We start from the raw sequence: 526371 nt of genomic DNA, 5'->3' as shown, positions 1-526371 counted from the left end.
GATGGAGGATGAGCAAATGGAAATGGTGCAAAGTCCTTTCTTCCTGACAGTTCACCTGCTCCACAGGGCATTGGTGGCAGCAGAAATGTCCTTCATCCACTCAAAATTGCTTAGAATACCTGCCATGAGGTCTAAGCCCTTTTTAGAGCATTTGAAAGGAAAAACAAGAGTTGCAAATGTTCATCTCCATCAAACCTCTGCTGCTGCTCACAACCTGGGGGTGACAATTTGATGTGCCCCAAAAGCTGCCCCATTTCCATTCGTGGGGACAAAGCCAAACCCAAAGATGCCAGTGCCCCAAAGTCCCTCTAAGTGGGGTCACAAACCCAAACACACCCAGGGGTGCCCCCAGTAGCACTGCCCCTCACCCTGACACCCCCACTGCCGTGGAAAATCCATCCTTTTCCTGCTGCAGCCGAGCTGGCCCTTCCCACCTTCCCATGACAGCACCCACAGGTGGAATCACCCCTCGGGCAGCGCCCCCACACAGCTGCCACTGAGAAACGAGGGACAAAATCCAGTCCTGGGTCTGATGTCCCTGCCACCAGCCCTTGGCTCTGGACATCACCCAAGGCAGCAGAGATTTGTTTGGGACACCAAAGTAAAAAATCAGCATGTCTCAGTCTAAATATACCCAGAGCAGGGATCTGCTGACAGCACAGCGCTCCTGGTGCTTTCCAAAGCACAGCCTGCTGTTCTGAGTACAGCAAGGATTCCCAGGGCAGAGGAAATGAAGAGAAAATGAAAAAGAGAAAGAAGGGGGAAAAAAGTCTTCCATTAATTTGTACAAAGAGTAAATCAGTTTTGCTATCCCGGCAGTTCCAGGGGCTCCTGCACCACAGCAATGGATGCTGCACATCAGGATGGGTCTCACTCTGGCAGGAGACCTCAGATGGAATTGGAGTTCCTGTACCTGCTCTTAATGGTGTGATAAAAGCAATTCCTACAAGAGGAAGCAAAAAATACAGAAATTAATTAAGGAAAGCATTATGAAAACATCAAATGTTTTGCCTTTAGTGTGGAGCACCAAGGAAAGCAAGAGTGGGGATACCAATCCCTGTACCTGTACATTCAAACTGCTTCTGACCAACGCACAACTTAAAACCTTATGAGGACTGAGCAACATGTCCAAGGCATAATAAGATGAAAAAACAAGTTTTGATAAATTTATTCTGAAGAAACTCACTGGGAAAGAGTCAGTCCTAGAGGGAGCAGCTGAGGGAGCTGGGAAGGGGCTGGAGCCCCAGGAGGGGCTGAGGGAACTGGAAAGGGGCTCAGCCTGGAGAAAAGGAGGCTCAGGGGGCCCTTCTGGCTCTGCACAAGTCCCTGGCAGGAGGGGACAGCCGGGGGGGTCAGGCTCTGCTGCCAGGGAACAGGGACAGGAGGAGAGGGAACGGCCTCAGGCTGGGCCAGGGGAGGCTCAGGGTGGACAGCAGCAGGAATTTCCCCATGGAAAGGGAGCTCAGGGATTGGAACTGCCCAGGGAGGTTTGCAGTGCCCATCCCTGGAGGTGTCCCAGGAAGGGCTGGAGGTGGCACTGAGTGCTCTGGGCTGGGGACAAGGTGGGGATGGGCCACAGCTGGGACCGGATCTTGGAGGTCTTTTCCTCCCTGAATGATTCCATGACTCAAGCACAATATTGCCATGCCTACCTGGCTGCAGGAATGCGAGGAGCAGTCTCTGGGTGTGCCCTGCTCAGACAAGGCTGTGCCCATGACTCCTCCCCGGGTGTGTGACAGATCTGTGTCACATCTGCACAGCAGCCACCAGCTGCTCATTAGTGCTAATGAGGCCCCTGCTCAGGTGGAGGCACAGCAGGGCGGTGGGGCAGTTCCAGTCCAAGAGAACTTGCTCTGCCAGTTCTCCTGTGAGGATGAGGGGGAAGTAGAAGGGAAAGTCCTGGTGCCACCTGGAGATATCTCAGTGTTGTGCAACAGGGCAGGGATTCCTTGAGGGTCACCTCAGCCTCGCTGTATGGAAGCAAAAGTAATCTCATGCCTAGAAAAACCTGGGAAAGCCCCATCCCCCTGGGCTGACTCCACTGGAACTCAGCCATCAGCTCAGGCTGTGTTTTCTCATCCCAGGGAAGGATTTGCTCCCTGGTGCTCCCCACCCAGGCTGTGTGTGTGTCTCACAGTCCTGGCACGGCCACAGCACACCTGGGGCAGGATACCACAACTGGCACAGTTTGATTTTGTCTCACCACATCTTTTCTGGATAAAGAGCTGAACTATTTCTCCTGACATCCTCCCACACTGGGCTGTCCTGGAGTCAGGCAAGCTTCTTGTCTGCACAGCCCAGACAAACCCAGTGTCACCAGGGTCCTTCCAGGATCCACTTCCCCTCTTACCTCCACAGGCTCAGAGAGAACTGGAGGTCCTGAGAGCCTCAGCCAACCTGATTTGAACCTTTTGGAAGGTTCCCCATTCCAAGCAAGTCCTGGAGTCCAAGCACAGAGAAGCAAAGCAGCCCCCTGGGCCTCTCCAGGCACATGGCAGGGAGCAGCCAGGCAGGGAACAGCTGTGAGGATCCCTTAGCCAGGGAGGACAAGGTTGAGCCAATGTGGGAACCTGGTGGCCAAACAGGTGAAGCGGCTTCTCAGGAGACTCCTGCCCTGACACTGAAAAGGAGAAACTGTGGGTGAGCAACAGCTTTTGTCTCACAGCTCTGGAGATGGCTGGGGAGGAAGGGGAGAGTCCCACACCAGGGATATTCACTCATCTGGACTTACAGAGGTCCTTCAGCAGCTCCTCCTCCATCCCAGCTGTCCAAGAGCTGCCACGTCCAGGGTGGGCTCTGTGGTGGCTCTGGGGAGAGCAGAGCTGCACACAGGGCACAGCAGAGCCAGCGGGGACACAGGGGGAACAGGGGAGAACTGACCCCAAAAGGGGCACAGTGAGATGAGCAAGGAGCCCAGAGCCACCCCCATAGCAGTGACCATGGGACAGCTGCACAGGGGGGACAGGTGGCTGTGGCAGTGGCTGTGACAGGGCAGTGGCTGTGACAGGGCAGTGGCAGGGCAGTGGCAGTGCAGTGACACGGCAGTGGCAGGGCAGTGACAGGGCAGTGGCAGGGCAGTGACAGGGCAGTGGCAGTGGCAGGGCAGTGACAGAGCTGTGGCAGGGCAGTGACAGAGCTGTGGCTGTGACAGGGCAGTGGCAGGGCAGTGACGTGGCTGTGGCTATGGCAGTGCAGTGGCAGTGGCTGTGGCAGGGCAGAGGCAATGGCAGGGCTGTGGCAGTGGCAGTGCAGTGACAGGGCAGTGGCTGTGACAGGGCAGTGGCAGTGCAGTGACAGGGCAGTGGCTGTGACAGGGCAGTGGCTGTGACAGGGCAGTGACAGGGCAGTGACAGGGCAGTGGCAGTGCAGTGACAGGGCAGTGGCTGTGACAGGGCAGTGACAGGGCTGTGGCAGTGGCTATGGCTATGGCAGGGCAGAGGCAGTGGCTGTGACTGTGACAGGGCAGTGACAGGGCAGTGGCTGTGACAGGGCAGTGGCAGTGCAGAGGCAGTGGCTGTGGCAGGGCAGTGACAGGGCAGTGGCAGTGCAGTGACAGGGCAGTGGCTGTGACAGGGCAGTGACAGGGCTGTGGCAGTGGCTATGGCAGGGCAGAGGCAGTGGCTGTGACTGTGACAGGGCTGTGGCAGGGGCTGTGACAGGGCAGTGGCAGGGCAGTGACAGGGCTGTGGCAGTGGCTATGGCAGGGCAGAGGCAGTGGCTGTGACTGTGACAGGGCTGTGGCAGTGACAGTGGCAGCAATGTCTGACCCCTCACAGCCCCTTCCCAGCTCCCCACCTCACCCATTCCCAGCTCAGCCCTGCAGCAGCTCCAGGTCACCTCCTCACCCTGCTCCTTACAGCAGCCAGGACCTGCCCTTTGATTTATTTAAGCACTGACAGCGATTCAAAAGTGTTGGAAGTGCAATTTTTCACCACTGACTAAAAATAGCGGAGTGAAATTCCAGAGCAGCCTCCAGCGCCGCCGGCCGGGCCCGGCTGCCTGGGACAATGGCATTTGTAGCCCACGAGTGACAACAGCACAGGCCGAGCTCCAGCTCCGAAAATAACAACTCAGAAAGGGCAAATTCTGGCTTTAATTCCAGCCAGACAAAAAGGATCGGTTCAGAAGAGCATTATCAGAATATCTGAGCATGCGGTGCCAGCTGGAAACCAAGCGGGGAATGCAGAGGGAGTGGGGTGGTCTCACCACAGACACCCCAAACTCCAGGTATTCCTGAGGGAGGAGGCAGCTGGAGCTTTCAGAAGAGCTGAAGCCTTTGGCACAAGGAAAGGAAACCCTTCAGGCAGCCAGGAGCTGATGATCCACGACAAGGAGCGTCCAGCCCCACATCCAAACCCAGGTGCACACAGGGATGGGCCCTCTGAACCTCTCCAACAAGCACAGAAGCAGCTCCATGTGGCATCCTGGAAGTGACTCTTTCTTCTCTCAGTTCCACATAATCAAGATTGGATCCCTTCTGGGGGAATAAGTTACTCCCCAGCAGAAAGCCACCAATCCTGCCCGGCTTCCAACCCCAAACCTGCTGGAAGTGCCTAAACATGGCCTCATTGAACTCCCTTCCCAATTCCAGCAGCCATCCCAAAAACTTGGGATTTGTATTGCTTTGGATCCAGAGCAATTTGGACTTGGATGCAAAGCAACCACAAAAATGTGCTGGAGGCAGTGGAGGCTCCTGCATGGGAGCCCTGGCAAGTGACGCCCACCTTTACAGGGCAGGGAGAACCCACCTGGTGCTCTGCAATACTTGGAGTGAAAAAAGGCACTTTTGGATCCAGAGCAACACGAGCACACCTGGAGTGAAAGCCAGGCTGCAGCAGAGCTGCTTTCTGAAGGGTGAAAGGGACCCAGCGAGCTGAGCCCGGCAGCTGAAAGGAAGAAATGTTTCACCACGTCTCTCTCCAGGGGCCTCATCCTTCCGTGGGTGAGGAGCTGCAGGGAGAGCTCCAGTGCCAGCACTGAGGGGACCCAGCACACCAAACACAGCTGTGCTCCCACTGAAACCTGCAGGGGAAGAACCAGGAACCAGCTCTGGGCATCCCCTCACAGCAGCCAGGCCTCGCTGCTCCTGCTTCCTTGGAATGCACAGCTGGGAAGCAGAAACCAGGCTTGGCGCTGCCAGCAAAGGGTCAACTGAGAAATGTTTGGGATTTTATTAAACAATACACACCATGTGCCTGGCTGCAAGTAGGGAGACTGCAGGAGCAGTTCTCTGCAGGCAGCAGCTTCCCCTGACTGCACCAACTGAAGGGATTATTTTTATATTTAATTTAGTGCTGAGCTCAGCTTGATGCCTTGACCTACACCATGAGCTGAACAGTATCACTGGGTCACAGACAGCGTGAGATCTGAGCATCACTTTTGTGTCTGCTCCAGCAGAAACCTCCCATGTCCAAAATTTGTGAATCCAAAGAAGAGAACAAGCCAGGCTGCTGTGCCTGCCACAGCTCAGATCAGACTGAGGCAGGGCACAAACTGGGAAGTCTCAGCTCCCAGGAATAACTGCACAAGTGTGACAGCAGCAAGAACCTCAAACCCAAATCCTGCTGTTCCCATGGAAGGTGGAGGCTCAGCCTCGGCCAAGAGCACCTGCTGAGAGGGGATTCAAAACATCCTTTAAAAGCCCTGATATTTAGGATATCCCTCACAAACTGCCTGCCCAGCTGGGGGAGGAGGCAGCTGTGGCTACACTTGGGCTGGCCCCAGCACAGGCCAGAGGGGTCAGGGCAGGCCCATGGAGCCAGGACACTTCTGTCCAGGTTGGCCTGGCCAAGAGGCAGAGCAGAAAAGACTTCTCAAAAAACCACCTTGGAGTTCTGGGACTGGGATGTCAAGGGCAGGCGCCGCTGCTGTCCTTCCTCTGCCTCAGGTGTTCAGAGCAGCCCAGGTAACACAGCACACCTGCCTTTGGACTCTGTCTTGAATTTTTCCTTCCTTCTGAAGCCACAGTTTTAAGCTCCAGCTTCAAAGAGCAAGTGAGTGTGCTGGAGAAACACAGAACCATGGAATCATGGAGCCACTGAGGTTGGAAAATCCCTCCCAGCCCATGGAGTCCCAGCTGTGGCCCATCCCCACCTTGTCCCCAGCCCAGAGCACTCAGTGCCACCTCCAGCCCTTCCTGGGACACCTCCAGGGATGGGCACTGCAAACCTCCCTGGGCAGTTCCAATCCCTGAGCTCCCTTTCCATGGGGAAATTCCTGCTGCTGTCCACCCTGAGCCTCCCCTGGCCCAGCCTGAGGCCATTCCCTCTCCTCCTGTCCCTGTTCCCTGGCAGCAGAGCCCGACCCCCCGGCTGTCCCCTCCTGCCAGGGACTTGTGCAGAGCCAGAAGGGCCCCCTGAGCCTCCTTTTCTCCAGGCTGAGCCCCTTTCCAGCTCCCTCAGCCCCTCCTGGGGCTCCAGCCCCTTCCCAGCTCCGTTCCCTGCCCTGGACACGCTCCAGCCCCTCCAGGGCTCTCTGGCCAGAGCTGGACACAGCCCTCAGGGGCTTCAGCAGGGCCAGAACAGGGAAAAACATCCAGAAACACAAACCATGAGAGAGCTGCCTCCAACCTCCAGCCCTGAAGCTGGCACCAAGCTGACAGCAAAAATCAGGAGTTTCCTGGACTAGAGAAAACAAACCAGGAGTCTGTACTATATTCTTAAATATGGTTTAATACTCTTCTCCATTTCTGTACATCACAACACCAAGATATCACTGCTTGGGATCTCTCTGCAGAGGCTATATAGTATGCGAAGGCTAGGATCTCCCACCCCCACTGAGTGTGTTTGCATGTGTAAGTGTAATACATATCAGTATATATTGATATACACATCAATATATAATGCAATATATATCACTGAAGAGAACACATTGATTAAAGAAATACAAAAAATTTGGCATCATTTCCAAACTTAAATAGTAAAAATAAAAACTACAAAAAGGAGCTGCATACCCTAATGTATCATGTGAAACAACAAGCAGTATATTCAAAAATGTAAATTTACATCCAATTTTTGTGGTCTTGTCATGTCACATTAGACCCATTTACAATGGCAAAATCCAGAACATACTGCTGTGAGGGCCAGGGCTGTGCTTAGCCCTGAGCAGACCCAGCCCCACCTCCCGGGAGAGATTCCAGCTTGGATGTGAGGACAGCAGCCAAGCTGCCGGCCAGGTTAGGGACAGGGGGACAAATGGTATTGCTCACAAGGACAGGAATTTTGGACCTCAAACAACAGCGTGGCAGAAATTTGAAGAGAAGCTCCCTCTGTTCAAGTGAACCAGGACAAGAGGCAAAGGTTTGCAGCTGGAACAGGAGCTGCTCCTGAGGGAAGCACCGGGAGCGACGCTGGGAGAGCCCCCAGGGAGGGAGCAGGACCTGAGCTGTGCCACTGCTCCCCTGGGCCAGGACAGGACCTGAGCTGTGCCACTGCTCCCCTGGGCCAGGACAGGACCTGAGCTGTGCCACTGCTCCCCTGGGCAAGGACAGGACCTGAGCTGTGCCACTGCTCCCCTGGGCCAGGACAGGACCTGAGCTGTGCCACTGCTCCCCTGGCCTGCAGGGCCCTGGACCCCCAGAATGTCACCAGCAGGCTGGACACACACCAAGGATGAGCTCCCTGATCTGTGGATGCTCCGTGGCCCAGGCAGGACACAAAGCCTGGGCACTCTGGGATCTCCTAGAGGCGATTCCTCACCCCCTGTGGCACATCCCCACAGCACAGACACTGCTGGGAGCTGCCTGTGCCCAGGGCTGTGCCAGCTCCACGGAGCAGAATCCAATATTCCACACTCCCAGCACGAATTCAGCCTTCACTCCACTGACTCAGTATTCCTGTCAAACACCCACATCCATTAATGACCTGTGGGCTCAAATTCACATAATCAAGGAAACCTTACGCAGTCCTAAAGCAAAAAGAAAAACTTACTGAGGAACAAAAAGCCAAGTGTACCTTACTTCACTGAAATCTCATGTTTATTTTTGTCAAGACTGAAAAAAAAAATAAATTCCTGAAGGCTGCACTGCTCAAATCCAAATTAAGCCCAAGACTCCAGCAGCATTTTCATTGCAATCCATGAAGTGCATTTCCTAGTTTGTAAGAGCAGTGTTTCTGCAAATAGATTAAAGCACGTTTGGCTGGTGAGCCTCCCCAAACCATCAGAATTTGCAAGCCACATGTAATGAACCAGCACTCAGGTCAGTGCCTCCTCAAGCTTTTGAAGAGAATTATGGCTCCAACCTCGTTCCATTTCTTCTGCAGGCTAAGCTGAGAATGCCATGTAAATGGGTCACGGCGCTGCCAAATGCAGCAATTGATTTCTCCAATCAAAGTATAAAGAAACAAACCAGTAGGATCTTACTTCTATTAATTTTGGAAGGAAGAGGTTTACAGCAGTTAATGTATCATGAAGGTTAAAAAAATCATTTCCATAAAATACAAGAGCAACCAATTTCACCATTGAGTAAAAGTAAAAACTGGGATTCTTTTTAAATTAGTCCAAAGTGGCATATAGGAACTTAGTAGTTTGCTGCTGTACTGACACTATGACAAATCAAAGTGTAGGGTTTTGCTTTCTTAAATCCAAATGCTCGCGGATCAAGTTCTGGAAATGTTCCAATTCTAAGGCAGGGATCTGTTGTGTTTTCCACCATGAGTTTGCTCCTTGGGTTGGATGCTGGAGGGGCGAGGCACGTGTTGCCGGACCCAGCTCGACTACCTAGTAGTCATCAAGGTCAAAAAATTCATCGTCTCCTCCTTGGTATTCCATGCCCTGGAAGTCCACCCGGTACCGCAAGATACCTGCCAAAGAAACAGCCTTTAGCTTCCCTGGATTCCCACAGGCACAGCTTCCCCAGCCCCGCTTCCAGAGCTTCCCAGCCCTGTCTGGCTGAGGCCTGGCAGCTGCACTGAGAAATGCCACAGCACCGGGAAGGTCTTGCCCAAAGGAAGCTGAGCCTGCTCTGCCAGCCTGGCCTGGCAAAGCTGAGCCTGCTCTGCCAGCCTGGCCTGGCAAAGCTGAGCCTGCTCTGCCAGCCTGGCCTGGCCAAGCTGAGCCTGCTCTGCCAGCCTGGCCTGGCAAAGCTGAGCCTGCTCTGGGGCTGTCCCTGTCCCTGTCCAGCCCAGCTTGGCCAAGCTGAGCCTGCTCTGGGGCTGTCCCTGCCCCTGTCCAGCCCAGCCTGGCCAAGCTGAGCCTGCTCTGGGGCTGTCCCTCCAGAGAGCACCAGGGCACATCCCTGGTCCCCGAGGCAGTGCCCAGAGCGAGGCCTGGCAGCAGGATCCCGAGGGCAGCTGCCAGTGCAGCTACCTTCACAATGCACCAACAGCTCAGTGGCTGTGTTCCACCCCAAACACCAGCCCAGGGCTCTGGAAATCCTGGAGCCTGGAATCATTTACTGAGGTGAAGGAGATTTTCAAGGACATTTCCTTTCAAGCCTGCAGAGCATGGGAGTAAGGAAGATCCCACCATGCAAAGAGGCTGGATCTGGCAGGAAATGAGACTCCTGTGACTACAAACCTTGAAAACCTGGAAACCTGTCGCTCCTTATGGAGACAAACAGCCCAAGGTTCTTCCCTCCCAACTGGTGCTCTCTCTAGGAATTCCCCTAGAAATTCCTCTTTACAGTGCACTCCATCCATCAAAGCCCAGCACAGCCAGTGGCCCAGCTGTGCCCTGGAACCCCTGCCCAGGCAGGACATGGAGCATGGCACATGGCCCCACAGGATCTGTCACACTGGCACAGGGACCAGCTGCACCTCTGCCCGGTGCGGCTGATGCTCACTGAGCTCCAGAGCAGGACTGGCTTCCAGAGGCCTCACTGCTCCAGGAGGGACTAAAAATCCCCTTTAGAAAAGAAGATGAGGGAGCAAAGTACAGGGAGGCTCTGAGAGGTGAGCAGGAGCTCCGAGTGCTTCAGGAACAGGGCTGGGGCTGCCACCAAAGCCCTGTGCACAGACAGGGCCAGGAGCCTGGGGCCTTCCTGAGCTCCAGCAGCTGCACGGGGAGCCAGCCCAGCCCTGAGCCCTCCAAGGACACAGGATTGAGGAACACAGCTGGAAAGGGACAGGGCCCAACACAGACCATCATCCAGCTGGACAGGGAAAGAATCCACCCTGGTGAACACAATTGTTTGTTGAACTGCTTTCATGACTAACAGGAATAAGATTAATCCCACTTGTGCTGGCACAAGATTATCAAACCAACCGCTAAAGACAAACATCTTCCTCTTGCAGTTTACCTCCAATTCCACCAAATCCTTTCACAAATTGGGATCCTTCTTGTGATTTGTCTGTAACAATTTCCAATGTTGCTCCAAATTTCTTGTAGTTGTTTGCAAACCACTCCAGGAGGGGCATACTTTCTATAAGTTCGTGTTCCTGCCCAGTCTGTGGAGACATTGGAGGGGAGAAATAAATAACAAAAACCTGTTACAGTCACAGTGTGCTCAGTACTGAGAAAATCCCCCCCAGTTGGCTCCATGGCTTTGCCAGCCCTGGAGGGACAGCAGCCCTCGTGCTCCACAGGGACATTCCTGGGGGAAGGCATTCCTGGCACAACTGCACCAGGCAAGGGCAGGCACAACCACCAGCTCCTGGTGCTACAAAATTCATCACTGACAGTGTTTTGGGCCTTTAATATGAAATTTAGTGCAGAAGCAGGAGAAAAACTGCCTTGATTCTTCTGCTCCAGTGTCACCCCATGCTACAGCTAAGCTTCACTGCTCAGACTTGCTCTGCCCCCTGCACAGATTGCAGCCCCTGGTCTCAGGCAGGATCACTGATCCATGCAAGCACAGAGCCAAAAGGCACCGTTTTCTAAGCAGGAAGAGCAGTGATTATGGTGAAATAGAAACACCTCACTGCAGGTCACACTGCAAGCCCTCCATGCACAGCAGGGACTGGCAGTCCTCCCTCCAGGAGGGAAAACAGCTGGAAATGGCCCCCTGGCACAACCCAAGTGGGACAGATCCCACCCTCCTGACAAGGGACACTTTTCCCCCAGTTCATTCTGCCAAGTAACACAGACCCCTGGTCCACAAGGGCTGTTTGACCTGCACAGGCAGGAAACTCAGGCAGCAAATGACAGCTCCACGTGTCAAATACATCCCAAAGCAGACTCTCCCTTGGCACCCGATCCAGGCCACGATTCCTGACCTCACAGTGGTTCTGCATGGCCAAACCAGTGCCCCACAAGCAGGAGGCAATGGTCTGGGGCCTTGCCTGCATGGTGGCTACCAAATCCTTGTAGTGATGGTTTGGTGCTGGTCAAAGATCCCACACAGCCCATTTACACAACCCTGGCAGCAGGGAAGACTGGAGAAAAGCAGGTGTAGAATCCAGGGGCTACACAGGAAGAGCCACACGTTCCTGCCCTGAGGTGTCACTGAGTGCTAGAAGGTCCCTGTGCTCAGGTGCTTGGGACTAACTCAGTCCAGCTGCCCAGAGCTCTGCACCAACACACTGAGAACAAACCCAGAAGGCCCAAAGCTGAAATACCTCCTTGTCTGTGAAGTGGGATTTATCCTTCTCTTGCTCTGGTGTCAAATACAGGATCTTCTCCTCTGAGAAGGGAGGAAAAATTGTAATATTAGTTTGGGTAAGGCTGCAAGATGCAGTTTGAAGACAGCAGGCGACTGAGCACAGCCAACAACTGCAATACAGAGGGTCTGGGCACTGCCACTGCCTTCCTCCCTCTCTGAAGCTCTGTGAGAAAGCCCACAGGAACAGCAGCTGCAGAGCCATCACAGAGAGGGACAGGTCCTGCTGCAGGAATTGTGTTTCTGGCCACAAGGTCAGCTCAGTCTCCCCTCTAGTATCACACTCACAAAGCTGGAAGGAGGTTCCAGGCTGGCTCTGTGACCAAGTGCCCCCCTGGCACTGCAATTCTCTCTGGAACCCTGCTTCTTCCAGCTTTGCCCCCACAGGGGCTGGGAAGCTGCAGGTCAGTGACCTGCAAAGTAACACAGACCTGCACAGCATCCCTGTGATCAGATCCTCAGGGACCTGTCCTTTGTCCATCTGTCCTTTGGCCTCCAGCAAACCCACCCCAGTGAGGCACCTCAGGTGTTAAACCCCGAGAGATTCCAGTGTCCCAGAGCACACGTACCCTCCGTGCCTTGGCAGTGCAGGACGTATCTCATGATATCCAGGTTTTCGTAGACTATCAGGATCTCTACTGCTCCCATTTCCAAAGCTTTTAGTGTATCCTCCACACCAAAGCAGTACTTGCCCGTGTCCTGGCTGATCTCATCGAAGTATCGTCCTGCAGGGCACACATGAGCACTCAGCTCAGCACACACCCCTCACCCAGCCTCGCCTGAGGGCAACAAACTGCCAGAGGCAGCTGCACCACCAGGCCTGGAACCAAGGGGGTCTCTCAAGGAAGGATAGAGAAAGTCCAAGAAGTTTGGTGGGGCAGAAGAAACCAACCACACCCCCTCCATCCCAGCACTTGAGGTGTCCATGTGGCAAAAAGAACCAGAGCAAGTGTCACTCTCAGCCTGCAGGGCAGGGCTGGGCCAGCCCAGGGGCACTGCCAGCAGGGCGAGAGCAGCATGCTCAGGGCACACACCTGGTTCTGCAGGAGCTGCAGGGCATCACATACCTATTAGCTTTTTCTCTTGGATGAATTTCACATTGGAGAGGACCTCAGTTGACAACTCAATTGCTTGATTGAAGCCATTTTCTCCTCCGTATGAAATATCAACTAGTTTGAGCACTTTGGATTGCAACCGCTGAACGAGAGAGGGGAGAGACACGAAAACATAAATCCACTGCAGAGCAGGGCTGTCAGACTCCTCACCCTGCCACGAGAGCCTCTGCACCCATTACTGCACTTCACCTGAGGCAGAGGGACCTCTGAATGCACAGTACTGAACCAGCTTTCAGGCAACAGGGACACACGTTAGGTTTACTGGAGTTCAATTCCAACAAAGCTTCTGCTTTACATTTGCGAACACAAAGAATGCGAATGCCAGTTCCAAACCAACGAGGAGAGGTTTTTTATTGTTGCCATTTGATTCAATAAACTGTATTATTAAGATAGTAGCAAACGTTAACAGTTAGCATTAGTTGACACTAGTAGTAGTTATGCTAAGGCTTGGTAGGCCGCATGTAACCTGCAGATGAACTGTATAGCAGATATTGCAATGTAAGCAGTGTAACTAGGAGATAATCTAAGGAATGTACCTGTTGGCAGAATTTAAAGGTTAAAGAGATAATCGTACCAAGTAGTGAAAGAAATTAATAAATTGTGATGATGAAGAAATCATGTAGAAAACATATAAAAACCCTGTGATTTTTCTGTGGAATGGGGCTCTGTCTTTGGACGCTAGTCCACAGGCTCCCGGGCCCTCAATAAAGCACCGCATAAACGACTTCGGTTGTTTGTGTTTTCTTCGGATTGGGCAACATTATTAGACCAGTTTTAAGAACAGGGGTTCTCAGCTCCTTGCAGGAGGTATTAGGAATGGGAGACTCCTTTGGATACAGCAGGTTTTCAGTTTTGATCAAATCTCTTCAGACACCAGAGTTATGTTCCTCAGGAGGAGCATCTTGTATCAGAGCTACTGCTACAATCACCACACCACACTCAGACACGTGGGCTTGCTCAGAAAAGGCCACTCACCTGATCAAACATGTCCGATTGACTCAGCTCAGTTTTGAAGTCGGCCGAGCCAGCCAGGACGAGCCCGGCCACGTTGACCTTGTCCCCGGAGATGAAGAGCTGCACGGCCGTCTCGGCCACCTTGCGCACGTAGTTGTGCCTCTTCTCCATGCGCAGGCGGGCGAAGCGCAGGGCAGACTGACCTCCTCTGCCTGCAGGGAGGGATGGGGCAGCCATGGGGGACCCACTGCATCCCAGCAGTGCCCTCAGCACACAGCTGGCCCCGAATAACCAAAGCCAAGGGCAGCTGCAGCCTCCTGATTCAGGTCTGCCGCGAGCCAAGGGGCTCCCATGGAATAAAGAGGGTTCGTTCCCACCAGGAGATTTTTCTCCACAGAGGAAAATGTTTCTTTTCTTCCTATAAAGACTCACAACTCTGTAGAAACTGAACATCTGAGCACATCCTCTCTCCCTGTACCTTGAGGAGAAGACATCTCCTTTGTACGCTGTCTCCAAGCCTGCTGACGCAGTGCAGCCCAGCAGCCTCTGCTGCACAGCCTCACTGGGGACACTGCTCTTACTGCATTTTGTCCCACCCCACTCCACAAAGGACAGTGGGCCAGGAGTAACCAGCAGACAATTTGCTGAACTCATCAGTGGCTGGCTACAACATGGCACCACAGAGTGGAACTCGAGTTTTCCTTGCTCCATGAGCCCTGTGCTTCCTGCAGAGAGCAGCTTGCTGCTCCTCACTGTGCTGTGCACACACCAGCAGCACATCAGACCTTAACACTCCACTGAGTGGCATTACTGATTGTGCTACTAATACTTAGCTATAACTGTCCCAAAACCAAGTAAAGGGTCAAATGCAGCAAGAAATAAAAAGTGCCACTTCTAAGATCAACTGCATGCTACTGTGATTCATTAATTCTGACAGAAGGCTCAGACTGGAGGCTTTGCTGTCAGATTCCAAGGGAGCACAGACTTGAGCAGAGCTAAACCCCCACAGGCCAAGTTCCCCACTTGCACCCTCTGCCAGCCCAGCCCAGCCCAGCCCAGGTCAGGCTGCTGCACTCAGCAGAGGCACAGGAGTGTGTTACCGTGCTTCTTTGGAAGATCCACAGTGAATTTGTGCAGCACTTCTCGTGTGTTTCCTTGGAGAGTTCCGAAGAGTGCCCCGCTCCCATCTATTACAATAAAGCCAAACTTGCTGTCGTCGGAGAGCAGCGCCGTGAGGGCCTGGAACAGAGAGGGGCTGTGAGGCAGGGCAGGGCTCTCAGCAGGGACAGCACAGCCCCAGCAGCCTCAGCTCACAGCTGGCCACGGCTACTTTGTCATTAATAAAGTGGAGGGAAAGCAGCACATTCAGGAGCTGTGACCATTCCAGATCACTACAGAATCCCCGAGTTGTGCGGGTTGGAAGTGACCTTAAAGACCTTCCCATTCCACCCCTGCCATGGCAGGGACACCTCCCACCATCCCAGGCTGCTCCAGCCCTGTCCAACCTGGCCTTGGGCACTGCCAGGGATCCAGGGGCAGCCCCAGCTGCTCTGGGCACCCTGTGCCAGGGCCTGCCCACCCTGCCAGGGAACAATTCCTTCCACACATAATCCCATCCCATCCAACACTGTCAAGAGCACAAAGGAAACTCAAGTTTAATTTTGATCACAATCTCCCAGCTTTGCCAGTTCCCCACCTGAGGTCACGGGTAGATGTGACAGCAAAACCCCGGAGATGGGCTCTGGAGAGAGAGAAGTGAAGTGGATCCCACCTCTCTGAGGCTGCCTCACCTCTCTGGCTGGCACAACTGGAGCACAGTAACTCTCCTGGCATTCCAGCCAGGAAAGCAGAACTTGCTCAGTTCATTGTCAGCTCAGTTTTGCACTCCAAAGGATGGACACAACCTCTCTACCACCACCACTGGTCTACAGCACCTGCTGACTTCAAGTCCCACAGGCAGAATGATGAAATAAATCTACAGTGGCCACGGCAACTTCAGCCTTACAAAGCACAAGGAACAGCAGCAATAATTGCCCTGGGCATAACTGGCTGTGGAGAAGACAGCCAGAACATTTGCTGCAAAACGAAGTTACCCTTCAATTTTCCTCCCTTAAAAAAAAAGGCAGCTGAATATTTCCCACAAGGTCATTTAAGTTGCCCAACCAAAGCACGGTGCAGTATCGAGGTTTTTGAGTTGATTTTGCCCAAGCACCCAAACCCTGCACTCGCTGCTCAAGGCGATCTCTCAGCTGCTGTTCCCTCAGGGGCTGTCTGAGTGGGCAGAGACATCCAGCACACACACACACACACACTCCTGCTCACTTACACATGCCCAAAAAAGCAATAGCCAGAATCCTCTTTCTGGCTGGCAAAACCACATCAGTAGGATGGGGAACTTGTCAAAACTCCAGATTGCTTGAAATCACCAGTTTAACACTGAAAGTGATGGTGCTGGGTTACTGCACGGGACCTCGAGCTGCCTGCAGGGCTGTCAGCCTGATTATTGGGCTGAACTGAAAGGATAAAACCCATCAGTCATCCTCTTCCAAAATCCACACAAGCCAGGCTGCAGCTCCCAAGCTTAGAAGAAACAGAGGCTAAGGTTTAATGGAATCTCCTGGCCAAAGTAAATATTCTGTATTAATTCCTCAGCAGTGGGATGAATGAGAGGAGGAAGTGGCATATTACACTGCAATCTATTTAACTGGGACAGAGCCAAGCAAAACGTGTGACTGGAATGAATGCTCCAGCCAAGGTATCAAAGTAAGTCATTGTAAATCCTACCCCTCAGACACACATCAGGGCTCATAGTCCCCTGGGGGAGTTACTTCAGTTTCACACAGGCAATAAAATATCCAGAGGAAATCTTATCAGATGCTCTTGCCAGGCAGCACATCACTACAGCTCTGATGTTCTCGATTTGCTCTTATTTTCAGACAGTACCAATGATCAGCGATTCCCTGAGCAGCTCTGTCAGCAACTGCACTGTTTGACCTGTCAAGCACCAAGAAGGGACTTCTGCCTTTGCTCTGTTCCTTCAGCCTGGCCTGAGCTTCCTCTCTGCAGCTGTAGCCCAAAGGTGAAGCTCAGCTCCCCCTGCTGCTCCTTCCCACCTGATGTGCCCAGGAAAGCTGTGGGTGCCCGAGCAGCTGCCCTGGCTGCTGGGAACCCCGGGGCTCGAGGCTGCACAGCCAGACAGGGGCCAAAGGCAGAGCTCAGAGCTCTGCAGGGCAATCCCCAGGGAAATGGCCCCACATCCCCCAGCCAGGGAGAGCGCAAGGAGAGCACAGAGCCCGTGCAGGGAGGGGCTGGCAGTGACCCCATCATCAGGAGCAGCAATTCCCACAAACTGCCCCTGGGTCACTGCCACTCCTGCTGAGCAGTGCCACACAGCAGCACCAGTGGATTTGTAGCTGCTCCTGGGAACAGCCTGCTGGGACTTCTGAACTGAATCAGTGTCCTGAGGCAGCAGCTGCAGAAAAGACCAAATGAGTCCATCTCCTACAGGGCAGGAGGAAACCCAGCACCCTCCCACTGCCCACGGCAGCAGGGACAAACACCTCCCTGGGCTTGCCATCCTGCCTCTCTACTGAACTCTCTTATTTGCCTCTTGCTTTCACTCATCTGTGGACACATGGACCCAGCAGAACTCCAGACCTGTGTGCCTGTGCACAGGTTTTTGTTCCTGGGAGGTCAAAGGTGTGTTGGGATTTCATCCTTTCTGAGGAGACAGAATAGTAGGGATGGACCTGGCCTGTGCAACAAGCACACCTTTCCCTGCTGTACTCCTGCCCTCTGGAAGCCACTTATGGATCACACCTCCACAGACCCAAGCAGAACCACATCACTGGAGGGCCTGCCAAGCCCATGTCACACGGGTTTGACAACAGGCAATTAAGTCTCAGGCCACACATTTATCATGGGGAACATCAAGGACGTGAGGGGCACTGCAAACATTGAGACCTCTGCACCTGCCATAGCAAAACAGCCTCAGAGGCAATACACTGAGTGCTGTCATCCACATTTCTTTCAATATGCCTCAAACCATTCATTTAACTTAATTAGATGTTGGATAAAAATAATCCCACTTCCCCCCAGACAGATTAGGCACATGCCAGTTCTCCATCAAGCCTCTCAGTTAACACATCTGATAGCAAGACTGGCAACACTGATATTATCTTGGCAGCATTTTAAAGCCTGAGTTGGAATAATATCCATGGGCCTCTGTGGGTAAGAAAAAACCACCCTTCCTCCAGTTACAGAGAGGAGCTCCTGTCTGTGGGTTACACAAACACAGGGCTGGGAGGAGCTGGGCAGTCCCTCAGCTCCTTCCAGCAGGCATTCCCCATCTCTGGCCAGTCCCAAGCCATCCAGGGGCCTCCCCAGGGCACATTCCTGCTGCTCTCCAGGCTCAAGCCCAGCAAGGCTGTGCCCAGGCCTTGGCTCCTGCAATGGGAGAGTCCTTACCTCCGTGTGGAATTTGTTGTCACACAAATACAACGACGTATTGATTGGTTTGAAAGGTTCAAAGTCAATGTTGACTTTCTTCTCTTTTCCTTCTTCTGTCACAATTGTTCCACAGTAAACAACCAGACCATTTGGAGGTACTACAAACGACACAATGCAGGTTTAGATCACTAAGGAATGTGGCAAGCTGTACCCATCAAAAACTGACTGCCAGCCCTTGAGACTCATAGCAGAGTTGAAATTCAAGCTCTCTAACTTTTCCCTTTTCCCCACCTCATTCCCTCCCAGGTCTCTACAATGGGAAACTCATTTAGTGCACCTGCAGCAGACATGCACCTGCCTGTTACAGCCAGGAGTCTGCAAGCTCACAGCACCCAGAGAAAGGCTGAGCAGCCCCAGAAGCCCTGCTGGTCCCCACACAGGGATTTGCAGAGTGATATGCCACTGTTCAGTAACACTGAACTCTTCCAGGGCTCATCTGAGATGGCCTGGCTCTGCTTCTCCCCCCAGAACAATGGCAGCTGCTCAATGCCATGCATGAGGCACACAGAAGTTTCTGCTTGACAGGAAATCACTGCTCTAACACAAATGAACTGCTGTGGAATATCCAGCTCTTAAGTCTGGCCAAGCTTAGCAGAGTCAGCACTAAGAACAGAATCATGACCCCACTCTTTAGAGACAAGGACCACCTTACTATTCTAGTCCCAAAGTCCACCCCTGAAGTAGCCATCCAAGGGCAACATACCTGGAATATCAGTGCAAAACAGCAGCACAGGCCAATAGATTTGATTAGGAGAAAACTGCATAGTGCAGGAACTTAAGGCTGCTTCCAAGAAAGGGAAGTGTGCCAGCATCCATACAAGCTAGAAGTTACCTTTGTTATAGAGTTTCAGTCTTTGCTGTACAGATGTAATGGCTCCCAGTACTGAAAGGCGATTCACTCTTGACTTTATGTTGGAGGCAGTGCCAAACTCGTCCGCTAACATTTTTGCCACTCGCGAGATCTGATCTTTGGGGGGAATGATCAACGAGATCATGCTGGTACCATTGCTGGGGAGGGAAAAAAGAGATGTAAGCAGGCAGCAAGCACTCTCCCACCAGACTCCATGTGCACAATCCTCTCCTCCCTCCCACCCAGTGATGCTTCTTCGCTGTTACTGGTGCAATTCCCCTTCTGCTGGACAGCAATGGGAGAGAAAAGAAAACAAACCAAAACAGGCTCTTCTTCAGTGCTCAGCCTCTACCAAGCAAGTCCCCCAGAAGCAGCTTGCTTTCTCTGGGGTTCTACTCTGAGAAGCAAGAACACGTCTACAGACCAAGGGCTGCACAGACCAAGGGCTGGGAGCAGAAGGAATGGAAGCAGCTCCCAGCAGAGATTATTTAAAACAAAGCAGCCACATACTTCAAGGACATCTTAGAGCCCATTCCATTTGTTCTCAGACAGCTGGAGCACTAAGCAGCCCAAGTGCTGTCTTAACACTTTGTTTTCCTCAGATTAGTACAGAAAACTGAACGGGAAGGATCCCTTTGTCACAGTGAGTCTTTTCTGCTTTCCCACTATCACTTTTCTTCCCGGAGCAGCTCATCAGCTCTGGCAGCTGCTTTAACTAAACTGTGCTAAGCACACACTGCTGCTTCACCAGCACCAATGCCAGGCACAGAGTCAGGAGATAAGCCCCCCACAAATCACAGAACAGGCTTAAATTAAAGGAAAATAAGTTTGATACTCTTTTTCCTAGGGATTTGGGGTGGGTCCTGCAGAAATCCTAATCCCCAAAGCTGCCTTGTGGTTCAAATCCACCCAAAGCCAAAAGGAAAATTGGGGAAGTTCCCATCTGCCTTCCAGCAGGTACCTCCCATTTGCCATTGAAGTATCCCAGATGTCTGAAGTGCTGCCTCTGCATTGTCTCAGATTTAACTCAGACCTCATGCTTCCCATTAGAGTAATGGCATCAAAATCAAATCCCTCATCGTATCCTCCAGCCCTCTCAAGGGCAAACCAGCTAAGCTCTGTGAAAAAGCCTTTTCTCAGGATTCTGAGTCAGAGAGGCAACAAAGTGCTTTTCAAATATCAAACCCCAGGGTTTTGCTCTTTTATATTTCTTAGGGGAGGAGGAGCCTAGCCCAGCCCCTGCTCGCTGCAGTTTCAGGCTGTCACGCACCAGTGTCCTGCTGAAATGTTTGGGCTACAGAGGCAGCAGGGAAGTGCTTTAAAAAGCATCACTTCATTAGCCTCTTTACACAAGTTGTACAGCCCTCTCCCGAAGATCCTCAATCCAGGCCAAGTTGAAACGGAGGCTGGTAGGTCAAATAAGTCCCTGACCTTAAAGACAACTAATTGGTTTTAATATCTGAGCTCCCCATACACACCAATCGAAGTCACAAAGCCACACTGGCCCGTGGTATTCCCAGGAGGAGCTCTGAGCCATGCTGGCAGCTCCCAGGTCACCCCAGCCAAGAGTACTCCATCTCCCACTCAATTAAAGCAGCTCCCACCCCAGGGAATGGCACCAGCCCTAGGGGACAGAGAATGGCTCTCATTCCCAGCAGGCTCCTTTGAGCAGAATGAAAGCAGCTCTTGTCTGAAAGCAACACTCCTGAGTTCTCTCCTCCTCAAAGTCTTAAGACAGTGCCCATGACACCCAACTTCCTGCAGCCCCTAAGGGCATCCCAGTGTGGCAGGTGGGAGTGGCACTGTTACCCCCCTTGGGGACTCCATGGCTCTCCTGCAGGAAGAGATTCCACACAATTGCTCCTGAATTGAGAGGACAGGGGGGAAAGAGCAGCCAGTCCTGTCACAAGCTGCCTGGAAGAAGAGCCCAATCCCCCCACCTACAAACTCCTTACAGGAATTTGCAGAGAGCAGGAAGGTCCCCCCCAAGGCTCCTTTTCTCCAAGCTCAGCTCCCCCAGCTGCTCCTCACAGGACTGACTCCAGCTGCTTCCCCAGCTTTGTGCACAGCAGGAGGAAGGCTGGGTGTGAACCCCCACCCCACGAGCAATTACTCAGTAAAAAGTCATTTGAAAAGCTCCCTTCAGTTTTTGAATGCAAGTCACCCATGAGATGCCAGCCCCCAGCCTTGTGCACCCACTGGGTCCTGCTGGGGCCACTGGAACTGGGGGTTACTTATCCCCCACACAGCACCTCATCCACCAGGCAGGGGCACAGCACTGCTCCTCAGGAACAGCCCACCCGAGGTAACACAGTGGCCTTCACAAGCCCTGGTGATTTATTACTGCAAACAAACAAATGAAAAGGGTCTCAGAGGATGCACTCCCCCTCATTTCAATCTACAACTACTTCAACACAGCACAGTACTGTGCCTGGGCCAATCCTCCAGCAAATTCCAGTCTGGATTTGTATCCAAAAGCACCTTCCACTACCAACATCAAGTGCACTTCTTGGGTTTGGCATGCTTCACCACTATTTACACAGCCAGAGCTATTTCAGGCTCTAACCAATTCCTGCAGAATACAGCAAAACAGCTGGCAATGCATCTTTCCACAGGAGCAACCTTCCAGGCTGCTGGAAGCCTCGAGCACGAGGAGCCAGCCAGCTTGTCACCCTGTCCCCAGACACCCCTAGGGGTCCCTAAACAGCCAAACAACCAAAGACTGAGACCAGCAAAGAAGCTGAAGCAGATGGGCACCAGCAGAACTCCCTCACATGTTGCCAACACATTGGTATCTGACCATGGAAGAGCAGCTTTCCTCTCTCAAAGCAACCTTGTACCTGTCTGTGACTCTAAAGCAGCACGGCAGGGTCTAAAAACCCGGTGGTGCATCTGCTAAACTCACCCCAAGGAGATAAAACACAGCCAAGAATTTCTAAGAAAGCTGCTGTTCAAAAACACTCAGAAAAAGTAGGTTATTCTGCAGAGTAAGGTAATTTCCAGGTCTCCTCTGGGTCTTCGCAGCCTCAACAAGATAAAAGGTATTTCTGCAAATCCCACCCTGTCCCCTCTGGAGTGGAGGGTACCTGGGAAGCAGGGAAGGACTGTCCCCACAGCCATGCTAAGGCCTCCCCAGTGGGGCTCAGCTCAGCACACCCCTGCTGTGGGGCACACCCAGCCCCACTGAGACCAGGGCACTGCTCCTGGGCAGCTGCAATGTGCCAGGAGCTGGCTGTGCCCCACAGCACCCACAGCACACCCAAATGCCACCAGAGCAGCTGAGGCTCTGGGACCCAGCTGAGCCAGCTCTGCCCCTGTTCTGCCCCAAGAGCTGCCAGTGCCACCCAAGGGTGGGATGCTCTGAGATGTTTGCTCTGCAGGGAGCAGCATCCCAGCCACGGGCCAGTGCCACTGCTCAGGGGACTGGGCCCGAGGAAAATCAGGAGCATGAGGGGCACCAGCCCACACCCTCCAAAGAACCAAGGGGGCAGCTCATGCCAGCTCTGGAGAGGCAGAAGGCCTGCACTGCAGGCACTGCTCACGGTGCCAGCCCTGCCAGGAACGGACAATTAGCTCAGATTTATCAGCACCTGCCATGAGCAGCATTAGGTATCTCTAGGAGAGAGGATGAGGATCAAAGCTCTAGAATTCCCACACCACAGCAGGTGAGCTCTAGTTTTCTCCCACAGCGTGCTAGAGGGCTGTTTGAGGGAAGAGGGGAAGCAAAAATAAGCACATTTCACTCTCTGGGGACAGCAAGCTCTTCAGAAAATCAAGGCTTGTGGATAGGACACCCTTTCTATTATTAAAACTCCAATGTTACTACAGTTGGCATTTCAGACAAGTGTGCCACCCAACAGCTGTCCCAGACACAGAGACCTGAGAGCAGCTCTGCCAAGGGATCAGAGCGAGCCGTGTGGGCAGCGCTGCATCACCACTGAGCCAGTCCTGAGAGGCTGCAGGGCAGAGCCATGCTGTTCCTCCTGCAAGCAGCTGCTGTGGAACCTGAGCAAGGAAAGGAGGGATCACCCCAGAGCCCTCCCTGTGCTGCGTGTCCCTTCCAGAAGCAGGGCTGGCCCGGAGGACACTGGCACCAGCTGGGTCCCTGCTCCCAGCCCACGCCACACTCCGTGCCAGGAGCAGGGCCCTGTGTGCATGTGCTCAGTGCTCCAGCACGAGGGAGGCACCAGAGCAGGAGCCAAGAGCACAAAGCAGGCACTGCACCCATGTGGCACCCCGTGGCTGCTTGCCATGACAGCTGCCAGAGGAGCCCTCTGCTCTGGGTGGCCATCTCCACCTGCAGGGCTTTGTCACCACGTTCCTACTCTCCTGCCATCAACAGCTGAGCAGATCCTCAGACCTTCAGCTTTCAGCTGGTACAGACAGTGATGGAGTGGTTTCCCACATGGCTCCCACCACCCTACACAGTGCTGTGCCACCGAAATGGGTCCTACACTGCCACACCCCAACCACAGCTCCCTCACCTGGCACACAGCCAGCAGCACTCTGAGGAGGAGCAGGCAGTCAACCTGCCTCCTGCAATTTGGGCTATGAGCTGGCACAGGAGAGCATTAATTTCACAGCCTGCTATATAAATAGCAGTGACTGGCCTGCCCTGTGCTATCAGAGACCTGACAAACAGCAGCTGAGCTGTAGCTGTTTCACAGTGAAACATTTCACACTACCAGCACACTGTGGAATCTGGATACACAGGCAAGGGAGGGCAGTCATTCTCTACAACTCCAAATTTTTACAGGTCACAGCTTCATGAGCACCCTGCTCTCCCCAGGAACCGAGGGCAGCACCAGACCTGTGTGTGACTGCCAGAGACTGGCAGGAGCACAGAGCCAACAGCTCCCAGATAATCTGATCCCAACCACATTCCACAGGCAGGAAGCTTTCTATGAAACAACTGTTGCCACACACTGCTCCAAGCGACGTTACCTTGCCCAGGTCACCTCTGCTGCTCTCCAGCCAGGACTGAGCGTTACTGGGCAGCACAACACACCCCCTGTTATGTGATGGCTAAAGCAGGTCCGTGCACAGCAGATGCCAGCACTATCTCTGCAGTGCAAGCAAAACTCCATCAAGCACATCCCAGAGGTGCCAAAGAGCTGCTTCTGAACCAACACCCCCAGTGCTGCAGTGGTCCTTCAGTGAAGGGCTGAGTGCAGGGCACAGCCCACAAAATCAGTGATGCGAAGAAAGAATATTTGAGGGGTTTTGTGCTGCACCTGAGCAGATGCTGAATGGAGAGCTATAAAAAGGAAGCCTCCTTTGGTACAGGCAAGTACAAAATTGTTGGTTTGGGTTCTCTCACAACACCCAGGCCATCAGACACTCCCCACTCATCCCTGCCCTGTGTGCAAGAGCACTGACCTTGCCAGAGGGAAGTTCTACACACGCTCTTGCAACTTATGAATTATGGCTGTGAAACAAACAGGTCACAGCTGTGCTCTTTAAAGACTTAATGTCTTTTAATAAGACAAAGCCTTCATCAAAGTAGCTCAAGTCCACTTGAGATGCCAAATCTAGAGACAACAGCAGATGCAAGAGCTGCACAACTTTTCCTGGAAAACCTGCTAGGAAAGAGCATGGAATCTCAAGAGTCCAGTATCCCTCAGTGCTTCAGAGGCTACATCATCTGGAAGCCAAAGACTGCACAGCCTGTGAGACTATCAGCTGAATGCTCTGCAATAAACCCAGCCAAGCCTCACTGCTGGAGGCACCAGGGCTTTGTGATGCCCCCAACAGATGAACTCCCTCTCCCTGCTGAGCCCAAGGGCACAGCTGAGCAGGACACAAGCACTGCACAGACACCCAGGCAGAGCACACAGCACTGGGGAGCTGAGCAGGACCCACCACAGCTCCTCTGAGGTTTAATGTGCAGCTGAGCCAAAAGCCAGGCAGAACTTTGTATAGCACAATTTCAGCAGGAACCTTACAGTCCTCCAGAGGCATCCTGCATTTCACACCAGCATGCAGCAGAACTCTGGATCATCTCCTAAGAGGCCACATCGAGTCATTCCTCAAAGGTTTCCACATCATCCGAAGAAGGGTTTGAAGGCATGGAAGGGACCATTCCCAAATAAAAGTAAGGCAGAGTTCACCCCTCTGGATCCACTGACACCTCAGAAGCAGAGAAAAAGGACAAGATGGGGGCAGGGTGGGTATGAGGAGAGGACTTGCAGAGTCAGGAGACCAAGTAATTAATTCTTCAGGAATCCTTTTCAGCATAAGCATTAATTGGAGAAATCGAGGCCCCCCTCCCCTGAACTGAAGAAACACTCCAGACACCAAATTCCTCCATCAGTCTCTGAATGCCACCTCTCCTGTGGACAAAGGAAAACCACTTAACTGCACAGCATGAGACTGTGCAGCTATTCCACCATGGCTCACACAATGCCAGGCTCTCCTGCTGGAGTCCTGCTCCAAAGCCCACGACAGGAATCTTGTACATCACTGTCCTCTAATGCTGGCAGACTGGATAGAAAAAGCACGTCATGTAACCAGAAGCAGCTTGAAGCAGACATTCAGACTGTCCTGGAAAGGTATCCTGCCCTCCTACCCTCACCCACTGACCTTCTCACAGACGAAAAGCCTCCAGATGCCAACCAGGCTCTGAGTGCCAGCCAGAACCCACCCTGAAAACGCAAGTGAGCCTCATTTCCTCAGTGCACCCCTGGCTCCAGCAGCCAGGGAAGGCTTCCCACAGGGAGGCAGCAAATGGCTGCTCAGCAAAGGAGCAGAGGCAAGCCTGGCTGGAGCCTGAGAAGGGTCAGGCGAGGCAGTGCTTCCCCCTGAGCAGCCGCCGGCCGCCTGCCAGGAGCTGCCTCCTGAGCTCAGCCTCCCTCACTCCCAGGACACAAAGGAGGTGAGACAAGAATCAGGTCACGGACTTCTACTCCTCCACACAGCACAGTCTGGCAGCTCTCCTGTGTCTGAGGGCTGCAGAGGTAGCAGGTGACAGCGAGCCCTTGGCCCCTGGGCCACCACACACCACCTGCCCAGAGGGACACATCAGCAGCTGTCCCCAAACTGGGGCCGGCTCCCTCCCCAAACTGGGGCTGGCTCCCTCCCCAAACTGGGGCTGGCTCCCTCCCCAAACCAGGGATACTCTGATGCTGTTGCCACCACCAGCACCCCCACCCCAAATCAGATGTGCAGCTCTAGGAGCAGATCCCAGCCTCATCCCAAGCACTGGATCAGCACAAGGGCATCCTGCACACCCCACGGAGAAGGTGAATCAATGCCTCTCCAAAATCCTTGGATCAAAGGCCACACACCACAAAATATAATTGCATAGGCATGTTTTGAATAGGCCTTATTGGCTGCATCTGACCTCATGCAGAAAGCCCGGATGCCCAATTACTGGGAAGTGGAACAGACATTTCTGCACTTCAGACATTTGTGACTCACTGGGAGGCTCAGTTTTGCCACAGCTCCCCTGTTCTCCCTCCTCCTTCTCCAATTATTAATGCTCCAAGTTTAAAAGACTTGTTGCATTATGCTAATGGGCCATTTGGGTACAAGATGTACACTGAGGGACTGAAACAAATCCAGATTTGCTTATTAAGATGCTAATGCCCCAGAGCTACATGGGAATATGTGGCTAACAGGGGCGAAAAGAAATTCAGTTGCCACAAAGCCAAAAAAAAAAGTCTGTCCTCTTTTGAGGTGCTCGTTCCCATCTCCTACCACGTCATTCCTCAGGGGCTCATTCATTAGCTCGATGTGAATGATGATCTGTGCATGAATCACACTGCTCACTAATGATTCACACAGTTGTAAAAGAGGTACCAGGCTGCTGAACAGCCACAGGCTGTCAGACACTTGCTGGAGTTCTGATCTGGAGACACTTTTCCAGCTCAGGTTCTCCTCAGCCACTTGCTAGTGAGCACTCTCCAAACAGCACTTCCTAATTGTTGCTGTAATTCAAAAGGAACAGGTACAGCAGGCAGGTGAGAGCCCAGGAAATGTTTTACAACCATTAGACCAAGGCAACCAGCAGGATGTCAACAACCCTTTGGACATTATCCCTGGCTCCAGCTGTGTTCCCACCTGGCACATCTTTCTTAGACCACCTACTCTCACTGAAACATGAGACTCGCTGCTTTAGTCCTGAGAGGTCTGATCAGCCCTGCTTCCATGAAATCCCCATTCAGCTTCTCCCCCAGCACTGCAGACACTGGCAGCCTGAAGAGCTCCAACAGAGCAGGGGAATGGTGTGGAAGCAGCTGCTGTACATACCACATGGTTTCCTGCCACAGTGCCCTCAGCTCTCCTTTCTGCCCTGAACCCTTTCTATTCCAGCCTCTCTGCAAACACCTCCTCCCTCTCCTGACACCACCAAGACAGCAAAAGGCAGTACTGACACTGTGGCCTTTGCCTCTCACAGAAACACGACCTCCTTTAGGAACTCCCCCTGCCACAGGCGGGGTGAGAAAGCACCACTCAGAGGAAGCAATCTGCCTTGGGTAAGAACCTAAACCACAACCTCTTCCCTAGACACTCCACGCTAATGGCAGATCAAGTCAAAGCAGAAAACTGTCAGTAAAGCTCAATTCCTGCACACCCTCCTCCTCCAGCCCTTGTCCCAACCATGTCTCACATTTCCCAGTGTGACAGCCCAGCTCAATTCCAGCTGGAGCAGGACTCTCCTGCAAGACAGGGCCACTGCAGACACCAGCTCACAGGAGAGGTCCTCAAGGCTATCCCATGGCAGCAGCACAACGTAACAGCACTGCAACCTACATAGCACAGCACGAGTTGGAAAGCCAAGGACCACCCTGGCCTGGCTGTGCCCTTCCCAGATGGACCTGCTCACCCAGGCCTGGGGCAAGGCCTCCATCGTACCCCCATCCAAGGGTGAAAGCTACAGAAACAGCTCCTGTATCAACAGCTAAACTGGCCCAGAGCTCAGACCCCAGGCACAGCCACAACAACAAACAGATCCTGATAAAGAAGGGAAAGAGCTCTGCTGCCAGGCTGGGAGCAGGGAGGGAGGCTCGGGACTGACACATGTCTGGCAGTGCTGGCAGACACCCGTCAGTGCTGACAGATCTCACCAAATGCTCCTCCTGGTGTGTGACACCCCCTTGAGCCAAGAGCTGCTCTGGTACCTGCCTGGGCACAGTGGTGGTGTCACACTGAAGCAGGAGCACACCCTAAATCTGCTGTGCTGTGTCTTGTACGAGCAGAGAATCCCCACTGGGGTTAACTTGGCCATGACACTGTCCCACAGTTATTCCAGCACAATGACCACACACAGCACAGTGCTGCAGGAGCCCTGCCCAGCCGGGAGGGACATACAGCTCACCGAGGCAGCACAGAGAACCCCAGCTCCCCAGGACCTGGTTCAGAAGAAGCTGGGAGCAAGGCAAAGCTGTCACTGGTCCCAGCCATCCCCTGCCTGTCCCCGGCCGCGGAGCTGCTGCAGCCGTGCCCACGTCGGTGTTAACTCACAGCCAGGAGAGGAGGGCTCTCAGCACACTTCTGGAAAGGCCCAGCACCCTCACCGTGGAACAAGGTCAAGTCTCCCTTATTCCCCAGATCCACCAGGCTGTCCAGGCACATCTCAGCCCTGCCACACTGCCTGGTCCCAGAGCAGCACCATCCCAGAACAAGGTGTGGAGAAACACAGCCTCCTGCTCCACAAGGCTGGGAAACAGCAGCAGTGTGGCTGATTCCAAGGCTGGGCTTTTCCATCAGGACCAGCAAGATTCCAGACAGACTGCAAGAGAACCCATCAGCAAATGATGCTGGGCAAATCCTTTCTGTCTAAGCAACAGGTGAGCCTGTCCACCCTCAAGCAGAACTATGTCTCCTTTTCCAGGAATTAAAGTAGAACTAGGTCTCTCTTTGCAGGAATCCTCACGTATTTTCAGGTCTCTGTCCTTCATGGTGACTTTATTTCTCTCACTTTTTGTTTCTTCCATATAGTACATGGAAGTCTCAACATGGCAGAATCCACACCCAGGTAGGAACTGCAACACTGCTTTCCTCCCAAGGCTCTGGAGACACCTTCTCTTGCCATTTCTCCCTCCTTCAGCTTTGAAATGTTTCTTCCAGTTATGACCAGAGTAAGTTACTTGTTCAGACTTTGTTTCTGCATTTGCCCTGCTCGACCCAAATGTTCTTCCACACTGGCCTCAGTAACGTTTGCAGTCAGTGCCTTGAGAGACCCCTTGATCTTCACCTCCTCTTTTCCTGTTCCAGTAAAATAACCAACAAGGGCTCCTGCTCAGGACAGGGGAGATGTCTCCAGAGAGCAGGTTCCTGAAGGTTTTCCCACTGTAAGGGAGCTCCACACCCTGCACCAGCTGCACTCTCATCTGGCATCTGGAAGCCCATCTGGCCAGGGAAGTGTCAGTACTATTTCCAAGCAGAGATGTTTGCAGAAGAAAGCATTTCTAAGATGTGGAGAAGTTTCCAAACATGATTCCAATGTGACATCTCAGGTCCTCTCCCAGCAAAGAGATTGCTAGTTCCTGCTGATACTTGATTTTGCCAAGCATTTACAGCTTAGATTAGCAAAAAACCCTGCCCATAGGCCAGCTAACTATTTAGAACTGCAGAGACGAAAGGAACAAAGAGGGATTGTCAGTTTAGCACTGACACTGGAAAACTGCATGAAGCAACAGCAGAAAAGCCCCGAGAGAGAGGATAAAGGAAACCAGAGTGGTTAATGCTGCTTCTACTTGGGCTGCTGCAGCTCCACAGAGAAAGACACAGCTGCAGCTTCTGGGGGGCCCAGTGCTTCCCCAAATCTGTTCCACAAAACTGAACTGTGGACTGAAAGCAGAATGAATCCCTCAGCAGGGGAGAAGCAGAGATGTCTGTCTGATGAAAGTCTGAGCGCTCCAAGCCCTCCAAGATGAACGACAAGGTTAAACTTCCGACAAGGCCACAACTGCCTCAGCAGCAGCCTTTTACTCCCATCTTCTTCTGGCCACAAAGGTTAATTGCCTGTAGTGCTCCAGTGGCCCCTCTGCTCCTCCTCACACCCTGTGCAGAGCCCAGCTGTCCTCCTCCACCTCCCCAGATCAGAAACACCAATTCAGCCACCCTGTACAGGATCACACAGTCTGCAACTCAACTTCGGAGAGCTGGAAGGAGATAACTTCTGATTTGGGAAGCAATACACAGATAACAGCTCCTTCTAATTCCTGTCAGCAGAGACAGGGCTTTGAGGTGGGGTCAGAGAGTTAAAAATTATTTTTCATTGTTTTGAATTGACAGATTCTTTCTGTAGGGATCAGTGAGAAAGCCAGCTTTCCTTAGCACAGCTGGGAAAATAAAACAGGCCATTCCTGTTAGGATGCTACCTACCTCCAGGTTTGAGAGGCAGACCTAGCCGTGCTGGCCTCCAGCTGATCAGCTTCTGGGAAAGCTGAGGTTTTCATCTTTCCCTTGGGTGCCCTGGCCAAGCACTGCCCCTTTCCTCATCAATCCCATAAAAGCACTTCCTCGCTCTCCTGCTCACTTGACTTTTGTTAACTCCCCACAGACTCCACTAAGATTTTACCAGAAGAGCTGGATCACAGCAGAGGTGCCCCAACCACCACATGCCAAGGGAACATCTAACTCCAGCTTCCTCCATTTCCCGTCCCTTTGATCCCCTGCAGGAACAGCCGGCACTGAAACTGGGACACTGCTGCTGGGTCACTAATGGAGCACATGAGTAAGGGAAGGTGGGGACACCAGTGAGGCCCTGGCCCTCCACATCACCCTGCTGGAAGGCTCTGCACCCTAACCCACCCCAGAACAGGTCCTCCTACTCCACAGGAAGAGGAAGCGACTCTCCAAAGGCCGGAAAAGCCTGTTCCACTGCCCACACCTCCTGAGCCTGCTGGGGGCTGAGGCTGCAGCACCTCTTCTCCTTACTGGACCCAAACCAGGACAATTGTGGCTGGGACTCCCAGAAGACACTGAACCAGCATCAGTGGAAGTGCTCAGAGAAGACATGCTGGCACCAGCACCGCCTTCCCCAGGAGCTGCTTTAGCAGCTGGCACAGATTAAATTGAGGGACAGCAGAATCAGCACAGCAGGGGATGTGCTGGATCCAGGGGGAACAGCTAAACCCCCGACACGGATCTGACCGTGCCCGTGACATCTCTGCTGCACAGCAGAGCTGCTCCAGGAATCATTGGAAGAGGGAATTCAGGGCAGACACCTGGGCTGTGGCCCCAGGAAGCTGATACCCATAAGAGACACCTGCCCCTGGGCCTCACAGAAGTGCTCCAACACCAGCTGGAAGCTTCTCTGCAACACTCATCTATCCCAACAACACCAGAGCTGGCACTGAGCTGGGCACAGTTCAAGCCAGGGAGAGACAAAACTCCAAAAATCCTACATTTCTAAAACCCACCCAGGCTCCCTCAGTGCTCTTACACAAAGCAAAGTCACAAGTTCCAGAGGATGCCTGGAGCTTCCTGGGACCCCTGTGAGCACAACCCGTGCTGCCCACACCACGCACAGGCACAGCCCAGCGATCAGCTGGGGCAGCCAAAGTCCACTGTGCCACAGGGAAGGGCAGCCCAGGCTCCCCACTCCCCTCTCCCACCCACCATCCCTGCACAGCTGCATCATAAATCAGAGTGAAATATATTTAGGGAGACCTGTGGCTCGAGTTCCTCTCCTGCCTGGGTTGGTTTTCAGCTGAACAACTCCACAGGCTGACACTACACACAGAACAAGCACCAGCACTAAGGACATGGCAAGACAGCAGCTTGGCCTCTGCCAGCTGGCCCAGGCTTTTGGGGGGCCACAGAACGATGCCAGCGCTGCCCCAGCTACAGCAACACCTGTTCAGGTAAGCCTGTGGAAACTGGAGCCGCAAGGGTGGCTAAGGAGTGACCCTTCATTTTTATTTTATCAGGCTGTCTGCCGAGACACACTTTCTCTGCTGTTTTACAGCCCCAGAACCCCAAGATCTCACAATTCCTCGGGCCCAAGAGGGTTCCCAACCGATGGAACCAGCACTGCCAAGCTGCCCTCTCAAACAGGCACCTCTGGCACGGGGCACGCTGCAGGAACAAGCATTCTGGGGGGGCAAAAAAATAAATTAAATTGCAAGGATTAAAGTGGGATTAGAGACTCTAAACTCCCCACTGTTCAAACTCTGGAAGAGCTTGTTTTCAGGGAAATGGAGCAGAGCACCTTCGCTGGGAGGGGAAGAGTTGAGAACGATCAAATAACTGTCGGTAAGGAAAGCACCGAGTAAGTGCTGCCTCAGCCCCTGCCTTCCTGCCCTTACCCCGCTGCCTTCCCCGGCCCAGCCGCCGCCTTGGGAGAAGCCCAGGGCTGCACGAGGAGCAGAGGAGCGTCTCCTCCGGCTGGAATCCGCCTTTCCCCGGTGCCAGCTGGCACGAGGCGGCCGGACGGGCCGGGAGCGGGGCGGGCACCGGGGACACGCACCTGTGCCACCCTCGCCGGGCCCGGGGGGAACCGCCCCGCCCGGGGCCGGCTGCGGGAGCAGCTGCGGGGCCGCGCCGGGGCCGGCGGAGCCCGGGGCAGCCGCGGCCCTTTTCCCTTTTCCCGTGCGGGAAGCGCGGTCACGCTTCCTCTCCGCGCCCCGCAGGGCCCTGCCCGCCCTCCCCGCCGCGTCCCGGCCCCGAGCGGCCGCACAAAAGGGCCCCGGGGCCGGGCAGGGGCGGCCGGGCCGGGGCTGCGCCTCCCGTCCCCCCCGCGCCGGGCGGGCCCGGGCAGCGCCCCGGCCGCGGCCCCGCTCCAGCCGGGACACCCGGCGCTCCGGGGCGGCGGGCCCGGCGCTCACCCGCGGGCCGCCTCCAGGCTCTTGATGAGCTTCTTGATCTTCCAGATCTCCACGTTGCGGTCGGCAGCGCTGGGATCGTCCGCCATCTTCTCCCTCCTCCTCCTCCTCCTGCTCCTGCTCCTCCCGCGGCGGCGGGCGCGGCGGCGGGCGCGGCGCGGGGCGGGCGGGCGGCGCGGCGCGGGGCGCTGGGGCCGGGTGTGTCCCGGGCGCTGCCGGTGCCGCTCGGGCCCCGCCGCTCGGTGCCCGCTCCCCCCGGCGCGCGGCGCTGACGTCGCACGCGGTGCTCGCGCTCCCCCGCGCCGCGCACCATGTGTTGCAATCGCCTCACGTGGGGGGCCCTTGACGTCACTTCCGGGGGGAGCCGGCAGCGGGGCGCCGCGCCATTGGCCGCCGCCCCTCCCAGCGCGCGCGCGCGGGGCATTGTGGGGCGCGTAGTCCGGGGGGCGACCGGCGGGGCGGGGTGGGAGCGCGCGGATCTCGCGAGAGCGGCGCGGAACGGCCCGCGCGCGCTCAAAGGGCCCGCGAGGGGCGGCGGGGGCAGAGGGGACGGGCGGGCGCGGCCCCGGGGACAGCGGCAGCGGCCCCGCTCCTTCACAGCAGCGCAGCGTGTGCAGCTGCACCGCAATAACCCCAGGGAGGCACACGCCACAGCCTCTCGGCACAGGCTGCTCAGGGCTGGGCGCGCCGCCCTCGGGGGCTTTGTGGCACCGGAGAAGTCGCACTGCCCCCCCAAGTCACCACTGCCCGGTGCTGCACCCTGGGGACACCGCTCAGGAAAGGGCTCCGGGCTGTCCCCTCAGCCAGCCCACAGTGCCCGGCTCTGCCCACGGGGATTCCACCCGGGAAAGCCCCAGAGCCTTGCTGAAGCCAGGCGAAACAACGTCCAGTGCTCTCCCCTCACCCAGCCAGGACGGGTTCCACTGTGGGAAGGAAGCTCATGGGCGAGACACCACTTTCCTCTAATGAACCCACACTCACTGTTCCTGGTCACACTCTGGGCCACCTCTGTCCTCCCCCGTGCAAGCTGCCGAGCCCCAGAACAAAACCCATCCTTTCCTTCCTGCTAATACTTGAGCTGGCAGGACAAAGCAGCTGCAAACCCGGTTTTCATTCTAGTTGAAGAGACACAGAGTCTCCCAGAGATGGGGAAAAAGGAGGGAGACACAGCTACATTTATGCAGCTCCCTGGAAATGCTGGGCTGCTGGAAGCACAGAAGGCAAGTGCTGCTCAAGCCTGGAGCCTGTTTTGTAAGGCTGAGCCCAAAGCACAAAGTGCCTGAGGGTGAAGTCCCACTGCTACTGCAGGCATAGGACTGGGGGCACCCCGGGAGAGCAGCACTGACACTCAGAAGAGCCCAACCTTACACCAGAAAGCTCCTGTGCCTGTGAATGAAGCAGAAGTTCCACAAAGTTACAGCTGCCTGGCTCGCCCTCTGCAGCTGTCACAGGCAGTAAAGTGCTCCTATTCTCCATCAAAGGCCAGGAGACCGGGAACTCCACATTGGACACTTTTCTGCTTTTATTTTAAAAAAATCCAGAATGGATCCAGTAACAGTTTTATTATCAAGGAAATTGTTTTACCATAAGCAGAGAACAGACACAGGATGGAGCAGAAGGCTCAGACAAGCAAAGTATTGAACTTCCACACTGCCTCTTTTGTAAGAAATAATGTTACAGCTGAGTTTGAAGTAGCCCCTTTCCCTCAGAACAAAGGTACCAGCCTAGCTCAGGGCTAAATGGTCTCCAGCGAAGTCCCAGCCTTGCCCCTGCTGCTCACAGGCCTCCACCTACCCCCAGCTCCTCAGACCCACATGGAGGGGCCATGCAGGCCTTATTCTCCTCCCCCTTCCCAGACATTCCCATCTCCACCCTCCAATTTCATGACATGGTTTCCAAGCTTGGATCTCGGATTTACTACACCATTGTGTCAAGTATTAAATGATCAGCCAGTCCCCAGGTGCTCAGGGGAACACACCAGGGCCAAACTCCTAACTTTGTCTGGCATGAATTAACTTTCATCAAGTGACAATTTATCTAGCAGACACATCACTAAGTTTATACATTGAAGAATTTTATATATAGAATACTGCAAAAACACAGTAAGTCTGAATTCTGCCCCTTGCTGCTCAGGAAGGTCCCTTCTCTCCCAAGCATCAAGAAAATCAACCTCTTCATCATTCTCTCATCAAGGCAAGACAGAGTCTCCTTATTGCTTCTCTTCCTTCTGATCTCCTGGACTTCCAGAACCCTCTCGCTCCGAGGCCATCTGTGAACAAACGGGTTTATTACTCGTGGTAACAACAAACTGCTTCTCCTGGCCATTTTTCCCTGGCTGGCTGCTCAGGTCAGCTCCAGCCTGGAGAACCCTCCCTCAGGGCAACGAGCAATGTCCACTGAGAAGGGAAATCATCTCTGCCTGAGCTCTGAGAGGGAGGAAACAATCTTCCCATTATTCCCTTTCCCCAAGGACGGAATAGGCTGCCAGCGCAGCACTGAAGGTTTGGTTTGACATCAGGAAAGCAGCTGTCCCCAGTAAGGACAGCTCAGCACCAAGGTCACCTGGGCACCGTGCCACAGCCATGCTGGGACACCTTCCTGCACAGGCAAGCACAGCCTGGCCAGGTGCCAGTGGGTGGGAGGGCCTTCCCCTGGGAAGGAGGTGGAGAAGAAAATCCCAATGGCCTTTACTGTGGCTTCAGGCAGACTGAACAGGAATTGTGTTTTACAGTCATCATGGAGTAAGTTCAGAAGTTACTTTACTCCTTCAGGCACTCCATGCACTGAGGGGAAAGCCCTCTCCTTGCTCTTCTGGATGCTCCTTACTAAGAGCTTCCCCTCTTTCATGGAATGCTGTACAGTAATGGAACACCCAGCCTGGAAGCGTGGCCAGGATTTCAGGCCTTCAACTCTCCCTGACCTTCCACAGCTGCCCCCTTCAAGCCAGTGTCACTCAGGGGGAGCTGCAGAGGCCAGCATCACTTCCCACCCAAAAGTTTGGTGTCCTGACTCCCCCCTCCCCATCTGAGGGCTCTGAAAGGGAGTTGGCCATGCACCTACCTTCTTGTATGCCATCTCAAAGAGTTTCAGGGAAGCCTGCTGCAGGCTGGTTGCTGCCTGCCTGATGTTCTCTCCTGTTTCACTATCTTTACGAGCCAGAAGTTCTCTCATTTTAGCAATTTCTTCCTTTAATTTGTTGCACTGCAAAAAAGACACAAAGGTGAAACTGGTGAACTGTTAATCTCCATCCTGTCATTTCACCACCTTTGCTTTTTCACAGCAAAACCACCTTTTCGTGCCAGAAGCCATGAAGCTAAGCCTCAAAGTGAGTCTGCAGGGCCTAGGACTGTGCCCAGTTCCCAGTGGGCACCTGTCCACTTCACTAACAGTGTCCCAGTTGGCATTAATGGGGCCCTGTTTGCTGTCTGGGCAGAGGTGCCAAGGACAGAGCCCTGCAGGGCCTGACAGCTGGCCAAGGCCATGTTCTGAGCCTGGCACAGCTCACCTGGCACAGCCACGCCAGGGCAGCCACAGCAAGCTGGTCTCCATGGGTGTTTAAGGCCCTGCTGGGGAGCTGGCAAGCAGGGCTGCTCCTGCCCTGGTCAGTCCCTGGGCTGCCCATGGAGCAGCAGCTCGGAGCAAACCAACAGAGCAGGCCCAGAGCCATCTCAGTCCCTGCCCAGGCTGGCACTGCCTCCTCCCCTGCCCAGAGGGCTCCTGGGCACGGCACGGGGACAGCAGTGACGGCCACCATCAGCACAGGCTGTCCCACCTCCCCAGGGAAGTCACAGCAAACAGTCCCTGCAGGGAACGGATCTGGGGAGAGGAAACTCTCTCACATAGCTCCAAACAAAGAGCCAGCCAGTATCAGCCAGAATGCTGTGGGTGGGAAGGGACCTTAAAGATCACCTCATGCCACCCCCCTGCCATGGCCACTCAACCAAATTGCTCTAAGCCCTGTCCAACCTGGCCTGCCTTGGATACTTCCAGGGATCCAGGGGCAGCCACAGCTGCTCTGGGCACCCTGTGCCAGGGCTTCCCATCCTCACAGGGTTTAAAACCACTGCCCTTTGTCCTGTCCCTGTCTGCTGGCAGAGAAATAGCCTTTAACTGACCAGCGGCTGCTACCAACAAACTGCATTCCCTCAGACACCTCAGAGCCTCCAGGAGCCCTTTAATTCTGCCTCCCAGAATTGTTAAATTGGTATTTGGGCACACGCTTCTAAACTTGGCTTTTGAAATTCACAGTGCATTGCCTTAGGGTGGTGTGAAAAGCACTCTTGGATACTAAATATCCATTTAATTTCTAAGAGAGAAAAACTGGAGTTAGGTGGATGCTGATTACTATTTATTGCCCCCAGGTTCTTGGGCACTGTGCATGCACTGCCAGAGCACAGCAGCTCTGCCTCTGTCCCCGTGCTAACAAGGGCAGGCACTGTCCACCATCTCCAGCCTTGGAGCAAAGCCCCCTCTGGGGAGCCAGCCCTGGCACAGCCCTTATCACAGCACTGCAAGGCCACGCCAAGGCCACAGCTCTGTCACAAACCTCTCAGCAGCAGTCCCAGGCACTCACAGCCTCAGTGACACCCACCCTGCACTTTGCAAAGGGTTATCTGCCAGAACCCAACCCTGTTCCCCTAAAGATGTCTGTCCATCCTCCCCTCAGCCACACTCACCCCTCCCATTGAGGGCCACAGCCAGAGGTGCAGGGCTGTGCCACCTTCACCCAGCACGGAAACACGGCCAGAGCTGGAGCCACTGGCCAGATCCAGCTGAGAGTTCAGTGGGAATGTGAGCAATGTGAGGAATTTCATGTGCTGTAGCACTCCAGGATCAGGAGCCACCTACCTCATCTGCTGGCAGCTGATCCTTGAACTCTTCCATCTTGGACTCCGTGTCGTGGATGATGCCCTCAGCCATGTTCACGGCCTCCACACGTTCCTGGGGGAAAGAGCTTGTCAGGCCTGCTGCCCACACCACTGGTGACACAAGGGATAACATTTCATGCCCCAAACTGCCAAACTCCACTTAAGTTCCCACCCAGAGTCTTTCTTAATGGCACCAGGGCAAGAAGAAAGGCAAGCAAACCACTTCTAGGTGCACTGTGCCCTGAGAGGAGTCTGTGCCAGGCAGCCCTCAGGGTTTCACTCCTCTGAACCACATGTGACCAATGCACCACACGCTGGCACATGGGAAAGGACAGACACCTCAGGGACAGCATACTCTGCTCCTTGGGAAAGCAGCAGAGCTTTTAGAGAATATCCTGAAGTTTCTTCAGCAACGGGGCATTAGAGACAACTCAAATGCTGGGTGGTTTTAGTCGTGGTCCCTTATTACAAAAACTCCCATTTATGCATTCCTGATGCCTCATGGCAGTAAAAACAGGATCAGAAAAGCGTAATGAGGCAATTTTGAAAACTACAGCTAAAACTTACCTACAGTCAAGTGTTAGTTAAAATAACCTGATCACCTTGCTCTGTGAACTTGCTGAACAGGGGTGAGTCCCACTTCAGTATTAGTACAGAGAAGAACTTATCCAGCAATTTAAGATCCAAAGTAAGGCAGCAGGACAGTTCCCAGTGCAGCCTCTTCAGATGCCAGACCTCCCCCTATGCTTCAGGGCGATGATGAGGTTATTCAAACAGTGGGACTTTCAGAGCAAGGTCTTTGAAGGTTCTCTAGCTAACCTACAAATGCCCATCAGCCACTGCTTTGTGGCTTTAGAGGTTCTGAGGCCAGGCAGGGCTGGCTTCATGGGGATTTATTCCATGCCTTCTCCCCTTCAGCCCTCTTCTGATCCCTTCCCTGCTGGGGGCAACATTTACAGCACTGCCTGGACACCTGAGACAGGCTCCTGCAGACTGAAGGACACAATGCAGATCAATTCCTTGTGCCAGTTTCAGCAATCACTAAACATATGCTGGTGCCACATCCCAGAGTCAGCCTGTGCTGTGTCTGCTTAAAAATCAATGCTCTCTATTTAGTTGCATAATTCATCAGTACTACCCTCATTAAACCTATTAATTCCACCCATTAATCCTATGTGTAGCACAGGTTCAGTCAGTCCTCCACGGCAAGTGCCAGTCTTTCCTCAATGAGGCCAGTGAGGATTTCCATCACCTCCTCCTCCACCTGCACTGAGGCCAGCATGCTCACACGGACACAGCATTCCAGGTGCCAAACGCACAGCCAAGGGGGACAGTGGAGAGCAGCAATTACAAAACCCCTCACCAGAGCTGCAAAGCTGTCTGCCATGAGCAGCAGGCAGGTGAGTTTGCTCACTGCTGCCTCCACATCCCAGGAACTCCCCAGGGAGCAGTGAAGTGCAGTCACACAGGGCAAGGTATTCAACCCCAAGGCCCAAATGCCTCTGCAAACACCTTCCTGTAACCCTGGAGTGCCAACGTTAGGAAAGGAGCAGAGTCTTGGGTAAGAGCTCCCAGAGCAGAGCCCCAGGGGTGGGCAGAGCTCAGAGCAGAGTGCTGGAAGCAGCAGTTCCTCTGCTCCCTGACCCCGTTACCTTTCTCCGCCTGTCCTCCTCCGCGTATTTCTCTGCGTTCTTCACCATGTTCTCAATTTCATCTTTGCTGAGGCCGCCAGAGGACTGGATAACAACTGCAGCAGAGAAGAACATGAATAAAGGACCTGCTCTCACCTTTGAGGAGAGGACTGTTCCCCAGCCTGAACAGCAGCAGCCTCGCTCAGAGACTGCACCAAGGGAGGCCCCGTGGGCAGGACAAACATCGTGACTCTTTAAAGAGTCACTGATGCTGCTGGCAAGGCAAAAGCCTCATCTCCTGGATCTGCAACTCCCCAGCTCTGTCACACACTCCCTGCCTGCTGGTCTGCAAGACACTCTGGCCAGTCTTCAGTTAATCCTCCTGCAAAGTCAGAGTGCACCAAAGACCTCAAACCAAAGGAGTATCACAGATTAGAACCCCAATACTAAAAAAAATAAAAAAAATATCAAAACTAAAACCCCTCAAACAAACAAACAAACAAACCCTCCAGCAAAGCCCCAACCAACAAAAAATTCCAAAGCGAAGGAATGGTTTCACCAAAGACTCCTTTCCCTGTTGGAAAGCAGCCCAGGCTTGGTGACAGGGTAAGACAACATTTCCCACCCAGCTCCTCACATTGCCCTTAATAAAGAACTGGAGCATGATTCTATGGGCAGGCTCTTACACATCCCCTCCTTGGTCTTTTCCCTCTATTATTGTCAAAAAGCATAGTCTAGATTCAGGCTTTATACCTCAAAGCCCGTAAAAGTGCATGCTACAATCACAATTAAAAGGAACTTTTCTGTGGAGTATTTGTCAGTGAACCCTGAACAAAGACACACACACAGAGGTGTTCTTTAGATACAGATGTGGTGGGATAAGCAGTTTTTTAATTAGGACCACATCTACCTACAGGCAGGCAGTTAGAGGTAATTCTGATTGCCTGTCACCAGGAGCTTTTTACTCAGCAGAAGAAGGCTGCCACACATCCAAGATCTCCAAGGAAATCCAAGTAACAAGCAGGGTGCCAAACTGCTGCCAAAAAGCCAAGCAGTGTGATTAAAAGCAGCGTACACCCTCCAGTTGTGCATAGTAAATACTTCTGATAACTGAGCATTTCACTGCTCAAGGCTTCTCTCCAAGGAACAGCTGAAGGGCAGTATAGAGCCTTCCAGTTACAAGGAAAAAGAGAATTTTATTTTCCATCAGGGGAATCTGTAAAAGCTTCAAATTAATCTCCTGAACCCACCACAGAGCTTTAGAAACCGTCAACTGTGTCACTAATTACAGCACACGGGGCCCAACACTTCACTGCACCACAGAGCAGAATACACTGACAGCTTGAACTCCCTGAGCCTCCTGCCAGCTGGAGACACTTCCAGCCTAAGCAGAAGAAAATGAACAAGGTGGTCACAGGGAAAACCTGCTGCTTCAAAATATCCCAATCTCTAGACCTTTATAATGGAACAATTACAAACAAACAGAATCTTGGCACAGGGCTGGTCTGCTCAGCTGTACATGACACACCCTGGAGTCAGAGATCTTCCTCATCTGGTTCTCCATTAAAAGCTGGCACCTTCATGCAGCCAGGCTCACAGACTGCAATCCCTGTGTGCTCCCAAAGAACAGCACTCCCAGCAGCACAGCTCAAGACAACTCACATGGTGCTGCCTTCCCAAAGCCCAATTTCTGTCCCCACAGGGTAACACAGGACACATCTGACTGCCCCAAACACCTTGGTGACAGAGCACCAACACCAGTGAGCCCTGAATGAGCCAACCTGTGTGCCCAACACCTGGGCACTGGGACACAGCTGCAAGCAGCTGCACTCTGCTCAAGTGTTGCTGCAATTATTCCAGATAGCAACACCAAGGCAGGACTGTCACACAGGACAAAACGGCTTGGAATTTGGTGAAATCCTGCCAGTGAGGGCTGCCTTGACATTGGCATAGGCAGGGGCTTCATCTCCACTGGCAGCAGCCTCTACCAGCAGGTTACTGGAGAGGGCAGAGGCTGTGTGCTTACAGTAGCTTTAGTGCCCTACAACAAAAACCCACAGCTCAGCTCCCACTTATCCCTTTGCCCACTCTCCCTTTCAGGGGATAACAGGCTTAGATGACTTCAGCTGCATCTGTGCTGCCCTGGCAACAGGCTGAAGAGTAGGTGTGACCCAAGCAGTGGCCACATGCTCCATCCCCACTCCAGATAGTGGGATGCCCTCCAGGCAGCACTGGAGCACACTCCATTGCCCCTGGAGCCACTCAGTGTCACCCTCAGCACCCCCTGCTGCCCTCCCTGTCAGGCCCAGGGCACTCACTCTGCTGCTCCCGCCCGGTGCCCTTGTCCTTGGCTGACACGTGCACGATGCCGTTGGCGTCGATGTCGAAGGTGACCTCGATCTGGGGCACTCCCCGTGGTGCTGGAGGGATCCCGACCTGAGCAAGGACAAGGGTTGGCCATCAGCTCCCACAGGGACAGAGCTCAGAGGACCAGGGCTGGGCACATCACCCTGGGGATCTGATATTGAACGAACAGCTAACCAAACCTCAGATCAGAGTCCTCTAAGTACCTTTTGGCACCATGCTGTGCACTGGTATCTTGACAGGATCCAGGTTTCTGCCCTGGACAAGTGCACAGAAACCACAAGAGAGAACCCCCCGGTTTGGTTCCAAGGTGGTACAGGTTCTGCTTTATTGCTACTCAAGCCCCTCTTCCACAGCTGTGGCAGGATGCTCTGCTTCCTCAGTTCTGGACACAGATATCACTGGCCACCTCTGGGGAACCATTTTAAGACAGTGAGAGGCAGCTTCCTTCAAAAGGACAAAAGAAAGGCAAAGCCCTTCCTTTCAGCAGGGCTCTTCCTAGGAAGTTCACACTAACTTGAACAGTTTAACAGTGCCAAACTTGGCCAGCACTGACCAAACCCATTTTGCTCAGGGAGCTGGTTGGGCAGCCCCTCTCTGCTCCCAGCAATCCTGGAGCACATCTGTTCCCCAGGGTGCAGGGTGTGGGCTCAGTCCACAATGTCTCCACACAATTCTTCAGAATGACGTGTTGAGTTTAACATCATGGCACACACACTGCAATCCCAGTCACAAGCTAACACCCTGGGCACCTCGGCTCACACTGACTCCACTCCCAGGGTCTCACTAGGCTGCCATGGGCTCCCCTGGGGACCACAGGTATCCTGGAGCTGCTCCAGCTCCCATCTTTGCTACACCAGAGGAGAGGCCAGCATTCAGGTTATCTGCTGGTCCTGGTACTGCACAGGCTTTTTTATACCCAGAGCCCTTCCTGGTGGCCAGGCCCTGAAGCTGCAGTAGCCACAGTGCCACATGGGAGTGCTCAGAAACTTCGAGATCCATCTTCAATGCCAGGTGGTCCTCAGCCACAGAAAGGCTGTCCCAGGGCCAGGCTGTGCCCCTGGAGGCTGCTTCTGTACTACAAAGGGGTCAAATGTCCTCTGTAAGATGACTCCCCTTCAAAACTGCCTTCAGGGGGTAGCTGAAATGGAGAAGGCTCTGAATGTCTCCAAGAAGGTCAAGTCTAAGGTCAGGAATAGAGAAGCCAACGTACCAATGTGAACTGGCCAAGCAGCTTGTTGTCACTGGCCATCTCTCTCTCTCCCTGGCACACTTTGATCTCCACTTGTGTTTGCCCATCAGCAGCTGTAGAAAACACCTATGGAAAAGGAACAGGAAGTTACTGTATAGCTACTTAGAACACAAACATCTGCAGTTACAAGCTGACTGAACAAGGAACAAAAGGAAGCTACTTGGAAGGGAAAGATCATGAAATGCTTGCTGTTCCCACGTTCCTCTGACAAAACTCCAGGGTATCAAGGCTAGCAAGAGCCAAGCTCATTGTTGTCTTGTCCTGTATGCACCTAGGGACACAAAAACTGGCCATCCATGGCAGCAGCAGGTTCCAGGGCAGCCACCACACCCCAGAACATCTCCCCTGAAGCAGCAGGCTGCAGCCCACGTCCCAGGCAGCTCAGGCATTATCACAGAGCACACAGCAGCAGGCCCAGACAGCGCCAAGGGAAGGAAAGGATCACACCCAAGGCACCAGGACATGACAATGCAAAGATAACCCCTCCCGAGGCACTCAGGCAAGCCAGGGCTCTCCCACGGGCGTGGTGCTCAGTCCCAGAAGGGCTCCACACAATCTTTCTTCAGAATGACGTGTTGACAACTGACATCATGGCACACACACTGCAAGAACCCTCACCAGGACACAAACATCCTGGCAGATCTTGGCATCATTAACTCAACTGCCCTCCCCTCATGGGCACGCCAATAATCTTAAGGGCTGACATTAAACCTGATTTCTCCACTGCTTCTCTTGTCAGAAGAGGCAAAACCATCTACTGGGATGCTCTGGGTGGCCTTTCCTCACTTGTCTGAGAGCACCAGCACAGTCCCACCCATCCAGAGTCAGCTCTTACCTGGCTCTTCTTGGTGGGGATGGTGGTATTCCTGTTGATGAGCTTTGTGAAGACACCTCCCAGAGTCTCAATGCCCAGGGAGAGGGGAGTTACATCCAGCAGCAGCACATCTGTCACATCACCAGCCAACACCCCACCTTGGATGGCTGCTCCAATGGCCACAGCCTCGTCAGGATTGACCGCTTTGCTTGGAGCACGGCCAAACAGCTCCTGCACAGTCTGCTGCACCTGAGAGGAGACACAGCACAGCTCATCCGTGGGGGAACCACCACAGCCACAGCAGCTTGGCTCAGCTGTGTCCTTATGCTGCTGCCATGGAAGCCTGAGACAGAAGCCTTAGCTCTGTGCCTGCTCCCTCACTGCCCAGCCTCCTGCACAGCACTGAATGCCCTCATTCCAGCCCAGACAGCCCCCACCAGAGCCTTCCCACAGCCCAGCCACACTCCCAGGGGATCATCCCAGGCTTATCTGGGAGTCAAGGACCACTCCCTGGGAACCGTGCAAGCCAACACTGAGCAGGACACAGCTGCCAAGGACAGTACAGCTGTGGAGGAGCACAGGGAAGGTAAAAAAAAACCAGCAGCACAGTTCATGTGGTTTGTGTGCAGCAAAGGGAAAAAAAGAGGGAATTGTATAAAGAACAGTGTTTTTTAACTCTTTATTTGGTGGGCTGTTTCAGCAGAGGAGATGTGCTTTGTGCACTGTGAGCTCTGCCCATTCCCAAGGACTGTGCCTGTGATCCCAACAGATTTCCTGCTGGAGCATCGGGACAGGAATGCACTGAGGGTCTGCCCCAGAGCACAGCTCAGAACTGCCCTGCAAGGGAAGGCTGTGGGGCTGGGCCTCCTCTCGCAGTACAGGTGCTAGGCACAGCACAGGTGAGTGGGATGTGCCTGGAGAACCGCTGGAAGCAAACACCCAACTGTGCACTGCAGCCAGGAGACACCAGTCCAGAGTGCTCATTACAGAGGAGGACTCTGTGTGACAGCATGTAATTAAATGCAAGTCTTTCCCTCTGGAGGTGTATTTTACAGTACAAAACAATACTTGTAGCCACCCACGGTCAATCTCTCGGAGTACTGGCCATGGCAGAGCTCCAGAGAAGCCACATTCCCTCCTAGCAGGGGAAGAGAGCAGAACAAGGTACCCAAGAGAAGGTTTGGCTGTGTACAACACACTGGCACCAATTTCAGAGGCAGAGCTACAGGCATGCAGGAAAGCATTCTGTCAGCTCTGCATATGCTGGGGGTTATGAGGGGAAGAAGGAAAAATAAAGATCAGTATTTAAGTTCTGTCTTCAACCCCTAAAGGATACAATCTCTCAGGAAAAGGTTTTGTGTTTGTCATCACTTTCTACACAGATAATCACACCATTTTTCCTTTATCCAGCTGAACAACAAGGACTTTGGGAACATATAGCAGTTACTTCACTTGAGCTTTGGCCAGAGCAGGAGCTTCTGTTTATCTTGCTGTTCTGGCTCCTCTGCCTGGGTGACCTTCTGCTCACACCAGTATCACCTCCAGCTACCAGGCTCATTAATACAGGGAGGAAAAACCCTCCCACCAAACCCCAAATCAACCCCAAGCAGGACCATGCACACACCTACTATCCTAGAGGGGACCTGCAAATCATGAAGCAACAGTCCAAGCCTGAGAGATCCCTCTGGAGTGAGATTCTGGTGCTCTCTGCAGGAAAGGCCAGGCTGTATCTACCCTTGGAGGGAGCAGTGAACATCCCTGTTCAGCTCTGGGATGGAGAAGCAGCAGGCATGGCTGGAACAGGAGCAGTAAATCACCTGCAGACAGCACTTATCTGCACAATTGTGCATGTCAGCACAGCAGGCTTTAAAGCTACCTGCTGTGCTTATCTCCACAGATTGGAAGGGCCAGGCTTTAGATAAGGAGTGTCTGGAAGAGCCAGGTAAATGGGCCTGCCAACAGCAGCCTCCAACAGGTAGCTCTGATTACACAGAACCAGCAGGTACCAGAGGGGTTCTGCTCATGCAGGTTCTTCACAGCTGGAAGTGCTGGAAATCCCTTGGAAAGCACAGATTGCTGACAAGTGGCTGTCACTGAAATGCACCTTTACCACACTGAGCCCACAACAAGAGGCAATGCCCTGTCCCTCTCAGCAATGCTGCTCGTGTCCCATGCACACAATGGCAGCTGCAGCTGAGCTTTCATCTCCCAGCACGTGCCCCTTGACTCTGTACAGTGCAGCTCAGCCTCAGCCCCAGCTGAGCTAAGCAAACAGGAGAGGTTCTGGGCAGTGCTCCCATGGGATCCTCACAGAGTCTGCCCTGAAACTCTGGCTCCTCTAATCCCCCAAACAGCAAGCACAGGGCAACTGTGCCAGCCCTGCCTGAACAGGCCCTGAGCTCATACCTTTGGCATTCTGGTCATGCCACCGACCAGGATGACTTCCCCAATGTCACTCTTGCTGACTTCAGCATCCTGCATGGCTTTCTGGCAGGGGGCCACTGTCCTCTTGATCAGGTCAGCCACGATGCCCTCAAACTGCGCCCGGCTCAGCTTCATGTTCAAGTGCTTTGGTCCAGAGGCGTCCATGGTCAGGTAGGGCAGGTTGATGTCAGTCTGTGGCACAGAAACAGGTTCAGGGAAAACCAGGAACGGGCTTTACATCACCTTACAAGTTCTGCTTGGCCTGTAATGGGGCATTTGTGTGGCTGTTACCCTCCAGCCCCATTTTAAGTGGCAGTAGGCACTTTTATGTTTGACATTTCAGAAAGAGGACAATTATTTTGTTCCACATCTCATGGTTACAACTGTTAAACCCCAATTTTAATATTGTTACTTCAAGGTCTTTCACTGTTGAGCAAAACAATTTGTCACAGCCAGGAGGTAAGAGCAGAAACACTGGAAGTGACAACCTTAATGCTGTTCCTTCAGCACAACCCAGAAGCCCATCTGCAGAGCTCCAAAGATTCTGCCACCTGACTCACATTCCACACCAGGTAAACTCCTTGAAGGTTTTTCCTTCTCTCCTGGCCGTTCTCTAAATGCCAACAGCTCATGTTCAACAGCCACTCTGCTGCCATTTAACACAAAGTGAATTAGAGCAAGGAACCGTAATCCCCACTTGCTTATGGCTGTTTGTCACATGCTGGATTTTTAAAGCAAATCTTATACTGAAATCATCTGATTCAAGTGCTGAGTCATGTTGACATCAAAAGACATTACAATCCAAAGCAATTAAAGCATTAGTGCTTTAAGCTCTGGAGATTAAGTTTACACAAGAATGCTGCTGACCAGAGGTGTGCACTCACTTTATACACAGCATGGTCAAAAGTATTGGGGGAAAACAGGACCAAAAGCAAGTTGAAGTGAAGTTTTCACTTCACTGCTCAAGAGTTAAGGAATTCATCTTTCCTGGTATGAGCAGACTGCATTTGCCAGCTCTTGAGCTCATAAAACAGAGTCTGCTATGTCTCTGGCAGAACTGTGCAGCCATTGTGACTGCCCTCAGCTCCTTGCTATGAGCGCCCCACTGGCCAGCAAAAAGACCACCATCAAATAAAATTAAAGATGCTTATTCAGAACCTGGAACTTGGCAGAGTCCCCATTTCAATTACAATATAATTGACCTTAATTTTACTTAGCCAGGACTATTACACTCCCAACTTGCTGCTTTTCCAGTTCCTTATTCAGTAATGAATAAAAGACACGCTTGACTGCATTAATATACAAAGCTGATGGAAAAAAGGAGGGAGGGTGGCTGCTGCCCATTGTCCAGACAACTCATCTATAGGCAAATAAGTCAAGATTCTGTATAGGAATTACTACACAAATTAGCTGCTTCAGTGGAATGAGTAGCACCAAGGTTTTGGAACTGCTTGTACAGAGCTGCAAGTGCTTCCAGTAACCCAGCAGCACTGGCTGAATTCCCTGATGCCCATCACACTTCTGAAGTACAGAACAGGTTGGCAACAAGGTCACATTTCCTGCAAGATCAGATGATGTGGTGCCAGAAAAAGGGCAAAACTCAGCACCCAACAACTCAGCTTCCAGCAGCTCCCGGTGCTCTGAAGCCCAACCTGCTGAATGCCAGTTACACAGAAGATACATGTCAGAGAGCTTTGTAAACAAACCCAGTGCAGCACTCAGTGTCTCTCAGTGTTGTAGTGGATGCTCTGGAGCCAGGCACGTACCTGCACAGATGATGAAAGCTCACACTTGGCTTTCTCTGATGCTTCTCTCACCCTCTGAAGGGCCATGTTGTCTTTAGTCAGATCAACTCCCGTCTGTGTAACAAAAACAGGGTTAATAGACTCTCTGTGCCTGCTCAGGAGTCACTTCCCTGCAGGTCACCTTCTCAGAGCTCTTGACTGAGCAGCTCTTCCTAGAGCAGACAGCCATGTGCACTGTGCTGCTCTCTCCCTGCTCCAGGTGTAGTCAGCACTCCAACCTGCCAGCCCTCTCTGCTCTGCAAGCGGCCATTCAGTGAGGTACACACTGAAGCTCTGAAAGGCTGCTGCAGCACAAAGTGAGAAGACAGGACTGAACTAGCAAAGGAGTTGGAATTACATTGCAGGTTCCTCCCAGCAACTCTTGGTTGCATCTGTCCTGTCACTTCAACTGCACCACAGATGTTTACTTTGAAACATAAGCAGACTGTGTGCAGGACAGTCCTGCTATACCAGAAAGAAGAAAAGGCAGAAGTTCTGCTATTGTGTGTCTTCCAGGAAAGGAATATTCCACTTCAAAAAAACAAGTGTAAGAAGTAGAAGCTGGCTAAAGAGTGCCTAATCCTCTTAAATTCCAGACATAGGTGACAAATCAAGTGCTAAGAATTGAAGAGAATTCTCATTCTTCTACGGAAGTGAGGCTGAAAAGCAGTGTAACACAGGACTGTGCTCTGGAGAGACACCTTACCTCCCTCTTGAACTCTTTCACAATATACTGTAGCAAAGCCTGGTCAAAATCTTCTCCACCCAAGAATGTGTCACCGTTGGTGGACTTCACCTCAAAGACTCCCTTCTGGATTTCCAACACAGAGATATCAAAAGTGCCACCGCCCAGGTCATAGACTGCGATGCTGCAGGGAGAGAGGCAGTACAAAGGTGAGACTCCCCATGCTCAAGAGATGATGTGCAGAGCCCACACAGCTGCCCACGCAAGTTCAAAGCCTCTCTAGAGACAGCAGTGAACAATCTCAAAGTGTCCATACCCCCTGAACACTCAGAGTCCATGTGGGACTGGAAGATGTGCTGCACCAAGCCTGATCTTGTCCATTTTTTCAGAGAGGGCAGCTCCTGCCTCTCCAAAACCAGGCACTCCCACATCCAATGACAAGAGCAGGGACACCTGAACTATTATGAAAATGCTTTTTTTATCAAAATGTGAGGCTTTCCCAGCATTATCAGTACCTCAGAAATACAGAATGTGTAACAAAAGCCTGCACTTCTGTAACCACCCCTGACAGTGACAGAGGGCTGAATGCAGGCAGGGGAGCTGCAAGGGCAGCTGCAAGGGCAGCTGGCACAGCTCAGCAGCACCTCTGGTGACAGCCTGTCACCCAGCTGTCCTCAGCCACACCCACCCCTGCCACCGGTGGGTAAGGTACCCAAAATGACACTCAGCTTGGATGATTAAGTTGTAGCTGCAAGTTCTGAACTCTCTCTCATTAGCAAGGCTGGCTGGCACAGAACAGAGGTGACATTACAGAGATCTCACAGCTCTAAGTCCACCCTGGCAGAACTCCAAGCAGTGCTCTAAAAGTCAGCAAGCAGAGGAGGCAAACCCCAGCAGGTTTGTTTCAGAGGGCTGGTGCTATGCACACGCACTTACACTTTGTCTTCAGACTTGTCCAGCCCATAGGCAAGTGCAGCTGCTGTGGGTTCATTAATCACCCTCAGGACATTCAAGCCAGCAATCTGCCCAGCATCTTTGGTAGCCTGAGGAGGAAAGGGGAGAGTGCTGACTGCTGAGATGAACTGGATGTGATTTATGAGCCCTAAAATCTCCCAGCTTGATGAGTACCTGTCTCTGAGAATCATTGAAGTAAGCAGGGACTGTGATCACGGCGTTCTTTGCTGCGTGTCCCAGGTAATTTTCTGGAAGAAAAAGGACACAAACCAGAAATTATCCTTGTAAGAACACCAAGTTATCCTTCACAGAATCAGAAAATGGGTGGGAGGCTCATCTCATCCCCTGCCATGCCAGGGACACCTCCCACTGTCCCAGGCTGCTCCAAGCCCTGTCCAGCCTGGCCTTGGGCACTGCCAGGGATCCAGGGACAGCCACAGCTGCTCTGGGCACCCTGTGCCAGGGCCTGCCCACTCTCCCAGGAAGAATTTCCTTCTACTGTCTAACCTAAACCCACTCTCTCTGTTTAAATCTAGCCCCCCAACCCACCACTACATGTTTTTGTAAATAGTCTCTCTTCATTAATACCTAACTTGAAATTATTTCTCTCAACTAACAGGAGACAGGCTTGCTATTTGCTGGGAAGATGTAGAAGGAGCTGTACAGAATTCCAGTCCTTCCACAAAACACAGAATAGTTTGTAGACTTCTGGCAGCACAGCAGTGCACCTCTGCAATTCCATCAGTAACTAGATGCCACTTTAATGAATTTATCTGAGAGTTTGTCTTTTTAGAGTGTGAGGCTGAAGCTGTACTCCATTTTTCTACATGTGAGGCACTTAAAAGTTACCAACTTTTATCCCATTTATAGAATCTGCTGTTGCTAACACTTAGTACGAACTATGTACATGTCCCAACTTTGTAAGTGTTTAAGACAGCAGATGTCAGAAAAATATATATTACACCTTATTTTAAGGTAAAAAGAGAAGTCATCAAATGCACATTGAGACCTGCTAAAAAATACCGATGTGCTCAATGCAATGAGGATGCACAGACAGGACTCACGGCTCTGCAGCAGCCCTGCACAGAGCTTACACACTGCACTGCTCTCTGCTGCCTGCAGAGCCACAGCTGAAACCATGCAGCACCCAGGCCAAAATCCAACACCCCCCCAGGAAGGAGATCCCTGCTGAAGGCAGAGGAACCTCACCCTCAAATCATCTGTCATCTCTAAATGCTCACACACCACATACTTGTATTGTACTGCTGGGTGGAGCTTTAGCAAGTGCCCAGGACCTAATACAGAAAATACAACCACCTCTGGATGAAGCTTTAGTCCTGCCCTCCTCACACTCACTGGACACACTGTTTAACAAGTGAGGGTGCAGAAGGCACTACTGACTGTTCCCTCTCTGTACTACACTCAGTTTCCCCAGAAACCACTTTAGGAATTGAGAAAGAGAAGAACATTTCTCCAGGCCAATGGGTATTTTCCCCAGTGAAGATTTCAAGTCACCACTGGCTAACTGGCGATCAGGGCCCAAGAACTGGGTCCCCTGAACACTCCCTCTCTCCCTGTGTGCAGCTGAGTAGGAACAAAGCCACTCCAAGCCTGGCTGCCCCAGCTCATGCTCAGCAGCAGCCAGGGAGACACAAAGACTGCAGCTTCCAAGGAAATGGAGCTCCCCCTTCTGAGTGAGTGTGAATTCAATTAAAATCAGAATCAATCAGCAACCGACTCTGGTATGAGTATCTTTGAAGTAAAGCACTGATATTTTGCCAAAGATCCAGGACTGAGGCAGGCACTGATCTTCCTTGAGGCCTCCTAGCCTGCTCCCTTCCCCCATCCACAGCCCTGCCCTGCGAGGGTCTGGCACCCAGGAAGTGCCGATCTGGCTGCATCACTTCCATGTACCAAGCACAGAGGCAGCAAAGAGCAAGCTGTACCCACCTGCAGTCTCCTTCATCTTCATGAGGACAAAGGCACCGATCTGGCTGGGAGAATAGAGCTTCCCGTGAGCCTCCACCCAGGCATCTCCATTGGAGGCACGGACAATCTTAAACGGGACGTTCTTACTGAAAACCACCAGAATTCACACTTAGTTTCTGCAGCAGCATAAACCCCTGACCATCAGTGTCAGGAGATAAACATGTGCAGTTCTAAACAAAGAACAATGAAATGGCCAGCAACAGCCCCAGATCGAGTCCCAGAAGTACCAATTACAGATTGTCACTGCCAGCACTTGCACAGTACAAATAATGCACACATACCAACTTTATAAGTGCTTGAGACAAGTCAGAAAAATATGTATTACACCCTATTTAAGGTCTCAAAAAAAGATAATTAAGTCATCATATGCACAGACAGGACTCATGCCTATGCACCAGCCCTGCAGAGAGCTTACACACTGCATTGTTCTCTGCTGCTTTAATCAGACACCTCATTTCATCACAGGCCTGAGGTATGATCACACAGCTTTGATTGTGAACACCCTCAAGAATTAGAAAAGTCTGCCCTGCAAGCATCAGCAAGCCTTTTTTCTTCTTCTCTGAAAGCCTTAATATGATGAGCAGTGAATACAACTAAACACAGCGTGGCCACTTCCCGCAGGGCAGCGTTTTGAAGCAGAGCAGGTGGTGCTACCCTCAGTGTTTGCTGCCCTGGTGCTGGCAGTGGCACTGGCCCCTGACTCACATGTCCTTCTTCACTTCAGAGTCGTCGAAGCGGCGGCCGATGAGGCGCTTGGTGGCATAGAAGGTGTTGTGGGGGTTGGTGACAGCCTGGCGCTTGGCTGGCATCCCCACCAGGCGCTCACCCTCGGCCGTGAACGCCACCACGGATGGCGTGGTGCGGGCTCCCTCCGAGTTCTCCAGCACCTGGGGACAAGGGGAAGCGTGACAGCCACACCCTCACCTCGGGGACACCCCACAGGTAACGCTCCCGTGTTACTCACCTTTGCCTGTTTCCCTTCCATGACGGCCACGCAGGAGTTGGTGGTACCCAGGTCAATCCCAATAACGGCACCTTTGATCGCTTCGGAGCTGGAGAGCACATCAGGGGAAAGTAAAATTACCACTGAGGGAAAATAACTACATAGCAAAAGAATGTTCAGTCCCAAAGACAGGACCAAGCGATTTTCCACTCAATGTTGAAGCAAATCCAGGCTGTATCCTGACCTAAGGTGTTCTCTGACTCTTACACTGCAATTAAACCTTGTGCCTTTGTTCTGAACCAGATCACTTACAGGTAAACCCTTACTTATTAAAACAAGCATATAAAATATTATTCTTTCCCAGAATATCTTCACTACCTATATCTGTATCTCCTCAACAACCCTTAAGAGCTTGGTTTCAAGAAAGTCACAACTTACTCTGTCCCTACAGACAGGAGCTGTTTTGGGTTAGTTTTGATCACAGAATCCCAGACTGGTTTGGGTTGGAGGGACCTTAAAGCTCATCCAGTGCCACCCCTGCCATGGGCAGGGACACCTTCCACTGTCCCAGGGTGCTCCAAGCCCTGTTCAGCCTGGCCTTTGGCACTGCCAGGGATCCAGGGGAAGCCTCAGCTAGGCAGCCCTGGTGCTCAAATTTGTTTGAAAACATTCATCTGAATAAATTGTATTTGTTTATTTATTATTGCTTAGCATGGGGAGAAGAATCCACAGCAATAAATCACTTGGGCCATGCAGAGCACTCTGGGCTGGAGTCAAAGCAAAGCACCTTTCTGATCCTCAGGAGTAACAGGTAAATTTAATCCTGAAAAACGAGAGTGGTTCTCACACAAGACAAATCCGAAGCCCCCTCCTCTCTCTGGGAAGGGTGCATTATTCCCTCTGAGGCTCAGAGAACCCCTGAACCACAGCTTTGCTTACAAAGGCATGTTCTGGGATAGAGAAGGCATTCTGAGCAGAGCAGGACCATGTTTATTTCCAGGAATGTCACCCTCTCTGTGCCCAAGCTGCCAGGGGCTCCAATTCCAGTTCCAGTAACAGAGCAGTGAGCTTGGAACATTAAGCTGTACCCAGTCAGACCCAGCTTTCCCAACACAAACAGATTTCCCAGTCCATGGCCTGAATCACCATCAGCCATAAATATCTGAGTAAGTCACACAACCAACTGCTCCCTTCTCCCATTATCCTGCAACAGGGAAAAGGAGTGATTCAAATGCATGTTTGAAATTAACTTGATCTGCAGGGGAACAGATCCAGGCATCACCCATTTCCCGGCAGTGTAAAACAATTTGCTCCAACAGGGTTTTTGTTTTGGTTTTTGTTTTACTTTTTGTTTGGTTGATTTTAATCAAACAAATCTCAGCAATCCACGTTTTGTGGGCACTGCTGGTGGGGGAGCAGCAGGGAACATCAATTCTCAAAGCTTCCCTGGAGAGAAACAAGAAATAAAGAAACAGCCTTGGAGAAGTTATGGGCACAGGTTCTAGTTTTATTCTGCTGGTTTGGCTCTGTTACCCAATCCCTGGCTCCAATAATCAGCTCTGGTATCAGCAAGAGGGTAAATATAAACACCAACAGCCAAACACCACCACCCCAAGGAACACTTACGCATATTTCCTGCTGGATGCTGCTCTGAGAACGTTTTGGCTGAGGCCATTCCAAAACGTCTGTAAAACAGAGACATTCTAATGAGGATTTAGTTTAAAACATCAAGACGTCTTCAAACCAAGGCTTTCAGAGGCAGACAATGTCTGAAGCAACACTGTCCTACTAAGAGTATGCTCTTTATGCAAAAGAACAAAAAATTTGAGCAAGACTCAGACTCACATAAACAGCCTCCTGAATTATTGCACTAATTAATCTCCCATAAAGCTAATTTCTATGACCAGAACTGAGCTATTTCCCTCATACAGAATAATCTGTGGCAAAAGACATCTCAGTAGGCCAACCCTGAACCTTCAGTCCACGAATAGCAGTAGATAAACATTAACACCATTTCTCAGAGCTTTGTGCCTGGTCAGCAACAAATGCCCCACAGCATCCCTTGAGGAACCTGCAGCTTCGATTCTGCTGCACAACTCCAGCTTCACCCCTCTGCACGTGCAAAGCAGCATCCCGGAGCGCTCGGGAAGCATCATCTTTCCTTCTGAGTAAGAACTAACTTCTAACAAGAGATCTTCATGCCGACGGCACCGACCCGTGACTCTTTTGCTGGTATTTGAAGACGTAAGGCCCAGGCCCAGCGCACAGAGCCAGCAGGGCCAGCACAGTGCGGGGGATTTCCGGTCCCCGCCTGTCCCTAAATCGCCGCCGCGTGCCCTCCCCAGCCCGATCCCCGCTGCCACCATCGTACGGACGCTGAGGAACCGAGCGGCCTTCCCACAAACCTCCTTAGCAGCAAACAGACTCAAACACGCACAGCAGGCTCCTCTACAACCTCCAGGCCCGCATTCCCATGCACCCTCATAAGCCTTCTCTAAATAAAATCTGAGCACTGAGGAGCCGCGGCCTGGGCCCGGACTCGCCCGCGGGCAGCGCCCTTTGCCGCTGGCACAGCCCGCGGTGTCCCCCCCGTGTCTGTGGCAAACGCTCAGGGCCCCGCGGACCCTCACTGTCCCCGCGGCACTGCGCTGTCCCGCGCTGTCCTCCGGCCCCTCGCTGTGCCCCGGCTCCTCGCTGGCCCGCGGCCCTGCGTTGACCCCCGGCCCCTCGCTGTCCCCTCGCTGTTCCCCGGCTCCTCGCTGGCCCGCGGCCCTGCGTTGACCCCCGGCCCCTCGCTGTCCCCCGGCCCCTCGCAGTCCCCCCGCCGTCCCCCTCAGAGCTCTGACCTGCGCGGGGCGCGCGGGCGGCGCGGGCGCGGCGCGCGGCAGCAGCAGGGGCAGGCGGCTCGCGCTCAGCATGGCGGCGGTCGGGGCGCGCGGGGCCGCGGCTCTTCTGGAAACCTCCACCCACGTGGGCCGCGGGGGGGCCGAGCCGCGCCGCAGGACCCCCGCAGAGGGCTGCCCGCAATAATGCCTGATCGCGCCGCTCGCTTTCGGCGAGACGGCCGAACTCGGGCGACGGCGGCGCAACTGCACGCCGGCTTCCCGACACCGGCACAGAGCTCGCTGTCCCGGCTGACTCACGCCGGGGCAGGACACGGGCAGCCAAGCGACGCGGCGGACACCGGCGCAGTGAGAACACTCCGGGTCCTGCGGCGGCCGCGCACTCAAGGTCGGACAGGATAAAGCGCAGGGCGATTGCAGCGGCCTTGCGTCAGGCCGAGAGCTGCGCACGCGCAGGTCCAGGGGGCGCCGCCGCCCCAATGACGCGCATGCGCGGCGGGAGCTCGCCCTGTCCGGCCGGGGCTCGCACTGAAACCGGCAGCGCAGAGCTCCGGTCCCAAAGCCCTGCAAACCACTCCTACCGCTCCCAGCAGCAGTAATAAAGGGCTGTGGGACCAGGTGCACCTGGAAAAACGCCTCTGAGGGTTGAAACTGATACTTACTCAGGCCCAGAAGAGAAACGGGACCTGAAATCAAACCAAGGAGTTCAGAATTCCACAGCATTCCCAACCTGAACCCAAACCCAGCACTGAGTCAGTGCCTGGGAAGAAAGGATCCCTCTCCCAGTCAAATACAGAACAGAAGGAACACTCAGACAGCTCTAAGAGAGAATGCTTTATTTAACATCTATCCTAACTTATATATATCCTAACATATCCTAACCTATCTTTACTTATTTCTATCTATCCCAGAAGGGTTCTTCTATGACTGTGTACGCCCTACTGGGGTCCGGGGGCCGTCTCGGCCGAGCCTCCTGGAGACCCCACAACCTCCATGGTCTCCTGGGGACCGTCTGCCACCTGGCTCGGGCACGGCGTCCTGGGAGCCCTGGGGCGGCCACTGGTAGCTGCAGGTCACTTGTGGCCCTACCAGCTGCTCCTGGGAACGCTTCCCTGGCTCCAGCTGGCCTCCTGGGTTTGCTTCCTGGCTTTTCCTGGCCATCTCAATGCTCTGGGACGCATCAGGGCTGTCGATGTCCACGGCAGGTTGCTGATCTCGAGAGAAGCAGGGAGAGCTGCGCAGGACTCCCTCAGCGTCCACCAGCCTGAAGGGCTTCCTTAGAGGACAGGAGGGATTGAGACTTCCGGGAATGATGCCCTGGCAGGGAAGCAGGAACTCGGAGTGAAGCACGGGTCCCAGCAGATAGCGATTCTTGAAGGGCTGGGGTCTCTCCTGAGAAGTGGACTCTCCGGGAGGCTGCTCTGAGGAACACAGCGTCCCAGCACTGGCGAGATCCTCAGAGGGAGGGAGGCGGTCAGCAGCAGCAGGGAAGATCTGGCAGGCTTGGAGGTCCTTGGAGGCAGTAGACGCTGCTGGAACGTCGCATCTCTGACGGCCTGAGCTTTTCGGAGGCGTGGTCAGTCTCCGACGGAATCTCCTGAGACGGCTGGAGGCCGCCCCAGGAATGGCCATTCTGGGTGGGAGCAGCCCCTTGGAGGGACGGAGGCGCCGGCAGCAGCGGGTCGGGGCACAGCAGGACAGGTGGCCGCGCTTGTCCAGCCGCTTCAGCTGTGCCCACAGCGCCCGCCACAGCTGGCAACGCAGCCGCGCCGATGTCCCACGCAGAGGCCGGAGCAGCGGCAGCAGCCCCTGCAGCCGCTTGGCCATGCTCACGCAGGGCCTGCAGCCGCAGGGTTCCCTCGGGGAAGCAGCCGGAGCATCCGGACGCTTCCCAGGGATCGCACCAGGCCTGGAGGCCCTGGCAGCCACAGGGGCTCCCGGGCGCCTCGGCGGGCCCCTGGCCCGCAGCCCGGGGCGCTGGCGCAGCTTCCGAGGGCCGGTGCGCTGCCGCCGCGCTGCCCAGGGCCCGATGGCCCAGCAGACAGCCAGGATGGCCGGCAGCAGGGCAAGTGCAGCCAGCAGGACACTGACGTCGCTCATCGCTCCGGCATGTGCCATCGCAACTGCACTGGTGCCTGTGGGGGCCCCCCGGCTTTTATAGGGGTAGCCCAGGGACGTCACAATGCTGGGGCCACCGCACCCGGAGACATCACGACGATGAGATCACGTCCTTTGTGCCGTCACAGCCTGACCCAGGGGCAGCAGGCCCGGCTCAGCCCTAAGGGTGCTCATGGCCCAAAAAGGCCCGGAAGTGAAAATGGGAGCCTAGCCCATGGAACTGAAGGCTTCCCAGGAGCAAGAGACAAATCAGGAAGAGCCTTGGTGCCACCAGTGCCCAGCCCATGGCTCCCCAGATGCTGTGGCAGTGCCAGCTGGGAACAGTCTCTGCTCTGTGCCTGAGGAGATCCTGCAGACACAAAGTGACCTGGAGTTCCCCATGTCCGGGGAGCTCTCCTGACCTGGCTGCCAGCTCCAGCTCCTTATCCTATCACCACAATTCCTGATGCAAAATTGCCTCTTCAGCCCTTCAGCCCATTGGAGCTGCTTTCAGACTCTGCAAGGCACTAGGAGGTCTCCCCACAACCTTCTTCAGGCTGAGCAGATCCAACTGTCTCAGCCTGTGTCCACAGCAGAACTGCTTCCCTTAGCAAGCTGGTGGCTTCCTCTGGACTTGCTCCAGCAGTTCCATGTGCTGATGTTGGGCACAGCAGAACTCCAATCCCTGCTCCAGGTGCAGCCCTGCCTGGGGCAGGTTCATTCCACAGGGTCAGGATCTGTGTCTGGCCGGTCAGTCCCGGCTGCTGGAACTGAGCAGGACTTGTGCTCCCACAGGGTCACCAGAGTGCTCCCCATGGCTCACAAAGCCTGACCTCATTCCTCGGGCATCTCTGCTGATGTAAAGCCGAGTCTCGCATGGGCAGGCTCCGGACTGGCAAGAGGGTGCCTGTGCCAGCCTCTCCCGTCGCCAGGCAGGGGCAGCAGCCGGCCGTGCTAGCGCTGCTTCCAGCCCGCTCTGAGTCACAGGCCGGGAGAGTGACAGCTTCATTCCCGGCCCCGGCAGCTCCCAGCGCTTGGCAAGGCAGCGCTGACAAGGCAAACACCCTGGGAAGCGGCTCTGGGAGCTCTGCTGTCCTTCCCCTCCCAGAGACCAGGGCTGGTGTCCCCTCACAGCCCCTGCCTGCGACGGGAGCAGCTCATGCAGCTGCCCATGGAGCAACAGGCAAATGTTTCAGCAGTCCAGACAGGGAATAAAAAGAGGAGTCAAAGGAAATTCTGCTCTGAAGCTCACAAAATCCCCCTGTGCCTGCTTCTGTGTGAGATGTGGCCTGCAGCGGGCCTGGGCACAACGTGTTGGGCTCTGCTGACTCAGGGTGTCCGTGCACAAAGCGTGTCCACGTTCCCAGGCCCTCTGAGCCCCCAGCAAAGGCCAGCACACACCTTCAGCCTCCACTCCTCAAGTGCAACAAGTTCTTCTGCTCTCTCTGGGCTTCAGGCTGCCCTCAGGTGCTGCTTTCAGCTGCCCCACTTGCAGTGTGCTGTGGCCCTCCCGTGTGCCCCTCTTCCCACACACCCTGATCCCTCAGGAGGGGCCTGCCTTGTGCCCTCTCTGCTCCCCAAACTGTGCTCCACAGCCAGAGCCCTTGGTGGCAGTGGGGTCACAGCCCAGCAGCCCTGCAAGGGCCCCAGAGCTGCCTTTAAGTGACCCAGAGGAGGCTCTGCCGTGGGCAGGATCAGCTCCTGAGCCTGCACTGCCCTGCCCTTGAGCCTTCCTGGGGGAAGGGGAAATCTGGCAGGGAGTGGCCTGCAGGGTGGGGCGATGGAATTTCTCTTGGACAATTTACAGCAAGGATCAGGCAGGCCCTGCCTGCAGCATGGCACAGGCATGGGGACACAGGCACGGGGACACAGGCACGGGGACACAGGCACGGGGACACAGGCACAGGGACACAGGGGCACAGGCATGGGGACACAGGCATGGGGACACAGGCACGGGGACACAGGCACAGGGACACAGGGGCACAGGCATGGGGACACAGGCATGGGGACACAGGCACGGGGACACAGGCACGGGGACACAGGCATGGGGACACAGGCATGGGGACACAGGCACGGGGACACAGGCACGGGGACACAGGGGCACAGGGACACAGGGACACAGGCATGGGGACACAGGCATGGGGACACAGGCACGGGGACACAGGCACGGGGACACAGGCACGGGGACACAGGCACAGGGACACAGGGACACAGGCATGGGGACACAGGCACGGGGACACAGGCACAGGGACACAGGGACACAGGCATGGGGACACAGGCACGGGGACACAGGCACGGGGACACAGGCACAGGGACACAGGGACACAGGCACGGGGACACAGGCACAGGGACACAGGGACACAGGCACGGGGACACAGGCACGGGGACACAGGCACAGGGACACAGGGGCACAGGCACGGGGACACAGGCACAGGGACACAGGCACGGGGACACAGGCACGGGGACACAGGGACACAGGCATGGGGACACAGGCATGGGGACACAGGCACGGGGACACAGGCACGGGGACACAGGCACAGGGACACAGGCACGGGGACACAGGCACGGGGACACAGGCACAGGGACACAGGCAAGGGGGCACAGGGACACAGGCACGGGGACACAGGCACAGGGACACAGGCACGGCCCTGTGGCTTCCCAAGGAATTTCCTCCCCATGCAGTGCTGCCAGACACGAGGCTGCTTTGAAGCCCTGCAGAGGCTGCTCTTGCAGCAGGGCAGCCCTGGGCAGGTGCAAAGGCAGAGCTGCACATGGATGTCCCAGCCCTGCTCCCACAGGCATCAGCAGCAGAGTGTCTGGAGGAGCAGAGTGGGGCTGTGACTCTGTCCCTACAAAGCCTCCAACCACTTGGGTGCATTTGTCAGCCCTGCAGGCATCTCTCAGGAGAATGTCAGTGGAAATGACAAAAATGCAAGGAGTTACCCCCAGTTTTCCATGTAGGCAGCACATCAGAGGCATCTGGCAGTGCTAAGGAAGGCCAGGGCTGCCAGCATTGCTTCAAGGCCTCTGGGGAGCTCCACATGAACTCCTCCAGGTTCCTTGTTCCCCCGGGATTTGAGGGCAGCTCCTGCTCTCTGGCCCCAGATGCCGTGAAGTTACCCTGAGTGATGCCAGCCTGGCTTCAGGTGACTGGGTGTGAAATGGCTCATGGAGGCATCTGCCAAAACAGCCAAACTTCAGCTGCTTTCCTGCTCCTGGGGTGGAAGGAGATGGGAAGAGCATAATGGCTCAAACACAGTACGACATCAGGCTGCACCCTGAGTCAGGCTGAGTCACACCACCCCACACACTCTGTGCAGGAGGAGAGAGCAGCCCTGGGATCCAGGGTTATCCTCCAGGCTTCCTGGGGGCTGCCTGGGGGAGAGGGGCTGCAAAGGACATGAGCAGTGGGAAGGGGCAGAGGGCAGAAATAAAACCATTGCAGGGGTGGGAGGGATGGAGGTGTCTGACTCCGGTATGTAATTGCTCCAGTGGTGCAGTGAAGGATCTGTCAGATGCTTGGCTAAATAATCATCTCCAGGGAACCACAGCAGGAGCACAAGGACTTGGGGTGGGCCTTCAGCACAGAGCTGGTCACCCCACAGCATCCTTCCAGGCTTCCCTGGTTTCATCCCCATGATCCCAGCGGGGCTGGCAACAAGCATCAGCCTGGAGAGCATCACAACATAAATCAGAAAGCAACCCTGAGGCAGCAAGGCAGCAAGAAGGCAGCTGGGAGGCTGCCTGTGCCTGCCAGCACTCACCAGCCCTTCCTATAGGGCAAGTGACAGAGCCCTGTCACTCAGCAAGGATGCAGGAGACCAGAGGGAGCACAAACCACATCTCACCCCTCCACAACTGCAGCTGCCTTAGCAAGGACCCGAGGTGCCTCCAGGAGCCATAATAATGAGGACAATTAGTGCAGTACAAATGAAAATTTCCAAGTGCTGCACTCTGTTTTTACCCTGATCTGAAGCAGCTGAGGTACAAAGCCAGTGGTTTTGGGAAGGCTCTGAAGGCTGGTCCCAGCGCTGCTGAGGGGACAGGCTGGCGTGAAGGTCACCAAGCTGTGACAGAAGGCTGTCAGGCCCAGCCTCGTGGGCAGGGAAGGTCCTGGGGACCCCTCTGCTGAGGGGCTGTGCATTGGCACGAGTCTCCCTTTGCTCCTTGCTGGCCTGGGCTGGATGCATTTTCCCTGGCCCATGGAGGGGTTTTCCAGCCCAGCCCAGCCCAGCCCAGCCCAGCCCAGTCCAGCCCTCCACTCTGGCCAGGAGTCTCGGAGAAGGCTCATCCATTCTCCCACGTACCCTGCAGCACCCCAGCACAAGCCCCAAACACGGCCCTGTTCCTGCTTCCCAAACTTTTCCCTTATCAAGTGGCTTTGGAAGGATGCCATGCCTCTGCTTCACACATCTGTCCCTCCCTGCTGGCCCTCCTGTCCTCCCCACTCTGGTATTTGCAGAATCCCCAAATTCACAGCTGTGGGAGCTCTGAGTGCTCCGTGCTCTCTCCTCCAGGCCATCACAAGGGTGTGCCACTGTGTCCCCACACCCTCCCCTCTGAGCCAGCTCCTCAAGCTGCCCATTCCTGCTGTCCTCTCACCTGTGCTGGTTTCAGCTGCTCTCTGAGGTTCTGCCACCAGCAAGAACCAGCACTTTCCATCCCCAGCGCTGCTCAGAGGATGCAAAACTCCCCAGCCAGCTTCTTTGTCTTTGGAGGAGGAGCACAGCTTTTTGTTCTGGAAACAATAGGAACCACTCCATTGATCCATACCTGCTCTTCCTTTTGTTATTCTTCAGTTCCTGTCCTTACCTTTGGAAACGTCGGAGCCAGAAGCCTCATCAGCTGCTCTGTGCAAACACACTTTGCTTTGTACTGGCTGTCTGAACACAGAGCCAGGAGAGAGGGGCCACGAGCTCCTGTTGGAGCAGCTGTTGCCAACACACGTGGCCCAGGTAGAGCCTGTGATTTATTTAATATGTACAGTTACAATAATTTCATTTTGGAATCAGCCTTGTGAGACAGGTATGAACAAAAGGGTAACATTTGGAGGAGAAGAATTCCTGATCTGTGCTCAGACAGAAGAAATTCTCCTCTGCTACCTTGGCAATAACACAATGAAGGAGGAAAACAAAATCATTCACATTCCCAACTCCCTTCTCTCCAGTAGCACCAACATATATTTTGAAGAGCCTCAGTGCAGGTTTTTATGGCAGAAAATAAACAATGAATTGTGTCCCCCCCAAACAGAGGCAAGAATAACATCCTGACTGCCTCCAGCCTCAGCTGCTCACCTCCTGCAGAGCTTTCTGGCTTGACCAAGCCACAGCACAGACACATTTGGCACTAGCCAGCCCCTTCATTGCTGAAGACCTCTACATCTTGAATTCCAGGAGCTCCTGCAGTCCTTGTTTAGCTGGGGGCAGGGGGTGCTTGGCTGGACCGGGATTGCTGGAATCTCCCTTCCCCAAGGCAGCCCAGGGTCAGCACAAGCAGCCAGAGCAGGCTTGGAGGCAGCTTGTAATTGATTTAAATAGTGCTGCAGCCAGTTACAGACCCAAAAGCCCCACACAGGCTTTTCTCCTGCAGGAGAAGCAAAGCCCCTGGGTGTCATTAGCAAGAGGGGCGGCTCAGGAGCTGTGTCTGAACTGCTGGCCCCAGGTCTCCCCCTTCCCCCAGCAGGAGCTGGCTCTGTGGGGAAGGAGCTGCCTGGCAGGGTCACACCCCCACATGAGGCTGCCCTGCTGGGTGACACCTGATGGCCCTGCTGGGTGACACCTGATGGCTCTCCTGCACCCCTTGTCCTCCCTGTGACACCCAGCCAGCTCCAGGAGCAGCCTGGGGTTGCTGGGGCACCTTGGTCCCAAGCAGCGATGTCTCTGTGGGGACCCAGCCCCTCCATGAGCCCCATGAGCCTGGGGACAGCACAGACACCCCTGGCCAGCCTGTGGGAGCGCCACTCAAGCCAGCCAAAGAGGAGGTGTCCTCTGGTGCCCTGGGCATGCAGTGGAAGCCCTGGGCTGGGATTTTTCTTGCTCTCAGCACTCTCTAGAGAGCTCCAAGGCCCCCTGAGACCCCTCCCCCCCCCCCACTGCCCATCCAACTGCACCAGCATCTGCTGTCTGGGTGTATTGTTAGAGCAAATGAAGGAACAAGGAATACAGAAACCACGATTCACTCAAACTCATGCAGTAGATTGGGGTGAATTCTGCCCTGGGGAGTTTTCTCCTTGGATCATGTCACTCATTTTTCAGTCCATCAGCCCTGTGTGTTTTGCAGCCTTTCAAACTCTCCCCTGACCCGCAGCGAGGGAATCCAGCTGTACCCAGGGCTCACGTGGATGGTTCACTCCTTGCTGGGGGCCATGAGCTCCATCCCTAACCTGAGCCACAGTCTGGCCTCTTCCAGACCAAAACTCTGCACTCCTCGAAGCCAGAAACCTGTGCCCTTGAGTGAGGAGGATCAGGAAAGGACAAGGTGGGGAAAAATACGAGCGGTGAGCTCAGCACCAAGTGTGTGATTTCCACAGAGGCCCCTCAGATGCTTCCAGTCCTGGTGTTTTTTGGAGGGAGGGCATCGTTTTGAGTATTGATTCAAATGACCTCCACCATTAATCTTCACAAGGGATTTTTTTTTTTTATTCCTCCAAGAGAACAGGCAATTTTAGCCACAGCATCATCCTGGGGGGAGGGAGAGGGACGTGGACAGCTTTGAAGGCACCCAGCTCAAAGCCCGAGTTATTCTCCCTGCTTTTCCCTCACCACCTCAGCAGCAAGAACACATAAATTGTGTGTCATAGCTGCCTTTTCATCTGTCCCAGGAGTTATAGACTGCACACATAAGACAATTCGTGTTCCTCTGCATAATGAGGTGAGTTTTATAAATCATAAATCTTCACTTAATATGCAGGTGGTGTTTGCTGCCAGGTTTAGGAAAACTGATGTAGTTGCCAAGTTCATGAATGTCATAAATCATTCATGCTAAGGTAGTCTGCAATTGCTCAGTCCTTTGAGACAGACCAATTTCAAGGTGGTTGTTTAACACACAAACACGATCTTCATTGATTGTTTATACAAATATATATTTTCATTAAGTTTTTGCCACTCCATTTTTTTTCCCCTTCTTTAGGTGCCAAGAGCGATGCCCCAAAGTGTCCCTGCTAGTGGCTTCTCTCCAGTTTCAAAATTCTATCAGAAATCCATTACCAAATGCATAAAAATCCATGGATTTGTAATAAAACGAGCATCCTAAAGCTCAGAAAACAGCCTGGATGTCTCCATAAATCCCAATGCATGTGATTAAAAAAACAGTGCGAGAGCGTGCCTCAGTTCGTCACAGGGTCATTTTGGACATCCACTGTTTTCTGCAAAATTGACATTAATTAAAGGTTTGCTGATCCCAGCAAGGTTTTCATCGCTGCTCCAACTGTAGCTGCTGTGTGCACAGGAGCAGGTAATGCACTTCCCATGGGGAATACCCCGTGTGCTTCTGGATTTAGCTGAGCCTACACACCCCAGAGCTTGCTGGGTGCTCTGCAGTCCCCTGGGATGTGCAGGATTCCGTGGGAAGTCTCATGGGAAAGCAGCTTTCCTGGGAGATCTGCAATTTTTAGTGGGGTGGAAAATTAGAGCTGTGTAAATCCTGCAGGTACCTGGGAAGAGCCTTCTCCCAGTGCCAGTCCCGAGGGGCTGAGAATGGATGGAGCTGCCCAGGGCTGGGGGGGAGTCACCAAGCTCAGCCTGGTGAGAGAGGCGGCTCCTGGCCTCACATCTCCCAGCCCCAAATGTCCCCAGGAGCTCTCAGCTCGTGGTCTTTGTGCCTCATCTTCCCCTCCCACCTCCTCCTCCTGGGCTTTGCACTTTGCTTTCTGGTTTTCTATTATTACCACATTATTTCTAGGCTGGTCTAACCAGGCAGAAGCTCTGCCCTATCTTGCAGTGCTCAGGGTCATCCAGGGTGCTCAGAGTCATCACCTCCCCTGCAGAAGAAGCAGGACTCGGGTTATCAGAGCCTTTCACTTCCCACTTGATTTATATCTTGGACACACCCAAAAAACCAAGGCACAGTACTACTGGACAGAGTAGTGGATCAAAAAATGCACAGGCTCAGACTCACCCAACACTTGAGAGGGTCAGATATTGAACTCCACATTAATTTTGAGTGGATCTGAGAAAACTGCGTAGGTGGGAAAAGGCAGAGAATTTTTACTTCTTTTATGTCTTCCATCATCCTTTTCCAGCGTAATTAACTCATCACAAATAATTCAGGCACTGAGTTCTTTCTCTTCATTTTCCCTGTGATCAGACAAGTGCTGAAATTCCTCGAGTTTATTCCTTGTTTCAATCTACTCACTGAATCATTGTTGCTGATAACTCCCCAAAGGGAGGAGGAGGCTGCTCCTCAGCATCTCACCGTGTGTGCCAGCCAGAGCTGGAGATCTGGGCCAGACTGGTTAATTCTGATCAGATCTGGAGTTTGCTCCTTTAATTTGTTGAGCATGAAACCTAGAAAAGACTTTTAGGGGAAAAGATGATTTAAAATCTGACTTGCCACTAACGTGGCATTGGATTGGCTCCCAGCCTGCCCTGAGATTTCTGTGATTTCTGTGTTGCTCTTCCCAATTCTCCTCTGATTTTGTGGTTCTCGGATTGGTGCAACATCCTGGTTTTCTTGCCCTCCTGTCTGCAGAGCACTTCTCCAGGATATGATTGAGAACTCAGCCCTGGGCATCAGCATAGCCAAAGGGAACATCCCTCTCCATTCCAGCAGCTCCAGGGTTTCCACCTCCTTGTTGTGAGGTGCCCTTCAGAGAAGCATCATTCTCGCTGGAGTGGCAGCTGATGCTTCCCACTAATTCAGAGCTGAGATAAAACCTCGGGGAAGCTCTGGAGCTGCAGGACCTTCACAGCCATAACTCTTCCCTCTGGGAGTATTTATGTTCTCGAGACTGATTAAGCTGTGCTTGAGCCATACCTCAGGCTCCTTGAGGGGCTCTCCTCCTGCAGAGGGTGACATCTCCTGGGAGCAGCAGTCAGAGATTTGGGATGTCAGGGAGTGAAAGCTGGGAGCCCACCCGGAATGATTTGAGGTGAAACCTCACAAGAAAAAATCTGAACTCACCAAAATCCAGCAAAGTTTCCCACCCTATCTGCAAAGGGAAGGAGCTTTTGGGGTGGTTTCTCTATGGATGAGGAGGGGGTACTCAAATCTTCCTTTGATTGTTCCTCCTGGTCATAAACTAAAGACAGGGAAGATATTTCTGTGGAAAACACCACTGCTGGATGTGTCATCTCTCACTTGGAACATACCCAAGGGACAGGATAGGGCAACAACAAAATGCAGCTAGAACTGGGGAAAAGGAGAGGAAAGAGAAGAAGTAAAGAAAGTCAAAATGAAGATAGGGAGGAGCTGCAGGGTCCTGCTCCCTCAGGTCCCTACTGCCAAGGCAGCATCCAGGCAGGCACAACAAACTGGCTGGGGCTGCCACATGGGATGTGATTAACAGCAAACTGCATTTTCCCCTAACATTTTGAGTTAAAGGGGAAACCCTCCCATAGCCTGGGGAGCTGCTCTCACTCAGAGGGGTACATGGGGCTCCCCTGGCTGCTGGCTGGGGCAGGTGGCTCTGACGAATGCTGCTGTGCCCAAAGGAATGAGGTGCCAGGGATGGCCAGCCCCAGGAACCACAGGCAGCAGCACTTCTCCCTTCCCTCTCATCCCTCTGTACACGTCCTACTTCTTCAAAGCTCCTGACCACCCCAGCTCCCAATTTCCCTCTCCTTTCTCCAAAGTGTGACATTCCCACCATCTGTAAGGCTGCCAAACAAGCGACTTTGCATTTCCCTGCAGGGCTGCGCTTCAATTAAAAGCTTTTCTTGATGTTTTAACTTTCACCTCGCTTAATTGAGGTTCCCTTTCCCAGCCTCCCCCTCCTTTTTAATGAGAGGCTGAAATTCTGGTTAATGGTGTTTGCAACGGGCAGCACCAGCCACGCTTCGGAGGGCAAAGGCTGCTCCTGGCCTGGCCAAGAGCCATGGAGCCTGGAGCAAAAGCCACTGGAAAAATATAGGATCCAGGCCACAGAACCAGTGATCCTGGCCTTTTACATGATCCTGGCCTTCCTTGCTCAGCACTTCAGCAGCAACACTGCTCCTTTCCCTGTTGGAAAAGCAAGGACCCAAGTGACAGAGCCCAAATTTCCCTTTCTGGTGCACCACTGCACCACTACCACCTCCAAATATTTTAGAAGCGTGGGCTAGGTTAAATGTAGTGAAATAAAAAAAATAAAAAAAGAAGTCTGTACAACCTCTTTAATTTGCCTGCTAATTTATGAGCAGGTAAGCTGCTCCCCTGCCAAGCTTTTCTTCACCAGAAAAAAAAAAAAAAAAGGTTAGAAACACTTCATAAAAAATACTGAGCACTTCAGAAATTCTACAAGTCCTTGTGCAGGGGTGGGGATGATATTTTGTGATGTACCCATCTTTTAAAAAAGATAATGTGTGTGAAACAAAGCCCACCTTTATTTTACAGCCAGCCAAGGCTGGATTCAGGAGGCTCCCATTAGGTACACCCAGAGCTGCTTACTGATGAAACCCAATCTTCTGAGGAAAGAAGGGATTGGAAGCTTCCAGGGAGTTTCTCTCGTGCTGCTGGGAGCTGGGGAGGATGCCAGAGCCATCACCGAGCTCTGCCGGCCGCTCCCCACCCCTCTCCTGGCCCAGCCCTGCTGGCTCCTGCCAGTGGCCCCAGGTTGCTGGGAATGGAGCAGCTCTGGACTGGGATGCACAGGAGCTTTTGGGGCTCATTGCAAAGGGTTTCCTTGCTCCAAGGCTGATCCTGCTGCAGTCACAGCCCCATCTTCCTGCAGAAGGTCCCCCAGCTGCTCCCCAGAGCGGCTGCGCTCGCTGAGCCGCTCCACCCAGGTGGTGCCAGATGTCCTTGAAGCACTGCCAAGGGAAGGGACAAATGTCTGCAAAATCACTCATCTCTCACTGTCCCGACCGTTTTATTTCATCCCTCACGCTTGTAAAAGCTGGGACCCTCCTCGCCAGCTCTGCAGCAGCTTGAAACCCGAGCTGCTGTGCTGGAACACTTCCACAACTTCAGGCGCAGCTTTTATTTCTGGCCTTGGAACAATATAAGAATTTCTGATCCTGGGTGCTTGGTCGTCTCTAAAAATCATTCATTTGCAGCATTGCATCGCCTCGCAGCGCTGTGGTGTGGGATTTGGGAGGGCAGAGCAGGAGCTGGAGCAGAAGGGCAGCTCGGAGCCCCTGCCGGGGCCTCGCAGATGGACGAGCAGACGCTGCCAGGGGGGAGCACGGGCTGGCAGCGAGGGAAGGGGGCCAGCAGGGCCGGGGGAACGCAGGAGCTGCAGCCAGGAGCAGGATTTCCCAGCCCCGAGGGCTGACACTGCCCGCAGGGAGCCAGCACAGGCAGCTCTCCCGTGCCAGTGCAAAGGCAGGGCTGAGCTGGCTGGAGGAGCCCAGCCCCGGCATCCTGGGGATGGGAACGCACAGCTCCGCTCTGGGGTAAATTCGGGAGGAGGTGCACACATATTTTTGTAGACAATAATTCTGGTTAACAGAGAGAAAGTCGGTTTTATTGGGGCTTTTAGGAGGACGTCTGCCAGCATGAATAAATGAGTGCTGTCTCCCAGCTCTGGGGACAGGCTGGGGATGGGGCTGGGGGCACAGCCTCAATGGGCTCAGTGGACCACGTGCCCACCACCCGCTGCTCCGTGGGGGCTCGAAGCCTGGCCATCACCAAAGCCACTGAGAAAAATGCTGTTTTACCTTTTACAGATCATTTAACGCTCTAATGAGATGCTTTAAAAATACGAACGAGCCGCCTGATACGGCAGGATGCAAACCTGTCTCCATGGCAGTGATTTTCCTGAAGATGCTTTTCCTCTCTGGCTGCTGGAAGCTTCGACGTAAAAATTTATCGTGCGCCCTCCCCTAATAAAATGTGATGGTTTTACTGTATTTTTTATATCAATGTACATTTACTTGTGAATTATACCAAGAGGCAGGCGCTGGCTGTGGTCGAGCCTGCGACACGCGGCATAAATCACAGCTCCCTCACAACTTCCCGGGACCGTGGACTCGTGCCTAAGGGTGTGAGTAACTTCTGTCGACTTAGTGAAAGTTTCTGGTGTGCTGCTGTGAGAGAACAGGCCCCCGGAGGCTCATTCGGTGTTGATTAGAGGCAGGAGACTGATGGCAGTGGGCACACGGTGCAGCCGGGCGCTGCCACCTCCCCCACGCTGCTGCCTCAGAGCCCAGCCCTGCTGCTCCTGGGAGCGCTCGGAAATTCATCATTCCTGACCCAGAAAGTGCTTGTTTCAGCTGTAACAGCCCCAAACATGCCTGGTGCCATCTCAACGTCACCTCAGTGTCACCTCAATGTCACCTCAGCATCACCTCATTGTGACCTCATTGTGACCTCAGTGTCACCTCATTGTCACCTCATTGTCACCTCATTGTCACCTCAATGTCACCTCAACGTCACTTCAGCATCACCTCAGCGTCACCTCAGCATCACCTCAGTGTGACCTCATTGTCACCTCATTGTCACCTCAGTGTCACCTCAGCATCACCTCATTGTCACCTCAGTGTCACCTCATTGTGACCTCATTGTCACCTCAGTGTCACCTCAGCATCACCTCATTGTCACCTCAGTGTCACCTCATTGTGACCTCATTGTCACCTCAGTGTCACCTCAGTGTCACCTCATTGTCACCTCATTGTCATCTCATTGTCACCTCATTGTCACCTCATTGTCACCTCAGCATCACCTCATTGTCACCTCAGTGTCACCTCATTGTCACCTCAGTGTCACCTCAATGTCACCTCAGTGTCACCTCAGTGTCACCACAATGAGGTCACCTCAGCGTCACCTCAGCGTCACCTCATTGTCACCTCATTGTCACCTCATTTTCACCTCAGTGTCACCTCATTGTGACCTCATTGTCACCTCATTATCACCTCAGTGTCACCTCAGCATCACCTCATTGTCACCTCAATGTCACCTCAGTATCACCTCATTGTCACCTCATTGTCACCTCAGTGTCACCTCAATGTCACCTCAGTGTCACCTCATTGTGACCTCATTGTCACCTCAGTGTCACCTCAGTGTCACCTCATTGTCACCTCATTGTCATCTCATTGTCACCTCATTGTCACCTCATTGTCACCTCAGCATCACCTCATTGTCACCTCAGTGTCACCTCATTGTCACCTCAGTGTCACCTCAATGTCACCTCAGTGTCACCTCAGTGTCACCACAATGAGGTCACCTCAGCGTCACCTCAGCGTCACCTCATTGTCACCTCATTGTCACCTCATTGTCACCTCAGTGTCACCTCAATGTGACCTCAGTGTGACTTCATTGTCACCTCATTGTCACCTCATTGTCACCTCAATGTCACCTCAGTGTCACCTCATTGTGACCTCATTGTCACCTAATTGTCACCTCAGCATCACCTCATTGTCACCTCATTGTCACCTCAATGTCACCTCAGTGTCACCTCAGCATCACCTCATTGTCACCTCAGTGTCACCTCATTGTGACCTCATTGTCACCTCAGTGTCACCTCAGCATCACCTCATTGTCACCTCAGTGTCACCTCATTGTGACCTCATTGTCACCTCAGTGTCACCTCAGTGTCACCTCATTGTCACCTCATTGTCATCTCATTGTCACCTCATTGTCACCTCAGCGTCACCTCAGCATCACCTCATTGTCACCTCAGTGTCACCTCATTGTCACCTCAGTGTCACCTCAGTGTCACCACAATGAGGTCACCTCAGCGTCACCTCAGCGTCACCTCATTGTCACCTCATTGTCACCTCATTTGCACCTCAGTGTCACCTCATTGTGACCTCATTGTCACCTCATTGTCACCTCAGTGTCACCTCAGCATCACCTCATTGTCACCTCAATGTCACCTCAGTATCACCTCATTGTCACCTCATTGTCACCTCAGTGTCACCTCAATGTGACCTCAGTGTGACCTCATTGTCACCTCATTGTCACCTCAATGTCACCTCATTGTCACCTCAGCATCACCTCATTGTCACCTCATTGTCACCTCAGTGTCACCTCGTTGTCACCTCAATGTCACTTCATTGTCACCTCAGTGTCACCTCAGCGTCACCACTATATCACCTCAGTGTCACCTCAATGTCACCTCAGTGTCACCTCAGTGTCACCTCAATGTCACCTCAGTGTCACCTCAGTGTCACCACAATGAGGTCACCTCATTGTCACCTCAGTGTGACCTCATTGTCACCTCAGTGTCACCTCATTGTCACCTCATTGTCACCTCATTGTCACCTCAGCATCACCTCATTGTCACCTCATTGTCACCTCAGTGTCACCTCGTTGTCACCTCAATGTCACTTCATTGTCACCTCAGTGTCATCTCAGCATCACCTCAGCGTCACCTCATTGTGACCTCATTGTGACCTCAGTGTGACCTCATTGTCACCTCATTGTCACCTCATTGTGACCTCATTGTGACCTCAGTGTCACCTCAGTGTCACCTCATTGTCACCTCATTGTCACCTCAATGTCACCTCACTGTAACCTCAGCATCACCTCATTGTCACCTCAGCATCACCTCATTGTGACCTCAATGTGACCTCATTGTCTTCTCATTGTCACCTCATTGTCACCTCAGTGTCACCTCAGTGCCTCCTCATTGTGAACTCATTGTCACCTCATTGTGACCTCATTGTCAACCTCATTGTCACCTCAGCATCACCTCAGCATCACCTCATTGTGACCTCATTGTCACCTCAGTGTCACCTCAGTGTCACCTCATTGTCACCTCATTGTCACCTCAATGTCACCTCATTGTCACCTCAATGTCACCTCATTTTGACCTCATTGTCACCTCATTGTGACCTCATTGTCACCTCAGTGTCACCTCATTGTCACCTCATTGTCACCTCAGCGTCATCTCAGCATCACCTCAGCGTCACCTCATTGTGACCTCATTGTCACCTCAGTGTGACCTCAATGTCACCTTATTGTCACCTCATTGTCACCTCAACGTCATCTCAGCGTCACCTCAGCGTCACCTCAGCATCACCTCAGTGTGACCTCATTGTCACCTCAGTGTCACTCAGCGTCACCTCATTGTGACCTCATTGTCACCTCATTATCAACTCATTGTCGCCTCATTGTGACCTCATTGTCACCTCATTGTCACCTCATTGTCACCTCATTGTCACCTCAATGTCACCTCTGTGTGACCTCATTGTCACCTCATTGTCACCTCAGTGTCACCTCATTGTGACCTCATTGTCACCTCAGTGTCACCTCAATGTCACCTCAGTGTCACCTCATTGTCACCTCAGTGTGACCTCATTGTCACCTCAGTGTCACCTCAGCGTCACCTCTATATCATCTCAGTGTCACCTCAATGTCACCTCATTGTCACCTCATTGTCACCTCAATGTCACCTCAGTGTCACCTCAGTGTCACCACAATGAGGTCACCTCATTGTCACCTCAGTGTGACCTCATTGTGACCTCATTGTGACCTCAGTGTCACGTCATTGTCACCTCAGTGTCACCTCATTGTCACCTCAGTGTGACCTCATTGTCACCTCAGTGTCACCTCATTGTCACCTCATTGTCACCTCAGTGTCATCTCAGCATCACCTCAGCGTCACCTCATTGTGACCTCATTGTCACCTCAGTGTCACCTCATTGTCACCTCATTGTCACCTCAGTGTCATCTCAGCATCACCTCAGCGTCACCTCATTGTGACCTCATTGTCACCTCAGTGTGACCTCAATGTCACCTCATTGTCACCTCATTGTCACCTCAACGTCATCTCAGTGTCACCTCATTGTGACCTCATTGTCACCTCATTGTGACCTCATTGTCACCTCATTGTGACCTCATTGTGACCTCAGTGTCACCTCAATGTCACCTCATTGTCATCTCATTGTCACCTCAATGTCACCTCATTGTGACCTCAATGTCACCTCAGTGTCACCACAATGTGTTCACCGCATTGTCACCTCATTGTCACCTCAATGTCACCTCAATCTTACCTCATTGTCACCTCATTGTCACCTCAGTGTCACCTCATTGTCACCTCAATGTCCCCTCAATGTCACCTCAGTGTGACCCCGGCTTGCCCTGCGCTGGTCCCCGTGTGCCCAGCACAGGCTGCCCGTTCTCGCTGTTTCCCGGGAATTCCTCTGCCCGACTTGCAGAAGCTTCTGGAGCTGCCCCAGCGCACGGAGAGAGGGGACAGGGGCTCGGGGGCTCGCGGTGCCCCCAGCAGCCCCAGCCCGGCTGTTGGCAGTGCCCTGGGGCCGGCGGGGCTCAGGGGGCTCAGGGGGCTCAGGGGGCTCAGGGGGCTCAGGGGGGCTCAGGAGGCTCAGCGAGCTCAGGGGGCTCAGGGGGCTCAGGGGGCTCAGGGGGCTCAGGGGCAGCAGGGGACAGGCGCTGCCTTTGATGTGATGGAGCTTAACGAGCGCTTCGGGAGCTGCACCATCAGCAGCGTCAGCCGAGCTCTCCGGGGAAAGGGCTGGCCCGGGAGAGGGGGAGATGGCTGGTGATGGAGGAGTAGCAGATGGTGTCTCTCAAGGAGAACGCTGGGACAGTAATTACAAGAGACAAGAGGAGAGCTGCTGGCTCACGCACAAGAATTTGTCCAAGCAATCACGGGAAGCACAAGTCTCTCCAGAGAGTGCCATGGGGGAGGAAGAGTTTTGCCAGCAGCTCCCAGTGCTGCTGCCAGGACCCCACACCTCTCCAAGGGGGCACGGACTGTCTGTGGCTCCCTGTTCCCAGAACAGCCGGGGGTTTCCCTGCTTCAAACCCGGCTTTTGCTTCCTCCTCTCCGCTTTGTCCACGGTGCATCCCGAGCAGCACCCTGCCTGTCCCAGCTTCCCGGCAGGTCTGAGGCAAAGACCTTTGGTTCTTGTGTGGGTCGAGCTGTGCCAGGAGGGATGGGCTGGGAGCAGCACTTCCCAGCCCCGCTCAGAGAAGGAAAAGCAGAGAGAGCTCACAGCGTGCAAGTGTTTTCTCTCCTTCTTTTGCCCAGCTGGGATTTTATTGCCCCTCTACTCCATGCCCTCATTTTTCCTAGTCTGCCATGACTCCCGATTCCCCTCGGAGATGTTCCCTGCCAGCCAGAGGGGTTCGGGAGGAGTTTAATTAGCGCTGCTGTCCCTGCCCGCCCCCGCCCGTGTCCCTGTCCCGGGAAAGGGAGGGTGAGGAGGGCTGTGCAGGCACCGGGAGGGATCCCCCGCCCGTACGTCCCCATTGATGCTTTAGCTCTGCAATGCAGCCTGAGCAGGAGCCGAGACCTGCAGGTGACAAGGAAATCGAGGCTAATTAGAACTGCTAATTAGATCTCTGCTGAAAGCCCGCCTGAGCCGTGTGCCTGTGCTCCGGGATGAGTCCCTCTGCCCGTGCCGCCCCATCGGCAGCGCGCACGCAGGAGCCAAAAGAGAATAATAATTTGTGAAAAAGGCGCTTGGCGAGACTGAAGGGTTTCACGTCATGCTGCCGCTGATTTGGGAGAGCCGCAGCCCCGGCACCGAGGGCAGGGAGCCAGGAATATCCAGGGGAGATCTACTGCACCGGCCACGGCTGCAGCCCAGGGCGCGGCTCCCGGTGCTTGGGACGGCTCCGGGCGCCGTGGGGAGAGCCCGGCGAGCCTCCAGCCCCTGCCAGAGTGGGGCCAGCGGTGGTCGGGAGGGGACCCCTGCCAGGGCACCCTCACCTTGGGGCTTTGCACGGGAGCAGAGGTGGGATCTCACTCCTGTGCGCTTTACCAAAGGGCTCCGCAGCCCGTCTGCCCGGCTCAGGCACCAAAACCTTTCCCTCCTCCGTGCCAGAGGAGCAGCAGTGCCCGTGTCCCGGGAACAGCTCCTGGCCCTTTGTGCCCAGCTTCCATGTGCTGTTCCCGCAGCAGCAAAGCCATCCAAGCCATCCCCTGCCCTGGAAAGGCGCTCAGAACCACATCCATCCCCGCCTGGCAGTGGGGGACTCCGTCCCTCCCCTCAGAGCGGGGTTTAAATGAAACCCCCGTGCCCAGCAGCGCTCTGGGACGTGCCCGGCATTGTGGGGATCACTGAGGGTACGGGGGGAGCCACACACACATCTGAGCTGTTACTGTCCCCACCAGGGCTGGTCTCAATGCCCAGGACAGCCACTCCCCAGGGCAATTTCTGTGGTGAAGGGGAGTTTGGTGTGGAGTTGGAGCTGTCAGGTGCAGCCACTGGATGGAGGAAAGGGATGCCAGAGGTGGGATCACACAAGAAACAAAGCAAAGAGCAGCTGGGTCAGAGCAATCCCAAAGACCTACAGGGAGCATCTCCTGTGACACCGGGGGTCTGATCAGGTTTTTCCGCTTGGCTCCCTCCATGCATCACCATCTCTTTTGCTTTTCTGACTGAGGATAAACTCTGCATGTGAGACCCCAGCCCTGGGCCCAGCACAGGGAGGAGCTGGTGCTGCTGGAGCCAGGCCAGAGGAGGCTTCAGGATGAGCAGAGGATTTGAACACCTCCCCTTTCAAAAACAGGCTCAGAAAGCCGGGGTTGTTCAGCCTGGAGAAGAGAAGGTTGTGTGGAAACCTCACAGCATCTTCCAGAGTCTGAAGGGACTGCAGGGAAGCCAGGGAGGGACTCTGCATCAGGAACTGGAGTGACAGAACAAAGTGGAATGGGTTAAAACTTAAAGAAGGGAAACCTTAAATCTAAGGTTTGGAATCTAAGATGTTTGGAAGAAATTCCTCCCTGGGAGGGTGGGGAGGCCCTGGCACAGGGTGCCCAGAGCAGATGTGGCTGCCCCTGGATCCCTGGAAGTGTCTAAGACCAGGCTGGATGGGGCTTGGAGCAGCCAGAGACTGTGAGAGGTGCCCCTGCCATGGCAGGGGTGGGATGAGTTGATCTTCAAGGTGCTTTTCAATGCAAACCATTCCATAGCTCGAACACCATTTGCCATTTCTGTCAGCACCCCCCACCAGCAGGTCCAGGGCAGGCAGCACAGCCCTGATTTACTGCCACACTTAAACCTCTGCCTAACTTTAAGTGCACAAGTAGATCCATTGACTTCAGTGGTTTAAGGTTCGACATTTGTAAGTAAGTTGCAGAACAAGGACCTACATTATTCATCCGAAACCCCGGGTAATGCATTCTTAGGAAATAACTACCAAACTCCACAAATCCCTGCTGAAAGGACATCCTAAAGCCCTGCCTGGATAGAGATTAGCTGGGATTGTTTTGTAAACAGCGCACATACATACATACAGATATATGTATTTCACTACCAGGCAGTGCAATTCAGACTTGCCGCGATCCCAGCTCTGCCTGCCCGGGAGGAGAAGAGAAAGGGGCCACAGCAGCCAGCAAAGCAGCACAGGCCAGCCCAGCCCTCCCCACAACGCAGCCAGAGAGGGGACGATGCAATTAAGCAAACTAATTGAAGTGCAAATATAGGTGCTTATAGCACAGCCTGCCAGGCAGCGTCGGCCGTAACCGCAGCCCAGCTCTCTCATTGCAATATTAAGATGATATAAAGCCATGTCGAGTTAAGACACAGGCATAAAATGCTGCAAGCAGAACATTTTATGTCCTTTATTCTGCTCCAGGGCCCCCCTGGGAGCAGCAGAGCCATCCCTGGGGTGCAGAGGCAGGCACCTGGCGAGGTGAGCAGAGCCAGCCCTGCTACAGCCCAGCCAAGGCCAAAGCTGGGCACCCTGGCCACAAAGCAGGGCTGGTGAGGCACGGAGCCAGGAGCCCAGCTGAAATCCCTGAGATCCCTTATCCTCCCAGGATGAGGGGGATGTCCCCAAGGAGGCTGCTCCCTCCTCCTCAGCACCCCCTGCCCCAGCAGCAGCAGCAGCCCTGGGCACGGCTGTGCCAGCTCAGGCCACGCATTAAACCTCCCTCTTGCCCAGGATGGGGAATATATTCCCTCCAGGATGGATTTCGGGTGGCTGGGAGGGAAAGCAGCTATGCCATGGCAGGATGCACCCCATTTGTGAGGAACAGAGCAGGGCACCCCTGTTTGCAAGGACAGGCAGGAAGCACCCCAGGTTTCCCAGGCTGGCAGGAGCACCCCAGGTTTTCCAGGCATGGGGAGCAGGGCCAGCACCACGCATGCCTCGCTGCCGGCGGCCGGGAGCTGCCTGGCAAAATGAGCTGAAACGACACGGGTTTGAGCCATTTCATAAAATGTAATCGAGAATTATATCCCTGTTGTGCAATTCCAGCTGATAGCTGGGAAAATAAAAAAAAACAGAACTCTGTCGAAAGGATCTCATTCTGCATTTGGCCTGATGAGCAGCAGGAGAAATCTCTGCTGCAGCCACGCGTGTTCCATGGCATCCCATGGGATGTGCCATGCACTGTGCACTTTCCCATGGACTGTGCACCTTTCCCATGGACTGTGCACCTTTCCATGCACTGTGCACCTTTCCATGGACTGTGCACCTTTCCCATGCACTGTGCACCTTTCCCATGGACTACAAAATGGCCTGTGCAAATTTTCCATACACTCTGCACCTTTCCATGGACTGTGCTGTGTCTGTGCACGTGGGTGGCCCAGAGATGCATGGATGGGATGTCTGTGCCTGTCCCTGTGCCCATCCCTGCCAAAAAACCGGGAGCAGGTGGAACAGGGCCACAAGGGGGACAGATCCATCTTCCTCACCATGCTGCTGCTGGTGAGATTCCAGCAGTGGCAAGCAGGGAAAGCCAAACGTTATGGATCCCTCAACTGCTGTTATTTGTCCCCTTGTGCATCGCTGGTATTTTGCATTAAAATATATGTTGTTAAATTTATGCCTTAATATATATATATAGATGTGTAATATGGCTGAGTTACAGTTGCTGTGGGAACTATAACTTTCTCTTTTCCAAGGGGCTGTTATATGTCTTATTATGCTGTATCATCTGGAGGGTGGCTGGGAACAAGATTGCTGCTGTTAATCCTTCAGCACGGAGGGTGATTAGAGGCAGCAGAGCCGAGCTGTGAGCAGGGCTGTGCCTGCAGGTGGGCAGTGCCACACTCCTGCTGACTCCACTGCTCTGGGCCGGGGGATCCGGGCAGCAGCACGGCGTGGATCAGCCCTGGGAGCCGCGTTCCTGCTCCCCAGCAGCTCTGCTGGGCTCTGGGCTGGGGACAAGCGCTGCTGCCACCTCTGCGAGGTGACAAACAGCGTCCAGCTCCTGCTCCCCGCACAGCGGGAGCTTGGGCAGGGTTTGGATGGGGCCGTCCCTGCCGGGCTGAGCCATCGCTCTCCACTGGGAGCCGGGAACCCGGAGAAAGGCAGATCCCACACCGCTCCTGCTCCTGCCCAACCACTGGCATCGCCGGGACGGACACGAGCCCTGCTCCCAGCAGGGACAGGGAGGGAAATGTCCACGGACAGCAGGGAAGGCACCCGAAGTTCCTGTTGCCCGCCCTCCCCGTGCCTCAGTTTCCCCATCTGCAGAGCGGGTGGCTGAGCTCCCTTGGGTGGCTGCAGCTGGGTAAAGCACGTCCCAAGCCCTGTGCTGGCACTCACAGTGCCCAGGGCATGCAGGGGCAGGTCCCTGTGCCCAGCCCTCACCCCATCCTTGGCACACCTCGGGGAGCTGCGCTGGCAGGAGCCCCGGCTGTGCCCAGCAGGACACGGCTCTGACTTCACCTGCTGCTCCTCATGTGAGCCTCTCCTGCCCCTGAGTCCTGTTTGGTGTGAGGTCCCTCCCAGCCGTCCATCCCCACAGCTCCATCCCTGCCTGCTCCTGCCCCCTGGCATGGACACTGCCTGGGTTTGGGATTTGCACCGCCTGCTTTGATGCCACTTGCCTCTGCCCCTTGCCTGCATTTCTTCTGCCTGTTCCATCAGTTCTTCTCTTCCCCCGCCCTCCCCCCACGTTATTTGTTGTAATTTGGTTTTCTGGCATTCTGCTGGGTTTTATTTTTCTTGGCATCGCATCTTTGGGGATTTCACTCACATCACTTCAGCCCAAATTTGCGTTGACATCATTATGATTCTCTTCCCCATGCTGCCCACTCTCCCTGCAGAGCCAGCGCTGTCCCGATGCTCCCTGACAGGGCTTGGGGCAGCTCCCTGCCCTCGTCCCAGGGTTTGCCTGGCCTGGGGCGAGCTCAGCAGAGCCTGGTTCAGTGTTCCAGGGCTGAGATGGGGAAACATTCCCGAGCCTGCCACAGGAGCGGCTGCGGGGGCTGGGGCTGGCAGGAACAGGGAGCTGCCCTGGCCTTGCCCCAACATATTCGGCACCTCCTTTCTGCCCCGTTTTCCTGGCCACGGGAATTCTGCTCCAGCACCTGAGGAGAGGAAGGAGCAGGATCCCACCTGCAGAGCTGCCCCAGCCCCGGGCCCAGCACAGGGAGCACCTGGAGCTGCTGGAGCCAGGCCAGAGGAGGCTCCAGGATGAGCAGAGGGATGGAGCAGCTCTGCTGGGAGGAAAGGCTGCCACAGCTGGGAATGTTCACCTGCAGAGGAGAAGCTTTGGGGTGAGCTCAGTGTGGCCTTGCAGGGCCTGCAGGAAACATGGAGAGAGACTGTTAACAAAAACATTATTTACTGCTGGTATCTCCCTCCCATCCTGGTTTGTTACATCCCTGCATGTCCCTGCCCAGCCTGTGCTGTGTTGAACTGGGATGTTTTCTCAGGGCTGGATGCTGGTGTTGGCCAGGAAGGTGCCAGGGAGCTCCTCAGGCTGCCCAAGCAGGCACAGCTGGTGAGGACCAGAAGGACAAACACCCTCCCTGTGGGGTACACTCCAACCAGCTTCTCTTTAAAGAGGTGTCACACAGGAATTTGGATCTCTCCTTGTGATGACAGCAACTCTTCCTGTCATGGCAGCAAACTTCAGAGTTACCAGTCATCAAATCAGAATCACAGCATGGCCTGGGTTGGAAGAGACCTTACAGCCCATGCCACCCCTGCCATGGGCAGAGACACCTTCCACTGTCCCAGGTTGCTCCAAATCTGTCCAGCTTGGCCTTGGACACTTCCAGGGATCCAGGGGCAGACCCAGCTTATCTGGTGCCGGTTCTTGGATTCTCTCCAGCAGCTCCAGGTGCTCCCTGTGCTGGGCCCGGGGCTGGGGCAGCTCTGCAGGTGGGGTCTCACCTGAGCACAGGGGCAGAATCCCCCTCCCCTGCTGTGGGACCAGCCCTGGGCTGGGGGTTCTGGGTGCTGGGACAGGTCCAGCTCAACCCCCAGCACCCCCAGCACCCCCAGCACCCCCAGCTCCTTCTCCCAGGGCTGCTCCAGCTGCTCATCCCAGTCTGGACTGACCCCAGGGTTTTCCCTCTTGCCAAGCACATTCTGCCAGGGCTGGAGACTCCCCCCAGGTCCCAGCACTTGGAGCTTGGCTGGAGACACCAGATTTTACCCTCAGTCAGAAGAAAGTAGAGCTGGAGGATGCATGGAGGGAGCCAAGAGGGAAAACACGGTGAGACAGCCGGTGCCACAGGAGGAGCTCCAGCACGGCGTGTCTGAGCAGAACAGCGCGTCCTGCGCGCCCTGGTGCTGCAGCCAGCGCTGGAGCACGGGCACCCAACGGGGAACCACGAGTCCCCACCGCCTCCAGCACAGCCCAGATCCGTGCTTAGACTCTCTGCCTGAAAGGAGGCTGGCACGAAATTTCCATTTGCAGACACAGGGGTTTGGGGAAATCAATCTCTTTAGAGTCCTTTGGAAACCTCAGCCTGGTGGCTTTAAATATTTACTGTACTCCTGCACGCCAGATGCCAAAATTGCAGGGTATGTTCTCCCAGGCAGCCCCTTGGTGTGGGCACTGGGAGGCTCCAAACCAGCCTGTGCAGGTGCTAATGAAAACCAGTCCTTAATCTGATTGTGACTTGCAATTGAAAATCTCTGAAGTTCTTTTGAATTTGGGGGGAAAACATCAGAAATAATTTTTGTGCCTGCAGAGCCTTAGAGTCCTTCACGGTAGGACGAGGGTGGCCCACGCCTCGCCAGCTGTGCCCACCTCCTGCTGTACACAGCAGCAACAGGAGTGTCCCCCTGGGATCACCCCAGTGCTCAGCTGGGGAGGTAGAGGGGATGCTCGCCCTGCTGGGTAATGGCAGTGACACTCAGAGCATCCACTCTGGGATCCATCAGCTTTTCTCTTAATATAACAGCAGGTGACATCTATTTTTCGCCTTTTGAAGATGTCTCTGATGTCTCTGCCTGCTTCCCTTATTCAAACCCCAAAAATTCAGCATGAGAGCCCCTGAGAGCCCTGCCAGGGCTCAGGGCAGCAAACGCTGCTGGCCATCGCTCACAATGGACAAATCTCACCTGGGGCTGGGCTCTGGCTCTGAGGGAGCAGAGGCTTGTTTCAGGTGTCCCTCAGGTGTGGCCAGAGCCCAGGTGTGCTGCCCACCCCACTGCAGGGCACTGCTGAGGGACATGGGGACACTGCTGTGGGACACCGGGACACTGCTGAGGGACATGGGGACACTGTGACAGGACATGGGGACACTGCTGAGGGACATGAGGACACTGACAGGACATGGGGACACTGCTGTGGGACATGGGGACACTGCTGTGGGACATGGGGACACTGACAGGACACGGGGACACTGACAGGACACGGGGACACTGCTGCGGTTTCCAGCGGGGTGTGCAGGTTTGTGCCGAGCTCTGGCCCAGAGCCAGGGCTCAGCTGCTGCCCGAGCAAAGAGCCTGGCAATGTCCCCCGAGAGGGGACAGGGCTGGGAACATCCCCCCGAGAGGGGACAGGGCTGGCAGTGTCCCCCGAAGGGACAGGGCTGGCGGTGTCCCCCGAGAGGGGACAGGGCTGGCGGTGTCCCCCGAGAGGGGACAGGGCTGGGAACATCCCCCCGAGAGGGGACAGGGCTGGGAACATCCCCCCGAGAGGGGACAGGGCTGGCAGTGTCCCCCGAAGGGACAGGGCTGGCGGTGTCCCCCGAAGGGACAGGGCTGGCAGTGTCCCCCGAGAGGGGACAGGGCTGGCAGTGTCCCCCGAGGGGACAGGGCTGGCGGTCCCGGGCTCCCCCGGCTGCTCGGTGCGGTTCTTTGCGGTCGGAAGCTGCCGCGGTGCTGCCGGGGAGCTCCTCAGCATCGCCGGGAAGATCCAGCAGCTCCCCAGCTCTGCAAAGCCCCCGTGCCCAAACCAGGGGGGCACCCCAATCCTGCGGCCCCCCCGAGGCACCAGGATGGGCACAAAGCACCGGGGCCGTGGGGCAGCGCCTGCCGTGCCACCCTGCACGGCCCGGGGGTCACTCACCCCCCTTTGCCCACGGGAGAGCGCAGGAGCAGCGTCCCTGCCCTGCCCGGCCCTGCCAGCTGTCCTGGGGCTTTGGGCTGAGGTGGCTGAGCTCAGATGTTCAGCCCTGAGCAGCCAGCTCCCCAACAAGTGAGGCTCCCAAATATCAGCAGCTTGAAGCCTAAAGAAATGCCAGGTCTTCTTCAGCAGGGTCACCTGGCCAGGAGTTCCCACTTCAGCTCATGGACTAACAATGGTCTGCACATTTTTTTTCCTCCAGTGCCAGCTGAGACCCACAAAGGCTCATTGTTGCTCTTTGGGGTATAATTTACAGGAGATGCACGTGGGAAATACCAGAACCATGAAATCACAGAGCCCCAGGGTGGTTTGGGTTGGGAGAGACATAAAGATCATCTCATTCCACCCCCTGCCATGGGCAGGGACACCTTCCATGAGCCCAGGTTGCTCCAAGCCCTGTCCAACCTTGGAGACTTCCAGGGATGGGGCAGCCACAGCCTCTCTGGGCAATAAACCCCCAGCAAACCCACTGTGGATGCTGCTGTTCGTATCTCAGGTCTGCAGGCTGGAAGAGAAGGCAGAGCCAGAACATAACACAAACACTGGAGTGTAACGCAGAGCCTGGTGAATCCGGCGGGATGGGGGCTCCGTGACACAAACACAGGACTGAGCAAGGCTCTGGCAGCTCCCACAGTCACACAGATGCCCAAAAGCACCAGCTGGGCAACTCACTGACTCCGCTTCAAAGCTATCTTACTGCCAAAAAGGGAAAAGGAAGATTAAAAACCCCTGAGCAGTAGAACCCCAGCCTTGTTCAGCCTGGCTCTTCCAGCAGCACTGAAGGAAGGGGGATGCTGCAGACCCAGAGCTCTGCTGGAGCCCTGCCAATCCCCAAAACAGCTCCCCACCACTTTCCCAGCTCGTCCCCCAGCACCAGCACCCCAGGTCTGATAGGCAGAGCTCCAGGCAAGGGGCAGAGTAAGAACCAGATTGGCACAGAAGGTGGAAACACCAGGGATGGGCTCGAGCAGCTCCGGCTTCCAGAGATTCCTGTGCCCTGGCTGTGCCCTGGCTGTGCCCTGGCTGCAGGGAAGGACACCCGGTGCTCCTGGCACATCCATGGGGATTCTCCAGGCTCATGCAGGGATTTGGGAGGGCAGCACAGACCCAGGGACCCACACCATGAGCTGCTGCAGTGTGGGGACAGGACCTGGGGCTGTGCCCCTGCAACCCCAGCAAGGGCAGAGCTTCTGTAGGGAGGATCTGAGTGAGCCCCGTGCTTCTGTCAGGACCCTTGGGTCCAGAGAGCCAGGAAAAAAATAACAGCCTTATAAAAGACTAATTAGGGACAATCCTAGCTCCTCTATAGCCAATAAGTTTTATTAACTATTATCAAGGCGAGATTTTACCGAAGGAGATTTCCTGTTAGAAAACAGCTTAATTAAAGCGGGTAGAAAGCCCTTGTAGGTCTCCCTACTGCCACACCAGCACCCCAGGCAGGCAAGATCCAAACACGCTGCCTTACAGACCTGAAACAGGGATCAAGGGGAGATAAAAGGGACAGGCAGAGCCCAGGGGCTCAGCTTACACATGGAGCAGGGAGCTGGCTCCTTCCCACAGAGATCAGCATCCTCCCCAGCCCCACATCCCAGCCCGTTCCTTTACAAACATCCCCTGCTCTTCCAAACCCTGTCCTCGCCCTGCTCCAGCCCATCACCAGCTGCCTTCCCCCAGCAGCCCCGTAGTTCTCCCTCTGATGTCTCCTCCTGCAGATATTTTAAGGCCCTGTGGTACCCAGCTCTTTGCAGCCGGATGGAAGCAGGAGGCTTCTCTCTCATCTGTCAGGATAGATGCAAACCAGAGCCAGCGGGGTACAGGCCAGACAAACTGGGAGAGAGCTTTATATAACTGGAAAGAAAGAGCCAAATTCATCCTGGCCCTGCCACAGACTGGAGGGGTGGGATGTGCCAGGAGCTCTGCCTGTGCTGTGCAGCAGCCTGGGGGCTCGGGCTGGGGTGCAGGGTCTCCTCCAGAGCAGAGGAAACCGTGTTTCACCTCCATCCTGGGAATGCAGGAGCTCCCAAGGCTGGTGTAGCCACAGGGGGTTGCTGTGAAGCTCCAGTTGGGTTGTTTGAATTGAGATTTGAAGGAGAGATTTTGTGTTAATTCAACATGTGAGGCACTGAAGGAGATGCTGACCAAGGGATCAGTGTGGCATGGGCAACATGGGCTGGGTCCAGAGGAGTGTGAGCTCTGTGCTCAGTCTATGTCCAAGCATCCACTGAGGGCAGAGTGCTGTGGGTGTAGAAACAGCAATTCTTCAAACTTTGTTCCAAAGGAGAGAAGGAAGGGAGCTCTGCTTTATAAGAGCATGAAATCCACTGCACAACATGGAGGAATCTCATACAAAGACAGAGGAATAACGAATCCAGCTCAAATTTCACAAAAACCAGGCATTTTTCTTGTTGCTTCCACACAAGTGTTCCCTGCAAGCTTTCCCAGTGCAGCTGGGCTGCTCGGACTTCCACTGCAGAATGTAACACAGGAGGGCGGCTTCAGGCGGGGACTGAGCTGCCCAGTGCAGGAAGGGCACCCAGGTGTCCTGGCAGAGGTGTGAGATGCAGGATTTGGGGAATCCAGCAGCTTGTTTGGGATGAGCATCCCACAGAACTGGGGTCTGGCTGATCCCTGCTCTGGCTGCTCCTGCGAGGAAGAGCAGGGACGTGGCGAGAGCAAGGGCTTCTTGCAGCAGTGATGGTCCTTTCCAGGAAATGTCCAGAAAACACCATTTCCTAAGCTGGGCTGAGAGCTCAGAGAGACTTGAAAATACAAATTAATTGCTGGAAAGCAATGTGAAAATGACAGCTCTTTTTCCGCCTGGTGTTACACTTCACCGCTCTTCTCCCTCCTTTGATTAATTCCTGTGACTTCATATATTTGAGGAAAGCTCCCATTAGTCACAGTTGCTTTCCCACTCATCCTTGGTGCCTTTCAGCAATAAGTCCAGGCTAACTGGTGCCCATGTAAAATAGATTTCATGATGGCAAGAATTTCCCTGAGTCTATAACTACGATCTGAGCCTCGTTATATCTGAGTAGCGCTACCTCTCTCTGAGAGTCACGGTCAGAACACAGAACCTAATGATTTGGGACAGATACTTAAAATCAAATAATTCCTTGCTCCAACCCCAGCATCTCCAGCTGCCAGCGAAGAGCACCGGGCCAGGAACGAGCGCTGTCAGCAGGATGATCCCTTCCAATTAGCTGGAGCTGATCTGGCAGGGGAGACCTGTGCGCTGGGGAACTGCAATCACCCCCAAAGGAGCATCAGCTGTCTCTGGCACCCCTCCTGAGCTCCAGCTCGCTCCAGCCACCCCAGGAAGCGACTCCTGGCACAATGAACCCGGCAGCTTCCCCATTTCAAAGCTCAGGGGTTCCCTCCTTGCACCATGTGCAGACCACATTTCATTCCAAAGCCTGCACGAGGGTTTGAAGTCTCCTTTCCACTTTCCCAGGTGTGAAAAGCTCCAGGTGAAAGTCAATACTGAAGCACGGGCAGCTCAGCATCGGGAAGCGAGATGGACAAAGCACCACAAACACCGGAGGAGCCGGCTCTGGGCAAAGGCTGCCCCACACCTCTGCTCTCTGCTCTCTGCTCTCTGCTCCGGGGAGCCGGAGCTGCTCCAGCTGAGCCCCGCCGGGCACGGCTCCAGACAGCGCAGCGGGGCAGAGCCAGGGGGCAGAGCTATGGGGCAGAGCTATGGGGCAAGGCCAGGGGCAGAGCCATGGGGAAGAGCCATGGGGCAAGGCCAGGGGGCAGGGCCAGGGGGCAGGGCCAGGGGGCAGAGCTATGGGGCAGAGCCAGGGGGCAGAGCCATGGGGCAGAGCCAGGGGGCAGAGCTATGGGGCAGAGCTATGGGGCAGAGCTATGGGCAGTGCCATGGGGCAGAGCTATGGGGCAGGGCCAGGGGGAAGAGCTATGGGCAGTGCCATGGGGCAGAGCTATGGGGCAGGGCCAGGGGGCAGAGCTATGGGCAGTGCCATGGGGCAGAGCTATGGGGCAGGGCCATGGGGCAGAGCCATGGGGCAGAGCTATGGGGCAGAGCCATGGGGCAGAGCCAGGGGGCAGAGCCATGGGGCAGAGCCATGGGGCAGGGTCAGAGGGCAGAGCCAGGGGGCAGAGCCATGGGGCAGTGCCCGGGGAGCCTCCCCAGCTGCCCGCCCTGCGGCAGAGCCAGCTGCCCGAGGCTGGCACTGCTGGCACACAGGAGGATGGGCTGGTGCCCGGTGTGGCACAGGCTGAGGTGGCACCACTGGCCCCGGCGATGCCCTGGTGTCCCACCCTGCTGGGCGCGGTGCCAGCCGGGCAGATGGGCAGCGTGGCAGCGCCGTGGGAGCAGCGGGAGCATCCCAGGAGGGTGCCAGGGCAGGGGTTGTGGTGCCAGGGCAGGGATTGTGGTTCCCAGGGCAGGGATTGTGGTTCCCAGGGCAGGGGTTGTGCCAGGGCAGGGGTTGTGCCAGGGCAGGGGTTGTGCCAGGGCAGGGGTTGTGCCGGGGTGTCACAGCAGCGGCTCCTGCAGCATCCCCGCCCCGCTGAAGGAGCTGAGCCGCCGGGTGCGGGACAGGGCGAGCGCTGCCAGCGCCCCTATTGCCAGCACCTGCCCGATCCCGGCCTCTGCCGCAGAAATCACTGCTCCAAGCCTGGCAGCCCTTCCCAAGAGCTCAGCCTTCCTCTGGAAGCGGCCACAGGCGCTCCCGAGGCTCCACGACCAGGCAAGGCGAGCGTCCTTCCCCTGGCGCTGTGCAGGACGAGCCTCGGCTGCCGCCGGTGCTGCAGCTGAGCGCTGACCCCAGAATAACCACAGGGACACCTGCGAAATTCCGAGGTGGAACAACAGTAAAAACGATCTTTATTGCTATCACTAAAAGCAGTAACAGCAGCACTTAGTTTGAGCTGAGCTTTAAAAGCAGGGTTTTAGAGCCTGTCCAGGGAGACAGGTGCCAGCAGCTCAGCACAGCTTCCCCAGAACCCTTCCCAAACTCAGCACCCAGCATCTCGGGGCTTTGTGTCCTTCTGAGTGCTCTCTGTCAGTCTTGATTTGTGCAATAAAAACCAATTGGTATCGAGTCCCTTTGTGCCAATGTAGGGTTATTGGATTCCAGCAACACGGGGTAAACAAATACTGAGGTTTCACAAGCAAACAAAACCGGCACTGAAGCTCTGAGGTGCTGCTGCCCCCGCTCCCTGCCCGTGCTCTGTGCCCATTTGAGCACCTTGTTTGGTGAGTGGCAAGTGAAGATGTGCTGACAAGTCACAGCAGCCTCCCCTGGCAGGGAAGAGTGGCACAGAGGCTTTGCTGAGCACTGGCACTTCAGCAGGAATTGGCTCCGTGTGCCAGGGTTGTGCTGTCCTTGCCAGAGCTCTGTCCGTCCGTGTGCCCATCCTGGCCGCTTCCTTGGCAGCTGATTTTGGCCAGTGCAGAGCTGTCCCCTGGCTTTCTGTGCTGCTGCTCCTCCTAACTCCTCCTGAAAACACCAGTGCTCATCTCCATCCTGAGAGTTTTACTGGAAAAAGGCATCTTCCCTTCCCCAGGGAGCCATGGCCAAATGGCACAATACCCCAGATTATTTGTACCTGGTTTTTGTTTCCTGCCCCACACTGTGTCTGTGTCACAGCCCTTCTTCAGGTGCTCTCCGCATTTCTGAAGCCATGAGCACCTCACACAGCATGTCCACAGCTCTCTCAAAGTATAAGGAAATAAAATGAGCTTTTAATCCAGACTTCCTGGGTTCCCTCAGTGCCTGCATGGGTGGATGCTGTTCAGCTTCCCAGGCTGGTTTGGAGGCCTTGTGGCACACAAGCAGATGTTCAGCAGCTCAGAGAGGAGCTCTGCAGCAGAAGGAAAGGGGCAGAGGTGGGTGAATCCTCTCCAGCTTCTCTTTTGTTACCCATAGGTAAGGCTTTATAAATAATATTATAATATAAATATAAATATAAATAAAAATAATATTTATATAATTTATATAATATAACTAATAAACAATATTCCATCCCACTTCCCTGGGCCTCTTCTAGGAAGACACAACAAGCTCCCCAAGGCTGGGATGAGTTCAGAGAAGAGCTGGGAGAATGGGTGAGGAGAGCAAGCCCAGCACAGCCATTCTCTGGGCAGTCCCAGATCCAGCCTCGCAGCAGCAGAACAAGAGACATTTGCCACTTGTAGCAGAGTTCTGGGCAGTGCAGGGAGTGAGGCAGGGTAACGGAACCTGCCCTGGTTTCCATTTTTGCTGCGAGGACAAGCAGGAGGAGTGGCAGCACCGTGCAGAGGGAGAAAAGCTGTCCCTGATGACTCTGCACAATTCAGGGCTCAGCTTTGCTCCTGTGCTCCAGCTTTGCTGATGTCTTCAGCTCCTAATTTTCATGCACTGTTACCCCAGGGGATGGAGGGGCAGAGGCAGCCCAAAAGGCAGGTCAGCTCTCAAAGGTTACACACGACTGATTAAAGGAAAAATCTTATTTCTCCCTGTCACAGTACCTGGGAGTTCAACTTGTGCCACGGAGCCTGCACTGGGGTCATCCCTCAGCCAGGAATTCCAGCAGAGGAAAAGCTCCTGAGAGTGAGGAGCTGGGAAGAGCCTTGGTTTCGAGGTGGATGGAGCCAAGAACCTTCTGGAATCACTGTGATCCCTTCCAGCTGGTCCTTTCAAACAGCTCTGGGCTGGTCCTTCCATGCCTGCAGGAAATAAACACGCTCAGCACTAAAACCCCAACAGGCCACGACCCTAAAGGAGTAACCAGGGGATCCTCCCATCCTACAGGAGTCACCAGCAGCAGCAGCACTCGCTGCCATTCCCAGGGGAGATGGCCAGGAGGGGCTGGGGGCTCTGACTGTCCCACTGAACATTTCCAGGAGGGCCCATCCCCTGTCCCTGCAGCGTTCCAGGCGCTTTTCCCAGGGCTCTGAGCTGTCCCTGGCACAGACCCAGCTCCCACTCTCGTGGGTTTCACTGCTGCAGGTTCTGCTTTGCAGGCTCACACGGTGCTGGACTCGTGTCTGCTCTGGGGGCACCACTTGGGGAAGGCTGCTGAGCTCAGCTCTCTTGGATTTATGATGTGGGCAGGCTCATAAAACAGGCTCTAAACTCTGGTGCTCTCATTCAGGCCCCCATTTGTCAGAGGGTTAAATCTGTGCTGAGCTCAGGGTCTGAGCCCCTGGAGCAGCACAGTCAGCCCTGCTGGGGAGCCTGGAGTGGAGGGAGCCTGCAGGGTTTAATGGCCTTCCTCGGCCAAAATCCTCCTCTTCATCCCTCCTGGAGACCCTTGGGGGCTGGCAGGCCGGGGCCTTCCACAGGAAAAATCCTCAGGGCTACGGAGCCCCCAGGCTGGGAACGCCTCAGGTGCAACCACCAGGAAGATCCAGCCCTGGGAATAATAATTCTGCCATTAAATATCCTCATTTGGAGCTGGTGGCTCCACAGTTTGTGTCCTCTGACCCCCTGGGTCTCTGCCAAGCCCCACTCAGAGCTGTGCTGTGCCCCCAACACCCACAGCCCTCAGGTGCCCTCACAAATCAGGCTTAGGAGCTTTCAGGTCTTGTCTACAATATATTCTTGCCTAAATTATACTTGATTTAGCTTTAATAATTTTGCCAATAGTTATTTAAGGAATTTTTGCTGTGCCTGCAGCTTTCTCCAGGGTCAGATGCCTCACACAGCTTGTGTGTGTTGTGATGGCACCCAGTAACTGTTGTTTATCCTGTTGGTTTGGGGTTATTTTATTTATATTATTCCAAACTCCTCTTAGCTCCAGTTTTGCTTAGCTTTGTGCAATTGCATGACTTTCCCCTCCATTAAGAAGCCCCACAGCACAGAGAGAAGTTCAAACAAACCTAAATAATCACAGCACAACAAACACACAGCCCAGCAGGAGAGGGGAGAGTCTCATCCAAAGCAGGTACTGAGTAGGAATTTATTAAAATAACCCTGAGTGAACCCAAAATTGAAGGGGGATTGCTCCCACTGTGCTTCTCCAGGAGCCTCGCTGTGCTGCCATGAGGAGGGGTGAGAATTAACACAGGGACAGGGACAGGGAGGTGGCACTGCTGGTTCATTGCCATTTTTCCACTCTGTGTCCCAACAAAAGCAGCTTGGTGGGGGACAGTTTGCAGCAGCCTTCATCCACACCAGAGTTTAATCATTTTCATTTCTCTGGGCTTAAATTAGGAGGAAAAGTGGCCAAACCCTACCAGTTTGGGGAAAAGCCACCCACACCCACCCAAGCAGATGGGTCTGTTTTTAGTTTATAATTAAACCCACCCTCCTGACGGGGAGGGAGAGCCCATTTTTAACAGGGGAGGGAGCAGGAGATCCTCTCCAGGCTGCTTTCCAGTGAGGGGAGCCTCATTCCTGTTGAAGGGGAGCCGTGAGCTCTGTTATCCCACAGCTGGAATGGCCTCGTTTGAAAGCTCATGTTCAGCTTTTTGTCCCGAGCAGCACAAATCTCTGTGACCATGGTGCCATCAGTCCCTTGGAGCAGGGCCCTGGGGATGTCTCTGCTGGATGTCCCCTCCCTGCCACGAGCCCTGTCACCAACCCGTGTGGGGACAGCCCTGAATGAGCAAGGAATATTCCCAGAGCCCAAATTTTCCCAGGACAGGGCGAGACAACCATCACAAGACCCGCTGGAAGAGCTGTGCTGGCCTCTCCCAACACATTCTCCTTGGGAACAGGGCACAGCCAGAGGGGCTGCAGGGCTGTGGGCACCTGGAAAGTGCTGCCAGTGGGGATGGGCAGGCAGCAGAAGGGCAGGGGAGGGAGAAAACAGGAAAAGGGAGAAGGGAAAGGGAGAAGGGAAAAAGAAAAGGCAAAATAAAATAAACCCAAATTCAATTAAATTCTGTTAAATTAAAGGCCCAGCAAGGCCAGCTGAGCATCTGTGTCCCCCAGTCCCAAAGGCACAGCTGGGAGATTGTTCCCTGTGGGATGTGACCTGTGAGAGCCCCTGCCCAGGCACACCCTGGTGCTCAGCCACCTTTGGATGGGCTGGGTGTTTGCAGCCCCAGCAGGGATGGGCTCTGGGAAGTGAGCCTGGAGCAGGACACACCAGCCTGGTCCCTGCTGGTGACACTGCCGTGCTCTAGGCAGCAACACTCCAAAGTTGTACCCTAGGAGCCAGAAATTCCTGAAGGAGAGCAAGAAAATCAGATTTCCCTCCTGGCTACAAAGGTTCAGCCACCAATTCCCCTTCCCAAAACTTGCTTGGAAACCCAAGGGGACAAGAGTGCCTTTGGCAAGAAACTGTCTGAAACATGTAGAGGGCTTTTCTCTAAATTATCAACATGTTTTTTTTAATTCTAAGCAAAACATCCAGAGTCTCCTTCCACCTCATGGACCTTGCTCTGCTGCCTTGACTTCTTTGTCAAATATTTCTCCCAGAGAATTCGCTCGGGTTAAAACAACTGAATTATTGAGGTGCACAAGTGTCCTTCTGCTTCTGGATGGGCAGCGCCCACGGTGCCCCAAATCCCTGGCGCTGATTGTAGAGGTGAGACAGGAAAATTCATCCCACCTCATCATCCCCACACCATCCCCATCCTCATCCCCAGACCTTCCCTTTCCCCATCCCCATCCCCTCTCCCGGCTGCGAGGGGCTGAGGCAGAGCATCCCTCCGGCAATTACAGCCGGGAGATAACAGCTCATTCACAGCTCTGCCGTACAGGATAACAGCTTGTCCTAAAGCAGCTGTGATTTAACACCTGCCGGGGCTGTCCGGGCTCCGTGGGAGCCCCAAAAGGTGGCTCAGGGCTCCGTGTGAGCCCCAAAAGGCGGATCAGGGCTCTGAGAACCCCAAAAGGTGGCTCAGGGCTCTGAGAACCCCAAAAGGCGGCTCAGGGCTCCGTGTGAGCCCCAAAAGGTGGCTCAGGGCTCAGTGTGAACCCCAAAAGGTGGCTCAGGGCTCAGTGTGAACCCCAAAAGGTGGCTCAGGGCTCCGTGTGAGCCCCAAAAGGTGGCTCAGGGCTCCGTGTGAACCCCAAAAGGTGGCTCAGGGCTCAGTGTGAACCCCAAAAGGTGGCTCAGGGCTCCGTGTGAGCCCCAAAAGGCGGCTCAGGGCTCCGTGTGAACCCCAAAAGGTGGCTCAGGGCTCCGTGTGAGCCCCAAAAGGTGGCTCAGGGTTCAGTGTGAACCCCAAAAGGTGGCTCAGGGCTCCGTGTGAACCCCAAAAGGTGGCTCAGGGCTCCGTGTGAACCCCAAAAGGTGGCTCAGGGCTCCGTGTGAACCCCAAAAGGTGGCTCAGGGTTCCGTGTCCCCGAGCCCGTCCCGGCTGATCCCGCCCGGCCCCGGCCCCGCCGCCCCTCTGCTCTGCTCCGCTCTGCTCTGAGGTGACTGCGACTGATCGGGGACAATTCCTGAATTTCTAATGAGGTGATTAGCTGCAGAAAGGGTTTCCTTGCAGAACACTTCACCGCTGTTCCGCTCGCTGTCAGGCATCAGGATAAGGACCCACACTTGCATGTTAATAGCAGCATTAGGTGCTAGTGCAGCTGCTTTATCTGGGATGTTATCACTCCCCTGAAATAATTGACGTGGAAAAGCCCCATAGTTTTATTTTGCATGAAATAAAAGGTTCCAATTCCCCAGGTTTTGTTTTCGAAACCTGAAGTGTTTTTTATCATTTCTGGAATGCAGAATAACAGCAGAACAATTTCCCTTAAATCAAAAGCTGGATCTTTTCCAAGTCATTTAACTTCCTAAAGTTTGAATTCCTTCTTTAAAAAAAAAAAAAAAAAAAAAAATAAAAATGAAAGCGATTCAGTCTGAGCACTTCTAATGAGAATATCACAATTATACTTAGATTGCCACACGGGATTTCTCCTTACAGCAGCTTGATTCATGGGGGAAATTAACTTGTTTAAAAGTAACAGTTTTTAATAGAAATGTTCTGCTGACTCTCCTCTTTGCATTCGAGCTGGAATCTGCTTTGGCAAGCCAGGTCTTGAGGCTGGGATGAGCTCCCTGCTCCACGCCTGCATCATTCCAGCAAGTGGATCCTGCCCACAGCCTGTTGCAGCAACACAACTCATACCAAGAAGGCCACTCGAATTGTTAAAAAGAAAAAAAATCAAACAGAAAAACTACTTAAAGTCTTGAAAACTTCCGAAGTCAGCACTTGAAGAATATGAAATGCAATGAATTAATGAGAGGGAGAGAATGAATCATTAAAATTGCATCACCACGGCGCGTTCTGGTCGCATCTCCCGTGATGTTCTCACAGTCTGAACAATTGATTAAGAAAAACACCACTGCACACTAAAAATTGGAAACGGTTAAGAAGAAACAGGATTAGCAAAGTCTTACAGGAAAGGTCAATTATTTCTCCCAATTTATTGCTAACCTGACATCTGTAAACAAATCACTGGGGGGACTCCCCGAAGACTGTGCTCTGTCCAACAAGACATCCTAATTAATGAGGCTGCGCCATGCAAACACAAACACAGGCAGAGAGATAACATCTAAACCCAGCCCTTCAACGAGGCAGTGGAAATGTTTCCCTGGGAGGTTGTGGGAGATCAATAAAGGGGAAGAAGGTTCAGGAGAGTCGGGATTTGCCATGGGGTAAAGGGGAATAATCTCTGTGGTTATCACAGCTAAGATGGCGAAACAAACTAAATGAGTTTAGAAAGGGCTTAGTGAGACTGGCTTAAAAATGAGAGAGAATTGGCTTAAAATTGACAGAGGGCTCTGATCATCCCTCGTGCTCCACGGTGGCAGGGGCTGAGCCAGGGTTTTCCGTGCCCAGCCTGGCTTTAGATGCTCTTGGAATCAGCCAGAGCCTCGCTGACCTTCGTTGTCTCTGGAGGCTGAGCCACCAAGCCTGGAGAGCTCTCCAAGGAGGCTCCTGATCCCGCTGCTGTTCTGGCCAAGCTCCCAGAGCCAAAGGCCGGGTGCTGCTCCTCTCTGGCTGCCAGTTTGCACCTTGCTGGCATCCCTCACACCGGCCAAATCCACCAGCACCCGGGCACCGTGCCTCCCCCAGAGCCCTCGGTGAGCAAAGCTGCATGGAGGCAGCTCATATTAAAGATTCCTCTTCATCAGCATCCCAATGATTAAATATGTATAGAGGCATCTGAGATCCAATTTATTTCTTTTGTGTTGTAAATTCCTTTTCTCGTTGGCTGTTGTTTTTTTGTTGTTGTTGTTGGTTTTTTTGAGCTGCTTATAATTAAGACCTTCAGACAGAGCTCAGCAGGGCTGGAAAGCAGCCATGCTCCTGTTTTATCCCACCCGTTGCAAGTGCATTCCCCTCTCTTAGTCAACCAAAAGATTCTTCTTTATTCAGCCCGGTTAATGATTTGATTTCCTTCTTTCTTAATGAACACAGTGACACTGCATTGAGTGTGCATGAGTTGTGCATGAGTCACTCATGTACAACTTGGTGTTTTTTCCCTCCCTTTGGAAAGCTTTCAAAATATTTATAAATTTTAAAAGGAGCAGAGAAAGAAAGAAAATAAAGTTGCATTGTGTTTATCTGGCTGGTGCTGCCCCTTCTCTCTCTCATCTGCAGAAACTGCAATTGATCCCATTGTCCAGGCTGCCAGAGGGGTGGCAGTGTCCCCTGTCCCCTCTGCTCATCCCTCCTGCCACCCAGCACTGCCAGGGGACAGGCAGGGCTGCATGAGGTGCAGGTCAGGACTGCCAGGCACAGGTGAGGACTGCCAGGCACAGGTGAGGACTGCCAGACACTGTCACACACAGGTGAGGACTGTCACACACTGTCACACACAGGTGAGACTGTCAGACACTGTCAGACACTGTCACACACAGGTGAGGACTGTCAGACACTGTCACACACTGTCAGACACTGTCACACACAGGTGAGGACTGTCAGACACAGGTCAGGACTGTCACACACTGTCACACACAGGTGAGGACTGTCACACACAGGTCAGGACTGTCACACACTGTCACACACAGGTGAGGACTGTCACACACTGTCACACACTGTCACACACAGGTCAGGACTGTCACACACTGTCACACACAGGTGAGGACTGTCACACTGTCACACACAGGTCAGGACTGTCACACACAGGTCAGGACTGTCAGACACAGGTGAGGACTGTCAGACACTGTCACACACAGGTGAGGACTGTCACACACAGGTGAGGACTGTCACACACAGGTCAGGACTGTCAGACACTGTCACACACAGGTCAGGACTGTCACACACAGGTGAGGACTGTCACACACTGTCACACACAGGTGAGGACTGTCACACACAGGTGAGGACTGTCACACACTGCCACACACTGTCACACACAGGTCAGGACTGTCACACACAGGTCAGGACTGTCACACACAGGTCAGGACTGTCAGACACTGTCACACACAGGTGAGGACTGTCAGACACTGTCACACACAGGTGAGGACTGTCAGACACTGTCAGACACTGTCACACACAGGTGAGGACTGTCACACACTGTCACACACAGGTCAGGACTGTCACACACAGGTCAGGACTGTCACACACTGTCACACACAGGTGAGGACTGTCACACTGTCACACACAGGTGAGGACTGTCACACACTGTCACACACAGGTCAGGACTGTCACACACTGTCACACACAGGTGAGGACTGTCACACTGTCACACACTGTCACACACAGGTAAGGACTGTCAGGCACTGTCACACACTGTCACACACAGGTAAGGACTGTCACACACTGTCACACACAGGTGAGGACTGTCACACACAGGTGAGGACTGTCAGACACTGTCACACACAGGTCAGGACTGTCACACACTGTCACACACAGGTCAGGACTGCCAGCCCTGGTGCCTGCCAAGAGGAGACTCCACAGGAAGCCTTTGCAGGAGAGGGAATTCCCTGCAGGCTCGGAGCAGATTCACCAGGGGCTGCTGCGGGGCTCAGGGAGGAGAAGCCTTTGGCTGAGTGGCTCTCGGTGGGTGTGGATGGGCTGGATTCACCCTCGCCTCTGAGCCAGCTCTTCCCCCCCGCCACGGGAGGCAGCGCTGGGGCAGAGCTGAGCCCCCAAGGCCCGGCTGCAGAGTCCGGGTGTCCAGCAGGGCTGGGGCAGGGTGAGCTCCCCCTCCTCACAAGGGGCTCCCTCTGTGCACCCGGCAGGCAGCGAGGGGCTGAGCCAGCCCTGCACAGCCCCCGATCCGGCAGCTCCGGGGGTGTTCCAGGGCTCCTGGCTCCCACCCTGCAGGGGCTTCCAGCTCCCTCCGTGCCAGCCCCTGCAAAACCTGCCAGCAGAGGCATCGCTGCCTCCCACGGCCCGCAGCGAGGAGTGACTCCCTCCAGATGGCTGGAAAGGTTAACAAGGAATTTATTCAGAGTTACATACAAATCAAATTGCCTTTTTTTTTCTTTCTTTTTTTTTTTTTTTTTTTTTTTTTCCCAAGAGGGAACAAAACCAACCACAATTTCAAGCCCACACAGGCAGTGCAGCCTTCCAAGGTGGCTCAGTTGCCATAGACGACCGCAGGCAGCCGCGCTGTCACGCCGAGCCCGTGGGGACCCGCTGTGAGTCAGGGGCCGGGGGTGAGCCACGCTTCCATCCCCCTGCTGGTACCGACCCCATCCTCATCCCCCTGCTGGTACCGACCCCATCCTCATCCCCCTGCTGGTACCGACCCCATCCTCACCCCCCTGCTGGTACCGGCCCCATCCTCATCCCCCTGCTGGTACCGGCCCCATCCTCATCCCCCTGCTGGTACCGGCCCCATCCTCATCCCCCTGCTGGTACCGACCCCATCCTCACCCCCTGCTGGTACCGACCCCATCCTCATCCCCCTGCTGGTACCGGCCTCATCCTCACCCCCTGCTGGTACCGACCCCATCCTCATCCCCCTGCTGGCATGAGCTGAGCGCCCAGGTGTCCTCCCAAGGCATTTTGGAGGTGGTGTCTGGCCCCACGTGGCCGTGGCTGGTGGAGATGGGTGGCCCAGGTGGCATCTGGTGAGGGGGCTCCTCCCCAGGGGGCAGCTGGAGATTTAGGGCACAATGTGAGATCTGATGGTGGTTTTGCCGTCCGTCATGGACACTCAGCTCACAGCTGCCCTGTCCCTGTTGCTGTGCTCCATCTTCCTCCAGTCCCCACAGGAAATCATCATCCCACCTACAAAACCTTGCCATGGCCACTCAGGGGCCTCCTTGGGGTGGCCTCACCACCACACTGGCCAGTGGCTTCTCTATCACTTCTGGGGAACCAGAACCACCAAACTCGTTGGGTTCAGCCTGCAAATCACCCGGCACATCTCTGGCCTCCGAGTGGGAAGGGGTTTTTGTTGGCCTTCAAGGATGAGTGGCGGAGCCCAGGCTCTGTGGTGCTGCAGAGGACCCAGGTGGACACTGCAGTGGATTTGGAAAAAAGGGAACTGCTTGTGTGTGAAAGCTCCAGGAGAAACACCAGGGGTGCTACGAGAACCACGTGTGTCCATAACGCCAGGACAGCACAGGAGACCTGGGTGTGCAGGAACAGCTCAGCAGCAAACACCAGCAGCTGCAGCAGATCCCTCTGGGGAATGGAGCTACAGCAGCTCTCGGGGGCTTTCCTGACGCTGTCAGACCAGCTGCATTCCAGGCACAGACATCCCGGGCCCCCAGGGCTGGGACATCAATTGTAGGTGTAGATGGAGTTGTTTTACCAGACTGGTAAACTTCCCCAGCATCTTTAATAAAATAAGTTTTTGGAAGTTTCAGGTAGAATTGATGTCAGATATGGAAAGGTCACTGTGGATATTACCAGCCACAAAGAAAATGTTACTCTCAAATGAGACCAGCACTGTCATAAATCACAGCAGACCCCTCTGCTCTGTTCAGCTGAGACCCCACTGCAGAGCGGCCTCCAGCTCTGGTGTCCCCAACACCAGAAGGACCTGGATCTGTGGAGAGAGTCCAGAGAGGCCACGGAGCTGCTCCCAGTATTGGAGCCCCTCTGCTCTGGAGCCAGGCTGGGAGAGCTGTGGCTGCTCACCTGGAGAGGAGAGGGCTCCCAGGAGAGCTCAGAGCCCCTGCCAGGGCCTGAAGGAGCTCTAGGAGAGCTGGAGAGGAACTTGGGACAAGGGCTGGAGGGACAGGACACAGGGAATGGCAGAGTTGGATGGGATATTGGGCAGGAATTGTTCCCTGGCAGGGTGGGCAGGCCCTGGCACAGGGTGCCCAGAGCAGCTGTGGCTGCCCCTGGATCCCTGGGAGTGTCCAAGGCCAGGCTGGACATTGGGGCTGGGAGCACCTGGGACAGTGGGAGGTGTCCCTGCCCTGGCAGGGGTGGCACTGGGTGGTCCTGACCTGGATGGTTCAGCACTAAGGGCTGTCGGGGTGTGCAGTGTCCTCCCCGCAGCGCTGGGCTGGCTCAGAGGCACAAAACCTCCCCTCGCTGTGCCCAGGGTGCTCTGCAGTGACAAGGGCAGGGACTGTCCCTTGTCACTTCACACAGACAGAAACCTGGAGAGCACAGAGGCCAGACTGTGGCTTGGGGAAGATGAAGAACATTTCTTTCTCTCCTCCCAGAGAAAAGTTGATTTATCACCAGCCCCCCAGGGATTCCCCTGGGCTTCTAAGTGAGATAAAGGGGAGTGGAGAGGTTTGATTCTGGTTTGCAGAAGGAAAACACCCTCCTGTAGGTGAGCTCTGTGGGGGCTCGAGGCAGCATCTGATGTTTTTGAGAGAAGTACTTCTGGTCAGATTGAATCCTGCCATTCTTGCTTCACTGGTCAAATAAAGCTGATGCCAGAGCTATTCGGGTGGAATGTGCCTCCCCAGCCCTCCCTTTTAGGTGCCAATATAGGAAACAAATGGATCCTTCCCACCCTGGACACAGCTGCTCTGTGCTGTAAACCCTTCAGGTTCAAGGCAGACCCACAAAACAGCCTGTATATGGTCACCTGGAAATTTCTAAAGCTGTTTAACAGCATCTGGAGCCCATGTTTTCCATGGCTGAGCAGGGAAAAGCAGGAGGAGGAGCTGCAGTTAGCTATTATCAATAATAGGAACGAGCACACCACGTGCCACATTAGGACTGTGCCTACAAAATGTGTTCCTGGGCTGTACATTCACAACATGTGTGGCTTCTTTTTTAGCATCGATGTGCAGCAGAATCCAAAATCTGTGTGGTTTTTTCCCCCAAGCCTGTCCTGCTACCCAAATTGCTTTGGCTTCAAACATTGGTTCCCTTGGGCGTCTGTTATTCGCAGCCTTCCCGGTTCCAACTGAACAGCTTCCAGGAGCTCTGATGTCTCTCTTTTTATTTTATTTTTTTAATACTGTGAATCACTTTAGTCCATCCACCTTCTGGAACAATTCCCTGGAGAGTACCAATTCTGACGAGCATCTGCTCGAGCAGGAAAGCCACGGCCATCCCTCCACTGGAATTTTTCACTCTTTATGGTCATTAAAGGCTCTTCAGTCCCATTTACTGATGAATCTTGGGGGTAATGTATCAAAACAAGCTGTCCCTGCAGATATCTGTTGCTTGGGTTGCCTGGAGCCTGTTCCCACTGCTCCCAGAGGCTGATGCCCATCAGGACCAGGGGCAGCCACACAGGTCCTTCTCTCCCATCCCTTTCCAGGGGTCACAGTTTTTCTGTGGGTCCATGAGTTTCCCCAAAATTTCTCCTAGACCATAGATGGAGGCTCCCTGGGAGAGGAAGGGAGCAGAGGGTGAAATGAGAGCTTTTTGTTAATGCTTCCACGTTATTTTGGATATTAGGGACGAGGAGTGACCGTGAGGAATTGCAGAAGGACCTTGAAGTGAGTGACCAGCCAAGAAAGTGACAGGAGAAATGCAGTGCGGATAAATAGTGGCACACGTGGGAGAAGCCATCCCCGACTTCAGAAATAAAATGATGGGCTCTGAGCTGACTATTAACTCTCAGGAACAAGATCTCAGGGTTATAATAGATAGTTCTCTGAAAACATCAGCTCATTGCTCAGCAGAGATAAAAGAAAAAACGCATCTCGAACGTTAGGGATTACTCAGAGAAGAACAGAGCAAAACAGCCCCAATCACGCTGCCACTGGATAAATTCCCCGTGCACCCACACACCGAGCACTGCACAGGTGGAAAGGGATGTAGTAAAGCTGGGAAGGCTTCGAAGAAAGGTGGGAAGGATGATTAAACCCACTGACTGCATTTAGGAGAGGCAATGAGGGTGCAGGTGGGGAGCTCCAGGGCTTCCACCCGCGGTGATGAGCCCTTCCCACCCACTGGGAGACAGCAGCTCCTCGTCACAGGGTGATCCAAACCCACACAGGTGCTTCCCCTGGGTTTTAGGTTGGTGTTTGTGCCACCCCCTCCTCTTGTGATGGCCACCACGCCTGGCACTGCTGGTGCTGCGTGTCCCCCATGCTGGGCAGGCAGCGTGGGCACCGGGGAAGAGGAATTGGAGCAGTTTGGCAAAAAGCAGGCAATGGATGCCAAAATAAAATTTAAAAAAAAACAGGGGAGAAAGATCTAGCTTCACCTTCTGTTCTTGTGATTCTTCTGTGCAAGCAAATCTGGTGGGAGGAGGAAAAGGAAAAAAGGCAGAAATCCAGCCCAGTGGTGGAGGCAAGAATGTTGCTCTGGAATGAAAAAAAAACAAAAAACCAAGAGAGTTTGGGGCTAAAGACATACATCCCCATTTGAAATGCCCAAGTCCTAACCTCTTTTCCAGCCCTGACTCTTGGGTCTACCAGACACTGGGGGAATTTTCATCTTTCTAGAGGGGGAGGATGAGACCAAACACCAAACAGCTCCTGGCATTTGGGATGGGGCAGCAGGGGGCTGAGAGGAGAGGGGGAGAAAGGGAGAAGGATGAGAGCGAGGGAGCACTTGTGCAAAGGGAGCACTTGTGCAAAGGGAGCACTTGTGCAAAGGGAACACTTGTGCAAAGGGAGCACCAAGGAGGACCTGAGGCCACACCTGGGTCCCTGCCCCAGGCAGGTGTCGTGGCCCTGGATCACCTGCATCACCACTGCTGGTGCCAGCACACTGAATTATCCCAGGTTCCCTTTGCCAGGGGAGAAACAGGAGCATAAACGTGGGTATGAGGGGACAGCTGAAAGCAGAATTTTTGCAGGATTGGGCTTATCTGCTGCTGGTTGGAGGTTGGAGCTGCCCTCAGGAAGGACTGGGATTGTCAGGGAGTGGGAACTGGAGGCCTCCAAAGAGTCCCCCCTTCTGCTGAACGTGGCACAAGGAACAGACACTGCTCTCCTGGACTGCTGTGCACAGCTAGAAAAAGCAGGTGCTGGAGAGAAGAAGAGATGCAGGAGGGAGAGCCATGGCCCAGAACACCCCTCTGACCACGGCACAGCCAGTCCCAGCCCGGCACTCTGCTGCTCCCTGACTGAATAAAGCCTCCCTTTCTGAGCTGGGGCACCAGCAGGCTCCCTCTGCCAAGGACAGAAGGGTCCTGTGGGGCACTGGTGACATTCCCAGCTCTGGAGGGCTGGGTAGAACTCACATCTTCATCTGGTATGCACAGGGCAGCCAGGGAGATTTATTGCTGGGGTGCTGTCTGTTCCCAGCACGGAGCCCATGGGGCAGCAGGACAAGGGCTGCTCACTCTGCCCTTCACAGGGGCATCTTCATCCATCCCCATTATTCCTTCATCCATCCCCATTAATCCTACCTCAGATCCCTTCCGGAATCCCCGCAGCTGCCGAGGAGGAATCACAGCTAATGAGAAATTACGGCGAAGTCACTTTGTCCCTGTATAAATTATTAATTTTCATCACATGAAGGAATAATAGACTCCTCTGCACAGAAGCCTTGGCCCATCTCAGTGTCCTTGTGGATGCAGGGGCTTGATTCACCCTCCTTGGAGAAATTGCCAGCATTTCACCATATTCTGGAGCAGGGCAGAACTCCCAATCTGCTGCTGGCTCTGGAAAGAGTGAGAAAGTACTGGAATGTTCTTCCTGGGGAGGTGGTGGAGTCACCATCCCTGGATGTGTTTATAAAAAGACTGGATGGGCACTCACTGCCATGGTCTAGCTGAGGTGTCAGGGCTGGGTTGGACTCGATCTTGAAGGGCTCTTCCAACCTGGTGATTCTGTGAATTCTGGGACTTCCTACCCAAACAAGTTTATTGTGTGTGGAGTGAATTCCCTCCCCTCGGCCTCCTGCTGCCAGTTCTGCCCTGGAGGAAGGTGCTGTGATGATGCTCCTGGCTGTCCAGGGTCCCGTGAGGATGTGGGGTGTTTGCAGGACACCCTGAGGCACCGAGGAGGAGCTGGGCTGCTGGAGCTGGGCTGCAGGGCTGGTGTGCATGGGCCTGTGGGGCTACAGCTCATTCAGGGTGCTTCAGGTGGAAACCCAGACTAAAATCAGGTGGCTAAAGGCACCCAGAGCCTGGAAAAAGCCCTCCCTGCCCTCAGCCCCAAGCCAGGCGATCACTTCACCCTTCCTGGCTCACTCACAGGATTTATGGCTTTAAGCAGACCTGTGGGGTGAGCACAGGATGAGCAGCAGCTCTCCATGGTTTGTGTCTGGAGTGTGGCAGGAGGGAGGAATCACAGCCCAGCTCAGTGTAACAAGGAGCAAGGAAAACCCAGACATCTCCTTCCAGGCTGTGCTGCCCCAGGGCCGCGCTGCCTGCGGCTGCCTCGCGACCTGGGATCATCCTCGCTCCCTCTCCTTTGGCAAAACCCCTTTAATTACCAGGGTCCATTCACAGAACCCTCTCACTGCACCCCTGTGTCTCTCCACACCTCATCTCTTCTGTTTCTTGGGGGTTTCACAGGGATGAACATGGGATTAGGAGTGAGGCATTGTGAGCTGAACGGAATGCGTTCCTTAATGAACTGTATGAAATATTAAACCATGCCTGATATGAAGCACGCTGAATTCTGTAAGAAGGAATATATTACACTTGGGGAGGGCTGAAGATAATCAAATCTAATGAATGGATTTTGAATCAGGACACAGCGAGCGTGGAGGAGCTCAGTTTGGTTCATTGTGAGGCTGAATTGTGTGTGACGGCCGTTCAGGGCAGGTTCTGCTGCCGCGTGTTTTCTCCTGTTGTGAATGACATTATTGTATTTTTCCATTTAACATAAATCTATTTTTTGGAAGGCTGCTTCCACCCGAATGGCATCGGCAGATCCCATTAATCACGGTGCTCTCAATCACTCAGAATTATTTAGAACCTCTTTTGTATGTCTCTGGCACTTTCCCCATTTATGATTAATCTTAAACTAAACCAACTAAATAAATAAAACTGCAAGGATCCAAGAGCATCCCTGTGAAGATCTTATTTAAGCAAGACATGTTGACAGCTTAGGAGGTTGGGAAGTTTCTGCTCCTGGAAGTTTCAGGAGGAGGAAAGCAGCTTTTTAGTCCAAAGAGGAGGCTGAGCTTGGAAAGGCGCTGAAGTCCTCATCTCAGTGGGACCTTCTATATTTTGGGATTGATTCCCTCAGTCCCAGCCCATTCCATTTGGTCCTGGGCCTCTTCTACACCTACAGGAGACACCTGATGGGCCATGGTGGCCCTCTGCTCTGGGGTGGCTGGTGCCAAGGATGGGACCTGGAGCAGGGGCTGCATTCGGGCTCTGCTCTGGGTTTCCTCACCAGGGCAGGAGGCCAAAGTGAGCCAGTCTGCTCAGGAAAAGAGAAACACGGCTGCTCTGGCACGTCTGTACCTCTCTGTTTCTCAGGTGACCATTGCTATGGCACTGCCACCCCCTGCTACCTGTGAGGAGACAGCTACACCCCAGCAGAGTGTTCCTCCAGCTGCTTCTCCAGAAAAATCCAGGAAATCTCCAGCTGGACTCCTGGATGTGCAACAGCATCACTGTTTCTGTGACAGTGACAGTGAAAGGTGACAGTGACAGTGAAAGGTGGAGGAATTGAAAGCTGGAATGGGCTGTGCACCAGGCAGAGCCAAAATCCTACCTGGAGCCTCCTGGCAGAGACACCTGGAGCTGGAGAGAGTTGGAAAAAGTCACTTAATTCCCAGTGTCACGGCCAGGGCACGCTGCAGTGAGCAAATGAACGCACACACGCTGGGGAGTCATTCCCTGATGGAAATCCCAGGGTGCTTGATGAAGCATGCCAACAGCTTCACCCATCCTTTAACCCCAATCCTACATCTTTGTATCAGCTGTTGGCAAATTTCTGTTGCTGTTATCCACATCCATATTTGGGCCTTACAAATATCACATATGTGAGTCACAGCCTCTGAGTTTCCTGTCCCCCCAGCACGTTTCCCGTTCCCTGCAGAACGTGGGGATGCCGTGTGCTCCTGCAGAGCTGCCCAAGGAGACAGCTCAGCCTTGGCAAACTTCAGATTAAATCATGTACTCAGCAGGTCTGGGGAACCAGGGCTAAAGAAACGATCTGGTGTAGGACAAACCCCCAGGGATTCCTTAAAATGCGCAGCATGGGGCAATCTCTGAGGAAAGAGAGCTGCTCTGCCTCCTTTCCCAGGGTGCAATGTCCCTCTCCTGCTCAGCTGGCTTTAGCTCTCACTAATAAACTAATTGATTCAGCTTGGCTGTCCGGAGGTCTGAGTAATTTCAATATTGAAGCTCAGCTGTAATTAATTCAGTCAATACAGTCAACACAATCAGGGGTGAGCAGGGACAGCGGTGCTCGTGTCCCTCACAGGGCAGAGCGCAGAGAGGGAGGCACTGCACAGCTCCAAGGTGCAGAAAATACCCACAGCAGCTTGGCCATGACACCAGGGACCCCATCTAGCAAGAAATCATCCCCAGGACCCCAAAGAACAGAGACACCCCTGCAGCCCAACTGGAAGAATGAGCACGTGCTTTGTTTAACTTCAGTTTGGAGGCAAAAAAATTTAAAATAATAAATATTATAAATATATTGTAAATAATTTAAAATAATTTAAAATTCAAGAACTTAGTAGCCCTGAAATGGGGGCAAAAGGCAAGTGTCCTTGTGGGGACCCTGGCCAGGCAGACCCTGATTGCCACATTTCCTCCTGCCAGGTGCAGGGAATTGTCCCAGGAGCACGAGGCCACCCTGGGCATCCAGCAAGGCAGGGCAGGAGCTGAATGAGTGCCTGTCATCTCTGGAATACAACTCCTGAGCCAGGAGATGGATTTCCTGGAGCCTGGTGAAGCCCTGGGTGCTGGGCCTGTGGAACAGCAGCATCACATCTCAGAGCAGCTCAGCACGGGGAGGAGGAAGGACTTTTGCCGGGAGACATAAAGGCAGCTAATAAATAATGGAGGGCAGTGTTATTACTTTTTTATCTCACGGAGTCAGAGCAGCTTATGAAAGCCAGGCTGGTGCAGAATGCTAATGGGGCAGCCTTGGCAGGATGGAGTTATGGTTCCAGCCCCACATGAGAGTGGGGTCCCTCCCCTGGTGTGCAGAGCCTGTCTCTCCAGAGGCTGCTCCTGCCCCACAGCATGCCTGGCTGCTGGGTGCAGCCTCTCCCCAGCTCCTCCCTGGTCTTCACTCCTCTGACAATACCAAGAACAAGGGAGAGCCTCGAGAGGCTGGCAGGGACTGAGTGTGACACGTGCTGGGTGAGAAGTGGCTTGTCCTGCCATGTGAGACCACCATGGGAATGGCCAGCAGCCAGGGACTGGAACCCCTCTGTTATCTCACCGTGGTGCTTTGTCTCATGAGACAGGGCAGGGGGTTTCTGGAGGCCAAGGGTGGTGCCCTGCCCTGGCTGGGCTAACACATGCTGCACCCAGGGCTGCGGTGCCAGCTCTGGGAGATTCCCAAAATCCCTGGCAAGGGCAATGCCCTCCAGGGATTAGTGCTTCTTCTCTTGCTTACATGAACAGGAGCAACTGCAACAACAGAGGAAGTGTGGCAGAGCAGCTGTGAGGAGGCATTGGGGAGGCTGGGAAGCAGAAAAAAGCAAATATTCAGGTGTTTGGCATGAGAATGTTCCAAAGCCCCACGAAGCAAAGGTAAAACAGCCAAACATCAAAGGTGGATGTGCAAAGACCTCACCATCACTTTGTCAGTCCCCTGCAAAGCCGTGGGTGACAGCCCTGCCTGTGCCCAGTGCTGGAACATCAGCGCCTTGGGGCTGTTTTGCTCAGTCTGGGCAGCAGAACAGGAAAGGGCAGCAAATGTGTTCTGACTCCAGTGCTGCTGCTATCCCAGCTCCTGCCTCCCGTGCAGGACAGGGCCCCCAGCCCAGAGCCTTTCATCACAGCCTGGGCTCAGATCAGCCCCCAGACCTGCTTCTGACACACCACTCTTGCTGTGTGCTGTTTACAGAGGGTGGAAGGCACTGTATTAGGAACCTGCAGAGAGAAAAACACTTCGTTTATCTGCACAGGAGGTGCAGCTGATGCTCAGCAGCATCACCATGGCCCTGTGCTGGCGCTGGCCGAGGTGACACTCCTGTCTCTGCAGGACCAGCCTGGCCCTGCAGGCTCAGAGCCACAGCACCAGCATCTCTCCAGCTGTGCCAGCTGGGGCTGCGGGTGGTGCTGCAGGGACGAGGTGACACCGGGGTCTGCAGAGGCACCGCTGGCACTCGGGTGCTGCTGGCTCCTGTCTGTGGCAGTCCCTGGCTCACAGGAGCCCTTCCCTGGCCCCGAGGGATGTCCCAGCACTGATGCTCTCTCCCTCGGGACACAGAAATGCCAGCTGCAGGGCCACTCGTCTGTCAGCCCGGAGGGATTGCAGGGCTGCTGTGGAAGCGCCGTCATCCCCCCGAGGGATTTTGCTTCCTTCCTTTGTATGCACAGCACACGCAAGTCGGCAGGGCTATTTTTCTAATTATTAGATTTTATTGGAAATCAATAAGCAAATAAGATGATTTTTCGGTCCTAATGCCTCCATAGCTCTTCTCGCAGGGCCCAGGTATTGCCAAGCCCACTCTGAGACTCTTCCAGCATGGTGATGGATAGTCCCTGCCTAACTCTGCTCGGGATGTTTGCTGGCACGTGGGGGTGGATTAAGTAGAGAGGGGTTAACCCTGGTGTGCAGGTGAAGCCCGGGGTGATTATCCCTGAGTTCTGCAGGAGTTGGGGTGCTGGGTTAACCCTGGTGTGCAGGTGAAGCCCAGGGTGATTATCCCTGAGTTCTGCAGGAGTTGGGGTGCTGGGTTAACCCTGGTGTGCAGGTGAAGCCCGGGGTGATTATCCCTGAGTTCTGCAGGAGTTGGGGTGCTGGGTTAACCCTGGTGTGCAGGTGAAGCCCAGGGTGATTATCCCTGAGTTCTGCAGGAGTTGGGGTGCTGGGTTAACCCTGGTGTGCAGGTGAAACCCGGGGTGATTATCCCTGAATTCTGGGGTGCTGGGCTCTCCACAAGCCCTGCCACCTGCTCAGAAGGACTTGTGAACATTTCTCCCCCTGAGAGCTGCCTCAATTGCCTCTTAATTTGAGCCCTGTCAACACAAGAGCCAAATGAAGAGTCATTTCTGTGAGAAGGAGCGCTGAGAGAGATGTGGGTGCTCAGGTGGCTCAGTGGGGCCAGTAACACATCCCAGCACCTCTCGGCACAGCTGGGCAGAGAGAACAGAGCCCCCCTCCAACAGGGATGTTTTTCTAAGGATTGGACCTACTGGAGATCAATAAGTGCACAGGGTAATTCTTCATCTTTTTGTACTGGAGAACAATAACTGTACTTCAAATCTTCACAGTTTATCAGTAAAAAGAATAAAGAAAATATATATGTCGATGCTGCAAGTTTGAAAAGTCTAGCCTGTCTCTTCACTGAAGCAGTAGAAGAAAACACTGAAATAGAAGTAATTAGGGAAAGAGGGAATCATGGGCAGCCTCAGCACAGCAAAACCCATGAGAAGGCGCTTGCCCCACTGTTCCAGTCCCCTGAGGCTTGCTCCTGTTCGCCCTGGCTACCTAGGGAATGCCAAGTCCTTGGATTAGGAACACGATTTACAAAGAGACCTTGTGGAAAGAAAAGAAAAAAAAAAAGAAAAAGAAGAAGAAGAAAAAAATGCTGGGCTGATTTAAAGAAACCTGGAGTGAATAAATTAGTGGGGGAGCGGAAACGAGGAGATGGAATTACACGGGAGCGTTACATAAAAGCAGCTGACGTCTGACTCTTGCAATTAATTCAAATTGGGCTGAGCCTGGGCTTTGGGGAGGGATGGCTGGTGGGCGGTGGTGAAAGGCAGAATGAGCAGTGGTGCACCGAGCTGAGGGCAGCACACGGCTCTGCTCTGTGTCCAGTGAGTGCCTGGGATCTGTAAGGACACACTGGGGGAATCCTGGAAGGATGAGGAGAGGGCACGGGCAGAGCAGAAACACGGGGAGGGAGAGGTGCCTGCAGCTCTCTGTTGGCTCCTTGGCTCACTGGCAGCCACTGTTGTCCTGAAATCTGCAATGGGCAGTGCCTGAGGGTGACCCCGGGGTGTGACCTGGGCCTGGAAGGACCTCCTGGGTCACCGAGCCCGTGGGCTGCTCCTGCAGCCCTGGCACCGCACAGCACCGCCTGTGCCAGTGGCTCCTCCGGGGAAAGGAGCTCAGGGAGGCACAGCTCTCCTGGCCAGCAGCACTGGGACACCAGAACGGGGAGTGACCCCCAGCTCCCATAGCCTGGAGAAAGCTGGAGAAAATGGGGAAGGGGCACTGAGGTGCAGCTCAGGGCCACAGGCAGAGAGAAATCCCAAGGAGCCTCCTCACCTCTGAGCACCAACACCTGAGGTGGCCTCTCTTTGTCACCTCTGAGCACCAACACCTGAGGTGGCCTCTCTTTGTCACCTCTGAGCACCAACACCTGAGGTGGCCTCTCCTCGTTAGCTCTGGGGCTCTGGGAAGGGACTCAGGGGCACAGCAGGGTCCTCCCAGGAGCAGAAGCATCCCCTGGATCTCAGGCACTCAGGGATTCCCCTGCTTCACCAGGTTTCCTGTGGTGACTGCCTGTTCTACTTGATCCACACCCACGGGATGGTTCCCACTGACCCTAACGCTGCCAATCCTGCTCATTCCTGTTCCCAAAGTGTCCAATTTCATCCCAGACTGAGTATTCATCTCCAATATCCGAGTGCTCTAACCTGGGCGGAGCCACACCCAAAACCTGCCCGTCCCCTTGAGCTGGAGACAGGCACGAGCTGATTCTGATGCTGAAGTTCTGTGCAGGGATGGCTGAATTTGGGGTGAACCCAAAGCTTGTGAGCAGAGCCCCGAGGCCTCCAGCAGCCCCTGGGCTGGTGCTCCAGCCCAGCTCTGAATTCAGGACAGCACTCCTGCGATGGGAGCAATCTTCTGCAGTCTTCGAGTTTGATAATCTGAGATCTGTGGGAGTCTCTACTTCATAATCCATATATCTTGTGACCCTCTGGAAGCCTGACAACTATTTCATGCTCGGATGGCTCCTTGCTCATCTTTGTCTGTGCAAGAAGAGCGTGTCCTGACTGGCACAGGAGTAGCTCATATTTCCATCATGTCCAGACAGTGATTAAATGTCTTCAGCCAAACACAGGGCAACTTTAACTGGGTTTATTCTCTGGGGACTGGGAGGGCTGGGAATGAAGCCAGAGGAAGCTGCAGAAGACCCCAGGCCAGGCAGGAGCTGGAAAACAATAGCTAGATCTGGCACCTCCAGCAAATCTCACCAGAGCCTGCTGGGAAACAGAGCTTGTGTGAAAATCAGGATTGCCCCAGAGTCCCCTGGGCTGGCAGGGGCCCTTCTGGATGGCCAGGCCAGAACAAGAGGTCTCTGACCCTCTCACACCTCTCCTCAACCTGTGGTGCCTCCTGGGGGGGTGAATCAGGATCGGGAGGGAAACTGAGGCACGGCTGGATCCATTTGCTTTCCTTGAACTATTCCTGGTCTGACTGGGCAATGCCAAGCCCCCATGGCTCCACCCTGCTCCAGGCACTGCACCCTGGCAGAATTCTTGGTCCCACCACCCCGCCAGGTCCTGCAGCTCTCCAGGCTCAGCGGGGCTTGGAGCAGTGCCCAGGCAGGAGCCAAGGCGGGTTTGGCTCTGCAGGTACAAAGCTCTGGACACAAATAAAACCCACTAATAGAAAAATGGTACAAAGGGAGCCGGGCTCTCGGGGGCAGGCTGGGAGTGAGAGCAGTAAATTGCAGGATAAAGCGGTGGCTGCTGGTCAGCCTCGATTTCACCCTTTCAAGCTGCAGTAAAGAGGAAATGCTTTTTCCCCAGATTCGTGCTATCATCACTAAACCCTGTGTACGCAGAGAGTGTATTTCATGTTCTCAGGGGCTTTGCAGTCAATTGAATGTTTCTAAAGCTCTCCCTCCCTGCTTTCCTTGCTCTGGACGCTAAAGCACGCTCTTCCCTGGGATTGGGAGCCAGGCACGCTGCCACTGGGACAGGCATCCAAGCAGGCACCAAAAGCTGTGGGAATCAAGCATTTCAAGTGAAATTATGGCTCTGGCTCCGTTTTACTCCTGATTTCCTGATCTTATCCCAGGTATTTGTCCTTCAGAGACTGTTGGTGCCTGTAGCAGAGGCACAGCCCAAGAGCAGCATTCCCCAGGATGATGGCACAGGGTGCAGAGAAACCTCAGCACGTCGCTTGGAAGCATCCAGGAACACTTTGGCTGGGCACAGTGTTCTGCAAACACAGCCTGGGAAGCAGCAGCGCGGCACCAGGAGATAAAACCCGACCACACTTCAGTATTTTCACCATCTTCAAGGCAGCCCCAGCTTGGCTGGCAGGGGATCTAACAAGGGTCACACAGGATCACAGCAACAGCCCAGCAGGAAAAATTCATTTTCCCATCCAGTGGCAATAGCCCAAGCCTGGATTTGTGGGAGTGGGTGTGAACACACCCCAAATTCTGCTGCCACAACCCCAGCCCTGTGGCCCAGCTCTGGATGGATTTACAAACACGGAAGTATTCCAGGGAGAGGAAAGCCAGGAATACACTGGTACAGGAATTAAAGAGAGGCCTGGCTCTTTTTCCCACCTGCCAGTCCTGCTCTCAGATTCTCTTTTTTTTAGGTAGCTCAATTTTTTCCTTGTTCTCACAAGAACAACAGGGTGAAGTTCAGTTTGAGGTGCCCCTTGAGGGCTCCCAATGCCCTTGGGTGTCCACAAGCATCTGGAATCTCTTCTGGTAAGGAGGTCTGATGGTACGGGAGATGGAGATGAGACTCCAAAGCACCCCCTGATCCACCTTTCTCCATCCATCTCCTCCATCCAGACCTTCCCAACCTCCATCCAGACCTTTCCAGTCTCCATCCAGACCTTCCCTACCTCCTTCTTAACCATCATCCAGGCCTTCCCAACCTCCATCCAGACTTTTCCAACCTCCATCCAGACCTTTCCAGCCTCTTTTCAAGCCTCCATCCAGACCTTCCCTGCCTCGTTCTCAACCTCCATCCAGACTTTTCCAACCTCCATCCAGACCTTCCCGCTGTCCTCCCCAGAGGTCAGAGTTTGGTGTTGGCCATTGGCCTTGGAGGAGCTGTTTTCCTGGGAAAATGAAGCATCACGTTGGCTCCATCCATATGTCTGGTAGAACCATGAAATATTGCAGAAGATTGAGATTTATCAGTTCGGACAGATTGGCCTCTTTCGTTGGGCCTATAAAAGCTCTGAATGATGCCATCCATCATGGGCTGGACAGCAGCAGCTCTGACTGAGGACCAGGCAATTTTGCATCGCTGGGGCCAAGTGCCAATTCCTTAAGTAATCCCAGGTTTCATTACAGAGGCAGCTGGAGGAGGGCAAAGCTTTGAATTTTTTTTTTTTTTTAAAGTCAGCTGCAGGACACTTGCAAGTTATGATGGAATTGATGGCGGATGACTCGTTAAAATTAATTATAGCCATAATTAGGAATGTTCAGGAAGAAAACCGCAAGAAAATGATCCATGGAAGAATATTTTCGATAGTAATATTTTAAAATGCAGCAAAAATTTGCAGCTGCTTTATTAATTTAAATAATAAGCCTTGTATTTTTCTTGCATGGCTTCGGAGGGTTTCTAATGGAGGGGGCTGCTAGATGAGGCATTTCAGAGGAAATCAAATAACCTCATAAATAAATGAGTTTTCTTTTTTTTTCAGGGCATAACTATATTCATTACAATATTCATAGAGCTTCACATTATGGGGGAAAAGAGGCAGGAGGAGCCTCCAGGCTGACTCTGCATCCTAAGGACAAACTTTTCCTTCTAAGGAGCTGCCAGGTCCTCACCATGACCTCATCCTGCCTGTGCCTGCAGCAAGGCAGCTCCTGCAAAACCCTGCCCTCAGACATGGGGGCACAGGGACACCCCCAGAGCCTCCACACCAAGAGGTTCAGCAATTTTAGCTGTAGTTGGATTTTTCACCGGTGGATTTTCACCAGAAAGAACTCTGCTTTTCCATTCTGCACATTCCTCTGCTCAACAGCCCAATTTCCTCCTGACAAAGAAATTCATTAGGAAACTTTCAAGTCGATCCCAACCATGGCAGTGAGTTGAAATTGCTCAAATCATCTCCAGAAAACCTTCTTACAATGCATCCATCTCCGCCTGCCTTCGCATCCCCTGGTAACTGAGTCGAACTCATAATGACCCATGAGCCTCCTGCCTGTTTAGTCCAGCTCTGGCACTCCCCATACCTGTCACAGCAGAAATATATTCTCCCAAATTCATTTCCAGGCAGTATTTCTGTCCTCAGGTTGTTTCTCTCAGCCACTGTCTTTCATGTGGTAATTGTAGGAGAATTTGTGAAACTGAAGAAACCTTTCCCCAAGATTCCTGTTCCTGTGCAAAGCGGGCAGGTGGAGGAAAGGAGGGATTGGAGCAGAGCTGCCTCTGCTCTGGGGGGGTCAGGTGATGTCCTGCAGGATGTGGAGAAGCAGATCCAGCACAGCCATGAGAATGAGGAGCTGGAGCTGGCCTTGCTCGAACCCCAAAGGGCTGCTCTGTGGCTCATTAGCCAAAGAAGAAAGGGCTAATTTTAGATGGGGTGGCAATTAAAAAATATTGTATTATCTTCCTGTGCTAAAGCAGCCAGTCACAATCTTTGGGTAAACCAGCAGTTAAATGAGGGGCTGACGGGGAGTTATAATAAGGAAAGACAATGGCATCATTATATTGGGATTTATCTTCCCGAGACAGGATTGTCCTCATTATTCAGGAGCGGTGTACCCAAAAGCCACTAATAAGGCTCCCTCCCAGCAAGGAGATAAATCCTAAACCTTTCAGAGACTTTTGAATGTAAATGCTCCGTGGCATTCCGAGTGCCCTTTGATTCCAGCGGGCTCATCCCTCGTGCCAGCACCGCGGGTCCTGCTGGAGGCCAAACTTTGGGGTCTCCATGGGCCAGGAGAGGCAAGGAGGATTTGCTGGGAGAAGGGGACCTGGCTCCTACAACAGAGACGTTTGGGTCAGCTCAGAGGGAGCTGCAAAGTCCCACCTGGATGGGACTCAGCCACTCAAATTGTGGTGGCCACAGCTGGGATCAAACACCTGCAGGGAGCTGGATCACCTCTGCAGGACACCGAGGCTCCCAGCTGGATGCAGATCAAGGGTAACTGGCAAAGTGTTTTCCAAAATGCAGCAAGGAAGGAACTGTAGAGCTTTGAGCAGGGCAGAGAAGTTTATAGGGTGCTGACGGGGCTGGTGTATCCTCCCCAGCGAGGCCAGGGATGGCAGCTCAGCTCTCTGGTGTTTTGTGGCACAATTAAACTGCATCGACCAAAAGAATTCCTCCCCTTCCACCATGCAGGAAACTCCGTGCTTCAAAAATTACATCAGATGCTTTCTTTCTTAATGCTACAAAATAACAGGGTAAGTGTAATATCCATCCATGGCTGGGAGGGCTGTGTTGTTTCAATTGCTGTGCTCTCACCTTTAGCCTGCTCAAATAAAGAAAAATTCCTGATAAAAGCTGTAAGTGTTGGGATAGATTTGGAAAGGAAAATCAGCTCAGCAGCAAGGTGGGAAACACGAATTTCTGGGTCTGCATTTAAAAGGGCTCAGGGTGTATGAGCAGCTGGTTCCTGGTGTCCCTACCCCAACACCAGCCAGCTTTTCTGTGGCTCAGTAAGAGTGGGGTGTCCCTACCCCAACCTCCTGCTGCCAACCCAACTCCCACAAAGCACCAAAGCTGCCCAACCCCAGGGCTGTGGCACAGCGCATTTCACCCACCCAGTCTGCTGGCCACCAGGGCTGCTGGTACAGCACAGCTGGGAGAGCAGCCCAGAAGGGTCTTTTTTAAAATGGGAGTGAAACCATGAAAGACCTTTTAATGCAGGGACTGGAGAGCTCCTCAGTCCTGCCCTGCCGTCAGGAAGGTGAGCCCGGAGCATGCGCAGGGTGGGGAACGCTGGCAAATCTCTCATCCAGCTGAGGTCAGGGTCATTTGTAATAAGAAAAAGACATTTACTGAGGGCTTTGGGATGACCATTGTGACAGACCTGCAGGAGGCACACGGGGTGAGGTGGGAGATGAGCTGGAGGCTGATACTGATGAGGTTGTTTTCACTGCTGGAGCCTTTGTGGAGAGCAGTGCTGCCCAAGCAGCCTGATGCTGATGAAGGGATTTCTAATGTAGTAGCTGGGGAATTTTTCTGGGCTTTGAGAGTCCAGAGTGCCATAAATTTGATGACAAAAACTCCCTAACCATTATCCCTGCTGCTTTTTCCCGTGGCAAACGGGCCTTTCAAACCACGGCTGTCAGACTGCAAGAGCTGAGTGCCAGGTGCCCATGTCACAGCTCCTCTGGGCTCTGCATCACCCACATCCATCCAGTAATTAAACCCCACAGTTCATTTAACCAGTGCTGCCTTGGGATCTCCCCTGGAGCAGCAGAGAAGCAAACAGCAACCTGCCCCAAGCCTTGCATCCCACTGCCCCATCCCCTGGGCTGGGCACCACTGTGCTCTCGCCTGCAAACTCTTTATCTTAACAAACCCATTTAATGATTGCTGGTTTCTATTTCACCATTCAGGAGTGAAAACCTGTTAAATAAATATTTAATGACTCCTGTTGGGTGCAGGGATGGTAATGGGGCCGGTAGGCACAGGGAGCCACGCTTTATCAACCTCCGGCAAAACGAGGGCTCTTGTTTTATTGTGCCCAATGTTATAAAGATTGACTCTGCTATTAGAGCTTCCTGGAGGATTTCTCTGGGATAAAATCTCCAGCTAGCAGAATTTAATCAGTCAGGGGTGAGAAATAGATTTCAGGTGGCACCAGCTTTTAAATAGGTGTAATGATGTTTCTGCAAACATCATTCTGCTAATAAAGCACCCTGCAGACACCACCTGCCAGTCCTGGCCATGCACGGGGGGCACAGAGCGCTTTGGAGCCCACCCTGAGGGGCTGTGAGTGTGCTGACCCATCCTCCATTCCCTGTGGACCTCAGGGAAGTGCTCCAGCCCAGGGACAGCAGAGCAAATTAACAAGGAACTAATTAACAGGAGGCTGGCACTGTGTGGGCTCCAGGTACAGCAGGTTTGGAGAGGAGAAAAGTTTATTTAAGGTAAAACCACGGGGACTGGGTTTCTGTGGTTTGCTCCAGCCTCAGCTCTGGGGTTTGGAGGGGCACAAACCTCACCTGCCCCCACTGCCAGAGAGAGGTTTTGGGTATGGTGTGATCCCAAAAGCACAAGCCAAAAACAGGGAAGGGAAGGGAAGGGAAGGGAAGGGAAGGGAAGGGAAGGGAAGGGAAGGGAAGGGAAGGGAAGGGAAGGGAAGGGAAGGGAAGGGAAGGGAAGGGAAGGGAAGGGAAGGGAAGGGAAGGGAAGGGAAGGGAAGGGAAGGGAAGGGAAGGGAAGGGAAGGGAAGGGAAGGGAAGGTTGAGGCTGGCAGAGCACGTGTCCCCAGCCATAGCAGATGTTCCCCTGGGCTGGGAAGTTGTTTTAGCCGCTGGCCTGTGATGGCAGCAGCTTTGAGCTGATGGCCCTGGCAGCCTCCTGTGAGGGAAGAGGCTCCACCTGCCCCCAGGCCGGGCTGGGGACCCTCATGGTGGCCACTGGGCCATGCAGGACAGGGTGGCTCTGCCCAGGGGAGGCTGTCCCAGCTGGGCACTGGGGTGCTCCCCTCATCCTGTCCTTCTTCCTTCATCCCTGCCTTGACTGAGTGAAGTTCAGCTGTTACACAGTGTCAAGAGATGAATTACATGAAATTATAATTACATTCCCCTTGCCTGCTCTGGGCAAAATGCAAAAGGTCATCCTTTCCTTTGCTGCCTGAACTTTAATATGTCAGACCACTTTGAGACACTGCCCTGGTGGTTACACAGTGCCAGGCACAGGGGATCACACCCATTTTCCTCTTCTGTGGGACTGGCTTTGACTGGGGACAGCCAGAGCCAGGCTGAGCTGTCAGAGCCAGGCTTTGCTGGAGGGCTCAGTGCCCCTGGCACAGAGAGGCCAAACAAGGATCCATTCCCAAAACTGAGAGCCTGCAGGTGTTTTTGGGGACTGCCACACCAGCACAGCAGCTTTCTCATCTCCCAGCCTGGAACCTGTGGTGATTCCAGGAGCAGCAATGCCTGGCTGGGTGTGGGTGGTTGGTAGCACAGGAGAGCCCAGAACCACACAGAACATAGGGCTGTGCATCTCACAGGCCTCTGGGGAGGCTTTCCCCACACCTCCAGCCTCCCAAAGCAAATCCTTGATGATAACTGGGCTGCTAAAAGCCTTTAGGCACCTTTCAAAGACACCTGTGAGTGAACACTGTGGTTACTAATGCAGGTTCTGGGATGAGGTGCAGCACTGACCACCTGCAGCAGATTTGCTGCCACCTTGCCTGCAGCAACTTGAGGTCATTTCAGGCCCCCCTGTGAGACCTGAAACCTGGTGACAGGGACCAGGACCAGCCACGGGGCTGGGAGTAGGGGCAGGCTGCAGATTCAGCTCCCCTCATAAGGTGAGAAGCCAATTTCCTGCTTTTCACAGCAATTTTCTTCAACACCAGTGGCTACCAGCTGCTCCACTGATTGTAAATAAATACAAGGGGAGCTTGGCCCAAAATAGAAAGCAGAGAAACCTCCCTAGCTCAATAAGCAATAATGAGCCCTTGCAGGCAGAGGAGCTGTAATTTGCAGGGCCAGCTCTCTCCATGGGATACAGGCTTGGCCGGGCTCTGGCCGGTGTCTGTCCAGCGAGGATGGAAGAGGGAGCCTGGCCCTGGAACTCTCTCCTGGGCTGTTCTGCTCCTCTCCCTGCTGCTGCTGGTCCCTTGGGATGTGGCTGAGCCCTTCCACAGCCCGGGGCTCCCTCCTAGGGCCTGCCCCGAGCCAGGCACAGCCATTTACAGTTCCCCACACCAGAGCTGCTCACCCAGAGCACTGCCCTTGCAGAGGGCACAGCCATGGTTGGTTCCACCCTGAAACACCATAAACCCTCCCATTCTGGGTGAGATGAATCCCTGCTAGCAGGGCCCCATGGCAGCTCTGGAGTCACAAACAGGGGCTGGGGAGCAGCTCCTCCCTCACAGCTGCCCCACAGAGCCCAATGTCCAATGGAGGCTCCAGGCACGGCTCCAAAGGAGCCCTTCAGCACCACAGTGACCACACAGGATCCCCTGCCAGGCCTCTCCCTGCTCCCAGCCCTTGCCACATCCAGGGCGTGGAACATTCTTCCACCTTCTGCAGCTCTCTGGGATCCTGACAGGTTTCCAGGACATCCTGTGGCCCCACCAGCCGGGGAGCAGTGAGGCCACCGTGCCCTCTGGCCACTGGCAGCTCCCTGCTGGCCTGCCATGGGATTTTCAGCTCTTTGACTGGAGTAAATTCCTTTGAGTTTGTGGTTTGCTGTTGCTGCTCTCCTTTAATAACCTCTAATAGGTTTTTCTCCTCAAGATAAGACCTTAGTAGCAGTGGTTTGGCATCGTATCAACAGTATCGGGCATTCTCCTCTGCTGTAGGTACACTGAGATAAAGATTTCAGAGTCCTTTGAGCTATGGTGTAGACCTTTCCACAACAGTAAATGGTGATATTTCCATTCAGTAATGTATTTATATCTTCCCAGTGAGGTCAATAACAGAGTATCCCTTGAGCTGGGAAAAATGATGAGTGATGTCTAGTAATTACAGAGACCATAAGGCATCCGTGAATCTAATTTTGACATTAAAAATCACGACAAGCACCTCCATTGCCTATTTTATTTGCTGGCTCGGACAGTGAGGTCCAGTGCCGTGTGTCTGCACACAGGGCACGTTTTGGGATTGTTGGACTCTAAAGCAATTAACTGCTCTTGCCTCTCTCGGTTTCCTGGCATTGCGCCTGACCTTGCATACGATTCATCTTCCTCGTTCCTGTTGGATGTTTGCAAGTCATCTTGCTTTGAGCAATGTGGGCTGCAGTGGGGATTGGAATGTGTGACACCGCCATCCTCGCCGCCGTGCTCAGCCGGCGCTGGGCTGGGGCTGCGCAGCACAAACAGGCACCGAGAGCTCGCTCTGAAGATGAATTGCATGGAACAACTCTCCAATGAGGTGCATTTTGCATTTCAAACACCATCACTGCAAATGCCCAGCTGTCTTTGCCAGAGGAACCGATGGGAAAAAAAATAAATTCATTCCCATTTCGTATAAATACCCTTGTTCATATTTGTGTTTCAGAAATCCAGCGCTTTTCCTCCGCTCTGAGACCTCCCCAAGCCAGGTTTTCCAAAGGCAGGGAGGAGGAAGCCAGCAAGAGCTCCAGTAGCTCCTGGAAGCCAGGCCACTCAAGTAATGCCACTTGTTTGGAAATCTAGGTTAAAATACTGAGATTTTGGTAAACTGCAGTGCTTTTCAAACTGGTAATATGCAGTGGGTTTTTTTTCAAAGCTGTCACAAATTTCCAAATTTTTGTGGTATTTTTTATACTTTCCCCTAAAAGTCATTAGAGATGTGGCACTGCTTTTGGAATTATGCAGAATCACAGAAAATAGGGTTGGAGGAACCTCAAGTGTCGGCCCTGCCCCAGGGTTGGGTCAGCTGTCCATTAATCCCGGGAGATGTTTCTCCAAACTCTTCTTAAACACTTCTAATGATAGAAACTCCAGAGCCCTCCCCAGGCAACACAACCCAGGGCTTAATTGTCCTTTCTGCTCCACACTGGAAATCACCTTTTCTGCAATTGCAGCACTAATTCCCATCCTGAAGCTCTGCAGCCTGAGCAGTGAATATTCCATCATTTGGATCGTTAGGGAGAACACTGACTCGTATTAGACTGAGGATGGATTCCTGCAGAAAGTCACTCAATCCATCCTTTTATTTGACAGCCAGTTATTGATTTCTCTTGTCTGGTTTCCAGCCATGTTTTGCACCTCTTCCACAGCAGTTGTGTGGAGACCTGCTTACCAACCTTGCTAAAAGGAATGTCATGGGAAGCACAGCAAATTCCCAGCAAAGCCAAGGCATCCAGCATCCCTGGCTTCTTCTCAATCCAGAATATTTAGTCTCATCACACAGAGAAATCAGATTGGCTTTTTCTTCTGGGAAGGATCTTACTTTTATTTTTTTTTTTAATTTTAATTAAGAAACAATTTAGAAATTATATTTTTCTGGGACCTGAGTTTAAAGCCATCAGGCTAGAATGTTAATAACAATTCTCTAAGCTTCCTTCTTTGTCCCCTCTGTAAATACAGATTTTACCTTTGCCTCTGCCAATCTCCTGGAGCGTTGTAACAGCCCAGATGGCTGCTGCCCATTCCTTGACTAACCAAGGATAAAATTCTGGTTTTGGCCATTTCCAAAATGCTTTACTTATCTTCAACTGATCCTTATTGCCCTTCATAGTCCCTGCTGATTGCACAGCATCTCATACTGCCAGTTCCATCCCTTCCTTCTCACACCTTGGGAAAGAGACCTGGATTTCAGTTCTTGCAGAATTTCTTCCTCTCCCAAAGGTCAGTGATGGGCTGGAACTGAACAGACACAGCCCCTGCTACAGCTCCTGTCCTGTCTCCTCAGGTTTGGATACTTCTGTTTACACACAAAAAGACTTGGTTCACCTCTAAACCTTTGGATTTTAGGAAAAATCCCCTTTCACTGAAAGGGCTGGCAGAGCTGCCCAGGGCAGGGGTGGAGTCCCCATCCCTGGAGGGATTCAAAAGCTGTGTGGATGTGGCACTTGGGGACACAGCTTAGTGATGGCCTTGGCAGTGCTGGGGGCATGGTTGGACTCGGTGATCCCAGAAGTTTTTCCATCCTAAACTTCATTAAACCTGGGTCAGCAGGCTCACAATGTGAAATATTCATTCATCACCCCCAGTTTTCCAGTAGGTCCCACATCCCCTTGTTCTCCAGAGCTTGTGGGAAGCATGGCCATTCCTAACACAGAGCATCTCCCTTTTCCTCTATTTCTTTTTCTCTCTCTTCTGACACCTTCCCAGGCACATGAATTGCTTGGCCTCAGCCTAAAGCTTCCCAATCAAAGAACTCTACTGGAGATCTCTTTGTCAGGGCTTGTCTGGCTGTTCCTTCAAAGTCTCAGCAAAGGTGGACTGGCAGCACTTCCCCAGTCCTACAGGGGAAAGGTTCAACCTGAAAAAAGGACTGGCCAAATCCAAGAGCACAACCCCACAGTCCTCATCTCAGACTCCTCCGCCTCAGGAGCGCTGATCACGGTCCCAACACATGGATTTAGATTGTAACCTCCTTTTTCACTCCTTGCCAGGCAAAAAATGATGGAAGCAGCTCAGTTGCTGTGGTCTGTCCTCTGCCATGTCAGTCAAACCTACAAATCACTGTCAAACATTTTTTCCTCACGGGCTGGTCACATTGACACGTGCAGAAGATATTAATTCCAAGCAGCTCATCATCCATTTCAGTCAGGAGAGATCCTGACAGCCTTTGCTATGGGAGGTCCATGGCTGTGACAGGATTTGCTGGGTGAGCTCAGGATAGGAGCCCCCAGGATGGGGAGAGAAAGGGGAACAGCTGAAATCTGAGGGCTGGGTGCAGCTGCACACGGAACCCGGCACGTCCAGGGGACAGGGACAGCTGGGATGTGGCACCAGGAGTGCGTATCACAGCTGGCAACGTGACAAACAACTAAAGGACAATTGTCCTGACACTTTTTTATGGCACATATCATTCTTTTTAATAAGCATTTCTTTTATAATTGCATCTGTTCCCCAAAGGATTTACTGCGGATTAGGGATCCCATGCGAACACGGGGAAGCAAACTGTGATTAATTATGCTCAGCTTGCTCAAGGTGTGCTGTGGGTAGACACACAGAGGATGAACATGAAAAAAAAAGCAAAACAAAGTAACTGGGCTGTTTTTTTCAGTAATGAAGCTCTGAGAAGGGGGAAAGCCTTGAAAATTGCAGAGTTCCCAGGCAGTTCTGATAACTGCATGGGCTTCCCAGCCTGCAGCATTCACAAACACCTGGTTGGAACAGAGCAGCCAGGTTCAAGAACACTGCTCCCTGCTTAAACACGGCTTTTGAGCACTCTGCTGGAGCTGGGCTTACATGGGGGACACAGGAAGGAGAAATAGGGGAAAGCTCAGACCTGACTGAGGGAACAGCTCAGGAAGATGGTCCTGCTGCACGGTGGGGATTGTCACCGAGAGCCCCTGGAAGCCAAGGGCAGTGAAATCCTGCCTTGGCCCCGAAGGGAGCAGAGGAAGGAGCAGGATGAGCTCCTCAAGCCCTGTGTCTGTTCTGCAGGACCCAGGGCCACGGGGAGGAGAGGCCAGGCTGGGCCAGGTGCTGCCTGCCTGGCAGAGAGCGGCTGCAGGACAGGCTGCGCTCAGGAGCGGCTCAGTCCCCACGGGCACCTCTGCCAGCTAATCAATAAACCATTTTTCTACTCAACCGAGAGCCATTTGTCACCGACACACTGACAAATCCCCTGCTCCTCAGGAGATGGTGCCCCTGCCACCAGGAACAGCCAGACAGCACCAGCATTTCTGAGGTCTCCTGTCCCACTCATGGCCTTGTCCTCCTCCTCTGGGAGCACTCATTTCTCTCCCTCTCCTTCCCACATTCCCAGAATAGATACCACAGGAATATTTTACCAGGAAACAGGGGGGATCCCCTCCTTCAAGAGGGTCCCTCTGTATAAAACCAGATCCTGGGAGCTCTGAACCATCGTGCAGTCACCACCACATGGAGAAGGAGCTGTGAGCAGTGCTGCAACCAGCACCATGCTGAGGTCCATGAGGGCTCAGAAATGCCTTCCACCTGCCCTGCAGAGCCCCCTTAGCTGGGCTGGACACCCACCTGTGTCCCCCAGCTGAGCCCAGAGTGTCTGTGGGCACATGACAATGCCCAAATGACAACTTGATGGTCATCAGTTGTGCATGGGCAGATCTCTGCTCTTTGGGGAGAAGGATGCTGGTCCCCATGGCTTCCTAATCTTGAAAAAAATGGCACAGTTTTTTCTAAAGCTGCTCCAGTTCTGTTCTCTGTGCATGGCTGAGGCTGTTTCCTGCATTCCAGGTACCCTGTCCTCTGAGAGGAGCACTCTGCCCTGCATGGTGTGGGATAAAACAGCACATGGAAAGCAACAAAAGGGTTAAACACAGAGCTGGAGTTCAAAAGCTATTTGATCCAAGCAAGAACATCATTTCAGGATGGGGAATTTCTCCCTCTAATAAATATATATGGCAAGGAAAAGCTGCTGCCAGTAGAATTACTCATAATGTTATAAATGAAAATGGATTTGGGGATGCTGGGTTTTTGCAGAGCGAGAAAGACTTTTAGACCATTAAACAAGAGACTTTCATATTTTATTTCCATGCACACAGTACAAAACAAAGATCTCAGATCTCTTGGATCTGAATGCCCAAGAAGTGGGCACAGTGGTTGGTTTGAGCAAATCAGGAGAGACACATTAAATAAAACTCAAGAGAATGAAGAGATAGAGACCCTCACTCCCTGGCTGTTGCATTTGCTGTGGGTCAGTGCTCAGTGGGGACACTGAGGCTGACATGGCTGGGAAATGATGCCCATGTTGTGTCCAAGGCATGAAAGATTGCAATTTTTGCTGATAAATAACCACAGTTAACAGTGCTGGTTGCCCCACTGATTTTCAAGCATGGAGAACCAGTGCTCAATAGGGCTAAGAACTCAGAGACACCGTCAGACAGGTAGAAAAGACAAAAATAGAAATGAAAACCCAGGAGGAATGCATTTCCCCCTGGCAGGGTGGCCCTGGGCTGGGCAGGGTGGCCTGGGGGCAGCAGGACAGGCACTGCTGCAAGGATGGAGGATTGGATGCTGTTTGCAAGGTCTGTCAGCCGGGCCCTGAATGCCAGCAGAGAAAGAAAAGCAATGAGAGAGCAAGGCAAACAGCTTAAATGAGCCCAGGAGGCACATCTGAGCTTCAGAGCAGGCGAGGGAACGGGCATTCCAGAGGCTGCATTGCAAACCCTGAGCAATAAAAACCACGTCAGAGCTCCCCAGGCCCCGTGGAAGCAGCGAGTGTGAGTGAGCAGGGAGGAGGTGGCTGCTGGCCAGAATGTTCTGCACCCAGCTCCCACACAGCAGCAGCCTCGGGGGAAAGCTGGGACTGGCCAGATCAGAGCAGGGCAGGGCTGCCATCCATGATTTGGAGCTGGAGAAGTGGCTGGGGATGGGCACAGGTGAGGTCCTGCTGGTGAGCATGGTGGGGTCCAAAATACTCCCCTTGACCAGCAGAGATGGCTTTGCCAGGGGCTTTGGCAACAACGGGCAGCAGAGAGGCAGGAGGAGATGGGAGAGGCAGGAGGAGATGGGAGAGGATGGAGGAGATGGGAGAGGCTGGAGAAGATGGGAGAGGCAGGAGGAGATGGGAGAGGCTGGAGGAGATGGGAGAGGCTGGAGGGAGTTGGGAGAGGATGGAGGAGATGGGAGAGGCAGGAGGAGATGGGAGAGGCTGGAGGAGATGGGAGAGGCTGGAGGGAGTTGGGAGAGGATGGAGGAGATGGGAGAGGCAGGAGGAGATGGGAGAGGCTGGAGGGAGTTGGGAGAGGCAGGAGGAGATGGGAGAGGCTGGAGGGAGATGGGAGAGGCAGGAGGAGATGGGAGAGGCAGTAGCAAGGGTGGCTCTGTGGTTGTCTCACTGCGGTGACAGCTGCCCTGGGCCAAGACAGGGGGGGACAGGGGGGTCTGAAATGGTCTGGGAGCCTCCTGGCCACCACAGGAGATGTGGAAAAGCCCAGGAAGGATTCAGGGCTCGTGGCTTCATGGGTAGGAACAGCCCAAGCTCGTCCGAAGAGTTTCCCCAAATTAATTCTTTCTGAATGTGACCACATCATTTAGAAAAGCACCCAATCTTCATTTTAAAATCACAGGTGAAGGGGAATCCATCAGGAGCCCTGGCAAATGGCTCCAATTGCTGATCACCCCTCCTGTTCCCCTGGATTTGTCTAACTTCACCTTTCAACCATCAGATCTTTGCATGCTAAATTGAAAAGCCCTCTGTCAACAATTTGCATCCTTTAACCTTCCCCTGGAGAGCTGCAGTCACTGCAGCGTGAGGAGTTTGCTTTAACCTTGGAACAGCCTCTGAAATGACAACACAAAGAAACTCAGCAAAAGTTAAGGAGGACAAGCAGGAGATTTGGGACTTGATGAAAAACAAATACTAAAAAACTGATGTGGAAAAAGGCTTTCTGAAAGGAACCTTTCCTTGGACACAAAGCCTGGGGACACGGCGCAGATACCAACAGCTGTGGCACAGAACAGGGTTCCTGACAGGGAGGATGTCCTTCCTTCCCACCCCAAAACACTGTGGAAGGCATCAGGAAACCAAGAGGTTTCTGAAATGTTGAAAACAAGACAGGGTGTGAAGCCCTGATGGAGGTGAGGGTGACACCATCCCCATGGGCCCTTCTGCCCTGGCAGAGCTGTCCAGAGGTTTCCCTCACTCCATCTCCACTCACTAAATCAAGGCAAAACAAAGCCTAAACTCGGTTTCTGCCAGGCACTGCCTTCCCCCTGAGCCTGGCTGGGCACAGGCCACGCTCCCCACCCATCGCTGTCACCCTGATGGGGACAGGCCTTGCTGGCCCTGCATGTGCTGACAGTGTCCCTCTGCCCTTGCAGGAGGTTTTGTGGGCTTTCACCTCCCAGGGGCTGCAGGTGAGGTTGGGTTTGCCCCGCTGCTGAGGCTCTGGGGGTGGCTGGAGGCACAGCAGGCTGCTGAGGCAGGTGGTGGCTGCAGGGACACAGCCACATCGCTCTGGGAGTGACGGGCAGCACGGGCTGTGGCTGATTCAGGGCTTCCTTTGCTGCTTTCTCTGCTGCCCAGCTCGGCCAAAGCTGGCTCTGGGTCCCTTCTGTGGGCAGCAGCCTGGGCTGGACCCAGTGGGGAGCGGTGGGGTTGCTGTTGGGGGTCACTGGTGGCTGCCACCCATACCCAGGTGAGCTGTTCACAACAAGGTGACCACTGAGGTCCCTTCCTTTCTTGTCCCTTGACACTTCCAGGAAGCTCTGGCTGTTCTCCAGGGTCCAAGCTGACCCTGAGTCATCCCCTGCTGGTGCTTTTGGGGCTGGTTTGTGTTGTTCACCGCCAGCTCCTCGTTTCCATGACGATGGCTAACACAGGCTGACATTAGGACAGGCCCAGCAGGGTGGCAGCATCTGCCAGCACCTTGCAGGCCTTCCCCTCCCTCCTCTGGGGTGAGCATCACCCACGGGAGGCAGGGTGGCACCCTGCTTCTGACTGGAACTGATTGGAAAAGCTCCTAAAGCACAGGAGGGGCCCCAGCCCTCTGCCACCCCAGAACACAGGCACTGCTCAGGTGTCATGACTACATTGCAAATGTTTGTTTGTACGACACCTTCCAGGCCACAAGGCAGTGAGCACAGCAGGGTGGAGCCAGGCAAACCAGCACAGGAGTTCAATGGAGCAGGAAAAGACAAATGCTCCTAGTCCAGCTCCAGGGGCAGCCCTTGCAGCACCCACCCCAGGCAGCCCTGAGACCCCAAACACCTGCACAGAGCCCAACTGGGGCTGAGAGAGAGCTCAGGTGCCAGGGAGATGAACCAGGAAGGGAGGGATTCCATTTTGGTACCTTTATTAAATAGGAAATGAGATTGACAATCTCCCACCCCACGCAGAGCTCCCCATGCCTCACTCCCTGCCAACCCCCCCATCCCCTCTTCACCAGAAATTCGGGGGTGTGAGCTCCACGCAGGCACCAAGGTGGGTGTTGGCCTCAGGCAGAGATGTTTGAAGGATGGGAAAAGAGGCTCTGCCTTGGTGCAGCTGCCAGGGGGCTCCAGGACACCCCAAAAGCCCCGTGAGCCTGTGCAGAGCTTTCTGCCAAGGCTGACATCTCAGGGGAGCTTGAAGGCATCCCCAGGGGAGGTGGCTCTGGGCCCAGCAGCTCTCACTGTGCCTGAGGATGTGTTTCAGCTGGCCCCGGGGTCAGGATGCCCAGGGACCCTACCGAGGGCTGCCAGGGAGACTCTGATCTGCTGGCCCAAGGTGGGCTGGCAGCAGCTGAGGTGAGGGTGACACCCAGGCATGCCAGCAAGGTTTCCCAGTGAAATGTGAAATGCCCTGGACATTTCCAGCTGCTCCACTCAAGCCTTGCCCAGGCTGCCCGTGGGCAGGGGATGCCTGTGTGGGATGACCCCAAGCAAACCATGGTTTGGGTTCTCTGGGGCTCCAGCCCCGACCGCCACCCTGGGATCTCCCTTTGGGGCACCTCTGTGGTGCCCTGGCTGCGCTTTCTGCTGCACTGAGTCACTGCCAGCTCGGTTGTTAACTCGCCCTGGGGCCCATGTGAACGCTGGCGTGATATTTTCCGGGATGATTTCAGACTGTTTACTGCTCTGTGTTCCCATGGTGATTAATGCAGTGCCACTCCACGCACCAGTCATTAAACACCTACACACAGGGCTGCTTCCACCGGGGATGGGCTCCCTGTGCCCCCAGGGCCTGTGCCCAGCTCCCTTTGTACAGCTTCTCCCTGTGCTCATCCACATCCCCTGCAACCCCTGCCCTGGAGAGCCACTGGCTGGGCAGAGTCAAAGGAATAACACTGGCTAATAAGATATTATCATTATACATTGCATTATATTATTAAATTATAATATATTCTATTATTATGGTTAATAACATATTAATAATATGATGTGACATGACATGATATGATATGATATAATATATAATAATATGACATGATATGATATGATATAATATATAATAATATGACATGACATGACATGACATGACATGATATAATATAATATAATATAATATAATATAATATAATATAATATAATATAATATAATATAATATAATATAATATAATATAATATAATATAATATAATATAATATAATATAATATAATATAATATAATATAATATAATATAATATAATATAATATAATATAATATAATATAATATAATATAATGTTACATAACAACATTTATATAATATCTAGTATATAGTGTATAATATGCTATAATATACTATAATTTAATATCATAGTACTATGTATAAATGATATAATATTATTATCTTATATTTAGGTGTTTATTAAAAGGCTTTCAAAAGAATCACCTTGGGCAGTACAAGAGCCCAGCTGTGGCTCCACCCAATACTGACTCTGAGTCACGAGTTTTCACACTTTGATCAGTTTGGTCCATTTCCATATTGGTGTTAATTGTGCAATTCCAGCTGCAGGTGATGCAGTCCCATCCTCCCGGGTTGCTCTCCTCAGTTCACTGCTGGTTACACTTTCTGGGCCTGAAGCTGCAATGGTGTCCTTGGTTCTGGGGCTGGAAAAGGATTGTTGTGTCTGACCACACTAAAGAGAACTTGCCAACACTTTATATGAAGTTCAGGGCTATGTACCAGTGCAGTAGAGAATCTGGACAATACAAAAGCTGAACCTTAAGGCATCAGCAGGGCCTGGCTGTGGGGCTGCTCCCTGGGATGCTGCTGTGCCTCGCTGTGCACCAGCCACTCCCTGCCATGGCACACACACAGCCCTTTAGGATGGGTTCCCCCAGCAGCCCTGATTCAGTGTTTCTGGGGCTGCTGCTGCTCCCTGCTCCCAGTGCTGGGTGGTTTCTGGAGGATGAGGAGGCAGGAGGGGGCTGTGAGGAGCAGGCAGGGCTGGCCCTGGCACTGCATCTGCCACCAGGGAAGGGCTGGAGGAATGGCCCTGGGGGCCAGGGCAGCTCCTCACCTCCCTTTCCCAGCCTCAATACACTGAGTTTCCAGTCCCTGGAGTTCTCCAGGGCTCCCAGGAGCAGCCCAGGGGAGTTGTCACTGTGGGGATCACCCACCCACGGCAGGGTTTTCCTAGGAGAGGAGCAGAACCAGGAGAACAGAACTATCTTTTTCCCCAGGAAAGCAGCCTCTCTGTGAGCACTCTGCCCCTCTCCCCCTTCACCCCACGCCTCCCAGCCACCCCCAGTTTCCAGCAGGGCACCCCACAGCCCTGGCCAGGCTCTGCAGAGGTGGCTGGGGCAGTGCAGGAGCTGCAGCAGATGCATTTTCCAACCTCTGGGAGATCTCCTGCAGGAGGTGTCTGTGCAGGAGTCCTGGACCATGACAGTGGGTGCTGCTGCCTGCTCTGCATTTTGGGAACACACCAAGGGAGCTGCTGCTCTTCCTTCTGCAGCCTGGACTTGCTCCCACCTTGGCAAATCCCAAACATCCCAATCTACACACCCCAAAGAGGGGATTTTTACAGCAGACGTGAAGCCCAGCTGCACAGCACCCCAGAGATGTGGCACAGCTGAGCCCTGCCATCCTGGAGGGCAGCAAAGGCCATGGAATCACGGAATCATTCAGGTTAGGAAAGAACTTTAGGATAACCAAGTCCAGCCATTAACCCAGCACTGCCAAGCCCAGCACTCACCCGTGTGCACCTCCTCTGCCTGCCCTGGCCAAGCCAAGGTGGAGCCTTGCTCAGAGGATGAGCTCCTTCCTGCAGGCTGAGCCCTGGCACCCTGCCTGGCACAGCTGGTCAGGGCACAGCCCTCCCTGGGGATGCTGGCCCCTGGCAAACCCCCCCAGCCTCGTGAATATTAATGTACATCCCAAGGAGACATCTATTTCATCTCCAACTATTGTGTTTTTCTGACATATTTATGAGTCCTCTGTCTCATTAATCTGGTGAGCATTCCTGAGACTCCCCTTTCATGCTAGAACAGCTAAGGGCAAAAGCCTCTATTTATCTACTCAGTGTCAAGGAACTTCCTCGGGAGTCAATTGGATGAAAGGTTTTCACCTTTTAAAATTCTTAATCGAGGTCTTCCAGCAATATGTCTGGTGTGTTTTAGGTAAAAGTCATCTTTCTCTTTATGGCACACCTGGGATTCTGTTCTTTTATGGCCCTGACAAAATAGCATTCCCCTCTGCTCCCAACACCTGCCTTTCTTCCCCAGCCCTCGTCACCCTCCCAGCATTCCAGCTGGATGGGATCTGTCCTGGTAGCAGCTTTCTGGGAGAGCCTTTCAAATAAAAGCCCAAAACAGAGCGTCACAAAAGAAGCCTGGAGTGGCCTCATGCTCAAATCCCACATCTCAAATTCATGCTCAATTGGGCAGGACTGGCCTGGGTGCTCTGCTCTCAGAGGCCCCTTCCTGACCTCCCAGGGGCTGGCACCCTCCATGCTCTGCTGAAGCCAAGGCTCCACCACGTCCTTGGGCTGCTTTGGGGTGGGAATGCTGCTCCAGGTGTGCAGAGGAGGAGGATGGATGGATCCAGGAGGATCTCCCTGTCCTGGGCAGAGCTGGCTGAGCATGGCAGGCCCCGTCTGCAGTGCTGGGCACAGGCCTGGCTGTGTTATTGATGGAACCAGCCTTACCCATCCATAACTCTCCATGCCAGCCTGGCCAAGTGCTCCTTCCCAGGGCCCTATAAATAATAATAACTGCTGAGCTCTGATTCCCCATGTGAGGCTCCTTTCCATTAAAGCACTCTCTAGTAATTGCTTTTCATTTACCTTTTTTTCAGGGGTCTTCTTAGCATTGTATCTAAATCAATATTGTAGTTAAAACAAAAAATATTTCACAAAAGCCACAGAGCAGTAAAAACAGGGAAGCAATTACAGGAAACCTTCGAGCATTAGCACTGAAAAGGAAATAAAAGTATAAAAGCTTTCAAACACCCATTTGAAACATTTACAAAAACATTTCAGTGCAGTAAATGAGTTTTTGGAGCATTCCCCTCTGGGTGGGCCACAGAGTTTGTGCTTCACATTTTCAGTGCACACTGGGTTGAAGCACATCAGGCACCGAGCTCTGCTCCTGGGACAGGGGCAGCACCCAGGGAGCAGCTGGAGCTGGGCCAGGGCAGGCTCAGGATGGATTTTGGGAGGAGTTTCTTCCCCCAGAGGGTGCTGGCACTGCCCAGGCTCCCCAGGGAATGGGCACGGCCCCGAGGAGAATTTGGACAGCGCTGCCAGGGATGCCCAGGGTGGGATTGTTGGGGGGTCTGTGCAGGGCCAGGAGCTGGACTGTGATAATCCTTGTGGGTCCCTTCCAGCTCAGGATATTCTGTTATTTGGTGCTTATTTCTCCCTTGTTTCTGCCCTCACTGTCTCCCTCCACACGGGTGTGCCCATACACAGAGTTTTGGGCTCACACCTTCTTTCAGCAGGATTCAGACTGAGCCCAAGCACGTTCCTGGCATCCTTTGCCTGTTTGTCTCTCACCTTAGCCCAAACCCAGGAGCCCACACCAGCCATCCCTGGTGTCCTCCACCTGCAGTGTGACTCCAGCTTCACAGCCAGCCTCAGTCAGAGCCTGAGCACCGCATTTCCCCTCCTGACGCACCACAAAAGCCCAAATCAAGGCGAGTGCCTCTCAGTGAAGCCCTGCCCAATTATCTGATCAAGCAAAGAGAGGGAGCAAACACACAGGGAACAGATGGGGCTGGTGATGGCTTGAGAAGTCAGTCTGTTTGTCTACTAATTATTTAATGTATGAGACAATTTCAATACTTAACCCCCTTGATCCTGGGAGTCACTTTACTGTTAAGTATGGGAATCAGGCAATGAGCTGCTCATTAGCATTGAGCACCCGGAGCCCGGGATTAGCCGGCGTTGAAGTTGGGAATTAAAAATGAACAGGAGTCAGACAGCGTATTCATCATCCTGGAGGAAGATGTCAGCCTTGGATATCCCAGCCATTATCATAATTGCCAGCGATCTCCAGCCATAAGTGCACATCCAGCAGCGTGGGGCTCCTCCTGCCCCCAGAGGTTGGCTCTGCTGCCTGCCCCTTCCCTGGGACAAGGTCATGGCTCTTTTGGGGAATTCCTGGTGCAGATGTCATTCCTTCTCCAGGAGAAGGTGATGGCTGTTTTGGGGAAGTCCTGGTGCTGATGTCACCCTGGTGCACAGCAGTGCTGGCCATGGGCAGGACTCTGCTGTCCCCTTCACGGATGATCACAGCCAATGTGTGCCCAGCCAGGCAGGGAGAGAAAGGAAGAGAAAGCTGTGGGCTCCACAAGTGATCACAGGATCATGGAAGGTTCAAAAAGCCTTCTAGGGCCACCAGGTCCAACTATTCCCCCAATGGTCACCACTAAACCACATCCCCAGGTGCCACATCCACTCAGGGGTAGTGACTCCCCTGCTGCCCTGGGCAGCCTGCCCAGTTCCTCATCACCCTCTCAGTGAAGAAATAGTTCCCAAGATCCCATCTAGATCTCACCCAGTGCAACCCAATATTAGCCAGCGTGCCTGGCGAACCCACTCGCAGGGGACAGAGATCCCAGGTTCAGTGGCAGAGCATGGTCTGAGATAGGGGGACCTTTCTCTGCTCCTTCTTTGTGGTCCAGAGCTGTGTCCCCGTCCCTTTAACAGGCACCAGTTTGGCCACAAATCCTCCCCCAGCAGCTGGGAAGAGGCGGCATCCCCTCCTGGCAGCGTCCCCTCCCCTGCCCGGAGCTCGCCAGCCGGGAGCTCTTTTATGATTCCCCATCATTTCTGAGTGGCCCAGTGTTAATTCTTCCCCTTCACTTCACAGCCAGGGGGTCATGGAAATGTCCAGTTCGTTGTTTATCAGCTCTGCAGCGGCAGAGAATGTGCTGGGAGGGATCCACCATCCCGGCTGTATCCAGGGCCCAGGCTGGGAATAGCACTCACTGCCATTAACAGTCTGTGTGCTTGCTGGGAGTCAGGGCAGGCACACAGACACCCCAGGAATTCCTTCCCATTCCCTTGCCTCTCTGAGCAGAAGTGCTGACAGTGCCACTAAAGCATCTGGGGCTCTTCTATCCCAGCTGAATTCCCTGCTCCTGGAGTCAAGGCATGGCCAAACCACGCCTTGGATTGGAACAAAGAATGTTTCTGCTGCATGTAGAAGCTGCTGGAACCATCAGCCCAGCTGCCATGGGTGCACAGGGAGATGAGCAGCAGGGTGTGGGAGGCAGCATCACCTCACCCTGCACAGCAGGGCTGGGGCAGCGCTGTCCCCCCAGTGCCCAGAGCTTGCCAGCTCCCCCTGGGCTCAGAGGCACCGATCAGGCTCCTGGATGGCAGCATGTATGAAACCATCGGTTCCCTTCGCAGTTTTATTAAAGTCAGCGTGTGGTTTTTATGAGAAGAGATAATTGCAGAAGAAAAGGTCACCGTTATCTGTGCGGTGCTGTCAGGGATTGCCAGAGCTGTTTATTGCATCGTGCCTCGGCTGATCCAAACCCGGCAGCCCCGGGAGCAGCTCAGGGCTGCCCGGGGCTCTGCTCACACTGCTCACAAGTGTTTTATCCCTGCAGTTCCCTAAAGATCCCGCCAGAACAACATTGCAGCGTCCTGGGCACCGAGTCGCCTTTGCCACGGGGAGGGTGAGACCCTCCCGGCGGTTCTTGGCCCCACAGGGGGCTTTTGGATCATCTTGTTCTAACTTTAGCAGCTAAATGAAAAACAAAGATCTCATTTCTTGGATTTATGACCCCCAAACTCGGCGGGGTCCCCAGCAAATCTTGCTAGAAGGGAAGGAAAGGGTCGCAGAGTGCCTTGGGGTCAGCAAGGGCACCTCAGCTCGGTGGGTCCAGGGCAGTGAAGGGTCACAATGGACCCCACCCGGAGCAGCCCCGTGTCCACCCTGGGCCCCAGCAGAGCCTGGCACAGGGCAGCTTTGTGGGGGCTGTCTCCCCGTAGAGCACAAAGATCTCCTGCCACCTCTGCCCTGCAGCTGCTGTCTGCTGAGATCTGGGCACTCCATCCCCATTGCTGTGACCCCACACGGTACCTCAGTGGCTGGAGATTCACACCAGCACCTCTCTCCTCTCTCTCCCTCTCCACCTCTGGCTGTTCCCCTTTCCTGCCTCCCCAGGCAGTGCTGTAGGGAGGCTCTTCCCTCAGCCCCGTCTCCCTGCACGCTCTTTTCTCCTCCGAGCCGCCAGCACAGGCTGCAGGCAGGTGAAAATTGATTTGCAGTGAACTGGTGCCCTGCCAATGCCTGACTCATCCATTCAGTGCACACACATCCCCCCATGCTCATAAACCATCCTGCTCCGAGCCCCGAGCTCCAGCAGGGCTGAGGAGGCGCTGCCACCACCCTGGCCAGGCGGCAGGGCTGGCAGAGTCACAGCCCCAGGAGCTGAACGGCACAAGGGAACATTTGGAACCCAAACCCAGCAAGCAGGAGAAGAGGGCTGGGAGGGAGAAAAAGGTGCTCACAGATTCACACCTCAGAAAGGTGGAAAGCTGAAGCCATGGGAGCTCGTGCCCCGGCTCCCAATCTGGGATTTAACAGCAGTTACCGCCACTGATGGATGTGGAATTCCTGGAAGTCACCAAGAGGCATCTCTGAGTTTATCCCAGAATGGTCTGGGTGGGAAGGGACCTTACAGTCCAATCCCATTCCACCCCTGCCATGGGCAGGGACACTTCCCACTGTCCCAAGGCAGCTCCAAACCCAGTCCTGGCCTTGGGCACTGCCAGGGATCCAGGGGCAGCCCCAGCTGCTCTGGGCACCCTGTGCCAGGGCCTCCCACCTTAACAGGGAACAATTCCTGCCCAATATCCCATCCATCCCTGCCCTCTGGCAGTGGAGGTCCATTCCCTGTGTCCTGTCCCTCCATCCCTTGTCCCCAGTCCCTCTCCAGTTCTCCTGGAGGCCCCAGAGGCCCTGGCAGAGCTCTGAGTTCTCCCTGGAACTTTACCCAGTGTTCCTGCCCATCCATTCCTACCCACTGACTGCTCCTCCTCCAGAGCCACATTCACCACCTGCCCTTGAGCCCAGCTGAGGACACCCCAAATCTCATGGACATTAAAGCACTCTCAGAGCCAGCACGAGGGTGCAAGATCCACTGGGCTTTCACCAAGAGCATCCCCTGGCTGAGAGGGTGGGAGCTGGAGCCCAGAAACTGGAGAGGATGAGACTCAAGGACAAGATGCAGAATGATGCTCTGGAGGGAGGCAAGTGATGGGAACTCAATAATCCATCACAGAACAGCTCCCCCAGCCCACTTAGAGGATGGAGCAGTCCCATCTCCACTCCCTGGCTCTCCATCAGTACAGGCCAGCTCTATTTCATGAGAATCTTAGATAATTAATGTAAAGCAAAAAAATGTGCCTCTGATTAGTTAATATACCCACACTGCTCTGCAAAAAAAAAAAAAAAAATACAGTCCCTCAACAGGCCTGTTCCAAATAATAATTCAAGTTCTTTTGAAAGCAGGTCAGCAGCGCTGAGTAATAAGTTCATTATAATCTAATAAAGTTCATCAGTCCTTGAGAAGACTAAAACGCAAGAGCAGTACTACCAACAAAACCATCCTCTGGCAGGATCATTTCTGGGTGGGGGAAAAAAGGGTTTGAGATAAAAAGAAGTAAAAATAGGCAGGAAGAATTTGAACGAGGAGAAGACATTGCTGGGAGAATTGGAGACACCTGAAGTACATCCAAAGAGCTGCAATAAAAGTGCTGGGCCTCACACATGAAAGGTAAAAGCAGCTATTAATAGCAGGGCAGCCGGGATGGCAGCGCTTGGCCGTGGCTGCACAGGCACGGGCAAAGAAAAATCCCTGCACAAGTGATGATAAAAGCCCTTAATTCAATGTCAGCAGGGGCCGGGTTTGAAGAAAAAATAGGAGGAGAGGCGTGATTCAGCTGCCAGCCGCACGGGGACATCTGTATGCAGGTCCCTGTGTGCACACATTGCTCCTGCAAAGTCAACAGGAGGAATGAAGGAAAGCAAACAAATATCTGGGAGCCTCCAGCACAGCCAGCCCGGCTCTCGGGCAGAAATAACCTTGGGCACATGGTACCTGTGGGAAAGCATCCCACAGATGGGACCTGCAGGTGTCTGAGCCTTGGGGAAGCTCCTCTGCAGGGAAATGATCCCAAAGGAAAGCAGGAACAGACAGTCCCAGGGGCAGGAGAGGCCGTGGGCCCTGTGGGGTCACACCCAGAGCAGCTCCTCTCGAAGTGTGGCTCGTTCTGCTTTTCCTGCAGCCAGATTAAGTAGGGAACAGGGATTGAGCTGTGAATCTGATTTCTTGCCCAGCTGGGAAGCAGCTCTGAGGCAGCTCCAGGGAGGGCAGGGATGCTGGGACAGGCAGAGCCAAGAGAGCCACTGCAAAGGACAGGGCTAGGATGGGCTGCTCCCAGCCCAGGCAGGCATCCCACCTGCAGGATCTGCAGGAATAAATCCCCACTAATGAGAGCCACGGACAGTGCAGACACAAATAAGAGGGCCAGGAGGATGTGTCCTTTACTGCAGGTTTTGTGGTTGATCCACTGGGACTTTGCAGTCTGCAGAAAAATTCCTGGTTTGTCTGAATTTCAACATTTCAGCAGAGGCAGACGGGGAGTGGTGCTGTCCCCCATGGATGGAGAGAGGGCACCAAGGGCAGAGGTCCTGGGGGGCAGTGCCCCAGTACCCAAATGTTTCCTAAAGCCTTCCTGGGTGTATGGAGCCCCAGGGGAAGAGGCTGGTGCTGCTGCCACCCCATGAGGAGTGGGAACAGGGGCTCTCCAGGCTTCAAGGATGCTCTTCCTTCTCCTGTTCTGCCTTGTTCTGGTCTTTGTCTTCAGGGAAATGGGGTCAGACACTGAGAAGAAGAACAGCACCAATTTCTCCAGCACATATTGGCTAATTTTTTCTCTTTCCACCCCCAAAGTGACAGCTATTGCTGCCCTCAAGGCCACCCAGGCTGTGGCCAAACGAGGTAATGGAAGCTCACTTTGCTTGAAGGGAACAGGGGTAAGGGGGTGGAGTTAAAACGAATACTTCACTTGGGACTTCATGTTTCAAGCCCTTAAAATGTTTTTCCTTCTTTTTCTAGTGGAAGGCCGACACACCTTAAAGAAATAATTGTTGTGGATATGGACAGCTTTTCACTGGTGTTTAACTTGACCCATGGTTTCATCCCTCACCTGCTGCCACAAGCGTGGGACATGAGGTGCTCCTGGTCCCCAGGACAAACCAAAGGACTGATGAAAAGCCATGATTCCAGCAGTGAGCCCGGCTCTGCCAGCAGGAAGATCCAAGCAACACCCACAGGGCAGCAGCTCCAGGACTCTCTGCCACCCCCAGAGCAGAATGGGGTGAGGAGCAATGAGATTCCCGGGGGTGGGACAGCTACAGCCACATATCGTGCCCAAACAGGCAGTCTGAGCCTTAATAAATGCAAACCCTCTGAATAGCTGGCACCTGGAGTTATGGAAGAGCCGTGTGAGCACAGGCAGAGCTCGTGCAGTGCAGGTGCCTGCTGGGGATGCACTGAGAGGAGCCTCAGCTTTTACAGGTGGCTGGGAGGTGATTTATGGCCAGTGCCAGACGGGAGGGCTGGCCAGACACAGCCCCTGTTGCCATGCAGCCACAGCCCCACTGCACCGGGCTGCCCGTGCTGGGCACCGAGGGGCAGGGCAGTGAGGAGCTGTGTCCCTGGCACTGCCCATCTCTGCCATCACCCAGGCCACAGCAGCCCCAGGAACAGCTGGAACCAGGAGGAGAGTCCTGCACCCACCCTGGGCACAGCCAGCTCCCAGCTGCACAAACACCGACTCCCTCTGGAGCTGCAATGACAAACTCCACAATACTGGAGAGAAGAAGGCTCCAGGGAAAGCTCAGAGCTCTGCCAGGGCCTCTGGGGCCTCCAGGAGAGCTGGAGAGGGACTGGGGACAAGGGATGGAAAGACAGGACACAGGGAATGGCTCCCACTGCCAGAGGGCAGGGCTGGATGGGATATTGGGCAGGAATTGTTCCCTGTCAAGGTGGGCAGGCCCTGGCACAGGGTGCCCAGAGCAGCTGGGGCTGCCCCTGGATCCCTGGGAGTCTCCAAGGGGATTGGAGCAGCCTGGGACAGTGGAAAGTGTCCCTGCCATGGCAGGGGGTGGAACAAGTGGAGTTTGAGGTCCTTTCCAACCCAAAGCATTCTGAGATCCCATGAATGTCACCACCAGACCAACCAGTGACCAACGTTTCTCTGCTGGGGCCGCTCTGCTCCTGCTGGAGCCGGCACTGGGGCGTTCTGTGCCAAGGATGCAGCATCAGCCTCGTGCTCCTCACCTGGGGTAATTTGTCTCAATCAGCCACAGCAGAGAAAAATAAAGATCTGAAGGAAGAACACCACAATCTATCCAAACTACAGGAGAAGATACCGGGAAAGAACTTGAGGTAATGAACTTGGAGATTGATTCTCTTAACCAGGGCTGTGATGGGCTGCAAATTAAAGCTGGAGGGATGGGGAAGGGCTGGAATTATCAGAATTTTGTGAAGCTGAGTGAAAGCATGAAGCAGCAGAGAAAAACCTAATGATAATTAAGGATAATGTTTGAGATTCTGATTTCAGGGACACTATGTAAATTCAAAATAATTCCAGAGGAACAAGCTGTATTTCCTCAGAGGCAGCCCAGCATCTCTGGCTCGAGCACAGTTGTCTTTGGGACCCAAGGGAGAAGGGAGAATGCATTTCTTAGTTGTTTCCTACAGTCTAGATACATTACCAGGAGTCAAGAAAATTCAGAGATAAACTCTTTTCTGGTAGAATTTATTGATTTGTCAAAACTGGGAAGCTCCACAGGGATTTTGGTCAGTTAAGCTGGAAACCAGGCAGGGTTAGGACTGCCCTTGGAACAGATCCCCCAGGCTCCCACAGCCCACAGAGCCAGGGCAGAACTTTATGCCACTCCAGGGAGTGAAATGGGGTTTTTTTTCCAAGTTGGGACTAATCTAAAATCTAGAAGAAAAAAGCCCAGAGGGCATAGATGCCTTCAGAGACTCCTGCTCTAGAGCAGCTCCTGAGACAGCAGACCTGACACAGCACCGCTGTGGGACACAGCTGCTTGACAAGTGATGCAAAACCCAGCTCCAAATTGCTCAGCAAATGATGTTAGGGGGCAAACACAGCTTATTCCAGCCCAAATATAGCTCCAGACTGCACAAATCAAGTCGAGTTAAAAGGGAAGGACATCTAAAGGTCCAGGAGCAGGATCTGAGGAGGAGGGGATGGGAGATAGAGGCTCAGTGGGAAACCATCCCGCCTTTGAAGGCAACAGGGGCTGAGTCTTTGACTGCAGCAGGGTGAGGACTTCACAGGTGTCTATAAACAGATCTGAGGCAGCTCCTCAGGGAGTGTGGACAGCACAGGCTCAGTCCTGCTCTCACCCCAGGGAGCTGGGGCAGTGTCTGAGGGGCAGACAGAAGCAGCTCCTGCAGTCCCATCCTGCTGCAGAGCAGGGCAGCCACTGCCCACGGCCCTTTCTGGCTGTTTCTGGCCACAACCAAGGATCCTGTGCCACTGTTCTGTTCCCATTTGCCAGCAGGGATCACAGAATGGTTTGCACTGGAGGGCACCTTAAAGCACACCCAGTCCCAAGTGCCCTGCCAGGGACAGGGATGGCACCACCAGATCAGGCTGTGACAGCCCAGAGCCACAGCACAGAACCACAGCACAGAACCACAGCCCAGAGCCACAGCACAGAGCCACAGCTCAGAACCACAGCCCAGAACCACAGCCCAGAACCACAGCACAGAACCACAGCCCAGAACCACAGCCCAGAACCACAGCCCAGAGCCACAGCCCAGAACCACAGCCCAGAACCACAGCCCAGAATCACAGCCCAGAATCACAGCCCAGAATCACAACCCAGAGCCACAGCCCAGAACCACAGCCCAGAGCCACAGCCCTGAGCCACAGCCCAGAACCACAGCCCAGAGCCACAGCCCTGAGCCACAGCCCAGAACCACAGCCCAGAGCCACAGCCCAGAACCACAGCCCAGAACCACAGCCTGAAACCACAGCCCAGAACCACAGCCCAGAACCACAGCCCAGAGCCACAGCCCAGAACCACAGCCCAGAACCACAGCCCAGAACCACAGCCCAGAGCCACAGCCCAGAACCACAGCCCAGAGCCACAGCCTGAAACCACAGCCCAGAGCCACAGCCCAGAGCCACAGCCCAGAACCACAGCCCAGAACCACAGCACAGAACCACAGCACAGAACCACAGCCCAGAACCACAGCCCAGAGCCACAGCACACCTCACAGCAGTGCTGTGGGGAGGAGATGCCTTGCCTGGGCTGCCCAGCTACATTTAAGATGGGATTTTCAAGGCTGGGATGTGCTCCTGCCCCAGCAACTGCAGGTGAAATCGGTTTCTTTATAGGCTTTGAGGAAGCACATGTTCAAATTCTGCATTGATCCTTCAAGCTGAAGAGGTTTGGCCAAGTCCCCATTAGAATCATTTGCTACTCCAGTAATAAGAGGTATGTATGCAGGAGCAGATTTCCATGTGACATTACAATACTGGCAGAAATCCTTATCCATTTAGAACAGAAAAAAAGCATTTCCAGTTGATATCTTGGAGAGAACTGGCACAAGCCCTGCAACAAAAGTACCTCCAGCTGGTGCGAGGTGGCTGTGCCAGGAGGACTTGCAGGTCCTGTTCTACCTTGTCTAGCAGGGTCCGTGCCTGCCCTGTGAGCAGGACAGATGTGGCACGTCACATCGGATCAGCACGGAGCTCAGAGCACTCACACCAGCCCTGTGCCAGCCCTGACTCCAACAAAACGGAGCACAGGGCTCCCAGCACTGGGAGCCACCCCAGCAATGGCCACTGCTGCCCCCTCAGAGGTCCCTCCTTGGCCTCAGGACACACAGCTGGGCAGGGACAGCAACCATAACCCCCAAATCCTTCTCCTCCAAGGGGACACTGCTCTTCCCAGGGGCTCCAGGGCTGCTTCCTTCGTTTATTTGCTGTTTAAAGCCAGGGTGAGGGTTGAGAGCAGCAGCCTGCCCAGCACATTTTGTCTCTGGGATTAACCTTGCCCGACAGTGGGCAGGAGTGACTCTGCTGTGCACCAGGCAGGAAGAGCAGCACTATCCTGGGCTATTCCTGGGCTATCAGATGCCACTTGCCAGGTCTGAACATGAAGGACAGAGAGAGGAGGAGGAGGAGCTGGTCCCACCATGGGGAGCCAGCCTTGCTGGAAGGAAGGTAAGGTCCTGGGTCAAGGAACGCTGTTCAGGCAGCGAGTCCCCCCTCACACAGCGCTGCATGAAACAATCCCTTGCTTTACAACTCCTGGCACAGAGGTAACACTTGGCCTCAGATCCCCTTTTAAATTCCTCACACTCTTTGATTTTCTGCTTTCTGTGTCCAGGGCCAAAATTGACCTCATGCATCACAACCCTCTGGTTTGTGCTGCTGAGCAGCACCTTCCCTGCTCCCTGCTGCACCTGGCTGGAGCTACTTAACATATTTCGTTTGATCTGTGTTTTTCAAAGAGCAGTGCAGGTTTTTCAAATCCTAACGCCGATCCAAGACCAACAGAGCAATATTTGAAGTAGACAGGCTGTTGCAGAAATCACAGAATGGTTTGGGTTGGAAGGGACCTTACAGATCTCCTCATGCCACCCCCCTGCCCACAATGGGTTCCTGCAATGGAGTGCAGGGCTTTGCTGGCATGGATAACTGCACAGCCAAGTGCTGGCACTCCAGTTTTCCACTGTCTGTGCTGCTCCCACAGGGGTGTGGGGGGCTGCACTGCCTGGGCAGAGGCTGCTGTGAAGATGGGGCAGAGCCTGGGGCTGGGGACAGGTGTCCTGCCTTGCTGTACCTTGTGCTGCACACTAACCCCACAGGCTGCATCACATCCCTGTCCCCAACCTCAGCTTATCACCCTCCACATCCTAATTTACACTCAGTGTTTTCCAGAGTTGAAAACAGCGAAGAAAAACAGCTCTGAAAGCAGGAGTGAGTGTGGGAGTTTGATTGGAAGTCGGGGATGGTGTCACCATTTGCAGCTTTGCTGTAGCTGCAGCAGAACAGGGTCCCCTCTGAAGGGCAGATATCCCTCAGCCCTGGGTATCCCTGGGTGTCCCTGTGTGTACCTGAGTGTCCCTGAGTGTCCCTGTGTCTGTCCAAGTGTCCCTGGCTGTCCCTGAGTATCCCTCAGTGTCCCTGGGTGTCCCTGAGTGTTCCTGTCTGTCTGGGTGTCCTTGGTTGTCCCTGAGAGTCCCTGGCTGTCCCTGGCTGTCCGAGTGTCCCTGGGTGTCCCTGGGTGTTTCTAGCTGTCCCTGGGTGTCTCTGGGTGTCTCTGTCTGTCCCTGGCTGTCCGAGTGTCCCTGTCTGTCCCTGGCTGTCCCTGGCTGTCTCTGGGCACAGGGAGGGGCAGAGCAGGCCCAGTCTCTGCTCCAGGCCCAGCAATGGCACCAGAGGAATGGGCAGGGACTGATCTGAGGAATCGCCCCTGCACAGGAGCAGAACTTCTGCCCTGGGCAGTGAGCAGGTTGTGCAGAGAGGCTGTGCAGTGTCCCTCTCTGGGGATATTCCAGATATTCCTGTGTCCTGAGCTCTGGGATGGCCCTGCTGGAGCAGGGAGGTGGCACCAGCTGAGCCCCTGTGGGCCCTCCCAGCCTGACCTGGTCTGGGATCCTGGGATTTGGAGGGATGGCACTGGCTTGGCTGTGGCCATGCTCTGGAGGCAGAGACAGCTTCCCCAGACTTCCCCTGCAGGAGTGGACACAGTGCAAGTGTCCACACCATGGCCAGGACAGGCTCTCCAATGTGATTTATCAGCCCTCAGCTCCAGAGTTTGTTTCCCCAGTGGAAAATGCCACATGGAAATGGACTGGCTTTCGTTAATCCCTACTAAACACAGTGAAACTGGGCACTGAATGACCTGCAAGGTGCCCTGAGGGGACACTGCACAGCTCCTCCTGGGTGTGTGTGGGCACAGCCAGCCCTGGCCTTGGATGGCAGGGACAAGGACACTCGTGCTCCTGCCCCTGTCCTGACAGGCTCAGCCCAGGGGAACCTGCTCGCCCTTCCCTGATGCACAGCACTGTTGTGTTGCTATGAGAAAAGTGTTAAAAATAACTTGGCTACCAGGATGGAGTATTGGGATGGATGCAGAGCAATCCCACTGGGTTTGTGCTGTCTCCAGCACCATGTCCTCTGTGGGACAGCAGCTCCTCACAGATCAGCTCCCTGTGCCCTGTCCAGCCCATGTTCCTGACCTCACCTCCCTGCAGGGTCCAGCAGGGCTCCCTGCAGCTCCTGCTGCTGCCTTGGCAGAGGAGCCCTTGCCCACCCGAGCAGAGGGGAGCAGGAGGCAGATGGGCTGTGCCAACGCCGGCTCTCTGCAGAGCTCTGCCAGGGCTGCACATCCCACACCGCCTCCCCAGCCCGGGCTGTGTGCACACAGGGACTCATCGGGAGCCACGAGCTCAATTACCCCGCTCTGAGCAACACGAGGCTCCTCTGCAGCTGAACAAGCACAGCTGAGGCTGGAGGGATCTGGGGCACCAGGGCTGGCCCTGCTCGTGCCCACAGCAGCGTGCCCAGCTCCTCTGAGCAGAGGAGGGACCAGACCAGAGGCTGTGAACACACACCGGGAGCCCGGTGAACCTGCTCACGTCAAGCCTGGCACCTCGGGATCATATTAGGAGATAATAATTGCACTTGGCATTGTCTGGAGGCAAACAGAGCCAAGGTTTTGCAGAGGCTGTGACAATGTGAACACCAGAGGCAGGATTTTCCAAAACACCCAGGAGACGTAGGGATAAACCTGCCATGACTTTTCAGGATAGCCCTGATCCCCAGCCAGATGCACAAGCGTTCATCTGGCATGCCCAGCCACAGAATCCCAGCTCCTGCTGCACGAGCCCTTTCCCCAGTCCTGCTCCATCCCCAGGCTCAGCCAGATCCCCAAAACTCCTCAGCCAGACCCCCAAACTCCTCATTTTCTCATTAACATTCACCTGCCCCACATTCCTGAGGCACATCCCTGTGAAGTCAGGACATGGCAGGGACACAGTGCTGGTGACAGGTGAGGGGAGGCTGCCAGGCATCCACACAGAGCCCAGCCCATGTCTACCTGCACTCCCTCTGGAGCCTCCTCCACACCTAATCCTAATCCTAATCCTAATCCTAATCCTAATCCTAATCCTAATCCTAACCCTAATCCTATTCCTAATCTGGGACCCAGCACTCCTCAAACGGGCTTCACCCTCCTCAGAGGGGCTTCTCTGGGCCACAAAGACACAGGCAGGGGAGCAGATTTGTTGCTAAATGTGAACTTTTTGATCACAAGACACCAAGAGAAGGAACCAGAAACGATCACAGGTATCAGGGGGCAAAATGAGCCCCTGGCCCACGGCACAGAAACCAGCACTGCTCCATCCCTTGGCCTGCTGGATGTGCTGCCATGGCAGGGACAGAGAAACAGCTGCTGCTGTCCCTTGGGATACCCCAGGTGCTCACACTGTCCTGGCCTCTCTTCAATCTCCCTTTCTGATTCAAAAAGTGATTTGAAGCTTTAAGCAGATACTTGAAGCAAGCTGAGTGCTGTTTTAAAAGCCAAAAAAACCCCAAAGCCTTCTCCCCTGGCAAAAGGTTTGCTTTGAGTAGAATAGAACTGCACTTTGGACTTGCTTCTTTGTAATGTTTTATGTTTTCCAAGCACTGCATAGGATTAGCTGGTTAATTAATACTTAGTATTATCCTCACAGATGGAGAGAGCTTCTAAGAACTCAAGGTAAAATATTTTAGCAATACAGATTTGTGCCAACCTAAATTTATAGTCTTAAACATAATGAGATTAGTAACAAGGGGGAAAAGGAACCAGGATGGGAGTAATAAAACACAGATCCTTTCTAAGCACACACTGGTCTCTCTGCCTTTGGAAGTCCCATCCTCACCATACACAGCAAGAAGGTTTAAACTCATTCATTTATTTTTAATCAAGCCCATGTCTGATACAAATCTGCAGGATTTGTGGCCACTTGTGCCACTGTCCCCAACCAGTCACTGGCACAGCTCCCAAAAGGGCTCAGCACAGCCCAAGCATCCCACGTGGGAGGGAGAACCAAGCTGGCTCAGCCACAGCCCATTCCCACCTCCACATCTGAAGATCTTATGAAATTTTCCTGCCTAAAACCAGATAGAAAAATAAAAATCACTGAAAGGATCCAGAGGGGGTCAGTAAACATTTCATTTGGAAACGTTTCTTTCCATGCCAGCCCTTTCAGCTACTTTCAGCAGAAGTTTCAGTTGAACTGTTTTGACAGAGATTTTGAAGGTTGCATCAAGATGAAATTTTTCATCAGATTTGCACAAAAAAATGTAAAAATAAGGTATAGAATCAAAGCTGGATGCAGCTCAGGTTGAGTGTGCGTTTGGCAGGGGGGGCAGAACAGATGATCCCCATAGCTCCTTCCAGCCTGAGCTTTTCCATGTTTCCACGCAAACTATTTTAAAACACTTTCAAATATTTTGTCAGGAAGAGCTTTCTCAAAAAATATCCTTTCCATGAACAGTTAATCTTAGCAGTAAAAGAGCAGTTCACCTGAGAAATGCCACTGAGCTTAGGGGGCTCAGTAACTTCATCTGCTCGTGGCTGCCTGACTCAAACTCAGCTCCTCTTGGAATTACCCAGCCCCCTGCTCAGGCCAGTTAGGGAGGGAAAATCCCAAGTAATTGGACAAGGATGGATTTTATCCTGTGTCTCACGTGCAGCTTGCCCAGCACAGGATAGAAGAGCCAAGATAATGGGGATGGCAGCACTCTGAGCAACTTGAGGGTCTGGCTGAGCCCCTGGAGGTGCTGCCCTGGACTGCTATCCTCAGTATCAGCCCTGTGACATTTTCCTTCCCCAGAGCAACATCCTGTCCCTCTGGGGGCAAGGATGTGCCCACGCTGCCAGTGCCACTCACCAGACCCGCTCATGGCTGCCAGGGCCATTTTTCCCCAGGAATGTCTCTTATAGGGCTGGTGGGATCTGGGGGCAGAGCTAAGAGTGGGTGTGGGAGGGGCAGAGCTGCCCAGCCCCAGGAGAGCTCAGCAGGGCTCAGCTGGAGCCAGGACAGCCAGGCTGGCATCGCTCCTGGGCCTGATGTCCTGATGGCAAACAGCAATGGTGCTGAGAGAAACAACCCCAGTTCTCTGTGGACTTTCACAAGGAACTGTGAATAACTAAAGGCAGCAGGAGTTCCCCTTACTGGAGCACCACTCTCTATCCTCGGGGAAAAGGGCTCCTTTTCCTGTCACAGGATGGTTTGGACTAGAAGGGACCTCTAAAGATCACCCAGTCCAGCTGCCCTGCCATGGGCAGGGCCACCTTTCACCAGGGCAGGCTGAGCAGAGCTCCATCCAGCCTGGCCTTTAATGCCACCAGGGATGGGCCATCTGCTCCTCTATCATGGGAGGAGAAGGAGCATCCTGGGGGCACTTCAGGCACAATAAAATTTCCAGTTTCTCCTCAGAGGAGAGAAAGCTCCTGCCTTGGCCAGGGGACAGCAGTGCTGTCCCTGCTGAGAACAGCCTTGGCCAGGTAGACATGGCCTTTCCTGAGGTGCTCCTAAAGACTGGCTGCTCCTTTGATCCTGGTCAAGGAAAGATGATCTTTTGAGCAGGAGCTTCCTGCAGCCTTCCCAGCTGTGCAGGACTATCATCTCAGTTACACCTAAAATAGAGCAGAGCATTTGCCTCTTTCACTTTGTGTGGAGACAGCGATAATTAGAACAAAGAGGAGCCTGAACTTTGCAGTGATGGGAGCTTCAGTGGGGAGGGATCACACTGGCAAGAAAATCAATCCTCTGCAAAAAGGGAAAAGAAAAAAACCCAACCCATGAGGCCAGAGATCTTCAATGAGACTAACAGCATGTTCAGCTGAATTTGGGGGCCCCAATTAAACAGCTCAGATTAAACAAAGACTGGCACAAGATTTGCCTGGAAAAAGAGAAATCTGACCTAAATAAGATATTTTCAAAGATGAGATCAGCGTGGAGAGCAGTTGTGGCCCGCACATCCACTCTCAGCTGGGTCTAGGTCTGCTCCAAGCAGCCCCATCCTGCTCTGACTGGCCCTAGCAGCACTGGGACCAGTGGCAGGAGGGCCAGGCCTGCAAGGGAGGCACAGCCATCAGGTGAGACATCCCAGAGGGAGTTAACGCAGCACACACTGCAGGAATATTAATTCAGCCCTCTTGTTCGTAATCCTAAGGATTTAATTTTAGAAATCACAGCTCATCGGGAATTACTCACTGAACCTGGAAACAACAGGCTGGAAGGAAGAAGTACAAGTGCTCCTGCCAGCCACTGCTCAAAGCCAGCAGGAGACAGGAGCCAACCTGGAGAGGGAGCAGAGCCACCACCTTCAGGGCCACTGGACCCAGACCAGCACTGCAGGACAGCCTGGAAAACTCAGGTGGCACCAGATGGGCCGATGCAAAGTGCTGAGGAGGTGGCAGAGAATGTCCCAGCAGAGTGGGGTCACCCACCCCAGGGCTGGGGTCTCTGCTGCAGGTGCAGCAGCTCAGGAGCTGCTCTGTTCTGCTCTCCAGCAGAACAAAGCCTCCACCTGCCCACAAGAGCTTGAGCCAAACTAAGCCAGGCACAGCACCCCAAACCCCTGCAGTCAACTCAGCCCCTGAGTGATGGACACCTTTGGGAAACAGGGTACTGTGTGCCTTGGGGTCCCTGGTGGTCCCCCAGCACTGCTCACCCCCTGCACACAGAGGGCTTGGACAGCACAGCCCCTCACCCTCTGACCCTCAAATCAGCCCCTCACCCTCTGACCCTCAAATCAGCCCCTCACTCTCTGACCCTCAAATCCTTCTGCCAGAGCTGGGAGCTCTGAGAATTCACGTGCGAGCACAAGCAGGATCTGGGGCACAACCCCCCACGGCTCACAGGAGAGCTCTGCCAGGGCAGGGAGCCCACAGAACCCTACCAGGGGCAATGCAGTTTGCCCAGCACTCGGCAGCTGGGAGGGAGCTTCTGTGGGAGAGAAATCCCTGCGGGTGGAGCTGGGGGGCTGCAGGGGTCAGGGCTGTGTTCGGGGCCCTGCTTATCTCTCAGGGGTGCATTGCTCTACATCCCCTACACCTGGCCCGGATCCTGCTGGGCTCTGCCAGGGGTGAGGACACAGCAGCGCTGTCACCTCTGGATCCCAGTGATCACCTTTGGGCTCGTGGAGGGGACCAGCGCTGGGATGGGGAGCGTGCCAGGACTGTGAGCCTCGCTCCTGCAGCTGCAGGGCCCGGCCACGGAGAGCTCCAAGGGCTATATTTAGCCTCTTGCTCGTGGAAATACATCGTTGGGTTTCATAATGGATTTTGTAGACTATTAAATCCGTCTGAGGTGCTTGGGGAGGACAGAAGTTCTCCCGGCTCCGCAGCCCACTCGGGGCTGGCCAGCATCACCCCGGGCACGCTCCGTCCTCCTTCCTGCCGCGGCATCCTCAGGAAATTACACAGCCGTGCTGAACAACCTTGCTGTGACCCAGCCGAGCCGGAGGCAAGGATAGCCAGCCACACACCACTCGCTCGAACAAATCGTTCCTCTGTCCCTCAGCATCGCCTGCAGCCCCGCGGGGAGCCCGGACCCCCCACCCCACAGGAGCACCGCGGGCTGCAGCCCACGCTCCCCATCTGAAATTCAATTAAGGCAAACATTATTTTGCTGTCACCCAGTCAGGAAGCATTACAGCACCCTGCGCATCTCATGCGGGTGGAGGCAAAACAATTCCCCTGCAGAGGGAGGGGAGCGCTCGCTCCCAGCGACGCCCGATTGTGGCAGGTCCAAGGCAGCGTTCAGGTTAAAGCCGGGCTCTGGTGAAATCATGGGCTGGAGGCTCTGCTCAGCCTCCCGGGCCCCGAGGTGAGCACAAATGTGTCAGAGCAAAGAGGAGAGGAGCCTGCAGGTGCTGGGGACCAGCCCAGGACCGCCGGGATGCTCAGCTCCTGCCTCCGGGAGTGGGCACAGCACAGGGGACCCCAGAGAAGCCGAACCACCTCCCACTCCCTCACCTCCAGCCTGCAGCAGAAATTACACTCTAATTTCTGCAAAAACGATAAGTTTAATTTGAAAGGGCATAATTCTTAATTTATGTGTTGTCATGAACAAAGACAGCAAAAGTAGGTCATTTCATTATCTGCTGCCTGAGTATTTTGCCAAGGAGCCAAGACATAAAGCTAAACAAAATCATCACCCAAGGTTTGGGATTTGTTTGTGAAAAAAAAATATTATGGTTATTTTTCTACTTGCTTGATTTGCACATCTTGGATTGCAGAGCATATTTAGCTTGGCTTTAAAGCATGCATTTATTGTGACTGTCATATTTGATAGTGCTGCCTATAGTCAAAGAGCAATCTTTCATGGATACACTGTCTCAATTTATAATTCAATATCACAGCTTTGAGAACTTGTACAATAAGTCAGCCAACAACAAAAAGCCTAAAATGTCTGTATGCAAATAAACATGTCAGTGCATGAATGAGCACCTTCCAGGAAGGGCCTGCCAGCTCTCTCCTTGCTGCAAACCTCGCAGCCAGCTGAAGGACGGGAGGCACGAGCAGCCCAGCAGCCCCTGGGAGCTGTGCCCAGGTCCTGCCAGCCTCCCTGAACGTTCAGGAGATGCTTCCAGGGCAGGGAGAACTGCTCCCTGGCCAGGGACTGCACCAGGGAGCCCTCACTCAGCACAGCCAGCACCTTCTGAGCAGCACCCAGGGGCATCTCGGGCACCTTGAGACCCAGCAAGGCTTGGCTTTTCCTCAGAGCACAGATGAAGGACCTGCACCACCCTTGGGACGGGCACAGCCACGCCTGGGTGAGCAGCAGCGGCTCAGGGAGAGCCTCCAGGGCACCAAAGCCTGCTGCAGGCAGGACCTGCCCACGGCTGGGAGCCTCTGAAGCCCAAAGCCAGGGGGATGATCCCAGCCCTGTGTCCTGGGTTAAGGGCTGATCTGCAGCCCCGTGCTCCTCCAGCCTCACCCCCTGCATGGTTTCACCTTGCTGCTGCAGCCGGGTTCCCCCTCTTGGCAGTGGTACTGCACTGTGCTTGGGGCTGCTGACAAATAAACCTGTGGGCAGCACCACTCTGCTCAGCCCCATGGAATAGTTCCTGTGATGGGCAGGACACATCCCCACAGAGCATTATTATTATTATTATTAATAATAATTCATATTATCAGTTAATCCCAACCCCTACTACTCCCTGGGAAGTGGCTGGGATGAGAGGGAACAGCTGGAGCTTGTCTATCCTGTGTCCATCTGCAGGCACATTTGGGATGGTCTGGGGCTGTGTTCAGGGATGCTGAGCTGCCAACCTCTGCTGTCATAAAAGCTGTGCTTTGCCAGGGCAGCACACACTGGGAGTGAACATCCAGTGGGGATGGAGGAGGGGACCCCAAAACTGCAAGAGGTGACTCTCAGCCACCCTGAGAGGACAGAGCTGGTGAGACAGACCCTCCTCATCCCTATGCCAGGGTCAGGCAGTGGATCTGGTACTCAGCCTCCCACCGAGGGCTGCCCAGGCAAAATTCCCTGTGGATGGGGACGGGTTCAACACCTTCACCTGGCAGAGAAACCACCAACAGGGCTTCGAGAGCAAAGCTGTGCCATTGGCATGAGCATCCACTGCTCATTCTGCCTCCAAAGAAAGGCAGCTCCAGCAGATTGTGGCAGATCATTTGCAATCAGTCAACAAAGAGGGAAGAAAATCCAAAGTCTTGAGCAATTCCAGCTCCTGATCATAGCTGAGGAAATTGTGACATTCTCAGACGAGAAGAGGCTCAGTGACTTGAGGATGCTGTGAATTACTGCCTTGGTCTGTGTAGGGAAACTGCCTGGCCATCTCCTGCTGGACCCTGTGGATTTTCCTCCAGCACTTGGTGGTGGAAAAGCCCTCATCAGATTTGAAGCTCTGCTCCAGCTGCTCGTTATTACCCAGTTTTAGGAGCTCCCTGAGCAGGAACAACTTGACCCAGCTCACCCCAAGGGGCTCCAGAGATAATCAGTGCCTTCTACCTGGGTCCTCATTAGACCTGCATTCCCTAATTCCTCTGAGAAGAGGTTTGGAGGAGGTTTCACAGACCTTGACCCAAGTCCACACTTTTCAAGCCAGGGTGATGATCTGGCCAAGCAGAGATTCAATTGCACAGAGCCCTGAAGGACATCCTGTGGTCATTCTCCCTCCTCTAAGACATGGATTTCATTTCCAGAGGGCTTCATCCTGATGGATGCTGAGCACTTGCATTTTTTCACAGCAGACAGCCCGATCTATAAGCATTAAACAAGAGTGAACAGTTTTCCTTTTGCCCACTGACGTATAAAATGGGTTTGTGTGAGGATTAGGGAGCAGAGGTGGGAAACGTCTTTATCTGCTAATGATCCTGTGAATTATACATGTTTAGTATTCATGCATCTGAAGGAGAGGCAAACATAGCCATTTTCTGTGGAATGACCTTTACCAGCAGCCAATACATTTACATTTAATTTAGAATTACAATTACTGGGTCAACTTGGGAGCAAGTGGAACTTAGATTTATGGAGAAGAGACAAAAATTGGTCTGTCTTTCTGCCTTCACCAGCAAAACACAGATTTTTCTCTTAAATAATCCCCTCAAACCCAATGTCCAGCAGGGACCTGGAGCATCTCCAGTGCATTTGGGCAGCAGCACTTGTGTATTTTGGCTGGGTGAAATCCGGGGACTGTGAGTTTGGTCCATTGCCCAGCAGAGCGTGGCTCAGGCTTTGGTCAGCCAGGATCAAGGAGCTTCCATCTCCCACTGCACGTGGGAAGGAGCCAGAGGCAGGACCTGAGGGGCAGCATCTCCCCTCACTGGGAAATAGCCTTGGCACAGTGTGTGTGTCCCTGGAGCTGCAGCTGTTGCTGGAAGGGTGGCAAGGCTTGAAGGCACATTGTGGTATGCAACAGGGTTTCCTTCTATATTTAGATTATATAGAAATATAGTCATTCTTTTTTTTATATAGAAATATATAGATGGACATGTTTGCTGTTACATATTTGTATAGAAATATATAGATTATATAGAAATATATAATATATAGTTAATATATAAAAAATTATATAATATAATCTATATATAGAAATACATAGATTATATAGAAAGAGATGGGTTATATAGAAATATATATCCATCTCTAGTTCTCCTCTGGGAGGTGCTGAGGCCCTGGCACAGGTGCCCAGAGCAGCTGTGGCTGCCCCTGGATTCTGGCAGTGCCCAAGGCCAGGCTGGACAGGGCTTGGAACAGCCTGGGACAGTGGGAGGTGTCCCTGCCCTGGCAGGCATGGAACGAGCTGAGCTTTAAGTTTTTTCCAACCCAAAGCAGTCTGTGATTCTATGATACAGTGCTTCTATAATCTAGAAATCCATCTAAAATACTCAATTTGCCAGTGAGTTTCTGAGCTGGTCTGTGGACTAATGGTGAGCATGCACCGCTCACAGCCAGGGGAAGGGGGAACTCAGCCACTGGCCAGGGCTCCTCGAGGGCCCGGGGAGCTCCCCCCGTGTCCCCAGCCCACCCGGCACGTGGCCAGGGCCTTTCATCCCGGCTCTTTCATTCCCAGCACAGCAGGAGAAGCCGGTGCAGAGCCAGAGCTAATTGGAAAGCACATCAGAGCATGAGTCAGGGAGCTGATCACAGCGCAGCACTGCCTCACCATCCTGCCGGACAAAGGCACGCAACCCTACATCCAGTACTGGAATTTTATTTTCAAGCCTGTCATGCAGCTGAAAAGGTTGTGAAGCTGTTTGGACACTGCCCTGCAGGGGAATTCAGCTGAAGAGCTGCTTTCTCTAAGACAGCACCTTCATCTCCCATCTCTGTGATCAGATCAGCGCTGAGGCTCTAAGTTCATCATCCTGTCACCAAAAGCCACCTCACAGGACACCCGGAGCGCTGCTGGCTCTGGTGCCTGCACAGGGCTCTCCTCCATGGGGGGATGGTGGCTGTTCCCACCACCAAGTGTGACCAGCTCCGACCAGGAACGTCCTGAGCCCTGCTGAAGGAGGCTCTCTCCATCAAACCCAGCCTTGCTCTCCTACACAGGCCTAAGTTCAGAGCCTGTGCACATTTTGGCCCCATGTTAACATGTGTAAGTTCAGCTCCAAAATTCACCTTTTCCAGGATGTTTAGAGGGAAGATTTCTCCAAGCAAATGCCCAGCACTCTCCTGGGAAGCTGAGGCCTGCTGCTGGCCAGTGCTCTGTGCCTCAGCCCCCCACGGGCAGTGTGGGGCAGAGATCTTCTGACTCAGAGCTGTCGGCTCCACTCAAGTGATGGAGAAAGGAGCTGCCCCAAGCTGCCCAGGGATCAAGGGGTCATTGCAGGAGCTCTGGGCATGACCAGGAGAGGGAATGGCAGCCTGGAGCTTGGGATCAGGCATCTGGGCTGGTGAGAGGCTTTTCTCCAGCTGAGAGAAAAGGAACTTTTCCAGCTCCAAGGGGAGCTGCTGACGTTGGAATAATCCAGCATGTGTCAGACCTGCAGAATCTCACCCAGCTCATGGCCTGGCAGGGCCCCGCTGAAAAGGCTCATTACCACTCTGGGTCAGTGGCAGCCCTGCTCCCTCCCTTGGGCAGGGTCTCAAAAGCTCCTGTAGAGCCCAAAGCACCGCCCCAAGTTCCCACAGAGGGTGATGATCTGCTCAGTCCCTGCCTGGCAGGACAGTCATTGCCCTGGGCAAACATGGGCCAGGAGCTGGTGTTTTTTCCATCACTGTGCATCACACACTGCTCAGAGGATCCAGCCCTCGGCCTGGTCCTCTACAGCCTCTTCTGGACTTTTCCCACCCAGGCAGAACCCATCTCCTTCCCCGTGGCAGGGACAGGGACAGCAGGAGAACAACACAAATCTATTTAAAAGCATTGAAAGCCCAAGCTAAGCCCCAAACTATCCATTTCCTTAAACAGACTGCTTGGAAGAGCTCCAGCTGGGCCATTAGCTCAGGTAAGTTCTCCACCATCCAGCCATGTCACTTTTCTGCTTCATAAAAAGAAATACATTAAAAATACGTATTTACTCCTGAAATTGGCTTCAGCAGCACTGAGCATCCCTGGAGTGATGAGTTTCGCTCCACACACCCAGCTGCTTTCTGTGAAAAAGCTTATTTTGATTTAAGATAATAAGCTGAGCAGGCTTTGATTAACCCTTGCATCCCACAGTGTGGGCTGGCACCAGCAGCAGAGGGAACATCCTGAGTGTATCCAGTCCTGGCTTGGCTGTGAGGATGCCCCAGTCAAAGCCACATCCTCTCCTACCTAAAAGGATTCCTTCAGTCACAGAGACAAACACAGCCAAGCTAAAAAACACCCAGCTGAGGTGAGATCCAGCCTTTCCTGCACCCAGCTCTGCCTGAATGCCACAGGACGTGGCCCTGCCAGGAGGGTGCAGGGCAGTGAGCATCACTCCGTGCCCAGGTTTGCACTGCTCAGCACAGCCCAGGGTATTGATTTCTGCCTGGGCTGCCCCGTGCACTCAGCTCTGCTCTCTGAGGTGCTTCTCAAACAGCCCATCTATTTTCCCAGCTCCCTGGCCATGTTCCAAGGTCTTTTCATCTCTGCTTCACACGTGAGACATTGAGGCAGGGTGAGCACAGCTGCTCATTCCCTACGGCCCATTGGAGCTACCTGAGGATGTGGGACTTCCAGAGGCCCCGGGGTGCAAAGCAGAGCTCCAGCTCTTGCTGGACCTGCTTGCCAGGGGCTCCAGGGTCATTTTCACCCCACTGAGGGGAGATGCAGTGCTGGGAGCCACTGGTATCTTGCTGAGCCAGCAAAATAAATGGCAGCTCCCAGCTGGCACTGCCAGGGCTGCCATGGACAAGGCTCTCCCAGGGCTGAGGTGGGGCTGGAGGCTTCATGGTGGCCCCAGGCTGGAGGAGGTTTGGGTTTGCAGCTCAGGACTGAGGTGGGTTGGAGGCTTCACGGTGGCTCCGGGCTGGAGGAGGTTTGCAGCTTCCCCTCCTCAATGACTCCTGCTCTGGTCATCCATGAAATAGGGCCTCCCCTCACCCTGCTGAGGACCCAGGGCCATCACCCAGGGCATCACCTTGTCACTGAGGGCACTGAGAACATCTCTTGGGGCACAGCAAGAGGAATGATAGGTCTGGGTGCAACACACAATGTGTGCACATGGGGACCGTGCACAGAGCAGCCTGGGCTGCAGGAGCAGCTTTCTCCTCTCCCACTGCCCCTTGCAGCAGCTGTAGCAATTCCTGAACCTCTGTGAGGACCCTACATCCCCCAGGAGCAGGTTTTGCTGGGATGGATCCCCCCAGGGCCATGGCACAGTGGGCGAGAGGCTTCTCTGTGCCACTCCTTCCAGTTTGTGCTCGGAGCTGGGAGCGCCTCACGGAGCTGCAGGGATTCCCAGGAGAGACAGCTTCACCAAGCCTGGCTTCATTTCAGCACATTTCAAATAAGTGATCTTCCAGGGAGCCTGGGAAGCATAAGGGATGCTCATTGGCCCAGCAAGGCTGAGATCTGATAAAGGCAGGGCTCAGACTGATAAACCCCTGAGTTAACTGGCGAAAAAGATGCGATCAGTGACCGACCGTGTGCAGGCAAAGAGCCCAGCGCCCAAGAGGAATAATCTGCTTACGAGGGGAGTGGCACCACCATTTCCAGTTCCCGGAGAGCAGCTGGAGATTCAAAGGAGAGTCACTCTGGCAGGGCTGATTTTGGCTGATTTCTCTTTGGGAAGAGAAGTGGCTGCTCTAGAGGGGTGGCTGCAGTGTCCCACCACCCTGCCCTGTCTGCAGCAGAGGAACCAGCAAGAGCCCATTCCCAACAGGATGAGAGCCCAGGGAGCAGCAGTGACTCATGCTGGGGATGACTCATGAAATCACACCGAGCCACAGCTTTTTTCAGCTTCAGGACAGAGGCAAAGGCCATCTCTGCCCTCGGAGGGGCTCGTGGCCCTTCCCAGTGGAGAACCCTGGGACAGCCTTTCCCAGTCTGGGCACTGATTCTGCCCTCTCTAGCAGGGAGGCCCAAAACTGAGCTTTCCCTTTCTGTCCTGGTGATGAGATGAGCGTTTTCCACAGAAGAGGACTTTTTAAAGGGTGTAAGTAACTTGGCCAACATGACAGGGGTGGTTGCGAGTGTTCATGGCAACTCCTAGACCATTGAGGCAGGCAGCTGGCTCAGAGCATCCTCTTTTCTCTAGCACAGGTCCTGGAAGGAGAGACCACTTCAGTGGAGGAAACACAGGCAGTTAAATACCTCTCTTCTCCAAACCAAGGAGGACACAGAGCAGATTGCTGCTGCTGGTGGAAAGGAATAGGAGACAAAGCAAGATCAAACATCCAGGCTCCCATGCAGCTATGGGAATCCTGAGAGCTGAAGAGACCAGCTCTGTCCCCATGGAGGCTGTCCCCAACCCCTGAGTGGTGACACAGCCTGAGACACTGACCTGGAGGGACACCAGGTGAAAGGGACAGCCAGCTGCAGCAGCACCCTGCAGCACAGCCCCTGTGCCAGCACTGCCCCAGCCTGGATAAACACTCATGGAGCTATGAGCGGTTTCTCACTTTGCAGCAGATTTCCCCAACCCTTTCCCAGAAGAGACTTCATTGCCAATTTAAAAATATCATTTACAACCAAGAAACTCTTCACCTTGCCTTTGGGCATGAATTTTTCGTCCTGCTTGGCTCAGCCCACTGAGCACCCAGGGTTATTTCATGGCCTCTCCTGGTGGCACTGTGAATAATTTGCTTCCAAGGGCACGATGGGACAGGCTTCATGTGAGCTTTTCCTCCACTTCCCTTTGTGCAATGGATCATCTTCTAGAAATGTGCAGAGCAGTGATGAATTCCTGGCAGGACAGAAGGATTAGTCTGGGGGAGACCATGATGAAGCAGTTGAGGAGCTTCCTGAACAGAGAAGCTGCAGCTGCACTGGAGAATAACGAGAGCATCCACTTGTTCAGAAGAGGTGTTAAGATCTTTTGCCCTGTGTTTAGTCCAAGAGCTGCGCTGTGGATTAAGCAAAGACATTTGCACCTTTCATTTAATAAGGGCATATCTGGGCATCTGCCTCTCCTTCATTATTAAATACCAGGCCCTTATTAGAAGCCAAAAAAGGAAAAGTGGGGTTTTTTTTCCTTTTCTTTTAGCATTTATTTCCTTCTCTCCTGGGTACTCCTCCTGCTTTGACATCAGGGTTTGTTGGAGAACACATGATGAGGGAACATCTTCATCCAGGGCCACCAAAGGACCATAATGCAGGAGACTCCTCTTTCACAAATGGCAATTTATCATTTTGCCACAAAATGCATCACAAAATCACCCATTTCCCCTAAAAGACTGTGAAACCGGGTGAAAGAAAATCCAAGCTCATTCAGAAGCAGCTGCCACTGCCAGCACTGTCCCCAGGGTGTGTCCCAGGAGGGCTTTGCAGACCCCAGCCAGCAGGGACGCTTCTCCTCTTTCATCCTCATCCCAAAGCTGCACCGCTCTTTTCCTGGCTGCGCTTTGCCTGGAGCTGGAAGCAGCTCCCGTTGTGCCCCTGAAGGCACAGCCCAGCTGGTGGGGCACGGCCAAGGTCCCCAGCCACCCCCGGCCATCCCCTCCTGCGCAGCAGCGCCAAAAGCGCTGGGCCAGCGTTGCTATTCAGCGCTGCCTATTTATATCCCGAGAGGGAGATGAGGACCAGCCGTGCAGCTGAGCCAGCCCCTGCGAGCGGGGGATATTTTTAAGCTCTGGTTTTGAAAAGGTTGGTAATGAACCCACAGCTTTGCTCAGCAGCAGCTGCACCCACTCTCCAGCCTCTGCCCCGGCCTCTGCCCCTTCTCCGGGGCCAGGACCCCCATCCCAGCCCGGGGGATGCTCCAGGGAAGCTGTGTTTGTGCTGGGCTCTGAGCAGGGGGTCAGGACCCCCATCCCAGCCCGGGGGATGCTCAGGGGAGCTGTGTTTGTGCCGGGCTCTGAGCAGGGGGTCAGGACCCCCATCCCAGCCCGGGGGATGCTCCAGGGGAGCTGTGTTTGTGCTGGGCTCTGAGCAGGGGGTCAGGACCCCCATCCCAGCCCGGGGGATGCTCAGGGGAGCTGTGTTTGTGCTGGGCTCTGAGCAGGGGGTCAGGGCACAGCTCGGCTCTGGCACGGCCCTGGCGGCTGCAAATGCAGAGCCTGGCCCAGCGCCGGGCGCTCTGAGCTGGGTCTGTCCTGCCGCCAGCCCGAGAGGTTCCAGACAGCAATTACAGCCCACTGCTAATTGCACGCACGGTACCGGCTGCTGTTTGGGCGCAGCAGGCGGGACACAGGAGCCCTTTGGCCGGCAGGTCCAGCAGCTCTGCTGGGACAACTCTCCCTCTGCAGATCCTGCTGGTCCCTGCTTCCCACCCAGCCCCTGGGCCAGGATGGCCTTGGGGATCGCTGTCCCCTTTGGGGACCCTCGTGTCCCCTGGGAACATCCCAGCTGTGCCAGCTGCTTCCCTGCGCTGTCCTGGCTCAGGGGCCTCACTGGCAAAGGGGGTGCTGAGTGTCTGAACTCATCCCTCACCCCTGGGGAACCTCCCGGACAGGACCGGGACAGGGAACAGCGCCCCAAACATGCCAGACCTCGGCTGCCTCATGTCCCTGTGCTTTTGTACATCCACAGTCTGGGGCTAATCCAGCTAACCCAGCTAAAACTCCTGCTGGTGGCAGCCAGGCAGGCTGGGGGCTCGGGCAGGCTCTGGTGGGGAGCCCTGTTTGGGGCCGTGCTGGCAGAGTGACACGGGCACCCACCAGAGCAGAGCCGTGCTCCCCAGGCAGACACTTTGCCACCTGTAGGATTTGTTTCCATTTTCCTGCCTTTTTTCCTTTGGAGCCAGGTGGGTCTGAGCCTCTGGGGCGGAGAATAGCTGGGGGCTGCCGCAGCTCTTCTCTCTCCATTACCTTTCTTATTGAGTTGTCTCTCACACTGCTCACGGCAGCAAAACACGCTACAGGCGTATTAAGGATTCTCCATGCAAAACTGATAAGCTGAAGCCTCATTATTATCCCGCCAAGTGATTATCTTTCCTTGATGAAGCCTCATATTTGCCCAATTTCAGATGGAAACCTTCCCCTTTTCAATTTAAGACTAATTCATTTCTTGACTCCTGGTTACAGTGCAAGATATCACAAACACTCCCTGGCTCTGATTTATATCGTTAAGAATCATTTACTTGCAATTAAAATGAGCCTTCAGGGCTTTTGCAAACAAGGCGGATTAGCCAACCGTAGAACATTTGCTTTTTGTAAACAGCAGCTTCAGGCTATGAAACAGTCTGGGAGGGGAGGGAACCAGCCGGAGCTGCCCCAGGGCTGTGGGTGGAGGAGAACCAGAGGGGACCTTTCCAATTTCCCCTGAATCCATCAGAAACCCCCTGGGGAGCTGGGTGCATCCCCGGGCTCAGCCCCAGGGAGTCCTGGCACAGTGGTGTCCCCAGCACCCTCAGCATCCCCCTCCCACCTCTTTCCCTCCTGCTTTGGGAAGTCTTTTGGGTGATGGAGCTCTCCCTGCGCCTCTCAGGGTTTGTTCCCCACTGCCTGTGAGCCCCAGAAAGGGTCTGGATGTGTCTCCTTGTGCAGACCCCGGGGATTCAGGACCTGAACACTGCAGCACAAGCCTCCAGTGGAGATGTCACCTAGCAGCGTACTCATAATTAAGATAATTAACAATAGGATCATGTAATTGGCAAACTCTCCTGCTCTTACAGCTGTTCCAGGCTCTGAGCAACAAGAAGACAAACAACCCTCTTAAAACATTAACTTGGCCAAATCCTGGGCACTGAGGATGGAAAGAGTCCAAATCCCAGCATGGAGAGCAGCACTGGGCATTTCCAGGAGCTAATGAGGGGCTGAGGGAGGTTCAGGGAGGTGCTGGGCAGCCTCTCTGGCCCCATCAGCTGGGTACCAAGGGCCTGCCATCAGCTGGGGGATGTCAGAGCTCAACCACTTGCAGAGCACCCAATAAGAGGGTCTTAAACCACAGAGTGTAAATATAGCACAAACCAAATGCCAGGCTCCTTACAAAGCTTCATCCCTGCTAAAAACTGGAGATGAACCATGGCAAGACACCACTCTGCTGGGGGGTGGTGGCTCTGGCCCTGATCACTCAGGAGGTGGGGACCAAGGGGCCCCACCCCTCCTGAATCCACTCGCTTCCCTTGAAGGAGGCAGGAGCAGCAGAGACTGAAGCCTCCGGGAAAGGTCTCCTGGGCACAATAACCTCGGGGACCTGAGGCCACTGCTCCAAAAGGCAGCTCTTGCCTCCTGAAGACCTCTGAGTAAGACACAAATTCCCTCAAGTTATCCAGCTGTGGCTCCCTCTGATTACATGGAGAATTTATTGGGTGACTGGATAATTTGAACCTATAGAGTTATTAATTATGACCTTAATCTGATCATCGCTTTGTTCCATTTTTAATTAGCTTAGTAAAACTGTAGTCATTTAACTTGGTAATATACTTGCTTAAGTGCACGTCTGATTGCATATCCTTTTTATATCCATCAGAAGCACTTGGGACTGCTTCACTCCATCTAACTGCAACCTGGGGCATGAACTCTGAGCAAACCTCAAGTAATATGAAGTTTACAAGTGGGCTGCTCTGCTCCTGAGAGGGCTGAGTGCTCCCTATACCTGCCTTAGCGCAGGCAGCAGGAGGAGGGTGTGGATAAAGTGCTCCAGTGCCAGGCAGAAAATGGGAATTGGAACTCCAGGGGCTGTGCAATCAAGACTCTGCTGTTTTGTGCTCTGCACATGGGGCAGCTTCATGCAGCAGGAGGTTTTGGAGAGTACAAAGGCAGGGGGATGTGTCTGTGCTCGGTGCCTGCCTGCAGGCAGATGGATGGCTTGGAGTTACCTGCTCTCAGCGATCCTCGTGGTGCTCACGGGAACCTTTTATCCTTGCATGGGATAAAGGTGAAGCAGAGGGTGTGGGGCTGGGCAGTCTGAACTGCTTGTCAGACATCCCCAGCTGCACCAGCCAGCAGGGCTTGGGTTTTATAGCCTTTGGTGCTGACATCTGAGGGCTCACTTATGGTCCAGGGACTGGAATTTCCCTGGTCTGGGATCTTGCTGCATTCCCAGCACTTCTGGGATACACAAGGCAAATAATTTCCTTGGTTTTCCTGTCTGAAAGAAGGGGATAATGGTGCTGGCTGCCGCTGTCCTTGGAGAGCATGGATTTGAAGTGCTCTCACTGGAAGATCTTTACTATTGCTCTTCCCAACTCCCCTATTTCAGACTTCCACAGGATTTTGGACAGCTTCTGCAAAGGTATGGAGGTACTGTGGAAATCTGCTTGTCCTAAAAATATGTGCTGCTACTCTGCCCCACAAGGTACCTGTTGCACCATCCCCAGGGATCGGCTGCAGTGGTCAGAGGAGATGCTGGGAGCAAAAGTGTGGCACAGACGGGATTTTCATTCCAAATATCAGCAAAAGGAAGTGGCAGTAGTGCAGTGCACAGCTGTGCTTTTCCCCGTTTCTCCATCCTGATCCTGCTGCTGGTTCTTGCTCAAGCACCTGTCCCTGGCTCTGGCTGAGGGCCAGGTGTGCCCAGGGTCCCAAAATCACATTGCAATCACACCTGCACTGGGCAGAGGTGCCAGCACCGTCAGGCATGAGGGTGTTAATGAAATAAAACCATTGCCCTGCTATGTTTTCTACTTTTTCCCACTTTATTACTTAATTCACAGCAGGGCAGTTCCACATCCATCCTCCTGGGATTGGATGTAATCAGAACTGTATTTAATCACCTGTCGCATTAATCCCTAACATTCTGTGTGCTGGCCTTGCTAACGGGGCTGTGCAGGAAGGTAGTGCTGAGGTGGGAAGGAATTAAACAGCTTTATCCTAATTGAAGACCAAGCCACAATTCCTCAGCAGCCAAATGCTGTAACTTTTACTGGTTTCACTGCATGCTGTGGCCCAAAACCTCCCACGTGCCTGAAAGAAGGAACAGAGGCCTCAGAGACAGGTGATGCTCCCAGGGACAGGCCAAGGCTTGTCTCAGAGCAAAAGGGCCTTTCCTGCACATCCTCTAATGGCACCTTTGTCCTTAACCCCTGGCAGATGCTGGCACCTGCCTGGTGATCCAGGTGGTGTGACCAGCTGCAGGTTACCAGGGCTTGTTTCCTTCTTGCTTTACCCCTGGACAATGCAGGTGGCAGGAGCAGTTCCTGCTTGCTTCAGGGCACAGGATGGCTCCAGGCCCTCTGGCCAGGGCTGCAGGGGGGAAGGAGGTGGCTGCAGAGCATTGCCATGGTTACAGGCACTTTCCTCATCATCCCTGAGGTTTTTCACCATGCTCAGTGCAACGCACCACAAAGCAGCCGAGGGCAAGGCACTGGGGTTTCAGACCCCTCCTGATGCCCATGTTCTCCAGGACAGGGAGAATGAAGTCTGTTCCTGAGGAGGAGGCAGGGAGAAGGGGTGGTGGTTCTCTCCTTATGACAAAATCACACTAATGAGGGTATTTAATTGGGCTCCAAACCATCCCTCCACCTCCTTGTCCCCATGCTGCTGCCTGTCCATGAGCACTGGGCTCCAGTGAGCAGCTCAGAAAGGGAGAAAGGCTCTACACAGCTGTAATGATTCAATTCTCTTCTAAAGCCATGGAGAATTATTCCAATCCCCATCCAGAAGCCATGTGACACTTGATGTCTTTACATCCTCTGGTGTCTCATTTTTGCTTTTCCTTCCCTCTCCTCTTGCTGCTCCTCCTGCCATGTGTGACGGCAGGTTGTGGTGTCTTCCTTCACCAGGCAGGGACCTGCCCGCTCCCCATGCCAGGCCCTTGGCAAGCAGCAGCTCTTCCAAAACACAGGCAGAGAAGAGCAAAAGCAAGTTTAGGCAGACAGTCCTCTGGACCAACTCCCACAGGTTCCTTCCTAAAAGCTGTTAATGCTCCAAAGCATCCCTTTGACACAGCATCTGCAGGTGGGCAAAACCTGTCCTTTCCCCCTGGCCTGCCATGAGAAGCCTGTACTTAAGGAGCCACCCACCCCACCTTAATAACTGGTGATAATTAACAGCCAGGCATGACCTCAGGCTCGTCATGATTTGGGTTTGACCATGTCCCTGAGCGAACTGGCTCTATTGGAATGCTGGCACCCTGCTTTCAGGCACTACTTGCTCCTCATCCCCCTGTCCAGATCTCAAGACTCTCAGGCATTGTGCAAGCACAGGGTGATGGGGACCAGCACGTTCTGCTCCAGCACGACAAATGAGGTTATTTTTTTCACCAGCATTTCAGCTATAAATAATTGAACATTTTAAAACTCCATTTCTGCCACAAGACTCTGGAGCAAAGGGTTCAGATCTAGTATACAGATATATTTTTAAGCAGTGAGAGATTGATTTGTGCTGCTCCTGTCTGGCTGACACCTGCATTCGGTCACCTCAGAAAGGCTCAGCCCGCTCCTGCAAAGAGGAAAAATTGCTGCTTCCTGAGCAGCCCTGCTGCAATAGATGTGTGTGGGGAGCCAGAGGTGTCCCAGCCCTGCAATTGGGAGATCTGCTGTGGCACAGCTGCAGGATTGTCTGCCCAGGGCATCCCAGAGCAGAGGAAATGCCCAGGGTGGCCGCAGCTGGGGTGGGGAGGGAGCCCTCTGTAGGGAGCTGCCCACGGGAACGGGCTCGTGTGCCCCAGGAATGAGCCCACATCCCTGTGGTGGGCTCGGAGCAGCCCCCACACACAATTCAGGGTTTTTCTGTCTATTACGTGGCTGGTTTCCAGGGAGGAATAACAGCTCAGAGCCTCAAGGCCTTTTAACTGGCTCTTCCTGTTATTGCTTTCTGAAAATAACAATAGTGGGAGGTTTATGTTCCTTCTCCTTTTTTCTTAATTCCATCCTTTCAGTGATGTTACAATTGCTTAAGTGGAGCTTTCCCTGATGCAATGTCAGGGTAAGCTGTGTGGCAGAATTACAGCCAGCTGAATTAGCACTGTGTTTTGTGCTGCTCTCAAGCATGTGCAACAATTATTAATTTTCCAGTGCCTACGTGGGTAGAGTGAAATCCTTCCACCAGCTCCCAACTCTCCAGTTCTCTCCATGCTCTGGATAGCACCAAGACCTGTCCAAGGTGCAGCACGAGCTCTTGGGGTGACCTGAAGTGCCTGACATGGTGCTTGCGGTGCCCTACCCACAGCAATGGGGTACTGCCAACGAGCTGAAGAGCAGAAATATGCTAAAATTGCCCATACATTCCCAGAAAGATCCAGAAATACCTTCCTTCTTTTCATCTAATGTGACCATATACAGAAGATGAGTGAGAGCCTTTATTTCTGGGAAGCCAAGTCTCTGTGTTCTGCCCACGCCTTGAAACCCTGTAAATAAGCTGAGGCAGCTCCTTGTCCCCAGACTAGAATTTCCTTGGATTTGCTTAAAACAATGGACGGAGTGGGTTAAGCAGAGAAAGGACAAGAAAAGACACATTTATGTTCTTGAAAGAGAAACCCAGGGCAAAGCTTCTGCTCTCCTCATTGTCATCCACACGCAGGCTGGACAGATCCTGACGGAGAGCTGAGGGGGAGTTTCACATTTCTGCCTCTGTGTCAAGTGTGCAGAAATAAATCCTCTGGAGAGCTGAGGGCAATGCTCAGAGGCCTGGGAAAGCCCCAGACACACCATGTAGGAGACATCACTGAACCCAGCAGGATGCTTCATAAGTCAGAGTTCTCTCTTCCTCTCTCACTTAAGAAAGAGCAGAGATCAGCAGAAAAAAGTTGCTGGGTGTGATGTTCCTGCTCTTGCTACAATACCACAGGAGGTGGGATTTTATCCTGGTTAAAAGGGATCCTGGTGAAAGGATTTATTCAGGTCTTGTTAGAAAATGCTGCCCCATCCTTCCCCTGTCCCAGGGTACAGACACACACAGTGGCCACTTGTCCATGTGGACAAGCTCAAAGATGGGGAGGAAAAGTATTTTTTCCTTGATGACTTTCCTCCCAGTAATCTCAGCTGCTATTTTTAAGGGCAGCAGATACCACAGCCTCAGACAAAAGTCTGCTTTTCAAGCAATGTTGTCCCTTTTTATAAGAAATGCTGCCAACTCCCAGAAGTGATAGCTCACAAACAATCAGGGAGAGGACAAGGGGAATGCTCTTTGAGGTGCTGTGCAGAATAGATCATCCACTGTACGGCAACAAATCAAATTTAGGGAGCAAGAATTTGGAAACAAATTACCAGCAAGATATTTCAAGCTGACAGCAATTTGGAGCAGCTTAGGTCTGTCTGGTAAGAACTGTATTCCTTTTATTTCCCTATCAATAGCAGCTACCTTATAAGATTGGTTTCTCGTTGATAATTCTGTCTGGAGCAGGAACTCCTGAGTACACTTAAGTTGATAACTCTCTCTTTGATCACATTTCAGTAGCAATGCTTTTCACCTTGACGACAGAATTTCTCCCTTTGGATGAAGTTTCCATGCCTAAAAAGCCACGTGGGTGAGGGATTTCCAGGCTCAGGGAGCTCTGGTGCACTGCAGACAGTGCTCAGACTGGGAATGGCAGGGAGATGAGCTTGGGCCAAGATCTGCAGGGGTTGGAGAACTCGTCTGTTCTGCCTCAGTTTCCCTGATCCTACAGCAGTATAGAAACTACTTGTAGGTGTTTGCCTTTATGGGAGAGGGAAAATTAATATCTGCTGCTGCCACCTCCTCGTAAATGCCGAAACGTGAAGGATTTAGGGAGTTTCTCCACACAGCTTTGTGTGCCTGGAGGAGCAGCGTGGAGCTCCGTATGGCATGTGTGAGTTTGGGAGCACACAGGGAATGGTGCAGGCACAGGCTCCGTGTGCCCCCACTGCCCTACTCACCCTGGCAGAGGGGGCAGGTGTGGGGCAGGTGTGGGGCAGGTGCAGCTCAGGTGCGGCTCAGGTGCAGCTCAGGTGCAGCTCAGGTGCAGCTCAGATGCAGCTCAGGTGCAGCTCAGGTGCAGCTCAGATGCAGATCAGGTGCAGCTCAGGTGCAGCACAGGTGCAGCTCAGGTGCAGCACAGGTGCAGCGCAGGTGCAGATCAGGTGCAGTGCAGGTGCAGCACAGGTGCAGCTCAGGTGCAGCTCAGGTGCAGCTCAGGTGCAGCTCAGGTGTAGCTCAGGTGCGGCTCAGGTGCAGCTCAGGTGCAGTGCAGGTGCAGCGCAGGTGCAGCTCAGGTGCAGTGCAGGTGCAGCACAGGTGCAGCTCAGATGCGGCTCAGGTGCAGCTCAGATGCGGCTCAGGTGCAGCTCAGGTGCAGCTCAGATGCGGCTCAGGTGCAGCTCAGATGCGGCTCAGGTGCAGCTCAGGTGACAAGGGGCAAGCTGGGGTGGAGGAGGAGTCGGGACTGACCCCACCCTGCACACAGAGAATGTGTTTTTCCAGCACTGGGGACTCACCTCGTGCTGCCAGCGGTGCTCAATGCGCTAATTACGGAGGGAGGTCATTAATGTCCATCAGCGGGCGGGGAGGGACGGCACTCGCAGGGAGGAATGTGTTGGGGGTAGACTGGAATGCAGCAGCGCTGACATGCCCGGAGCAGGAGAGACATAAAAAGAGTGCACTAGCCTGTAATTTCCCTGCAATTTCTCCTCGGGAAGTAATCAAAGTTTACGACTAGTCGTGGCAATGCCCGTGTCTCTGTTCCAGAAAGAGGTAGATAAAAATAGTTTAGAATCACACTGGGAAAAAGAGAAATTTGACATTCCTTTGAAAACTCTTTGTGGTCAAGTGCTCCCAGCCCACTTTGGCCAAGTTCTTAGTAAGAGGGATGCCAGCTGTGGCTGACAGTCCTTTCGGTTGCCCTCATGTAAGCCAGGCCCTGCTCATCTGCTGAGCAGAGTGATTGGACTCGTTTAATCTTTAGAAATAAAAATGAAGGGATTTGTGCTGGTTCAGCAAAGCCCTGGTTCCCCTCGGGGGCTGTGTCAGCCTTGGGACAGGAGGGCTCTTTCCTCCTGGTTTTCTCCCTTGCCCCACTTGCTGCTTGGGGCTGGTTTTGACCTTGCTGAAGCCTCACACGATGCTGCTGAGCTTTCAGGGAATAAGCAAGGATTCGGTGTTCCGGATGCAGGGTAAGGTGCTGTCAGCGGGGGATTTGTTTCCTCCACTGGCTTCTGCTTTGTGTCTAACATTTGGGAATCAATTACCAGGAGGCAGGAAAGCCTTGATCCAATGATGGTTTAAATTTGTAGCTTGTGACCCTTTAACACCCCAAATTAAAATCACCCAGTACTTGTTTTGCACTGCATCCTCCCTGCATAACAAAAGCCATCTACAATGGTATTTACTCAAGCGGTGCCTTAGAAACTAAAATCTTTTTGTCTGATCTCCACAGATATAAAATACTCAGTGACGTAACAGAGGCTGCATTTAAAATTAAGAACCTTTTTCCCCTGTGCCCTTGGCTAAGCTCTCACAGTCCCACCTCTACAGGAACCACACTTCAATGGTGCTGTACACCCCTTAGTCTTTACAACATTTTCCGATCTTTCCAGATGGAAAATGCCATAGAAATGTAAAACCTTATTAATTAAAGGCTGAAATAGATGCAGTGTGTGGAGGTCAGTGACTCATGCAGGAGGATTCTCAGGCTTCTGCTATGCATTGCCTCGGGGCACTTTTTTGAATGTTCCCTTCTCAGGGGCTATGACAGTTTATTACACAAAGGCTGTGCAAACCTGGAGGTGAATGCAAACTACTCGGGCTAGGAACAGCAACCAGTGAACCCAGTCCATGCTGAGCCTTTTGGGATGGCATAATTTCCCCTCATTCCATCCCCTGCTTTTTTCAGGCAGCACAGGCATGTGCTGTAGTGTTGGTGCAGGGGGATGCTGCCCCTTGCTGCAGCCCCTCTGTTCCTGGCCATGCTGGTGTTAGAGATTGCTTCTCTTTCTGGAGGGCCCAGGAGCATTTGATAGTGCAGGAAAAGTGTTTTACCCAGTGATTATGAACCGGGACATGTTTCTAGCAGACAGTTTTCCGTGGAGAGGGTGGCAGTGATGGGGAGCACAGCCCTGGCTCTGTGGCTGCGGCTCCCACAGAACCAGTGCTGACCCCAGAGGCACTGCAGCATCAGCTGGGTCTGATCCCTGCGCTGCCAGCAGTGCCAGGGAGCTCCAGTGTAGCTGCAGGTGTGCTGCTAAGTCCCTTCTCCTCCTGACTGAGGCTTGTTTCACCGAGGTAGGTGCTGTGGTCACAGCTGAGGCTGTGTACCTGCAGTCCCCCCAGAAGCACCAGCTACCAGCATTTCCAGAGTCCTGAGCCATGCATTGCCCCAGGACACTGGAATTTGATTTCTGGCTCTGCACACGCTCATTCCCAGTTGGATATTACAAGACAATCTTAGTTCTTCATGTATCCAAGCCCTGAAAAGGAATGGTGATGCCTCCCAGGTGCCTGGAACACTGAGATGAGCACTGGGGAGTCCCAGGAGTTGGTGTCATAGCACACATGAGATACTGGTGCCAGACCCTCATTTTGTCACTTTGCCGTATTGCTGACTTCATCAGAGCCCCCAGTCCTCGAGGGAGGCTGCATTTTGGGGGGGTCCCTATCTGGCTGTGAGTCCCTGCCCTGCTGCTGGCCCCTCTCTGGCAGCCCAGGGACAGGAGGTGACAGGGCTGTGCCCGGTCACTGCTGCTCAGTCACACAGCTGCTGGCACAGCACGGCTGCCCTGGGGCTGTCTCCACTGCCCAGCACATCAGCCTGCAGAGAGCCTCAGCCTGCTGCTATCTGAACCTGGAGACTCCTTTGGAGTATTTGAAGTTTTTCCTCTCTTTCAGTTCCTGCTGCCCATTCAGCCCCTGTGGCAGGACCTTCAGTTTGCCATTAAAACACTCTATATCTTTTCCTCATTCTTTTTTATTTCCTTCTTTCTCCCATACCTCTCAATCCCCTCACCATCTCCTGCCCCAGCAGTCCTGTCTTTGAAACTGATGTGAGAGGTGCAATGTTTACTTCTTGCGAATAACAAAACAAAACACAAAACCACAAAGATCAAACAAACATTTTGAAATGGAGCACAAATGGATGCATGGAGCAACTACTTCCCTTCAACAATGTTGTTACAGTAATAGAAATTTCAGTTCCAGGTGAGGCACATCATTTAGACCTCGTGTACACTGGGAGTGGAGCTCCAGCAGGTGCTACATAAACAAGCCCCTTCCTACACAGACCCAGCCCAGGATTTACAGGAAAATGCAGCTCCCCTGCGGTGGCTACACCCACACGGTGTCTCCAGGTGGCCCTGGCCAGGGATTGCCCTTGTGCACACACCTGAGGAGCAGGGCCAGGCTGCCCGGAGCTGGATCCTCCGTGGGTGAGAGCAGGAGCTTCTGTTGGTGTTACACAAACCTCCCTGCAGTATCAGTGTGGCCACCTCGCCTCCCTCTCCCTGTCCTCTCCCCTGCCTACCCTGCGTTTTCACCCAGTGAAAAAGGGCAAGAAAAACATTTAAAAACCACCAGGAAAACAGGATTATGAAACCACAAACACTGTCACGGGAAGATCTGAGGTCAAGCAGCAGACTTGTAATTCATTTCAGAAAATGCATTTGATTTCAAGCTGCCAATGACATGGGCTGGATGGGAGGTGTGAGCTACTGTTGCTGGGTGCCTGTCTGAACACCCCCTGCATTTTAGTCTTGTTGACAGAGCCCAGTGCTGTGATTCAGAGAGAGCTGTTAATTAAGAGACAAAGTCCAATCTCAAGCTAGCTGGCTCTATTTTTACATAATTTTATGTTTTGTTTGCTGAGCCTTTTAACTCGCTCCATGAACCAACAGAGCTGCCAGCTGATCTCCCGCTTCTGCCTTGACTTTTCAGTGGTGCAGTGCAGAACATGTGATTCTCTACAACTACAGGCCTTCTACTTTTGAATCTGTAGGTTTAAAAAGGATTTTTTTTTTTTTTAAATCTGACATTTTGTCCTGAAAGGATGTGAGGCACACAGAACTGCCGAATGTGGAAGCCACCACAGGAGGCCAAGACATAATATTAAAAGGAGTAATGAAAGAAAGCAAGCTATTGAAGTGTAAACTCCATTTCAACTGAGAGTATGCTACAGACAGAAATGAGTAGTTTGGATCCCTGGTGCAATTGACACCAAATATTAATGGTTTGGTATAAGCAGGAAATACAATGAAGTTAAAAAATCTGTTTGCCATGTGTTTCCATAGGAGAGTCTGTTTGTTGAGGCACTGAAGACCTGTATTTTCTTTAATAACCTGTATCTCAGTCAGTTTAATTTCAATTACAGATCTTACCTTCTTTTGACTAATTTCACTCATTGGCAAGGCTGGGCTCTTGATCCCTATTTTCTTCCTGGATTATAAAACAACAGTACTCCACTTACTTCCTTGTCTTGGATCCCTTTCTTGGATTAAACCTGCAGGAAGGAAAAATGCAATCAAATTCGCTGCAGGACATGGTGTTCCTGCAGGAAAGGCTTGTAGAAATATGGCAAAGATGGGAGACACAGCCCTGCAAATCCCATTGAACCAGGGTCTGGAGGAAAGTCACAGTCCTGACCACGGTGTGGTCACCTGTGCTGTGACACTGACCTTGGGCCAGCCCCCTCACTCAGTTACATACCTTGAATAAATCTTCCTTGTAGGTTACTCAATCTCTCTATTTTTTGTTTAATAGCAAAGGATGGAGCATGTAGATTCAGGTATCTCAGAAGTGCTGGCAAATGAGTCATGAAATGTATTAAATTTATTCAGTTGTCTTTACAATCCAGTACAAGTGTAAGTTCTGTGGAAAGATTTGTATTAAAAACCATCTCAAAACACACCACAGAAAGTCCCAGAGTAATTTGTTGCAGGGTAAAAACAATCGCTCTCTCTCACAACAGGCTCACTGAGACTTTTCAAAGAAAACTTTGAAACAAATTATCGCATAAAGACAAGTTCTTTCACCTGCAGACCTGCCTCTCAAGTCAAGGCTGGGTTCACAAAACATTCCTCTCTTCTTAGAGGGGCTCCTGTGGCCCTGCTTGTACCTGGAGATTTCCTCTCACCTGTAGCCTCGTTATTAGAGACATTTGGATGAAAACAAGGCTTTTCCTAAAGCAGCAGCTCTCAGGAGGGTAAAAATATCTAGATTTTCAAAACAAAATACCAATTCAGAAACCCAGGGGAAAACCGGCTATAACTTTCCCTCTGTCTCCTTCAAGTTCCTGCATCTATCAGTTCTCCTCTCTCCATAGAGCCTCGGCATGCTGCACTTAGGAGGACAAGGCCAGGTTTTGACTTCGAATTTATTGATTCTATGTCAAAAGTAGCATCGTGAGAGCCTGGGCTGGGGGCGGCCGGAGGAGGGCTGTGAAGGGAGGCTGCCCGAGGGGATAGGGAGCTGTGCCAGGCTCCTCTGTGGGGGTCTGGGAGCTTTTAGGGTGCCCTGCTCGGGGTGAGTGGGTCCGGTGGGTTCCTGCCTGGGGTGAGGGGGTGCAGCCCTGTCCTGCCCGGGGTGAGGGGCTCCCGCTTGTCCCACCCGAGGTGAGGGCCCCAGCCCGGGGTGAGGGGTTGCAGCCCTGTCCGAGGGGGTTCCGCTTGTCCTGCCCGGGGTGAGGGGTCCCTGCCTGTCCTGCCCTGTCCTGTCCGAGGGGTTCCCGGCCTGTCCCGTCCCCGCCGTCCCTCACCTGCAGGCGGGCGGTGCCGGCAGGGCGCGGGGGCGGCGCGGCGGGCGGTGCCGGGAAGAGCGGCCGGGCCGGGCGGGGAGGCGCCGGAAGAGCCCATTTCCTCCGCGGGACGGGACAAAGCGGCGGGCCCGAGCGCAGCCAGGGCGGCCGCCACCACCCAGCTCAGCTCTGCCCCGGTAAAGTTGCGGCTTTCGTACTTAGAAACTTTTAGGCGCCGGGCCGGGCCCCGCTGCGGCGGGGCCGGGGCGGGGGGCGGAGGATGGGAGCGTGGGAAGGGAGCCGGGCGCGGCTGGGGAGGCTGCGCTGTGCCGGGGCCCGCGTGGGAGCGGGGCGGACCGTGGCTCTCGGGGCCGCCGAGCGCGTTCGGCCGCGGGAGAAGCGCGGCCGGGCCGCTGCCGGCGAAGTTTCGGTGCGGCGGGCGGTGTCCAGGCCCCTCCCCGGCCGGCCGGGGCCGCCCCGGCGCCGCTCCCCGGCTGCGGGCAGGGCCGGGACCCCCCGGGAGCGCTCCGTGCCTTTCGGAGCCGCGGCCTGTCCGGGCGGCGCCGCCGGAGCCGGAGCGAGTCCTCCTCCAGCCCCGGCCGTGCTGCTGATCCCGTACGCGAACAGCCGGGAACACCCCGCGGCCCCGCCTGGCTCCGCCACGTTTTGTGACACCCACTGCTAATCCCCTCCTGTGCTGGAAGGCGAGAGCGTCTCCTTCGCTGACAGAAAGTTTCATGCTACTTTTCCCGACCGAAAAGTAGGGAGAGCGTGTCCACTGCTGGGTTCTGTGCGACCCCCGCGTCTGCTGCCTGTGGCCCTGGGCTCCCTGGGCCACCCGCCTGTTACTCAGCGCTCCTGCCACTCCAAAACGCCTCAAATCTTTCGGGCCGAAAGTTTGCGGGAAAGTGCATGTTCCAGTTATGTTTAGTGAAGAATCGGATGCGATCGAGGCACGGTTCCCTGCCTATCTGCCCGTACAGCCGTGCCCAGGCCGTGTCTTCTGGCGAGGGCCATCGATCGCTCCGTGGCCCAGCTGGGCCGCGAGCCCCGGGACCGTGTCCTCAGCCCGGCTTTCGGAGTTATGACTCCAGGCGTGTCTGGGCTATCTATTGAACCAGTCTGGGAGCTCTTTGCTGCCCTTCCCCCTTCTTTTGGCTTTGCCTATTGTTTTTTTTTTTTGGGATGGGAGTTGTGCAGGAGGTGTTTTCTGGGTGCTTCAGTCACTTGTGCTCTAGTTCCTGGTTTCCTGTGTTTTTCCTGCACTGGGACTGGGGAGGTGGGAGAGGCTGCGCTCCTCAGTCCTGCTGGCTACACCAGGCTCTGGAGTTGTTTATTTCAGTTCCTGGCCTGCTTTGTAGGCAGGATTGTGTTGATGAAGGTGAAAACCCAGCTCATTTTACGCTGGGTGAAGTCTTTGCTCTGTCTTGGGGCACCAAAGCCACGTTAAGTGTTTTGTTGTACTTATTTCACCCTTCTGAATCGAAGCATCCTGTTTAGAAGGACATACTTTGATGTTGAGTCACTGTTCATCATTTTCAAAGAAACAGTTTCTAAAACATCACAGAAATGTTTTGACTTTTCTCAGCGGAAACAGACAAAGGTTTAGTAGGTTTTGTTTTTAGAAAGGCTTTGCTCTAACCTTTTCCATAACAAACAATGTGCTTTCAGTCTTTACATTTTTTTTTCAGCTAGCTCTAATAATAGGCTTCTGCATTGGAGATTTAAAGTTTACACAAGGTGGCCGGGGGGAGCGCAGTGGGCAGAGATTAGAAATCCTGTGCTCAAATCGATGCTTTAAAATACAAATGTAAATACCTTCTTCACAATGAATTTTAAGGCTTTGAAACATCAGCATTTCTGTGCTGACATGTGTAAGGACAGACATTAATGTGCAGTTTCTTCATAAGGCTTCTGTTGGTCTGATAAAGTTAACTGGGAGATGTAATAGAAAAGTAATTTGTGTTTTTTCAGCAGCATGAATATCTTCCTTCTGCAGCTGTAAGATCGAGAAATTGATCTTGCAGAGGAATCCGCATTAAGTAGAAATGTTTATGAGCTGGAAATACACTTTAGTGGGACTTCAGGCCTGCCTTGAATTTACATCTGCTGTTAATGTTTTGATTTCTAAATGACCTTTCTTATGCAGAGAATTAGTCAAGATCACAAAAATACCAAATGGTCAAAGCAGCCTGCTCATCATAGGTGGCCAGAGGGGCTGGTCTGGAGCGAGGGCCCACGTGGCCATGGTGCTTCTGTTTAGGATTTGCTGGATTCTGTTTTACTGGCGTCTGTCAGCTTTGCTGGACACCAAAGGAAACATGATGAATAAAAGAGGACTGAGTGCCATTTTGTTAGGGACAGTCACTCAGCATAATGATGAATCACAGACTGGTTTGGATTGAAAGGGACCTTAAAGCTCATCTGGTTCCATTTCGCTGCCATGGGCAGGGACACCTTGCTGCCCAAACCCTGCTCTGAGCCCTGTCCAACCTGGCCGTGGATGTTTCCATGGATGTGGCTTCCTGCTTTTGTGCCTTGACTGACATCACTCAAAATCTTGAGATGAATCTTGCAGAACTTCAGTGTTGAGAGTGTGACCTTGAGGAATGGGATGTGTTACTGCTCTGGGAATTCACCCGAACTCTTCTACAGCTAATCTGGAATAGCTCCATTCAGTGAGTTTATAGCTCGTGCGTTGGTTAAACAGCATTGCAGCTTTAGAGAAAGTGCAGATGTTTGATAATTACTACTTTTAACTCCATACTATTTTAATCCAGCAAATGAGATTTAAAATAGAGCTACCACAAAATTGTATGCTAGCACCCTGACTGGATGAGCTCCTCTGGAAAGACAAGCACTGAGAGTGGCCTGCTGTGTCACGAAGCAGAACTGGGTGCAGATGGATTTATTGAGGTGAAGGAGTTGCAGGAGGAACGCAGTAACTGAAACTGGAAGTGGGATCGTTCTTCTCGAGTGACTGAGACTCCTTATCTGCTAGTCAGGGTGAGAATGGGTGTAACTGTGATTTCTGGTGTGCAGAAGGTTAGTCCAGACTCTTCTATGGGCAAATCTGATAGTTAAATATGATTCATAATTCCTTGTGACTGGTGGATTTAAAGAGCCAGCTACCTTTTCTCTCAATATGATTACATATTTTTGCTTGTTAATCCTAGCTGTACTACAGAAAACATCTGTTAGTCCTTTGATATGTGTTTATAAATATCTCTGGTGGAATTAGAGGAGTAACCTTTTTTCCCCATGCTTTGTGAAGTGATAGAAATTATTCAATACACAGATCTAAACTAACACAGTTTGCAAAGCGAAATTCTCCCCCAGTCTGATGTTCCCTTTTGTTAATATTCCTCTAATTTACAAGACAGCTACTTATTAATCAGTTAGACTCCCAAGAGCCTGTTCTGAAAGGCTTTAAATTCAGGGATCAATGCCTGTATCCTGGGTTTATCCAAAGCACTGTGAGCAGCAGATGGAGGGCAGGGATTCTTCACCTCTTCAGGTGAGACCCCACCTGCAGAGCTGCCCCAGCCCCGGGCCCAGCACAGGGAGCACCTGGAGCTGCTGGAGCCAGGCCAGAGGAGGCTCCAGGATGAGCAGAGGGATGGAGCAGCTCTGCTGGGAGGAAAGGCTGCCACAGCTGGGAATGTTCACCTGTAGAGGAGAAGCTTTGGGGTGAGCTCAGTGTGACCTTGCAGGAGCTGCAGGAAACATGGAGAGAGAGAATTGCCAAGGGCTGGAGGGACAGGACACAGGGAATGGCTGCCACTGCCAGAGGACAGGGATAGATGGGATATTGGGAAAAATTCTTGGCTGTGTGGGTAGGCCCTGGCACAAGGTGCCCAGAGCAGCTGTGGCTGCCTCTGGATCCCTGGCAGTGCCCAAGGTCAGGCTGGATGGGGCTTGGAGCAAATTGGGCTGGTGGAAAGTGTCTTGCCCATGGCAGGGGTGGGATGAGATGAGCTTTGAGATCCCTTCCCACCCAAACCATTCTCTGATAAACTCAGGGATGGAAAAAGCAAACATGAGGCCAGCTGTATCTAAAGGAATAACCATTAGCAAGGCAGAGAGGGGAACAGTGCTCATGAAGCCAAGCTGGAGAGCAGCTGCTTCTCTGGCAGCTCTGTTTTAGGGCATGGAGTGGCACAAGGACAGGGGAGTGTTGATGGTACAGCCCAGGATGAGTGAAACTCCTGGCATTGAGGGGCTTGAGAGCAAAGCAGACAAGGAGCTGGCACCAGTGGGGCAGGTAGGATTGCACTGGGCGTGATGTGAGATCCCAGCTTGTGGTGTGCTGTTCTTCCCAAAGAACACCCAGTTTCTCAGCAATCAGTGCCCTATTATGGAATAGATCTGCATATGACTGTATATGCTTAAGAAGAACTTCTGTGTGGAGCTGATGTTGAGCAAATGAGGAGTTGATGTGGAGCAAATGAGATTTTGGTGCAAATTAGGGTAGAAGAGGCACCGTTGGTGCACCCTGTTCTAAAGTAGCCTTCAATAGCTAGTTTAAAGAACAGGCTGAAACTAATGAGCTTGGTGGGTGGGTAGATGCTGAAGGGTCAGGAGAAATAAAAAAAAATAATAATTTTTTTTTTGCCTGGAGGTTAGCTGAAGGAACTGAGGGGAGATTGTAGGCCCCACAGTTCTGCCATTGCTCAGCAGGTCAAGAGGAAATTCAGGGAAATACTGAATTTGTGGCTTTCCGTTTCAGTCAGTAAGGGTCAGTGTTGTCAGGAACGTGTGGCCTTGATGGCTTGTGTGGTTTTCCTTGCTCCGCCTTCCACTGCTGTTCCCACTTCCCCGAGGGCTCAGAGTTTTCATTCACTTCATTCTGAGCACTTGTAGAAGTGATATCTATGCAGATCTAAGGCTCTAGGGGGGAGATTCTTTTTCTATATCTTTCTCTGGTTGATACAACCTGAGCACAGAAGATCCACTTAAATAAATGGTCTGCACAAGGGCTGCACTAGCAATGTAGCTTTACAGAGCCACAAAGGTCAGTTGAATTTTTCATGTAAACAGGGCTGAGCTGTGTGCCTATAAAACGGTGTTTAACCTGCGTAACACTGAGCAGGTCAGTATTCATCTTAGCAAAGTGCTCTTGAGATCTCCAGCTGAAGCTGTAGGTGGGTAAATGTTTTTTTTAATTGACTGGAATATTGAATTCAGTGCCAGCATTGTTGAACAGCAGAGGAGAGAGCTGTGGTGAGCTTAGAAGCAAGAAGGTGAAAGTGGGTGTGAGTGCAACTAATCAAGATGTACAAGCTGCCAGTTTTTGCCCTCTTTCTTGCCAGTATGTCCTTGTAATGTATGCTTGTAAAACTAATCCCTTTTAGCATGACTTAAAGACCTCGAGAGTCTTGCTGCTCAGTGCTGAAGGGTTGCTCCTGGTCCTGGATAATTCATGATGGGCTGTGGATGTGTATGCAAGTGACACATCTCATAGTAACTTCACTTAAAACCATACAGTTCATTCCCACCAGTATCTGATGTCCAGATGTTTTGGAGTCTAAGCAACCTGAAACTTCAATTATTTATTCATTTCAAAGGTGAGAAGTTGAACAGTGAACTGGAAGTGGTGCACAGAGGGCTTAGTGTGTTCTGATTGCTACAGCTGGGAGGTCTGTCCTGCCGTGACCCTCATCAGGAGGTTCTGGTTGTACTGGTCCCGTTAATTTTTTATTAGCATAGCCCTTGTCTGAGGCCCTAAGATACAAGCCCTTCACCTGGTCTTGGCTGAGCTGGCTGTTACCAGCACTGAAGGAGGGAATAAAGCAGGAGCTCTGCCTGTTGCACTGTTGAGCAGTATCCTCTGGCTCTTTGATGCCTTTGTGGAGTGATGGATGCTCTGGGATGGGGTTTGGGGTCTCCTTCTGGTTCTCTGGTCGTAATTACTGACCCCTGCCACTTTGCTTTTTGCTGATCCCTACAATCATTTATCATCATTTATCTTCCCTCCTTTTTCCTGGGTGGTGGCAGTGTGTAAAGTCATCCCCAAAAGGGAAAGCAACAGGCAGGCAGTAAAACAAGCAATAAAACCATGAGAAGAACAAACAAGTAGCATTGCTTCTCTGAGGTTCTCTACCAAGGTCCAGCAGTTTAGGAGGTTCCTGAGGCAGGACTTGGAGTCTGGACTGGCTGTTCTGCAGATGTGCCTGGTGGCCACAGTGGCCAGTGCTGGCAGGAGCCCCCATGGCTCTGACAGTCCTGGCTGCAGGTGCAGAGCCGCTCTCCTGTCACACGTTCAGCTGGTGACTCCATGCCTTTAACATTTAGAAGCCTTCTGGGTCAAAGGACTTCATAAGAGCTACAAGTAGAATGAAAGATATGGAATATTTTTTTGAGTGAAAAGCAGGAATCTGGTTTGGCTCTGTGAGAGGCTCTGGAGTAGTTTAAATTTTGGTACAAACTATGGCTTTGTAGTTCCTGTCACTTCCACTCTCTGGAAGATGTGTTTAATTAGAAACTACTGCCCTTGCAGATGGAAACACATTTCCGAAGTAACATTAAACAATGCATCCTGAAAGTGGAGACGTGGGGAAGGCTTTTTTGGACAGTGGGCACAGCCTGTGTTTGTTACTCCATGACGCTTCACTGCTGGTGGAGTCCTCAGTCACAAACCTCTTTGCACAGGCACAGAGAAGAGTGCAGTATGATTGTGAGAGGGGCTTTTCCCCTCTCTCCTAGCTGGGGATTAGGGAGAAAAAATAATTACATGAAATCCAATAAGAGTAGCACCAAAAAAAAAAAAAAAAAAAGCTAGAGGGTTTATTTGTAGCAAAACAGAATAATGCAGATTAGTTGTGCAGGGTTCAAAGCTTATAACCTCAAGGAGAAAAAGTTAATTTCTGGTCTTTATGCATCAGTACTTTACTGTCAGGTGTTCTAAGCCTGTTTACTTAGTTTACAGAATTGGTTAAGACAATTTGAATATGATTATTTGATTAACAGAGTATTATTATGGGCCTAGGGAAAAGTCAATGGCTGTCAGTGAAAGATGCAGTGTTCAGCAGAACCACAGGCAAAGCGCTGGTGCAAAGCCAATGGAACAGGATTTTTTAGCTCATCTGGTTTTTGTTCTGTATGTTTGTCATGTTTCCTGTTCCTGGGGGTGAAAAGAAGGGGTGGAGAGAGAAAAATGTGTCTTTAATCAGATTTGAGTTGGTTTCTACTTAGTAAATGGCTGTGTTACTATATTAAAATCTTTTTTTTTTTTTTCCCCAGCAATACCATCCAAGCAGTGACTCCTCTTTCTCAAACCTGGTTCCTTCATGCTTTTATGGAATGTGTGTGGGACAATGACTTTTGTTTTTTTAGCAGAAGTTGCTTTAATTGGTCATCTGTCTGTCAGGGCAGTGACTTGGAAGTGTTCCTGCCCAGGCAGGTCACAGTTAGCTCTGACTCCCATGTGCTGTGGTGCACCTTTAGCGAGTTTATACTTGACAGAAGATGCTTATAGCTGTGCAGGAACGCTGGAAATCATCCAAAAATTCATCACAGCATGGTGTTTTTATTATTACTTGCTTTGCTCTTCTGGAGAAGCTGTAAGTTGTGAGGAGTCGGTGCCCCAGCGTTGCAGAATCCGCAGCCTGGAGGAGATGGGGTGTCAGAGCACTGTGAGCTGCCTCACTCCTCCAAACCACGCTTGTGCAGCCCATTCATGCTCACTCCTTCTTCTGGGGTTTGTTTTTGTGAATTCCTGCCTTCCCCCTCCCAAACTCACGGTGTGTTGGTGGAACTGCAAGTTGAGAGTTGTCTGAGGGCGTGTGGTGATGGTGCAACTCTTCCTGTGAGAGGAACTCATTGTTTAGAGCTCAGAGATGTTGCTGAAGGTTGTCCTGAGCACCAAGGGAAAATCTCGGTCTCCTCACCTGTGGGGTTTGTTACTTTTTTCTTTAAAAAAAGCTCCTTTGTAATTTTTAGCTAAGACTGACAGAGTGTTCCTGAATCAAAGTGGAGCACTGCAAAAGGACTTCTGAAGGAGTTTTCATAGGAAACTTAGAAAACATTTTACTTTGAAGAGCCTTCACACTCATGTTCTCCTTTTGCTTCAGTGGGTGTTTCTAGTAGGTTTTGCAAAAGGATAAAAAAACTGGAGAACTTTTTCCATTCTTAAAACACAGAACTTTTAGTTACGTAGTCCTTGGTTGCTGCTATGCTGAGCATGGATCTGAGGGAGAATATGGTATTTAGTCTCTGGTGATACAAGGCTGTCCATTTGTTCCATGTTTAAGTAAATTTTCATCAACCCCCTAATTATAGGGAGTCTTTTTTCTTAATTTTTTTTCCAAAACGTGTGTGTCGGCTCCAACAGCTCCAGTATTTGTGGACTCCTGACAGTTTTAAATTGCTAATGAAGGGCTAGGTTTCGAAGATGTGGTCAGCTAAAAGCACTGAAGGGTATTGCATAACAGCATATCAATTTAGGAATGAAAATGCAGTTTGAGTGGGGTCAGATTCTGGTTATTTCTGACTCTTTAGCATAAACAGCACTTTTTATTGCAGGCTGAGTGCTGGAGAAGATCAGAACAAAAATCCCCAGGTTTTCTTTTCCCTTTATTACCAGCCATCAGTGAGGTTTTGCAGGCTAAGCAAAAATCAATTTTGCAGCTGTGGCAAATTCTTCTGCCAGCTGATAAAGTGGACTAATTTATAACAACCTTTTTCTTATTTAACATATAGTTGTGGCAAAAATTATCTTGTTAAAAGGTTGCCCTTTCTTGCATTCACTGTTAACTGAAGGTTGGTAATTGGAACCTGTGCTGGCATAGTTTGGGGTTTGAAGGGCCATGCTCTGAAGCCACAGCCTAGTTATTATATCTGCACTGACTGCCTGTCCCTAGGGTCTGAAATGTGTGCTGTGGTTCAGAGAGTGCCAGAAACCTGTTCTTTAATTCTTTCTCAATGATTTTAGGGAAGCTTCATGGAGTTTTCTGCCCTAAGAGTGGAAAGAGGCACTGAGGGTGGAAGGGCTCTTGGTGGTTGAATTCAAGTGATCCAGCAGATGCACAGGAGTCTCCTGGGTTCTGACATCTTGTGTCCAGGCTGAGCCCCCATGTTGTGGTGTGAACCTACAGTCTGAGCCTACAGCTTCAGTGTGAGAGATGTGGCTGAGCAGGGGCTGAGGTTGGGAAGTTGAAGCTGCCATCTCTGCACAGAGAAGCTCGTGAGAGAGGTTGCTATTTGCTTAAACTGCAGGTGTGGTGTCCTTCATGGGCAGAGCCTTGCAGTCCTGACCCAAGGAGCAGCTAAATACAGTGGTTACACATCTGGTAGTTACTTGTTCTGATCTCGGAACTTTTCTTCCGTGGTGTTACTGAAAGTCTTCAGCATAAAATGCACAAACATGCACGTGAAGGCAGAGTGAGTGGTTATTATTCATAACAACTATTATTATATATATTATTATTCATAATAGCTTGCTGGTCATGACACATCCTTTTTTCCCCAAATACAAAGTTCTGCAGCCAGAATATAAAAATTAATCTCAGTTCTAGAGGAGACTCTCCTTTTTACAAAGAGCATGTGTGTCTTCTAAAGCATTCTTGATACCCTGTCAGTCTTCTTTATGGGGTTGGGATCATGCAGGAGTTTTGGAAACTGAAAACCGCAGAAATGAATTGGAAGTTTGTTGGAGCTATCCATATGAACAGTTAAATGATTATAGGCCTGAGTTTGGCTCTGTATTCTTTCAGGGTGTCATCCATGAACTGGAGCCTTAGTGTGACATAAATAAGTCACTAATTGCTCGTGCTGCCTGTGATTTGTCTTCCATGCACCTCCTTTCTAGATCCTCTGTAGTAAAACAATTCTGTCAGAAAAGAAACGATCCGAGCTGAACCGTTGCATAACTGTTGGCACCAGCATCTGCCAAGCAAACTTCATATTTGCCACTGTGAAATCTCTGCTGAGCTCCCAGGACCAGCACAGTGAAGCTGCTTATGCAGAGCCTGCCTCCAACCCTGAAGCAGCAGCAGGACCTGAGTGAAGGATTGAAAACTGTAGTGACAGAGCACGTTCCCGATTCTGACTGATGAGGAGCCACTCGAATCCCCAGCACTGTGACAGTCTGGAAGCTGCTAGGAGATAGCACAGACTGCTTGGGGGAGAGTGAGGCACCTTCATCTGCTGCTGTGCCCTGTGCCCGCTCCCCTGATGCTGCGTGGGCTGGGCTGGGGCTCTGCTGCCACGGGGAAAAGGTGAGGAGCTCCCCGTGGCTGCTGCCTCTGCTGGGAGAGAACACAGTCAGGAATTCCATGGATTTTTGTAGGGAAACTGGATTAGATTTAATCTCTCAATTCAGTAGCAAGGTCTAAATCAGTGGAGAATAGGGAAGCGTTTGTTTGTTACTGGCTGTGTCAGGCTGTCTGTCTGATGAGTGTTTCAGATACCTCTGTGGGTCTTCTCCACAAGAGCAGCAGAGAAAAACTGATGAAAGCAGATTAAGAGACCTGGAGCTGGGATGGCACTGGTGAGAAACAGGCTTATCTGAACCTGAATGTCGTCTTTTTCCTTGGATGGCTACTGCAGTTTGTGGGAAAAAAAACCCAAAACAAAAGGCGTAGCGAAGTTGAATAGACTTGAGTGGCAGGAAATTCCATCAAGGAAAACATGGTCATTGGTTTCTACAGAAGGTGGTTTTATTCAGTGAAGTTATTTCCCATGTATTTATCCAGGATTTGTATAGATACCACACCTGAAAGTTTAGTAGAATTGTGTTCACTGAAAACCAGGAGTTTGGGATGAGGTGGAGATGGTCTTACCTTGACACCAAGCAGAACATGGCCGGTGTATCTACTCACACCTCAGAACTTGGAGGCACTCCAGAGTTTAATAACACAGGCACAGGCAGTACATCCCACCTTTGCCACCAAGACCTGAGTCTTGTAAGACAGGTTCAACTCAAACTCATCCTGTACATACAAATAGGGGCTTTACCACAACATGACCCCCGAGTTTGTATTAATATCTCAGAAATTCTAGCAGTAAGGATTTCTACTGGGGTAGTACCTGTGTGGCATTTTTGGTGGGGGCAGGGTTTGCTAGCTGAGCAGATGGAATGTAAGGTTGAAGGCTACGTTAGAAGAGGATGACTTTTTTTCAGTTGTGTATACTTGATGTTAAATAAAACCAGCTTAAATAAAGTCTGCTTAAATCCTCCTTGAAAAGCATCGCATACACCAAACATCCTTGACTTGCAGCTATTTGGCTGCCGAGTGTTGCTTTATTTGTGGAACAGGGCAGACAAATTAATTTGGAGACTGTGAAGGGAAAGAATGAAACTTTTTATTTTATGGATACTCTTAGTTATATGAAAACCAGTTTTGGATTGTCTGTGGGCTGTATGAAGCCCCAGCATGTGAGCTGAGTTTTATTGAAGTGTGCCTTAATCTCTTTGAAACCAAAACTGTTCAGAAGGTTTGCATTAATGGTGTGTGTTAGATACCCAGCTCCTGAAGATCTTTCATCTCTTGTCTGTCACATTCAGCAGGGGTCAAGGATCCCTGCTGGTTGTCAGGTGGGTTGGGTATTTGGGTAACAAGCCAAGCAAAAGGATTCCATTGGGAAAGAGGGGTCTGGTTCTTTTTCTGTCTGGAGGATAAAGCTGGGTCGTTGTGTTGTGAGTCCCTCCGTGTTCCATCCCCAGTGATGGATGATTCTCATGAGTTATAATGCAGTACACTGTATCTAGAGACAGTCTGGAAGCATGGTAGGAGACCAGATTATCCTGCAAAAGGAGTGAGACTACTTAAAGACATATGAGAGAAAGAAACTGCAAAAAAACTGCAGTGAAATACCTTTTACTGCACATCGGCCCCACAGAGTGGGAAACAGCTGAGGAGTAGCAGCAGGGCTGTTCAGGTGGAGAATGTCCTCCCAGGTATAAAACATTCTTGTCCCACATTCTGTGTTAGGTATTTTGGCTAGCACAATGCTGGAATTCAGCATGTGGTCTATTGTGCCAGGCCAGGTCAGCTCCTCTCTGTGCCAGTCAGATCATTCCTTGAATACCAGCTTCCCTGAGAAAAACCAGGAAATCAGTGAGTGCAGCTAAAAGCTTTTAGAAAGCAGCCTGGCAGGAGAGTTAAAATGTGAAGACTGACAGCAGATCTCATGTTAAAGACATTTCAGGTAGCACAAGGTGGTGGGGCTGAAGCACAGGAGATAGGCAGTTATTTTTTGCTGTGTAACCCAAAGAGATTTACCCTTGCCTGGAGGTGGGGTGGCTGCAGGATGGTTTGGTACAGGGCAGGTGGAAAGGACTCACTCAGTAGTGTCTGAGATACAGCCAGTCCTGCCTTCAGGTGTGTGTGTGGGAGTGCAGCCTGGAACAACAGGACCCTGAGCACTTAGGCCTTTCTGTGATTTGTTGGGGTGCAGAGCTTGCTGTTTAAATTGTGTTCCTCCATGGGCTTTTGGAAAAGCCTTAGGTACCTTCAGGGCACTTCTGCAAAGCAGCTGCAGAGCTGCATTCCTCTGCTTGCCACTATCTAAAAATTATTTGCATGCCAGTATTATGGAAGTAGGTATCTGAAATTACTCTTAAAACCTTGAATTACCAGTTTTTGAAAACACTCAGACCTTCAGTTGTGGCTTTTGGAAGGAGCACTGTGTGCACATCAGTCTTGGTGTGTTCCTGGCAGCCCCAGCAGCTCAGAGATCCCTCTGTTCATCCTTCCCTCCAAGCAGGGCTGGGGCCTGCCCTGGGGGACACTTCAGAAGCAGAACTCATCTCTATGCTGGTCCTTCCCTGGGCAGTCCCACCTCCTCCATCAGGACAGGAACCTGGGAAGGGAAGTTTTAGTTAACAGCTTACCCCGAGACTCAGCTCCCTGCAGTGGCTCAGCCCATCAGGCCTGTGCCAGTGTGGGTCTCTTTGGGCAGGGAGAGGAGCAGCAGGGTGGCAGCAGTGGTTGGTTCGAGCAGAATGGAGACCTGTCCTTATATTTTAGCTTTAGATGAGATCTTGACTGTTTATAGAAAGCTGTAGATGAGATCTTGACTGTAGAGAGTTGTCCAGGGATGATTCTCCTTGCAGATCCTTGGCTGGAACAGAGCTCCTGCAAGTGGCTTCTTTAAGCTCCTGTGCTGTCCCTGCCCTCATGTCCTTGCCAGGGCACTAAGCCCCAGTGAGACATTGCACTGCTATGGAAATCTATGTTGCAGTAACGAGGACCATCACGAACAGGAAAATAACCCAAAGGGTTTGCAGTTAACCTGCTGGGCTGGTGAGCATGCTTGGAGGTTGGGACTTCACATGTCTGAACATCAGATGTGTGGGGAGCACATTCCTGCTCTCTGCAGAAGCTCTGCTTGATGCTCAGTTTTCAGTGGCTCCTGGTTCAGCTTGGCTGTGGCTTCCAGCTTTGCCCCGTGTTCCCACTGCAGTGGCTTTGCCAAGGGTGCCAGCTGATGGTGCCATCTCCCCTTGCCATAGCGCTGTCTGTGGTGGCATGGTGAGCCAGATGGGCATCTCAGCCCACCTTGCAAAAATGGATTTCTTTCCCTCCAGCCAAATCAGCCCTTCCCCATCTGGTTAATCGCTCAGGCGTGGGGAAAGCTGTGCCAGTACGGAGGGGGTGTGATGTGCAAATGGGAATGAGTTCCTGGAGGGCTGTGGGAGGATGAACATTGGTCTTTAAGCAGCTTTTCTGCTGCTTATGAAACCACAGGCTGGGCAACCACAACTCCCCGTGCAGTGGTGTTGTTCTATATATTCCTGCACTTGAGATTCAGCGCCGCTCTCTCTTCCTCCATGTGGTCCGTGCTGCTTTGTCCTTGAAATGTGTGGGGCTGGGGCATGGAGAACCTTGTTCCCATGTCAGCTGGGCTGTCCTGGCTGTCAAACCAGCGCTGCACTGCTCTGCAGGTGGGTTCCTCCGGAGGAGGATGTCCTCTTTCCCTGTAGGTGTTGGAGTGACTGCAGTGGGGTTGTGGTGTGCTCTCTAGGAGCCAAGGGTTAAGCACTCTGCTCCAGTATCCCACGGTGTGCTTTGCTACCTGTTCCCATGTTTGAATTCACTGAGGGAGAGCTTGAGCAGTCACAGGGGAAGGGCAAGTTCCAGAGAACAGGGGGGAATCCCAGCCATGCCATACCAGGGCCTGGCAGTTGTCATTTTATCCCCTAAGCCCATCTCACCCATGTGTTGGTAACCTATAGCCTGTTCCTGTATTCTCCACAAGTATTTAATTGAATAAACATATTTATTGCAATGAACAAATGATAGCCGAGCCATTGCTGCCAAACAGGCTATTTGATATCAAGCTTTGCTTTTTAGATAAATTTCAATAGCACTGCTACTAAGTGGTTTTATAGACCATTACTTTTGGCCAATTCATGAACTATCATACTAACGTGTTTTCAGATGAATTGCCTTTATTATCCTACTAATACAATTAATGTATCTTCTCATGGTTACCTTGTCCTGCACGTTGTTTCTGCCAGAGGTGTAGCAGCATTAACTACACAGAAAAAGCCTTTCTTTAGAAACCTGCTGGGCTTTCCAGAGCCCTGGCTCTGTTTCTCAGAAACCACAAAGGTTGTCAGTGTATTTTTCTTGGCTTCTTGCGTAGGAAGCATTCGTGCCAAGCTAATGGGGAGGGAATAAAGCATTGAAACCATTGAAAGGGTGGGAAGCTACCTGGGGGTGAAGGGCATTTCACTGCCCTGTGCCAGGGCATTTCACAGCATCTGGGCTGTGGCACAAGCTGATGGGTGAGTGAAATGGAAAGGGGGACTGAGAGAGAAGGTTAATGAATGAGTTCACAGTGCTTAGAGGCTGCTGTCAGAGGTAGGGTAGGACAGGAGGTGACCACCTTCCCCCCTCCTGTGGCTCCCTGGGGGCTCTGGAGCTGGGAGCCTTCACCTGCACCCACTGTTTCTCCAGTGCAAACCATCAGAAGGGTTACACGTGCACCGGCATCAGTCAGGCTCTTTCTAGTCTCTCTCTTTTTAAGCTTTCAGCTTCTAACATTTTTCTCCCAGCAGTGTGGGCACTTGGAGCATGGGTGTAGTGGGGAGCTGAATTCAGCTGGGTGGATATTCCTGCTTTGCACCTTGTGAAGTGGTGTTTCAGTATGTCAGCTGTGGTCAGCAGTGCTGCAGGGATCTCTGCCGGGGAGCAGCCCTGGGCCAGCTGAGCCTGAGCTCCTCCAGTGCCCCAGAGCTTTTATTCTTCCCTGGGAAACAAGCAGCCCTCCTGTGCACAATTAGCTCTTGGGGTCGGGAGAGAGCAGTTGGTTGTTGGTACGTGTTGTAAACATTGTTGGTTACCAAAATTAGTGCCTTGCCTCCTGCATTTGAAAAACAACGGGATGTTGTGCTCGTCTGGCAGCTTGGGGACATCTGGTGCTGTCAGAGCAACGTGACTGCTGAGATGCTGTGCAGGCAATGCCCTGGCCAGAGAAAGATTAAAAATATCAGCTAATAAGCTTTAAAATGACCTCTACAGTAGGTATTTAGGAAGATGGGTGTACAGAGATTTAGGAAATCTATTTCTCTTCCCGACTTCTTTAAAAATAAGAAGTTACAAATGTAGGTTTAGTCTAAGCTTGAATTTTGAGGTCAGCCCAACACAGGAAGATCTAGAATCTATTATGTCTGAAGTGATATGAATTGGTTTTATGGCTCTGTAATACTTCAAATCCATTTTTTACTGAAATTATTGTTCAGTTTATTCTTTTGTTGTAATGTGCAGCATCATGGTGTTAATCCAGTGATTTGTTGTAGTTCCTTATTTTTAGTTCTATTTTTTTTAGATTGCTGGTCTCTACAGCAGAGCTATTTTAGTAGTTTCACTCAACTTTTCCCATAAGTATGTTTGCTGTTCCGTTGGGATGTTGATATAAAACTGTAACGGGAAGGAACGGCTCAGTGACAGCTTTGAACAGATCTCTTCATGCAAATCTGCTTTTCCCTCCTATGCAAATGTTAAGGAGAAGTGTAATAGATATGTAAGCTGTTAAGTATGAACCAGCTGGATTTTCTGGCTTTGTGAGGCTTATATTCACTCCTTTACCTTTGTAGTCCCCAAAGGTGAACTGAGTGAAGGGGGAGGTGCATGGGTTGGGTTGAACCTGGCTCCTGCTTTGGCAAAGCCTTTGGTCAGTGACTGGTGGAGCTGAGGATGTGGGCAGCATTCTGGAGCTGCTGAAGGATTCCCTTCTGCTCCCCCACGCCTTGGGCTGTGCCTGAGGGCTGCTCTGGGGGCACAGGAGAGCTGGCCCTGGGTGGGAAGTGGTGCAAATTGGGCAGTGGGCACCCAGCTTCATGGGCAAAGTGCCCCCACTACCTGTGGTCCCTCTTCATTGCTTGGGGACCAGCAGTGGGTAGCCCTGCTGATCTTGTCATTGCTTTGATAAAACAGCAGTGGCTGTACAGGTTTGTGTGTGGGTTTATTGGCTTTTGGTTTTATTTTCTAACCGAAATGTGCAGGTAATATCTGTATATTGTCATAACATTATGTCAAACTCACACCATTTGAATCAAAGCTGATGTTGTTTCTGGAGATGCTGTAACATTCACTTACACTAAGTGTATGTTTTGTGTTTAACAGGCTTCATTTAAATTTATTTTTAGGATGCCTTAACAACAAAAAATTGTATTCATATAGCTCTTTTCTTCTGGCAGAAATGACTGCTGTCACTGCAGCCAACGTGAACTTCAAATGGGACCCCAAAAGCCTGGAGATAAGGACACTGGCAGTTGAAAGGCTGCTCGAGCCTCTTGTTACACAGGTAGGAAAAAGATGGGGCAAAATAAACAGTCATAAACATGATTGCCTGTTTTGGTGTTTCATTTTAACTAAGTCACAAAGCTTAAATTTTAGGTGTAAAACATGACAAACTAAAAATAAAAAGGTCTGCAAGCAGTTTCTTTGCTCAGTTTCTTTGGAACAGTCACTGGCTGTGAGTCCAGGGAGACTGTGCTGCTTTAGCACCTGATTAGACACAGCAGTTGCTAACATGCATTTCTGCACTTCTGATTGAAATAATGTTCTGTGTCTACACTTTGGGCTGGATTTGTGAATAAAAACTTCTTTCTGTTTGGTGTATGTGCCCCAGTGGAAAGCACTGAAGAGCACAGGAAGACTGGAGTAAATCTTGTAAATGGGAGCTGTGTGTATTGGGTGTTTCAAAATTCTTGGAAGAGACTTTCTAGGAGGTCTGGAGGAGAAGGTACACAGGAGACAGTTCACTTGTTATCTTCAGCATTGTTTTCCTGGAATGTGAAATGTCTAAAATGACAGAATGAGCTGGGTAAAATTCCTGCTAGGTACAGACAGGAATGAACTAATTTTGTTTCCAGTATTATTCCCTTTAGTCACCAAGCTGCTGTCTGTACCTGCTACTTGTTCCCTCTGGATCCTCATGTGGGCAGTTGGATGATGAGGCTTTTTAGCTGAAGTTACTGATAGTCTTTGCTTAAAAGAAATTGTCCTAATTTGGCAAACTCAACTGAGCAAACTTGTTCACAGGACCTTTTTCACCAAGTGCAGTATCTGTAACTTACTCCTCAAGGAATAAGCACAACAGGCTGTACTGGCAATCCCCCGCTTTCTGAATGATGTGACTGGCAAAATACAGAGAGGGAACTGGAGCAAATTGCCTTGTTGCAACTTATTCTTTATTTGTAGAACACGATGAACTGAGAGTACCCAGTACAATAAGCAACCGCGATATTCCCAACTGACGGCTTTCCCTCTCTGCATCAGCCAGCTGGGAAGATGGATTCAGCTCTGAGGACCTTTATGTCAGCAGTCCTTGGGCTTTCCAGAGCAGTAATTTTTTTAGTGTTGTAATTTAATGTCCCTCTGAAGCAGCTTTGTGTGCATTTTCTGAGGCTTTCCAAAAAGGAGAGGAAGGAGTAAGGCAAATGGAGAAGTGTGTGTGGATTTTGTGACATGCCTGTGTTGGATGGAGGGGGATGGATCCTGATCCTGAGCTCAGGGAGTACCTGGGGGTCTCCTGGCCTCTGGTGATGCCCTGCTCCCAGCAGGGTGTCAGTCTAAAACACAGAGTTGGGAAATATTTGTTGATTTCAGCATGATTATTAGAGTTCAGTTGTGGGTTTTTTAGGGAAATAATGAGCTCTACCAAGTCCTTTGCTCTGCATTCAGCCCTTTGGCTACGGCTCTGTTTTGGACTGAAAAGATTCTGTGTCTCTACACTTCTACTGGCACAGACTTCAACCTTGTCTGGGGTCCTTTATGACTGGAGAGTTATCCCAAACTAATTATCCCTACCTTGGTTTCTTTTATGTGGTGCCAGAGAGCTCTGGCCTGTTACTGAGGCTGCAGTTTATCATAAATACCAATAGATCTCCATTATTTAAATCAACTTTTGAGGTGTGCTGCTGGTAAGAGAAATCTTTGGGCTGTTTAGCTGCATTTATTTTGGTCATCTAAAGAATCAAGAAGCATGGTAGTGTTTAAATGTGAGAAACACTCATTAGGTTAATTTTTGGAGCTGGCAGTAGTGTGGCTATTAGCAATACACTAAAAAAATAGTGTAGTATAATATATACTAAAATATATAATAATATATAATAATAAGTATAATATATAATACTAATATATATTAAGATATAGTATATATATATATGTAGTAAAAAAAATACATGTGGCTTTCTTACTATCAAATGGATAAACATCCAATTTGATGTTGGTTTTTTTCCCTTCCATCTATGCTTTAGGTAACAACACTGGTTAACACCAGCAACAAGGGCCCCTCCAATAAAAAGCGAGGCCGTTCTAAAAAGGCCCATGTCTTGGCTGCTTCAGTTGAGCAAGCAACAGAGAATTTCCTGGAGAAAGGAGACAAAATTGCAAAGGAGAGCCAGTTCCTGAAGGAGGAGCTGGTGGCAGCTGTGGAAGATGTTCGCAAGCAAGGTAAGAGTGTGCATTTGGTGGCTTCTCCAACTGTGGCTCTTCAGAGCAAGTAGAACCATTCCCATTTCACTTTGTTGCTCTTTCTAATGACTCTGCACCTCTCAACTTGTGGGTTCTCAGCTTGCCTGGCTGGTGTCCAGGTAATTACCATTTAATTACCGTTACATTACATCCAACAGTAATGTAACTGGATAGGTCTGGAAATTGGATGGCCCAAGTAGAGCTTAAGAAGAGAAACAGAAGGGCTGATTCTTTGAAGAGTATTTAAAAACTCAGTTTAGGCTCAAAAGTTAATGTGCTCCCCGCAGCTGTGAATTTTATGGGACTGCATCTGAAATATGTCAATAACTTATTCGATATCTGACTGTATACAGACCAGCACTGTAGGAGGAAGAGCCAAGTGTTGACTTGACAGAGACGTGTTTCTTGACTATGTAAAATGTAAACAGCACCAAACAGAATGTGAAGACCTTAATTAAATATTCCAGGCTTTCTTCCTCACATCTAATGTTTATTTTTATAATTTTCTTTTTTACTTTCTTGGAGCAGACCTGCAAGAAAAGCCTATGGAGCTGACTTACTCTAAAATATGCACTAGTAAATATTGTTGCTCATAAATCATTTATCATTCTTCCAGTCATGAGTCTTTTCTATGCTTCAGTGAAACCCAGTCAACTGGTATTAATGGTGACGGCTGCTGCTGCAAAAAAGGGAAAACTCATTAGCATTAATTACTTGTTTGTAGCTGAAGTTGCAGAGTGGTGAAATATTAGTTGAAAATGGTTCTAAGTTCTGGATGAGCCTGGTTGACAGACCAAAGAAAGATCAAGGTAAGAAGGCTGCAATAAAAGGGGCTAATTGAGTTGGCTTAATTTAACAACAACAAACAGCAAGAGAGCCTCCTTTGACTCCAAGCTTTAATTGTTGGTGCTCGACTGCTGCTCAGTCAAGAGTTAGAGCTCATCTCTGGGTGCCTCCAAAGGGCTCAGTGATGCTGGGGGGAGAGGGAGCTCTACTCAGCCCTCGGGATTGAGAACTTCCCTGAGCAGGATTTGTAGCTGAATATTGCAGTGAAAAGCTGGTGGGAAGGAGAGACTGATAAAAAACCTTCCAGATGACCCTTTCCCATGTTTCTTGGTTTCTTGGTTCTGAGACTGCACATAGGCTTGATGCCAAAACCTCTCGGCTCTGTTGGCTTTGACAGAGGAGATGAAGCTCATAACTGAGAGGTGCTGGAGTGAAATAACTTCCCACCTTAATGTTGCTTCTCTTCTTCCTCCCTTTTTGCTGTTTGCAGCTTGTGTGGATTCTGGTGTTAGAGGGGTGGCTGTGCCTGTTTCCTCAGGCTGGTGGGTGGTCAGTGAATCTCCTGGACACAAGTAGTGCCCACCATCCTCTGTGAGGACACAGGTGCAACACAGCCAGGGTCAAAGCTGTTCCAGTGTTTGACCAGGTTTAGCAGAGCAGCTCTTGGTGATGAAAATGAAAAATCAAACTGGCCTTTGAGGAAATGAGAAGCAAGTGGTGAAAAATAGCTAGAACAGAGGGAAGGGTTATTGCTGCCAGTGCCCAGGAGGATTGCAGTTCTCAGCAGTGCTGGTAACAACAGGGAGACACAACCTCCCAATGTATGTGGTTGTGTACACTGTGTGCACCTCAGAAGCCTCCCAGTATTGTGTCAGACCAGTTGAATTCATGAACTGGAGGAACAAGGAAAGTGTGATGTGAAAACCCTGTGAATGTGCTCAGCAAATCTCCTGGTGTTGGTGCCTTCACCTGCCTTTTGCAGCAGGGGCAGGAGTGGAGAGGAGAGCCTGGGTGTCCTGGTCAGCAGCAGTGGGATTATAGATGAAGAGCACAATTAATCTTCAGTGGAGGACAGGAAAATAGCATTAATAATGCCACTATTTAGAGTAGGGAGTGGTTTAGTTACTGTAATAAAAAAAGATGAATGGATGTAGACAGGGATTATGATGATGATTAGGACAATAGATAACTTGTCTCATCAGAGAAAATTAAAAATTTTTTTTTAGCCCGTCAAGAAGAAGATTGAGAGAGTACATGATTTTAGTGAGCATGCTTGTTCATAAAATCCTATTTGTTGGGGGTAAAAACAAAGAACTGAAAAGAGCTATTTTGAATGAATAATAACATGGCTGCCTACTAAATCAATATAAGTGGATCTTCAAAGTCTTCCTGTTTTTCACAATGGAGGAATAAGTTACAGCAGGCAAGTTAATGAAATATCCTACAGTAAGATTCCTGGCCCTTTAAAGCTTTGGACTTTTGATTTCTTATAAAGTAATGAAACTTTTTAAGGTTTTGAGAAAAAAAGTGGCGATAAGGAATCAAAGGGTTTTTCAGAATAGATCCTGCTGTGGTTGTAGAAAAGACTTGGTCTTGGGAAAGCATTTGATGTGAACATCTTGAATTTCAGCATTGTTGCAGTGTTTGTTACAGGCATTTCAGAGGTTTGCTGGGTAACAGAAGATGCACCACTGCTCCTGCCCAGCCCTGCTCCCCACTGCAGGCTCCCCGTGGGGTCTCGCTGTGAGTTGGAGGGCTCAGCCCCTCTGGTGCTGCTGGGAGGTGTTTTGGAGCTTGAACCAGGCCCTTAACCCAGGTGCTTGGCACTGGGGCAGCTTCCACACTGGGCTCAAGAAAGGAATTTCTTTTGGGTCAGACTGGCAAGGCTGTTCCTGATTCCCTGGAATGCTGATGGCTACAGCTCTCTGTGTCTGCCTGTGAAGATGGGGATCCCAAGAATCCACTGCGCTCTCCTGCTGTGCAGCTTTACATAACAGACCAAAAATTAAAAACATTAAAAAGCCTAAGCCTGTGTTTGGGGCTTGAGGTAAGAGAAGGGATGAATGCTTTGATGGCTCAGGTTGCAAGTGCAGGGGAATGAGCCAACTGATTGAGCTCAGTGTCTTTCTGTTTCATGCTTCTAAGTGAAGGGTTCTTCAGAACTGAGCAGTGAAATGAATTATGAAAGGGGAAAACAGTTTTTTCAGCTGTACATCACAGAGGATGTCTGGCTTAAGGATTTCCAAAGAGCAGGAGGAGGCCAGTTGTGGGGCATCTTGAAGCTAAATACTGAATTCTTCTTGGAAAATTTAACTTCAAAATTCTGTTTTGACCAGTTAGCCAATTTGTTAGAAAGGTACGATGTGTTCAGTTGGTTTCCTGCAAGAAAGCTTTTTGTGTGCCACTTTGAACAGCCATACCATAACCTGAGGGAGCTCTGAGGTGGCTTTTGGCAAACTGCAGGAGTGTTGGAGGCAGTGTGTGGATTTAAGACAAGATTAAGGAGTTATCAGAAGCTTTTGTTGCCACAAGTATCAACTCCCATGTTGATGTGGCAAAAGGCTTCATCCTTTAGAGCAGAAAGGCAGGCTGTGACGCTGCTGGTGGAAGGTGGCATTACTGGTGGGATAGGACGTGAGTGTTCACAGCAGTAGAGACTTGAAACTCTGATTTCCTGCTTGCCTTCATTTGGTGGGGAATGGCAGCCTCTGGGGAGGTGTGGTGGGGGGATGTGAGCAGGAGGGATGGCCTGGTGGCACTGGGGTGTCCCTGGCACTGCTGGCAAAGCAGCCTGGTGCCAGCTGAAGAGCTTCAGGGTACCAGGGGATGTGTGGGCACAGGGGCAGCAGTGCCAGTGTGTCCTGCCTGTCCCTGCCTGCTGCTCTGCTCTCCTGGAACTGGTGCTGTGGAGCAATTCTGTCCATGCTCATCGTGTTCCCCCCTGGGAGCTGCCTGAAAGTGCTGTCACACCCTGTGGGAGTGGAGGAAAGAGATGAGAAAATAGAAATTTTCTTTGGATGGACTGGAGTCTGACCATTTCTAAAATGGGCTTGGTTCCATTAGATTTAATTGAATTCTTAGTGCTTTATTGACAAGATTGTAGGATGGCTATTGTTGCCTCTTCTTTACGCAACTCTGTTTTATTTTCTTTCCCTTCTAATATCTGATGAAGATCTAAGGTAATATTGGAAAAACAGACTACTCATGTAATAATTTGTACCAGCTTTATAATCTGAGTCTCATAGCTAGACTCTTCTCCACTGTGTTACTTTAACTCTTAAAATCCTTCTTCCAAAGTGGCTGTGTTCCCTGTGTTCAGTGTTGAAAATGGGAAGGTTGTGCTGGATCCCCTTGGAATTGTGCACACACAATGCAGTACCTGCATATTTAGGCCAGGCCAGAGTGCCCTCTTGCCCTCTGAATCCAGCTGAAAGAACTACCCCAGGGTGCTTTCCCTTTATAAAAGAAATCTGAAAGCCAGCTTCCCTTAATTGGCAGAAATGTATATATATGCAACAACTTTAAATATAATCTGCTTTTAATTTTGGGAAGCTGGTTATCTTTTGACACCCTGACAAGCTGCTTGAAACTCACTAAGTCTTTTAAAATCTCTTGTTAAAATAAAAGGGAATAGCATTTTATTTTAGGACTGGCTTGAAAGGTTGCAATTTAAGAGATGGGTAGAGGATAATTTTGGTTTTTAACTTGGTTAGCAATTTCTGAGATTCACGTGAAGCAAGTGGCCTCTTCAATAAGTTGTTTTAAATAGAAAATGAAAATATTTTGGGAGTTGAAAATGTGGGAATTTTACATATAAGTAAATACAGAAGGAAATATTTGTATTGAATTTTGGTTCTGGCAGCCTGGATTGGAAGAGACCTAAAGCTGATCCAGTGCCACCCTGTGCCAGGGCCTGCCCACCCTCCCAGGGAACAATTCCTTCCCAATATCCCATCTAAACTCACTCTGTTTGAAGCCATTCCCCTTTATTGTGTTACTTCATGCTCTTGTAAATACGTATCCTTAAATCCTGAGCTTGTCAATGGATTTCATAGTTGTGGTGATGACTTTTGTTATTAGCCTGTTCTAGAAGGAATAAAGAAAGGGTTGTGTCAGCTGTGTTGGGGTTTTATAATATTCTGGCTGTTTGAAGCTTCCAGCTTTGGTGGTACTTCATCTCTCACCCATCTGGAAATCTGGAGTTCTTAACCCTTGTTAAAATAATGAGTTGTGTTCCCCAAAGCTGGGTAGGGGATAGCTTTGGGTTGGTGTTCAGAGCTGGCCTGTAGTTGGACAGAAGCATTTTTGCTGTGTCCCAGTACAGAAGTAGCATATTTTTATCATAAAATGTTATGTGCCACTCTTGGTTGTATTATTTAAGATGATGGAAGGGTGTTACATAGGGGGGAGCATTTGAAGAAAGTCGAGTATCTTGATGTGGTTGCTTGGGCAGGCTGGCAGCTGTGCTTGGGCTGAATTTAGCTGTGAAGGTGTAGAGTGCCTGGGTGGGAAAAGCTTCCTGGGCAAGATATTATGTATGAGGATGGTTAACCCCCAGCTCTCCAGCTGTTGGCACTTCTGAGCAGTTAAAAGTCAGCTGTTAAATAAGTGGAAGCCTCCTGGGACCGCATCACGCAGAGATTTCGGGGCAGCCCTTGCCCTGTGTGGTGTGGGGGGCTCCATGGGACTCACTGTCAGCTGTCACTTGTCAAGCACTGGTGGAGGTTTTTTAGCCTCATCTGAGACAGGCTATTTTTATTTTGGCATTTGGCCACATGGACACTTTTTCATACAGGTTTTTGGGAAGCCTCTGAAACAGCAGCTAGCTATAGCAATCTGCTTTCTGGTCGTCTCTTACTGCTTGACCCTGAGGACCTGCCGTTTTCTAAACTAAGTCCTAGCTGTTTTCTCAGTGTTTCTGAGATGCAGGGAGATCCAAGTATAACAATGTGGATTCCAAAACTTACTGCTATGTAGGAACTGTGGTACTGGAAGCTGCTCCAGAAAGTGAGGGAGAAATCCAACATTTACTCCTCTGACTGTATGCGGGCATTACTTTTATGCTTTGTGAATGCCTTCTGGAGGAATTGCTCTAGCTGTGCAAAGTGGCCTTTGCTTTTCATAGTTAACCAATGGCATTGTTACCATCTGAAACCCAAATCCTTTGCTCCTGCACCAGATGCAGCCCCACAGGCTATGAAACGTTGAAGCGTTTTACGAAGCGCTGCCTGGCTTTGAATTCCAACCAGGGCATATCCAGCCAGGTCATCGCTCCGAGTTGTTTACGGTCCCAGGAGCTGTGGCAGCTCGCTGTGTGTTTACAGGGCTTTCTGCTGCTTTCTGCTTAACTCCTACACGCACACAAATCAAAGCTTTTGCTCAGGCTTTGAAAGCATCGGAGCTTGGGGAAGAACTGCAGCCCTGCAAAGGCGTGCTGAATTCGCCTCTCTAGAGAATTCTGGCATGCTGGAACACCTGTACAAATGAAAATAAGGACCAAAGTGTGGTTTCCCAGCCCCTCCTCCCTGCACAAGCCCCTCTGCCCCAATGCCATGTGGTAGCTGTACTTAGAGGTAGCAGCATGAACTGTTGGCCGTGTTTCACAAACGCTTTGTTTTAGAGACTCAGGTTGGCTTAGGAGCCTTTGCAGCGGCTGAGGCTGTGCTGGGTGGTGCTGAAGCCAGCCCCTGCTGTTCCCCTGCAGGTGACCTGATGAAGAGCGCGTCGGGGGAGTTTGCAGACGACCCCTGTTCGTCGGTGAAGCGCGGGAACATGGTGCGGGCCGCACGCGCCCTGCTCTCCGCCGTCACCCGCCTGCTCATCCTGGCTGACATGGCAGACGTCTACAAGCTGCTGGTTCAGCTCAAAGTTGTAAGTGTGGGGCTCTGCTGTGCCTGGAGTGCTGGGGGTGCTCTGCCAGGCGCCTGCCGTGCGTGTGACCCCGTGGGGCGTGGGCTGGCAGCGGCTCCCTGCTGCCGTGGGGGGCCTGGGGGTCTTTTTCCTCTCAGAAGAATGTGGGGAGGGTCTGGGGTTTTTTCTCTCAGCAGAATGTGTGCAGTGGGCGTGTGTCACTCATTTTTATCCTCAACTGTCAGTAGCTTTTGACATTGAGCTGCACTCTGTTCTGAACTTTTAGTACAGAGACCAACTGAGCCTTGGTCTGCAGCTGCAGGCGAGAGCCAGCCCCCCTTTCATCTTACAGAATTTGGCTTTCGTATAACCAGTACTCCTTTGTAGCTACTAGGGATGAGTAGGTTTGGCAGTCTAAATAAAAATGAAAGTGGACTGTTTGAGGAAGCCCATGAGCAACAGGGTGGGTGAGTGGTTTGTGCAGTATTGGAAGTGAAATGACATTGGATACTGGGTCTCCCTTTGCAAATGAGCTTTGAGGACTCTCCTTGTGCCCTTAGGCTGCTGATATGGCTCTGCCAGGGCCCTGGACTCCTTCATGCTCTTTCAAATGTGTGTACTTGACTGTCTTTGGTTGCTGGTGACTATGAAATAGTAGCTAAGCACTGTGTCCTATTAGCCTTTAAAGTGTCTCTCCAAAAAATAATAGGGAGCAGAGGAAGATTGCTTTCTCTGGCTGGCATGAAATACATTCTGAAGTACCTCCTGACCTGTGGACCGTATTGCTCGGAAAAATATGTGAATATATATTCTTTTAGGTGGAAGATGGTATCTTGAAGCTAAGAAATGCTGGCACAGAGCAGGACTTGGGTATCCAGTACAAAGCCCTCAAACCAGAAGTGGACAAGCTTAACATAATGGCAGCCAAAAGACAACAGGTAGAGTGTGGCCACTTTCCTCTGTCTATTAATTCTTACTTTTCTTTTCCAAGATAAGGCAGCCTTGCTGCTCTTGGACGGTACCTATTCTGTTAATAATTTTTACTTAATTTTTTACATTATTGCTGAGTATTTTATGTTGTGCTCTGCCATGTTTAGCAGCTTCCTGGTAAGCAAGAAAAGTCTGCTTGGCTGTAGCGTGCTGCTTCTGATGGAATTTGTTCATAGCAGCATTTGTTTTTGTCAGTGTTTTAGTGCCTCAATGACATGTTGCTGCCCAAGAGCTGCAGTCCCTGTTTTGAAGCAGTGCAGGTGTGGGTGAGGACAGGGAGCTGAGATGTGTCCCAGTCCTGGGCACTCTGCACTAGCCCCTGTTGCTGTTGTGGCTCACACAGACGGGCTGGATGTGCCCATGTGCACGGGGAGCAGAAACCATGGCTGGGCACAGCTACAGCTTCCTGAGGAATCCAGTGGTGCTGCTCACTGCTCTTGCACTGAAACCCCCCATTGGAGGGGGGGTTTAAATTCCTGTTTGTTGTGGGTATGTTCTGTGTTTGGATAGTTTGTGCTTAGCCTTAAATTGCGTGTGAAATTTGTTTTGTTCAACAGCGCTGGTGTGACTCATTCTTGTGTAGTTAAGTTTTCAGAAGAAAGCAGAGGTGTGGGCAGTTTAACTTATCAGAAATAGCATAATTCTTTTAGAGCATTTTTTGCCTCTTTGTTCTGTAGATATGTACAAACCAAAACTGCTTATGCACCTCTGACACTGCTTGGGGTTTTTTTTGCACAGATTTGTCTTAGAAAATAAGCTGGGTCCAGTCAAAAAGGGATTGCCAGTTGGTTTTATGTATCTCAAATCTGATTGCAGTAAATGGGAGTAGGGCTGTGATGGCAATGCAATAAATGCTCTAAAACTGCTTTGTGATGGATTGTTCCACACTATGGGAAGTGGTTGTACAAAATCTCTAAATCTCTGTGCCTGCTTGGAGTGCCCTCCCTGCTCAGTGTGTACCTTACCGAGGTCAGCTATTGCCCATTCATTTTAGAGAGTCTGACAGAATTTTTTTCCCTTTTCTCAGTAAGGCAGTCCTTGTCTTCATTTTCACTGCCTCTTTGTTAGATTTAAGAGGTAACTTTGAAATCCTGCTGCTGCTAATAACTGTGGTTGTTCCTCCTTTTATGAACTTACTGCTTGTGCTGGACTCAGAGGCTTTATCTGATCATGGTGCTCTGTTCCAAAACAGAGGTGATGGTGCTTTAGAGAATTACAGCACAGAGTGTTTGGGAAAAGACTTATGGACTTGCTCACTAATCTTGAATTAGTGGTAATTACAGTGATTGGATTAATTTTGTCTCATTGCAAGTGAACAAGAAGTTGAATGAGATGATATATTTGTTCTTCTGAAATTAAGTACCTGAGTCTCTTGAGGAGAGTAAATGCCATCTTCTAGGTGTGATTAAAGAAAACATTCTGGTTGTGAACCTGGGAGTTTAAATTAAAGATGATCTTGCTTCTCATCTGCAAGTGCAAGACAGGACAGCTTTTAAAATGCTGGTCCTCTGCTGCAGAGGAACAAAAATCCAGCGTCAGGTTTTGAATTGTGGTGTTGTGAATTGCCCTGCAGTGTTGTTGCATCTTGGCTTTATGAAGCTGTCGTGTTCTGCAATTAGTTGAGCCCTTAAGGACAGGAATAGTCAGCAGACAGATTTGAGCAGATTTGAGGTAAAGAACCTGCCTGTCCCTTGAAGATGCGGGGAGACAGAGTATGGATGTTGAATGTGGACAATGCTCTCAAATGCTTCTCTTTCCCCTTTAACTTTGCTAACAGGAGTTGAAAGATGTGGGTCACCGCGATCAGATGGCGGCAGCCAGAGGAATCCTGCAGAAGAACGTGCCCATCCTGTACACGGCATCCCAGGCCTGCCTGCAGCACCCTGATGTCGCTGCCTACAAAGCCAACAGGGACCTGATCTACAAGCAGCTGCAGCAGGCGGTCAGCGGCATCTCCAACGCCGCCCAGGCCACCGCCTCGGATGATGCTGCCCAGCAGCAGGGAGGGGGTGGAGAGCTGGCATATGCCCTCAACAACTTCGATGTGAGTTGGAACCTGTCCTGCTTTAGGGCAGATCTGGGAGGAAACTTCCTAAGGGGTCTATCTAGAAAACTGATTCAAGCAGCCCCTCCCCCAGCTGGTTCGGGAAAAGATTTCCTTAGAGAAAAGTGGAAAAAACCTGTTTATTTAACAAACAAAGTATATGACCCTAAAAATAAAAGGAAGGATAATATTAAACAATGAAAGTTCTCGCTGTTCTGAAGAGATAGCAAATTCAGCAAGTCCTTGTGGTGGGGTGTAGCTCAGCTTGTTCAGTCTCTCATCAGTCCCTCAGTGCCATGTCCCAGTCCTGGTGGGCACCAGGTGTGAGCTCCTGGGGTTTGTCTGGGTTTTCAGTCCAGAGCAGGGCTGATCAGTTCCAAGAAAAAGAAAAGCCACAGTTCAGGGAACTTCTCTGCCTCAGCTAGCTAAAAAACTAAAGGCAAAGGAGGGCTCTGTCCTGCTGTCCATGCTGCAGGCATGCTGTGAGAAGGAAAGCTGAAGCTCTTATCTCTGTTTCTCAATACAGCCACCTCAGGCATTCCACCACTTCTCCTTCTCCCCCCCTTCACTCTTAGATCTAGTTTTAGAGGTGCAAAACCTATTTCTGGGCTGAACAGACAAATGGAGATACAATTCACTATCATAAAGGACAGAATCTTGCTGTGAAAAACCCTCTGACTCTTGTGTTTGTTCACCTGGTTTGTTAGCCACAGCTTGCTTTTATTGCTATTGCCTGGAAGATCATTTTCTACTGAAGTGCAGCAAGTTGTAGGCAAAGTAGGTTTTTTTAAAATAAGTCATTTTCCAAACTAGGGTTGATGGAATATAGAAAGTTATATATGTGGTTCTTGGTGATGGAAGGCTGTCAAGTTAAACTAGCTCTGAAATAGCAGTTAGCCTACTGCAACATTAGATAGTTTGTTTGAAATTGATTATTTCATAATATATTTATGTAATGTATTCTTGGAGGTGACAGAAGTGATTTATTCAAAGTGAATCATGTATTTGGAATTGCTGAAACTACCTATTGAGAGGAACATGAAGTGGGAAGTTTTAATACAATCTTTGGTTGGAAATGAAGTCGTTTCACACTGATATGTTGTACTGATCTGTCATGTTCTTTATCTTGCATTCAGCACGTTGCTGAGGACAGCCATGCATTTTTACTGAGATGGTTTCCTTTTGAAGCCAGGATTTGGTGTCTACCTGATTCATCCTCTGAATTTTAAACACTGCAGCACTAACTTACTCTAGAACTTTATTTAATATTGCAAAGCCATCACTCAAAAGGCATTTAATAGTTGTGGTTTTGCCAGATTTTGCTCACCTTCTCCTTTTCCCTCTTACTGCTCTTGTTCCTCCCTTTCTGCCACGTGTATTTTGCCAGGATAAAGTTCTGTTTGAGTTCTCCCTGTGCCTGATGGGGAAAGCCTTTCCCTGTGATCTCTTGGGTAACAAGAGGATGTCATGGCTGTCTTGATCTCTGTGACTGGCTTCAGTTTTGAGTTTGCCTGCCTGAAGTTCCATCAGATGCTCAGGAAGCCTTTGGAGTGTGCCTGAGGGTAGCCCCGAGGGGCTGCAGGCTCTCACAGGTGCCTGTGGGAGGGGAAGGCAGCCCTGCAGCAGCAGCACCGTGTCAGGGGCTGGCAGTGAAGAAGCAATTCAGTTTCAGGTTTGTGGACTGACTTGTACAGCTCCAACCAGATAATGGGATTTTTGATAAATCACCCTATTTTACTATACAAACTTTCCAGTATACAGTTGCAGACTACTTTTTGAATGTTGCAGTTCACATGAAACTTTTTGAACTTTTAATTCCACTTTGTGAGTCTCTCTAATAGCAGCAGTGCCTGATCAGCAGGCCAGCTTCACGATAGCTTTGTCTCATCCCTGCCAAAGGAGGCTGACAAAACAAATGTGTTGAGGTTCTTGGCAGATGTTATCCCTGCACTTCATTTCCTGCTGCTGCTTGAGTGTTATTACACTCCTGTAATAGAGGTTTTGAGCACACATGCCCCCAGATACTCCAGTGATGGTAAAATATGAAATGGCTACCAGAAGATAACAAGCTGATTGTTATCTCTCTCTCTTTTTTTGGTGGTGCAGTTCTGGAGAGGTAGCACACTACCATTGAATTAGCCAATGGCTGAAAGTTTTGGGAAGAATGAGGAGGGAAGGTGTTGGAGAGCACATGCCATGTTCTCATCCTGCTGTGATGGCTGCGTGCTTACTCCGTAGGGATAGGAAATGTGCTGCCTGGCAGGAGGAGGTGGTTGTGACGTGGCTGCTGAGGTTAGCTTGAACACAAACTGGCTGAAAAAATTCCCATTTCAAAAAGCTTTGGAGCTTCTTTTAGAATTAACAAATTCCACCCCTGAAACAACCCAACCAAAACCTAAACAAACCAAACTGTGAAATGGCCAAATTATTTTTCTTTATTAAATTACAGATATGTTTAAACAAATCACCTGAAAGTACTCAAAGGTGATAAATACTGTGCAGCCTTTCCTGGGGAGCTTCCATGGGTGATGCTCTTGGCCCCTTGAGAGCAGATACATCAGTGATGCTGTTTCTGCCCCAAGTCTCTTGGTATGAGCTGTGCTTGCTGACACTGGCAAGAGAAATCTGCAGTAACTGTAATGAAGAAATTGATTTTGGTGTGATTTGAAACCTTTATGTTGATGTTTCACTTGGAGAATTTTCGAGAATACAGTTGTATTTACCTGCCTAACACTGAAGAGAAGAAAGACTGTGCAAAGTAGGGCAACAGAACACAATGCATAGAGCCAATTTTGGATGTTTGTTTTCTTGTTCATGATGGGATAATTATATCTGACAAGTTAACTAGTGAAGGCCCGTCCAAATTGACATGTCATTAGGAAGAGTTCTCTACTTTGAACCTTATTTTTGTTGGCACATTTGATTTTTGCCATTCATGTAACAAGGCTTCCTATGGCCAAGTTTTGTTTAGCTGTCAAAGCAGCACAAGAAATGAGTAGCAATATAATCTGCTGGGAAACCTCTTAGTAATTTTACAAAACTACTCATGAAAATCCTCCTCAGTGCCAAAATGGTGTCATTTGCCTCTTAATGCCTGACCAGGGAGTTACTCTAAGTGTTGATTGTGTGCATGATTTAACAGTAATGCACTGCTTTGAGCCTTAGAGTGGCTACCTAGAGCAGAGGCCAGATGAGATTAAGAGAATAAAAGTGGGTATTTATTGAAGGCTTTCAATAGATACACCTTGGGCAGTCAGAAGTCTCCAAGAGGGGCTGCACCCAAGATGGATGATGGTCAGGAGTTTTTTCAAACAATTAAAAGTTTGGTCCATTTACATATCAGGGGTTCATCCTCCAATTACAGTTTCAGGTAATGAAGTTGTTTACTCCAGGTTTGCCCCCTGCCCAGTTCACTGTTGTTTACATTTCTCAGGGCCTGAGACAGTGAGGTGTCCTTGAGTTTCAGGCCCAGAGAGGAATTGTTTTGGCTGACCAAAATGTAAAGGCGGTAGCTAACACTCCATAAGGAGTTTTAGAGACTAAAGCACTACAGGGCTTGAAAAATATAAAAGCTACCTACTAAGGCATCACCTGGGCTGGTGACTGATTTGCAGAACTTTTTCTCTTACCAGAAACAAATCATCGTGGACCCCTCGACGTTCAGCGAGGAGCGGTTCCGGCCGTCCCTGGAGGAGAGGCTGGAGAGCATCATCAGCGGGGCAGCCCTGATGGCCGACTCGTCCTGCACGCGCGACGACCGCCGCGAGCGCATCGTGGCCGAGTGCAACGCTGTGCGCCAGGCCCTGCAGGACCTGCTCTCCGAGTACATGGGCAACGTGAGTACCCCGCTCTGCTGGCTCCCTTTGGGCTGCAACTCCGTGGCATCAGCTGAAATATGGGATTGAAGCCATGTCCCTCAAAGCTGGTCTCTTCTGTCCCAAACAGAACTTGAATAAGTGGTCCTGAAAGGTTTGTCATGGGGTGGGATGAAACCTACTTAAAATTGATCTCCAGTCTTCCAACCAAGTGTTGTCATCATAAAGTGTTAACCCTATAAGTGTTGCCATCACAAAGTGTTAACCCTTTGGCACTGCTTCTGTTTCTATTTTATGATTGTTGGCATTGTTTTATAGAGAAATTCAAACCTCGGTTTATGTAAGGTAACTGGGTTTATGCAAAAAGTTCTACTTCACTTCTGTTGACTCTTGGAAGCTTTAACTGTGTCATCTTTGTAGCTGAAAGCATGAGTTGTCAGAATCAAGTTGATTATTGTTGCTACTCAGAGTAGAAGTGATGTATGAAGTTGAAGATGTAGTAAAAAAAATCTGAGAGCAGTTTGGTGTAAATATTGGGCTCTGGGCAGTTCTTTTCCAGTGTTTAGGCACTGAATGTGCACACAGTGTTTGAAGCCTGAGCGTGTTTCTACGGTTGGAGTAAGTGTCATGTCATGTGGATGAGCTTCTGCATTTGAGGGCATCATGGTGCAATATTGGACTTCCTTCCCCTCCATTGCCCCTTTGCTCTTGTTCCAGTGGGTTTTAAACTGAGGAACTTGTTGTGTTGAGAGGTGAGATCAGGATATTGTATGATTATAGATGAGACTACATATAATTGTCAAAGTTCAATGCTGTTGAAACTGATTTCAGAAATAAAGTTGCAGAAATGGCAACAACTTAAGCAAACTCTGTGGCTTGTGGCACTGTGGCAAGTCTGAAGAAATCTTATTGGGAGGAGGTGAAGTCTTATTTATGATTTTGAACTTGTTTGAGGTGCAACTGAGTTCAGAGACACCTTTTTTTAGACAGTAGTATTTATTTAGGAACCTTGCTGCATCAGGAACCTTACCTTCAAATCTTTTGGCCCAAGTGATTTCAACATAGAGCAAAACTGGCCCAGAGGCTGCCATGTGTGGGTTGGGGTGGTGGAATTTGGAGAGCAGATGCAGTGTGTGTGGCAGAGAGAAAGGAAAACAAGGATTCTGTTTACCAAAGAGAAGGGCAAAGTAATTGAACAAAACTGAAAGGCAAGTCTGATGTAGCCTGCGGGCTGAGCTAGGTATTCATGTAGTCTGTCTTAATTGCTTGTGAAAGTAGCTTGTGCTCAGCATTGACATTTTGTAGAACTTCAGACTGCAGCTGGGGAGCAAAGCACAGAGTTGTACCACTCAAAACTCCTTTGAGAAGGGCGTTTTATGAGTCTATGAAGCATCAGCAATAATCCTTCAAATGTGCTGCTGGATTGGATGGAGCCCTGTCAGCACGATTCCAAATGGAGCAGCCACCAAAGGGTAATTAACATGTGCAAGAGGTAAATGCTCGGTCTTGCATGGAGGAGTTGGTGGCATTTGTGTCATTGAAAGTTGGTCAATAGCTGTGTGAGAATGCAGAGCTTTGGCTTCTTCTCACAGCAATGCCTGTCCTCCTCCTCAGCCATGTGCTTTTGTCTCTGATAGGCAAGTTAAAGCAATCAGGCTGAGATGGAAAGAATGTATTCCCTGTGTTATCTCCTTTAACACATTGTGAAATTAGTGGAGCATACTGCATTTTTTAAAGTCACTGTTACGTTATGATTGTAGACAGTGTAGTTGGGGAAATTAGATTAGAAATTCAGTGAAATGGAGTGGAAAAAGCAATTGATAAATTATGGTGAAAATGTGGGATGGTGTGTAAAAATCCATACTGTAAACCCCTCTGTGATTAAGCTGAAGAATGACTAATAGTTGGGAATCTAAACAGTGAAAATGGTTTGATACATCTGCAGGAAGAGTAGGGATGTGCTGACTTAGAGTAGTGGCAGAGGAAATGTCATTTCATGTATATGTATGATATACCCACAGCTCCTGGGATGCTTTCCTCCAGTCTCCCTTTGAAGGAGGAAGTGAATTGGGCATTAAATCTGTTAATTGCACAGCACTTGCAGTGCATCGTAAATCCTATCCAAGTGCTACAGTAAGAGGTATTTATTGGCCAAGTGTAAAAATTCAGAGAAGATTGGATGAGGAATACACTGGAAAGGCTGAAGCACAGGACTGTCTTGAGGCAGATTTCCTTTTTAACTTTAAGTGCCTCCTCTTCAGTGACTTCCTCTAGCTTTTGGGCTTGCTTTCTTCTCTCTGGCAATAGAATGTTTTCTAGACAGTTTATAACTCAAAGTTTAGTGTTTTGGACCCAGAGTTTAACTATTTCTCTGTGCCTGTCCTTGAAGGTCTGTAAGTCTGGAAGCATTGGTGGCTGTGTTATGGAGTGTGGCAGAAGTTTTTAGCTGAATAACAGTTTTTGGCAATAAAGGGAATTGTAGGATCTCTTGACCCCCACTGCATCTGCTGGCACGGTGATGAATCCTGTGATTATGCCCTTAAAAGAAGGGCAAGATTTGCTTGTTCAGTAGTTTGTTACAGAAGTTTGAATCCCCTTTTTCTTAGATTGGTGCGTGTATGATTTACTTTTTTGTCTAGCACAACTTCTCTTGCCATTTTCAAGAGCATCTTGGTCAGACTAAATCTTTTATGTCAAGGCCAGTATCCTGTCAGACAGTGGTCAGTAGTGGATCCTGCAAGCAGAAGGACAGGAACAAAGGAGCTGTTTAATTTACCTTGCCCCATGTGTCCCCCCAGTGCTGGCACTCTGCAGCTCAGGCGCTTCTGACCAAGCTGGACTGCTCTTGAAAATGGCAAGAGAAGTCGTGCTAGTGGCAGGAGTGTTTCTGTGGCTGTTAAGTGAGATGGGCTTTCATTGCTTATGTCCACTGAACTTCATCAGCCACTTCATGACCCAGCCTCTTGGTTTATAAGCTACATTCTTTGAAATCCCAACTGTTCATTCCTTAATTGTAGCATCTGATCCTCTGGCTTTTTCCCCTCCTTTCCCCCTTCTCCTGGGGAGAGCTGTTTTCCATTATGGCTTTTGCTCACTTCTCACAATTCCGACTGAAAATAGTTTTCCTTTTTAAACTTGCATTGCAGATCCCTCCTGGATTGAAATAGCATGAAGCCTATTTGCATTTGGGTTTTCTTACTTGGAGCAAGCTTGATTCTGAATGCTGCTGGTGATGAACAGAGCTGGAAGGGGAAGGCCAAAATCCATTATTGATTCTGAGTAGCTTTGTAAAAGCAAAGTAGTCCAAGGTCTTGGTTCTGGGATCAACTGCCTGGAATGCAGTAAATGGACCACATCAGTTCCAGCTAAGTTTGTAACATAACTCTCAGATGGCAAGACCAGATCTTTTGTATGATCTGTGGCAGTCAGGCATTCTTGGTGTGTATTTTATCAATTAAACAAAGAAATTTCAAAGCATATTTGAGTTTAGTTGAGCATTGATTGCAGACTTCGGCAGGGCAAGAGGGCAGAGCAAAGCATCGAACAGAATGATGTCAAGATTAATAGTGCAATTGATGAAGAAGCTAGTAAGAAATATCAGAAAATACAGTGGGCCTAGCTCCATGATCTCATGTGGGTACATGTTGACCTGTTGCAGTTTGCTCCAAATAAAAAGGATGAAGCTGTATATTTCTTGACACTGCTACCAGTTTATCCTGGCGTTGCCTTTGCACTGGCAGCTGCTGAGATTCCTCTCCCACTGGAGGTACAGCCAACATCTCTGCTTTTCTGTACTGTGCTGCTCAGCTTTGCCTCAAAGTTAACATAACTCCAATGAAAATACATGGATATCTAAACCACTGAAATGCATTAAAAAACCCCCAGTGGGCTGACAGCTGAAAAATTCCTGTGTTTGGAGAAGTAAGAAAATGTGTCACTGACACAGGAATCCAGAGAGTTGGTTGTGACAGGTATGTGCTCTGTACTGTAAGCCTCTGGGTGTCATTAGCACAGGACTCGGGCAGCCTGCCTTGCTGTCAGCCCTGGGTTACACATGGCAGTTCCTGCATTAGGTGCCTTTGAGGCCAGGCTTTGAAGGGGTTTGGGGTTTAGCAGGGTAGAAAGCACAGGCCGTGCCCTGGAAATGTAACCAGCAGTTTGCAGTGTGCTCTCAGTGTGCCCTGAACTTGCAGAAGACATCAGTTATCTGACTGACATGTAAGACTAGTAAGAAAAGCTGCCTTAAGCTTTTGACAGCCAATTTTTACTGCCTGGTGCAGGAGCCCTGAGGGCTGGGCACAGTTGGGCTCCTTTCCATGAGCCAGCCGTGGTCGGAGGTGTCAGGCTCTGTTTAATATGCACAGGGAAGTGCAGAGAGCTCTCATTTTCAGTCTGTTCTGTACCCCATCAATTTCTAATGCATTCAGCTCCCCTTTCATGCACACACCAGTAACTCAGCCATGTACCAGCAGAAACATTGTCAGGAATTGTAGTTTGGCGAGTGCGGAATGCGGACCCGGAGCCCCATTGTGTACCACATGCTCTTGTACAATAAAATCCCTTGTTACTACATTTGGAAACGATAAATCATGTTACATAAAGTAGCCTGACAGGTCCCATTTCAATGGGAATTTTAATGCTTTCATATTAACATTCTGACTGTGTCCTTGACTGTCTGGATTGCATTAGAGGTGCTTGGCAGCAAATGGAGAAAAGCCATTGGGAGCTGGTTCAGAGCAGGCGTTCCAGGCACACATCACTTCAGGATGGCTTTTTATTTTCCCTGGTTTCCATCTTCTCCTTGGCCTCAAGTGCTGGAGCACCACAGCAGGGTCTGTTTGGGGGTGGGGGTTGTGTTTCTTTTTGTGTTAGATTTTAAGCTGTGCAGGTTTGGCACAGCTTGAAGGTGAGGGAGGTGGTAGAGCCCAGGCTGTGGCCCTGCTCTGCCTTGGGGAGCTCTTGCAGGCCAGCCTGGTTTGGATCTTGGGGTCCCCAGAGAAGGTCCCAACACTGCTGGATTTGGACCTGGTGGACCCATAACTTGCTAAATGCTTGGTTTGCACCATTGTGTCTGTGTTCAGTGCAGTTGGGGGAATGTAATACTCCACACAAGTGCTGTTTCCTCAACCTTAATTGCACTATTTTGCTTTTCTTTCCTAAGCTTCTCTGAGCATCTCTGATGCTTGGAGGTGATTGGGCAGGAAAGTGCCTGGCTTATCTATTCAATATCTGCTGGGAGAAATCATTTGTCTTCAGAACTACCAGCAAAGGATATTTCTACTCCTGACACACTTGCAATTTACAGAATGGAGATGTGTTTTCATGATGAATTTGCCTATTAATAATGTTGATCCACAGTTTTGTATTCCCATCAAGGATCCAAGCTTGGAAAGGAACATGTGAATTTTCACATGACTGTAAAATTCATTTATAGCAAGTATCTATATACTGAAAGGGCTCTTGCATAGCCCTTTTAATGAAAGCATCTGTTTCTCTGAGAATAGATGTGAATTAAAATGGCACACTGATCTGTGTTGATGATAAAGATGCTGATAAAAATTCTGCCTTGAGATAATCTATGCTTTCTTTTTTAATATTGTTTGTCAGTTTAAGATGCCTGAATGCTGACGTGATGGATGGGGTTTGAAAGCCTGGATGGGTTTTCCTGTCATGGACTTTGCTGCTCAGTAGAGAGCTGTGCTGTTATGCTGGGCCCTGATTTCCATTGACATTATTGCTTTGACAAAGATGCTGCTTTTAAAAACAGAACATTTCTGAAGTGATAAGAGTTTTAAGTTGAATGCTTACAGGCTGCCATAGAGTAAATATTTCAGCATCATTGGACTGAAGCCAGATGAAGATGGTGAGAACTTCACACTCTGTCAGTCAGGCATTCTTGGGCTACAGAATCAAGCTTCCGGGTGTTCACCCAACACCATCCTGGGCTGGGACTTAGTGTTAGTTTTCAGGAGATGTTCTGTCACCTTCTCTTTCTTAGGGAATAATATAAGGACTTAATGGAGTTTTAGTTCTTAAGAGTCCAGCTCATGCGAGGTTCTGTAAGATCTTGAGATCTTTGGGTTTTGAAGCTCTTCAGAGTCTTCCCTGTCACTCCCAGTGGTTTCCCTGAGCTTGTCCCAATGTCCCAATGCTGATGTGGAATTGCTGGTTTAGACACCCCAAACAACTTGCACTTGCACACCACTGCAGCCATTGATGCCAGCAGCACAACTTGCAAGTCCTGGATGCTTTTCCACAGCCAAGACAGTTTTTGTGCTGTGCAGATGCATCTCTTAAAGAAGCATTATGGCTGGCTGAGTGCCTCCTGAGAGAATCCCAGCAAAGCCCAGCACTCACACCTCAGGTTCCAGTACAAGCCGAGGAGTCTCTTGAAGTCTTAAATCACTGCTGAGCTCCATCCACTGCCTTCAGCCTTTGCTGCTTGTTTGGTGCAGAGCTGCCAGCAAGAACTCTCTTAAATTGAATAGATTTGACAGCAGCTGGGACTTGTTCTGAACTGCCTTGTACAGCAGAACTCACCCTTGCAGCCTTTCCACGCTTTGCAGCATTTTTGTTACAGACTCTTAATGTATGTAAAAGAGGGAAGGTGGCTGCCCTCACTTACAGTGTTCACTGCAGCCAGCTGTGCAGCAGAGCTGAGCTCCAGTGCTGGCTCTGAACAGGAATTGAGTCCTGGGGATGCTTTGAGTGCCAGTGAAGGCTCTCATCCCACCTGGTTCCTCCTTTCCCCCTCACCCTTTGGTTTTCAGTTGGTGAAACACCTGGGTTTTCCTTTCTTGTTAGGCTTGTGTCTGTCTCCAATCTTAACACATTCTGATCTTCTGATAATGCTTTATAAATATCAACCTTTCTTAATCTCATATTGATCAAATAACATTTAAGATTGGTGCAGGGAAAATCTGCAATAATTATGTGTACAGCCTCGTTTGTGGTATGGAGGTTGGCATTTTGCAGTGTTTTATTTCTGTTGAGCTGTAAGTGGTTTTACATAAATACACTCTAATGCTGTGCATGAATTCTGCTTTAACATTGTGGTTCATGGCTTAATTAATTTGAATTCTACTGTTTTGTGGAAAAATATTTGAACTTTATCTGCCTACATAAGATCAAATATGTAGTCACCCCTAATGCAGCTCCATTTGGTGATACTTGAGTAGTCTCTCAAAGTCAAATTCGAGGAGTATGGATGGAATGGAGCATGTAAGTTTGCACAGTGACTGCTGATCTGTGGATAAACAGTCTTTTAGCCTCCAGCAGGATCATGCTCTCAGTGTGCAGAAGTATTACACACACAACTGGGCTTTTCAATTCGTTGGAGGAAAGGGATGATGGAATTATTACAAAGCTGGAATACCACAGTTCTTGTATTGCAATGACAAGCTTGCATCTCAAGTCCTCGACTTCTTATCTTTTTCTTTTGCCTTCATCTACTACAAACTCTGGATGAAGTTCCATCTGCAGGATGGGATTCAGGAGGTGATGAAGGGAGAGAAGGGGAGCAGTCACTGTCCATGTATATACATATCCCTGTGGCTGTGTCTCCACTTGTCTCCTCTCCAGTGCTCCCATGACATGCAAAACCTGTTGTGCTCTTTCATTTTTTTTCCTTTCCAATACCTCTTTGTCTTTTTTACAGCTCCTGCTGTAAGCATTAAAGGTCCTGATGGAAGCCTGGATATTCTCTTCTGGATGTGGTGTTTATTATCCAGACTCTGCTCTTGCTTAACCTGTTTTATCCTGTGTAAGAAAGCTGATGTTCTGTAATACTCTTAATGTGTCCTGGGGCTTCAGACCTCCTTTGTCCCAGAAAGTCAACAGAATCAATATAGAATAATTAGCATTTGTGGCTTATCCAAATAGTGGCAGCCCTCTGGAATTTAAATAGAGGCAGAAGAGTGACTTAATCCTTCTCATGTCTGAGAAAAGGATGAGGCTTAAGCTGTATTTTGGAAAGCTGTTGAAATAGAGAACTTTGGATTCCTCCTGGCCTACACAGGGACACATTCCTTTAGCAGGAGGGACGGGAGTTAGAGGGGAAGCAGCAGAGCCAGTGTGTGCATGGCAGGATGAAAAACCTGCTCAGGCTTTCTGAAAACTCTTTGTGACTTTGGAGACTGGATCCTCACAAATTATTTTTGCTGAACAGGCGTTCTAGAAGAGTAGTTTCCTTACAATAACAGCAGCAAAGCCAGAGGCTGTCAGGCCAGGAGCTGCCTTGCAAAGGTGGGCTAAAAGGTGCATTTTTCTCAGCACCAATTAAAAAAAGCACTGGCATCAAGCCACAAAGGGAAAACCAGGGCATGTGCAAAATTAGCAGTAGGCAGTGAAGAAACAAACCCAGATGGTTCTGTGCTGGCTTTCACAAATACCTGTGCCTTCCACAAATGGAGGGTGTATTTCTTTATTGTGTGTGTCAGAGTGAACGCAAATATTGTGGGATGTGCAGCCACTCATGGAGTATCGACTCCACTGCGTTCCTGGTAACCTCTGCCTGTCAGGAAACAAGGCTTTTGCCATTCATTGGGTGCTCCACTGCTGCCATATGTGGCCAGAAGAAAAAAATTGCTTCTCAGCTCAGAATCTCTTTGATATGCCTGAGGTGCTGTCAGCTGTGGTTTGCTGAATATGATAACGTGAATTGACGTTATCAGTTACTTTCTGAAACCTGCGGACTGATCCGGGGAAATGAAGCCTGCTGCTTCTCTGGGGGGGAAAAGGCTCTGAAAACAGAAAGTTCTTGCTTTAGGATCGGTTCAGCTTTGCAGGTGCAGCTTGAGAGTGAGGTCTGTGAGGCACAGGAGGCGTGGGTGACATGGGAGTGACTGGACAGAGATGAGGAGCATCTGGGGATGCAGGTGGGTCAGTCCTGGCTGCCATGACTGCTCCAGAGCATCCTTCTAGCTTGCCTTTCATCTGCTGGGGTTGAGGGAATTTATTTTGACCTTGTATTTAAAGGATGGATTCCTTAAAAAACCCCAAAAACATAAAGGACTTTTTATTGCCTTTGATTGATTGATTGAATTTTGGAGTAAGGTTCCCACCTGCAAGTGTGGCAGGCAGCTTTTTTGATACGATGGCAGATGAAGATTTGGCCATGAGGCTGCACACAGGGGCAGTTTTGGGGGAGTTGGAACATTGACTATCCTAAACTATTCAAAACTTCAAATAATTCTGATACTGTTAAATTTCTTTTCACGTTGCCTTGATATATGAATGTAGTTGCATAATTCCTCCCCAAATTAAAATACATACAGAGGTCTTAAGGAATGCTGGAGATACTTCAGCAATTTCTTTGAGACACCAATCTCATTATGTGAGATTATTATCTCATCTTGAGACTTTAGCTGTCTTTTTTGAGTTTATTTTCTTTTCTGATATTACCTGCAACATTGGTATATGACGCTTTAAAAAGCCCCTGTTTGCTGAGTAGGAAGATAACCCTGGGACTTGTTTGTAGCACACACATTTTGTCCTGTGTCTGGTGTTGGAAGTTGATGGATGTTTTTCCTTTCAGGCTTCCCAGCAGATGAATTGCAGCTGTGAATGTCAGTGGTGCCCAAGTCAGATCTCCCTCCATTTACATTCTGTCCCCATGGTTTTTAACCCAATACTGTGCATTGCATTTAAGTATGCATTATTTTTACTCAAATCCTCTTGACTAAACCCCAGAATTAATGCAATTAATTCTGCTTGTGTAGAGGTTGAGTAACTGGCTGTGTGATACTGCCCAGGTGGCTTCTGCATCTGTGGCTCATTTCCCTCTTTTCAAAGGGTTTGTGTGCAGATCCCTGCTCACTCAGCCTCCTGGATTGTGTAGGGAGGAATGTGGGATGTGGGGCTGGCTTCCTCTTCCCTACTGTGCCTTTGAACCTCTCCTTTGAGGACTCTTTATCGAGTCGTTTTGGGGGAAGAAGGTGACTGGAGAGCTCTGATGTCAAGTATAAAATAAGACTGCAGCCATATCACTTGATACTGTTCCCCTTAAATGCCAAATTGTGAATTTCCTTAGAGGCAGAATGAGTTCTTTGGGCATCTCTCCAGGAGTCAAAGAATCCAAATTCTGGAGGTCACTGGACTGAAAAAAGTCAAGAAAACGAGAAGTTAATGAAGAAATAACTGAGGAGAAAGCAGCTGTGAGCCCTTCTGCCTTGTGTCTGGGCAGTTGAGCCCTCTGGAGCTGATGGCCTGCAAGATGGGAGTGTTCCTTCCTGCAGGGTCTTCAGCAGCCCATGGAGAAGCTGATGTTCTTGGGAGGGTGGGTTTGCAGGTGTGGCTCTCTGGTAGCCACAGGTGAAATTGCTGCCCAGGCTCTCCTGGGTGGGATCCTGCTCCTCCCCACTGCTGGCACTGCCAGCTTTGCTCATCCCCAGGGGCTCAGGGACCTGCTGTGGGAGTGAGGAGAGCCTGGCAGGAATGTGTGTGGAGAGAAGAAGGTGGTAATTATGCAAATCTTCCTGACCTGTACCCCCCCCATATGCTCTCATGAAGGCTTTTTCACAGAGAATGTAAAACTGCCTTTTTGGTGGCAGATGCTGTATTCTCCAAACTTACTCTAAATTATTCTCCCTGGTCAGTTTTGTAGTGCTATGGAAACCTATTTCCTCCATGCCCCCAAGTTATGGGTATCCTCAGCTGGACTCGAGGAACTCTTTTTGAAACAGCAGGACTACATCAAGTACACAGGACACTTGTATCCCCTGGGAGTTATTCCTGGTGTTATTTCCAGCAGATTATTTTATGTGTTTTGTAAACTTCCTCTATGACTTTGATTCTATTACCTACTCCTGGAGCAGTGCCTGTGTGGAGGGAAGGGTGCTTTCAGTGCTAGACTGCAGTGAAGTGTAGATTCAGTTACAACTTATTTCTTGGTGTAAAACTGAATTTACCAGCTGGGTTTTTCAGATTACTGTCAGCTTAAGTACCTTCAATCTCCTGCTTTTTCTGTGCCAGATTTTGCAGTTCTGTGTATTAATTCTGTTCATTTTGAATAGCTGTTCCTTTATCATCTACCTAATGCTAATTCAAATTGTTTATCTAATGATCTCTTTAGAAGTTGAAGCTGATACAATAAAAATGTGAAATGCCTCAGCATCCCATAGCTTTGTTTTCCTTTCTTTTCCTGGATGCTGAGGTGATGCCACCTTTGCCCTGCACCTCAGATGTGCTGAGTGTTCCTCAATGGATTATTTCCTGTGACATTCATTTTCTTTTGAGGAAGGGCAGCCACTTTGTATGTGTCAGGCTTGTACAGGAATCTTAAATGCTTTAATGCATTCTTATTATCTGCAAGGGTGGCTGGATAATTAGTTAGCTTAGTAAATAATGGCTGGGTGGTGCCTCTGTGAGAAATGAAGGTATGCACACCACGTTTCTGAGCTTCTTCATCCCCCACAGTGCCCCAGTGAGTCACTGGCTCTGGGTGAATGGAGGTGGTGAGGATGAGGTTGGCTTGGTCTGAGGGCCCTCAGGGGGATTCCCCCTCCTGGGCAGCCAGAGCTGCTTCTGAGCCCCTCTGGCTTCTCAGAGACCCCACAGATACTGAACCTGCAGAGCTGGCACAGCACAGGGAGCACCTGGAGCTGCTGGAGCCAGGCCAGAGGAGGCTCCAGGATGAGCAGAGGGATGGAGCAGCTCTGCTGGGAGGAAAGGCTGCCACAGCTGGGAATGTTCACCTGCAGAGGAGAAGCTTTGGGGTGAGCTCAGTGTGGCCTTGCAGGGCCTGCAGGAGCTGTAGGAAACATGGAGAGAGACAATTGCCAAGGGCTGGAGGGACAGGACACAGGGAATGGCAGAGTTGGATGGGATATTGGGCAGGAATTGTTCCCTGGCAGGGTGGGCAGGCCCTGGCACAGGGTGCCCAGAGCAGCTGGGGCTGCCCCTGGATCCCTGGCAGTGCCCAAGGCCAGGCTGGACATTGGGGCTGGGAGCTCCTGGGACAGTGGGAGGTGTCCCTGCCATGGCAGGGGTGGGATGGGATGAGCTTTGAGTTCCCTTTGGGAACCATTCTGGGATTCTGCGATGAAGAGAAGATTCTGTTGCTTTTGCTGCTTCTGAGGCTTGAGGTTCTTAGGAATTAGTCAGCTTTTCCTGCTGTTCCTGGTTTTGAATGCCTATTGCTTCCAGTCAAAGGCAACTTCATACCTACTTTTTCTGTTGCTGTATTGCAGGTTAACACTGCTGAATCCACCCCCCCCCCCCCCCCCCAGGAAACACTTTAAAATCTGTTGCAAATTAAACCTATTTATATTTCTAATAATGAATAAAGGATACATTAATTCTAACTTTGAATGTCTTGTGACCATATTGGTAGGATTGCTTTATTATCTGTTTCTCCAAGCTGTCTTGCCAGGAGTTAGGTGGCTTTATTCCCAGATTTATAATGCATTCTCTTCCTCTTGGAAAGGGCATATGCTGCCTTGGCTCACTCCTTTTAATTTGAGTTTTGCAGGGGTCTGTGTTGTTCCAATTTTAGTTCTATTTCTAAAGCCTTTTGCACACATGTAAAATTTGATAAAAACTACAGTATCTCAAGGCTTTTACAATTACTGCAGGTGTGAACTTTAACCTGCTTTTTGTGCTTCTGGATATATCTATTAATTCATGTAATCTGTGAAGGAAAAACTTGAGATATTCCTTAGATAAAGTTGCTAATTAACATAAAAAAGAAAAACCAGCAGCTCCAGTGGTAGATTACTCACCAGCCCCAGCAGGTCTCTGGTGGCTCCTGCAGAAGTGGTTTGTCCCCCTGATTTGGTATTCTGAGACATTCCCCCATCCATCCTGCTTCTCCCATCTAACCAGGCATACTGGAAGTGAGGTGAATTGACCTGTAGCCAAGCTTAACCAGTCATCATTCAGCAAAATCCCTTGGGAGGAAACAGCTGGAGGTGTTGACAAAATCCTGGGCAGCCCCTGTTGAGCTCCTGGCTGTCACTCCCAGCAGCCTGGCCACCTCACCTGGCTGCGCTTGCCTGGGGCTCCAGCAGTCCCAGTTTTGATCTGGGCACTGCATGAGGACAGTCCAGGTTTAAAACAGCTTTTATCCACAGTTGTGACCCATTCCAGGGCCTGTGGGGGCTGTTGTGACGTGGGGCTGTCCTGCTGCTTTTCCAGCCCAGGTTTTGTGCTCCTGTCTGGGCTGGTGGCAGCTGGGGGCTGTGGTGCAGGAGGAGCAGCCTGGCACCTCACACCAGGGAGGGGTAGGAGCACAGGATTGCAAACTGCAGGCTCTGGATGCCAAAGCCACTGCAAAATAACCCCTTTCCATCTGGGGCTGGGTGAGATAGAGGCACAGCACTCCTCTGTCTGTGTGTGGAGGAGCTGCCCTGGCACGGAGGGGTGACCCTGACACGGGGCTGGGGCTCAGAGCAGGGTGTTCCAAACCCCAGGGCTTGGGGCTCCATCCCTGTGTGAGCCACTCACCTGAGAGCTGGAGCCTGATCCTCAGGGGCCCCTTCCAGCTCGGAATATTCTGAGATCTGAGCGTGCTGCAGGGAGGGGGGCCCAGCACACAGAGCCAGGGCAGTCAGAGCCCTGCAGCTGCCTCTGAGCTCAGCTAGGAAACATTTCAGGGGAACAAGAAATGGAAACCTGTGCCATTCTGCAAAAGGCTTCAGGTACATTTGCTTGGTCTGGCTTGTAGAGCCCCAGCATCATGATGTAATGGAAACTGGGGAAACTCAGCTCCGTGAAAAGTCAGGTTTAGCATGTGATGTATTATTGCCAGTTTGGGTTTTCTTTTGTGCTTTTAGGGAGAAGATGTATGTTGTTACAGGATGACTTTCTTGGCACCCTGGCACTTTCCTACTATTACTGATCTGTATAAATAGGTATTTTTGCTTCAGTGGTAGAAATGTGCTTCAGAGGTATAGAACCTTCAGGCTATATATCATAAAACATATGCTATTAACCTTTTAGGTGTAAGAATAAGCCTTAAGAGAGCACTGGTAGATAGATCTGTTACCTGGAAGTGGTATAAAAGTAGTACAAAATGTTTGAGAATCTGTTGTTTTTCAGACCTGACAAACACCTCTCTTCATCCCTTCCCTTCCTCCTCCACACCACAGGTGCAAATAATAGTAAAAAAAAATAAATTACTTTTTGCTGTAGCAATAATGCTTTTTTCCCCTCAAGAAATAATGCACTGATAGCACTAGACAGTAATTTTAAAGGTTTGGTTTCACCAGCACTTAAAAGAGGACTTACAAAATCATAGAATATCCTGATTTGGAAGAACCCAGAAGGTTTCCAGTGCCCTGCCCAAACCCCCCAGCAATCCCCCAGGGCATCCCTGGCAGTGCTGTCCAAGCACTCCTGGAGCTGTGGCAGCCTTGGGGCCATGCCCATTCCCTGGGAGCCTCTGGGGGAAGAACCTTTCCCTGCTGAGATCCAGCCTGAAGTTCAAAATGATCACAGGGACTGTCTTTCCTCTCCCATCCAGGTGGGATAGCTGTTGTAGAAGGAAATTGGGTTTGCCAAGCAGGACTTTCCCCTCCTGTAGCCATGCTGGTTGTGACTGATACCTGTGTTGTCCTCCAGGTGTTTTTCAACACCTCCCAGAATAATCTCCATAACTTTACCCTGAAAGTTATGAGACTTGAGTTATGGCACTGAAGTGAGACTGACAGGCCTGTGGTTTCCGGGGTCCTCCTCCTTGCCCTTCTTGAAAATCAGGACACTGTTCCCCAGCTTCCAGTCAGCTGGGACCTCTCCAGATTCCCAACACCACTCCAAAATCATCAAGAGAGGCTTTGTGATGATATCAGCAGCTCTTTGAGGATTCTTGGATGAATCCCATCAGGCCCCCATAGGTTTGTAGGGATCCAGCTGGAGCAGCAGATCCTGCAGGATTTCAGGGTCAGCTGGGAGCTGCTCCTTGTCACAGTCATGGTCCTCCAGCTCAGGGCACTGGGACCCCCTTGGGCCCTGATCTGTGTTGAAGACAGAGGCAAAGAATGCATTCAGCACCTCTGCCTGTCCCTGTCTGTTCATCCTCACCCTGGAGCACACTGAAGTCATTTCTACACTGCCTTTTGCCATTAATATGTTTGAAAATTGTAATTATCCCCCCCCAGTTCTGGCAGCTCCAACTCAGCTGAGCTTTGTCCACACAGATTTTCTGCCACAGAGGGGAGCAGCATCTCTATGTTCTTCCCATGTCACCTGTCCCTGCTTTCACTGGGCACACACCTTCCTGTCTTGCCTTATTTCCAGCTGGCCTTGGACACTCGCAGGGCTGGGGCAGCTGCTTTTGCTTGTTCTTAAGATGTGAATTCTTACAAACCAGTCCCAGTGTTTTTAGCTGCTCCCAGTTTTGCCCTTGAGTGGGAATTCCAGGCTGAGTTACAGGGATTAGGAATTGTTGTTAGCCTGGAGCAGCTTTTGGTCAGTTGCCATTAAAGTTAAAAGATGCTGTGAAATGTGGAAGAAGACTTTTGTGCTCTGCTGATTTTTCTTTTTCATTAAGGAACAGACTGCAAGACTGAGGTTGCAAATTACAGTTCTCCTGTGAGAAAAATAAGGTTTTTGAAGTTTTTTTTTAATATTAGTGAAGCAACTGGAAGTATGTTACTAACTTGAAATGTTTGAAGACAGTGGAATGGTTTTGATAACAGAGGTAAAATAGGCTTCTCTTGATTATAACTGCATTGCACAAAAAGGAGTGACAAAACCACTTGTCAGAGTAGAAATCAGCCTGTGTACTTGCCTTGATACAAATTGTTTTAATAATCACAAAAATGTCCTATTTCTGCTCAGAAGGGATGTGAGTTTGATTTTTTTTTCTCCTGGCTCAGCTCACTAAAACCTGTTCATGTTCTTTATCATATTTTTCACCTTGTGCCTGTGAACAATCTGGATCAAGTATGTGGACTTGTCATTTAATCCTAGTCCTGCCAGTAGTTAAAAACACTTCTCTTGCATAAGCAAATGTAGCAAACAGGATGGAGTAATTATAAAAAAACCCTTTTATAACTCCTTCTGTGGGAGAACATTAGTGGGTTTGAGATTTAATTTTGATTTTTAAATATTTTTTGATTGATTTCTGTTAGTTCCTCAGAATCACTGATTGCATGTATTTCATAATGTGACACAGGAAATCCACCTGAAATGTCTCTATTTTATATATATATATATATATTTAATTAACTGCACGTGTGTGCATAATGAATGCTTTAGAGGGATTGGGTGGTTGGGTTGTTTTGTTATTTGCATAAGCTCATATTTTTGGAGTGGTTTCCTGGTATTTTCCTGCTTCCCATGGGTGCCTGATGGCCAGGCAGGGTGGGAAGGGTTTTGTTGTTGCCTTTGCCAGCACAGGCTGAGGCAGTGGCAGTGAGCTGTTTGCTACAGTGGAGCTGTGTTTGCATGAACAATTGAAATTGCTTTCTAAAGCTGATGATCACTTATTAATTTGCCTGATGAAGACTACTGGTTTTGAATAAATGGTTAGTAAAAGTAAGTGTCAGAAAGTTCCTCTCTTGATGATGCAGCTTTATTGGGGCATATTCAAATGATGGAGTGCCCACTAAGAAGAAAGAAGCAGTCTGCAGCAGGGTGGCATCAGCTCATTGCAGTGTGGCATAAACCTTTTTCATGTGTCTCTGGACACTCTCCTGACACCCTTTGTCAAGTTAATTGTTGTCTCTAGACAGCTGTAGGTATGAAGGGACAATATCCTGGGATTTATCTGCTGGGTGCACTGGAGTCTGCCTCCTCTCAGTCCACATTTCCATTTGTCCCTGTGCTTTAGGGTGGTTGCCCTCATCCCCCAGCTCTGGCTCCAGCAGGGATCCCATTGCTGTGCCAGTGCTGTTTGCTCAGGAACCTCCTGCTGCTGGCCTGGGCCCTGCTGGGAAGGGACAGCCCTGCAGCAGGGGGCAAGAGCTTTGAATTCATTCCAGAAACACCTCTTGAGTGTGCAGGAAAGCTGTGGTTTTACTCAAGTTTCAAATTTGTCAACAAATATTTACGCTACTGACAAATCCCAGACTTGGCGTGGAAGAGGCACTGCAGTTTGTTCAGCAGTTCCCAGCACTGAGGGTATTTTGAGTGGTCTGTAAATAGCTGAAATTCCTTAGTCCTGATGCCATTGTGTCGTTACAAAGTGAGCTCTGTGGGTGTTTGCTGAGTTTAACCATGGGTGGTGTTTTAGCTGGCCTAGCTCTGCTCTCTCTGGCAGGGAGGAATACCTGGCAAGAGCTCACTGCACTGAGACATTGAGGCTGCTGCTTTGTAGTTTCAGTGAAGGGCTGTCCTGGTTGGGCAAACCCTGGACAAGGGTGAACAATCTCTAGAATTCTGTTCCTTGTCACCAGAGACTCTGGGAACTTGTCAGAAGTATCTCGTTTTTGTTCTGTTCAGGAGTGTAGTGTCATGTTAAGGATGCAATATCTGCCCAAGCTCTCTGGGTTGGTTGGTTTGTTTTGGTTTTGTTTTTGTTTGGTTGGGTTTGGGGTTTTTTTCTGGTCCATCCCAATCAGATGTCTAACCTTAGCCTTTTTGGAAGATTCTGGCTGCTAGCTGCAGGCAGAAGATCTCTGTCATGTAGTCACAGCTCCCTCATTTCCAAACTCCACAGCTGCCGTGTGCTGATGGACGTCCCAGAGCTAAGCCAGTCATGCACAGACAAGAATGCAAACTAGAGATGGTTTTGTCTGCCTGCCTGTCCTGTGGCTGTGGAATTCTTGAAGGTCTGGACCCTGCAGATACACACTTGATACCCAGAGAACTTCAGCTGTCATCAGGAGTTGCCAGCTCGGCTGCCTGTGCTCTGCTCATCCTTGCAGTGGGCTGCTGCTCCCCTGGGTGCTGAGCTCAGCGTTTGTCCTACCTGGAAGCAATTCCAGCAATTTCCATCTTCAGGACTATCTGGAAAGCTTGAGGAGGAGTTCTTTAACCTTTAAACTATTCAGCCAGAATTCCAAGCAGCTGTTGGTGTTTGTGTGGGGATGTGCTCCGGGGCTGTCCAGGATCAGTAAGCAGTTCCAGGTCTTCACTGGATCGTGTTGTCTTCTCCTGAGGACAGCAGAGATGTGCTGTAGGATCTCTGCTCTTTCAGTCACAGGTGTGTGTTTAGACCTGGGGCTTGCAGCGTGGCCCTGCTGTGTGCTTTCCCCAGCCTGGGGGTTTGTTCTGGCTCCCATCCTGTGATAGGGGTGTGCTGAGGATGTTCAGTGCCTGACCCCTCTGGGCTGCTTGGGCACCTCAAATGGGCCAAGCTCAAAGCAGAGGTTGTTAGCAAAGCTGCTGAGAGTGGCTGCAGTGCAGGGAATGTTTTCCCCCAGTTAAGTGCTGTGTGGTGCCTTCAGGGGTGGAAATTCCCTTGCAGTGTTGTGTCCCTGTCCCTTTCCCCTGTTCTCCTCCTTAGCAGACTGTGTCATTATGAGCTTACTAAGAGCTCTATTAATTTTACAGGTTTTTTTCTCTAAAAGAATTCAAACTTAAAGTCGTGTTAGGGTTGAAGTAATCCATTTGAGGGCAGAAATTGATAGTCCCAGCTAGAAACACATGGCTTTTGAGGCAGAGGTTCTGGGTGTGTGATGGATTATTTAGGAGTTAGTGGGAAAGAGAGCAAATGCTTCCTAATAGGAACAGTTGCTGTAGGGTTGAGCTGGATTCCACATTAACACGCTTCTCGATATTTTTAGCTGTTTGCAAACATATAAGTAAAACTACTTCTCACAGTAAAATCTTCTGAATATTTTGTACACTTGATAAAGGATATTTCAAGTATTTTAGTGGCTATACAGTTAAGAGGTATCTTGGAAGGACCTTTCTGCTTGAAATGCATTCCCTGTATCGAATGCTGTCTTTAATCTCATGGGGTCTCACAAAACCCGTTCTACCTATTAAATATGCAGTAAAGCTGTTCTGTTTGGTAGAAGATTGTATGTTTAAACAGCAGAAGTCCTCACTACTCCTGTATTTCAGGATTAAAAATTCAGCTGCAACACTACCTTCAGATTCAGAGCCATTAGAATGGATTTTTCAGATTTATTCTCCTGATTACAGTACAGAAAATTAATTGCTTTTGACTGTAAAGAATTATGACTCATTCATTATTTAAGAACCTTCTTGATGGATGAACCTTTTCCACTTAGTCCAAGACTTCTCATGAAATATGGCTGTTTTTTTAACTGATACAGAGCATGATGCACCTCTGTCAAGCAGTGGCCTGTGGGGTCACTGGCACTGCCCAGCCTGTGGGGTAGGGAGGGGTGGAAGGGAAAAGCAGCACCTCCTCTGTCTCCACTTTGAGTATTCAGTGCACAAGGAGCAGAGTCTGCTGGGGATAACAGGGAAGTTACTTCTGTGACATTTAAAATAAATACTTTGGTTTTATAAAAGAAAGATCGATTACTTAATTAAACATGCAGGTAGCAGAGAATACCCTTTCATTTTGCTTGAGTGTGCATATTTGAAGTGTTTGTGTTACATACTGGGGAGAAGAAATTTGGTTTAACTCGAGAAATGTTCCTTTCTGATCGTGGTTCATCTTCTTGCACCTGGTTTTTATGCTCAAATGATTTTTGTGTGTGTTTAACTCTTGTCCTTTTAGAAAACTTAGAAGAAAATGTCAAATTATAGACCTTGTGGATTTAAACCAGCTGAAGAGCTGAAATCAGGGTTTGGTTACCTGTCAGCGCAGAAGGGTTTGCTCAGTTTGGCAGCCAAACCTCTGGAGCTGTGCATCCCAGAAACAAACACAGAATTTGCTAACAAGACAAACGAGACTTTTTGTTTCATAGACTCACAAAATGGTTTGGGTGGGAAGGGAGCTTGAAAAGCCACCCTAGGCCAGCCCCCTGCAGTGAGGAGGAACAGCTTCAAGTAGATCAGGTCACCCAAAGCCCTGTCCAAGTTGGCCTGGAGTGCTTCCAGGGAAGGGGCATCCACCACCTCTCTGGGTAACCTGTCACAAAGCTTCACCACCCTCACTGCAAAAACATTTCTTCTAAAATAAGACCCAGAGCATGTGAATCCTATGTCAAATACAGCAAATAGAGCTTTAACTCATTGTAATAAAATTTCCTAAAATCTTCATGGTAATTAAATTGTTGATTAGGTAACAATGATTTTGTAAAGCTTTTCCTTAAGAACAGATTACAGAAAATACTGGCATCAGGGTTTTGTGGTGGGCTAACACTCACTGAATCCTGTCCCTTAGCCTGGACATTCACTGGAGGAGGAAGCCAGGGCTTCCCAGTGCTGCAGTTTTCAGTTCATTTGTGCAATCCTCTCCAGTCAAATTGTTGAATCTCAATTTTTTTGCAGTTGTCTTAACAGAGCCTACATTTAAAAGTAAGTTGCTAGTGATGTTGACATTTCCTTGTTCTTAATTGGATTTAAAAGTTTTGCATAATGTATTCAGAATACCGGTTTTTCTCTCAGGTGTGTTACCTTTGCCTGTGAGAACAACTGAGTTTGTAGTTGAGAAATGCTTTTGCTTGTAAAATTAGTCTCTGAGAGTTTAAGGAAATAGATATATCATGTGCTGCTTTGAAGTATTAGAAGGATTTGAGAGGCAGTTTGCCAACTGACATTTAAAACCCTTGAGAACTTGTTCCAGCCAAACCTTTTGATAAAAAAGTAAATGCAGCTACGGCTTAGTTACTAAAATGATTTTAGCTGGCAGTTCAGTGCATGTAATAATCTTGGAACATCCTGAAACTTCTTCTTTTGTTCAGTTCTCTATCACTGCTTTTGGGCTGTGTCTGTGAACTTGTCACTTCTCACACCCAGAAATCCTTCCCATGATACTGAGGCACAGTGGCTCTGAAGGCTGTCTTGGCTGGGGTAGCTCATGTAAAGAGCACTTCTTGTGCCAGGGATGTTTTTGGGACCCTTCCTGGAGGGCTGTGACTTAGAGCTGATGGGATTTTTCACTGTGTGGCACCTCTGAACCTTGCCTCGCTGTTGGCAGCACGTTCCTGTTGGGAATGCCAGCTCCTGGCTGGCACAGGGACCCACGGGTGGCCATGGGGGGTACCTGGAACCAGGGAACAGCCAGGGGCAGGGCAAGGCCTGTGCTGATCCTGATCCAGCTACTCAAGGGTTTGGCTTTGGTTTGGTGCTCACTCCCATCCTGCTCAGTCAGTTTTGGGAGGTCAGGAGACACCTGCTGAGGGAAGAGCCCGTGCAGCCTTGCTCGCTGTGGTACAGCAGGAGGTTGTGCTTTACACAATCCAACAGGAGAAGGTTGTGCTTTACACAACCCAACAGGAGAAGGTTGTGCTTTACACAATCCAACAGGAGAAGGTTGTGCTTTACACAACCCAACAGGAGAAGGTTGTGCTTTACACAACCCAACAGGAGAAGGTTGTGCTTTACACAATCCAACAGGAGAAGGTTGTGCTTTACACAACCCAACAGGAGAAGGTTGTGCTTTACACAACCCAACAGGAGAAGGTTGTGCTTTACACAACCCAACAGGAGAAGGTTGTGCTTTACACAATCCAACAGGAGAAGGTTGTGCTTTACACAATCCAGCAGGAGAAGGTTGTGCTTTACACAACCCAACAGGAGAAGGTTGTGCTTTACACAATCCAGCAGGAGAAGGTTGTGCTTTACACAATCCAACAGGAGAAGGCTGTTCTTTGCTCACTGTGGTACAGCAGAAGGGGCTGGAATTTGCTGTGACTCTGGCAAATGGCCCAAACCTGACTCTCCTGCTTGGGACAGTGGCTGCAGACTGCTTTTAACATACTGTGAAAGAGTGAGCTTTTGACATCTCTGCTTGAAAAGGGAGGAAGAAAGAGGCAAATTCAGTTTTACAGTATACACAATTTTAATAACAAAATGCTTCTGTACACTGCACTTGTTTTACTCCATTACTCACACCCCCTCCCACCAGAAGTTGGCTCTTGAAACATCATTTAAACACAATACATCTAGGACTCTCTGTAATCTTGGGTTGCTAAGCTGGTAGAATAGTTCACTTACTAGTGTTTTCATTAGCAAAAAGGAAAATGGGCTGGGTTTTGTTTGGCTTTTTACAAAGGAGTGGTTGGGAGATGGCAGGTGTAGCTTCTTGGTGCTTACACAGTGGTGCACAACGGTGTTGCACCCCTGAGTATACCCCCCAAAGCTTCTGGTACCTTTCCCTAGATGCCTCTCAGAAAATTTTTACACAAGATGTGAAATGCTGAATTTCCAGCTGATTCTGAAATTATCTCTAAGCATCCTGCTAACGTGGTGCCTTAAAAAGCAAAGCCCAGCACCAATTTTAGCATCTGGGACATTTGCAGTGGAGGAAGGTGTGGGGAGGGAGGAGCTGCTGCCTTTGGTTTCTGTTGTTTCCTTGCTTGTTCCTCTTTGGGGGGGAGGAGAAATACTGTATCCCCCTCTGAACTTGTTTAATTTTTATGGAAAACTTCATAAGAAAGATGAAATTCAGCTCCTGGGTAAGTTTCATAGGTCTGAACAGATGGATTTTGATAGCTACACAGATCACAAAATTAAATCAACTTTATTTCCATTAAAGTAGTACAGAAATTATCTTAGACACATTAAAAATAAGTGTGTAGTGCAGATTTCTGGTTTAAAGCCACGGGATGTTTCTGATTTTACAAGGTAGCAACAGGCCCCTATCTTGTAAGGGGGTAATGGGACAGAAGCTCAGATGCTCAGATTTGCATGTGGCTGATCACTGAAAAATCGGATCATTTCTGCTTGGGGGAGAAGCAAACAAAGCCAAGCAGTGATAGAGCAGCATTCATTTTGTTTCCATCTGATAGGGAACGGGAGCTCAGTGCAGAGGAACACTTCAGCTGGAGACTGAACACTCACCCATTTCACCCTTCATCGAATTATTTTTACTTGTGTGCATTTAAACACTGATCTAATGCAGAGAGACTAACTGGGAGCATTAATTCAGCCTGTTCCAGGAGAATGACTCAAAAGCTGAACTTGTGCTGCTGGGTTTCCATTTCACTGACATGAGGGTGGGAGCAGGGGAAGCTGCCTGGAGATCAGCGAGGATGGAGGAGATCTTTGGATGGGATGAGGACCACAAGAGCAGTACAAGAAATTCTGTTTCTAAAAGACCCAAAGACCTCTGAGGTTGTGCCTGGAGATGTTGAAGCACCTGTAAGCAGTGTAGGATCTGTACAAACCGAGGCTGTGCAGCAGAGATGGTATTTGGGGGAGGGAGGGATAACAAGCTCCTGTCATCAGCCACTGCTCGTACTGAAATACGATTAATTTAAACCAAATCATCGTGGTTCTTGTTCCATCAACAAAATAAATCAGGGACTGCTGAGTAGCACAATTATTCCAATCCCCTTCTTGCCTGGAAGAGTCACAAGCAATTGCAAATGGAAGACAGTAACTTTAAAATAAAAAACATTAACAGCCTCTGGCCATGTCCTTGTGCAGAGCGATGGCTCTGCCTGGTGCTTGCTGTCCCTCCACAGGGAATTCAAGTTGACTTCACTGCTACTGTTTGACATTCTGTGAGTTTTATGATACCTGTTACCCTAAATGTAATGTTTGCTGAATGGCTTTGCTTATGCCTGGAACCTGGCAACAAATGGGTTTGGAAATAGCAGACGTAAAGCACGGCATTTGGGAGATTGGCTGTGGATTAGTGTGGAGTACAGGACTGTGCTGGGCTCTGCCTGCTGGCCTCCTGCTCTGCTCCCTGCAAGCCAAGCACTGTGGGACCAGTGGAACCTGGGAGGGAGAACTTGGGTACCTGGGTGGGTTTGCTTGGAGAGGCACTGGAACAGTGCCTTAGTGTTTGGAAAATCGCCATGAGTGGCAGGGATGGAGAAGAGGGTTAATTCCAGCATTGCTGGAGTGTCTGTCTTTGCTCTTCTTGGGTGGCATGAAAAGCTCATAAAGATGGAGTGGGATGGAGCTGGCTGTTGGGAAAGCACCTCCCCTGGAGGAACCTCAGCTCCTCATCAAGCAGCCACTTGTTGCCGTGTGGAAGACTGAGGTGGTAGCCCTTGGCCTGTCTGGCAGGCAGGGTTTCTGCAGGGTTTCTGCAGGACCAGGTGGGATTGCTTCCTGCAGGTGCAGCTGGGACCATCAGAGTTCAGTGGGGACATCTGATGGGGGATGGCAGCACAGCCAGGTTATTTGGCTGCCAGGGTGATTAAGGAGCTCTGTCTGTGCTGGTACCCTGCAGCTGTGGGTGGAAGTTGTCCCCAAGTGCCTGTCCCCAGGCTCCCAGAGCTGGCCTGTGCCAGGCAGTGCGGGGTGAGGGAGGTGCACAGACAGTGATGCCCACTCTGTGCCCTCTCACCTGCCCCTAGAGCAGCATCCTGGGCCTTGGGAGAGCTTAGTTATGGGAAGGGGCAAAGCAAATCTTCCTGCAGTCAGCTAAATACCCCCTGGGGGCCAGTATGGGTTTGTATTTCTCAGTTTAGCTCTGGCCTTCTGCCTCACATGGGATTTAATCATCCAGAATATCTGCTCTTTGTCCCCTACCCCGCAGGATTTTTTGTAGTCAGTTAAAAGCAGTAATTAATTTCCCAGAACAGGTGTAAATGGACTCATCCTAGTGTTAACAGTAACGAGAGTTCAAAGATATCTCTATGGAAATCCATTAGGCTTCACTGGATCTCTTCCATTAAAGTACAGAGTCAAGGGAAGTAAACAAAATATTGGTTTTATAATAAGGGCACTGTATGTAAAAGTAAAATGATGCAAATTAATATCTTCAAAACCAGCAATTGAAAAACCTTTATGTAAAATCTTAACAGAAGTTACTTATTTTGCTATAATTGTCTTGGACAAATTCATCTCACAAGAAAACATCAAACTGCTGTATAATTGCACCCTAAATACCTCACTAAGTGGTAATACAGAGAGAAAAGCAGAGTGAAATAGCAAACAGATTTTTTATGCAGTGGTTTTTCTGCTTAAAAAGTTTGCAGGATAGTTTAGTACATCACAATTAGCATACTGTAATTATGGATTTGGTCAAGGTATGGCAACACTGTGAGGAATTTCGTTTCTTCATTGGGGTGTGCTGGTAATTGTTTAACACTGCAGCATTGGACACAACACATTTTTTAGTTATACATACATGTATATATATATAAAATAATTCTCCATCCCTCTGAATCTTTTAGCTTTGGTTAGAATGTTTACAATATTTGAGCAGTTGACTTAAAAATAATGTAATCCTTTGCAGACCCCCCCCACCCCCCCACCATTGTGGCATCTGAGTACCACCATCACTGCATAGATCTGCAAATATTTACATATAATTCCATAATAGAGTATAAATAGCAATATGGTACTTCTGGCTAAAGAAACCAAATTACCCCTTAGAATGAGGTGTGTGTTTATATATATATGATTTTTTAAAAAGTCATACTAGTTTAGATTCTGTCCCCTGTCAAGTAAGAAACAAAACATTTTTCAGTGAACTATTCTATTAACTAATCATATTCTCCTAACTTATCAGAAGGGGTCTTTTTTTATCTTGAATTCTGGAAGAGGAGGACAAGTGAGAGCTTATATTACAGGGGCTAATTCTGTCTCCAGAGAAACCAGTGGAGTTAGTGCATGAAAATAGCTTCCCAGCGAGAGGAAGCCTCAGCTGGGGGGGCAGCAGGGGGACAAAGAGAGGCTTCTTCCTTCCTTTCTTCCTTCCCTCTTCTCCTTAACCTCGCTGTTGATATTTGCTTTTAATTAAGAGAACCTTGCATTAAGGGTATTTACACATGAAAAGGTGTTGAAATGCTGTTTGTTCATCGTCATTAAGTAATTAGCCTGAATTCATGAAAAGCATCATCAAGTGAAACCAAGGAGCCGAGGACTGAATGTACTTAATAAATATTTCCAATCGATCCCGGTGTGCTGAGCCTCCCTAAAGAAGCTGCACTGCCAATTTGGGGGCACATGGAGAGCTGTCCTGTTCCTGGGGGAGTGTGTCCATCCTGCTCTGGTGTGTGTCCATCCTGCCTGGGGCTGTGTGTCCATCCTGCCTGGGGCTGTGTGTCCATCCTGCCTGGGGCTGTGTCCATCCTGCCTGGGGCTGTGTGTCCATCCTGCTCCTGTGTGTCCATCCTGCCTGGGGCTGTGTCCATCCTGCCTGGGGCTGTGTGTCCATCCTGCTCCTGTGTGTGTGTGTGTGTCCATCCTGCTCTGGTGTGTGTCCATCCTGTTCCTGTGTGTGTGTCCATCCTACCTGGGGCTGTGTGTGTATGCTCATGTGTGTGTTCATCCTGCTCCTCGTGTGTGTTCCTATCCTGCTCCTGTGTGTGTCCATCCTGCTCCTGGGTATGTGTTCCCATCCTGCCTGGGGCTCTGTGTGTGTGTGTGTGTGTGTGTGTGTGTGTCTGTGCCCATCCTGCTCCTGTGTGTGTGTGCCTATCCTGCTCCTGTCTGTGCCCATCCTGCTCCTGTGTGTGTGTGCCTATCCTGCTCCTGTCTGTGCCCATCCTGCTCCTGTGTGTGTGTGCCTATCCTGCTCCTGTCTGTGCCCATCCTGCCCCTGGGTGTGTGTTCCCATCCTGCCCAGGGCTTTGTGTGTGTGTGTGTGTCTGTGCCCATCCTGCCCCTGGGTGTGTGTTCCCATCCTGCCCAGGGCTCTGTGTGTGTGTCTCCATCCTGCTCCTGGGTGTGTGTGCCCAGCTTGTCTAGGGCTCTGTGTGTGTGTGTGCCCATCCTGCCTGGGGCTGTGTGTGTCTGTACCCATGTGTGTGCCTGACTTATCTAGGGCTCTGTGTGTGCCCACCCTGCCCCTGTGTGTGCCCACCCTGCCCCTGTGTGTGCCCATGTGTGTGTGCCTGTGTGAGCTGCTCCTTCCTGTGCTGCTGTCCCTTTCAGTGAGCCGAGCCGTGAACGTGCACAGAGCAAAACTATTTCAGATAAATTCACCCCAATGCACTGAAATTCCCACTTGGATCTTTGTTGCTATTTTTCATTTTTCCTTTTTGTTTTCCCTCCCTTCTCTTACTGGAGTGAAACGCTCAGAGGAGGAAAATCTTCCTCCCTGGCTGCCCTTAAAGTGCCCGGAGCCAGCTGCAGTGTTTGGGATCCTCCAGCTGCAGTGGAACAAACAGATCCCTGCACAGATATCCAGTATCCTTCCCCTCGGACTGTTTGCAGTAGAAAAAGTAGAATATGGAGACTCGGGTATAAATGTTTACACACAGTCATATAATTACATAACATGAAACATTTTACATAGTTTGAGGTGAGCATCTCTTTAGACTTTTAAACATTAGGAGTGCAAGTTTAATGTAATCATTGCTTCTTTAACACTGAAAATATTATGGATTTATTTTTTAAAAAACTTAAAAATACTGCACCACTCCATAAACAATGTTTCCATTAAGTAGCTTGGAAAATTAGGCTTTATGTCAACATTTGTAAAAATTAGAATCTGATGTAGGTCCCTACAATTTTAAAGTAGGTTACTTATCTGATTTACTTTGTGATGGGCTGTAGGTATTATACTTCACATTCTTTATAGGGCAGCTGCTGGCACTTGCACTGTCCGTAGCCATTGATGATGATGAAGGGTCCTTCGTGGGTGGGTTCATACTCGTTATAGGGTCCTTGGTCTGACATGTTGGCCATATGCAGCCGCGTTTGGGATCGGAGCTGCCTGTGGTTTTGAATCATTGAGCACTGCCTAATTCTTCTTAGTGTGGGAGGGCAGCACTTCCTGGAGATGAACACTATAAAAATGATAAAAAAGAAAGAAAACAATAAAGCCATTGTTCCTGTAATTACCCTCTGAGTGAAGATGGCATTGTTTGGCTCGGGGAACTGTTCTTCGGTGGTAACGACCATGCCTGCCGTAGTTGGAATCTCTTTGTCTCCCACATGGAAATGAGAAGAGCTTATTCTTTTCGTGTACTCGGTAGTTGGAGCTGTGTACGACGTCGTAGCCACGGGGGTAACCACAGTCGATAAATTCCAGCAAAGCTGAAAACCATACACTGCATCCAGAATATCCTCTCCCTGGGTGTGGTCGGGGCTGTGGCAGAGGATGGAGTGCTCCCACCGACCTTGGAAGCCACTCAACCATGTGGCCAAGGAGCAGATCTTTGGGCTGCATTCCCACAGATTGCCGGAGAGGCCCACGGTGGTGAGGGATGTCAGCGAGCTCAGGATCTTGGAATCCAGAGTGGTGAGCTTGTTGTTATCCATGAGGAGGGTTTTAAGGTTAGGCATAGTTTCAAAGACGGTGAGGTCGATGGCTTTGATTTCATTTCCAGTCAAATCAAGCTTTGCTAAGGTGCCCCAGGTCCACTCCATCCCACATGTCAAGTTGCTAATTTTGTTCCACTGCAAGAAGAGCGTGTGCAGGCTGCTCAGCCGGAGGAAGTGAGCAAAATTAATCTTTGTCAGCTGGTTGTGCTCTAGGTGAAGCTCCCTCAGCTTGATTAATCCCGCAAATCCATTGCGAGCCAAACTTCGCAAGCGGTTTGTGCTCAAATCCAGGAATTCCAGGCTACGACAGTCCCAGAACAGGCGGACCGGGATGGTCCGCAGGGAGTTGGATCGCAAGTGCAAGGTCTGTAGCTTGCGAAGGCCGTAGAAGAGCTCGGGGTGCAGAGAGGATAACTGATTAAAAGAGAGGTCCAAATTCTGCAGGTTAAGCAGCTGGCTAAAAGTTGTGTTTGGCAAATGAAAGATTTTGTTGGAACTTAAGACTAATTCCTTAAGTTTATACAGTCCTTGAAAAGAATCTTCTCTGACTGTTGCAATTTGATTATGATCTAAGTGAAGCCAAGTAAGTTGACTGAAGCTTGCAAATTGATCCCTTTCAAGTTCAGAAATAAAATTGTGCCTCAGTGACAAACCTAGCGAGCCCTTTTCAGTGGTGTTTGGCACTGAGTGAAACCCCTGAGAGTCACAGTAAAAGAGCAGCTTCTCACAGCGACATTTTGGTGGACAAGCCATGCCCAAGGCAGGCAGCATTTTTAAAACCATACTCATTGCATATAGTGCTGCCAGCATACGAGCCCCTAATGGCCACTTGAAATGTAAGCCTGCAGAATATAATTTAGGAAAACAACAAGATAGGATAGCCTTATCAGTACACTTGGAACATCACGGTGGAAGATTTCACTGCAGATAACATTGCCATGCATTTCCAACAAGCTAATTCTAAATGCAAGAAACAACTTACTACGACAAACCGAATACTTGGACATTACACTTAGGAGAAGGTTTTATCTCAATTACGGAGGGTTACAGTGGCACTATCGGAAAACATTTTTTTTTCTTAAGGTTCAGTGCAGAGCAATCAGCTTTAGCATCTTAAATGCTCCTTTAAAGCAGAGCTGTCATTCATTATACAAGGAACAGAGAAACGCAGGAACTTACCCATTCTTTTGAGTACATTGGAGGGTGCATTCAGTCGTAGTTTGAGACTCAACGCCGTGAGTCTGTGAAAGGCTCTAATGTAAGACAGCCTTGAATAATTGACTGGGTTTAGTGTCCTTTGATAGTAGTGCAAAATCCACGATGCTCTCTTGGAATATTCCTTTTGAAATTGCTGCCTTGATCTCCGCTGACAGGTCTGCAATTTTTAAATCTTAATACAAGTTTTCGTCCTCCGTGGCTGCTCAGCTGGTTAATTGAAGCTCACGTTTTCCTTTTCCGCAGCTGTGGCTTCCTTTAGTCCTAACTTGTTGATGGCAGATGGGTGGCTTATTGCTGAGAGAAGCTCCTGTAGTAGCATGAGTGCATTTACTGAAAAGCTTTTCAGGGAAGCGGTACAAGAATGGATTTGCTTATGCGCTGCGACCACACAGGGCTCTATATAGGCTGACGTCACCTGGTGACGTTCCTTTTGTTTGGGTTTTCCAGAAGCTTTGCTGTTTTAAAGCATTGTGCTGCATGCTGTGATCGTGTTAAAGACCACTGATAGAGGGGGAAAAATCCAGCGGCAGGAGTCCTTGGTCCCCGCGGCAGCAGGAGCAGGAGGGACGCGCAGCACCCTGCTCCCCCCACATCTGCGCCGCCTCTGCTCGGCTGGGGTTAAAAGCAGTGCAGAGCCACGGCTGGAAGTGCCCGAGTGCTGCCTGCTCTCGCTTTTCTGCTAAATCTCCCTGCATGAGAGGAACTTTTAGATGCAAAATGCGCAGAGTTTGAATAGAGGATGCCGGTCAGCACCGGCGTTGGTGGAGGAGAGAGGGATTGGGCAGCTCAGAGCTCCGTGTGACAGCTGTGTGCGACTGTGGTCCCTGCAGAAGTGCAGGGAGCAGAGCTGGAGCTGGAGCTGGAGTGTCAGGAAGTACAGCCCGGGAACAGGGCACGGGAGCGAGCACTTCAAGCCAAGAGAAATTTCTGGAAAAAGCAAAGCTTGTGTTAGGGCACGGGAAAAATTTAATTGGAATCCAGCTTGACAGTGTGCGGTTATGAAACTAGAAAATCTATTTTCTCCTCTCAAATGGTGGCTTTTGTACTTGCTTTTTCCTGGGCACTGGAGTGAGATTGGCATTTCCAGTCGGGGCTCGGAGCCATGCGAGGGCTTCCTCATAGTCACCCCCAGTGTCCCGCTGCTGTGTGTCCCCTCGGAGCGGGGACACCACCTCTGGGAGCCCCTGGCTGCAGGCTGGGCGTGTAACAGTTCCCTGTGGCTTTGGGGCTGCAGAGCTGCGCTCCTGCCAAGCACAGCGTGCACACACAGCCAGGAGGAGGGCAGTGGGTTCTTAGGGCTGTTGGCTTGTTTTAAAGGTTCATTGCCCTGTTATTCAGAGCAGCCTCTCCTCTGGGACAGCTGGTACTGGAAGGTAAATGAGCAGCTTCAATTGACGTTTTTATATGTTTTTAGGATGCGTGTGCAGATGGAGCCTTTGTAGCCGCTGCTCTGGTCGTAGCTCGATGTGGGTACAGCAGGGGGATGCTGGTTTCCTGCTCCAGGCAACCTGGATAAGCTTTTTTTTTATTTTCACCTTGAGATATAAAGCAATAATGTAGAGGAGGCACTTGAAAATGTTTGCTGTGTAGCAGCAAGGTATCACCTCTGACCTCCAAGATCTGGAATGAGCTGAGAATAACAAATTTCCCATGATGATGGAGCAAGATGAAATGTGTCAAAAGAAGGGTTTAAAATAAGTGGTATTTACTTTTGTTATTAAGTGTTGGTTCCTTGCTTTGGTTTCTTGGAGGTCCTTGCTTAAACCAAGACCTGCTGTTCTCTGCCTGCTTCTCCCTTGGCTGTCCTGTGGTGGAATGGTGACACTGCTTCTGGTGCTTCCTTTCTGGGATAGGCGGACTCAAGGGAGCACTGAGTGGAAAGTGAAGGGATGGAGAGGGTGAACACAGGGGAATAAAATCTCAAAAACATCAAAAAAAGATAAAGCACAACAAATAAACCCTGCCCTGAACCCATCAGGAGAGTAACTGTCTTTAATAATTAAGCAAATTAGGAAATGTTAGATAAATTTCTTAAATTGCTCTGCCATAGTAAATATTTTCACATTTGCTCTAGTGTGGAAGAAATACATGCAGAGAAATTACAGAAACCTATTTAAAAGGATTCTTCCTGTTTAATGTTCAGTGTACGAGGAGCTCAGGCTCGGCTCCAGCTGTCCGGCGGAACCGCGGCTCTGCAGCACCTGCACAGGGTTCTTGGAGCAGCTCTGTGCAGCACCCTGATCCAAGCTGGTGCTTGGAATTCTAACAACATTTCAGTATGTTACCATAACCTCTAACAACAGCATTCCAAAGGGTATCATTTGAGGTCAACTGTTAGTCCTCCCCAGTGCTGCCTCTTTCCCTCTTACCAGGAGACTGAAATTAGGAATCGTTGGAAACGTTTTGCTTTTTTGCATCAATATCTGCTGGTAGGTTCCTCCCACGTTAAGATTGTGTAATTTGGCACAGAGTTAAGAGTTAATGTTCAAACACGGTGAGTTGCTCCTTTTCTGAGGCTCTCCATTCTTTGGCCCTTAACCAAACAAGGGCTATTTAGCACCTTGCCAGCGAGTTTCCTGTTTAGGAAACTGTTAACGCGAACTTTATGGGTGCTTTTCTTAGCAAAACATGTTTTTATGTGCACTTGCTGTGAAATAACAGTTATTACCACAAGTGTGCATCTCAGTCTCTGAAGTCTGGAGCACTGCAGTAACATTCACATTGTTCCTTGGGAGCTGCCTGGGGTGTCAAGGTGCAACAGGCTGGGAATAAACCCCCAGAAAACTCATGCAAATGGATTTCTTCTGAGCCTGAAAACTCATTGCCTGGCATGAAAAACCATGTCTGATGGCACCTGGGCACCTCTGCCACAGCAGGAGCTCTATGGCAGCCTGAACCCTCACATGTACCATGACAGGAATAAGCTTGCTAGGACCAAGTAACCCTTTTGGGGGCTTCTCACCTACCCCACTCCTGGAGCAGCAGCACAACTGGTTTTCCTGCTAAACCCATGTGCTGGGAAAGTAGAATTGCACCCTGAGGCGAGCGTTGTCATTTAGTTAGGCTGACATCTTGTGGAAGCCTTCCTAGTGTATTAAGAACAACACACAAGCTGATTTTACTGGCTGGAGATGTGGGGGCTGTGACTTTGCTGTGCTGGGGGCCTGGAGGGTGTCAGCCCTGGAGCTGCAGGTGGGGCTGCAGCAGCCGGGACGTGCAGCCCCGTGCATGGCACTGCCCAGCTGCCAGCTCACCCCCTGCCTGCAGCAATGGTGCTGGCAATTGTCACTGGGCCTCAGCACCTCGGGGACCACGGGAGGAGTCTGCTTTTTGGCCAGAAGGTTGTGTTGGTGCTGTGAGGCGGGAGGTGAGCAGGACGTGTGGCTGGAGCGTCACTCGGACTCACTGCCGTGGAATCGCTGAGCCCTGGGAGGAGCACATGGGACAAAGGTGTGTCGGGGTGACCCAGCAGCAGAGATGTGCCCAGGGCTTCAGGCCAGCTGCTGAGTCCCTTGGGGGAGGGCTGGGCACTGGAGGCTGGGTGTCCTTGTCTTCATGCAAGCAAAGGGCACAGCGTGGTGGCCGTCACCTCCCTGTCCAGCAGCTCTCTGCACCTGGCACTGGTTGCACATTGTAATTCCTGCCTGTACCAGGGTGAGAGCAGGAGCCGCCCTTCCCCTCTCTGTGGTGCAGCCTGGCCCTGGGGAGGGATGGCAGTGCAGGGCAGGGGGACAGCACAGGCAGTTTTATTGTCACTGGGGTTCTGGCTGAGCCCTGGGTGATGCCACACAGCCTGTTTGCCCTGCTGAGCTGTGGGATGGCTGTGGGAGACTCCTTCCTGCAGCAAAGCAGGGCACAGTCCTGCTTCCTGCACCGGCAGACCTGGGATGTGAGAACTGCTGGAATCCGTGTGGGTCACGCTTCAGTGCTCACTGCCTGGCCTTGAGTCAGCCCTGCTCTGTCTGGAATTTGTTGGCAGCCCTGCTGTCACAGTGATGGAGGGCTGTGCATGGTTGTCCTCGGTAGACACGGAATTAGGCTGGGTGGCGAGGCAGAACCAACTTGGGACAATCATGTGACATCTGGCTCACATCTGGGTGCTGATTTGGGGAGGGGGCATGCTGGGCTCTGCAGGGATGGTGTCAGGTGCTGCTGAGCAGGAGGCACTTTCTCCCTCAATACCTCTGGGGGCTCGGCTTAACCCAAACTGATGATAAACCTTAAAGATTAACAGCTGAGGTTTGTGATACATAGCTACAAAAACATGTCTTTGAGTAGCAGGTTACAGCACATGCTCTGCTGATCCTGGTGGAATGCACCACCACCACCGTGCTCCTGTACCTTTATGAATCAGTTGGGATTTGATTTTAACCTCCATAGCTATAGGAAAAGCTTGGGTCTGTCTTTTGCTTGTCTGAATACAGATGGCACACCTACAGCAGGAGGACTTTGTGACAGAAATGGTGATTCTGCTCCCCTCCCTGTGTACAAATCCCCTTTCTTTGCTTTGAGCATTAAAACAAGCCCTGCTGGGGATGGTGGTGTGAGCTGGGACTGCAGGGATGTGACAGGGAATGTTTGTGGTGCTCTGCAAGCAGGGCAGCAATGGTGGGGGAAGAGCAGAGATGAACGGGGTGAGGGAAACGAGCAATTTTTAACATCAGTTTTATCCTCTTTGATAAAGATCTGATTTAATTTAAAGTAAATTTGCACCGTGGCTAAATTTATTATCCATGATACTGGTCAGAGTTGGGATATCATACTGCAGAATGATTGACATGGTCATCATGACCCTATTAAATCTACTGAATCTATTAGCTGCTCACTGGCTGCGGGGTTTGTGATTCCCTCAGCAGAGTTTTGTGCTGAATATCTAAAAATCCTATTAGAAATCTGAATATTTGGGCTTCACTCTTGTGAGTCCTCCCAATGCCATGGATAGCAGAGCTGCTGGCTGGGCTGTCTTGTGCTGCTGGGTCATTAGCTGGCTCCTCACTGAAGGTTCACACTAGACATGAGAACCAGCTCTTAACGGTCAGGCTAATTGGTTAGTGGAACAAATTACCCAGAAGAGCTAAACTGGCTCTTGGAGCCTTTAAAACATGATTTATTACTTGAGAGCGGGAGCCCAGCTCCAACAGAACTTTTGAACTGTAGGGTGGAACCCATGGGTGCAGTTCCTGAGGTGTGTGGGAGCCTGGCCAAGGTGCCAGTGCTGTGGTCAGGGGTGATCCTCAGCGTGTTTCTGTGCCCAGGAGGGTTCGTGCTGCCACGGGCTGTGCAGGTCTTCACGTGTTCCTCCAGGTCCTAATGGGGTTTGGTTGGCCCCACAGTGTTTGTTATGCAGGGGAAAAATATTCAGGAAACTTCATCTGGGCAAAACTCGACATAATTATCTCCGGGATCTTGGTTGGAATTGGCTGTGATGGTTTAAGATATCAGTGGCAGCAGGGTTCTGGAGCCATCAAGGTGTCCTGGGTCTGTCCTGCTCTGCCCCCACTCAGCCCTAAAAAAGGATCCCAATTAGTGCTCCACGTGCTAAATCATCACAGCTAAATTAGCAGGGTGCTTTATCCTGCAGCCTTCTGAAGTAAATTCTGGTCATGCTTTTGACAAGCTTCTGCATGCCAGCAAGGTGGAAATGAACCAGAGCTGCCTTCCTAAAATCGAGTGGGGTTGGATTCTACAGCTCTTTCTGTGCTAGGATGTGGTGTAGTTTCATAGGAATGGATCAGCAGTGAGAAATCAGTGCTGCTCAGGCTGTAATGTGCTTTTTGGGATGTTTTGCATAGTGGTCCATTAGTGGAAGCCATCTCTTGGTTTTCCTCTCATCCAAAAGGCATCTGGTGCTGTGCACCGAGGCTGTTGTGGCTGTGAAGCCAGGGACAGCAAAGTGGAACTGATGGGTGGCCTTGGCTCAAATCCCTGCTCCTGCTTCTTGTTAAAATGGTAATGTGGGAGCACCCGGGGAGAAGTAAAATGGCACTTCTTGGAACAGCTGAATGTTTGGCTTTCTGCATAATAGATGAGCATATATCTTAGATCCAAACATATTCCTGGGAAAAACCCCCAGTGTGTGGGGAGGGTGCTGTGGGTTGAGTAAAATGGTCACGTTGCTGTGGGTAAAGAGGGGTGAAACATCAGGAGAAGCAGCTGCCACTGCAGGTTGGTGTCTCAGAGCAGCTTGTGGCTGGGGCAGTGCCTTGTGCAGCTTCTGGGGTCACTGTCCCCCTGTGCCAGCCCTGCCTGATGCCACCAGCGTGCCAGGGACAGAGCATTGCTCAGCGAGTCTGGTCTGTCTGATCCCCTGAGCAGGGCAACAGCAAAGTGTTGGGTAAATCAGTGCATTAATCTTCACTTTATTTACAGCCTTCAGCTTTGATTTTTGAATGTAGAGCAAAGAAGGGGCTGGTGCCGGGGCTGCTGAATGCTCTGGCAGTGTCACGAGCTTCTGGGTTTAGCTCCAGTCACTTTTCAGTTACCTTTTGTGATGAGAATCAAATAACTTGATCATGACAGTGACAAATCTTCAATAATTCATTACAGTATAATGACATTACAACATCCAACTCCCTCCCCCCCATTTTTTATTTCTGCTGTAAAGTGGACTAGATGTTTTAGATTCAAGGCTGTTCATCCAGATATTTCACACCAGCCTGTCACCTGGAGAATTGATACCTGGCATACCCTCACTGCAGCACTGCTAAATGGTTTTTCTTCTCAATGGGATAATTATATTGATTGTGGCTTAGGACTTCAGAAATTGGATTGTGGTTGAATAAAGTGTGTTTTGAAACCCTAATATAAGCTGTATTAAAGAGAAAAAACTCCCAGCAAAACCAGACCACCACCACTGTCTTATCTGATTCTTAATTTGATGCGAATGAGGGTATTTTTGACTCAATGTGTGATGGAAAAGGGAAGCTGCTCCTGCTGCCTGGCCCTTTGGCCTCTCTAAAAACAGGGCTCAGGCGAAACATGCTGGATCAAACCTCGGCAGCTCCCCATGGGTGGGCCTGGAGACTCACTTGAAATGTTGAATTTCTTATCCAACAAATGGTTTGTAAAGATTTGACTTTTGATTCTGGGCTTTTGCCTGCATGCTCAGGAGCAGTGGTGTGTGATCCCTGGGGTGGGGTGTGGAGGGAGCAGTGACTGCCTTATCGGGGAGGTGGAGACTCTAGTGCCAGTCTGCAGAATCACAAACCTACAGATGGGAAAAGCAGCTTACCATATACTTGAAATGAATAACAACTGGCTTAACTCTGAGACCCTGAATAGCTGTTTACCTCTTTGGCTGCTGTTTTTCAGGCTGGCCGCAAGGAGAGAAGCGATGCCCTGAACTCTGCCATTGACAAGATGACCAAGAAGACCAGAGACCTGCGCAGACAGGTGAGCAATGCTCAGAGGTGCTGCTGCCTGAGACACCAGTGCTTTGCTGCACGCTGGGGGTTTGTTCCTGCTGGGCACTGGGTCTGCTGGCCTGTCTGCAGTGAATAGAAAACCAGAAGCTTCCAGTGGGAAGCACGGATTGGGAATGTAATTCCCTGTTAATTTGCTGTTAGCTGTGTGATACAGATGTTGGAGACTTAATCATCCTCATGGCAAGAGAGATTAAAAAACCCAAACCCAAAGAACAACTTTCACTTGATGGACTTTAAAGATAATCAGTGATATTTTATAATTCTGGTGGTGTTCATCTCAACCTATTTTATTTGAGAACTGTATTTATGTAGCATCAGTCTTTTCTCTGTTTGGTTTTAAAGCAATATATTCCCATTTTCGAGTAAGCAAGAATATGGATCAGGTTTGTTGAAAAATGTTTTTATTCTAGCAGAAAAATAAAAAAGTTAAATCAGTGTGTTGTTTAATCAGCTGAGGGAAAGCAGCAAATTTACTCAGACAAAACCAATATGAGCTGCTAAATCAATATTTGTGGCCAAACTGGTGACTTGCACTTCTATAACTAATCCATTTTTTAAGGAGATTTAATTTAAATTGAAGCAAAAAAGTGTGTAGACAAGATTTAGTGCAGGGAAAGCCTTGGTCACACAAAGGAAAAAGGATCAATGACAAAAGTAGTTTAAGCTTTACGTACTAATACAGTAAGAGGGAAACAGCAGTGGAACACTACTGAAGAATAACTGATTCTTTTATTTTTATTTTAGCTCCGCAAAGCTGTTATGGACCATGTTTCAGACTCTTTTCTGGAAACAAATGTTCCTCTTTTAGTATTGATTGAAGCTGCCAAGAATGGGAATGAAAAAGAAGTGAAAGAATATGCCCAGGTTTTCCGTGAACATGCCAACAAATTGATTGAGGTAAGATGGTACAAATTAAAATTTAATTGTTGCTAGTTAAATTAAGGCAAGACTAGGCAAAACAGGTTTTTAAATTCTGTTGAAGCACAAAGCAAATTCGGTATTTAATTTCCTTTTAAAATTTTATTTGAACAAATTTAAACACGATTTAATATTTAAATAATTGAAAATGTAAGCTTATCAAAAGGAGCTGTTAAATAACCCATGTAGTTGTGGATATTACCATGTGAGTATATGATAAAGGTTTTGTTATTTGGTCGTGGTCGTTTGGAGTAAGGGAGACCAAGGCACAATTGTCCTGCTGGACAGTTTGACCCATTGCTTTGAAACCTAGAGGGCTTTTCCTTCCAATAAAATCCCACTGAATATAAACAGGCCTTTTGTGTGAAGGCTTTCAGAATGCAGAGCTGCTCATGTGTGTGTAAAAGCAAAGAGAGCACTTGGAGTGACAACACAACTGATCCCTGCCACCCGTCTGCAGGGAGAACCCAAAACTCTCCAGCTGGTGGGACTGCAGAGCTGGGACTGGTGGGAAAACCAGGTTAACTGGGACCAGCCTGTGCTATCTGCAATTCCAGGCTCACTGAGGTGGGAAAAGCCTGCCCAGCCCATGGAATCCCAGCTGTGCCCCATCCCCACCTTGTCCCCAGCCCAGAGCACTCAGTGCCACCTCCAGCCCTTCCTGGGACACCTCCAGGGATGGGCACTCCAAACCTCCCTGGGCAGTTCCAATCCCTGAGCTCCCTTTCCATGGGGAAATTCCTGCTGCTGTCCACCCTGAGCCTCCCCTGGCCCAGCCTGAGGCCATTCTTCATTACCTGGGAGAAGAGACTGACCCTCACCGGCTGTCCCCTCCTGTCAGGGAGTTGCTTTCAGGGTCACTGTGCCCTGCTGAGAGAAGCAGATTTCCATGGGTGATGTGTCTGCAGCGAGAGCAGCAGAGCCTGCCCCTGTTCATGGATCCACCTCGGCATTTTCGGCCCTTTGCCACCGCCTTGGTGTGAGAGGTCTGTGCCCGCTGATGCTCAATGGCAAGGAACAAACAGCTACAGGTATTGCTGAGGAAACATGCCACTAGGAATAAGCTTCAGAAACTCCTCCTGTGCTGTTCTGTGCTTTGAGGTTCTGGCTGGTTGTGCTAAACCTCAGCAGCTCCCCTGGAACAGTCCCAGGCTGCCTCGTGTGCTTCTGCTCTCTTGGTGTCTCTGTGTTTGATAGTGGAGTCCATGTGTCTCCAAGGCTTGTGGGGAATACTCACACAGCTGGGGAGGTTTAAATTGCTCAAGAGTAAGGCTGATCAGACGTCAGTAAAAGTAGCTTCTGACTTGCACAATGTATTTTTCGTAGGGTTCTGAGTGCACTTTGCAACTCCCCCATAGTCCAGGGTGCATGAAGTTTGTCCAGCTCTTTAGAGCTGCTGTCTAAGCAAAGAAAATATTTCAATTCCTTGAAGGTATCCATTTTTCTCTTTTGGCTTGTCATGTTTCAGCATCAATGCTGTCCTCCTAGAGCTGCAAAGTTATTCTAATCTAAATTTTAAGTAACTGACGTTGTTCTGCAAAGCAGCATGTGGAAGGAAGGCAGTGCTGCTGTGCCCTGCCTTGGCAGCAGGATACAGCCTTGGGAACACTTTGAAGTGGGTTTGGTCTAAAGCCTCCCTTCTTCATGTTGCAAGCCTGATTTATCTAGAAAATTATTTTTAGAGCTTGTTTACAGGAGAAGCTGAGTAGTGTAACAATAGCAGTGCCTGTTCTGCCAGAGTTCTGCTACCTCCTCAGCAGATGTGTGGAATTTATTGGCATAATTAGAAAGGAATAATGGTGCTGCTCTGTCCCTGAGCTTCTCCCCAGCCCTTGCCAGGTATGCCCTTTCTCCCTGTCCCCTCAGGAGCCATGTCCCACCAGAGCAGCCACAGTTCCATCCTCACTGGCACTGGCCCTACCTGGTGTGCAAATGCCAGGCTGCAGAGGAGTTTTCCAAAGTCTCTGTACAGCCAGACTCTCTTGTCTTTCAAGGACTATTCCCCTGAAAGTAGACATTCAGCAATATTTTTGACTGACATCAAAAGGTTTTGTTAAAATGATATGCTGCTGCAACAGCTTTTTGAAGGCTTGGTTATTGCTTTTGCTGTCTGAAATGTAACTGTAGTTGTAGAGTAGCATGATGTAGATGGTTTATAAACCTCTTCCCTGAATGGAGATGGATTAATATATACACTTATCTTGGACAGGAGGGAATGGTGCTCCTGCAGAGCCCTTGTCCCGAGGGGCAGGGGAGCTGCTGGAGTCACGCCAGGAGTCAGATTCACTGTGCAGGAACATGGGTTCGAGTGGGTTACACTCAAAATGTCTTGTGCCTCTGCCAGAATGGAGGAGGATGTTTGCCAGTTCCCTCATGATTCTGCTCCTGGGCAGGAAACTCAGGAGAAACAACAAAAGGATGTGTAAGAGCAGAGCTGAAGATGTTTTGCCTGGTGAGATGGGCGGCGATTGCTCCCAGCTGCTTTCAGGGGAGATGGGTGTGCAGGGCATTTATCAGAACTGCCCTCACAGGTGCTGTGGGTGACTCAGGACATCAGATGTGCCCAAAGAGCTGCAGCACTGAGTGGAGCTGTGCTGACAGACAGGCTCCTGTGGTTTGGGTGTAGAGGGGAGCGTGTCCTTCCTTCCCTTCCTTCCCTTTGGTGCTGAGCGAGGGCAGGAAACGTGCGGGAGATCCTGCTCTGCCCTGGCAGCTCAGCACGGCCCCACTGGGTTGCTGGGAGGGTTTGCACCTTGGGTTGATACCCCCATGTCTGTGAGCCAGAGGAGTCAGTGAACCAGCCCCTGAGAGATAGATAATGAGAGAGATCTACATTATTTTGCTTTTCATACTAAGCTGTGGCAGGTGTTGGCCGGACAGGAGTGGCAGTGCTGGTTCTGCCCTGGCTTAGCACAGGGAGTTCTTGCTCCTGCAGTGCAGAGCTGTTTATGGCCCTTCCAAGTACCCATAAAGAGATGCAAGCACATGATTGGGGTAATTATGTTTTGAAATGTTCCCTTCTTGGCAGCACAGCACTGTCTGCTTTTGTGGTTCCTAACGTCCAGGCAGCCAAATTTGACCAAAAGGTGCAATAACTACAGAAAGCTGATTTGCCTTCTGGGTCTGTGTCTTCTAGAGAACCCGTACTGAGAGCATCCCAGAGGGCTCCCATCTAATTTGTTTCCCACGTAGTAAAATCCTCACCCTTTTATCCAGCCTTTTGAAAACTGAGTAACAGTAAAAGAGTAGAATGAGCCTTGTCTCAGTTGAATAATACGTTTCAAAGATAGCTTTCAAAATTGCTCTATGCTAACAGACCATTAACTCTGGCTGGATTTGGTTAAAGGAGTTTAATTCAGGAATTGAGAGGCCAATTTCAATGTAACACACAAGAATAACAGAAAGGACAGCATTTGGGGAACCAGCCTAACAAAAAGTTAAATTCACTTGTAAACTGTGGAAGTCTTCCCTATTTGTAGACTGTCAACTGCTAATTCCATTCCAGTGTTTTTTCCCACTGGGTGAGGTAGCCTTGGCTCTCCAAGCCCACTTTGCTCTGGAGGAAGGAGAGCTTGGCACTGGCACCCTTGGCTGTCCTGCAGCCCGTCCCCAGCGATGGCACGGAGCACCACGCTGGCCCTTTGTCCCTCCCGGCCATGGAGAGAGGTTTGTGCTGAGCTGCCTTTGTGCTGCTCCCTGGGGATGCTCCTGCAAAGGGAAAAAGCCAGACATGTTAAGCAGAAACCTTTGCTACGCTGTTGAATGCTTTAGAAAAGGAAAAATTAGCTTGTCAATTTGTCACTGGTTACATTGTGACACAGTGTAACTCCGTGTAGTTTTAATGGAAAAGTTTTTCAGACGTTAAGAAATTAGGAAGTAAAAGGTAAATAAGGACAGAGTCCAGGTTAAAATCCTCCAGTTTGCTTGCTGACGAATATTTTGGAGAATATATTTGGAGTTTGTAATTCCTTAAAAAGAACAAATTATCTCTTCTTCCTCTGGGAAGATCCCACTACCCCTGTGTCAAATGTTTATCTCACCTTAAATTTTATTTATGAGTCTTCTTCTTACCAAGAGAAATATTGGTAAGACCAAGGAGGCAAAAGCTCTCAATGGTGTTTCATAAGCATTGATTTTTTTTTTTTTTTCTAATTGCTTTAATTTATCTGAAGAGACTGCTCTGTGCCTTTTTTTAATGCACTGGGTTGCATCTTGCATATGGAGTGATGATTTTCTCATTTTCAGTGAAACCCATGAACAGATGCAGACGGCAAATTTATTTGCTTGGAAAGAATCACATTTGGGCACTTGCAGCTCCATAAGCTTTCTGTAGCCTCTTGCTCTGACATTTCCCCCTTCTGTTGCCCTCACTGTCTAGCCCGATGTCCTGGAGTCATTCTTCAGTCTAAAATCTAAAAATACCCCTCTCCCAAAGCCTGAAGCCTTGCACACTTGCTACATTTTTCCTGCAATTATCCTGATTTGCTCAGCCTTGCAGCCTGTATGTTCTTCAGAGAGTCTTAACAGCTGCAGGTTTTTTACATGTGAAAGTCTTTTTAAAAATGTGAAGTGGATAAAACATAGCTTGGATTTAAAATAAAAACTGGATTTTGCACTGGAGGCATCATGAAGGTCTTGAAAAGCTGAGGCTTGGCTGTCCCCTGCCCATTGTCCCTTACCTGGGCACGGCCAGGTACCATTTATTGCACACAGAGCATGGGATGGAAGAATCCAGCAGATCCAGAAGTTAATCTGCTCTGACAAGATTATCCTTTGTGTCTATCAGCCACCTGATTTCCAGGGTTCCCACAGAGTTTTCCAAACCTCTTTGGAGGTGGCTTTGCTCATTCTTGCAGTGGCCTCCCCTCCTGCCTGCCAGCACAGGGGTGCTGGGGATCCCTCGGTGCTGCCAGGCAGGGATGAGGCTCCTGGGGAACAAGACAAACACCCGACTCAGATACTGACTTGGAGTGTTTTCCTGAATTCCATTAAATCTCAAAACCCAGCATTTTCCAGACTAGGGTCATTACCATGGTACCTCAGCACCTATTTTTCCAGTACTCTCATTTACAGAGGGAAAAATATCTGCCAACTCAGGTTTGTCTTTTATTGCTTTTATTTTTAAAGTAATTTTGTATTACAAGGGAAATGTCCTTGCACTGTGGTCTGGAGAAGAGAGACAGGGTTATTTCCCATTTAAAATGGAGACCAAAATGAGCAAAATGTCTCTTCCAAAGCACAAGCACGTTTTCTGTAATTTGTCTATAGATAGCCTTGGCAGCAATTTAGAGCTAATGTCTCCAATAAATGACCAGTGTAACTCTAATGTGCCCTCTAAAGTCTGACACTCTTCAACAGCCGATGCACTTTCCTTGTAAGTTCATTTTATTAGTCAACTAATTCATAAATAAATTAAATTCTTCTCGTAGAACATGCTTTCCTTACATTCATAATCAGGAAAGCAGGAAAGCCTCAGCAGAAAAATGTTCCTACATTTTTCAACAAAACTGGATATACAAATTTAATACATCATACATAAGTAAAGGCAAGTAACCTTTTAATAGGATAACTTCTGTTCTTGTAAGGTTATTTTTTGAGGCCAGTCTTCTAATGCTACACCAAATAATGTATGAAAGGCTCTGTAGGATGCTGATAGAGTTTAAAAATTATTTTGGAAGAGGAATAAGAGACTTCAGGGTAATCTTTCTGTCCAGATTTTCATTGTAAGTGCACATGGATAAGCAGGGCCATGACAGCGAAACTGATGAAAGAGATGAAGGGATTGAATCCTCACAAATCTGGGCAGCAATTTGGCTTCTGGAGACAATTCTTCTCTTTGGAAATCCTCATGGTTTGCTGCTGAGTGGAGGAGAGGCATTTCTGCCACACCTCAGCCACAGGGGCAGTCACCTGGCTGTGTGACTCTGTGCACACCTGGGCCAAGGCACATGTGGAGAGGGTAGAATTTGGAGGTGAATGAATTTGGGGTTTGGAAAATATTAATGTACTTTTTATTTCAGTGGAAACTGCCCTGTGTTTACTCTGTTCCTTTTTCCTTTGGAAACAGAAGCTTTGGCAGAAAGGGAAATGTGTAAAAGAGGTCAGGAGGTGTGAAACAGTTGGGTTTAGGTGGTGTTGTCATGATGTCTTCAGAGGTAGCTGAAAAGCAATAGAGTCCTTTTATTTTCCAGATATTTAAGTCTTAATTCCAACAGCATCTTTAAGTGGCTTTTTGGGTAAAGTTTTTTATAGATGTGGCATAAACGTTTTAATTCTTGATATTTAACTAAAAGCCTTGATGCATGTCTGGATTTTCATCATCTTAGTCATTAGCAATATTGGATTATTAGTCATGTCATGTCATCAAGGAGGTGCCTGAAATCTGTGTGGATCTCATTACTGACACTGTTTTGTCGTCTTTGTGAAGAGCACAGTGTACTGACAATTACAGTTACACTGCCATGAACAGTTGTCTGAATCACCAAAAACTGGTTTAAACAGCTAATAATAGGCACCAAGTTGGAAGCCTTTAGTCAGATCAGAAGGCAGCATGTTCTGAGTGATGAGCAAACTGAGATGGGAGAGAAGAACAATTTCACAGAATCCCAGACTGGTTTGGGCTGGGAGGGACCTTAAATCTCATCCAATTCCAGCCCCCTGCCAATCTCCACATATAAATCCAAGTATCAGTGTCCAAGTTCATTACCTCAAGTTCTTCTCCTGTAGTTTGGATAGATTGTGGTGTTCTTCCTTCAGATCTTTATTTTTCTCTGCTGTGGCTGATTGAGACAAATTACCCCAGGTGAGGAGCACGAGGCTGATGCTGCATCCTTGGCACAGAACGCCCCAGTGCCGGCTCCAGCGGGAGCAGAGCGGCCCCAGCAGAGAAACGTTGGTCACTGGTTGGTCTGGTGGTGACATTCATGGGATCTCAGAATGCTTTGGGTTGGAAGGGACCTCAAACTCCACTTGTTCCACCCCCTGCCATGGCAGGGACACCTTCCACTGTCCCAGGCTGCTCCAATCCCCTTGGAGACTCCCAGGGATCCAGGGGCAGCCCCAGCTGCTCTGGGCACCCTGTGCCAGGGCCTGCCCACCTTGACAGGGAACAATTCCTGCCCAATATCCCATCCAGCCCTGCCCTCTGGCAGCAGGAGCCATTCCCTGTGTCCTGTCCCTCCATCTCTTATCCCAAGCCACCCCTCCAGCTCCTCTGGAGCCCCTTTAGGCCCTGAAAGGGGCTCTGAGGTCTCTCCGGAGTCTTCTCTTCTCCAGGTGAACACCCCCAGCTTTCCCAGCTTATCTTCATTTCTACTTTGATAAACACAGAGACATTTTTGGATAAGGATAATTATTTGGGTCCTGTCCAAATATCACTACTAGAAACACTTTTATTTTAAGGAAAGGTATTTGTGTTGCTAAGGAGCATCTCAACGGAGGGTTTGCTCTGAAGGTTTCAGCTGAAGCTGAGCTCTCCATCACACACCAGTGGTGTCATTGCTGCCACAGTAGCTCAGCTAGACTTGTGTAACTAACGTGGTTTGTGATTATAACAACATTTTAACACTTTAGCTTGTTTGTCTGAGGGAGGAATAGTTCCTGTGCCAGCAGTTACATCTGCTGCCACAGCTGCACCGACCAGGGGCACGGTGCCCGCGTCGCACACTGGTGTTCCTGTAGCTGCCCTGCTTTCCCTCAGGTCTGTAGAGAGGATAATCCACCAGGCTGGAAATATAGTGCTGCACTTTCCTGCTGTGGGAATGCTTTATGCTGCAGATGTATTGATTCCCTTCAAACACCTCTTCTTTCTGTCTGATTGAAAACCTTTCCCATTGGCAAGAGGGAAGTTGTCTCCATGCTGCCCTTGCTGGGAGTGGATGGAGCCCAGTTTGGTTTGTCCTGATGCACAAACTCTGGGATTGCCCAGCTGGGTGGAAAACTTCCCTTCTCCATGAAACTGTGGCAACACATGGGTGGCTCTCTGCTGGGGAAGAGCATTTCCTCAGGGCATGGAAGGAGCTCACCAGTGTGGAGTAGAGCTTCTGCAGGACATCTGTACCTGGAATGGCACCAGGGAGCTGGAGAGGTATTTGGAGACAGGTCTGGACAGGGTGAGAGGCAAGTGCAAAGCTATATTCCTTAATTAGAATTTTAAACACACAGGTATGTGTATTTACACCTAGAAATGTGGAAGTATTAAGATGTAATTCCAAGCAAAAGGTGGTTGCCCATGGAAATACCGATTGCCTCAATGTAAAAGGGAGCAGGGTGCACAATGCATCTATTTTTATACTATTATATTACTTAAGGAGCATGGAGAGACAGAGCAAGGGGGAATGGCTTCCCACTGCCAGAGGGCAGGGCTGGATGGGATATTGGGCAGGAATTGTTCCCTGGCAGGGTGGGCAGGCCCTGGCACAGGGTGCCCAGAGCAGCTGGGGCTGCCCCTGGATCCCTGGCAGTGCCCAAGGCCAGGATGGACAGGACTTGGAGCAGCCTGGGATGGTGGAAGGTGTCCCTGCCATGGCAGGGGGTGGCACTGGATGAGCTTTGAGGTCCCTCCCAGCCCAGTTGAGTCTGGGATTCTGTGATATTGTCTCTGATCCCTTTCTCTTGCCATCACCTGCCAGCCTGTTGAAATAACAAACGGTGCAACCTCCATTCCTCGTTGTCCAAAATGCCAGCCCTTTGCTTGCCAGTTTTGTTCCAGCCAGCTTAAACTTCCCCTCCTTGTGTTTATAACCAGACTTGGAATGAAAACTGTTCTCATCTTCATGTGAGGCTACAGAGCTCTGAAAATAGCAGTTCCCTCCATTTAGTCCTTCATTCTCTTCAGTGCTTTACGTCTGCAGTTTGTCTGCCTGTGCCTTGTTTTATTTAAAGACTTTTACTATTTTCAGGTAATACACTGGGATTGTGTTGCCCACAACAAGCTCTTGCAAGGCACCTTCTGTGGAGCTGCAGCCACATGCAGCTACTGAAGTCATATAAAATCACAAAGCAGTTGACAGCACGACTCCAGTAACTGTGCAGTCCCAGTGGATTCGATCCCTAGTCCCCCTGCATTAAAGAAGTGGAGCTGCTTTGTGTAATTCAGATTTTGCATCTGCCTCTGCAAAATGAGGGGTTTGTAGGGTTAGAGTTAACACATCTGTAGCTGTAACACTTCTCCCTCATGGAGCACCTGTTAGGGCTGGATGTTAAAATGCTCAGATTCATCTTGAATATTGAGTGTAGTGTACAGGTGAATAAATAAATGTATGGACTTAGTCAATAATGAAGGCCTTTCTGGAGAGGGATGGGGATTACATAATCGGCACATCTCTTCTGAGAGCCCTCAGTTGCCATTAGTTTTGCCAGAAAAGTTGTTTCTGCAGATAAATTAATTTCCTGAGCTTTGACCAGCGTGAAGGGAATCGGGACAGGTTTTTTTTAACATGGAGGAGGAACAAATTAGCTGTGCTCTGTTTGAATTTTGTGAGAATATCAGATATACTTTTCTTTAGCAAATCCCTGGGAGGAAAATGTTCAGTGGCTGCCTGTCCATTTTTTCTTTTTTTGCTTTTAAAAAGGGTGATTTTTTTTAAGCTGCTTAAAAGTTGGAATTTGCATTCCCAGAGAAATTGTAATATGTAAAGCAAAAAACATGGAACAAGCAGCTGAAGTTTTGAAGTTTAATCAGAAATGAAAATGCTGGGAACACCTTTGAAAAGCTTGGTTTCCGTGGCTCTGAAATTCCCAAAGTATCTGTGTACACTTGGATGTGGGTTTGTTATTTTTGTGTAAGAGTTTTTGGTTATGAGAGGATTCTGCTTGATGTTAAACTGAAAAGTTTCTCAGCGTAAGACAGTTGGAAAACTTCTTTCTGCAGTGGTTTTTTTACAACTGCAGGTTCAAACGAGAGCGCCCAGACTCAGAGAATTCAATGAGGGAGTGTTTGGCTCCTGCACAGGGAGGATGTGCAATCCTGGGCTGTGGCAATGACAATAAACATTGCAGAGCTGCTTCAGGCTGCACCAGCTCAGGATGGTTGCAGCAGCACCACTTTGGAGGCTTTGCCTTCCTGACTGCCTGGAGAAGCTGTCCTGAAAAATTGACCTGTAAACAAGGAGGAAAAGCTGGGAGGTGTTTCTGTGAGGTCAATCCAAGTGCATAACTCAGAGGCTTTAACACATTTATTGTCAGCCTTCGAAATCCTTGGAAAGGAAGGTTTAAAGTGTTAGAGATTATAATGCCCTTTTTTTTTTTTTTATTGCATCTTTTGTCTCTTGTTAAAAAAGCAATTGGGCAGTCTTTCAATAAAAGTAAAGTAACCCCTCTGCCTAAGGCAGGGAGTCTGGGCAAAGAGAAGGTGGAACAAGTACAAAGCTGGAGCATTGTTAGACAGAATCACAGAATATTCTGAGTTGGAAGGGACCCACAAGGATCATCAGGTCCAGCTTTTAAGTGAATGGGGGTCAGACCCACAACCCCAGTCTTTTTATTAGCATTGCTGGGTTATGTTCAACAAGGTAATTTACGAAGCTTAACACTGACCCCAAACTTGTGTGGTTGAGGCTTCTGCAGTTTTTTAATTGCTGGAAGATTTAACTTCTTAGTCACGATCTGAACAAATTTTGAGTTTAAAAAAACAAACAAGCCCAAAAAATGTATTTCGTGTGGAAAAGGTACAACCTGTGTCTTGTCAGGGGAGGCGGTTCTCTGCCACACATTGTTAATAATTGTAGAAAGAACAGCTTTAGAAATGTCAAGTCTCTTCTGATTTAAATATTAGTAAATTCTGAAGAGTCAAAGTTAACTAGAATTTGTGATGGAATCACTCTGTGACAGATGGTACAATTTTTTTTTTTAAATATTGCAGTTACACCTTCTTATTAATAACATATTCTCAGCTGACCCATGGCCCTGAGACAGCATCTGCCTCTCAAAAGGAACCACTTAAGTTATGCCTTCTCCAAAGGCACAGAACCATGGAATCATTTAAGTTGGAAAAGCCCTCTGAGACCCTCGAGTCCAACTGTGCCCTCAGCACTGCCAAGGCCACTACTAAACCCTGTCACCAAGTGCCACATCCACAGGGCTTTTCAATCCCTCCAGGGATGGTGACTCCACACCACTGCTCTGGGCAGCTCTGCCAGGGTTTGACAATGCTTTCAGTAAAGAAACTCTCTAATACCTGCCCTGAGCCTCCCCTGGCCCAGCCTGAGGCCGTTCCCTCTCCTCCTGTCCCTGTTCCCTGGCAGCAGAGCCCGACCCCCCGGCTGTCCCCTCCTGCCAGGGACTTGTGCAGAGCCAGAAGGGCCCCCTGAGCCTCCTTTTCTCCAGGCTGAGCCCCTTTCCAGCTCCCTCAGCCCCTCCTGGGGCTCCAGCCCCTTCCCAGCTCCGTTCCCTGCCCTGGACACGCTCCAGCCCCTCCAGGGCTCTCTGGCCATGAGGGACCAGAGCTGGACACAGCCCTCAGGGGCCCCAGCAGGGCCAGCACAGGGGATGGGCACTGTCCTGGCCCAGCTGCCACCTCAGGGCTGGCACAGCCCAGGGGCCATCGGCCTCTGCCCCCCTGGGCACCCTGGGCTCGTGTCCAGCCACTGGCACCGGCACCCCAGCCCTCTCCTGCTGGACACTTCCAGCCACTCCTCCCCAGCCTGGAGCATCTGTGGGCAGGACCCACACCTGGCATGGCTGAACCCCACACAGCTGGCCTCAGCCCATGGATCCAGCCCGTGCAGATCCCCCAGCACATCCCCTCCTGTCCCCAGCACATCCCCTGCTTCCCCCAGCACATCCCCTCCTGCCCCCAGCACATCCCCTGCCCCCAGCACATCCCCTGCCCCCAGCACATCCCCTCCTGCCCCCCAGCACATCCCCTCCTGCCCCCAGCACATCCCCTGCCCCCAGCACATCCCCTGCCCCCCAGCACATCCCCTCCTGCCCCCCAGCACATCCCCTCCTGCCCCCAGCACATCCCCTCCTGCCCCCAGCACATCCCCTGTCCCCAGCACATCCCCTCCTGCCCCCCAGCACATCCCCTCCTGCCCCCCAGCACATCCCCTCCTTCCCCCAGCACATCCCCTCCTTCCCCCAGCACATCCCCTGCTGCCCCCAGCACATCCCCTCCTGTCCCCAGCACATCCCCTGTCCCCAGCACATCCCCTCCTGCCCCCAGCACATCCCCTCCTGCCCCCAGCACATCCCCTGTCCCCAGCACATCCCCTGCCCCCCAGCACATCCCCTCCTGCCCCCAGCACATCCCCTCCTTCCCCCAGCACATCCCCTCCTTCCCCCAGCACATCCCCTCCTGCCCCCCAGCACATCCCCTGCCCCCCAGCACATCCCCTCCTGCCCCCAGCACATCCCCTCCTGCCCCCCAGCACATCCCCTCCTGCCCCCCAGCACATCCCCTGCCCCCAGCACATCCCCTCCTGCCCTGTGTGCTGCTGTCTGAGGTTACTGAGGGAGCCCTTGCCCCCCTCTTCCAGCAGAGACATCAGACAGGGCTGAGCCCAGGGAGCCCCAGCGGTGCCTGGCCTGCATTTACAGCCATTCACCTCCTGGATTGTGCCGGCACCAGAGGCACTCACCTCAAATCATCTTGCAGCGTGCTGATGCCATCGTTAAACCCCGGGGGATTTGAGTTTCACAGACGGATCTGTGCCCCTTTCCGGAGGAGCCCGTCCGGCTGTTCCGCCTGGCACCGTCAGCTCCGTGCCAGGGGCGGCCGGGGCTGCGCTCTGCATTTGGCACTGGGGGAAACTGAAGCTCATTCCTCTAAATGCCAGCAGCTGCTTGGGGCCTGCCCTGCCTTTTGGGGTCTGAGAAGCCGCCTCTGGGCCGTGGCTGTGCACTCTGAGCCTCGAGAGCCTCGAGATCTGCTTTCCAATCAGTCTATCAGCAGCCAGAGGTGGCTGGGCCGCGCCGGGCCGCGCTCTCGGGGCTGTCTTCATTCCCAATGTATTTTTAACTTTTTTTCAAGAGCTTGCTCGTTGTGCTGATTACATTATTTGCAGTGGTTTTGTCTCCTTTGATGCCTGTGCCAGTAGTGCTTATGTAAAGGGACTTGATGATATTGAATGGTAAGAATGAACAAATGCAGCGGGAATTCAATTGCTATTTTGCTCTCAAGCACAAGTGTTCTTCTTTCTAAATCAAGTCTGACCACTTACTATGTCAGTCAGCTGCTTTGTTGGAGACATGGAGAAACTATTTAATTCACATTTGATTTAAAGGAAATTTTTTGTTCCCTTGAGGTGCATTATTTAATTTAGAAGTTTGGAAATGTATGATTTCCAAGCGCTCTGTGGGCTTTGAAAGAGTTGATCTTCATCTCAGCTACAAAATCCAATGTATTATGGGTATGTGCCAAATAACTGGCCAGCAGTACCCTGTCCTCTGAAGGGAGAGAGAGTTTGAAATTATTTGTCAGATCACCCAGGAATTCTTGCAGATGAGTCCTTTCAGGTACTTTTAAAATTAAATTTCTTGAACCTGCAGCCATCCACCTCAGCTGGTATGTGCAATTTCAGAATTCATGTTATAGAGCACCTGATAATTACTGACAGTTTAGAATACCTCACTGTTAGGTCATTTACAACTTGATTAATTAGTAGACACAGCCCATCTTAAATTCCAGATTTTAAGAGGCTTGTGAGCGTTTTCCAGTAGTTTGACAGAGCCTTCCCATGGGTGCAGTAAGTGCTGCACTGCTGTGAATTTACAGCCCTGTCTGCAGCACTCTGAAGTCATCTCAGCTGCTGCCACGTCTCTGATGTTGAGCAGAGTTTGCTGGGAAGTTTGTGTGCTGATCTGGCAGAGGAACCACCCCAGCAGAGCGAATTGCTGGCTGTTGGATGAGCGTGCTGAAATGTTGAGCTCTGGAGCCGCAGCGCTGGGATGGGATGTGGCAGCCAACAGTTGGATTGTCTTAAACTGCCAAAGACCCTCAGTCAGGGAAGCACACACGCTCCTTTCATGAGGGTTGGCAGTGCCAGTTGGGCGCTTTCTAAAGAAGAATTGCCATCAGTTGGGTATTCAGGAGAAAAATGACTGTTCAAAAATGACTGTGCAAAAAAGCAAATTTTCATTATACCACGGTGGGGACACTCCATTATTAACTTCTTTGCCTTTCTGTGCTCAGACAGAGCAGGGTTTCTGTGCGCTTGATTCATCACACTTGGCTTGAGAGACAGCACAACATCTCCAGATATCGGAGAGGCTGATTTTGTAGTGCTTCAATGTCGCTTTTATTCTGCCCCTACTCAATAGAGCTTTGTGTTCTCTTCACTCCTAGAGGTTGTAATGCTGCTGTGGAGGCAGGAATGATGGGGAAATATGGACCATAAAAAATATTGGCAAACTGGTGTTTCTCAGAAATATGACCTGTGCTTAAACCAACAGCAAAATCTTTATTTGACTTTTAAATCATGGCATCTGATTGTCTTTTGATTCTTGTGAACCTCTAAACAAAAGCATGATGTACTTTTACATCATCCCAGCAGCTCGCTGGGAGCCGGGGATTCAAGGCATGGCAAATGTGCAGGAAAACTGCGTGATGCTCAAACACAAACCCTGTGGGAGAGGGTGCTCCAGGGCCAGCTGTTTGCTGGGGTGCCGTGCAGAGGGGCTGGGCTGGAGCTGTTCACAGAGCCCTGGCTCAGCTGGGCCCTGCCTGCAGCGCTGTGCAGAGAGCTGGGGACATCCTGTACTTCACCCCTGCATGCAAATCCAAACATGAGTGGAAGAGAAACTTCAGGAGAACACAAATCTTCCTGAGAGCTGGCAGGGTTTCCTCTGTGTTGTTGATGCTGCACAGTCTTTCTCTCAACTTCAGTTTGTTTTCCTCCAAATATGTGCTGTCACATCTGTTTGCTTGCTTGTTCTGTGCTGGAAGCACCTCTCCTCTTGACACCCTTGCTTTCCATCCTCTGTAACTTGGCTTGGAGCTGGAGGGAGGAAGAGGCTGTGTGCTTTGCAGTGGGAGCTTGATTTTGCTCCCCAAATTGATCATGGGATTGATGAAAAATGCTGTTCAAGTGTAATGGCACGTGCTTGATGGTTTGCAGGAGAGTAATGTATTCTGTGTGGGAACATCTGCCGTGAGGGAAGGGCTTGGGGAGGGGGGAAAAGCACGTGGTAAAGCTGCAGATACTACTTCAAAGTGACTTATATGAAGGCAAGGAATAGTTTAATTACAGGCAGAATGGAAATTCCCCAGCTTATAGAGAAAAGTATCTGGAGAAATCTGGTTCAGTGGTGTTACTGAGCATCTGCTGGCTCCTGGTGATGCTTTTATGGCACATTTACAGGGGGCTTTGCAGGTTGCTCAGCCTCTGGAAGGACAGTACTCTGTGTTCGTCTCAGTTCACTTGCTGCTATTTTTACAGCTTTCTGTGTTCAAATGGCTCAGAATAACATGCTTGTCATTCACCTGTCAGCTGAGAAATGTAACTTATTTCAGACTTCCTTCCCCTGAGAGTAGCTCTGGGGTGAGGAATATCTTCAATTACCAAAAAATTCTGTGCTGTCCCCATCCTCCGTGCTCTTAAAAGGCAGGTGTTTACAGAGGTCCCTGCTTCAGGCTGACCTAGTTAAGGGTGATGCTGTGCAGCAGGTCAAGGTTGTGGAGCAAACTTTCAGCATCACAAGAGATGCTGTTCAGAATTTGAAGGCCTGTGGATGCATCTCGAAGATCTCCTGTACCGGTTGTGTCTGATGAGCTGCAGCATGGAGGGAGGGCTGGAGGAACCTGCCAGGCTTTACCTGACACGTCCTGTCACAGAGGGGCCCTCAGGGAGCACCAGCAAACCACCCTGAGCTCTCTGGGGCTGCTGCTGTCCCACCCTGGGGGACTGGGCTGTGAACCTGGGACTGCAGCTGCTGCAGTGCTGCTCCTGCATATTCACTGGAGAGAACTCGCCCTGATCGGGGCTAGCAGGGATGTCTGCCCTGTTTGACTGGCTGGGGGTAGAGCTGGACCTGCCCTGACCCAGAACCCCCAGCCCAGGGCTGGTCCCACAGCAGGGGAGGGGGATTCTGCCCCTGTGCTCAGGTGAGACCCCACCTGCAGAGCTGCCCCAGCCCCGGGCCCAGCACAGGGAGCACCTGGAGCTGCTGGAGCCAGGCCAGAGGAGGCTCCAGGATGAGCAGAGGGATGGAGCAGCTCTGCTGGGGGGAAAGGCTGCCACAGCTGGGAATGTTCACCTGCAGAGGAGAAGCTTTGGGGTGAGCTCAGTGTGGCCTTGCAGGGCCTGCAGGAGCTGCAGGAAACATGGAGAGAGAGAATTGCCAAGGGCTGGAGGGACAGGACACAGGGAATGGCTGCCACTGCCAGAGGGCAGGGATAGATGGGATATTGGGAAAAACTCATTGGCTGTGAGGGTGGGCAGGCCCTGGCACAAGGTGCCCAGAGCAGCTGTGGCTGCCCCTGGATCCCTGGCAGTGCCCAAGGCCAGGTTGGACATCGGGGCTTGGAGCAGCCTGGGGCAGTGGGAGGTGTCCCTGCCCATGGCAGAGGGTGGCACTGGATGGGCTTTCAGGTTCCTTCCAACCCAAACCATTCTCTGATTCCATGATCCAAAGTGCTGTGATTTTATGTCTTATAGAAGGAACGGGTGCCATTAATGGTTTCAGCACTGGTTAGAACAGAACCAATGTTGAATCCTTTTGTTCCATGATGGGTTACTGGTAGCTGGTCACTGTTGGGATTAGGCAAAAGTTTTTTAAAGAAGGAAATAACCCCCAATTCTCACAGCTGTGTTTTTGTTTTGTCTCCCCTCTGACACAGGTTGCCAACTTGGCCTGCTCCATCTCCAACAACGAGGAAGGTGTGAAGCTGGTTCGCATGTCAGCCAGCCAGCTGGAGGCCCTGTGTCCCCAGGTAAGGACACAAACCCCAACCAGCTGGTGCTGCTGAGGACGTGCTCTGGTCTCACACTGGCTTCTTGTGACTTGCTGCAGAACTTGATTTTTCCCTTTAGTACATGTAGAGAGAGGATGAAATGCAGCATAGGCATCAAGACTTGGGAACTGGAAAATCCATGGCAAAGGATTTCACTGATGTGAAAGGGTTGTTTTATGGCATAGCTCTAATTCCATTTGGCCAGGACATTCCAGTAACCTGCAGTTAGGAAATGTGGGAAGCTTCAGTGGTTTCCTATGCACATCTGTGCTGCAGGAAGGTGCCTTGTGAAGGTGCTAGCACTGCTCCTGGGCATGCTGTAAGATGAATTATAAAATACTATTTTTGCCTGAGTAGAATATAAATATGCCAAATAATCTTCCCGATGGAGTAGGATGAGAGGAAGTTGGCTGTGTGTGAACAGTGTGAGCCTGGCTGAGGCTACCTTTTAATTAATAACTTTTTAATGGAAACAAGGAAATTAAGTTTATATAAGCACTAGACTATCCTCTTCCTTTTTAACAGCCTGGTGTTTTAAATGCCAGCTACTAGATACCTGGATGAACCCCTGAGGACTGCAGGGTGCTGTTTATTTGTGTAATTTATGTTTTTTAAAGCAACAGGAAATTCAGATCTAAAGTATCCAAATAAGCTGTTGCTGGTAAGGAGGAACTAACAGAAAATATATACTCAGAAAAATCGGCAAAATGGCATTTAATGAAAATAAAGTATATTGTCTCAGGATTACTTGGAATTTTCTCCAGGTTTTCACATCTGTGTTGGTCTTTTTTAAAACCAGTTGAAAGGAAGAGAGATGTTCACCTGTACCCACTCCAGCAGGAGGGGATTTGGAGGGAGTAGGTGAAGGCAGTGTGAGGAGCAGGACTATTTTACCTTTTGTATGACCTGCAGGTGCTGTTAAACAGGTGAAGACAGGCCCCTGAACATAAAGCATGAAATCCTAAAGGAGGCTTTGGGCATCCCAGAGGATGGGATGTGCTCCCACTCCTGCGTTTGGCTGAGCAGTTCTCTGCCCCCACCCTGTTGTGAGGGCTGGGCATGACTGCTCAAGCCAAAGGCCAAGTTCTGCACTTGGAACAAAGCATGTGGAAGAAAAAGCTTTTAGAAATCCATCTTCCCTGATATGAGGGCTTGCTCTTTCCTGAAGGAGCTAACTAGGCTGATGTAAGTTTTTTTTAGTTATCTCCCAGAATATGGGTGTCTAACGCAGGGTGTTCCAAACAAATGCTGCTGCTTTTGAAAATAATCATCTGAAGAAAGTTAGGTTCTTTGAATCTAAATGTTTCTGGTGGTTGTCCAAGTCTGTGGGGGTGTTTTCTTCTCCCCATTGCTGAAATTGTGTGTATTTCAGACTCTTCTATCTTTGCTTTTCCAACAACTGCCTATTTAAAGAAATCTACTCCTGGATAAAATAAGCACAATGATAGTCAGCATGAAATAATGACCCAGCTGTAGTCACCAGTGTAGCCACATCTCCTGAAGTGCAGCTGTTAACCTCTGACTTTGGGGATTATGGACAATATATTTAACACACATTGGAAGTTCTGAGTATCTATAAATGCACAAGGGCTTTAACTGATGGATTTTGGCTTTACAAAGGTCACATCTCTGAACTTCCAAGCGTACAGTTTAGATGCTCCACTGCACAGTCTTGCCTTAATTTCAGGGTCGTCACCAAGAGATTAGTAAATGACACGATAGATGTTCGTAGCAGTTGAAAGAGTGCTTTTATATTACATTACATGCTCTGGGCTTGATTCTTTAATGCTCTAAGAGTATTTAAACATGTTGTGAATGCTGAGAGATAATTAGGGGCACTTGTCTAAGCTATTTTACAAATGGCATCTGTGTTTTCTGGTAACAATAGCTCATCTTGTGCCAGTGCAAGCAGCACAGCTCTCCATCCTCCTCCTCCTCAGCTGCCTTCCTCAGCTTGTCCCCAAACCTCGGGTATTCTCCACAATCTTTAAAAGATTCTCAATATCAAAAACAGCAAACTGAGATTTTATTTTATTTTTTAGACAAACTACCTATTTGTTTTGCAGTTTATTTCTGACGAGATTCACAGCTGCTTCTTGAATCCTCTTGGGTGGCTGTGCTGCACAAATGTGTGAATTAGGCATAAGATAGAGGTTAAACCCAACATGATATGCCCTATATATTTTTGGAGGGTTTTTTTGCTCAGATGGTATTTTTCCAGGAAGATGCTGGATTCAGAATGAGTCAAGTCAATCAGTAATTACAATAGTCTCAGAAATTTCAAGATATCAGTAGCACGCAGAAATACAATGTATGAAATGTAATTCAAAGTATTGCTGTGCTTGAAAGATGAAACTGAAATTTAATGTACTTGAGTCTCAGGTAACCTCTTAAATAGTTTATCTGAGAAGAGGCCATTCTGGGAGTAGGGAATTCCTGGTTAAAGAATGATTTCTGCAGAAATCAATCTGTAGAGTTAATTATAAAAGCTGTAGCTCAAATAGAGCCGTAATTCGCTCCCTTGCCATCAGGAGCCATTGAACTGGCAGCAGGAGGAAGGAACATGCAACTCTTCAAGCTGGCTGGGGAAAACCTGGAAGTTTTGTTGGTACTGACAAGCAGTCAGTCTTTGCCAGTGTCACCCTTGGGTTCAGACCTCCTCAGGTTTGAAATTTGCTTTGAGACAAAGAAAATGCAGAAAATTTTTCATCCAAAGGTCTCTACAGAAACAAGCAGTCAATTTATTTAGCGTGGTTTTGTTACTGGAAATCAGCTCTTCCTCAGGAGTAACTTCATCCTTCCTGTTTGTAGGTCCCCAGCCAATTAGCACAGAAATTAATGTGAAGTTGATGACTTAATGGGATATTTAGAGCTCCCTTTTGAGGGTGCAGGATGAACTGTGCCCAAGTAGCCAGCTGGGTGATTTTAATCTGGGTTTACAGGGCAGAAATAAGACAGCTTCATTGGATCACTGTGTTTTCTTCCTCAAGCCCTGCATTACAAGCCTGCCTGAATTCTTTCCTTTGAGAATTGCTGGAATTCTGTGTGTGGAAGGAACCAGCTTTGTCCAGCACCTTACAGGAGTTCCCTCAGCCCTGCCTCGCTGAGTGCTGGGGAACAGGCTGGGCTGGAAGGGGTTAAGATGAAGGAGCAAAGTTCTCCATCACTACAGTTAAATTAAAAAAAAAAATAAAAATGCTTAAACTGTCTTTCCTAATGGAAATGGAAAATTACTGCTGCAAAATGCTTGGAATAGCTGCCTGTGCCTGCCTTTGCCTTGCCGAGCGCGGGGGGAAGTTTTCTTTGCCTTAAACACAGAGCTTGCCAATGGTGAATTAGGGAAAGATTTTGTTTATCTCGACTCAGAAACCTGGATCCTTGCTCCCCACTCTGGCGTCTGCGCTCTGTTTCCAAGAAGGACTTGCTTTGGGAGCTGTTTTGTAAGAGCATTTTGCATGAGAGACGCCTGGGAAGAGAGCTGAAGCCATCAGTGTTTCTGATCCCAGCAGCTGTGGGTGTCAGACACCAACAGTGAGAATGCCCCAGCCTGGCTCTGGAGAGGAGGAATTGCTGCAGCCTTTGGGTGTGACAGTCTGCTGCCACTCGAGCTCCTTTTAGCAGCTATGCATTGACTTGCTTTCTGCAGCCTCTGTGAAGTTCAGACTCCTACCCAAACTGCACTTGGGCTGAGAGCTGTAGGAAATAACTGTGGGCTACAATTCCCATCGAGTTCGGTGTTTGCTCCTGCCAGCCAGAGCTGGAGCCCATTGCCCTGGAGGCGCCTGCAGGGCAGGACAGACCTGTCCCGGGGCACACAGGACCTGTTCCCCATGAAAGGTGGGGCTGGGTGCCTTTCTCCACCACAGCCCAAAGAGCTCATCCTCCCGAGAAACTTTGGGAGGCCACCAGGCAGCACCTGGAATCACAGGTCCCTCCCAACCCCCTCCATACCTGCTGAGTGTGCTTGGAATTGCTCGCCACGCACACGCGTCGCCCATCAAACTGGCTCCAGAGAATTCTTGGATTAAATTACATTTTTAATAAAAATAAATTGGCTCTTCTCATATTAACATCTTGTTTTAATAACTGCTTGTTCACATCCTTCTATTCCAATTTTGAGCTGCTTGAAAAGCCATTTGCTGCTTATAGATTTCTGATGAGGCAGATGGCTCATATGTGATCACACCTACTGACACAGAGACAAAATACCAAAGCAGAAGGAATCCCATGGAGAGTTCTAGAAACTTTTGTTTAAAAGTTGGATTATCTTAGAAAAATCAAAAAAACCCTGCAGATCACCCCTCAAATCAACCAAACCCAAATGTGACCAGCAGACTTCATTCTCCTTGAGTCCCCAGTCACCACCAATTTCCTGGTGGCTGTTGGAGAAAACCTCGTTTTTCTTGCCGTAAAGACTCAACATCAAACAATTGTCCCTTTTTTTCATCTCTTTGAAAGACTGTCAGATTTTTTTGAATGTTCTAACAAGCAGATCTGTTTCCAGACTGTTTAATTACAGGTGCTTGAAACATTTTATTGGCATTGAGTAGAAATGCTTCTAACTAAAAACTTAACACTTGGGTTGCAGATTTGCGTCGCCCAGGCTCGCTGGGAAGAGCTGCCAGCACAGGCCAAGGCTGACCAGAAAAGCAACAATTTTAGAAATTCAAACAGTTACTGGTGCATAAAAATAAGCAAAGAGTAGGAAAAGGATTCAGTTCTATAGAAAGAAGCTTGTTAGGGAGTAAGGGTTGTTTCAGGATCTGAGGAGCACAGTGGTGGAACAGCTTCCAGGACAGACACAAAGTCCCTGAGACCCCCAAAGTTTCAGCATTTGAAGCCAGTAAAATGCAAAATGGAGCAAGATAAATGGCACCAAAATTCTTGCAGCTTCTACGTGGACTGGCACTGTAAAATCAGCCCTCAGTTCCAAATGAAAATGCTTTCTTCATGGATGGGGAAGTTGATAGGATAATTATCTATACACAATATGCAAATAGCAAATCCTGCTGTGACAGTACATGCTGGGCTGGGGAAGGGCTTTGTGCTGAGGGGACTGGAGCAGCTCCCCTAGGGAGCCAGGCTGGGAGAGCTGGGAATGTTCAGCCTGGAAAAGTGAAAATTGTGTGGAGACCTCAGAGCCCTGCCAGTGCCTGAAGGGGCTTCAAGGAACCTGGAGAGGGACTCTGCATCAGGAACTGGACCCCCCGTGCCAGAGGGCAGGGCTGGATGGGATATTGGGCAGGAATTGTTCCCTGGCAGGGTGGGCAGGCCCTGGCACAGGGTGCCCAGAGCAGCTGGGGCTGCCCCTGGATCCCTGGAAGTGTCCAAGGCCAGGTTGGACAGGGCTGGGAGCAGCTTGGTCTAATTAAAGGTGTCCCTGCCATTGGAAAGGGGTGAACTTTAAGGTCCTTTCCAGCCCAGACCATTCTGTGGTTCTAAGTTACTCAGTAGAAGTGTGGATCTTTTTACAAGACGAGTAAATATCTCTGCAGAGATCCCTGCAGTCACTCTGTGCGTAACTCACAGGAAAGGAAAGTGCTCAAAGTGCCTTTTATACATGGGAACAAAGTATTGGAAATCAAAGGAAACTTTTCCTTCCTCTTTTGGTGCATCAGCCTCTGTTCGTTGCTGGTCAGTGCCATTAGAGCTTCTGAGAGTGTAAAACAATCTGCTGTGTGTTTTGCTCGCAGGCATTTCAGCTCAGCAGAGCCTGCAGAGTGCTTTTTGCTGTACTCGAGTGCGTGGAGGGCTGGCACACACAGATGTGGGCATGCAAACCTGGCCTGGGATGGAACTGGAAGTGACTTCAGTGTCCTCCTCATAAACCATTTTTAACACTTGGAGCAAAGTGCAGTGAGGAGCAGGGAAGGGGCATGAGCAGGGCGAGCACTGGAGGCAACTCTGGCATCTTGTGTATGTAAAGTTGAATAATGAGAAGCTTCTTATGACCTGCCAGGAAGCAAGCCATGCTTTATTACAGGAAATTATGGGATTAAAGCCCAAAATCCACCTGGGCAAGGTCAGAGAGGCTTGGTGGGCTTCTTTTCACATACTCCTGAGTAAGACTGATTTCACATCCCTGCTGAGGCACTTCGTGTGTGCCACTTGTTCCTCTGCCCCTGAAAGGAGAGCTGATAGATGGGGGCTTGTTTTGTTAGCTTTTTCTTTTTCACAAATGCAAAGCATCCTGGATGTGTAGGCCACAGAGCTATTTCCCAGCTCATTATCCACCTGCCACAAGAAATCTGGTGAGTCAAGGTCTTTATACAAACCCCAAGCCCAAGTGAGTTATTTAGGAACTGCTGATGTTTTGGTTGCAAAGCAATGGTGTGCAGTGAGGGGAGAGGACTGGGGGTTCACCTCAGAGCTTCTGAAACTGTAAAACTGCTCCTTGTTGGGGCACAGTGACATCCTAAAATCAATCCTACAGGAATCAAGGAAAAGCTAAACCAGCTGCAGGAAGAACATTCTTTTGGAAGGAGCAAGAGCTTCTTATCAAAATGACTGAGGCAAAAATCAAGAAGTGCTTGAAGCCACTGGAATGGGTGTGGGTCACACGTGGTGTGTGCTGATACAACAGGTTGGGACTGCAGTGCAAATAGCTGGGTCAGAGTTTTCCTCTCCCAAGTGATGTTTCTTCCTCTGGCCATGCCAGCCAAGTATTCAGAATTATTCTTTGTAAGAACAGCACCACATGGAAGAGCTTTCCTGGCTTCTCTGACTTCCAACTGGGGTGTTATAAAGCTGAGGCTGGAAGCCATCCTAAATTTAGCTTAAAAGAATTCATTCTGGCTGACCCAGTGGCTGTGATTTACCCAGGTTTATCTGAGGTCCAGGTGTTTCCTGGCCAGAATAGCTGAGATTTTTGGGAGAGCCTCTCTCAAGCAGCTACAGTGTTGTAACCAAGGCAGGAGTCGCTGCAGGGAGCCTTGGAGAGCCCTGCCCTGCAAAGGGGAGAGGACACAGCCACGCTCGGCCATCTCTGCTTAAAACAGGGAACATAAAAGCAGGGAAAAGCAGCAGCTTCTTCCCATGGAAGGGATGAGAAGAGGACTCAAGGCTCAGACTGAGACATCCATTCCAATCTTTGGAATGCTGAGCCTGCCCAGGAGTTGCCAGGGCCTGGCTGCTGCCATGGGAAGCTGTGAGGTGCAGGGGAGAGGCTCCAAGGAACGCGCTGGAAGCGCCATCCGGAGCGTGGAGCTGTCTGACTCGAACACTGCAATTGCTACATGAAACAAAGCACCGATAAAAATAGTGTGTTTTCTTGCCATGCTTCATTTCCTTCTGGATAGGCTCAAAATGTCCCTGTTTGATTCTTTTCTTTGTACAACTTCAGTGAGTCATTGTGATCACAGTGCTCTGGCAGCATCTTGAAAAGCTCTGAAATACAAAATATTTCCCTGAAATTGCCAAATGTTTCACATGGAAGTGGCTACATTTCAGCTAGTCCGGTCCTGATCTTCCTGGGGTTTAAACTCTGTCTATCTCCATCCTGTGAGAGTTACTGATATTTTAAAGTAATTGCCCAATGCTTTATGTGTTTTGGAGAAGGAAAAGTGTATTGTGGTCCATCCATCCCTTCCCCCAAAAAAGTGTTTCCTCCTCCCCCTGAAAGTGTTTCTTTTTAGATAATAAAGGGATCATAGTCCTGCTACATACACACACTATTTAAGATCCAGCATCCCTGTCATTTTCCCACATCTCTCTAAGCACCTGTTGGAAAATAAATCAATCACTGTGTGCTGGATACCAGAGTATATTCCCTGGAATAGATTACGTGCAGGGTGTTGTCAGTGATCCCTGGGACATTTCCTCAGGCACAGGTGTGAAACACATCCAGGATGATTTGCCCACCTGAATGCTAAACTCTCCACAGAGTGAAGGCTTTTATCACCCCTGCTAAAGCTGCCTGTTGTGGCCACTTTGCACATGGAGATATGGAGTGTGTGCTATAAAAAGGGACTGCTGAGCTTGTCTGCTGCCCTGAATTTCTCCCTGAGCACACTCACACCTCTGTGGCTCTCCTGAGCTGTAGGTTTGTCTTTAGTTCCATGAAACCTTTGATATCCCCACCAGGTTTCCTCATCTCCAGTGCTGCTGGCTGCTTCCCTGCTGCAGGAATGTCTGTCTGTAAGGGAGATCAACACTGGTTTTGCTTGATCACTTTTATAAAATACATTTAGCTTGGCCATGCATTTTTGCTGTAATGTATAAAAAAATACATTTTTTCTGTTTGAACAAGCTGCCTGTTGAGAGGAGGATGATGCAGCCTGTGCCTCCTGTGCTTGGATTTGGTGAGGACACAGAGTTTGAGGTTGTGGAGCAGTTGCAGAGCTCTGTATGTGTGACAGCTCTGCCATTACCTGTGACGAGGTGCTGACCATGGACATCTGGGCTTGACATGCGCTATTGGCGCAGATTAATTGTCCAGACAGCTGCTGTGTCCAGACAAACATCTCACTGGAATCCAGGCCATATGTTCCTGCAGCATTAGTGCTGCCCTGTCTCAGTGCTTACAGGACATTTTATATCTGATATGGGCCAAGGCAGGTTGAGCAAAGCAGAGAAAATGTCCTGACCCTTGGTATCGCCTCGCCACCATCTCTGTCTCTGTAGTGACAGTTTCTAGCAGGATAAAAGTGAGAGCAGATTTCTAGAGCATTGTTTGGTTTATCTCCCCTGTTTCCAGGACACTTGTTCAGATTCATCTTCATGAAACCTTGGATATCTAGATTTTGATTGATAGGTGGTTAATTCATTACATCCATCAGACTGGGGGGAGAGGTGGCAGTGGCTGGACTGCAAATCAGGGCTCTCGAGCAGAGGACAGGTTTGCCTCTCTAAAACCTCTGTTTGTGTTTGATTTTAAAATTCTAAACATCATTTTATTGGGTGTTGCAAGGCTTTTTGGGGGCTTTCAGGACTTTCAGTTCCATGTGTGAGGGTGGCAGGACTGCAGGGACATTCCAAAGGGACATCCTGACTCCTGCAGGTGCCACACAGGTGTGACCCTGGGCTGGCTGGAGGAAGGGGAGCAGCAGAGGAGCCCTTGGTGGTGGTGGGGACAGGGACAGTGCTGTTCCTCCAGGCTCAGAGGTGTGTTCATCCCCACAGACCCCTGAGCAGATGCTGCTGAGGCTCAGGTGCCACTTCTTGTGTTTGTCACTCACCAAACGCACCGAGCTGGGCTGGATTTGTGACCCAGACCTGCAGCCCCAGCTCCAGAGGCAGCGTGAGGAGCAGCCCAGCTCTTCTGTGGGTTTTCCTGTCACTGCTAACTCCTGGCATCCCTCGGGGGAAGCAGCCTCCTCCTCCTGCCTGATTCACTCAGTGCCATCCCAGTACGTTTGACATCACCATCATTTCCATGTTTAGTGAGTTATATATTTTTTTAAATGCTTTGTGACACTTGTAAATGAAGCAGGTAGAGAAAATAGATTTTGGAAAAGCTGGAACATCTGGTGCTTGCATGTTTTGGTCATCAAGTTTGTGAAATTAATACAGTCCTAAAGTAGAGAAGAAAAATGACACCTTGAAGTTGTGAGTTAATTAGCTCTGCCTCTCAGGTGCTTGGGAACAGGGCTGGGATTGTCACGCTCCGACTGCCATGGCTCCTCACACCTGGCACGTTTCCAGGTCATTCTGCTGCAGCAAGAGCAGGACCAGGATGCTGGGATTGGTTTCTCCCCACATCCAAAGAGGCTTTTGTGGTCGTTTGAATAGCATTTGTCCTGCTAATTTAAACTAGGATATGGTGCAAATTCTGGTCTTGGGGTTTGAAGAAAATTAGGAGAGTGTATTCAGAAGGAGCAGATCCTGTTCCCTGGCTAATCTGGCTTGTTCACAGCCACAGCAAAAATCTGAAGTCATTACAATAATTACTGGCAAGATCCAGAGTAAAGCTTCAAGGAAAAGTGATAAATCAAAATTTATCTGTAATATTGTATTTGCATATCGTTTCTACTTCAGTCTGTGTAAGATTAATCTTTTTTTGACCTTTTTACTGAGGTTTTGGCAAGTAGCAAATGCAGCCTTAAGTGTACTAAATGTCATCCTGTCTAAAACACTTAACAACACAGCCTTCACTGGGAAAGCAACACCTTGTTACCATGAGCTGCTAAAGACAGGTGAAACCAGCTCTTGAGAAAACTTACCAAGTGATTTTGCTTCTAATAACTATCCATAATAAACGTGAAAGCAGGTATGAGTTGCATGTGAGAGCAACAAAATTAATCACTTCTGTGTTTAAACATCAAGTTCTTCAAAACTTACTAAACTTGCTTTGTCTGCTGCTGAGTTCATTGGATAAACACACAGGAGGTAAGCATTTCTCTGGGATGTTTTAAAAATGCAGAGGTGTTTTACAGGTTATCAATGCTGCACTGGCTCTGGCTGCTAAGCCCCAAAGCAAGCTGGCTCAAGAAAACATGGATCTGTTCAAGGAGCAGTGGGAGAGGCAAGTGCGAGTGCTGACGGATGCCGTGGATGACATCACCTCCATCGATGACTTCCTGGCTGTGTCAGGTAACCAGGGCTCCAGAGAGAAATAATCACCCTCCTGAGAGCTTAGTCCTGGAAAGGGGTGGTTTGGACACACGTTCTGGGGTCTGGGGGGCTTTTGGAAGGGATGGTGGTGTCACACCTCACCTGGGATCACCTTGTGCCCAGCGAGGTGTGGAAGTGCAGCAGGAGATCTGGTCTCAAGAAGACACTTTATGTCCCAAGAGCAGGAATTGCTGGCTGAACTAAGGATGAGCTACCATTTAGCTGCTGTAGATGAGCCTCACCAGTAACTCTGGGGGAAATGGAACATGTTTATGTCCGAGGTAGGAACTAGCAGGAAAAATGATCCCTCAGGTCAATTCAGACTCTGCCATGTAAACAAAACTGAATATCAAACCATGGTTGTACAAGTTAATTAAAATAAAACTGTTCATACCATGTCAGCTTTAGTAAAGTTTTAAGAGTTTTTAAAAGAGATTGGATCATTATAATAGATTAATAATTACATTTGGCAAAGTGCTTGCCAAGATAATCCGTTTTATCAGCATCTTGATAAAGACCCACTATCAGCTGCTGTGACCTAGAAATAATGGGGGCATTTTTATTTCCACATCCTTTAATTGTGCTCTAGTCAGAGGACATGGAAATGTGAGCACGTGAATTGTGTCTGCAATAATGTTCACAAATCACCACTGCAAGCTGGGAATCTAATTTCCATGGTGCAGGCAGGTTTGGGCATCTCAAGTGACCTAAAAGCTCCAGTTGTAAAGAGAGATTTCAAAGGAGGATGTGTGGAGTCAGAAGTTCCAGGTGAACATAGTTAGAAAATGTAGAGGAAGAATTAAGGTCCTGAATTAAGAGATTGTATTTGTTTTATGATTAAGAAAAGAAAAACCAAACAAAAGCCCAAGTGGTGTTCCTGTGAGGAGTCACCTGCACTGTCATACACATTGTGTTGTGGATCCCTGGGCTCTCAGTGAAATTCCTCTTTGCAATAATGAGCATAAACTCCTTGTGCAGTCCAGTATCCGAGCTCGTTGTATCCCTGGGTGCTCACTGGGGCAGCAGCAGCTGGAATTGCACAGCTGGGAGGAAATCTCTTCAGAGGGAATTGTGTGCTGAGGTCCGAGGCTCCTCTTGAAGCTTGCCCACGAGTGTACAAACATTAGAGAAGGAAAAGCTGGGAGTGTGTACAAGCACAGCCTGTGTGGAGCTGCCAAAGGGCGTCTCCCTGTGCCCCCACAGGGCTCAGCCACTGTCCTGAGGGCTCTGTCTTCCTGCAGGACACTGGGCACTGGCAGCTCTGCTGGGGGGCTCTGCTCCTCAGCTCCTGCTGGGCTGCTCCCAAGAGCTCCAAGCTGCTTTTTAAGACAAAAGTCGCCACAAGGAGGAAGTTGCATCACTCAGTAAAATCCCTTTCCTTCCCTTCTGGTCCAGGTTTAGCACCACAAGACTAAAGTGAGTTGTGGGCAGGACAGCCCCATCTCCTGCAGGGATGCAGGTTAGAACAGAACTGGGTTTTTGGTTTAATAACCAAATCTATTGCATAGCTGTACTCTGAGGAGCTTGGCAGAGAAGGTTTTTTCCCTGGGCTAGTGGCAGGTTGACTCAGGAGACTTCACCTCAAGTGAGTGCTCACCACCCAAAATGGAGCCAAGGAAATGCAATTTGAGATAACTCCAGACATTCAAGTGCATTCAGTAATTATTAATACATGTGTGCTATCAAAGAGATGGTAGAAAAGTATTAAAGCAATAAATACTCTTTTAAATATTATTTGTTTTAACTTTGATAAATGTTTTCCATATAAATGCCACAACTCCAATTCATCTGCTAGAAGTCTGAACTTCTCTTTGGATGAAGTTGTGGCAGGTATGATTTATATCAAGAGCTGTTTAGGTTATTAGGATGTTTGTATCAGTTACTAACTGGGATGTAAGCAGAATTTAAAGGAGTTCTTGTGAGTGCATGAGTGTGTGCATGTATAAATATGTATGTAAGCCATCCCACATCCCTACTGTGTGGTGTGCTGAAGTGAAGGCTTCACCATTCAGCTCATGCTACAGAGCTGTATCAATTATCTACGAGGAAAGGCTCCGTGAGAGGGATGCTGGGTTTAGGTAACAGCAGAAGAGCAGAGATGGAGGATCCTTCAGAGCACAGTGCTGCAGGTGAGCTTGCAGGTGACAGCATTCTCCCAGGTGCAGCAGCAGAAGGGCCCTGTTGGGTTAGGGCAGGGTCTGGGGGAGGCTCACTGTCAGCGTGGGAGATGGATGGCACAGCAGCCTTGTAGCCTAGAGATGTCTGTGTGCTTCCAGCCATGAGTGATGTGCAGCTCAGGGAGCTCCAGCATCAGAGGTGCTATCTCCTGAACAATCCTTGACAGATTTTTCTCATTTAAGTTGGTGTTAGTTGTTCTTTTGACCATTATAAACTGCTGGCACCTCCATCCTCCTGTGCAAAATTCACAGCTGAAGTGTGCTCCGTGTGAAAAACCTCCTTGTCTTGCACTGTCGCCTGTTTGCTTCATTTGATGCCCCTGCTTGTACTAAAGATGGTGAAGAGGTTTTCCCTATTCCCTCTCCGTGCTGTTTGCAAACTCACAGAGTTGTGCCATGCACTTTGTCAGTCATCACTTCCCTGACTGCACAGTCTTTTCCTGTTTCATTATTCCTCATTTCAAAGCTCTCCTGTACCTTGTGTAATTCTTATCCCTCTTATCAGTGCCTTCCTGAAGCACTCTGGGTGTGTTGGTGTGCCCACTATCTCTGTTCTTTAGAGCAGTTGCTGATAGCACCATGTAATTGTCAAATTCAGTGTTCTGAAATTGCCTGAATCTCCTTTGAAACCCTCTTAAAAAACCATTCCATTTGCTGCCTTCTGTTCCTGTGCTGCTGACAAAGGTTTATGCCACAGATTGCCCATCTCAGTGGAACTGTTTTTTCTGAAGAGCCTCCCAGTGAATATTGGCAGGATGAGCACTATTTACAAGAGTGTGAACTCCCTGGAGTTTGCTCCATGTGCTGCCTGACCTGGCTCCTGCAGTGCCCCTTGGCAGCAGAGGTTCAGCATGGAAATGCTTCTGAGACCTTCCACAGGAGGTGCAGCACACGAGCACAGCTGCATTTATGAATCTGTGGCTTCATCCCCCGACTGTTGCTCTTTGATTTTGATCTCCTGTAGCTCTCAGACTCCCTCACAGGCTGCTGGGGTTGTTTGGAAAAGCATTGCTTAATCCCTTTAATGTGGAGGTGGGTGGAGGTGGAAGGTGTTTGGTGGGTGTGGATTGAGGATTGACAGTCGTGGGTGACTTTTTATTCTGTAGCTTTTCGCAGTTTAATATATTTCCTTGTTTGGTCTAAAAGTCATTTCTGTGGAAAAAATACCTTTCCTTTTACCTTGTTGCCCAACCACACCATTTTCTCTGTAGCTATTTTGGTGGGACAAGATCCCTTTGCTGTTGCCTGTGTTCTGTTGCTGTGGGATGTTTCTCCTGCTCAGCATGGGGACAGGGGGGTTTGGATGTGGGACAGGGGGGTTTGGATGTGGGACAGGGGGGTTTGGATGTGGGACAGGGGGGTTTGGATGTAGGACGGGGGGTTTTGGATGTGGGACAGGGGGGTTTGGATGTGGGACAGGGGGGTTTGGATGTGGGACAGGGGGGTTTGGATGTGGGACAGGGGGTTTTGGATGTGGGACAGCCTTCTCCCATCCCCAGAAGTGCTGGTGGGGAACCCATGCTCCATGTGCCAGTAGGATGGGGAGCACTGGGTGTATTCACAAGAACTCAGCACAGGGTCAGATCTTACCTGTTATCATCCAGCTGGAGAATATCACCAGAGCAGATAGACCTGACAGTCCTGCACTTCCCTGGGCCCTTTGCAAGCTGCCCTGTGGGTTATCTCCCTCTAGAAGGGACTCTCTGGCCACTTCACATCTGCAAAAAGCATTAAATGAGCAGCAGACATTTAAATATTCACCTTCCTTTTGTCCATGCCTTTTATTAAAGTTCGGATAATCCAAAGAGGCTTTTAAATGGTCTGTGGCTTAATTTATTCATTTAGGAATTGAAGCAATAAACAGTCTGTGTTTTGGCCTGGCGCCGAAGCTTTTTCTTCGGGCTCTTGCAGCTCCCAGGGCTGTCTCTTCTTTAAATCCCCTCTGTGCTCGCTGTGGCTCCTGTGCCTGCTCACTGACTTGTCAAATCACTAATGAACCTGCTCTTCCCTCTCTCAGGGCCACATTCTGCCCTCAGCTGAACCTGCTCAGGCTGAGTTGCTTCAGAGGGATTTCACAAGTGTAATTTTTGTCCAGGTTACTTACAGAAGTCTTGCAATATTGCACCTGGCTGTGTTAATTTTATGTAAATCAGGCGTAACTTCCCGCAGCAATCCTTTCAGACAGTTCCTCCAAGTCCTCTCCCAGCCAACACTATGAGCTTCTTGCCTCTACAAACTCTTGCAGAATGGCTCTTTTACTACCTGCAGAGGGAATAAAAGCCACTTGCATGGGTTGGCAGTGTAGAATGATTAAGTCAATGGTAATTAACACTGGAAACTATTATAAGTGACAGAGCAGAAATGTTTCCAAGTTGGTTTCTTACCAAGCAGCCCAAGTGCTGGTGTTGGACGATGATACTGAAACATTAGTCCTGGTACATTAAAGAGCTCTCTAACAGAGTTTGGAAGTCTCTAAAAACAGTTTGGGAGATCTTTAGGGTAGGTTTTCCCAAATAAGGATCCAAATTTCTTTAGGCATCTTCAGAAATCTGTTAGATGGTTTTACCCATTTTGGGCTTCTTGGACTCGATGAATGGGGAAAATATCTCTTTACAAAACCAGAAAATGTATATTAAAAAAGCTAATTGCAAACAGAGGTCTTGCCTTTATTTTTTTGTTTGTTTTCTGAGCAGTCAGTGAGTGCTGTGTGGCTGGAACACTTTCCACATTATTCACTGCATACATTATGTGTCTCAGATGGGAATGGGCGACTGACAGTGTCATGTGTTCTGATGGAATGCGTGTGGCTGTAGGAAAACACTCTGGAGGAAGCTGGAAAGGCGCAGCAAGTGTCTGTTGGAGTGTTGGGGGGAGTGGGTGTGGTGCTGGGGAGGTGCCCATCGCCCCAGTGCACCGGCAGGGGAGTGGTTTGCAGGTATTTGAAATAAGGGCTGGGGCAGTCCAGGGGAGAAATATGGAAAGAAACCACGGGAGAACTCAGCAGAACTCTGCTCTCCTGTTGGTAAAATCGAGTACAAACAGGGGCAGGGCGTGTGGAGGCCAGTTGGTGGACGGGCTGACGGCTTTTTGACACCTCCTGTGGAAGGGCAGCTCTGCTGGTTGCAGTGACCTTCACGTTAACGCTCGCCCGAATCTCCGTGGAGCTTCTCTAGAGCAGGTCCCTCGCTGAGCAATTGCCATGCTGATGACTGCAGCAGAAAAGACATTACCATCTAAATCCTCCTTCTTTTACCACCAGAGAATCACATTTTAGAAGATGTAAACAAATGCGTCATCGCTCTCCAAGAGAAAGACGTGGATGGCTTAGACCGCACGGCCGGCGCGATCCGGGGCCGCGCCGCTCGCGTCATTCACGTGGTCACCTCGGAGATGGACAACTACGAGCCTGGGGTGTACACTGAGAAGGTGCTGGAAGCAACCAAGTTACTGTCCAACACAGGTAAGGGTCACTTACTCCCAGGAGCCCTGAAGTGCTGTCTGAGAGCTTGTGGGCAGCTGGGGACGGCGTACCTGTGAAATCTGCTAAAGTCTCCATTTGCTGCCGTGCAAATTAGTGGGAGTTGTTTGCAAAGCTGTTGAAAAGTGAGAAGTTTGATTTTGCTGCGTGTACTGGCTCAAAGCTCAGCAGTGCACAAAGTGTCCCTGGGTGTGCTCAGTGTCATGGACTGCACTGTGGGAAGCAAAACCACCGAGAGTGTGTCCCAGACGTGAGGGGAGGCTTGAATTTGTGCTGTGCTCATCTTGGAGTATTGCACCAGGCTCTGCAGCTGTTCAGGGTCCAGGAGGAAGATCACGTTCCCCAGCAGAATAAATTTAGGGTAATAATTAGGGTAAATTTTGTAAATTGTCTTTACAACTGTTGAAAGAGCACTGTAGGTTGTAGTGCCCCACACATAAACACCAAATCAGGGTGTTCCCTATGAACTACTGATGACATCCACAAGGGTAAGGGATGAGCCTGGCTGCTTCAGTGCCTGCCACTCGTTGTTGGTTTTGCTTTAATTACTTTGATGAAGAATCAAGGGTGACACTGAAAAAACAGCAGACTCTTAACTGGTTCTGTCATGTTCTTCCTGGGGCACCATGAGTCACTGAAATGCAGCAATGCAACCTGCCCCCTTCCAGTGTTTCTTAAACCAGAGCTTCTTGACATAGCATGACTGCTTTTCCCCCCCCAAAATGATGTACATCTTCATGGAACATCAAACAAACAATTAATATTTTATCCCATAGTTTCTAGGGGCATCCCCAGGTGTTTTCTCCTTGTCCATTAGAGGGGCGTGATAAACTTTTCACTGTCCAAGGGGAAAACACCAAACAGCAGCAGGATAAGCAGGAGTAAGACTTCACCTCCAGTCCCAGATGTTGTGATTTCCAGGATAGTTTAGAGCAAGGCTGGAGTGGGAAGCAGCGAGTGGCTCGGGGTGGACTGAGCAGCTCTGTGCTCTGCTTTCAGTCATGCCACGCTTCACGGAGCAAGTGGAAGCTGCAGTGGAAGCGCTGAGCTCCGACCCTGCCCAGCCCATGGATGAGAACGAGTTCATCGACGCCTCCCGGCTGGTGTACGACGGCATCCGCGACATCAGGAAAGCCGTGCTGATGATCCGGGTGAGAACAGCTTCCCCCAGCAGCTTTCCCTGCCCCTGTAGGACTGACAGCCAGCAGGATAATGGAGAGCAGGCAGGAGAAGATTCTCATTTAGCTCCTATTAACATTCAGAGTCTTAAAACGTGCTAATTGCTGTGGAGCACTTGAGCAGTTTGGGTTCAGATTCATCAGCCAGGTCTGAGCATCGCTGATGGCCCGAGTTGTGATGCTGAATCCCCATCACACATCTTGTGCTAAGATCAGTGACCTTTCAGTTAACAACAGCAAATTAATTCAGAACTATAGATGCTTGATGATGCTTTGAGAGCTTAGAAATAAAATCTAATGGCTCTTCATTAAGTAAATTTTGAGAATTAATGTTAGTTAGTCCAAAGGAAGCTGCGATGGGTTTGGTCTGTAGTTCCATGTAATTTCTAAATTGGCTAACCTGGGTAAACAGGGGCAGCTCACTGAGGCCTTGACTCCAGTGTGCTTGCAATGGGTGTGACTTGGAAGCCCTCATTTCTGGTAGACCAGACACAGAAGGGCACAGTTGGTTGAAGGGATGCAGAAAAGGAAGTTCTGGTTGAAGCTGATCCATGAACCTTTTTCTTGGATCTTAACTGAGGCAAAAGTGGGCAGGAGCCAGACATAGCAAAGACAAATACAGGGGTTTTATTCCTTTTTTCTTATTTTCCTGGTATTCCTTTGACTCTGAGAAAGTGCCCTGGTCTTTCAGAGTGGTGACCATGGCAGATGCAGCTTGGTGGTCAGTAAATGAAGAGGGTACAGCCCCAGGAGATTCGTGATTACAGTACCCATTGCAATGGCATCCTCTGTGTTCGCTGCTTGAAGCAGAGGATCAGATGAGAAACCAGGAGGAAAACTGCCAACCACATCTGTGCTCCCTGTGGAATTTTTTCCAGACAAGCTCAGGATTTATAGATGGTAGATGAAGGTACCAATGCCTTCCTGCTTTGCAGACAGAGGGATGTGATTCCCCCTGCTGAAGCCCTTGTTCTTCGGGACAGGGAGCTGCCAGTCCCAGCGGGCAGTAATTACCCAGGCTGGCAGTGCCAGGAACGCTCTGGGAGCCAGGGAGCCACAGCAGCCACCTAGAAAGAAGTTAAAATATTTGCATTTGTCATCCAGAGAGTTTATTTTGGGATGAAAGAACCATCCAAATGGGAATTCCAGGGCTCTCCAGGTGTAACCCTGCTCACAGGGGCTCATTCACTTCAGCTTTGTCCAGGGGCTCTTGCTCTTTACAGGGACCAGCAGGAAAGGCCACTGCAACACCTCAGTTTTGTGTTTATGCAGGGTACTTTCAAAATTACCATCTCCATATATCTGTATTTGTTGAAGAGAAGCTCTTCCCCCCTCCCTGCTACCCAGGCTTGTGACCCCAGAGGAGTTTCTGCCCTTGGTGGCACTTGAAAGGCAGAGTTACACTCTGTGTGTCCCTGGGCTGTGGGAGGGATGGGCAGAGGAGAGTCACACACAGAATCAGGTACAGCAGAACTGCTTTCTTTATGTTCTTTCATTTTTTAAAAAATACTGATACACTGAACTTTTTAGTGTGTGTCCCTCTGCTGGTGTTGTGGATATACCCTGTTCTCCTCCTGGAGAGGAGGCTGGAATACCCAAAGTCTTGATTGCCACCCTACTCACTTTGGCTTTTTGGCAATTATTTTGCATATCCATCTCTATTTTCACTGTACCACAGAGTGTCTGTAGTGGAAGACAGGTCTGTGAAATTCAAATCATAGAGAAAAAAATCTAAAGAGCAGGGACTTTATTTGTATTTTTTCTTTTAATCACAGTTTATTGCATTTATCAGTGAAGTTCTTTGTTGACCCAGCTCTGGAGAATTGTGAAGTACCACTTTAGCAAAGATGTAGTATTTTGACAAACATGCTGTTTAAACTTGATAGGCTTTATAAAAAGTTTGCCAGCTACAGACTGGCAGTAGCAAAAATAAATCCTAGGCAAGCAGGAACTAGGTCAGATGTGTTTAGCCTACAGCATAAAAGCTGGCCCTTACTAGCTGAAATTTTTCAGCTTTTCCTGAGGGATAAGGATAAATTTTGAGATATTTTATCTGTTGTTAATTTAGTCAATGCTTTGATTCATAATTGTGCTGAAGCCACTGTCTGTGCTTCTGAACCAGCCCTCAGAGCTGTGTGTAATTCCAGCTTCAGAATCCTGAGTGAAGCTTTTACATTTAATCAAGTTGCAAAAGCACTGTTCGTTTCACAAGAACTTTTTTTTCTGTCTCTCAGATGCTGAGTGCATTAATGTCCTGACAAATCTCAGCTGTTTAGTTACTGCTGTGTGATTCTGGGGATCCCTATGGTGTTTAACAGGAGAAGTCAAGCACATAAAATCACATGTGTTCAGAGCTGGATATAGTCCCTGTATTTACCTTTTTGTTGAAAACATGGAATAATTTTTACCTCCACTGATTTCCATTCTTTCTGCTTGAAAAACAATATTCTTGTTGATTTTCAGAGCCATGGAATCTGTAGTTTGACTCTGCCTGAATGCTTTTTCCTCAGACTCCTGAAGAGCTGGATGATTCTGACTTTGAGACCGAGGATTTCGACGTCCGAAGCAGAACCAGTATCCAGACTGAGGATGATCAGCTCATTGCTGGACAGAGTGCAAGGGTAAGGCACAAAGCTGAGCATTATAAAAGTGTGACCTGCCTTCAAGAAACACTTCAGCTTGCTTTGAAAACCCAGGTGAAATTTGGGAGCTGGGAGGTGGTTATAAAAATGCTGGATCAGAAAACTGGTATTCTTTGTTTCCAGCATTTTTCTGAAAAGGAGGTTGAGTGAAATGCAGTTGGTCTGATGGATGTGAGAAATGTCTGTGTTTTATTTTAAGTATTTGGGGTATTCTGAAAGATCAAAATCCTTTTAGTACTAAGAAACTACATCACATTTTGATATCATAGACGTAGTAAAGTGAGCTTCTGCAGGGAGGTACAGGGCAGATCACTCCACTGGATTAATGTTATTTTCAACAGACAAACACTAACTTTATGAGCAAAAAATCTTCACAAAATGTCTCCTCACACACATGCTGGTGTGTGTGTGGTCACTGAGCATTTATCAAGACAACGTTGAGAGGAACTCAAACAAAATCATTTCAGCTAACTGCATTTCCTGTGAGTCAAAAATGAAAGCATTGATAGGCAATATATAATCATTAAGAGGTGAGACCCTAAAATCAGTGCGCGGAAGGAAAACCAGGCCTTAGCTTTTGCTTTTATTTGACACGACCCCTCTGGATCGATAACAATTTACACTCTTGGGAAAGTGCCACGGCAGATTTCTTGTGGAGGCTCTTCCTGCCAGGCAAGAAGTAGCCAGAGCTTATTTATCAAACTTCTGCCACTTTGGCTTGGGAGTTACATGAACTGGGAGTATTTTAATGCTCCCCTCCCTTACACAAGCACTTGGACCCTCTCCCCCTTCTATTTTGTTGCAGACATTGCTCATTTTCCTCTTAGCACAGCTGCTGCCAGAGGATTTTTAGTAGCAAAGGCTCCTTTTTGCCTGCTCCTGGAGGCATCTGTGCTCCCAGTATTTATGAAGGCAAGGCCATGGAGTCTTACACAGGCTGTAAACCCAGTCTGAGAGATTTTATTTGGGAGTAAGCACATCCTCTTTATTTTCACTTACTCTTTCCTCAGCAGACATGTTTCAAAAGAGTACAGCTAGCTTTTTGCAGGGAAGAGACTGGTAATATTTCTTATTATCCTCAATACCCAAGTGGAACTTAATTTTAAAACGTTGAAATTTTCTATAAAAGACAAGTCCTCCTTCTTCATGTAGTTTTATTTTGAGGGATGGTAATATGTAGCAAATTTGTTTGGAGTCTTAACAGCTTTACTATGCAAAGCCCCATATATTAAGTGTCAACTTGTCTTTCTAGGCACTTTTTCTTAAAAAAAAGAGTATAAACTTTGATTCAAAATGGTAGCAAATGGCTCTGTAAAGCCTCTAGGTAGAGGATTGCTAATAAAGTTTTATCCCCCATCTACATGACTGAAATTGGTTATTAGTGAAATGTTCCAAAAAGCCTCTACAAGGCAGCAGGAGGCCATGTGAGAAAACTCTTCTCTTCCAGGCTATCATGGCTCAGCTCCCTCAAGAGCAGAAAGCCAAGATTGCTGAGCAGGTCGCCAGCTTCCAGGAGGAAAAGAGTAAATTGGATGCTGAAGTGTCAAAATGGGACGACAGTGGCAATGACATCATTGTTCTGGCCAAACAGATGTGTATGATTATGATGGAAATGACAGACTTCACCAGGTGAGGCTTTTTAATTTGTGCTCACTGCAAGCTGCTTGGGCTGCTGGGCTTTCAATGAGACATGGTGCAAGTTCTCCTAAGAGTCTCACTTCTTATAATTTCCTTTAAATGGTGCCCTGCTCCAGCTGCATATTAACTGGGGAGATGCATTATTGTGCAGTGGCTGGATGGTAATAACTGTTCAAATTGATCTACAGATACACAGCAGTTATTGCCTGTCTTTCTTTCTTCAGGGTGATTCTTGTCCCCAGGAATATATATATATATATTTGCTCAGTTCTTTACAGCATTAAATTCTATGGGCTTCTCAATATTGCCATACTGCAGAAATAGTTCCTAGTACAGTTATTTGCAGAGGAAAGAGAGGGTTTTTGATGCCTTTTGAAATTAATTTACCAGATTTTATATAACGCTATTTTTTAAACTTCATGTTCCATTCCATAAAAATTGCAAATCCGTCTTCTAAAATGTTATCTCTTATCATCATTAAGTTGCTCAAAGCAGTAAAATTTAAGATGTTTTTATCCCTAGATTTAAGCTAAATGTGGGGAAGAGCCAAAAGGGGGTAACTCTTGAGAATGAAGGTGCTGTAATGGCTGCTCCTGCCTTTTCCTGCCCTTTGGGTGAGGAGTCACTGCCAGCACTGTGTGGAACAGAAGGAGAAAACACACAGAATTCACTGCTGTGGCTCTCTGGTGCTAGATGGGAGGCTCTGCTCTGTTTTGCAGGGGCAAAGGTCCACTGAAGAACACGTCAGATGTGATTAGTGCAGCCAAGAAGATCGCAGAGGCTGGGTCAAGGATGGACAAGCTGGGCCGGACCATTGCTGACCATGTAAGTCCCAGTCCCATGAGCCTCCAGCTGCAGGAGCAAGAGCGGATCTTTCAGTACTGCAGGCATGATGAACAGATGAAAATGTGTTCGGTTTTGGGGGGTTTGAACTGATTTTCCAGCTCTGCTGCTAGAAAATCCTGCTCTTTGCAGCTCTCTCCTGCCTCCCTGGGCAGTGGCACAGCAGCTCCTTGGCTGGAGTCGGGCACCTGCCAGCCCTGCTTCAGGTCACGTAGAGCCAGGGCAGTGCCAGAGCTGGGCTCAGCCACACCCAGAGCGCTCCTGGTGCTTCCCAAAGCCCAGAGCCAGCTCCTGCACAATGGCCCTGGCCTATTACACAACCTCTAACACTGCTTTGGAGGAGGCTTTTGAAGATTAACCATTTTCAGATGCCCCACGGACTGAGTGGGGAGGGTGTCAAAGCTCTCTGGTGGTTTTCTTCACTGTCCAGTCAGAGCTGATGAAGACTTGGAGCAAGGCCTGCGGTGACCTGAGCGTGGCTGTGCTGTCCCAGTGTTTGGAAGGAATTCTTACAGGACTGAACAAGCACAGCCAGCTCAGGGATTTATTTAGGCAATCCCTGTCCTGAGCCACTTAGAAACTGGGCCAGGCAAGAGCACCTCTGGCCTCAGCCCACACCCAAAGAGCAGGGAAACATCAACATTAGTAATAATATTCCACCTTCAAGAGAGACTCTGAAACGCAGAGTTTCAGAGAGGGAGGTTAGGTCTGAGATCATGGATTAAGCTTTGTTTTCTCCAGTTGTCACTTGCTTTCCAGGCCTTTTCAGGATGGAAATTTGTACTGCAAGGTTTTACCGGTGTCACTTTGAAAGTAAATCATTGTGGTGCAGGACTCTCTTAATGTTGCATTCAGAAGTGCTTGTCTACACCCTTCTTTATTAATGATGCAGTGAGAGATGTTCAATGGGGAGATAAATTTGAGAAGTGTTTTTTCAAATGGCTCTCCTTGCTACAGCACTTTGACAGCCTTGTTTCTGCAAGAACCAGGTGTGCTGCTGATGTAGGTAAATGAAGCAAGGAGCAGTTTGTGTTCAGGGTCTCAGGGGAGCTTGGGCTGAAGGTTTACAATGCTTTTTTGTTGGGTTTTTGTTGTGTTTTTTTTAAATTCACGTGTTCTATGCAAAGTTGGTATATGGTTTTCTGTACTAAGCCATTTCAAATTATAAAAGAAAACTACTTTTAGTAGCAGTAAGGTCCTTAAAAATGTAACAGATTAAGCACATGTTTGAAGATAAATATGAGCAGCACTGTACAGTTAGTCATTTTGACAAGAATATAGCTTTTTCCTGACTCCATACTCTGCTAATACTTTGAGCCTGCATATTTCATTAGCTGTGCTTCCATACTCTTTAGAAACATGTTAATGTGGAGCAGTGTGACAGCTGCAGAGCAGGAGCAGCTCCGAGCACGGATCCCGCTGTCCCTGCTCCTGCCTGGGAGCACAGGGCTCGTGTCCTGCCTGGCACCAGAGCTGTGACCCCTCGTGTCAGTGTGCCAGCAGCTCCCAGCCCTGCCATCAGGCCCTTGGGCAGCACATTCCTCTGAAACTCCACGAGCTGCTGTGCCAGGAATTCCCTGTCTGTTGGGAGGAGTCCCAGCTGCAGGTTCTCCCTGAGGTTCCCATCCCTCGCTCCAAACAGCTGCTTGCTGGGAACAGGGGATATGAAGCAGTTACGAGCACAACACAGATGACAAGGGTTTGCAGCAAGACAAGGCTTCTCTCTGTTATTTATTTTTTCAGTGTCCAAACACCTACAAAGCCGAAGGAAATCTCAGTTCCTTTTTCCTTCCGTAGTGGTGGGAGGCTGAGGTGATGTCGGTTCTGATCTCCAGTGAGGGTGGGGGCTGCCCCACTTCCAGATAAAGGCTCCAGCAGCCTCTTGCTGGGGAGACTGGTCCCTGGCTGGGGGGCTGTGCTGGGGACCCTGGGCACAGGCTGGTGGCAGCTGCTGGCACACGTGGCCAGTGCCAGGGAGCTGCCTGCCCAAAACAGCTGCTGGCAGCTCCTGCTGAGGGGCATTTATTGGGAATTCCTGGTGCAGCAGGGCCCATTCCAAAGGGAGAGGCAGTGGGAGGAAGAAGCTCTGCAGTTGCTGGCTGTCCCCTGCAGCCACTGGGGATGGGCTGTGTCCATCAGCACACACCACCAGGGCTCTGCTGGCTTCCCCTGCCCCTCCTCTCTGCAAAAACAGATCAAAGGCTGATTCTGCTTCTCTGCAGGCTCAGCTGGGGCAGCAGGAACTGAAATTGGGGGGTGTTTGCTGTGTCCAGGATGGATCCTGGATTTGACCTGGAGCAGCCAGCTGAGCTTTTGCCAGTAACCTTCCCTGAGTCTGTGGCTGCAGCTCAGTTTTGGGGTTTGGGAAGGTGGGGTGTCCCCCCACACGTTCATTTCCATCTACACTGCACTCCCTGCTGGGCTGTGCTGTGCGAGTCCTCCCATGGCAGCTCTGCAGATGGGGGTTGTGGCTGTGGGTTAATCCAATAATGTCATCATTCTTGATCGCTGTTTAAACTGTTGCCTTTTGGGTTTTTTGATTTTTATCCGAGTGCTCCTGCCTAGGAAAGGACAACTTTCTGCAGGCACCCGCAGTGCCTTTTGTTGATGCTCTTTTTTATCTTGTGTTACATCTCCATTTAAACCTCATCTGTCTTTGAGCTGAGTCCTCAATCCTGCCTGCAGAAATAGCACACACAGGAGAGGATGTGGGTTTCCATCTCACACCATATTGATGTACACAACCCCGTGATGATTCCTATTCCATGGAGGTTTTGCTGCCTTCCTCAGCTGTTGGTGATGGTGCAGCAGCCTCCTGCATTGAGAGTCTTTCCTGGAATGGTTTCACAGCCCCACAGAGTAGCTGGAATTGTTGAGCCATCCCCTGACGTGCTGTACTGAGCATTTGTCAGCCCTCAAGCCCCTCCAGTGCTGCTCGCTCTCTCTGCTGGATGAGCTCTTTGGGAGATGGGGATCAGTTTCTGAAATGGTAATTTGAGCTTTTCATTAACTCTTTGGCCAGGGCTATTTGTGGACTTGCTCTAAAACATCTTGTAGTGCTGACTAATATTGATTAGCTTAAAAAATTAACCTGCAAGCTTTGCTGCTTCGTTAGGCAGGGCTTCACTGCACCGATGGAAGCTGCGTGCCCATGTTGAGAGCTGAGATTAATTTGGCTGTTCCATCATTTTCCTTGGGACTAAGAGGGTGGTTTTATGTCTCTTGGTGGGGTCAGATGCCCCTAAAGCTGTGCAGATCTCCCACTGCAGTGCCCCTGTGTGTGCACATTGCTGTGGCACCTGAGTTAGCCCTGCTCAGCACAGAGACTGCTTTGCCTTGCAAGAGTCACTTGTTCTGGCCCTGGAAAAAAAACAAATGTGTGTGTTAGCTGCACTTGCCTTCACTGCAGAGGGAAGTGCCTGTTCTGGCAGATCAGGTGCTGTTGGGAAGGAAATGCTCCATGTGAGTGGGACCCTGTTTGCACATCCCTGCGTGTGCACCACAATCTGCTCCTCTTTTATACAAAGAGGAGAGTTTCTGCTTCCATCTCATAGCTAAGGAGAGGTCTGCAGGGAGAATCAGGGCTCAGAGCCTGCTGCTCACAGCCAGGAGGAGATTCCTACCTTGCCCTCAAAGTGGGGAGAGGCTGCACAGCCAGTGCAACCACCCTCAGCTGGAGTGAAGCTTTAAGTAATGAAGTGGTGCCACACTGAAGATTAATCTTCCAGTCATGCCATGTCCATTATGAATCTTCATCAGATGGTCCATTGCACAGGATCAGTGTCTTAGGTGAAATGGGATTTTGCTGTGAACAGGGGTGTGTGAAAAAGAGCTCTTAAATCACTCTGGATGGGGTGCAGCTGTCTGGAAGGCTGGAGATCCCTGCAGGGTGTGCCTGTGCCTGGGTAATGCCAGGTGGATTCCACTGCTACAGCTGAAATAATGCTGGCCACAGTGCAGCCTGCCTCAGAGCACAACATAATGGCAGTCTGATGGTGTTGGTTTGGTCCAGGAGACCTGTGGATGCTGGGTGGGAAGATGAGATGATGAGTGGTCATTTCTGTGGAACAAAGAGCAGGAGCTCTCTGTGGGGTACAAGTGATGCTTCTCTGGGGTTCAGAGCAGGGCTGAAGCAGCATTGGGCGTGATCCAATGTGGTGTAAATCACATGGATGTGAAGCTGGAGATGTTGTGTGTGTGTGTGAACATGTGGGGTGCCCCTGGGGCTGAGGTGGCCCATGGGGCACCTGCTGCTGGCTCCCCATTGCTGCTGCTCCTAAAGGGGCTGGCGTGGGCAGCAGAGCCCTTCCCACAGCCTGCTCTGGACCTTGGCTGCTCCTCACATGGGCTCCCCTCTGCTCTGGAAATCCAGCCTGAGCCTGGCTCATTCTTGGATTCTGTCCCAGAAAATGCCCTTCCTGAGCTGCACAGAGGGACTCCTGCAGAGCCTTTTGTGCAAGGCTGAAAAAGTTTCCTTTCTCTTACGGATGAGTGCTGCAGCAAGCACCTTAAAAATGTCATTTTGTGCCTGGTGAGGAACCTGCTTTCCCCACTGCTACGAGATGGGAGCAGAATTCAGGAAAATCTCTGTTTGCTGCAGGTAATTGAGTTGCTGTCGGGTTTATCGCTTTGGAGCTTGGAATAGTTAAGGTTGAGGATTGAGGGAGGAATTGGTAACACCTGCTGGTTGAGACCTTGGGTGTCAGACCATCGCTGCTGTGTCCTGTGCACTACAGGAAGGACCTTTTACAGCTGACAGACCTGCTCTAGGGGATGCCTAAAGAGGCTCCCTGGACCAGAGGCTGGGCAGAGTTAAAGGAATAAAGCAGGGATTTATTAAAAGGCCTTTAAAGGGTACACCTTGGGCAGTACAAGAGCCTGGCCATGACTCTCCAAGATGGATGCAAGATGGACTCTGAGTCACGAGTTTTCACACTTTTATTTCAGTCCATTAGCATATTAGGGTTAATTGTCCAATTACAGCTGCAGGTGATGCAGTCCCATCCTCCCAGGCTGCTCTCCTCAATTAGTGAATTGTTACAGTGAACTGGTTACACTTCTTGGGCCTGAAGCTGCAATGGTGTCCTTGGTTCTGGGGCTGGAAAAGGAGTGAGGAAAACCTGCCAACACTTTATATGAAGTTCAGAGTTATATTCTAATGCAGTACAGAATCTGGAAAATATGAAAGCTAAAACTTAAAGCATCATGGGGAGGGTAAATAGTCCTTCTTCTCTTCCTCTTCCTCCTGTTCCTCCTCCCTGGGAGGGCTGCTGCAGGGCAGCTGGATGGAGCCTGTCCAGTGCTGTCCCTGCTCATGGCTCCTGGTTTTTAGATGCCTTTCATTCTGCTCAGCTCTGAAAGCACAGGGCTCTCCTGCCCACGCCCTGCTCCAGGGGGAGGTGCTGGTTTGGCTGTGCCCCAGCTGTGGTGCTGCCGATCTGCCTCTGAGAATGGTTCCATCAAACCTTCCCTGCCCTTTTCCCTCACATGCACAGCACCCACAGTGCCCTTTTACTCTTTGTTACTGCTCTATTCCATCAGCATTGCGTGCTTCCTTTCCTGCAGTGCTGGTCTGGCACAGCTGCACCCCTTTAGGGACGAGGCTCTAATGCAGCCCCTAATTCCTCATTCCCCAATTCCTCCTCTGATTCTCCCACAGTGCCCAGACTCAGCGTGCAAGCAGGACCTGCTGGCCTACCTGCAGCGCATCGCGCTCTACTGCCACCAGCTCAACATCTGCAGCAAGGTGAAGGCCGAGGTGCAGAACCTGGGCGGGGAGCTCGTCGTGTCCGGGGTACGTATGGCCCATCCCAGCCTGTTCTGAGCCCAGCTCCCGTGTTAAACACCACACAATACAGACAGGAGGTGCTGGAGCGTGCACAGCTTTAATGCATGCAGAGTTTGTGTTGCTGCCTCGCTGTTCTCTTGCTGTGAAAATACAGACTTCACATTTCCTTACTCAACAGTGTTTGTAGACAGATTCACTTCACCTCTGTGTAATCTGTTTTCCAGACTGCTTTTTGCTCTTAGTGAGGTTAAATCACTTTATCTGTGCAGCTAAACCTGCCCCACGTCTCTGCACAGCCTTGGAACATGCTGGGGTCCTGCAATGCTCTGGAGATGTTAATATTTCAGGATGGCTGTGCCCTGAAGAGTGCAGGGATTTTTAGTGGCTGTTCTGGTTTCTGACAGCTGGAAGCTGCCCCAGGCCAGCTTGCTTCCTTATTCCAGCCTTAACTTTGCAAATAACTTTTTTCCCTGTAGTTCATGAAATGCTTCCTCCTAAGAGGATTCTGTATGACAGATATTTGGGGGGAGGGAAGTGAACCTAAATTCTTAATTTCTTCTGGCATACTCTTCCTTGCCGTGCACAGGCACATTTGGTCACTGGTGCTTTTGCCCAGCCATGTCAGGACTGAGGAAGGAGGTTGGAAGAAGGGACAGAATTTGCTGATAGTCCAGAATTGCTCCCTGAATCCTGATCAGCAAATGGAAAAAACTTCCCACATTCTGCCATTTTGATACCACAGAATTGTGGAACAGTTTGGGTTGGAAGGGACCTTAAAGCTCATCCCATCCTACCCCTGCCATGGCAGGGACACTTTCCACCACCCCAGGCTGCTCCAAACCCTGTCCAGCCTGGCCTGGGACACTTCCAGGGATCCAGGGGCAGCCACAGCTTCTCTGGGCACCCTGTGCCACTGATGTTTTCCAGTGAAACCCTGCTTGATACTTCAGTTGCTTAAACTTATTAGCACAGATTTCCCCCAAAATAACAGGGAGAGCTGTGGAAGGAGAGCTTTGGGGCAGCAGCAGCAGTAGCCATCCCTGCAGGAGCTGAGCCCATCTGGGGCTGTGCTGCCCCTCCTGCTGCCCCTCCTGCTGCCTTTCCAGCCCCCAGAGCAGCTCCAGGGGCTGTGGTGGATGTGCTGCTGTTCTGTCCTGGAGCTGGGAGGCTGAAGGCATGGTGCTGTCAGAGCAGGAGATGTGTTACTGTGCAGCAATACCTACTCCAGGGCTTCAGTGCAGTTACTCAGTGTCTCCAGGAGTTACATCCCCTCTGCCATGAATTAGTGACAGAACAGCCTGGCCTCTGTGGTCTGACCTCCTGCTTTTATCCCTTCTCCTCGAGCCTGTCCAGCGGGGCTGGGGGTTGCCAGCAGCGGTGTTAAGGCCCATGGGATGATCAGATGAAGACCTCAGCCAGTGCAGAGGCGTCACCTGTCTGAAAGGAAAGTTCTGTCTAGTGTTAGTGCCCTGCCCCTGCACCAGAACCACGGCCCAGGCAGGCAGAGCTGGCACCTTCAGAGTCTGACAGCTCATTCAGAAAGCACCTCCCTGCTCTCCTGGCCTTCAATGATTCCTCCTGCTGTGAGGATTCCTGGAAACACTCCAGGGCTGAGGTTTTCAGCCTGGTGAGCAGAGCTTAGTGGTGTGCCAGAGGATCTGAGGTGCCACGTGGGGTGGAAGGGAGGGGACAGTGCCCCAGAGAAGCCACCAGAACCAAACTCTGCCCAAGATCAAACCCCTGTCCCAGCCCACTGGGCCTTGGCAAGCTGGGGATCCCACCCAGAGCAGGACCCTGGCCCCTGGAGAAGGGGGTCCCAGCTGAGGTCACCACAGTGCTCCTCCCCTCTTCCACCCAGCCCTGCTCTCAGCTCTTTATCCCCACTGTGCCCTACAGCTCTGACAAATTCATGTTTTTCCTTGTTTTGATGCTCTTGTAAATCAGGAACCAGCTGGGAAAGGGCTCCAGGCCAGGCTGGTGATGCAGTTGTGTTCCTTCCTTCCCAGTCCAACTCAGTATTGTAGGGCAATTTAAATACTTATTATCGGTGATTAAGATATTACTACAGCTTTATTAATTTCATTAGAGAATAAGCAACTGTTAAAGCTTAGTCACAAAAGCAAAGGGCAGAATACAAATGGTTCCCACTACCATTAATATGGAAATGCAGACAGGGGGCAAACACTGCTTTTGTGTTGGTGGCACGAGTCAGGTTTGGAACCACCGAGCATCCAGAGGAAAATCCTGCCTCAAACCAGGAGCCTCAGCTTTCAAAGGAAAAATATAAATCAGCCACATGAATCAGTTTTCAAGTGGTTTTACCCCAGGCCTGAGGTGTGCTCTGTGGAAGGCCGTGTTTGGGGTTCCGTGGGTGTGACCATGTGTCCCTTGGCAGGTGGACAGCGCCATGTCCCTGATCCAGGCGGCCAAGAACCTGATGAACGCCGTGGTGCAGACGGTCAAGGCCTCCTACGTGGCCTCCACCAAGTACCAGAAGTCCCAGGGCATGGCCTCCCTCAACCTGCCGGCCGTCTCCTGGAAGATGAAGGCTCCGGAGAAGAAACCCCTGGTCAAGAGGGAGAAGCAGGACGAGACCCAGACAAAAATCAAGAGGGCGTCCCAGAAGAAGCACGTGAACCCCGTGCAGGCCCTCAGCGAGTTCAAGGCCATGGAGAGTATCTAGAGGAGAGCTCTGGCTCGGGGGTGTTTTTCTCTAGCCCACTACTGCTACTTCCAGAACTCTACTTTTAAAATACCCTAAGGATTTTTCAAAAATTTACTATTCCTTCAAATGTATTTACTTAATATAATTTTGATAATTTTGTTTAGATTACCCGGGGAGATACTCAAATTTTTAAGTCCTATCAGTATATCTTCAGCCTGCAGAAGTGTGGTAATTTAGATGGCTTTTAGATTACAGGGGTGGATTTCTAGCTGGAAACTGTTTTTTGTAATCTTGCTTTAAATGAAATATTCTATAACCAAAGAGGATTTTACAGTACAACTAACGGTTAACACTAATACTGGATCATGCTACTCAGAGACTCACTTTATCACGGTGATCAAGAGACAAAAGTTAGATTTTTTTACTCAAAAAAACTTAATGAAAGTATTGTATGTGCTAGTGTATCTCTGTGGGGGTGGAGAGGGAGCAAGCTCAGGAGTTTGAAATTCCAGCAGGCACCGGCTGTGTGAGCACAACTGGAAAACAGCTGGAAAAACGCTCCACCCGTGCTGGGTTTTGCTGAGGATGCTGTTTGGAGCTGGGCTCGGTGATGCCCCGGGGTTGTGATGCTGCTTTTCCTGGGCTGCCCCGGAGCTCTCTGGGCATTTCCCAAAAAAATTCCTTAGAAACCCTCCTGGCTCCGCTCCCTCGGAGGGGCTCCGCTGCTGCCGGGGAGCTCCCGGGCCGATCCCTGCGGAAACCTCCCCCGGTGTGCTTGTAATGCCTGGTTACAAATTACTAATGTGTTTTGCTGCGGGACACTAATAAAGTTGCTTTTCCCAGCTGGTTCATTGTGGTGCTGTGAATGGAGCGGGCCGCCCCTCGCCCCCCCCTCGCCATTCAGATGCAAATCAGCTTTGTGCTCATTCCTCATAATTGCTCTGCATCCCGCCTTGGGCTTCCAGAGGCACCCAGGAAATCGTGTTTGCTCAGGCTGCAATTTAGACTGTACATTATTTGTGATAACTATAGCTACAAGGTATAATTTCGTTGTCTTATTTAAATTTTATGAATTTCAGTGTGTTTCACACGTCCCAGTCGAGTCGGGTGCAGGGAAGCGGTGCCTGTTCCTGTGGAGCTGGAAAAGCCTGGGCTGCAGTCAATGTCTAAAGTGCAGCTCCATTTTAGAGCTGAGACTTGGCACTGAAATGTTATGATTTTATTTATCTCAATCAGCTCATAATTTACTGTATTAAGGTTATTGCTGTCGTGTTACTGTAATGCCAGTCAGAATTAAGCTAAATAGTTTTTTGAGATATTTTTGCCAAATGTATTATGTTTTCAAGCATTTTGGCCTCTTGAGTACAGCTATTAACCAGTGGAATTATATGCTATTTTCATATAGCCTTAACATGTAAACAGGCTCAGAGGGGGAGCTGTGCTCCACTGCCATTTGGGGGTTAACAGCCTGTAGGTCTTCTTTTAGAGATAATTATTAACTGAATTTATACAATATGGGGTTTTTTTTCTCCTGGTATTGTCTTAAAGGTGACATTCCCTGGGCTGTTTGGGGAGCACAGCCAATGACTCCCCCCCAATACAGTCTATTAATAAGCTTTAAAAAAATGCCTCTATTAAGATGTACAGGCAAATTTACACATATTTAGCTTTTGAATACATGTTAGTTTAATTTATGCTACAAACATTGAGCATCAAGAAATGAAGATGTGGTTCCCCTGGTGAGAGCTACAGGGGGTGCGGGAGCAGCAGGAACACGATGGGGACAGGAGGCCAAAAAAACCTCAACTCGCATTTCTTTTGTACCCGGGAGTTGCTCCTCTGGGACTCGTGCTTGGGTTTGGAGCAGAGAAGGGCTTCACGGTGAATCATTTTTGGTGTAACATTTAATTGCTCCCTTCAGGAGTGCAGCAGCAGCGGCTGGAGGGGAGAAAACGCCTCTCCCCTCAGCAGAGAGGGGATTTTGTGTGCTGAAACCCCAGTTCCAGCAGTTGGTGGTGGAGCCACCAGGGCTGGGGAGATCCTGGGGCCGGGGCAGGGCAGCTCCTCATCCTGGAGCGACCCTGGCTCTGGTTCCAGCCCCGGCTTCTGCTCCAGCTCCTGCTCCATCCCCGGCTCCTGTCCCTGCTCCAGCCCTGGCTCCTGCTCCATCCCCAGCACCATCCCCAGCTCCAGCTCCTTTTCCATCCCCAGCTCCATCCCTGGCTCCTGCTCCATCCCCAGCTCCATCCCTGGCTCCTGCTCCATCCCCAGCTCCATCCCCGGCTCCTGTCCCTGCTCCATCCCCGGCTCCTGTCCCTGCTCCATCCCCGGCTCCTGTCCCTGCTCCATCCCCGGCTCCTGTCCCTGCTCCATCCCCGGCTCCTGTCCCTGCTCCATCCCCGGCTCCTGTCCCTGCTCCATCCCCGGCTCCTGTCCCTGCTCCATCCCCGGCTCCTGTCCCTGCTCCATCCCCGGCTCCTGTCCCTGCTCCATCCCCGGCTCCTGTCCCTGCTCCATCCCCGGCTCCTGTCCCTGCTCCATCCCCGGCTCCTGTCCCTGCTCCATCCCCGGCTCCTGTCCCTGCTCCATCCCCGGCTCCTGTCCCTGCTCCATCCCCGGCTCCTGTCCCTGCTCCAGCCCCGGCTCCTGTCCCTGCTCCAGCCCCGGCTCCTGTCCCTGCTCCAGCCCCGGCTCCTGTCCCTGCTCCAGCCCCGGCTCCTGTCCCTGCTCCATCCCCGGCTCCTGTCCCTGCTCCAGCTCTGGCTCCTGTCCCTGCTCCAGCTCTGGCTCCTGTCCCTGCTCCAGCCCCGGCTCCTGTCCCTGCTCCAGCCCCGGCTCCATCCCCGGCTCCAGCCCCGGCTCCAGCCCCGGCTCCTGTCCCTGCTCCAGCCCCGGCTCCTGTCCCTGCTCCATCCCCGGCTCCTGTCCCTGCTCCATCCCCGGCTCCTGTCCCTGCTCCAGCCCCGGCTCCTGTCCCTGCTCCAGCCCCGGCTCCTGTCCCTGCTCCAGCTCTGGCTCCTGTCCCTGCTCCAGCTCTGGCTCCTGTCCCTGCTCCAGCTCTGGCTCCTGTCCTTGCTCCAGCCCCGGCTCCTGTCCCTGCTCCAGCCCCGGCTCCTGTCCCTGCTCCAGCCCCGGCTCCTGTCCCTGCTCCAGCCCCGGCTCCTGTCCCTGCTCCAGCCCCTCTGGGTTGTTCAGCACCAGCCCAAGAGCCGGGTGGGTCAGGAGTTCAAAAACGCGAAGTTCCGATCCCGCCGTGCCAGGGAATTCCAGCCCTGCGTGGGAAAGCGGCGCTGGAGCAGCGGCTCAGCGAGGGGGTCCGGCCGCCAGCGAAGCTGCGACTTTATTAGGGAGCCAATTGAGGAGAATTACAGTAATTACTGCTCCGTGTAATTAAGCGCTGGGGAAGGGCTCGTGCCGGAGGATGATGCTGGGCTCGGACTGGGCTCCGGGGATGCTTCAGCCGCTTCCCCCCGCGGTGGGCGAGGAGCCAGACCCCACTGCCCAACTCCAGCCCTCGGTGGGGATGCGGGGACCCACCGAGCCTGTGGGATTTCCCCGCCCGCCGGCTTCCCACGGCTGCTCCCCAGGCACCTGGAACAGCCAGACTGCTTGCTGGAGGGGTTTGGGGGTTTTTTGAAGAGATCTGGGGTTTTTTTTGCAGTGCAGTGGGACAGCAGCTCCGCTGAGGCTGTGCCAAAGCCCGGCAGACCTGGCAGTGCAGGGAGCTCAGGAAGATGAACCCACGTTATCTTCTAAAGTGTATTAGTGAAACCACATTAAATCCTCAGGAGATAAGTCTTATTCCAGATTTCAAGTGCTCTTAATTCAATTCCGCGGTGAATGGAGCCACGTTGAATTTATGCCGCTTTAATTGTGTGTGAAGTTTCCGTGCCTCGATTTAATGCCCGTTAATGAGCGCCTTTCCCACTGCAGCCCTCCCTGCTCTCGCTGCCTCTGGGATGTGCCAGGAGAGGGGAGCAGGGCACCCCGAGCCGTGTGTGCTTGCACAGCTCCAAACCAGGCCACGGCTGCCAAACCTCAACCTCACAGCTTGAGGAGAGAGCAGAGAGGGTGGGGAGGGGTGAGTGTATCCAAAACCCCAACAAACGGGTGAGAAAAGGAAAAATCCATTAAGGGACATCAGCTGCTCCAGTGCTGCTGTGGATGGGGGAGGCTGGGGAGACACAGACTGTGGGCTCTGCCCCGAGCACTCCCTGCCTGAGGGTGCCAGGCTTTGGGGAGCCCAGGCTGAGCCAGCTCAGCCCCCCTGATGCTCTTGTGGGTGCAGGGGAAGGAGCAGGAGCTGTTCCTGGCCCGGCCACCTCTGACTCCAGTGCTTAGCCTGACCTCCTCTCGAAGCTGGAGGAATGAGGGGACCCTTTTAGCTCCAAAATTAAGGATGGAAGTGCCCATCCCACCTCCCAGAGCTGCACTGGGAGAGGGTCCAGTGAGCCCTAACCAAGGATTCCATCTGCCCCAGGACCCCCCACCCCTGGGGCCCCTCCAGCCCTGCCTGTGGCTCTGCACAGGGGCTGGGGCAGGACAGGCTCAGCCCTGACCCTGTCCCTGTCCCCATCCCTGCCAGGGGAGGGTCAGGCACCCACAGCAGCCCTGTCATTACCCTGGGCTGTGGACAGCAGCACCACTTGGGAAACAAACCTGTCATTAGTGGGGACACCGGCCTGGGCTGGCATTTGTGGCCAGGGAAAGCAGCCCAGGACTTGCCTGCCCTTCTGTGTCACCCTCTGGGGACACACAGCCTGCACAAGGAGGAAGGACGCCCCTCTTTGGGGTGCAGCCCCCCCAGCTGAGCCTTGGCCACTCTGCCCATGGTGTAGTGAGTGCCCTGTGAGGTGCCGTGGCTGCACTGCCAGTGCTCAGCCAGGATCCCTGAGACCTGCAGGAGCTGCAGAGAGGAGGTGGCTGCAGCCCAGGGGTCCCCTCTGGCCACCCCTCCTTGGGTGATCCCCCTGCAGAGCCCGGAGCCCCCTGGGCAGGGGGACACAGGGTGGATGTGGGGACCCTGAGCACCAGCACTGCCCAGGACCTCACCCAGCCTCTGCCACACGAGTGCCCAGCCAGGGCCCAGTGCCCACGAGCAGCACTGCCAGGAAACTCTTCTTTGTTTTCATTTTTTGGCCTCCTTTCAGTGCTCCACGTCCTTGGCTGTGTCACTGTGCCAGTGTGCAGGAAACAGCCTGGGAGGGTCACCAGGACCTTGCCAGGGACACAGGCACCTCCTGCTGCCATCCCAGGCCACAGGGGCTGTCCCAGGGCTGGCACTGTTGGCACTGACCAGGAGCCAGCACCTGCTCCCTCCTGAGCTGCCCTGGAGGCCCACGGGCCCCCCTCCATCCCCAGGGCCAGCACAGCCCCCAGTGAGCCCCCGCTCAAAATCTTGTCAGGACTTTAAAAAAGAGTGAGTGGGGTTTTGGTTTTGGGGTTGGACAGGGAGGGCTGCTGGTGGTTTTCTCCCTGGCTTATCCCCTAAGGAGGTGTTAGACAATCCCCACCTCAAATCCAGTGTGACACAGTGACAAGGCCAGGCAGGGCCTGAGAAATCCCTGTGCTGATCCCCCCACTCCTCCTGGATCCCTGCTTCACCTGGCATCGTTCCAGAGGCTCAGGTTTCCAGCAGAAAAGCCCCTTCCCATGCTTATCCTGACTTGTTGCCATCAGATATATTTTATTTTTTTTAAAGCCTACAAAGTGAAGCTTTAGCAAAGCTGGCTGGGAAAAGCATTTCAGATAAAAATAGGGAAAAAACATAAAATTAATGCCAGCAAAAACAGTCTGAACAAACCCCAAAAAGAGAAAGCTCAGAAGAGAATCAATAATTAGCCCTGCTACTTAACAGCAACAAGTGACACACTGTACATGGGAGCCACAAATATTTGAGCCTGGTGGCTGCAGGGTCACAGGGGAGATCTGGTGGCATTTGTGCCCATCCCTGGTGGTGGCAGAGCTCTGCAAGGACTGGGGGGATGGAAGGGATCAGCTGGGCTCTGCCAGGCCTGGAGGGAGTGCAGGGATTCAAACATCCCCTCCTGGGGGTGACACAAACACAGCCCCCCATGGGAACACCGCTTGTTCCCCTTCTGCAAACCCCCAATTCCCCAGCTGAGCCCTCAGCTTGTTCCCTCCACTGTACACCTGTTTTTCCAGCAGTATCCCATGAAAACAAGCCATTCCCCACGCCCCAATGTACTTTAATAACCAAGTTATTGGCACACAGTGCTGGGATCTCGTCTCATCCAGCAGTTTATTCCAAAGTGCACCTACACCGCTGCCATCCAAACTTGCTGCCACCCCAAATTCCCTGGAACTGGACTGAACCCACAGTTTCACCTCAGCTCCTGGATGATGGTGTTTATAGAGCCCAGGAGCTCCCTGAAGTAGCCGTCCTTGTCCCCTTCCCTCTGCTCCTCGGCCGCCAGCTCCTCGTACTCGCTGCGCAGGAGGCTGAGGGTGGTGCCCAGCGCGGGGTCCCCCCGGTAGTGCTCCCTGCAGAAGGCCACCAGGACCCCCACCAGCTTGAGGACCTTTTCTCGGGTGTCGTGCTCGGGCATGGCCAGCAGGTTGGGCACCAGGGAGCACCAGCCCTGCTCCACCACCGCCGGCACCAGCCTGACCTGCCGGTACTGCTGGATTTTCTCCTCCATCTGCTCTCCGTGCTGCGGGTCCTCAAGCAGCATCTGTGGGAAGTGGTGGAATGCAGATTAATGTCCCTGTCAGAGAGGGACTGCTCCCAGGAGGTGGCACAGTAGAGGAGGATGAATGTCCTGTACCACCTGCCATGGACTTGCCACAGAGGACCAGACTGAGGTTGTGTCCTGGCTCCCTCACCAGGGGCTGTCTGTCCGTCCTGGAAATCTCCCACTGACTGGGGGTTTCTGTGTCACACAGCCTGGGAGGGGACTCGGGGGCAGGAAGCTCAGCAGCACTTGTGAAGTCTCTGGTCCTTTGCTTCTTGCTGCTGACAGGTGCCTGCAGCACCTAATGAACATCATCACTTGGCTCCATGCTGCTCCTCCCAGAGATGGGGATCTCCATCTCCTCCAGCCACAGCCAGACCTTCCCCTCCCAGCCTTGTCCAGAAAACCCCAGCACTGAAATTCTGCAGGGGGCTGGACCCCTTCCAATGAGAGAGGCCAGCCCCAGTGACTCCTGTTCCACACTGAGACATCAGTGTGTCCTGTTCCACCTGAACATCTCCCAGCCCATCCCAAACCTGCCACGGCAGCTCAGAGCAGCACCCAGGGTACAGCACTCCCAATCCAAAGAGCAGCTAAAAATCGTTGTTTTAACACAAACCCGGGGATCTGCTGGGCTGGGCCTGCCCCAGACCCATGGAGGAGGGACCAGATGGGGCTGCCAGAGGGGGCAGCTGGAAATGAGCAGCAGGATCGAATGGGAATGGGAATAGGAATGGGAATGGGTTGAGTCAAAATGCCCTTGTCTGCTCCTTTCCCACAGAGCTGACAGGATCATGTTAGAGTCAGCACCTGATAAGATTTCAGACCTGCTAAAATAATTTGCACCTTTACAAAGTCTCCTGGACAATAAGTGATTTAACAGAGAGGTGCTGCTCTGCCGTGCCTGCAACCCAGGTATTAGAGCAGCCATAATCCGCAGGGCAAATTGGCCATAAACTGAGCCAGAGTGGATTTAATTCCCATTCTCTGGAGTCAGGGAAATGCACAGACTGAACAACAAGCCATGGCAAGGAAAGACAGGCTTTAAACTGACGCTTAGAGCAGTAATCCAGGGTATTTGAAAATAAAACAGAGAATGTGGTGGGCTGGGCTCCAGTGAGGGACGTGCAGCAGGCAAAGGGACACAGCAGGGCTGGCCTGTCCCCTGGCCTTGGCTGGACACCACAGCCCAAGGCCAGCATTCCCTACTCGTGTCCTGCTCTTTAAACACCCTTGGGAGGGAATGGTGGCACTGGCTTGAAGGCAAACAAAGGTTTCAGCTTCTCTGGGCTCCCCCAGGCACTCGTGTGGTGTTGGGTGAGGGGCTGCAGGGGACTCATCCCCACTGATGCTGGGCTGGCTCCTCCTCATCCTCGTCCTGTGAGGATGTTCAGGCCTGGCTGGGTTTGGGGGTGAAGGTGGGAGTGCCTGCCCAGGTGCCATCCCAGCTCTCACCTTCTCCATGATGAGGTCGTAGAGCAGCGTCACCACACGGACGTGGAGGGGCTCCATCCCCTTCTGCCTGAAGAGGCTCCTGAGCACCTGGAGGCCGCCCAGCTTGAGGAACTGCTGCTGGGCATAGGGGAAGTGCCTCAGCATGGAGGACAGAGCGAAGAGAGCCTGGTGGAGAGAGAGAGGCCAATCAGGATGGTGGCCACAGCCACCGCGTGTGGCACAGCCCCTCTTCATGGCAGCAGTGGGGACAGCAGAAACACCCAGCCCAACTGCAGAGCTCCATGGAGAATGTATCCCAACCTCTCCTTGCTGAGGGACATGTCCAGCAGTCCTGTTTGCAATCCCAACCCTCCTCAGCACTGTGAGGCTGCCAGACCTCGGGTGCTTCCATCCAAAGCCAGGCTGGGCTGTCACTGTGGCAGCCCCTGACAGACCCAACCCCATCAGTTCCCCCTGCTCACCCCCACACAGGCACCGAGCCCAGCCATGGGACGGGGTGAGGAGCGTCCAGCACCACCCAGCACAGCCTGATCCCTATGAATGATCTGGATGTCAGGGGTGGTGTCCCCACACCTGCACAGTCAGGGGACAAGGCCACGATGTCCCCCAGCACCCAGGTCCTGGCAGGGTGCAGCCCCATGTGCCAACAGCCAGCACCCAGCGGTGCCCGGGGCTCGGCTTGGAGCCAGGGGACAATCAGGGGCCAGCCTGTCCCGCGGGGTGGCTCTGGCAGCCGTGGTGGCACAGGGCTGGCCTGGGGCAGGGCACACGCCGGGTTCCTCACACACGGGCTGGGCTGTGCCCGCTCTGCACAGACAGATCTGAGCTGACAGCCGCGTCCTCCCCGCTCCCATTCCTTCCTATTTCCATTCTCCGCGTTGCTGCTGGTGCATTTGAGATGCTGCTGTCTCCCTTTTTAATCGCAGGCCAGAGGAAGGCGGATGGAAGGAATGCACTTTTGGCCTCGCTGCCGTGCAGGGCTCTGAGCACCGGGGCGGAAAATCCACGGCAGCGGGAGCCTGGGGCTGCTGCCCTGTGCAGGAAGGGGCTGGGGCTGCCCTTGGGATCCTCTGGACACACAGGACACTGTACACAGCACAGGAGCTGGAAATGAAAACCTCTGACCTCCTGGAAAAGAGGGTTCAGCCCTTGGAGGGTCTCGTACAGCTGTGTGTGAAGTGGGCAATACTGAGCCCACTCCTCTCCTTTCTCCAGGGGCTGCCAGCATGGTGCACTCAGGTTCACTGGAAAGAATTCACAGCAGTGCTGTGAGAGCCCCTGCACATCCAGCCATCCCTCCCCAGCCCAAAAGGAGCTCTGGGTTGAGCCACAGGCACTCCTGGGAGGAGTTTCTGAGCCTGAAGCACCCTGTGGGATCTCACATCCATGGCCAAATGCAAGGGGGTTCCACAGCCTTCTCCTGTGCCTTTCACTTGCTGCAGGACTCTCACCAGGGTTACATGGGAACGCATTTTAAAGAGCTCGTTACAGGTGAATGGAAGAGCCAGCAGTCCCCCCACCCTGCTGGACCCTTGTGCAGGAGGTTCCTGTGGAAAACAGGGCTGGGGGCTTGGGAGCAGCCAGGTGATGTTACAGAGGTGGCACCACAGGCCAGAGTGAAGGTAATGGGATCTCATGCTCCAGGGAATACAGCAGGGAGGCAGGGAGAGAGGGAGGGAGAGGGCAAGGAAGCCCCCAGCCCGATGGACAGCGCTGCACATTTGGCTGGGGGCTCTCGGTGCTGCTCCTTGTTCCAAAGCCTCTGCCAAAGGCAGGACACGGGGCTGGCTGCAGCAATTAGCTCCTCCAAATGTCAGCTCCTGTGTTTGTCAGCCTGTGATGGCTGTGCTTGCCACAGGGACCCTCGCTGTGCCCCCAGGAGCTACAGCCCTGTCCCCGTGAGAGCCACTGCTGGCACTGGGGGTCACCCCCAGAGCCAGGGGGGTGAGGGCTCCAGTGCTGCTGGGCTGGTTTGGCATCCAGAGCCACCCCTCCTGCTCCCCTGGGAGTGAAGCCCAGCCAGTGAGGGGAGCAGAGGGGGGTCCCACACTCTTCAGATGTCCCTGATATCCTGGGGGTGTTTTTGCAGAACTCAGCACAAACCCAGAGGTGCAGCCCCACTCCTCACCTTCTTCCTGACAGCCAGGGGCTGTTCTGTGGCCAGGATAACCAGGAGCTTCTGCAGGGCACCACCCTCGATGGCTTCGATCTGCACTTTGGGGTTGCTGCAGGGATGAAAGCAAAAGGCAGGTCACCAATGGAGAGGGGCAGGGCAAGGAGGGAGGGAGGGACCCTGCTCTGGCTTGTGCCAGCCCGGGGGAGGCAGCTGGGCCAGGACAGTGCCCATCCCCTGTGCTGGCCCTGCTGGGGCACCTCGAGGGCTGTGCCCAGTTCTGGGCACAGAACTGTGAGAGAGCCCTGGAGGGGCTGGAGCGTGTCCAGGGCAGGGAATGGAGCTGGGAAGGGGCTGGAGCCCCAGGAGGGGCTGAGGGAGCTGGAAAGGGGCTCAGCCTGGAGAAAAGGAGGCTCAGGGGGCCCTTCTGGCTCTGCACAAGTCTCTGCCAGGAGGGGACAGCCGGGGGGTCGGGCTCTGCTGCCAGGGAACAGGGACAGGAGGAGAGGGAATGGCCTCAGGCTGGGCCAGGGGAGGCTCAGGGTGGACAGCAGCAGGAATTTCCCCATGGAAAGGGAGCTCAGGGATTGGAACTGCCCAGGGAGGTTTGCAGTGCCCATCCCTGGAGGTGTCCCAGGAAGGGCTGGAGGTGGCACTGAGTGCTCTGGGCTGGGGACAAGGTGGGGATGGGGCACAGCTGGGACTCCATGGGCTGGGAGGGATTTTCCAACTTCAATGATTCTATTTAATTCTATTTCCACCCCACAGTGGACATGACCAGCCTGTTCCGAAAGAAAATCCCCCAGCTCCCACCAGTCCTGGCTTATGGTTTTGGAGAAGGTACAAACCCTGCAGCCACCTCAAACACCCCTGAAGTGAAGGCAGCAGGGGTGAGGAGGGCACACTGGGTCACCTGGGCCTTTCTACCATACCCCCCATCCCACCTGGCTTCCCCTGGCAAGGAGCCCTCCCCTGTGGCTCCCTGGCTCCATGAATCCTCTCACTCCACATCACATCCACTCCTGAGCAGCCTCCATATTCCAGTTCCTGCTTCCCCCTCTCCTCGCTTGCCGCGAGTGTGCTGATCACCCACACACCTCCCACAGCAGGAGCTCCTCTCCAAGGACTACTGTGGATAAATGCACCCTTCTGCCTGCCAGGACAGGCTGAAACCTCAGATCAGGATGCCAGCAGCTGCCCAGGGACAGACAGACACACAGACACACAGACACACAGACAGACCATGCCCCCATCCACCCTGGCGCATTGCAAGCCCACTTCTGACGTGCCTGGGAAGGCGGTGGAAGTGTTGGAGGCTCCAGGCTCCCTCCATGGCAGGGCTTGACAGTCAGGGCTCAGCGTGCCAGCTGTCTGAGCCACAATTGCCCCGTGCCAGAGGTCCCTGCCCCTGCTGCAGCACTGCAGCCACAGCTCTCACTGCTCCCAGGGAGCTGCTGCAGCAGCGCTTGGGTTGCAGTGCGAGATGTAACCAAAACCTGTGTTCTGTCACCAGCTGTGGCAGTGCTCTTCATCTCCCCCACCACCCATCCTCCCTCCAGGGGATCTCTTCTGTCAATGGGCCCTCGAGTCTCGCTGCAGGACTGATAAAATGACATCATCCCACTGGGAGATCCCACCCAGGGGAGGAGCCAAGCATTCCCACCTGGATACAATCTGAGACCCAGAACACCACAGGCAGCCGTTCTCCACTGGATCCCAGAGGAAAAACAGACCCAGCTACAGCACTGGACCTTCAGAGGAAACCTACACCCTTCTATGGGATCACTGCTCCCACAGCACCACACCTGACACTGCAGGGACTGCAGCCACCATTTAACCAAACTGCTACCAACACCCTGCCCAACAGATGTCTGGTTGTGTTCTGACTCTGTCAGGGGGTTGGTTTTTGTTGGTTTTCTTTTCAGTACTACTGCATTTTTATTTTAATTTCCTTAGTAAAGAACTGTTATTCCTATTCCCATATTTTTGCCTGAGAGCACCTTGATTTCAAGATTATAATATTTTGAAGGGGAGAGGGGTGGTTTACATTTTTATTTATTTCAAGAGAGGTTTCTGCCTTCCTTAGCAGACACCTGGCATTTTCAAACCAAGACAAGCAGCCACAGCCCAGCCCCTCCCTGAAATAAGACAGACAGAGGCAGGCAGGGTCATAAAGAAACAAAATCAGAGATAAATGGAGCTGGGCAAGCAGCAGTTTGGAGTTAAAACCATGGCTCAGAGCAGATCTGGTGTGGGGCTTCCCAGCTGGCAATACCAGGCTGACCTCAGGGCAGGAAAAGGGGGTTTGCTGAAAGCCACCTTTGATTTCTCCTTCCTCACCTGCCTGCTGCAGCAGAGATCCAGGCACAGCCATGGCACAGACACCCTGCCGAGGTGGGGGCATCTGTCAGCTGGGAGGAGGGAGAAAGAACAAAGCCAGGAGCTCCAGGATCCTCCTGCAGACGAGATTTTGGCAGAGCAATTCTCAGACTCCCATGTACCAGCCCCACAGCATCCCTGGAAGCAAACCAGCTTCTGCTGGGTCAGCTGGGACCTGACACATCTACCCTGTCCATCCTCAACCTCCCCATGGCAGGAGGGGCAGCAGAGTCTCCTCATGCAAAAACAGGATGCGATTTTCCACCCCAATATCTTGTGCACCGAGCCATCGATGGCATCTCTGAATGGGCTGGGCACGGATCAGGGCAGTCAGCAGAGGCAAACAGCACAAGCCCTAAAACTTCAGCTGTCCCCAGGCCTCCCCTGGGCCCAAGGCCACTTGCCCCAGCTCACAACCAGGGCTCTCATTCAACTCCAGCCCAACCTGCAGCCACAGCCATGGCCCCCACAGCGTGTGGTCCAAAAATCTGATCCCATTTCACATGCAAGTCCCTCTGGACAATGCAGACCAGAGCAGGTGCAGGAGCAGCTTGCAGGAAGGCATTTTGCTGAGTAAAAGTGCACTGAAAGGACAATCCCCTGGGCTGGGGACCTCCTGGTGCCATTCAAGGAGAACGGCACATTTGGGATATCCAAGCTCTTTTGTCACATCTCTCTAAAATAAATAATAAAAACTCTTACAGCAAGAGACACAACTGAGAAATTGGTATGCCTTCAATGCTTGGCTGGTCACCTGGAGGATTTGATCTAATTAAAATCTCTGAACCATGGAGCTTTTGCCAAGGAGCAGCTCTGGAGGTGAGGGAGCCTTCCCGGCTGGTGGGTGTGCCGCTCGCTTCTCAATGCTCCTGTTGCTCTGTCTCTGCTATCAATGGCCCTGGTTTCAAGCTAACAAAAAAGCTCTTTTGAAGGTTTGGAAAACTCAGCAGAGATCTGTACAAATTACACTGTCAAGCCCAGGGAAAAGCAGCCTGAACAAAATAAACACAATGAGACAGACTGTGGAGCGCTCGCATGGGAAATTCAACTGTGCTAATCTGCTAATGGAGACAGGATGGTGGCACCTGCAACAAAATTCACTGAAAAAGGAGTCTGAGGCTGGGCCAGCCTATGGTGACATCCCATAATGCTGCAGTGGTGGCACAGATTTGGGTGTGCTGCACTGATGGGATTGACCAGCCCCTGTCCCAGGTGAGGAACAGCCACAGGCTGCAGGGACTCAACACAAGCCCCACGCAGCTTCCCAAAAGAGACCCCTGTGTGCTAAACAGCCCCAGATTATCCAGGGGGGCCCAGCCTGGCTGAGGGGTCACAGCACATCCCCTCCAGATCCCCTCGCTGCACATCTGAGCTCCTTGTGCCTCCCAGCCACGCTGCCTGCACTCTGTGCCATTGCCACTGGCAACTCACAGCATGGAAGCAGCTCCCACTTTGCAGATGAAGGGGTTCTTGAAGAGCTACCCCTATTCCACTCCTCCTAGGACGATCCCAAGTGCACAAATTTAGGAGAGACTTCTCGAAGTTTTTGCAGACTGCACATGCGATGGGTGTGGGAAGACTGAAAAGCAGCAACACAGCCCCGAGGCGACAGCAGCTCTGGAGTTAGGTGGGAACTTACAATAAGGCAGCAAAATTAGATTTAAATTAAAAAAAAAAAAAAAAAAAAGAAAGAAAGAAAGCAAGCAAGCCAAGTGGTGCAGAGGGAGACTTGGAGGCACAGAGCAGGGCAGGCAGGCAAATGCCCTCATCTCTACTGCTCTGACAAGGACACACGCAGAATATTTATTTCATGGCCTGCTTGTTGCAGAAACTGCATGAGACCTTGGGAAAGAAAGGGTCACCTCCTCTCCTGGGCATGCTGCTGAAGCCAGGTGGGGAAGGAGCAAGCAGGGGTGTGGAAGGGAGTGGGCTGGAGGGGCTGCCCCTGCCTGGGCACTGGCACAGGGCTCCTCCTGCCCTGGCACCTCCCTGGCACAGGGGCCCAGGCTGCAGAGCTGAGCTCTGATGAAAGCCCCGCTGCTGGTGCAAAGGCATGATAATCACCGGGCTTAATGGGTCTCTCCTCTGCTCAGAACCAGAGCTCTGCTGGTTCTGATTTCCCAGGTGCCGCCTGGGAAATCAAAGCTGGGGATCAAAGTCTGTAAGTCTGTGAAAACAGCCTAAAAAATTTAGTGTAGTCTATTTAGCTTGTGCTGTAACCTGAGGATCAGAAACAGGCAGCGAGGCAGCATTGCTTACCTTGCCCTCAACCTCTTTCCCTTCCCCTCCCCGGTTTTCAGCCCAGTATCTGTTAATGGAGAAAACAAGAGCAAACCAGCAGGACTGAAATGTGCCTTGTCTGGCTCCTGGGGCTCTCAAACCCTCACACCTGGGTCACAACTTGACAGGCAATGGGAAAGGTCATTTTTGTTGAGTCCTGGAAACAAAGCAACACGACCAGGGTCACACTTGAAAAGGCCAATGACTTCTCATCCTCCTCTCTGTTTGGAGGATATCTGACAGTTCTTGTAAGCACAGTCATGTTAAAATTATTTGACAAATAATAGATAGAGAGATAAAACAGATCATTACAGTGTCAGTAACTCCAGCCTGAACTAGAGCTGTAAATCTGAGACTCAGGGCAGAAAAGAGAGGCAGGGTGATCAGCAGCTCGTTAATACCTGCACGACTGAATTTCAGATTGCAGGTTTAAGAATAAAAAGAATAAAAGCATTAAAACAGTTTGAGTGAGAAGCAACACATAAGGAGAACACGGTTTCCTCCTGCACTCCAAGCTCTGGCTATGAACTGTCCCTGTGGGAACTGACCATGGAGCAGCTGCAGTGAGCCAGATGGCTCCGAATCCATGACTTCCCAGGTATCCACATCTCCTTCCAAACTTCCCTCTTAAGAAGAGGATAACTGGGACAACTCGGTATCAACAGCCCTGCAGCCTCCTCGTTCTCCTAAAGGACCCCCTGGCTCTGCCAGTAAATGACACAAAACAGAGTTAACTGAGGCTTTCCCCAGTCCCCAGCCATGGAAAAGGACATTTGCATGCACAGTGTGAGATACAGGATAATAACAAAATAACCCCACTGCCACCAAGGCTGCCTGTGACTATTGGAGGGAGAAGGAGGAGGGATGAGGCACAGCCACCCCCAAAGCCTCCCCCAAGGGCTGCATGCAGCAGAACTGGCCTAAAAATCCTCTTCTCCAAGCACCAGCTCAGACCTGAGTTTATCACAGACAAAGGCCTTCAGAGCTACGACTTAAGGAGATTAAAAACCTCCCAGAAAAATGGAGCCCTGAGTAGTTACACCGATCAAAATACAGCGCAGAAGAAAGCAGGGGTGAGGGGGGAAAACCTGACAAAAGGAAAACTAGGTTTCAATAGGCAACACAATACAACAATTTCATATGAAAGATGTGAAGCATAAAAGCGGTGTTAGATGTTCAAAAGCCCAGAATATAGGAGAGATATAAAAAAAAATCCCCAAGAAGATGAAAATCTCCACTTCAATGCAACGCTGCCTTCTCACTTTCTGCCAAGCCAGGCGCTGGCGCCGTGGCAGGGGAGCAGCGGCGTCCCTGGGAGAGCAGCACGGCTGCCGGTGACATCCCGGATTCCAGGGACACAGCACGGCCTTTAGTGAGCAATTAGGTTACAGAGTATTTGCTGCTAAGAGGAGAGCAGGACTGCAGAGAATAAATTGGAGTGGAGTACGTGACTCTGTGATTCCGATGGGCGACGCGATCCTCAAATCCGGCAGCGTGAATCATCCCAGGAATCATTCCCAGCGGGGAAGGCACCTGGGAAAAGCTGGGGGAACCTTGGCTTGGCTTCCTATCACCTGTCTGTGTCCCAGGCAAGAGAGAGGGAGCTTCTTGTGAGCCCTCCAGTGTCCCCTCTGGAAGCAGGAGGGCTGTAAGATCCCGGTGATATCGGCTTTATCTGGGAACACTCTGCTCCCTGCCACACCATGGAAGTGGGAATTACCTGGTGCGAGCTCCCGGCCCTTTGCGGTCACAAAACGGAGCTTGGTGTGCCCAGGAGCCACTGGGAGCCCTGCAGGGAGGAGACCCAGCTCAGCTGAGCCCAGGCAGGGCAAGTTTAGTGTTTAGCACAGGAAGAAATCTGAGGAGCTGCAGTGCCCTAACGCAGCATAACAGATGGATAATTAGATTTATGCAAAGAGCTGTAAAAGTAAGTAATTAAATAAAAATACAGAATAACAAATCTGCTGCAGCAAGACACCTCGCAGGGCTGCAGAAAGCCCCTGCAGCTGGGACCCAGCATTCCAGGTGTGGGATGCAGGAGCTGGGGCACTTGTGGGAGTCAAGAATCCAGAATTCTGCACTTGTGGAGCAGAATCCAGGAGTTGCCCAAAGCGTGGAGAAAGCAATGAGAACACAGGGACTGAGTGGAGTCCCCTCCTCTTCCTCACCTCTCTAGGGAGCAGAGTAGAGTGAATACTGACTCTGGCAGTAAAATCTCAGGTGCCAGAACAAAACCAATCACACCAGATTGTTCTGCTGAACACACACAAACAACAAACTGACTGGCTCTATTTATAGCTGTAGGAAAAAATGGTCCCACAAGAACAGAGAGGAGATCACACACAGCCCCAGAGCGAGCCCAGGCAGGAATTTCACTGCCCCAGCAGGACTGAGGCCTCCAAGGACACCTCCAGAGCCCTTCTTTTCTGCTGGCCTTGGCTCTGCCAGCTCTGAGCTGTATTTCCATGCCAGCACGAGCCCCTCGCTCTGAGGACGCCAGCGCTGTCCCTGAGCCTCTCTGGGCTGCTCTGGGGGGGATTTGTACCCCCTGGAGCTCCCACAGACAACACAGACACCAGGACAAGGGCAGGGTACAGCTTCAAGAGCCTGAGATGACAGCTCAGCTTCTGTGGGTTTAATCAACAACCCACAGACTATTTTAGGATAAAATGCAAAGGGTTGGGGGATTTCAGGATGATTGCCATCCCCATGTCAGCACTGTCGAGGTCAGCCTGACTTCTCTGTTCTGCTGGTGAAGTGGCTCTGCAGGCCACTCTGAGGGTTTGTCACCCCTGTGTGACACAAGGGCTGTAGGTGACCCGTGTCCCACCTGCAGTGGGAACAGCGTGAGCTCTCTTCCAGCTCAGCGTGGTGAATGATTGACCCTTCCAGGTAGGTACAGGCAGAGGCTCCACAGTGCATGGGAAAGGCATCCCAGGAAATCCCCCCAGTGCTCAATCACCCAAAGTGATGCTTTGTTTCTGAGGGTAAATCAACCTTATGGCTCTGTGTGCCACACTTACAAAACACTCCCCATGGATTCCTGAAAGCCTGGTATTTACTGTAGGTCAGACATGGATCAGTGCCGAGGGATGGGCTGTGCTTCATCAGAGGCCACATTAATAAAAATGAGGAGATGCTCTCCGAGTGTGAGCAGAAGTCATTTATTTCTGTGCTGCTTTAGCCAGAGCCCTCAAAAATTGTGTTGATTTCTTTTTTAAAAAATCCCAACACAGCAAGAAAGAACAATAGTGCAGGATTAATACCACGGCCTCGAGCTCATCCCGTGTTGTTCATCACAGAGCCTTCAAAGCACCTCCTGATTTATAGACAGGGAGACTGAAGTGCTCCCAGGAGCGTCGGCAGCCGCGTCAGGGTGGGAGTGAGAGTGCTGGCTCCTGCCTCCCTGCTCCTCCTCTTCCTCACATTCCTGTTCCCTGCCCGCCTCCAGATCCAAGTGGCCCAGGACGGTGGCAGAACATCCAAGGTCCCTCCCAGCCCCTTCCTGCTGCCGGAGCCCCGGGAGCTGCTCCGAGCCCGCAGTGGGGCAGCTTTGTGCAGAATTCTCCCCCCTCGCCTGCTGAATCGCTCTGGGCATCATTCCAGGCACGCCGAGTCACTCGGATATTCCAACAAAACCTATTCACACGCCTTAGGTGAGATGAAAACACTGCAAAAAGCTGTCTGAAAGCACCAGCAGAAGAGCCTCGGCTCGGAACGCTCCCGCTCTCCGGTGCCGATGTGACACATCCCACTAATCATCCTGAGAGATGCTGAAGGGGGCCCGAGGCTGAGCCCTTCCATTGTTACTCGCTTTGTTTGTTTGCTTGCTCATTTGAGCTGATTTTTCTTTAAGACAAGTGCTAATAATATCAGGAACCCGAGGACGCCTTTGCCTGGCGCGTTCCTGCTGGGAATGCCGGCAGAGCGCAGGCACTCCGCAGCTCTTCCCGAGCCTCAGAGCGAAGTGTGAGAACAGGCATTTCACTCCTCTCCCTGCAGCAGCAGCTCGGCGCAGCTCTGTCCTATTTTAACCCTGCCATCTGCTCGCAGCTCCTGTCCCCGGGCAGGCAGAGCCTCCCCTCCGCTCTGCTCATCCCAGCCCAGCCCCATCCCGGCTCGCCTGCCCCTGGTCCCCGGCCGGGAGGGGATGCTCCTCAAGCTCCCCTCATCCCTGCCCAGCCTCATCCCGGCCCGGGCCACTCCTTGGCAGGCCAGGGAAGAGGCTGGATCCCCCCACTGCAGCGTCGCTCTGGCTCTTCCCAGTCCCATCGGGTTTCACGGTGCTATTAGAATCGCTTCAGTCGCTAAAAGCAGGTTTGTTTCACTGAGTCATGACTCAAAACCAAGACTTTGCTCCATTTACAAGAGCAAATCACCATCTTGCAAATGCCAAGCATAGATTTCACCTCCGAAAGCGAAGCCTGGGGAATGTTTCCAGCCAGAGAAAGAATGGAAAAGCTGCATCTGCAAAAGCTAGGAAACCTTTTTTTCATTTATCTTGTTTTGATAAACAGGGTATCCTGTGGAATACCAGCTCTTGAAGAAACCTGATGAACTCATTCTATGTCAAACAACATAATCATGGATTAATAGAAGGGAGAGCAACAGCAGGAGATGCCACGGGACCAGGGACTGCGACACAACCCACGGACAATTCCAGCCAGTTCCTGCCTGGGAAGCCCTCGAGGAAAACTTGGGAGCCACAGAAAGCACCAGCAATTCTTTCTGCTTTCTGATTCATCCCTACTCACCCACCCACATGCCACGGCAGAGGAGGCTGTAACTGCTACATTTAGGATGACATTTAAAAATCAAGGTTGTGCTGCTGATGGTCATTAAAAATCCCACTGCGTTTTTCGGAAACAAGTGGGTACTCACATCAGTGTCCCTGCCAAGTATCAGCACAGCAGTCATTTTTTTCTAGCAGCTTCAGTTAAAAGATAAAAGAAAATTGTGCCCACCTATAATTACTGTTATTACTGTTGCTGTCGGTTTTTAAACTTTCACTATATACCTTTACATTTCCTAAATACAAATTAAGAAGAAAACATTTCCCCAAATCTTTTCAAGTGCCAGATTCATCTCTGTTAACACCAGACAGCTACAATTAAGATATCCAGCCTACAAAAGCTGCCTGGGCTCCCTCAGTAACATGTCCTGACCTGTGGTCTGCACGTCCCTGGAGACCCTGTGTCTGTTTTAGTCTCTGGGAATAACCCGGAGAGGCAAATCCACTGCCCAGGGCTTTAGGGTCACTCTGAAGGGGCTGCATCTGTTCTGAAAAGCATCTGAGGAATTCAAGGTCAGCAGCAGCGAGCAGAAAGATGCTCTGTCTCACGGGAGATGGGGCTGCAGGAATGATTTGCCAGTTGGAGAATTGCCTGTCCCTGGCTGGAGAGGGAGCCTGGAAAGCCAGCCCAGGTGGACACTCGTGTAGGAACACTGAAGATGACACAGGTCCCATCTTCAGACAGAGGGTGAAGGAAACGCTGACAAATGCCTGAATCAAGCTCTCAAAGAGCCAAAATGATCAAGGTAGTTAAAAAAAAGTGGGAATAACACAAAGAATTCATATGCAGGTATAAGGACAAAGCCATGGCAGGTACCAGAGCTGAACTGGGCACTCGGGAAGAGTGGGAGCAGGGAGAGGAGCACTTCCAGACGGGAAGATTCTGCATAAAAGATGCAGTGGAATAAGATAATTATGCAGGAGGAAGAGAATGTCAGCAGAGTGCCCTGCATCACTGATGGATGGAGAGAGCGGATATCTTGACAAAGAACGTGCTAATTAAGATTTAATGACCCTGAAGGCAAAGACAAAAAGCCCTCCTTTGCCACAACTGAGGAGGGAGTGGACAGAGAGCCTCAGCCTGGCAAGGAAAGGGTAGGAAAAGCCCAAAAGATCGTGAGATGAACACCATCTCTGCAAGGGGGAGCATCCAGGCAGGTTCTGCCAGGCAGGAGAGAAGGGCTCCATCCCCAGGGCAGAAGAAAGCTCCAAGAGCTGAGCTTTGGAAGTGGAGCTGCATCCAGGAACAGCTTGAGCGCGAAGGTGAAGGAGGAAGCGAGTTCAATTCATTCCACACTCTGGAACTGTGGAAAGACATACGCCAGGCAAATGTGAGCTGCGATGAGCACTTCCCACTGCTAGACTCCACGAGGAGAGGACGGGGAGGTGGCACAACCAGGAGCTCACACATGTGCTGCCAAGGCGCAGGAGGAGCCAAGGCTTGCCAGTAATTGCTGGGATGTAAAAGCCCGGCCGATTGCAGCCTCGTAAACAAATCTGGCTGTGCCTCCCCATGGCTCTGCTGCCCCCGGGGCCTGCCAGCCCTGGGGGGACCAGCTACTGCCTCTGCCTTCAGAAGCTTCAGGAAATCACTTCAGAAATCACTGGTCCTGCACCAGTGCTTCCTGCCTGGATGGATGTCCGTGACTCCACGTGGGAGCAGCCTGTGCCAAGCTGGGGCAGAGAATCTCTGTGCCCAGCTCCACCAGCAGGACTCAGACTGAGCCTGAGCTGAGCTGAGCTCCACCAGCAGGACTCAGACTGAGCCTGGTCCTGAGCTGAGCTCCATCAGCAGAACTCAGACTGAGCCTGGTCCTGAGCTGAGCTCCATCAGCAGAACTCAGACTGAGCCTGGTCCTGAGCTGAGCTCCATCAACAGGACTCAGACTGAGCCTGGTCCTGAGCTGAGCTCCATCAGCAGGACTCAGACTGAGCCTGGTCCTGAGCTGAGCTCCATCAGCAGGACTCAGACTGAGCCTGGTCCTGAGCTGAGCTCCATCAGCAGAACTCAGACTGAGCCTGGTCCTGAGCTGAGCTCCATCAACAGGACTCAGACTGAGCCTGGTCCTGAGCTGAGCTCCATCAGCAGGACTCAGACTGAGTCTGGTCCTGAGCTGAGCTCCATCAGCAGGACTCAGACTGAGCCTGGTCATGAGCTGAGCTCCATCAGCAGGACTCAGACTGAGCCTGGTCCTGAGCTGAGCTCCATCAGCAGGACTCAGACTGAGCCTGGTCCTGAGCCCAGCTCCACCAGCAGGACTCAGACTGAACCCAGGCCCTGCACACCAGGGAGGTGGCCCTGGTCTCCAGCTGACCACACAAACCCTGCAGGAGGGGGATGAGAAGCCACCTGCTGTGTGACGAGTAAGGACATGAGTGCATCCTGCTCCTCTGGCCAGCCCTGGGGTGTGACACGCTGGCCCCTGCCCAAGCCCAGCTGCCGCTGCCTCCCGCTGACAACATCCACGACTGATTTGTGACAATGACATCAGCGTCCACAGACATCCTGCCTGCTCCTGCCCTTCCTCACATCCTGCCCTTCCTGCTCCCCCAGCAGCAAGGACACCAGGCCAGGGAGGATGAGCACAGCTCCTCACCCTCCCTCACACTGGGCTGGCTGCCCAGCTCGCCCCACGGTGACACCTTCCCCACGCCGGGCAATGCAGAGTCCAAGTCCCAGCGGTTGTGGCGGATGTCTGGAAACCATCACCCCATGGAGACACAGTCATCACACTGACCTACCCCCTCCCCACTCTCTGCCTGTTGTGCAAAAGCAAGAAAAACCCCTCTGGTCTCAATCAGCCATTTTTAAGTTCCACAAGGGATAGCAGCTGTTCCATGGGCTCATCTCTGCTCTGGAGATAGGCTGAAAGAGGTGGAGTGGAAAACTGAATGCTCAGAGGAAACCTCAGAGCCTCTTCCCGTGCCTAGAGGGCTCCAGGAAAACTGGAGAGGGACTTTGGACAAGGGCCTGGAGTGACAGGACAAGGGGCAATGGCTTCCCACTGACAGAGGAAAGGTTGGATGGGATATTGGGAAGAAAATGAGCCCCTTGCACAGGGTGCCCAGAGAAGCTGGGGCTGCCCCTGGATCCCTGGAAGTATCCAAGGCCAGGCTGGATAGGGCTTGGAGCAGCCTGGGACAGTGGGAGGTGTCCCTGCCATGGCAGGGGTGGAATGGGGATGGGTTTTAAGGTCCCTTCCCACCCAAACCTTTCTGGGATTCTGGGATCCTCCACTCCAGGAGGGCTGACTGGACAGCAGGAGCTGGAGCTAGACCAGTTCTCATGCTGGAAAACAGGACTTTGCTGAAGCCCATCTTGCAGAATCGTTACGTTCAGCTCCAATTCCCTCTCTTTTCTGTGTGCTCCCTGTGAATTCCCCAAATGCAGCACAAGCTTCCAGCATTCCTGCCATGGGATGAATCTGGGCAGCTTCCCGAGCCTCACACGCTGCTCCCTGGCCATGTCCTTCACGCTGTGCTGTGACAGCCCGTGACACACGACACCTCGGACAATCTGGGCCACACATTCATGGCCATGGACCTCTGTGTTTCACAGAACAAATCTGGGAACCCACAGCTGACCATGGACACATCACTCATTCTTGAAATGTAGGCCACAAAGCTCCTTTAGTTCTGCTTTTGCTTGTAAATCAAGGGCTTACACATGTAATTGGCCCAACCTTAAGAGCAAACAACAGCAGTGGTAGCACTGTGCCAGCAATTATTCATGCCTATAATAAACGGCTGTAAAATTGAAAGCCAGCCTTTAAAAATCTGGCTCCTCACTGCACAAACAACAAAAACTCATTTGCAGGACTTGGCCAGGGGAGTTTTTAATTTTGGGGGAGAGATTGAGGTGGGTGAGGATTTATTTTTTCTCTTTTCCGTCTCTAAAAACACCGCTCGTGTTTTGGTCACGGATTATCCTGGCTACATTTCAGCACTGTGGAATAAACCCAGTGAGAGGCACAGGGGATGGATCTGTGCATTCCAAGAGAGGGCCCTGGGAGCAGGCACAGCTGATCCCCATCCCCTGGCACTGGGAACAGTCAATTGTTTCAGCCCCTCCTGGCTCCAGGCTGAGCCAGCAGCAGACGAGGCACCGTCCCTGGGGATGACCCAGCCACTGGCCCTCCGGCTCCAGGCAAGCCCCGTGCTGCTGTTCCATGCCAGGACCGGGATGCTGAGCCTTGCACGGGTCCTACCAGTTAAAAAGAGCATCCTGGCTGACGAATCATTCCTCAGGGTGGAGCAGCAAACACCCAGCTCTGTCTCTTGTGCCCTCTTTAACCAACCGTGGCCCCAACGCAGCCGCTCCTGGGCTCGCAGGGGGAAAGGTGTGATGAGCTCGTTCCTCCTGCCGTGCACATTTCTCACCCAAAACGCCAGAGAAACTCCTATAAAACTCTTCTAGGGGCTGGAAATCTCCTTGGTGGTGCCGAGCAATGGCACCAGAGGGACGAGCAGGAGCCGATCCCTGCTTCCCCAGCTCTCACCAGGCAGGAGCGGATTTCTCCCGGTCCAGCAGCAAAAGGCAGGGACCATCCACATGCTCTGAACCCCCGAGTTTAGAAGGTCTGAGGCACTGACAGACTTCCTTAATGAGGAAGTTTTACATCCTCCTCTGGCATCTCTGGCTGGCTGCCTCTGCTTTCAGCGGCGGCAGAGCATGAATGGAAGAGCTCTGTAAGGACTGCTCTCCCTGTGGAAAGCTTCCCTCGGCAGAAATCTCCTCTGACTACCAAGTTTTAGCGTCTTCTGAAGGAAGCCGCATTCCCCACAGTTCAGAGGGGACCTTTTGGCCTAATCCCCACTAGAGAAACATCCGAGCCGATCCTCCCATCACACAATTAGAGACTCGGCTGCGCCGGGCGCTGCTATGACAACAGGAACGGGAGGCTCGTTAAGGGTCTCATCGAGGGGGACAAGGAGCAATCACGGCTCGGAGAGGAGGCAGAGCCCAGGCAGCTGCTGCCAGCTCCCGGGTAGGTTCTGCAGAGCTGAGAGCTTTGCTGGATGGGGCCGGGAGCCCCCGAAGGTTGGCTCGCATCGCTACGGCGGTGGCCGCGAGTACAACTTCTGAGGACAGGCAGATTCCTGGGGAGTAGAGATGAATATTCATGAAGGAGCTCGGTTTGGGAGAGGAAATGAATCAAGTGTGACAAATGCCGCCTATTAGGAAAAGAGGGTGGCGTCTATTTTTAGCGAAGTTAAGCAAACATTAAAGCTCACTCTCTAAGAACTCCAAATAATACCACTCCCTGCTCTGCCTCCCCATCGCCAGATAAGAATTTAGCAGCACGTTCCCACCAGCCAAAACCCGCTCGCCTCAACAGAACTTTTCTGATTTAGCCCTCGTGAGTGTTTTATAAAAATACAAGTTTTAATCTCTCATCTGCATAGGAAGATGTAACGGCTTCCACCAGGATTTATTTTTTTCCCCCCTTCTCCAGCATCATAGGGCTTGAAGGAACCTTTTTAAGACGGAAGAAAACGCTGCATTGAAATCTCCTAAAAGAGCACTCACGCAGAGCTGTAATCACTTCAGATGCACAGAATTATCAGGAGGAGAAAATTCATCTCACTTAGAATCAAGCCCCAATTTGAAGCAGAAAGGAAGAGGCTTGGTTTGCTGCCGTGCCAAGCACTCAGACTTTTCACTGAAGTCAAAGAAGCTACAGCTGCTCTGAGCCATTGAAAATCATGCCCAGAATCTCTAGTGAAACTTGTTTGCAGAGATGGCAGCAGGCTGATAAGGATGTTGACTATTCCAAATAGGCCCACATTATTTTATATTTTTAGAGATACTTAGTCTGCCTGTTATTATTATTATTAAGCAGAGGTGGAGTATTTATCGCCCTTTTCTCAGAAATCTGTACAAATGCTGCTTTTCAGCAGGCTCCTCTTTTCTTCTGCTGAACGTTCCTCCTTTTACTTTTCAGGCTGCTAAACATCCAGCTAAGACAACAATGAGAGAACAGTGCCTAACAGAAACACCACCGTGCCCACAAAGCTACTTGAGAAGCCTTAAAATAAGGTAAAATAAGCTGTCCCCCAGGCAAGATTATGACCAGAGCATTTGGAGAGCAGCAGGACATGGGTGCTCCTAACAGTGAGCACTTAGAAGACCCCTAGGCAAGGGGAGAGCACGAGCCAGGGGTGAAGAACCCTTGGCACAAACTCTCCACACTCAGTCCAGGCTCTGCTTGCTCCTGCCATGCACCAAGGGCCAGCTCTTCAAGGCAAATGCCCAAACTCCTCCACGTGACCTCTGTTCCCTCTCCTGAAGGGCCTCAAACACAGCCTTAGAGGTGGTTTAAAAAGAAGCTGCTCTGAAATTAGACATGTCAAGTGTTTGTTATCGATACCAGTCTCTGGCAGCAACAGCAGAGAGACACAACCTTTCCCAGAGCTTCCAAACCCTGGGAAATCCTCTATGGCTTTGGGAACACAGGTGGTGTCTGTCCCTGAGGTCCTCTCCTTAGCCTTTCCTTCCTCCTGGAGTGTCCCCATGATTCCCCCCATCAGCTTTCAGGTTACGAGCTCTCCTTCCATCTGGAGGGGAAGATGCCCACAATTAACAGAATGTGCCTTGTAACTGGGTGCCCTGGGGCAGCCTGCATGCCCAGCACAGCTGGGACCCCAGCAGGATGGCAGCCAGCACTCAGAGCTCTCCCTACATCACCTCCTGCTGCCGTTTGTCAGGGAAGTTGGGCCCGGAGTCCTTTGGAGAGCACATCTCCGTCCCTCACCACACCAGCCCTCAGCAACTGTTGCCATGGTTATTTCATTGGAGTGCTTTTCATCAAGGAGATGCTGCAAATGCTGAATTGTCTCTTGCAAGAGTTATAGAGGAATAACCAGCTGATAAGTAGGAATAACGGCTTCAGACTGCCCACGGAAGCCAGCGATCCCAATTATTTTTGTTTTGATCCTGCCTTTCTTTTGGTCTCCGCCAGGCTCAGGTTTAAAGCGGGGGTTAGAGATAAGCAGCAGAGAAGGAACGCTTCCTGATGGGAAACACACTTGGCTCTGCCAGGAGATGAAAGGTCTCTCCTCACACAAAGCCTCTGCTTTTCAATCAACCCTAAATAGGCTCTAACAAGGCACAGCAATCAACCAGGCAACATCTATCCATCCTCACCTGTCGAGTGGGGCAAGGAATGAGATGTATTTCCCAGTTCCATCATGTTAATTGTTAATCAGGATATTGTAGGCACAGCCCCAGAGCCACCCATCAGTCACGGGCAGTTGTGGATGTCCCGTGCTCCGCTCTGGCCCCGCAGCAGGAGAGGCTCTGCTGGGGTTCCTGGTGAGAGGCCCCCGCATTTCAGCCTTTCAGCATCACAGAGCGCAGGAATAAAGCCTGCTCTGGAAAGCCAGGGCCGTTCTGTTTAGTCCTCATTGAAAGCTCTGAGGAGTGACTGGGTAATGATAGAGCTGCTGTTCCCGCATTGATGGGGTCCCACCGGGCAGGCTGCTGGGCTTTGATGGGCAGAAATGCTTTGTTCTGCTCTCTGCTGTCCCTGGCACGGGTTTGGGGTGGGGAGGTGCTACCTCAGACCAGGAGGACAGTGGGGCTGCAGGAGAGGCACCCACTGCCACCTGCACAGCCACCAGCCTCACCCAAACCCCTCTGTGACAGCCAAGGGGCTGCCCAAGGAACCAGGAGCCTCCCCACGGAGAGATGCAAAAGAGCAGGGAAGATCTCGGCTTTGTTCACAGGAACGAGCCCAAGGGCAAAAAAAAATCTATTAGATTTTTCTTTCCTCCTTTTTGAGGGGCATCAGGCATTGCCAAGGGAGGGGATTGTCCTGCTCTGTCCTGGGCTGGGGCAGCCTCACCTTGAGCTCTGAGACAGTTCTGGGTGCCACAAGATCAGAGAGATCCGCAGCTGCTGCAGAGCCCAAAGGAGGGAGCCGGGGCTGGGGAAGGGTCTGCAGGGACCACCCGAGGAGCGGCTGAGGGCACTGGGCTGGTTCAGCTGCAGCAGAGGAGCTGAGGGCAGAGCTCAGGGAAGGAGGGAGCGGCTGCAGGGGGAGGTTTGGGATGGAGAGCAGGGAAAGGTTCTTCCCCCAGAGGCTCCCAGGGAATGGGCACGGCCCCGGGGCTGCCGGAGCTCCAGGAGCGTTTGGACAGGGATGCACAGGGGGATTGCTGGGGGGTCTGGGCAGGGCCAGGAGATGGACGGGGTGATCCCAGTGAGTGCCTCAAACTCAGGATATTCTGATTCCAGATGTAAGCCAAGCACACCTCACACCTGCAGCTGGGCAAACACTTCGTGCTATGCCACGGAGGCACCCACAGCGCTGGGTTTGACAGCCTGTCTGCCTGGCACAGACACTGGAGCTGCTCCCAGTGGACTCAGACACCCCAGCTGGAGCCCCTGGGCTGGTGCCAGCCCTGCTCCCTGGGGCTGAGCTCCCCTCCTTGCACTGGCACAGGCAGACGTGGCCACAGAGAGCCCTGGATGAGCACAGCAGCCACCCACGAGGGATGGGCTCTTCCTGGAGAGCACTCTGCACTTCTGGAACAGCCACAGGCTAAAGACAAAGAAGGGAATGTGGATGATGTGACCCCAGAGAGATCAGGATTCAGCCATTCTCAAGGTACCAGAAGAGACAGAAGTTGACTTCGCCAATTCCAGCTGAAATAGCTGGATTTATAGAAATTAAATTTGTCAGTTCATTAGTGTGTAACATAAGAATAAAAATGCATTTATAATTCCTGATCCACTAATCCACAATCCGCTGATCTGCAATCCACAGAGTCCCCAGGGAAAGAGAAGAAAATCCACAGCAGCCTTATAGCATCTCTCCACAACTTCTGGCCAGGTCCTGCAGAGAGCTCAGCTGCAGAGCCTTCCTCCCTGTCCAAAATCCACCTCAGCAAACTTGCTGCCATCCTAGGGGGCTCAGGGATAACAAAACTCCAACTGCACTTGTTGGAGTGAGTGAACACTGGAAGTTTGGTGAGGTGCTGGGTGTGATGTCCCAGGAGTTAGCTCGGCTCCCCACAGATCTGTGGGATCAGCTCATTTCCAGCTCCCACTCTGCAGCACAATTAGCAAGGTCCCAGTGGTCACCCTAACTGGGAGGGCTGCTGCTGCACCATGGGACGGGTGCCTGTGAAAAGGCTGCGTGTGGGAGATGTCCCCTGTACCTTCTTCCCAGCTGAGGGGCCCATGGATGCCGATTGTTATCCAGTTTGCCCCAGCAAGACCAGTTCAGTGCACACACACCTGCTGAGCACACGTAGCCATGGGCTCCTGGCCACGACCACACCTTAAACCATGATCCCCACAGCCAATTTCAACTTTCCACACCGAACCCTTCCTTAAATTATTCTCAGCACTCAGCCCCATTCAGCTGCCACTGAATGGGGAGGCAGCCACAGCCTTTGGCACATGGGCAATGGCAGCACAACCTGTGCACAGAGCACCAGTGAGCACCAGGTGGGACACTGGGAATCCCCTGGGGCTGCCACTACTGCTCTCGACCATCCCCTTCATGTCATCTCCAAACAGAACTGCTGACACAATCTGGATTTGCCTTTGCAAAGCAACTTTACCTTCACTTGCTGCCTCTCCCCAGCTCCAGAGCTGCTCAAGGCTTGCTGACCATGACAGCACCACCATGAGCAGTAAAGCCTGTTTGCACAGGGAGGACTTGCTCCCAAAACATGATGGAGAACTCTCTGCAACACTTTTTCCTCCTATCTAGCAGAAAATACTGTAAATGTCAGTGGCTACAGAGCCCAGAAATGTCCACTAATGCTGAAGCCACCACACGTTCAGCCCACCTGGTGTTTCTTCATTACTCCCTTCCCTGTCACAGGCAAGGATGGGAACGACCCAGGTCACACATGGAGCAGGAACCCAGAGCGGAGCCCAAACCCCGTGCCACTCCCACACCTCCACATTCTCAAGTTTTTTGGAGCATGCCTCGAAACGTTCCCCTCCTCCCCACTCAGCTCTGTGTGCAGGGACACGAGAGCCATCGTGCACAGCTGCGGGAGGCTCGAGGCAGAAATAGCAGCTCATTACCCAAGCACATCATCCCACACAAGGACCCCGAGATGCCAGCACCCCTCCCTCACCCCAACCCACACCTGGGCCACCCTGCCCTCCTCCAGCCACCGCTCCCATTGGGAGGGGACAGCTCAGGGCTGGCACTGTGACATCTGCATGTCTCCCCCTGAGCTCTTCATGCCAGCTGAACTGATCCCCAGGTGCTGCCAGGGCAGGACCAAGCCCTGATTCCACTGCACTCTTGAAGGTTTCAATTAATCATAAAGCCAATTCCATTTTGGGCTCCATCTGTCTTTATTCCTTCAGGGACTAATAATGCCTCGCTGTGTGTTTTCACACACTAGCTGAACTGAAATTAAGACAGATTTCAATATGAAGTACCTGAGAAGAAAATGCATTTTTTAAAAAGAAATCTCAGAGTCGTTACTGTTCTCAGCTTGGAAAAACACCTTGTTAAGTAAAAGCAGCGGGGTATTAATTTGGAAAACAACTCAGGTGAGTTCCTGCTCGTTGCAAGTCATGCAAACAAACTAAGATCATATTTAGGGGCTTTTATGACAGAGAATGTATGGAAATATGACACAGCTACTTCCACAAAGAGAGGAGGAACGTGCAGAGCAGCTCACACGGGCTCTTGTGTGCAGCATCCGAGCAGAGGGATGCTGGCAGCAGCCACCCTGCTGCACCAGGCATAGACCAGAAACCCTCTCCAGCCCTCCCTGCTGCACTGACAGAAACAGATAAAACCCAAGAACCCTTGTGGTTCATCGTCTGTGGCAGGTTTGAGCTGCACAAGGCTTCAGGAAACCTCATGTAGACGTCAGCACACCCTTAGCACCTGGGTTTTGTGCTCCCTTCTCTGCAACCCTGCCAGGGGCCCTTCCAGCCAGCCAGGCCTGCATCTCCACTTCCATAAGGCAATTCCCATGTTGATCTGGTGGGTTATACAAAACAGCAGCCCTAATGATCGATCTCAGCAGATGCAGCTAAGGATGAATGACCTGTCCCTCGGACACTGCACGGGGTGCCCATCGTCCCCTGGCTGTCAGCTTCCCCTCCCTCCTCACCCACGTGGAGCTGCTGTCCCACACAGTGCCAGCCAAGGCTGGGATGCCCAAAGCCAGCTTCAGGATGATTAACAGGAGGGAACAGTTATGGTGAGCACCTGCAGGGATAACTGAGGGAGTCATGCCTGCAGAGAGCAGCAGTGACAGGACGTTCAGCATGACCCACATTTCTCCTGGGCTCCAGCTAACACCACCTCACTGCAGGAAGAGCCCTTTCTCTCTCCCATCCCCAGTGTTCAAGGCATTCAGAAAGAAAAAAAGGAGAGACAGTCTGGAAAGGATGGTTGCAAGAAATTACACGATGTGCTCTGCGTTGAATTCATAAGAGACATGTGAGACGTGAGCAGTGCAGAGCGCTGAGGGGCACAAGGCTTCTGATGGAAGCCAAGATCCTTTGATGGCAGCCTTCTGGAACTGGCTGCAGTACCTTGGAAACTCATTAAATGCAGCAGAAAGGACAAGTGACGTACATCTATTGATGCTCTGAGCAGCAAATTAGTTTTCAAATCTATTCAGGGCTCCTGCAGTGGCATCGAGGGGCCGAGCCTCAGTGGGAAGCGGCTGCGGGGATGTTTCTGCAGCTCGTGTGGGGACTCCCAGCTGCCCTCAGGGATGGGGCTACCACTGGTCCAGCTCTCCAGGGACATCAGGTGGCCACAGACAGCTGTCCTGAGCATCAGGGCTCCGAGGGCTGCTCAGACAGCCAAGCCAGGGAGTCATCCCCTCCCAAAACATGGCAGGCTGCTCCGAGGGTATTTGCTGGACATCTCCTTTCAAGCAGAAAAAAGATCATCTAAAATAAAGGGAGATCAAAACCCAGCTCACAAGAAGACACAGAATGTCAGCACCTGAGGGAAGAGCAAGTAGTTAACAGCGATGAGGAGTTTCTTCAGAAAGAGATAATTTCCAGTAAGCTGTTGTTTTCTCTCATCATCCCGTTTGAACACCTGGAGAGCCTCGAAGCAGCTGAGGTTGGCAGCAATCTGGTGAAAGGCCTGAGGAACTGTCTGCATGGATGAATAATCACCTGTTTCAATGAATCTTTAAGCACATGAATAGACAGATGAGAGAAAACTTACCAAAGCACTGTGTTAAGAGAACAGGTGGGCTGGAAGATGCCAACCTGGAAATGAGGTTGATCCCTCTTCTGTGTCAGGACAGCCAAGGGCCACTCTTGGATGCCATGGGAGCCTGCAGTTGCTGCTTTGGGTTATTTTGCCTCCTACAAAAGCTCTGCTGCCCTCTCCTCAGCACAAGGAGAGGAGTGGGGGAGAAAATATGGCTAAATCCAGAAGAGAGGCCACAAGAGGCAAGAGCAGCACCCCAAAATCCCTGTGACAGCCCAGTTCTACCAGCTGTCAATGAAATTCAACAAAAGCCACCATCAGGAAGGGGCAGGAGGGCACAGCAGGACCTACAGAGGAAGAGATGGGATCTGCATCCTCCCACAGGGGCTCAGACAATGGCTGCAATCATAAGGGTCAATGCTGTCCCAAACCCCAAACCTTGCTGGGACCAGGTCCTCACTGAGGCTGGATCCTGCATTTCCCACTCCTGTTGTTCAGCTCCCAGTCTCCCATTCCTCCCTTCCTTGTTCTACTCAATGCACTTGTCAAGTTCCCTTCTGAAACACACAACGAGGGGCTGCCACAGCCCCCTGCACACCCAGAACAAAGAGCAGATGCAGCTGCCCCCTCTTGATGAGTATTTTGCACCTACTGGAGGGAACACAAAGAACACGCCGAGACCTGGGAAAATAATGCAGGTGGTTAGGGAGGAAAATCTTTGAAGCCTGTGAAGCCATTAGCAGAGTGTACAGGCTGTAGTAAAAAGGGTAAACAGAAAACATAGGATCACAGAATCATTTAGGCTGGAAAAGACATCCAAGATCATCAAGTCCAACCATTAATCTCACAGCACCATGTTCACTGCTAAACTGTGGCCCTAAGTGCCAAATCTGCACAACCCCTCCAGGGCTGCTCCAGCACTTCACAACTCTTTCAGTGAAAAAAAATTTCCCTAATCTAAACCTCCCCTGGCAGAACTTGAGGCTGTTTTCTCATGTTCTATTGCTTGTTACTTGGGAGAAGAGACCAAGCCCTGCCTGGCTCCACCCTCCTGCCAGAGAGCTGTAGAGAGCAAGAGGGATGAATAAATAGTGGCTGAAGAGACAGAGGAATACGCGTTGTGTCCAGCTACAGAACCACGTCTGCACTGGGAAACAGCAAGTTTGGGCTGTTTTTTTTGGCAGAAAGTGATTAGGTAACCAGCCTGAACATGTATTTTAAATGGAAACCACCACAGTAACTCAAAGGCTTTAGCAGAGAGCATTTACTAAACACGATGAGACAGAAACAACATGTTTTATATAATGCATGAGCTGGCTGTGATGAGTCTTTCCCTCGCTGCTGAAGCACTGCAGGAGCAGCTTCCTGGTGCTCCCCACGCCTGCCACAGCCCTGGGCAGCACTGGCTGTTCTGTGTTTGTGGGGCAGGACACCTCCCACAGCTCTTGGCACATCAGCAGCTGTGGACTGAGGAGGCCCTGCAGGCTCTGGGAGCACCCATTGCTGTGTGGAGGACACAGGAGGACGAGGCCACCTGCCTGAGCCCTGGGGAAGTGGGAGAAGCCAGTGGAGCCTAGTGCTGGGGGAGCTGTGTGGGAGCTCAGTGCCCGCGTGGGATGAGGCCAAACACTCCCATTTCATCTTCACTGCTTGGCCTCTGTGTCCTCTCTCACAGCACCAGCCCAACCTGCCCCAGAACCCCCGAGTTTTACAGAAAGGACAGCGTCCTCAGCCTAAAGCCAGTCCCTCGGGCTGAGGGTGCCATCCCACCTTGTCCCCTGTCCAGCAGCTGCAGGCACCTGGGGAAAACACACCTGGCACCAGACAAGGCCTGACCCCACCCTCTGCCACTTCCAGCCATCAGCAGTGCCCCAAAACTTTCTCCCCAAAAACCCAGGAGCAAATCTTGGATTCTAGACTTTTCCCTCCTTGTCTTCTTGAGAGCACAAGGATGGCAGTTTACTCTTTAATTGTTAATTACACTTCCTTGTTAGATTTCAGAGGCTGAAAAATGTTTAGGGATTTATTCTTCTGTGTAATTAACCACAATGATGAAACACCCATTTATACTGCACTGCAGTTTTTGTTAAGGTTATTCATAATGGGGAAAGGCTAAATAGGTTGAGTTCATTATCATTACAGAAAAAAATCGAGGTGACCCAATCAAATTAATTTGAAATTAAGTGCAGTGAGGCTGATAACTCCACACAAGTCAGGAGTTCAAACAGAAATAGAAGAGACAATCCACAAAGCAAGAAATTATAAGTCAAGGAGTGGAGCTGGAATTACTGCAACTCGGAGATGGCAAACACGTGGTGTGGGCAAACAGGGCCATGGAAAAAATCAGGAAAAGTGGATAAAGAGATGGGCAAATACTGCAGGAAGTAAAAGGAGAAGCTGGAAGAGGAAGGGATGAAGATGGATTGGAAATAAATGGGTAGGGACAGTGCTTGTTAAGCTAACCAGATTTATTTCTCTGCACAGAAATTCTTATGTCCTTACAAGACAGCATCGAAGCAAGGTCTTTAATTTTACTTTTCCTGGGTTTATTGCTTGGGCCTCTGTGTTATTTAACACCAGTGAGCACCAACCAGTTTCAGTGCACAGCTGGACCTAACTCAAACCCCTTAAATCTGGTGGAAGCTCTTTCCTCTTGACAGAGGCGTTCTGGAGGAGCTGCTGCTTCTCCAACAGAGCAGGCAACTCTTGTGCTCTGGGAGAATGGACAGCACCAAGGGACTGATGGACAGAGCAAGAGACAGCATTCCCACATCCTTCTTCCCTCAAAAGACAATGGAAAAGCAGAACCAAAAGCAGGTGGACCCCACGAGGCTGAGCCCTGTTGGACACCCCAGCACAGCAGGAGGAACAGAGCCCATTGCTCAGGGAGCTCCTCTGAGGCTTCTCTTGAGAAGCAAACACATCTTGTGCCTCTCTTGGCTTCACCAAAGTGGGGCAAGCTCTGCACCAGCCTCGGAGCAGATGACAGTGGATGGGATATTCAGGATTGTCATCCTTTAAGGGGTTTAATCTCTGGGAAACAGCTAAGACAATCCATGGAAAACTCTTGGGTGTTGCTACATGATCATGCTTCAGTTATCACCTGTGATGAGTTTACTCCCAAGCTGTCACCAAGTCCTGGGGGGTTATTTTAGCACTCAGGGCCAAAAGGGCAGAGTGAGAGCCCAGCAGTGCTGGGGCAGAGGCTGTGCTGGGACTGTCCCTTCTAGGACACATGGCAAACATCAACTCGGACCATCAGTGTGACATCCTTGTCCCTGGCCACCCCAGTGTATGGGTTTTTAAAGGTCTGGCCAAAATGCCACGAGTCTCTCACTGCAGCTGCACAAGCGGCTGCCCTCCCAGTTCCCCACTTTGGCCAGGCCAAAATCTCACCTTCTGAGCCTTCTGCCTTGTCCCCATGAAATACAAGCTGCTTCCTTTTGCAGCTTAACTTCTCTTCATCCTCACCTCCAACTCACCCCTAAGCGCACGGGGAGCATTTGGGATAAAGCTTCAAGAAGGCATTCAACATAAATTATTATTCCCCTTCTAAACGGATTACAAAAATCCTTTTATTACAAAATACTAAAATGTCCAAATTATTGGTGTGGAAAAGCGTTTCCTGTAGGTAAAGTTTTCAAAAATGGAGGTTTTAATCTCAAGCATAATCCTTTCTGGCTAACATTTCCAGTCTTGTGAAACATGGAGATAGAGACTGCACAGAGGCCTGGCTGTGCCACCAACAAAGGGAGACGCTGCCTGTAAATAGCTCAGAGGACATCAGAAGACACTTCTCTCATCAGCAATCTTTTTTAGCTTAATATAGCTCCTCTTTGCATAAAACATTGACATTTTTGTAATGTTTGGACCCAATGGTGCGAATGCTGATTGTCATGCGAAGATACTGGAGTGTGCCTTCAAAATATGCAGGAACATTTTACAGACAGTAGTTTCACTTGCCTCCAAAATGCTGGATCTTAATATTTCATACTTATATATATTTAAATGTTAGTACCACAGGATAAATGCTAACATGCTTTTATGCTAATGCAATCACTGGAAATCCAGATAATGCTGTGTATTGGCATATACTGTTAGTGAATTATGGATACCTAAATGTACAACCCCACATGCCTAGCAATTATTTTTGTTAGTGCATTTAACTTTTATTTGCAATCAGAGCACTTGAGGATTGTTCAAATGAAGTTTACTTTTGCAAACTGCTGAATGGAAAAACATTTTGTTAAAGGCTTAAAAACAGTAAGAGTGTGATGAGGTTTTAGACTTGCAATAAGGGCACTCCTCAGAGAACTCCACCAGATGGAACAATGTTTGATTTGGTCACAGACTCAGCAATTAAAACCCAAATGCCTGAAGTGAAGGGCATATAAGAGAAACATGAGATGAAACTTTGATTTCCTCCCTGTCAGGTGAAGAAATCTGCCTCTCCTGTGGCAGATGGATGCTAAGAGGTCAGATCCTGGCAGCTGGACCCCAGGACCCTGTGCCCCAGATCATGCTGTGCTGTGGCTGCTTTTCAAGTCTGCTTTAAGCCAAATAAACAGAAGCAGTATCAGGAAGAAGAAATCCTGAGCTGGCCCTGCTGTACCTTCTCCTCCTCCTGCCTTTGCTGATCTGAGTCTTGGCCAGCCCCCCCGCATGCTGGCTCAAGAAGCTGATCCCCTGGAAAACCCTTTCATTCCAATGGGCTTCCAGGACAGCCAGAGCTCTGAGCCAGGTCCTGGCAGGACCACGTGCATGCAGGACCTGGGCACTGCAGCTGCTTCTTCCATTCCTTACCTGCTTCCTTACCTGAGCAGAGTTAAGGACAATGCAAATCTGGAGAAGATCTGGGTATTTCTGAGGGTTGAAAAGTTCTGGATGTGACCCAGGCACTGCTCTGTGTCCAGTGGGCTCCTCTTGTGTTAAACACTTATCTACAGACAACGCCAAACTCCCCCTTCCAGACTGAGCTGTGCCAGGATTACTGACCTCCCATGCCAGGCTCTGGAGCTGCTATCATCATGCCCTGATTTCCCTCTGGGAATGTTTGCCTGGCTTGAAACTGCAGGCCTGAGCCAGACTGGCTGGAGAGACCTGGGAGGTGGCCACAGACCCATTTGGTGAGCAGCAGACCATTGCCTCTTCCCCAGCTCAGCATCCAGCACAGGGTCTGACACCAGCCCCAGGCACACAAGCACAGAGCAGATCATGTCCCTGCAGCCCAGCGAGCTGTGACACCTCTGGGAGGTTGCTGGAAAGCCCTACCACCTCTCTGAGGCTCCCAGGAACAACTGTGAGAGAAGGAAATAAACAACAAGCCCTCAGAAAAACACAAAATGCTGTGTGAAGTACCTGAAATGCCCCCGACAGTTTAACTAGAGCATGGAGTAAGCTGAGAAAATGTATGAACAAACGAATTAAGCAGTGAGCACACAGCAGACAAGTTGGTATGTAGGTGTCTACTGAGAAAGCTTAAGCACAGCAAAGGGAGAAAAAGAAAACTCAAACCAAGGCATAATATCCCTCACACTTTGGAATGGAACTCTCAGACAATGTATCATCCAAACCACTCCAAATTACCATCTGCCAGAATGTCCCTCAAAGTAAAAAGGTCCACAAGTTTGCAAAGCAGCAGTTTAATGCTGTCATATCAGATGAGAGGTTCTCTCCAAAGAAGTTTTTAGCACTTGAGTGAGAAATACTACACAAAAGTGTCACTCTTGTGGCCACTGCTACATTGTCAAGTACCATGAGACAATGAATTTTTGGAGTCTTGGCCATGTCACGTCAGGTACATCTGGAGAGAAGCTCTTTATCAGCCCCTGTCATTTCACAAGTTACCTGCAAATGTTTCCAGACCCTCTGCATGATCTTCTCTGTGTGGATAAAGAATCTACATAAAGAATGTGAGCAAACCACTCCAGTATTGTTTCAAAGACTGAGACACACCAGAATATGAAGAGCAGGTGTTGTTTCTGATGCATCTTCCTGTCATCACTAAGCCAGGCTCTGTTTCAGACTGGAAGCTGGATCCTTTCCTGGTATAAATCTGGGTACCTGCTCCTGTCCACGAGGTCCCCTCACTCCACTCACGCTGAGGGCCAACTGCATTGCATATGAGATTGTTGAATAAATGCAGGTCTGTGGACCATGTGCTAGACTAAGCCATAAATAATTCATGATGCTGGAGAAGGTGACTGTATTTTTAGGTGTAGAAATATGCAGATAAAGCAGTCCTGACCTTCAATTTTCACTCTGCACTTCTGATCCTCAAGTTTGAGTCCATTCAATGCATTTCTAAAGCCTCTGCACCTCTGAATGTGCAGCACACCCCCTGCAAAGCCCCAGACCCCATAAATTGAAAAGGGGGCACCAAGAAAGCCCATGGAGTCCACAGGACACCTCCTGCAGCACTACACGTGATGCCCCAGCATGAGGCAGAGCAGGTCAAACATTCTGCAGCTCAGTCTCCTCTGGATTCTGGCTGTTCACCCTATTCCTGACCCCACATCTACTCAACACCCCTTTGATGGCAGAGGCACATGTCCATGGGGCCCAAACCCCACTCCGAAGACCACGGGAGCTGCTCAAATCAGCACCTTGCCATCCTGAAGCAGCCCAGGAGCAAGGAAGAGGAAGGACAGAGGTGTTCACTGGGGTGCTGGTAACTTTACCCTCCTGTACATCTTCCCCCAGACAGGTGTGTCAAGGGGAGAGAAGGAGAATTATTCCCCCCTTGGTCTTTGTGTGAACAGGGAGCCCAGGGAAATCAAGCAACAATCACAGATTTGACACCACATTACCTCTGGACACATCCAATGAGCAAGATGAGGACACACTGAGGAGAAGGGGAACGGGTGTTGCAAGGGGACAAGACAATTTTGTGGCATGTCACAACACAGCTGTCAGAAATGAGCCAAGAGAGGCGGAGAGAGGCACAGAGCCCAGCTGAGGGCAGGTCTCACCTGGACAGGGCAGCTCCCAGGACGAAGGCAGCGTGTTCCTTCAGCGAGGCCTCGCTGCTGTTCAGCCCCTCGATCAGCAGCCGGAGCCCGCCCATGGACAGGAAATCCTTGGCATTGTCCACCTGGGAAAGAGCAGCTCCCATCAGCACAAACCCTCAGCCCCTGGAGAACACCTCCCTTCACACCCACAGCATCCTCTCTCTCCCACTCTAACCAGAACAGGGTTTTGAAAGGAATTTAAAATTCGGAGGGAGTGGCTGTGGCTGAACTCTGCACGGTCCTGCCCAGCAGCACAGGCAGTGTCCTCGTGGGAGGACACTGCCACGAACAGAAAGCATAGCTGGAAACACAAATACTTTGATTATAGCTATCAAAACTGCTCTTGACATGTATTTCAGTAATTCACGTGGTGTCAAAAACTCGTTACATCTGCTGGTGTCAAAATATTCTCCAGCTCTTTGCTCTCCCCTGAGCAGGCCTTTACTGGGGAGCCGGGGAATTGCATGTTTTGCAAATGCAGATGACAAATTGATGCTGTAATTGTAGCACCAGGAGTCAGGGATGTTTGGGAGGCTGTCAGCACCAATAGGGTGCACAGGTGGCACCAGAGTGAGGAGCATGGGCACTTCTGGGAGCTCTCCATGAGTTCCATCAACAACTTCCCATGGACAAGGAAAGAAAAAGCCAGTCCCTGCATGGAGGGCTCAGCCAGGATCTTCCCCAGGGAGCAGCCCTACCATGATTTTTCTAAGCAAACTATAATGGATTAACTGCCAGTAGGGAAAAGTTTACACATTAGCGGGGATTCATCAGCTTCTGGCCCTAAGTGGATCAGGGGCTAGCCAGGCACAGTCACAGCAGGCATCTGCTCTTGGAGAAGAGATCAGAAAAGGCTCTGAGTGCTCACAGACAAAATTTAGAGAAACAGCACAAAGTACTTCAAGTACAAAATTCAGTCCAAAGTCAAATCGATGCATTTTTGTATTCAATGATTTTTTATTTTTTTTTCAATTTAAAAGGGGATCTGATGAATGCTCAGAACTGCCTGCACAGAAAAATCAGGTTTAGAAATTCGACATTTTTCCTCCCTGAAAGACAGGGAGACAACAGTAATTGTTGGCAGATGGAAACAGAATATAAAAATGAGTTATCAGCAGGGCAAGCCGACCCCCCGATGGGGTGGGACAGGACAAACACCACAAGCTGTGCAGGGCATGTGGGACACTCTTCTAGTCACTGACTTCATGCTCGGTGTTATATTTATCTCAACCACGTACCTTCATCAAAATTGGCCCTAAGTCAGATATTTCAGGTACCCAGGAGAAGGAAGAAGCTTTGTGTCCTACGGGTCTGTCGTTACCAACCAAAGTAGGACCTGGAGAGCTGCAGCTCATCTCTGCTCCCCAGTGGGACAATACCCACCCGGCCCTCTGCAAAGCTGCTCTCTGCAGGTCTGCTGGGCCTGATTCAGGATTTGCAGCAGCTTTTGTATCCTTTCAGATGCTGTTCTTTTAACTGTCCCTATAAACCAGGCCTACCACATCTCTCAGTTTTCTGCAGAGCCATCTTTGTCTACAAAGAAATCTACGCAGCAACCCAATTTCAGCTGCCAGTGGGTCCCTTTATTACTCAGCCTCTGTAAAAACTGGTTTAGTGCTGGAATCGGACGTTGACTTCTGCACGAGAGGGAATGTATAGATGGGCAGGAATTTGCATCCAGCACCTGGTGTGGTAAAACCAGCCACTGCTGTAACCTCAGCAGCACCAGAGTCCTTCATGCTGCCCCAGCATCAGTGAGACACCACAACTGCAGAATATAAATTGTGCTGCAAAGCTTATTCTGAAGATGTGTTTATCTTTTTTAACCAGAGTCTGTCGTGAGAGCTCCTTCCCTCATTCGCTGTTTTAAAACCAACAAAATCCCCAAACTTAACAACTTGAAGGTATTAACCTCTCTGGGGAGCAGCGGATGCTGTGAGGCAGCAGCTCCTACCTCGCTTCAGTCCACTGAAATCAGTGCAGAAGAAAAACCAAAGATCAAAAGAGCTCTTGAGTAAAGTACACAGGCAAAGCAGGCGAGGGGAGGGATGGGAGAAGAGCAAATATGACAGCAGTTATTCAGGGAGCAGGTTTGAATTGGATGAGAAAGAAAATAGGGAGGGAAGGTGAGAGAGAAAATGTTAGAAAACAAGAGCGAGGGAAAGCAGCATGTCAACCGCTCGCGATGGAGAGGAAATTAGCAGAGAGATGGTGTAGCATGTCAGAGGAGAGGAGAGAGGAAGATAAGCAGAGTAAATAATTGAGAGAAAGAGCTTGCAATGCCTGAGAACGGGTCTTGGCTCCGCACACTGCTGTGCAAGCACCGTGAATGCTGTTTATGAGTTACGCTCTGCCCTCTCCACATTTGCATTTGGGTTTTATGCGTTACAGATAACCCAGCCAGCCAAACCTTCCTGCTCCTTCTCCAAGACGGGCTCCCGAACATGCCAAGCTGAATCGTGGCTGAGGAGAAGCAAACCAGAGCTGGCAACCAAAAGCTGAGCAAACTCAGAGCCTTTGGGCTGACTCTTCAGAAGCAGGAGAGAGCATCTCCCCGGGCTGGGCACCGGCCCCGGCTCCCATGGCACGCTCCGAGGCATGGGCTGCCCCACACCCCACTGCTCTGGGCCACTCGTGGCCATGCCACAGAGCAGGGAGCAGCCTTTGCTGGCACGACCTCCAGGGCATGGCATTTTCCACTCCACAGGGCATCCTGCACCCCAGAGGCAGCAGCAGCACGGCTGAACAGTAACAAAAAGCCATGGCATGACACTGCTCTGGTGGAGGCTGGGGAAGGTGGCACCAGCAGAGTGGCTCCACATGTGGCCTGGGCCAGCCACACCTGCAAGGATCCCCTGCTCCCACGGCACGACTGGGACTCGCTGCAGAGGAGTCCTGACAGCTCAGCCCTTCCAGGGTTATGCGGCACAAGCGTCCTTTGGCTGCTGTTCAGTAATTACATTAAGCCAGTGCTGCTAAAGTCAGTCCCAAGCAGAGATAATGCTCTGGACGCATTCAACTGACTGGAAGAAGAAAGAGGAGGAAAAGCCATGCTGGCTTAGAGACAAGTCATATTTCTTATCAGCTTCCTGCCTGACGAGAAGGTGCTGCCCAGCCATCTGCCCCGCCAGCGCGGGCACAGAGCAGCGCTGTGATGGGAGCACAAAGAGCCTCTGTGCTCCCGCCAGCCTCCTGCCATTCCCCCTCTCTGACCCCTTTGATGCTGCATGTGCTTCCCTTTGATGCTCCAGTCCCTGCTCCTCTGCCATTCTGAAATTGCGTGCCCCATCCTGTGCCGCAGGGATTTTCTGCTGGAATAGTCCAGACCCTTATGCTGGAATCCAAAGCATCCCAGGGTGTTTGGGGGCTGCTTTTTAGCACACTGGCCTGGTGCTCTGGCACCCTTAATCAAGCAAGATTAGCCCTGAGTACAAATATGAAGCTCTTTGGGTGCCCATTGTTCACAGTTATTCTCTGAGTCACACAGATGCCGTCAGTGACACAAAAGCAGGGAGAACAAACAGCAAGGGAGACTCTGCATGCCCACAATGAGTGGAAATTGAAGACAAAGAGCCCTGGAAATAACACTTCTATCAGCTGGCACATGGACTCCCTCTCACAGCAGCAGCACTTCAGCTACCTGCCCCCAGAATACCAGATTTGGTTCAACAAGTGCTGTTCCAGTGAAAGGGCGTGCACTGGCACCTCCCAAGAGTTGTCCCACTCACCCTCTGAAATGACAAAGTGCCTCTGGAAACTCTCCCAGTGCACTCCAGGCTCTCCCAGTCACCGGGGAGGGAGAAGCCAAGTCCCTTCCCAAAGGGCAGAGCAGAGGCTGGATTACCTCCCAGGGGTGGCACCGAGCAAGGCACCAAGCCCAGGGGAGCAGAGCTCTGTGCCTGCAGCTGCATCCAAGGGGAGGTAGGAACGTGTGAGCTGAAAGCAGAGCAAGAGGGATCAGAGGGAGGGGGAAAAGTATGAGCACAAACCCGAGGAAGCGAGATGCCAGGAAATATGTTCACCCTCAAAGAGAGCTAATTAGCACAGCAAGGCTCTACATGCCACTGCTTACTCACACCAAGACAAAATAGGGGCTTTTGGGTGGCTGTCGCCTTCCCTGGTACAAAGATATTCTCTGTGAACTCATGTAAGGGCACCTACCCTCAACCACGGCAGCTTTCCGTGGAAGCAGAGAAAAAATAATTATTTTCTTAGCAATCACCACTCTATTTACCCAAAAATGGCAGCTAAAACCCCATTTTGTAATATTAAGCAGGTAAAAGAGGAAAAAGAGAAGATGAGAAAACCAGCCTGAGAACAGACAACAAATCAGGCAACTGCTAGGATACTGCTGGCTCCTGGCACAAGCGACGATTAATTCCAACCTGGATATAAAATGAGCCTGCACTAGTCCTCTGCTGTCTGTTATTGTCCCAGGATTATGGTAATTAAGCAATTTGTATTACCTGATACCGATAAGAAAAATAAAACCCCATTTATGACACTGCATCCCCTGGATTTTACACGGTAGTTACTGAGGCATTCTTGTTACCTGGTGAACATAATATTCGAGATCATAAAGCGCCGCTACTTTTTCATCCAGCGTGGAGGCAGAGCTGTTGAATTTGCTGATTAATTTAACCATAATTTCATAATCTGTTTCTATCTTCATGTTCAGCTTTTCAAACTCCTCCTTCAGCTGCTCTATGGGCCGGAACTTCTTCCTCACCTCTTCCTCTCGGGCCTTGGAAACAGAAGGAGGAAACCAGATGTGACAACAGGAGATGAAGAGAGACAAGAGACACAGAAAGGAACATTTACAAAGGGAACCTGGCTGGCTGTGCCAAAGGATTTATTGCTGTGCATCAGAGGTGCAGGGGCAGGGTTGGAGGGTCCTTCTGAGCAGCCCAGGAACCCAGTTACCTGTGAGATACCCACAGTACGAGTGAGCAGCAGGGCTTTGTACACCACTTTTACATCTCTACACCATTTGTGCACCATTTCTACATCTCTACACCATTTGTGCACTATTTTTACATTTCTACATCATTTTTACAGCATTTCTACATCTCTACACCATTTGTACAGCATTTCTACATCTATAGACCATTTGTACACTATTTCTACACCTATATACCATTTTTGCACCACTTCCACATCTCTAGACCATTTGTACACCATTTCTGCATCCCATTTCCTCCCAGCTCAACACCAAGCCTGCAGGCAGCAGCGCTGCTGTTCTGTCTGCCTGCAAGTGCATGCTCTCAAAATCTGCCTGCAAAAAGCCCTGAGCCACCTCCCTGATCTTACAGCTGAACCTCTCTGGAACCGGACGTGAGGCTGGAGAGCTCCAGGGGTCCCATCCAGCCCGAAGTGCCCAGCAGCTCTGAGGAGATCTTGGACACAGAAAAAGATGCTTTCACTGTTCCAAGCACTGAACACATTCCAGGATGGCTCTGTCTCCCAGGGAAAGGTGTGGGGAGAGAAGCTGTCAGAAAGGGAAGCAGGAGGAGCAGTGACAAGCTGGGGGAGTGAAGTGCTGTGCCACGGGGCCTGGCCAGCAGGCAGCCTGTCCTGAGCACGGCTCATCTCCCTCGCAGTAACAGCACCCCAAGGGCTGCCCTGAACCAAGAGCTGACACAAAACATGTGGTGAGGAGGAAAGGATCTGTCTGAGATCTCATCGAGCCCCAGAGGTGCAGGAACATCAGCACTGGTGGCACTGGGATCACAGCCTGCTGCTGCAGGGGACAGCAGCAGCAGAGAGGCCAGGCTGGAGCTGGGCTGCCCCAAGGACAGCAGAAAGGCAGAAAGCCCCTTTTGAAAGGGATTTGTCACAAATACCAAGATGTGTTTGCATGCAGAGCGAGCCTCAGCTGGAGGGTTTGCACATCCTGCTCCCCATGAGGGAACAGAAGCCAAGAGCTGAAGCCACCAGGGGAAAACCAAGTGAGCAATGGAGGTGAAAGCTGTGTCAATGGAATGATTAATTACCACTGGTAATTAATACCATCCCAGTCCACCCCCAGCACCCCCAGTACCCCTCTCTGGAGCACAGAGGGGCTCAGTGTAACTCCATTTCCTCTGACACAGAGCCCACAAGGATGGATTTGCTCTCCACAGGAGTGACTGCAAATGGAATACTTTAGGTCCATTAGATGTAGATGCTTTTAGCCCAGTTGCTGGGACAAAAGCTATTCTAACAGGGGGTTTTAAAATATGGCTTATTTTCACCTAATAGAGTGAAATCACTAATTTCTGCATTTCAACGATCCTCATTTCCAGCAGCCCTTTCCAGCAGCCCTGCAATCAATCAGCAACACTGCTATGGAAATAATCTCCCAGCAAACGAAATCATGCCCTGCTGCCACACAAGGGGAGAAAAAACCTTTCTGTGACACCAGAACTTTAGAGCCTTGACTCCTCTTTCAGTTTTCGTTGGAGTGAGCCAACACCAAGTCAGCAGGAGGAGCGAGGGTTAAGGAAATGCTGCTGAGGGGGAGAAGGGAAAGATGCTCTGATGCACCTGATGAGTCACACATCATCCCAGCTATTTACTTCGGGTTCTGCAATGTTTGTAACTAAATGGACAACTCAGAGCTTGTGTAAGGAAACTTCAGCCTCTGCTTCACCATGGCCATTTGGGTTTTGCTATGCAGGGCACGAGGCTGGAAGCAGAAAGCAAGGAGGGTGGTGAGAGGGAAAGTAACTCCCTCTGTAAATACCATCAGCTGCAATCCAGTCCCCAAGGGGGACTGCAGACATTTCTGTGAATTGAGCAGCAGTGGAACAGATAAATTACATTGTTCAGAGCAGCTGTGGCTACCCCAGGATCCCTGGAAGTGTCCAAGGCTAGCTTGATTGGGGTTTGGAGCAGCCTGGAAGATAGTGGAGGCACTGGATCATCTTTAAGGTCCTTTCTAACTGAAACCATTCACAGAATCATAGACTGATACAGAGAAGCCAGGGAACAGTATCACTAATGGGCTAGCAAAGGTAATTTAGGCCCATATTCACCACAAGATTAGTTTGCACAGTGTTTCCAAGCAATCATTTTAACTGTTGAATTTCTGCAGTGTTTGACAGGGTGTCTTCACATCCCTGCTCAATACATTGCTTTAGGAACAGGAAACTCACCTTCCTTTCTGCCTTCTCACTTTCCTTCATTTTAGCCAAGGCCTTTTTGAGCTCCTCGGATGTGAATGAATTTGCATTGACATCGACCTTGCCCAGCCTTGCAGAAGAAACAAAACAAAACAGAACATGTTATGAGTGAACAGCTGCCTCTATTCTATTTTCACTGTAACATTCTAGCAATGGCTAAGAGCAGAAGGAAAGGGACCAAAAAAACACACCACACTCCAGAAAAGATTGGTCTGAGTGCTGGATCCTGTCTGGGGTTTACTCCTCACCCTGACAATCAGGGGCTCTGCAATCAGCCTGCTGACCCAAAATCTCAAGTCCTACCACAGTAAAACCAGCTGATTAATTGATACCTCAGGATTTCATCTTGCACACAAATGTCCCCTGCCACTAAATCATTCCTAAGGGCTTGCAAGCTTCAACCTGCAGATTTCAGCTTATGACCATTTGTGATGGATTGGCATTTAAGAAACAAAGGGAAACACCTAAGGAAGTTAAGGCTGCTGGAGGCTGATGGGAGTTTTTTCTCCTGGCCAATAACTGGCCATGTCTGAAAATTGACAGTAATTTTGGCCATTGAAAAGTGACATCAACCTGTGAATGCCACCTTAAGACCTAAGCCTGGGAATTTCTTGCTCTCTTTGGTTTCTGGCTTTTGAAGAGGCAACAGGACTCCAGTTCAGCCTCCTTCCCCCAGGCCGGACAAGGCTGCGGCAGGGGGAGCGGGGCTGGCTGGAGTTCTGCGCTTCCCAGGGAGGATGGAGACTGTGAAGTGACAGGAGCCCCTTCTCAGAGGGCTCGCTGGGCCTTGTGCAGCGAGGCTGCCGGGCCAGGCCGGTTCCTGGCTTGGCTGCAGTTTCTGCCACTGCTGAGTTTCACCAGAGACTGCTGAGTAAGGGGAGGGAAAGTTATTGGCCTGTGGTGTGCTGCGAGAGAGGCCACACTCCCCCAGAGGAGCCATGAAAAATCTTCCATCCCAGAAAGCTCCAGCCACTGCTCCAGCAGAGATCACCAGACCATCCACAAGGCCTGGGCAAGATTTTAACTTCTTCACTACCCAGATGAGACTTTCAGATTAATCCCTTTTTTCCAGAGAGAGCGGGAAAGAGAGAGGGTGATCAACATGTAAAGAGACAACATAAACTATCAAAGACAATGAAGAAAAGAATTAAGCTTCAGATGGGGAGAGAAATAAGGAGGTGCCTTAATAACCTGAAATATTCTTTTGCTAAAACTATGGAGATGGACAATAATGTTCTGAAAAAACTCCTTTAATTCATGAAACAGTATGTTAGGGGGAATGGAGTATTTCAAAGTGTGGATCTGAGCAAAAGTAATTAATTGATAAAGCTGAGTAAATGGTGAAGTAGTTGTGATCTTATGAGATGCTGGAACAAAAAAGAAGTGATAGTTGTTGAATATTTGTGGCCCATAAGAGGCAAAGAGAAAACTTCTGTTTCCAGAGATGATCACAGAGACAGATGAAGAGAACATTTGCCTTTGAATAACTCATCCTTCAAATGCCACCCCTTGAGCTATGGCCCAGGGACACACCTCAGAGTGGTGTAAAAGGGGAGGAAAGAACTGATGGCAGAGTTTTCCGGCGGCAGCATCAGAGAAATACAAAACCATGAGACAATGGTTTGCTTGTGAAAACCTCCATAGATTAACAAAAGAGGACTTCTATTTCTCTGCAAAGACTGCTGAAAAGACTACAGCAAAGTTGGGACTGTCTTAATCACCAGGATTTTTTTATTTCTATGCTGTCATGTGAGCAAAAAAATTATTGGGTATGGGGAAAAAAAAGGATTCTGGAGGTTTTATTCTGGCTTCTTACTCTTGTAGTTTTGTTAATAAACTTACTTTATTCCTTTTTAAATTTTAATCCTGTTTTGACCTAATTCTAATCCAAATCTCCCAACAAGAAATTCGTAAATTTTATAGTGATTTTTTAAAGAATGCCTTAAAACCACGACATCATTGTACACAGAGTGAGAGCAAGGGCAAATCCACACAGAAATTACCCAGAACTTCCAGAAGCCCCCTTGCGTTGATCTTTATACCTTTCTGGTTGGATCAAGGAGTGTTTATCTGGGCCACAGTCACTCTTGCAGGGAAAGTAAAGGAAATGGAGCTGCTGAGTGGGAAGATGAAGAACATATCCATGCCCTGAGCAGGAGCCATGGAGCAGCCTTTGGTGGCATTGATGCAGGGGCCGCTCCCTGCTCCTCCTGTCAGAGCCCCCTCTCTGCTGGTGACACCTTTGCTCGTGGGGACACGGCCCTGCCCCAGCCCAAGAACGTGAGCAGAACCCAGTGATGGGTCAGTGGGACCCCCCTGTGCACAGGGACACCCAGAAACACCAAGATCTGGCTGAACTTTGCTCAGATGCTCTTTCCAGAAACTGCATCCCAGGAAAACTCAACCTCTGCCTCTGCCAAAGATCATTTCCTACACACTGGTGATCAGAAACCTTCTGCTGGACTTCCTCCACCAAAAACATCCCTACAGCCCTGGAAGAGATACCAGGGGCATCGTTAAAGCCTCCAAAAAGCTACACAGGCACCCAGGATCACCAGCTTTCCATCTCTTTCCATCTGCTTCAGGCTCCCTGCTCTGCTCCTCTTCATTTTCTCCTCCTCTCTCCAGAACTTTGGCAAGCACAGAGCTCCCAGGCTTTGCCGATTCCCAAGGCCAGCGCCTTGCAGGGCTTGTGGGACACCCCAGGCCTGATGTCTCCCGTTGCTCCCAGAGAAGCTGCTGAGTGCCAGAAGAAGCCACAAAGTTGCTGAGGGCACTCAAGCACCTTCCCTGTGGGGAAAGGCTGAGAAAGTTGGGGCTGCTGAGGCTGGAGAGGAGAAGCTTGAGTGCAGACCTCAGAGCACCTTTCCACTGAGTGAAGGGCCCACAGGGAAGCGGGAGGGCCACTCTTCCTCAGGAACTGCAGAGACAGGACAACGGGAAAGGGGACCAAATGGAAAGACAACTGGAATTGACTTGATGATGGGAAGAAGTTTACTGTGAGGGTGTTTATCCCGGAGAAAGGCACCTGGGCAGAGAGGCTGTGGATGCCCCATCCCCAGGAACGTCCAAGGCCAGGCTGGACAGGGCCCGGAGCAAGCTGGTGCGATGGGAGGATGCTCAGCTTGGAACCAGGTGATCTTTAGGGCCACTTCCAAGCCAAACCATTCAAGGATTTGATCATTCCACCATCCCCATCTGCCACTGTCGAGTGTGGCATTGTGACATCACAGCTGGCAGAGTGATGCAGCTGGAATGTCCAGGACCTGGAAATGAGCACGGACAACACCTCACCAACGGTCAGTTGTCACTCCGTCTCCGCTCTGTGTGTCAGTGCTGAGCTGCTCCTGCTGCCTGGACTTCTCCTGCTTCCTGGACGTCTCCTGCTGCCTGTCCTGAAGCAGCAAGCCCAGCAGGATGTGCACTCCTGTCCCAGAGAAGGTACAGGACCATGCCAGCCCGGGGGCACCCCGACTACCCAGGCAGGCCATGGCCTTGTGGGGATGGGGTGGGACAGGGACCCCACTGAAAGGTTGTGCTTCCTCTCACAGACAACCAGAGACGCTGTGGAGGACATGGAAGTGGACATGGTGCCGGATATGGAGGAATTGATGGAGGTGGACATGGAAGAGGGTGTTGAGGACATGGAGGTCGATGTGGAGGACAGCATTGAGGCCATGGAGGTGGATGAGGAGGACAACATCGAGGACATGGAGGTGGATGAGAAGGATGAAGAGGAGCCCATGATCCTTGGGTGAAGATGGAGCCTCCACAGAAGAACAGGCCGATGCTCCCCATGTCCTGCCCAAGGCAGAGTGGATCCACCACCTGCACCACCCTGCACTCCCTTTGGACCATGTCTGCCCCATCCCGGCACCTGGAGCCTGCCTCAAGGCTAGCAGCAGAGTCCCGCTCTGCTGCTCCCTTTCTACCAAGGCTCATCTTCTAGGACTCTCCTCCCAGACACCATGGCCACTGATATGGCCTCTTTGTACATATGTTTTTTATGTTAGATAGTGTCTGTAAATATGTTTTGAAGATTGTTAGTTTATAGGCCCCATGTAAATACGTTCTATAGATTGTTGTTGTTATAGGGTTTCTTATAATGAAAGGTGTTCTGGAAATCCTAGGATCTGCTGATCTTAGGTAAATAAATACTATTTATTTTCAAAAGCACACGTCTCTTTGCAATTCCTTTGGGCACAGGCAGCGTTTGCACAGTTGTGGTTTCCACTTGCTCTGGCTCCCCAGGCCTCAGGGGTCCCTGTGCATGGGGACATCCCACTGACCCAGCACTGGGCCCTGCTCATTGTCCTGGGCTGGGCCAGGGCCGTGTCCCCAAGAGCAAAGCTGTCACCAGCAGACAGGGGGCTCTGACAGGAGCAGCCCCTGCAGCGATGCCACCTAAGCAGGCAGGAAACCTTCTGCAGCCACGGGACTCCTGGCCATGAGGCCACAGGGAGGCAGAAGCCCCGTTCATGCCCTGAAGGCCATGGCAGCCTCGGGAACTGTGGGATCTGCATCTGGGCTCCTGCAGGGGCTGCTGTTTAAGCCTTGCAGCCTCCAAAGGCTCCGGCCTCCTCCCCGCTTTGCATTTGCCCTGTGCCCGCATTGTTCAAGAGACAAAAGCCAAGCGAGGAGATCCTCGCCCTGCCCGCGTTCCTGCTGCAGGCAGCGGCCACTGGCCCCTGGCCCCCCTTGGCTGACAGCTGCAGGGACACTGGCTGGGGGCTTTGGGCCCAACAGGGCCCCCTGCTCAGCCCCTGACCCAAAATCCCTGTGCTGCCCCAGCATCCCCATCAAGAGGCAGGAGGAAAGGGATGAAAAAACCCACCACGCTCAAGAAAAGATTGGTCTGAGTGCTGGATCCTGTCTGGGGTTTACACCTCACCCTGACAATCAGGGGCTCTGCCATCACCCTGCTGACCCAAAATCTCAAGTCCTACCACAGTAAAACCAGCCGATTAATTGATACCTCAGGATTTCATCTTGCACACAAATGTCCCCTGCCACTAAATCATTCCTAAGGGCTTGCAAGCTTCAACCTGCAGATTTCAGCTTATGACCATTGTACACAGAGCCAGGGCAAGGGCAAATCTATGGAGGCTAGCTTTGGAGCAGGCTGTGGGCCCATGGCCTGCCAGCCCTGCCTTAGAAGCTAGCCTGGGAAATTCATGGGAGGATTCAAAACAATCCTCAAAGACAGAAAACAGCCTGCAGGTGCATTACTAATGATGGTAATGTAGCACTTTACTAACCAATAAGTTTTTCCTTTCCGTACTCTCGACGAACATGTCTATATAACATGGCTGTAAGAATAAACTAGAGATTCTCTCCGGTTCTGACTCCCCTGAGAGTCCGTGTCGTTCTTCCGGCCGTTCCTAATTAGAACGACATCTGGTGATCCCGACGTGATGACGGACCGACCCTCTGAGGTCTGATAACCCGACGTGATGTGCAGTCGACCCCCGAGCCGGTCGGCTGCAAAAACCCCCTAAAAGCCGAGCCGAAGCCCGGATCTGGAGCCGGGGCCGGAGCCGTGGCGAGCATTCCCCCCCCACACACCCATCCAAAGTGCCGGCCGAAACGCGGCGGGGGAGGGGGGGGGGAGAGCCAGGCTCCCTTCTCGCTCGCGCGCGCGCGCCCTCTGAGCTCCTTTCTTCTGTGCCGCCAGAAGCAGCGCGAAACCGCGGCACCCGCGCGGACGCCCCTGCTCCCCCCGCGCGTGCGCGCCCCGCGCGGAGCGAGCCCCGAGGGTCGGCGCGGAGCCGCGGGACCTGCACAACACCCCCGCTGCCCCGCGCTCACCCGCGCTCCAGCGGGGAAGCGGCGGAGAGGACGGGGAGCGAACTTCGCTCCCCCCCTGCTCCCGTCAGCGCGGCCCGCGCGCACGGACCGTGCTACAGGCGCCGAGCCGGGTTCTGTTCTTCTGCGAACCCGAGCCGCCCCACGAGACTATACCGGGGCTTGAGCAGTGCCCCGGCCAGCACACGTTCCCCCCCGCCTTGCAGGGGGTGAACCGCACCAAAGTCCTGACTACTTTAGTGTTCTTTTAAACTACTATATTGACAAGTTAGACTGTCAGTTTGAACAAACTAACAATGTTTTGTATTAGTTCACTGAGTTAAGGATATTTGACTCAACCGTCAAATCCTTGCAAAGAAAACAATCTTTAAACATCAAAATCATAAACCAAAATTCCAAATTAATATCCATTCCAATATCTAGTAAAAAAAAACCACTTGTGCCGTGTTTGTTCTCCCTCCTGCAAGGGCCCAGCAGGATGTTACAAACACCGTACATTTTTTATTTTTTTCCTAAATCAAAAGGGTGAATTATGGAGGCTAGCTTTGGAGCAGGCTGTAGGCCCATGGCCTGCCAGCCCTGCCTGAGAAGCTAGCCTGGGAAATTCATGGGAGGATTCAAAACAATCCTCAAAGACAGAAAACAGCCTGCAGGTGCTGTTTTCTGATTCCCGTGTGTTCCTTGCAGGAGAAGGTCAGGGGGTGGTAAACCCCACTGACCAATGATGGTAATGTAGCACTTTACTAACCAATAAGTTTTTCCTTTCCGTATTCTCGACGAACTAGTCTATATAACATGGCTGTAACAATAAACTAGAGATTCTCTCCTGTTCTGACTACCCTGAGAGTCCGTGTTGTTCTTCCCGCCGTTCCTAATTAGAACGACACAAATCCACACAAAAATTACCCATAAATACCAGAAAACCCCCTTGTGTCAATCTTTATACCTTTCTTGTTGGATCAAGGAGCGTTCATCTGGGCCACAGTCACTTGTGAACAGAAATAAAAGGAAATGCAGCTGCTGAGTGGGAAGATGAAGAACATCTCCATGCCCTGAGCAGGAGCCATGGAGCAGCCTTTGGTGGCATTGCTGCAGGGGCCGCTCCCTGCTCCTCCTGTCAGAGCCCCCTCTCTGCTGGTGACACCTTTGCTCGTGGGGACACGGCCCTGCCCCAGCCCAAGAACGTGAGCAGGGCCCAGTGATGGGTCAGTGGGACCCCCCTGTGCACAGGGACACCCAGAAACACCAAGATCTGGCAGAACTTTGCTCAGATGCTCTTTCCAGAAACTGCACCTTCTCCTGCCTTTGCCATCCCAGCAAAATTCAACCTCTGCCTCTGTCAAAGATCATTTCCTACACTTTGGTGATTAGAAACCTTCTGCTGGACTTCCTCCACTAAAAACATTCCCACTGCCCTGGAAGAGGTACCAGGGGCATCGTTAAAGCCTCCAAAAAACTGCACAGGCACCCAGGATCAGCAGCTTTCCATCTCTTTCCATCTGCTTCAGGCTCCCTGCTCTGCTCCTCTTCATTTTCTCCTCCTCTCTCCAGAACTTTGGCAAGCACAGAGCTCCCAGGCTTTGCCGATTCCCAAGGCCAGCGCCTTGCAGGGCTTCTGGGACACCCCTGGCCTGATGTCCCCTGTTGCTCCCAGAGAAGCTGCTGAGTGCCAGAGGAAGCCACAAAGTTGCTGAGGGCACTCAAGCACCTTCCCTGTGGGGAAAGGCTGAGAAAGTTGGGGCTGCTGAGGCTGGAGAGGAGAAGCTTGAGTGGAGACCTCAGAGCACCTTTCCACTGAGTGAAGGGCCCACAGGGAAGCGGGAGGGCCACTCTTCCTCAGGAACTGCAGAGACAGGACAACGGGAAAGGGGACCAAACGCAAAGACAACTGGAATTGACTTGATGATGGGAAGAAGTTTACTGTGAGGGTGTTTATCCCGGAGAAAAGGCACCTGGGCAGAGAGGCTGTGGATGCCCCATCCCCAGGAACATCCAAGGCCAGGCTGGACAGGGCCTGGAGCAAGCTGGTGCGATGGAAGGATGCTCAGCTTGGAACCAGGTGATCTTTAGGGCCCCTTTCAAGCCAAACCATTCAAGGATTTGATCGTTCCACCATCCCCATCTGCCACTGTCGAGTGTGGCATTGTGACATCACAGCTGGCAGAGTGATGCAGCTGGAATGTCCAGGACCTGGAAATGAGCACGGACAACACCTCACCAACGGTCAGTTGTCACTCCGTCTCTGCTCTGTGCGTCAGCGCTGAGCTGCTCCTGCTGCCTGGACTTCTCCTGCTTCCTGGACGTCTCCTGCTGCCTGTCCTGAAGCAGCAAGCCCAGCAGGATGTGCACTCCTGTCCCAGAGAAGGTACAGGACCATGCCAGCCCGGGGGCAGCCCGACTACCCAGGCAGGCCATGGCCTTGTGGGGATGGTGTGGGACAGGGACCCCACTGAAAGGTTGTGCTTCCTCTCACAGACAACCAGAGACGCTGTGGAGGACATGGAAGTGGACATGGTGCTGGATGTGGAGGAAATGATGGAGGTGGACATGGAAGAGGGTGTTGAGGACATGGAGGTTGATGTGGAGGACAGCATCGAGGCCATGGAGGTGGATGAGGAGGAGAACATCGAGGACATGGAGGTGGATGAGAAGGATGAAGAGGAGCCCATGATCCTTGGATGAAGATGGAGCCTCCACAGAAGAACAGGCCGATGCTCCCCATGTCCTGCCCAAGGCAGAGTGGATCCACCACCTGCACCACCCTGCACTCCCTTTGGACCATGTCTGCCCCATCCCGGCACCTGGAGCCTGCCTCAAGGCTAGCAGCAGAGTCCCGCTCTGCTGCTCCCTTTCTACCAAGGCTCATCTTCCAGGACTCTCCACCCTGACACCATGGCCACAGATATGGCCCTTTGTACATATGTTTTTTATGTTAGATATTCTCTGTAAATATGTTTTGAAGATTGTTAGTTTATAGGCCCCTTGTAAATACGTTCTATAGATTGTTGTTGTTATAGGGTTTCTTATAATGAAAGGTGTTCTGGAAATCCTAGGATCTGCTGATCTTAGGTAAATAAATACTATTTATTTTCAAAAGCACACGTCTCTTTGCAATTCCTTTGGGCACAGGCAGCGTTTGCACAGTTGTGGTTTCCACTTGCTCTGGCTCCCCGGGCCTCAGGGGTCCCTGTGCATGGGGACGTCCTACTGACCCAGCACTGGGCCCTGCTCATTGTCCTGGGCTGGGCCAGGGCTGTGTCCCCAAGAGCAAAGCTGTCACCAGCAGACAGGGGGCTCTGACAGGAGCAGCCCCTGCAGCGATGCCACCTAAGCAGGCAGGAAACCTTCTGCAGCCACGGGACTCCTGGCCATGAGGCCACAGGGAGGCAGAAGCCCCGTTCATGCCCTGAAGGCCATGGCAGCCTCAGGAACTGTGGGATCTGCATCTGGGCTCCTGCAGGGGCTGCTGTTTAAGCCTTGCAGCCTCCAAAGGCTCCGGCCTCCTCCCCGCTTTGCATTTGCCCTGTGCCCGCATTGTTCAAGAGACAAAAGCCAAGCGAGGAGATCCTCGCCCTGCCCGCGTTCCTGCTGCAGGCAGTGGCCACTGGCCCCTGTCCCCCCTTGGCTGACAGCTGCAGAGACACTGGCTGGGGGCTTTGGGCCCAACAGGGCCCCCTGCTCAGCCCCTGACCCAAAATCCCTGTGCTGCCCCAGCATCCCCATCAAGAGGCAGGAGGAAAGGGATGAAAAAACCCACCACGCTCAAGAAAAGATTGGTCTGAGTGCTGGATCCTGTCTGGGGTTTACACCTCACCCTGACAATCAGGGGCTCTGCCATCACCCTGCTGACCCAAAATCTCAAGTCCTACCACTGTAAAACCAGCCGATTAATTGATACCTCAGGATTTCATCTTGCACACAAATGTCCCCTGCCACTAAATCATTCCTAAGGGCTTGCAAGATTCAACCTGCAGACTTTTGCTTATGACCATTGTACACAGAGGCAGGGCAAGGGCAAATCCACACAGAAATTATCCAGAACTTCCAGCAAAACCCCCTGGTGTCGATCTTTATACCCTTCAGGTTGGATCAAGGAGTGTTTATCTGGGCAACAGTCAGTCTTGCACTGAAAGAAAAGGAAATGCAGCTGCTGAGTGGGAAGATGAAGAACATCTCCATGCCCTGAGCAGGAGCCATGGAGCAGCCTTTGGTGGCATTGCTGCAGGGGCCGCTCCCAGCTCCTCCTGTCAGAGCCCCCTCTCTGCTGGTGACACCTTTGCTCGTGGGGATACGGCTCTGCCCCAGCCCAAGAACGCGAGCAGGGCCCAGTGATGGGTCAGTGGGACCCCCCTGTGCACAGAGAGCCCCAGAAACACCAAGATCTGCCTGAACTTTGCTCAGATGCTCTTTCCAGAAACTGCACCTTCTCCTGCCTTTGCCATCCCAGCAAAATTCAACCTCTGCCTCTGTCAAAGATCATTTCCTACACTTTGGTGATTAGAAACCTTCTGCTGGACTTCCTCCACTAAAAACATTCCCACTGCCCTGGAAGAGATACCAGGGGCATCGTTAAAGCCTCCAAAAAACTGCACAGGCACCCAGGATCAGCAGCTTTCCATCTCTTTCCATCTGCTTCAGGCTCCCTGCTCTGCTCCTCTTCATTTTCTCCTCCTCTCTCCAGAACTTTGGCAAGCACAGAGCTCCCAGGCTTTGGCGATTCCCAAGGCCAGCGCCTTGCAGGGCTTGTGGGACACCCCAGGCCTGATGTCCCCTGTTGCTCTCAGAGAAGCTGCTGAGTGCCAGAGGAAGCCACAAAGTTGCTGAGGGCACTCAAGCACCTTCCCTGTGGGGAAAGGCTGAGAAAGTTGGGGCTGCTGAGGCTGGAGAGGAGAAGCTTGAGTGGAGACCTCAGAGCACCTTTCCACTGAGTGAAGGGCCCACAGGGAAGCGGGAGGGCCACTCTTCCTCAGGAACTGCAGAGACAGGACAACGGGAAAGGGGACCAAACGCAAAGACAACTGGAATTGACTTGATGATGGGAAGAAGTTTACTGTGAGGGTGTTTATCCCGGAGAAAAGGCACCTGGGCAGAGAGGCTGTGGATGCCCCATCCCCAGGAACATCCAAGGCCAGGCTGGACAGGGCCTGGAGCAAGCTGGTGCGATGGAAGGATGCTCAGCTTGGAACCAGGTGATCTTTAGGGCCCCTTTCAAGCCAAACCATTCAAGGATTTGATCGTTCCACCATCCCCATCTGCCACTGTCGAGTGTGGCATTGTGACATCACAGCTGGCAGAGTGATGCAGCTGGAATGTCCAGGACCTGGAAATGAGCACGGACAACACCTCACCAACGGTCAGTTGTCACTCCGTCTCTGCTCTGTGCGTCAGCGCTGAGCTGCTCCTGCTGCCTGGACTTCTCCTGCTTCCTGGACGTCTCCTGCTGCCTGTCCTGAAGCAGCAAGCCCAGCAGGATGTGCACTCCTGTCCCAGAGAAGGTACAGGACCATGCCAGCCCGGGGGCAGCCCGACTACCCAGGCAGGCCATGGCCTTGTGGGGATGGTGTGGGACAGGGACCCCACTGAAAGGTTGTGCTTCCTCTCACAGACAACCAGAGACGCTGTGGAGGACATGGAAGTGGACATGGTGCTGGATGTGGAGGAAATGATGGAGGTGGACATGGAAGAGGGTGTTGAGGACATGGAGGTTGATGTGGAGGACAGCATCGAGGCCATGGAGGTGGATGAGGAGGAGAACATCGAGGACATGGAGGTGGATGAGAAGGATGAAGAGGAGCCCATGATCCTTGGATGAAGATGGAGCCTCCACAGAAGAACAGGCCGATGCTCCCCATGTCCTGCCCAAGGCAGAGTGGATCCACCACCTGCACCACCCTGCACTCCCTTTGGACCATGTCTGCCCCATCCCGGCACCTGGAGCCTGCCTCAAGGCTAGCAGCAGAGTCCCGCTCTGCTGCTCCCGTTCTACCAAGGCTCATCTTCCAGGACTCTCCACCCTGACACCATGGCCACAGATATGGCCCTTTGTACATATGTTCTTTATGTTAGATATTCTCTGTAAATATGTTTTGAAGATTGTTAGTTTATAGGCCCCTTGTAAATACGTTCTATAGATTGTTGTTGTTATAGGGTTTCTTATAATGAAAGGTGTTCTGGAAATCCTAGGATCTGCTGATCTTAGGTAAATAAATACTATTTATTTTCAAAAGCACACGTCTCTTTGCAATTCCTTTGGGCACAGGCAGCGTTTGCACAGTTGTGGTTTCCACTTGCTCTGGCTCCCCGGGCCTCAGGGGTCCCTGTGCATGGGGACATCCCACTGACCCACCACTGGGCCCTGCTCGTGGTCCTGGGCTGGGCCAGGGCCGTGTCCCCAAGAGCAAAGCTGTCACCAGCAGACAGGGGGCTCTGACAGGAGCAGCCCCTGCAGCGATGCCACCTAAGCAGGCAGGAAACCTTCTGCAGCCACGGGACTCCTGGCCATGAGGCCACAGGGAGGCAGAAGCCCCGTTCATGCCCTGAAGGCCATGGCAGCCTCGGGAACGGTGGGATCTGCATCTGGGCTGCTGCAGGGGCTGCTGTTTAAGCCTTGCAGCCTCCAAAGGCTCCGGCCTCCTCCCCGTTTCACATTGCCCTGTGCCCGCATTGTTCAAGAGACAAAAGCCAAGCGAGGAGATCCTCGCCCTGCCCGCGTTCCTGCTGCAGGCAGTGGCCACTGGCCCCTGTCCCCCCTTGGCTGACAGCTGCAGGGACACTGGCTGGGGGCTTTGGGCCCAACCGGGCCCCCTGCTCAGCCCCTGACCCAAAATCCCTGTGCTGCCCCAGCATCCCCATCAAGAGGCAGGAGGAAAGGGATGAAAAAACCCACCACGCTCAAGAAAAGATTGGTCTGAGTGCTGGATCCTGTCTGGGGTTTACACCTCACCCTGACAATCAGGGGCTCTGCCATCACCCTGCTGACCCAAAATCTCAAGTCCTACCACAGTAAAACCAGCCGATTAATTGATACCTCAGGATTTCATCTTGCACACAAATGTCCCCTGCCACTAAATCATTCCTAAGGGCTTGCAAGATTCAACCTGCAGACTTTTGCTTATGACCATTGTACACAGAGCCAGGGCAAGGGCAAATCCACACAGAAATTATCCAGAACTTGCAGCAAAACCCCCCGGTGTCGATCTTTATACCCTTCAGGTTGGATCAAGGAGTGTTTATCTGGGCAACAGTCAGTCTTGCACAGAAAGAAAAGGAAATGCAGCTGCTGAGTGGGAAGATGAAGAACATATCCATGCCCTGAGCAGGAGCCATGGAGCAGCCTTTGGTGGCATTGATGCAGGGGCTGCTCCCTGCTCCTCCTGTCAGAGCCCCCTCTCTGCTGGTGACACCTTTGCTCGTGGGGACACGGCCCTGCCCCAGCCCAAGAACGTGAGCAGGGCCCAGTGCGGGGTCAGTGGGACCCCCCTGTGCACAGGGACACCCAGAAACACCAAGATCTGGCAGAACTTTGCTCAGATGCTCTTTCCAGAAACTGCACCTTCTCCTGCCTTTGCCATCCCAGCAAAATTCAACCTCTGCCTCTGTCAAAGATCATTTCCTACACTTTGGTGATTAGAAACCTTCTGCTGGACTTCCTCCACTAAAAACATTCCCACTGCCCTGGAAGAGATACCAGGGGCATCGTTAAAGCCTCCAAAAAACTGCACAGGCACCCAGGATCAGCAGCTTTCCATCTCTTTCCATCTGCTTCAGGCTCCCTGCTCTGCTCCTCTTCATTTTCTCCTCCTCTCTCCAGAACTTTGGCAAGCACAGAGCTCCCAGGCTTTGGCGATTCCCAAGGCCAGCGCCTTGCAGGGCTTCTGGGACACCCCAGGCCTGATGTCCCCCGTTGCTCCCAGAGAAGCTGCTGAGTGCCAGAGGAAGCCACAAAGTTGCTGAGGGCACTCAAGCACCTTCCCTGTGGGGAAAGGCTGAGAAAGTTGGGGCTGCTGAGGCTGGAGAGGAGAAGCTTGAGTGGAGACCTCAGAGCACCTTTCCACTGAGTGAAGGGCCCACAGGGAAGCGGGAGGGCCACTCTTCCTCAGGAACTGCAGAGACAGGACAACGGGAAAGGGGACCAAACGCAAAGACAACTGGAATTGACTTGATGATGGGAAGAAGTTTACTGTGAGGGTGTTTATCCCGGAGAAAGGCACCTGGGCAGAGAGGCTGTGCATGCCCCATCCCCAGGAACATCCAAGGCCAGGCTGGACAGGGCCCGGAGCAAGCTGGTGCGATGGGAGGATGCTCAGCTTGGAACCAGGTGATCTTTAGGGCCACTTCCAAGCCAAACCATTCAAGGATTTGATCATTCCACCATCCCCATCTGCCACTGTCGAGTGTGGCACTGTGACATCACAGCTGGCAGAGTGATGCAGCTGGAATGTCCAGGACCTGGAAATGAGCACGGACAACACCTCACCAACGGTCAGTTGTCACTCCGTCTCCGCTCTGTGTGTCAGTGCTGAGCTGCTCCTGCTGCCTGGACTTCTCCTGCTTCCTGGACGTCTCCTGCTGCCTGTCCTGAAGCAGCAAGCCCAGCAGGATGTGCACTCCTGTCCCGGAGAAGGTACAGGACCATGCCAGCCCGGGGGCACCCCGACTACCCAGGTAGGCCATGGCCTTGTGGGGATGGGGTGGGACAGGGACCCCACTGAGAGGTTGTGCTTCCTCTCACAGACAACCAGAGACGCTGTGGAGGACATGGAAGTGGACATGGTGCCGGATATGGAGGAATTGATGGAGGTGGACATGGAAGAGGGTGTTGAGGACATGGAGGTTGATGTGGAGGACAGCATCGAGGCCATGGAGGTGGATGAGGAGGAGAACATCGAGGACATGGAGGTGGATGAGAAGGATGAAGAGGAGCCCATGATCCTTGGGTGAAGATGGAGCCTCCACAGAAGAACAGGCCGATGCTCCCCATGTCCTGCCCAAGGCAGAGTGGATCCACCACCTGCACCACCCTGCACTCCCTTTGGACCATGTCTGCCCCATCCCGGCACCTGGAGCCTGCCTCAAGGCTAGCAGCAGAGTCCCGCTCTGCTGCTCCCGTTCTACCAAGGCTCATCTTCCAGGACTCTCCACCCTGACACCATGGCCACAGATATGGCCCTTTGTACATATGTTCTTTATGTTAGATATTCTCTGTAAATATGTTTTGAAGATTGTTAGTTTATAGGCCCCTTGTAAATACGTTCTATAGATTGTTGTTGTTATAGGGTTTCTTATAATGAAAGGTGTTCTGGAAATCCTAGGATCTGCTGATCTTAGGTAAATAAATACTATTTATTTTCAAAAGCACACGTCTCTTTGCAATTCCTTTGGGCACAGGCAGCGTTTGCACAGTTGTGGTTTCCACTTGCTCTGGCTCCCCGGGCCTCAGGGGTCCCTGTGCATGGGGACATCCCACTGACCCACCACTGGGCCCTGCTCGTGGTCCTGGGCTGGGCCAGGGCCGTGTCCCCAAGAGCAAAGCTGTCACCAGCAGACAGGGGGCTCTGACAGGAGCAGCCCCTGCAGCGATGCCACCTAAGCAGGCAGGAAACCTTCTGCAGCCACGGGACTCCTGGCCATGAGGCCACAGGGAGGCAGAAGCCCCGTTCATGCCCTGAAGGCCATGGCAGCCTCGGGAACGGTGGGATCTGCATCTGGGCTGCTGCAGGGGCTGCTGTTTAAGCCTTGCAGCCTCCAAAGGCTCCGGCCTCCTCCCCGTTTCACATTGCCCTGTGCCCGCATTGTTCAAGAGACAAAAGCCAAGCGAGGAGATCCTCGCCCTGCCCGCGTTCCTGCTGCAGGCAGTGGCCACTGGCCCCTGTCCCCCCTTGGCTGACAGCTGCAGAGACACTGGCTGGGGGCTTTGGGCCCAACCGGGCCCCCTGCTCAGCCCCTGACCCAAAATCCCTGTGCTGCCCCAGCATCCCCATCAAGAGGCAGGAGGAAAGGGATGAAAAAACCCACCACGCTCAAGAAAAGATTGGTCTGAGTGCTGGATCCTGTCTGGGGTTTACACCTCACCCTGACAATCAGGGGCTCTGCCATCACCCTGCTGACCCAAAATCTCAAGTCCTACCACAGTAAAACCAGCCGATTAATTGATACCTCAGGATTTCATCTTGCACACAAATGTCCCCTGCCACTAAATCATTCCTAAGGGCTTGCAAGATTCAACCTGCAGACTTTTGCTTATGACCATTGTACACAGAGCCAGGGCAAGGGCAAATCCACACAGAAATTATCCAGAACTTGCAGCAAAACCCCCCGGTGTCGATCTTTATACCCTTCAGGTTGGATCAAGGAGTGTTTATCTGGGCAACAGTCAGTCTTGCACAGAAAGAAAAGGAAATGCAGCTGCTGAGTGGGAAGATGAAGAACATATCCATGCCCTGAGCAGGAGCCATGGAGCAGCCTTTGGTGGCATTGATGCAGGGGCTGCTCCCTGCTCCTCCTGTCAGAGCCCCCTCTCTGCTGGTGACACCTTTGCTCGTGGGGACACGGCCCTGCCCCAGCCCAAGAACGTGAGCAGGGCCCAGTGCGGGGTCAGTGGGACCCCCCTGTGCACAGGGACACCCAGAAACACCAAGATCTGGCAGAACTTTGCTCAGATGCTCTTTCCAGAAACTGCACCTTCTCCTGCCTTTGCCATCCCAGCAAAATTCAACCTCTGCCTCTGTCAAAGATCATTTCCTACACTTTGGTGATTAGAAACCTTCTGCTGGACTTCCTCCACTAAAAACATTCCCACTGCCCTGGAAGAGATACCAGGGGCATCGTTAAAGCCTCCAAAAAACTGCACAGGCACCCAGGATCAGCAGCTTTCCATCTCTTTCCATCTGCTTCAGGCTCCCTGCTCTGCTCCTCTTCATTTTCTCCTCCTCTCTCCAGAACTTTGGCAAGCACAGAGCTCCCAGGCTTTGGCGATTCCCAAGGCCAGCGCCTTGCAGGGCTTCTGGGACACCCCAGGCCTGATGTCCCCCGTTGCTCCCAGAGAAGCTGCTGAGTGCCAGAGGAAGCCACAAAGTTGCTGAGGGCACTCAAGCACCTTCCCTGTGGGGAAAGGCTGAGAAAGTTGGGGCTGCTGAGGCTGGAGAGGAGAAGCTTGAGTGCAGACCTCAGAGCACCTTTCCACTGAGTGAAGGGCCCACAGGGAAGCGGGAGGGCCACTCTTCCTCAGGAACTGCAGAGACAGGACAACGGGAAAGGGGACCAAACGCAAAGACAACTGGAATTGACTTGATGATGGGAAGAAGTTTACTGTGAGGGTGTTTATCCCGGAGAAAAGGCACCTGGGCAGAGAGGCTGTGGATGCCCCATCCCCAGGAACATCCAAGGCCAGGCTGGACAGGGCCTGGAGCAAGCTGGTGCGATGGGAGGATGCTCAGCTTGGAACCAGGTGATCTTTAGGGCCCCTTTCAAGCCAAACCATTCAAGGATTTGATCGTTCCACCATCCCCATCTGCCACTGTCGAGTGTGGCATTGTGACATCACAGCTGGCAGAGTGATGCAGCTGGAATGTCCTGGACCTGGAAATGAGCACGGACAACACCTCACCAACGGTCAGTTGTCACTCCGTCTCTGCTCTGTGCGTCAGCGCTGAGCTGCTCCTGCTGCCTGGACTTCTCCTGCTTCCTGGACGTCTCCTGCTGCCTGTCCTGAAGCACCAAGCCCAGCAGGATGTGCACTCCTGTCCCGGAGAAGGTACAGGACCATGCCAGCCCGGGGGCAGCCCGACTACCCAGGCAGGCCATGGCCTTGTGGGGATGGTGTGGGACAGGGACCCCACTGAAAGGTTGTGCTTCCTCTCACAGACAACCAGAGACGCTGTGGAGGACATGGAAGTGGACATGGTGCCGGATATGGAGGAAATGATGGAGGTGGACATGGAAGAGGGTGTTGAGGACATGGAGGTCGATGTGGAGGACAGCATCGAGGCCATGGAGGTGGATGAGGAGGAAAACATCGAGGACATGGAGGTGGATGAGAAGGATGAAGAGGAGCCCATGATCCTTGGGTGAAGATGGAGCCTCCACAGAAGAACAGGCCGATGCTCCCCATGTCCTGCCCAAGGCAGAGTGGATCCACCACCTGCACCACCCTGCACTCCCTTTGGACCATGTCTGCCCCATCCCAGCACCTGGAGCCTGCCTCAAGGCTAGCAGCAGAGTCCCGCTCTGCTGCTCCCGTTCTACCAAGGCTCATCTTCCAGGACTCTCCTCCCAGACACCATGGCCGCTGATATGGCCCCTTTGTACATATGTTTTTTCATGTTAGATAGTGTCTGTAAATATGTTTTGAAGATTTTTAGTATATAGGCCCCTTGTAAATACGTTCTATAGATTGTTGTTGTTATAGGGTTTCTTACAATGAAAGGTGTTCTGGAAATCCTAGGATCTGCTGATCTTAGGTAAATAAATACTATTTATTTTCAAAAGCACACGTCTCTTTGCAATTCCTTTGGGCACAGGCAGCGTTTGCACAGTTGTGGTTTCCACTTGTTCTGGCTCCCCGGGCCTCAGGGGTCCCTGTGCATGGGGACATCCCACTGACCCAGCACTGGGCCCTGCTCGTGGTCCTGGGCTGGGCCAGGGCCGTGTCCCCAAGAGCAAAGCTGTCACCAGCAGACAGGGGGCTCTGACAGGAGCAGCCCCTGCAGCGATGCCACCTAAGCAGGCAGGAAACCTTCTGCAGCCACGGGACTCCTGGCCATGAGGCCACAGGGAGGCAGAAGCCCCGTTCATGCCCTGAAGGCCATGGCAGCCTCGGGAACGGTGGGATCTGCATCTGGGCTGCTGCAGGGGCTGCTGTTTAAGCCTTGCAGCCTCCAAAGGCTCCGGCCTCCTCCCCGTTTCACATTGCCCTGTGCCCGCATTGTTCAAGAGACAAAAGCCAAGCGAGGAGATCCTCGCCCTGCCCGCGTTCCTGCTGCAGGCAGTGGCCACTGGCCCCTGTCCCCCCTTGGCTGACAGCTGCAGAGACACTGGCTGGGGGCTTTGAGCCCAACAGGGCCCCCTGCTCAGCCCCTGACCCAAAATCCCTGTGCTGCCCCAGCATCCCCATCAAGAGGCAGGAGGAAAGGGATGAAAAAACCCACCACGCTCAAGAAAAGATTGGTCTGAGTGCTGGATCCTGTCTGGGGTTTACACCTCACCCTGACAATCAGGGGCTCTGCCATCACCCTGCTGACCCAAAATCTCAAGTCCTACCACAGTAAAACCAGCCGATTAATTGATACCTCAGGATTTCATCTTGCACACAAATGTCCCCTGCCACTAAATCATTCCTAAGGGCTTGCAAGATTCAACCTGCAGACTTTTGCTTATGACCATTGTACACAGAGCCAGGGCAAGGGCAAATCCACACAGAAATTATCCAGAACTTGCAGCAAAACCCCCCGGTGTCGATCTTTATACCCTTCAGGTTGGATCAAGGAGTGTTTATCTGGGCAACAGTCAGTCTTGCACAGAAAGAAAAGGAAATGCAGCTGCTGAGTGGGAAGATGAAGAACATATCCATGCCCTGAGCAGGAGCCATGGAGCAGCCTTTGGTGGCATTGATGCAGGGGCTGCTCCCTGCTCCTCCTGTCAGAGCCCCCTCTCTGCTGGTGACACCTTTGCTCGTGGGGACACGGCCCTGCCCCAGCCCAAGAACGTGAGCAGGGCCCAGTGCGGGGTCAGTGGGACCCCCCTGTGCACAGGGACACCCAGAAACACCAAGATCTGGCAGAACTTTGCTCAGATGCTCTTTCCAGAAACTGCACCTTCTCCTGCCTTTGCCATCCCAGCAAAATTCAACCTCTGCCTCTGTCAAAGATCATTTCCTACACTTTGGTGATTAGAAACCTTCTGCTGGACTTCCTCCACTAAAAACATTCCCACTGCCCTGGAAGAGATACCAGGGGCATCGTTAAAGCCTCCAAAAAACTGCACAGGCACCCAGGATCAGCAGCTTTCCATCTCTTTCCATCTGCTTCAGGCTCCCTGCTCTGCTCCTCTTCATTTTCTCCTCCTCTCTCCAGAACTTTGGCAAGCACAGAGCTCCCAGGCTTTGCCGATTCCCAAGGCCAGCGCCTTGCAGGGCTTGTGGGACACCCCAGGCCTGATGTCCCCCGTTGCTCCCAGAGAAGCTGCTGAGTGCCAGAGGAAGCCACAAAGTTGCTGAGGGCACTCAAGCACCTTCCCTGTGGGGAAAGGCTGAGAAAGTTGGGGCTGCTGAGGCTGGAGAGGAGAAGCTTGAGTGCAGACCTCAGAGCACCTTTCCACTGAGTGAAGGGCCCACAGGGAAGCGGGAGGGCCACTCTTCCTCAGGAACTGCAGAGACAGGACAACGGGAAAGGGGACCAAACGCAAAGACAACTGGAATTGACTTGATGATGGGAAGAAGTTTACTGTGAGGGTGTTTATCCCGGAGAAAAGGCACCTGGGCAGAGAGGCTGTGGATGCCCCATCCCCAGGAACATCCAAGGCCAGGCTGGACAGGGCCTGGAGCAAGCTGGTGCGATGGGAGGATGCTCAGCTTGGAACCAGGTGATCTTTAGGGCCCCTTTCAAGCCAAACCATTCAAGGATTTGATCGTTCCACCATCCCCATCTGCCACTGTCGAGTGTGGCATTGTGACATCACAGCTGGCAGAGTGATGCAGCTGGAATGTCCTGGACCTGGAAATGAGCACGGACAACACCTCACCAACGGTCAGTTGTCACTCCGTCTCTGCTCTGTGCGTCAGCGCTGAGCTGCTCCTGCTGCCTGGACTTCTCCTGCTTCCTGGACGTCTCCTGCTGCCTGTCCTGAAGCAGCAAGCCCAGCAGGATGTGCACTCCTGTCCCGGAGAAGGTACAGGACCATGCCAGCCCGGGGGCACCCCGACTACCCAGGCAGGCCATGGCCTTGTGGGGATGGTGTGGGACAGGGACCCCACTGAAAGGTTGTGCTTCCTCTCACAGACAACCAGAGACGCTGTGGAGGACATGGAAGTGGACATGGTGCCGGATATGGAGGAAATGATGGAGGTGGACATGGAAGAGGGTGTTGAGGACATGGAGGTCGATGTGGAGGACAGCATCGAGGCCATGGAGGTGGATGAGGAGGAAAACATCGAGGACATGGAGGTGGATGAGAAGGATGAAGAGGAGCCCATGATCCTTGGGTGAAGATGGAGCCTCCACAGAAGAACAGGCCGATGCTCCCCATGTCCTGCCCAAGGCAGAGTGGATCCACCACCTGCACCACCCTGCACTCCCTTTGGACCATGTCTGCCCCATCCCGGCACCTGGAGCCTGCCTCAAGGCTAGCAGCAGAGTCCCGCTCTGCTGCTCCCGTTCTACCAAGGCTCATCTTCCAGGACTCTCCTCCCAGACACCATGGCCGCTGATATGGCCCCTTTGTACATATGTTTTTTCATGTTAGATAGTGTCTGTAAATATGTTTTGAAGATTTTTAGTATATAGGCCCCTTGTAAATACGTTCTATAGATTGTTGTTGTTATAGGGTTTCTTACAATGAAAGGTGTTCTGGAAATCCTAGGATCTGCTGATCTTAGGTAAATAAATACTATTTATTTTCAAAAGCACACGTCTCTTTGCAATTCCTTTGGGCACAGGCAGCGTTTGCACAGTTGTGGTTTCCACTTGTTCTGGCTCCCCAGGCCTCAGGGGTCCCTGTGCATGGGGACATCCCACTGACCCACCACTGGGCCCTGCTCGTGGTCCTGGGCTGGGCCAGGGCCGTGTCCCCAAGAGCAAAGCTGTCACCAGCAGACAGGGGGCTCTGACAGGAGCAGCCCCTGCAGCGATGCCACCTAAGCAGGCAGGAAACCTTCTGCAGCCACGGGACTCCTGGCCATGAGGCCACAGGGAGGCAGAAGCCCCGTTCATGCCCTGAAGGCCATGGCAGCCTCGGGAACGGTGGGATCTGCATCTGGGCTGCTGCAGGGGCTGCTGTTTAAGCCTTGCAGCCTCCAAAGGCTCCGGCCTCCTCCCCGTTTCACATTGCCCTGTGCCCGCATTGTTCAAGAGACAAAAGCCAAGCGAGGAGATCCTCGCCCTGCCCGCGTTCCTGCTGCAGGCAGTGGCCACTGGCCCCTGTCCCCCCTTGGCTGACAGCTGCAGAGACACTGGCTGGGGGCTTTGGGCCCAACCGGGCCCCCTGCTCAGCCCCTGACCCAAAATCCCTGTGCTGCCCCAGCATCCCCATCAAGAGGCAGGAGGAAAGGGATGAAAAAACCCACCACGCTCAAGAAAAGATTGGTCTGAGTGCTGGATCCTGTCTGGGGTTTACACCTCACCCTGACAATCAGGGGCTCTGCCATCACCCTGCTGACCCAAAATCTCAAGTCCTACCACAGTAAAACCAGCCGATTAATTGATACCTCAGGATTTCATCTTGCACACAAATGTCCCCTGCCACTAAATCATTCCTAAGGGCTTGCAAGATTCAACCTGCAGACTTTTGCTTATGACCATTGTACACAGAGCCAGGGCAAGGGCAAATCCACACAGAAATTATCCAGAACTTGCAGCAAAACCCCCCGGTGTCGATCTTTATACCCTTCAGGTTGGATCAAGGAGTGTTTATCTGGGCAACAGTCAGTCTTGCACAGAAAGAAAAGGAAATGCAGCTGCTGAGTGGGAAGATGAAGAACATATCCATGCCCTGAGCAGGAGCCATGGAGCAGCCTTTGGTGGCATTGATGCAGGGGCTGCTCCCTGCTCCTCCTGTCAGAGCCCCCTCTCTGCTGGTGACACCTTTGCTCGTGGGGACACGGCCCTGCCCCAGCCCAAGAACGTGAGCAGGGCCCAGTGCGGGGTCAGTGGGACCCCCCTGTGCACAGGGACACCCAGAAACACCAAGATCTGGCAGAACTTTGCTCAGATGCTCTTTCCAGAAACTGCACCTTCTCCTGCCTTTGCCATCCCAGCAAAATTCAACCTCTGCCTCTGTCAAAGATCATTTCCTACACTTTGGTGATTAGAAACCTTCTGCTGGACTTCCTCCACTAAAAACATTCCCACTGCCCTGGAAGAGATACCAGGGGCATCGTTAAAGCCTCCAAAAAACTGCACAGGCACCCAGGATCAGCAGCTTTCCATCTCTTTCCATCTGCTTCAGGCTCCCTGCTCTGCTCCTCTTCATTTTCTCCTCCTCTCTCCAGAACTTTGGCAAGCACAGAGCTCCCAGGCTTTGGCGATTCCCAAGGCCAGCGCCTTGCAGGGCTTCTGGGACACCCCAGGCCTGATGTCCCCCGTTGCTCCCAGAGAAGCTGCTGAGTGCCAGAGGAAGCCACAAAGTTGCTGAGGGCACTCAAGCACCTTCCCTGTGGGGAAAGGCTGAGAAAGTTGGGGCTGCTGAGGCTGGAGAGGAGAAGCTTGAGTGCAGACCTCAGAGCACCTTTCCACTGAGTGAAGGGCCCACAGGGAAGCGGGAGGGCCACTCTTCCTCAGGAACTGCAGAGACAGGACAACGGGAAAGGGGACCAAACGCAAAGACAACTGGAATTGACTTGATGATGGGAAGAAGTTTACTGTGAGGGTGTTTATCCCGGAGAAAAGGCACCTGGGCAGAGAGGCTGTGGATGCCCCATCCCCAGGAACATCCAAGGCCAGGCTGGACAGGGCCTGGAGCAAGCTGGTGCGATGGGAGGATGCTCAGCTTGGAACCAGGTGATCTTTAGGGCCCCTTTCAAGCCAAACCATTCAAGGATTTGATCGTTCCACCATCCCCATCTGCCACTGTCGAGTGTGGCATTGTGACATCACAGCTGGCAGAGTGATGCAGCTGGAATGTCCTGGACCTGGAAATGAGCACGGACAACACCTCACCAACGGTCAGTTGTCACTCCGTCTCTGCTCTGTGCGTCAGCGCTGAGCTGCTCCTGCTGCCTGGACTTCTCCTGCTTCCTGGACGTCTCCTGCTGCCTGTCCTGAAGCACCAAGCCCAGCAGGATGTGCACTCCTGTCCCGGAGAAGGTACAGGACCATGCCAGCCCGGGGGCACCCCGACTACCCAGGCAGGCCATGGCCTTGTGGGGATGGTGTGGGACAGGGACCCCACTGAAAGGTTGTGCTTCCTCTCACAGACAACCAGAGACGCTGTGGAGGACATGGAAGTGGACATGGTGCCGGATATGGAGGAAATGATGGAGGTGGACATGGAAGAGGGTGTTGAGGACATGGAGGTCGATGTGGAGGACAGCATCGAGGCCATGGAGGTGGATGAGGAGGAAAACATCGAGGACATGGAGGTGGATGAGAAGGATGAAGAGGAGCCCATGATCCTTGGGTGAAGATGGAGCCTCCACAGAAGAACAGGCCGATGCTCCCCATGTCCTGCCCAAGGCAGAGTGGATCCACCACCTGCACCACCCTGCACTCCCTTTGGACCATGTCTGCCCCATCCCAGCACCTGGAGCCTGCCTCAAGGCTAGCAGCAGAGTCCCGCTCTGCTGCTCCCGTTCTACCAAGGCTCATCTTCCAGGACTCTCCTCCCAGACACCATGGCCGCTGATATGGCCCCTTTGTACATATGTTTTTTCATGTTAGATAGTGTCTGTAAATATGTTTTGAAGATTTTTAGTATATAGGCCCCTTGTAAATACGTTCTATAGATTGTTGTTGTTATAGGGTTTCTTACAATGAAAGGTGTTCTGGAAATCCTAGGATCTGCTGATCTTAGGTAAATAAATACTATTTATTTTCAAAAGCACACGTCTCTTTGCAATTCCTTTGGGCACAGGCAGCGTTTGCACAGTTGTGGTTTCCACTTGCTCTGGCTCCCCGGGCCTCAGGGGTCCCTGTGCATGGGGACATCCCACTGACCCAGCACTGGGCCCTGCTCGTGGTCCTGGGCTGGGCCAGGGCCGTGTCCCCAAGAGCAAAGCTGTCACCAGCAGACAGGGGGCTCTGACAGGAGCAGCCCCTGCAGCGATGCCACCTAAGCAGGCAGGAAACCTTCTGCAGCCACGGGACTCCTGGCCATGAGGCCACAGGGAGGCAGAAGCCCCGTTCATGCCCTGACGGCCATGGCAGCCTCGGGAATGGTGGGATCTGCATCTGGGCTCCTGCAGGGGCTGCTGTTTAAGCCTTGCAGCCTCCAAAGGCTCCGGCCTCCTCCCCGCTTTGCATTTGCCCTGTGCCCGCATTGTTCAAGAGACAAAAGCCAAGTGAGGAGATCCTCGCCCTGCCCGCGTTCCTGCTGCAGGCAGTGGCCACTGGCCCCTGTCCCCCCTTGGCTGACAGCTGCAGAGACACTGGCTGGGGGCTTTGGGCCCAACCGGGCCCCCTGCTCAGCCCCTGACCCAAAATCCCTGTGCTGCCCCAGCATCCCCATCAAGAGGCAGGAGGAAAGGGATGAAAAAACCCACCACGCTCAAGAAAAGATTGGTCTGAGTGCTGGATCCTGTCTGGGGTTTACACCTCACCCTGACAATCAGGGGCTCTGCCATCACCCTGCTGACCCAAAATCTCAAGTCCTACCACAGTAAAACCAGCCGATTAATTGATACCTCAGGATTTCATCTTGCACACAAATGTCCCCTGCCACTAAATCATTCCTAAGGGCTTGCAAGCTTCAACCTGCAGATTTCAGCTTATGACCATTGTACACAGAGGCAGGGCAAGGGCAAATCCACACAGAAATTACCCAGAACTTGCAGCAAAACCCCCTGGTGTCGATCTTTATACCCTTCAGGTTGGATCAAGGAGTGTTTATCTGGGCAACAGTCAGTCTTGCACAGAAAGAAAAGGAAATGCAGCTGCTGAGTGGAAAGATGAAGAACATCTCCATGCCCTGAGCAGGAGCCATGGAGCAGCCTTTGGTGGCATTGCTGCAGGGGCCGCTCCCTGCTCCTCCTGTCAGAGCCTTCTCTCTGCTGGTGACACCTTTGCTCGTGGGGACACGACCCTGCCCCAGCCCAAGAACGTGAGCAGGGCCCAGTGATGGGTCAGTAGAAACCCCCTGTGCACAGGGAGCCCCAGAAACACCAAGATCTGGCAGAACTTTGCTCAGATGCTCTTTCCAGAAACTGCACCTTCTCCTGCCTTTGCCATCCCAGCAAAATTCAACCTCTGCCTCTGTCAAAGATCATTTCCTACACTTTGGTGATTAGAAACCTTCTGCTGGACTTCCTCCACTAAAAACATTCCCACTGCCCTGGAAGAGATACCAGGGGCATCGTTAAAGCCTCCAAAAAACTGCACAGGCACCCAGGATCAGCAGCTTTCCATCTCTTTCCATCTGCTTCAGGCTCCCTGCTCTGCTCCTCTTCATTTTCTCCTCCTCTCTCCAGAACTTTGGCAAGCACAGAGCTCCCAGGCTTTGGCGATTCCCAAGGCCAGCGCCTTGCAGGGCTTCTGGGACACCCCAGGCCTGATGTCCCCCGTTGCTCCCAGAGAAGCTGCTGAGTGCCAGAGGAAGCCACAAAGTTGCTGAGGGCACTCAAGCACCTTCCCTGTGGGGAAAGGCTGAGAAAGTTGGGGCTGCTGAGGCTGGAGAGGAGAAGCTTGAGTGGAGACCTCAGAGCACCTTTCCACTGAGTGAAGGGCCCACAGGGAAGCGGGAGGGCCACTCTTCCTCAGGAACTGCAGAGACAGGACAACGGGAAAGGGGACCAAACGCAAAGACAACTGGAATTGACTTGATGATGGGAAGAAGTTTACTGTGAGGGTGTTTATCCCGGAGAAAAGGCACCTGGGCAGAGAGGCTGTGGATGCCCCATCCCCAGGAACATCCAAGGCCAGGCTGGACAGGGCCTGGAGCAAGCTGGTGCGATGGGAGGATGCTCAGCTTGGAACCAGGTGATCTTTAGGGCCCCTTTCAAGCCAAACCATTCAAGGATTTGATCGTTCCACCATCCCCATCTGCCACTGTCGAGTGTGGCATTGTGACATCACAGCTGGCAGAGTGATGCAGCTGGAATGTCCTGGACCTGGAAATGAGCACGGACAACACCTCACCAACGGTCAGTTGTCACTCCGTCTCTGCTCTGTGCGTCAGCGCTGAGCTGCTCCTGCTGCCTGGACTTCTCCTGCTTCCTGGACGTCTCCTGCTGCCTGTCCTGAAGCAGCAAGCCCAGCAGGATGTGCACTCCTGTCCCAGAGAAGGTACAGGACCATGCCAGCCCGGGGGCAGCCCGACTACCCAGGCAGGCCATGGCCTTGTGGGGATGGTGTGGGACAGGGACCCCACTGAAAGGTTGTGCTTCCTCTCACAGACAACCAGAGACGCTGTGGAGGACATGGAAGTGGACATGGTGCCGGATATGGAGGAAATGATGGAGGTGGACATGGAAGAGGGTGTTGAGGACATGGAGGTCGATGTGGAGGACAGCATCGAGGCCATGGAGGTGGATGAGGAGGAAAACATCGAGGACATGGAGGTGGATGAGAAGGATGAAGAGGAGCCCATGATCCTTGGGTGAAGATGGAGCCTCCACAGAAGAACAGGCCGATGCTCCCCATGTCCTGTCCAAGGCAGAGTGGATCCACCACCTGCACCACCCTGCACTCCCTTTGGACCATGTCTGCCCCATCCCAGCACCTGGAGCCTGCCTCAAGGCTAGCAGCAGAGTCCCGCTCTGCTGCTCCCGTTCTACCAAGGCTCATCTTCCAGGACTCTCCTCCCAGACACCATGGCCACTGATATGGCCCCTTTGTACATATGTTTTTTCATGTTAGATAGTGTCTGTAAATATGTTTTGAAGATTTTTAGTATATAGGCCCCTTGTAAATACGTTCTATAGATTGTTGTTGTTATAGGGTTTCTTACAATGAAAGGTGTTCTGGAAATCCTAGGATCTGCTGATCTTAGGTAAATAAATACTATTTATTTTCAAAAGCACACGTCTCTTTGCAATTCCTTTGGGCACAGGCAGCGTTTGCACAGTTGTGGTTTCCACTTGTTCTGGCTCCCCAGGCCTCAGGGGTCCCTGTGCATGGGGACATCCCACTGACCCACCACTGGGCCCTGCTCGTGGTCCTGGGCTGGGCCAGGGCCGTGTCCCCAAGAGCAAAGCTGTCACCAGCAGACAGGGGGCTCTGACAGGAGCAGCCCCTGCAGCGATGCCACCTAAGCAGGCAGGAAACCTTCTGCAGCCACGGGACTCCTGGCCATGAGGCCACAGGGAGGCAGAAGCCCCGTTCATGCCCTGAAGGCCATGGCAGCCTCGGGAACGGTGGGATCTGCATCTGGGCTGCTGCAGGGGCTGCTGTTTAAGCCTTGCAGCCTCCAAAGGCTCCGGCCTCCTCCCCGTTTCACATTGCCCTGTGCCCGCATTGTTCAAGAGACAAAAGCCAAGCGAGGAGATCCTCGCCCTGCCCGCGTTCCTGCTGCAGGCAGTGGCCACTGGCCCCTGTCCCCCCTTGGCTGACAGCTGCAGAGACACTGGCTGGGGGCTTTGAGCCCAACAGGGCCCCCTGCTCAGCCCTTGACCCAAAATCCCTGTGCTGCCCCAGCATCCCCATCAAGAGGCAGGAGGAAAGGGATGAAAAAACCCACCACGCTCAAGAAAAGATTGGTCTGAGTGCTGGATCCTGTCTGGGGTTTACACCTCACCCTGACAATCAGGGGCTCTGCCATCACCCTGCTGACCCAAAATCTCAAGTCCTACCACAGTAAAACCAGCCGATTAATTGATACCTCAGGATTTCATCTTGCACACAAATGTCCCCTGCCACTAAATCATTCCTAAGGGCTTGCAAGCTTCAACCTGCAGATTTCAGCTTATGACCATTGTACACAGAGGCAGGGCAAGGGCAAATCCACACAGAAATTACCCAGAACTTGCAGCAAAACCCCCTGGTGTCGATCTTTATACCCTTCAGGTTGGATCAAGGAGTGTTTATCTGGGCAACAGTCAGTCTTGCACAGAAAGAAAAGGAAATGCAGCTGCTGAGTGGAAAGATGAAGAACATCTCCATGCCCTGAGCAGGAGCCATGGAGCAGCCTTTGGTGGCATTGCTGCAGGGGCCGCTCCCTGCTCCTCCTGTCAGAGCCTTCTCTCTGCTGGTGACACCTTTGCTCGTGGGGACACGACCCTGCCCCAGCCCAAGAACGTGAGCAGGGCCCAGTGATGGGTCAGTAGAAACCCCCTGTGCACAGGGAGCCCCAGAAACACCAAGATCTGGCAGAACTTTGCTCAGATGCTCTTTCCAGAAACTGCACCTTCTCCTGCCTTTGCCATCCCAGCAAAATTCAACCTCTGCCTCTGTCAAAGATCATTTCCTACACTTTGGTGATTAGAAACCTTCTGCTGGACTTCCTCCACTAAAAACATTCCCACTGCCCTGGAAGAGATACCAGGGGCATCGTTAAAGCCTCCAAAAAACTGCACAGGCACCCAGGATCAGCAGCTTTCCATCTCTTTCCATCTGCTTCAGGCTCCCTGCTCTGCTCCTCTTCATTTTCTCCTCCTCTCTCCAGAACTTTGGCAAGCACAGAGCTCCCAGGCTTTGGCGATTCCCAAGGCCAGCGCCTTGCAGGGCTTCTGGGACACCCCAGGCCTGATGTCCCCCGTTGCTCCCAGAGAAGCTGCTGAGTGCCAGAGGAAGCCACAAAGTTGCTGAGGGCACTCAAGCACCTTCCCTGTGGGGAAAGGCTGAGAAAGTTGGGGCTGCTGAGGCTGGAGAGGAGAAGCTTGAGTGGAGACCTCAGAGCACCTTTCCACTGAGTGAAGGGCCCACAGGGAAGCGGGAGGGCCACTCTTCCTCAGGAACTGCAGAGACAGGACAACGGGAAAGGGGACCAAACGCAAAGACAACTGGAATTGACTTGATGATGGGAAGAAGTTTACTGTGAGGGTGTTTATCCCGGAGAAAAGGCACCTGGGCAGAGAGGCTGTGGATGCCCCATCCCCAGGAACATCCAAGGCCAGGCTGGACAGGGCCTGGAGCAAGCTGGTGCGATGGAAGGATGCTCAGATTGGAACCAGGTGATCTTTAGGGCCCCTTTCAAGCCAAACCATTCAAGGATTTGATCGTTCCACCATCCCCATCTGCCACTGTCGAGTGTGGCATTGTGACATCACAGCTGGCAGAGTGATGCAGCTGGAATGTCCAGGACCTGGAAATGAGCACGGACAACACCTCACCAACGGTCAGTTGTCACTCCGTCTCTGCTCTGTGCGTCAGCGCTGAGCTGCTCCTGCTGCCTGGACTTCTCCTGCTTCCTGGACGTCTCCTGCTGCCTGTCCTGAAGCAGCAAGCCCAGCAGGATGTGCACTCCTGTCCCAGAGAAGGTACAGGACCATGCCAGCCCGGGGGCAGCCCGACTACCCAGGCAGGCCATGGCCTTGTGGGGATGGTGTGGGACAGGGACCCCACTGAAAGGTTGTGCTTCCTCTCACAGACAACCAGAGACGCTGTGGAGGACATGGAAGTGGACATGGTGCTGGATGTGGAGGAAATGATGGAGGTGGACATGGAAGAGGGTGTTGAGGACATGGAGGTTGATGTGGAGGACAGCATCGAGGCCATGGAGGTGGATGAGGAGGAGAACATCGAGGACATGGAGGTGGATGAGAAGGATGAAGAGGAGCCCATGATCCTTGGATGAAGATGGAGCCTCCACAGAAGAACAGGCCGATGCTCCCCATGTCCTGCCCAAGGCAGAGTGGATCCACCACCTGCACCACCCTGCACTCCCTTTGGACCATGTCTGCCCCATCCCGGCACCTGGAGCCTGCCTCAAGGCTAGCAGCAGAGTCCCGCTCTGCTGCTCCCGTTCTACCAAGGCTCATCTTCCAGGACTCTCCACCCTGACACCATGGCCACAGATATGGCCCTTTGTACATATGTTCTTTATGTTAGATATTCTCTGTAAATATGTTTTGAAGATTGTTAGTTTATAGGCCCCTTGTAAATACGTTCTATAGATTGTTGTTGTTATAGGGTTTCTTATAATGAAAGGTGTTCTGGAAATCCTAGGATCTGCTGATCTTAGGTAAATAAATACTATTTATTTTCAAAAGCACACGTCTCTTTGCAATTCCTTTGGGCACAGGCAGCGTTTGCACAGTTGTGGTTTCCACTTGCTCTGGCTCCCCGGGCCTCAGGGGTCCCTGTGCATGGGGACATCCCACTGACCCACCACTGGGCCCTGCTCATTGTCCTGGGCTGGGCCAGGGCCGTGTCCCCAAGAGCAAAGCTGTCACCAGCAGACAGGGGGCTCTGACAGGAGCAGCCCCTGCAGCGATGCCACCTAAGCAGGCAGGAAACCTTCTGCAGCCACGGGACTCCTGGCCATGAGGCCACAGGGAGGCAGAAGCCCCGTTCATGCCCTGACGGCCATGGCAGCCTCGGGAACGGTGGGATCTGCATCTGGGCTGCTGCAGGGGCTGCTGTTTAAGCCTTGCAGCCTCCAAAGGCTCCGGCCTCCTCCCCGCTTTGCATTTGCCCTGTGCCCGCATTGTTCAAGAGACAAAAGCCAAGTGAGGAGATCCTCGCCCTGCCCGCGTTCCTGCTGCAGGCAGTGGCCACTGGCCCCTGTCCCCCCTTGGCTGACAGCTGCAGAGACACTGGCTGGGGGCTTTGAGCCCAACAGGGCCCCCTGCTCAGCCCCTGACCCAAAATCCCTGTGCTGCCCCAGCATCCCCATCAAGAGGCAGGAGGAAAGGGATGAAAAAACCCACCACGCTCAAGAAAAGATTGGTCTGAGTGCTGGATCCTGTCTGGGGTTTACACCTCACCCTGACAATCAGGGGCTCTGCCATCACCCTGCTGACCCAAAATCTCAAGTCCTACCACAGTAAAACCAGCCGATTAATTGATACCTCAGGATTTCATCTTGCACACAAATGTCCCCTGCCACTAAATCATTCCTAAGGGCTTGCAAGATTCAACCTGCAGACTTTTGCTTATGACCATTGTACACAGAGGCAGGGCAAGGGCAAATCCACACAGAAATTATCCAGAACTTGCAGCAAAACCCCCTGGTGTCGATCTTTATACCCTTCAGGTTGGATCAAGGAGTGTTTATCTGGGCAACAGTCAGTCTTGCACAGAAAGAAAAGGAAATGCAGCTGCTGAGTGGGAAGATGAAGAACATATCCATGCCCTGAGCAGGAGCCATGGAGTAGCCTTTGGTGGCACTGATGCAGGGGCCGCTCCCTGCTCCTCCTGTCAGAGCCCCCTCTCTGCTGGTGACACCTTTGCTCGTGGGGACACGGCTCTGCCCCAGCCAAAGAACGTGAGCGGGGCCCAGTGATGGGTCAGTGGGACCCCCCTGTGCACAGAGAGCCCCAGAAACACCAAGATCTGGCAGAACTTTGCTCAGATGCTCTTTCCAGAAACTGCACCTTCTCCTGCCTTTGCCATCCCAGCAAAATTCAACCTCTGCCTCTGTCAAAGATCATTTCCTACACTTTGGTGATTAGAAACCTTCTGCTGGACTTCCTCCACTAAAAACATTCTCACTGCCCTGGAAGAGGTACCAGGGGCATCGTTAAAGCCTCCAAAAAACTGCACAGGCACCCAGGATCAGCAGCTTTCCATCTCTTTCCATCTGCTTCAGGCTCCCTGCTCTGCTCCTCTTCATTTTCTCCTCCTCTCTCCAGAACTTTGGCAAGCACAGAGCTCCCAGGCTTTGGCGATTCCCAAGGCCAGCGCCTTGCAGGGCTTGTGGGACACCCCAGGCCTGATGTCCCTCGTTGCTCCCAGAGAAGCTGCTGAGTGCCAGAGGAAGCCACAAAGTTGCTGAGGGCACTCAAGCACCTTCCCTGTGGGGAAAGGCTGAGAAAGTTGGGGCTGCTGAGGCTGGAGAGGAGAAGCTTGAGTGGAGACCTCAGAGCACCTTTCCACTGAGTGAAGGGCCCACAGGGAAGCGGGAGGGCCACTCTTCCTCAGGAACTGCAGAGACAGGACAACGGGAAAGGGGACCAAACGCAAAGACAACTGGAATTGACTTGATGATGGGAAGAAGTTTACTGTGAGGGTGTTTATCCCGGAGAAAAGGCACCTGGGCAGAGAGGCTGTGGATGCCCCATCCCCAGGAACATCCAAGGCCAGGCTGGACAGGGCCTGGAGCAAGCTGGTGCGATGGAAGGATGCTCAGCTTGGAACCAGGTGATCTTTAGGGCCCCTTTCAAGCCAAACCATTCAAGGATTTGATCGTTCCACCATCCCCATCTGCCACTGTCGAGTGTGGCATTGTGACATCACAGCTGGCAGAGTGATGCAGCTGGAATGTCCAGGACCTGGAAATGAGCACGGACAACACCTCACCAACGGTCAGTTGTCACTCCGTCTCTGCTCTGTGCGTCAGCGCTGAGCTGCTCCTGCTGCCTGGACTTCTCCTGCTTCCTGGACGTCTCCTGCTGCCTGTCCTGAAGCAGCAAGCCCAGCAGGATGTGCACTCCTGTCCCAGAGAAGGTACAGGACCATGCCAGCCCGGGGGCAGCCCGACTACCCAGGCAGGCCATGGCCTTGTGGGGATGGTGTGGGACAGGGACCCCACTGAAAGGTTGTGCTTCCTCTCACAGACAACCAGAGACGCTGTGGAGGACATGGAAGTGGACATGGTGCCAGACATGGAAGAAATGATGGAGGTGGACATGGAAGAGGGTGTTGAGGACATGGAGGTCGATGTGGAGGACAGCATCGAGGCCATGGAGGTGGATGAGGAGGAAAACATCGAGGACATGGAGGTGGATGAGAAGGATGAAGAGGAGCCCATGATCCTTGGGTGAAGATGGAGCCTCCACAGAAGAACAGGCCGATGCTCCCCATGTCCTGCCCAAGGCAGAGTGGATCCACCACCTGCACCACCCTGCACTCCCTTTGGACCATGTCTGCCCCATCCCGGCACCTGGAGCCTGCCTCAAGGCTAGCAGCAGAGTCCCGCTCTGCTGCTCCCGTTCTACCAAGGCTCATCTTCCAGGACTCTCCTCCCAGACACCATGGCCGCTGATATGGCCCCTTTGTACATATGTTTTTTCATGTTAGATAGTGTCTGTAAATATGTTTTGAAGATTTTTAGTATATAGGCCCCTTGTAAATACGTTCTATAGATTGTTGTTGTTATAGGGTTTCTTACAATGAAAGGTGTTCTGGAAATCCTAGGATCTGCTGATCTTAGGTAAATAAATACTATTTATTTTCAAAAGCACACGTCTCTTTGCAATTCCTTTGGGTACAGGCAGCGTTTGCACAGTTGTGGTTTCCACTTGTTCTGGCTCCCCAGGCCTCAGGGGTCCCTGTGCATGGGGACATCCCACTGACCCACCACTGGGCCCTGCTCGTGGTCCTGGGCTGGGCCAGGGCCGTGTCCCCAAGAGCAAAGCTGTCACCAGCAGACAGGGGGCTCTGACAGGAGCAGCCCCTGCAGCGATGCCACCTAAGCAGGCAGGAAACCTTCTGCAGCCACGGGACTCCTGGCCATGAGGCCACAGGGAGGCAGAAGCCCCGTTCATGCCCTGAAGGCCATGGCAGCCTCGGGAACGGTGGGATCTGCATCTGGGCTGCTGCAGGGGCTGCTGTTTAAGCCTTGCAGCCTCCAAAGGCTCCGGCCTCCTCCCCGTTTCACATTGCCCTGTGCCCGCATTGTTCAAGAGACAAAAGCCAAGCGAGGAGATCCTCGCCCTGCCCGCGTTCCTGCTGCAGGCAGTGGCCACTGGCCCCTGTCCCCCCTTGGCTGACAGCTGCAGAGACACTGGCTGGGGGCTTTGAGCCCAACAGGGCCCCCTGCTCAGCCCTTGACCCAAAATCCCTGTGCTGCCCCAGCATCCCCATCAAGAGGCAGGAGGAAAGGGATGAAAAAACCCACCACGCTCAAGAAAAGATTGGTCTGAGTGCTGGATCCTGTCTGGGGTTTACACCTCACCCTGACAATCAGGGGCTCTGCCATCACCCTGCTGACCCAAAATCTCAAGTCCTACCACAGTAAAACCAGCCGATTAATTGATACCTCAGGATTTCATCTTGCACACAAATGTCCCCTGCCACTAAATCATTCCTAAGGGCTTGCAAGCTTCAACCTGCAGATTTCAGCTTATGACCATTGTACACAGAGGCAGGGCAAGGGCAAATCCACACAGAAATTATCCAGAACTTGCAGCAAAACCCCCTGGTGTCGATCTTTATACCCTTCAGGTTGGATCAAGGAGTGTTTATCTGGGCAACAGTCAGTCTTGCACAGAAAGAAAAGGAAATGCAGCTGCTGAGTGGGAAGATGAAGAACATATCCATGCCCTGAGCAGGAGCCATGGAGCAGCCTTTGGTGGCACTGATGCAGGGGCCGCTCCCTGCTCCTCCTGTCAGAGCCCCCTCTCTGCTGGTGACACCTTTGCTCGTGGGGACACGGCTCTGCCCCAGCCCAAGAACGTGAGCGGGGCCCAGTGATGGGTCAGTGGGACCCCCCTGTGCACAGAGAGCCCCAGAAACACCGAGATCTGGCAGAACTTTGCTCAGATGCTCTTTCCAGAAACTGCACCTTCTCCTGCCTTTGCCATCCCAGCAAAATTCAACCTCTGCCTCTGTCAAAGATCATTTCCTACACTTTGGTGATTAGAAACCTTCTGCTGGACTTCCTCCACTAAAAACATTCCCACTGCCCTGGAAGAGGTACCAGGGGCATCGTTAAAGCCTCCAAAAAACTGCACAGGCACCCAGGATCAGCAGCTTTCCATCTCTTTCCATCTGCTTCAGGCTCCCTGCTCTGCTCCTCTTCATTTTCTCCTCCTCTCTCCAGAACTTTGGCAAGCACAGAGCTCCCAGGCTTTGGCGATTCCCAAGGCCAGCGCCTTGCAGGGCTTGTGGGACACCCCAGGCCTGATGTCCCTCGTTGCTCCCAGAGAAGCTGCTGAGTGCCAGAGGAAGCCACAAAGTTGCTGAGGGCACTCAAGCACCTTCCCTGTGGGGAAAGGCTGAGAAAGTTGGGGCTGCTGAGGCTGGAGAGGAGAAGCTTGAGTGGAGACCTCAGAGCACCTTTCCACTGAGTGAAGGGCCCACAGGGAAGCGGGAGGGCCACTCTTCCTCAGGAACTGCAGAGACAGGACAACGGGAAAGGGGACCAAACGCAAAGACAACTGGAATTGACTTGATGATGGGAAGAAGTTTACTGTGAGGGTGTTTATCCCGGAGAAAAGGCACCTGGGCAGAGAGGCTGTGGATGCCCCATCCCCAGGAACATCCAAGGCCAGGCTGGACAGGGCCTGGAGCAAGCTGGTGCGATGGGAGGATGCTCAGCTTGGAACCAGGTGATCTTTAGGGCCCCTTTCAAGCCAAACCATTCAAGGATTTGATCGTTCCACCATCCCCATCTGCCACTGTCGAGTGTGGCATTGTGACATCACAGATGGCAGAGTGATGCAGCTGGAATGTCCAGGACCTGGAAATGAGCACGGACAACACCTCACCAACGGTCAGTTGTCACTCCGTCTCTGCTCTGTGCGTCAGTGCTGAGCTGCTCCTGCTGCCTGGACTTCTCCTGCTTCCTGGACGTCTCCTGCTGCCTGTCCTGAAGCACCAAGCCCAGCAGGATGTGCACTCCTGTCCCAGAGAAGGTACAGGACCATGCCAGCCCGGGGGCAGCCCGACTACCCAGGCAGGCCATGGCCTTGTGGGGATGGTGTGGGACAGGGACCCCACTGAAAGGTTGTGCTTCCTCTCACAGACAACCAGAGACGCTGTGGAGGACATGGAAGTGGACATGGTGCCAGACATGGAAGAAATGATGGAGGTGGACATGGAAGAGGGTGTTGAGGACATGGAGGTCGATGTGGAGGACAGCATCGAGGCCATGGAGGTGGATGAGGAGGAAAACATCGAGGACATGGAGGTGGATGAGAAGGATGAAGAGGAGCCCATGATCCTTGGGTGAAGATGGAGCCTCCACAGAAGAACAGGCCGATGCTCCCCATGTCCTGCCCAAGGCAGAGTGGATCCACCACCTGCACCACCCTGCACTCCCTTTGGACCATGTCTGCCCCATCCCGGCACCTGGAGCCTGCCTCAAGGCTAGCAGCAGAGTCCCGCTCTGCTGCTCCCGTTCTACCAAGGCTCATCTTCCAGGACTCTCCTCCCAGACACCATGGCCGCTGATATGGCCCCTTTGTACATATGTTTTTTCATGTTAGATAGTGTCTGTAAATATGTTTTGAAGATTTTTAGTATATAGGCCCCTTGTAAATACGTTCTATAGATTGTTGTTGTTATAGGGTTTCTTACAATGAAAGGTGTTCTGGAAATCCTAGGATCTGCTGATCTTAGGTAAATAAATATTATTTATTTTCAAAAGCACACGTCTTTGCAATTCCTTTGGGCACAGGCAGCGTTTGCACAGTTGTGGTTTCCACTTGTTTTGGCTCCCCAGGCCTCAGGGGTCCCTGTGCATGGGGACATCCCACTGACCCACCACTGGGCCCTGCTCGTGGTCCTGGGCTGGGCCAGGGCCGTGTCCCCAAGAGCAAAGCTGTCACCAGCAGACAGGGGGCTCTGACAGGAGCAGCCCCTGCAGCGATGCCACCTAAGCAGGCAGGAAACCTTCTGCAGCCACGGGACTCCTGGCCATGAGGCCACAGGGAGGCAGAAGCCCCGTTCATGCCCTGAAGGCCATGGCAGCCTCGGGAACGGTGGGATCTGCATCTGGGCTGCTGCAGGGGCTGCTGTTTAAGCCTTGCAGCCTCCAAAGGCTCCGGCCTCCTCCCCGTTTCACATTGCCCTGTGCCCGCATTGTTCAAGAGACAAAAGCCAAGCGAGGAGATCCTCGCCCTGCCCGCGTTCCTGCTGCAGGCAGTGGCCACTGGCCCCTGTCCCCCCTTGGCTGACAGCTGCAGAGACACTGGCTGGGGGCTTTGGGCCCAACCGGGCCCCCTGCTCAGCCCCTGACCCAAAATCCCTGTGCTGCCCCAGCATCCCCATCAAGAGGCAGGAGGAAAGGGATGAAAAAACCCACCACGCTCAAGAAAAGATTGGTCTGAGTGCTGGATCCTGTCTGGGGTTTACACCTCACCCTGACAATCAGGGGCTCTGCCATCACCCTGCTGACCCAAAATCTCAAGTCCTACCACAGTAAAACCAGCCGATTAATTGATACCTCAGGATTTCATCTTGCACACAAATGTCCCCTGCCACTAAATCATTCCTAAGGGCTTGCAAGATTCAACCTGCAGACTTTTGCTTATGACCATTGTACACAGAGCCAGGGCAAGGGCAAATCCACACAGAAATTATCCAGAACTTGCAGCAAAACCCCCCGGTGTCGATCTTTATACCCTTCAGGTTGGATCAAGGAGTGTTTATCTGGGCAACAGTCAGTCTTGCACAGAAAGAAAAGGAAATGCAGCTGCTGAGTGGGAAGATGAAGAACATATCCATGCCCTGAGCAGGAGCCATGGAGCAGCCTTTGGTGGCATTGATGCAGGGGCCGCTCCCTGCTCCTCCTGTCAGAGCCCCCTCTCTGCTGGTGACACCTTTGCTCGTGGGGACACGGCCCTGCCCCAGCCCAAGAACGTGAGCAGGGCCCAGTGCGGGGTCAGTGGGACCCCCCTGTGCACAGGGACACCCAGAAACACCAAGATCTGGCAGAACTTTGCTCAGATGCTCTTTCCAGAAACTGCACCTTCTCCTGCCTTTGCCATCCCAGCAAAATTCAACCTCTGCCTCTGTCAAAGATCATTTCCTACACTTTGGTGATTAGAAACCTTCTGCTGGACTTCCTCCACTAAAAACATTCCCACTGCCCTGGAAGAGATACCAGGGGCATCGTTAAAGCCTCCAAAAAACTGCACAGGCACCCAGGATCAGCAGCTTTCCATCTCTTTCCATCTGCTTCAGGCTCCCTGCTCTGCTCCTCTTCATTTTCTCCTCCTCTCTCCAGAACTTTGGCAAGCACAGAGCTCCCAGGCTTTGGCGATTCCCAAGGCCAGCGCCTTGCAGGGCTTGTGGGACACCCCAGGCCTGATGTCCCCCGTTGCTCCCAGAGAAGCTGCTGAGTGCCAGAGGAAGCCACAAAGTTGCTGAGGGCACTCAAGCACCTTCCCTGTGGGGAAAGGCTGAGAAAGTTGGGGCTGCTGAGGCTGGAGAGGAGAAGCTTGAGTGCAGACCTCAGAGCACCTTTCCACTGAGTGAAGGGCCCACAGGGAAGCGGGAGGGCCACTCTTCCTCAGGAACTGCAGAGACAGGACAACGGGAAAGGGGACCAAACGCAAAGACAACTGGAATTGACTTGATGATGGGAAGAAGTTTACTGTGAGGGTGTTTATCCCGGAGAAAAGGCACCTGGGCAGAGAGGCTGTGGATGCCCCATCCCCAGGAACATCCAAGGCCAGGCTGGACAGGGCCTGGAGCAAGCTGGTGTGATGGAAGGATGCTCAGATTGGAACCAGGTGATCTTTAGGGCCCCTTTCAAGCCAAACCATTCAAGGATTTGATCGTTCCACCATCCCCATCTGCCACTGTCGAGTGTGGCATTGTGACATCACAGCTGGCAGAGTGATGCAGCTGGAATGTCCAGGACCTGGAAATGAGCACGGACAACACCTCACCAACGGTCAGTTGTCACTCCGTCTCTGCTCTGTGCGTCAGCGCTGAGCTGCTCCTGCTGCCTGGACTTCTCCTGCTTCCTGGACGTCTCCTGCTGCCTGTCCTGAAGCAGCAAGCCCAGCAGGATGTGCACTCCTGTCCCAGAGAAGGTACAGGACCATGCCAGCCCGGGGGCACCCCGACTACCCAGGCAGGCCATGGCCTTGTGGGGATGGTGTGGGACAGGGACCCCACTGAAAGGTTGTGCTTCCTCTCACAGACAACCAGAGACGCTGTGGAGGACATGGAAGTGGACATGGTGCCAGACATGGAAGAAATGATGGAGGTGGACATGGAAGAGGGTGTTGAGGACATGGAGGTCGATGTGGAGGACAGCATCGAGGCCATGGAGGTGGATGAGGAGGAAAACATCGAGGACATGGAGGTGGATGAGAAGGATGAAGAGGAGCCCATGATCCTTGGGTGAAGATGGAGCCTCCACAGAAGAACAGGCCGATGCTCCCCATGTCCTGCCCAAGGCAGAGTGGATCCACCACCTGCACCACCCTGCACTCCCTTTGGACCATGTCTGCCCCATCCCGGCACCTGGAGCCTGCCTCAAGGCTAGCAGCAGAGTCCCGCTCTGCTGCTCCCGTTCTACCAAGGCTCATCTTCCAGGACTCTCCTCCCAGACACCATGGCCGCTGATATGGCCCCTTTGTACATATGTTTTTTCATGTTAGATAGTGTCTGTAAATATGTTTTGAAGATTTTTAGTATATAGGCCCCTTGTAAATACGTTCTATAGATTGTTGTTGTTATAGGGTTTCTTACAATGAAAGGTGTTCTGGAAATCCTAGGATCTGCTGATCTTAGGTAAATAAATACTATTTATTTTCAAAAGCACACGTCTCTTTGCAATTCCTTTGGGTACAGGCAGCGTTTGCACAGTTGTGGTTTCCACTTGTTCTGGCTCCCCAGGCCTCAGGGGTCCCTGTGCATGGGGACATCCCACTGACCCACCACTGGGCCCTGCTCGTGGTCCTGGGCTGGGCCAGGGCCGTGTCCCCAAGAGCAAAGCTGTCACCAGCAGACAGGGGGCTCTGACAGGAGCAGCCCCTGCAGCGATGCCACCTAAGCAGGCAGGAAACCTTCTGCAGCCACGGGACTCCTGGCCATGAGGCCACAGGGAGGCAGAAGCCCCGTTCATGCCCTGAAGGCCATGGCAGCCTCGGGAACGGTGGGATCTGCATCTGGGCTGCTGCAGGGGCTGCTGTTTAAGCCTTGCAGCCTCCAAAGGCTCCGGCCTCCTCCCCGTTTCACATTGCCCTGTGCCCGCATTGTTCAAGAGACAAAAGCCAAGCGAGGAGATCCTCGCCCTGCCCGCGTTCCTGCTGCAGGCAGTGGCCACTGGCCCCTGTCCCCCCTTGGCTGACAGCTGCAGAGACACTGGCTGGGGGCTTTGAGCCCAACAGGGCCCCCTGCTCAGCCCTTGACCCAAAATCCCTGTGCTGCCCCAGCATCCCCATCAAGAGGCAGGAGGAAAGGGATGAAAAAACCCACCACGCTCAAGAAAAGATTGGTCTGAGTGCTGGATCCTGTCTGGGGTTTACACCTCACCCTGACAATCAGGGGCTCTGCCATCACCCTGCTGACCCAAAATCTCAAGTCCTACCACAGTAAAACCAGCCGATTAATTGATACCTCAGGATTTCATCTTGCACACAAATGTCCCCTGCCACTAAATCATTCCTAAGGGCTTGCAAGCTTCAACCTGCAGATTTCAGCTTATGACCATTGTACACAGAGGCAGGGCAAGGGCAAATCCACACAGAAATTATCCAGAACTTGCAGCAAAACCCCCTGGTGTCGATCTTTATACCCTTCAGGTTGGATCAAGGAGTGTTTATCTGGGCAACAGTCAGTCTTGCACAGAAAGAAAAGGAAATGCAGCTGCTGAGTGGGAAGATGAAGAACATATCCATGCCCTGAGCAGGAGCCATGGAGCAGCCTTTGGTGGCACTGATGCAGGGGCCGCTCCCTGCTCCTCCTGTCAGAGCCCCCTCTCTGCTGGTGACACCTTTGCTCGTGGGGACACGGCTCTGCCCCAGCCCAAGAACGTGAGCGGGGCCCAGTGATGGGTCAGTGGGACCCCCCTGTGCACAGAGAGCCCCAGAAACACCGAGATCTGGCAGAACTTTGCTCAGATGCTCTTTCCAGAAACTGCACCTTCTCCTGCCTTTGCCATCCCAGCAAAATTCAACCTCTGCCTCTGTCAAAGATCATTTCCTACACTTTGGTGATTAGAAACCTTCTGCTGGACTTCCTCCACTAAAAACATTCCCACTGCCCTGGAAGAGGTACCAGGGGCATCGTTAAAGCCTCCAAAAAACTGCACAGGCACCCAGGATCAGCAGCTTTCCATCTCTTTCCATCTGCTTCAGGCTCCCTGCTCTGCTCCTCTTCATTTTCTCCTCCTCTCTCCAGAACTTTGGCAAGCACAGAGCTCCCAGGCTTTGGCGATTCCCAAGGCCAGCGCCTTGCAGGGCTTGTGGGACACCCCAGGCCTGATGTCCCTCGTTGCTCCCAGAGAAGCTGCTGAGTGCCAGAGGAAGCCACAAAGTTGCTGAGGGCACTCAAGCACCTTCCCTGTGGGGAAAGGCTGAGAAAGTTGGGGCTGCTGAGGCTGGAGAGGAGAAGCTTGAGTGGAGACCTCAGAGCACCTTTCCACTGAGTGAAGGGCCCACAGGGAAGCGGGAGGGCCACTCTTCCTCAGGAACTGCAGAGACAGGACAACGGGAAAGGGGACCAAACGCAAAGACAACTGGAATTGACTTGATGATGGGAAGAAGTTTACTGTGAGGGTGTTTATCCCGGAGAAAAGGCACCTGGGCAGAGAGGCTGTGGATGCCCCATCCCCAGGAACATCCAAGGCCAGGCTGGACAGGGCCTGGAGCAAGCTGGTGCGATGGGAGGATGCTCAGCTTGGAACCAGGTGATCTTTAGGGCCCCTTTCAAGCCAAACCATTCAAGGATTTGATCGTTCCACCATCCCCATCTGCCACTGTCGAGTGTGGCATTGTGACATCACAGATGGCAGAGTGATGCAGCTGGAATGTCCAGGACCTGGAAATGAGCACGGACAACACCTCACCAACGGTCAGTTGTCACTCCGTCTCTGCTCTGTGCGTCAGTGCTGAGCTGCTCCTGCTGCCTGGACTTCTCCTGCTTCCTGGACGTCTCCTGCTGCCTGTCCTGAAGCACCAAGCCCAGCAGGATGTGCACTCCTGTCCCAGAGAAGGTACAGGACCATGCCAGCCCGGGGGCAGCCCGACTACCCAGGCAGGCCATGGCCTTGTGGGGATGGTGTGGGACAGGGACCCCACTGAAAGGTTGTGCTTCCTCTCACAGACAACCAGAGACGCTGTGGAGGACATGGAAGTGGACATGGTGCCAGACATGGAAGAAATGATGGAGGTGGACATGGAAGAGGGTGTTGAGGACATGGAGGTCGATGTGGAGGACAGCATCGAGGCCATGGAGGTGGATGAGGAGGAAAACATCGAGGACATGGAGGTGGATGAGAAGGATGAAGAGGAGCCCATGATCCTTGGGTGAAGATGGAGCCTCCACAGAAGAACAGGCCGATGCTCCCCATGTCCTGCCCAAGGCAGAGTGGATCCACCACCTGCACCACCCTGCACTCCCTTTGGACCATGTCTGCCCCATCCCGGCACCTGGAGCCTGCCTCAAGGCTAGCAGCAGAGTCCCGCTCTGCTGCTCCCGTTCTACCAAGGCTCATCTTCCAGGACTCTCCTCCCAGACACCATGGCCGCTGATATGGCCCCTTTGTACATATGTTTTTTCATGTTAGATAGTGTCTGTAAATATGTTTTGAAGATTTTTAGTATATAGGCCCCTTGTAAATACGTTCTATAGATTGTTGTTGTTATAGGGTTTCTTACAATGAAAGGTGTTCTGGAAATCCTAGGATCTGCTGATCTTAGGTAAATAAATATTATTTATTTTCAAAAGCACACGTCTTTGCAATTCCTTTGGGCACAGGCAGCGTTTGCACAGTTGTGGTTTCCACTTGTTTTGGCTCCCCAGGCCTCAGGGGTCCCTGTGCATGGGGACATCCCACTGACCCACCACTGGGCCCTGCTCGTGGTCCTGGGCTGGGCCAGGGCCGTGTCCCCAAGAGCAAAGCTGTCACCAGCAGACAGGGGGCTCTGACAGGAGCAGCCCCTGCAGCGATGCCACCTAAGCAGGCAGGAAACCTTCTGCAGCCACGGGACTCCTGGCCATGAGGCCACAGGGAGGCAGAAGCCCCGTTCATGCCCTGAAGGCCATGGCAGCCTCGGGAACGGTGGGATCTGCATCTGGGCTGCTGCAGGGGCTGCTGTTTAAGCCTTGCAGCCTCCAAAGGCTCCGGCCTCCTCCCCGTTTCACATTGCCCTGTGCCCGCATTGTTCAAGAGACAAAAGCCAAGCGAGGAGATCCTCGCCCTGCCCGCGTTCCTGCTGCAGGCAGTGGCCACTGGCCCCTGTCCCCCCTTGGCTGACAGCTGCAGAGACACTGGCTGGGGGCTTTGGGCCCAACCGGGCCCCCTGCTCAGCCCCTGACCCAAAATCCCTGTGCTGCCCCAGCATCCCCATCAAGAGGCAGGAGGAAAGGGATGAAAAAACCCACCACGCTCAAGAAAAGATTGGTCTGAGTGCTGGATCCTGTCTGGGGTTTACACCTCACCCTGACAATCAGGGGCTCTGCCATCACCCTGCTGACCCAAAATCTCAAGTCCTACCACAGTAAAACCAGCCGATTAATTGATACCTCAGGATTTCATCTTGCACACAAATGTCCCCTGCCACTAAATCATTCCTAAGGGCTTGCAAGATTCAACCTGCAGACTTTTGCTTATGACCATTGTACACAGAGCCAGGGCAAGGGCAAATCCACACAGAAATTATCCAGAACTTGCAGCAAAACCCCCCGGTGTCGATCTTTATACCCTTCAGGTTGGATCAAGGAGTGTTTATCTGGGCAACAGTCAGTCTTGCACAGAAAGAAAAGGAAATGCAGCTGCTGAGTGGGAAGATGAAGAACATATCCATGCCCTGAGCAGGAGCCATGGAGCAGCCTTTGGTGGCATTGATGCAGGGGCCGCTCCCTGCTCCTCCTGTCAGAGCCCCCTCTCTGCTGGTGACACCTTTGCTCGTGGGGACACGGCCCTGCCCCAGCCCAAGAACGTGAGCAGGGCCCAGTGCGGGGTCAGTGGGACCCCCCTGTGCACAGGGACACCCAGAAACACCAAGATCTGGCAGAACTTTGCTCAGATGCTCTTTCCAGAAACTGCACCTTCTCCTGCCTTTGCCATCCCAGCAAAATTCAACCTCTGCCTCTGTCAAAGATCATTTCCTACACTTTGGTGATTAGAAACCTTCTGCTGGACTTCCTCCACTAAAAACATTCCCACTGCCCTGGAAGAGATACCAGGGGCATCGTTAAAGCCTCCAAAAAACTGCACAGGCACCCAGGATCAGCAGCTTTCCATCTCTTTCCATCTGCTTCAGGCTCCCTGCTCTGCTCCTCTTCATTTTCTCCTCCTCTCTCCAGAACTTTGGCAAGCACAGAGCTCCCAGGCTTTGGCGATTCCCAAGGCCAGCGCCTTGCAGGGCTTGTGGGACACCCCAGGCCTGATGTCCCCCGTTGCTCCCAGAGAAGCTGCTGAGTGCCAGAGGAAGCCACAAAGTTGCTGAGGGCACTCAAGCACCTTCCCTGTGGGGAAAGGCTGAGAAAGTTGGGGCTGCTGAGGCTGGAGAGGAGAAGCTTGAGTGCAGACCTCAGAGCACCTTTCCACTGAGTGAAGGGCCCACAGGGAAGCGGGAGGGCCACTCTTCCTCAGGAACTGCAGAGACAGGACAACGGGAAAGGGGACCAAACGCAAAGACAACTGGAATTGACTTGATGATGGGAAGAAGTTTACTGTGAGGGTGTTTATCCCGGAGAAAAGGCACCTGGGCAGAGAGGCTGTGGATGCCCCATCCCCAGGAACATCCAAGGCCAGGCTGGACAGGGCCTGGAGCAAGCTGGTGTGATGGAAGGATGCTCAGATTGGAACCAGGTGATCTTTAGGGCCCCTTTCAAGCCAAACCATTCAAGGATTTGATCGTTCCACCATCCCCATCTGCCACTGTCGAGTGTGGCATTGTGACATCACAGCTGGCAGAGTGATGCAGCTGGAATGTCCAGGACCTGGAAATGAGCACGGACAACACCTCACCAACGGTCAGTTGTCACTCCGTCTCTGCTCTGTGCGTCAGCGCTGAGCTGCTCCTGCTGCCTGGACTTCTCCTGCTTCCTGGACGTCTCCTGCTGCCTGTCCTGAAGCAGCAAGCCCAGCAGGATGTGCACTCCTGTCCCAGAGAAGGTACAGGACCATGCCAGCCCGGGGGCACCCCGACTACCCAGGCAGGCCATGGCCTTGTGGGGATGGTGTGGGACAGGGACCCCACTGAAAGGTTGTGCTTCCTCTCACAGTCAACCAGAGACGCTGTGGAGGACATGGAAGTGGACATGGTGCTGGATGTGGAGGAAATGATGGAGGTGGACATGGAAGAGGGTGTTGAGGACATGGAGGTTGATGTGGAGGACAGTATCGAGGCCATGGAGGTGGATGAGGAGGAGAACATCGAGGACATGGAGGTGGATGAGAAGGATGAAGAGGAGCCCATGATCCTTGGGTGAAGATGGAGCCTCCACAGAAGAACAGGCCAATGCTCCCCATGTCCTGCCCAAGGCAGAGTGGATCCACCACCTGCACCACCCTGCACTCCCTTTGGACCATGTCTGCCCCATCCCAGCACCTGGAGCCTGCCTCAAGGCTAGCAGCAGAGTCCCGCTCTGCTGCTCCCGTTCTACCAAGGCTCATCTTCCAGGACTCTCCTCCCAGACACCATGGCCACTGATATGGCCCCTTTGTACATATGTTCTTTATGTTAGATATTCTCTGTAAATATGTTTTGAAGATTGTTAGTTTATAGGCCCCTTGTAAATACGTTCTATAGATTGTTGTTGTTATAGGGTTTCTTATAATGAAAGGTGTTCTGGAAATCCTAGGATCTGCTGATCTTAGGTAAATAAATACTATTTATTTTCAAAAGCACACGTCTCTTTGCAATTCCTTTGGGCACAGGCAGCGTTTGCACAGTTGTGGTTTCCACTTGCTCTGGCTCCCCGGGCCTCAGGGGTCCCTGTGCATGGGGACATCCCACTGACCCAGCACTGGGCCCTGCTCGTGGTCCTGGGCTGGGCCAGGGCCGTGTCCCCAAGAGCAAAGCTGTCACCAGCAGACAGGGGGCTCTGACAGGAGCAGCCCCTGCAGCGATGCCACCTAAGCAGGCAGGAAACCTTCTGCAGCCACGGGACTCCTGGCCATGAGGCCACAGGGAGGCAGAAGCCCCGTTCATGCCCTGAAGGCCATGGCAGCCTCGGGAACGGTGGGATCTGCATCTGGGCTGCTGCAGGGGCTGCTGTTTAAGCCTTGCAGCCTCCAAAGGCTCCGGCCTCCTCCCCGTTTCACATTGCCCTGTGCCCGCATTGTTCAAGAGACAAAAGCCAAGCGAGGAGATCCTCGCCCTGCCCGCGTTCCTGCTGCAGGCAGTGGCCACTGGCCCCTGTCCCCCCTTGGCTGACAGCTGCAGAGACACTGGCTGGGGGCTTTGAGCCCAACAGGGCCCCCTGCTCAGCCCTTGACCCAAAATCCCTGTGCTGCCCCAGCATCCCCATCAAGAGGCAGGAGGAAAGGGATGAAAAAACCCACCACGCTCAAGAAAAGATTGGTCTGAGTGCTGGATCCTGTCTGGGGTTTACACCTCACCCTGACAATCAGGGGCTCTGCCATCACCCTGCTGACCCAAAATCTCAAGTCCTACCACAGTAAAACCAGCCGATTAATTGATACCTCAGGATTTCATCTTGCACACAAATGTCCCCTGCCACTAAATCATTCCTAAGGGCTTGCAAGCTTCAACCTGCAGATTTCAGCTTATGACCATTGTACACAGAGGCAGGGCAAGGGCAAATCCACACAGAAATTACCCAGAACTTGCAGCAAAACCCCCTGGTGTCGATCTTTATACCCTTCAGGTTGGATCAAGGAGTGTTTATCTGGGCAACAGTCAGTCTTGCACAGAAAGAAAAGGAAATGCAGCTGCTGAGTGGAAAGATGAAGAACATCTCCATGCCCTGAGCAGGAGCCATGGAGCAGCCTTTGGTGGCATTGCTGCAGGGGCCGCTCCCTGCTCCTCCTGTCAGAGCCCCCTCTCTGCTGGTGACACCTTTGCTCGTGGGGACACGACCCTGCCCCAGCCCAAGAACGTGAGCAGGGCCCAGTGATGGGTCAGTAGAAACCCCCTGTGCACAGGGAGCCCCAGAAACACCAAGATCTGGCAGAACTTTGCTCAGCTGCTCTTTCCAGAAACTGCACCTTCTCCTGCCTTTGCCATCCCAGCAAAATTCAACCTCTGCCTCTGTCAAAGATCATTTCCTACACTTTGGTGATTAGAAACCTTCTGCTGGACTTCCTCCACTAAAAACATTCCCACTGCCCTGGAAGAGATACCAGGGGCATCGTTAAAGCCTCCAAAAAACTGCACAGGCACCCAGGATCAGCAGCTTTCCATCTCTTTCCATCTGCTTCAGGCTCCCTGCTCTGCTCCTCTTCATTTTCTCCTCCTCTCTCCAGAACTTTGGCAAGCACAGAGCTCCCAGGCTTTGGCGATTCCCAAGGCCAGCGCCTTGCAGGGCTTCTGGGACACCCCAGGCCTGATGTCCCCCGTTGCTCCCAGAGAAGCTGCTGAGTGCCAGAGGAAGCCACAAAGTTGCTGAGGGCACTCAAGCACCTTCCCTGTGGGGAAAGGCTGAGAAAGTTGGGGCTGCTGAGGCTGGAGAGGAGAAGCTTGAGTGGAGACCTCAGAGCACCTTTCCACTGAGTGAAGGGCCCACAGGGAAGCGGGAGGGCCACTCTTCCTCAGGAACTGCAGAGACAGGACAACGGGAAAGGGGACCAAACGCAAAGACAACTGGAATTGACTTGATGATGGGAAGAAGTTTACTGTGAGGGTGTTTATCCCGGAGAAAAGGCACCTGGGCAGAGAGGCTGTGGATGCCCCATCCCCAGGAACATCCAAGGCCAGGCTGGACAGGGCCTGGAGCAAGCTGGTGCGATGGGAGGATGCTCAGCTTGGAACCAGGTGATCTTTAGGGCCCCTTTCAAGCCAAACCATTCAAGGATTTGATCGTTCCACCATCCCCATCTGCCACTGTCGAGTGTGGCATTGTGACATCACAGCTGGCAGAGTGATGCAGCTGGAATGTCCTGGACCTGGAAATGAGCACGGACAACACCTCACCAACGGTCAGTTGTCACTCCGTCTCTGCTCTGTGCGTCAGCGCTGAGCTGCTCCTGCTGCCTGGACTTCTCCTGCTTCCTGGACGTCTCCTGCTGCCTGTCCTGAAGCAGCAAGCCCAGCAGGATGTGCACTCCTGTCCCAGAGAAGGTACAGGACCATGCCAGCCCGGGGGCAGCCCGACTACCCAGGCAGGCCATGGCCTTGTGGGGATGGTGTGGGACAGGGACCCCACTGAAAGGTTGTGCTTCCTCTCACAGACAACCAGAGACGCTGTGGAGGACATGGAAGTGGACATGGTGCCGGATATGGAGGAAATGATGGAGGTGGACATGGAAGAGGGTGTTGAGGACATGGAGGTCGATGTGGAGGACAGCATCGAGGCCATGGAGGTGGATGAGGAGGAAAACATCGAGGACATGGAGGTGGATGAGAAGGATGAAGAGGAGCCCATGATCCTTGGGTGAAGATGGAGCCTCCACAGAAGAACAGGCCGATGCTCCCCATGTCCTGTCCAAGGCAGAGTGGATCCACCACCTGCACCACCCTGCACTCCCTTTGGACCATGTCTGCCCCATCCCAGCACCTGGAGCCTGCCTCAAGGCTAGCAGCAGAGTCCCGCTCTGCTGCTCCCGTTCTACCAAGGCTCATCTTCCAGGACTCTCCTCCCAGACACCATGGCCACTGATATGGCCCTTTTGTACATATGTTTTTTCATGTTAGATAGTGTCTGTAAATATGTTTTGAAGATTTTTAGTATATAGGCCCCTTGTAAATACGTTCTATAGATTGTTGTTGTTATAGGGTTTCTTACAATGAAAGGTGTTCTGGAAATCCTAGGATCTGCTGATCTTAGGTAAATAAATACTATTTATTTTCAAAAGCACACGTCTCTTTGCAATTCCTTTGGGCACAGGCAGCGTTTGCACAGTTGTGGTTTCCACTTGTTCTGGCTCCCCAGGCCTCAGGGGTCCCTGTGCATGGGGACATCCCACTGACCCACCACTGGGCCCTGCTCGTGGTCCTGGGCTGGGCCAGGGCCGTGTCCCCAAGAGCAAAGCTGTCACCAGCAGACAGGGGGCTCTGACAGGAGCAGCCCCTGCAGCGATGCCACCTAAGCAGGCAGGAAACCTTCTGCAGCCACGGGACTCCTGGCCATGAGGCCACAGGGAGGCAGAAGCCCCGTTCATGCCCTGAAGGCCATGGCAGCCTCGGGAACGGTGGGATCTGCATCTGGGCTCCTGCAGGGGCTGCTGTTTAAGCCTTGCAGCCTCCAAAGGCTCCGGCCTCCTCCCCGTTTCACATTGCCCTGTGCCCGCATTGTTCAAGAGACAAAAGCCAAGCGAGGAGATCCTCGCCCTGCCCGCGTTCCTGCTGCAGGCAGTGGCCACTGGCCCCTGTCCCCCCTTGGCTGACAGCTGCAGAGACACTGGCTGGGGGCTTTGAGCCCAACAGGGCCCCCTGCTCAGCCCTTGACCCAAAATCCCTGTGCTGCCCCAGCATCCCCATCAAGAGGCAGGAGGAAAGGGATGAAAAAACCCACCACGCTCAAGAAAAGATTGGTCTGAGTGCTGGATCCTGTCTGGGGTTTACACCTCACCCTGACAATCAGGGGCTCTGCCATCACCCTGCTGACCCAAAATCTCAAGTCCTACCACAGTAAAACCAGCCGATTAATTGATACCTCAGGATTTCATCTTGCACACAAATGTCCCCTGCCACTAAATCATTCCTAAGGGCTTGCAAGCTTCAACCTGCAGATTTCAGCTTATGACCATTGTACACAGAGGCAGGGCAAGGGAAAATCCACACAGAAATTATCCAGAACTTGCAGCAAAACCCCCTGGTGTCGATCTTTATACCCTTCAGGTTGGATCAAGGAGTGTTTATCTGGGCAACAGTCAGTCTTGCACAGAAAGAAAAGGAAATGCAGCTGCTGAGTGGAAAGATGAAGAACATCTCCATGCCCTGAGCAGGAGCCATGGAGCAGCCTTTGGTGGCATTGCTGCAGGGGCCGCTCCCTGCTCCTCCTGTCAGAGCCTTCTCTCTGCTGGTGACACCTTTGCTCGTGGGGACACGACCCTGCCCCAGCCCAAGAACGTGAGCAGGGCCCAGTGATGGGTCAGTAGAAACCCCCTGTGCACAGGGAGCCCCAGAAACACCAAGATCTGGCAGAACTTTGCTCAGCTGCTCTTTCCAGAAACTGCACCTTCTCCTGCCTTTGCCATCCCAGCAAAATTCAACCTCTGCCTCTGTCAAAGATCATTTCCTACACTTTGGTGATTAGAAACCTTCTGCTGGACTTCCTCCACTAAAAACATTCCCACTGCCCTGGAAGAGATACCAGGGGCATCGTTAAAGCCTCCAAAAAACTGCACAGGCACCCAGGATCAGCAGCTTTCCATCTCTTTCCATCTGCTTCAGGCTCCCTGCTCTGCTCCTCTTCATTTTCTCCTCCTCTCTCCAGAACTTTGGCAAGCACAGAGCTCCCAGGCTTTGGCGATTCCCAAGGCCAGCGCCTTGCAGGGCTTCTGGGACACCCCAGGCCTGATGTCCCCCGTTGCTCCCAGAGAAGCTGCTGAGTGCCAGAGGAAGCCACAAAGTTGCTGAGGGCACTCAAGCACCTTCCCTGTGGGGAAAGGCTGAGAAAGTTGGGGCTGCTGAGGCTGGAGAGGAGAAGCTTGAGTGGAGACCTCAGAGCACCTTTCCACTGAGTGAAGGGCCCACAGGGAAGCGGGAGGGCCACTCTTCCTCAGGAACTGCAGAGACAGGACAACGGGAAAGGGGACCAAACGCAAAGACAACTGGAATTGACTTGATGATGGGAAGAAGTTTACTGTGAGGGTGTTTATCCCGGAGAAAAGGCACCTGGGCAGAGAGGCTGTGGATGCCCCATCCCCAGGAACATCCAAGGCCAGGCTGGACAGGGCCTGGAGCAAGCTGGTGCGATGGAAGGATGCTCAGCTTGGAACCAGGTGATCTTTAGGGCCCCTTTCAAGCCAAACCATTCAAGGATTTGATCGTTCCACCATCCCCATCTGCCACTGTCGAGTGTGGCATTGTGACATCACAGCTGGCAGAGTGATGCAGCTGGAATGTCCAGGACCTGGAAATGAGCACGGACAACACCTCACCAACGGTCAGTTGTCACTCCGTCTCTGCTCTGTGCGTCAGTGCTGAGCTGCTCCTGCTGCCTGGACTTCTCCTGCTTCCTGGACGTCTCCTGCTGCCTGTCCTGAAGCAGCAAGCCCAGCAGGATGTGCACTCCTGTCCCAGAGAAGGTACAGGACCATGCCAGCCCGGGGGCAGCCCGACTACCCAGGCAGGCCATGGCCTTGTGGGGATGGTGTGGGACAGGGACCCCACTGAAAGGTTGTGCTTCCTCTCACAGACAACCAGAGACGCTGTGGAGGACATGGAAGTGGACATGGTGCCAGACATGGAAGAAATGATGGAGGTGGACATGGAAGAGGGTGTTGAGGACATGGAGGTCGATGTGGAGGACAGCATCGAGGCCATGGAGGTGGATGAGGAGGAAAACATCGAGGACATGGAGGTGGATGAGAAGGATGAAGAGGAGCCCATGATCCTTGGGTGAAGATGGAGCCTCCACAGAAGAACAGGCCGATGCTCCCCATGTCCTGCCCAAGGCAGAGTGGATCCACCACCTGCACCACCCTGCACTCCCTTTGGACCATGTCTGCCCCATCCCGGCACCTGGAGCCTGCCTCAAGGCTAGCAGCAGAGTCCCGCTCTGCTGCTCCCGTTCTACCAAGGCTCATCTTCCAGGACTCTCCTCCCAGACACCATGGCCGCTGATATGGCCCCTTTGTACATATGTTTTTTCATGTTAGATAGTGTCTGTAAATATGTTTTGAAGATTTTTAGTATATAGGCCCCTTGTAAATACGTTCTATAGATTGTTGTTGTTATAGGGTTTCTTACAATGAAAGGTGTTCTGGAAATCCTAGGATCTGCTGATCTTAGGTAAATAAATACTATTTATTTTCAAAAGCACACGTCTCTTTGCAATTCCTTTGGGTACAGGCAGCGTTTGCACAGTTGTGGTTTCCACTTGTTCTGGCTCCCCAGGCCTCAGGGGTCCCTGTGCATGGGGACATCCCACTGACCCACCACTGGGCCCTGCTCATTGTCCTGGGCTGGGCCAGGGCCGTGTCCCCAAGAGCAAAGCTGTCACCAGCAGACAGGGGGCTCTGACAGGAGCAGCCCCTGCAGCGATGCCACCTAAGCAGGCAGGAAACCTTCTGCAGCCACGGGACTCCTGGCCATGAGGCCACAGGGAGGCAGAAGCCCCGTTCATGCCCTGAAGGCCATGGCAGCCTCGGGAACGGTGGGATCTGCATCTGGGCTGCTGCAGGGGCTGCTGTTTAAGCCTTGCAGCCTCCAAAGGCTCCGGCCTCCTCCCCGTTTCACATTGCCCTGTGCCCGCATTGTTCAAGAGACAAAAGCCAAGCGAGGAGATCCTCGCCCTGCCCGCGTTCCTGCTGCAGGCAGTGGCCACTGGCCCCTGTCCCCCCTTGGCTGACAGCTGCAGAGACACTGGCTGGGGGCTTTGAGCCCAACAGGGCCCCCTGCTCAGCCCTTGACCCAAAATCCCTGTGCTGCCCCAGCATCCCCATCAAGAGGCAGGAGGAAAGGGATGAAAAAACCCACCACGCTCAAGAAAAGATTGGTCTGAGTGCTGGATCCTGTCTGGGGTTTACACCTCACCCTGACAATCAGGGGCTCTGCCATCACCCTGCTGACCCAAAATCTCAAGTCCTACCACAGTAAAACCAGCCGATTAATTGATACCTCAGGATTTCATCTTGCACACAAATGTCCCCTGCCACTAAATCATTCCTAAGGGCTTGCAAGCTTCAACCTGCAGATTTCAGCTTATGACCATTGTACACAGAGGCAGGGCAAGGGCAAATCCACACAGAAATTATCCAGAACTTGCAGCAAAACCCCCTGGTGTCGATCTTTATACCCTTCAGGTTGGATCAAGGAGTGTTTATCTGGGCAACAGTCAGTCTTGCACAGAAAGAAAAGGAAATGCAGCTGCTGAGTGGGAAGATGAAGAACATATCCATGCCCTGAGCAGGAGCCATGGAGTAGCCTTTGGTGGCACTGATGCAGGGGCCGCTCCCTGCTCCTCCTGTCAGAGCCCCCTCTCTGCTGGTGACACCTTTGCTCGTGGGGACACGGCTCTGCCCCAGCCAAAGAACGTGAGCGGGGCCCAGTGATGGGTCAGTGGGACCCCCCTGTGCACAGAGAGCCCCAGAAACACCAAGATCTGGCAGAACTTTGCTCAGATGCTCTTTCCAGAAACTGCACCTTCTCCTGCCTTTGCCATCCCAGCAAAATTCAACCTCTGCCTCTGTCAAAGATCATTTCCTACACTTTGGTGATTAGAAACCTTCTGCTGGACTTCCTCCACTAAAAACATTCCCACTGCCCTGGAAGAGGTACCAGGGGCATCGTTAAAGCCTCCAAAAAACTGCACAGGCACCCAGGATCAGCAGCTTTCCATCTCTTTCCATCTGCTTCAGGCTCCCTGCTCTGCTCCTCTTCATTTTCTCCTCCTCTCTCCAGAACTTTGGCAAGCACAGAGCTCCCAGGCTTTGGCGATTCCCAAGGCCAGCGCCTTGCAGGGCTTCTGGGACACCCCAGGCCTGATGTCCCTCGTTGCTCCCAGAGAAGCTGCTGAGTGCCAGAGGAAGCCACAAAGTTGCTGAGGGCACTCAAGCACCTTCCCTGTGGGGAAAGGCTGAGAAAGTTGGGGCTGCTGAGGCTGGAGAGGAGAAGCTTGAGTGGAGACCTCAGAGCACCTTTCCACTGAGTGAAGGGCCCACAGGGAAGCGGGAGGGCCACTCTTCCTCAGGAACTGCAGAGACAGGACAACGGGAAAGGGGACCAAACGCAAAGACAACTGGAATTGACTTGATGATGGGAAGAAGTTTACTGTGAGGGTGTTTATCCCGGAGAAAAGGCACCTGGGCAGAGAGGCTGTGGATGCCCCATCCCCAGGAACATCCAAGGCCAGGCTGGACAGGGCCTGGAGCAAGCTGGTGCGATGGGAGGATGCTCAGCTTGGAACCAGGTGATCTTTAGGGCCCCTTTCAAGCCAAACCATTCAAGGATTTGATCGTTCCACCATCCCCATCTGCCACTGTCGAGTGTGGCATTGTGACATCACAGCTGGCAGAGTGATGCAGCTGGAATGTCCAGGACCTGGAAATGAGCACGGACAACACCTCACCAACGGTCAGTTGTCACTCCGTCTCTGCTCTGTGCGTCAGTGCTGAGCTGCTCCTGCTGCCTGGACTTCTCCTGCTTCCTGGACGTCTCCTGCTGCCTGTCCTGAAGCAGCAAGCCCAGCAGGATGTGCACTCCTGTCCCAGAGAAGGTACAGGACCATGCCAGCCCGGGGGCAGCCCGACTACCCAGGCAGGCCATGGCCTTGTGGGGATGGTGTGGGACAGGGACCCCACTGAAAGGTTGTGCTTCCTCTCACAGACAACCAGAGACGCTGTGGAGGACATGGAAGTGGACATGGTGCCAGACATGGAAGAAATGATGGAGGTGGACATGGAAGAGGGTGTTGAGGACATGGAGGTCGATGTGGAGGACAGCATCGAGGCCATGGAGGTGGATGAGGAGGAAAACATCGAGGACATGGAGGTGGATGAGAAGGATGAAGAGGAGCCCATGATCCTTGGGTGAAGATGGAGCCTCCACAGAAGAACAGGCCGATGCTCCCCATGTCCTGCCCAAGGCAGAGTGGATCCACCACCTGCACCACCCTGCACTCCCTTTGGACCATGTCTGCCCCATCCCGGCACCTGGAGCCTGCCTCAAGGCTAGCAGCAGAGTCCCGCTCTGCTGCTCCCGTTCTACCAAGGCTCATCTTCCAGGACTCTCCTCCCAGACACCATGGCCGCTGATATGGCCCCTTTGTACATATGTTTTTTCATGTTAGATAGTGTCTGTAAATATGTTTTGAAGATTTTTAGTATATAGGCCCCTTGTAAATACGTTCTATAGATTGTTGTTGTTATAGGGTTTCTTACAATGAAAGGTGTTCTGGAAATCCTAGGATCTGCTGATCTTAGGTAAATAAATACTATTTATTTTCAAAAGCACACGTCTCTTTGCAATTCCTTTGGGTACAGGCAGCGTTTGCACAGTTGTGGTTTCCACTTGTTCTGGCTCCCCAGGCCTCAGGGGTCCCTGTGCATGGGGACATCCCACTGACCCACCACTGGGCCCTGCTCGTGGTCCTGGGCTGGGCCAGGGCCGTGTCCCCAAGAGCAAAGCTGTCACCAGCAGACAGGGGGCTCTGACAGGAGCAGCCCCTGCAGCGATGCCACCTAAGCAGGCAGGAAACCTTCTGCAGCCACGGGACTCCTGGCCATGAGGCCACAGGGAGGCAGAAGCCCCGTTCATGCCCTGAAGGCCATGGCAGCCTCGGGAACGGTGGGATCTGCATCTGGGCTGCTGCAGGGGCTGCTGTTTAAGCCTTGCAGCCTCCAAAGGCTCCGGCCTCCTCCCCGTTTCACATTGCCCTGTGCCCGCATTGTTCAAGAGACAAAAGCCAAGCGAGGAGATCCTCGCCCTGCCCGCGTTCCTGCTGCAGGCAGTGGCCACTGGCCCCTGTCCCCCCTTGGCTGACAGCTGCAGAGACACTGGCTGGGGGCTTTGAGCCCAACAGGGCCCCCTGCTCAGCCCTTGACCCAAAATCCCTGTGCTGCCCCAGCATCCCCATCAAGAGGCAGGAGGAAAGGGATGAAAAAACCCACCACGCTCAAGAAAAGATTGGTCTGAGTGCTGGATCCTGTCTGGGGTTTACACCTCACCCTGACAATCAGGGGCTCTGCCATCACCCTGCTGACCCAAAATCTCAAGTCCTACCACAGTAAAACCAGCCGATTAATTGATACCTCAGGATTTCATCTTGCACACAAATGTCCCCTGCCACTAAATCATTCCTAAGGGCTTGCAAGATTCAACCTGCAGACTTTTGCTTATGACCATTGTACACAGAGGCAGGGCAAGGGCAAATCCACACAGAAATTATCCAGAACTTGCAGCAAAACCCCCTGGTGTCGATCTTTATACCCTTCAGGTTGGATCAAGGAGTGTTTATCTGGGCAACAGTCAGTCTTGCACAGAAAGAAAAGGAAATGCAGCTGCTGAGTGGGAAGATGAAGAACATATCCATGCCCTGAGCAGGAGCCATGGAGCAGCCTTTGGTGGCACTGATGCAGGGGCCGCTCCCTGCTCCTCCTGTCAGAGCCCCCTCTCTGCTGGTGACACCTTTGCTCGTGGGGACACGGCTCTGCCCCAGCCAAAGAACGTGAGCGGGGCCCAGTGATGGGTCAGTGGGACCCCCCTGTGCACAGAGAGCCCCAGAAACACCAAGATCTGGCAGAACTTTGCTCAGATGCTCTTTCCAGAAACTGCACCTTCTCCTGCCTTTGCCATCCCAGCAAAATTCAACCTCTGCCTCTGTCAAAGATCATTTCCTACACTTTGGTGATTAGAAACCTTCTGCTGGACTTCCTCCACTAAAAACATTCCCACTGCCCTGGAAGAGATACCAGGGGCATCGTTAAAGCCTCCAAAAAACTGCACAGGCACCCAGGATCAGCAGCTTTCCATCTCTTTCCATCTGCTTCAGGCTCCCTGCTCTGCTCCTCTTCATTTTCTCCTCCTCTCTCCAGAACTTTGGCAAGCACAGAGCTCCCAGGCTTTGGCGATTCCCAAGGCCAGCGCCTTGCAGGGCTTCTGGGACACCCCAGGCCTGATGTCCCTCGTTGCTCCCAGAGAAGCTGCTGAGTGCCAGAGGAAGCCACAAAGTTGCTGAGGGCACTCAAGCACCTTCCCTGTGGGGAAAGGCTGAGAAAGTTGGGGCTGCTGAGGCTGGAGAGGAGAAGCTTGAGTGGAGACCTCAGAGCACCTTTCCACTGAGTGAAGGGCCCACAGGGAAGCGGGAGGGCCACTCTTCCTCAGGAACTGCAGAGACAGGACAACGGGAAAGGGGACCAAACGCAAAGACAACTGGAATTGACTTGATGATGGGAAGAAGTTTACTGTGAGGGTGTTTATCCCGGAGAAAAGGCACCTGGGCAGAGAGGCTGTGGATGCCCCATCCCCAGGAACATCCAAGGCCAGGCTGGACAGGGCCTGGAGCAAGCTGGTGCGATGGAAGGATGCTCAGCTTGGAACCAGGTGATCTTTAGGGCCCCTTTCAAGCCAAACCATTCAAGGATTTGATCGTTCCACCATCCCCATCTGCCACTGTCGAGTGTGGCATTGTGACATCACAGCTGGCAGAGTGATGCAGCTGGAATGTCCAGGACCTGGAAATGAGCACGGACAACACCTCACCAACGGTCAGTTGTCACTCCGTCTCTGCTCTGTGCGTCAGCGCTGAGCTGCTCCTGCTGCCTGGACTTCTCCTGCTTCCTGGACGTCTCCTGCTGCCTGTCCTGAAGCAGCAAGCCCAGCAGGATGTGCACTCCTGTCCCAGAGAAGGTACAGGACCATGCCAGCCCGGGGGCAGCCCGACTACCCAGGCAGGCCATGGCCTTGTGGGGATGGTGTGGGACAGGGACCCCACTGAAAGGTTGTGCTTCCTCTCACAGACAACCAGAGACGCTGTGGAGGACATGGAAGTGGACATGGTGCCAGACATGGAAGAAATGATGGAGGTGGACATGGAAGAGGGTGTTGAGGACATGGAGGTCGATGTGGAGGACAGCATCGAGGCCATGGAGGTGGATGAGGAGGAAAACATCGAGGACATGGAGGTGGATGAGAAGGATGAAGAGGAGCCCATGATCCTTGGGTGAAGATGGAGCCTCCACAGAAGAACAGGCCGATGCTCCCCATGTCCTGCCCAAGGCAGAGTGGATCCACCACCTGCACCACCCTGCACTCCCTTTGGACCATGTCTGCCCCATCCCGGCACCTGGAGCCTGCCTCAAGGCTAGCAGCAGAGTCCCGCTCTGCTGCTCCCGTTCTACCAAGGCTCATCTTCCAGGACTCTCCTCCCAGACACCATGGCCGCTGATATGGCCCCTTTGTACATATGTTTTTTCATGTTAGATAGTGTCTGTAAATATGTTTTGAAGATTTTTAGTATATAGGCCCCTTGTAAATACATTCTATAGATTGTTGTTGTTATAGGGTTTCTTACAATGAAAGGTGTTCTGGAAATCCTAGGATCTGCTGATCTTAGGTAAATAAATACTATTTATTTTCAAAAGCACACGTCTCTTTGCAATTCCTTTGGGTACAGGCAGCGTTTGCACAGTTGTGGTTTCCACTTGTTCTGGCTCCCCAGGCCTCAGGGGTCCCTGTGCATGGGGACATCCCACTGACCCACCACTGGGCCCCGCTCGTGGTCCTGGGCTGGGCCAGGGCTGTGTCCCCAAGAGCAAAGCTGTCACCAGCAGACAGGGGGCTCTGACAGGAGCAGCCCCTGCAGCGATGCCACCTAAGCAGGCAGGAAACCTTCTGCAGCCACGGGACTCCTGGCCATGAGGCCACAGGGAGGCAGAAGCCCCGTTCATGCCCTGAAGGCCATGGCAGCCTCGGGAACGGTGGGATCTGCATCTGGGCTGCTGCAGGGGCTGCTGTTTAAGCCTTGCAGCCTCCAAAGGCTCCGGCCTCCTCCCCGTTTCACATTGCCCTGTGCCCGCATTGTTCAAGAGACAAAAGCCAAGCGAGGAGATCCTCGCCCTGCCCGCGTTCCTGCTGCAGGCAGTGGCCACTGGCCCCTGTCCCCCCTTGGCTGACAGCTGCAGAGACACTGGCTGGGGGCTTTGAGCCCAACAGGGCCCCCTGCTCAGCCCTTGACCCAAAATCCCTGTGCTGCCCCAGCATCCCCATCAAGAGGCAGGAGGAAAGGGATGAAAAAACCCACCACGCTCAAGAAAAGATTGGTCTGAGTGCTGGATCCTGTCTGGGGTTTACACCTCACCCTGACAATCAGGGGCTTTGCCATCACCCTGCTGACCCAAAATCTCAAGTCCTACCACAGTAAAACCAGCCGATTAATTGATACCTCAGGATTTCATCTTGCACACAAATGTCCCCTGCCACTAAATCATTCCTAAGGGCTTGCAAGCTTCAACCTGCAGATTTCAGCTTATGACCATTGTACACAGAGGCAGGGCAAGGGCAAATCCACACAGAAATTATCCAGAACTTGCAGCAAAACCCCCTGGTGTCGATCTTTATACCCTTCAGGTTGGATCAAGGAGTGTTTATCTGGGCAACAGTCAGTCTTGCACAGAAAGAAAAGGAAATGCAGCTGCTGAGTGGGAAGATGAAGAACATATCCATGCCCTGAGCAGGAGCCATGGAGCAGCCTTTGGTGGCACTGATGCAGGGGCCGCTCCCTGCTCCTCCTGTCAGAGCCCCCTCTCTGCTGGTGACACCTTTGCTCGTGGGGACACGGCTCTGCCCCAGCCAAAGAACGTGAGCGGGGCCCAGTGATGGGTCAGTGGGACCCCCCTGTGCACAGAGAGCCCCAGAAACACCAAGATCTGGCAGAACTTTGCTCAGATGCTCTTTCCAGAAACTGCACCTTCTCCTGCCTTTGCCATCCCAGCAAAATTCAACCTCTGCCTCTGTCAAAGATCATTTCCTACACTTTGGTGATTAGAAACCTTCTGCTGGACTTCCTCCACTAAAAACATTCCCACTGCCCTGGAAGAGGTACCAGGGGCATCGTTAAAGCCTCCAAAAAACTGCACAGGCACCCAGGATCAGCAGCTTTCCATCTCTTTCCATCTGCTTCAGGCTCCCTGCTCTGCTCCTCTTCATTTTCTCCTCCTCTCTCCAGAACTTTGGCAAGCACAGAGCTCCCAGGCTTTGGCGATTCCCAAGGCCAGCGCCTTGCAGGGCTTGTGGGACACCCCAGGCCTGATGTCCCTCGTTGCTCCCAGAGAAGCTGCTGAGTGCCAGAGGAAGCCACAAAGTTGCTGAGGGTACTCAAGCACCTTCCCTGTGGGGAAAGGCTGAGAAAGTTGGGGCTGCTGAGGCTGGAGAGGAGAAGCTTGAGTGCAGACCTCAGAGCACCTTTCCACTGAGTGAAGGGCCCACAGGGAAGCGGGAGGGCCACTCTTCCTCAGGAACTGCAGAGACAGGACAACGGGAAAGGGGACCAAACGCAAAGACAACTGGAATTGACTTGATGATGGGAAGAAGTTTACTGTGAGGGTGTTTATCCCGGAGAAAAGGCACCTGGGCAGAGAGGCTGTGGATGCCCCATCCCCAGGAACATCCAAGGCCAGGCTGGACAGGGCCTGGAGCAAGCTGGTGCGATGGAAGGATGCTCAGCTTGGAACCAGGTGATCTTTAGGGCCCCTTTCAAGCCAAACCATTCAAGGATTTGATCGTTCCACCATCCCCATCTGCCACTGTCGAGTGTGGCATTGTGACATCACAGCTGGCAGAGTGATGCAGCTGGAATGTCCAGGACCTGGAAATGAGCACGGACAACACCTCACCAACGGTCAGTTGTCACTCCGTCTCTGCTCTGTGCGTCAGTGCTGAGCTGCTCCTGCTGCCTGGACTTCTCCTGCTTCCTGGACGTCTCCTGCTGCCTGTCCTGAAGCAGCAAGCCCAGCAGGATGTGCACTCCTGTCCCAGAGAAGGTACAGGACCATGCCAGCCCGGGGGCAGCCCGACTACCCAGGCAGGCCATGGCCTTGTGGGGATGGTGTGGGACAGGGACCCCACTGAAAGGTTGTGCTTCCTCTCACAGACAACCAGAGACGCTGTGGAGGACATGGAAGTGGACATGGTGCCAGACATGGAAGAAATGATGGAGGTGGACATGGAAGAGGGTGTTGAGGACATGGAGGTCGATGTGGAGGACAGCATCGAGGCCATGGAGGTGGATGAGGAGGAAAACATCGAGGACATGGAGGTGGATGAGAAGGATGAAGAAGAGCCCATGATCCTTGGGTGAAGATGGAGCCTCCACAGAAGAACAGGCCGATGCTCCCCATGTCCTGCCCAAGGCAGAGTGGATCCACCACCTGCACCACCCTGCACTCCCTTTGGACCATGTCTGCCCCATCCCGGCACCTGGAGCCTGCCTCAAGGCTAGCAGCAGAGTCCCGCTCTGCTGCTCCCGTTCTACCAAGGCTCATCTTCCAGGACTCTCCTCCCAGACACCATGGCCGCTGATATGGCCCCTTTGTACATATGTTTTTTCATGTTAGATAGTGTCTGTAAATATGTTTTGAAGATTTTTAGTATATAGGCCCCTTGTAAATACGTTCTATAGATTGTTGTTGTTATAGGGTTTCTTACAATGAAAGGTGTTCTGGAAATCCTAGGATCTGCTGATCTTAGGTAAATAAATACTATTTATTTTCAAAAGCACACGTCTCTTTGCAATTCCTTTGGGCACAGGCAGCGTTTGCACAGTTGTGGTTTCCACTTGTTCTGGCTCCCCAGGCCTCAGGGGTCCCTGTGCATGGGGACATCCCACTGACCCACCACTGGGCCCTGCTCGTGGTCCTGGGCTGGGCCAGGGCCGTGTCCCCAAGAGCAAAGCTGTCACCAGCAGACAGGGGGCTCTGACAGGAGCAGCCCCTGCAGCGATGCCACCTAAGCAGGCAGGAAACCTTCTGCAGCCACGGGACTCCTGGCCATGAGGCCACAGGGAGGCAGAAGCCCCGTTCATGCCCTGAAGGCCATGGCAGCCTCGGGAACGGTGGGATCTGCATCTGGGCTGCTGCAGGGGCTGCTGTTTAAGCCTTGCAGCCTCCAAAGGCTCCGGCCTCCTCCCCGTTTCACATTGCCCTGTGCCCGCATTGTTCAAGAGACAAAAGCCAAGCGAGGAGATCCTCGCCCTGCCCGCGTTCCTGCTGCAGGCAGTGGCCACTGGCCCCTGTCCCCCCTTGGCTGACAGCTGCAGAGACACTGGCTGGGGGCTTTGAGCCCAACAGGGCCCCCTGCTCAGCCCTTGACCCAAAATCCCTGTGCTGCCCCAGCATCCCCATCAAGAGGCAGGAGGAAAGGGATGAAAAAACCCACCACGCTCAAGAAAAGATTGGTCTGAGTGCTGGATCCTGTCTGGGGTTTACACCTCACCCTGACAATCAGGGGCTCTGCCATCACCCTGCTGACCCAAAATCTCAAGTCCTACCACAGTAAAACCAGCCGATTAATTGATACCTCAGGATTTCATCTTGCACACAAATGTCCCCTGCCACTAAATCATTCCTAAGGGCTTGCAAGCTTCAACCTGCAGATTTCAGCTTATGACCATTGTACACAGAGGCAGGGCAAGGGCAAATCCACACAGAAATTATCCAGAACTTGCAGCAAAACCCCCTGGTGTCGATCTTTATACCCTTCAGGTTGGATCAAGGAGTGTTTATCTGGGCAACAGTCAGTCTTGCACAGAAAGAAAAGGAAATGCAGCTGCTGAGTGGGAAGATGAAGAACATATCCATGCCCTGAGCAGGAGCCATGGAGCAGCCTTTGGTGGCACTGATGCAGGGGCCGCTCCCTGCTCCTCCTGTCAGAGCCCCCTCTCTGCTGGTGACACCTTTGCTCGTGGGGACACGGCTCTGCCCCAGCCAAAGAACGTGAGCGGGGCCCAGTGATGGGTCAGTGGGACCCCCCTGTGCACAGAGAGCCCCAGAAACACCAAGATCTGGCAGAACTTTGCTCAGATGCTCTTTCCAGAAACTGCACCTTCTCCTGCCTTTGCCATCCCAGCAAAATTCAACCTCTGCCTCTGTCAAAGATCATTTCCTACACTTTGGTGATTAGAAACCTTCTGCTGGACTTCCTCCACTAAAAACATTCCCACTGCCCTGGAAGAGGTACCAGGGGCATCGTTAAAGCCTCCAAAAAACTGCACAGGCACCCAGGATCAGCAGCTTTCCATCTCTTTCCATCTGCTTCAGGCTCCCTGCTCTGCTCCTCTTCATTTTCTCCTCCTCTCTCCAGAACTTTGGCAAGCACAGAGCTCCCAGGCTTTGGCGATTCCCAAGGCCAGCGCCTTGCAGGGCTTGTGGGACACCCCAGGCCTGATGTCCCTCGTTGCTCCCAGAGAAGCTGCTGAGTGCCAGAGGAAGCCACAAAGTTGCTGAGGGCACTCAAGCACCTTCCCTGTGGGGAAAGGCTGAGAAAGTTGGGGCTGCTGAGGCTGGAGAGGAGAAGCTTGAGTGCAGACCTCAGAGCACCTTTCCACTGAGTGAAGGGCCCACAGGGAAGCGGGAGGGCCACTCTTCCTCAGGAACTGCAGAGACAGGACAACGGGAAAGGGGACCAAACGCAAAGACAACTGGAATTGACTTGATGATGGGAAGAAGTTTACTGTGAGGGTGTTTATCCCGGAGAAAAGGCACCTGGGCAGAGAGGCTGTGGATGCCCCATCCCCAGGAACATCCAAGGCCAGGCTGGACAGGGCCTGGAGCAAGCTGGTGCGATGGAAGGATGCTCAGCTTGGAACCAGGTGATCTTTAGGGCCCCTTTCAAGCCAAACCATTCAAGGATTTGATCGTTCCACCATCCCCATCTGCCACTGTCGAGTGTGGCATTGTGACATCACAGCTGGCAGAGTGATGCAGCTGGAATGTCCAGGACCTGGAAATGAGCACGGACAACACCTCACCAACGGTCAGTTGTCACTCCGTCTCTGCTCTGTGCGTCAGCGCTGAGCTGCTCCTGCTGCCTGGACTTCTCCTGCTTCCTGGACGTCTCCTGCTGCCTGTCCTGAAGCAGCAAGCCCAGCAGGATGTGCACTCCTGTCCCAGAGAAGGTACAGGACCATGCCAGCCCGGGGGCAGCCCGACTACCCAGGCAGGCCATGGCCTTGTGGGGATGGTGTGGGACAGGGACCCCACTGAAAGGTTGTGCTTCCTCTCACAGACAACCAGAGACGCTGTGGAGGACATGGAAGTGGACATGGTGCCAGACATGGAAGAAATGATGGAGGTGGACATGGAAGAGGGTGTTGAGGACATGGAGGTCGATGTGGAGGACAGCATCGAGGCCATGGAGGTGGATGAGGAGGAAAACATCGAGGACATGGAGGTGGATGAGAAGGATGAAGAAGAGCCCATGATCCTTGGGTGAAGATGGAGCCTCCACAGAAGAACAGGCCGATGCTCCCCATGTCCTGCCCAAGGCAGAGTGGATCCACCACCTGCACCACCCTGCACTCCCTTTGGACCATGTCTGCCCCATCCCGGCACCTGGAGCCTGCCTCAAGGCTAGCAGCAGAGTCCCGCTCTGCTGCTCCCGTTCTACCAAGGCTCATCTTCCAGGACTCTCCTCCCAGACACCATGGCCGCTGATATGGCCCCTTTGTACATATGTTTTTTCATGTTAGATAGTGTCTGTAAATATGTTTTGAAGATTTTTAGTATATAGGCCCCTTGTAAATACGTTCTATAGATTGTTGTTGTTATAGGGTTTCTTACAATGAAAGGTGTTCTGGAAATCCTAGGATCTGCTGATCTTAGGTAAATAAATACTATTTATTTTCAAAAGCACACGTCTCTTTGCAATTCCTTTGGGTACAGGCAGCGTTTGCACAGTTGTGGTTTCCACTTGTTCTGGCTCCCCAGGCCTCAGGGGTCCCTGTGCATGGGGACATCCCACTGACCCACCACTGGGCCCTGCTCGTGGTCCTGGGCTGGGCCAGGGCCGTGTCCCCAAGAGCAAAGCTGTCACCAGCAGACAGGGGGCTCTGACAGGAGCAGCCCCTGCAGCGATGCCACCTAAGCAGGCAGGAAACCTTCTGCAGCCACGGGACTCCTGGCCATGAGGCCACAGGGAGGCAGAAGCCCCGTTCATGCCCTGAAGGCCATGGCAGCCTCGGGAACGGTGGGATCTGCATCTGGGCTGCTGCAGGGGCTGCTGTTTAAGCCTTGCAGCCTCCAAAGGCTCCGGCCTCCTCCCCGTTTCACATTGCCCTGTGCCCGCATTGTTCAAGAGACAAAAGCCAAGCGAGGAGATCCTCGCCCTGCCCGCGTTCCTGCTGCAGGCAGTGGCCACTGGCCCCTGTCCCCCCTTGGCTGACAGCTGCAGAGACACTGGCTGGGGGCTTTGAGCCCAACAGGGCCCCCTGCTCAGCCCTTGACCCAAAATCCCTGTGCTGCCCCAGCATCCCCATCAAGAGGCAGGAGGAAAGGGATGAAAAAACCCACCACGCTCAAGAAAAGATTGGTCTGAGTGCTGGATCCTGTCTGGGGTTTACACCTCACCCTGACAATCAGGGGCTCTGCCATCACCCTGCTGACCCAAAATCTCAAGTCCTACCACAGTAAAACCAGCCGATTAATTGATACCTCAGGATTTCATCTTGCACACAAATGTCCCCTGCCACTAAATCATTCCTAAGGGCTTGCAAGCTTCAACCTGCAGATTTCAGCTTATGACCATTGTACACAGAGGCAGGGCAAGGGCAAATCCACACAGAAATTATCCAGAACTTGCAGCAAAACCCCCTGGTGTCGATCTTTATACCCTTCAGGTTGGATCAAGGAGTGTTTATCTGGGCAACAGTCAGTCTTGCACAGAAAGAAAAGGAAATGCAGCTGCTGAGTGGGAAGATGAAGAACATATCCATGCCCTGAGCAGGAGCCATGGAGCAGCCTTTGGTGGCACTGATGCAGGGGCCGCTCCCTGCTCCTCCTGTCAGAGCCCCCTCTCTGCTGGTGACACCTTTGCTCGTGGGGACACGGCTCTGCCCCAGCCAAAGAACGTGAGCGGGGCCCAGTGATGGGTCAGTGGGACCCCCCTGTGCACAGAGAGCCCCAGAAACACCAAGATCTGGCAGAACTTTGCTCAGATGCTCTTTCCAGAAACTGCACCTTCTCCTGCCTTTGCCATCCCAGCAAAATTCAACCTCTGCCTCTGTCAAAGATCATTTCCTACACTTTGGTGATTAGAAACCTTCTGCTGGACTTCCTCCACTAAAAACATTCCCACTGCCCTGGAAGAGGTACCAGGGGCATCGTTAAAGCCTCCAAAAAACTGCACAGGCACCCAGGATCAGCAGCTTTCCATCTCTTTCCATCTGCTTCAGGCTCCCTGCTCTGCTCCTCTTCATTTTCTCCTCCTCTCTCCAGAACTTTGGCAAGCACAGAGCTCCCAGGCTTTGGCGATTCCCAAGGCCAGCGCCTTGCAGGGCTTGTGGGACACCCCAGGCCTGATGTCCCTCATTGCTCCCAGAGAAGCTGCTGAGTGCCAGAGGAAGCCACAAAGTTGCTGAGGGCACTCAAGCACCTTCCCTGTGGGGAAAGGCTGAGAAAGTTGGGGCTGCTGAGGCTGGAGAGGAGAAGCTTGAGTGCAGACCTCAGAGCACCTTTCCACTGAGTGAAGGGCCCACAGGGAAGCGGGAGGGCCACTCTTCCTCAGGAACTGCAGAGACAGGACAACGGGAAAGGGGACCAAACGCAAAGACAACTGGAATTGACTTGATGATGGGAAGAAGTTTACTGTGAGGGTGTTTATCCCGGAGAAAAGGCACCTGGGCAGAGAGGCTGTGGATGCCCCATCCCCAGGAACATCCAAGGCCAGGCTGGACAGGGCCTGGAGCAAGCTGGTGCGATGGAAGGATGCTCAGCTTGGAACCAGGTGATCTTTAGGGCCCCTTTCAAGCCAAACCATTCAAGGATTTGATCGTTCCACCATCCCCATCTGCCACTGTCGAGTGTGGCATTGTGACATCACAGCTGGCAGAGTGATGCAGCTGGAATGTCCAGGACCTGGAAATGAGCACGGACAACACCTCACCAACGGTCAGTTGTCACTCCGTCTCTGCTCTGTGCGTCAGTGCTGAGCTGCTCCTGCTGCCTGGACTTCTCCTGCTTCCTGGACGTCTCCTGCTGCCTGTCCTGAAGCAGCAAGCCCAGCAGGATGTGCACTCCTGTCCCAGAGAAGGTACAGGACCATGCCAGCCCGGGGGCAGCCCGACTACCCAGGCAGGCCACGGCCTTGTGGGGATGGTGTGGGACAGGGACCCCACTGAAAGGTTGTGCTTCCTCTCACAGACAACCAGAGACGCTGTGGAGGACATGGAAGTGGACATGGTGCCAGACATGGAAGAAATGATGGAGGTGGACATGGAAGAGGGTGTTGAGGACATGGAGGTCGATGTGGAGGACAGCATCGAGGCCATGGAGGTGGATGAGGAGGAAAACATCGAGGACATGGAGGTGGATGAGAAGGATGAAGAGGAGCCCATGATCCTTGGGTGAAGATGGAGCCTCCACAGAAGAACAGGCCGATGCTCCCCATGTCCTGCCCAAGGCAGAGTGGATCCACCACCTGCACCACCCTGCACTCCCTTTGGACCATGTCTGCCCCATCCCGGCACCTGGAGCCTGCCTCAAGGCTAGCAGCAGAGTCCCGCTCTGCTGCTCCCGTTCTACCAAGGCTCATCTTCCAGGACTCTCCTCCCAGACACCATGGCCGCTGATATGGCCCCTTTGTACATATGTTTTTTCATGTTAGATAGTGTCTGTAAATATGTTTTGAAGATTTTTAGTATATAGGCCCCTTGTAAATACGTTCTATAGATTGTTGTTGTTATAGGGTTTCTTACAATGAAAGGTGTTCTGGAAATCCTAGGATCTGCTGATCTTAGGTAAATAAATACTATTTATTTTCAAAAGCACACGTCTCTTTGCAATTCCTTTGGGCACAGGCAGCGTTTGCACAGTTGTGGTTTCCACTTGTTCTGGCTCCCCAGGCCTCAGGGGTCCCTGTGCATGGGGACATCCCACTGACCCACCACTGGGCCCTGCTCGTGGTCCTGGGCTGGGCCAGGGCCGTGTCCCCAAGAGCAAAGCTGTCACCAGCAGACAGGGGGCTCTGACAGGAGCAGCCCCTGCAGCGATGCCACCTAAGCAGGCAGGAAACCTTCTGCAGCCACGGGACTCCTGGCCATGAGGCCACAGGGAGGCAGAAGCCCCGTTCATGCCCTGAAGGCCATGGCAGCCTCGGGAACGGTGGGATCTGCATCTGGGCTGCTGCAGGGGCTGCTGTTTAAGCCTTGCAGCCTCCAAAGGCTCCAGCCTCCTCCCCGTTTCACATTGCCCTGTGCCCGCATTGTTCAAGAGACAAAAGCCAAGCGAGGAGATCCTCGCCCTGCCCGCGTTCCTGCTGCAGGCAGTGGCCACTGGCCCCTGTCCCCCCTTGGCTGACAGCTGCAGAGACACTGGCTGGGGGCTTTGAGCCCAACAGGGCCCCCTGCTCAGCCCTTGACCCAAAATCCCTGTGCTGCCCCAGCATCCCCATCAAGAGGCAGGAGGAAAGGGATGAAAAAACCCACCACGCTCAAGAAAAGATTGGTCTGAGTGCTGGATCCTGTCTGGGGTTTACACCTCACCCTGACAATCAGGGGCTCTGCCATCACCCTGCTGACCCAAAATCTCAAGTCCTACCACAGTAAAACCAGCCGATTAATTGATACCTCAGGATTTCATCTTGCACACAAATGTCCCCTGCCACTAAATCATTCCTAAGGGCTTGCAAGCTTCAACCTGCAGATTTCAGCTTATGACCATTGTACACAGAGGCAGGGCAAGGGCAAATCCACACAGAAATTATCCAGAACTTGCAGCAAAACCCCCTGGTGTCGATCTTTATACCCTTCAGGTTGGATCAAGGAGTGTTTATCTGGGCAACAGTCAGTCTTGCACAGAAAGAAAAGGAAATGCAGCTGCTGAGTGGGAAGATGAAGAACATATCCATGCCCTGAGCAGGAGCCATGGAGCAGCCTTTGGTGGCACTGATGCAGGGGCCGCTCCCTGCTCCTCCTGTCAGAGCCCCCTCTCTGCTGGTGACACCTTTGCTCGTGGGGACACGGCTCTGCCCCAGCCAAAGAACGTGAGCGGGGCCCAGTGATGGGTCAGTGGGACCCCCCTGTGCACAGAGAGCCCCAGAAACACCAAGATCTGGCAGAACTTTGCTCAGATGCTCTTTCCAGAAACTGCACCTTCTCCTGCCTTTGCCATCCCAGCAAAATTCAACCTCTGCCTCTGTCAAAGATCATTTCCTACACTTTGGTGATTAGAAACCTTCTGCTGGACTTCCTCCACTAAAAACATTCCCACTGCCCTGGAAGAGGTACCAGGGGCATCGTTAAAGCCTCCAAAAAACTGCACAGGCACCCAGGATCAGCAGCTTTCCATCTCTTTCCATCTGCTTCAGGCTCCCTGCTCTGCTCCTCTTCATTTTCTCCTCCTCTCTCCAGAACTTTGGCAAGCACAGAGCTCCCAGGCTTTGGCGATTCCCAAGGCCAGCGCCTTGCAGGGCTTGTGGGACACCCCAGGCCTGATGTCCCCTGCTGCTCCCAGAGAAGCTGCTGAGTGCCAGAGGAAGCCACAAAGTTGCTGAGGGCACTCAAGCACCTTCCCTGTGGGGAAAGGCTGAGAAAGTTGGGGCTGCTGAGGCTGGAGAGGAGAAGCTTGAGTGCAGACCTCAGAGCACCTTTCCACTGAGTGAAGGGCCCACAGGGAAGCGGGAGGGCCACTCTTCCTCAGGAACTGCAGAGACAGGACAACGGGAAAGGGGACCAAATGGAAAGACAACTGGAATTGACTTGATGATGGGAAGAAGTTTACTGTGAGGGTGTTTATCCCGGAGAAAAGGCACCTGGGCAGAGAGGCTGTGGATGCCCCATCCCCAGGAACATCCAAGGCCAGGCTGGACAGGGCCTGGAGCAAGCTGGTGCGATGGAAGGATGCTCAGCTTGGAACCAGGTGATCTTTAGGGCCCCTTCCAAGCCAAACCATTCAAGGATTTGATCATTCCACCATCCCCATCTGCCACTGTCGAGTGTGGCACTGTGACATCACAGCTGGCAGAGTGATGCAGCTGGAATGTCCAGGACCTGGAAATGAGCACGGACAACACCTCACCAACGGTCAGTTGTCACTCCGTCTCCGCTCTGTGTGTCAGCGCTGAGCTGCTCCTGCTGCCTGGACTTCTCCTGCTTCCTGGACGTCTCCTGCTGCCTGTCCTGAAGCAGCAAGCCCAGCAGGATGTGCACTCCTGTCCCAGAGAAGGTACAGGACCATGCCAGCCCGGGGGCACCCCGACTACCCAGGCAGGCCATGGCCTTGTGGGGATGGTGTGGGACAGGGACCCCACTGAGAGGTTGTGCTTCCTCTCACAGACAACCAGAGACGCTGTGGAGGACATGGAAGTGGACATGGTGCCGGATATGGAGGAAATGATGGAGGTGGACGTGGAAGAGGGTGTTGAGGACATGGAGGTTGATGTGGAGGACAGCATCGAGGCCATGGAGGTGGATGAGGAGGAAAACATCGAGGACATGGAGGTGGATGAGAAGGATGAAGAGGAGCCCATGATCCTTGGGTGAAGATGGAGCCTCCACAGAAGAACAGGCCGATGCTCCCCATGTCCTGCCCAAGGCAGAGTGGATCCACCACCTGCACCACCCTGCACTCCCTTTGGACCATGTCTGCCCCATCCCGGCACCTGGAGCCTGCCTCAAGGCTGGCAGCAGAGTCCCGATCTGCTGCTCCCTTTCTACCAAGGCTCATCTTCCAGGACTCTCCACCCTGACACCATGGCTACAGATATGGCCCTTTGTACATATGTTCTTTATGTTAGATATTCTCTGTAAATATGTTTTGAAGATTGTTAGTTTATAGGCCCCTTGTAAATACGTTCTATAGATTGTTGTTGTTATAGGGTTTCTTATAATGAAAGGTGTTCTGGAAATCCTAGGATCTGCTGATCTTAGGTAAATAAATACTATTTATTTTCAAAAGCACACGTCTCTTTGCAATTCCTTTGGGCACAGGCAGCGTTTGCACAGTTGTGGTTTCCACTTGCTCTGGCTCCCCAGGCCTCAGGGGTCCCTGTGCACGGGGACATCCCACTGACCCACCACTGGGCCCTGCTCATTGTCCTGGGCTGGGCCAGGGCCGTGTCCCCAAGAGCAAAGCTGTCAACAGCAGACAGGGGGCTCTGACAGGAGCAGCCCCTGCAGCGATGCCACCTAAGCAGGCAGGAAACCTTCTGCAGCCACGGGACTCCTGGCCATGAGGCCACAGGGAGGCAGAAGCCCCGTTCATGCCCTGAAGGCCATGGCAGCCTCGGGAACGGTGGGATCTGCATCTGGGCTGCTGCAGGGGCTGCTGTTTAAGCCTTGCAGCCTCCAAAGGCTCCGGCCTCCTCCCCGTTTCACATTGCCCTGTGCCCGCATTGTTCAAGAGACAAAAGCCAAGCGAGGAGATCCTCGCCCTGCCCGCGTTCCTGCTGCAGGCAGTGGCCACTGGCCCCTGTCCCCCCTTGGCTGACAGCTACAGGGACACTGGCTGGGGGCTTTGGGCCCAACAGGGCCCCCTGCTCAGCCCCTGACCCAAAATCCCTGTGCTCCCCTAGCATCCCCATCACGGGGCAGGAGGAAAGGGATGAAAAAACCCACCACGCTCAAGAAAAGATTGGTCTGAGTGCTGGATCCTGTCTGGGGTTTACACCTCACCCTGACAATCAGGGGCTCTGCCATCACCCTGCTGACCCAAAATCTCAAGTCCTACCACAGTAAAACCAGCCGATTAATTGATACCTCAGGATTTCATCTTGCACACAAATGTCCCCTGCCACTAAATCATTCCTAAGGGCTTGCAAGATTCAACCTGCAGACTTTTGCTTATGACCATTGTACACAGAGGCAGGGCAAGGGCAAATCCACACAGAAATTATCCAGAACTTCCAGCAAAACCCCCGGTGTCGATCTTTATACCCTTCAGGTTGGATCAAGGAGTGTTTATCTGGGCAACAGTCAGTCTTGCACAGAAAGAAAAGGAAATGCAGCTGCTGAGTGGGAAGATGAAGAACATCTCCATGCCCTGAGCAGGAGCCATGAAGCAGCCTTTGGTGGCACTGCTGCAGGGGCTGCTCCCTGCTCCTCCTGTCAGAGCCCCCTCTCTGCTGGTGACACCTTTGCTCGTGGGGACACGGCTCTGCCCCAGCCCAAGAACGTGAGCAGGGCCCAGTGATGGGTCAGTGGGACCCCCCTGTGCACAGAGAGCCCCAGAAACACCAAGATCTGGCAGAACTTTGCTCAGATGCTCTTTCCAGAAACTGCACCTTCTCCTGCCTTTGCCATCCCAGCAAAATTCAACCTCTGCCTCTGTCAAAGATCATTTCCTACACTTTGGTGATTAGAAACCTTCTGCTGGACTTCCTCCACTAAAAACATTCCCACTGCCCTGGAAGAGATACCAGGGGCATCGTTAAAGCCTCCAAAAAACTGCACAGGCACCCAGGATCAGCAGCTTTCCATCTCTTTCCATCTGCTTCAGGCTCCCTGCTCTGCTCCTCTTCATTTTCTCCTCCTCTCTCCAGAACTTTGGCAAGCACAGAGCTCCCAGGCTTTGGCGATTCCCAAGGCCAGCGCCTTGCAGGGCTTGTGGGACACCCCAGGCCTGATGTCCCTCGTTGCTCCCAGAGAAGCTGCTGAGTGCCAGAGGAAGCCACAAAGTTGCTGAGGGCACTCAAGCACCTTCCCTGTGGGGAAAGGCTGAGAAAGTTGGGGCTGCTGAGGCTGGAGAGAAGAAGCTTGAGTGGAGACCTCAGAGCACCTTTCCACTGAGTGAAGGGCCCACAGGGAAGCGGGAGGGCCACTCTTCCTCAGGAACTGCAGAGACAGGACAACGGGAAAGGGGACCAAATGGAAAGACAACTGGAATTGACTTGATGATGGGAAGAAGTTTACTGTGAGGGTGTTTATCCCGGAGAAAAGGCACCTGGGCAGAGAGGCTGTGGATGCCCCATCCCCAGGAACATCCAAGGCCAGGCTGGACAGGGCCTGGAGCAAGCTGGTGCGATGGGAGGATGCTCAGCTTGGAACCAGGTGATCTTTAGGGCCCCTTCCAAGCCAAACCATTCAAGGATTTGATCATTCCACCATCCCCATCTGCCATTGTCGAGTGTGGCACTGTGACATCACAGCTGGCAGAGTGATGCAGCTGGAATGTCCAGGACCTGGAAATGAGCACGGACAACACCTCACCAACGGTCAGTTGTCACTCCGTCTCCGCTCTGTGTGTCAGCGCTGAGCTGCTCCTGCTGCCTGGACTTCTCCTGCTTCCTGGACGTCTCCTGCTGCCTGTCCTGAAGCAGCAAGCCCAGCAGGATGTGCACTCCTGTCCCAGAGAAGGTACAGGACCATGCCAGCCCGGGGGCAGCCCGACTACCCAGGCAGTCCACGGCCTTGTGGGGATGGTGTGGGACAGGGACCCCACTGAAAGGTTGTGCTTCCTCTCACAGTCAACCAGAGACGCTGTGGAGGACATGGAAGTGGACATGGTGCCGGATATGGAGGAAATGATGGAGGTGGACGTGGAAGAGGGTGTTGAGGACATGGAGGTTGATGTGGAGGACAGCATCGAGGCCATGGAGGTGGATGAGGAGGAAAACATCGAGGACATGGAGGTGGATGAGAAGGATGAAGAGGAGCCCATGATCCTTGGGTGAAGATGGAGCCTCCACAGAAGAACAGGCCGATGCTCCCCATGTCCTGCCCAAGGCAGAGTGGATCCACCACCTGCACCACCCTGCACTCCCTTTGGACCATGTCTGCCCCATCCCGGCACCTGGAGCCTGCCTCAAGGCTGGCAGCAGAGTCCCGCTCTGCTGCTCCCGTTCTACCAAGGCTCATCTTCCAGGACTCTCCTCCCAGACACCATGGCCACTGATATGGCCCTTTGTACATATGTTCTTTATGTTAGATATTCTCTGTAAATATGTTTTGAAGATTGTTAGTTTATAGGCCCCTTGTAAATACGTTCTATAGATTGTTGTTGTTATAGGGTTTCTTATAATGAAAGGTGTTCTGGAAATCCTAGGATCTGCAGATCTTAGGTAAATAAATACTATTTATTTTCAAAAGCACACGTCTCTTTGCAATTCCTTTGGGCACAGGCAGCGTTTGCACAGTTGTGGTTTCCACTTGCTCTGGCTCCCCGGGCCTCAGGGGTCCCTGTGCATGGGGACATCCCACTGACCCACCACTGGGCCCTGCTCGTGGTCCTGGGCTGGGCCAGGGCCATGTCCCCAAGAGCAAAGCTGTCACCAGCAGACAGGGGGCTCTGACAGGAGCAGCCCCTGCAGCGATGCCACCTAAGCAGGCAGGAAACCTTCTGCAGCCACGGGACTCCTGGCCATGAGGCCACAGGGAGGCAGAAGCCCCGTTCATGCCCTGAAGGCCATGGCAGCCTCAGGAACTGTGGGATCTGCATCTGGGCTGCTGCAGGGGCTGCTGTTTAAGCCTTGCAGCCTCCAAAGGCTCCAGCCTCTGCTTCCTCCCAGCTTTGCATTGCCCTGTGCCCGCATTGTTCAAGAGACAAAAGCCAAGTGAGGAGATCCTCGCCCTGCCCGCGTTCCTGCTGCAGGCAGCGGCCACTGGCCCCTGTCCCCCCTTGGCTGACAGCTGCAGGGACACTGGCTGGGGGCTTTGGGCCCAACAGGGCCCCCTGCTCAGCCCCTGACCCAAAATCTTCGTGCTCCCCCAGCATCCTCATCGCAAAGGCCCTGGGAAATCCCACGCATTCCAATAGAGAAATTTTCCTAGTAACTAAACCAGTTTTTTCTCAGAGGGTTCCAAGCAGAAAGTCAGCAGCAGCTGAGGTTTAAAGCACATTTAAAAAGGTGGTTGCAGGGAAGGTGTGACCTCCAGGGAGCCTGGCAGTGCCTGGTGTGCAGGTGAGGCTGTGGGGCTGAGCCCAGCCGGGACACAGCAGCTGGCTGAGCCCCTCATAGCTGATCCTAAGGCCCAGAAAGCAGTTTCAGAGCACCTGCTGCAGATACTTCAAAGGGCTAAATCTCATTCAAAGAAACCACATTGTCAATTTAGCTTCAGTGTCGTGGCATAAGAAACCATGAAGGTGCCTCTGAATGTGCACTCAGGGCACTTCCACCACCATCCCAAAGGGATCACAAAGGACAGGGCTCTGCTTCCAGCACTACTCAGCTCCTAACCCAACAATTAAGTCTCAGGAAGAGGCAGTAATTGAGTACACCTGGGAGCCTGGCCTCTAATAAAAGGCATGAATCCCACAGCCCACCCCTGCACAGCCTTGCATGTCTGTACCTTTTCCTTCTTCTCTCTTCTTTTGTTCCACTTTCCCCATTTTCTCTTTCTGGGAGCTTGGCTTCTCTCTCTCCCGTCTCCAGGTTCAGCCGCACGTGTGATCCTGCCGGAACAGCCTGACCTACAAACAAAGGTCACCTTATTTCATGGCCCATGCACTGCTCCAGCTTTGGGAGGAACTGGGAGCTGAAGGCACATTCTCCTCCCTGGGAGAAGGGGAGAAAAGCTTCATCCCACATGGTGAGGAGTGGTATATCCACCACTGACTCTGCTCCCATCCAGCAGCACCCCTAAAGGGCTGGTTTTCCCTCCCAGAAATGCCACCCCGAGCCACCAAAGGTGTCCCTGTGCTGCCAGGCTGGCTCTGAGCCACAGTGGAGGTGGAATCCTGAACACAGCAAACCCTGGTTCCTTCATCCCTTCCAGCCCAGCTCCTAGGGGAGCACCAAAACTCCACATCAGGAGCAGATTTGGAGGCTACGTGGATAAAGGGGAATTGCTGCTGATTGGGGCAGACAGAATAAAATGCATCTACCAAAGCGAAATCAAAGCATCCCATGGAGTACAGCCAGGTATGCTGCACATCAAGGCTGTGCTGGTGTGCAAATGCTGTATTAAAGGGAATTTATGATCACTACTATCTGCCAACAAAAATACACAGAATACATTAAGCTTTGGTTTTAAACGCAGAAATAGGAAAAGATATTTTTTTTATAAACCAGGAAATTTTAAATGCAGAAAAAAATAGGAAATTCAGAGTGTTTTTCAGCAGTTCACCACAAACACACCTTGACGGCCAGCCCAGCACTGTGGTGAAGAGGAGGCAATATTTGGTTGCTATTTCTTGATGGCATTTCTTCTTCTCTTAATGCAGGAATTCTGCCTGCCCAGGACAGAGAGGCTGCAGCTGAACAGCCACTGAGCTGCTCACAGGTGGACAGACAGACCACAGCCTCCTCCCTCCTGAGGAGGATTCCCTATTCAGCCTTTCCTTTCTCTCTTCCTTTTACCTAAAAAGATACCTGGGATAGAGTAACAGCTTGCAGGAGACAGGGAGCATCTCTTACCAAAGGTAAGTGAAGATGAGGGTTATTATTTTGTACCATAAATGTACTCGCAGACAAAAAGCTCTGGTCTCGGGAACAACTGGATTGATCCCTCCCTGTTCAAGCCCAAAAAGACATTTCCCTGATCAAAGGATCTGGTGCTTCCTACATAAGACTGGGATGTTTGTCACAATTCAGACAGAAACATTTCAAAGCCTGTAGTCATCCAGTTGGTATAAATGCATTTAGAAAAAACAAGAAAACCCAACTTGGAGGATTTCCTATTAAAACAAGGTTTGCATTTCTGGTAGACCCTCTTTCTCTCCATTGGTCCTGTCCATTGGAGGTTGCATTGGTTGGATATGTGAGAGGACACGTGATTATCTCCCCATCTTAAACTATGGGACGACAGGCTTGGAATGCTTCCCATGGACAGATCCCAACCTCCTCCCACTCCTTAAACTTGTGATATGCAGGACCTTTAATCTTTATCTGTCTATGGGAGCATCCTCCCACGCTGAGAGTTGGGCTCTGCAGGAATTTGCTGTGGCCCTCGCCGGTGGTGGAGCTGGGAGGAGGAGTCAGAAAGGACTTTGTAGGATCTCCATGAAAAGGGCAACTCCACATCTGCTGTCTCTGGCTCACCGAGACAGGGCTCTGCCAGCAAGGAAAACGCAGCAAATGATCACCTGGTCTAGTGGGACACGTCCGTGCCCACGGCAGAGAGGTGGAACGAGATGAGCTCTAAGGTCCCTACCAGCCCAGGCTGTTCCAGGACAAAATGCCATGGTGTGCTGAGCAGCGGGCGCAGGAGGACAATCCTGTCCTCTGCAGACACTGCTGCACTCAGGGGGCAAAGCGAGGGGTGAGCCGGGTGCCTCCCCCCGCAGCCAGCGTCCTTCCCTTCCCTGGCCATGTCACCAGCGCTGGGCCAGCCAGGGCACAGCCCCAGCAGCAGCTCTGGGCTGTCACCAGCCAGGAACAGCCCTGCCAGGGCAGCTCTGGCCACATCCAGCCACATCAGCCTGCCTGGGCAGAGGAGGGAGGTGGATGGGCTTTGCTTGAGAGAATCATCCTAAGGGAAAGCACAGGAGCAGGCCCAGGAGGACCCCAGCCTCCCGTTTCTATTCTCAGCCAGCAGGAAATAAAACCCAACCTGGACCTGGTGCTGATGAGCTGCACACCCAACACAGCCGAATTACAGAGGCTGCATCGGCTGGGACACAAACTCTTCCTGCTCCTGCTTGGCACACTAAATGAGATTTAACCAAGAGCATCCCAACCCCAGAGCAAAACTCTGATGTGTTTAAGCAGCTCTCGGTGCTCCGGGGATTTCTCCTTGCCGCTCTGCACGGTAGCCCAGGTTCATGGCACAGCAGGACAAATGTGCTGCTTTAATAAATAAACCATGAAAAACATCTCTGCTTTCAACAAAAAGATTGACATTGCCATTTAAAAATGTTACAGCTGTTCAAGGAAGGTCTTCTGTCTTATTTAGTTTGGGGTATTTTGAAGTCAAAAGTGTGTTTGAGGGTGGGTTGACTTGAATAATGTGATTAAAATTGCTGATTTAGACGAATAAGCTGGAAATCCTGAATTTTAATCATGTTTCAGTATGTAGCTTCTAGACATTTCCCTTAAAAATAGTTGATTCTCTTTGATTCCTATAATTTGATAGTATTCAACAACTGGGAGCACACACTGGAGCAATACATATGTAAGCAATTACACAGCTTCACATGCTGCTAAAACAGAATCATTCTGTTAATAGCTTTTTCCCGAGAGAAATTAATTTTTTACTTATTGTTTGCATTAAGTTGCATTTGGGAAATGAAACTCAATTAAAAAAATATCAAAACACATCTATATTTAAGCCATTTTGTAGCATTATTTTCTCCTTGACACCTCAGACAAATAAAAGATGTGTATCCACAGGTAGGCACTGCCTAGATGTCTTGCTGAATGGTCCCTCTTCCCTGAGAGCTGCAAATCCTACAGCTGCCAGACCTCATCCCTTGCTCCTCATAAAGGGAAAGAAGAGTTTCCATTCTAATTAATTTCCCAGCTCTAAATCAACTACCCAGTGAGTAGAAATAGCTGTGAAATCCCCTCCACGAACCTGCCAGAAGGGCTACAGCTGTGGAGGGGGAAGCAGCAAACTCCCGCCCCCACAACTGGTTTGTACTCCTTAGCACTTAAAAAATATCCCACGCTTGGGATTTTTTTAGCCACAGCTAAAATAAATTAAAATAAATTCAAAATAAAGTCACAGAATCATAGAATCACAGAATGGTTTGGGTGGAGAGGAATCTTGAAGCTCATCCAGTGCCACCCCTGCCACGGCAGGGACACCTCCCGCTGTCCCAGGGGGCTCCAAGCCCTGTCCAGCCTGGCCTTGGGCACTTCCAGGGATCCAGAGGCAGCCTCAGCTGCTCTGGGCACCCTGTGCCAGGGCCTGCCCACCCTCCCAGGGAAGGATTCCTTCCCAATATCCAGTCTGAACCTGCTCTCTGTTTGAATAGGTGTTACTGCATCGCCTTGGGGCGATGGATCGAGAGAAAGCCGCAGGGTCTGAGCAGAGCTCCAGCCTCTGCTGCCCCTCGATCACTCACTGCCTCACGCCAAAAAGACAGTGCCCAACAGGTGAAGCACTCCCAGAGGATAAAACCCTTGTCACTGCACAAACGACAAGGTCTTTATTGGGAATAAATGTCAGAGCAGAGCGACAGCGTTTATTTTCCAAACAGGAGACGCTGATCCTGTGGTGACACTGCAGGGATGGTGTTATTCCTGCTCCTGATTTAATCCCTTTATCAGCTGCAGAAGCACCAGGACAGGCTTTGGTCTCCCATGCCAGCTCTGACTGACACTGCTGTCCCCACAAGCCGTCCCCACCCCAGGGACTCTGCAGCCCAAACCACCCCTCCGAGCATTAGCACTCGTTTATTTGGATGCGCTCTGTCCATAAAGTTGCTTAAAGAGACGCCAAGGAAGACTTTAATTTATAGCCCCATTCTTTTAATCTTGGTCAGGCAGATTTTTTCAGACATCTGTTTATATCTCCTTTTAATATATTGGATGGAGCAGCAGCACCAGGCAGCAGCTCACTCGCAGGGGCTCTGCTGACATTTATAAACCGAAGCGATTTCTCTCGTGTGCTTTATGTTATCAGCTAAACCTGTCCACTTAAATTATTGCCTTGTAACCAAATCACAACTATCTGTTACTCTGCTCTGTGCACACTTCCCAGGCTCTATACCAATATCAAGCTTTGCAGAGGCTGAAAACAAGATGATAAATAAATAAACGAATGGAAAACAAGACATGCTTCCACCAGGCTCACAACGGAGGGAGGATCAGGCACGTTGTGCACCACATTACTAAAAGCAGAGAGCTGCTGTGTGGAATATGCAGTGATATCCAAAGAACTCCATCTCTCTTTCTCTAGACCAACCAAATGACCAGCTGGGTTTCCTCACTCAAGGAGAAAGGTCTCATCCTGCCCGGCTCCTTCCCAGCACATCATTCCACACCCTGCTGGCCACAAGCGGGTTTGTGTTCCAGCATGGGGGCAGGACTGAGCCCCAACCCACTGCACAGCCATGGGCAGGGGAACTGTACATCACACACTGACTTACAAACCAAGGCTGTGCAATGACTCACTGCGCTCCTGGCAGTGGCATCCCATTCCATCATCCCATCCCATCATCCCATCCCATCATCCCATCCCATCATCCCATCCCATCCCATCATCCCATCCCATCATCCCATCCCATCCCATCATCCCATCCCATCATCCCATCCCATCCCATCATCCCATCATCCCATCCCATCATCCCATCCCATCATCCCATCCCATCATCCCATCCCATCATCCCATCCCATCATCCCATCCCATCCCATCATCCCATCCCATCATCCCATCATCCCATCCCATCCCATCATCCCATCCCATCCCATCCCATCCCATCCCATCCCATCCCCAGCCCTTGGACAAAGCTGCCAGCCACTGACTGCCCAGCAAGAGGAGCCCAAGAGCGACACAAGGCTCTCCCCCTGCAGCACCACTGTCCCCGTGGCAAAAAGATCACAAAGATGATCCAGCTCGCCAAGGCCGAGCCCCAGCTTGTCCCCAAGTGAGCATCCTTATTTGCCATTGTAAGAGAATTCAAAAATCTATCAAGGGTTTGAAAGCAAGCCCCAGTTATGAGTCAGCAAGAGGCTCTGCAGCTCTCAAAAATTACCTCAGTATGTGAGCAAGCCTCAGATAACATCAACCTTCCTTTACTCTTTGTTTCTCTCCACGAAAGGAGTGAGGGAAAAGGGACTTTCTTTCTAGTACAGGCAACAAAGGAATCTGGAATCAATATGTGAATGTTCCAGCAAAACACACCAACAGTGCTGCAGTATTGAAATAATCCCACTGACAGCATCCACAATAAGTTATCTGATGGCACCTTCTCCGTTAATAAAATAATGATTAAAAACGAGAGGAGACAAATCCCAGGGAGCAGCAGAGCTCCCCACAGCTGCATCCTGCGCCAGGAGCTCCAGGAGCCACCAGGGCTGGGGAACTGGCCAAGGCCAGGGCATCACGTGCTGGTGGCACACAGGGGACACTGTACCTGCCTCCAGTTGTGCCTGGGTGGATGGGATTGTCCCATGCCACAGAGGAAAACAGAGCAGCCAGGCCCAGTCTGGGGGGCTCAGCTCACACCCTGACCTGGACACAGCTGCTGAGCAAGGAAGCAGCAAAGCCTGCCTCCAGTTTTTTTCCTTTCTTTCCTACAAAGGCAAGTCCTACTGCTCTCCAGATTGTTTGTTACTTCAAAACAGAACATTTTTACACACAAAAGGAAGATATGTAGCAGGCACAGGTAAGCAAGAGATGGATTACTGATGGGAAGAAGAGGTCCATAGCCTGAATCTCATTTTGTTTCTTTCTGTCCCTTTTTCACTCAGCTACAGCCTTTTGCATTAGTTCACTGTCTGGCACTCACTGCTCCTCCCAATTAAGTGCCACTGGAAAATGTCATCAATGCTCTGTGTCACCTGTTCCTGGTACCTGGTGGGGAAGTTTCACAGCACCAGGCCTGGGGGCTCCCCCAGCACCCCCAGCATTCCCCACCTCGGGCAGGGAGGAAGCTCAGACACCTGTGTGCCCGTTCCAAGTACAAACTCCCGTGATGCTGGAAGAAATGCTGTACAAATCCACTCCCTGTGCAGCTCTCAGTCCCACTGCACTGCTGGGAAGCCCCAGCTGCCTGCTGAGCACAGCATCTCCCCAGAGAAGCACCAGCCAGTTCACTGCCTCTTGATTTCTCAGGTAACCAGTGACAGCAGGGGCTTTGTTACCTACCACAATTGATTCTAGAGAAAACTCTTTTATAAAATCACTGCATGCTGCCCATGTTCATAAAGTGTCCCTTCAGCCTGGGCTCTGCAGGGGATGGGCTGCAGGATGAAGCCCTGTGTTGCAGTCTGCAACCTCAGTATCTCGTCCAGGGAAGCAGCAGGGTTCTGGGGACCAGCATGGAACACCAGCCGAGACGGGCTCCCAGTTCACGAAACCATTTATTCAGCACGGGAACAAACTCAGAACCAGAACAGAGAGCCCCGAACAGAGGCAGAGCAGGGGTTTTTGAGGGACAGAACCGAGGGTTTACACCTTTGAGGGTGGAGTTCAGGGTCAGGGACCATTAGAAACACACCAAGGGAGAACCCCCAGGGACTCAAACCCAACCAGAGCATCGGGGCCGCCCTTCACAAGGGGTTTGGGGTGGAACAATGTAACTCTTTGTCTCCCCTGAGGCACGTCGCCACAGCCCTGGGGTGATGCAGCATGCCCAGTGCCATCGTGCCAGCTCTCCCAGCGCTGCCCAGCTCTGCCCAAAGGAGCTGTGCTGCCTCTGCCTGCGAGCGACCAGTCCTGCTGGTGCCAGCCTGGATCCATCACTGCTGCTATCTGATCCTTGCCCACAGGGCTGACAAGGACAGAGATGTCCTTTTCTCCCTGGGATTGCAGAGGAAACCCTAAGAGAGGAGTTTTGTCCTTACAGCATGAGCCAAGAAGTCACACTGCTGCTTCCCTTTGCCTCCCAGGGCACCCAGACACTCAGGGCAGGGCCTGATCCCCAAGCCACAGATTTCACAGAGGGTCTCCCAGAAAGCCCCAGTTCTTCCCTGAATGGGATGAAGTGTTAAGAGACTGAATGAAGAGTTAAAAGCACCTCAACAAAACCAAGGAAGTCTCATGTAAGACACTTCAGTTTGATAGTTTATCTGACAGACCTTTATGTGACATTCCAAACTATGTTAATAAATATCCTGGATATCGACCTGTCAGAATAGTGATGTCAAAGTACGACATCTCCAACACTGATTGTGTCCTGCTCTGCAGTGGAGCAGGAACAGAAGCCATCTGAAATACTTTCAACTTGCCAAGGGTGAATCTGTCCCCTGTTCAACACCCAGCACTGCAAAGCCATTCCTGGGAAAGCCCCAAAGGCCCCCTGCTCTGACACATCCCAACACCAAGTGTGCTCCTGCCCAGGCTCCTCACAGGTCTCAAAGCAGCAGCACTGCTTTCTGCTGGACTTGAACTCCACTTGAATAGGGAGCAGGGAAAGAACTATGGAATTGGGTTGGAAGGGACCTTAAAGATAACCCAATTCCAGCCCTCCTGCCGCAGGCAGTGACGCCACCCCCGAAGGGCTGATCCCATCCCAGTTTCTCATTTAGCAAGAGAGAAGTGACGCACTGGTGCTTGTTGTGCTACTGCTCTGGCTGATGCCACAGAGCTCTCTGGCTGGGCTCCTCACAACCAGGATTGCAGGGAGACACCCCCCCACAGTAACCCTTGGGAGAACTTTCTTGCACCCTGTGATTTTTAATGCCAACTTTGCTGCAATAACCACGTCTTTAAGCGCCATCCATCAGGCCTTCAGCTCAAACTCTTGTTTGGCTGAAAAGGGTTTTAGAGCCACTCTTTTGTCCCAGCACTAAGAGGTCTTCTCTGTAATTTGTTCCCCTCTGCAAATAGAATGAAAACGTTTTTAAAATGATGCCAGAATTCCTCCCGTGATTCAATCCACAGCCAGCGAAGAACAAAGCCTCACAAGGAAGGGGCTCTCCACCAAGTAACCCTTGATGAGAGGTGTGAGAGCACCATTCCATTTGGCCATTGAGCTGGACAGTGCACACAGCTGCCCCTTTTCTCTGACCCAGGGCTCTCCTGTGGCCCTGGGATTTCTGCTGTCCCAGCTGGCAGCCAGTGCTGAGCCCCCTGAGCGCTGCAGGGAGAGCAGAGGCAGCTCATGAGGGCTGGGCTCCCTCCTCAAATGCCTGCCAAATCCAGTCAGCTTCTCCTCCAGCTCCTGCTGCAAGAGGGAGGGAGCAGCAGGTGGGCCCCTGGGCACAGGCAGGGCCATGGGCACAGGTAGGGCGAGAGCAGGTCCCTGTCACTGTCACCCACCCTCACTGGCAGCCAAGGCGACGAGGAGGAGGAGGAGGATGATGATGATGGCATGTGTGGCCCAGCCTGGTGCCCAGAGCTGAGCCAGCTGCCTGCTGGACACACAGCAAACCTCGTCCCTCTCGTGGGCAGGGGAGCCACGAGCACAGGAGGGGTGGCACACACAGGGCACAGCATGGAGTGCCTGGGCCCTCTGGGAAGTCTTGAAGTGATGGAAGAGAAGGGGAAGGAGGGATCTCAGGGAAGGAAGGGGTAACAGGAGAGCTGGAGAGGGAAATACAGGGTCTCTGATGGAGACACTGCTGCAGCATCTCTGGTGTATCTGCTGCTGCTGCAAGAGGGAAATGCCTCCTGTGGCAAAGAGCTCCCGCAACAAGTGCCCTGCCACCTCCCTCCTGGGAGTGCTGCTCTGTCTCACAGTGCAACAGCAGCAAACACACCAGGAAAAAATTAATAACCACAGAGAAGGAAGAAGAAGGGTTGTCCTTTCGTAGCGTGGGCACAACATTGCATTTCCTCAGCAAACCCTTCTCCCTGCTTTAAGGCAGGCATGCAGTGAGTTACCACAGCGTGCAGCAGGAGCCATGTGCTCAGGATTCAATAGGAGGCACTTGATTTGTTTTTTCTTCTGATATCAGGCTTGAAGTCTGTGAACTGCAGCAGTTTAGAGAGTTTAATCCCACAAAGGTCCAAGCAGAAGAAGCAGAGAGACCAAAGGTATCCAGCCGCACTCTGATATTTCATCTCTCAAACACACAGGCTGCAGAGACACTGCAGCAACCTCTGTCTCACCATGTCCCCAAGTCAGCAACCATGAGAGGCTTATTTACAAAAGCCAGTTTTAATCCCTCTCCAACTCACTACATTATTTATCCCCAAGCCAATGCTGCAATCCATTCAATAATTGTCATCCCTCAGGTCTATTTGTTACTCCAGAGAGCCCATCTGGGATGCTGAAGGCTTTGATGCATTCAGAGAAGATCAATGCAAGATGTAGGCAGAGAAGGACAAGGCAGCTGACCAGGAGAATTGAGAACCTGACAAAAGGAACTGAGGGTGATATTAATTTTGTGGAATTTTAGGCATTTAATGCCATTTGAGAGAGGCACCACTGGCTTCTTTACTATGAGGAAGATTAGCACCTCCAGAACATCATCAACCATCGTGTCTCCCACATCTGTCACCCTCAGAGAGCCTCTCCTCTCTCAGGGACTCATGAGATGGCCACCAAAGAAGCTACAAATGTGGAGGCACAGAAAGGACACAATAATCCATCAGGACCAACACCAGTGTGAGAATCAGAAGGTTTAAAATGGCCATGGTTAATCTGTGGTTGGAAATGAGGAGTTGAAAGCTAAAAGTTTGCAACTTGAGGAGGGTAAAGGGGCAAAAAAGGAAACTGTTTTCCAAGGGAAGGCTGGGAAGCTCAAGTAGGGTTGTTCATGACCAGACCTCAGCATTCTCTGTTCCTGTCCTCAGCTTCTGAGTCTGTAACTCAGCACTGAAATCGCAAAGACACGACACGTATGAAACTCCCTTCTCCCAGCTCCAGCTCCCAGCGGGAGCATTTCAGGACACGCTGTGCTGCTGGCAGGGTGTGCAGCTGATTGCCTCAGATCCCATCTCTGCTCCATGTGTGTCAGCCGGCTCCTCTCACCCACGGCCCGGCACCGGCGGCTCCCCAAGCCCGGAGCGTCCCGCAGAGCCAAGGGCTCGGCACGCGTTGGGCCAACGCTCGCCAGCTCAGCGCTGGAAGGTGCCTGATCCGACCCACCCGACTGCGAGACGAGCAGGATGGATGGGAAAGAACCGCCTGCCAAGGCAGAGTGAGAACAAATTTGGATAATAAAAGCTGGAATAAGAAGATGCCTTGGAGAGCGCGTTGGGATAGTGCTTTGCGAAGCTTCAATTTAAAGCCTTGTTTCTACAGCTAACGCAGTCGTAAGGGACATTAGCCTAATTTCTGTCAAGAGAACTTGTCAACACTGCAGTATTTAAGATAGACACTAAAGACGTGTTTTATCTCACAGATAGATCACTGGGAAAGGAAGGAGCTGTGCCACACTTGGTTCACAGGAAAATAAATTGATGTTCTCCCTGGGCCTAATTGGTGGATGCTGTTTTATAGCACCACATGCATGAGCAGCCTCACATTTTATCAGTGTGCAGCTGAGATTGGTGCCAGATCCATGGTGGGGTTAGATACAGGGACCCACAGGGACTTCAGATGGGCACCCAAGGACACAGAGCTGGGCATTTTCCAGCCACAGAGTAGCTGAAACATCTGGCCATGTCCTGAAGGGTCAGGTCCTTCTACTGACGGTGCTCACCAGCTGAGCTACAACTGGTGGGGTGTGACTTCAGGGCCAAGGGGAGAAAACTGGTGGTAGAAGAAGAGAATTGGCTTTACTTCCTCAGGACCACCAGCATAAACTTGCCTGGCCTGGTTTTTAGAGACGCTCCAAGGTGAGTCAATAGAAAGCAAGGAAAAGAGAGGCCGTACACTGCAGCTTTAGGAAAGAAGTGTTATCATGATCCTGCTGCCGTCATACCCCACTTTGTGGAACTAAAACATTCCCAGGAGTGTCCTAACGCTGGCATGGCTCCACACACCCCACATGCCAGCCTTGGAGCTGGGCTCGAGACGTACCCAAGATAATGCTGGTGCCACGGCACAAAGGCTTGTCCCAAGGGGGAAAGTTGAAAATACCCTTTTATTGTGGTTGTTACAAGGAAATAACAGCCATGTAACCTTGTCCCAGCCTTGGAACAGAGCTCAGCTTGCAGAGGAAGCCTGAGGGAGCGCGACCCTGAGCTGCAGACTCGAGGGCAGGAGGGTGGCTCTGCTCTGCTACAGATTCTGCATTTGCACAAGAACTAAATCACTACAACAGCCAGAAATGTCCCTCGGGAAGGAAATCCTCTCAAAGATAAATCAATAACTCAGTGTAATTTTAGCATGCAGCCAGGAGAATTTACATTGCCAGGAAGGCTGAGAGCTCTGCCACAGAGCCACAGCATCATCAAACAGCCCTGCAGCACACCCTGCGCAAGAGCTCAGTTCTGGGTGTTCACAGCAAAGCCACAAGTCTGGGCTCTGCATTTTGGGACTCCACAGACCCAAATCAGAGTGGCACCAGCACTTGGGATGTGGTCCAGCCAAACTCCCTTGGGACAAACCACCTTTCCCTTTCCTCCTCTGCAGCAGCAAGGCTGCTCCCTGCAATCACGGCAGGGCTGGCAAAGGCTCCAGATCCCTGCAGGATCTGAGGTGAGGCACACACAAAGCACAGCTGAACCAGGAGCAGAGGGGGAGTGCTCCAGCCACACCCTCTGCCCTGGCCAGGGGGTTCCCACCAGCCAGGCCACCCACAAAACAGCACTGCAGGGATGTGCCGTGGCCCCCGTTGATTAATGAGACTGCAATTTACGTAATTATATTAATGCTAAGTACACTTGGACCCATAAGTTCAAGGGAACTAATGACACTTCAGAGCACAGTTCAACAATGAGCAGTAACTCCAGCAAAAAAGGGAAAAAAGAAAAAAAAAGGAAAGGCCCCTAATTATTCAGTAGCTCTTCTCCCAGATTCTCAGGGTCAGCTTGGAGGAGAAGGTGGCCTGAATTATATTTTTGTTTCCAGAGCATCAACAGAATTGCTAAGTGAGTTCCATCGGCAAGGTCAGAGCCTGCCCATGGTTATGCATGCCAGCCCTGTCCCTTCCCCAGCTCGGCAAACAGGCCTGGGCTGCCGTGTCCCCTGCCACTGCTGCCACCGCCGCACCCTGCTGCTCCCAGGGACCAGCTCCCGTGCCAGTGTTTGTCCTGGTCCCCAGCACAGACAGACAAACTGCAACAACCAATTCCTCAGAAGCCAAGTGTAGCCTCCATGTCTGGGAGCCTGTTCAGGATAAGCCTGAGGAGCAAACAGCCCAAAGCAGCCAGCAGAGGTTTGTGCCATGCAGCCCACCCCAGATGGCCTGTTGTTACAGCCACGGCTTCTGCCAGACGTGGAGCCCGTGCCAGGGCATGGAGGGCTGGGAAAGGCTGTGCCCACACACACAGAGCTCTTCCCCTGGTACAGCCCACCTGGAGCCATGGAAGCATTTTGGAGCGTCTGTGCTGGCCACCGTTGTGTCACTCCTCACAGGCTCCTCTGCAACAAGCCAACAAGGTGCCAACAAGCTCTCACAGATTGTGCCATCAGTGCTGATGTGCTCCAAGAGCCTCTGTCTGTGAATCCAACTTTACACAGTTACAAATGCAGCCTGTGCTTCTGTATTACTTCATTGAGACTTGGACTTTTACAAGGGATGGGGGACAGGACACAGGGAATGGCTCCCAGTGCCAGAGAGCAGAGCTGGATGGGATATTGGGCAGGAATTGTTCCCTGGCAGGGTGGGCAGACCCTGGCACAGGGTGCCCAGAGCAGCTGGGGCTGCCTCTGGATCCCTGGCAGTGCCCAAGGCCAGGCTGGGGCTTGGAGCAGCCTGGGACAGTGGGAAGTGTCCCTGCCATGGGAGGGGGTTGGAATTGGATGAGCTTTATAAGGTTCCTTCCAACCCAAACCATGCTGGGATCCAATAACTCTGCACCTCTGACATACTGAGATCTGCCAGCAGAGCTGCCCCAAGGGACAAGGTCGGTGCTTGAAGCTGAAGGTGCGTTATGACCACTCCACACAAAGCCAGGACAAGGACTTGTTACTCTCCTTCAACACAGAACACGAAGCTGCCTGAGGAGCCAGGGCAGAACTCTGCAAAGACAACACAAAAGAAGAGACCCCACAAGCCTCTCATGACCCCTGTGCCTGACTGAAAGCCAAACCCAAATTAAATGAACCAAAACACATTTGGTGTTTCAGGATTGCACTCAGAGCTCTCCTGGTGCCTTCCAGGCTCAGCAGCAGCACCCAGAACAGAGAACATGCAGAAGGCAACTCAGTGATGATTAGGAAGACACATATGAAGTTATCCATCACAGAGCAACCTGTGTGCACCTAAATGTCCTGCAGTACAATCAGAAATCAATAGCAAGATGCAGAAACCCTCAACCACCCAGTAAAATATAAAGAACACTTGTAATATTGATTTTGAAAGCACCTTGGTGAAGACCGTTGAGAAGAAACCTGAGAAAGCAAAGCAAAATGCCTGAATTGAAACCTTTCTCTTTTTTCTCCCTCAAAAAGACATTAATAATGGATTTTCAATGCAAGAAGAAAAACTGAAACCCACACCAGATTCTCCTGGTAATAACAGCTTTCTGCAAAGCCCAGCTATTAATGTAACAGGGACGTCCATCAATCAAGCACACAGAAAGTACTTTGAGAGCTAAAAAAAGAGCATGCAAACATCTGCTTTTGGCAACTTAAATTTTGCCCTTAAGCACAAGGAACATAATAAATTATCAGGAGGTTGAGCTTGAACTTGTTTTCCTCCATCCTGGACCTAAATGCTGAGGATAAGGATGAAGGTACACAAACATGCTGCTGCTGGGATTTCTCCTGACAAAAACTGGGAGAAAAGAGCACAGTTTTATTTGTGTTTTCATTTGCAAACACTGGTGCAAGGGGTCACCAAACAGGGTGTAGCATCTCCCTGTCTGCAGTTCAGGGAGCTCCTGTGAACCTTTTCCACCTCCAGCATCCTTGGCACATCCAAGACTGCTGGAGCTGTCCCACAGCAGAGTGACACATGTGCCAGTGTGCCCCAAGGTGCCCATGGCATCCCTCCTCACCCAGCTCCTTCCCTGCTCCCCATGGAGCTGTGGTGATTTGGGCAGGTCCTCAGTGCCCTCATCAACCACCACGTCACACTTGGGGTCCAACTACGCAGCCAAGCACTGCCTGGGGTGTCCCAGCAAACCCCACAAAAGCCAGGTTTGCACCAAGGAAACGTCTGCAGAAAGCAGCTGGGGTGTCCCCACGCCTTCAGTGTCTCCTCCCCTGTAAAACACAGCAGGTCAGAGCAAGTGCTGGAAATAATGAACACAATTTACTGATTCCAGCACAGGAGGCTGCAGGCATGGCTGCAACTAAGTCTTAATAAATTCCGAAGAGTGACACCATAAAATGGCATTATGGAAGGCTGTATTTAATGTCTCCCCATGCTTCTCTCTCCAAGGTGCCACGTTACACTTAATAACAGTTTTCTCCCCAGCTGCCAGTGCTGCAAACCCTGACAAGCTAATGGTCGGGCCGGCCCTCCCCCAGCCGTGCACATCTCCACCCAGCACACAGCCTCGGTGGCAGGAGCAGGCAGAAATGAGGAAACCAGCACTGCCCAGCCTGTCCCCTCCGTGCTGGCTCTGCAGGGCCCCTGCTGTGCAGCAGGACAGGAGTTTTGTCCCCGCGAGTGATGCAGAGGAGCAGCAGCTGCTGCAGGATGGTACCTGCATGCCCAGGGACCTGCTGGGACAGGAACAGCCCTGCCCTGCCCTCCTGGGAACAGCACAACCCTGCCAGCAGAGCAGAAACTATTGCCTGCTGTCACAGCAAGCTCTGGGCAAGGCATCGGCACATGGAGAACCATGGAGAACCAGAGGACCTCATGGAGAACCATGGGGAAACAAAGGTCCTCATGGAGAACCAGAGGTCCTCATAGAGAACCAGAGGACCTCATGGAGGACCATGGGGAACCAAAGGTCTTCAGGGAGAACCATGGGGAACCAGAAGTCCTCATGGAGAACCAGAGGACCCCTGGGTCTTTGTGCCAGAACTCCAGGAAACCTCCCCATTCAGCATTCCCAGCTCAGCTACCACTGCAGTGTGGTTCCATGGTTCCAGATTTAGCTTTCAGACCGTAGACAGTTTTTCTGGAGCATGGTCTCCACTGAGCTTCTTGTTCTCCCTGCTGGTGTAGTGTTCTAAGCCTGCAAGAAAATCACCTTTGAGCTTCAGGCAGCGCCTTGGGGGCGGACGGAGACTTGACAAGTACAAAGGTGTCGTTGTTCCATCCCTGCCTGCATCACCTGCACTGCAGAAGGCACAAAAGAAATCATGTGAACCATCTTTAGTCCTCCTCAGAATAAAAAAGGGCAACAAAAAAACCCAAACTCACATCTATCAGTTTATCAAGTACAGCAAACAGTACAAACAGGGAGTGCAGGTGTGTTCAACCTGAGAACATCCCAGTGGATGGATGAGAGTGTGAATATCTCCTCATCTCCTTCACACCTCTGACCACAGCCTGGGCTGGAGGAGTCTCCATCTCCCTTCTCTTGTGCCAGCTGACAGCTACAAGCTCTCCTCAGCAGCCTCGCTCTGCTCCTCCTCCAGGACGAGTCCTTTCCCCATCAGAAAGCAATCCAAAGGCTTAAAGAGCATCTGAAGAGATCAGCATGTGGAAGGATGATGAAACAGGAGTCAAGTGAAAAGCCTCTTGACTTCTCTTCCAGCAAAGGCTCTTCCCTCATGGGGCACCTTTCCTGCAGCCTCTGGCTCCTGGCTCCAGCCCTCTGAGCCCACAGCTCCCCAGAAGCTCAGACGTTTTCTGCTGCCTCTTTTCAAAGAAGACCTTTGTGTGCTTGCCCCACCCAGACTGCAGCTGATATTAGTGAGGGAGCAGTCAGCAGCACCACCAGGGCTTGCAGCTCCCTGTGAAGCCACCTTGAGATATTTTGTCTCAAAAATGCCACTGCCACACAGTCCCTGACAGGCAAGGCTGGAAACATCTCTGGGATCAGCCCCTGCTCAGGCAGGGTCACCTCCAGCCCTAGGCCTGTGCTCAGGAGGGTCTGGGATGTCCCAGGACTCCACCACCTCTCCTGTGGAGCTGGCCTGCTCCAGTCACCCTGCAGTAACCAGACTGTTCTATGTTTAAGCAGTGTTCTCAGTATGTTTTGCCGTGGAGGTGTTTTGGAATGGCAGCACAGCCAACAGGACAGCAGCCACTCCTCCAGCTTTCCCTCAGACAGTCTATAAATACCTTCACTCCACCTGTAAAACCATCCCAAGTGCCACCTCCTTACAGCTCCAGCTAATCCAGATACAGCCAGGGATAACAAGTTTTTGTGTATTATCTGGTGAAGAACAGGGAGATAACTGTAATTAGCAGCACCCTGGTTAGCAGTGTAATGATAGTGTAATTAATGAAGGTCAGGTGGGCTTTCTGTCAGATAAGAAAAGCAGCAGATTCTATCAAAATGTAAATGCAGCTTAAAATCCAGCCTCGATGATCACTTAGAGATGTTTTTAGAAACACCACCAGCCCGAGATGCAGAGGTTTCTCTTGGGCTGAATGACTCATCCTAAAAATAAAACTTGGTCTGGGGCTAACATGTAAATTGTTGATTAGATCTATTTATTCACACCCCGCAGTGATGGGAGAGACTTGCAGCTCCATGTTCCTCCTCTGGCATTGCAGGATCACAGGCACATTCCTGTTATTGCTGCTTTAAAGGACTCTGCAACCCTGGGAGCTCTCCAGCAGCAGAATAGCAGCAATTCCAAGTGACAGCCTGCATACATTAATTCTGTATTCAGATAACATCCTGTTGCAAGTGAATGACCCAAGCAAAACTTCCTGCAGTCTTAAGGAGCAGGCAGAAAAATCAGGAGAGAGGAAAAGGAATCTCTGGACTGAAGAAAGATCTTTTGAATCAGAAATGTTGTCCCTCATTAGAATTTCCAACACCACCACCCTTACTCCTTCCAAAATGTAAACACTTCATAAAAAATTAAATGTGAATCTAGCGTGGAAGAGTTCTTCCAATAAATGGGAATTAGTTCTACAAAACATCAGGACAAACCCAAGGAGATTACATTTCTTTCCCCAGCTTTTGCTGGAAAAACAGAGCCATATTTATTTTTTACCTCGGAAGCTTCCTCAGGATGCTAAAGGAAGCAGCTTCAGTAAAGCAGAGTCTCAGTGTGCGTTCAAGTAAGAACAAATGCAAAACCAGCTTCAAGGAGCATCAAATAGCTTTTTAATTTATGTCCCAAATTCCCTGCAGATCCTGAAATGAACAGAGGGCAGTGTTCAGAGAAAATGCCTCTCTCAGTCAGGACAGCTGGATGGATATTCTGAGTTTTCCTCAGAGGAGCAAGGTGCTTTTACACCAGAATGGAGCAGGCCCAGTACGTGGCTCTGGAAGGATCTGTGGTTTAAAAAGCAGACTTGTTGCTTGTGTGGCCCTATAAATAAATGTATGGAAAACTGAATAACTTAGGAAAGAAAAAGGGAAAGAGAAAAAAGAAAAAAAGAAAAAGCTGGAGCACCATCTGAGCAAGAGCATGATTTACAGGCAAGAAATGTGATGGGGCAAGTGAAATTTTCCTCACAGGAGCCATCTGACTGTGCTGACCACCTGAGCTTTTCCTTGCCCACCCAGAATCAGTTCTGTGGAAGTTTCACTAAGTCAGGCCTCAGCCCATGGGGGAAACTTCAGGGAGGAAGGGCCTGAGCAAGACCATGGAAAATACTCCCTGGTTATGGAAAAAGACACTGCTGCACAACTGTGGTTTAGGGATGCACATGATCCATACTGAACAGCAAGGAAAAGCCAGGGATTAGCCCTAGAGCCAATTTTTTTGTAACAGCTGCCACACACATCCCAGGGCCCAAACCCAGCAGCTCCTGGAGCACATGGCCACAGGTATCCCAGGAAAAGGGCTCAGGAATGGTCATCCTGGCCACAGGCTCAGGCATTTCTGCTCCAGCAAGCTCCAGGGCAGGGTCTGAATGCAGAGCCAGCAGTGCCAAAGGGAGGGATGGGGAAGGAGCTGGAAAAATGGTGCATCCCCTCGGGGCTGGGGCTGCCTCCATCACCACCTGCAAACAACAAATACAATGGGCTGAAAACACAATGTCTGCAAGATTTCTATAGGTCAGGTTTTAATTTGTGAAATTACAGGATAAAGCTGAAAAATGTAGAGGGGGGGAAAAATTAAAATAATAATGTCTGCAGGAATGCCCGACCCCCAGAGCTGGCTGCCTCTCCCAGAGCGTGTGGTCAATCCCATCCTGCAGCAAACACTGCAATGCCTGCAGGGCTTGTCCCACACAAGATCACACATTTGAAGCCTGAGGGAGTTGCTGTGATTATGTTTGATCAAACCCTCAGAACTGTTTCAGTGACCCTGGGACCCAAGTCCCACGTTTTGAAACCACATTCCCATAATACCCAAGGAAAATGCTGGAGGCGTGGGCCTGGTGTGGCTTGCTGGCTTTGGGAGGAGGAGGAATGATAGCCAAACTGGAAATTCAAGACAACCGAGGCTGGAGGCACTGCCAAAACATTTTAGAGGAGGGAAAACATTTTTCTTCCAAAGCACCGTTACAAGCTTGAAATAAATGTGCAGACTGTTAGATAAAGACAGAGATAAAAATAGGCCTGTTATTAAATACCTCTTCTTTAATGAGGTTCATCCTTCTAAACAGCCACGCGAAGGTTATTAGAGTTATTGCAGAAAATACAGCCTGCTTGCACATAAAAACCAGAGCAAGATATTCCTCATCACCCAGCACACATTTAAGCACCTCTCAGCAGCTCACACGCTCACAGCATCCCTGGCTTGGCAGGGAGGAGATAAAAGAAAGCAATGAGAGATGTCTTCTCTGGGAAACAGTCTCTCTTCTTTCAAAGCACTTTTCCCCCACCAAACAATGTAAATTTAATCATGGGAATGATTCCCACTGCTGATGTCTACTGCTATTACACCACCAGCACCCCGAGCGTCGTTAAAGCAAAGTTTGAAATTATTCTGAAAGCTGCAGCTTAACCTCCTCCTGTTGCACTAAAACCACTGCTTGACTCTCAGCTCCTCATCCCCTGGTTTATGATCACTCCACATCATAATCCAGGATCAGAATTCCACAAACCACTAGCAGGAGTCACAGCTTGGCTCATGACAACATGGCACTGCACCCTTGTTTTGGCAGTGCCCCACAGCCTAGCCCATGGCTGCGTGTTAGAGAAGCTGCAGACTTTTATTCTGGCTGCTCAGAAGCACAGTTAGTTTTTGGCAGGAGGAGCATCACTGCAAAAGATTTTTGTAACCAATTTCTTTAATGAAACCAGTGAGGACTGACCTGACACCACAAACCCACCCCAAGCCTACTTTGCTCCTCAACCTGAGCAATCCAAGCAGCACATGTAGGGCTTTTTCTCACCACACCAGCGCTGCCAGGACACTGTCACCTCTGGAAATGACAGAAGAGAAGTTTTAGCTGAATTTGGAGGGCAAAAACTGGCTCCCAATTGATTACAGAAATGCCAAAATAAGCCATGGGGAGGGACACTCGTGCCATGTCTCCTGTCCAGAGCTGGCATCCTCCAAATGCTCCCTGCTGGAGCAGAGAGGGCTGGGAACCTCCTGTCTGCTCCCTGTCCCAGCATCTCCTGAGCCCCAGTCCTGTCCCTCCACCAACAGCAGGCAGGGGAACACTGCTATCCCTCTTGGCCAGCCCAGGAGGGGGCATGCAGGACGTGCCTGCTGTGTCACATCTGCCGGGCACTGCCCCACACCCACGGCAGGAGCAGCACCCGCAGCTTCAGCCCCAGCACTTCTGCCAAGGACTTGGAATTAGGCACAAGCCAGTGTTGGGGACACTGTGCACGCTGTGATGTGAAGGTGAGAGGCAAAGGAAAGCCCACAAGGGAAGGAAGCTGAGAGGAGCCTGTGAAGGCAGCTGGCAATGAAAAGGACAGGAACAAGATACATTTAGGAGATGAAAAGCCTCCTGTGCAAGAGGTCAGATTGAAAACAAGCAGAGGGAGAGCTACCAGGGACCATAACTCAGCTTCCAAGCACTGATCATTTGCTTTCATGTCAGCCTGGCCTTTCTTACCTGCTGGAATCATCCTCCATCTCTCCCATCGCTGGCCAGACAGGATTATAACAACTCCAGAGTCGAGATTTCTCCCCTCTGCACATCACTAACAAGTCATTTTATAAAGAAATCCAGAGAAGAAACATATCATCTAGTATAGATGAGGTTTTTAAAATTCCATTTGCCTTCCCTCTGTATGCAAATCTGTGCTGATCTGATGAGGCTCCGATTTCCTGGATTAGACACGTCAAACTTTGCAAAAACGAGCGTACCCTGGTGGTTTCACTCTGTGTTTCACAGCCCTCTCTTGACCGTGCTGCCATAAATATTTCAGAGACCTGCCCACCGCTGTCTGAGTTAGGTCCAGGTCAGTAAGAAGCCAATGGTTTGGACAGTGATTAATTCAGCAAAGCAATTAGCAAGAGCTGCTGCAGCTCAGGAGATCCCAGTGAGCAGCAGGAGCACAGCACCCGCAGACAAGGGGCAAGGGGACCCCAGCAGCCACCACGTCACCACCATGGGCCATGGCACAGCACTCCTGAGCCAAAGGCATCCCTCCTGCCTCCTTCCTCCTCCAGCTTTAGGAATTTCTTCTCAGCTTAAAGCAGCACTGACTCATTTGGCCACCGAAAGCTCCAGGAAGACAGACTGGCAATGAAACTGGACCGAGTTATTCCCCATCCTCAGTCCTGCTCTTCCACAGCAAGTCCTTCAAAGCAGCCTCTGAAAACACCTCCCCAACGTGGCTGCCTTGAGAACTGTGTTTGCACAGGTGTAAAACCTTGTTTGAGCAGCAAATGAGATGGGAGAAGACCCGTGACAAGTCGGAGCAACAAAGACAGCCTGAGGATCCTCGGAAGCTGCAGCCATGGATATTTAAATGCCAAGCAATGTATCACTGGCTCCCTGCTGAACACAAGATGGTTTCATCTCTGCAGAAGCAGCACCAACAGCATGCTCACATCAGCTTCATTCTGGCATCCTGACCAGCAGCAGCAGCTATGGCTCCTTGGTTTTTAACTGTGATATAATCAGGCACTTGAGAAAATGAGTCTGGGCAGCACAAACGCTGGGGAGTCACTGCAGGTTCAGCTCTGCAAGGCAGAGCTTTAACCACAGCTGAAGGTGCAGGCCAGCCAAGCTCCCTGCTCTGCCCTGAGACATCCATCCAAACCCCAGAGAGATCCACGCTGCACCGTGCCAGTCACAGTGCCAGGCTCTGCTCCCTGCCCCACTGCTGCCTGTCCACAGAGCAATCTGTAAATATTTTGATGGTTTGGGCAGAGGAGGTTCTCACTTGTCCATCTGGATTGGAAACTGGACTCATTAACTCCCAACTGTCAGCTGGAAAACCTGCCAGAGGGTTTCTGCCACATCAGGGAGCAGCAAAGTGCTGCTGCCATGGGCATGGGCAGAGCAGAAGCCCTGTGGGGCCCCAGCTCTCTCCTCATCACTGCTGGGGGTGTGATTAACCCCCTTTTCCTTTCCCAATTAAATCCCTGCCTCTTATATCCTTTTTCTGAATCTTTACAGGGAAGTCTTTCCAGAGGAGCCTCTGCTGGGTGGAAAATTTCCCACCCTAACGCTGGGTGGAAAATCTGCTGCTCAGTGATACAACTAGATGGTCAGAGCAATCCAACTTCCAATCATTATCAGGGATGCTAAACAAAATATTGGGAAATTTGGTGCCCAAATAACAAAAGTAAAAAAAGGATCCAACTCCCAAGGGTCCTATCTCCTGGAGAAAGTGTATTCTGAAAGGAAAAAGATAGCAGAGGAAGCACAGCTTCCAACAAGCTCTGTGTCTGTGCTGGAAGGAGCAGTCACCTGTCCATGAGGATCTGAGCAGGGGTGTGAGCCTTCGTTCAGAGGACACCACAGTCCCACTCACTGAACCCCAAAGAACCCACAGGGTCCTGTGGACTCCAACCACAGACAGAAGGAAAAGCCCCACAGATGATGCCAAGAAGTCCAATAGCAGAGGTGCTGGAAGCCTTTCTGAGGCACATGTTCTCCTTTCAGTCTGAGCCCTGCACCTGGTGCATTATTTAGTGCCGAGGGAGAAAGAAGCAATGCCTAACCAAGTGTTAAAGGGCTTTGGGAAGTTTCACCAACCCTTCCAGAGCCATCAGCTCCGGCTGCCTGGCAGAAGAGACAACTGGTCTTGCTTCCAGAATACAGGCAGCACAGCTCTTAGGGCAACTGTCTCTCTGTGTTTGCATCCAGCTACCTCCAGCAGCTTGAAGTGTGCTCAAAGTGCAAGGAAGCACTTGATCAAAATCCAGCTCACACTGTAGACAGCGAGGAACAAGCGCCTAAAGCGTTAGAGATACAATAACAATCGAATTTGGGGGGGGATTTGACAGGTTACAGGTTGATGACACTGCTGCAGTCTCGGTGGAAACGTGGATTGATGCAATTAGCAACAGGGAACTAGAAACTCAGCAGAGGAAAACTGGGAATGCATCTATAAAAGATGAGCTGCTGCACCATTGTAGAGAAGCACAAAAATCCTGCGTGAGCTCCGAACAGGAACAAGTTGAAAAAGGAGTGAGATGGGGGAAACGCAGCTCCAAGCTCCCTGCCAGCATTCAGAAGTGTAGATCCAGATTTTAAATTCAAACATTCACTTCCCCCAGAGAGACTGGCCCAGTTTGCCGCAGGGATAGGGCGGGAGAGGGAGAGGGGGTGCCCTGGAGAGATGGGCAGCAGAAGGCAAACCCCTGAGCCCAGCCCAGCCAGGCTCTGCTCAGCTCCCACTGGGTTCAACCACATGGAAAACACAGCAAGATGCAGAAGCAGGGCATGAGACACACTGCAGCACCAAGAGGAGCATCCTTGTGCAGCCACAGGCGCCGCTCCCCTCGTGCCAGGCCCAGCCCTGCCCAGCACAGAGCTCTGCTCACACCAGGAGAGCCTCGGGGCCACAGGCTCCAGGGATGGGCTCATGCAGGCGTCCCCAGCCTTGGCCAGAACGTGCTGAAGCTGTGAGTGCCGATCCTCACAGAGATCTTGCTCCAGAGGAACCCCCAGGAGACAGAAATCCAGAATGGCAGCAGGAGACTCCTCTTTGTGCCATGTCCCCAGTGCTGGGATCTGCAGCAGCCAGAGCATGAGGCAGGACACCATTTAAGTCCTTACAAGAATAACCACAATTACTCTCCTCTGTGAATACTGACAAGCTCCCCACTTCCACAAGCCCTTCACTGCGTGTGCCCAACATGGAATAACTACGGAAATGAAGCGGAATAAGGCACCCGAGCAGTGGAGAAGGAGCTTGTGAACAAACCCTGCAATGAGGTTTCTAATGATTGCAAGTATGTACATGTTCTGCTCCAACAAAGCTGGTGGGGATCTGCCAGGCTGAATAATGAGCAGGGACACCACACGCCTCCCATACATAATGGTACAGAAATGGAATATAAGTATATACTGCGGCTTTGTGGAACACAGGGGCTTTTGTAGCCATTTATGTTATACAAAGATTTACATTTGGAAAAACCATTCTGCTATATTTGGCAGAAATTTCAAGACAAATGGAACCCATACTTATTCATTCAATGCTAATACCGAGTACGGGATAAAGCTCTTAAATTCAGAGCACTTTATAAAAATTAAGTACTACTTAGTTCACCCTTGTGAGGTGGGAAGGTATTACACCTGCATATACATGAGGACACCAAAGCACAAGTGGATTAAACAGCTCGTCCAGGACCCCAGAGACAGGCTAATCGTTGAAATATGTATGCACACGTGCATCTGTGTGTGTTGGAATGGGTTTGGCCCCTCCAGAGCCTCCCCAGCATGCGGAGGCCAAGCTGCTCTGCTGGGCTCCTCTCACCATCGAGTTCCAGGCACATCTAATGAAAGACACAAACCCAAAGAAAGGGAAGAGATTTTTTTGTGGTTTGCACGGATGGAAATAAAAGCTAGCTTTCAAACAGCTGAGGAACAGAAAACCCATTGTTAAAAAGCTGTGCAGTGCTCCAGCAGCAGCTCCTAATCAGCTTGCCACTGAGCAGCTCCACACCGGAGCACAGCAGACCTGGGAATCCACGTGCCAGCAAACGTTATAAAACCCAGCCCTGGACAAATGGAGAGAGAAAAGGCTGTGGAGCCAGTGACAGAGACAGCCCCTCACCCCCAAGGGGGGCTGCCAGCCCACTCCTCCTGTTCTTTGAGGCCACAAGTGGCCTCAAAGCCTTGGAGCAAGCGCTCCCCTGGTCAGACACTTTGCTCAGGGCCCCCAGTCCCTGCCCTGGGTCACCCAGTCCTCCTCTGGTGTGAACAGCAGCAGAACATTGTCAGGGGAACAAACTCAGTGTCTGCAGGGCTCCTGCCAGGGCTGGCAGGTGGGGCTCCAGAGGATGCTATAATTAGCCAGCAGCAGTTACCTGGACGCAGGGATTGCCACTGATCCGTGGGGTAAAACACTTCCAGGTCCTCAGGATCAGCGTCATCCTCTGTCACCGGCTCCTTCCCACTGTCATCTTTTATGTCGCTCTCTTCTATTTTTGTAAGGGCAAACTCCTTTTGGAGAGAAGAGATTCAGCTCATTAGCAATTGCATCTGGGTAATTTAGTGATGGCTGAGAATACAAAATTTTTTCCCTCGCCAGCAGATTTTTATTTTTTTTTTTGACATCCGAGATTCTTTCCACATGGTTAAATTTAGATTTAAAGTATATTAAAGGTTAAACATGCATAACTAGCATGACATTTGTGCTGAACAAAGCAATGCAGCTTATTTCCTATTCCAGAACAGGTTGCAGGTTTCAAACCAGCTCTCACAGAGCCTCACCTGTATTTCAGTCAGAGGCAGGAGCCCTGGCTATTATTAGGGTTGTGTAACATTGTAAGACCCCATTTTCCCTTGCCTAAAAATATGTCAAACTTTTAACTTTTTCAGCTGAAATTTTCCACACGAGTGGAATGCCTCAGGGCTTGTTGGTTGGTTTGGGTTTTTGGGGGGTTTTTGTTTTGTTGGTTTTTGCTGGGTTTTTTTTTTCTTCTTAAATGCACTTATTTCAGGCTTGGAGAAGATTTCAGCTAAAATAGTTCAGCTCTTTCCAAAATAGGACACAGGAAAAAACACACCGAGTTGCCCACATGATACAAATGTGAGGATCCTCTTCTCCACCCGCTCCCAGTGTTCTCCAAGTCTTTTAAAACAATGAGGAAGGGATTTAATCACCACCTCCATGGCAAGTGCAGCACGAGGCTGGCAGAGGTGTGGGAGAGCAGCCAGCACGAGTGGCTCAGCGTCACAGCAAGGGAAGAACAGGGGAGAACAGCAGGGGGAAAAAATCCTTGCTGTGAGGGAAACCTTGGAAAGCTCCCTAAGGAGCTGGTGGGAGCCACATAAAACTCTGGAGAGTGCACAGTAATGACCTGTACTCTCACAGCAGGCACTGACTCCTGGGTCTGAGCTGTCCTGGTTCCAACAGGAACAGAGAACTGGCCCAGGTTCATCATCCCCACAGCTCACTGTCTGCTGAAGGGAATATTTTCAGCTTCTGAGATCACCAATTCAGTCACCGCTGAAGAATTTGAGATAACCACCCTACAGGGAATGATTAGTCCTAATTGTTGGCAATTAGAATAGAGTTACAGCTCACTTCATGAGGTGTTTGGATATTAATCCTTAGGATGTTTTCACAGGGAAAAACATAAGTAAATTCAGAGGTTAACTGGAAATTCTGGGACACATTCTGCCTTCAGTTCTTCCACTCTTTTGGAAGAAATGCATGCACATTTTCTGTCAGAATTTGGATGCTCTGCATATAAATATCCGTTTCCAGCCTAGAAGAGTCTTTCTGAGCAACAGAAATGTCAACCTGAGCAAAACACGCACAGTAGCAACGGCAGCGTGGATGTGGCACTTGGGGACGTGGGCTGGAGGTGGCCTTGGCAGTGCTCAGGTTGTACTCAATGATCATAAAGGTCTCTCCCAACCTAAACAATTCCACAATTTCGTGATTGTGATAACGCACATCGATGGCTGACAAACCTATAGAATGTTTTTATTTCAGCTGTGGAAAGGGACTGCAATTTCAGAAATGGACGAAACCAGATCTTAACTCCTGCTTTTGCTGAGTGCATCAGGGGCTTGGAATTGTTCAAATTATAACAAACGGTTAAAGCTCAGGAACAATCACAGGCATAAAAGCCCAGGTTCTGCAGATGAAAATCAATGTTAACATTTTCTGAGCCAAGACTCAACAGGACTAAAAAGGAGTGAGTGGAGCAGTTATTACTTAGCTGATTTCCACGGCTCTGTGATTATCCAAGAGGGAGTTAGTGATACAGGCTATTGTAAATTTACCACCAGGCCTCCCAGTGCTGGATCTGTTCAAACACATAATGGAGACAGCTGATGTTTACCGGCTCTGCTCAGGAAAAGTGCCGGGGTTTAAATGCTCAGTAAGGATAAAAGGATGTGACTTGGTTCATTTAAGTGTTGCTGTCACTGCCTGGCCACAGTTGCTTTGCAATACCCCATTTTCATTAGCATTTCCAGCAAAAAATGGGCAGCGCCACACAAGCGATTCTTCATTTGCACAGAAACCAGCAGAGCCCTTTTTCGGTTTGTTTTCATAATTCAAGCAGGAGAGAGAGGTTTCCTAAAGAACAACGGGCATTTCCTTAAAGGCCAAAGAAGCATCCATGTTTTCTCAGTGTGAGACCTGCCTGGAGGTTACTTACAGGTGCTCTGTGGCTCAGGCTGGGGCAGGAGAAGAGCAGGGAGCCCAGCAGCAGCAGCAGGCTGGCTCTGGCAGCGGTGGAGAGGAGCCCGGCGCAGCGAGGCATCGCCACCAGCCTGAAATGCCAAACAAAACAAACCACACGGTTATTTTCCCCCTGTTTTTGCAGGTTTTGGGACTGTTCACACAACACTTTGTGGCGCAGCGTGGGAGCGGGGGTGTGACACGGCAGGAAGCACAAACACCTCGAGGTGTGAGCACTGGGGGTCCTGGGGCAGCCGCTCCCTGCTAATGGGGTTTGTGACAGGTAATACCAAGCGCCTTATACCGACCCCAGGGGGGATAATATCTCTCCTGGAAAACATGAGGAGACCTGTAAGACTTGTTTAAAATTGCTGTGTCGATGCCATGGATGACAACTACAGGGGAAAATAAAAAGCAATCCCGTGAAGGCTTTTTATGCCTGTGCCTCATTTTAAGCTTAGAAGTAGCTGCGTTAATTCAAATTAAACAAAACGACCAGCTGTCCAAGGATCAGGGGTTTATCTAATCCATATGTAGGTTTTTCTTGAGGAAAACAACATTTTGCAGAGGTCAGTGAGGTTTACTCGGTGGTTCCTACAGCACAAGGCTTTCCCTTGCTGCTCAGAGCAGCGGCTCAGCCGAGCCGTGGGGCCAGGAGCTGGCTCTGGCCAGGCTCAGGGGAACCAGGGCACAGAGCCACCCCGATCTCCTGCAGAACAAAAGAGGGGGAAAACAAAGGGTTCTGCTGTGCTGGGTGCCAGTCCCGGGCACGGAGCTGGTGTGCCCACCCTGTGAGTGTGAGCACACACACGTGTGCCCCCAGCGCCTCGCACACGAGGCTGGGGATCCACCCACGGCCTTCAGCTCGCTGCTGGGGTAGGGAGAGCAGCAGCCTGCCAGCACACAGGCTGCACAAGTGTTTCCTTTGATTGGCTCTAAATTTACACGCTGCTAAATTAAACTAAATGAGGTCTTTTGAAAGAAGATGGGACTGATTAGTTCCGTTCAAACACTCCTTCATTACTCATCCCTCCATCAAGTCTGCTCCTACTCCTATCCAGGTTTTTAAGAATTTCCTCCCCTACACACAGTCCGAAATATCTTGCTTTGCTGTCCATCAGGATGGCACATCAGAGAGCAGAGTCTTCCCTCCTCGAAGCAACAGCTTTGTGTCCCACAAAGCAGAAAACCTGCTCACAGCAGCACCCAATGCCAGCTCCTGCCACCAAAGAGCCTCCGCCCCCAGAAGCCTTCAGGGACATGGAGAGAAGCCTCCTCTCTTTCCACCCTTCCACTGGGACCTTGTCTCTCCACTCCATCTTGTCACTTCTTCCTCTCCCTGCTTGGTTTTTGCCAGAAAAAGAAAAAGCAACCCCCTGCATCCCCCTGGTCAGTGCTGGACAGGAGAGGGACAGAGCAGGGAGCAGAGGTAACAGTACACCTGATGTGCCAAAAACTCCTGAGCCAGAGCCTTCCTGAACAGCAGCCCCTACCTCTGAGCCACCTCTACCACATCAACTGGATTTTTCTCATTAATTGGCTTTGGAACAGATCTGGATTTCTGACACTCACAGCATCCCTGAGCAATGAGTTCTCCTGCTTAACTCACACAGTGCAGGAAAGAATCACCTCCCATTTCCTCCTTCCATGTCTCCTCTTTCCCAAAGGGTCAAAGAACCACCTCGAGGACCCACAAGCCCTTATTAAAACACAGCTGGAGTAGAAGAAAAGCTCCCTGTTTTCATAAGGCAACCTGTGGCCAGAGCCTCCATCTCTCTCCTGGGCCATGGCCAAGCAAAACCAGGCTACAGCCAACACCAGGCTCCTGAGCTGGCACACCCAGAGCTCAGTGCAGGCTCCAACTCCCTCTGCTCCCAGAAGATCTGCATCTTCTGCTCAGTGTCCTCAGTCCAGGGTGACCACGACACACAATTCCCTCTCATCTCAGAACAAACTGCTGCTTTTTACACAGGGAACAGGTTTTTGGGTTTGGTTGAGGGGTTTGGGGTTTTTTTCAGTTTTAAAACAAGCAGCAAAACTGGAATAATGAAAAATAGATGTATCTCTCAAACTTTATCTGCAAGCCTGGAAATAAAAAGAAAAAAAAAAAAAAAAAAAAAGAAATTCAACAAAGCAGTGGCTGAAAGCAAAGCAAACGCACACTCCCAATAAAAATAGAGCTCACGTGTACCGAGGAGGCTGGTAGCAAATGACAGCACAGCCTCTTTCAAGCCTCCAGCCTCCTGCCTGCCTGGCAGATGACATCTGCACAACAATTAGCACTTTGCTTCGGTCCCAGGTAGGCAGGAGGAGCCAACATGTGCAACTCAGGGCTCTGGAGCTCCTGGAGAGCAGCCTGCACCTGCTGACATCTCCTGACAGACAGACACACGCAGAGGATTTCCACACAGAATGCTCTGTGGACACAATGGATTTACAGAAACAGCCCTTTGCAGCCTGCAAAGCAGAAGGGTGGTCATGGTGACCCCACCTGCACAAGGAATGTTTGCTTGGATTTGAGGGTGTCTTTGCGGATCCAGGAGCACTCACGTACAGCAGCCAGGCAGCAGCAAAAACCAGCCTAGGACAGCCACAAATTCCCCTTGTGCAGAGTGGAGGGGCTGATTTTTTTTTAAAATAATCCTTTTTTGTCAAACAAAATCAGGTACTAGGGAAAGAGCAAAGGGTCAGACTCTGAGAAGCCTCCACTGCTGGCAGTAATCCTCCTGTCAGAGGAGATGTTGCTGGCTGGGAGGTTCTGCTCCACAGCTCCCGAAATCCGCCAGCAGTGGCAGAAACAACAGCCTGGAGTTGTGTCCCCATTAGCAGGGCCATTTCCACTGGTGGCAGAGCTGTGCACCAGGGAGCTGCAGAGCCCCAGGAACGCAGCTCCTGTAGGCACAGGTGACAGCTCAAAGGGAGCCAGAGAGAAGAGCACATTTCATTAATGCCTCCTGCTGCTGGCAGCGCTCTGCGCTTTCATGTCCCGGCACAGAGCCCACGCTGCCTGTCCTGTGCCACTCCAACAAACCCGCCTGGAGCCTCATCTGCATTCTGATCTGCTGCTCCAGGAGAGCACACAGACCTCCCAGAGCTGCTCAGCCCCGTCATCAGCCTCTGGCTTTGCAGCCAGCTGGAAGCAGAATGACTGAATCATTGAGGTTGGAAGAGACTTCGAAGACCATCGAGTCCAAGCTGTGCCAAATCCCCACCTTGTCCCCAGCCCAGAGCACTCAGTGCCACCTCCAGCCCTTCCTGGGACACCTCCAGGGATGGGCACTGCAAACCTCCCTGGGCAGTTCCAATCCCTGAGCTCTCTTTCCATGGGGAAATTCCTGCTGCTGTCCACCCTGAGCCTCCCCTGGCAGAGCCTGGAGGACATTTCCTCTTATCTTGTCCCTTGTTCCCTGTGAGCAGAGCCTAACCCCAACCTGGCTCCACCCTCCTGGAGAAGGTTCCCCCTGAGCTTCCTTTTCTCCATGCTGAGCCCCTTTCCCAGCTGCTCCTCACAGCACTGGCTTTCCAGCCCCTTCCCCAGCTCCATTCCTTCCTTGTTTTTCTTGCCATGAGAGCTCAGAACTGGACACAAGATTGGAGGTGCCTCAGCAGTGCCAGCACAGGGGACAGGCACTGTCCTGGTCCTGCTGCACACCAGTGCTGATACAAAAATACCAATTATCTCTAAGAAAAAACAATAACAACAAGCTAATCCTTGTTTTCATCTCAGGATGACCTGAGGGAGCGGGATCGGTATTACAGTCTTGCAAAACTTGCCTGCAGATGAACTAACTCAGGCCAGGTTTCCCAGATGGGAGGTGGCAATGGCAGCTCCAGCAGCACTCTGAGTATGGCAGCTCCCTCCATGAGTGCAGGGCACAGCTGGAAAACCTCGAGGAACACGGCCCAAGCACCTCCAGCTGAACCATGGCACAAAGACCTGCCGGCACTCTCAGCCTCTGCTGCTGAAGGGGAAGTTTCCTGGGCAACAGCAGCTCAGAAATGATCTCCAGGCAGCCGTGCACAGGGGCTGTGGGACTGGAGAGGCTCTCAGGACACGATCACAGAGGTCCCCTTCACACACAATGTCCTTTTAATGGGTGGCATCCGGGCCGAGTGCAGTGTGATGGGCTAAGTCACAGTGCCACGGAGAAAGAGAAGGAAATTTAACTGACCTGACCTGCAGTTTTCCTCCTCTGAGCAAGAGGGTCCCCAGGTCTGTGAGGAGCACTCGTGTTTGCTGGTATGCTACAGACACCTTGGGAGCACCCTGTGGCCAGCTGTCCCTCCTGCTCGATGACTGTACAGGACACCAACAGGAGAAAGAGGAGCTTTGGAACTGAAACTCAGCCTCTCCTAAGAGAGGAAACAGCTGGTGGGCAAAAAGAGGATTACTGGGAGCCCACAGAGGATTACTGGGAGCCCACAGACCAATGCCCTTCCCCAGTCACTATCTGGGTCTGCACAATCCTGTGCTTTCAAGCAGGACAACCTGCACACCCCATCACCTGAGGTCAATGCCCAGGCTGATCTCAGCAGCTCTGCTCCTCCAGACAATGCCTTAAATTTCAACTTTCATATTTTCCAGATTCTCTACTGCACTGATACATAGCTCTGAACTTCATAGGAAGTGTTGGCAAGTTCTCTTTACAGTGTGGTCAGACACAACAATCCTTTTCCAGCCCCAGAACCAAGGACACCATTGCAGCTTCAGGCCCAGAAAGTGTAACCAGCAGTGAACTGAGGAGAGCAACCCAGGAGGATGGGACTGCATCACCTGGAGCTGGAATTGCACAATTAACACCAATATGGAAATGGACCAAACTGATCAAAGTGTGAAAATTCATGACCAGGTGTCCATCTTGGGTCCATGTTTAGTGTAGCCTCAGCCAGGCCATTGTACTGCCCAAGGTGTATCCTTTGAAGGCTTTTTAGTAAATCCCTGCTTTATTCCTTTAACTCTGCTCAGCCTCTGTTCCAGGCAGCCTCTCAAGGCATCACAGGCAGCCTGTCCTCAGGAAAGCACCCCTGTGTCCCCAACCCACACAGGAGCCCACTGCAGTGAGAGCCCCAAGCCCTGCCAGAGGGTCCCACCTGGGCACGAAGCCCCAGACAGGTAAGGCAGCCCAGGGAGCAGAAGTTGTTTGCAAGCACCCTCACACCTCCAGGATCTCAGTGGAGAGGGTGCAGCTGCCATACAGACCGTTCCATTCATGTCGCTTATGAAATTGGTTTAAAAAAACATTTATTCTTCTTGCTTGCTCCTCATCATTTACTCCTACTAGGGCTCTGCTCTGGCATGTTAAAAACACTCCTCCACAAAGGGAGAAGTTGTGGGAACACCTTCTTGCTGCCTCCAGAGAGCCCACACAGCAAGGAAGGCAGGCTTTGAGGCTGGCAGGACTGAGCTGGGCTCAGCACAGGCACCAGGTCCTGCTCCAAACTGGACCCAGCCCACAGGAGGGAACTGTGGGTGTGAGGGGCAGGAGAACCACGGCACAAACATGTTTACAGAGCGCTCATGCAACCTTTGTAACAGCTGCTAACAAATAATTACAATAAATATTAATAACCCCTGCAGGCTACCTGTGCAGCCATCAGCTCACACCGGCCCCTGGAGCAGCAGCTCAGCCGTGACACCAGCACAGCACTACCAGGGGCCAGGAGCAGGACAGGGATGTATCCAGCAGCAGGACACAGCCCAGCAGAGCCCAGGCATGGCAAGGGCAGCTCTTGGCACCAACAGCTTCACCAGCACAGCCACAGCTCCCCCAAGAGCAGAGGAGAGAGTTGTCGTGCATCACTTGGATAAAGCCGGAATCGCCCCTTGTACCCAGCCACAGCAACCCTGACCCTGCTGTTTATACAACTCGCACAGTTTAACACTAAGCATCGTTTAGTCTATCATTTAAATTGCCTTAATTAATTCGTTCAGCGTGCTGCATTCACACAAAACGCTGCTCTCCAGAGGGCAGGAGCACAGCTTTGTGCTTGGGTGGTTTGAAGCCCGAGCGAGGCTGCCCTTGCCCTGCCCACGGCTCGTTAGCAGCCCTGGCACAAGGGGCCACGCTCATTAGTGCTGGTGGCAGAAGGGGCCACGCTCCACCGTGGCTCAGCACGACCCCAATTCCACGAGCTGCCTCCCCAGCATCCCTCAGACCCCCACGCCAGAGAGAGACCGCTGAGTCCAGGATGGGGGATCGTCTCTGCCAGCATGGAGCGTGCAGAAGCAGAGCGTGCCTTGGAGATCAGAGGCTGAATTTATCATTTATTATTTATAAGCAGTGCATCTATCTGAATTTCTGGCAGCTGCTCTCGCAGGGCTCTGCACTGCCTGCACACCACATGACACTCTGCTCCGCAGACCTTTGAGCCCGCACCAGAGCGCTGGTGCTGATTTGCACCAATTTAGGACTTCAGGACTTGCCTGGAGATGAGAGATGCGCAGGGACCTTCAGGACAAACATCTTCCTGAAAGCTGTCACACTGCCTGACCTCAGCCACCTGAAACAGCTTTCCCCTTCCTCCTCACCTCCCCACCACCCCAAACCCCAGCCGAAAACACCTCTCGTCCTGCCTGTGCCTATTCCCATCTCCCACTCCTTGCTGTAATTTCCCATGCACAACACATGCAATAAGTGATGTTTTCTCCCCCACTCAGATCTATCCTTTCCATCAGTCCCTATTTGCAGGGTGACACCTTGCCTTACACTATCCCAGGAGTCTGCCAGCATTCAGCGTGTTTTTATCCCCTCTGTTTTCCCAAGCTTGGAGAATCTAACGGGAAAGAAAGCAAATGCTGCACTAACAAGGTCCCAGAGAACCCTGATGTCCCACTGCAGCTGGGCCCATGAATTGCCAAAGATTTAACTGGCTTATTCCCAGCCTCCCTGGAAACAGCTTCTTGTATTTTCCAAGTTCCTGCTGTTCACCCGTGCCTCTCACAGGGAATAACAACCTCCTTCCCCTGTCAGATGCTGGCTTCCCTATAAAGAAACTCAATTAAGAGGTTAAGAAACCATGCAAAATTCCTGCTCAGTGTTATAGAAATCCAGCAGTGATGGATCCAGCACACGACTCCCAGAGCAGGACCCGCACCACGCCGCCTGCCCAGTACCACCATCCCTCCCCGTGGCTGTACCTCAGCCTGTCCCAGCCCCAGCTCAGCCTGGAGGTTTCCCACGGGGATTGCCAAGCCAAGGAACCCACTGCCACTCCCTGCAGAGCACCTGGCACAGAGGTGCCCCAACAGCGGGCACAGGAGGGACTCCTCCAGCTGCCCTATTGATCCTCAGGAACATTGAGCTGTGAGCTTTGTGAAAAATGCATTTTCTCACCTCTCCACAGAGCACCAGGCGGTGGTGACAGCTGTGACTCCTGTGACAGCCCCGGGGAGAGGGAGCAGCAGGGAGCAGGATGGCACATGGGCAGCAAACGTGGGGCTGCGTGCTCTGGATATGTGGCCAGGAATAACATGGCATAGCAGCTTGTGGATTGATCTCATGGGATGCCTGGTTGGATGTCCAGCCCTGGCTCGGCTCCCACACGCTTCCAGTTTTGTGGCAAGCTCCCAGCTGAAAAGGCAGAGGCCACTGGGATCCACTCATGGGTCAAACCCACTCAGGAGATGCCAGACTGGCAACAAAACCTGGAATAAAGCCCTAACAAGCCAATGTCAAACCCTCCCCTGAAGGGGAATAGGGAGCTCTCTGGGGATGAACACAACCTGCTGCCACTCAGGTTCCCTCAGGACCAGTCCTGGCTTTGTCCCCAGTCCCTGCATCAATCCAGACACGTCAATCCCCACACTGGGGCTCAGCTGCTCCACTCCCAACACAGACACCACAGTTACAACCAAGGCTGCTTCCACTGAGGTCAGCAGCAATATCTTCTTGTGCTTGGATGAAAGGCTTGATGCAAGTTTGTGTTTTTTCCCTCCCTGCACTGTTCCTTTCTCAGTGGTTGCAGAGGATGCCTTTGTTGAACAATTAAATAAGCCCTGGGACAGGAATGAGCATGAAGGGAGAGCTGAGAGACGGCCAGCCCCATCATCCAGAAGTGATTCTCGTGGTGGTTGCCATTCCTGTATCCAGGCATTTCCCTCCAAGACTGAAAAGCAACTCTTGCTTCCCAAGCATCAAAGCTTCCCCAGGACAAAGCCAAAGCAGAACAGCCAGCCACTGCAGGCAGCATCCCTTCAGCAGGGTTTTTCCTTAGGAAATTTAAATTAAAACAAGCCCCAAGGGCTGCAAATGCAGAAACAAATGCACAGAAACAGAAAGCTGAAAGAGAACATAATTCCTTCCCTCTCTTGTTCTTCATCTTCCACCCCTACTTTGGGGAATGGTTTGTTGCCTTTTAGAGCTATTTTAGATGTTACTTGCAGCAATGTATGGAGAAAACAGTTGAAATGTGATGGTGCAGCATTCTTTTTAATTAAACAATCCCTCAGGCACAACGGAATGGCTCCAGTCAAGGCCAGGACACTGCAGGTCTGCCTCCTCGGGGGGAGATGCTGGCCCCACTCCTCCAGCAGAGCAGAAGCTCTCCCAGGCCCCTCTGGGGGTCTGTTATCAGATGGCCCAGATCTTCCATAGGGTTTGTGTCCTTCTGCTGCCATCCTGGCTTTTTGCCTCGTCAGCCTCTGCTAAGCAGAGCTTTGATCCCCCAAGCGACCCCTGGTTCAGGGACCTTCTTTCCTTCTGCTGCCCAAACACGTGGGACATGGAGCTGGAGCTCCCCAGCACCTCAGCTTCAGAGGGAAAGGCTTTGATGTGGCACTGAGATTCCTCTGGTCTCTTCAAACAGCAGTAGAGCCACAGCTTGTGATCCGTGCAAAAGAGCATTTTCCTTGGGGAATGGAAGTCACGCCAGCGTTCATCTCCACCTTGTCATGGCAGAACAAGCTGCATCGGCGCTTCAAAGAGCTCCTCGGCCTTAAATCCTTATAAAAAGTTGACTAAGTGGAGAACCTGACTCTGAAGGTCTCATGAATCCCAGCAGAGGTTTTGAAACAGCTTTCCTGTGAACGCCTGTGCTGCCAGAACCACGGCAGCCACCAGGCCAGGCTCCTCTCACAGGGAACGCTCTGCTGCCCCAGGGAGACCTGAACTGACGGGTCATGGACAGAGAATTAAAGAGGCAGCCAAGCTCCCAGTCCCCAGGTCCCTGCTGGGCTGCATGACCAGGCTCCCTGCTCCTCAGAGCTGTGGGGTTCACTCAGGAGCAGGACCTTAACTCCATCTCACTGCCCCTCAGCCACAGCACTCCAAAACCTGCACTGAGGAAGGAGGAGAACAGAGAGGTGACCAGAACTGAGTGGGTTTCCTCCACAGTCTTCTCATCCAAGGGACAATTACTCTGTCTGTAACCTCAGTACCTTCCAGTCAATGCACTGGTTCTCATCTGGAGCTCAGACCAGCAGCACGAGATCCGGACACTCAAAAGGAAAATCCTTTTGGTGAGACACCCTATAAAGAGCCATTTCATGGACTGGCATATCTCAGCAGCTGAGCAGCACTGGCCCACAGAGGGTTCTTCCTTTGACAGTCCTGGCTGTCACTGCACCTGCTGGCTCTGCAAACACCCAAGCCAAAGGACACAGGGACTTTCACTCTCCATGTCTTGGTGTTTGCTGCAAGGCAAAGCCAAGAGCTCGAAACCTGCTGTCAGAGTGAGCAGCAGGCTGTTCCTACACACACTCAGCTCTGATCAAAGATGCACCTGCAGCACCTTCCTCTCTGCTCTGAGACACCAGAACATCCTGAGCAGCTGCCTGTGCACAGCACTTCCAGCACAGCTCTGCACGTCTGTACGTGCCTGAGCTTCTGCCACGGTGACCACAGAGCTCAGCTGTCCCCTCCTGCACACAGATTTTATCCCCAGCTCTTCTGCAGAGCTCCTCCATCAGCTGCCATCTAAATGAAGCTGCTCTGTGAATCCAGGCTGCTTCAGTGACAGCCTCCACAGTGACTTCCAGTGACCACACACGTCACATGTCAAGACAAGTTCTGGCACGGACCCCAGTGAGGGAGTGAGAAATCTCCACACACCCAGAGGCAGGCAGGGGCAGTTCCTCACATGTCAAAGGGAACAGCAGTGGGAACAGGCCGCATATGTTTTCCGAGGCAAGGACCCTGCCATTTGTGGAACAAATGGTACATTTATTGTGCTATTCAGGAAGAAATAATAATTACAGTGGCCTCCAGTCTCCAGCCCTTTTAAGTCTGTACTTAAAGAAAGAGCAAAAAAAAGACCAAAGCAAACAAGGCTTCCACAAAACCCTCTGAGCTGGCTTTTAGCTGCTGGACAAAAGCGTGGCAGCAGGAACTGCTCATATTGTCCCGTCTCGTTCCTGTTTTGTAACAGCCCCGGCACTGCAGGCAAAGCACGGCTGGAGCAAAGCCCTGCTCGGGTGCTGGAGCTGCCCTGACCTCAGCTCCTGCCTCACCACTGTGCTCCAGGTGTGCTCCAGGTGTGCTCCAGGTGTGCTCCAGGTGTTCCTGGCTGCCCTGGCACGTGCTGCTTGCTGGGCTTGTTCATCCCAGGGCAAGGAGCAGAGAGCCAGCCTGGGCACCTGTGATGCCATGATGCATTTTTTTTTCCTTTTCTTTTATATAACTTTTATGTATTTTATATTCTTTTATGTATTGTATGTTAAGTGCCCTTAACATTCACACCTGTAATTCCTTAAGTCTGATAACTTGCCATCAAGCTGGCATTCTGCTAGGCCAGAGAACCAAACATCCTAAAGGCCTTGCAGCTGGAGCCCAGAAAGCCCTACGCTATCTTAAGAAACCAAGGTCCCCTCTAAAATACATCCTGTAAACTAAAATTAAGCCCAAACTAGAGAGGAATACTTTGAAATAGGAAGATATCACGCTACTCATTCAAGTCTCTCATTGGGGCATCTTTGTTAGATACCCTAATTTGCAAGGTCTATGAAATTGTATATGCAATCTACTGTGTGTGTGCATTTCAGCAAATTCCACCTTGGTGAAATGCTGCACCATAAAGATCCTTAGTGAATACCCAGATAAAACCCCTTTATCCCCTAACTGTGTCTGGCTCTCAATTTTAAGACCAAGGAAAAGGCATCACCTGGCAGGCTGTGTGTGCCCAAGGGCATTGAACAGCAGCACCCGGGGCTCCATCCACGGCTCCAGGATGAGCTCCCAGGAGCACATTCCCAGCACACATAACTCTCTGTCTAATCAGGCACTCTGCCCTGTTTCGGCAGAGATTTACAGAGAGGGTTTTTTTTCTCTTGGAAGCAATAATAGATGGACAGCAGGAAAGGGAAGAAATTAATGAACAAGTAATCATTCCCAAAGTTGCAAATAGGAGTGATTCTTCACTCTGAGACAACTCTGGAAAACAAGATTAAAATGCTTAGGGGACATATTCTGAAAACTGCAGGTAATAGAACAGATAAAATGTATTTACACTATCTCACAGGGGACAGGTACTTTTTATTCTGCTGAGGAATGTAATATTCTGCTCCTCATTGCAGAGCTAAAAGGGTGTCCTAAAAAAAGGAATTTAACAAAGCCTTTTTAATGGCAACTGGGTCTGGCTCCAGAAGACAGGCTCTCCTCTGCCCCGCAGCCAACACGCCAGGGGAACCACAGCCAGCACCTACAGACACACCCAGCACACAAACATCGTTAATAATCCATGCCAACAGCACCATTATCAACCAGCAGGAGGGAGGCTGGGATGGCAGGGGGGTCAAAGCAACGCTCCCTGCGCTGATGTTTCCTGAGAGGAGGAGGCAGGCCTGCCTTCCTCCACTTCCCAGCGCCCGCAGAGCCGCGGCTGCCAGCGAACAGACTGCGCCTCAAGTAGCCGCCAGCAGAAACAATTTGTCATGTGTCAGATCAAATAAACTCTTATGAGGCCACTGTGCTCCCTGAAGCAGACGGCTGCCAAACTCCAGAGGAGAAATCCAAGGAAGCGAGCCGGCCGGTGTCAGCCCCGAGTGCTCGTGGAGACCAGCACACTTCTTCTTGTTGGGAGACATCGGCGCCCCTGCAGCACCCCCATGCCAGGCAGCCAGCAGCAGCTCCCACTAGGAGCAAGGATTTGGTGTTTAAATTGTCACTCTGCATAGTCCAGAAACTCCACAATCCTCATCCAGTGGCACAGCAGCTCGCTCATCCAGGGAGGCCTGAGGAGGGCTGGTATCTGGCAAGTGTCTGGAACGGGCTGCAATGGATTATCACTTGTCTGAGCAAGTGATTCTTCCCTCCCAGCCAGCACATGCTCTCCTGCTACAAGAATTCCCTCAAAACTGAATTAAAGATTACTAATTTTTTCCTTTTAAATAGTCCTGGAGACTTTTTTTTGTTCATTCCCAAGCACCATTGAAGTTTCCCATGCATTGGGTTGTGCCCTTGCATTGAGGCCCCTCACAGGTCCCGTTTGCTGCACACTCCTGCAAGAACCACTAAAGCACAGGGCCTGGCCATGTCCTTGTCTGTGATCCTGCTGGGCAGAACAAACCCCTAAAACTGCTGCAGGCACTTCTGCAAGAATAAATCACGCCAGCAGAACTGGGAGGATCTCAAATCACCCACCTGCTCCTGCAAAGAGCAGAGTCAAGCACTCCCTGGACTGCGCAGAGGGCACATCTCTCAGCCCAGGGCTCAGCTGGCTCCAGATATTCCAGTGGGCTCCACCTGCGAGCAGCCACCTGAGCCCTGCCATAGCCAGGAAAGCCATTCCTTCTGTAGATGATGGATAATGGCCCCATAAAAGTGAGTCTGCAAGAGGCCTGAGGCTCCTGGATGGGAGGAGATTCATTCATGGCAAAGTGAGAGCAGCCACGGGGAGAAAGGCAGGAGATGCAAAGGAAGGTCAGGAGAAACTGGAGGTGTTGCTCCAAGTCACCAGAAAGCAACCTCCTGCTTCAAAGCCCAGCAACAGAACCTCGACACTGCCTATCCACAGGAATAAGTGAGCAAATGGGAAATCTGGCAGCCTGAAGCAAGGAACAAGGGAAGAACAAGGAATCAGGCACGGGGCATTCCCCCAGAATTAGCAAGGCCAGTACAAACCTCAGCTCTGTGGGGTTTTTCCAGCTTATTTAAAGAGCATCTGGTGCCTGATGACGAGTTTTATGTAGACCCCTTTTATCTGTACCAGGACTCCTCTCCAGCCACAGGGACTGGCACGGAGCACAGGACCCCATCCGTTGTTCCAGCAGCTTCTCACCCAGCTCAGAACACAGCTCTCAGCCAGCCCAGGCACCAGGAGAGCTGTAAAGGATTGGTGGTGCTGATTCCAGCAAGGAGCAAACACAGGCTGTGCCTGGAACGCGGGAAGTGTTACACCGAGATCCCGGGGAGGAGGAGGAGGTTACAGCCTCCAGTCTGTCATTTACAGCGATGCTTTTCAGGCACTCACAGCTGCTCAGACATCAGGAGTCAGGTTCCCACAGATTCCCAGCCTTTGCATGCTCCAGTTTGCAGCCAACAGCTCTCTGGACTGTGATCCAGCCCAGCTCAGGGGTGGAAAGCAGTGCCAGCCCCAGGCACAGCCCTTGCCCCCAGCCTTTGAAGGCAGGTTAAGCAGGCAAAGCTTTAGGCATCAACCCAGGACATGGCATCAGCCCAGGACATGGCTTGAACTCACATCTCTGAATGGAGACTCTTCCTCTGAAAAATTCATGCTTTTTTCAGCTCTCTGCCTTTGAGAGATTTCAGAGAGAATCAAAGGGCTGGAGTGCAGTAGGAGTCACACTGGCATCAGGTTCCTCAGCAAACTCTGGTTCTGTTTCTGAACAACGGTAAATTCTCCTGGAGAAAACCAAATCTGCCTCAGCCACCCCATCTCACCCTGCTCCTCACATCTGAACAAAGGAACCCATTTACAGCACCACTGACAAATTTCTTTACCCAAGAGCACGTGTCCAAGTGCCATGCTGGGAGTACTAGGATGGTTCCCAGAAGCCTCCTGCTGACGTGGAACACTCTTCCTGAGCTTCCCCACATACACTCTGTACTTGATTACCCCACGCTTGCTGGAAGGAAAGGAACAAAATGCACTCCAGAGCCACTTGCTGATTCCTGATTTGAGTGCAACCATGGCAGCAACACCATTTTCCCCTCTCTTTCCAAGGCTGGCACATGTCATGTCCAGTTCCCAGAGACAGGAACCTCACACCCAGCCCTTCTGTTCTGTCACCCTCAGGAGGGTCCATCTGGAGGAGCCATCACACTCTAGGTACCAACACAGTATTCAAAATTATGTCCAGAACTTGCAGAAGCATTTAGATCACCCACAGCTCCTGCTGGAAATTTTCCACAGTGTAACAGTTTATTTTGTGGGCAGGAAGAGAGCAAGAAAATTAATTAGGCAGAGTAAGAAGAAAAAACTCCTCCTAAAGTGAGTTAACTATGCTAAAGCAGCAGTTGTGAGCAGGCCAAGTCCATTTTAAGGGCTATACATTTTCACTTCCACAGTCTTGAAAAGGAAAATGAAGAGACTTTGTTCTGTATGCATATTGTCCACCATTTGTTATTGTCTGTCTATTGATGCTTACTTGAAAAACAAAATTTAATTAAACCCCACAGTACTGCATCGCCTGCCTTTGAAATATGCCTGCATTAGTGGATCATTACAGTAAATGAAATACAGCTTCATATTGGATTTTTCAAATAACGTCCTAAAACTGTTACAAATTAAATAATACTCCTGCAGAAAGAAATTAAGAGACAGTGTTTTTAGCAAGGGCAAAGGGAGGTTTACAGATGAAGTCTGGAATGAGACGTGGAGGCAATGAGGCAGAGAGGTGCCACAGGGCTCTTCCAGACCTTGTTGGGAGGGTTCTGCCTACCAGAAATTAGACAAGGAAGGAGTGTGCCAGGACCAGGCACATGGAAGAGGCAGTGTCCCAACTCCCCAAGAATGTCAGCATGACCAGACAGGGTTTTGGGGTGTGCTGGCACAACCAGAGAGGTGTTTCTGCATGGGGGAGAGCTCCTCCAGCCACACACCCTCCACGTGCTTTGCAAACCTGGCCGAAGCAGCCTCGTAACCACTCGGGGCACTGAAAGCCTGGACACTCAGTGGCCAGAGAAAGGGAGGCAGGAAGGTGCTGATCTGGTAGGATGAGAAATACATACCCAGGGAGGAGAAAAGCAACAGGAGCTTTGGTATCTTGGGGTAAGTAAAAGCACAAGTGGGTCAGTGAGTCAGCGTTGGGCAATGCCTGATGTGGAACAGCAAAGCAAGTGAATATTGCATGAGCCTCACAGCTCTGGCTTCAAGAGATCTTCTCCTTAATAGCACCTGGGCTGATGCCAAGTGTTCTTTGACAATTTATTTACTCCAAGAAATCATTTTCTCTAAATAACAGGAGCCCATTACCGCATCTTTTTTCATGTGAGCCTGGAAAAGGCTGCACCCTGCAGCAACTGCGGCCTCATCTCCATGGTGATGCACCAACACACACACACACATTGACTCCAGCAAGAAGGCAAATGTCCCCAAAGGAGAAGCTGAACCTCCCCAAAGGAGAAGCTGAACCTCCCCAAAGGGAAAGGCTGAACCCCCCCAGAGGGAAAGGCTGAATTTCCCCAAAGAAGAGGCTGAACCTCCCCAAAGGAGAGGCTGAATTTCCCCAAAGGAGAGGCTGAACCTCCCCAAAGGGAAAGGCTGAACCTCCCCAAAGGGAAAGGCTGAACCTCCCAAGGGAAAGGGTGAACCTCCCCAAAGGAGAGGCTGAACCTCCCCAAAGGGAAAGGCTGAACCTCCCCAAAGGAGAGGCTGAACCTCCCCAGAGGGAAAGGCTGAAGCTCCCGAGGGAAAGGCTGAACCTCCCCAAAGGGAAAGGCTGAACCTCCCCAAAGGGAAAGGCTGAACCTCCCCAGAGGGAAAGGCTGAACCTCCCCAAAGGAGAGGCTGAACCTCCCCAGAGGGAAAGGCTGAACCTCCCCAAAGGGAAAGGCTGAACCTCCCCAGAGGGAAAGGCTGAACCTCCCCAAAGGGAAAGGCTGAACCTCCCCAGAGGGAAAGGCTGAACCTCCCCAAAGGGAAAGGCTGAACCTCCCCAAAGGGAAAGGCTGAACCTCCCCAGAGGGAAAGGCTGAACCTCCCCAAAGGGAAAGGCTGAACCTCCCCAAAGGGAAAGGCTGAAGCTCCCGAGGGAAAGGCTGAAGGTGGCAGAGCTGTCCCCAGCACGAGCCCTGGGACAAGGTGTGCTGCAGCTGTTGGCAGGTAGGGCTTTCCCAACAGGCAGAGCATGTCAGCCTCTGAGCAGGCTGGAAATAAAAAAGCCTTGCAAGTGCACCTCTGGATCCATTTTATAGGAAAACAGTAGATTTCCAGCTGCTGCCCATGCCAGAGAGACAAGTTCCTGTAGTTCTCATCAGCCTGTGAATCAATTATTTATAGGAAGAAGGTTCAGCATATAATCACTGAAAGCTGTCAACTTCCAGCCCACGCAGAGCTTCCTCTGTGGAAAGGCTGCTGCTCTGTGAACCAGGGACTGCTCACCCCTGCATGTCACAGGATTAAAATGAGCAGCAGTGGCACGAGGGGATCCATTACACTATCAGAAACAATGAGCACCCCAAGGCACTAACAGCACACAGCAACAGCAGGCAAAATCCACAGGAATACAGCAAATGCAGCCCAGGATCCTTCCTAAAGGAGAAGGACAGTGGTGAAAGGGCGTTGGGAGTGGTGTAACTGAGCTGGCACATGGAGCAATTGAGGAAGGAGACTCTGACAAGGCTTTGAGGGGCCAGACTGTCACAGGCAAGCACAGCAGTCAGGCTGAGCCCAGTGCTCTCCTGCCCCCACACCAAAGCCTCTGTAGGGATCAACAACTCTCAGCCACTCACCTGCACCCCCAAACACTCTTCCACCAGGAGATTCTGCCTTTGTGCTTCCCAGGCTGTGGCAAAGCCTCTCCTGACACTTAAGAGCAGCACAAGCAGCTCACATAGAGGATGGAGATTGCTGAGCCTTCTCAAGGAGGGAGCAATTCACCAGTGCCACCATCATCAGGCAGTGGGAGCGTGCCAAGAGCAGGGCAGACAGAGGTTAAAAATGAGCAGGCTTCACACTCCCAGGTATTGCAGCAAATGTGCTCATCCTCAGCTCACCAGTGCGCTTCTGAACACAGCCAGAATGAGGTCTGGATGTTTAAAACACACCAGAGTGCTGCTCCCAGTTTGCTGGAGGAAATAAAGGGAGGGGGATGTCCGATAGGGAGGAGGGGACACGGCACAGGAACCTCTGGAAGTGCCTTGCTTCTGCAGTTCAAGGTTAAACACCTCCTTTGCACTCATTTCTGAATCTGCCTCTCTCTAAAGCTGCACCAGGTAATTAGAATCATTATAACTATTATTAGACCATAATATTATTATAGCATTTTTGCTACACTTGACATCTGTTGGCTGATAGATTTAACTGGTACATAAGAAATAACTGTGCAGAGATTTCTTGCAAATGAGCAGCAACACGGAAGACATTAAAGCATTCTGCATTCAAAAAGTTAATTTTATGGAAGTATGCTTGAAATAAAAATTCTAAAATTAAGTTAAACCTTTAAAACCTCTCGTTAAAGGAATTATTTGGGCTTAAAGTAGGCAACCATTTAAAAAATCCTGACTTCTATTTAGATGTTTAAAGGCATATACATGGCTTGGCATCTCCTTCAGCTCAACATATGCATCTTCTTTCCATCAACTCCAGAGATTTCTAAATCATCCTTCCATCTTCCTTTCCCTCTCTCTGCAGCAGGCACTTGAATTATTTGGGCAGAGTCTGACTGCACAGGGAACCAGTATAATCAGGGCTCTTACAACCTGCTGTCTGCAAATCCTATAGAATTATCAGCAAACACACATCTAGAATAAAATACAGCTTTCCTGCAGCCCATGAAGCCCAAAGGGCTTTGCAAACTAGACTTGGGATGCAATTTATCCACCACTGAGATTCAGCTGTAATCCAGAGTGGAACACAGCCTTTCCATCCATATTTAACTACAGCACACAGTCCCCTGGAGAAAAGCAAGGAAGAATCCAACACAAGTCATAGGAATGTTTTAGGGAGACTGAATTTTCTCCCCTGGAACTGAAATTAGGCCAGGGCACTCACCGAGTTGGACCCAATGATGCTTGTGGGTGCATTCCAACTCGGAATATTCCCTGATTCTATGACTCTACCATCAGCCACGGACCAATACAGGAGGACAAAGAGGGCACAGTGTCTCCATCCTGTTGATGGAACCCCTGAAGCACAGCTGGAGTGAACAGCTGGGTACCACAAGTTACCAGCCTGGAGAGGAGAAAGACATGAACACCACAGAGGAATCCTGTGTTATTCTTAAATTTGGTGGGGTCTGATTTTAACCCCCCAGTTACACCCACGTGCTAAAAAAGATGGAATGGGGGGGTGGAAGAGCACTACACAAAAGGAACAATTCTTAAACTTCAGGCAGCTGAACCCAGCAGCTCAGCACTCACAGACCTTGGGGAGGGTAGAGCTGGTCCTGCTTGGGCAGTGACATTTGTTCCAGTGAAATCTATTTCAGCTCAAGTTTAATTTCACCTCTTCCTTAAGCAGCTGGCACTGAGGTGACAGCAAAGCCCTGGTGCAATGAGGTATCCTGCAACCACTCCCACCATGACACACTATCTAGGAATAAAAATGAGTGTCATTAATTTCTACAGAGCAAGTACTTTTATCTTTTCTAGAGAAGAGCAACCACACAAGGAACTTGAAATTGCTTGAGGAGAAAAATGTATTTTTGCTACCTTAGTCACATCCAGACAAGCCCAACTCTCACTGAGGAAAGACCTATGGAGAAACAAATGGGAGCAGGAGATGCTGGACACAGCTTCCCCCATGCACAGCCCACTGCTGAGGCAGCTCTGAGGGGGAAGCAGGGCTGAGCATTGCCTCAGAGCTGTGCCAGTCCCAGCAAGCATCAGTGAGAAGCCCCAGGTAAACGAAGTTCATGAAAGCTCTTAAAAGTCACCTAAGCCTTCAGAAGGAGAGCACAATCGCCCACTACAGAGACCTGCCCATCACACCTCTGACCAGCACAAAGCAGGCTTTTCACTCCATCCATCTGATGCTTTCAAAAGCCAGAGGAGCTGGGTCTGGCCAAGCTCACCTTAATGAGGCCCAGTGCTCATTACAAACTAAGAAAAAAAAGACCAACCAAAGCCACTCAACCCCACACACTTGATGGGGAGCTATCAGCAATTCCCTGTCACCACAGGAGAAGTCCCTGTGTATGGGCCCTGGGAGCTCAGCCCAGGTCTGCTTCTGTTCATCCTTTCCATTAATGGTTTGAACAACGAAAGAGAAAGTGCTTTTATAAAACCTGAAAGGATGCCCAGGAGTTAAGAGCTGGAAGCACTCTGGAGGTCATGATTGGAATTGATAAACTGAAGAAAAGTCCCCAAAACACCCACAAATCAATAGAAAGAAAAGCAAGGAAAACAATGCAAAGAAGCGTGCTTGGAAACAGCACAGAGACCAAGCACACAAACAGAGTCCAGGGGAAAGCTCCCCAGACAGAGGGAAGCTGGGGAAAACTGGGGACCAGACTAAATGTGCCAGCACTGTGACACCACAGCTCCAAAGAGCTGAACATCACTCTGTGATCCAGGAACATAAAATACGCAATTCTGGGCTCCGTGCTGGGTATCACCCCTGAGTCCCACACAAACCAGAGGGTCTGGGCAGCCAGCAGAGCAGTCAGCAGTACAAACCATGCTGCCCCATACCAGCTGTGGAGGGGTTTCTCCATCCCTGCTCCCTCCAGGGCTGGTACAGCTCTCAGATTTTAACAGGGTTTACTTACAAGGACATGGGGGGCCCATTCTGTGAAGGCAAGAGACAAACTGGCTGCTCAGTTTGCTGCAAGGGCGAGTTAGATGAGCTGTCAGGCTCCCTGAGACTGGGATTTCACCAAGGCCCAGAGGGACCTGGGGCCTGCCCAGCCTGGAGCCGAGTTTCTCTCACCTGGCTCAGGACAGGGCTGTGGACAAGAACACAGCTGCACCAAACCCAACCAGCAGCTTGGGAGAAATCCAAGGGGGCAAAAGCTACAAATCTCATGCAAAAGCAGGGCTTAGCTCTCAGGAACATTTCAGATTTCCCAAAGACTCAGAGGGATTTGGGGTTTTGCTGAGCTGCCTCATGAACTGCAGCCAGAATGGATTTGACAAAGCCTCGGTGAGCAGGCGCCGTCTCCCTTCGCAGGGCTGCTTCCCAGAGATCCCCAGCGTTGTGTCACTTCCCACTTCAGGTGCTAAGAATATCTGAGTGTTCATAAAAAATAGCAACCAGCTATTGAGAACTTATCAACAAAGCGCTCGACAAATCTTAATTAAAGCTGATTCACCTCCCTCACGAGTCGAGCGTTATTTCTCAGAGGAGAACACTGAGTATAAGAGCTGAGGTGGGTTCTAAAAGCCACGGAGGGAGTCAGTAGCACAGAGGATTAGCACATAGAAAGGCTGACTATTATCCCTAAATTTATCCCAATAATCCACTGCCTCACAAATTCTCAAGGTACAGCTGCTGTGCTTTCAACCCCACCTGCCCAACCCAAGCAGAAGCAGACAGAGACGGGTTTGGGGGTGCTGAAGTTTTCCAGGTGTTTTATTGCTCAGGCTAAAGGAATTCTCCACTGTAAAGATGAAAAAGTTGTGGCAGTAGCACCAGTCCTGCTTTTGTTCTGCTTCAGGATACACAGGGACAACACTGTGGTTCAAAGGCTGCTCTGACAGTTCACCAGGAATTGCTTCCAGCTGATTTCTTCCAAAGAAATGTATTTGTATCCCTTCAAATTTAGTAAATATGTGGTCACACAGCAGCCTCCAGGAACTCGTAACACTGCTCTTTCACCTCTGGTAGCTGGACTCCTACACTGAAGTTTCTGGGACAGTATTTTGGATACTTCAACCATAGAAATGCTCTAGAGGCTGCTGAAAAAAAAAGTGGACCAGACTGGGTCGTTTTAAGGCAAGGTTGAGGGAAAGAGAGAAAATCAGAAGTCCATCCCTTAGGAATGCTACTCCCAGAGAACAAACGAATTCAAACGATCACAGGGAGCAGGCACACTGCGGCAGCACGATCGGTAAATGACAGGGTGTGTCACCGTGCTCTGGAGACTTATCTGCACTTAAGAGGCTCCTGCCGGGCTGTGCACGGAGCAGCCTGTTCCACAGACAGCTCCACCAGAGAAATGCCTCTGCAGCTTATCCTCCTTTGGCAGGCAAACTGAGCAGCACCGGTGCAGGCAGCTCTGCCTCTGCGCCACACTCGGTTTGGGTTAGTTCTAGCAGAAGAACACTGCAGAATAAATAACTTGGCCCTAAGATGTGTCTACAGAACTTGGTGTGAACCCAGACCCTCCTGAAGGCAGGCGGCGTCAGAGCTCTGTCAAAGATCACTCCTAATGGAAGTGTTAGTCAAACACTTACCTGAAGCACTTTAAGGCAACATTACAAACAGTGTTTATATACAAAATCCCATTTGCTCAGCGTTCCCTTCCTGGCCTTGTGCATCGTTTACCAGTTCTCCAGCCAGAGAGCCATATGCAGGCTTGTACCAAAGCAATTAAAAGGGTTTTGAAATTCAGACCTCACGTTACAGAGCGCACACCCTGAAGAAACATCCATTTTAATATCCCGGACCTACTCCAGCGGTTCCAGCACATTTTTATTGCACAGCAGCCTGGGCACACAGTAGGCCGGAGGTGACCCAGCCCAGCCTCGTGCTCCAGGCAGAATCCAAACTGTGCCCAGTGGGGGAAACTTAAGTGTAAATATTTATGTTTAAAAGCCCTTAGTGTAAGGGATCCCTGTCCTGCCTCCACTGTGTGCCTAAGTGCCCGTCACAGGGCCCGCGTTTGCGGTCCCTGCTGGAAGACCCCAGCCGCAGCAGCGGCCTGTTCTGCCGGCCCTGCACGAGCCCCCGGGGCCGGACACGTCCCTAACGGCCCGGCCACGGCCGCTCTGAGGGGAACCGGGCCGGCGGGCAGCCCCCGGGCCGGCAAGGCCTCACCGCCAGCTCCGCTCGAGTGAGGGCAGCGCAGGGGAAGCAGCGGCCGGTACCCACGAAGCCGGGACCAGGGCGGCGCCCCGGATCCGGGTCCCCGACCCGGCGTTAGGGCCCGGCCCTCGCGGGGCACCAGCAGCACCTCCCACCGCAGCCCCCCCAGGCCGACTCACCGCTCCGCACCGCGCACGCTCCGCCCGGCCCCGACGCCCCGCCCCCCGCCCCGTTTCAGCCAATCATCGCCGTCCTCCTGCCCTTTGCCCCGCCCTTTTCCCCGCCCAATAAGTCAGCACCGCCACACCATTGGCCACGCCCCCGGGTCGACTTGGCCCCGCCCCTTCTCTTGGCCCCGCCCCCCTGATCGTGGCTCCGCCCTCTGGGCTTGGCCTTGCCCTCTAAGCCCCCCCCGGTGCCCCGTGAGGCGGTGGCACCGCTCCGGCTCCGCCGTGTCCCAGGCCGGGTTCTCCGGCCTGAGCCTGAGCCGGGACGTCCCGGGCCGGGTTCTCCGGCCTGAGCCTGAGACGTGTCTCGGGTCCGGTTCTCCGGCCTGAGCCTGAGCCGTCTCCCGGTCGGGCCCCAGAAGCCGGGGCTGCGCTGGGCGGGCTGGAGCCTCCGTGGCTCTGGGAGCGGCAGCAGCCCCGTCCTGGAGCATCTGTCCCTCAGGAAGGGCCTGCCGGGCCTGCCTGGCTGGGGGCGCCTCTCTGCATCGTGTTACGTTGGACTTCGGGAGGAATTTGTCCATGGAAAGGGCGGTCAGGCCTTGGCAGGGGCCGCCCAGGGAGGTGTTGGAGTGCCCAACCCTGGAGATGTCCAAGGAAGTGCTGGAGGTGGCACTGAGTGCTCTGGGTTGGTGACAGGGTGGGGATATCTGGAATGGGTGCTGGGGATCAGGAGGGAATATTCACAACGATCAGGAGATGTTGGCCTTCCACATCACGTCATCTCTGCCACAGGCTACTTCACCACCCCGTTTATTTTTCACAGGTTTTGAGGAAGGTAGTGAGCTTTTAGGTAAATACAAGGGTGTAAATTCTCGGCCTTAGCACCCCTGGCTGATGCTGAAATGAGGTGAGAAAGTCAGAGAAGGCACAGGGAGCTCGCTGGTCCCCTCACCTCATTCACTCAAAGCACTCTTCTGATTAAAATCACGCCAAAGTATTTCCCACCCCTCTCCCGACTGCGACTGAGTGATGGCATTGAAGAAATGATGGAAAAGCAACAGCCACAAGCTGTGCAACCCTCCCTGGCAAAGGCTGGGCTGTGGCTGAGGAACAGGCCATGGGATGCACTGCACAGCAGCCAAAATCAACCTGCCAGCCCCAAAATTAAACCTGCAATGTTTAATTATCCAGTGAAAGATGCTCAGCAACATCAGGGGGATCTGTCCCTGGGCCACTGTCCCCATGGCTCTGCTCACCAGTGCTGTGTTTCACTGCTGGCACCCACAGAGATCCTGGAGGCAGGAGATTGACTGTAAGCAAATCTCAGCTCTCCTTGCCAGTAATTGAATATTTTCAGTCTTTCCAGGTTGGTTGTAAACATCTCAGAAACATAATCTGGAATCAAATCCCTCAAAGCCTGTCAGGAGTGCACCAGAGCTTTATTGATGTTTATGATTTTTGTTGGAGTTTATGGCTTCTCAGGTAGCTGCGTGATTGCTGCCTGGGTAGAATTCCTGGCCTTTGGATGGGTGAAAGCACTGTTTTTCCAGCCTCTTCCTTCTCTTTTGGGCTCCACACACCAAGCCCAAGGCTGGCATCCAGGTGGGACCGATCTCTCTGCTTGCAGCCCAGGAGCCAAATTTCATCTGGGGCACTGGGAAGAGGATTTTCTCCCCGCTTGTCTCAGGGTGCTGGCACACCAGGCAGCTTGGGAAGCCTCAGTCCACCCAGAGAGATCTGCTGCATCCCTGGGCAATCCCAGGGATCCCACATCTGAAACCACTCCCACATGAAAGAGAAAAGAAAATACACTCTGCATGTATTACCTTCTGCATCTGGAGTTCCTCTCTTTGGTCTGCTGGGGTGGAGGACTTTTTCCAAAGGTATTAGAGAAGATGGGTGTGAGAGAGTAATTTGGGACTGGGAATAATTTTTCATCAGTATACTTAAAGACAATCACGGCACTAGGAGGGAGGCCTAATTGTGGAGTTGTGTAATTAGTTTTTATGTCACTGCAATTATTCTGTTGGCTACATATAAAGAACATGGGAAAATGCAGCACTTAATTTTAAATCAAGACTTGATTCTCTTTTAGTAGGTAATTGATGTTGATCACATCACTTAGCAGCGACTATAAAATGTGCTATTTAGATTGTGAAAGGATGGAGAAAAGGACTAAGCAGATAGGTAATTGATGAATCGTGGGCAGCGTTGGTGGGAGGCAGCAGGAATCCTTCAGCTGGTTCTGTTTGCAGCTGCTCCTGAGCTTCGTTAGTGCCCAGGGCATTAATGAGCACACAGCCCCTGTCCTGGTCCCACAGCATCTCTGTCCTGGACCATACCAGCAACAGAGCAACTGCACTCCATGGAATTGATCCCTCCTGGTTAAACCCCTTCCTTTAAGGAATTCAAATCTTCTTCGTGGAATTGATCTCTCCTGGTTAAACCCCTTCCTTTAAGGAATTCAAATCTTCTTCGTGGAATTGATCTCCCCTGGTTAAACCCCTTCCTTTAAGGAATTCAAATCTTCTTCGTGGAATTGATCTCTCCTGGTTAAACCCCTTCCTTTAAGGAATTCAAATCTTCTTCGTGGAATTGATCTCTCCTGGTTAAACCCCATCCTTTAATTAATTCAGATTTTCTTCTTAATTTAATTCCTTTAAGGAATTCATTTTTTCATCATTGAATTGGTCCTTCCTGGTTAAACCCCTTCCTTTAAGGAATTCAGATTTTCTTCATGGGATTGATCCCTCCTGGCTCATCTGGAACCACCAGGCTCCTTTCCTCAAGGCTTCTCCAGTAGCTCTGTTGTGGCAATGTGACCCAAATTTGGTCACAAATTAAATCACCTGACTGGTGCTAAACACTCTCAGAGACATAATTAGACATTTAAGTCCAAAAGCAAAATTAAGTCACAAGGTGTCATTGCTGTGAAGCCTCACAGTGCTGCCCCTCGACAGACAACTCTCAGTTTTTAGTGATTTTTTCATACTAGGAGTACCTGTAAGTAGTTTTGTTTGGGGGAGGACCCAGAGGAAAGCCATGGATGCTGTTTAACACAGCAAGGCAGAGACATCCAGAAGGTTCAGTTGCCCTTTTCGCTCTGGAAGGATGCAGCCACCAGAGAGGTGTCTATCCTGAACATGAAGCAAACTCCACAGGCTGCAGGAAACTCATGAGGTCGCATTTCCAGGTGGCAGGTCCAGGCTTTGCAGTCCACACTTGCGCCAAAATAGATGGATTTGTGGCCAGACAAGCCACTGGATAGAGTCCTACCAGGATTTTTAAGTGAAACATTTTCCCCCTCTGGCCGTTCCTTCCCCTCAACCTTTTTTGTGTGCTGTAGCAAAATATGAGATGGAATTAGGGCTCCAGCGGGTGTAATTGTTGAACAGCCTGCTCTGGCCAGCCTCAGCACTGCCAGAGAGCTGCCCACGGCCACTTTCTGTGCTGACACAATGAAATGCACTTTTACAGCCCAAGACGTGAGTCATGACCCAGCCGGAGTTCAGAGCAGAGGGTTTTTGCAGTACATGTGACTCCAGAGAGGCCAGAGGGGAACCCTGGGCTTCAGACAGGATGGCATCACAGCTGCAGTTTCCCCAGTCACTTTTTAAAATGCTTTTCCTCACCCATTTTGTGTGCTGGGACATGAAGGCTATGGCAGGACCTGTTCTGCCATGTCAGCATCAGCCTCTCCGAATTGCCGTGAGGATCAGATGGGTCCAACTTGCAGCCTCTTATCACCACCAGCACAAATCCTGTTTCATTCACTGCCAAAAGAAAAGACTCATCCAAGGGCTTTTGCCATCAGTCCCTCGGAGCACTGAGCAGGACACGATGAGCCCAGGGGCCATCCCTACCCCAGGAAGGGCTCTGCCAGCGGGGTGCAGCACGAGGCTCACGGGTGAGCTGCTGTCCGTGCAGCAGTGGCACAGCTCGGGGTCAGCATCGCTGCCTGACAGCCCCTGAGGCTTCCAATCGCTCTGGGCCGTGTCCCCAGCACAGCTCTGCACTCGTGGGGGCTCCAGCTGCGGGCCGGAGAGCGGGCTGTGCCAGGGGAGAGCGATGGGACCTGCCAGAGAGCGGGCTGTGCCAGGGGAGAGGCGATGGGACCTGCCGGAGAGCGGGCTGTGCCAGGGGAGAGCGATGGGACCTGCCAGAGAGCGGGCTGTGCCAGGGGAGAGGCGATGGGACCTGCCGGAGAGCGGGCTGTGCCAGGGGAGAGGCGATGGGACCTGCCGGAGGGCAGGCTGTGCCAGGGGAGAGGCGATGGGTCCTGCCGGAGGGCAGGCTGTGCCAGGGGAGAGGCCATGGGTCCTGCCGGAGGGCAGGCTGTGCCAGGGGAGAGGCGATGGGTCCTGCCGGAGAGCAGGCTGTGCCAGGGGAGAGGCGATACCGGGTCCTGCCGGAGGGCAGGCTGTGCCAGGGGAGAGGCGATGGGACCTGCCGGAGAGCAGGCTGTGCCAGGGGAGAGGCGATGGGTCCTGCCGGAGAGCAGGCTGTGCCAGGGGAGAGGCGATACCGGGTCCTGCCGGAGAGCAGGCTGTGCCAGGGGGGAGAGGCGATACCGGGTCCTGCCGGAGAGCTGTGCCAGGGGAGAGGCGATGGGTCCTGCCGGAGGGCAGGGTGTGCCAGGGGAGAAGCGATACCGGGTCCTGCCGGAGGGCAGGCTGTGCCAGGGGAAAGAGGCGATGGGTCCTGCCGGAGAGCTGTGCCAGGGGAGAGGCGATACCGGGTCCTGCCGGAGGGCAGGCTGTGCCAGGGGAGAGGCGATGGGTCCTGCCGGAGAGCGGGCTGTGCCAGGGGGGAGGCGATACCGGGTCCTGCCGGAGGGCAGGCTGTGCCAGGGGAAAGAGGCGATACCGGGTCCTGCCGGAGAGAGGCGATGCCGGTGGCTGCAGCGTTTCGCTCCCGGTTATTAACGGCGCCGTTCGGCACCGCCGGGTGCTTTGCTACACGCTGGGTCCCCCAGGCTGCCCTCGTTCGCTCCCGCCTGGTACCGGCTTTGGATTAAATCAGCGAGGGCTACACAGTGATCAGTTCCCAGCGCTCTTCTCCGGAGCCGGGCACAAATGAGGGGAAAGCAGGGAGGAGAATAGAGCCCAGGGACCTGCAGGTACAGGAGGGGTGTGAAGGGAAACTCAAGTTTTCAGTGTCACCAGCTCAGCTGTGACCAGGCACGGACAGTGACCCCAGGGATGCTTTCTAGAAGCCTTTATGCCAAATGACCTGGGTAGGGGCCTTTTTGGGTGCCCAAGCAGGGATTGGGTGAAAAAAAAAGTCACCAGCAGGGAGGGCCATGCAGGCAGCAAGGGGACAGTTCAACCCCTGCCTCCTCCCCATGGAACAGAGCCTGGTCACAGACACGCAGTCCTGGTTATCCCTCAGCAGTCAGACTCCCTTGGCCTGGGGGCAGTCAGTCCTCGCAGGGCTGAAGGTTTCAGAGCATTGGAAATCCCTGCCTCTCTGGCTGCCTCCCCCAGGAGCCACACCCTGGCTGCCACCTCCTCTTCGCTGTATTTGAAGCACATCCACACCACAGCACACGTGGGCTCAGGAGCAAGGGCAGGGAGAGTTAATACAACACCTCCCCTAAGGTGGAAACACGACACCACCCATCTCAGCAGTGTCACATCACTAAAGGAGAGGGGATGGTTATGAGCCATTATTCCCTGCACAAATGGGCTTTAAATCATCATCCATCACCAACACCCAGCACTGGATGTTTCAAAGGTGTCCAGCCTTTGTGGCTCCTTTCCACCCTGGCACAAGTGACCACAGTGCCCATCACCTGGAGATCCTTACAGAGCCTCCACACCCACACTCTGCCACTGCTTCAGGAAGAAATCAGCCCTGTAAAACATCAACAAGACCAAATGTGCAGCTTTAGGGTCTCAGGTCCATCTCCGTGGGGTGGGATCACAGGAGGGCAGGGCTCCCCAGCTGCCCCACCCCTCCTGGCGTGGCAGGGGAATTGGGATGAGCAGCAGCACAGTAATTGAAAGCCTCTTTCCTTCTGGAAGCCCTTGAGGCTGCCAGTCTCAGCTGAGCTGCCGCTTGCCAACACTTCTTCATTTCTTCTGTGTTTCATCTAAACTTTCCATTGGGTTCCTCATCCATCTGAGCTGCAATGATAAATATGGAAATAAAGAGGCATTTACAGCCCCTCTCCTGGGTTGGTTTTGTGTATAAACAAGCTGTGCTCACAGCATCTTCCTCTCCACAGTGCTGGTTCAGGAGCAGCAGGATCTGCCCAGGACTCAGTTGGATGAAGGGAAATGAGTGCCAGCAACATCCCTGGGGCACTGTGGGGAGGAAACTGCAGTAAAAGGGATGGGGCAAGCAAGGCCCACAGGGACTTCTGTAAAGGACTAGAAGGGAAAGAGCAACAGCTGAAGAGCTGGATCTGTGAAGTATGACAAAAGGCTTTAATTTTCACGGGATCTCTTAATCCATTAATCACAGGGACATTTATGTATGAAATCCTCCCTCTCATTTAATACTATCTCAGGTTTGTCCAAGAAGGTAATAACTGTTTGGCAGGGCAGTGGGAGGGGCGAGGTGGGACAGGCTAAAGCCATGGGCTTGTTTCCAGGGAGAGATCAGCCCTTAACAGCATGAAGCCAGCACAGGGATGAGCAGTGATGAAAAACATTGGACATAGCAGCCCAGGAATCACAGAGGCACTGGGGACATGAAGGAGGATGCCCCAGTGCTTCTTGGCTCTCTGGAGGTTGCCTGCAAAGGCTGGACAAAGCTGCCTGGGTGCCTGGAACAGAGAGTTTGGGGGTTTAAGGGCAGACTCATCATCCCTTCCCCTCCACCATGGTCCCTTCCTCTCCATCCAAACTGCTCCAGTGTTCCTTCCCTTGCCCCAAAGAGCTGGGGGGGGGTGTGAGGATCATCCTGGAGGCAGAGGGAAGCTCTGGCAGCATAGCATGGACTGATCCATGCCCTGATCCTCACCTGATGCTTCTCTCAGACTCAATCTGTTCTGATTTTATCCCTCGTGCTTTCCCAGCAGCACCAGCATTGCACCAGACCAGCCAAAGTCTCCTCGTGTCCCACGATGGTCCCACAGACCTCAGACTTCCCTGTCAGCCAGAGGATGAACATAATATCTACAAACCCAGCTGCCTTCCTGGAGCTGTTACCTGCATTCCTCAAGGGAGAAAAATGGGAAAAATTAGTATGTGGCCTCTTCCTGGAGAAATCAATGCGATCTCAACTCACTGTGAAGTTCCCTGACTGTTAGAGATGCTGCACTGGTGAAAACTAACCCTCAGAGGAGAAAGGGTGGGGGAAAAAGAAAGAAAAATAAATTCCAGTGACTAGACAAGTCTAAAATGTTGCAGAAGGCTAAACTGCCAGGGCTAGGGCTTGTTTGGAAGTCCCAAAGTGGAGAAGGCTGCACGGTCCAGCTGTTAATCACCCCACCAAGAATCAGCTGTAGTTGTTAATTCTAATTAGAGCTGTTGGGTAAAAATGTAATCAAGAGTTTCCATTAGGAAAAAAAAAAAAAAAAAGACATTTCATCTAAATTAAAAATTTTGGTTTTTAAGAAAGGGGGTAAACGTTGAAAATTTTGTAACAACTCATTTCAGCATTTTCAAGATGAAAAGGGATGTATTTTTGCTGTGAAATGCATCATCAATTCAAATGTGTTTTATCGTACAGTCTGAAGAGCAAAATATAGTTTTCAAATCAAAGCAAAAATGGTATTTTTAGGCATTTTCTTTAAAAAAGCCTATCTGGGGGATTCTGTCCTAATTAAGAATGATTATTTTTTTCCTTTTTTCTTAATGGAATAAGCTGTTCCTAGTTAGCTCTGCTCTAAAACACTGGGTTGATGTGCCCACCCATCTGTCCCCAGCACCTGACCCCAGGGCTGTGCCCACACCACCCCACACTGGGTGTCAGCACTGCCTGAAATCCCTGGGATCTGAGTCAGGCTTTAAAAAACTCACAGAATTAAAGCAAATTCTTTGCTGCCAAGAGACCTGGTGAGGCACTGGAAGGACACAGGTGTGTTTGGTGGGCCTCGTGCAGGTCTGAATTCCTAAGGGGAGCTGATTGTGGTGCCCACACTCGGGGCAAGGCAGCTGCAACCCCCCTTTGTAGGTTTGACCCTGTGTTTGATGCCATGGGATTGTCACAGATCCCAGCAGGGGTTTGCATCCTAAGGGATCCTCTCCACAGGATTAGCAGGTCACATTTATTATGCAGAGAAGGTGGTTTAGGATCTGTTAGATGAATAGCAGAGCTTGTGGTTTGTGATCTGTCTTCTGTGTAGGAGCACTGAAGGACAGAGAGGACAGAAAAAATGGGGGTTAAAAAGGAACTGGGAGCAGAAGGGGACACCAAGGAAGGAGACTGGGCCAGGGAGAAGCTCAGCAGGAGGAGAGGAGGGTGGAAGAGGAAGGGAGCAAAGCTCAAGGGCTCTGCCAATGATTAAATAGAAAAAAAATTGCTGTGCAGCAGTTTCAGCCCAGAACAGAGGGAGCTGCACAGGCTCCTCGAGCTGCCCAAGTGCATTTAGAGCAACAGAAACAGCAGGCTCTGACAGAGCCAGGAGACCCAGGCAGGTGTGGAGGGGGGAAATGGGGAGAGGAGCAGGGTCCCACAGGCAGGGCATGCTCCTGCCCAGCCACATCCAGAGTGGCACTGCCCTTGCTGCTGGTGCACGCAGCCCTGGAGGCTGACAGGGGTTATATAACCCTTCCTGACTGCTCTTTCCTCTGCACCCAGCAAGGCTGAGGGAACAGCCTGGGCAGCCTTTCCCCTGTGCCCAGAGGGACACAGCAAGCCTCAGCCTCTGAGACAGCTGAGCAGCACATCCTGCCCCACTGGCACCCCCAGGGAGCTGTGCTGGCTGAGCTGGCACCCAGGACATGGCACCAAGCCCCGCTGGGAGGCCGCAGAGGCCCTCGGCCAGGGAAGGAGATGGTTGGATTTTGGGTTCTTGCAGGGAGCAGCTGGTGGATGAAGCCTGGAGCATCACTCACATGTGGGAGCAGACACAGGGGATAACACACTGCACCAGGGCTGTATGCACCTAACTCAAAATAAACTTTCTTTTTAAAAAAACATATCTAAAAAGAATGATTTTTCACTTTCTTTTTTTTTTTGTTATTATTTTGAAATTATAAATTATCGAAAGACTTCTCATTACTCTCACAAATCATTCTCAGGCAAAGAAAAGGAAGAAAAGGCAGTTCTACCTTCAACAGTGCTTTGTAACAAAATGAGTCAGATTCATTTTGCTCATGATTTGCCCTTGGCTCCCTTTGTCCGTGTCTTAAACTACATCCTGGCTTGGTCTGATTAGCAGCGTCTCCTCGGGGGCAGAGGAGGCCCTGCAAGAGCTGGAGGTGTTGCAGGTCAAGATTAAAGTGCTCTGCACGCCATTCAATGTCAAAACTATAACTGGCTTAACTCAGTGCAATTAGATGGCTCAGGGGTTACTGAGTAACGGCGGCAGTGTTTCAGCGCAGGTGATTAAAGCACAGCCCTGGCATTAGGGGATGTGATTAAAAGGCAGTGTCAGGGCTGAGACCTGGCAAAGGAGCTCAGCAGGCAGGGTTAAATCCACAGCTTCTTCTGGGGTTGGATACCCCAGGGCCTGCAAAAGAGCTCTTAAGTATCAGCTGAGCCAGCTCAGCTTTTAGGTCTGGAATGCCATCTTGTGATGGCAGTGGGGAAGTGGAAATGGCCTCTCTGTGGAATCATTGGAGATGATGGAATTATAGAACGGGTTGGGTCAGAAGAGACCAAAAAAGTAATTTTACTCCTCCCCCCCTACCATGGGCAGGGACACCTTCCACCATCCCAGGCTGCTCCAGTGTCCAGCCTGGGCTTGGGCACTGCCAGGGATCCAGGGGCAGCCACAGCTGCTCTGGGCACCCTGTCACCCTAACAGAGAACAATTCCTGCCCAAGATCCCATCCAGCCCTGCCCTTTGGCAGTGGAAGCCATTCCCTGCGTCCTGTCCCCCATTCCTGGTCCCCAGTCCCTCTCCAGCTCTCCTGGAGCTCCTTCAGGCCCTGGCAGGGGCTCTGAGCTCTCCCTGGAGCCTTCTCCTCTGCAGGTGAGCAGCCCCAGCTCTTCCAGCCTGGCTCCAAGGCTGCTCCAGCCCTGGGAGCATCTCCATGGCCTCCTCTGGACTTGCTCCAGCAGCTCCATGTGCTTCTGATGCTGGAGCAGCTCTGCAGGGGGGGGTCTCATAGGGACAGAGTAGAGGGGGACAATCCCCTGCCTCCGCTGCTGCCCACTCCTCTGTGAGGGCAGCCCAGTGCAGAGGGGTTTCAGGGCTGCCGCTGCACATTGTTGGCTCATGCCCAACTTTTCATCCATGATATCCTCCAAGTTCTTCTCTGCTGGTCAATAAGCTCTCTTGCTGCCACAGAAGCTGCAGGCATTGGCTACACGGGGGGATGTCCCTCCCCAAGCTTGGAGCACACGCATTTTGAAGCATTACAGCTCCATGCCAGTGCGGATCTCTTGAGTGGATGCACTGTGCCAGCAGACAGTGCTCATGTCCTGGTTTAACCCACCCTAATTTATGGGAGCCAAATCACTCAGATGTGATTCCTCCTTTATGCTGTAACTGAGCATTCACTCGACAGGGGTTACCCAGGCTTCTGGAGCCTGTTGCTTTGAATACAAGCTGCAGGGTTATGTGGGATGCAGGGAGCTCAGGGGAGGCTGTGTCTAGACTAGAGGAACTCTCCTGAAGGCTAGCTGAGCTTTTGTTTTGTAATAACTCATATATCTAATCTGGCTTGGAACAAAGCATCTCAGTCCCTCCAGGCCCCGCCACAACACTTGCAGGAGAAAAGAAGGATCTGTTTAGCTGTTACCAAGCCAAGATGAACAACAGGGACTGGCTGCAAGTGATACAGGGAGCACAATCCTGTGACAGAAAAGGGCTTCACTCCCATGACAGAGCTGCTGTGTTTCATCTGGTTTCATGCTTTTCACCCAAAGTTCACAAATGATGTGCAGACCTTTATTTGAGCCTCCCTCTGAGGCCAGCAAGCAGAGGAAAAACTGTGCACACAGAGGGAATCTATACTGGGAAGTGAGAGGCTGGTCCTGGCACTGAGAGCTGCTGAGTTCTGGTATTTGGCATTCAGGAAGCTTTTGAAGTCTCTCCTGATCCTGCCGAAAATGTCTTATTGAAAGAAACAAAGCATATTAATTTGGGCCCCATGCTGCGCTAACGAATTAAACAGCTTCCAAACTGAAGCTGTGGCTGAGGGTCTCAGCAGAGTCATCATCCATCCCTGCGTGGGCACGTGCCCTCGGCCACGGGCAGCGAGAGCCCCAGGAACAAGAGCATGAAGCGCTCTGTGTCTGCTTTCACCCATCCCTCCACCAGCCAGCTCCTGATGCACTGGGCATAGCTGGGAAACCTGCTCCTCAGCAGGTTCATCACTGACAGGGGAAGCACCAAACTCCACTCAGCACCAGCCTCTCTCCCTGCACACAGCCGCGTCCAGGGCACAACAAGCCCAGAGCTTCCCAGGACAAGGCAGGATCAGGCTGAGCCAGGAAGAAGCACCCCCACATCCGGGAAGAATAGCTGCCTGCATTGGGCTGAAAATAGACCATGAAGCGTTTGCAGAAGACAGAGCTGGAGTGGATGATTGCCTGAGGCAAGGCACAGCTCCAGCTGAGTTCACTGCTGAGCTCTGAGAGCATAAGTACATGAGGAGCATGGGGGAGGGATGCCAGGCTTTCTGGAAAGGCCTTGAAGTGTCTCACTGGAGCACAAAGCCCAGAGAAAAACTTCCTTTGAGTGGATCCCCAGCGAGGCAGGTCACAGTTACACTGCTGTGCCCTGACATGAATACACAGAGCACTGGGCTGATGTTAAGGCATCCAGTGGAGGCCAGGGAAGGTGTGGAATTGTGCTTCTCCCAGCGAGGCACTTGCCAGCACCACAACTTTTTCTCTGCTTATTTCAGGGCTGGTTTTTTTCGCTGCTGGCAGCTGTTTCTGAGCTGACACTTCTACCTCCTGTGCCTGAAGTGGGACACATGACGGGCAAGCAGAGAGGCAGCTCACCAGCCCTCTCCTTCCCGTGAGCTGGTGCTCGAGTTCAGTTCTCCCAGCTTCACAGATCCTGTGTTTCCTGCTCTGGCTCTGTCAGGGATGCTAGAAGAGTCCAAGGCCAGCTTGGACGGGGCTCGGAGCAACCTGGGATAGTGGAAAGTGTCCCTGCCCATGGCAGAGGGTGGGACGAGATGATCTTTAAAGTCCCTCCCAGCCCAAGCGCTCTGTGACTGATTATCGAGGGTTTTTCCCCGCCCCGGGGGGAGCGGCCGACGCGAGCGGGGCGGTGCCAGTGGAATCACCTCGGCAGCGCGGGCGGGTTTGGGCCTTTTCTGCCGCTGCCATGAGGCTGCTCTGGGCGGGTTTGGCTCCCCCGGTTCGCTGCCATGAGGGGAAGGAGCGGCTCCAGGCGGGTCGGGCTCTTTTCTGCCGCTGCCATGAGGGAAAGGAGCGGCTCCGGGCGGGTCGGGCTCTTTTCTGCCGCTGCCATGAGGGAAAGGAGCGGCTCCGGGCGGGTCGGGCTCTTTTCTGCCGCTGCCATGAGGGGAAGGAGCGGCTCCGGGCGGGTCGGGCTCACTCGGCTTGCCGCCATGAGGGGCCGCCGCCGCCATGAGGTGAGGAGGGCAGAGGGGACGGGTGGTGGCCGCAGCGGGGCTGGAGATCGGGGTTCCTGGGACGGAATGTGCCACCTGAAATACTCACTTTTTGTTATTTAGCTGTTTGTGCCGGCCGGCAAGTGCTGTAGTCCGCGGTGCCCCGGGACTGGGGGTGTTGCTCGACTGTGCTACTCACCAGTAATTCCTCAGCCTTTTGCTCGGTTTGCTGGCTTTTGTCCTCTGCCACAAGCTGCTGTTGAGCTTTATGAATACAGGTGGAATTAATGGGTTAATTGTGATGTTTGTACTGTGCTCTCTTTAGGCCTTCAGCCGGAGCTGTGGGTGGCCGGGAGCCGCCCGAAGGAGCCCTGAGGTGACCCGACCCCGTCGTGTGTGAAAGCCGAGCTGTGCTGTGCTGGGACAGCCAAGGAGGCATCTCCAGGGGGGCACTGGAGCCTGCCGAGAGGAGATGTGAAGGGATAACCTGCTCGTGAGGCACAGGGAGAGCTCTGGAGCAACGTGAGTGAAGTGTGACCATAAGCCAACGAGGGGAAATGGGCAAAAATTTGGGTTTTGTTGGCTTGAATTAACTAAAAGGTCTCTGCTGGCTGCTGTGGCCTCAGGTCCTCGGGGTGGAAATAACGTGGTTTATCCAGCGATAGCTTTAATTTTCCTGTCCTCTTGCTGGATGAAGCCCTAATGAGAGGAGGCATCAGCAGAGGGGTGCCATCACTTTTCTGCTCTGTAAACCCCGCAGTTTTGTTTGTTTGTTTTCTTCTCCCAGCAGTAGTCAGCTGTGCTGGCTGCTCGGTGCCTGTGCCAGTGTTACACTGCTGGGAGAGAAAGGTGCTGCTGAGCTCTCCTGGCACCCGCGGGGCCGTCTTGGCACTCAGTGGTGCCAGGTTTTGGCAGCACCGTGCATGCCAGAGTGGAGTAACTCCTGCCTGTGGAGTTATAGCCTAGTACGGATGCAGACAACACACAGAAAATGGGAAATTCTCTTGCAGATATATTAATGTGCATGTTTTATATAAAAATTAATGTAATCTAATTAGCTGGTCAGTGCTAAGAGTTGAATAGAGGTCCTCTTTTCAGCTGTCTTTATTGGGTTTTTATTACAGGTAAATTGTTGGTTTGGGGCTTGCTGGAGCAGCAGGAGTGGTCAAGTAAAGCTGTGGATGCTGCTTTGAAGATCCTTGTTAGAAAGGTATTGGGAAGATGGAAACCTGGAGCCCACAGTTTAAACGGGGCAGCTAGAGAAGAATTTGTTTTCAGGATGTGAATGTAGGAATTGGAAACATCAAAGGTGTATTAAAGGGCGAAGTATAACAAGGATTATTTGTAAAATTTATTGTTAATCTCCTCTCAGTGCTTGTTTAAAATACGTTTTTATGTGACCTCAATTAAACATATTTACATTTAAGCTTGTTCAGTTTATTTTTCATTATCTTTCAAGGCTGTTGGGTGCAGCAAGGATTTGAGAGTGGTGAATTCTTGTGGGGGACTGGAGAAGCTGTAGTGAGGCACCAGCTCATCCCTAAGCCTGGGGGGAAGTGAGCCCACAAAGGAAGGTTGAAAAAGGCTGTTGAATATGTAAAATACATTAGAACTGGTGGGGAGGGGCAAGATGACCAACTGGGATTTGAACAAAACCTGTGTTTAAATGCAAAAGTTAGAACAAAAGGAGTGTTTTGCTCTCTCCAAGATGAGGTGTGGATCCCTTTGGATTCCATGCAGGCTTATTGAAAATGCTGTGTTTTTTAAATAAACCAGACTCCTTAAATGTCCCTGACACTGTTAGTTTAGCCATGTGCCCTTCTGCCACCTGAAGATCCAGAGCTTTGAATGCAGTTTTTACACTGCACATGGGAATACTTATTAAAATATTCAACATTAGGGAGGAAAAGTTTTTGCTGGTTTGAAGCCTGAGTTCTGTTGTTTCTGTAGGAACAAATCCTACCTGCAAAACTAATCAAGGACTTTCCTGTGGTTTTATGTTGTGCTCAGCAATCTTCCTCTTACCCAGGTGGGTGCCACAGGGCTGGCTGGAACACTCACTGTGTCAGGGGGCTCTGCTGCTGGACCAGGTATTCCCAAAAGTGGAAAAAAATGGGGAATATGGGCTCTTTGGCCATTATCCCATCTAACCCTGCCCTCTGGCAGTGGAAAGCCATTCCCTGTGTCCTGTCCCTCCAGCCCTTGGCAATTGTCTCTCTCCATGTTTCCTGCAGGCCCTGCAAGGCCACACTGAGCTCACCCCAAAGCTTCTCCTCTGCAGGTGAACATTCCCAGCTGTGGCAGCCTTTCCTCCCAGCAGAGCTGCTCCATCCCTCTGCTCATCCTGGAGCCTCCTCTGGCCTGGCTCCAGCAGCTCCAGGTGCTCCCTGTGCTGGGCCCGGGGCTGGGGCAGCTCTGCAGGTGGGGTCTCACCTGAGCACAGGGGCAGAATCCCCCTCCCCTGCTGTGGGACCAGCCCTGGGCTGGGGGTTCTGGGTGCTGGGGCAGGTCCAGCTTGGTGCACAACTGGAAAATAAGAAAGGGATGTCCTGAAGGCTCTGCAGTGGTCTTGGGGTGTCACCTCTGGCAGGAAGGGACAGTCAGCACTGTGCAGCTCCTGCAGTGCAAAGGCTGCAGATAAAGGTCAGAACAATTCACCTCACTCTGCTCTGGTGCCTCGAGCTAAGGACAGCAAAGGGAATTGGGAGAGAACCCATGAGGTCTGAGACTGGTGGTGAAATGAAGCCAGGTAATGGAGCAGGACCTGCATTCATAGTCAGGAAATGCCAATGTGATTTATGGTTCTGCTGAGGAGCACCATTCATTTTGGAATCTGTATATGACTTCTACCAGGCAAAAGTGGCCGGATTGCTTTACATTTGCTTTGTTTTTACTGCTCTGCAGCACCACAGCACAGGAGGATTGTTAACTGAGATTTATGGGCTTGTTTTTGAGCACTTAATTGTTTGCTTACCCTGAGCTTGTTAAGAGCTGGATTTCTTGTGATTGTTCTCTGAGCATTTCCATATTATTTCAACACATATATTGTACCACTTCAATTTTTTAAAAATACCTTATGTGTTATTATTTCATTGTGCTCTCCAGCCACTTAAAAAGAAGAAAAATCAGCCTGTGATGAATTGAAGAGGCAGATTTTTCCTTTCCCCTGGAGCTTTCCCTTAATTCACATAGGCACCCTCACCGTCGTAAAGCTGCTGGAACACAGCGGTTTCCAGGCTAATGGAGAGACCAGTTCTTAAGCCACAAAATTAAATAGGGAAGAAAGATGTTGACTATGAAAGAAATCCAAATAATGAATAGTACTTGAGGGGGTTGTACGAGTACTTTGGTCACAACTCGCGGATTTCAGGAGGGCAGCAGCACAGGGACCTCTCCTCATCGAGCACAAGGTGGCAATGTTGGATCAGAGGAATAGCACAGCCTCGCACATCGGCGGCAGGGCCTTTTTACCAGAATCTTCTAACGAGCCTCACAGCCAGCGAGAGCCCAGTTTTGACTGTTTTAGCGATGGTGCCACCAGCGTTGTGCTGAGGAGAGCGGCCTTAGGCCGCGCAGGTCTGGGTGCCCGTGAGCGTGCCCTGGGACAAAGAGAACAGCGCGGGGACCAGAGGATACTCTGGATACCCCGGATATCCTGGACACCGTGGATACCTTGGATACCCCGGGCACGCCCCGCGGCGGCGCTGCCGCTCCCCGGAAGCGCCTGAGGGGAGCCGCGAACCCGCGGGTCCCGCACTCCTCCCGCCGGGGGGCGTGGCCGCCGCCACGCCCCGCCCCCTGCGCCTTCCCATGCTGCCCCGCGGGAGCGCGGACAATGAGCGGGGCGCGGGCGGCGGGCTGGCGGCGCGCGGTGCAGCGGCGCTCTCGCGAGAGCAGGGTGAGCGGCCCCCACCTCTCGCGAGAGCCGTGTCGGCGGCGCCTCCTCCCCGTCCCCATCCCACACCCCACATCCCTCACGGCGGGCGGGGCGGGCGGTCCCGGCCAGCGGCGGGAGCGGCGCGGACTCACCGGCGATACCGGATCCGAGCGGGGCGACCGCCGCCGGGCACGTGAGCGGGCGGGCAGCGGGCGGGCGTGCTCTCGCGAGCGCGGCGAGCCGCGCGCGGGGCTCGCGCAGTCGCCTCAATCCCTCTCTCCCTCAGTCCCGCCGTCCGTCCGTCCCCTTTCCCTGCCGCTGGCGCCGCACCGAGCGGGAGGCGCCGCCTCCGCCGCCGCGCTCCGTTCCCGCCGGCCCGCAGGTAGGAGCGGCGCCGCGCCCCCCGGCCCACCGCCATCTCGGGGTCCGGCGGCGGCCGCCCCGCCGTGAGGGGTGGGGGGCGAGGCGGGAGCGCGCGGCAGGGGGGGCGCGCGGCGGTCACGCGCAGGCCCGGCCCGGCCGGTGCCGCGGCCCCCGGGGCGCCCCCGCCCGCCGCCAGCCGGAACTGCGGCCGCGCCGGGCCCGAACAAAGCCCCGGCCCCCCCCCCGCCGCCGCCCCCCGGGCCCGGGGACTGCGGCCACCGCTCGGCCCCTCGGCGCTGTAGCCGGGAGCCAGCTCCGCCGCGGCCTCTCGTTGCCTGGAGCTCTCCCCTGCGCCCTGGCAGCGCTGCTGGCGCCAGCCGGGGCCTCGCAGGCGGCCTTGTTCCTCCCTCCTTCCTTAACTCTCTGAAAGCCGTTAGTCTAAAACCGCTGGTTTTGATGCCCATCTGGCCTTAAGAATTAATGAATTAAGCAACAAGAATCCTGACAGAGCAGGCAGCCGTTTGACCCCTCTTTCTACTCAGTTTCACTTTCATATAATTCAGGCTGTGCTTACAAATCAAGCTGCGGGGATGTTTTTTCTTCCTGTGGTGGATTGATAACGTTGCGCTTCTTTAATGTGCATACTCTGCTTCCAGAGTCAAAGTAATGAGATACAGAGTTCACCTATTCTGAAAACAAGCAGAAGTTGAAAAGAACTTTCTGGGAGCCTGAAAAACTGCTTTGTTAAATGATAAATGAGCCATTTACGCTTTTGAAAGAAAGCTGAACCATCCCTCAGATTCCAAATGTGTGGCTGCTTTTCTTTCCATGGTGCAGACCTTTGGGAAAAAAGTATCTGATAGTGGTTCAAACTGCTGAACGATCTTTATTCTTTTTACTCAGCCTTGAATTCTTCAGTTTTTTTGAACTGTAGGTGGTCCTGACTTCCTGGAGTCAGATAAGTAGGGAGCAGCTCTGGCCGAAAATGTAAGTTTCGTAAAACAGTCTGTAGTTTCCATGGGGAGGAGAAAAGGGTGCATTTTCTGAAGCTTCTTTACAGAGAATCTATTGATCCAGTGATTTAATCTTCTCATATTTTGAAACATGGTAATAGTTTAGTTTTCAATGTGCTAAAATGGTGAATCGTTTTTATAACACGTGGTGGAACATACTAACATTTTTATTGTATTCCCAAGAAATTAGTGAACTTCTGTCTTGAATTTTATCAAAAAAGTTTCCTAAAATGATTCATTACTGAATTCTGAGTGATGATACTGGCACTCAGGCCTTGAATGTGTTTGTGAAGTGATAAGCCAGTGTTTGTACTTCTACATTATGCACTTGGTGTTACATACACCCTGGAACTAAATGGTGGGAAGAGAAATTCCTAAATGTGTCCTTAAAATGTGGCTATCCACGTTCCTAAAGATAAAAACTGTAAATCAGTTAAGAGGGGGGAAGGAGAGTCAGTGTTTGGGGCTCCAGACTGAAGTTTCATAGAGCTGTTATAGCCACTTGGTTTATTCAGGACTGCACTTAAATAAAAACACTCATTAATTTGGGGACAAATTAGAGGCTGGGTGCTGCCCTTTGCTGTGACTTGCTCATGTCTCTGCTGAGAGATTTGGTGAATACAAAGGTATTTTATAATGTAATACTCGACAGGCTTCTGGGTGGTTCAGCAAATCTGGGGGAGAAACTGTTGCAAGCAGAGCTGCAATGAAATTATTTCCATTCGGTTTGCTAATTTATGAGTGGTTTTTTTGTAGCCTCAGTGCGGCTTCCTTTCTTCATCAGCTCTCTGAATCAACAAGTCTTGAAAACAAAAGCAAATACTTCACCATATTTCTGAACTAATTTACTTTGTGAGTGTTTAAGTACCATATTGTGCAGTCATAATTTCAACAAAAGGGTTTTTATTTTGAGCACTGAACCAGTGAAACAGTTCCTTGATTTTTCTCTGCAGCTAGAATACTTCTTGCAACCTCAAGCAGGATTTCAGCTGGGAAAGAAGAGGATTTTATCCCAGCCCTGGAAATGCCTGGAGGCAGAGGGAAATTCAGTTCACCAGATCAGAACACAGAACTGTTCTGTGTGGAATTTTTGGCTGTTTTTTTTTTTGTTTTTTTTTTTTTTGGTTTTTTTTTTGGGTTTTTTTTAGTGGTAAAATTTGATCTGTGTTTGGATCACTTTCTGTATGATCTGTTTATCAAATTATTGTGATTTGTTCTGGGGTTGGTGTCAAAATTTTGATTTCTGAGGGGCTGTTGATCCCCACACCTGCTGGGAATGAAGGGGGATTGTGTCTTTGCTGTGCATGGGGACATAGTTGTGTTATCAGAGTTTCCCAGTGAAATCCCACAGCATTCCACAGAAACACTGGTTTTGGCAGAGCCCCTCTGTTAATGGTTCCATGGAGCTTTTTGGAGCTGCAGGAACCTGGATGCATCGGTCTCGCTGGAGAGTGGAGGCTCTGAAGGTGTCAGAGGGATCGAAAGCAGTAGAAAGGAATGGCTGGAAGCCAGTCAAGTGTTTGTGGTGTGGTCACCACAGTGACAGCAGTTACCTGTTGTTTCTGGGTGTTACTTCTTTCCCTATTCAAAAATACATGGGTTTCGCCTTCTTTCTCTATGATTCCTTGAATTTTTATTTTTTTTTCCACTTCCCTTTCTGTAAAGGAATAAATGCACTTTTTAAATGCACCTCTTACAAAAGAGGATTGGTTGAATATATTATATTATATAATGAGCAGAAATAGGAAACCAACCTCTTTTGTGTTTCTTTTTGCATTCAAGTGTTGAAAACTCTTAAGTCCTTGATTAAACCAGTCATTTTAATTCCCCATTTGTAAATGTGCCTGCTCAGTTGTCACACTTCTCTATTCTGAGGAAATGCTCTGTTACAGTCACTTCAGCTCTCAGATTATTTTGTGTTCCTCTGATCAAGGAAGTCCCTGGGATGAAGCTAAACATAATCCTAAGAACTGAAACTCTTCCAGTTGTTGAGGCTGAAGCAGACTGGTTAATCTGTGCCCAGAAAAAGCGGGAGTCCCCTGTGCCAGGTGCTCCTGAAGTTTCTGAGGCCGTGACCTTTGAGGTGGCTTGAACAGGGAGTGCTTTTCTTGCACATGAAACAGCAATATTAAATAACCACTCTCAGTACTGGGAGCTGAAATGAGTGAGAATCTGCATTTCTCTAAGGCTGCCAGGCAATTCCTCCTTTGCCTTTGCAAAGACAGTGTTCTTTTCTGTATTGTCCAAAAATTAATCCCTTAAATTCAAAATCCATTGTACTTGGTTATTCAGCAGCTAGGCAATATCTGCTTCTAATTTCCTTGCAAGTTCTTGGTTTTGCTACCATTAATTCTCAGAGCAGCATGGGGGGTTGCCCATTGTCCAAATTCTCCTTCTTCCCTCAATAACCCTTCCTGCCATGATGTGCTGGAGCCAGTTTTGCCAAGAAGCAGAAGAATTTTCCCATGGCAGAAGGGATTCCCACACGGAGTACTATGTGTAAGGGAGGAGGAGGAAGACCTATAGATCTTTATCCAAAGAACAGACTTCCAGAAACTTCTGTGATACTTTTTTCCCAAGGGTGTACGGTCTGCAAAAGCATTGTGTTCTTATAAAATGAGGGTATGCTTTTCAGCTTGTAGATAATTTCATATTTTTACCCTAGCTGAATTTGTTTGTTCTAATTCAATGTGTTTTGAAGTGAAAGTGAAACTGACTAGAAAGTGAAAAGTTATTTTTAATTTTTAAGACTTTTTTCTGTAAATAGTGGAAGATGAATGGGTAAAAGATGAGTTGTTCTAAGAATAAGAGTGACATTAAAATTACAGTAACTATGCACAAGTTAAAACCCCCTGAGAGTGGCAGAAGGAATAGGGAGCTGAGGACTTTTCAGCCTATTTGTGTTCCATAAAAGGTGACAAGCTGAGATTATTGTTCAGCATAATCAGTATATTCCAAGAATTCACTGAATTAAACTGTTCTCAGGTCAAACTTAACATTGGAGCAAGAGTTCTGTAAGCTTTACTGAAAAGATATGTTCAGTTTTACACTAAGAGGAAAACCTTCTGTAGTGTTTGAAAATCAGCCTCATTTTGGGCTCTGTTTGATAACAGTGTACTCTGTAGGATTCAAATTCCTTATTTTTGTTGTCTGCCTTTATAGAAAACTCTTTGCAACTTGTAGATACAAATTGTTTTCATTGTCCGCATTTGTCTGGAAATCTAATAACATTTTGACTTTCAACTTATTTCAAGATTGCTTGTTATTATATATTTTCAAATATATTTCTTAATATGGCCAAATTTCAGTCCTCAGATCTTTAAAAAAGGTATATCTGAAAGCCTGTCTGTTCCCAGTGTAGCTGAAATTACATGGAGAACAATTAGCATAACACTTTCAACTAACTCATGTCGTCTCTCGAGGCAGCTCTGTTCAGTCCTACCCATCTTGTTGCTGTGACTCAGTTGATGGCACCCTCTCTCAAAAGCTGGCCCTGCTCCATGGGAACCTGTCTCCATCAGATACTGGCATGGAATCATCAGCACAAGAGGTGCTGCTTTAGAATCACCTTAAACCTGACCCTGTGGAAGTTAAACATCCTTTGGTGTGAGGGTAGAGCTCTTCCCCCACCTCTTTCCCTTGTCTTAAAGGATGGGGTTGGTCAGGAGTGGAGTGCAGCAGCCATTGCAAGATGAGTGGTGTGATAAGTAGTGTTTTTTGAGGATATTCAAACTTGTTAATTTAAGTACTCAAGTACCTAATTGGGTGTAGAGCATTTCCTCACTAGCATCAACTGCCAAGGTGTGCTCTGTCTTCACCATACACTTGTCTTACTGTCCCACTTCATGCTTTTCCATACGATTGTCCCTCTCTGTGTCTTTGTCTTGGTTTTTCTCCCATGTTTCCTATTTCTATTTCTCCCTTTGCCCCTTCCCTGGGTGTTTGCAGCTGCAGGAGCTGGGTATGGTTCTGTAGAGCTCTGCTGTGGGGTCTCAGCATGGCACCATCAGGTCCTGCAGCCCTGGTCCCACCAGGCTGGGGTTTGTTCCCTGCTAATCTCTGCAGCAGCACACAATGAACTGCCAGCTGACAGCTGTGACGAGAGGATTAGGGAACATTTGTTCAAATAGAGGGTGTTTTTGAAAAGTGGAGAACTTTCCTGATTTAGTGGAACTTGAATAGTGTGGGTCCTTGCACTAACAGCAGGACACAGCACGCCTGTCCTGACCACAGGGGTATCTGGAATCGCTGCAGGGTCAGGCTCAGAAAACCCTCAGGAATACCTGATTTTATGAAGAACCCAGTAAGTTCAGCTTCAAACCCTTCTGAAAGTGTGTGAATGAGCTAGGAGGAAATTTAGGTGTAAAAATGGAGTGAGCAAGGATTAACTTGTAAAATTGTCATAAAAGTACTTTGAAGAACACTGAATGAATGTAAGATAAAAGCACAGTACCCAGGTGAACATTAGAGTTCCGCTGTGTTTGAACTCAAAAGAGTTGATTTTTACAAGATAGTTCTTCAGTACTCCCTATTCAGGTGTCCTCCAGCGTCCCCCTTCTCTGGGACATCTCCCTTAGAATTCACCTTGTATGCTCCCCCTGTGTTCTTGTGTTACTGTTTTCCTCTGAAGCTTTCTGCAATGTCTGTCTTCTGCCTCAGAACTTTCAAACTTATTTTCATCCCCATGTTTCTCAATCTCTTCTTCTTAACAAATGTCACACAGTTAAGCTTCCTTTAAGTGACTCCAGCATATGCAAATCTTAAAAATCTAGCTGAAGTGAGTTGAGATGCATTGATAGCAGAGTATGTAGCAAATTGTATAAAGGAGTTACTTTACAAAGGTGGAGTTGTGTGGATTATGTGTATTTTGTGTATTTTTCAGGGAATCCATTATTTTTTGACATAAATGCATAATTCTGTAAGATGCTGCTACTGAGAAAGAAAACCCAAGTGCTTTTCAGCTGTGTGCACAGTTGGAACAGGCTGTGGATTGGGCAGGCAGTGGGGAAAGAGACCTCTAACCTTGACCTTTTCCCTTCTGTTTCCAGTACAAGAGCCATTGCCTTCTGCAGAACTGGTCTCTTCAAGGAAAAGTTCTTGCTTTCATTTTGTCCTTTCCATTCCTCCTCAAACATACCTGTTCTCTTGGGAGCTGACTTCATTTGCAGCTGTGCAGTCTGTGCCTGTTTCTTCTCCAAGTGATCCTGTGTTTGATGTGCTCCTCAGTGGCAGTGCTGGAGAAGCAGAGCTGCTCTGCCCGCACTGGAAAGCGCTTTGCAGCCTTGGGAACAGGTCATTCCTTCTGGAATATTTGCACATGTGTTGAATTGCTTTAAACTTTGTGTATCTGTCCCAAGGCTGGAGGAGGATGGGGTAAAGTATTACAGTTATTTCTGCTCTGCCCTAAAAGAACATTTTATGAAATACATTCCTTGCAGTGTGCTGTGGATATTGATAAACTGTTTAGTTAAAACTTGGTGTAAACGCAGTTGAACCAAATACTTGAGTGCTGGGTTAGTGTTTTAGTGGGACACTGAAGAGTCACCTCTCTCCTGTGAACAGTGTTCTAGGACCTTTAACTCCCACAGGTGGTCACAGTGTCAGTGCCAGCCCCAGGCAGGCAGTGCCGCTGGGATGTGGTGCCATCTCCTGACTCACTGGGGTCTCTTCCTGCAGGAGCAGGGTTTTCCTTGGGTCTCCCATCCCAGCACTAAGCCTGACCTTGTTTAGTTTGAGGTCTGAGAGTACAGGCTGGTGTCACAGCTGCCATGTAACAGAGTAAAGAATCCCTTCGGAAATGCTGTTAGCAGTGTAACTGCAATTGGAACAAGAGGTCTTGTTTACTTCCTGCAAAATGTAAAACTTGTTTTTCTTGTTCACATCTGTCTTCACATCAGTAATTGGAGTTTTACTGCATAAAGATTGAATATTATGTTTGGTCTTAATTACAGATCTTATAGCAGAAACTTTTTGCCCAAACTTCAGTTACTTTTAACTTCCTTTCGTCCTGTTCTGTGGTGGTACAGGTTTCATTTTCAAATATGTGTTATATGCCAAAGTCATCTTGGATTCTATGGGCCTAAGTTTTTTGTGTTCTTCTCACAGACACAGTACAGTAATGTAGGGTATGAACAAAGCCATTAACCAGAGATCAGAGCTTACATGTCAGTAAACTTTATAGATGCTTTCAGACATCGCAAACTTCTGAAATTCACTTTTCTTCAGTGTGAAAGTAGCTTTTTGTGGAAGAAGAGTAGTATGTATAGGAAACACTACTGTATTTTTATCTGCAATAATATATGTAGGTTCTGGGTACCTCTTGAATCTGTTATGTGATAAAAGCCTTGTAAGATTGAGATCTTTAATGTTTTTTTTAGATCAACATGATGCATAAGTTTAAAACTGCATCTGTTTAAAGGGATTTATGACTAAAACTGCTTGTTTTTCTACAGAATTGTCTGGTGTTTCTCAGCTTGAAGAAGATCTGCAGTCATTATTGATCCTCTTTCTTGGCGTTACCGTTTTTGAAGTGAAGTTTGCCTAGCTTTTTAGTGTGAGCTCTCTTTGCAGCCATCTTAAAAAAAAAAACACTAAACAAAAAGAATTTTTTTTAAATCCATAAAGTAGACAAGCTCTAGTTCTACAATGTCCAAGTCATTCCAGCAGTCATCTCTGAGTAGGGATTCACAAGGTCATGGGCGTGACCTCTCTGCAGGAATAGGCCTTCTTGCTGCTGCTACCCAGTCTTTAAATATGCCAGCATCTCTTGGAAGGATGAACCAGGGTACTGCACGCCTTGCTAGCTTAATGAATCTTGGAATGAGTTCTTCATTGAACCAACAAGGATCTCATAGTGCACTGTCTTCTGGTAGTACCTCTTCCCATAATTTGCAGTCTATATTTAACATTGGAAGTAGAGGTCCGCTCCCTTTGTCTTCTCAGCACCGTGGAGATGCAGACCAGGCCACAAACATTTTGGCCAGCTTTGGTCTGTCTGCTAGAGACTTAGATGAACTGAGTCGCTATCCCGAGGACAAGATCACTCCTGAAAACTTGCCTCAGATCCTTCTACAACTTAAAAGGAGGAGAGCTGAAGAAGGTTATGGTAGAGATGGCAGATCATCCACACGGGAACCACCATACAGAGTACCTAGGGATGATTGGGAAGAAAAGAGGCATTTTAGAAGAGATAGCTTTGATGATCGTGGTCCTAGTCTCAACCCAGTGGTTGACTATGACCATGGAAGTCGTTCTCAAGAATCTGGTTATTATGACAGAATGGATTATGAAGATGACAGATTGAGAGATGGAGAAAGGTGTAGGGATGAATCTTTTTATGGTGAGACTTCGCATAACTATCATAAATTTGACAGTGAGTATGACAGAATGGGTCGTGGTCCTGGTCCCGAGAGATCTCTCTTTGAGAAAAAGAGAGGTGCTCCTCCAAATAGCAATATTGAAGACTTCCATGGATTCTTACCGAAGGGTTATCCCCATCTGTGCTCTATATGTGATATGCCAGTTCATTCTAATAAGGTGAGTTATGCACCAGATACTTCTATTTTCCTTTACGTTGTAGTATCTGTTCTGTTTTTACCTATTTCTTTAATTATTTCTATGGCCTGGTTGCTTTTGAAATGATCTGAAAGTTGGTTTGAGAGTGAAAAAGGCACTTGGTTTATTTGCAAGGTAATTGTTGACAAACATTGTAAACCAGGGCTTTACATTAATGTATTTTATTTGCCCAGATTGCTTAACTTCAAGTCAAACAGCTATCATCTACTGGGATATCTTGTTTATATTTTACATCTACATGTTCTCTTAACCACAAACATCTGGCATTCAAGCAGTTTTGGGGTGGGTTTTGGTATTTTTTTTTGTTGGTTTGGGGTTTTTTTGCAGTGTTTCTACTGTGCCATTCTGGAAGCTAGTTTCAGCTCTCCTCCACATCTGTCTTGATTGCTGATTTATATGTAGTTAAGATGCATTCTTGCACAGTTCTGCTTTTTCCCTGTCCAGAGGGAAAGAGTTAATGTAGAGCCCTGGAACTTATTTGCAAAAGTAAAAACCACATTTTAGATTAGCTCATTCTTGCCTTTTTAATTTCACTTTAACACTCTATCTCATACTATGGCTGAAATTTGTCGTCATTTTTCTCCTTTTTTCACAACTTTCTTAGAACACTTCAGACTCACTTTTTATTGTCACATGTTGCATCTATCCCTGTAGACTCTCCGAGCAATCAGTCTGCTGTTGCAGTATCCTGCTCTGTGTTCCTAGTAGTGTTCTTTACTTGGCTCACGAGTAGAGTGGATCTTCGGGTGTGTTCGGTGATGCTGAGACTTCCCTCTTAGTTATCCACGCCTAGTGCAGCTCTGCAAAGGGAGCAGGTTACTCAACATGATTCAGATGGTGTTTTCAGAGCCTTCTCACTTTCACCTTTTCCAATGTACTCATCTTGCTGATTTCCAGTATACTAGGCAATTTAATTGGCTAATTGGCTAATACGGTGCCCCTCTTGTCACAATTAGTGGCTAATTAGCTTGAAGGCCTTCAATTGAAAACGTAATACGTGCTGTTACTGTAAAATTGATACGATGTGGAATTGCTGTTACTAACCATTTCTTTACAGTTACCTCTCAAAAAGTGCTGTTCTGTACATCTGATCTTTTTGAAACAAAATTATTCTGTCCCTGCAAGGAAAGGCTCAAACCACTTCTAGAGCACACACTGTATGGCTCCACCTGATCTGACAGTTTACGAACTTGTGTTGCTTTAATTACTTTTTATATAATATACAGTAATCCAGGTTTCTTGTCTCCTGTATTTGACGTTTATTTTCACTGAAGTTTTAAGTGTTAACAGTTTAGCTGCCATGCTCAGTTCTGTAAAAGGACTTCATTTGGTTAGATTGAAAGCATTAACTTCTGAGGCCCTTGAAGATGGCAACCAGTAATCCTGTAAGTAGGGGTCTTTTTAGCTCTTTATTTTAAAGGCTCGTGGCTCTTAGTGTGCTTTGGAGTGCAGATCTAATGAAAGGATATCCACATGGAAATACCTTTCCAGGTACGAGAAATACCAAATTCTTTTAACAGCATAATCTAAGTGGCTGACTTCTTCTGTAACATGTAAAACTTTTTTTTTTTTTTAGGAATATACTTTAACTTTAAAACTGATAGTACACAATAAAACATTTGTGATTGGATCATCTGGTTCTTATGACCCAAGTTGGGGCTTTATTTCTGATTTCAGAAATCATGTCACCACAAGAATTTTTCTCTCTCTCTCCTTCTTTCCTCTGCTTTGCATACCCAACCATTATAGAATTCCTTATTTTGTGTCTCCCACAAAATCAAATCAAGTAAAACAACTTTTAAAGTTATCTGATTTGAACCAAAATTTATGGAAAGCAGAAAGGGAATGCTTTTCATAGCTGGGACTATGTAAATTTACTACTGTAGTAACAAAATCTCATTTTCCCCACCTCCAAATAAAAATATCAGAGATTTTTTAAAGTGTTTGATCAAGCCATGTATATTTTAAGTGCAAGCAGGGTGTTAAACATCCTTAGTTTGACTTAAATTGGCAGATTAATCTTCTGGTGTTTTTTTAATTTTAGTGGTGTTCTTAATTGCTTCTTTAATTTGATGTGTGCATATTTTAAGACCAAGTTTATTTTCTGTCTGTGAAGTAAATTGTGCCCCAGTTGCTTCAGGCATTTTGTCAATCCTGATCCCTTTATCAGGGAATGAGGTGTTAGACATGGAGGGATTGTTTTCCTGCCGGAGACAAAGGCTGATGCAACCCAAGCAGATGAATTTGGAGGTGAAACACTTGAACCTGGTACATCTCAGAGGGAGAACCTGGCTGTGGCCCTGGGAGAGGGCTGGCTAAAATTAGGTGCTCGAGTGTGGCCTCATTTTCTGAGGAACATTGTGTCCTCTGGCTTGCATCAGCTGAGCCAAAGGGGAATCTGGGTTTTCAGAAACTCACTTCAGATTTTCTCTCCCTTAACTTGGGGCCTTTGTGTTAATGAGTTCCTGTAAATACAAATAACCTGGTGCCCCAAAACCCTGGGGAAGGGACGTTTCCAAATGGGTGCAGGCAGCAAAGGGAATCCAGATTAAGAATTGTGTAATAAAAAGTTCATGTAGATGAGCTACCATTGTTCCCTGGGGGAGAAGAAAAATCTGAAGTTAAAATTGCATTACCCTTTTTTGCCAATCTAAAAACATTTCAGTGAGAATTAAATCTCAAAAATTGGCTGTAGTTTGCAGATAACTTCTACATCAGTTTTGTGGTGAGACAGATTTCAAAGCATGTTATGTCTGGTGGAACCAGCCACTGATGTTTTACTGACTGTGTCAATTTAGAGAGGTTTGGGGTTTAAAGGACTGCTTTCTAGAGTGTAATGCTAACACTTGTTAGCAAGTGTTGAACTGAAGAAACTTCATATTGAATGGTTCGTAGATTTATTTTTTTTGGTGGGTATTTTTCATCCTAATTTCCAGCCTATTTATAGTTGCCAGTTACATCTTGTACAGTTAACAAGAAAAAGTGGTGCTCTCATTTTACATCTTGAAAAAAGGATGACTTCCATCTTGCTCCATGTCCGGAGCATCATGGAATAATATTGTAGTACTTTAAGAGAGACTTTAAATCCAGATTTTTCTTCTTTGTAGGAAGTGCAGCATAGGCATTTAACATAAGGAAACATTACAGTGAGCCTTGGGAATGTCTCATTGTATCCAGGATAGCTGTAGTGTGGCAAAGACCAAAAATCTGGAAAGGTGAGGGATTAGACAAAAATCCTTTGTGAGTGCTGAGCAGAAACAGACTTGTAGGAAGAGGCACATAAAGCAGTTGCCAGTGCACATTGTGTTCATAGTTGAAAATGTGACTGATAAGAAAAAAACATTCAGTTGCAGAAAATCTTCAGCCCCAAGGTTCTTGAATGACTCTCCCCCGTTTTCCTCCCTGAGGAGCAGCAGAGTGAAGGTCAGGCTGGGGCTCCTAGGTGTGCAGCAGGGAAACTCCAGAGCTTCTGTCACTTAACAACTGTGAATAAAGCACAGATTTGTGCTCTTACTTGTAAGAACATAAAGATACAGAGATCAGGCACTAAAATAAGTAACTCCCTTTGTAGTTAAAACAGTCTGCAGACGAAAAGTAGGAATCCCTCATTCTTTTCTAGTGCTAAAGCCAGAACCAGGAGTTTTACCTGGATTATTTGGTTTAATTTCATTATTTTTCCTTCGTACCATCTTGATTTAGATCTGCTTTTTTCCTTTATTATTCCCCTCAAGTGGTCATATATTTTATATTTCATCTGTAAACCTGTAGTTTGTCCTAGCTATGCACTTAGATTTCTTTTAGTCTTTCCTTTCTGAATTCCATGAAATATCTTGGCCTCTTTATGGTTCTCAAAATTAGATTGTTCACTTCATATTAATCTGTAGAAGTCTGAGGAATGAAGCAGAGTAGAGGAAATTCTGAAATGCCTGAAGACAGTCAGCCTTCAGTTCCGAAGGCTGCCATGGCCCTCTGTGCCTGGGCTGGAGTTTTCCAGGGAGCTTTGCACTCTGAGGCAGGAGCAGCCCCGTTCCCATCCTTTTCAGCCAGGTTAGCAGGGAGGAGGTAGGTCCAGTGGCAGTGTCTCCTCAAAGCACCACAAACAGATTCCATTCTCTATGGATCTGCAAAGCTGCAGTTTAGCAGAGAAGACACTGCGCTGTAGGCCGTGCCTTTGTGGGAAGGACTCCCATGAGTGGCTGCTAATTGTGCCTTGTTTACTTTGCTGCAGGAGTGGAACCATCACATCAATGGAGCGACTCACAGCCGCCGCTGTCAGCTGCTGCTCGAAATGTATGAACTGGAAGTACAGTAACTGGGGAGGAGGGCTCAGCACCAGCCTGGGACAGCACTCAGGCACAGCCTGGCCTTCTTGGGTGTCCTGTGCAGGGCCAGGAGTTGGACTCGGTGATCTTGTGGGTCCCTTCTAGCTCAAGATGCTCCCTGATTCTAAATAACTCTTGCACAAAGCAGGTTTATAAAACATACTGTGCCTTGTAGGGAATAAAAACGACTTGGAGCATCTTCAGGACAAAAAGGGACCCTGGTTCATAGCTTTGGAATCCTGCTGAAGTATGTGTAACATCTGGAACTTAGCAGTTGATAATCTGTTGTAATTATACTTACTGATCCCAACTTGTACATTTTTGTTGTAAAACCAGCAGTTGTGCAGACAGAGTAGGGAGCTTGTCCTGAAGAGCAGCATTTCTGTCAGTGCTGCTCATGGCTCGGGCAATGTTGCCTGTGCTGCAGCTGTGTTACACCTCCAGGTATCGCTGCTTGTGGTACACAACTAGAGGAGATTGCATTCTTATATTTTCTTTTGTTTCTTTTAAGATACCCAGAATGGAATCCTGACAGTGATTCAGGACATGGAATGTAAGTAGTAATTAATTTTGAAGTATTTATAATTGTTAATTTGAAGCAGAGGATTTTCCTAACATTTTATGTGAAACCTTTGGTTCAGATGGGTTCCTCCCTTTGTTTTCCAGCTGAAGGGAAGCAGTAAAAGTGCCTTGAGTTGTGTGCATAGATCTGCAGAGATTAGGGTGGTTTGTGAATGAAAGCTTCACAGTTTCTTGATTTAAAATGACAGTGTGTTTTCCCCTCTTTCTAGGGGTGATCCCTTTATGTTACAGCAATCTACAAACCCTGCACCGGGAATTTTGGGACCACCACCACCTCCATTCCACCTTGGAGGACCTCCTGTTGGACCCAGAGGTAACCTCAACAGGCAGCTGCCTTCACCAGGCTTAATTCCTTCCTAGGTTTTTTTGGTTTGTTTTTTGGTTTTTTGGGGTTTTTTTTATCTTGTTTTAATTTGTTACCAGTATTTTAGAGCAACAAAGGAAAATGCTTTTCTCAGCCCTAGAACTAAAATACTTTGGCCAAGCAGGGACTGAAGACCGGTGCTGAGTTCCCACGCTTCACCTTTCTGCCAGCTGCCAGCTCCCTATGGCTGGTGATTTTAAACTAAGATTTATCTGCATGTGTTTTGCACTTGGATTTTTTTTTTCCTGTGTAGGTTTTTGTCTTTTGAGTAGCTACATGTTGGTGGAGTTTTCTAGTAAGAATTCAGTGTCCTAAGCATTTTTCCCCCCTATTTTCAAGTGAATTTGAGAAATAAATTGGAAGAGCAAGTGAGAAGTGGGAAGATGGATGATGCATTCATACTTAATTACATTAGAATAACAACATTAGTTTTTCAGAATATCTCAGATTTAACTATAGGTCAAACTATTTGAAGGGGGTTTTGTTTGTGTTTGGTTTTTTGCTTTTTGGTTGTTTTTTTTATGGGTATTGTGATTGAATTGGTAATCTTTTAGAACCTAAACCCTCAATTGTAAAAAGAGTGTCTTAGATAAAGAAATCTCACATCCTTTGTGTACAGAGATATTTTCCTCAGGCAAATCTTATCTAAAACAGGAGGGTTTTTTTTTCCCATAGGCTGTACTTACTCTCTGCTGCTCCTGAACAGCAATAAATGCAGCTCTTTATCTGATATCAGAGTGAAAAGAAGGAGCAGGAATGAGGACCCCAAGTTGCAAGAGCTCTGAAATAAATAAAAAACCTTTTTACAGTGCAATGAAATAATTACATTTTAGAACTTGATCTCACTCTGTTATTACAAGTGACATACCTTTAAGAACTCGTGATGAGACATGTTAATCCCAGTCTTGCAGGCTGAGCTAAGCTTGTTCATTCTTTTAATTTCTTAAAGGAGCTGGAAATGGAAATATGCAAGGACCCAGGCACATGCAGAAGGGCAGAGTGGTTAGTATTGAAATACTTGGTTTTTTTGACTCATGTTTTTGTTATATAATTTTTCTGTGCTTTCTTAAGGTGTGGGGTTTGTTTTTATTGAATTGTCTTTAGATGTGAGATTTTAGAATTTGTGTGGAAGTACTGAAGCTTTGGCATGAGATTGGGAGTTTGTTGTGTTGAGTACTCTACAAAATATTTATTCCAAAACTGTACAGAACTCCTTTAGACATTCTCTTTATGATGAAGCTGTGGGATGTGAACTTAAGGAAAGGCAGCTTTGGCATGGCAGGCATCTTGCCCTGGAAATCCACAGAAATTCTGAGCCTTTTCTGGATGCATCTTGTTTTGCTCACTAGTGAAAATAGATAATTTTTTTTTAATTATTATTATTATTTTAAATTATTTAAAACAGTTCCACCAGTATAGAAGAGCCTTGGCAGATTTCAGCTTTGTTGGTACACAGGTTTTTCATGCTGTGTGCATGTGCTTTGTCTTCAACAGGAAACAAGCAGAGTTGTGCACATCATGGATTTCCAGAGGGGAAAGAACCTGAGATATCAGCTGCTTCAGCTGGTTGAACCCTTTGGGATAATCACGAATCACCTGATTCTAAACAAAATCAACGAGGTAAAGCTGGGTCCTTGGGCACTGCTGGGGGGGCTGGCTGGTGTCACTTAATATTGAAAAATCCTCCTGGTTGGTTGTTCATTGCTTTCTCAACAACACCACATTCTGCTCTTGTTTTAAAACTCTGAGAACTGACTTGGTCTTAGTTTGTACTATGGAATGTGTCTTATTTCAAAGTGTGAAAAAAAGAAGTGGAAAAAGCAGGAAGTAATTGAATATTTTGAATCCAAATCTAGGTGGAATGTAAACAAACAAAATAGTTCTGCTTGTGCACCTAAATAAAGTGTCTGAAATTTGTGCCAAGTTCTGCAGGTCAGTTCATGTTGTAACCAAAAAGCAGTTTTCATTTCTGATACAGTTATTTTCAAAAGGAAGTATGGAAGAGCTTGAAAATTTAAAATGAAATTAGATTCCTGAAAGAGCAGCACTTGATTTGATTTTGTGTGATTTCAGGCATTTATTGAAATGTCAACCACTGAAGATGCCCAGGCTGCAGTGGAATATTATTCAACAACACCTGCCCTGGTGTTTGGTAAACCAGTCAGAGTCCACTTGTCACAGAAATACAAGAGAATAAAGGTAAAACACTTCTGCTTTTTTTAGCATTGCCTTATTTTAATCTGGGGCAGTCAGTGTCATGAGGCTGCTGCATTTAAGTTATTCTTAATTTTTGTACTTTTCAGTGCATCAAATTAATCTAGGGACAGTCACCCATGCATATTTTATGGATAGGTCATAAAAAATGTCTTTCCCTTTTAATCTTAGAAACCTGAGGGTAAACCTGACCAAAAGACTGAGCCACCAAAACCAGAACTTGGTCGTGTGATCCACCTGAGCAACTTGCCCCACTCGGGCTACTCTGACAATGCCGTGCTCAAACTGGCTGAGCCCTACGGGAAGATCAAGAACTACATCCTCATGAGAATGAAAAGCCAGGTGACTGCAGGGGAAGCCCCTGGGGGAGGGTTTGAAGGGGATTTAATTGTGAAATTGCCTTCAGATGGGGCATGTGTGGACTTTGTGCTCTGATGTCAGTTTGGAAATGACCCAGGGTCTGTCTAGGTAGGGGTTTGCTTTGGGAGTTCCTGGGAAATGTCCCTGGAATATGAGCTGCTTTAAAAACAGGGGAAAAAAGGTATTTTAGCATGAAGCCTTAATTATTTGATAATGCAGATTTCGTGGAGCCTTGGGAATGTATTTTAAGAGCTGAAAAAACATTACCTATGAAACATAAATATATTTCATTGTTACATGTTTCTTTTATTTACCCTTTATTTTTCATTCTTTAAAATTAAACAAAAGCAATCCTGCTGTACTTTTCAGCTTGGAAAATAAAGGTTTGAAGTCAGACCATTGCATGTGTACAGTGAAATGCTTTGGATGTGCATGGATATGATTTCTATAAATATACAGGAGTTTAAACTATTTAGCTCTAATTTTTTTTAAGCTTTACTGTCCCAGTTCATTGCTCCCTTGAGTAAAATAGGAGGTTCCACTGCTTTTTCAAAGAGATGGGTGCCTGAATCCCCTAATGCCACACTTGAGAAATGAAAAATTATTAGACTATTGCGTGACCCCTAGGAAGTCCTCCCTGACCTTATTTCACTGGAAAAACAAAATCCCTTTGCTAAGTTGGCTGCTGAAGCAGCTTTCAGTTTTTTGGCAAGGATACTCCAACCCAGATGTGTTTGTTTAAAGCTCATTCAGCAGCCTTAGTGTGCCATAGGCTTGTTCCCAAGAGGATCTCCTCACAAAGCTGGAGGAGCAGCAGTTGCTGCCTTTCTGCTTCAGGCTTCTCTTAAAAAACAAAAAATAAAATACTGAGGGTGTCTCCCAGCTCCCCTGAAATTCCCAGGAACATAAGCACTAAATAGAATTTCATTGTCCTGATGATTTTTTATTTAAATCATATTTTACTTTATGGTGACTTTTTGTCAGATTATTTAAATGCCTGTTTAATTTCAGAACTATCTTTGGGACAGATGTTCTGAATTGAAAAGCTAGGGTTTGTAGAGCACTTGGGTAAATGTTAAAGTGATTGGTGAGGATGGATGTAGTTGAACCTCATAATTTAGTTTCAGGATTTGGAAATGCTGTGTTTTAAGTTAAATAACTGTTCCACAAAAAGTATTGTGTGTTTCAGAATCCTTTTTTTAATGTGTGTTTTAATCTTTTCAGGCCTTCATTGAGATGGAGACCAGAGAAGATGCTTTGGCCATGGTTGAGCACTGTGCCAACAAAGCACTTTGGTTCCAAGGCAGATGTGTGAAAGTGGATTTATCTGAAAAGTACAAGAAACTGGTGTTAAGGGTAAGGAGTGTTTTCACTTTTTTAATTGTAGTTGAAGATGTAAAGGGAAGTAGTTGACAGCCATTGTTTATTGAAAACTCGGTGTAGCATGTAAAATTGAACAGTGCCTTTAATATTTTTTGGCTCCTCTAGTGCAGTTACTTGGCATGAATGTGGTGTTATAAGGACAAGTTAAAGGATATTCTTTTCAGATTAAACAAAACCCAAACAGTTACTATAATTCAGATTTTAGAGTAAATTATGTAGATTTTAATTAAAATTACTCCATTTAGAACATTCTCTAATGTGGGATCCCTTTTTTTTTCCTTCCTCTTCAAAAATGAAGGTTTGTGAAAATCTAAAATACATCAGAACTGCACCCCTGCCTGTGCAGCTCATATAAAGGTTGACTGAAGGGTTTTTTTTGCATAACACCAGGGTAATATTCATGCAATTATAAGTGTTTCTTCATCAAACTGGGACAGTAAGTAGAAAACTGAGATGATCTCAGCTGGTCAGAGTATGGTGCTGATAATGCCAAGGTTGTGGGTTAAACCCTTTTGGGCCATTCACTGAAGAGCTGGACTTGATGATCCTCGTGGGTCCCTTACAACTTAGAATATTCTGTGATAATAATAAAGTTCTGTGATAATAAAAGCAGGAGAAATCTGAACTGTCAGGCTGTCTCCTAGAAACATCAGCTTTGTTGTGGAGCATGAAGAAATCTTATTGTTGCCCATGGTAGTGCAGCAGAACGAGCACTTAGTGGCAATTTGAATAGATTTCCTTGTTACTGCCTACAAGTGACATTTCCTGATCAGTAATTCATAAACAGGTGAAACTGTGGGAGTCTGCTAAAGGTTTTCCACTAATGACAGGGAGAAAAGTACTGCAGCTTAGGACTGATCTGTGCCAGTGCCTGCAGTACATGATGTTGGTTCATAAACAAACCAGGAATTTTATGTGAATTTTCTGGAGCAGGGTATCCCATTTGTTTTGTATTGAATAATTACTGTGAATAAAGGCAGGGGAGTTCTAGGTTAGTCAGATCCTGTCTGACATGAAATAAAGGTTTACTGGTCAGTTGGTGGGTGGCATGGGCAGAGTTCCTGGGGCTTAAAGTAGCTGGAAGCACTTGGCTGGATTGGATTCTGGTCTGCATTAATGCTGCAGCAGTTGTGTAGGTCATAGTCTGCTGTGACTCACAGATTTTTTAAATTTTATTTTAGATTCCGAACAAAGGAGTTGAACTGCTGAAAAAGGATAAAACCAGGTAATTTCCTATTGTTAAAGCATGATGTTGTTTAAAGTAAGTATGGAGATACCTTATTCAGAGTATAGAAACAATACAAAAGAGTCAGGCAAGCTTTGAGATCAAATGGTTGGCAGTTGTGCCCAGAGATGAACTGTTCAGAATATGCTACCCACCCTTTTCCTCTAATGATGGAAATTTCACAGCCTCTTCAGGCTCCTCAGGAAATCCTTTGCAGTCCCTAATTAGCCTTGCCTTCCTGCAATTTAAACCCACAAGCAGTTGTCCTGTCCTGTAAGATTCTCCTTGGAGCTGCCTTTTCCATGTGTGAAGAATTATGTCCTTCAGGGTTTCCCTCACCTTTCCATTTTCTGAACTGAAGCACAGTAGTTTCCAGGCTTGTCTAAGAAATATGATGTTTTTCTTCAGTAATTTCTGGGCTCTCTCCAGGTTTACAAGCAGCAATGTTCTTTGTTCTTTACAGAAAGAGAACATATTCCCCAGACAGCAAAGATTCTCCCAGTGATAAGAAGTCCAAAACAGAACCTGCTCAGAAACCTGAAAGTGGCAATGCAGAAGAAAAAGTGAAAGAGGAGAAACAGGAGGATGCTGCTGAGCCTTCAGGTGCCAAAAGTGGGGAACAGGCAGAGCAAGATGAGCCCAGTTTACTCCTGGAGTCTGAAGATGAGCTACTGGTGGATGAGGAGGAGGCAGCAGCACTGTTAGAAAGTGGCAGCTCAGCAGGAGAGGATGCAGATGTTGCCAATTTAGCTGATGTGGCTACTGAGGAAAAAAAGGACACACCTGATGATGCAACTGTAAAAACTGAGGGAAATGTTGCAGCCACTCCAGCAGCCAAGAAAAAGCTTAAAAAGGTAACTCACGCAGTGAGGGGCTGAGTGGGGGAAGCCCAGTCTAAGTTAGGTAGCACACCATGTACATTCTGTTGCAGCCCTTCCTCTGTGGGTCTTTTAAACATCTGTCTGGAGAGAAACAGGTGTTAAAGCTCCTGTGAAGAAAACAAGATCTCACTGGATGTAACTTGCACATGGATGCAGTTATGAATCCCTGGTTCTGTTTTGATAGAAGCCTTTAACTTGTGGCCTTTTACCCTTGCTCCTTGCTGGAGATTTGCTTGCTTTTCTCTTCACTCTTTTTTTGATGAATACTTAGCCAGGAGCTGTGTTCTCCTGAGCAGTTTCTCAGAGAATTGTCTGTAGTTACTCTTGAGCTCAGAAATTATGTTCCAAAAATAATGTACTGGGGCCTTGAGGCTAATCTTGGCTTGGCCAGAACTGGATGTACAGCTACACCTTACACTGAGAGGCAAGCAGAACTATCTGGAATGAGCCAGGGCCCCTTTCCCACTGGAGAAAGGAAAGAATTGGTTTCCAAGGTGTTTCCAGTCACAGGGGACTTGCTGAGAATTCCCTTTTTCTCACCACATTATCCCACAATTGAGGGTTTTATGTCCTACCTGCTTTGTTAATCATAGTCAGTTCTGTGGAGCAGTGTGCAAAGTTTTACTATTTTGTTGACTTGGAATGTTGTTGTGCAAGAAAGGCACGTTCCTAAATAATGAATGAGATGTTCATGGATCTCAGTTTTGGGGGATCCTTGTCAGGAACCTGGTTAGTGGTGCTGAGATGGATACTACCCCGGCAAATGGCATTTCCCACATTTCATTGTGTTCCTTATTAGTATGTGGGCATTGGCTGTGATAAACTGCTTCAGACCCAAACTTCTTTCCTTGAAGACCCACTTTCAGAAACCTAATGCTGCCTCAGTCCTACTAACAGTTGCTGTTAAACATGTGGAGCAGTGATATTTCCATATCAGCAGGAGCATTTCCAAAAATTCAGCATTTAGACAGTCCCTCTTCTAATGAAAACTTGATTCTCAGAGGCCTTGACAGTTTGGGTGGTGGGTTTGGGTTGGCTTTTGTTTGTGTTCTAGTGGTTGTTTTAATGTAGATGCTCTAAGCTTTCTACAGGTTGAAAAGAGCTTCTAATTTTTTTTAATGAACTTTCTTACCATTAGTGGGGACAGAATAGTTCTGGTAAAGTTTTACCTTCTCTTGAGAGCACAAATTCAAGGGTCTTACGGGACTTTCAAATAGAAACAAAATTTCTGCACTCGAAAATTACTTTCACTTAAGGTACTCATGTTAAAAGAACTTTGAGCTTGAGAATTTAAGTGGTTTTGGCTCTGTTCTTAAGTTGAAATCACATTGCTAAGGCGAAACAGTGGCCACCCCTGATGAAAAAAAAAATCATTATGAAAGGCAATCTTTGATTCTGAGGCAGCGTGGTACAAAAAGGGCTGGTTAAACCTTGAGTGAGTTTGAGTGAGCGAGGCAGCTCGTAGGAGTTGGGAGCAGCTGTTGCTGTGTGAAGCTCAGGAGGGTTTGAGGGGAGCCCTCAGGCTGAGCTGACAGAGCCCCCTTCTCCCCGCAGCGCTACGTGGGCGGCTTCCCGCGCAGCATGGAGGGCTTCGTCACCCTGGACGAGGTGGGCGACGAGGAGGACTCCGACCACCAGAAACTCCGCAAGTCAGGGCTGGCAGCCAAGGCTGTGGGCAAGAACGAGGACAGCCTGGCAGAGATCAAGGTGGACAAGATTGAGGAGCCAGAGCAGGAGAGTGAAACGTTAGAAAACGGAACGAAAAGCGAAGAGAACGCCAAGACTGAAAACGTTGAAGCTTCTGATTCTACGACAGCACAGGATCCTGAGAAAAACACCCAGGAAAACACAGACCCCCAGGGCGAGCAGGAAACAAAGAGTGTCCAGGAGAAAGCTCTTGTCCCAGATGAGTTTAGGATTGGGCCGTACCAGCCAAACGTTCCTGTTGGTAAGGCTGTTTCCATTTCTTCTCCAAAATGTCTCTGTGCATCGCAGTAGCATTTCTCATTTCATCTGACTTTTATTTTTGGCAATACATTGCCCCATAGCCTTTCATTTTAGGGCTTCCCCCTCCTCCCCCTTCTTCACTCCTGCCCTAAACTGAGTATTTTCTTCCTTTTTTCCTTATTTTCATAACGTTTTTCATAACCCTTTCCTTAGGCAGAAATTGAAAAAGGTATCTTTTAGCAACACAAATTCAATTGCTAGCACAAAGCACAATAGTGGTAATAGTTCAGAGTCATATTAAATACTCCAAATCTCATCACAAAATCTTGTGAGTTCTTGAAGGAACTAATAAAATGGACCCTAAATCTGAAAGGTTGATTTTTAAATTAAAAAAAAAACCAACAACAAAACAAGAAAACCAACCAAAAAAAAAATGCCTGCACATATTTAGTTACTACTAGGCCCCTGCTTGACTAAACTAAAACAGAGACTTTTAAAGATAAAGCAGCTTTTAATGTAAAGTGAATTATGGTTTTAAGATTTAGCTGAAATGACATATGACATTAAAAGAAATGATGTAGAGTAGATCTCTTAGTTTATTTTGTGGTGTTTACTCCTCTAGGTGTGAATTATGTGGTACCCAAAACAGGGTTTTATTGCAAATTGTGTTCCCTGTTCTACACAAATGAAGATGTTGCAAAAAAGACCCATTGCAGCAGCCTTCCTCATTATCAAAAGTTGAAGGTAAGGCAAAAACTTGTTCATTTTAAATGGCTTGATTCTTTCTGGGGAATAGAGCTCAACGAGACCGGACTGAGAATAAAAATACCTTTCAGGCAGTGGAAATTGGCTTACTCTATAACTTTTAACTCTAGGTAGACCTCTCCAAAACTTCATCTTGTGAAAATAATATGCAGGATACACAGTTTAAAGAGGAGCTCCAGCATTTTTTTATCTTGTAAATTTGGATTAAAGAAGGAATTCCAAGTGGAATAAAGCCAGGCTTAGAAGTAGAAATGCAGAGTAAATACAGATGGCCCAGATCCCTTCCAGTTGTTACTTTGAGAGTGTTTTCAGCCAGTCAACAAAGCTTAAGATGAAGTTTTTTATATGTTTAAAAAACGAAAAACCTTTGCAACTTCTGATTTTGTGAGCACTTTTTCCATTTTTGAACTGGATGAGGTATCACATGATTGCATGGCATGAGTGACAATGCTGCTGCTGTAACCTCATACTGTGAGCTGCAAACATCACCTCCAGGAAAGGGCAATCCCAAAGGAATTCTGATAGTCCTGCAGTGTCACATTCATGCAGTTCAGGGCAGTTGATCCCTGAGCTGAAAGCAAAACCCAGGGGTTCCACAGAGAAGGAGAATGTGGCACCTCATAATTCAAACATTTGCCTTCTTGCGGTAACAGGGAACCCCTAAATAAACAGAGGGCCCAGAAAGGCAAGATGGCACCAAAATTGTCACCAAACAACACTGTGAAGGAGTAGATCAGAAAATCAGTTCCCATGCAGCATCTTTTAGGAAGAAAATCCACCTCATCCATCACCATAGCGTGTTTTTTTTTTCTTTTTTCTTTTTTTTTTCTTTTCCATTGAGGTACCTGCTTATGGGACACTAAAGCCTTGATGTCAAAAGGGAAGGAGGGGAATAATGCCAATTTGTGAGCTTTATTACGTGAATGAAACATGATTTGCTTTGCTTTTTCCATGGCAGAAATGATCAGTGAGCTGCTTGAGGGTGATTGTGTGACAGTGGTGGAATTTGGGACTGGGGAGGGAAGGGGGGGGAATGCAGCTTCTGTGTCACAGTGGCACTTGTGGAGCTGGGTGTTTCCTTTGCTTGGAGAGCAGGAAAAATGATCTAGGTGAATTGATGTTGCTACCAAATATCATCAAAGTGGTACCAAAATCCTCAAACTTCCAAGTTAACCCTTCTCCAGGGAGGGGAGCGATTGTGTCCCTGCCTCTCTAGAGGGCAGATTCCACCCAGGTAAGTGGCACAATCATGTCACAAGCCCATGACAACATGGGAAGGAATTCCCTTGGCTTGCACTCCAGGGCAGGGAGAAGTGCCAGCCTTGTTAGTTACGACCTTTGCAATTGCAGTTAATGCTCACAGATTTTAAACTTGGAAATTTGATTTATGTTTCTGTTCTTTATGTTGTGCCTGTGAGAAACTCTTTAAATATATCCTCAATGTAACTGCTTTCTTTCAACAGAAAATTCTGGATAAAATGGCAGAAGACTACAGGCAAAAGAAAGAAGGTTAAAAAGGAGGAAGGATGTGTAAGGAAAACGTGGCTTTGTTTTTAATGTTGATCTTTTTTAAAAGCAGTACAAGTAGTAGGTGGAAATACTGTATTCTTTTTTGTTTTAGTGAGATACAGTAGGCATTTTAGGTCTGTTCATGTGTTAAATGTTGTAGCAAAAAGCATATGCAGTTAAGTTAATGACAACAATTTGTTCTTAATGTGAGAATGGCAACAACTTTTCATTTTGACACTTCAAGCTATTACAGAAAAAAAAAATCTTGCACCCTTGTGGAAAGCTCATCTATGAGAAGAAAACTGTGTTTAAATGAAATTTACTACTTTCAAGCTTCAAAATTTGTCTTTTAATTCCATTCTGAATAAAAAAAGAAAAGTAATACTGTATTTTTATTTTATCTAGAACATTCCGTATTTTGGTCTGAGCCTAGCAGCTATTTAATTTTGAGTGTAAGGCTGTCATTGCATTTCACTTTGAAAAAGTCTTTAAATGTAAGTTGCATTTTTAAATGTTGAATTCCAGTTTCTTTTAATGTCACTGCTGTTACCTATAGCAAATAGGAAAATTAGTGATTAGTCAGCTTTACAACTTTGTGATTTTTTTTTTTCCTAAGCTCTTGCTAGACTTTCCTATTCAGCTATTCCATGTATTTTTAGTGAGAAGTAAATGCCCATTCTCTGACCAGTATTATTTCCTTGAGCTCTTCCTGCTTTTACTTGAATCTCGTCGCTGTTGTACATCTCTGGTATCTCAAAAGCAGCATTGGAGTCCTGAAAGGGACAGAGGTATCTTTATATTCTTCACATGGAAGTTTTCATACCTGCATTTTAACACCATTTTTTTGTTGAAACCTGGTTTTGTCAAGACTCTTTAGAACTGTGCTCTTAATGTACCTGCACATGTGAGATGTGAACAGGATTTGCATGTGTAACCTGTGTTTATCTGTAGTTTTTGTTATTTACTGCTTATTTGTGACTTCAGGTTACTAAAGTGATTCCCAATAAACAAAGCTAGACCACAGTGATTTGTTATAGATGTTTGGCATGTTAACCAGTGTGTCTGCTGAACTCTTTATCCTGTGTCACGTCACCACAGCAACACTCCAGCTCTCTTTTTAAAATGTGCATGTTTTTAACACCTGTGCTTCAGCAGCTTCCTGCGTAACTCTTCTTTCTCTTCCCTAAACCCTGTTGCATTTCCAAACAAATTAAAATATCACATGTTAAAACCCTGGTAGGTATATTCTGCTGACACTTTTATTTCTGGAGCTTTGGGGTGTTCTCATCAAAGCTGAAGCCACATCCCATTCATGCAGATAAAACAGACTGGGGCCAGTTCTTCCTGCCTGAGCCTCCACTAGTGAGGATTTGGGGCTTGGAAGGGCTTTGGGATGCTGGAGGCTGAGTCTTGATGAAGTTACAATGTCATTTGTTAAGCAGACACACCCAGCAGACACAGGGACAGTGTGTTGTGTGCCAGTCCAGAACTTGTTTTTCCAGCTGTGACTTGGTGTTGCACCCTCACCCAAGGGGGTGTAGTCCCTCACAGAGCTTGTGCCACCTCCAGGGAGAGCAGCAGGTTCTGTGGGGCCCCTGGAGAGGGGAGAAGTGCTGAGCAGCAGCTCCAGCCCGGGGTTTGTTGAATTAGCACATCCAAATTGAAGTCTTACCGTGCACTGACTCATCCCTGTACAGAGAGAAGCTATTGCTCTGTACGTGACACTCATTAGTATGCAAAGTGCTGTTTGGGTTTGTAGGAAATGGATTAAAATTCAGGCACTGATAGAATCTTAAAGCTTTCTGAGGCCTCTGAAAGAAATCACAGGCACCAGCAACCCTGGTTGCGACCCCTGACTTAGAGCAGAACTAAGTTATAAGGATGGGCCTGGAGCCCCAGTTAGGGTGGCATTTGTCACTCATCTGTCACCAAGAGGCTGTTAAGTGCCTCTGCCTTGGCTGCAGACCAGGCACCCCTTCTCTCTGAGGGTGGCAGATGATTTATTTCAAAGGCCTTTTAAGTTTCCTTACAATGTGCATTTGAGATTAATGTATTGAAATACTACACTCAATTTTCAAAGTAGCCTTTTGTTAGCTAATAGCTGTGCTGACCTTGTACAGGTAAACATCATGTTTAGTGTTTAAACATAAAGCATTCCCAGGTGTAAGTGTAAGGATGCTTTTACACATCAGAAATTAAATCAAACCCACTGCTGCTGCCAAGTGTCTTCTGTTCCCATGCAGAGGTTGGGGAGAATAGAGTGCTTTGGGTAATTTCTGAGGAAAGGTGCCAGAAAAACCTGATCTTGAGGACAGATTCCAGACACGCACCTTGGTGTGTCATGGGCTGCTTATTTGGGAATAACTGCACTGTGCTGTGTGAGGGAAATCCCAGAGCACAAGGGTGAGTGTGAAATGGGCTCTGTGCTTCAGGCATTCATTTCAGCTACAAGGAGTAACCTGGAGCCTGCTGTCCCATTGCTGTGGGAGTAAATAGAAAGAGAAGGCTCTTAGCGATGAGAAAACCACATCCTGCTGGATTTGTAGAGTTGGAAATTGTGGAAATAAGAGTAGCAAGAGCACAGTATTGTTTTTGTAAGGATGATGCTTGCCAGGGCTATTTTGCAGTGTTTGATGTAGTCTGAGGAAACCCTTGGGTCCTGGGAACAAGTTGGTAATGGTGACTAATAAAATCAGTATAAACTAACACACACTTGGGCCTTTGCATTTCCAGCTGCTTGTGTGCCACGCGTGTCTGCAGCTGGGGCAGCCGGGCCAGGGAGGGTTTGTGGCTCCACATTTTGTTCCTTGGATGGATCAAAGGGCTTGAACTCGTTCCGTGTCTGGTTTCTGTGCCTCTGTGAGGGAATGGGCACGATGGGCGCAGCTTGGCTGTGGGCAGGAGAGGCGTTCCCACCTTCCCCTGAGGAAAGGGGAGAGGAGAAGCAAAGAGAATAAAAATGGCTTTTTTGAACCCATTTTGTAAATGCGGCTGAAGTCTCGGCATGTACTAGAAAAGAGTATTTATTATGTCCCATTTCCTGATAGGAGCCTTAAAAGGCACGAGCCCCGTGCAGAAACACCACTTAGTGAACGGGAGTGTTGTTCCCTCTGTTCCATTATCCCCTCCCTCAGCCAGGCGAAGAAGCTGCGCCTCCCGGCTCAGCCGCTGTCCTGAGGGAGGCTGGCGGAGCCCCGGGGGTGGGTGCCCGGTAACGGGGAGTGTTCGCAGCCCCCTCTGTGAGCCCCGGGGGTGTTCGGGCCCCGTCCCCACCCCGCCAGTGCCACAAGATGGCGGCCGCCCCGCCGGACTGCGCTTCCCGGCGTGCAGCGCGCCGCCGCGCGAAATGGCCGCCAGGTGCCGCGCGAGACTACAGCTCCCGGCATGCTGCGCGCCGAGAGGCGGGAAAAACTACGCGTCCCGGCGTGCAGCGCGCCGCCCCCCCGCCGGTGCTGCGGCCTGGCACGCGCCTGCTGCCGCCGCTTCCGGGGGAGAGGGGGCGGGGCCCGGCGTTGGCGGAAGTGACGTCAGGTCCGGCGGTGTGTGGCGGAGCGGGGCGGGCCGGGCCGAGCGCGGACCGGGCGGAGCGGAGCGGGTCCGGTGGGTCCGGTGGGGTCCGGGCGGGTCACGGCGGAGCGGCGGCTCCTCTGCGCACCGCAGGTGAGAGGCGGGATCGACCCCGGGCACAGAACCGCCGGCATCGCCGCGGGGGGCTCGAGGGCGCCGCCCCCTCCCCTGAGGCGGCGCCGGGCCGCGGCCTCCACCCCCCGCGGCGGGGCCGCCCCTCGGTATTGTCTGCGGCGCCATCCGGGGCCTGCGGGGGCGGCTGGTGCCGAACAAAGCGGGGGCGGGGGGAGGCGGCCCCGCGGCGTTACCGCCCGCGCGGGGCCGGGGGCGGCGAGGCCCGCGGCTACCGACCCCCGCGGCTACCGACAACACGGCCCCGGAGCGGGTCCGGCCGCCCGCCGAGGGGCCCCGTCCCCGCCGGGGCGCTGCTCCCACAGCCCCCGCCTGAGCCCCGCGCGGGGGAGGCGGCTCCGTTCCGTAACCTCCAGCGCAGCACTTGGAAGCTTTTAGATCAGATAGCGCTGGCGTCCCGCGTGAATTTGATTAAGAAATCTGTTTATTAGGCGAGTATAATTATTAGACGGTTATAATCAGCTCCGTTGATAAGAGCCGTGTGCTAATCTCGATAGATAAGGAGGAGCTGGGCCGGCGCTGCCGACTCGCAGGAGGAATCACCGGGTGATAAACAAGTCACTGACTCCTGGCCGAGCTGCTCTGAAACACCTTCCCTTAATCTTCAGCTGCCGCTAAAACCATCACGTGTTGTTTTTGGATGCTTAAAGCAAATATCGTCATTTTTTTACTTAATTGCTCTCTTTTTTGTTCCTGTGCCGGGTAAGGACCTGAGGTTGCTGCATGGAATTAGGCCTGACCTCACCTCCGGAGAAGGCAGTGGATAATCTTCTTTCGTGACTGGGTTTTAAATGCAGACTCTTCAGTCACAAAGCTCTGAATTTTAATGATGGTCGGTCAAGGGCTCTTCATGGCTGTAACTGCAGCAAAATTCAGGGAAATGGGTGAATTAATGGGCCTTAGTGATGTTCTGACTAACAAGCTCCACACTGCATACAGAGAACAACTCGGGGTTAGCTTAAAACCTGTTGTTACAGGGGTTTTAATTTCTGTCTTCATTCCTAAGGTAAAAATCCTGGTTTTTATTAGTGTCTTTCCTTGTGTGCTTGCTCCACCACCCCCACTCCACACCAGAATCCCAGAGGGACTTGGGTCAGAGCCTCACAGTGTGTCACCGTGGCAGAATTCTCCCCGATTTTTGTTCCTTAGCACTGCCAATGTTATATTTCCTCTTCTAGAGTGAGGAGCTTTGAGCTCCTCTGCTTCCCACCTACTCCCAGATGGAAAATGGGTTATTTTTATTCCCAGCAGCAGTGTAGCCTGGCACTGGGGCTTGTTTCCTGCAGCAGCCTGCTTAGATTGGGACTTTTTGCAAGACTGAAGTGGCATTTGGCTCTCCCCCTCAGAATTCCCTGAAAAGGTTGTACCCAGTATTGGTGAAACGAGACTGAGCTTGTCCCCACACATGAGCACAGAAACCTGGTCTGTGTCTTGGAAGTGGAGAAAAGGGAAGGTTTATTTCTTCTGGAAGGTTTATTTGTTCTGTTGGAAGCTGCAGAAAATTAAATCAGGGGTGCTGCAAGTGGGGCTTCCTCAGTGTTCCTGCAGGATAAGTGAGTGTGGGCATGTTTCCCACATGTGGGAAAGGCATGAATGGACTGAGGGCTTCATCAGATAATCTTCAATTATTCAGGCTGAGCCTGGGTCCTTCTTGAAGATCATCCCCATCATCCTTGGGAAGTGGTGGACAGAGCTGGTTTGGTGCAAGCTGGACTTCTCTCCCTCCTAAAGCTGGAGCTCCTGTCCGGTGGGATCGCTTCAGAAATGGGAAAGCTGACCCATGAGTCAACAAATTAACCTTTCAAGCTTTTACACAAACAAGTAGGGTTGGTTTGTTTGGTTTGGGTTGTATTTTTTAATTATTTTTACCATTCTGGACTTGTCTGGGTACAGTCATCTTTGTGTAGAAAGTGCCCGAGTTCCTCACTGCTGAGGCAGTTACTTTCAGGAAAATAGTAATACCAAGATTAGCTCCACAAAAGAAAAGGTGAAAACACATGCCAGTAAAAAGGGGGGGGGAAAAAAAGAAATTATATTTTTTAGGCTTCATTTCCTGTACTCCATCCCATGTGTTGGCTTGGGAACAGCTGAAGAGGCTTAAAGCAATTTCAAGCTTGAATTGGGGTGTTAAACGCAACGGCCTTTCCTGTTTTATGTAAATGCTGCCAGTAATCCTCAGCAAGTTTGTTTTGAAAGAACATCAAAAAGAACCTGTTTTCTCTCAGTGGAATACACGGGATCTGCTCCCATTTGTGGCACTTCCCAGGGAGCTGCAGTGACTTCCGTGCTGGGCTTTGCCTTTGATTGAAAAACCTGGAACAGAGCAAGCCAGGCAGGTTCCTTCTTCTTTGTGCTTCTCTTAATTGGTCACTTGGATGTGGCAGGCTTTTAGCTGCTATTATCAAGAGTTTGGAACCAAAAGTTGCATCAATTCCCTAGATAACAGCACCAACTGGAATGCAAAGAGAAAATGTGAGGTTCTGGGTGATAAGCCCTTGTACTCTAATAACAACGAGGTTGTATTTTGATACCCTCCTCTCTGAAGAAGCCACTCTTTGATATGCAGGCAGCAGGCTAAAGTGTTGTTTTGATAATAAAATTAAAATATTTTCACTCCCTGCTGCAACTTTCATTGTGAATTGTAACATGAGAAAAACATTCAAATTTGACCTGAGTCATGGATTTTTTTTGGTCAGGTCTTTTTTAGGTCATTGTTTTTAAGATGTTGCCTCACTTTGCATACTGTTTAAAGAAAATTGATACTACCAGTATTGGTATCCAACAAATACTGAGCTTTTCCAGTGCTGATCTGTGTATTTGGGCATGGTAGAGGAAGGGCAGCACTGTTGTGTCAGCTCAGAACACACAGATTTCCAGGTGGCCCTGTGCAGGGTCGGTTCCTCATAGTTTCTGCTCCCTGCAAGGTTTCCCAGTGGGAAAGGGCTGTGAAACCTGGCTCATGCCATCACACACAACACTTGAAAGTGCTTTGGAAAACAAATTCTCCTTTTGAATGTTTAAATATTTCCTACTGGCAAGCACGTGCGCTTCCTGTTTTTTCCTGTCACTTTTCATTGGCCGTGGTGCTTGGCTTTGGTGAGGTTCAGTTTGGGAAATTGGTTTGTCCCTGGAATCCACACACAATGGGAACGGTGCTTGTGATGCCGCTCCTTGCTGGGATCTCAGAGCTCTGCTGTACTCGGGGCAGGGCTGCCTGGAGCCTCCAAATGCGGCTGCAGCCTCCCTTCCCTGGGGCTGGCCTTGTGCAGAGGCAGGGAGTGAGGACTCTGCAGGTGCTGAATTGCTGCTCTGCTCAGTTGCAGGTTTGGGATCGGAGTGGCAGCCATGAAGGACCCGAGTCGCAGCAGTACCAGCCCCAGCATCATCAGCGAGGATGTGATCATCAACGGGCACTCCCACGAGGATGACAACCCCTTTGCCGAGTACATGTGGATGGAGAACGAGGAGGAGTTTAACAGACAGGCAAGTCTTTCCTGCTTTCTGTGGCCTGTCTGTGCTTTGTCACTGCCCAGCTGAAGGGACAGGGCTGGGGTCCACCACTGACAGTCCCTTGGAGAGGAAGTTTCAGATCGGCCCTCTGGAGTGATCCTGGGGAGCAAATGGGTCTCCCTTTCTCTGGCAGTAAATGCTGATTTTCTGTAGTCCTGGTGGAAAAAAGAGGAAGTGCAGCATATTCGAAAGTATGCGTTGATTCCCTGCTTCTGGAGGAGGGAGGGCAGAAAAGAGAGTTGACAGAAGCACGTGGCACTTGGGAAGGGCCAGCCTGGGAGGTGTGCATGTGTGGGCATGCAGAATGTCCCAGTGCTGAGCTGGGGAATTCCAGGTGCACACCTGCCTTGGGAACGGCACTGCTGCTCCACAGGACACTGGGTGACTGAGCTGCTCATTTTAATACTTGAGTCTTACAGCTCCCTTCTCCCTCAGGAGGGAAGGAAACCTTACCTTCCTCTGCCACCTTGCCTCTGTCACCCCTTTCTCTCCTGCTCCCCAGACTGGGAACTGCCCACCTCTTCCCTCACCCATTCCCAGCTCGCTCTGTGCTCTCTACAGCTGCTCCCTGTGCCCCAGCAGCTGTGGCTGTGCTGGGTGCTGAGCCACAGCACGGCATCCTCAGGTGCCAGCAGCACTGAGTTCATTCAGTCGGGTTTGCTCACAAGACCTCCATTCTCTCTTCTCTTGTGCATTATTTCCTGTTTGGTGGCATTTTCCCCCTGGGAACTGTCCCACAGCATACAGGGGGTGTAGTTCTCTGGGAAGATTTTTCAGGCACAGATTCCATTGTCAGAGCAGAGGAAAGGTGGAGTGTGAGGGGAGAAGGGTCAGATGGACAAACACTTGGGGCAGCCTGATCACCTGCTGCTGCAAACACAGCCCTCTGGGAGCCTGAGCAAGTTAAACTGGAGCTGGGAAATAAAAACATACAATCTTAATTTCCAGCTGTTTGGGGAATTAAATGTTATTTCGTAGTGCTGGAGCTGCCATGGAGGCAGCTGTACAGGCCTGTAACCAGGCCCCCGGAGCTGAGCAAGCCCTGTGTAACAGGAGCCTGTGGCTGTGTGCCCACAGCAGGAGGGAGGCAGTGCCTCCTGCAGGTGCCACCCAGGCTGGAGTGCTGCTCTGGGGAATCACTGAGCCAGCCTTCCCTGCCTCCGGAGTGCCTGGGCGGTGCCTCGGAGCACGTGGGGATGAGTCCCTGTTCCCCAGAACACCAGGTGAGCTCGTGGGTGTGTTTGCCCCAAGGGCAAGGACCCAGATTGCGCAGCAGTCCTGATAATCTGCTGTTAGTGTTTTTGGTTTGGTGTTTGTGGTAACTGAATTTCCACTCCAGGATTGAGGAGGTGTTTGATTTCAGAGGGAAGCATAGATAGGAAAACTTGTTCGAGCTTCCACTGAGTGAACTTCTAAATCTGTCCTGAATCGTTTTTCCATTCCCTTGTGTCTGGGCAAGTCCTTCACACCAGCTTCTGTTTCCCTGCTTTCCACTCTTAAACACTCTGATACAGGACATGGAAAGTTTGTAGGATGACCTCCCTCCAGAGCTCGTTTACTGAGCAACCAAGGAAAACTGCTTTAATCTCTGCACTGTGTGTCAGTTCTGCATGGGTTGGTTTGTCCTGCTCCCAGGACAGCAGGGCTGCATTCCTGACAGCTGCTGGGATCAGGTGGGGTTCCCAGGGAGAGCACAGTGCGTGAGCACACACCCACAGCCAAGGAGAGCTGCTTGTTCCAGGTGACAGGCAGGGGTTATTTTTTCCCCAGGATGCTTTCCTGGGGAGTGTTTTCTGGCTCTGTGTGTTGGCACAGCTCCCTTCCTCATACTTGCAGCAAGCTCAGTCTAGACTAGTTGGTACAGCTGAAATTTTTGCTTGGGACCTACATTTTCCTTCTCCTTTAGGTCATAACAAGCTGCAAACAAAACAGCTGGGGCTGGGGGGGATTCTTCTGCCTCTCCCTTTCAGCTGCAGCCCCAATCCCTGGGACAAAGCACTGGTGTCCTTCCACCTGAAGATCAGCTGGGTGCACAGACCTGGCAATAAAACCCCCCATGAGCTCATGGTAGATTTGTTGCTGAAGCAGTTTCTTTTCACTGCACAGATCGAAGAGGAGTTGTGGGAAGAAGAATTTATCGAGCGCTGTTTCCAAGAGATGCTGGAAGAGGAGGAGGAGCATGAATGGTTTATTCCAGCCCGTGATCTCCCACAAACAATGGATCAAATCCAGGACCAGTTCAATGACCTTGTTATCAGTGACAGCTCGTCGCTGGAGGATCTGGTGGTAAGCTCAGCTTCTCATCCTATCCCTAAAGCTCAAGTCTTTGTGCAAGGCTGCTTGTGGTAAGAGAAAGTCCTTTCCAGCAGAAAGGAGCCTGTTAAACCCTGCCTGGCTGTGCAGGGTAAGTGGGAAGGATGTGTCCTCATGGGATGTGACCTGTTTGGTGGCTTTCTTCATACCCACGTGGAGCCTTTCCCAGCCCATGGCACAGCTCCAGGAGTGGGTGGGATGTTAGGAAAGAAGGGCACTGAGTGGAGCCAGGGCCGGGAAAGGGTCACTGGCCATCTGCCAGCACTGACACGTTGGGCTGCTCTGAGCCCTGTCCCAGGATCTGGTTGGGATTGGGAGAACCACAGCAGATCCCTGTAGCAATTCTAGGGAAGGGGGAAGCAGCCAAACTGTGATTATTTCCCTCTTTTTGCCATCTGACTTCTGTGCACAGCTCAGCTTAAAGGAAAGGGCAGCGTGTGCTTATTTTCCCTCACAGAATCCAAAGTTCCTTGTACAGGGCACAGACCCCACACCATCCTGTCACACAACTGCTCTGAGATTCAGATGCAGACCCTGACTTCTCCAAGCTGAAGCAGCTGCAGGCAGCAGTTTCAGCCTTAATGAAGATCAGAAAAGCCTAAGCCTCCATCTCTTTGTGATAAAGAGCTCCTTTTGAAAGTGCTGGTGCCCACCTCAAACTGCAGGACATGGAGCAGCAGCAACTTGCCAAGGGGGAGGACAGGAGAGTCACAGAGACATGTAAAAAATCAATACAATGCTCATACACATAGAATTCCCAGAAGTTGCTGAAGTTCCTGGAACAAGTCACCTCTTGCTTAAATAAGCAAAATTTAGAAACCTCGTGGCACGTTTGAGCAGCTCAACTTGAGAAAAGGCTATTTCAGCATGAGGGGAGCTGCTGTGGTCGGTGCATGCCTGTGGTTTGCTGCTTACTCCCTGAGCCCTCATCCAGCTGAAAATTCAGGTGGAGCTAAGGAAGGTTGGATAACTCAGGGAGTAGCACAGGGGAATGGGCTTTTCTGGGGATTATAGACTGCTGCTAAGTGTAGGAAGCCTATTGTATACCTGATTATTACTCTAAATCCATAAACCTATGCCTCTAATTGTCTTCAGCTTGAAAATAGGAGCTGAAAATAATGATTCACCTCAATTTCTGTTCTTCCCTTCCTCAGGTCAAGAGTAATCTGAATCCAAACGCAAAGGAGTTTGTTCCTGGGGTGAAGTACTTAAACATTTGAGTAGACTGGGCCCTCTTTTGGTGGATGTAGCACAATTTCCACACTGTGAAGCCAGTATTAGAAGATTTAATTGTAAAAGCTCTCTCTTCTTGTCACTGTGTTACACTTATGCATTGCCAAAGTTTTGTTAGTCTTGCATGCTCAATAAAAGTGCTGAGACTGTTATTAAGTAAATCTGTCAAAAGTTTAATGGAAACATAATTGGGCCCTGGCTCTGTGCGAAGGAGGCAGTGAGGTAAGAAGCACCAGTCAAGTTGAGACAAAGTACCACGTTAATAAAACCTTCTGCAGACTCTGACTTTTTAAACAGGACTTGGAATTTGCGGTGAATGGTCTGTTTTTAACTAAAGATGTGTTAACTGGTGCTAGCTTGCACCTGATAATGCCTTAACTTCCAAGTGAAAGTGAGGAGATCTGATTGTTATGCAAATTAGCTAACTTTCCTTTGAGGTATCAGTGTTGTTACTAACGTTAATTTCCCCCCTTGCAAAACATCATGATCCTGGGAAGCAGCGTGAGCTTAACCCAAATCTCACAGACCTGTACAGAGTCGTAGATCTCAGCTCCTGAACTAACATCCAGGCGATTGGGAGGAAGCAGTTCCCTGTCCTTTGCAGTGTGTGGTCACGTTAGAAACCTTCCCTTCCCTTCCCATGCTCTCCAGGGAGGTGTGAGATCCATCTCAGTTCCTGCCAGGAACAGGCACCCTACATAGCACTGCCTATGGAACCCTTAGCATCCCGACTTCCCACAGCTGGATTTAACCAGGCAAACCCCAGCATTAGTGATTTGAGTGGTGCTTTTCCCTTGCTTTGTTTAATCATCACTACACAATAGTCTACAGCACAATGACTTTTTGGGGTTTTTTTGGTTTTTTGTTTATTTTTTCTTTTAATAAAGCTAGAACAGTTTTGGCTTCTTAAACTTCATATTTGGGTAGGTTAAGCTGCCATACGTGTTCAGTGTGAATAGTGTTTAAGTTGAAAATATTGTAAAAAAATTATATTTTTTCAAAAATATTTAAAAAAATAAATAATAGTAGAACTGATGTGGTGGCTGTCTCATAACTGGGCATCTGGCAGGGGAACTGGCTTGGCAGCATGAGGAGGACAGGGCTGGCCCTTGGACCCCCATGGCCCAGATCCTGGCTGAAGCTGGACTCTTCATGGAATCACAGACTGCTCTGGCTTGGAAGAAACTTCAGAGATCCAATGCCACGGGCAGGGGCATCTTCCTGTCCCAGGCTGCTCCGAGCCCTGTCCAGCCTGGCTTCAGACGCTTCCAGGGGTGGGAATTTATTCCTCTCCTCCCACTCTGTGCTCTTGCATCCTTTTCCCTGTGCCTGTTCCCAGCCTGGCCCTGCTGGCAGCCCTGGGAGCAGCTGAGGGTGCTCAGAAGCTGCTCCTGGTGCTCCCAGAGCTGGAGTCGAGTCCTGGCTGCAACAGCTTCCCCAGCCCCATCCACTCCTGCTTCATGGAACACCCCGGGTCTGACCCACAAGGATCGAGACCAGGCCCTGCTCAGGACAGCCTGGCTCTGCTGTTAGGATCGCCTTTTAAAGCTGGGATTAAACCGGAGCTGCGGCTCTGCAGGACGGGCAGGGTGAGGCGGGGCCTTCCCGCTGGGGTTCCCCGCAGCAGAAGGGCCTCGCTGGGCCAGCCCAGAGCCCCAGGAGGAGCCTCTCCCTCCCTCCAGGGGAGCTCAGCTGCACCAGCCCCTGCTGCTCTGCAGAATGATAATGGGGCTACCCCAGCTCCGAGCTGGGCACCGCCTCCTTCCCTTCCCTTCCCTTCCCTTCCCTTCCCTTCCCTTCCCTTCCCTTCCCTTCCCTTCCCTTCCCTTCCCTTCCCTTCCCTTCCCTTCCCTTCCCTTCCCTTCCCTTCCCTTCCCTTCCCTTCCCTTCCCTTCCCTTCCCCTGGCAAAACTTCTCCAGGAGTTCCAGTGACCTGGACAAGTAACACACAGCTGGTTTCTATCTGCAGTGGGAGCTCCAGCAGCGAGCCCTGCGTGGCTGCAGTTTGTCCACGAGCTTTGGCCTGGCCACCATCACCTCGGGGTGGTGGCAGCTGAGTGCAGGATCCAGGTGTGGAGCAGCCAGCCTGGCCACAGCTGCTCTCTGGCACCGGCTTTATCCCTCTCTGGTCTCCCACAGCACCGGGATGTTCACTGGGGAGGAGCTGCCCCGCCGGGTTCGGGCTGTGACCGCAGCAGAGCTGGTGGCACCCGGCACTGAGCAGCACCAGAGCTGTCCCCAGGTCACACACTGTGACACCAGGACAGCAGCCACAGAAGGGGCTCAGAGCCTGGCTGGTGTCGTGGGAAGTGGGGAGTGGTGGTATTTGCAGCCCATGGGGTTTATTTTAAGTTAGGGTGGGGTTTTTTTCACTCGTCTTCACTTTGAACAGATTTTCTCACTTCTCTCCCTGCTCAGGCTGGGGAGCGAGCATGTGACGGTGCCACCCCGGGCTGTCACAGGCTTGTGCAGTGTTTCCTCAGCTCAACTTTGGTGCTAAATCCAGGCCCAGGACTGGCCTGTCCCCGCTGCCGTGGGGGTCAGCCACCTCTGTGCCTGCAGCTGAGCACGGGGCAGGGTCACCAGCACGGCCGGGACCGAGCCGGAGCTCCAGAGCTGCCGCAGCAGGAAGGGTTTGCCGAGGGCTTGTGCTGAGCTGCCTCTCCCACAGCACCGGGTCCAGGCAGCACCTGGAAGAGATCCAGCGTGTCTCCGTGCCTGGCAGCCCAGGAGGAGTACGGTCAAAGGTGCTGGTGCCTTTGCGGTGCTCCAAGGACGAGGGAATGGTGCAGGAGGCAGCAGAGGCACTGGCGGGGTACGTGCGCTTGAATATTTTATCACTTTTAATGTATCATCTTAAATTTAGCATCCCAACGCTGGTCTGGACACTGCCCCACGCAGAGCCCGTGCCAGCCGCTGGGTCACCGTGCCAGAGCCGAGGGCACAGGGTGAAAATCCGTGGCCCCGGGTGGGAGTTGGTGGCCCCGGGGCTCCGGCTGGCTCCGATGCGGCTGCCGGGCTTCAGCAAGCGCTGGATGAGTCTCAGCCCGCTGAAGCTGCGGGTGGAGCGTGGCAGGGGGTGGCGGTCCCCAGACTGTACCCCGGGGCTCGGGGTGTCCCCCAAGAGCAGCGTTGTGTTTCCCTAGCCCCGCGTTCGAGCCGAGCTCCAGCAGCCTCGGCTTTGGCCTTGGTGGGCGACCCCCGGCAGCGCCCCTGGAGCTCGGCTCGGCTCCTCCGGCGCTGGGGCGGGACCTCCCGGGACCTTCCCCTGGCTCAGACCTTGGTGCACACCGAGCCCCCGTCCGTGCCGTCCGGGCCCTCTGCGGCCGCCGTGCCCCTGGCCCGGGCCCTGAAGCCGGTGAACAGCGGGCAGATGGGCACGTTCCTGAGCCAGCGGCTCCTCCGCACCGCGCCCATGCCCAAGGGAAAGTCGTAGCTCCTCAGGCTGGCGCTGCTCGTGCTGTCTGAGTGCGCTCCTGCCTTCCACTGCACCAGCCCTCGCTCCTCCTGCGTCCCTGCGGGGATGTCCGGTGTCACCCCCGGCCCTGCCACCCCCGCTGGCAGCTCCGAATCACCGGGATCTGCCCCGGCCCCGCCGCCTGCCCCTCCCCGGCCCGGGCGCTGCGCTCACCGGGGATGGTGTTGTCCAGGACGAAGGCGATGGTCCCCCCGACGAACATCTCCGTGGTCAGCAGCACCGTCAGGATCTGGTCCAGCTCGGCAACACCTGCGAGACGTGGGACGGAGCCGGGGGTGCTGTGAGGAGCCGGATTTCCCCGCTGCTCCCCCGGGGAGGGGGATTTACCCTCCCCAAACTCCCAAAATTGCGGCTTTTCGTGGCGGGCGGTACCTGTGTTAATGGCCCCGGGGTGGGAATCCAGGTAGTTTGGCAGCGTCAGCCCGAAAAACATGGCAAAGCCCAGCACGAAGAGGTTTCGAGAGGAGTTCATGTCGACGAACTGCAGGTTGGAGAGGCCGACGGCCGTGATCATTCCTGCCGGCAGAGACGCGGCGATGCAGGCGGAGGTGCCCGAGCTGGGCCGGGCATCGGGGGCTGCCCCGGCCGCGGGGAGGGTGCGAGGAGCCCCCGTTCCCCCCCAAACCCTCCCCGCACCCTCGGGCTCGCCAGCCCCCGAAGCTGCGGGGACGTGGCCCAGGGCTGGGTTTGGGGCAGAAAGTTACCGAACAAGGTGCAGAACATCCCGCCGAGCACGGGGTCGGGCAGGGAGGCGAAGAGCGCCGTGAATTTGCCGACGGTTCCCAGCAGGAGCATGATCCCGGCTCCGTACTGGATCACCCTCCTGCTCCCCACCTGCAGGGAGACACCGGCGGCAGCTGACAGCGGCCGAGCACCCCGGCAGAGCCGGGACCCCTCCCCGGCCGCGGTACCTTGGTGATGCCCAGGACGCCGATGTTGGGGCTGGAGGACGTGGAGCCGTTGCCGGTTCCCAAGAGCCCCGCGATGATGCAGGAGATGCCCTCGGTGAAAATGCCCCTGGGGAGCAACACGGTGGAGCTGGTGCCCATCCCGCTGTCCTGCAGCATCCCTGACCGGTCTCCAGGGATGCCGCGGGGCGAGCCGAGGGACCGTGGAGGGGGGAAGAGCCGGCTGTACCTGTTAATGGCGTGCACAGGGGGCGGAGGCGCTCCTGCCAGCCGGGCACAGGAGTAGTAGTCCCCGATGGACTCGATGATGCCCGCCAGCGTGGCGCTGAACATGCCCAGCACGGCTGCTGAGGTCACCGTGGGCAGCCCCCACTGGCCTGCCCGGGGGCAGAGCGGGTCAGGGCTGGGGACACCCCAGGACCTCCCCACCCCGGTGCTCACCGGTGCCGCTTTGGCCCCCCCCCGGGTGCTCCCCAGCACCGGTGATGCTGCGCCAGGTCCCCACATCCCCCAGGGCAAAAGGGTGCCGGGGATTTACCGGTGGCACTCACAGGGGTAGGGGACACGGAACCAGGGAGCCACGGACAGGATCTCCCCGCGGGCGTCCGTCCTGGCCTTGTACCCGTACTCCTCGGGCCGGCTGGGGAACGCTCCGGTGCGGGTCAGCACGTAGCAGATCAGCCACACCAGCATGATGGCCAGGATGATCTGCGGGGCACACACCGGCTCCCTCCCGCACCGCTCCCGAGCCCGCGCGTGGCTAAAGGGGGCGATTTGGGGCCGCCCCAGGATGCTCTCAGCCAGTCCCTACCGGGAACATCTTGAAGATCTGGATGCGGAGCAGGACAAAGCCGTGGCCCCGCCGGTAGCCGGGGAGGCAGATGGAGACCTGCCGCAGGTACTGGGCAAACAGGATGATCAGGAAGATGGTGCTGGGGGGAAAGACAGACGGGATCCCTCGCGCCCCTGACATCCTCCTGGCACCGTGCCGGACAACCCCGCCCCCCTGCCGCCCGTGTCCCCATGCCATACAGCACAGAGATGCCCCAGTGGGAGCCAGCCCGGTCACCAGCAGCCTGGAAAACGGAGAGTCCGATGAGGGACACGGTGGGGGTGACGGTCAGCGGCCCGATGTAGCTGAGCAGGGCCCCGGGGAGCCCCAGCAGCCCGATGACCACTTCCACCAGGCTGGACACGATGATGGCTCCCTGGATCTGCAGGGCACGGAGGGGTGCGGGAGAGGGCGTCAGCAGCCTGCCGGGGGCTCCGGTGCCGCGGGGCGGCTGCAGGAGGGAGGCAGCCGGTACCTCTCGCATGCGGGGCTGCCAGATGTGCGAGGTGTTGAGCGGCAGGGACCAGTTGCCGTAGATCTGCTCTGGGGATGGAGGGCGGTGAGGCGGTCCCGGGGGGCGGGGAGCAGCCGGACACCCCCTGCATCCCCCTGCCCTCACCTTCGGGTGGGCATCGCCACTTCTCCAGGGCCAGGATGGACTTGGCGGGGACAAGGAAGGCCAGCGCGCTCGCCTGGAAGAGGGGCAGCCTGGGGGGACAGAGGGATGCCTGCGCCCGGGCCCGGGGCTGGGCAGGGGCGCCCGCCGGGGCCGCGGCTCTACCTGATGCCCACGGTGGTCTGGATGAGGGTGGTGATGCCCACGCAGGTGAAGATGGTGCCGATGAGGTAGCTGACGGTGAGCTGGTCCTTGCCCACGCACAGGCTCTCGGCCAGCAGGAAGGGGACGGCGATGGTGCCGCTGAAGCAGGTCAGGTAGTGCTGGGGGCCGAGGGGGGGGGCTCAGAGGGGCTGCGGGGTGTCCCACACCGCGGGGAGAGGGAATTTGGGGTCTGCCACTTCCCAGGGTGTACCTGGAAGCCGAGCAGGATGCAGAGGTACCAGGGGGGCACATCCTCGATCTTGTAGAGCATGTCCATCTCCGGCCGGGGGGGCCTGGTGCCCGCCCCGGGGTCCTGCTGTGGGGGCACAGCTCAGCTCGTCTCACCCTGGGGCTGCCCCATGGGAGCCCCTGTGGCCGCAGGGATGGGAGGGGTCGCGGCTGGCCGGTCTCCATCCACAGGTGGGTTTGGGGTGTGGCGCTGCCCGCGGGGTGTCCCGGTACTCACCCTGCCCGCCGCAGGCAGCTCCTTCCCAGGGCTGTGCGGGGAGCCCGCGGGGGCCCGAGCCAAGCTCCCGTTCTGGCAGTGGGGACGAGGGGGAGCGGGATCAGTGCGGCCCCGGTGTCCCACGGGAGCGGGGCTGGGCTCTGCGGGACGCGGTGACACCAGCCCCAGCGCGTTCCCCGTCACTGCCACCCGGTGCCCGCTCTGACCCCCAAGAGGGGTCTGGGCTCCCAAACCCGGATCCCTACGTGGTATTTTGTTCCTGGAGGGTGTGGAGGGGGATCCCTCCTGCAGGTGATGGGAAGGGTGGCACAGCCAGCCCCAGTCGCAACATTCCAGCGTGTCCCCTTGATCCCGGGATTCAGCGCGGTCCCCAGGCTCGCCCTGGCCTTTGCCAGCCCCATCAGAGCATCCTGACCCTGAGCTGGGGTCAGCGTCCCTGGCCACCGCCTCCCTCCCCACCGCCCTGGGACGACACCGGGGAAGGAAGGGACGGGGACGGCGCCTGCATTCACCTGGGGCTGAGCCAGGTCTCCCGAGCGGGTCCCCATCCTGCTGCGACGCGTCCCCGGCGGCGATGTCGCTGCTCGGGGGTGTTTTATGGCCGTGGGAAGGACTTTAGTCCCGCAGGGGCGGCGGGCGGGCCGGCGGCCATTGGCTGCGGGTTGTGAAACCGGGGAGCGCAGCCCCGGCACGGATCAGCCATTAACAGCTTTAATCGGGGCTGCTCCGTGGTGAAACATTACAGCCCGTGGGTTACACAGTAATTCCCAGCCCTCCCGGAGTCCGCGCTGCTGCCGGCACGGCCGGGCCGGGCGTCGAGCGACAGCGGCGACATCGGTGACAGGCGACAGCGGCGAGGCGCTCCTCCCGACACGTGTCGGCTCCCGCTGGGGACGAAGTCGGCTCCGAAGGTCACCGGGGCATTAAGCATTAACCTCGCCGGGCTACAGCTCGTTCTGCAGCGCCTTGGGACGGTCCGGGCTGTGCTTGCGGCCGGCACAGGGTCCCTTGTCCCCGTGGCACAGCAGCTGTCGCAGCGCCGCCGGGCCCCGCCGGTGAGCGCCGTAGATTTGCGCCTCTCCCTGCTCGCCCACGTAGCCGTGGCACAGCTTGGAGAGCCTGCGAGAGCCACCGCGGTCACCTGGCGGCGAGGGGACATCCCCGCAGCACCCCCAAACCCGACTCACCTGCCCGGCCAAGGTCCCCCCGACACCAGCACGCTCAGGGGCTGCTGCCTCGACAGCCCCGGCCCCGCCAGCCGCTTCTCCCCGTCCAGCTCCAGCACCCCGTAACTGCGGGGAGAACGGGGTTGGAGAGAAAATGGTGGCTGGGGACACCCCTATCCCTAGGGAGACCCCCGGGCACTCTGATTCTTGGGGCACCACCGTTCTTGGGGACATTCTGAGCCCTGGGGACTCGTCTGTACCTGGGGACATCCCGATCCCAGGGACACCCCCATCCCAGGGAGACACCCCCATCCCAGGGACATCCTTACCCCAAGGACACCCCGATCCCAGGGACACCCCGCTCACCTCTCCCAGTCCTGTGAGCAGCTCCTCTCCAACACCTCTATATAGTCCGACTCCTTCAAAGCCTTCTTGCCCACCTTCCCTTCTGCCTTGCGCAGCTGCTCCTCAATCTGGGGTGAAAAAAGGCAGAATCCGGGCAGTGAGGGCGCAGCCTGTCCAGGACCCTGCTCCCGAGAGGGGCTGGGGTCCGCACCCCGTTCTGTGCAGAAGCACCTCTGCATGGGTCAGAGGGTCCATGAGGAGCCCCAAAAGGCTTTTTTAAGGTGCCCATGGGGAATATCCATTAGTGGCGTGCCCCAGAGGAGCAGCGGCATCTCCCCAGGCTGGAGCCTCCCCTCAAGGGCTCTCACTGCCGCTTTCGGGCCGCCGTGTCCCCACCTGGAAGGCGATGGCGTGGCAGGAGTCACAGAGCAGCGATTCGGGCATGTGGGGCGAGAGCCGCTCCTCGGGGCTGAGCTGGGGAGCGGCGACAGAGTGGGAGGGGGCGCCGGGGGGGTCCCCGCACATGTTCTCGGCCCCTGTTTCCCCCAGCAGGCTCAGGCTCAGCACCAGCCACGCTGCCAGCGCCTCCCGCATCCTGCCGCGCTCCCCAAGTGCGGGGCGGAGGCGTGGGGTGGCTGTAACCCCCCGGGGCGGGCTATAAACCCCCGGGGCGGGCTAATAAACCCCCGAGGCGGGCTATAAACGCCCGGGGTTGGCGAGCGGCGCTGAGGCGCGGCCAGCGCACACCTGCATCCGACCCGGGCGTTGCGGCAGGAAGGGGGGGGGTGTGTGGGGTGTCCCCGACCGAGTGTCTTCTCTCCGAGACGTTTCTGCTGTTACTCAGTCCCGTAGTGCCTGAACGCTGCTCCTCAACCTAAATCCTTCCTGGGATGGTGTGGACCTGCAGGGGCTGGGGCTCAGGCCTGGGATTTGGGGTTTAGAGCTGGGATTTGGGGTTTAGAGCTGGGATTTGGGGTTAAGGATTGAAGTTTGGGGCTCAGGGCTGGTTTTTGAGGTTTAGGGCTCACTGCAGAGTCCCCTCCTGCTCCCAGGGACTGGGATTTCTATGGCTGACACTCCAAGATAGACAGAAGGTTCCAAGTGCCTCAGCCCCTCACCTCCCTTGACAGAACACACAAGCACAGAATGAATAAACAGATTCAAAGCTCTTTCAGCATTTTTATTACTCTTTTGGGGTGTCTGTGCTGCAGCCGTGGCTGGGGGGGCTGGGGGTAGCCAGGCCATCACCTCCCTGTGCGAACCAGCCCGGGTCATCCTTGGGATGGGACTGGCAGGACTGGGGGAAGCAGGACCTGTGTGGTCCCTTTGCTGCCCGGGCCCCACCTTCATGTCCCCCTGGGGCTGCCAGGTGCTCACAGACGAAAATAACCTTTTTGTCCCCGTTTCCATGAGAAGCCAGTGAAGTCCAGGCGGTGCCCACTGCCCCTAGGCGCTTTGCGGGCTCAGCCGTGGGCAGAGGGGCTCTCCTGCCCCAGGGGTGATGCTGACCCCGGGCTGAGGGAAGAGACATCCCCGCGGGTCCATCCCGTCACAGGCGGAGCAGCGAGCCCTCTGGCGCGGCGGGGCTGCCGCGGGCCGGGGGCTGCTCGGGGCCGGGGCTGGCCCGCATCCCCGTGGGGATGTAGTACAGGCTCTCCAGGTAGCCGCAGTCGGGACCCCCGGCAGGGGACGGCCCCTCGGCCTTGGGAGCAGAGCCGGGGGTCCCGGGGTTGTCGGCAGCCGGCAGCGAGGGGCGCGGAGGAGAGGGGGCGGAGGGCGGCGGTGCCGGGAGCCCCGGGAAGCCGCCGTAGGGGGGGTAGGGTGGGCCATAGGCCCCCGGGGCCACGAGCAGCGGGTTGAAAGGTGCCGGGTAGAGCCCGGTGTGTGATGCCACCGGTGGGACCAGCACCTCCAGGTACTGCCCGGTCTCGGGGTCGTAGAGCGTTTTCATCTGGGGCTGCCGCGGCGGCTCCATGTAGTAGCACTTTCCGCTGCTGGGATCCACGAGCATCCTCCGCTGCGCGGGCAGGGCCGCGGGGAAGGGCCTGGGGGGGCTTTGCCTGCTCCTCCCACTCGGCGAAGGGCCGTCGGTGCTCCTGAGGAAATGAGGAGCATCCTCCAGGTGGGGCTGGCCCGGGGGCTCCACAGCAGCCGGGCCCTCGGGGGGTCGGGGCAGGGGGGGCTCAGGGCTGGGCTTGCCCCAGGGCACTTCCCCGGCAGGAAGGGGATAAGCACCAGATCCCAGCGGAGCGCTGGCCGGGCTGGGGACAAAAGGGGATCCAAAGAAAGAGCCGGCCATGTGAGACGCTGATGGACGCCCAAGGGAAATGGGGACTGGGTTGCTGATCAAGGGGTTCCCAAAAGATGCACTGGATGGATTTGGAATCAAGGGGTTCCCGAAGGATGCACTGGATGGATTTGGGATCAAGGGGTTCCCAAAAGATGCACTGGATGGACTGGGGACCAAGGGGTTCCCAAAGGATGCACTGGATGGATTTGGGACCAAGGGGTTCCCAAAGGATGCACTGGATGGATTTGGGACCAGTGGGGACCCAAAGGATGCACTGGATGGATTTGGGACCAAGGGGTTCCCAAAGGATGCACTGGATGGATTTGGGACCAAGGGGTTCCCAAAGGATGCACTGGATGGATTTGGGACCAGTGGGGACCCAAAGGATGCACTGGATGGATTTGGGACCAAGGGGTTCCCAAAGGATGCACTGGATGGATTTGGGATCAAGGGGTTCCTGAAGGATGCACTGGATGGATTTGGGATCAAGGGGTTCCTGAAGGATGCACTGGATGGATTTGGGATCAAGGGGTTCCTGAAGGATGCACTGGATGGATTTGGGATCAAGGGGTTCCCGAAGGATGCACTGGATGGATTTGGGACCAAGGGGTTCCCAAAGGATGCACTGGATGGATTTGGGACCAAGGGGTTCCCGAAGGATGTGCTGCACAGGTTGGGCACCAGAGGGGCCCCAAAAGACTTGTTGGAGTTGGAAACCAAGGGGGTCCCAAGTGATGTGCTGGCCTGGCTGGAGGCTGATGGGAAGCCAAAGGGTGAGCTGGTCACAGTGGTGACCATGGAGGTCCCAAAGGACACAGTGCCTGGGTTGGGGGCTGAGGGAGCCCCAAAAGAGGCGCTGGCCGGGCTGGGAACAAAGGGGGTCCCAAGGGATGCACTGCCTGGGTTGGGGACCGAGGACAGCTTTGGCATCAGCGTGGATTTGGGGGCTCTCTCGGGGATTGCCAGGTAGTTGGAGGTCTCTGCAGGGGCAGCGGCCGGGTAGGGCTCTGTAGGCGCCGGCCACTGCGGCGAGTGCTCCCAGGCCCCGGGGGTGCCTTCGCTGCCGTCCCCGGCTCGGGGCGGGGCGGCGGGGCCGGTGCCGCCGGCAGAGCCCCCGCTGCCCACCGACACCCTCCGGCCGCCGGGCTGCTCCTGCCTCTGCTCGCTGGCCCGGGGCTCCGCCGCGCTGCTGCCCCCCGGGGCTCCGGCTCGGGGGTCCCGGCTGTCCCCGCTGCTGCGCCGCTGCCCCAGCGGCTCCGGCCCCTCGGCGGCGTGGAGCGCCCTGGTGCCGCCGCGGCCGCGAACCTCCTGCCCCTCGGCGGGACTCGTGGGTGGCGGAGGCAGGAGAACGGTCTTCTCTGCCCGCAGCACCGCGCTGCTCTGAGCCGGGGAGCTCTCCCTGGCCCCCGGGACGGGCCGGCCCACCAGGACGTGCAGATGGGTCTCCACGTGCGGCACCCGCGGGGGCACCCTCAGCTCGCTGCGCTCCCGGCGCGGGGGCGATGCCGGCGGCTCCTCCGTGGGGGCCGCTCCCCTCCGCGTGGCCTGGACCCTCGTGATGTTGATGGGGGAGCTGTGTGGGGGCGCGGCCCGGCTGCCGGGGGGCTTTGCGGGCCCCTCGGCACAGGCCGGGGCTGCCAGCACCTCCTCACCCGCCGGCTCCGGCGCCGGCTCCCGGCGGACCGAGGTGCAGTGGATGACCAGAGGGGCGGCCGGGGGCGGCTCCCCGCTGCTCGCCGGTGCCACGGTGCCACGGGAGGAGCCGGCAGTCCCGAACTTGAGGCTGTAGCTGCTCTTCACCAGCTTGCGCACGTCCCGGGGCTGCGGGACTCGCCCCTTCCCCTTCTCTTCTGGCTTGGGGGGCGCGGCTGGCGGGGACCCCCGGGGGGCCGGGATGCCGGGGCTGGGCGGCCGGCGGGGCGCTGCCGGTGGCTTCTCTGGCTGGCTCTGGGGCAGCGACCTCGCCTCCTGCCCCCGGGAGGAGGTGAAGGGGCGGCGCGGGGGGGTGGCGGGGATCGCCTGGCCCTCGGCTTTGAAGGGGAGGGTTTGGGAATGGATGGGGCCGATGGCTCTCTCCTTCAAGCTGGGCCACGGCCTCGGCGCCCTCGCAAACCGGGGGGCGACATCCAGCACCTTCCCCACCCCAGGCTGGGCTTCGAACAAGGCGCGGGCTCGCTGGTAGCAGATCCTCTCCGACGTGTGCTCCTCTGCGGCCGCGGGCAGCCAGCGGCCCTCCAGCACCTCCCGGTACTTCATCCTCTGGTTGAGCTCGTTGAACGTCTCCCTCAGGTTGCAGACGGTCTCCCTCGTCTCCTCGCTGAGCACCACGCCCTTGGTGGGATGGGTGGTGGTGCTGCTGCTGCTCCCCGCGGCCGCCGTGGCCGCCGGCATCCCGCCGCCCCGCAGGTCCTCGGCCGAGAAGCTGCAGTCCGAGCGGGACAGCGAGCTGGACTTGCCCTCCAGACCATCCCCCAGGAGGTCGGTGCCGGCGGAGGACGGTCCCGAGGAGGTCGAGCTGCCCCGCAGCCCCTTCTGCTCCATCTTGATGCGCTGCTCGTACTGCATCTTCTTGGCCAGGACGTTTTTCACCAGGCTCGAGGCCGCCCTGGTCCTGTCGGTGCCGGTGCCCAGGGACGCCGCCTTCATGAACTGCTGGTAGTTGAGCCTGAAATCCTCGCCGAGGGCTCTGCCCTTGCTGGGGTGCTCCTTCCTGGCAGGGGGCTGTGGCGCTGGGCCATCTCCCCGGGGGCCAAAGCCCGTCTCCTTCCTCTCCTTCCTCTTCAGCAGGATCTGGCGCTTGGGCACCGTCCTCTTCTTGCCGTGGCCCTTCCTGGCCTCGCCGCTCTCCAGCTCCACGTCCACGCACTCGAACTGCTCCTTGGCCAGCAGCTCCCCGTCCAGGCCGGCGGGGAAAGGCCAGCCCACCCTGCCATGCAGAGCTGTCACCGCGCCCCGGGGCTCCCCGGCGCCCGCCGGCCACCGCCGCGGCCGCCCGCCGTCCTCCGACAGCGAATTGGAGAGGCTGGAGGAGGTGTGGGAGCTGCACATGTCGAGGCGACCCCCGGGGAGTCCCGAGAGGCTGCGGAAAGCCCTGGCCGTCAGCGCCTGCACCTCGCCGTCCACTTCGTCCGAGTCGCTGGGAGCCCCGGCGAGCATCGCCCCGGGCTGCCGGGGCACGGCCGGCTCCCCGGCGGCGGCCGCGGCCGGCACAGGCTGCCGGTCCCCACCGAGGGGACCCATCCTGCCCCCCTGGCCCGGCGCTGGGCTATTCTTAGCCGCGCTGGACAGCTGAGCCCGCTGCGGGCGGGCGAGGGGGCCGGGCGGTGGGGGGACGCCGGGGGCCCCCGCCGGAGCCCAGCGCCCCGGGGCTGCCCGGCCGGGCGCTCCCTCCTCGTCCAGGAACTCCAGGCAGTCCTTGAAGGTCTCCGTGCCGTCCGAGCACAGGGCGGAGTGGTAGGAGGACACGGAGGAGCTCGACATGCTCTTGGTGAGGTCGTCGCGGGGCAGCCCCGGGAGGTGTCCGTCCTCCTCCTCCTCCTCCTCCGCGGACCGCCGGCCGTCCCCACCCGCGCGGGGACCGTCGCCCTCGGGGCCGGGCAGCTCGGCCGGGGACAGCAGGACCGGGTCCCTCTTCCCGCGGGGCATGGTGGCAGGGAGGAGCCCGGGGGCTTCAGGCGGTGCCGGGGAGCCCCGCTCGGGGCTGGGGCCGCTCTGCCGGGGCCGCTGGCTCGACCTTCTGGCTCCCTCGCCCTCCCGGCGGCCGGACCCGGCGGCGGCAGCAGAGCAAGCCCCGGATCACATGGACTCAGCGAGCGCCAGCCGGGGCAGCCGATGCCAAGCGCATTGCAGGGATGCCACCACCGCCCCCAGCCTCGGGGACCTGCCGGGGGCCGCCGGCTCATCCCTGCCCCTCATCGCGCTCCCCAAACCGCAGGACGGGTCCCAGGGCATCCCCGCAGAGCTCCCGGCTGTGTGATCCCACGGAACGGCCTGCGCTGCCCCG

At 51.6% G+C, this 526371-nt stretch overlaps 11 protein-coding genes, 3 long non-coding RNA genes and 3 other non-coding genes across 28 annotated transcripts; 6 read left to right on the top strand and 11 right to left on the bottom strand.

Moving 5' to 3' along the window:
* Positions 1-6651: 6651 nt before the first annotated feature.
* ETF1 (eukaryotic translation termination factor 1) lies at positions 6652-33048 on the bottom strand. The gene is made up of 10 exons (XM_058849186.1): positions 32743-33048; positions 18947-19122; positions 18073-18212; positions 14706-14844; positions 13627-13817; positions 12604-12733; positions 12106-12261; positions 11496-11560; positions 10238-10385; positions 6652-8801 (listed from the first exon to the last, which is right to left on the bottom strand). Exons 1-10 carry the CDS (start codon positions 32826-32828, stop codon positions 8719-8721), a joined length of 1314 nt encoding a protein of 437 aa, XP_058705169.1. The 5' UTR covers positions 32829-33048; the 3' UTR covers positions 6652-8718.
* Positions 33049-34237: 1189 nt separating this feature from the next.
* Positions 34238-56028, bottom strand: HSPA9 (heat shock protein family A (Hsp70) member 9). Its single transcript, XM_058849185.1, has 17 exons — positions 55294-56028; positions 54074-54132; positions 52469-52556; positions 52210-52391; positions 51466-51590; positions 49690-49763; positions 49498-49604; positions 48583-48745; positions 47859-47951; positions 46075-46284; positions 43690-43917; positions 42816-42920; positions 41557-41674; positions 39260-39354; positions 37588-37680; positions 35800-35940; positions 34238-35008 (listed from the first exon to the last, which is right to left on the bottom strand). The coding sequence occupies exons 1-17, from the start codon at positions 56011-56013 to the stop codon at positions 34949-34951; spliced, it is 2661 nt and encodes an 886-aa protein (XP_058705168.1). The 5' UTR covers positions 56014-56028; the 3' UTR covers positions 34238-34948.
* LOC131584302 (small nucleolar RNA SNORD63) lies at positions 42248-42314 on the bottom strand. The gene has a single exon (XR_009278686.1). It is a non-coding gene; the product is annotated as a small nucleolar RNA SNORD63 (small nucleolar RNA).
* Positions 43380-43451, bottom strand: LOC131584301 (small nucleolar RNA SNORD63). The gene has a single exon (XR_009278685.1). It is a non-coding gene; the product is annotated as a small nucleolar RNA SNORD63 (small nucleolar RNA).
* A 109443-nt stretch (positions 56029-165471) lies between the features above and the next one.
* Positions 165472-171308, bottom strand: LOC131583848 (uncharacterized). 2 transcript variants are annotated; one of them, XR_009278612.1, is made up of 4 exons: positions 171228-171308; positions 170180-170341; positions 169852-169973; positions 165472-165943 (listed from the first exon to the last, which is right to left on the bottom strand). It is a non-coding gene; the product is annotated as an uncharacterized LOC131583848 (long non-coding RNA). The 2 variants fall into 2 exon arrangements; XR_009278611.1 differs by lacking the exons at positions 165472-165943; positions 171228-171308 and adding exons at positions 168980-169466; positions 170607-171040.
* On the top strand, positions 171265-290021 carry CTNNA1 (catenin alpha 1). Its single transcript, XM_058848353.1, has 18 exons — positions 171265-171403; positions 187855-187961; positions 189919-190114; positions 196626-196792; positions 197590-197709; positions 199539-199805; positions 203438-203641; positions 240293-240373; positions 241150-241302; positions 258101-258193; positions 268588-268744; positions 274202-274402; positions 275420-275571; positions 278109-278219; positions 279688-279869; positions 280598-280703; positions 286381-286515; positions 288905-290021. Exons 2-18 carry the CDS (start codon positions 187857-187859, stop codon positions 289190-289192), a joined length of 2718 nt encoding a protein of 905 aa, XP_058704336.1. The 5' UTR covers positions 171265-171403; positions 187855-187856; the 3' UTR covers positions 289193-290021.
* On the bottom strand, positions 231056-232946 carry LRRTM2 (leucine rich repeat transmembrane neuronal 2). The gene is made up of 2 exons (XM_058849113.1): positions 232943-232946; positions 231056-232605 (listed from the first exon to the last, which is right to left on the bottom strand). Exons 1-2 carry the CDS (start codon positions 232944-232946, stop codon positions 231056-231058), a joined length of 1554 nt encoding a protein of 517 aa, XP_058705096.1.
* Positions 290022-291081: 1060 nt separating the features above from the next.
* LOC131583872 (basic proline-rich protein-like) lies at positions 291082-293393 on the top strand (the record flags this gene model as incomplete). Its single annotated transcript, XM_058848409.1, has 1 exon — positions 291082-293393. A coding segment is annotated over one exon (1440 nt), but the record flags the coding sequence as incomplete, so codon positions are not given.
* Positions 293394-294918: 1525 nt separating this feature from the next.
* On the bottom strand, positions 294919-460350 carry SIL1 (SIL1 nucleotide exchange factor). The gene is made up of 10 exons (XM_058848363.1): positions 460288-460350; positions 438063-438177; positions 435753-435888; positions 411068-411188; positions 335202-335298; positions 332618-332809; positions 328027-328148; positions 299453-299549; positions 297325-297489; positions 294919-295869 (listed from the first exon to the last, which is right to left on the bottom strand). The coding sequence occupies exons 2-10, from the start codon at positions 438165-438167 to the stop codon at positions 295519-295521; spliced, it is 1386 nt and encodes a 461-aa protein (XP_058704346.1). The 5' UTR covers positions 438168-438177; positions 460288-460350; the 3' UTR covers positions 294919-295518.
* Positions 460351-465838: 5488 nt separating this feature from the next.
* On the bottom strand, positions 465839-467589 carry LOC131583849 (uncharacterized). The gene is made up of 2 exons (XR_009278613.1): positions 467245-467589; positions 465839-466403 (listed from the first exon to the last, which is right to left on the bottom strand). It is a non-coding gene; the product is annotated as an uncharacterized LOC131583849 (long non-coding RNA).
* A 5096-nt stretch (positions 467590-472685) lies between these two features.
* On the top strand, positions 472686-474354 carry LOC131583847 (uncharacterized). 2 transcript variants are annotated; one of them, XR_009278610.1, is made up of 3 exons: positions 472686-472949; positions 473254-473459; positions 474053-474354. It is a non-coding gene; the product is annotated as an uncharacterized LOC131583847 (long non-coding RNA). The 2 variants fall into 2 exon arrangements; XR_009278609.1 differs by having other exon boundaries at positions 472686-473459.
* On the top strand, positions 473711-473910 carry LOC131584300 (small nucleolar RNA SNORA74). Its single transcript, XR_009278684.1, has one exon. It is a non-coding gene; the product is annotated as a small nucleolar RNA SNORA74 (small nucleolar RNA).
* Positions 474355-476539: 2185 nt separating the features above from the next.
* On the top strand, positions 476540-502331 carry MATR3 (matrin 3). Of its 5 annotated transcripts, none has more exons than XM_058848355.1 (15): positions 476744-476826; positions 484634-485717; positions 489985-490046; positions 490590-490631; positions 490870-490973; positions 491974-492026; positions 492519-492644; positions 493098-493223; positions 493410-493580; positions 494823-494954; positions 496163-496206; positions 496670-497060; positions 498642-499035; positions 499657-499778; positions 501263-502331. In XM_058848355.1, exons 2-15 carry the CDS (start codon positions 484827-484829, stop codon positions 501311-501313), a joined length of 2709 nt encoding a protein of 902 aa, XP_058704338.1. In that variant the 5' UTR covers positions 476744-476826; positions 484634-484826; the 3' UTR covers positions 501314-502331. The 5 variants fall into 5 exon arrangements, with proteins under 5 accessions (XP_058704341.1, XP_058704338.1, XP_058704340.1 ...); XM_058848354.1 differs by lacking the exon at positions 476744-476826 and adding an exon at positions 476874-477187; XM_058848358.1 differs by lacking the exon at positions 484634-485717 and having other exon boundaries at positions 476540-476826.
* Positions 502332-504809: 2478 nt separating this feature from the next.
* PAIP2 (poly(A) binding protein interacting protein 2) lies at positions 504810-513098 on the top strand. 4 transcript variants are annotated; one of them, XM_058848364.1, is made up of 4 exons: positions 504810-504968; positions 508325-508490; positions 510624-510803; positions 511985-513098. In XM_058848364.1, the coding sequence occupies exons 2-4, from the start codon at positions 508353-508355 to the stop codon at positions 512048-512050; spliced, it is 384 nt and encodes a 127-aa protein (XP_058704347.1). In that variant the 5' UTR covers positions 504810-504968; positions 508325-508352; the 3' UTR covers positions 512051-513098. The 4 variants fall into 4 exon arrangements, with proteins under 4 accessions (XP_058704347.1, XP_058704348.1, XP_058704350.1 ...); XM_058848365.1 differs by having other exon boundaries at positions 504814-504968; positions 508331-508490; XM_058848367.1 differs by lacking the exon at positions 504810-504968 and adding an exon at positions 505421-505438 and having other exon boundaries at positions 508331-508490.
* A 1512-nt stretch (positions 513099-514610) lies between these two features.
* On the bottom strand, positions 514611-519166 carry SLC23A1 (solute carrier family 23 member 1). 3 transcript variants are annotated; one of them, XM_058848360.1, is made up of 15 exons: positions 519080-519166; positions 518568-518639; positions 518313-518417; positions 518063-518220; positions 517901-517989; positions 517757-517824; positions 517482-517663; positions 517261-517381; positions 517001-517157; positions 516679-516826; positions 516453-516558; positions 516246-516375; positions 515914-516057; positions 515695-515790; positions 514611-515570 (listed from the first exon to the last, which is right to left on the bottom strand). In XM_058848360.1, the coding sequence occupies exons 1-15, from the start codon at positions 519113-519115 to the stop codon at positions 515206-515208; spliced, it is 1977 nt and encodes a 658-aa protein (XP_058704343.1). In that variant the 5' UTR covers positions 519116-519166; the 3' UTR covers positions 514611-515205. The 3 variants fall into 3 exon arrangements, with proteins under 3 accessions (XP_058704343.1, XP_058704344.1, XP_058704345.1); XM_058848361.1 differs by having other exon boundaries at positions 518313-518414; positions 519080-519165; XM_058848362.1 differs by having other exon boundaries at positions 514613-515578; positions 519080-519165.
* Positions 519167-519262: 96 nt separating this feature from the next.
* On the bottom strand, positions 519263-520710 carry MZB1 (marginal zone B and B1 cell specific protein). The gene is made up of 4 exons (XM_058848370.1): positions 520475-520710; positions 520100-520206; positions 519755-519859; positions 519263-519686 (listed from the first exon to the last, which is right to left on the bottom strand). The coding sequence occupies exons 1-4, from the start codon at positions 520670-520672 to the stop codon at positions 519512-519514; spliced, it is 585 nt and encodes a 194-aa protein (XP_058704353.1). The 5' UTR covers positions 520673-520710; the 3' UTR covers positions 519263-519511.
* Positions 520711-521229: 519 nt separating this feature from the next.
* PROB1 (proline rich basic protein 1) lies at positions 521230-526152 on the bottom strand. The gene has a single exon (XM_058848352.1). The coding sequence runs from the start codon at positions 526011-526013 to the stop codon at positions 521628-521630; it is 4386 nt and encodes a 1461-aa protein (XP_058704335.1). The 5' UTR covers positions 526014-526152; the 3' UTR covers positions 521230-521627.
* Between the last annotated feature and the right edge of the window lie 219 nt (positions 526153-526371).

Source organism: Poecile atricapillus, chromosome 13, assembly GCF_030490865.1.
Source record: "Poecile atricapillus isolate bPoeAtr1 chromosome 13, bPoeAtr1.hap1, whole genome shotgun sequence".
NCBI lineage: Eukaryota > Metazoa > Chordata > Aves > Passeriformes > Paridae > Poecile > Poecile atricapillus.
Note: the sequence above shows the minus strand (reverse complement) of the source record. Positions and strands in the feature narration are given on the sequence as shown.

Coding starts and splice junctions, on each gene's coding strand:
- MATR3 (XM_058848355.1), top strand. CDS start 484,827: ATGTCCAAGTCATTCCAGCAGTCATCTCTGAGTAGGGATTCACAAGGT. Junction 490,974..491,973: donor ACCTCCTGTTGGACCCAGAG/GTAACCTCAACA, acceptor AATTTCTTAAAG/GAGCTGGAAATGGAAATATG. Junction 496,207..496,669: donor CTGAAAAAGGATAAAACCAG/GTAATTTCCTAT, acceptor TGTTCTTTACAG/AAAGAGAACATATTCCCCAG.
- SIL1 (XM_058848363.1), bottom strand. CDS start 438,167: ATGCCTCGCTGCGCCGGGCTCCTCTCCACCGCTGCCAGAGCCAGCCTG. Junction 328,149..332,617: donor TCGAATATTATGTTCACCAG/GTAACAAGAATG, acceptor GCTCTTTCCCAG/GTGGACAATGCCAAGGATTT. Junction 297,490..299,452: donor CCCTGGCTGTCAGGAAGAAG/GTGAGGAGTGGG, acceptor TCTCTCCACCAG/GCTCTCTTCGCTCTGTCCTC.
- CTNNA1 (XM_058848353.1), top strand. CDS start 187,857: ATGACTGCTGTCACTGCAGCCAACGTGAACTTCAAATGGGACCCCAAA. Junction 240,374..241,149: donor CCAGAGACCTGCGCAGACAG/GTGAGCAATGCT, acceptor TTTTTATTTTAG/CTCCGCAAAGCTGTTATGGA. Junction 279,870..280,597: donor GAAATGACAGACTTCACCAG/GTGAGGCTTTTT, acceptor TCTGTTTTGCAG/GGGCAAAGGTCCACTGAAGA.
- HSPA9 (XM_058849185.1), bottom strand. CDS start 56,013: ATGCTGTGGAATTCTGAACTCCTTGGTTTGATTTCAGGTCCCGTTTCT. Junction 49,764..51,465: donor GAAGATGAAGGAGACTGCAG/GTGGGTACAGCT, acceptor TTTTTCTTCCAG/AAAATTACCTGGGACACGCA. Junction 35,941..37,587: donor ATCAGCTGCCAGCAGATGAG/GTAGGTGGCTCC, acceptor TCTTTTTTGCAG/TGCAACAAATTAAAGGAAGA.
- PAIP2 (XM_058848366.1), top strand. CDS start 505,648: ATGCTTAAAGCAAATATCGTCATTTTTTTACTTAATTGCTCTCTTTTT. Junction 505,710..508,324: donor CTTTTTTGTTCCTGTGCCGG/GTAAGGACCTGA, acceptor TGCTCTGCTCAG/TTGCAGGTTTGGGATCGGAG. Junction 510,804..511,984: donor CGTCGCTGGAGGATCTGGTG/GTAAGCTCAGCT, acceptor TCCCTTCCTCAG/GTCAAGAGTAATCTGAATCC.
- MZB1 (XM_058848370.1), bottom strand. CDS start 520,672: ATGCGGGAGGCGCTGGCAGCGTGGCTGGTGCTGAGCCTGAGCCTGCTG. Junction 520,207..520,474: donor GCCACGCCATCGCCTTCCAG/GTGGGGACACGG, acceptor TTTTCACCCCAG/ATTGAGGAGCAGCTGCGCAA. Junction 519,687..519,754: donor GGGGGACCTTGGCCGGGCAG/GTGAGTCGGGTT, acceptor TGGCTCTCGCAG/GCTCTCCAAGCTGTGCCACG.
- SLC23A1 (XM_058848360.1), bottom strand. CDS start 519,115: ATGGGGACCCGCTCGGGAGACCTGGCTCAGCCCCAG. Junction 517,990..518,062: donor CAGACCACCGTGGGCATCAG/GTAGAGCCGCGG, acceptor CTGTCCCCCCAG/GCTGCCCCTCTTCCAGGCGA. Junction 516,058..516,245: donor GATGTTCTGCACCTTGTTCG/GTAACTTTCTGC, acceptor CTCTGCCGGCAG/GAATGATCACGGCCGTCGGC.
- ETF1 (XM_058849186.1), bottom strand. CDS start 32,828: ATGGCGGACGATCCCAGCGCTGCCGACCGCAACGTGGAGATCTGGAAG. Junction 12,262..12,603: donor CCAAGAGAAAAAGCTAATAG/GTATGTGATGCC, acceptor TGTGCCCTGCAG/GACGATACTTCGATGAGATC. Junction 11,561..12,105: donor GCACTGCCAAGGCACGGAGG/GTACGTGTGCTC, acceptor CTCCCTTCTCAG/AGGAGAAGATCCTGTATTTG.
- PROB1 (XM_058848352.1), bottom strand. CDS start 526,013: ATGCCCCGCGGGAAGAGGGACCCGGTCCTGCTGTCCCCGGCCGAGCTG.